At 45.3% G+C, this 455,851-nt stretch overlaps 3 protein-coding genes, 3 long non-coding RNA genes, 1 other non-coding gene and 1 pseudogene across 46 annotated transcripts; 5 read left to right on the top strand and 3 right to left on the bottom strand.

Moving 5' to 3' along the window:
• Window positions 1-9,019: 9,019 nt before the first annotated feature.
• Kcns3 (potassium voltage-gated channel modifier subfamily S member 3) lies at window positions 9,020-366,438 on the bottom strand. 28 transcript variants are annotated; one of them, XR_015453260.1, is made up of 12 exons: window positions 365,704-365,840; window positions 347,574-347,676; window positions 131,925-131,980; window positions 120,384-120,930; window positions 117,805-117,969; window positions 109,273-111,158; window positions 89,365-93,996; window positions 86,772-88,203; window positions 19,991-33,336; window positions 18,943-19,169; window positions 18,590-18,722; window positions 9,020-13,061 (listed from the first exon to the last, which is right to left on the bottom strand). XR_015453260.1 is itself a non-coding variant. In XM_087216668.1 (6 exons), exon 6 carries the CDS (start codon window positions 327,680-327,682, stop codon window positions 326,159-326,161), a length of 1,524 nt encoding a protein of 507 aa, XP_087072794.1. In that variant the 5' UTR covers window positions 327,683-327,741; window positions 329,788-330,758; window positions 347,574-347,676; window positions 349,105-350,531; window positions 351,112-351,179; window positions 351,447-354,318; the 3' UTR covers window positions 325,735-326,158. The 28 variants fall into 28 exon arrangements, 12 of the variants coding, with proteins under 12 accessions (XP_087072794.1, XP_021109168.1, XP_087072789.1 ...); XR_015453259.1 differs by lacking the exon at window positions 120,384-120,930; XR_015453261.1 differs by lacking the exons at window positions 117,805-117,969; window positions 120,384-120,930.
• Window positions 88,770-120,648, top strand: LOC110347886 (uncharacterized). Of its 3 annotated transcripts, none has more exons than XR_015453275.1 (7): window positions 88,770-89,167; window positions 91,850-92,074; window positions 95,914-104,878; window positions 106,009-106,216; window positions 108,174-108,304; window positions 111,493-111,635; window positions 120,466-120,648. It is a non-coding gene; the product is annotated as an uncharacterized LOC110347886 (long non-coding RNA). The 3 variants fall into 3 exon arrangements; XR_002392758.2 differs by having other exon boundaries at window positions 88,771-89,167; window positions 96,231-104,878; XR_015453276.1 differs by lacking the exon at window positions 106,009-106,216 and having other exon boundaries at window positions 96,231-104,878.
• Window positions 139,355-140,713, top strand: LOC147827093 (uncharacterized). The gene is made up of 2 exons (XR_015453277.1): window positions 139,355-139,553; window positions 140,302-140,713. It is a non-coding gene; the product is annotated as an uncharacterized LOC147827093 (long non-coding RNA).
• Window positions 166,095-166,386, top strand: LOC147827094 (signal recognition particle RNA). Its single transcript, XR_015453323.1, has one exon.
• Window positions 305,756-308,200, top strand: LOC101718748 (growth hormone-inducible transmembrane protein-like; annotated as a pseudogene).
• LOC110347884 (uncharacterized) lies at window positions 365,490-371,703 on the top strand. 2 transcript variants are annotated; one of them, XM_087216672.1, is made up of 3 exons: window positions 365,490-368,963; window positions 369,349-369,479; window positions 369,896-371,703. In XM_087216672.1, the coding sequence occupies exon 1, from the start codon at window positions 365,534-365,536 to the stop codon at window positions 366,707-366,709; it is 1,176 nt and encodes a 391-aa protein (XP_087072798.1). In that variant the 5' UTR covers window positions 365,490-365,533; the 3' UTR covers window positions 366,710-368,963; window positions 369,349-369,479; window positions 369,896-371,703. The 2 variants fall into 2 exon arrangements, with proteins under 2 accessions (XP_087072798.1, XP_087072797.1); XM_087216671.1 differs by having other exon boundaries at window positions 365,490-369,479.
• Window positions 371,704-412,052: 40,349 nt separating this feature from the next.
• On the bottom strand, window positions 412,053-425,176 carry LOC101718164 (uncharacterized). Of its 10 annotated transcripts, none has more exons than XR_015453278.1 (6): window positions 424,425-425,176; window positions 421,530-424,069; window positions 420,583-420,677; window positions 417,887-418,464; window positions 416,264-416,698; window positions 412,053-415,792 (listed from the first exon to the last, which is right to left on the bottom strand). It is a non-coding gene; the product is annotated as an uncharacterized LOC101718164 (long non-coding RNA). The 10 variants fall into 10 exon arrangements; XR_015453280.1 differs by having other exon boundaries at window positions 417,887-418,232; window positions 418,330-418,464; window positions 420,583-424,069; XR_002392750.2 differs by having other exon boundaries at window positions 417,887-420,677; window positions 421,530-421,649.
• A 6,680-nt stretch (window positions 425,177-431,856) lies between these two features.
• Msgn1 (mesogenin 1) lies at window positions 431,857-432,730 on the bottom strand. Its single transcript, XM_004839437.2, has one exon. The coding sequence runs from the start codon at window positions 432,728-432,730 to the stop codon at window positions 432,131-432,133; it is 600 nt and encodes a 199-aa protein (XP_004839494.1). The 3' UTR covers window positions 431,857-432,130.
• Between the last annotated feature and the right edge of the window lie 23,121 nt (window positions 432,731-455,851).

A 455,851-nucleotide genomic window follows, 5' to 3' on the forward strand; every position in this document is an offset into this window, starting at 1 on the left:
ATCTTATTTGTATTTTTGTTAATTTTTTGTCTAGTTTATTACTTAAGAGTGTTACAAAAATTTCCCGTATCAACAGTTAATTCACTAGTTTCCTAGCATACAGTGAGATAACTTCCAAGTTTAGAATTTATCTTGCTTGTTCCTTTTAATATTAAACTAGGATTATCTAGGGCTGTAACTAAAAATTTTACTAGTTATATAATGTGTATTGTGTATATTAATGTGTTATGTATTCTTTTGGCTAGCATTTTCTAATATGCATTTTTCCATTAGTTTATTTACTCTTACAAATTCTTACATTCTGTATTCTTATATTTTAATCATGTCTCTTTTAATCAACCTATGGTGATTTTTTTCACTCTTCAGTGGCAGCTAGTTTCTTTTCATTAAAATATAAAACCCATTTATATATATTGTGATAAACAGATGTTTTATTTATTCTGCTTTTTCTATGCTTCCCATTTCCTAAATTTTCTTGAATTATTCATTTTTTAATTTTTAATCATCCTGCTGACTAGGAGATCGCACTTTCCATTTTCATGGTTAGGTTTTCTCTTACTATTTCATAATGCACTGTTGACTTGAAATCTATTCGTTAATTAAGTCTAACCTCTTTTTAACCAAAAGGAAATTTAAAATTCTTTAACCACTCCAACTCCTTTCTGTATTATATTTGCTTAGTATTTTAATATCTCCTTGGTTTTTTTTTTTTTTTTGGTGCCGGGGATCTAACTCGGGTCCTTGCACTTGCGCAGCAGGCTGCGAAACCACTGAGCTAAATCCCCGGCCCTAATATCTCTTAATTAGAAAGATATCTACAAATAAACATGGACGGGGAAAAATGTCTGCTGAACTATACCTTAGCTAGTCTTATTGCAAGTACTATACATCAATTAGGAAAGGCTCTTCTCAGGGAAATTCTCAAAATTGTTAAAATCCAAGTTATTTTTGTAGCAAATTCTTAAACCTTACTGGTGTAGAACTTATTCTATACCAAATCCCCTGTGGATGAGGAGGCCTCTCCACCTGAGAAGCTGGAGAGCCGCTGCTCTTCTGCAGCCACCAGCCCAGTATGTGGACGTCGACACTGTCATAGGGAAGACAGGCCTGGAGCGGTGAGCCAGCTCTGCACTGCCTTGGCATGGACACACACGACTTCGCTCTCAGTCTGGTAGCTTCTAAGCCCACCCTGAGGGAAGCTGGGAGTGTAGGGAAGCATTTGGAATATTTGGGAAGACTAAATGTCTATGCCAGAAATCCAGCAGAGCGACTGACACTGGACAGATTGCTCATAACAACCTTCCATCTCCTCAACTTCCAGAACAGTGCGTGGAACACAGAACCTCCTGATAAATGTATATAAACAAGCAAAGGAGGGCAATGAACCAGTGAAGGAAGACCACAGTCTCAGAGAGAGCCAGCCCAGCGTGCAGATCTAAACCCAGCCTCCAACCCCACTGCCACGTGGGCTCCTGCGGCCAAGTCATCAACTTTGTGTTCTCCCTTGCCCAGCAGATGAGAACAGTAATGACTCCTCTCTTTTACTCCAAAGACTATTTTAAAAATCCATTTGTTAATTCGTGCATTAATTCATTCATTCAACACACAGCTTTTAAGTGCCACAGGTGGGCCACCCCTAAAACCAGAATAGATCTAGGACAGTGTACATTGGGAATAATATAGCTCATGAGTTTGTTACAGGGACTCAGTAAGACAATAAAGATAAATTACTTGACATAAATCCTGTCCGTAAGAGGGACTAAATATTCACTGTTACACTGTTCTCTGTGCTTCTGGAAATTCGTGCCATGGGAAAGCACCAGGAAACGGAAAGAGGGTGGAACAGCCTTGGGATCCCTTCAGGGACCCAGGAGGGCATCTGTTATGCGCTGCACGGCCTGAAGAGAGGACCGGAGGGGAAGTGAGACCGGCTACCAGCCCTGCACTCACTGGGAAGGCGTCACGCCCCTTGCCCCACACAGAGGTCACACTGCAGGACCACCTAGGAGGAGCTTAGCACACTGCCTTGGCTCATCGGTATGGTCGGGCCTGATCCAACTGCTTTGTCTGGAAGGGAGGACGGGGCTTGAGAATTCTGTTTGATATAATGAGAGCCAACTTTTCCTTACTCTCTCTGCCCACAGAAACCATCATTTTAAAAAAGTGTGTGTGTGTGTGTGTGTGTGTGCGTGTGTGTAATAGTCGGCATGCTTTACAGGAAGTTCACTGAAAATTCTAAAACCCACTTGCAACCAAGTTAGCCACAGGAAAACTAGACTGTGAGCTTTAAAAGGAAATGATTAATTTTTTTCACCTTGATAATTCTAAATATCTAGTAATATGTTTCTCTCAGAGCAAGTCAATTTAATATTTTTAAATGAACACTATAGTACAATAAAAAAGTGCCAAATGATTCAGTAGCTTCCATTGCCTAGGACAATTCGATTTCAGAGTGTCTGCTAAACTTCTTGTATGAGTCTAACATTGTTTAAGTCCTGCCATGCTCTACTCAATTTCCTCCAAAATAAATTTTAAAAAATAACATTGAATCAGAGTTAAGATCTCCTGCCCTAACTCATTTTTACAAAATAAGAACTGGGTTTACAACGTTCAACATGAGCCACAGGATGAACAAACTAATAGGAGTAGAGCTTGGTAAAAGTGAATTGGGAAAATACCTCAAGATGTTTATAGTTTCTGGAATTTGAAACAGCAAAAATCTTACTCCACAAGCAACTGTGACAAAGTCTTATTTTAATGGTAGTTGAAACAAATTTTAAAATGTTCCTGTTACTTATGCTATCATGACCAAGATATTAAATAAAACCACAATAAAAGTTTGCTATATATCTGTTAGAATAACCGAAATTAAAAACTAACCATATTAAGTGTTAGAGAAAAATAGAATCCTTCTTTACTATGTTGGGGATCTAAAATGGCAACAACTACTTTGTAATAAGACAGGCATGGTGGCACCTGCCTATAACCCCAGCCTCACTGGGAGCTATGCCAGGAGGGTCAGAATTCCAGGCCTTCCAGGGCAACTTAGTAAGACCCTGTCTTAAGAGAAGATAGCCAAAGTACTGGGGAATATAGTATTGAGCTCCCTGCATTCAATTCCCAGTGGTAAAAATAAAGTAAACACCTACTGTATGATCTAGATGTTCTACTCCCAGGCACTTATCCAAAAGAAATGATAGTGTACATCCACAAAAAGATTTCTATGTAAAAATTTGTATTGACTCTATTTATCAAACCAAATGTCCATTATCAGCAAAACAAAACAAAACATAGTAGAAAAATAAGAAAACAAGGCAGCAAGATGGTTTCCAAATTTGTTAATTCCTCAAAAGCTTATCTCATGAGAAGTAAAGAAAATAAAAACTAAATGGTTAAAATGTTTGAAGAGATCAAAGAAGAAACAAATAAACAGAACTATAAGAAGTTCAGTGGGCACAAAGAGGATATAAATAAACAGATACAGGATTTAATAGATAAAATGACAAATGAGCTTAAAGAGGACACACGCAAAAAGCTAATTGATTTAAACAAAATGATACAAGAAATGAATAACAATTTCAGAAAAGAATTAGAGAGCATTAAAAAATCAAGTTGAAATTCAAGATATAAAAAATTCTATCGAAAGTCTGTACTATCAATTTCCTAAAACAAATACTATTGGACATAAAAGGTTGTAAAAATAACAACACAGTCATAGAAATTAAAAACTTCCTGGAATCCAATGACAATGGCTACAAAACATATCAAACCTATGGGACACAATGAAAGCAAGAGGGAAGTTTATAGCTATAAATGCTCACATTAGAAAAATAGAGTGATTCCAACTAAATAACCTAATGCCACAGTTCAAGATCTTAGACAAACAAGAGCAGTACAAATTCAAGACTTGAAGAAGGAAATAAACTATAAAGATGTGAGCAGAAATTAATGAAATTCTGACAAAAAACCCAAAGAATCAATGAACCAGAGAGTTGGTTTTTTGAAAGAATAAATAAAATTAATAAACTCTTAGCCAAATATATGAAAAGAAAAAAAGAACCAGATCAGTGCAATTGGAAATGAAAAAGTGAAATCACAGCAGATAGTGGAGAAATCAAGAAGATTACAATAAGCTATTTCAAAAATTTATATTCCAATAAATTGGAAAATCTAAAGGCAATGGACACATTTCTAAACTCACATGATTTACCAGAACTGAAACAGGAAGAAATAAAATTTTGAACAGACCAGTTACAGGTAATGAAACAGAGGCAGCAATGCAAATTCTATCCGTGAAGAAAAACCTAGTACCTATTAGATTCATTGATGAATTTTACCAGAATATAGGGGAAGAATTAAAATAAGTTCTTCTCAAAAGCGTCCATGAAAGTGAATGGGAAGGAACACTGTCAAACTCATTCCTTGACACTAACATTACCTTGACACAGAAACTCTATAAACAGAGAAAAATATAGGCCAGTTTCCTTAATGAACATAGATACAAAAATCCTCTACAATGTATTTGCAAACAGAATAAAAGAAGGTAGGAAAGGGGGTGAAAAGGGGAATTAGGGTTGTTATGTACATGCACCAACTTCCCACAGAGAATGTACACATTATGCACTGCCCACAGGTAAATAAACTAAGAACATCGTACACCATGACCAAGATGCTTTCATCCCAAGGATGAAAGGATGATTCAGCACAGATAAATCAATGAATACCACACATAACAGAAACAGAAGCAAGAATAAAAATCATGGGATCATCTCAATAGAGCCAGAAAAACCCTTTGACAAAATTCAATGTCCATCCATAATGTTTTTAAAAAATGACAAAAATAGGTACAGAAAGACATTACCTCAAACTGACAAAAGCCATTTATGACAAATCCACACCAGCATCACTCTGAGGGGACCTGGAAGCCCTCCCTGCTCTTACTGCTTCTCTTCAATGCAGTGCTCAAATCTTAAGCCAGAGCAATCAGTCTGACAAGAGAAAGAAATTTTTTTAAATTTTGACTAGAAAAGAAAGAAGTCAAAATATTCCTATCTTCAGATAATGTGACCCTTTACATAGAAAATCAAAGAAAACTTCACCAGAAGACTCTTAGCACTACAAAACAAATTAAAAAGTCAATGGGACATAAACAAAAAAAAATCAATCGTGTTCCTATGGAACAAAAATGAACTCCTTGAGAACAAAATCAGGAAAATAAATTCCATTCCTAATAGGTTCAAATATTAAATAACTAGGAATTAACCTTAAATATTTACTAAGAAGAATAGATTGAAGAGGTATGAGAAAATGGAAAGCATCCCTTGTTCCTGAATGGATAGAACTAATATTGCCAAAATAGCTATATTACCAAAAGTGATATGTAGAGTTAATGCAATTCCAATCAAGTTACCATCAGCATTTTTCACAAAACTAGAAAAAAAATTCTAAAACATTTATGGAACCAGAAGAAACCCAAGCAATCCAATCCTAAGCAACAACAGCACAGCAGAAAGCATTACAATGCTAGATTTAAAGGAATGCAGTAAAGCTACAGTAATGAAAACAGCACAAAACACACCACAAAAACAGTCACGTTGACCAATGGAATAGAATAAGGGTACAGAACCAACCACAAGCACCTTCATCCATCTAATTTTTGACAAAGGGACCGATGACATATTCTGAAAAAAAGATACTCTCTTCAACAAATGATGCTGGGGAAATATTATCTATGTGCAGAAGAATGAATCTAGATCCATAGTCCTCACCCTGTATGTAAATCAAATCAAAATGGATAAAGACCTAGATATAAAAACAGATACAGTGAATCTGATGGAAGAAAAATATAGGTAAAACTGTTGGAGGGATAGGCGTAGGCAAGGCCTTCTATAAGAGAACACCAATTGCTCAAGAAATAATACAAGAATCAACAAATGAGATTATATCAAATTAAAAAGCTTCTGCACAACAAAGGAAACAACCAACAGACCGAAGAGACAACCTACAGACCGAAGAGACAACCTACAGAATGGGAAAAAATTTTTGCCAATTACTGCCAGGACAAAGGACTTAGATCTAGAATGTGTGAAGAACTCAAAATAAACCCACCAAATAAAAGACTCAGTTAAAAAATGGGCAACAGAAATGAATAGACACTTCTCAGAAGTCCAAATGGCCATTAACACATGAAAATATGTTTAGCATCTTTGGCCTTTAGTCATGCAAATAAAAACAACACTAAGATTCTACCTTACTCCAGGAAGAATGACTATTTTCAGGACTCAAAAAATAGCAAATGCTGGTGAAGCTGGGTGGGGGGCCCTTCAGCAACGTTGGTGGGAATGTAAACTGATAGAACCACTCTGGAAATCAGCGTGGAGATTCTGCAAAGAGCTAGAAATAGAAATTCCACTTGGCCCGGGCTTACCTCTTCCCCAGAGAGCTAAGACCCTCATAGTACAGTGATGCACGAATACCCATGTTTATAGCAGCACGATTCCTGACACCCTACATGCCCATTAACAGATGAATGTACCATGAAAACGTTGTGCCACTTGGTCATAAAGATGAGTCATTTGTAGGATAATGGTCAGATCTTGAAACCATAATATTTAGTGAAATAAATCAGATACAGAAAATTAAATATTGCATGGCTTTTCTGGGAGAACCAAAATATAAATAACTTAAAGAGTAAAAGAGAAGAGAGGTGACAGGGAGCAGGAGACAGACTGTGGAGAGAGGAGGTCTTGGAAAGAAGAGAGCAGACAGAGTGAGGAGTAAAGTGATGAAGACGCAGTAGGCACACGTGCCGCACTCCAAGGTTAATGTAATTGCTACGTGCCACAGACATATCTATGTGTGCGCGCACACAGCATGAGCTGCACGTTGTATCAGGTGCAGCCAATGTGTAAGAGTTGAGAAACAAATACAAACACAGGGAAAGAAGAGCTCAGGCCAAGGAATCAGGAAGGGATATTTCAGAAAGGCTTTGAAAGATGGGGTGACATGGGGAGAGGAAAGAGAACTGTAAATGGAAAAGAATACATTAAAAAGCAAAAGCGAGAGACCGCTATGCTGAGGCAAGGACGTGTCAATGGAATTCAGAAACAGACTGGCCAGCGGAGTAAGAACAGCTCCTGGGGGCGCCTTAGAGCTCGAGACAGGTGACAAGAGCCCAAGTCCCCTAACCTACCCCAGCTCTCTGTTTCCAAGCTCCGCTGCTTGGCGCCTGCGGGGCACGATTTGGCTTGTTCCTCCAGCCTCCAGTGGCTGCTCCTCGACTCAGCGCCCTCATCCCAAGGTCCTGCGGGTCTGCCTCCTGCTAACACTGCGTTCCACACGCTTTGCCCTTGCCACACACCCAGTGCTCTTCCAGCCTCCACCAGCTGCCCTCGTCCAAAGCCACTGCTGCATTTGGAGCTGCACGCTATTTCCAGGTGGCAAAATTTACATTAGTTTTCTAATTGCTGCGGAATAAGTTACCACGAACGCAGTTACTTAAAACCACAAATGTCTCCTATCTCTCAGTTTCTGTAGGACTGAACTCTGGACATGACTTCACTGGACTCACCGAAGGGCAGCGCAAAGTTGAAATCGAGATGTTAGTCAGGCTTCATTCTCATCTGGAAGCTGAGGAAGAACCTGCTTCCATGTTCATTCAGGTTTGGTCAGAATTCATTTTCGGTGGCTGATTGTGTGAGGGTCTGGCCTGTTTCTGATGGAGACCAGGCCCACCCTTCCGTCCAGAGGCAGCCTGTGATTTTCTTGCCCTGGGAGCCTCTCCCCCAGGACCAGTATTTCATCAAGGGGACTCACACAGCACGACAACTGGATGATGTCCCATCCCACCCCAGCATCACCTTTGTGAGGTTCTGTTGCCCAGGAGCAAGTCACAGATCCATTGACCTTGAGACAGGATCATAGAAAGGCAGAGACACCAGGAACAACCAGGAGGGGTCTGGCACTACTGCAGGCTCCTGTCCTGCTCCAACACTGTGGGTGACTTGCACAAGTTTGTACATACATGGCGACTCAGTTTCCTCTTATGAAATGGAAAAGATACCTAGCTCATATATTTCTGAGAATTAAATGACATCATTCATATAAAGGGAAAATGCCTGCTGCAAACCTCGATTTCAATTGACTTCAGTTATTGTTCTTATCACAACTGACAAGCAAGTGTCGGAATTATCAAAGGACTTCGCGTGGAGGTGATACGAACAAAGATGGGCTTTAGGAAGGTACGTGGCCATCCGGGTCTGCATGCATGTGGGGTAAAACGTGGCCAGGTGTCTGGCTAGAAGAAAACCACCTGGGTAACAGAATCCAGAATACAGAGTGAACATTGTGACTGATTCATACCAAAGGCTGGCAGGAGTCTCTAGACATAGCCAAGGTAAAGGTAAAGAAATGAGAGCCCTCCAAATGCCCAATGGGTGAAGAACCTAGGCTACTTTCCTACAGCTAGCTTGGCCCTAGAAAGGAATGAAGGACTGACACACGCCACCGGATAGAAAAACTTGGAAAACGTTGTGCTAAATGAAAGAAGCCCAGCACAAAGGATCATGACTTGTGTGATTGGATTTATAGGAAGTTGCCACAGTAGGCAAACTCACAGGGACAGGCAAATGAGTAGCTGACAGGAGCTGGAGGAAAAGGGGATCAGGAGTTACTGCCCCATGAGCATGGAGCTGCTTCTTGGCAAGATAGAAATGTTCTCAAAGACAGGCAGCACTGTGGATGTACCAAATGCCTCTGAGCTGTGCGCTTTCATTTTTTAATGTTAATTTTAAAGTACATCAATTTAGCTTAATTAATAAGAAAGAAATGAGGAGTTTGGCTGTTTGGCTGTTAGCCATGGAAATAGGTGGAAAGAATGTATAAAAATAAATGGGGCAAGGGGCCAGGGATTTAGCTCAGTGGTTTCACCGCCTGCTGTCCAAGCGCAAGGACCCGAGTTCGATCCCCGGTACCAAATAAAATAAAATAAAATAATAAATAAATAAACAAATAAGTGGGGCAAGGGAAGAAAAAGAAAATCTGTGAAGTTGTTTGACAGAGGGGCAGATGCGAGTGACGACAAAGAGCTGGGGTAACTTTGAGACTCATAGCCACACAGCTCAGAAGATGAACCTGCAAGGCTGCCATGAGCAACAAGGCCTCAAGCCACAGAGCTCCTGGGTTGGAGAAAAGAACACTTTCAGGCTTCAACCCCTTGTTAGCTGACATTTGAAATCAAAGCCCAGTGGTCTTCTAATATATTTCAGGAAAGATGAGATTTTTGTAAAAATTGGTTGGATCCAAATGTCACAGGAGAGTGGCAGATGTGACAGAGCAGAATAGGGGTCACTATTAATTGGCATATTTATTTGGGAATTATTGTTCTCAAGAACTCACGTTAGCCATCTCGTCTAAGCCTCAGAATAGCTTGTGAGGTATGCGAAGTGATTATCTGCACCTATGTCTCCGCAGAGGTAGAGAGGATCTTACTGACTTCCATTTCAACTCCATGTGAGTTAATGGGGACAAACTTCGCTAAATCCACTTTTAGAGCTGAAAAGGGAACTGGATTAGACCAGTGCGCCTGACCCCCAGCCCTCCTGGCCATAGCAGTCGAGTCATGGATAATTATAGAACCCAGCTGGAACAAAGTCTTCCACATGGATTTTGCTGATCTGGTGAGTAAAGGTCTTGCACTATTAAAAGTACAGTAACTACTGCTGCCTGCCTCTCAAGCGCAAGGCCCCGAGTTCAATCCCCGGTACCCCCCCCAAAAAATACAGTAACTACTACTATTAAAAGGCTATGTTGGACCTGAGAATTTAGCTCCATGTTAGAACATTTGCCTAGCATGCACAAGGCCCTGATTTCTACTTCCAAACCTGCAAAAAAGATACTATTATCACTACAATTATGACTACTAAAATTATATAACTATTATTATTAATAATTCTATTAGTGTAACTATTCAAAGTGACCTTAATTAAAAATTGAAAATATTGTGTTACTCACTTATCTCTATAATCTTTATAAGAGGCCTGAGATGGTACTATTAGCATTCCAATGGGTGAGGAAATTAACATGCAAGAGGCCTGATAAGAATTGCAAAATTGTGTGAATGACTCTACTTCCTGTTGCTGACAATAATATACAGGTTTTTCCAGAATGGCCTACCTGTATCTGTGCCACAATGAAAGGCAGGAACTGTATCACTTATTCCATCCCCCAATTTTATTGATTGAATCAAAGATGAGTTCCTAATTCATGGATAAAAATTCATCAACTATCTATAAAATTGGAGCCTGGCATGAAAAGTAGGAGTAGAGTCATTATCAGAAATTTATAGAAGTGAAACTCTGAAAAGTATTTAGCTTTAGTGGTGTCAGAAGCAGAACGAATGCCCACAGATAATGTTAAGACCAAAGAAATTCGTTTGAAAGGAAAGCCATTTGAAGTTATACAGATGGAAAAATATGCATAGAGGATGCTAGTCAGTAGAAGGGGGCGAGGTAGGTTTCCAGGGAGAAACAGCGATGCCACTAGAGACAAAGGAAGTTGCCCCTAGGAGAGAGGAGAGGAAAGCAACTTCTCCTTCAAGCTGTTCTGGTCTTTGACAATGGCTATTTTTAGACAATCCACTCTTATTTTTATAATTAGGAGTATTTAAAGATCTCGATTGCTTACAACTAAGCAAACTTGATAAGAACTTCAGGCTATGACATGGCTACTGGACACAATCAAAACAAATCATGAAACGTGCATCAAGATTTTGCCTTAACACTAGCCAAACCCTATCAGAAATAACGCCGTTGGTAACAGAGCCCACAGTGGGCTAAGTAGACAGGTGTAACTTGAGGGTACCTTGTTAGTCACTTTCCTGTAGCTGGATGAGATACTCAACACTTGCAACTTAATGGAGAGGGTTTTTTGGCTTATGGTTTTGGTAGGTTCAGTCCATGGTCAGTCAGCTCCAAGGCAGAAACAGCATAGTAGAAGGGCATGGTAGGGGACAGCTGCTTAATCCATGGCAGCCAGGAAACAGAGAGAGAGAAGGGAGGACCTGGAGATGAGCACTCCCTCTTCCAGTTCGTGCCCCAGAGACTTGCTCTTCCAACCAGGCTCCACTTCCTAATAGTTCATTCAGCTATGAATTCATCAGTGGAGATCCATGACCCAGTCACCTTCCAACTCTCCCACCTCTGGACACATAGGTCTTATGGGGGACCTTTTAAGTCTAAGTCATGACTTGATTGTAGCTCTGGAAGCAGCCAGGAAAGAGACACAAGCAAGTAACGTACGAGTAGCCACTGTCTTCACTATGCAATGGGAATTAATGTTTACAATAAGATTCTACCAGCTCTAACCTGGGAGATGTATACTAGGTTCTTTATATAAAGCATAATATAAATATAGAAAAGATTTCCACAAGCAAAGCATGGAGAATTATCTAATCTGAAATTCAGAAACCTGGATGTTTATTGATCCCTAAATTGTACTTTTTCAGTGCCCTTTTTCTGGATGCCTATGAAGTTTTGTCTATGCCAAAAGAACAAACTGAAACTACTCAGAGGTCATTAACATCAGCTGAATCATCTATATGCCACAGTCCTTATTCAGACTTCTGTAAGGGGAAACCGTACCATTAGAACCTGGCGTATCTTTTACTTTCTCCTTTCTACTTACAGATACTGGCCCCAGGGAAGAGTTAGTGGAAAATGCCCTCTCTGCATTTTCTAGCTGTTGGGAGAGTACTGGATAGTTGAATGTTCTGCTATCAAACAAAAACTGAGCAGGTGAAACATAGATCATTTTTCCTGAGACTGGACCAGTCCCTGTGCAGAATTTCATTATCTTAAATGAGCAAGACATTCTCCTGTGAGACTCAAGACTGGGCAATAACATACTGTTGCCATTGTTTCAAAATACTAGAGAAAGATAGGAATAAATGTTTTATGATGGATGAGTCAAAGTCGAAATGAAGTGAGTTACAGTATTCCACTACTAAACCTGCTGCTTTCCATGGCAGTCATTTTAGTACACACTAAGTTTCAAATAGATAGAGGAGAAGCAATTCAGTGAAAAGATTCCAAGGAATATCAACTGATAATCAAAAGACCATTGTGTGGTCTTACTGCCCAGGAGGGTAGGGTAAGGTGGAAGAGCCATACTTAAACTGCTTTAAAGGAAGCTTCATCCACTTCAGAAACATCATACTCATCAAAAAATAATATCAGAATGCTCAAATATTCCAGTGATTCAAACCAAGGGGAAAAATCTCTTTGGGAGGAGGTTTTAAAAAAGGCCTTGCAGGTGAGATACCACCAGTGCTTACAGTAGTAGCGAGTAGGGAGAAAACATGGACATTGCTAATGGAGGCGTGTGCTTTGGGTTTATGCCTCCCTAATTTCTACTAACTAGTTAGCTAATTAAGGAGGACTAAATGAAGAGGATAAGCTCTCAACACTTAGCTGCTAATAGCACAACAATAGTAAGTTTACTCTCTGAACTCCTGAGCATTGAGCTGTTCCCCACTTCTGGGTCATTTGAACCACAAAAATACTCTACAAAGCAAGAATGATTCATCCATTTTAAATAAGCCATTGAGTCTTGATATGATTATATTAAAATTGTGAAGGATACATAAAATTAACCGTGTCATTATGACTGCAAAGAACATATACTATAATAAAGAAAAACTGCACATACACTACAACTAAAAGGACAATAAAAAATAAAATCCTGGCGCATGAAACATAATGAGGTGGCACTACGTGTGCATACCCTGAAGATCTTCGTCCGTGTCTGAGTCAGCAGAACTCCACCGCAGGCCCCGTAGGGAGCCCGTGTCCACTCTGTTCGGCAGTGCTGACCACCCTGCTCACCCCCCACATCCCATTTGAGATGGTTATGAGTTGAAGTACCCCTCAGCATCTCGGATCATTTCATCCAGAGCATATAGAATCCGCATTTCATTATACATCCATCAGATGGCCAGGGCTTTTCCTATTCATACAGTTGGTGACCTCAAATTCACTCCTGATGATCCATCATGCTTTCTCTGGCTGTTAAGGAGATAATCAAGAGAAAGAAAATTGGTTTTATCTGATGCTCTAAATGTCTCTTCTTTGCCTTTAATACCATTTAATCCATGCTCTGAGATACCTCATGAGTTTCATCTCAGGTACTTTTTAATGCATTTGTTTTGAGATGTTAAAAAAGCAATTTCTATTTTATACATTTTGAAATTTGTTACTGCTTAATGAAGTACTTGGTCACGGACCCAAATCTCCTGAATGTATCCTCAATTCCATTTAAGTTACCTTTACTTATTTCCCCATTATATATTAGACCCTGTTTTAAGAGCAGAAGGGCCGGGGATTTAGCTCAGTGGTTCCTCTGACTGCCTTGCAAGAGCAAGGTCCCAAGTTTGATCCTAGGTACAAAGGAAAAAAAAAGAACACTTTGTTTTAAGAGCTGAGAATAAATGGGTGAACTTCCAGTCTCATCTTTGTATCAAGGTGCTTGTATGCTAGAGGGAAACAGGATCAGTTTGAATACTATTGGAAAATTATCTATATACATTATACCCATTTAGGCTGCTATCTTAACAACATGAGGGCAGTAGCCCTAATAATAAGGTCTGTCATTCAGTGCATGTCTTAATGGGTCAGAGTCTGTGACATTTTTATATTATTTCTTACAATAGCCATGAAAAATGCCATTATGATTTAAATATGAAGTGTCTCCCAAAGACTCCTATATTAAAGGCTTTATGCCCAAAGCAGCAGTGTTCAGAGATGAGGCCTAGACAGGGGATTGGATCAGGAGAGCACCAACCCCATCAGTAGATTCAGCCATTGATAATCTCATTAGTTGAATGGGCTGGTAGGAGCTAGAACCTTGTTGGAGGAAGTGAATACCAGGAACTTGCCTCTAAAGGGTGTATCTTGTCCCCAAATCTTTCTCTCCGACTCTTCCCCTGCTCTTTCTGTTTCCTCGATTCCATGAGGTGAGCAGCTTTCCACTACCCGGGCCTTCCACCATAAAGTTTCTGCCCTGAATCCAACTGGCCATGGACCGAAGCTCCTCAAACCATGAGCCAAAATAAGCCCTTCCTCCTTTAATCTGTGTGTATCAGGTGTTTTGATCCAGAAACTGAAATTTGACTACCATAGATATCTGCCACTGTCCTCATTATATATAAAGAACTTTAAAATTAGAAGAATAGGCAGCCTGCTTATAGTTAAAAATATCAGCTTTGGAATGGATGCATATTCCAAAGTCTGAATCTTTCTACAGCATTGATTCTGGGATCATTTTCATAATGCTTTATTTCTGCTTTATCTACAAATACTGATATCAATATATTTAGACAAAATTTATAGTAAAAATTAATGAGCAATTAATTCAGCAATTTAAAAACCATACAGTGAAGGAAGATTATATTTTGGGATGTTCTGTTATTTGGCCAATTTTCAAAAGTGCAAGTGATTAAGAGTTAGGGCAGAATAGCAAATGTCAGGGAACCTCTGTTTTTCCTGATGGTAAACAGCACCTTGAAGTAATGGCGGGAACAGGGCCTTTGGAGTCACATAGATGCACTTTTCAGTCTTAACCTTGTCTTTCTCTGGTTAGTTTGGCCATGAGTCTCAAAACCTTATATGCTCAGATTTCTCAGATATAAATACGTTCATGCTCCTTTTCCAAGAGATAGTGGTAGGAATCGAATGAGATCAGGACTAAATCACACAGGGTGTGGTGTCCAGTAAATGTGCCCCTAAATAGGGTCAACTCCCAGAGCAAGGAGGCTACGGAAAATGCTTCACACCAGAATTATTGCCAAGATGGCTGCGGAAATGTCTTCTGAGTTGAGCTCTAGTCCAGTGATGGTGAAACTTTTGGAGACCGAGGGCCCACACTGCAATCCATAACCCATTTGTTTATCCCAAAGTGCCAACACTGCCATTAAACCTAAAACCTGAGATTTTAGTTTAGCAAAAACAATTGTCATTCAATACCTGGATGCTGGGGCACCTTGCCTCACGTGCCAACAGAGAGGGCTCTGCATGCCTACTGCGGCTCGTGAGCCATGGGTTTGCCTCTGCTCTAGTCCTTAGGAGAACAATGAAAATCCAAGGACATGTTGGTGTTGGGTCTTGACCGCTCACTTCATTGTTTATATCCTTCTGGCCAACTACGGAAGAAAAGCCCTGCCTCCCCTTTCAAGTACAGCAGGACAGTATGAAAGGCATAGGCAAAGTAGATAGGATTTCGTTAAAGGTAAGAGAGGGCCTTTCCCAGCAACTTTGAAATCTCCATGTGGCTTTTAATCTCAGCTTTGCCTCGAAGAGCTCTGCTTTTCAGTTAGGGTGTGGAAGTAGCATAAGCTCTGTCTAGTCTAGCCAGGAGCTGCAAGGCCCAAGGCAATGCCATGGCCCAGAATATCTCTTTGCCCTGTGTCCTTCCATAGAAGCACTGTGAGCCTTCAGAAGCACAGAGCGCAGTTGACTGGCTCACTGTTTACTGGCAAATCAGCTTGGAGATCCCAGTGTATCTACACTTTAAGGTCCAGGTAGCTACGGAGCTGTCCCTTTAGGTACAAGATGGGGACTGAAGTTTTAAAGTGCGGAAAGGAATTATAGAAACATAAATCAAGTTACCATTGAGTGTGTACATATGTCTGTCTTTCTTTCTTTCTTTCTTTCTTTCACAGCCTTCGTTCTTATGGGAAATTGGTAATAATTTCAGGAGCAATAATTTGACAAGGAGCTTCTATGAGCCCCCCATGTACTATCTATGACCCACTCATCACCCTGCAGAGTGCACCTAGTTTTAGGTGAAGAAATTGAATCGGGGGAAGATAGCTGTGAACTTCAAATAGCTAGCAGTGGGAGAGCTGCCAAGTCAACCTGGACTCCTGAAAGACATTTGATAAATTCCATTCCCTGGTAGACCACCAGGGCCCAGTATGAACTCTTACAGCTTAATTTTATCACTGGTGAGAGTGACCAGTGCCAGCAGACAATAAATGAGAGGTTTAGCAGGAGCAAAACACTGAAACAGGAGCCCCTACCCCCCACACGCACATGCACATGCACGCAGTAAGGACGGAGATGTTTGAATCCTTCTCTACCTATCCCAGTTGTGACAGAAACTTCACAACCACATCAACACAAAGCTCATTTATAACTTTGGTGGAATTTAAAAGGTAAAACTAGAGTTTAGAAAACACATTTTCTAAGTTGAAAATATGTTTTTTACAGTAGTCTACAAATAAAAATGTCCTTTGTCTCAAAAGTTCTTATGTAGCCATAGCCAGTGTGATTAAAAGAAGTTTAGAGAATGAAGACAACATCTTTAAATATTTAAATGATTAAAATGAAAATTAAAAATAGATTTTCTCTCCCTGAAAGGTTTAAATTGAATCCATAAACCACTTTTGATTTCTAAAGCTAGCAGGAATGCCATACTAAGTATTAAAGATGTTTAAAGTGAAAATGTGAATTCAATACAAAAAAGAAGATGACTCATTTTAGATGCAGTTTCCAATTTGTTTTCTTGGATCCAAACTCCTGTTGGGAATGCAAGCAAACTTAAGTTTGTAAGATCTGTATAAGTTCTATCAACTTTAGAAAAGGAAAGAACCTGCTTCAATACATTTTCTGCCCTGGCAAGTCAGTTTTGAGAGTCAGCCTATAAATGTTATGCAGCAGTTACTGTTTGGTGCATAAGGTGGTCTATGCCTGCAGGAGCCTGCACTTTGGAGGAGTGGAGAAAACACATCCTCACAACTGCAGTCGGGTGCGGTCAGGTGCGGTCAGGACCAGAAGCTCCTGGAAAGCCTCGTTGTGTTGAGCGGCTGGTGCTGGCTGGGGATTTGAGGAGCTGGATGGAAGAGGGCACTAATTAATTTATTGACGGGCTCATTAGCTCAGTGGGCTGCTAAGAGGTGGGTCATGTAAAGCGAGTGGGTCACATGAGGAGCCATTCACAGTGTGTCTTCCCTGGCTCCCTTGTTCTCTTGCTTGGCTCCCTGGCCAAGGGTGAGGAGCCCTCTTCTGCCATGCTTGTCCACAACACTGTCTGCCTTAGAGCCAGCCAACATGAGATGGAAAGCTCTGAAACCCCCAGCCCAAATTAACTCTTCTTCCTTTTAGTTGTTTACATTAGGTATTTTGTCCCCTCCATGGAAAGCTGACCGATACACTGGACTGCAGTAAGCAAGACCTCAGGAGCCCAGAAAGGGACTTCAATATAAGGTGATATTGTTAAAGGAGATGCTGTGATATGAAAAGATCTTGGTTAAAGAAGTCAGATGAAACCAGGGAACAATTTTATAAGAGGCACTTGAGCCACCTGCTCCTCCCTGGTAGGGAAAGTTTAGATGGAAGCAGATGTTTAGTCACCTACAACTCACACAAAACAGAGTGTATCTGCACCGTCATGCAGGGGCGCCCACAGAAGTCCATTCCACAGCTGGATGTGCCACACATCTGCAGTGAAGGCCTGCCACTGTGCAACTGAAGACCACCATAACCCCTGAGCACAATAAAAGAAGCATTGTTTTGGGCCGGGGATTTAGCTCAGTGGTTTCACCACCTGCTGCACAAGCGCAAGGACCCGAGTTCGATCCCTGGTACCAAAAAAAGAAGCATTGTTTGTTTGTTTGTGTTTCTGAGACATACTCTCACTATGTAGTTCAGGTTGGCTCTGAACTCACTATGTAGCCCAGGCTGGCCTCAAAAGAAGCATGGTTTAAATCTTGAGTACCTAATATTTTTTTCCTTTGAAAAGGTGTCTTAGCCCACTTGCCATTGCTAATAATATAATGCTATACACTGGGTAAGTTATAGAGAAATGGATTTATTTCCCTCCTTGTTCTGGAAGTCCAAAAGCATGGTGTAGCCCTGGCTTCTGGCCCAGGTGTGAAGGCATGTCTGCTGGTGGCCTGCTGCTGGCAATCCTGGGGTGATCAGGGCCTCACGAGTCACAGGGAGCTTGTGGGAGACCTAGCCAAGCTGGCTTGATGGGGACTTGCTCCAGAGATAGCCCATTAACCTGTTGTTCCTTCATGACAGCAGAGCCCTCATCACATCCTGAGGATCCTACCTGGTCTCATCTCTTAGTATCTGATTGTGGAGACTAAATTTCATCATGAGTTTCAGAGAGGGCAAAGCATATTCAAGCTGTAGCATTCCATCCCTGTTCCCCTGAAATTCATGTCCTTCTCACAGACAAAATAAAATCATTCCATCCAAATACTCCCAAAATCTTAATTATTCCCACATCAGTTCAAAAATCCCAAGTCTCATCTGACATTTAAAGTGAACTCCCCAGCTGTGAGCCTGTAAGATCTAAAGAAATTACTTACTCCCAACATATAAGGTTGACACAAGCACAGGTTATACAGTGCTATTCCAAAAGGCAGGAACAGGAAAGTAATGGAGTGACCAGCCCAAAGCAAATTCAGAACCCATCTGGACACACATGAAAAATTAGAGCTCTGGCATTCTGTGCAGGTTGGGCTCAGGGTGGAGCCCCAAGGCCTGGAGCAGCCATGCCTAATGCTGACTGGGCTCAGCCTACTTACTTCTCTCTTGGTTTAGAGTTCTCATGACTGCAGCTCTCCTGGCTGGTGATGTCCATGGGTAGCTCTGTAGTGAGGGGCCTTGGTGGGAGTCCTGCTTCCAGGGCTTCTTTAGACATAGCCCAGTGGCAGTTTTCTGTAGAAACGGAATCATTTCTATTTCCTGACCAGTTAACCTGTACATGTACTCATGTATATGTAAATGCACACACACACACACACACACACACACACACTCATGGATATACACCCAAAGTGGAAAACATTCTTCCAAGTGATTCCCAACATTGTTCATGAACTTTTGCCAGTATGACAATGTGAATATTGCTGGAGGAAACTATTCAAAAATTACATACCTGAGGTTATTGGCCCAAAGTCTGAAGAGTGGTGTTTTGGAATTTGCACTTTTCATTGAAGATCGCAAGTAGTTTGGGTCAATCAAAGTTCAGAGGTCACTGTTCTCCCATTTCCACTGTAGATAGTTATCAGCCTTTGCATGAACAGTGCTGTCAATGGAGAGTTTTATTATCTCACAAGGAGCGTTGTTGAACCACTCTGAATACATCACAAACTGTTTTCATGTCTGCAAACAAATTTTGCAAGATATACTTAATGACCTAACTTCAGATCCAAGAAGTAAACCTGTCGTTTGTCCTGTGAAAACATTCATACATTTAAAATACTTATCCATGTGTTTAAATAATCATCTGACTTTTTTCTGCGTAAGGTAAACAGTTCAAGCTATTTTAAAAATTTTCTTGAGTTAAAAGCTTCCAGGACATCACCATCTTTGGCACTTGACTGTGGGTAGCTGTGGCTTATTGGTATCTTCTTCTCACTCCCTCTACAATCCTTCCAAGGGTAACTGCATGTACTCAAATGGCTGGCTTACCAATTCTGCATTGATGACTCACAAATATTCATCTCTTGTTCAGGTTTCTTATACTCCAAACATGTACTAGACATCCTCTGATTGAATGAGATAATCTTATCATATCAAATTCATCATCCCTATATTAGTCAGCTTTCCCATCACTGGAACAAAATATCCAATGCCTTCAATTTATTTATTTATTTATTTTTGGTACTAGGGATCGAACTTGGGACCTTGCGCTTAAGAGGCAGGCACCAGAACCAGTGAGCTAAATCTCCTGCCCAATGCTTTCAATTTAAAGAAAGAGAGGTTTACTTTGGCTCACAGTGTCAGTAGGCCCAGTCCACGGTCACATGGCTGTAGGACAGAAACCACAGGTGGAAGTGTATGGCAGAGGAAAGCTGCTCATCCCATGGTGACAAGGAGGCAGAGAGGAGAGGATCTGGGAACAATACACTCTTCCACGTCATGCACCCAGTGACCAACCTTCAACCAGGCCCAGCCTCCTAACAGCGCCTTCAGCTACAAACCTGTTAATGGGTGAATCTGCTGGTGAATACAGTGCTCCTGTGATCCATCCACTTTCCAAACTCATGAGGCTTTGAGGGTCACTTTGGATCTGTACCGTAAGAATGTACAAAATGCAACTCATGTTTTCTCCAGGCCTAACCTACTCATTCCCTTCTTCCTCTTCCTCCACAAGCTTCTCCACTCCTTTCCTCCTCTGATCCTCTTCTGTTTTCTACTCAAACTCTGCTGAGTTTTACTCAGAACCACTCTCCTCACCTTGCTGCAGATCAAGTCTTTGGAGACCTGTATGTCCTCATTTTCTCCTTTTCCTTACCCTTTTTGTATAATAAGCCATGGAATCCCATTGGTTCTATCAACTAAGACTAAATGCCTTTGAATCATTATAATCGACTTTATCTTTCTGTTTCTGCTGAAGTCCAGGCCCAAAGATGATAACATTCCAGATGCCCTTCATGCCTCTACGACAGTGGGCCTCTGATCAGTTCCAGGGGTGTTCCTAAATGCAGATGCAATCATCCCACTCCTGTTTCACATGACTATGTGATCTCAGCTGCCTTCCCGATAAAGCCCCAGCCTTCAAGTGTGGCAAATGCACTCCCTCTTCTTTGGCCTCCTCTTTCACCACACTGTATACACTCTGGTCTTCAGAAATGCTGAGCTCCTTTCCGACTTTCCTGGGTTTTCCCCTATTCTCCCACTTTGGACTACATTGCCTCCTCTGTATCACCCTCATACCTGCTTTGCCCAGGAAAGCTTACTCTTTCTCCAAGCCTGGGCTGTGCAGCATCTCCTGCAGAAATTCCCACTCCCTTCCCTCCACTCTGAGTACAGGGCTGCTCTTCAGGTTTCCACGGAACCCTGGGCTCCATCACTACTTTTACTTCGGTAGCTCTTCACCTGTCTGCTTCTTCCACTAAACTGTGACCTCCCTGAGGACAGGAGTCTTTGATATTCACATCTGTATCCCCATTTGGAGATGAACAGGTTGCCTGGCACATAGTAGGTCTGCAATAAATAAATGCTTATTGAAGGGCTCTGTCAGACATGGAAATTAAAGCTCATCTCTTGAATCTCAAGCCGGGCCCTTCTGTACCTTGCAGTGAGCCTGGTTCTGCCATCACCACCAGATAGGAAAGATTTCTAAGATAAGTACCCACCTCCACTCGAGAGATAACAGCTGACAGTTATGAGACAGAGCAATAGACAATGGTAACCATAGCATTTGTATATGGAGAGCAATATAATAGTAATTTTCAAAAGCTCTGATCTGCTGACCCGAAGCCAGAGACACCACATGCTGGTTTCAAATGAGTAAGGAGACCTGTCCCTAACACGATGCCATTCAGTGCCGCAAGAGCATCAGAGCTGCTGGCACTGACAGATTGATCCTGATGGTCGGTGGGAGACTGGCCGGACGGCATGGTGGCCCACTGCCCCAGCTGCCCACTGGCCCTCACCCACAGCGGGGCCTCCCCTGAGGCATCTCCTGTGCATGTGTGGAGCAGGATCATCCTGCAAGCAGGCAGATGGTTCAGTAGAAGCACCACAGAAAGCCTGCTCCAGGGCCTGCAAAACAGCACAATTAACCAAAACACATTGTTTATGAATTCCAAAACAAGAAGCTTTAGATAATTAATTTAACTTTTAAACATACCTATATGGAATAACAGATGGCAAATTTAAAAAGCAATTAAATTTGTTATGACAAACTTTCAGTGAATTTAAGGGTCACAGATACGTAGATGAACATGTTTTTTGTTTATCCTTTTCTAATTTTTAATAAATGAAAACAACATTGCAGAGTGAAACTTGTTTTGTTGGGTGTCAGCGAACTGTTCACTTTCCATTAATTATCACTTCACTTTAAGCAGGTCCCTGCCCTTTCCTGTGCCTCAGTTTCTTCACTTATGGGATAGGAAGCCTGAGTCCAGGAACTCTCACACACAATAATTTAAGGCTGTGTCTCATTAAAGTGAACTTGACTCTAAAGCAGCATTTACTGAATGTGCTCTATGCACCAGAAACTGTTCTAAGTGTTCAAATTCACTGTCTCAATTAAGTCCTATGATAGACGCTACTATCATCATTTCATAGGAGTGAAATGAGGCAGAGAGAATACATACTAATGATGTTTTGGCTGCTGAAGAGAAAACTCTTAGCTGACTTCCTCTCCTTCATCCTGCTTACTCCTGATCACTCTAAACATCAAAACTACCTGGTACCTGGTCAGTTCTCATTGGTGCCTCTGCTAACTGCCCTGTCCAGTAGCAAACTGGCCTGATCTGGAGCCAGGACCAAGTGGACCCACCATAGTCAGAGCTGCCAGGCTCGACTCTGCTCACCTTCTTCCAGTTTGCATCATGTCAAGAAACTGGTGAGACATGTAGTTCAGCTTCTTCACTGGCCTATTTTCCACATGTAAATGCAAAAGTTTGTTTGTATTTTTAATGGTAATACTTTAAAGCCTGACTCCTACTTCCCCTAAAAGGATTTCAGATTCTAAAGAGCATTAGTAATTTATAAATCCTGAACAAAGTATCCATACTTTAGGGAGGAATTAAATTATTTCCATGTTCCTGGGAGAATCCATGAATTGTTTCAAGATATTGGAATGCAAATTTAAATTTAATCACGTTGCCCCTGAGTAGCTTTTACCTTTAAGGGAAACATTATAAAATGTGAAATTAACAATTCCTGATGAGTCAAAAATATGTTTTCTTCATCCTTATTACCAAAAGGGAGTTTCTGTGCTTTAATCAAGTCAACCAAGAAAGTTCTGACTCTGGAGTGTGCTTGACAATAGGGCAGATGTGAAAATGTTCCATTCCTACCTCCGAGGCTGACAGGACAGCTGTGCTCATCTGCAGATGGGTGCATTCATCTTTACCTTTCTCCCTTTAATGCACATTCAGAGTGACATGCGTGGTTTTTATTGACCACTGCATCACATCATCCTTGGAGCCCAGCCAACAACCCAAACCTTGACACCAGAGATGATGCTAAGAAAGGTAAGTAGAAAACTTGGTTAATAAGAAAAGAAACATTCCAAGACATGAAATCACACTCCCTGTCCAAACATGGAGTCCTCTGACCTCCAGTGTATCCTCTTCTCCTTTGTTGGACTTTCAACATAGCCTGAGCTATCTGAGGTGGTCTGTGGAACAGACTGTGCATAGAGCACATGCCGAGAGCATGCAAAGGAAAGATATTCAAGTGGCAGGTCTTCCTGTGCATGGTTACCATGATTGTGTGAGTCTGAGCGATTCTGCTATGAAACGCATAGAGCTGGAATCCCTCTAGGGGATGTAAGACTCAATGGGCAATAATGAAGATAGGTCAAGTCTAATCCTGGCTTAGTTCCTGACAGAACTATGAGAAGCCACTGGAATTTGTCTCTTTTACCTGTGTAAGAGGGATGACAGCCTCTAACCATCTGCTCCATGAGCCATACCAGTCCATACAAGAGGCTCTGAAGGGTACTCCCTGATATGGACTCCTTCCTTCTGGGGCTCCCCACACATGTTCCCAGAGGAGCATTCCAAAGTGCACACCTTACCATGACTTCCCCTGGCCTTCTATCCTGCCCTATTTTTCTGGCTAATTTATACTCACCTCAGTTCCAGACAGACAACACTTCTTTCTGAAAGCTTCCCTGTTCCTTTTGAAAACAACAGGAGATTAGATTTGAGCAGTTCTCTCTGTTCAAATGTAAGCTTGAAGTGTCTCCTAACCATGGTGTACAACCCATAGCACTGGCACGGCTGCTATGTTGAAGAATTTTAAGAGCCCCGGGAGACCAACAGGTGAAACAGGAGGGTTTATTCCAGATTTAGGTGTGCTCTGGCTCAGTAGACTTGTGTCCAAAGGCTGAGCCCAGGACAAAGGTAGAGCTCCAGTTTTATACCTGCTGCCGAGGGGCTGGTCTACTTGGTGGCATGTAACTTGCAGGTGGGCAAGCAGAACAAAGGCAATTTGTCAATCTGTGACTGTTTTGCAAGTTAACATATCCCAGTGTCCTTGGTTGGTCAAAACAGGATGTCACAAGGACAGATTATAAAACTTCACTCACAGGCACAAAGTTATTGATTTTATCAGTATTAGAACAAAGAGCACAGCCATATTGCTTAGTTTGGGAAAACTTGCTTCATTTTCAAGTCCTGCTTCAGTCACACAGCAGTATCTCCCTCCTTCCATGAATCCCTGCTCAAGGACGGCAAGGGTGGAGCCTGTCCCTGTGTGGTCGCCAGAACCTCTCAGATGTGTGACCTGGCAGAAGTAAATGTTTACCCTGAGTCCAGGCCTATTTTGAATGCTTTCTGTATATTACCTAAAATTGTGATTCTGTGAAGTGAGCACTGCTGTTATTTCCAATGTACAACTGAGGAAACTGAAGCAATAAGGGATTTACAAAACCAATCCATGACTGCAGAGCTCGCACTTAGTAAACACAGAATTCGAGCCCCAGCAGCCTAAATAGTCTTGTCCTTAACCTCTAAGTCAGATCTATATAAAACATTTGCTCAACACTTTTGGTAAAGAAAGGAACAAAGAGAGAATGGAAACATTAATTAAAATCCATCTAGAGCTTCCCACCATATGCAGAATAAACAACTTGCTGGTGGCACACAACCTGGTGAAATCAGCCTTGCTCACTCTCTGGCTTCAGAGCTTGTCATTCCTCAACAGACTGGAACCCAAGACACTCACGCTCATCCAGCCACCATGAGCTTTTCAGTGCTGTCCCTGTAATGGTACAGCCAGCGACTGCAGGGCCAGATCCCTTTCGTCTTGCCATGGGTCTCCCCTCCCCAGGAAAGTCTGAGCTAGAATTTAGAATGTTGTCTGCACCACATTCATCGGCAGGCTGAGCATAACTTTAACTGGAATGTGTTGCAAATGCCTTTCTACCTTTCTGTCTCCTGCAACAGACTATGAACTTCTCAGAGACGGAGACCTCTATCCCAGTCTGGTTAGTGCTTGACACTAAAAGGCTCCCAAGAAAAGCTGTTGTATGAATGAAGAGTAGAATGAACTGATTGTTAATTGTCCCTTTGCTTTCAAATGACTCAACTCGAGATGTCAGACTCTTTAATAGTCACATGATTGTAATGAAATATTTAAAGAGCAACTTTTCTGGCCCTCTCTGTTCTTCTTTCTGTTCCTGATTCCTATCAGAAGAGAAGCAGAGAGCAAGACACAACCTTGCTGCCAAGGGACCTAAAGAAGAAAACAGAAGGAGCCAGAAAGCAGCAAGGTCCTCAGGCTATGCAGAAACTGAGCATCACGTACTTCAGGGTGTGGACTCGGTACAGGAGGATCTGAGTACTTCAATACCTGTGCAGTTCAGGAGCCAGAGGCAAAGTCACTCTGCTTCATTTGTTCCCGGGCCTTTCTGTGGCATTGAAAATAACCCTCCTGAGAACAAAATATTCCTTGCCTAGATGAAAAGCAATCCTGAATATATAATGTGAACAATAATTCAATTGCTTACTAATTCATGGTAAATTGTCATCTACAGATGAATTGTAATATCCCAAGAATGCACCAGGCAATTTACCAGCCTAATCTTATTAAATTGCACCATATTCCTTAAGACAAGTATCATGACCCCATTCTACAGGAGAGGAAATTAGGCTCAGGGAGATTTAATTTCTCATCTAATGATACCATAAGTCCAACCCTGTCCACCTCCAAGCTGATGCTCTTTCTCTGCACCACACTGTAAAATGCCTGCAAACATGTCTGTGAAAAGCAGAATTGGGCCTGGATGGGGAAGGAGATCATGAGTCTGTGAGAAGCAGTGAGGACAAGGAGGAACCATCACAGTGGAAGGAGGAAATTCAGAGAGAGGAGCTGGGCTTTGGATCCAAACTACTGAGGCCTCAATTTTACTATGGCAGTGAATGCATCCTGGATCCTTCAGTTTCCAGCAGTTCCTCCTAAACCTGAGCCAATGAAGCATCTCAGGGCAGGACACAGGGAAAGATGTTCTGCTCTATCACAGCAAGCCTCCCAAAAGATACGAACAGTCAGCCAAGCAGGGAGGGTGTTTGTGAGCCTGTTTCTGAGTGTCCTCTTCACCTAGTGACCCCTCCAGGCAGAATTTGCTTCCACACATGGTCCTGGGAGTCTCAGAGGAGACCAGGCCTGGCAGGTTATGGAAGTCCACTGCCTAATTAGGACCAAGTGTGAAGACAACTGTGGCCCACCAGTGTGGACATGAGAGCACAGAAGGGGGTACACAGGAGATGTCTGAGCAGATCTTCGCCCATTTGGGGACCTAGACCCACTCCTGCAGCATGGTCAGGGAGCACAACGCTTGGGCAATGTCTCCCAACAATGCAATAAAGGGAAAAAGTACAGTAGCTGGACCTTGGAGCCAGATACTATGCCACCTCTAGGTTTTCCTGCTCACTGTTGTGACCTGGGGAACACCATCTACCCTCTCTGTGTCTTAGACACTCAAATGTAAGAGCATTCTTTGCAGGATCATATGCAAAGAGACACACACTGTAGGTGAACAAATGCTCTAGGTGTTTTCGATTGTTCCACAACCCAGACAAAGCCCCGTGGAATGGAAGTGCTCAGCACCTCTCACACAGTGATGCCCATAGAATGACAGCAGAGGAAGCAAGGTCCACATGCATGTCTGTAGTCCCAGGTCGCCAAATGGTGCTCTAACTCAAGGTAGAGGAGCCTCCCTCCCCGACTAAAGTAGGAATTCTCTAAAGTTTCAAGCTGTGTGTATCCATGTCCTAGGACCCGCAGTGAGTCCAACATATGCAGATGTTCTGTAACTGTTTTGTGTGAATGTTCAAATAAACCTCAGAAGCCAGAGTAGGTCTGTACCGGCTTTAGTTCCACGCCCATCCTTGCCCTTCTGAATAACAAACAGGGCTCATACTGGTCGGCTCCCTGAACAGGCCTCTCCCGTGATCCACGTGCTTGCTGTCCACCACTTCACTCTGTATTCACTCTGAGCAAGTCCATAAAATGCTGTTAGCTGGAAACATTCCAGCTTCCTCATTACATTCTCCAAAGTGGGAAGTTGTTTTCCTCTCACTTTTTCAATGTGTAAAAATCTCTGGCTTCAAAACTCACTTGTAGAAGCTGACTCTGAAGTCAGCCAGCATCCGCAGAAAGCTCTTGCAGCTCCAAAGAGCCCCCGAGAACCACATGATCTCACAGAATGTGGCTGGGACCCACAGCAAGTCCACAAGACAATGCTGACCACCTCTTCCTGACACCGATGGGAATGAAGGGCAGGGGAGAACCCTTCCCATCCCACTTACAGAGGGGGAGAATTCAAACACTTCATTTACAACAAACTTTTCTTATTTATCTTTCTCCCTAAATCTGCAAGGTTTCTTGTTTTCTAATCATACTTTCCACTCACACTGCCGTTCGGATCTCCCTGATCAAAGACCAAGAAGTGACCTTAGAATCTTCGCTTGTCGTCTCTGCCCTGGCCCTGCTACCTGCAGCCACTCCGCTGTCTCGGGCAGTCACGGGGAGCTCCAGGGACCTTCACTCCCCATGTTCCTTCCTCCGTACACCCCCAGGTGGACCATGGACCCAGTCCTTGGGTGAGTCTCCCTGCCTCCTGTTTGTCTCCTCAGACCAACACTCACATTGATACTGACAGGATCATCCTCGGAAAATACTTGGAAACCCTAAGACTTCCTCTGCCCTACCACTGAGTCCCAATCTTCTTAACATAATGTCTAGAACTTTCTCACATCTAGTCCTAACCTGTTTTTTCTTCCTTACTAGCATTTTTACACCTCATACATGTCTCAGTCTATCTTCTGTTGCTGTAACAGAACCCCGGAGACTGGGTAATTTATGGACCCAGCGGCTTATTTAGCTCACAATTCTGAGCCTGGGAAGTTCAAGAGCACCATGCCGGCACGTGGTCAGGCCTGGCAGGGGAGACCCTCCCTGCTGGGCCGGCGCTGGGTGGAGGACACCAGGTAGTGGGACAGCACAGGTGCACAGACAGCACGCCTTTCACAGCAGACCACACCCTCAATACCACACTTGTCCATTAGCCCATGAGTAGGTTGCTCTGTGCATGAGAGCAGTGCTTCACGATGCAGGCATCTCTCAGCAATCTCACCTTCAAACACCATTAACACCCAGCTGGTCCTTTCCAATACATGAAATTTGGGAGACGCACTGTAGTCGTAAAAATATTTTTGTGCACACCACTCTTTCCCCAGCTGCTCATTAGTGCCTCTCTTCAGGCTCACAACAAACACCATCTCCTGTTTTGTTTCATTTGTGATTCCTATGCCACTTTCAAGGTGAGAAGCCACTACCCAAACCAGGCTATTTAATTTCAAATTCTATATTCTCTACTATTATACAATTATCTCTGAGCAGTGGTTCTGGTAGCAAAAAACATACTTTGTACAGAAAATTACTTTTTTCTAAAGATGTATCTATTAGGAAGAAACTGTTGCTTAGATTGGCAAATGCCACATTAGGATCAAATTCTTATAACTGTTTTGCTTGAAGGGTGTGCATAGAAAATGCTGCTGCAGCTGGTCAAGAATTGAGGAAAGCAAGCCGAGGTACAACTGCCTTCACGCAGAAGCATCTGCTTTTCACCTCTGCTTGGCACACGGTGGAGTGGAAGGACTGATGGTCCAGTTCACACTGGGCATGTGACTCGGATAAGACCACTCCTCTGGTCCTCAGAGAAGGATGAGTCCAGCCGGCGCACAGAGTGGCTCATCCTGTCTCTCTGCACTGTTTCTTCTACTGACCCTCACGAGCAGGCCAGTCTTGAGTGACACTGGTCCTACACTGTGGAACACAGCGTGGCTGTGTTTGTCTGGGAGACACGGCAGCTCCCACAGTACAACTAAGCATGTCAAAATATGTCAAATGTCGCTAAGAAAGACAGGAAAGTGAGGCTGTGAATAAGAATCCAGCTCTAAAGAGGAAAGGACATTTCAGATATATAAACACAAATCATTTATGCTCCTTAAAAACCATGTGGATGCTTATTCTTGGAAAACCTTGTACATAACTATATTTACATTTAGTTTAAACATCCATGTGTTACTCTAATTTGTGGTCTGAGCATATGCTATGGATCATAAAATATTTATTCTATGAACGCACAGGACTCTTACAGAAATGAATAAACACTGAGTTCCAGACCCAGTTAATCTAAGCAACTCTCAGTAGAAGGTTGATTTATTTGTTTGCTGTTTGTTTATCTCTGGGTTTCAGCATCTCCGAGCTAAGGTGCTGCTTCAGGCACACAATACTGATTAGCCCTTTAGTCTGATTAGTCTGTCACCCTGTATGAAAATCAGATCAAAATGGACCAAAGACCTAGCTATAAGACCAGAAATCTTGGAACTGAGCCTTTGGTACTAGCGGACTTTCTGAACAGGACTCCAAAGCACAGGAAATAATATTAAAAATCAACAAATGGGACTACCTCAAATTAAAAAGATGCTACACAGCAAAGGAAACAATTAGCAGAATGAAGAGACCGCCCACCAAATGGGTGAACATCTTTTCTAGCTACTCTTCTGATGAAGGATTAATATTTAGAATATATAAAGAATTTTTAAATTATTCTCCTTAAAAGAAAGAATCCAACCAACAAGCAGGGAAGTGAACTGAATAGATACTACCCAAAAGAAGAAGGTGAACTGGCCAAGAACTGTTCAAAAAGGTGTCAACATCTTCAGTTATCAGCAAAATGCAACTATATTGAGATTCCACCTTACTCTTCAGCAGAGCTACCATCAAGAATACAAAAACAAAACAAACAAACAAAATCAATGAATATTGGCAGGAAAAAAATCCCCCTGCATTGTTGGTGGAGACATAAACCAGAACAAACATCATGAAAATCAGTATGGAGATTCCTCAAAAGACTAAACAGAGAAACACCATTTGACCCGTCTATACTGCTCGTGGGCATATTCCTGAAAGGATTAAGGAATCTATGTTGCATCTATACATGCATACCCAGGTTTCTAGCAGCACAGTTCACAGTAGTTAAGCTTTAGGAACAGCCAAGATGCCAGTCAACAGATGAATGGATATAGAAAACGTAGTACATATGCATACTGGAACATTACTCAACCATGAAGAACGAAATCATGTAATTTACAGGAAAACAGATGGAACTGAAGACCATCATGTGGAATGAAATTAGTCTAGCTCAGAAATGCAAATATTACATTTTTTTATCTTGTAGAAGAAACCAAATAAATCAATAAATGGGTATGAAGCCAAGACTTAAACTGTTAGGGATTGGTACAAGCTAGAAAGGGGAAGAAAAGGGGATGGAGTAATGCTATTGAACCTGGATAAGATCTCAAATGCATGTGCCAGCTTCCAAAGTGAACCCATCATCAGAATATTACCATGCACTGAAAAGTAAAAGAAAATCACAGTAAGTGGGTTTCTTTGATGGAGTCAGGACCTGGTGACTTGTGCCCAATGATTACAGCACAGAAGGAAAAAGAGTAACTTCACAGTTACAGCCACTGAAAACCCAGTAGATGCCTCTTTAACTAAGTCATCGAAGTCACCATCTTCAGTACTATGTCAGATGCTTGATATGTGAAGAGCAGAATTCTTCACCACTGAGGTATTCTTCTCAAGAAGTAAAATGATGGTTAAATCTCTCAAGGCCAGTTGAGAGATATTTTGCAAAATACCTGATGAGAACTCTTCAGAAGTGAAAATTTGAAAAACAAAGTCAAGAAGCTGTCAAATTGGGCAAACTGGAGCAGACTCGGGCGTGGCGCAGAGCCAGCCCTCTCTGTGGACAGCAGGTCCTTCACATGCAGCAGTAGGGTGGGCAACATGAGGAAGCCTCTGGCAGACGCCCTTTCACTGCACTTTACCCAATCTTCCCTTGGCCATTCCCATCCATTCATCTGTTCATTTTCTCACATCAGTGTTAGACAAATGATGCTGCTCTTTGAAGAGGTGAAAACTTTTTCAGAAATATGGCAAATTCAAATTTATCTTTTAAGTCTCTCCCTGGATGCAACTCCCAGTTGAGTGATCCCAAAATTCTACTTTTGAAAGCATGTGCATAGCAAAGATTTGGACTGCGGCTGGTTCCGATCTGATGGGAAAACTGCACCTTGACGTGCTCTTCCAGGATGGATTTGTGTGCATGGCAGATAACTATGCTAGCTGGGAGAATTTTGAGTAATCCAAATATTGCATAATCATGTTATTTGTATCTGTTGACAGCAGAATTTACAATGCTTAGTTTAATGAGAAATTGAATGGAAGTTGTGTTGGAAAAATTAATCCATTTTATTAATATATGGCAACAATATTGGCCATCTCTGCCAAGCTTTATACCTATAAATGAAGGGACCATGAATACCAATTACAGTGAAAAACACTGAGATATGTATTATTTCCCTAAGAAAATTACTTTTAAATATATGTATTCTGACATTCTCAAGATTAATTCCACAATTATGCAGTCCAAAGTGTAATCAGTAAAATTCTAAGTAGCAGCAAGAAAAAGTAAACATTCATATTTACTAAAAGCTCAAAGTCCTCACTTCTGATTAAATGTGCTTTGCAAAGTCATTGAGGTTTGGGGAATATAGCTTTGCAATAAAAATATTTATCAATATTCTGCCTAGTGAAGCCTAGGGATTGGGGGTAATCTAACAGCTGCAAAAAATACTGATGAGAACATTGCAAAAGGCCTGAGTGGAAATTCAGACTGATTGTTGAAAAGAAAACAATGAAAGAAGCAAGATTACTTACCAGAGGGAGGGCAGGCAGGCAGAGTTAAGATGAAAACGCATTCCTGGGAATGATTTTCCATGCCTTAATGAAAGTGCTGCTTTCAGAGGGCAGACGTTAAAGTAAATGGACTGGAGTAGAAATCACAGGTGAGAAATTACCTCTGAGCTGGGGAAGTTTCCCGTTCAGGTGCTAGTTCTGAAAATCCAGACCATGAAGTTGTAGATCACTGAAGTCCACAGCCCCTGCCATCCCTGTGTCGGCCCAGGGAGCCCCGTCTGCCCTTCAGGGATGAAGGCCGCCATGCCACACTGGCACCAGCTGCAGCCAGGCCACGTGACTGTCAGAAAGGCCTCTACCCCAGGAAGCAGAGTCAAAGTGAATCTTCTCTCTCTGTCAGGGTCTCGTTCTCTCCTGACCCCACGGCAGCAGTGCTCACCAGCACTACTCTGCAGTATTTGAGCAGAGCTATGCTGCCCTCCTTGGTTCCAGGCTCCTATTCTCTGGACTATCTAACTCCAATATGCCACCTCAGCACACGGTTCGTTTTTAACTTATTATCCACCAATCTAAAATGTCTAGAGAGAAAAACAGGCTTTGTCCTATTGGTCTGGCTGTCTCCAGCCTGCTCTGGCATACAGCAAGCCTTCAGTCGATGTTCAGATGACTAGATCTGTGTTCTCTCAGAATCTAGGCCCTCTCCTGCGATTCTGCCCTTCATAGAATAAGGCTGATAGGCATTGTTCTCTCTGTACGTCAATACCAGGCTTTGATAAAGGGTCACACGGGTGTGAGGCAGGTGGCTCACACAGGCTTCCGGAGGTAATAGGAAGAGATGTGGGCAGGGGGCCACTCGTCCTGAGAAAATCAAAGCAGAGTCAGGACAGAGGAGGGGCCTGCAGAACTCGGGAGCCCTTGGTTAGGACGTGAGAACAGCCTGCCTAGTGTTTATCATTTCTTGCCATGTTTTCCCACAGGAGAAAAGCTGTTGAACAAAATTTCTGAAGATTTATCATTTTGGGCAGTACAAAAAGGTAGAGGCAAAGGACTGTCTTTCCCTCTGCATACTCATCTACCAGAGGTAAAAACCCCTCATCAGGAGCCAAGGAGGTCGAGTGGATCACAAACATGGGATGAAGGCTGAGCAAGGACAGCTCCTGGCCTGGCCCTGGAAGCGGCCCTGGTAGTTGACAAAGGGAGCACCATGTGAGAACTGCTGGCGAGCGCTGGTGTGTCACCTCACACTCCTGGTCACACAACATGGACAGGCGAGTGTAGTCAGAAGGCCATTTCCCGACCAGGTTATCATGGCCAAGAGTCACGGCCTGCGAAAGGCTGATGGGATGGGATGCTTCGCTGGCCAGCCTGTCCCTCGACCTTCCCTCGCGCACCTGACGACAGAGGCGTCCCTGTGTGAGGACCAAAGCCACAGAGCCTGAAAGGTGAGAGTGTCCTCGCACGCTGATCCTCCCGGTGCGGGCCTGTTCTTGGCCCCGTAGCCCCGTAAACACGTGGAGTACCCGTGGCTCCGCTCCTATGCTGTGACTTCCTAAAACATGGAGCACCAATCTGCAGTCAGCTTGGAACACACCTTTTGAAAGAGTTTGGAACTGGTTAGAGAACACAGGCAGTAACTGGAGCACACAACACGGTGCAGGCAGGGGCATAATTACACTGGCACCCTGAGTCACCCATGAAATTAACTACATCTACCTCATTAATGTTTATTTATAAGGAACCTAGGGTATTAAACTACATATTTCAGTTTGTTGGTTTATTAAAAAACCTCAGAATCCATTTTGTACACATAAAATTAGTAAGAGACAAGAAAGGATAAGAAAAATCTTAATCTCGGTGCTTGATAAATTTATCACATTGTAACAAACACAATGAAACTCAAACTGCTGCAAAGCAGATGATTTCCTTCCTACACCCTGGGTTTGCGGCTCTTCCTGAACAGGCTGCAGCGATGCCTCTATTGAGGAACGGCTCCAGCCTCCGACTTACCACTACCCCAACAGCAAAGTTAAAAATCCGCTCAGTGTTCGTAACTTTGCTTGATAATCAAACTGAAAATCCTACTTGAAGAAACCCACATGGGTGGAGGGGGAGTCGCACCCCGCGTCTCACCGCCGACCAGAGGGGCCGCGCTTCACCCCAGCGCCCCTCAGCAAGACGACGTTAGCGCTGGGTCAGTGCCCGCAAACACTCCTCGCTAAACATCATAACCACGGCGCCAAAGAAAGGTAATGATACCAGCAGTAAAGCTAAGAGGAAAACTGAGAACCACATTAGAGTTAAAGAAAGAAATCTCTGCGAAATTTGTTAAAGTCCTGGAAAAAAGAATTTGTAAGTGCAATTTTGGGGCCTCAGAGCAAGTATTTGGTTTTCTATTGCTTCTTGTGGGAAAAATACGTTCAATTCTCCAGCCTTTCAGTGGTTGAACATGAATTTTGGGTAAATTGAGTTCAACAACCAAGGTACCAGTGAAAGTTTTTAAACTCTGCTAAAGACCGTATGCAAGATACCGCGTTAGGGTTAGATCACACACCAACCAACATCTGCCATGCATGCAAATAAAATAGTTTGCATATTTCAAGACAAACAAAAATAACTCGTTTTTAAAATTTTTATTGGGCCCATAGTTGGGTGTTTAGCCAACAGAGAATGATTTGATAAACGCTACTCGCCACCCACTTGAGCTCAAATTCTTGGACATCTGGATAAAGCTATCCTTGGCCTGAAGATGATTCAGAGAATGTAAAAGCACCCCAAATATTTTACCTATTCCTATCTGTTACTTTGTAGGCAGGGTCAGGGAAGGAGTGTTACTGCTGATGCTGGTATAAGACTTTGAATTCTTCCTGGAAGACGAGAAGAGAAGCTGTCAGTACACAGACTCTAATGGCTGAAGATCTCCCTGGAAAGATATTTTAAGCATAGTTTTCCTAAGTATACCCACTTCCTCCACATAATTTTTATATGGCCCACGTTTCTAGCCAATCCAGAATGCCAAACATTCCGACTTAAGGATGAAAAACAACCCTGGAAGTCTCGAGTGGAAAACATATGGGATGGCTCTGCTGAGAGTCAGCGTAGCCCCATGGTGAACAGCTGCTCTGGAGTGTGAGGACTTGTCCCCCGACTGGCTGTCATCTGTCTTGTGTGCTTCTCCAGAACGAAACTAAAGTGTCAAACAGGAACTCAGGAGGCTGGACATGTGACTAAGTGGCTTTTGCCACCGGTTACCGACATGAGGTCAGACGTGGAGAACACAGATGGCTGTGATTGATCTAGAAGATTTATGTCGCAGGAGTTAGCTCTTCCAGGGAGCTCTCAAGCCCAGGCACCGTGAAGGGGAGGAAACAGGACAGGGGCTGAGAAATGAGTTTCTGAATTTCTTTCTCTTGGCTCTGACACTAAAAAGCCTGTGACACTGGAAAGTCAACTTATTCTCAAAAAGTGGAGAATGTGCTTGCTTTAATCACTAAGCTTCTGTGAAGGTCACGCAACAATGTGGATAAAACTCTTGAACTCCTGTGAGACGTATTGCATGAAGAGCAGGACGACATTGTCCTTGTTCTAAGGAAAACCATCAATTTCTCTATATTTACAAATCAATCACAAACACTAAAGATGAAGATGGAAAAATGGAAAGAAGTTCAGTCCCTATGTTGCAACAGGAAATCGCTGCAGCACATCCCAGACTTGAGCTGGTTTTCCAGTTGCTCTTAGTAGACTTGCGTGTATTTATTTCCCTTCAGTTTCTTAGAATCGCATTTAGACCGTGGAAGTCAGATCAGCTTCTCTTGAGACGAAGGCCAGTCTGAATCTCTGTTTGCACGATGCCTGTGGGATACCTCCCCTGAAATACCTCCACATACAGTGATTGTCTGCAGAACGAAGTGTGCAGTATGCAGAGCGAGGACTATTATTCCTATTCCACACCTCAGGGACAATGAAATTTAATCCATTTATTTTTACCACCACATGTTTGCAGTGCATAATGTTTACATCCCTTGATAAATCAATATTAAATATCTTAGTATCTCCTGGGTACCTATTATTACCGGGCATTATTGGACATAAAAGGCATAATGATGCCTATTCAGCATAGTCTTCTTGGAAGGACAAGAAGGTAAATGTGCCGTACAGTGAGAGATTTACATGCCTCTATTTGCACGGCTCAGAAGGGAGCAGGCCTCACAGAAAGTGGCCAGAGAGCCAGGGATGAGCTGGACATGGCCCCGTGAAACTGCAAGCAGCTTCCTCCCACTACTTCACAGTGCTTGTGCTGAGGATGTTTTTAGCAGATGCTTTAGTACTTTTTGGACCTTTTTCTTCTTCTTTGCTCTTTCTCTTTTCTTTTTTTGCATACAGAAGAGATTTTTTGTAGTTTACGATACCAGATAACCTGAAGGCTTCATCTCTAGCAGTAGAAATGTGTAAAATTCAAATTTTTATTGAAATCAGTAATAATGATCATCTTAGCTACTTTTCTCATTGCTGAGACAAAATACCCGACACCCAAACTTAGAAGAGGAGAGGTTTACTTAGCTCACAGTGTGTAGAGGTTTCAGTCCATAGTCAGCTGGCTCCGAGGCAGGGTGGCACGGCAGAGGGGCATCACGAAGAGAGAGTCCACAGAAAGCAGCGGGTGGGAAAATATTAACCCTCTTTCTGTCCCTTACATTTTATGCAGGCTACCTGCCCTCATACCTTAATCTTAGCCAGAACTGTGCCAAACCAATCAGTGGACTGATTTAGTGATCACACCCTTGATCTCAGCATCACACACTCTAGATCCAGCCACCTCGGAACAGCCCCCCTGTGACCGCATGAGGCTTGGGGTCAACAACACACAGCATACCCATGATTATTAATCTCAAACACGGATGTGCCTAAGAACTTACAGATTCATGGGATTGTCCATAAGCAAAGAAACCCTGGGGAAGGGCACATTAGGAAAGCAGGCAGGTGCATTTGGGAATCAGGTTTGCAACCGCTACTACATGTGAAAGCAGAGGGTTTGGCTGCTGCTCAATGAAGTATTCACACACGGCTGGGTCCGGCCGTGAACGGGCTGCATGGGCTATGCAAAACCTGCTGTCAAATTTAATAATGGCTGTTGTGCCACTGCTTTAGAGACACTGATTAGGTGTCCCAATGGCAATCGCTCCTGCAGACCCTATACTGTGTTTATTTCGTGAGCTTGCACGTGTAATTATTTTGATGGCCTTACCCTTGAGTCAGCTCCCTTGAGATTGCCTTACTATGTATGCATTTTTCATCCATCCTAAAATGTATTGTCCTTTATACTCTGGGTGAATTCAGGAAGTTTAATTGGTCATTTTCCTTTTTCTTTAGAAGAGTACCATCATGTAGACAAGAAACTCTTGGATTCCCACCAAAGTCAGGACAGCCCCAGTGTCCCAGAAATCACCCTGCTAGCTGATCATCAGTTAAGAAAAGCAGACAGACTCCCCTGGTCCTGATCTTAAGGAACAACTTAAACTGGTTCAGGCTCATTTTGAGGGGAAAATAAAATTATAGAGATGATAGACAGATAGGCAGACTAGATAGATAAAAAGCAAAGTATTTTAAAACAACTAAATATATCTGGCAATAAGCTACTATTCCCAGTAAGTTCTTTCCTCCATTCCCTATAAAAATTCACTTGTCTTCTTTTTGAATTTAGTCAAATTGCATGATTATTTTTGACTATGCAGATGCAACCTTTTCTTTTTTTGGACATTGCCTAATCTATGTGATTTGAAATCACAACTAACACTGAATCTCTTATTAATAATCTTCAGAAAAAGTACTTTGAGCTTTCACTTCCTGTTCATAAATATAAAATCAATTGACAGCTTGTACACGTATCATGTATGTGTTTATATACCCACACACATATGCACCCACACATCATGTATCATGGAAAACATGATCACTGTACACATTTCTGGGAAGGTTAAATGAGATTGTGTAGGGAGTTGCTCAATGAGTGTTGGACTTCTCATTCTCAGGTCTGAAACTTGTACTGATTCATCAACTGAACATGTGAAATATTTTGGCAGGTGACTTTTCACTATTGTAGCTGCTGTTTACTCCCAAATCAGCATCCATGTCACTGTGAATGGAAATTGCCGAATGTTCAGCTTTGTCATTGGTATGTCGTTCTTATAACCTCTTCTTGTCAATAGCATGACTTGCAGAATTATATGGAGAGAGAAAACACATGGTTAAGATGATAATTGAATGCATATATTTTCTTATATACAAAACTCACAACTTGTTAACTAAGTCAATCCAAAGTCAGTTTAATGATTCCATATTAATACAAGTCTGCTTTAAATAGTTCTGATGATAGAGAACTTATCACTCTCAATAGCAATTACAATGCTGAACATCTCATAATTAGAAAACATTTATTTGTCACTAATCCCTGAAATGTTACAAGTTTTTATTGTTACGATTTTTTTATCTTTGGGGGCATATTAGCTAAATTTATGCTCATGAGGTAATTCAGACCTATTTTTGGGAAAATTCATTGTTAGGTTATAGATAAGGACATCAGCAGGACAGGTACAGAACATAAAACGTGGATTTATGCCTGAAGGATTTTAAAAGAGTTACATAATTCTACCATGTGTGTGTCAAAGAAAAGCAACAGATACAGAGACAGAAGCAAAATAGAGAATTAGAAGATACAGTGTATCAAAGGCAGCTCATAATGTGGACTCTTCTATCTGATCTTCTCATACTGAGTCCATCAGTATCTCCTGTGATTTCACCTAGGACTTTGTAGATTATTCTACAATATGCTTATTACCTGATGTTTTAATAAATTGTATTTATCTCCTCTCACTGGATTGTTGCCATCAGAAATATCTTAGTTTCCTCCCTGTAAGCTCCAGTGTGTAAACATAGTAGGCACACAGCGCTGGTGGAATGCATGCACTGGAGCATCCAGTGAGTGCATCCGGCATCCAGGGAGGGAACTTCTGGGATGGGGAGCGAGCCGCTGCCCCCGTTGTGTGTGCTCTGCGTGCTGGATGCACCCAGGGGAAAGCGTGGAAAGACAGAGCTCAGATGTGTGCCTTCTCTGGTCCTCTTGGTTCTAATATTTTCAGGACTAAACACTAATATGCTTACCAAGTTTTTCTATCCAATTCTTCAATAAATATCATAAGAATTTTATAAGATGGAAAAATTGTACTTAAAACAAATAATCTATCAGCAGGAAGGATTTTCCCATCTGACACAGCTGCTTTCTTAGAGATAGTTCAAAGTGTTTTTCAGTTTATTACAACTCCTAAGGCTTCCCGGACTAACAATATCAGTGTTGAATGAATTTCTAATCATTAACTTCTATCTGGGGAAAATAAATTTTTTGTTCTCTGGATATTAGTCTCAAATCTTTCTGTTTGCAAGAAATCTTTGTTTTTTTTTCATTCTTGATATATGAAATTAATATATTTATGTAATATGCTATTTTATATGTACAAATACGGTACTATATATGTATATACAGAGAGCTAGATAGACGATGGATAGATAATAGATAGATGGATAGATGGTAGAAATAGCCAAACTCAAACACCAAAGATAATAAGGCAAAACTACTTTAATATATTAATGTATTTCAAATCTTGATACTTTATACAAGAAAAAAATAAATAGAACTGATGAAAGATGACAGTGTCAAGAAAAGAGTACCAATAATAGGAACAAATGGCAAATTATAATAATCTCACTTTTTAAAATGGAAAATGATATATTTGAGCAATAAATTCTTTTACAGGAAGACCAGGACCTTCTTAATTAAAATTGGGTTTTTTCGTTTCTTTTCCCAGCATGACACTCTTTGTTTGCATATGAGTTGATTACTACTAATTGCAAGATTTCCATGCTGCATCTCACCTAGACAGCTACCCTCATAATCACATTGCAGGAATGATGGCCCACATGGTAGTTTGAAAAAATCCTATGTGCATCCAGAGACTATAATTCTGATGAGAAAGATAAGAAAGCAAAATGAAATTACACACATTCTTGATTTCTTGTTCTACATTTGAATGATCAGTTTCTTAAAGAACGACAGAAATTCTGTCTCTGCATATTATTCCTGTTCTACATATGGTACAAAGGCTGTGGAAAGACATGCCAGTTTAGAGCAAGTGCAGGTCTTTTTTCCCTCAGTACTAGGGATTAAACCAGTACTGAGCTACACACTCATCCTTTTTTCCTTTTTTGAGACAGTTTTACTAAGTTGCCCAGGCTAACCTCAAACTTGTGACCCTCCCTGCGTCAGCCTTCCCAGAAGCTGGAATTACAGACCTGTGCCACCCTGCTCAGCTTATTATAGGGTTTTGTTACACATAAGTGTCTGGGAATGTTTTGTGCACACCACATCCTATTTTCTATAAACTTGAACTGGCTTCTCCAGGTTTGCGTGTCTCACTGCAGCTGCTCTGGGACAGCCAATCAGCTTTAAACTACAGTGAGTGGGTGGGCAGGAGGCATTGCTCAGAGTGACTTGGTAAACTCTGTATTACGCTCACCAGGCACATGGAGGGGGCTTTCCTGAGCTTCTAGGAGCTGGTAGCGCTTGTGTATTACAAGAGACAACAGTTCAGAGTCCTCAGTCCATAAGCAGTGGAAGACGAGGACCGGAGCAACTTCCTGTTTGTTCTCTCAGTTGAGCAGCTGCTGTTCTGGTGCAGTCTTCAGTTAAAGTGAAGGAACTAAGAGCCCATGGACAAGAAACACGTCATTTATTAAAAGAGCTGCACAGCTCTGGAAGCTTAAAGACTGAATATCTGCCAGAAGCAAGTCACATTTCTCCCAGTCGCACAGAAAGGAAGGAGGGGGAGGAGGAAGAGAGCTCTTCGCAGTGCCATCCCCAAGAGCTCTCCAATTTTGGTAATGCCTAACAGTGTTATTGAAGTGACCTCCAGGACACCTTATGTAGAACGAGTTATCTTTTATGTGCAGCTCACGTCTGTCACTGCCAGTAGCAATGGATTGCAAGAACAGTATCAACAGACACCTAGAAGAGTGTTGTCATAGAAATGGAATCTTTTCCTTTGAAAACCCGGGATTCGCTTCATTAGACCTAAAACTGCAGGCAGGAGCAGCAAACCTTGGACAATTTGTAAGAAACAGAGCTTAAGTAAAGTGTTATGGTTTTTATCTAGAAGTCCCCGAGAGGCACAACCGCTCTCAGGAGGCAGAGGATTGGACCCGGGCGCTGCAGATGATTTGCCATCAGGAGGTGGGGCTGGGGGCAGACGAGGCAGGTTGCTGGGTAGGAGACCTGGAAGATGCACCTCCCTGCTGGGTGCCTCCCTCTCCTCTGCTTTCCGGTGCCCACGACACGAGCAGCTGTTCTCTGCCCGGGTACTATGAAGTTCGTACTCTTGAGCCTCTGCCAAACGTGGACAGAAACTTCATCAGCATCGCTCAAAATAAGTTCCACCACGTGTACATGGCAAGTTTTGAGTACCTTGTCCCAGCAACGATGAAACTGGGTGTTTTCTTACTGAGACCGGAAGGAAAGCTACTACTTCCTACAGCTCACCACAGCCACCGCGGAAAAAGACAGCCATCGTCACCCTCTGGGTGGTGGTCTATTGGAGGGTCTGTCCTAGGATCCGGCCTTTTTTTGTAATGAAGCTGCAACATCCGTCAAACACTTGACATAATGAGTATGGTCCTGGACCGGTACAAATTCTGCCTCTGCTTGGTACCAACTCTGCAGTCTGAGCAAACCACTGTGTCTGCCCCTCCAGTGATACACTTGTTCCTGCTTCCTGGCAGTCAGGCACTTGGAGATATTCGGTGAGAAACAGACACAATGTGTGGGAACCACCAGTGTAGCGCTTGGCACATAACAGGTAATGATTGGAGTTCGTGTCATTCCTTCATGCCATGCTACCAGCCAGCTTCCCATCACCAGAGAGCAAGAGAAGAACGAGGCTGACCTCCCATAACCCCCTTCAAGGGCATGACCACAATGACCTGCAGACATTCACGTAGGCCCCTCTCCCACCACCCACGAGCCCAGCCTGGGGACCATGTCTCGAACACATGAGCTTTGGGTGATTGTTTAGCATCCGAACTGCAAGTGCCAGTGACTTCAAGGTCAACTACACTTGTGCCTCAAATAATTATCATTCATCATTGTTGTCTTTAAATCTGTGATGAATCACCTTGCCTAGGTATATGACAAGGTCCATTCATAATGTTTTCATTAATGAAGGGTTATTTTAACATAAACAGCAATTTGATAACTGGCTTACCCTTTGGCCAAAAATAATTTAGCTGAATTTGAAAATAATTTCATTTCAGATGACTGTAGTACTTCCAAGATTCCACGGACATTTATTTAATTTTATATTAGTATGAATTAATTGTACTGAACAGTTGGAGTTATTCTGGTATGTTCATACATGTGCTCAACAAACTTTGATCATTTCCAAGAATATTATCTCTCATGACAAGCCAATAAAGTACAGCAGACATTGCTACCTCCAGGGCATAGACAAAAAGTAGCAGCTCAGAAAGGCTGATTTGCTCAAGGGCACATGCAAAGCAAGGTCAGGATGAAGCTAAACCTTAGTCCTCTGGACTTCAATATAGCACTAGCATATTACGACTATGATGTGTACATTTTGTCCTCATACCTATCGGTAGAATAATGAAAATGAATTTTAAAACTCATCTTCCTGATCTGAAAACAAAGTGGCTCTGTACACCACAGTTTAAATCAGAATAAATCATCACAGATACACACACAGAGGTTTTTCACAAATACCTACAGGTAAATAAATTAGTTATTTTATCTAGATTTTCCTTTGGTGATTTTATTGCAACAAAAATGGGATTTCTTATGTGACATCATATTCTGACACCACACGACACAGAGTGTATTAGTGTCATTTTATAAACCGTGTACTCCTTTGCATTAGAAGCTGCTTAGATCAAGCAAAACTGGAAACAGAATACATCTTCCATAAAAAGAAAGGTCACAATTGGATACTCACAAGAGGGATTTAAATTTTTTTAATATCATAGCACAGCTAGGTAGACTGTAGAATGTTGCAGATGTAAGATGAAAGCAATTCATTTACCACGTAGAATCCAGAGAGGAAACATGCAAATACCTCTCTTGGAATCGAGGCCAGTCACCCTCACGCCAAGTTACCTGGCTGTCTCTGCCCGGCACTTACTGCAGATCACACGGAGGAAACACTGGATATTTACTTGGAGCTCAGAAGAATTATCTGCCCTGTTTTTTCTTAAATTATAGTTAGGGTTCAAAGTATTGTGATAAATTCCCAGAATTTATTTGTTTGCTGTATCTTCTGTATCATATTTTAGTTAGGGAGTAACACTTGGATATTTTCCTTATGAAAAATGTCCTGGAATATTTTTCGTTGCTGTTTGCTTGTTTTTGGGTCTGCAATACACCACACACTGCAAACGGAGACACTGTGATGTTCTTAATAAGACATATATATTTGTTCTTCTCTCCTGTTTCCTGGCATAGACCTCTTTATGGACAATGACCAGAACGTCTCTTACATGCTAATGAGATGGCCTGCAACCCCGGACAGCCTCAGGATGGAGGCTTTTGCCCATAAAACCCGTGCACTATTAGAGTTAAAATTTTCAGCACCACCTCCAATCTTTGGGGAGGGTAAAGGGCTGAAGCTTAAATTGATCACCAGTGGCTGATGATTTAATCAATCACGCCCAAGTGATGCAGACTAATAAAACCCCCAAATCACCGAGTTTAGAGAACTTCTGGGCAGCAGAACATGTGGGGTTCCGGGGGTGTCACACTCAGCACAACTCTGGAGCCCATGCTGGCCCTGATCTTCCCACGTCCTCCATGACAGCCTTTATGGAGCACTGGTAAGTAAACATGGTCGGCTGCGTTCTGTAAGCTGTTGAGCAAATTAACCCCAAGAAAGGGTTAGTGGATCCCCAATTTATAGCGCCTTGGTTAGAAATAAGGTGACAATCTCCCTCTTGGGTTTGGCATCTCAGCTAGGTGTGTGGTGTGGTGGGAGTAGGAAGTCTTGTAAGCCTGAGATTTTACCTATGGGATCCGATGTTATCTCCAGGCAGACAGCAACAAAATGGAATAAATTATAGGACGTCCATTTGGTGTCTGCTGGACATGTTGGTGGTCAGATGTGACTACTGTCAGAAGAACAGAAACTTCACCTTTCCCTGTATCGCTGTTACACACATGTGGCAGTAAACATTATGCAGAAACTGACAGCAAAGATCTTTGAGTGCTAACAAGACAAACCAGCAATGCCTGTACTTCTCACTACAGACGTAGGTGTGCAGAACCAGATTGGAAGTCTGTACCACTAATAAGAGGAATGAAGTTCATAAAGGAGTTGATTTTTATCTATCCCACAGAGAAGTTCCTAAAACCTGCCCAGTAAAGACTTCTGGTTATCTTACAAGTTCAAAGTCACTGCTCTCTAAGTTTGGGGCTTACAATACTATCTACAAAACTTAGTTTTCCCCTTATTTAGCAAAACACACAGAATGCAGGAAAATGAGAATTTATAAACACACATATACATACTGTCATGAATAGATTTAATGAGACAGAAGAATAAATTTTAGTAACTATGAATTATAGTTATATTTTGTCCATGAGCTCATGGTAAGATGGTGAAAAGAAATAGAAAATCAGTGTGCTCATTCATTTTTTTAAAGGAAACATGGCATCAAATCCAGAAAGTCAGAATGACAGGCCCATTTTAGATACGCTCATCTGAGGGTCTAGGACAGTGTGCTGATTAGGGTTACGCAAGTTTCCTAAGAGAAGCAAAGCAGCCTGAGCTAAGTGGGCTCTTCAGTGGTGACACTGTTTGTCCTTAACTGGAGGAAACAGAAACTGCAGCAGCCAGTCTGAAGCACCTGCCCGCCCTGTCTCTCTCCAGCTGCTCCCGTCTCCTCCTGTTTTCGGTACAAACTCCGGTCTGATACTTTCACATCAGTGGCTCCTCTGCAACCCGGCACTTCCGGTCTCCACCACTGAAGAGGCTGCACAGCTGCTTCTCAGAATGGGGGCCACTTCAAATGAGTGCATCCCACCTCCTCGATTAGAACTGGTCCCCTGGAAGCACCACCTCTTCTGCACAATCCACCTCATTGCAAGGTCCACACACAGTGTCTGTTTTACTAAAAAACAATCGCACAACGTTGTTTGTTAATAAACTAACACTTCCTCTCACAAATCGACCAGTTTTGAGTAGTACAAATAACCAATTAGACAAATGAAAAATATACAAAGAGGCAGTAAAAAGGCTGAACACAGAGAGAGCACCATTAAATTGAAAGAGTGCTAATGAGCCCACACGGCAGAGCCATGGAGACACAGAAGAAATGATATTGAACTTCATGGCTTCCCTACGCGTATAACAGCTCGCCTTTCTCTGCCTTAACCTGCACAGGTCTCACTGCCTCTGCTAAGCGCATCTGTAACCACTCAAGGCGGAAGAGCTGATGGGAGAGCAGTGCCCCAGCCTTTCCAATCGGCCCCACCATCCGGAGGGCTGTGCAGGGCTGTGGCCCTGCAGGTGCCAGCCCAAGCAGAGGACGGAGACCAGACCCTGCCCTTCAAGGGAGGCCTGTGGAGGACAGGCCCGAGCCTGTCCCTTAGGAGAATGTGGCGTGGAAGACTTTGAGTAGGCTGTGTCCTGTGCCCCGCACCTGCACCTTCCTGTTGGGGTTGTGAAGTTCAGGATGGCAAAGACAATGCTGCATCACAAGAGGCAAGAGGTGAGACTGGAGCTGAAAAGGGCAGCGTTGCCATCCAGACCCAACTCGCTTCTGCTCTTATGTTTTCGATGTGCATTTACAAATGTCTGACGTTTCGGTCTGCAGCTAATTGCATCGATTCTTACTTCTGACAGATACAATCAAGCTTCCGACTGAGGTCCTGAGCTCCACACCCAAGCGTGCTCTCCAGTCTGGCCAGAATCAGCATGGGTTCTCTCCTCACTCCCTTCGTGGTCCAGGTGACAGCGAGCCCTGTTGGCATCATCAGTCAGCTCAGGGACCTGTAGTCATTCGAGTTCCCAAGAAAGGACCACGGCCTGGCCAGCAGAAGTCCTGGATTCTTTTCCTGGCTGCAAAACTCTCCCTAGCAAGACTTAGTCAAATCACTTTCTGTCTTGCAGCTCATTTGCCTGCTTGCTAAAACTGAGTTGGTAACTCAATCATCCCTAACAATCTCCCAGACCAGCACCTCAGGCCTCAGTCATCACAGATTCAGCACCATGGCTATTACATTATCCAATTAATCTCAGAGTGTTCAGCCGAAACTGCCATAATAATATCTTCATCCTAAGCCTGGATGGAAACTAAATTAGGTAATTAACTCAATTGCTGCCCAGAACATAGCAAATGTTTGATACAGTGGTAGGCTCCACCTCTGACTCATTTGTTAGTGAGAAAAAGAATTGAAATTTTGTTTCCAAAAGTGTGGCAGAAATCATTCCAACAATTCTGAAAGAAAAATAACTTTAGACCTCTCAGAAACTCTAAGGGTGAAGACATAAGAGCTTGGTTAGGGAAGAAGGACACACACACAAGGACAGCTGTGGTGAGGACCAGTGTCATCAGCCAGGGCTGAACATGGCTCAAATTCAAGAAGTAAACAGTGCTGGGTAGCTCCCCACTTATCCATTGTGTCTGCATTTCTCCCACTGTGTGTGTATAACTGATACATCAATCAATATTTATGACATATTATATAAAACGGTTTAATACAAATATGTAATTTTCCCCTCTCTTTTTCTTCAAACAATGTACATTTCTACCCATCCACTCTGTTTCTAAGCCCAGCCTCTACCAGCTCTGTCCTGGCTGATTTCTCTGGTGGCAGCAAAAGAGTGTGAGTGAAGTCAATCAGCCTGGCTGTGTTAGAAAATCATTTCACAGCTGTAGAGCCACACTGTTCCTGGGAAACCCTCTCTATGTCCCCAGCTCCTGCTTTAAACACAAAATAATTCAAGCCCACACAAAACCTCACACCTCACCTTGGTAAAAATAGAAGTAGATTCACAGAGGTCATACATAATTCTGTCTCTCAGGTTTGTGATATTTTAGAAATGTTCTTTTGATAGTCAAATAAATATGATTTTTGAAACACCCCTTTTTATTAGTTGGCCCCCAAATTAGGAATGATTGAGTCTAAAGAACAACACCCGTGGGCCATCTCATTTTATTTGCAGGCCTAACATAAGAAATAAAGGCCACCTGACCCACATACACATCACAGGGCGGGCTTCTTTCACCTTCATGTATTGGATTTACGTAACACACTGGTTCTAGAAACAATGTACCCTATACACGAATATCAAGCAATTCCAGTCTCCTCGAATGTTCAGGGAACTTCTCTCTGCTGTTCTAGTGCTGCTTCCTCCATTCCTGGAAAATTAATAAACTGATGGATTTTCATATTATCATTGTATTTTACAGCATAGAAAATGTGCATTACAACAAAGATGATCATGTGTACCATTTTTTTAAGGTATATATAAAAATTCAGGTCTGTATATACTTACTATGAATGAAAAATTGGATATTGAAATTTAAAAATTATGTAGGAGTACAAAGGACCCAGAAAAGTTAAAAAAACAAAAACAAACAAACAAAAAAACCAAAACCAGTGTTGGAAGACATTTAGTACCTAATTTTAAGACTTCTTCTAAAGCTACAGTAATTAAGGCAGTGTTGGTGTAAGGAAAGACATATAAATCATTTGAATAAAACAGAGAATCTAGAAATAGAACCACACATATATAATCCACTGAGTTTTGAAAGATTATTTAACATTAACATTTTATAGAATATAAACTCAATTCAAGAGCCAAGGAAGAAATAGTGTTTTCAGCAAATGGCACTAGAACACCTGGTATCCGTATATAAAAAATTAACTTCAATCTTTTTATTCCATACATGAAAATAACTTGAAGGGATCTATGAACCGAATATGAAAACCTAAAAGTATAAACCTTTAAGAAGAAATTATAAGGGAAAATGTTTATGAATTCAGGGTAGGCAAGAACTACCTAGGATTCAAAAGACATGATGTATAAAAGAAAAAAATTGATAAATGAGATTCCATCAAAATTTAGAACTTTAAATGACATCATTAAAATGAAAAGTAGTCCTTAAACAGACCATATTTACAATGCATATAACCCATGACCAGAATATATAAAGAATTCTTAGAGCTCATTAATAGACAACCCAATTAAAAAGTAAACATAAGAAGATGATAAATAGCCAGTATAGCACAAGGAAAGGTGTGCAACTCTAGAATCAGAAAAATACTAATCAGTACAATAACAAGATTGAATTATACACTCATTAGGGAGATGAAGTTAGAAGTTTTAAAAGCCTTGTCATGACTTTTTCTTTGTGTTGGATTCTCCCCCTTTGCATTTAATTTGTCACACCCAATGGATTCATTCTGCTGGGTTTCCTGGGGTTGTGATCCTCATTGTCTTTTCCTAGGGTATTGTCTAAAATTTTTTGGAGCGCCGGTTTGATATTCATGAAGGTCCTGAGGTGCTCTTTATCATGAAAGCATCTTATTTCTCCATCGATTTTGAAAGACAGTTTTGCAGAGTACATCAATCTGGGTTGGAGGCTGTTTTCTTTTAGGGCTTGAAATACATCACTCCAAGCTCTTCTTGCTTTGAGGATTCCATTGAAAAGTCTGCTGTGATTCTGATGGGCTTTCCTTTGTATGTGATTTGTTTCTTTTCTCTCACTGCTTGTAGAATTTTGTTCTTCTGTTGGGTTTCTGGAATCCTAACTATTATATGCCTTTGTGTAGATTTTTTTTGATCAAGGCTATTTGGAGTCCTATATGCCTCACTTATCTGTATGTCAAGTTCTTTTCCCCTCCTTGGGAAGTTTTCTGCCATCACTTCTGTGAAGAGTTTTTTTATGTCATCTGCACTCTCTCCTCTTTCTTCATTGACTCCAATCAGTCTTATGTTATTCTTCTTTGCATCGTCTAACAGCTGCTGGATTGATTTCTCATGTTCCCTTACAATTTTAAAGCAATTTTTCTTTTCCTCCTCACTAATTGCAATCTTATCTTCTATATGTGAAATTCTATCCTCACATTGGTTCATTCTGCTGCACAGACTTTCAATGGAGTTTTTATTCTCTTGGAAATCTGTTTGTATCTGTTTTATGGATTCCATTTGTTTCCTATATTGGGATTCCATCATATTCCTCAGATCCTCTATTTTTTTATCTGTGTCCTCTCTAGATTCATTAATCATGTCTTGCACCATGAGCAAAATCTTTGCTGTTATCTGAGTAATTATTTCTGGTTTTATTTTTCCCAGATCCTCTTTTGTTGCCAGTTCAGAGAGTCCAGGTGATTGAGTATCAGAGTATTCCAGCTCATTTCCCTTTGGGGTTTCTGTAGGTGATCCAGAAGTCTGTTTTTGAGGCTTGTTTATGTGTCTTCTCATTTCCACGTCGGTGGGGGTTGCTTCTGGCCCCCAAGTGGCTCACCTTCTCTGCCCTAGGAGCTTGGGATGGAGGCAGGGAGCATCCTTCCGAGTTCTTGGACTGGCTCAGCTTCTCTGCCCTAGGAGCTTAGGATGGCGGTGGGGAAGCATCCTTTTGGGTGCTGGGACTGGCTCAGCTTCTCTGCCCTAGGAGCTTGGGATGGCAGCAGGGGAGCTTCCTTCTGGATGTTGGGACTGGCTCAGCTTCTCTGCCCTAGGAGCTTGGGATGGCAGCAGAGGAGCTTCCTTCCAGGTTCTCATGTGTACCATTTTATTTAATTTTATGGAGCAGGTGTACAGATCTTCATTATAAAAAGCAGAAAGTGAGATGTCTTCTCCTTCACTAACTTAGCCATGATGACCTACCTTGGGTATGCATCTGTGTAGGGCCATAAGTAAGTGGAACTCATGTATATCTGGTTCCTGTTGTAGTTACACCACTTTATAATGCAAGGAGAGCTAGAAAACAGACATCTTCAGGAAAGACTACAGACATAATTCCATCTTCTGGAAACAAGAGGTCCTATTCTCCACTCTTGTTCTTTTGCTTTTCCCATTGCCAAAATTAGCTATAATATTTTTAAAGTGATTTCAATTCATCCCCTAGGTCTAGTTATTGTTTTAACTTCAGGTCATTTTATTTTGCTAACTCACTGAGAGGCACAGCAACTGGAGAATGAGTGAGACACCTGTGACAATTCCCAGAGACTTTGCTTTCAGCTTTGCTGATAGGAAAGTGAGTGAAACATCATGCCATATTCCAGGCACTCAGAAGATGGAACAACATCTGTTCAGTCTTATGGTTCAACCCTATTTGGGTGCAAACTGTTTCCCACAAGCAGCTGCCCTTGTCAGTCAATTTTTTCCTTAAATTGACAAAAGCTATAAACATCCCCTCAAAAGGCTGATGTAGTTCCTGCTGATGCAACTTCAAAGGATAGGATGCATTAGTTGACTTCATTAATTGAGTATCCTGGAAATTGCATGTCAGTAACCCACATTTAGATTTTGTAGAATGAAACTGTTTTTTAATGCTGTAGGTCTCAGATTTTCTTTCCTCGTTGCAAAATTATGTGAGTATATTTACAGTCTATAAATCAAACTTTACAAGCTGTCCCCAGAGAACACATTTGAAGTTTGAAAAAAATAATCTATTTTAATGCACTAGAATTTGTATTTGAAAATTATACATGCAAAGTAAAAAGTTGTTGCATTTGAGTTCAATTAGTCTAAGTGATTATCTAATTGATGTAAATGTATTCTCTCTAGGTATACACCAGCAAAATGTCACATAAATATTTTGAAAGATCTTTTCAAATTTCAATATTTTTAGGGTAATCTAAAGAGAAGAAAAATACTCAAATAACCCTGTAATCAAATGTGCACATGTTCTGAGCATGTTTTCAGGGGTAGGGGGTGGATATCAGGGCAGAAATTGAGATGATCGAGTATCCCAGGGTCCAAAAAACAGGATTTTCATTCCTAGTGAGAGCCAAGGCTCACAGTTGAAAACTCTTAGGAAAGAGATCACTGTATTGACTGTAAGAGAAAAATGTTCTTCTGTGACTGTAATGGGAGAAAGACAGATGCCGAGGACAGACACCAAGGATGGGTTGCCACAGGGTCCTGCAGCACTGGGGTCCTGCAAACTAGCCTCATCATCTGTGTCCTTCAACAGACACAAGACAGCAGTCACCCTCTCCTCTTCCCCTGGAACCAGGCTGTTTCACTTCAGTGCAGGAGCAGAATTGAGGTCTAGGGATGGGCTGAACAAAGGACTAGAAGTAGGTCTGTCAACACAGCCAGACGCTTGACCACACTGTGTTCTTCCATTTGGAAAATTCTGAATGTGCATATTTAATATCATCAGTCAATAAATACCCAGGTTCTGAGTGCTGCTTCCTGTTTAGCTCCCTAAAACCAGATGCTCAGGCGTATGGATATTAATCAACATTACTGTCATCAGATGTTGTAGGAGGCTGCCCTATTGATCATCCCTAAAGTGTGCTGTAAGCAGTGCAGGCTGTGAAAAGTTAACCCCACAGGTGGGTTGTTTTAAGAAGTGAGTCTGACCTAAGCATATGAGATAACACACAGCTGAGGTCAGTGACTCTCACTCAAATTCTGTCCCCAGCCTAACACAAGAATGTTTTGTCTATTCTTTTACAAGCCTTGCCTACATCAGCAACATATCCCTAGCAATCACACATAGTCCCCTTACCCCAATTAAACAATGACTGTGTCACCAATGAATATTGATGGTTCTGGCTCATCAGGGCCTTTGTTTGCTTAAGCCTTTGCTTGCTTAGCACTGGCTATCCCAGGTCCCCATCTCTGCCTCTTTAATTCTGTCTCTGAGTCTTTCTTCTTGCCATGCATCATAGCCCAGAGCAGGAGATCAGAATCCATTGCAGGGGTCTCCGATGAGACCTGGTGTCACAGTCACTCTGGCTGTAATCCTAGCTTAATAAAACTTGTGATGGATCTATGTTTACCAGAAGAGTAAATCAAAAGTCAGAGATGAAAAAAAAATTATATTCTTTATATAAATACACTTGATCTTATTACTTAATCTAACTATATTTAATATGTAAATTTGTACAGTATATTAAAATTATATAATTAATTTTAATATATTAAATGACTTATTTCGGTTAGAAAAGATAAATCTTTGTCCCACAAGATAAAGAATAAACACTAAACAAATAAAAAATAAATGTTAGAATACCATTATGATCTGATAAAGAACAGAAATAATTGGAAGAAAAACAGATATAAAACAAAAAAGGATACTAAAAATAGAAACTAAATAGAAATAAAGGACAGAGATAGGAATCAAAACAGTTATAAACAGGGCTGGGGATGTAGCTCAGTGGTGTAGCACCTGCCTGGCAAGCGTGAGGCCTTGGGTTTGATTACCGGTACCAAAAAATGAAAAGTGAAAAAAAAGCCAAACAGGTATAAACAAAAGGAGAGAAAATAGATCCTGAGAAAGAGAAGAGAAATAAGAAAGCCTAGCAACATTTGTGGACAAGGTAGTCTACATTAGACACAGCTGGTGAGACAGATGTGGCCAAAGAAGAGGACAAAAATGCAGAGAGAGTATATAAAGAGAAAATTTAAGACTGTAGATGCAAGAAATTTCTGCTTTTCATCACAGAACCAGGTGCTTGCTTGTACTGAGAATCTCTAAGTATTTTGTCAACTTCACAATGCTGGGAAATAAACAGTATTGAGATTTGAGTCATTATTCATTGATATTATACATGCAACAAATAAACTCTCATGGGTGAGGCATCGTTCCAGGCTCTTGGGTGAATGAGGCAATGCCACTATTTTGTGTATCTTATGTTCTAGAATGGGGAATATGTAATCCATGTTGACAGAGTGTGCAGAGGGCAGTGATTTATCATGATTGGCAACCCCCAAATCCAGTGGGGTAAAAGCAATTTCCCAAATAAAATGATATGTGCCTATGTAGAGAGAATAAGAACAGGAGAGTTGCTGAACAAAACAACAGAATCAGTATGATCTGGCATCATATCTAATTTCATAGACAAAGTTCAAAGAAATGAAGCAAAAAAAGATTAATTTTACCTAATTTATCTACTAAGTGGCTTACATAGAATTTTACTCCAGGAGACCCTAACCCTAACCCGAACAGCTGGCCTCTGTCTCATTCAGGCAATAACTAATCTAATCTATCATCATAGTCCCATACTTTAACAAATAATGGTTAAAACTTCCAATATTTGGAAAGAGGTACAAATATACAAATTGCAAATATAAAAAGCATAGAGAACCTCACATAAGATAAATCTAAGATATTCATGCCAAGACTCTTCTGAACACTGAAAATAATATCTGGGAAGTGACCAGAGGCAAACATGGTGTTATCCATAAAGAAATGCCAATTTGAAATACAGTAGATTTCCCACTGGAATAAGACAGAGGGACATAGGAAATTATTTTTCAAGTGCTGAAAGAACTGTCAACTATAAATCTATATCTGGTGAAACAATTCTTCAGAAATGAAAGTAGAAATAAGACATTCTCATGCAAAAGAAAGTTAAGAGAATTTCTTTAACAAAGATACCTTAATGAGTAGTAGCTAATAAGAATTCTTTAAGCCAGAAGGAAATGATAAAAGATGAAATTTTTGAGCAGTAAAAGGGAAAAAAAAATTTTAAACCCAAATTATGTCTCAACACAATAGATAATTCTTCCCCAGATTAGTTTTCTAAATCTTATTTCATTAAAACAAAAACTATAGAAAAAATGGCAGAGTAGTGAGAGCCAGCAACTAAGCTTGTCTCAGGCAAAGCATCTAGAGTCTGGAAAACAGTAGCTTGTAGAGGAACCAAAGAAAGTGGAGGCTACCTGGGGACCATGAGGAAACTGGAAAAAGAGGGGAAAAAAGGGTTAAATGACACATAGAAATAGGACACAGCGGGATAAGAGAGGGAACCCTCTGCAAGCTGTGTGCAACTGAAAGCAGTCAGCCAGCCACCATCTGAGAGACAAAGTGGAACTAAAACCTTTTCACTCATAGACAATTCCATTGGGACTTTGAGAATCAGTGGCAGTTGGAACCTGTGAGGAAACCCAGGACACTGCTCCCAGAGTGGCCCTCCACAGTCAGTAGTTGGTGAGTGACCTCAGTCCAGCGCCCGCCACCACAATCGCAGGGGAGCCCGCAGGGTCACCACTGTAGGGAAGGGCTCAGCGTTCAAACCTAGGTCCCAGGGCAGCTCCTTGAAGGACAGCCACAGGAGACAGCCTGGGATAGAACAGGAGGCCGGAGGGAGTGCTGCTGAGGGGCTGGAGCTGGGAACATGAACTGGCTCCTGGGGTCGGACGCCAGGCTCAGCAGGAGTTACACAGGACTGGGAGGTCACATCGGTGCCCTGATCCCATTGTGCGTGAACATCTACACCAGGATGGTTCTGCGGTGGACTGCCACTTTACATTCCAACATGAACAGAGACACATTTTGGCTTGAGCTCTACTCCTTAACCCTGGGCTGTGGAAAGGAGCCATAAATCAAAAACAGAAAATAAATCTTTCTTTCTTTCTTTCTTTCTTTTCTCTTTCTTTGCTGTTTTCTTCCTTCTGTTCATTTTTGCCCCACCCATTTTATTCCATTATTTTCCCCTTTTTTTCTTTTTTTGACTTTTTCTTCCAATATAGTTTAGAGTGGGTTTATTCCTTCTACTTTTATCCATATCTTTTTGCCTGACTTCTTTCTCTTGTTTCTTATCCTTTCTACATTTTTCTTTACTTTTTCTCCCCCTTTTCTTGTCTACCTTTAGCTTTCTCCCTAATACTTATATTAGTCATAGAATGTTTCCTCACCCCCATTTCTCACTAATAGTTTTGTATGGCGTATTCCTGTTAGCCCCATCTATGTATATAACGTACCTCTACCACGGTTAGGGTCCTTTGCTCCCCTATCTCCTCCTTCCCATACCACATAGCAGAGGACTTCTGTAAAAAACTTTTTTACTTTTGTTCCCCCACTCTGGCATTACCTGATACCCACCCCCCTGAGCTTTACATAATTGATTCTATAAATTACTGTTGAATGCTTTAAAAAAATATTAGTGGAGACATAGCTATCGAATTTAGTGCGTATTAGCTGTGGGTCAATACTTGGGTAGTTATGACTCTTAAACTATAAACATAAATTTCTTCTCTGGGTTAAAGGAAGATCCTAAATTGGGTCTTATGCTATGCTATTTTTCAACTTGCCCTGGTAGACACCACTGTAATGGATTAGCTTGTTACTACCCTACCTGATTTGATTGAAGAGGAATACTCCTGACTCAGAGGACAATTTCATGACAGTAATCTGTCTGTTGATTCCACCGTCACACCCAGGGAAAGGGACAGCAAGAGTTCCTAACCCAGGAACTTTGACTGGATCAGATGTTGCAAGCAAGGCTGCAAACTGGCGGAAAGAAGTCCTGAGTGTGAGATGGCTTCAGTATTGCAGTGGAAGTTTCAGAGGGGTTACTGGGGTGTGAGCACTCAGACTATCTGGCAAAGAGGCCACATATGAATGACATGTTCTGCCTCACTGAAGTATTTAATTTGTGTTCTCATCAGACACCTTATAGGTTTCAGGTTTTGTTTCTTTCTTAGTTTGTTTATTAATGTGGGGTTATGTTATGTTCTTTTATGGGGTTTTTGTTAATTAGGTTTTTACTTTTGAGTATTTTTTCTTCCTTTGGCCCCAATTTAGTAGGTTTCTATGTTCTCTCCCTCATCTCAGCTCCCTAATTTCTTCACCTCAAACCCTATTACTATATTTCTGTATTCTATTTCCAAATACATAAACTCTCATCCTAAGCTTCAGTCCCTCATTCTCACCTTCTCCATTGTCACTTCAGTCTTCTCTAGTATTGACCCTTGGTGTCCCCCATCCTAAGCCTTTGGCTCTTCTGTATCTTACCTAGGCTATTGTTCTCCCAATCACCAGGCTCTGACAACCAAGTAGCTTCCTCAATCTCAAAGTAAACCACCTTCTGGCCATATCTCACCTTTGTCCCCACAAATATCCTCTGAAAATTCAATACTAACCCTTCAACTCAGCTAAAAGTATTCCCATAGAATCAGCACCACATCAGACTTTTCTTCTCATCTATCACTACCTGCCCCACTTCAAATTTCCCCCTTAATGTCTGACACTCCTCATCCACACACCTTCCATTCTCCCCCTCCACTTCAACTACTTCATAGCAGGACAGCTGTAAATAATACACTGTCATAATGCTTATAGAGGACAGACAAAGAGAGGAAGTGTGACTGCAAGGATTATCAGATAGAAGTGTTGTAGGGTTGAATCAGTTGATGCTGTTATAACCAAAAGTAATTCTTTCAGAAAAACATAGGGACAGAGTTCAAATTACTTAAAGTAAATAACAAAAGAAGTAAATACTAGCACTGAAGATATAAAGCTGAAAATTATTCATGAGGAAGCAACATCCTACTAATAATCTCCATATAAACCACAAAATCTCCTCACTTAACCCCCCAAAAGGAGGGGAGAAAGACGGGGTATGTATTTTAAAAGATATAGATAGATAGATAGATACAGACAGACAGGCAGACAGACATAGGAACATGAGGAAGCAAGGCAATAGAAAATTCTGAGTTCTCTTAACTCTCCTAAGACAGAGAAAGGGGTCATAAAGGGGAAAGAAAGCAAAAACCAGGTAGTAGAACTTTTCAGAAGTTTATAAAAGGGATGAAGAAAATAAATGTGTTCAAAAAGAAAATGAACAAAAGTTCACAGCAATTTTACTCAATATGTCCATGATGAATTTTAGGGAAATAAGTAAAAAACTGAGCAAGCTAAACAAAATAGTTCAAAACTTGAATGACAGATTCAACAAGGATATAGAATCCTTGAAAAGATGCCAGAGAGAAATACCTGAAATAAAAAACTGTATAGAATTTATAAATTACAGATATCACCAATGTGAAGACAAAGTATCTGAAACTAAGGATAAAATAGAGAATCAGAATGAAATGCTCAAAGAAGCCACAAACAAAATAAGAGAACAAGAGAAAATTATTCAGCAGCTACTACATGACAATGAGAAGACCAATCTGAGGTGAATTGGAGGTAGAGAAAAAACAGAAGACAACATAGATGGATTTACTAACATGTTTATAGAAATCATAGAAGGAAATTTCCCAAATAGAAGAAAAGAGTTTAAAATACCAGTAAGCAACACTTATAGAACACCAAACAAATATGATGAAAAACAGAAGCCCACCAAGGAATACTCTCAATAAATTGCAAGATATCTAGCAAAAACTCCACAGAATTTTGAAAACAGAGAAAAACAAAACTTGTATATGAAAGAAAACCAATTAGAATCACAGAAGACTTCCGAACACAAACCCAAAAGGCCAGAAGAACTTGCAGTGAAGTATTTTAAGCCCTAAAGGCAAATAACATCCAACCCAGATTAACTTATCCAACAAAGCTATCCTTCAAAATAGATCATCTCAAAAGATATATATGTGCTAAACAAAAAGTCAAGAAAATACTTAAGGATATTCTCAACAGAAATAATAAAATTCACACAGCTAAAAACACAAAGGAAACAAAAACTCCAAATAAGGTCAATGGATAAAGAGCAACAAAAATTGTCAGGAAAAGAAAAACAAAGGATTCACCAACAGATAAAGAAGGCAATGATAGTAAATGACCAACACATCTCAGCAGCATCTCTCAATGTTCATGGCCTCAACTCTCCAATTAAAGGACACAGATTGATGGACTGGATCAAAACACAGAATCCAAGCCTGTTGCACTCAAGGAACTTATCTAATTCAAAAAGATACACATAGTCTAAAATTTAAAGGGTGGGAAAAAACACTTTGTGCACCAGGACCCCAGAAGCAAGCAGGGGTAGCAACTCTAATATCAAACATGCTAGACTTCAAGCTAAAACTGATTAGAAGAAACAAAGAAGATGGCTACATACCAGTTAGAGGAGCAATCCAACAAGAAGAGATAACATTGGTAAACATAAATGCACCAAGTATTAGGGTACTTATCTTCATAAGCAAAACTGCTGAACTTAAAAGATCAAATAAACACTAACACAACCATAGTAGGGGATTTTAACACCTCACTTTTGCAAAAAGATAGATCAACTAAACAAAAAATCAATAAAGAAATATCAGGGCTGAACTACATCTTTAAATATATGGATTTAATAGCTTTTTATAGAGTATTATGACAGAGTATACATTCTTTTCAGCAGCATGTGGTACTTTTGTCAAAATAGATCACACACTAGTCTACAAAGCCTGTTTAAGTAAATATAAGATAACTGAAATTACTTCATGCATACCATCAGACTGTTGTGCAATGAAAATAGATATCAATGACAGAAGAGATTTTGGAAAAAGTAGAAGCTCCTGGAAAATTAATAACTACTCCTAAACAACCAGTGGCCCACAGAAGAAATCAAAGAAATTTTTCAAATTTCTGAAAGTTAATGATAATGACTATAAAACTCATTATAACTTCTGGGACACAATGGCAGCAGTTCTAAGAGGAAAATTTAACACAATGCTCACATTAAGAAAACAGGGCAAGCCCAAATGAATAACGTTATGAGAAATTTTTAAATAGTTGAGAGACAACAACAAAGCAGCCTCAAACCAAATTTAAGGAAGGAAATTATAAAGGTGAGAACAGAAATCAATGAAATTGACACTAAAAAGAAAAACTAAAAAAAAAAAAAAAATCAACAAATGGAAGGGCTGGTTCTTTGAAAGAATTTAAAAAAACATAGATAAGCCCTCAGCCAGATTCACCAAGAGAAAGAAAAGACTCACACTGATGCAATTAGAAATGAAAAAGATGAAATGAAATCACAACAAACACTGTCAAAATCCAGAAGACATTGGCTACTTTGAAAAATTATATTCCAACAAATTAGTAAATTTTTAGGAAATGGACAGATTCCTAGACACATACAAACTACCGAAAGTAACATAAGATGAGATACATATGCTTAACAACCCAGTAACAAGCAATGAAATTGACAAAATAACAAAGAATCTACCAATTAAAAAGCCCAGGACCTGATGGATTCAGTACTGAATTCTACAAAACCTTTAAGAATGTTATATCACCAAGACTCCTCAAGCTCTTGAAAGAATCTGAAAGGGATGGAGTGCTCCTAAACTCATTTATGGCAGCCCATATCACCCTGATCCCAAACTGGACACAGACCCATCAAGAAAAGAAAAAACTATGGGCCAATCCCCTTAATGAACACAGTCACAAAAATACTCAGCAAGATGTTAGCAAATAGAATGCAGAGTGTCAACAAAAAAGCACACATCATGACCAAGTAGGTTTAACTTGGCAGTGAGCTCAAAGTGACCCAGGGATCCCCCAGGAAGGACGCAGCATGTGTGTGTGTGTGTCTCAGAGCGGCATCTCTAGAAGGCTGTGCTGTCTGACAAGACAAGCACTGTTCTCCCGACAGAAAAGGAGTCAGGAGTTAGGATGAGCGCATAGAGATCATCCACTTCATCTCTCTCATCCCTACCCAACATCGAGGAGATTGTTGGCAGCATTCATTTCATAAGAACGAAATAAATGTCTAACATCAGATTGAAAAGGGAGGAGTTTAGCTTTTGACCATTCATGTCTCCATTCCAGGGTTGGGCAGGATATATCATATTTAGAAGTAGAGAATAAAAGAAAATGCTAACTTCAGCAAGACCAAATTCTCCATCATCTGTCATTAACAGGTGTCTGTTTTTCACACTTCTGTAAGACAAAAGATTGTCTTTCCCCAATAAGAAAACACAAATATTTATTTGGTACTAGTCAAGTTTTGGCACAAACCAAAGTTAATCACCTAGTAACCTGCACAACTTTTCAGAAGCCATTTTGCATCTGAGGGTTTTGACCACATAGATCTCGAGTGTAGGAAAACCGTCCAGTGCCCAGGAGAACTGCACTCTGGCTACATTGCCCTGCCTCCAAGCACAGTGACCCTTACCAACCTCAGTGTAGTTCATGCTGTGACTTCTCTGTCTCCACTTCTTTCTGACCTCTCAAGAGAAAGCTGAAGGCAAGATTTGGGTGAGGAGCAAACAAAATCAGCACATCCGAAGAGAGGGATACATGAGTGACCACAGGAGCCCCACAAGGGCTAGGACTGTGGCCCACAGCACTTCCCAAAGATGCCTTCCACAGTCACTCCAACTAAATGCATTTTTCTAGAAACTTTTCCATCAAGAGGTGGAGTCTAATACTTTTCCAATCTGAGTGTGTTTACTACGTGTCATGCCTTATGTTTCGATGGCCCTCAAAGCCTCATGCGGTCATAGGGTGGCTTTTTCAGAGGTGGCTGGAGGTAGAGTGTGTGATGTTGGAACCAAGGGTGTGTGGTTACTAACTTAGTCCACGGGTTGGTTTGGAATAGTTCTGGGTAGGATTAAGGGTGCCCCACCCTGAGTGTGAGTGCTAACTGCTCTAAGGGTGGGGAGCTTGGATGGAAATAAGGGTACAGAAGGTGGGCTGGTGTGTCTCTGGTACTTGCTTGTTTCTTGCTGCCTTTTGCTTGCCCTGCTTTGTCATGAACCGTTTCTCTTCTCTGATGACCCTTTGCCATGCCACCCTGCCTTGGAGCTACCTCACTGTGAACTGAAACCTCTACAAACTGTGAGCTACAATGAGCATTCCCCCTCTAACTTGTGGGTATTGGGCATTTTGTCTCAGCAATGAGAAGAGTAACTAAGACACTGCACTTGCTTATACTAAGCAAATGCACCCAAAAGGGGATAGAGTGACCTCCAAATCTCAGCTACAAAGGGCAATGCAACTTCCACATTGCCAGAAAGAACACTCCCTTTCAGGGCCTTTTGTCCTCGTGAAAGAAGCCCAGCTGCCCCGTGGACATGCTCCAGGCTGGGCCACTCAGGCACACAGAAGCTGTGAGGGCCGACCAGAGGGAGACCCTTCTGTTTCCACTCTGGGTCACCATCAGACCGAGACTACAGGAGTCAGAAACGCCTAGCAAGGTCTTCCTGATTTCTTGGTACACAGAAACCAGGAGAGGTGACAGAGTGATCGCCATTGTGTCAGCTCTAAGTCAAGGACTGACTTATTGCAAATAATTGCTAACAAGAATTGTGACTGAAAGCCCTGGACATCAGAAGAGAAGGTGGGTAGAAAGGGAAGTGATCCCACCACCCGTGTCCTCCGTTGTATCTCTGTCTCCTCCCAGTTCCTTCCTCGGTCCAAGGATGCTTCATCTCCCTACTAGGCCTAGGAGAAAGCTCTGAGGTCACCCTCACATATCAATAGAGTAGTAGCCAGATAAACACTGAGAAGACGTCTGACCCACGTGGTTCCACCACCGCCCAAACTGTGGTATGTCCTTTCTCTGCACGAAACACCCATACAGTGGGTGAGGCAGACAGCTGTGTTGCTTCACCTTACACACATGGAGGAAACTTCAAAGCAAAGATGTAACTCTCCGCAATCAAACCTATGAGTCAGAGAGCAGCACAGAAGTAGTCTTCCAACTTTGATGCTCCAACTAAATGGTCCATAACTTGGAAACAAAGCTAATTTACTTCCTTCCCCTTGATCCCTGGTGGATTGTATTTCTTGTCCTTGTGGGAAGGGAAACTATTGGGAAGATGATTGACTGAATTGGTCTCTAAAGGCAAGTCTAAAACTCCACACAGCAATCCTGCATCAAGTGTGTGGATTCATTGAAATCTCTGATTTGTTTTATTCCTGGAACTTCGAGGAGTTGGGGCGGCAATAGGGTAACAAATGTTGCTCCTAATGAGCTTTGTTTGAGATGGAAGACCTTGCAGAAATACAGCCAGGGGACTTCGAGGGCATATTACCCATTGTCCGATTTGATGCCAGCTTGGAAGGGAGACAGACAGCAATGAACCTGCAGCTGTGGCAACAAGACACGTCTTTTCATGTCCTTCACTGTGAACTCAAGTCCAATCCTGGTTCTTAGAATCCCACAGAGCATTAACTTCACCTCTGAGAGACACACTATCCTCACCTGACATATTATATATTTAACAAATCAATGAAATAATTTAAAAATAAGCACAAAAGAAAAAAGCCATTGGGAATCAGTATCTCCAGATAATCTAGTTCAGGTACAGTTAGAAATTGAAATATGCATACAATATTTCTTGGAACTCAAAAGTATTTTTCAAATTAAAGTTGGACAATTATTACTTCCCTAGAGACATTCAGCTTCATTTTTCTAACTCTCTCTCATACTGTCTTCCATCTTAAAAAACACCAGCTTTTCTACAAATACTTCAGTTAGCACTATAAAAAAAACTCACACAAATGACTGACCTGATGATGCCTCCTTTCTTTTTGCTGTTTTTAAAAACAAACATAAAACAGCTAATGCTTACAGACCTCCTTGCCAGGTACAATTTCCTGCATGATGCTGACTTCATTGTACACTGCCAATCACCTCTACTCACACATTTCAGTCTTTCTCAAGGCCCCCATGGCTTCATCTAACTTTGTCACCCTGTTCCATTCTATGAAAGACTTTTCTTTAAAAAAGGAAAGTTCCCTGGAGGCATATTTGGTTTTAAAGCATGAGCGGAATACTTCAGTCATTTCCTGCCCTAACCAGAGCTGGCCACACAGAGGAGTTGAGGATTTTCATTCAGAAGATGAGGGGTAAGGAAGTAAAGGACAGGCCTGGGTCTGGGCCTGCACGTGCAGGGCACACACTGTGGCGAGGATCTCAACAGCAAAGAGAGGAAGGGTGTGAGCAGTGAAGATCTCCTCCATGCTGTCACCCAGTCCTGGTCAACCCACACAGCCCAGCTCCAGACTCCAGGACCCCAGGCTTAGTGCACCCCACTATGGCCAAAGCTTTGTGGGCTGGGGAAATGCGTGTCAGCTGCCTGGAAGTGCAGCCATCACCCACTCCGCGTGTGTGGGAATATGCCGTGTATGTAACGAGTTCAAAATGCACAAGGAGGAAACAAGACTTTGAAGATGAATCCATTTTAAAACTACTTGCACATTTTCCATATTCAGTCTTTAAAGGTTACCAAACCAAAGGCAAAGACCAAAAATTACAATTCCAGAAATCCAAACTGAGTCTATGTTGTGACATGATGTGTAAAGGATGATCAAACTATAGGGTATATGTTTAAGTAAAAAATATTGCATAAAAGACATATTGCCATTAATCCCCCTCAAAATACTACACTTCACTTCAAATGTACTTATCCCATTGCTCTTGTCACTTTCTGAAGCAGTTCTGGAAGTCCTCTTTCGTGAATGTCTTTTTGAGGTATGATCCAAAATACGGTGTGTGTTTCTGCCAAGTACCATTCAATGGAAAGGTAGGCTTACAAAAGCTTTATGGAGTATCCTCATCCTTCTTATTTACCGGATCTGTCACCATGTGACTTCCGGAGTGCTCCCCAAAGTCAAAATGACCACAGGAGGTAAATGTTTTACATCAACTCAGAACATCAAGGCAGCCACAACAGCACAACTGAAGACGCTGATGAAAGAAGCCTTCTAGAACTGTTTCAGAAATTGACAAGAAAGATAAGTGTATCTGAAGTCAGGGGAAGAATTTTGAGCGAGGTTAATGGCAATGCCTTTTCCTGTAATATTTGTACATGTGTGACATCATACTTCAATATGTCAGACAGGTCGAAAAGGAGATGCTTTTTTTCTCCACATCTGCCTGGTCTTATTAAAGACTTCTACATATCAAATTGGTCCTGAAATTTAGAAGACATGCAAATTTTTATTCAAAATTTGTTTCCAAAAAGCTCACTAAAGCAAGAAAAGAGACACAAAACCAAACTATAAATCCAAATAAGTTAGCTTCACTCTTTAAAAAGTTCCAAGCGGATGACATATTTTTCAGCAGAACAGTTTTGAGAAACCTAAATTATAAACATAAGGCAGACATTATCTTTGTTTTTCTCCCTTCACTTTATTGCTATAACTAATTATCTTGTCTGATCCTAAAAGAGAAAGATGTCTCTCTCTATGGTGTTAATCCATATATGTTTCCATAGAAACTGTATTGGACGTTAGAGTTGATTTGTTGTTATGTTTTTGTTTCTTTGTAATATGGCATAAAATACAAAATCTTGAAGACGAACTTTATGAAAACAATGCTGTGCTGTTTGAAATTCAGATGTCACAAACAAGGTAATTTTCAACCTATGATGCATAAAGATGTAGTTTACTTCTCCCCCTACCCCTGCTGTCTCTGAAGTACGCACTCCATACCAGTGTTCTTGGCTCTGAGGAGGTAAACACAGGGCTCTGGAGTGAAGTGGCTTCTGTCCTTTATGCACTCACACACACTCTCCGGGTTTCCCAAAAAAACGCCCACTGTGGAAAAGTCATGGCCCGTACTGAGGGCAGCAGCCAGCCCGCCAGTCCCCAGGCACCCGGCCAGCCTCACCACGTAGACAGGACTGCCTGAGGGGAGTCGGACACGGTGACCACCCCCAGGGGCTGTGCTTGTGGGAGAGCAAAGCAGACTCTAGCATCCTGGAAACAGCCTTAGGAAGTGGATCCATGGAACAGCTGAGCAAGGAAAGCCCAGTGCTGAAATCGCCCAGTGTGGGCAGCCAGGGTGTGCTCCTGAAGACAATTCTAGCTTCCCCGGTGGCCTAACTCTAGACAAAACGGAAAATCAGGTACCTGATCCTCTGGGTTCTTTTTTTTTTCTAAAACTGAGTTTATTCTTTCTCTTCCCGACCCTAAGTATTTGCATCCATTTGCAGAGTACCTCTCTGCTCTGAAACAAGTTTTAGGGCAGAAGAAATAGTACCAAATACAGCCACGGCCTTGGAGTCAGCTGGTGAACTCTGCACATCGGACCATCAGGGGTTGGAGGTTAAAACACGGCGCAGCGAACTGAGTCATTCTTTCGGCATGGGAGTGTTCAGTAGCTCGATCACCACTACCCAGGGCCTTTAGCAACATGAGCCCCAAGTCCTCTCCAGAGATTAAAATTCAATAAAAATGAGAGGTGGTCTTGGAAACTGTGTATTTTCTAAGGTTTTTCAAGGAACTCTGATGAGCAGTTACGTTTGGAAAGTACTCCCTGGATGTAAAGATTCCTTCCCAGAGAAGAAAATTAGGCCATGCAGGCAGTCTATCAGGGCAGCACAAAATTTGTAATGATCGGATAGTGAAACTTGGCTAACAGTCTCGCACCTTAATTCAAACAAAATGTAAAATTATCTCACATTTCTAAGTCTACAAATGCATGGAGAAGGCCAAGGGAAATCTATGCCCCTTTTAGAAATCTATGCTTCCTTTAAAGTGGAAAGCACTGGTTCATGAGCAATCTCTCTCCTCATTGACAGATGGGAAAAAAATGAATATTGCCAACTTCAAGTGTAAGAAAAAGATTCTACCACATAATGAAGGAAGAGAAATGTCACGAAAGTTGAGAAGAAAATGACTTATTCTTGAACTTTGCATGGTAGTGAGGATAAACGCAAGTAATAGTGTTAAAATACAATTTTCAAAAAGTTAAAAACATGACTTAATTTTACAGAATAAAACTATGCCAACTAGCTAGTAAGGGATTTGACAAAATAAACCTTGTTCATGAGAAAATTCAGAAACAAAATACATGCACAATCTGTGAAAGAAAAGAATGCCAGATAACTCCTGGGTTAGCAACGTAATGATTAATGTCCACAGAATGCTAAGATGTGAACATTCGAGTTTATATTTTCTAATGAAAATCTCTACAGAACAGAAATCTACAGTTTAATGTGCAGCTTCATGAATGGCAGTGCCTATGAGAAGTCAGCAGAGGACTACACCCCAAGTGTCAACAGATGCCTGAGTGGGCCTGTTAGAAAATGCACCATGTTTCAAAAGGACATGCAGTGACCTGTTTCCACATATTTCCAAGTTCTGGATAATTTTTCATCCTAAACATAAACCTCTAAGGTTAGGCTTGGTCTAGAACGGTGGCCTCACTGTGAGTGTCATTCGGCTCAGACACAAATGTCGCCGCATTCAGCATCCACACGACGAATTAGCCACTCACGGCACCTTGAGCCAAGGATTAGCCTCCGCCTGCACCGTGCCTCATGATGACCTGTGCAGACTTTGAAAGCCTCCTTTACTTGCACTTCTTTTCCAACGATAGGAGACTGAGCCCAAGCAATTCACTTCCATCTTGTGTCCCTTACATTCCTCAGGAAGGTGAGTGAATCCCTCTTTTCTTGAGGTTGCCCAAATCTTCTACATCATGACGTTCCTTCTCATCCACAAGGCTGGAAGGTAGGGGCAGCAAACAGGCACTGGTCCCCAAAGGCTCTCACACCAGCTCCACGCACGAAGTACAGTCTTGTTCCCTAACGGTGAGTGTGTCATAACAAACGGAGTTGAAGTGATTCTCCAGCACGAGGTGCTAAGATAAGACTTCCATTGAAACTTTGAAAATAGCTGCACTGTCATGGAGAATAGAGAGCCTGTAAAGCTGTGAATTATTAGTAGACAGGAAGAATGAAATACCACTTTTTAAAAGTTTTTATTTCTGTTTTCTTAAATATTTAGAGGTCAATCAAAAAGACAAAAAAGGACTTCTTCATTTTCCATCAAAATCAATAGAACATTACAAATAATACCAACAATATTTTAGGATGTAAAGCCACAATAGGTTGTGTTTAGGAGTTCATTTGGCTCTGTGTAATTAATTCCTATTTTGCTAAATCTCTTCTCAGTAGTCTGCTTTCATGAAAACATCTACTTTAGACAAAGAAGAAGCTTAAAAATATGCTATGCGTCCTGATGCCATGTGACACTTGTCTAAACAATGTCAGTATGGAAACCAGGCTGACAAGTATGCCTTGAAGTTTTTAGTTAAGAGTACTTGGCATGGTTCTTTCCATAAGATCCAAAACTGTCCAACTGTGTTGAAGACTCAGTTTCTATTCTACAGGGTATAACAGAGCCTGAGACCCACATAAACAGAAAGTAAAACCACTTGATAATAAGAATAAACCATCAGGGCTGGGGATGCAGCTCAGCGGCACAGCGTCTACCTGGCAAGTGCAAGGTCCTGAGTTTGACCCCCAGTCCCCCCCCCACCCCGAAAAGAAACATCAATATAGAATGACAGGAAGTAAATTATCTATCAAAGTAAACCTACATTACAATTTCATAAGGGTTTGACTACTGCTTATCAATGGTCACTGGATACATCAAAAATTTCCATTGATTTTTTTTTTTACCAAACAAAATTAACCCATGCTTACAGAGGAAAAAAGAATAGCTACCTTTTCACTTGACATCCTCCTGCAGCACTGCTTTTAAAAGGTTAACTATGGAGCACATGCAATTATAAGGTAAAGTAACAAGGCTGTGTGTGTTCAAGTGCTTTCGGGGAAACCTGAAAGATAATTCAGTTGTAAACCATACCAGAAATATTTTCCTTCTCAAGTCAGGGTCTGATCTTGGAAAACTCAGATCAAAATAATCATCAGAAGACACACGTGGTCAGTTATTATTTGGCCACTTAAAATTTGACCAACAACCGATGAATACATAAACATGCAAGGAAGTATTGTTTTCCCTCAAGAAGGAATGAAGTACTGGCACATGCTACAAAGTGGATGAACCCCCAAAGTTTAGGCAAAGCGAGCAAAGCCTACTGGAGATGACCACACATTGTACAATCCTATTTGTGTGAAAAGCTGAGCGCGGGGAAATCCAGAAACAGAGTGCACCACTGGTCTGGGGCTGGGATGAGGAGTGACTGTCTCTGGGTGGGAGCAGCTTTCTCTTTTGGCCAAAGTGAGATGATCTGAGACTGAATAGCCATTGTGGTCGTACAGCTCTCTGAACAAACTAAAAACACTCAGTAGCACACTTTCAAAGGGCGAATTTTGTGACATGTGAATTAGATATGAATAAAACCATTTTTAAATTTCCATATAATAACATTAAGTTTGCTGTTTTTGTATACATTCATAATCAACGATAAAACAGTTAAACAATGTTTTGTCAAGAATGTTCAGAGATCATGAAAGGGTATTTTTCCCACTGATTACGAAGCTCGTTTTGCAGCATTCCAGCTCGCATGATGGTTTTCACAGTCTGCCGTGCTGTCCGTGGACTGCTGCTGTGGGATGTGTGCGTGGTGCAGTGTGTGTTTATTACATACGGGAGTCATACAATCTCATCATATGTGTATTTATTACATAGGTAATGCTCCCAATTCAGAATTATAACATCCTGGAATCACACAAGAGGGGAGCAGAACATAAAGGAGAAGTGGCATGCATTTCTTTATTTTCTAGATTTATTTATAACCCTCTTATTTGAAAATGGTTTATTTGATTATCTTTTAGCAACTTAAAACACAATTTTTGAGTTTGACATGTTATTCTGCCATTCAAATCATTAAAATAACAAAAACACATAAACAAATTACAAAGAAAAGCAAAAACTAGGAAGGAAATAAAAAATCAGAAAGAAAAGTCAAGATGATTCATTCAAACAAGACCATCACATTAATAAGTACAACAAATTTAAGTAAACTCTTCTTTAAAGTTCGTCTCACATAGAATTAAAAACTCACATTGCTTACAAGAGACAATTATGAGAGAAAGCTAAAATATAAGTATAGGTAGGCAAAAGCAAATATAACAAGAACAGCAGTGGTAATATCAAACAACTTTCAATGGAATTAGGATACTAAACATTAAAGCAGAGAGAATAAATTAGTACTAATTCAGTCCCATTTACAACCAAAATCTCAGTCACAAAGTTCTGTGTGAGAAATAGCACAGTTTCAAAATATATAAAGTAGCTTTCTAAAATGTTAAGAAAAAAACTGAACCAAAACATGAAGATTGAGAAAAAATCTTACTCACTGCACATAACCTGTGACATGGACATCAATCATTTGAAGGACACAACACGATTTAATCAATAGGCATCTACTGAACGCTGTACTTTTCAAAAAATATGCATTCCTTTCAAGTGTTCATGGAATATTTATTAAAATTGATTGCATAATAACTGAAATAAAGAGACCTCAACAAATTCTGAAAGACAAATACTGAGAGACCACATTCTAGCAATGCCATCAAACAAATTTTAAATATAAAAATCCAAGTGCCGAGGACCAGTAAAACATTCTTATAAAGTACAATGATGATGATCAGTATATAATAATAAAATGTAGAAAAAGTAAAGATGCTAATTGCCTAAACTTCTAGGCCAAAACTTTAGCTACTCTCAGAGGTGAACGTGTTTTTGTCTATGTGCTGCCGAAGCAAGCACAAGTGAACATGTGTTTGGAAAAAGTAGGAGAGAGCCGAAAGGAGGACAAGAAGGGAAGAAGGGAAAGAAAGAGACCACATAGTAAATTTAAGAAGTCACATGCACTGTCAAGTAAATTAAGCAAAGAAGTAAAGCTCTGAGGAATGATACATATATAAGCTACACTTAATAAATTAAAATAAGGTAGTTAATTTCAGAACCCAAGAGTTTGTTCTCTAAATAAATGACAACAAAAAAATTCAAAATACTGCTCTGACAAATCTAACTTAGGAGGAGAAAAGCACTGAGTGAGATGAAGTATGAGACAGACTACCGCCAGCGCTGCTAGGTGCCACGCCCGAAATGCCGAGCCTGCTAGACAAGGGCCTCGGGAGAGCTGGCTCTAGCATATCTTTTGCTCCCCACGTAACAGCTTCAGACCCAAATGCAAGCCTGTTTTGCAGAACATATCCTGTTTTTAGAGCACAGCACAGAAATTTCTGTCAAAAATTTGTTTTTCACAACAAAGATAATGCCTGGCTTTCATTAATATACTTTGCAACTGAGAAATCTTTTGGATTGCCACAGTTATCAATACTGTAGAGTCCTTAAGAGAATCTTCTGTTAAGTGCCTTCTTCGGCAGCTAAAACTTTGCCTTATTTCCCTGAGGGAAGATAGATTATGATGAATAATGGATCAGATTTTTTTTGCATAATGCACCTTTGATATTTACTAAAGAAGAGCTTTTCAGAAAAATGCAATCAAAGCAAGTCATTCCCCAGTTATGGAAAGGAAGTACCTCTAATCCCAGGGATACACTGTATGTTGCAATTTGGCTTGAATAACTACACCCAGTAGAAAGCCAAAAGTCGGGTTTTCCTTCTCTCGTTTCTATTCAGGTATATCTGCTTAAAATTAAAACTTAGCTTAACATTTACAGAGGAAAGAGCAAGACTGCGGAACACAAGCCTGCAGGTTTGGGGAAGCTTGAGAGAGAGGAGGATGGGCTCCACCCCGGCCAGCTCTGACTGGCCTTTGGCAGCACTCCTGCGGCCCACAACCAAGTCCTGTCTCAGTCACTTTCCTGTCCCTGGGCAAAACCGACACACACAACTTAAGGGGGAGAGGTTGATTCGGCTCACAGCGTTAGTGTGTTCAGTCCATGGTCAGCCAGCTCCAAGGCAAAGCCAGCCAACAAGGGTCTGGGCAGGGCATGGTGCAGGAAACCTGCTCAACTGTAAGAAGCTGGAGACAGTGAGGGAAGGGAGAGTCGAGCAGGAAGGAGCCTTCCGGGTCAGCCCAGGAACCTCCCTTTCCCAAGGCCCCACATTCAGCTTCGGATGCTTTAATGGATGAGCCCACTGACACCACAGTGCCCATGACCCAGTCACCCCCGGAGCCCTCCTCTGAACTCTTGAGGCTCTGGGGAGACGCTTTAGATCTGCCCTCTATCCAGCCCCAGTTCAGCTCAATGCCCTCCCAATCTAGGTACTCAACACTGTTCTCGCTTAAAACAAAATACCAGAGCCTAGTCGAGCTTGTGAGGGGTCAGGGTGCTTCAAATACAATCTCGACTATGTCTCCGGGTGGTAAACATCATCTTTTCAGCCAGTAGTATGAAAATGTAGCATGTGATGAATCATTTCACTGCCAAAATGGCTTTCACTCCTGACACTTAAAAACAGAAACAAGGGCTCAAATGGTCACATCCACCAATTGATTCTATCCAACGACACAACCACTTTTTCTAAAGTGTGTTTTATTTCTTTGATTTGGTTTGGTTTAGTTGGTTTAGGTTTATTTTCTCTTTTTCATTTTCCTTCTTTCTTCTTTCTTTTTTAATCTGCTATACTCAAGATTACATTTAGGTTTAGCCAGAGGCTAGAAATTATAGACAATATGTCCAAAGGAAACTTGAGTTTGGCAGTATGTGTCTTCTTTAATCTCTAATGAAAAGGGTAGGCATGATTTCTAAAGATGACCTATTCCTAGACACTGCTTTCAATGAGAAGAACATCATTAATTTATCAAACCAGCATTCTACTGTAAAATTCAGAAGTCAGTCATTTCCGTGTTGTCCAATATAGCAGTCATTCCCCACAAAGAGCTGTACAGATTTTCTGAGTTAATCAAAATTAAAGTCAAAGTTCAGTTTCTTGGTCACGTTAGCCTCGCTTCAAGGGTTCAGTAGCCCGAGAGCTACCATATTAGACCACAGATACAAAATATTTTCCTTATCACTGAAAATTCCATCAGAAGTCTGCTTTAGGTGCAGAAATGGAGGTAGACCTTGGCCTAGATCCCCACGTTCCTTTTATATCCGCAGAACTCATCCTTATCCGACATCCACCTTTGCACAAGCCACTAAGCTGACAGGACTGTGAGCACACACAGGACCTGGTGGGACTTGGCACTCCTAACTCCCTCAGCACTAATAAGTGACTACTTTTTCCCAATGAGAAGTATGGCTCTTTAAAAGTTCCCCACACTTTTTAAAAATTGGCACAGAAAAGCTATATGCATCTATGTGGTACCATATAATGTTTTGATACAGGTACAAACTGTGTCACCATTAAGTCAGGGTTATTTGCACATGTGTACCTCACCTCGTTTATTATTTCTTTGTGGTGAGAACATCTAAAATTCTTTCCTCCAGATGCCTTTAAATATATAGTACATGCTCTAGAGCCACTGTCTGTGCAAGAGAACGAGGGACTCCTTTATCTTGTGGCTTCCGTCTCCAGGCCTCTCCTCTCCCCGTTTGCAGCCTCTGGTAACGACCACTCTTCTCTCAACTTCCGTGAGGCCAACCCTTTTTTGGACTTCCACGGGAGTGACATCTCGGAGTCTGTCTTTCTGGGTGTGGCGTGCTCCTCCTGGCGGAATGTCCTGCGGGTCCACGCACCTGGCACCTGGCTGCTCTTCAGAGAGAAGCCACACCTCCACACGCGTCTCCCGTCATTCTCTCTCACACTCACACTCTCCCCGGCAGCTCCCACATTTGCAATCCGCCTGTCTTTCAAGGACAGTTTAAAGGCCTGTCGCTCCCAAAGCCTGACCCCACTGCCATCTCCCCTCGACAGTCCCGTGGCATCTATATCGACAGATGCGGACCCGTAACTAGTTCACTGTGTTCCTTCCGCCTCTTTCCTGCAAGTCTTGGGCGCTCTCTTTTCAGACTGCCATGGGAACTTGTTCTGCCAAGACGGCAACGTTGGAAACAGTGCCAATGACTCCGAAATGAAAGTCACATCGGCCTACACCTTGGCACCTGGCGGCCCAGATTTTGTACTACTGTGGTTTTCTAGAGCTCACCGCTTTGTCCCAAGCCACGAGACCCCATGGCAAAGGCAGAGCTCTTACTCCTCCTGCAATGCTGGGCCCAGGGAACGAGCTCTACAGACACTTTCTGCTTAGTATCAAGCAGCTTCTCATCTCGAGCGCCCTCTCCATGCTTTCTCTTTGAAAAACACCACACTGTCAGCAGCTCCCATCCTCCCTGGGGAAGTGTTGTTTTCCTCATTGAGCTTCTTCCCTTATTGTCAAACAGTAAATAGCTGATTTTTTGTTTGTGAATGCATAGATTTTGCCAAATAGCTTGGAAGTTCTTAAAAGTTCTTGATCTCCCCATACCTGTCCCACACACAGACTCTGTTTAGGTTTAAGCGGGTAAATGAATGCGACAGCTCTGGAGTATACACAGTGCATCTCTGGGTCCCGGCCACCTTGCACCTGCTGCTTCTAACACTGCAGTGACAACAGCACATGTCAAGCGTTACCAGCCAAAGACCCAGGTGCGAATCTCTGCCCAGCAGATCTAGGCAGTCTATTCCATGCCCTGAAGAGGGCAATCCGGAAACGGTGGAAGGCTGCTGACAGGAGGAAAGCGGGTATGTATCTGGTTAATGGTTCAGATCCTGATGAAGAGCACTGGGGGAGACCTAGGGGAATCAGGGCTTAGCTCCGGCTCAGTTGCTTTCTCTGAGGCTTGTTAGGAAAAGTAGAGTTCCAGCAGGAATTAAGTCACGTCACGGGTGAAGGTGATTGGCAATCTGACATTCCCAGTGATACACAGGAACAGAAGGGGGCCTCAGGGAGACACAGGTAAGAAAGCTGTGGCCACTCGCAGAAGGAACAGTCATTGTGCGCTTTTACAGTGGCCCTGTACGGGGGAGAAGAAATGTTTCCAACTGATTGTGAAGCTGGGTTTTTCTGTCCTACCAGCCCTATTAATAGCTTAAGGTACCTTTTGATCTTTCACCGTTGACAGTTTTTTACTTTTTAGTCATTAAACTCTACTTAGTGTAAACTGTACGCTAGGCACTGTTAGAAAGACTTTCTTTAATCCTTCCCACACTCTGTGAAGTAGGTACTAACACCATCCGCCTCCAATTTAAACCTGGCAATACTCGGGCTCGGAGTAACTAAGTAACACAGCTGTGACTGCACAGCCAGAAAGAGCAGACTGGAGCCCAGGCGCGCCTTGCGACCTCGTAGTGGGGGCTGCCCCTACAGTCCTGGGCTCCGTGACAAGGGTGAAGGCAAAAGAAACTAAGGCCCGTATACCTCCCCCACCCAAGTTGTCCGCAGGTTGGTTTGAAGTCATTAACGTTGAGGTGATGTTAGAGGTAATGCTGGGACTCCTAATGAGCCCATAAAGCCCGCTGACCCTCAGTCCTGGGTTTCTACCTCTGAAAAATAGAACCAGGCTGCCCCAGGGAAGCCAAGCAGGGGCAGGCATCGTGGCGACGCATTGGGGATTTATGGAAAAGAAACGGCATGTTCCCTAACTCTTCCTGTGTGCGTTTCCGGAGTAGAGCTATTTCATGTGCCGACACTGCGGCCCGGGAGTTTAAATGAGTTCTGAAATAAGAGGTTCTGAGCCTGAGAACTGCCTGCTTTTCTGATCTGATAGGATCCTTTCCAGAGATAGTGATGAAGGCTGGAAAGGGGCCTCCAGGCTGCACTGCACCCGTCAGCGCCTCAGCTCCTGGCGTCCAGCTCGCTCATGCTGGGAGGCCTCCTCATGCTGAGGGCCACCGATTCTGCCACGGTGAGTTCCCGTGCCGAGCGCCCCCTGTGCAGGCCGCTCCCTCTTCAGCAGTGAGCACCTTTCTCTCCCCGGTGGCTGTGTTTAAACTCAGGCCTCCTGGCTACTTGGTGCAGCCCCAGGCCCCACGCAGTGACCCAATTCTCCGTCACTCCTCCCGGGGGGCGTGGAGATGTCGGTCTCTGGGAATGCTGCTCCGGACCCCATTCACACGCGTGTGAAGATCCAGTTTGCAGGAGGAGTGCAGTCTACATGCATTTTGAATGGGTTTGGAAAACACCTAGTTCACTTTATCCCCAATTTAAATATAAGTGCAAAGAAAAACGCTTAAAGGCATAGTAACTCCCAGCTAGAACAGAATTCTGGGCATTCAAAGCCTAAGACCAGCATTCTGTTTTCTCTTACAAAAAGAACCGCCAAGAAGGGGTTAGAAAAATAGTGCTATCACTTCCTTCCAAGAAGAGGGGTCATTATGTTCTTTGTTTTTTTTCTTCCTGCAACTAAAGCCTCCCAGTGTTTCTGTTCTGGTTTTTGTTCCATTCACCTCTGCCAAATTGATCTGTGAATTTGGTCTAGCTGCTTTTTATGCTGGTAAAAAGCTGACAAAGCAACCTCACCAAAAAATCACTTTCTTTTCTGAAGATGTTAACTGCCTGGAAACCTTTTTAAAAGTAACAATCTGGGTTTCTTCAAAAACATTCTGCCCAGTGAAGTTACACACACCTGCTCACAGTACTGCAGGTCCACCAGGGGCCACCTCATTACTTGGCTGCTTGTTTGGAAAGGTGTCAGCTGCACGTGACCCTTTTGAGGAAGGGAAAAGGTTGGAGGGTCTGAGATTGCTGTATACCTAGAAGTAAGGATGGAAAGAATCACAGCTGTCCTTTTCCACCAGGTACCTCCTGCCTGGGCTTGGCCCAGCTGTGCTCTGAGATATCACTTCACTAGCTGAAGACCCTTACCCCCCTCAAAAAAGAAAAGAAAGAAAACGCAAAGATAAAAGCAGTTCCCAGGCTCATCCCAAACCAAATACTTAAGAATCCGCAGAAGCACGGCCTGGAAACCAGCATAGTTACACACGGCTGTCACAGGAAGCCAGCACCAGGAGAACCAGGGCTCCCGACACGGCTGACATGGCCGGTCAGGTGCACAGGAACCAGCAGGACCGGGCGACCCGGGTGTGAATGAGGACCCGAGCCGCAGGGAGAGCGTCCCTTTCGAGAGGAACTCGGCGAGCGAGCCAGCGAGCCCCGCATCCTCCTCTGGGAGGGGCTCTCCGCCAGGTTCAGGTCTCGGGTGGTCTGGTCCCAGGCGGCTGCAACTCTGGTCACTGAGGCTAGGATGAGCTCAGACTTGGCAGCCGGGTGCTTCCGGCCAGCTGCTTGTGCCAGGGACAATGCGCGGGTGACTTTGTGTCACTACTGACTGACTTAGTCTTCCTGATGTTTTAAAACATAAAAATGTGAAAGAAATATTAGACTCAAAGAACTGAAAAAGGAACTCCAAAGAACAAGAGAAAAATTTGACTTTAAAAAACCCTGAAGGGCGCGGCAACAACGGGAGTTCTCTGTTATTAAACACACTGTGGGGATGAGTGGATATTTTGGTACGAATTTTTCATATTTTCGTATGAATATTTTGGTGAGAAAAATTTATAGAAATGGGTTTGCTAAATCTAAAACATGAAAAATTTTAATTTCAAAATATACTGCCAAATTACCGGGTACAAAAATTGTAGTCTCACTGTCCACATTGAGAATTCCTATTTTTTTCCATATTCTGATTAAAATTTGCTATCGGCCTTTTCGTCTTTGCTAACTTGGTAAGCAAAACAGTAAAACATTGCCTTTAAATATACGTTCTTGTCATTATGGGTGTTACTGGACTTTATTTTTAATATAAAATGTTATTTTCATATCCTTTGTCCATTTTCTATTTGGGGGCCATTTCTTCTTAATCTGTAGGTTGTGTTTTGTTTTGTTTTGTTGTTTGTGTTTCGGTTTGGTTTTTTCAGACAAGGTCTTGCTTTGTAGTTCAGGTGGCCCTGAGCTCACAGCAGTCCTCCTGCCTCAGCCTCCCAAGTGCTGGGATTACAGGCGTGCACCCCACCATTGTTGATTGTTTTTTAACATTACAGATATTATCTCTTTATCTACTGTATAGACAGGCACAGTGTTCGCTGATGGACATTTGCTCTTCATGCTATCGTGATCGCCTGTGCCTCACGCAGAGTAGTTTTCCTTTATCCTGGAGAACAATAGCACAGACTTTCCCTGGATAGTTTTAGGCCCTCAGGTTTGTGAAGATGCTGTCTGTCTCCAATATTGTGCAAATATTCACTGGAATTTTCTTCTGTCTTTTTCAGTATTTTGTTGTTTCCACTTTAATACTGAACACATTATTAATTTAATTTTTATATAAAGTGAACAAGGATATAACTTTTTTCTCAAATTCTTAATCAGGGAGACATCAAAGCCTTGAACATCGTGAACAATAAACGTGCACGTCACCATCACCACGTGTTTATGTCATGTGACCATTCACAGTGCAAAACTCCCACACCACAGCAAGAGTCCTAAAACCCTGAGGTCACTGTAACTGATGCCGTGCCTCACCCTTGCTTCTCCTGAGTCTTTCAACATCCTTTGAGGAAGAATTTTTCTCATTTTACAGATGAAGAAAATGAGGAAACCTTTTATACAGGGTCACACAGCTAACCAGTCAGCTGCAGGAGGCAGAGCCAGTGCTTTTAGTGACCAAAGAAAGGCGCGTGGGGCAGCTCTGGGGTGCACACCGGTCACAGGTGGAGTCTTACCAGGCGTTTCACTTTTAAACCATCACTGTTCTCACTTATTTGAGGCCTATCATTTTTAAAAACAATTAGGCTCCTGAGATCTGGAGAGCACACATCTGCAGAAATGTGGAGACCGCCAGATTTTGACTGAGACTTTGTGATTCTGAATGTCTCTATCTGTCCACCTGTCTACTGAGAGACACATGTAGAAGTCACATAAGGAGAATCCAAAATAGGTGACGTATGTTCTCAGTCTCTACATGGAATTAGACCTTCAGGAATGCCAGGAGCTGTCGACAGGTGGCCGTCAGCACAGTCAGCGTGCAGTCTCCGGGGCTGTCTCATTACTGCGCACACGCACCCACACTTCCACAAACACACTGCGCAGGGCGCACTCCTCACCTGCCAAAGAGCCCAATGGCAGGGACACCGGGCTCTTTGCGCTGGTGAGGGTCTTTGTGACAGTGATACACTGTTTCTTGATGCTCAGTTCATAGATGACGCACACAATTTCTGCCTCTGGGTATCTTTCCAGGTGATTCCATCTGTTACACCAAAGTCCCAGGGGCAGCAACCCGTCCTGCAGTGTCTTTACTTCCTGAACATCCATAGCAAACTGCTACTGTGTATCTACCTGTGCCTGCCAGGTGCCGAGGAGAGTGATACAGCAGACTCCAGTGTGACTGCAGGCTCCCCTTCTAGCATGACCCTGGCACACTCCACGGGAAGCCTGGGTCTGAAGATACCACGAGGCGCGTCACCGCCTTCAGAGACTGGAGCCCTGAGAGCCCTTCCCAGGTGTTGCGTAGACAGCCACTCAGCCCAAGAGGGCAGCAGAGCTATGACGAAAGTGGAGGCACAGGAGTGTTGGGATGCAACAGTCAGCATTGATTTAGGGTGACACACGTAACAATCCGATTTCAGCAAATATATTTTATCAACATTATTAAGTCTTTTCTCTTTAGATAACAATGTTTAGGTTTCTGACTTAAGGAGGTCCATAAGGGGAAGTACCGTCCCGCAGGGGAAGGGACCCATACTTGCAACACAGCCCTCCGGACATGGGTTGAAGAGGGAGGACAAGAACCATCTCTATGCTCCAGCTTTCTGGGGCTTCCCAGAGAACAATAGAGCTGAGCATGAGGAGAGAGCCTTTGGGTGGCCAGCTCTTCAGATGGCCTGCATCTCCCTGTCTCTTCTCTCCCAGAGTGTGCACACTTTGGTCTTGTTTGCCCCCCGTCCTTCCCGGAGGTTTCTCATATTCTCCTGCAGACCAGCTTGTGAGGACCTTTGGCTTCAGCCATGGAGCAGATGCAGGCCGAGGTGTTTACACTGGAGATTTTCTGTGAGGAGCAAAACCCAGGAGCTATTGGAGGGCTTCATCCTAGGAAACCAGGAGACTCATTGAAGGAAAAAATACCAAAGTTGTTTAGATGGCAACAAGCAAAATCCATCCCCTGGCTGTCTTCCAAAGGCTCCATGCATACTCCTCACATGAATTCCCTGGGGCTCCAAAGAATACATCCTGATGATTTTTGTTACATGAGCACTGATGCTGTTTCTGTATTCATGGAATTTTCTCTAGAGCAAGGACTTCAATAAGTCCTAAATGCTTCAGAGGAAAATGGCGTGCAATAAAGTACTACATCTTAGCTCATTTAAACATTATTAATGGTACTAGTTCACGAATAAGCCTGGAACTCTGAAAGAGAGCTAACAAATGAGGACTCTTTACAGCTGGTTGTCTTAGCAACTGGTATAATTTGGCACAAATGAATTATATAACTGATTTTGAGAAGTGTCCAAAACATTCAATGCTAATTCAGAAGTTAAATCCTCCAGTTGTATAAGAATATAATAGGAGAGTCCCAGCACCCAGAAGGAAGCTCCCCCACCACCATCCCAAGCTCCTAGGGCAGAGAAGGTGAGCCGCAGGGGCACCAGAAGCACATCCCCCGGCCCCATGGAAATGAGACAACTCGTAAACAAGCCTCAAAAACAGACTTCTGGATCACCTACAGCAACCCCAAAGGGAAACGAGATGGAACACTCTGATACTCAACTACCTGGACTCTCTGAACTGACAACAAAAGAGGATCTGGGAAAAATGAAATCAGAAATAATTACTCAGATAACAGCAAAGATTGTGCTCATGGTGCAAGACATGATTAATAAATCTAGAGAGGACACAGATAAAAAAATAGAGGATCTGAGGAACATGATGGAATCCCAACATAGGAAACAAATGGAATCCATAAAACAGATACAAACAGATTTCCAGGAGATTAAAAACTCCATCAAAAGTCTGCAGAGCAGAATGAACCAATGTGATGATAGAATTTCAGATATAGAAGAAAAGATTGCAATTAGTGACCAGGAAAAGAAAAATTGCTTTAAAATTGTAAAGGAAAACGAGAAATCAATCCAGCAGCTGCTAGACAATGCAAAGAAGAATAACATAAGACTGGTTGGAGTCAATGAAGAAAGAGGAGAGAGTGCAGATGACATAAAAAAACTCTTCACAGAAGTGATGGCAGAAAACTTCCCAAGGAGGGGAAAAGAACTTGACATACAGATAAGTGAGGCATATAGGACTCCAGCTAGCCTTGATCAAAAAAACTCTACACATAGGCATATAATAGTTAGGATTCCAGAAATCCAACAGAAGAATAAAATTCTACAAGCAGTGAGAGAAAAGAAACAAATCACATACAAAGGAAAGCCCATCAGAATCACAGCAGACTTCTCAATGCAAACCCTCAAGGCAAGAAGAGCTTGGAGTGATGTATTTCAAGCCCTAAAGGAAAACAGCCTCCAACCCAGATTGATGTACCCTGCAAAACTATCTTTCAAAATTGATGGAGAAATAAGATGCTTTCATGATAAAGAGCACCTCAGGAACTTCATGAATATCAAACTGGCACTCCAAAAAATTTTAGACAATACCCTAGGAAAGGACAATGAGGACCACAACCCCAGGAAACCCAGCAGAATGAATCCATTGTGTGTGACAAATTAAACGCAAAGAGGGAGAATCCAACAAAAAGAAAAAGTCACAACAAGGCTTTTAAAACTTTTAACTTCATCTCCCTAATGAGTGTATAATTCAATCTTGTTATTGTACTGATTAATATTTTTCTGATTCTGGAGTTGCACACCATTCCTTGTGCTATACTGGCTATTTATCGTCTTCTTATGTCTACTTTTTAATTGGGTTATCTATTAATGAGCTGTAAGAGTTCTTTGTATATTCTAGTCATAGGTTATATGCATTGTAAATATGGTCTGTTTAAGGACTACTTTTCATTTTAATGATATCATTTAAAGTTCTAAATTTTGATGGAATCTCATTTATCATTATTTTTTCTTTTATACATCATGTCTTTTGAATCCTAGGTAGTTCTTGCCTACCTTGAATTCATAAACATTTTCCCTTATAATTTCTTCTTAAAGTTTTATACTTTTAGGCGTTCTTATTTAGGTTCATAGATCCCTTCAAGTTATTTTCATGTATGGAAATAAAGGGTTGAGGTTAATTTTTTATATACGGATACCAGGTGTTCTAGTGTCGTTTGCTGAAGACACTATCTCTTCCTCAGCTCTTGAATCGAGTTTATATTCTATAAAATGCTAATGTTAAATAATCTTTCAAAACTCAGTAGACCATATATGTGTGGTTCTATTTCTAGATTCTCTGTTTTATTCCAATCATCTATATGTCTTTCCTTACACCAACACTGCCTTGATTACTGTAGAAGAAGCCTTAAAATTAAGTACTAAACATCTTGCAACACTGTTTTTGTTTTTCTTTGCTTTTTTTGTTTGTTTGTTTGTTTTTTAACTTTTATAGGTCCTTTATACTCCTACATAACTTTTAAATTTCAATATCCAGTTCTTCATTTATAGCAAGAATACACAGACCTGAATTTTTATATATACCTTGTGTTTTCTAATCCTGCTAAATTCAAGTACAAGTTCTAGGGGCTCCTAGAGATTTCTTAGTATTTTCTCTGTAGATGATCATTTCATCTACATATAAAGATTTTGCTTCTGCCGTGCCAATCCTATCCTAATTGTGTCATTTTATTGCCAGACTATTTTGGTGGGGCCTAGGTTTCAAAGTTTAATGGACAGATAAAGAGTAAGCATATCTGCCCTTGTTCCCCACCTTAAGGAGAAAGCATTGTATCTTCTCCATTCATACAAGGTGTTCTCGCTGGAAGTATGGAGTACATGTCTTTGATCTGTTGAGAAGGTTCTGTTCTACTTCTAGTCTCCTGATAGCTTTTACCATGAACAGCTGTAGAATTTAGTCCAATACTCTTTCTCCAACTAGTGACAGGATCATATGGCTTTTTCCTTTCCTCTGTTAAAATGATGACTTTTGGGGGTGGATCTTCCAATGCTGAACCAACACTGCCATCCCTATAACAAAACCACTTTCTACATACTGTCAGATCTGACTTCTAATAGTTTTGTTTTGTTAAATAAATTTCTATGTATGTTCATACTTTTTTCTTCTATTATCTTTATCCAGCTTTAGGATTAGCACAATGTTGAGTTCCTAAAATGAGGGGAGAAGTGTTCCTTCTTTTTTCTGCTTTAAATGTTTGATATAATTTATCAGTTAAAATGTATATGAGCCTGCTGTTGTCATATAGGTAGGTTTTCAAGCTAGAAATATACTTTCTTTAATAGGTGCTATTCAAATTTTATATTTTCTCCAGCATTAGTTTCATTAATTTGTCTTCCAAGGTACTTCTTAGATGTTGTCAAATTTATTTCAAAACAGATTTTTGTAATATGCTTTCTATATCCTTTTAAATTCTGTAAAATCTGTGGTAATGTCTCCTAGATCTTGATACTGTAATTTAAAAAATGTATAATTGATACTGTGCAACAGGAAAAAAAGGTCTAAAGGAGCAGGGGAAGTGGGAGGGGTAGGTGAAAGGAAAAAAGGGAAAAGTAAAAATATGAGAAAAGGAAAAAAATGGAAACAAAGTCTTTGCAAATAGGGAGGGGTGGAGGCGGTGAAGGGAGGGCAGGGGAAGGGGAAAAAATAAGAACCAAGAGACTCATGTAATGGTACAAGATCCCAATGATGAATGTAACTGTACTTTATACATAAAATTTACCAATAAACTTAATGGGAAAAAAAAGAATGCAATAGGAAAGGCAAGTAAGGCCTACTTATACTACTATAATAAACTTTTCTAAAGATTCCTATAATTCACTTGATGAGAAAGAAGTTGCTGGACTAGGCCATAAGACCTTGAATGCCTGTTCACAAGGATTTGAGGTAGGTCTTCAGGGCCACTATTTTGAGTCACATACCACAATACTACGCCCTTTCGCAGTAACCCATTATCTCCTTTATATGCTTCATTGCTTGAACCACCACCAAAGTTTCCATTATTTATTTATGTGTCCACTTCCTTTCTATCTGCCTTCCACTACTGTGCTGCTGACACCTCAGCCCTTGCGAGGTCATAGTCGAAAACTGAAGCAGAGGCCAAGTGTTTCTGAGAGATGCATTCATTATGAGTATGTACTAAGATGCAAAAAAAAATTGAAAATACTGCCAATTTACATTTACTATATTTATATAATAAATATATGATTATTTCATTGTTTTCAGTTACAATCTGGAAATTATTAAACAAAGAAATATAGTAGTATTTACTGGAGTTCACAGTATCTCTCATAGACAACACATTATCTAACATCACACATGTTACAAAACGTGACCTATAACCAAAATGAGGTTTAACATTAGCCATTTACAGATGTGCATTTATTTATGGCCTTGAACCTATAGATTGATACTATTTAAGAAAAGAGTTTCCTTGTATCTCAGGTCAAACTCGACCTCCCCTAGGGTTAAAGATACAATCTTGTCTTCAGATTTATTGCTGAAATGTGTCTATGCCTAGAATAATACTGAACACTGGGTTGACTCTCAACAAATATTTGCTGAATGTATGAAGAAAGGAAGAAATAAATTCCACAGTTGAATTCATGACTTCTTCCAGTAACCAGTAATACGAGTCTGTGCCTCAGACTGGCGCGGGCAGGTTGCCAAGCTCCCTCAAATCTCACTGCCCCTCTCCTCAGGGCTTGGTATGACCTCTCTGCAAAGCCTCCTCGATTCTCTGTTCCCTTGCTTGCCTTACTGTCTGGAACTCCTCAAGGCAAACTGAGGTGAACAGTTTTTCTAGTTCCCAGTGCTTTACAAAGCGACAGTGAAGTGAGTCTTCCCTCAGATGGGTGCTTCTGCTGCCATCAGCGAGGAAAGAGAAGAACACCGGGTGGGACACCAGAGCCCTATTCACCACCGTGGACGAGCCAACTCTGAACTGTGACAGCAGAAGTTCACAAGTTGGAGGGAGAGGAGCAACACCGAGGGAAAAACAGACAAAACCAAGAGGAGAAAGCGATGGATTTGTGTAAAGACGCAATTAGCCTTTCAGAAAAATTAGGGTTGAGGTCAAATTCTTCTGTCACTTTTGGGCTGGTAAGTCGTGAGGAAAATGTAGCCTATCCCTGGTCTCTTCTTTTGCTCGCCTACAGCACGAGGATGATCGTACCCACCAAGGAGGCTGAGAGGATTAAGGAAACCAGAGGCATTGCCCTCTCCTAAGGCTGGGCACCCAGCGCATCTCGGAAACTGGCCCTGCAGAGGAGACACGAACGTGACTGCATGGAGCCGGAAATGACCTTCTAGAAAGATCTCAGAAGAGCACAGGGCCAGAGGAAGGAAGGGCCCCTCCATCAAAGTGGGTCTGAGAACCAGGTCAGAGCCGTCATCCCCCGGCGAGGCCAATGAGCGCCACAGTGAAAAGCCAGGAAGAGGGAATGTTGGGGAGAGCCGAGTTGGACCGCTGGCAGCTGCGGAGGGCAGAGTCCGTGGCTCGCTTGCTTTCCTGTTCTTTTCAGTGCCTCACACAGAAATGGCCAGACAAATACAGATAATTGTTTAACAGAGGAGTCATCCACCTAGAGCATCCCCAAAACCAAAGGCCTTTCACAGAGTGCGTCTCATCCCTGCTCTGCTTATAGACGTTGTCGTGGAGCGAACGCTCTCTGAAGCCAATTTTAAGTGCTGGATTCAGAGTCATTGGGCTTATTTCTCAGCCCATCTTCTAAATGGATGCTTCAGGCAGAGGGATCATGCCTGGATCCTATGCTAACATCTCCCCAGCACAACAACTAGCACTAGTAGGTGCTCTGTGAAATATCTGCTAAATCAATGAGTGAATGAGTGAAAGAGTGAATACTGTATTAAAATGCAAGCATCCCTAGCATTATTTAAGACAACCAGGAATTAACAAATTTGCTTTCCTGTGGGCTACCCTGGGACTGGCAACCACAGAAGACACATTGGATCGGCAGGACCCTGGTTTCTCCTGGCAAAGGGCCCTCTCCACATGGCTTCCACTGAAGTACACTTCACAGTTCCTTTGCCTTGCCAACCAACATTAGCTCTTTCATATACAGCCCGATCAGCTTTACTTGATGGGATCATCTAGCTTCTGCTTAAAGGATCACAGCTTGCATGTTTTGGATCATCTTTGGAATCATTTGCTCAAAATATTACCAACAAATGACCAAAAATTCTGCAAATCCCCTCTTCCTCACCGAAACAAAAGAAAACAAAACAGAAAACCTCTTTGGGGCATCACTTTTCTCTAGATGAGCTGCCTGAGTACTGAATTCTTCTTATTCCTCCCTCACCTCTCTGGGCAAACAGTGCAGCAAGTGGCTAAAAGCTCAGACTATACCCTGCACTCCTGAGTCCAATCCTGGCCTCACCACTACACCAGCGGCCAGCCCTTGGCCACGGCTCCATGCCCTCAGCTGCAAACTGGCAAAGAAAATATTTTAGAAGTTTGTTACGAGGATTAATTAGCTACTGCATATCTACAGCATCGTAAAAGGCCCAGCATACAGTAAGCACTCAATAAATCCTTAGCTCTATACTTGCTAATGTTGGCAGTTGCCACTTTTCAGTGAAAGTATCCCTTATTTTTGCTGCCTCCACTGGACTGTGAGCTCAGATATTGATAACTATTGTTTGTCTTCTCATTTATACCCAGTACCTTATTTCCATCTGATATAGAGGAGACATTTGGCTATTGTTTGACTATAATTATCAGAAACAGTGAAGTGACTTTAATTGCATCGGGCCCCTCGGTGACATAATAAAAGTCAGAGGACATTTCAGATTTGAGGGATCCCATTAACATGATGTGAAGGAATAAAAAGACACAACTCAATGCTACAACTAAATAAATAGAGATAGGAGCATCAACAGAGTTCCAGAAAAAAAAAAACCTAACAAAATACTGAGTATGGCTGTAATATCATTCAATTTGTAAATATCAGAATTATTTTTAAAAATTCAATGCAATCTTTTTCTCAGACATGCACACACATCAGCTTTGCTTCATGTGACCAACAAGCTTTTGCTTAAAAGACCCTTAAGTTCCGTGACTCTTCATGGGAGTGGTTTTCCCAAAGATTTCTGAGCTGTGCAAATCCCTCTTCCTCATGAAAGAAGAGAGGGAGGGAGGGAGCGCAGAGCTGCTCCCCTGCCTGACAAGGCTGAGGAGCGAGCCAGAGCTGAGACACAGAGGCGGCGCCCCTCCGACTGTGAGCACAGACTGGGCTGCTCTGGAGGGACCCTAGAGGAGATGTAGACAGGAAGATGGAGCGCAGAGGAGGCCTGAGTATGAAATGCAGCCAGATGTTTACCTCAAGACCAAAAGCATATAATTAAAAAGAGAAAAGAACTTCCAGTGAGTATTCTCCCGGAAGGGCTCAAGGCCAAGCCTGCCAGAGCAGGCTGCGAATGAATAATTGAATGCTTCAGAGTGGAGGGGATAAAGCAGTGGGAAAATCAGCGTGGAAAGCAGGCCTGAGCAGGAAAAGCTGCCGAGAGACGTGACTCCCACAGGTACACGATCCCTGGCCGTGCAGGGGCTGGGTGGCCCCTCGGGACCCTGGAGTGGAGCAAGAGGCCAGCTCCTCGTCCATCCCAACCAGCCCACCCTGACTTCACTGACCACCGTTTGGATTCAGACATGGAGAGCCCAGCCAGCATCACTGAGCAGAGGGCGCAGGGGAACCCAGGCTCCCAGCTGGAGGGGGCTCCGCAGTGCTTCAGAGCCCCTGCCACACACACGTTGCAAAAACCACTGCTCTCACAAAATGAGAAAGTGATGACAAATTGCATCATAAAAAAGCAATGAGAAAAAGGAAATATTTAATTTAAACAGAAAGTGTTTGCCAAATAAAGAGTACTCCATAGACGCATGGATATGCAAAGACAAGAAATCTCAACTGAATGAGACAGAGCAAGTAACAACAGAAAGGAAGGAGCCTAAAACAACAGCATCAATATTTGAGACACAAAGAACAGAGAAAAAAGATGAAACAAATATTAATAGAATAGAATTTGCGTAAACGGAGGAAACAAAGTAAAGGGTCCACCAATTATTACACAAAATGTTAGAAAATAAAAGCCATACTTAGGCATACTTTCTGAATTTCAGAATACCAAGATTAAAGAGAAGAGTCTAAATTTTTTATGCAGAGAGCAGGTATGGAGGGTGTAGAAAAAGAAAGAGTCACACAGGAAAAAGAACCACCTTGCCACCATCTGGCTTTCAGAGACAGACAGACAGATGGAGGGTGTGTTAGTTACTTTTCTCTCATTGCTGAGACAAAATACCCATACCCAAACCCAAAGCTAGAGGGGAAGGGGTTTATCTGGCTTACAGTTTGTAGAGGTTTTAGTCCATAATCAGCTGGCTCCAAGACAGGGATGGCAGACAGCCATCCCAGAGGAGAAACAACATGGCACGTACAAGACAGCAAAGGAAACAAGAGAGTCTTTAACAGCGTCTCCCTGCCCCTTTTATCTTATTCAGACTACTTAGGGCATGCTTAATCCTAATGTCCTTGAGTTTAGCATTGCATTATGAATCAATTCCAGCATCACACACTCTAGATCAAGCCTATGACCGCACGAGGCTTTGGGGAGACATCTAGACCCAAACCATAACAGATGGACAGACAAACAGGCAGGCAGACAGACAGACACATGAAAGAGTTCAGAAATTTCTCACAAAATTTTTATTAGGAATTTGCTTAAATATGTGCTACAGGAAAATGATATATCTTCTTAAGAGTGATGAAATATATAGGAGCAATAGATATGAGTCAGAAAGAAAAGCTAGTAAAAGAAGTAATTCACAGATGTGGTGATAAGTTAGATGTACACTCAATCACTTGAGTGGCATGACCTGGGTACTCTATTCAGTTCTAGCCTCTTCCTCTCTGGCGCTGTTCCCCTGTGCTTTGTCTGCCCAGTAAGCAGCTTGGTCCTCCACAACCTTTCCACGGTGCTGTATCTGCCTGGGAGCCAGCTGACCATTGACTGAAACTCCTGAAACTATGAGCCATGTTAAAGCTCTCCTCCTTTAAGTAGTGGATGTAATGTGTTTTTTCCCCAGCAACAAGAAACTGAGGAATTCAGATCTCTATCAGTTATAATTATTATGAATCACTTTTGACTGAGGAAAGATAAAATTCAAAAAATAATCCTATTTTCACTAATTGTATCTTTAAGTGGACAACAGTTCAAGGAAACTAACATTCATTAACACCGCCCATTGCTAGGAAGAGAGCTAACAAGCATATGACTTGAAGAAGTCACAGATTGCTGAGCCTACCCTTGAGCTCATTTGTTAGTTATCTGTACAGAAATCACAAGTAAGCAAGGTAAAAGGTAAAAAAGGCCACAGTAACAACATGAACAAGACACTTATTGGAAAGCAGTGAGACCCTCAAGCCTCAGTCTTAGAGTGACAGTGGAAGGCATAGAATCCAGTTCCACTGGAAAGTAAGGTGCACAAATCAGCCTCAGGAAAGGGAACATGGAACTAGCCCATAATTAAGTGGCTCTTCAATGCCAGAGAGCTCTATTTACTCAGTAAGTGTGGAGAGCAGAGGAATGCACCACTAAGGACAGGCTTGGGTATGGTGCAGCAACAAACAAGCCCAAGATTTCAGTGACTTACAACAACAATTGATTTCATGCTGGTGCCAAATGCATCTCAGGGTGGGACAGGGAGGTCTTTGCTCGGGGCGGCCACCCAGGGTCTCAGTCTCAGGAAAAAAATCATTCTCAAGCATTGCTGGCCATCACCTTGTGGAAAAAGAGAGATATTAAGAGTCTTGCACTGGCAAATAAAGAACACATATTGCTCATGCTCGTCTCATTGACCAGATGTAAATCTAGGGCCCCACTCAATGATAAGAGACCTAGAAGTTTACTCCTACCTGGGATGGAGGAGAACTGGGAATGTTGGGGGAATATTGCTAATAAATACAGAGGTAGAGTAAGGGGAATTATAACCAATCCCAGTCAATCTCAGGAAGCCATTTCTGTTATCCCAAATGTATTCTAACGGATAATTTCATATTCATTAGATCAAAAACTTTTATTCCATTACATTAGGTGCCTATTCTAGCTAGCTAACCCAGTATGAAACACTACCCTCTAAATAGCAAAAGTATAATCAGCCAAGAATTCACAATAAATTAAATTATTTACTTGTAATTAGTAACAAATTAAATTAAATCCTCAATAGGACTTAATGAGACTCCAAACCAAAAGAGTTTTGTCTTTATTAGCCAATAAAATTTTTATTTATTCCAGTCCTCCAAAGCTTTGATGGTCAGGTCTAATGGAAGAGAGTTGTAGATTGTTTTCGTCCAGCACTAATTTCACAATAAGCTTTGAGATAAGAAATATGTGTTCAGATCCAGCTTACAAAGGAAAAATCAAAGTATTGTAAAAGGACTACCATCATCCAGAGAGAGCTGATTTTGTCTCCATGGAACACTCCCATCAGGCTAAATGTGAGCTGTGTCTACATCATCCCTGCTACTTTGCTTTGTTTTCCTGAGGCAAGGTCCGTAGATCACTGCAGATGTTCTCAGCCATTATCTGAGCTGAAACACAGTCTCCCACCCAGCACCTACCATAACTCACCAGCACGATGGCTGCTGCAGGAGGATTCGGCAAAGGAAGACAAAATGGACCATTCTGCTCAGTTAGCAGAAGCCTCTAAAGAGCCTCGTTTGAAGAAAGGCAACAGATTTAAAAGGTAAATCCTAATCTCCTCTTGTAACTGGTTTTTAAGGAGCAGGCGTTTCTTAGTCATGTTTCAACATTTGTCCTATAGTTATTTTATTTTATACTAAAAATGAAATGAGCTATGCATTAAAATAAACTTTAATTTATGTATTTAGAATTACGCTTCATTTCTTACACTATTTTCTACATGAATAACCCCAAACTTACGAGGTGAAAGCAGTTCTGTATGGAGTTGCTTGTTAAGCAGGTTATAAATATCCCTATCAGTGAAAACAATAAATGCCAAGGGCGCTCAAACAGACTGATGAGGCCATCAGCTCTAATCTATTAAAGATTCCAAAAATAAATCTATTAATGCTGTCAGTGTCTATTTTTTCACTCTCATTACAACAATTCTCAGAACTATAAAAGTTCCACAATGAGACTAACATTTTAAGATTATACAACTTAATTTATAATATTATTCAATTATTTTATAATGGTAATCATGGAGCACCTTGGTATGTTTTTATTTATATTCCATGAATGCTATGGAAAATTCTTTCCATTTTTTCATAGAAGATCACAGTACCCTTGGAATGAGATTTGCATTTTTAGATTTAAAGGAAAGCTGGGATGTCAACTGAGCAATACATTCTAATAAACCTATTACAAGATAAACATTTTTTTCCAACAGCTCTGAAGAGATTAAGGTATGCAAATCTGCGGCCAACTAGTTATGCAAATCTGTGGCCAACTAGTACAGGTTAAGAGCAAATGACATTGAAAATTATAGATTTTGGAGTTTACAAAATCTCTTGCCATGGTTGAAAAGCTATTGAAACTTACGTAATATTTCCAAGCTTCAGGTTCTTTATCTACAAAAATCAACTCGATTGAATAAGCAATTTTATATGAAATATGTATGACAGGCCTAAATGGGACAAGTAGACAATAATGTATTAACAGTTTTTTAAGTAAAGTGAACTGAATTTGATTGCCCCCCACAAGTAGGTAACAGCATTGGTACAGAGTAATCCTAGGTCATCTAATCTCCAGAGAAGTTGAGACTACTTGCTAATGTAAAGAAAATATTCAAAGTGTTGATTAGAAAAAAAAGAAAATGAGCTACTATTTCTTCCTCTATCAGCATGAGAAGTGAAAACCAAAAAGAAAAAAAATAGTGGATTCAGGAACAGAGGCCTGTGGTAATATAGATCCATGTGTGAGACCTCACAAAGGAAGTGTAATGTACAGACAGAAAATACCCAGAAATTGCTGTGGGAGAAGAAAAACTTTATTCAAAGAATGTACTGCTCCTGAACTTGCTTCTTTAATGTTAATGAAACTAATATTTCCAACAGAAACAATCAATTTTACTTTTTTGAACAATTTAATTGTAATAAGTAAAATCCATTTAAAATGGGGAAGAGGTTGATTTATGCATTTTGAAGGTGTTTATCCTAAAGCCAGATAATTTATCCTAGGAGAAAAAATTAATTTTATATAAATTAGACTTCACCAAAATTAAGGCCTTTTGAAATTCAGAACATACTACCAAGAATGTGAAAATATCTGGGTAGGTGATGAACATCTGTAATCCCAGCTACTCAGGAGGCTGAGGCAAAAGTGTCACAAGTTCAAACAACTTTGAAAGACCTTGTTCCAAAATACAATGAAAAGTAAGGGCCACAGAGGTTTCTTCAATGGTAGAGCACTTAGAGAGTGAACACAAGATCTGGGTTCAAACCCCAGTGCTACACACACACACACACACGCAGTGAATGTGCAAGCCACAGCCTAGGAGAAAATAATTGGAAATAGCATATCTGAAGAAGGACTTATCACCAGAATATATAAAGAACCCAGTACTCAATGTTAAGAAAACAAATGACAAAAATTAACAATTATCAAGACATTTGAATAGATATTTCTCCAAATAAAATACATGGGTGGCCAATAAGCACATAAAAGATCCTCACTGTCATTTGTCATTAGATAAATGCAAAAAAGCAATAAGATGCTGATAGTATAGTAAGAATCATAAAGAAAGACAAAGACAATTTGGTTAAGGGTACAGAACAATGAGAGAATGTGAACAGGGGCAGCATATACTGCTGATAGAAATGTAAGATGGCACAGCCACTTTGGAAAGCAGTTTGTCAGTCTCTTAAAATACTCAACATGGACTTACCGTGTGGCTCAGCAGTTCTATTCTTGGGTGTGCACCACGGGAAGTAAAAACATACATCGGCACAAAGACATTTCCGTTGAGTATTTGTTGTAGCATTATTTGCAATAGCCAAAAAGTAGAAACTACCCGAGTGTCTATCAATAGGTGAAAAGTTAGAATGTGTTACATCAATACAATAAATATTGCCAATAAAAAGAAAGGAAGTACTGACACACACTGCAACATAAATGAACTTCAGCAACACTGTGCTGATGTACAGGAGCCAGGCACAAAAGACTGTGTTCCATCATCAGGTTGGGAAGCGGGTAAGTTGCTGTCTGGGACAGGAGTGTGAATGACAGTGACTGCGATGAGCACGTGGGGCTTCCAGGGGTTGATAGAAATGCTCTGAGATTAGATGGTGCTGAAGGCTACACAGTGCTGTGGATTTATAGATGAATGTTATGGCACATAAATCGTGCCTCAGTAAAGATGCTTATGGACAAACAAATTAATAGTGAACTAATTCACTAAAATTAGGAGAGCCACACAACCAACAGGAGCCTTTCCTCATCCTCAAGTACCAGCAGGCCCTGAAGAGAGCCAGTGACCTCCCTGCATCTGAGTCAGGCTGGGCAGGAAAGGCGAACGCAAGGGTCAAGCAGATGAAAATGCAGGATCCTCAGCTTGGAAGATGTGGGAACAAGGAACGAGCATGGGTTAGACCAGGAGAACGTTCTGTCCAGCTGTTCAGTATGTGGCCATGTGAGTAGTAGCCCTGAGGAGCTCATTCTTTTTATTTTATTTTTTATCTTAATTTCAAGTCAAAGAGCGATATACACTTAGTGAGTACCATATTTAATACCACATGTCTAGACTAATCCAAAACCCAGCTGGTCCTTTCAGGTACTTAGCTAATCTCTAGCCTCATAATTACTGGTGGTTATAAAGTTTACCAAGACAGTCCTTATACTCACTCAAAAATATTTATGAAGCTCCTATATGTGGATCATAGAACTTGATAATATGAAGATAAGTTGGATATGCCACAGTATAATTTCAAGTTGGGGACTGTGATGCCCCCTGCTTTGCTTTTGTTGCCCTGAACTACTTTGCTATTTTAGGTCTCTTTTGGTTTCAAATGAACTTTAGGATAATTTTCTCTAATTTTGTGAGATGTACTATTAGAATTTTGATCAGGAATGCATTAAATCTGTATAACAATTTTGGAAGTATGGCCATTTTCATTATATTAGCTCTTCCTACCCATGAACAAGGGATATCTTTCCATTTTCTGATATCCTCTTTGATCTCCTTTTTCAAAGTTCTGTAGTTTTCCATGTAAAGATCTCTTACTTCCTTCATTAGATTGATTCCTAGGTATTTCATTTTTGTTGGGGATGCTATTGTGAAGGGTGTGGTTTCCCTAATTTTTGTCTCAGTGAGTTTCTTACTTGTGTACAGAAATGCTATTGATTTTTGAGTGTTGACTTTGTATCCAGCTATGCTACTGATTTTGGTTATTAAATCTAGAAGTCTTTTGGTGGAGTTTTGAGGGTCTCCTATATAGAGAATCATGACATCTGCAAATAATGCTAATTTAACTTCTTCCTTCCTTGTCCTTATTCCTTTTATTTCTTTCTCTTGTCTAATTGCTGTGGCTAGTGTTTCTAGAACTATACTGAATAGGAGTGGTGACAGTGGACATCCTTGTCTTGTTCCTGATTTTAGAGTGAAAGCTTTCTGGTCTTTTTCCATTTAGTATGATATTTGCTGATGGTTTGTCATAGATTGCATTTATCAAATTAAGATAGAGACCATCTATTCCAATTTTCCGTAGGGTTTTACATAAATGAGTGTTGGATTTTGTGAAGTGCTTTTTCTGCATCTATTGAGATGATGATATGGCTTTTGTCCTTGGCTCTGTTAACGTGGTGTATTCCATTTATTGATTTGAGTACGTTGAACCATCCCTGCATCCTTGGGATGAATCCCATTTAGTCAGGGTGTATGATCTTCCTGGTTTGCAGCATTCTGTTTGCCAGTATCTTATTGAGGATTTTTGCATCTATGTTCACTAGGGAGATTGGCCTGTAGTTCTCTTTTTTTGGTTGGATCCTTCTCTGGTTTTGGTATCCAGGTAATGATTGCTTTAGGAATGAATTCGATTATTGCTTCCCTTTCAATTTCATTGAAGAGTTTGAGAAGTACCAACATTAGGTCTTGTCTAAATTTCTTGTGGAATTCAGCAGTGAATCTGTCCGAGCCTGGGCTTTTGTTTGTTGGCAGGTTTTCAATTACATCTTCAATTTCTTTGATTGATATTGGTCACACAGAAGAAATGGACAGATTCTTACATACATATGAATACCAAAGCTGAATCAAGAAGATATAAAATTTCTAAATAAAACAATATCGTCAGTTTTATTGCTCAAATTGTCTCAGATTTGGACACAAGTATCTTGAAGCTTGCTTTTTGGTTTTTGTAAGTATCCATTCACTGTTGAATGCACCTTTACTTTTTAGCATGAAATGTTCCTTATTCGTTTTGCATTTTCTCTGCCTTAGAATCAGCCATTTCTCTAAGGACCCATGCTTTGCTTAGTTCAAAGAGTAGGTACAAGACACAAGGTTTGGGGTAGTCCATCTTTCCAGAGGCCCTGTACTCTGGGGCAGCTTTTTGTCTCCTGCCAAAAAATAAAGAAAGAAAGAAACGAAGTTTGGAGTTTATGTGTTGAAGTGCGCTGGATCCTACATTTTAGCACAGGTTACTCACAACAGCCTCTGTTTTCCCCCTTTCTGACGAGCAAAGGGTGCAACTCAGAACTTGAGAGTTAAATGACTCTATCTAGCCACCAGCTAAGAGGAAAGGAGAAAAAGCAGCACAGATACAGGGATGGGAACTCCCCACATACAAGTGTGATTGTACAAACTGAGTGCTGCCCCACTCCTTCCCCTGAAAGAAAAATTAAGGATCTGCAAACAGTGCATCTGGAGCAAGTGTGACCTACGCACGGTTAAAGACAGAGGCGCTATCGCCTAACAAGATGGCTCCTTCACTGTAAGAGCTGCAGAAGCAGTGAAGTGCTTCTTTGCATAAATAATGCCACCCTCATGCCCAAAATCACATTGAGAATGAATATCCTCGCCGTTGTCCTGCGGTGAGCTGGAGAACACAAATGCTTCTCCAAATACAGTGTGTTGCTTTTATGTCGGGTGAGAGGAAACCAGTCCTACGTGTCCCAGTTTCACGTCTCCCCAGGGACTCTGGAGGGGACCTGAAGTTCCTGTTAGCTTCCCTGGTGTGGCAGCAAAACCGCAGGCTTTGGGCCGAAGCAGGCACCAAATCTTGGCAGGTGAAAGCTTGCCCTCACTTCACAGCCGACCTCTGAGGACCTACAAAGGCCCCATAGGAAACGTAATGCCTTGAGGTCTTCCTCTGGTGGGAGATGGAGACATTTCTCAGCAAATGTGTGAGCAACTTTTCTCTCATTGCTGAGACGAAATACCTGACACCCAAAGTTAAAAGGAGAAGGGTTTATGTAGCTCGCTCACAGTTTGTAAGGGTTTCAGCCCATAATCGGCTGGCTCCAAGGGAGAATGGCACGTGGCAGAGGGGCACCTCAGAGGTTTATGGTGCCCTCACAGTAGCAAAAGCAACTCAGGACCCTTAGCAATGTCTTTCTGACCCTTCTATGTTATCCAGACTACCGGGATCAGGGCAGCGCCAAACCAGTCACTCACGTGTATTGATTCAGTAACACATGCCCTTAACCCAGCGTCACACACTCCAGATTCAGCACCTCTGAAAAGGACTGCATGAGGCCTTGGGGTGACATCTAGCGAGTGAAGGAGTTGGGATGGAACATGAAGAAGAGCTGAAGGGTATTGGGGGCAAAGAGGGAACTAAAAGTTTGAGAAATCGGGAATCCTATATGATAAACCCACTGAGGGTTCAGAAGTGAGACCTCTCCCTACTGGAGAGGCCACAGTCGTATTTCCCAAGTGGCCTCTGCTGCCCTGGAAATGTTCTTTTAAGAAAGTGCTTGAAGCACCACTGTGTGTCTGTGTGTGTACTATGTTTGGGGCTCGAATGAGACCATCCCAGACATGGTCCAAGATCCCAGCAGGCCTTCTCCTGCAGAGTACAAAACAGAGCCACAGATGGCAGAGCTGCAGGTTAGAGAAACCTCCCAAAGCACAAGAGACTACGGGGAGAATTCCTCCCCCAGTTCCCCACTAACAGGAAGAAACCCAAGAGCCCTGCTTCACCCAAATCACGTTTGTGTTTCCACCAAAACATCGTCTTCGGTGTGAATCATGTGCACGTTTGCAGGGGCTGCTCAGGCCTTACTTCCCCCTTCTCCATGCTCTTCTTCGGGCCAATTAATGGCTCTTAGACCCAACCCATAACACAGCTAGGGGGCTTGGCACGGGGCTGAGAGAGACCGGAAGCTGCTCGCTGACGATGTGAAACTCTCTCGTTCCTGTATACTTAGCAGTAACCTTTCCCAAGACCCACACACCCAACCCCTAGCTAGACAACATATTTCAAGCTAATTTATCAACTGCGTCCCCATCTAGTCCTCTTTCTGTCTGCCCAGACTGTGCAAGCTGTAAAGAAGAAGAATCGTAAGCTCCCGCCTCCACCTGACCAGGCTGTGACCTCCTGGATGCCTCTCTGTCCTCTCCTCACAAGGCCAACAGCGGCTCAGGCCGTCACCCCTCCTTAGCTGTGCTGCTGGACCCAGCCAGTTTGAACAAACTGCTCAAGCAATACATCGGGGAGAAAATAATAACAATAATAATAACGACAGCAACTGCCACTTCTGCCAGTTCTGAGGCTGTTTTTCACACTGATCTCTGTGATTTTCCCGGTGATAAGTATTGGTCCAAATCTCACCTCTTGGTTTGCTCCTAGGGCTCTTCTGTTTCTGAGCACCCGCCTGGAATATTACAGGGTCACCCTGGGCGTGGCCTCATAGCCCTCCTCCAGCACCACGAGCTGCACCAGAGGTGTCCGGCCTGTGTGATCTCCACCCCAGCTCTGCACGCTGCCAGTGAGCCCCGCTGCTGCCTGGGAGAAGAGCTGGAGACGTGGCCCATTCCCAGTGTCTCTCACCTCCAAAAGTTAACGGCTGAGTTTCTATACAATACCAGGGAAGTGCCTTGTGGCTTTTAAACCTTCTTTACATTCCTTGAAAATCCTCCCAATAGTCTGCCAAACTGTTAGGTTTCTCTAAAACACAAATTTGAACTTGACACTTTGCTGCTGGCTTCTAACTTCGCGGGGCACAAAAGACAGATGCTAAGCTTGTGGTGTAGGTTTGCCTGTTATCTGCTTGGGTTGGAACTGTATCTTCCCCCAAATGCAACCAAGTTGAACCACGACACCTTATTCTCTAAACTTACAAAGCTCTCTTGTCCTTCTGACTTTCTTCCTGTCATGTTTTTCTTCTGAAAAATTTCCCTTGTCTTTATCTTAATGATTCTTTAAGATGGCCTTTAAAGGCTGCCGCTTTTTGAGGCCCTAAATGTCTGTGTTCCCTACACTGAGGCTCTTCCAACTCTGACTTGCTGATCAGGCTCCTTTCCCTTCTTGATAAACTCCATCAGGGAGCCAGCAAGGCCTCCTCCATTCCATCCCTAGCTCCAGCATTTGACATGCACTAAGCGGCCAGGAATTTTTTTTAACAAGCCTGGGTTGGCAGGGGAATGAAAAGGTTCACTAATCCCATAGTGACAGAGAAATCACCCACAGATCCACAGACACAGGTTACTTCAGCCTCTAAACAATTATATGATCCTAAGCGATTTCCCTTTAAGCTGCACAGACGTGGGTTATGGCCTTACTCTATGTTTCGTAAGTATTATCTTTCCACCTGAAAAGTCCCATGACTGGCTAAAAGTTTGTTTCATTTAAAATGAGGGATGGAAAAGCAATTTCATGAGGAAAGCTTTGCCTAATTTTTTGTTGATGTGGACTCTTCTTCCTGTGGAAACCGTGGCAGTGACCTTGGAGATCCACCCTACTGACACCCTGCAGCCCTTTGCTTCTTTGTCACGTTCATGTGGCCCACCGAAATACCCTTGGAAAACCTTTACAGGTTTGACAGGAAAGAAGGCTTTGTACCACTAAATTATTTATCCACTTCACTGCAGCTCAGGTCTTAGGGATAATACGAGCAAATATCTTCATTTCCGTTTTGCTTTTCACAGAAGAGGAAATGAACCATATGCAGAGCCTACTGCCAATGGTCACACGTGTTGAGGACCTCACAGCTGGATGGTGAGGGCACTGCCTGTCACTGTGATGAGGCAGAATCCAAGCACAGAAGGTCTGAACATCAACCCTGACAAACACCATAGAAATTCTTTCCTGAGTTTCCAGGAGAAGGTGAAGATTATGAAGGTTCATGTTTACCTAAAGCCGTAAATCTAATCTCAAAACATTGATGCAGAATATTGCCTCTTAAGCAGGAAAATGTGGGCACTGCCCTCATCAGATGACCTTGCCACTCACATTCATTCTGAATTCACGCACGTGGAGACACCACAAAGGGCAGAGTGGCCATACATGATACTAACAGTTACCATTTGTGTGGCTACTTTGTACTGGACAATGTGATAAATAGCTTATCGTTCCAATTAATCTTCTAGGGACAATGAGACAGGCATGATTTTACCTATTTTATAAAAGGTAAAAGTTCAGGCTGCTGAAATAATATGAGAACTTACTCTACCAGAAAACTGGGAAATCAAGAATCATTTCCAGATCTGCCTAACCTCGTGGTTCTACCATCAGCTGCCTTGAACATACCCTGCCTCTGGATCTTACAGGAGAAATACACATCATTGTCGATGACAATGCTCAGGCCTTCGTTCCCAAATCTCTGGTCTTATTTGCAAGGTTTTGGAAGAGATTTAGGCCTGGACGTGTTGAGTCACTGACCTTCAGCCTGAATCTTGGTACCACGTGGTCATGGGAAACTTTATTAGTAGAGAGAACCCAAAGACAGTGCTATTTCAGGCAGCGTGGCAGCTTAGAGATCTTGAAGAGCCACCCCACTGAAGACGCCTCTTAATTTTGGGATGGGAATGGGAGACAATGAGATCGAGGTGTGCGGCGAGGCTGTGTCTGAGGCCCCCAGGGCCCCATCCATCGTGGTGACATCCACGGCCACCCTCAGGGCAGCATGCTGCCCAGGCCCAGCTCCCCGCAGGCCTCTCCCGGATGGCCGTACCAGCCAGCATTTCCCGAACCTCCTGGCAGTTGCCACCCCTCCCTGCTCGTCTGTACCAGCTTCTGTCTGGAAAGCGGTTCTTCCAGACTTCCTCCATTGACCACTCCTGGATCGTCTCTTAGACAGGGAACAGAAATACTGCACTACTTGAGTATATAGAAAAGCTTTTTGTACTAGGAGATGTTTTGTGAAACCCTGAATGTGGAAAACCGTTGAAAAGAGAATGTTTCCTGGGTCTTTGGCTTAAGATCGCTCATTGGAAACTGTGCCCTGACAATCAGCAAGCTGGCCTTGTGGGGGTTACGTGCAGAAAAACCGCTAAGGTCACTATGATTACCCTCTTCCTCATCAGAGCTTTTTCTTATCACAAAATAGACCGTTCTTGAGCAGCCAGGGTGGGATTTTAGGAGAGTTATCACACAGGAGAAGGGGGCAGATGTGACGCCCTGCCTCTCGTTCCAGCGCATGCCGGGCACCACTTCTCTTTCTGCCACTTAGACACTGCCAGTCCCTGACACTGAGCAGTTCTACACAGTCGCTGCAACAGGTCACACTAAAGGAGCACTAAAAACGAAATCATCTGTGTGAAGACCAGACCCCGGGAAGATGCAGAGCAATGGGAGTGTATACAGCCCTTTCCCCCCAAAGTTTGTATCCTGTAGCACAGATCTATGTTTTCTGTCCTATATTCTTTACCACTTCCTGTCTGCATCTGTGGCTCCCAGGAGGCTGGGCAGCTCTCATTAGGGATGATTCTAATTAGCCTTCCTCCTGTATATTTTGACCACAAAGTGTTGGTTTCACTACTTTCAGTCAATATTCAAAATCTGCTCAAATCGTGTCCTGCCCACCAAAAAAGCACATGCCCATTTGGCCTTCCTACATCACTTTGTTCAGTATTATTAATAGTTTTACCTGAGTCTTTTACTTCTTACACAGTTACAAGAGCTTTTGGAACAGAATCTATGTGACATACACATCTACATTCCCAGGACAGTACCCGGAAGGTACTCAGTGAATATCCACAGAATGCAGATTGAAGGAATATAGTGTTTTTTAAAACAAAATTTATTTGGCACTTTAGAAAACTAGGTCAGTTTGAAATGACATTATTCAAGTATGGTTTACTTAATCCCACCAAAGATTGGAAGTCTAAACAAAATGTAAAGATGATTTTTAGCCACACCAACCTTTTTTTTCTTAGAGGGAGGGAGGGAGGAAGGAAGGAAGGAAGAAAGGAAGGAAGGAAGGAAGGAAGGAAGGAAAAGAAAGAGTAGAATATGAGCAGGAGGAGGCAGTGGAAGATAGGGAAAAACTAAAATGAATGGGAGAATTTAGTCGTGTGGAGTTCTGATATTCTTCTCTGGGGTATGGAGATGAATCCTCTGACAAAGCAAAAACTTATCCCTAACTAAACACACCTAGATAACGTGAGTGCGGCCTAGTGCTCTCCTGACCACTGGCCTCTTGGTAAGCAGGGTAAGAAATAGAGGCTGAGTGATTTGGAAATTTCACTCACGGCTCACAGCTAAGATGCTTGCGTGCCAGTGGGAAGGAGGTTCTGGAAGTAGCAGAACTGCAGCGCGAGAGTAAATCCGAGCCCTGGTACAGCCAGGCAGGGAAACAGACTTCTGTGAGCTGTTAGGTTTTATTTCCCTCAGGATTCCTTTTGGAATCAACTCCTCCCTCTCCTTTCCCCTTACACTGGGGACCTTCTCACAGTGACAAGTCTCGGGGCTTGAATAATAAGCAGGAAAGTTGCCTTTTCTGAAGTTAAATTTTGCAGCACCAAAACACCACCCCAATAAGCATCTTTAATCAAATCCCTGACACTTGAAATCCCTGAAGGGAAATAGTCAGGAAAGGGCACACTTGGTGTTTAGCTGCCTTTTTCAGAAAGAAAATCTAGCTTGGACTTTGATTGTACCGAAGCATGGAGAGTGATGCCGGAGCTTTTCTTGAGAGCAAAGCTTAAAGGGAGATGTGCCCGACAGCACATGCACAGTAGCTGCCCATTCGGCAGGCCACTCTTCTACTTTTAGCTCTTTATTCTCATAGTATATCTGGGAGGGAAGTATTCCCATACCCCCTTCACAGGCAATAAAAATAAAATTCAGAGGTTTGAAGGCCTATGAAGCTCAAAATAAGGAAGCTAGAAAACTACAGGGCAGAGATTTACTCTTAGGCCTTTCTGGCAGAAATGTCCTGCCCAGTGCACTGCACGCCTGACGACAACGCCACCTGGAGGGGAGCAGTGGCAGAAGAAAGCACGCTTGGGAAGCGGAGTCCAGCGCCCTTCTCTCGATTTCCCGGAACACCGGAGTGGCTCCGCGTGCAGGCCCCTCTTCCGGGCCAGCAGCCCGGATCGGTGCCGCTCCACAACTGGCACTGGAGTGAGTGCTGAGCGCCAGCCCCCAGCCTTGGCCAAAGCCCGGGACGTCCCTCCCGTGATCCCAAGGATGCTGCACAATGCTCTTCCTTAAATTCCTGCACGTAGCCTTTCTTACACACAGGGAATCCCGTGATGGTTGTATGTCAAGTTTGCCTACTAACTTCGATCAATTCTCAGTTCTAAAACTTCTGAAATACTTTCGCCCAAGCAAGTTATTTGAAGTTTTTAAAGCATGTTTTCACACCTCTAAAAAGGAGCAATCATAGTGCCTATCCTTAAGAAAAGTACTGAGATGAAATGAAATAGCTCTTTTCTGACACCAATAAAATACCCAACCCATCGCAAATATATAAGAAATACTAGCCACTATCCCTGTGTGTCTCCCAGAAGCCTGTACACAACAATAGCAATATGGTCTTCTTCATACAGTACTGGCCTGACACATAGTGCTCAGAACCGACATGTAAAGTACCTGACCATCCATCTCTGGACAACTAACATTTGCATAAAAGATATTAAGACCTTCACTGAGGTCCTCTTCGCTACTTGTCACATGAAATTGACTGGTAATTAATTACATGTATATGACTAAATAATTCTTAGATTATAGGGAATGGAAATAATTAAATAAAAAAATAAAAAGGAAATCAAGAACAAGCTCAGAAACAAATCTTAGTGTATGTTAAGAGCAACTATAAAAATATAAATTTGCAAACAGACCTTTTATGGCTAAGAATCTCTCTCACAGGAGTCGAGGGCTCTTGATATCTCCTTCTTATGACTAAAGAAGTATCTAATCTCTCAAGAAATTTTCAGAGTTATCAAGAGTTTTAAGTAGATACCACCACCAATTTGTTAGCTCATAGGACACAGTGTACTAGTGTGATTTTGCTTTTCACAATGTTTTCAAGCACAAAATGTGGTGCATTGTATCTAAATATCTTAATTAGGTAAAATGAAATTACTTACAATTACTGCAGGATCTTATTTCCCAATGGCTTCAGAACTAAAATTAGCTTTAATTCAATAGGTTGTATGCACATCAACTTTGCACAGATAATGTGGAAAGAGACGGATGAAAAGACGACGACCAGACCAACCTTCTGACCTGGGGCCACCTGAACTTGAGAGAGAGCTCTGATCCTAAGATCAATAGAGATTCCACCAAACCTGGTGATTTCCTTGGCTCGGGATGCTGAGCCTCTTTAAGCTTCAGAATCTCACAGGGTCTATTGTTATGACTATAAAATATAACAGGATAAGAATGGAAGCATGTTCCATTGAAACCTAATCGGATTAAGGGAACAAATAGCAATGAGATGTGTTTGTTTTCGTAACGATGGCCCATGGCCCTGGTCTCACCCCTGACTAATTGGCAGTGGTACTGAGGTGCTCTTGCAGTCATTTAAATACAACGTGCCTGAGCTTTCAGAACTGTCAGGCTTCCCATACTGCAAAGCATGAATAGGGAAATATTCCCAGTCCTGACTGCCTCTGGGTCAGAACAGCCAAGCCTAAGCTATTTCTCTGTAGTTCTGAACCAGAGAAGTGAAATCAAAGAACTGGACTTCACAGTGCGTCTTGTGTTAGACATTCACAACACTCAGCCGTGGATTTGATGCAAGGTGGGACAGGAGGGAAACTGAGAACTGAGGAGGAGCCTATTACAGATGCCAGTCCAAGCATGGGCAGCCAAGAAGTTCAGATGCCACCGGGAATGTGGGCAGAGAAATGGGTACAGTTTCCCTTCGGCCCTCACTCAAATACACTGAAAACAGCAGAAGGGAATCTGGACCCTGGCAGATGCTCCCGAGTTGAGTGTTTGCTGTGGGAAATCTATTCATAAATAACAAGCTTCTGGGAGTGAGGAGGGGGATGGACTCTGACCCAAGACAGAGCTCCCTTGTCCTACCCGAAAGGCCAGGCCCGTCAGCCCGTGGTAAGGATGTGCCCTCTGTGGCCGGACACTCTGGGAGACCCCAGTCTTTCTGTAAACTGGTCGGTTTCCTAAGGCCTGGTCTCTGTCTTCACCCACAGGATGATAGCATGCAGCTGAGGTGAACGTGAGTCAGCGAGACCCTGTGTATGAGGTGCCATGCATGGTGCTCCATGCAGGGTGAGCGGTCTCACACTGGCAGGTACGGGGTTGACAGAAACTATTCAGCCACACGCATCTCCCTCCTTTGTTTGTTTACACGTACATTCACTCATTTATTCACTCAGCAAGCCACACACAGATTCACTTAATCATCATGCCATAAAACAATAAATTTCTGCTATGCACCATCCGCCGTACCAGGGACAAGAACAGATCCAGAAATGAAGTGAATGTCACCCTGCTCTTAAGGGTTTGGGCAAGCTTGGTCCCTGCTAGGATATGAGCACAAATGACGACAGTAGAAAGCACGAAGGGTTACACAGCACAAACTGCACTCACTGGAGGTTGGAAGGCAAAAGGAGTTTTTATTATCAGGGGATCGGGACAGGTTTGACAAAGGAGATGCCCCTGAGTCAAAGCTTGGAAGAGGAGCAGGAAGAGGACATGACTGGACACACCACACGGTCTGCTGGTCTTTCCTTTGCAAGTAACTGCTCGACCACACCACAGAGACCGCATGCATCTGAGAGCGACCCTTCCCTCACCTTACCCTGGAAAGGGGAATCGGGCCAGCTCTCATGTTGGTTAGCTGAAGTACAAGCTGAAATTTAGATCGCCCGACTCCATCCCAGAGTTCATCTGCTTCCTCATTAATGCTCACTGAATAGCAAGTGCTGGCTTAATGTCCTGTTCACAAATTCATTTTCCACATGTCTAGTTTAGTGGAGCTCATTGCAACAGAGCCTAACCACCAATAATTCTGTTTGCATTTGGCATAAACCTCAATACATGACTTACACTGAGGTGCAGTCTAAGTTGAAGCATGGTGCTCACTCGTACAAATCATATAATCAATCCCCATTGCCACTCCAGTATTGATCTAGATATCAATTAATTCCACACCCAGCTTTTTATTTCCTAGTAAGGTTTTTTGTTTTCTTTCACCAACATTTATTGTGCCAGTCTTATTCTGACAAAATCAGACACCTGGAAGATACCCAGTTGTACACTTTTACCTTGGAACTAAGTCATAAGATGGACAGTGGATCCTTTGTCACTTTTTAATAAACCACAGAGAGCTGTGCACCTCACACAAATAAAAAGGTCAGCATCCAAGGGCGGGCGGAGACCAAGATTTCTGAAATTCAGAAAAGTTTGACAAGATCTTGACAGATACACATGCAAAAATTAATTCTAGTAGTCTGACTAATTAGGAATAGGGCTATTTTGGAAAGAAAAGCAGGGAAAAGTTCAGATCCCAAAAATTGAGGGAATTATAATTAGAAAGAGGCAAAACGGGGTTTTGGTAGATACAAGTGGTGGGAGAGAAATTTCGTTTTTTCACTTTCCTCCTCTGCTCCCTTTCCCGGTGTGGTGGAATCTGTGCTAACAACTGAGGCAGGTATACACCAAATGAGTCAGTGGGTCTTTCCTTCCTTCCGTTGTGCAGACTCTTCCAATCCAAGGACCACACTGGGGTAACATCCGAGTTGCATGCTGAGCTCGGGAGTGAAACAGAGCAGTTGGCCTCAGGGTCTACCTTGGGCTCAGGCTCAGCCACTTAATAAACTGTTACACTTGGTTCACACAAGTTTTTCAGACTTCTCCGCACTGCGTGCCTATGCCAGATCTAAGCTAGCAATAGTGTGCTGTTCACTTCTGTTTCCCTTAACCCCCTGTCTTCCTCGGGAATCCGAAAGGACCAGCACCTGGGATGCAGCCACAGAGCTGGTGTTTGTGGAACTGCAGATCATGGAGTACATCAACATCTGTCCACTTACTGTCTAACCAGAGGACTCTGGATGGAAATCTCAGCTCTGTCACTTCATAGAACTGTAAGTTGGGCAGTTTCCTAACATATCAATAAGGATCATAAGAAAAACTAGGTTACAGGAGTCAAATGAGTTAGTGGAAATGAGTCTAGTTTGTAATTCATAAAGAAATGTGTATACATGTCATATTACAGAAAACACTTTAACTTTAGGGTCAGAGAGGAATTCTTTAAATACATAATCTTCATAATAACTTGATTCACTGTTTTGAGTTTTAATATCTACTTCTGTGAAATGAATGGCTAATACCTTCCTCAGAAACTGTATCAAATTTCAATATGATAATGCTTCTAAGTGTCTGATAATCCTAGTCATTTAATGAATGATTATTTGTATTATCATGTGTGTTATTTTTACTAATATCATTTCCACTATCTTATTGCTGAGTATACAGGACTGATGAACACAACCACAGAGCACCTCACTTCTCTGCCAGGGGTTGTCTCTGAAAGCAGATGTCTTCTGACTTTTCTGCACCAGCCTAGTACACAGAACCAAGCTCTGAATGTGAGGTACAAAAGTAGAGGCCCATGTAAAAGAATCCATATGATATTTGAGCTTGTGTGTCTGGCTTATTTCACTTAACATTATGTTCTCAAGTTGCATCTGTGTATGTACGATTGCCTCAAGTTTATCTTCCTTTATGGCAAAGTCATATTCCATTGTGTATAAATACCACATTTTTCTTATCCATTGATCTGTTGATGGACATATATGCTGTTTTCAAGATACAGCTACCATAAATTGTGCTACCATAAACAAGCTGATTTTAACTCTTGGGACAATACCTAGAAGAGGAATAGCTAGGTCCCATGGAGTTTCTATTTTTAGTTTTTTGAGAAATTCAGAGAAAGTGAGCAAAATAAAAGATACATAGGAAGTAGGGAGAAGTCTAAATAATTCCCCAAATTATCCCATTGTTTCAAAAATATTTTAATACGTGTGCTAATTTGTTTCATTTATACTACTAGCTTCTCTTAGTTTATTAAAAAGAATGTTTTGTGCTATTATCTGTTTCTTCTTTATAAATCTTTTGTTTATGTCTTGTACTCTACTTAGAGTATAATGATACACAGTGTAGTATTGTCATCTATTATTATTTTGTTATGAAATGTTTTATTTTTTCCTAAAAGAGAAACGGAGAGGTCCACAGTGAGCCTGACTTGGGGGCGGCATCTCCGGAGGCCTTTCCAGTCAGTCTCGCTGAGATCCTGGCGTCACAGCAGCCTCCTCCCGTGGGCACGTTCAGCACAGCACACGCCGGACTCTGCCCTGCCATTCTGTATAGGCACAGATCCCACCTCCTTCACCTCCCCTAACAGTGGCCCTTCCACTTTCAGGGTTTGTGTTTGATGTGTGTGTGTGTGTGTGTGTGTGTGTTTCTGTGTTGTTCTGGTTGTAGTTGTTGCTGTCTTTGATGGTCCTGGGGTCTGAACCAAAGGCCTTCATGCTGAGCTGCATCTCAAGCACTTTTTTGTTTCTTTGAAACAGACCAGGCTCTTGCTAAGTGGCTAAAAATGCTGGGGCTGGTCTTGAATTTGCGATCCTCCTGCCTCTGTCTCCCAGAGTACTAGGATCTCAAGCATGTGCCATCACGCCCTGCTTCTGTTACGCTTCTACTGTGAGAGAAAACGTGGTACTTGTCTCCTTGCTTTCTGCGTCTGACTCTTGGGTTAACAGAATGTCCTCCACTTCCATCCGTTTCACTGCAAGTGCCGTGGTCCCGTCTGCTTTCTGGCCGAATAATGAATGTGTATATCACATTTCCTTTGTCCGGTCAGCTGCTGGTGGGCATGAAGGATGAGCCCAAGGCTTGGCTCTTGAGAAGAGTACCTCAGTTCACACGGGCGTGCAGGCATCTCTTTGTATGCCTGTGTCATTTCCCTCACACATGGTGTCGACGGATCACATGATAGTTCGATGTTTCGGTTCTTTGAAGAAACTCCAAACTGTTTTCCACACGCCAGGACCATTTCACCCTGACTGAGTCACTGTCCCTGACCAGGCATTAACTCAGAAGGGCGAGAGACTCAACATTCGTGAAACCCAATTAGGGTCTGTGCAAGGCGCAAACCAATTCCAGCAAAGCCTGCTGCGCACTTTCTCATGCTGCACTTAGAGAAAGGGGGTTTGTGCCCGAGGATTCAAATCTCTCAGCTTGGAAGCACTGAGATGGGCTCCTGACCCCAGACCCCTGACCTGGAGCCCCACAAAGATAAGCAGTCAGCCAGCGCGGTCTTCCTCTAGGCTTGCCTGAGTGGGCACGAGAGTGGCCATTACCCAAGAGAGGAAGGGGCTTAGCACAGCGTGGGGTTTGCAGCTGATCGGCGCATTGCTCACATGCGGACTAAGTGTGCTGGTCAGTACTGCAAGGCTGCAGAACACGCTGTTAGGGAGCTAACCGTCAAGGTCCTCCTTTGCTTGCCACGCACTCACCAGGCAGATTTCTTTGCTTTGTGGGCTTTGATTTCTTGCTTATAGGCTCATTCATCTGAATTTAAATTGCTGGGCAATGTTTTATATGAACTCCCCACTTCTCGTGGATTCTAAAGAGCAGAAACAAGCTGCACGTAAGTGGCAGGTGTTGCCTTACAAAGTGGGAGACTTGGCTCTGTTCCGTCATCTCTGGTTACGCAACCTAGAGCAAGGCCTTTGCTTTCTCTGGGCCTCGTGTAAATTCTGAGTCTCTTCGAGATCTTTAAAGTCCATTCGGGCCTACAACATAAGAATTATCCCAACAGAACCTCTCCTATAGGCTGAGATCTCCCCCACCAGAGACTAGTTTTCTGTTTGGTGGATTACAATGATTTCAAAATGATAAAATGCTGAGAATTTTAAGAATCAAGGTAGAAATACTAATAAGACCAGAGACATTTTATGAAAAGCATCTGAACTGTGCTTTATCTCTTTCAATGCACTGCAATGTTCACTGACCCATTTTATCATTGGTGAGCCAGAAATATATTTAATTAGCAACACGCAGACAAAGACAGCCAGCTACAAACGACGTACCAAAGCCCTAACTGTGGCTCCTGCAGACCGCCCGCCATAATTGGGCCTTACCCTCCTTCCCTGCTCAGTGCTGCCCATCATGTGTAAGACTAGACAGGGCAGAACAAACAAATCCATAAAACCCTGTGCTTGGCTGCAATCCAGAGAGGTTTTTATAAAAACAAATCACTAAGAAAGAAGGAAATCTTTGGCTTTCTAGCAAGTCCTTCCCCTCTCTGGGCCTCAGTCTCTGCATCTGTGAATGGAGAGAGGGTAAATGTCTTATGTCCCTTCTTTTCCGTTTTAGGAGCCCTTGCCATAGCCAGGATGCATGAGCCAGGCAGAGTGCAGACTCCTCCCACTACCTCCAACCAGCGAAGAGTGGCCGGGTGACATTCCCAGAGGCCAGTGTGGGGCTGCAGAGGACATTGTCATGAGGTAGGAAAAGCATTAGACTCCTATCAGTAGTCCTGGATGGTGTAAAACAGCACTGAGCTGGACTGAATAATAATCATTTATGGAATGACCCCTGATTTCTTAACACTCCACTGGATGCTTTTTAACTCTCCCAAGAGCTTGGTGGTAGGTATTATTGGTCACAAGTGAGGAACCCAATGCTCAAAAATGCCAAGTAACTTCTTCGGGCAGGCAGAGCCAGCAAGTAGCAGGGCCAGGACTGTGAACATGCCATTGTCTTAGAAATTACTTGTCATTCCTTTCTGTACCTCGTTTTCTCTCCATGTTCCTCTATTTTGGGTTGTTGTACCAGAGTATCTGACCCTTGGTAATGCATAAAGAAAAGAGGTTAATTTGGGCCACGACTCTGGAGGCTGAGAAGCCAAACACCGTGGTGCTAGCATCCAGCTCGGATGTGGCTCTGTCCAGGCGAAGCAGAGAAGCAGAGGGGAGTTAGTGGATTCAGAGAGGAGAAGGACACGAGCAAGCTGAGAAAGCCAACTGCTCTGTCTCAACCTTGTCTCTCAGGAACTGGTCCTCGGGGCTGACCTCATCCATGGGGTATTAATGATTTCCAGAGTGGGCACGCCCATACCTAATTGCCTCCCACTAGGCCTCAGCTCTTAGAGATCCAGCCCTCTCAACCCCTGACACCAAGGACCAGCCTTCCAGCGTGTGAACCTCTGTGGACAAACCATATGCAAATGGTAGCTCTCCCTCATGGAATGGATGGAATTGAGCCTACTTTACCAGAGATGTTTATTAAATCAGAAAAAGGAGAAAATCACCTTGAAGAAATATGAACCCAAGAAGAAATAATTATGCTTTGCTAGGTGAACTTAATCTCCAAGTTTCAGTTCCTTAAATTCCCTGTCCATTCTCTAATAAACACTCCCATCTGAGCCTTGGACCCCACAGGACCAGACATGCTGGGACACCTCTGCACCTACCTCAGTTCCCTGGCTTCGGGATTCCTGTCCTATCCAGGGCCCAGGCACAGGACACGGGATCCCCTGGAGTTGTTTGGTCACAGCCTCATTTCTCTGAGCACAAGTCGGAACAAAGCAACCCAGAAAGACACGCACACTACAGTTTGTTCTGGGAAAGCAGCACAATGCAGAGGAGGTCTAGAGCGTGGGGTGGAAACAAATACCACGTTGGTTAAAAGAAATGTCTGTGTGGCTGTACGTTCCTGGCAAACTTTCTGACCAGCTAACTTGTGAAAGCATTAACCCCACTGTGTACTTCATTGTTTGGCTCGTGTAGTAAAGGATGTAGTCGAAAGTGATCAGTACAAGGTGCATAGTTTACCACTGTCTTCATGCATGTTCCCGCCCTGACTCAGTAAGAAGCATTTCTCATGTGGGAGATGACTGTTTTCTTCCACTGAGCCTGCAAACCTGCAAGGAGTAGATGCTTTGCACCAAGTCTCGCCCTTAGTAACCGACTGAGCAGAGCAGGATCCAGGTCTTCTGGTTCCGCACATTGCCACGTTACTCCATCGGCCGCAGTTAGTTCCTCTCCTGCAGTGTCCAGGACAATGCCCACCTCACCGACTGCTAATTTCCGGCCAAAATGGAAGCATTGCATGAAACGTCCACATGTCTCCTCAAAAGAAAAGGATTCTCTTTTCTCCTCTAAGCTCGAACATTTGTTACGAGTCTTGCTGACTTGAGGTCGTACTCTAGACAGTGCATGGGGAAAGGCCAGGGGCTCTACCTCCTTTAGGACTGTACCCTTGGGAAGCTACTTCCTGCCTTCTTTTTACTTGGGAAAAATAAACATATAGTTTGAAAAAGCCTCCTACTTGGGGACATCTGTTATTCACTGCTGAAAATGACCAGACCCTAACAGACACAACTGCCACCAGCATTCTTATTGTGATTGGATAAGGTAGTTAAAGTCAGCAGATGTCAAGTGTAGATTTTTGTCCAATCTGAAATTCTCTCTCTCTCTCTCTCTGTTTTGTGTGCTATTTTATGAACCTCGCTGTTACTTCTAAAGGACCGGGACCTTGTCTAATTATCCTCTGTGCTTTAGATACCAATAACACGTGAAGGAGGCATCTTGATGGCTCTAAAGTGCAGTCTGAAGGGGCGAGACATGCTCAAGGGTCTCTGCCAGTGCCAGGACCTCAGAGCATAACTCTTCTCTAAGGAAGCTGCACACTGAATCAAGGAAACTGACATAAACCAAGGGTCACATTCTCTGCACTTTCTGGAACATAAGCGTGGTTGTTATGACTGCATGGAGAAAGGCTATGTGTTTAGTCTCAGTAATCGAACTGATTATATTTCAAATGCAAACGTGCAATCTACTGCAGGCAGGAAGCAATTCAAGACTAATTATTCTTTCTTGTTAATGGAGAACATGGTAGCAGCTCTGAGAGCCACTATATCCTAAGCTCAGAGCTGAACACCCTGGTGAATATTTAAGGCCCGTTGGTGGTACAGAACAGGGGAAAGTAACAGACTCTTTTAAGAATGATCCTACATACAAAATGCATACATAAATGCGCCTAGCCATTGGGATCTGACTTATGATGTGCCAAGGAGTAAATACACATCTCACAGAGAGGAACATGGATGACACTCACATCACGACTGCGTTCTCCTCGTGCAGAGAAGGGGACATTCCAGGAGAAGACAACCATGTGCAGTCTGAGTCCAGGTCACAGGCCTTGGGGTTTGAAGGGCGTCAGCACTTAAGCAGCAAGTTACTAGGGCATAGTCCCTCGAGTTACCTCGTTGCTCATCCCGTGGGAAATGGTTTCTCTGGTCGTAAAATCCTCGGAAGCCATAGAGCTTCTGGGTTTCCTGCTGATCCCAGCGGCACCCTGATTGAGAAAAGTGACAGAAGTTCAAGTCACTTCAACCTTTCGGAATCTCTGGTGGAGCATACAGCTAGCAAGCTCCCTGCACCCTCAGAGGTTGGATTCTCTTTTCCTTTCCTCAGAAGGTTTGATAGTCTCCTCCCATCTTACGTGCTTACCGGGCACGTAGAATCAAGCAAACTGAGGGCTGGAGCCCAGGGGTTGGGGGGAGCAGGAAATGGCCCTCTCAGAAAGTGGGTAACTTTCTAATGACATAATCTTGCTTTAGCTCTTCAGTGAATTTTTAAAAAATTATTCTCCTGTGTTTAAAAAATGATACTGTTATATGTTATAACAGATTTAAAGGCAGAAGAAAATTCTTCCGAAAATTCTTGACTCTTTGCTGGATGGTCAACCGTCTGCATGCAGACTGAAGAACGGAAGGCAAGGGAAGCACTGCTGGACAGCTATGAGCAGAGCGGTTTTCAGGTCGTGTGCAAGGTGAGAATCCAGCCAGCCCTGGGGGAGGTTGGGTGGACCGGGGACCCCGGGGTTGCTGTTCCACTGACCTACTCTCCCAGCCATTTTTACTTTTTATTTTACTCCTTCTGGCCTCAGACCTGCAAGCCTCTAGGCTCAGTCTCCTGAGGAGCTGGGATTACAGACATGCACCACTGTGCCTGTCTGGCCGCCCAACCTTAATCAAGCAGAGGAGAAAGTCCTCAATGACTTTCAGGACAAACTATGAAGTCATCCTTAATAGAAGAGCTGTATTTTTCCTAAACAAATGCCATCTAAGCTTGCTGAAACCAGCCTCAGCAAGAAAATAATCTTCTGACCAGAAGAGTCAAAATCCAATACTGTTTATGGAGATAAACAACAGTGTGGCATTTGCCTTAGGCCAAATCCATTTTAAACTATAAAACATGTTTGGAAGCCCATCCACCCCCAAAAATAACATAGTCATGAGAAAGTCAATCTAATTTAGAGACTGAGATTTGAAGTCAGGGAAAAGCTGAGCCTAAGAGTGAAAGAAATAGAAGAATTTAAAAAATAAAAATAGAATTTCTAGCGTTGGTAAATAAAATATACAAAATTAATCTAGATGAAATTAACAAAAGAGTAAAAATAGCAGGACAAAGTATCATTGAGTTTAAAAACAGAACCATAGAAACTATCTGAAAATAATGCATGAAAAGAAAAATACATACTAGTTTTGATTTGAAGAGAAAATAATGAAAAAATAAGACACCATTGGTTTGTGAGACAATATCAAGTCATCTATCCCAGATAAAATTGAAGTATGAGAAAAAGGGGGAAAACGTGCTAAAATAAGTAATGGCTAAATATTCTTCAAATTTGATAAAAATCATTAATTCATAGAACCAAAAAGCTCATTAAAACCAAGCAAGATAAGTACAAACAAAAACCACACCAAGGATTACCACAAATCAGATTGCTGAAATCCAGGTACAAAAAGAAAGTCATTAAAGCAATCAATTTTAAAGGCATACTAAATCCAAAAGCACATAAGAAATTCTAAACTACTCATCAAAACTTATGCTAACCAGGAGGCAAAGGATTGATAGCTTAAAATATTCTAAAACAAACACAATGATTCTCAGCCTACATTTATACTTCCAGTGAAATTACCATTCAAAAAATAAAACTGAATACTTTTCAGGAAAAGAAAAGCTGACATGCTAAGTCTTCAAAAAACCTGTACTCCAAAATACATTAAAGTAATTCTTCAGTTAGAGAGGGAAAAAGTATGCTACTGTATAGAAACTTGAATACATTAAGCAAAATACAAAGTTCTGGAAATACTAAGTATATACCTGCATATTAATTAAAAGTTTTAATTTTAAGAGATCATTGATTTTTAAAGAAAAAAATCATAATGGTGCATTATGAGATGTATAATATATGTCAAGGGATAGTGTGTGAAACAAAAGGATAAGTAATCAGGGGGAAAATAAAGATATGATGCATTAAATTTCTTACATTTTAGTTAGAGTGATACAATATTACTTAGAGGTAGACTACATAAAGTGAAACATGCATATTTTAAAGCCTAGAACTACCCTAAGAAGAATAAAACAAAGAGATATAACTAATGCAACAATTGTGGTTATATAACAAAATGTACAAACTTGAGAGGCCTTAATATGAAAATCTGGCAAAAGCATTACAAGAAAACCTACAAACCAAAATCTTTCATAAACATAGTTACAAAAATATTTTTAAAATATTAGCAAGTAAAATCTAACAGTATATAAAAAAGGTAATGCATCACAACCAAATGTGAATTATCTATAGAATACATAGTCAGATGGACATTTTAAAATCTTTTAATGTAATTCACTATATTAACAAAATTTTTAAAACACTAAAAACTGCATTTGACATAGTTTGCCATCCACTCATGAACATAAAAATAATGTTCAGCAAACTGGAAATTGAAAGTCACTCCAGCAACTGGGCATCTATACAAAGCCAACTATTAGATTAAAACTGGACCCTTACCTTTCACCATACACTAAACTAAAATCAAAATCAAAATCAAAAGTAACTACTATAATCCTTAAGGTGAAAGATTGACTACATTTCTGCTAAGATTTTAAAGACTAGCAATGTTTTTCAGTCTCACAGGTTTGGTTTAAATTGTACTTGAAGATCTTACGTAGAGCATTAAGGCAATAGAAAGAAGCAAAAGGTGTACAAATGTAAAAGGAAGAAGTAAAACTACACTAACTTACAAACAAAGCTGAATGAACAAGATATAAGCATTCTAAATAATGCAACACCAGATAATGAAATTGAAGATGTAATTAAAAACCTACCAACAAACAAAAGTCCAGGTCATGATGGATTCATTGCTGAATTCTGTAAGAAATTTAGAGAAAATCTAACGCCACTACTTCTCAAACTCTTAAATGAAACTGGAAGGGAAGCAGTACATGCTCATTACAAGAAGCAGGCATTACCTGGATACTAAAACCAGAGAAGGATCCAACTGAGAGAGAGAGAGAGAGAGAGAGATACAAGCCAATCTTGCTAATGAACATAGATGCAAAAATCTTCAAGAAGATACAGCCAAACAGAATGCAGCAAATCATCAAGAAGATCATACACAATGACCAAGTAGGATTCTTCCAAGGATGCAGAGATTGTTCAACATAAGCAAACCAATAAATGTAATACATCACATTATCAGAGCCAAGGACAAAAACCATATGATCATCCCAATAGATGAAGCAAAAGCATATAAGAGGGCCAGGGATGTAGCTCAGCCAAGCCATGCCTGCCTGGCAAGCACAAGGTCCTGAGTTTGATTTCCTGGTACCACCCCCCCCACCTCAAAAAAATAAAAAGCATTTGACAAAGTCCAACATCCATTCATGCTAAAAAAAAAAAAAAAAAAAAAAAAAAACCCTACAGAAAAATGGAATAGATGGTCTTTATCTCAATCTGATAAAAGCCATCTATGACAAATGAACAGCCAATATCACATAAAATGGACAAAAATTGAAAGCTTTCATTCTAAAATCAGGAACAAGATAGTGATGCCCATCATCACCACTCCTGTTCTATATAGTTCTGGAAACACTAGCCAGAGGAATTAGACAAGAGAAAGAAATAAAAGGAATAAGGACAGGAAAGGAAGAAGTTAAATTAGCATTATTTGCAGATGTCATGACACTCTACTTAGAAGACCCTAAGAATGCCATCAAAAGTGTTCTAGATTTAATAACCAAATTCAGTCACGTAGCTGGATACGAAGTCAACACCCAAAAATCAATAGCATTCCGGTACACAAATAACAAACTCACTGAGACAGAAATTAGGGAAACCACACTCTTCACAATAGCATCCAAAAAATGAATTACTTAGAAATCAATCTAACAAAGGAAGTAAAAGACCTTCACATTAAAAACTACAATACTTTGAAAAAAAATTGAAGAGAATACAGGAAAATGGAAAAATATCCCTTGCTCTTGAGTAGAAAGAACTAATATAGTGAAAATGGCGATACTCTCAGAATTGCTATACAGGATTAATCCAATCCTGATCAAAATACCAATAGCATACCTCACAGAATTAGAGAAAACAATCCTAAAATTCATTTGTAACCAGAAGAGAAGGCAGGGCAGGGAACATCACAATCCCTGACTACAAAGCTACTGTGATAAAAACAGCATTGTACTGGCAAAAAAAAAAAAAAAAAAAAGACCTGAGGGTTAATGGAACAGATTAGGAGATGCAGAAACAACACCAAACACACTCAGCCACTTTATGTTTGATAAAGGGGCAAACACCTTCACTGGAAAAAGACAACCTCTTTAATAAAATGGTGCTGGAAAATCTAGCTTTCCATATCCTGAAGATTAAAACTAGATCCTTATCTTTCACCATGCACTAAACTAAAATCAAAATGAATCAAAGATCTAAATATTAAAATAGAAACACTAAATCTGCTGGAGAGAGAATAGTTAGAAGTCTTGAAGACATAGGTGTAAGCAAAGAATTTATGAAGCAAACCCCAAACACACAGGAAATATCACAAAGAATCAACAACTGGGATCTCATCTTATTAAAAAGCTTTGTACAGGAAAAAAAAATTCACCAACAGAGTGAAGAGACAATCCATAGAGTGGGAAAAAATTCTGCTAGCTGTTCCTCAGACAAAGGATTAATATTTAGAATATATAAAGAACTCAAAGAAATCAGACCTCTCATTTCTGAAGACCAATCCGAAAATGGGCATCTGAAATGAACAGGCATTTCTCAGACAAAGAAGTAGAAATAGCAAATAAATACATGAAAAAATGTTCAACATCACTGGTATTCAAGAGATGCAAATGAAAACAACGCTGAGATTCCACCTCACCCCAGAAAGAACGGCTGCTATCATGAAATCAACCGATAACAAATACTGATGAGGCTGTGGGGAGAAAGGAACCCTTCTCCACTGCTGGTGGGAGTGTAGACTGGTGCAAGCACTGTGGAAATCAGTATGGAGATACCTCAAAGAACTAGGACTGGAAGTCCCATTTGACCCAGCTATTCCCCTCCTGGGGATCTTCCTGATAGAATTAAAAACATCATACCAGAGTGATATGTGCACACCTATGTTTCTAGCAGCACAGTTTGTAATAGCTAAAGTTTGGAAACAGCCCAAGTGTTCATCAACCAATGAAGGGATAAAGACGTGGAATTTTTATACAATTAAGTACTACTCTGCCAAAAGAAAGATAAACTTGAGACATTTCTTGCTAGATGAATGGACCTTGAGACCATGCCCTGAAGTGAAATAAATCAGGCACACGCATTTAAATATGGCAAGGTATCTCTGGTGTGAGAAACTGAAAGTGTAAATGAGGATCAAAACGTATAATAGATATTGTGAAATAGGAAGAAAATGTCCAAATGGAAGGGGAACTAGCAAGGGGAGAGGAAGAAAGGAAGAAGAAAATAAAAGAAAAAAGAAGGAAAAAATGAAAACAAAGCTTTTGTAAATAAGAAGGGGAAGAGGGGTTGAAGGGAGGGAGGGGGATGGGGAAGAAAAGAATCAAAATACATTGCGTCCCTGTACAAATTTCCCATGACCAATGTTATCACTATGGATATCTGAAATATACCAGTAAAATTAAAAAAGAAAAATAATGTATATAGAATTTATGCTAACAATACAAGCATATTTTAAAAGGTACATGACTAAGAAACATTCACTGGCACTATCTGGAAGTTTACATGGTCTTATTTATTTATTTGTTTGCTTGTTTGATTTTTGAGACAGCGTCTGCTATATAGTCCTGGCTGGCCTTGAACTCACTATTTAGCTCAGGCTGGTCTCCAACTCCTGGCATTCTTCCTGCCTCGCCTCCCAAGTGCTGGGATTACAGTGTGTGCCACCCAACTTACATAGTCATGTTTATAAGTGCAACAGACTTTATTAATATTTTAAAATATATCAAAAGGATTATTAATTGAAAAAATAAAAGTAGAAATAAAAAGAGAATCAGCACCCATAACAGATTTTAATTCAACAGGATGATACAATGTTGCTAATCTTTTATGTGTCGAATAATATTGTAGAGGAAAAGGGTCTGGTTTTGTAGGCAAGGAAAGACTCCATTAGGTTTGCTGGCTAATCTTGAGTAGAAAGGGTTAAAATCTCACTAGAGAGTCCAATGAACAAAAGAAGAGAAGGCTGGTACACAGAGCCGGAGAAGCTGGCAGGCTGGCACTTAGCCAATTCAGCCTAGCACCCCCTTGCCACCTTTGATAAAGTGCAGAAGGGACAATGAGCCGTCACTTAAGACTCTTACTTAGTATATAAAAACAGAATATCCCCCAGCCTCGGTCGCTTTATCACTGTACTAAATACAGAAGCATCCCCTTACTGACTCACCCTCGTACGGCAGGCCCCGCCTAACCTTCCAGAGACAAGGCGCTGACAAAGACAAGGGGCCCACTTAGGAATCTGCACGTGGGCAATGGCAGTTAGGGTCTTGGGCCCGGACACCCATCCATGACAGTCCCCAGAACCAATCAGGTCGTGACAACTTCCAGAGGCTGACCGGGGTGGGGGGTCCCCAAAGCGTGATTGAAAAAGAGCTAAGGAACAAGCACCCACAGGGACTCCGCTTTCCAAAGCCCTACTCACGTCTTGCTGGGCGGCTTTCTGGCCTCCGCTTCTTTTCTTTCTTACAAATAAAGGGCTTTTCCTTTTACACTTTGCCCTGTAATTTGTTGCTCATGCTGAGTTTATGCTCTCCAAGGGCTGGGCAGCAGCCGTATGGTGCACACCCTGGACACCGCATTTCCAAACCTATAAACCCAAATTGATAGAACTTAAAGACAGAACACAGCATCTTTGGGGGATACTTTAAATAAATAACTTTCCAATAAAATGTTTTTAAAATCCCACTTGTGATAGGAATAAGAACCTGAGGATGCAGGAATAACTAACAAAATATACACAACACACACACGTAAAACTATAAAATATTGCTGATGGACACTCATGGATCAGAAGACTGAATATTAAAATTATTCTCTCAATTCTACTCAAATTAATCTTTTCAGTAAAATCTCAAACAAAATTTCAGCAAGTATGTTTGAAAAAATGGAAAGTTGATTTTATAATTTGTATGGAAATGCAAAGAACTTGAAATTCAAAATAAATATTGCTTAATTTCAAAACATAAAAATCACAAGATTGTGTTAATATAAGGATAGACAGCGAAGCAAAACAGAGTCTAGGTGTAACACATACACATACACGCAACTGGAAGTCAGCAATTCAGCCAAGATCATTCAACACAGGGAGGGTGGTCTCCTCAGCAAAGGGTTCTGGGATAAATGAGTGTCCACGTTTTTAAAACTGGACTCCAGTTCTTATTTCACATTGAAGGGAAGAGAGAGAGGAAGTTAGGTAGAGAGGGCACAGGTCCTGAACAGTTGACCTAAAGTAAACTACGTGTGGAGGTTTAAGTGAGTTAACATACCAGAAGGCCCAAATAACTGACTTACGCAAACCAACTATCATGGCGTAATAGAATACAGGAGACACAGAACAGGTCCTAAGCAAATGGGAGAAGCCTTGGAGGAAGTGAAATACAAACAAAGCTGCTTGCTTTCTGGACATCAAAGGCCCACCTGCAGCCAGGAGCATCCCTGCTTTCTGTCATGTTCAGTGGTCCCCGAAACTGTATAAAAGGCCACTGAACCTAAATACCTATGGTGTCCGCCTTACAGAACCCCTCTGTAATGGAGCAGGGAGCTTTTCCTTTTATTTTTTTCTACAAAACATACATTCAATCACTCCCTACTGCTTGCTGATTGCTGTTCTGTCAGCTTCAAATTTTGCTGCCTCCAAACAAGGATTGAGATCCTGCACAGGAAGAACCTGGTGACAACATCGTACAGAAAAATTACCCCCAAGTGAGTCATAGACCTACATACCCAATGTTTGTGCATGTTTGTGATTTAGCGATAGACAAAAATATTTTAGATAGAACTCAGCAAGTTTAAATTTCTGTTCTTCAAAATACAGATGGACAATGGAAAGATGGGCCATATACTGCTTTAAAGTTTTATATATGTATATACATTCATCTATGTATGTATATGCTTACATATGTGTCATATGTGCATATTACTATATAGTCCATATGTGTCATTTATATCTCTACCTTTGCATCTAGCTCTTTATCTGTATCCCTATCTATAGATATAGATATATAACAAAAGAATGCAAAATACAAGTATAAAAGAATACCACAATCACATTGGAATATAGTTTGACAGTTTCCTAAAAGTTTATAACATTTACCATAATACTCAGTAATTCCATTTCCAGGTATTTACCCAAGAGAAATAAAAATGCATCCACACAAAGAATTATACATGCATTTTTATGGCATTAGTAGCAAAAATTTCAAAACTTGGATACCTATCAACAGATGCCGGATAGACAAATTTTCATATATCCCTGAAGTGAATACCACAAAACAATAAAAAATTAATTATTTGTATATGCAATAGCACGGATGACTCTCAAATCATCATGCTGGCTGAAAGAAGCCAGGCATTAAAGAATGCAAACCTTATGATTCCATTTATATAAAACTCTAGAAAAGATAAATGTTTTCCAAATCTAATCAAACAAAATCTAATCTAAAAGGCAGATTTAATCTAAATTGGTGTTCTTCACCTGGACCCTGTGACTGGGGACATCAGGACTTTGGCAAGAGGCAGAGAGGAGCTTCCTAACACGATATAAACCTTTGACTTCTTGATTGAGGCAGTGGTCACGCGGGTGTATATATTTTTAAAACTCACCAAAATGTGCACATACAATAGATGCTTTATATGTATTAGTGCACAATGTGTAACTCAGTAAAGTTGATCTTGTGCAGAAGCATTGCCCTGCTGCCTAGTTTCTACTTGAAGGGCTTATGCTCTGCATTTGGAATTTTACTTCTGTGCTCTCCCTAGAAAATGGATTCCCTTCTTTAAAATAAAATATTTAAATGTAAAATAAAAATGCCCACCACTCGTCACTTAAGTGAGAGATCTATGCCAGCAGAAAATCAAATATTACAACAGAAATGCTGCGCACGGCCCAGAGGCCCGGTGTGTGCACCCACAGACACTGCACTGCTGCCCTGCACACAGCGGGCCTCACAGGGCAGAGCGGGCGGCTGAGGCACGGGTGCTGGTGCCGGGCGACACACTGACCTTGGGCTCCTGGTCCCGACTGCTCCGCCAGTGCTTTATGAAGGTTGGCTTTTATATTTGTCTTCGTTTTTGTTTCTCTCAGAAACTAGAAGACTAACAGGCAGGTCAGGCCCTGACCACTGACTTATCGATCACTCCAACTGGTCCAGGGCATCATCAGCTGCTTCAATGTCACTTCCAATTGCTGTCATCAAAGCAGGGAAGGTAAAGCTCAATGTTGACTGGATTTCAGCCATCAAAGGAAATGTGGCGCTGGATGCTGCAGACCATTCCAGTAATAGGCCTGAGAGGGACCCCTGAGCGCTAGTGTGTCGTGTATTTCCCTGAGAAAGTGAGCTCTGGGAGAAAAGAGCAACTTGGCCATGCACCTGAGGCCCAGGGATCTCACTCTCTGCTGCCTGAAACTGCCCCTGCCGGCTCGCGTTGACTGCAGAGAAGTTAGACGTTTTGTCCGCAGGATGAAACAGACTTTCAACTCCCCAAAACAGACACCAACGTGTCCAGGGGATGCATGGTAGGAAGCAACCTGTAACTTCCCTTCAAATTCCTGCAAAAAGAAAACGATGGATGAAAGGATAAAGCCTCCCTTTTTAACTTATTGAAAAGCTGTAATTTAAAAAGCAATTGTACAGTAGTGGAATTTAGGACGAATGGGTGCAAGTGACAGAGACAAATTTTGCTCAATAAAAGAAGTTTCGAATGAAGGGAGGGCTAGGAATGGGGAAAAAATAAGAACCAAGATGCATCGTGTAAAGGTGCAAGTCCCAAGGAGAAATGTAATTGTGTTGTAGACCTACAATGTACCAATAAAAGATTTTAAGAGAAAAAAAAAAAAAAAGAAGCTTCTAGCCTGGAGAGTGGGTGGAGATGCAGCTGCTGTGTGCTCACCCCGAGGTGGAACCAGCTCCCTTCAGGGGTGACCTTGGACCCATGATGTCACTCTCAGTCGTGAGTCCGCGATCTTTTCCCTTAATTGAAGGTCGTATAATTTTTAATCCATTTGAGAATGATGGGGATAATAAACACAAAATACTACTCATGTGATCACAGCTCCCATTTTCACTATCCCCCCTATAAATTTCTTTGACATCGTTTACTACATGGATTTAATAACATTTCACTTAGCAAATAAAAATCCTGCCTCTGCATCACTCTCCAACTTTAATAATATGCATAAGCCAGAAACCAACAAACAGTTTGCTGTGGAAAGGAGCTCAGTCCCTATCCCAGAGTCCTTGAAGTCAACTCTTGACACACGGTCATTCTGCAAACATAAATCTCTAAGAGGAAGGTCAGCCACAGATTCTGTCCCTCAAGAGACCCTGCTGATGGTTTTTCCCTGCCAACAGAATGACACAAGTTCTTTCTATTCTCATCCTGGAAATTCTTTGAATTCTTCATGTTCTTGTAAACGGTTTCAATCTCATTTCTCACAGAGGGCACTTGGGACAAAGATGATCACAGGGATGGCTTTTCTTTTCCTTTTGAGAACTAATGAGACATTGTCTCTAAAGTAGGCGGTGCTCCCAGGGAAAGATAGCTCCAGAGAAGAACCCAAGTCAACATCATTCATAGTCTTTGAAACCGTCCCTCCTTTGAATAAAAAGACCACAGTTACACATAATGAAGTTTAATTTGTTAAATGCTGCTCAGAATTTCAGTTCCAAGACCCACTTGTTTAAGAATGTGCATTTATAGCCTGGAACTGAAGTACCAGCTCTGTGAAAGCCAGAAGATTCCTCTCGGCTGGTTCTGACCACCGGAAGGCCTGGCTGGGGAGGAAGGAGTTGATAGTGCGGACCCACTCCTGGCAGGTGGGTCTGAGGCACGCCCCTGCCCCATATTGCCCTGGTTCTTTCTTGTCGTGGTACACACCATTCGACTCTCCCTCACTTCCGAGGAAACAAGAACAGAAACTGGGCAGTGGCTTCTGCTGGATTCATTCAGCACAATTCTGAAGTGAGGAGCGGTATCCACTGCCTACACAGTGCATCCTCTCCTGACCTTATTCTCCCCCACCTCATCCTCCAGGCCTTCCTCAGTTCCGGCTGCTGCGACACATTACCAGGCTGGCTGGCTCATCCACAGCAGACATTTGCAGGCTTCTGGGGCTGGACATCCAGACCAGGTCAGGGCCTGCTGAAGCCCCTGCACCGGGGTGCAGACTGCCCACACTCACCTGTATCTTCACGTAGCAGGGAGGTCCGGAGAGCTTTCTGGAGCCTCTTTTATGTGATCATGAGGGCTTCACCCCAACACCTAATGACTCCCCAAAGGCCACACTTCCTAATGCCATCGTACTGGGGTTAGGATTTCAGCATTTGAATTCGGAGGTGACACATTCGGTTCATCATACCTTACGTCCAGAAAAACATTTGCGCCACAATTTAACACAATTAGAATGACCATGCAGAAGAGTTGGGTTTAAAGCTCATAAGCTTTATATTTTAATGATGTACCTTCATATCCATTTCTTTAATTTTCAAATAATTCTGTAAGCAGATTTGTGATGTTTCTGATGAGGAAAGAAGACTGGAAGCCTTGCCTAAGCTCTAACAGCTACTAAGCGGCATCGAGCTCTCCTGCTCACTCTTTCTAATCCTCTCTTGGTAACCCCGAGGAACCGCAGCGTGAGCAGTTTGGTGGAGGACTTCTCTGCTCTGGCTGTTAGCTGATCTGAGTCAGTGCATGCCCTGTGAGGAGGTCTGCAGCATTCCTCTAGGCCTGGACACTTGTATAAGGGTAAAAAGAAAAACTCAAAAAGTCGTGAGTCGTAAGACTCCTTTCATACTAAAATGATGTCAGGCACCATCTAGTGTTCCTAGCATCTTTCTCAATGTATCCTGAGAGGTGGTCACTGCATAAGTTAAGAGTTATTTGTTTCCTAAAGAAGTTGGTAGCAGCCCAGAAAACAGAGTCCAAGTGAAAGCCCAGCTATTCATTATTTATAAAATCAAACGGTATCATTTTTGGTTGACAGTACATGAAATTCATTCTGGTCTCTCTCCTTCTCCCCTCTCACTTTATTTTTGTTTATTCAGTTCCCAAAAGAAATCAATAAATTTGAAGTTAGCAGTTGGAAAATAGCTTAGTTAATGACTAACTGATCTGAGAACTACAATTACCTTCTCTTCCAAAGAAATTATTTCACTCGAAGTTGAAATGGATTTAATGCTGCCAATCCTCAGAGATATGCTAGAAATCCCATATCTTCTTCATCTTCCAGCATAGAATGGGCCACACCCTGCAAGCTGCAGCACTGTTAAGGAGATGTGCTGCGTGGTGTCTGCAGATGGCAGCCTCATATGGGTGGACCCAGAAGACAGCACATCCATTACTTTCATCAGTGCTAAGCAGCTACCTTCTGCAAAGCAGTTCTGTCAAGTTGGCTCCTCCTTACTATTGGCTTCTGTCAGCCCTTCCAATGAATTTTAAGTGCTCAAAGATTCAGACACTTTCTGAAACAAGTATTTGGAGACTGGATGCATCTAGATGTAGAGCAATTGCAATGGCCCTTTGAAATCCTTGACCTCACACCCTGAGAAGCTGAAATGAGTTGGAATCTGCGTCAGCTACTCTGGGTCCTGGAATTGATACTGGAGGCAGGCTGGGAAGGTATTCAGAGACAGTGAAGTGTGGTGGCTTTTGCTCTGGAGAATATGGGAACAGCTCACATGCTCAGCATTTTGACCATCTTCTTATTCTGCTCCAAATCCACTCTCATAAGAGCTAGTTTTCTGACCTGAGCTTCCTGTCCCTCTGCAACTTTCTGTCCTGAGCTCCCAGTTTCTTCCTAATCCACTCCTTTGCCTTATCAACCAATTCCATCTCTCCCGGGATGCTTCTGTCCTTCAAAAAACATTTTTATGACTTCATCTCTTGCATTAATTACTATCCAGTATGATCTCTGAAAAAATTCTAATTAGTCATATTTTTACTTCGTTCCATTGTCTTGCTTGTCTTTTTACTCACTATGTTGATTGCTTAATCTGCAACAGCTAGCTGTACCTATAAGGTACAACTTTCCTCCTTTTCCAGAGGTCCTCAACTGTCAGCAAAGATTCTCGGCAGAGCTTTGGTTGAAATATTTAGAATACAAACGTTGGGAAGTAACATTGGCCCCTAAATTAAAGCCTCCAAAATCCTCAGTCTGGATGAAGTTGTTCTTAATTTTAGACTCTGGGCATAGTCAGGGAATGAGTGAGAATATGACACTCTATCCACGTAAATCGCTTGCCATGAAATATCTCTTCTGTCCAACACTTAGATGAAATACAGATGCAGCGTATCATTTCCGTCACGGACCTCTGTCAGTCAACTGTAACAAATAATTTTGTCAGTTATCCTAGGGTCTCTGATCCCAGTCTTCTTCCAATTCCAAGAAGCAATAGCACTATCACTTTTTCTTCCTAGAGTCTCCACATTCCAAGAACTAGTGTCACAGTGATACAGATCCATCTCCTTAGTGGAATCTTTAACCTTGAATATTTAGCCTCAGAATCACTCGATCAATGGCCTGTCCTCCACTGTGAAGTCCACTGGACAGAGGGACATCTGATTTCCGCCCTCCGTATGAACTGATGTTCTGTACTTTTCCCAGAGCTGGTCCTCAGGAACCAAGGACCTCTCTTTTTGAGTCACTGGAGTTTTATTTGGTATCTTTTCTGTTGGGTAAGAGACTAGACCACTCACCCCTACCTCTCTAGGCCAGCAGCACTTCTTCATCAAGCACGGCTCTCAGCTCTGCCCTCCACAGGTGTCTCCTGGAAGCCCATGGGCGGTTAACCACCATGGAAGATGTTTGTCTTCACACAAACTACATTTTCTTAAGAAACTTCTAGAGATCTTTTCATTTAATCAGGCTCAGAGGGCGATTCCACTGAATTAGAAACTGACTGCCTAAATCTGCAAGAGAGAATGAGGACAACCTCACCTGACTGTTCACAATTCCATGTCCGCCCAGCAGCCCTGGGGGCAGTGGTTATGACTTGAACCAGAGCGTTAATCAAATCCAGATGGGGGCCCTCCTTTGCGCTCCCCGAGTACACACCCCGACCCCGGATGTGGGCCACATTCCACAGGACAGAAATATGCATTTCCACCCATACTGTTTAACACGCGCCTGGCATACAGCAGGATCCTGCTAAATGACAGTCAAATGCATGAATGATATCCATCCATTTAAACTCTTTGGGCTGAGATTGCTAGGAGACAACAGCAGCACACAAAAGGAGATTGGAGACTGAGTCTTCCCTGTGTCACTTTTCAGTCCCTGCCGGCACCATGTGCAGGGCAGGCACCTTTTGTCCAGGAAACAAGTGCCCTCACCTGAGCCTCTTCCTGCTCTGCTTCTAGGACACCCAGCTGCAGCCCTGCTCTGAGCCTGTGGAATTGAAAGCCGAATGCAGCAACCCAGCATGGTGCAAGTGAAGTCACCGGGAAAGAGAGGCGGATGATGCTGCAGCTTCCCCTTACACCAGTGGGGAAGTCAGTCGAAAGGCTTTCGGGCATAAGAGGATCTTCTACTCCAACTACAGAACAGAACAAGAGAAGGAGAAAGGGAGTGCATGAGGGAAGGGAGGGAGGAAAGGAAAAAAGAAATGAAAGAAAAATGCCCTTAATAGCATCTTGCCTTGGATATCAAATTGTTCCACTGGTAGCATTTTTAATCAAAAAGTCCAAGTAAGGAAGAAGAGTGGAATGTACAAAGAAGCTCTCAGAGAGAATAAATGGAGACATTTGCTGGGCTTCTCAGAGGGGAGGAAAGACAGCGGAGGCCTGTGCCCCTGTCCGGAGGCTCTCAGGCCCGTTGGACAGAGCACTCTGGGCCCCAGTGCGCAGCCTCAGGAGCCCTCAGGACACAGGCGGCCACAGGTGGCCCAGGGCCCGGGCTGTGCAGGCTGATCAGGAGGAGGCGGTGACCAGGAAGGGGGACCGTGGGCATCAGCACCATCACTGGCTCCCTTAGGTCCCACAGAGTGACACAAACACTACCTTCACAATTATAAGAGGTTAAATTACTTTATTTGTTAAATCACTATTTAGAAACTCAGATGAGCCGTATTTGTCTTCCTGCACCCCTGCTTGCCATGAGAAAACTCTGAGCATGGGGAAGCTTTGTATTTACTCTGAAACTTGGCATCTTGGGCTGCAGACATTTGTCACCAAAGAGGAAAGAAAGCAGAGGAGAGGAGAGTCTGCCGGCTGCGCAGCTGGTTCAGTTGCCCAGCCCTGAGAGCATGGAGGGACCGCAGGCGTGAGTGAGGCTCCAGAGAAGAGCAGCAGTGTCCTGTCTCTGCTTTTCCCCCCAGAGTCATCTGTAAAGCTTCCAAAGTTCTGATCTAACAGCCACGGGACCTGCCTGCTGACCATGCCGCTCATGAGGCATAGCTGATTATTTGTGTGCAGTGTTTTCAATCATAACGTGAACTGGGGAAGAATTTCTCAAGTCTATCAAACAAGCTAAGATCCTCTGGCTCCTTGATTACATGGATGTCATCATTCCAGGATTCCCAACAGATCTGGAAAAACCTACACATGCAGCCTCTGTAAGTACCACAAGCCCTCACTAGGAGGAAGACGCATCCTACAAAAAGCTACAGAGGTCAGTGCCAGCAGCCTGTATCTGGGCCTCCTGCAGGGACAACAGGAGCAGGCAGCAGGCGAGATACCAGGATGGGGATGAAGTATCTGGCTGCCTTGAAGGGCTGTCGGCTTGGAGTGGAGAAGGTGGGCAAACCAGATAAGCAGCCAGCAGTTCCTCTAGCACGCAGTGAGAACCACGGAGAGGCGTGTGTGGGAAGTCAAAGCAGGGCCAGAACGGCTCTGTATGTGGTGCGGCTGGGGCGAGAAGTGCCCAGAAAGAACGGGGCATCTGAGTTAAAACTGATCTGCGCATCCAAATGGGTGACAAAGGGAGCAAGGGAACGCTCACATCAGTCACATGACACACAGGAAGCAAACGGCAGGCACCATGACACTGTTCGAGGGCTCATTTCCGAGAGCATGGGTGAGGGAGGCACAGTAACCCAGGGCAGTAGAAGCTGTGCTGCGGGAGCAAGCCTGGAGAGGCACTTTCAGGAGGGAGCACACAGTACTGAGAGCAACTCTGGTTGCTGTGGTATGTGTGCCTAGGCACTGGGCACTAAGCGCTAGTTACTTTGCATCTCCTCTTAAGCAGCACTCCCTTGCAGAAACTCTCCACTCAGTCTAAATCATTAACCCCTCATGTCCTCTAACGGAGCTACCCTCCTTTCGTTCAGAGGCCTTGTCTCAGACTGGGCTGCCCCGCACGGCCTCGCAGTGTCCACAGTGCACTACCTCACAGCTGCCGGACAGAGGGAGCGGGACCACACAGTGCCCAACAGCACCGACGAGATGCTTGTCTGGTCCCTCCCCAGCCCTCTCGCTAGTCCCAGAGCTAAGAAGGTTGCTCCCGCCCTGCACCCAAGAGACAGCCTGTGGCACTCGCTGGGCGCTCCTTAGTCCTGGACAGACAGGGAACAAAGCCTCTGAAATAGCAAGGCTACAGACCTGAAGTGAGGCTCAGACCCCCGAGGAGGCCCGCCCAAGCTCAGGGGCTCGCAGCTCAGCTCCACTTGCTCAGGGCTTGCTTTCCCGTTGTTCTAAGCAGTCTCCAAACTTCCGTGTTTTGAAATCTGGTGAAGACACGCAGCCCAGCTGTTGGAGCTGGGCCCAGGCCTCTGGGGTGGGGGCTGGCACATCTTGTCCAGGCCTCCTGCCCTGTGAGAAGGGATAGCAGGGGCCCGGCAGGCTCCGGGATGGCAGTTTGCGGGTCTCCAGCCCCCATGCCGACCCAGCAGCTCCCTGCCTTCCTGGTCCCAGCATCTGCCTGCAGCCCGTGGCGTAGGGGCCACCTGGCCCCCAACCCCCTGCGGGCTCCACAGGGTGGCAGGGCTGGGTTTTGCTCCGGACCACAGAACCCAGAGCCTGCTTGGGGTTCCCGGGCTGCTGGCCCACCCTCCACAGGCCTCTCTCCCTAGGTGAGCCTGCTACTGCCCGAAGGCGACACACACTCGGCCATCATATCTGCACGCTTCGAACACTGAGAAGCTGTGGCGTGGCTTTCTCAGCACTCAGTAAACAACTTGCTTTTCTGAGTGGCACCCACAGGTATGTTGCTCCTGAGCAAGGCTGAGCTGGTGAGAAGGTCTGCAGCAATGAACATAAGCAGCGCCTGGGGCCCTGGCTGTTACTGGCAGCGCTGGTGTCGGGAGGGCCCCTCCCCACCTGACCCTGTGGAACTTTTACAATGTAGCGGTGTCAGCCTCCATGGGCGCATGTAGTTCTGATGTCACTCTACCACTTCCACCATGTTACTGTACACTCAGCCAGACTAAAATGTCAGCACATGCCCGGGTAAGGGAGACGAGGACACGAACTGTACAGAAAGGTGCGACTCTGCCTTTGGCTAGGAATCCACTGAGTCAGTGCCGGCGGGAATAACGCTGCCCCGGGGAAGAGGGCCTGGGCCCCTCTCTACTGGCAAGTCCCGCAGCAGGGCAGCCCTCCCGGAAGGTGTATTAGTAAGTGACAGGCATGGTACAGTGATCACTGCAACAGCTGATACTCGCCTGCAGAGTCTGGTGGGGGAGAGGGTCCGCTTCGGGAGCTGGCAGCCCTGGGACTCTCGAGTGGCCCAAACCGGAGCTGGCAAGAGCGGAGGGAGGACGGAGCACCCAGCCAGCCTCCCACCTGTGGCAGCCCCTCTGCCAAGGCCTCGCACGGGGGTGGGGTGGGGGGATTGCCTGCAGAGGCACGGAGAGCTGGGGACCTGCAGCTGTTAGTTCCCAGAGGCTGAGTGTGAAGTCACTGCTCTCCCTACTAAGGAGGGGCTGGGGTTTAGCTCAGTGATACAGGTAATTAATTACACCTGCTGCCTTTTGTAAGAAAAAGCACACCTGCAGCTGCTTCAGGCTCAGCCCTGTGTGGGAGATTTTCTCTGGCAAGTTTCCTCGTCTCATAACAGTTTTGAGTACCCAGCATGGGTCATGGTCAATTTGTATTTTCTCAAAAACTGACTTTTCCTAAATGGCAGACATGGAGTACTTGGTAAAAATAGTGATGAATTAAGTAACAGAACATGTATGAGTGACAGACAAGGCCAGGTGAGACAAACGGCAGGAGGCTGTGATCAGAGAAATGTCAGTACTGGACTCTCTGAAGGGACTCTCCGCCTTCACAGGGTCCTCCAGCTGTACTGGAATGTCTAGATCCTGACAACCCAGAGAAACACAGGAATGAAAACGTCGCACTTCAGAAGTACAAATGGAGGGCAAATACAGAAAATGTCCAGCTTCTAATTGACACTGAAATACACATTCAGAGTGAGGTGTAACTTCACACATGAAAACCAAGCATGAGGTCCAGTGCCTCTGTGACTTTAAAAAGTCTTGTGGGTGAATTTGATGCAATGTAAAGGGGATGCAGCACTGGTTAAAGTTCAATTACTGAAGCTTTAACTAGGAGTTTATTTTAAGCCTCTGCATTCATATATCCAATAGGGAATTATTTTAATGGTAATAATAAAAGTAAGTGGTAATAAGTCATATAACTTTGACTTTATTTTTCTTGTCATTGAAATTACAGAAATAAAAGCTTTGTAAAATTAGTTAAATGAAAACTCCTCTATGATTTTGACCATACAGGTTTGTGTCATCAGAGGGCCTTGATGGGGGAATTCACTGAGCTGCTATTAGAGGGCGAGCTGAACAGGAGTCCGGTTTCAGTTCAGAGGCAACTGGAATTTACTTTGGGTCCCCCAAAGAGGAGACAAATGGGGAACAACAGCACCCTCTCATAATCCCACAGCTCTGGGAGGCTGAGGCAGGAGAACTGCAGGTTCAACCCCAGGCTAGGCAACTTCATGACTTAGCGAGGCTCTGTCTCAAGATACAAGATTATAAAGGGGGCTGGGATGTGTTCAGAGCAGAGTCCTGGGCTGAGTCCCTGGCTCCTTCAAAGGAGAAGGAGAAGGAAGAGGATCAAAACATCAAAACAGCGAGAGTAGCTACAGAGACGAAACTTCCCTGGGAAAGGGGAGCACTCAGAGAGACTTCATAATTATCGCAGGTAACTCTCTCCAAGGAAAATAGATGCGTTTTGCAGCCCTTCTTTCTCTGAGCCCTTCACAGAGGTGAGCCGGCTGACTGAGCCTTGGTGGCCATCTCTGATCTGCTCTACCCGGTCAGTGGTGTGCGATTATTTTTTTATTCAACTAGTTAGCTTTTCTTTTATGCCACCATTCCTGCAAGTAAGGACCGTGATCTTGCAGGACAGTCAAACAGGTGCTGAGAGGGTTCTGCTAAGCCACGTGGGCTTTTTCACAAATAGCAACTTGGAACTCTGTGGCTGCGTCGAGTCAAGGACTACCGTGCTCAGGACACATGCTGAGAGCCAGGGAAGAGGGGTCTGGTTCAGGTACAGGGAGAAGACATGGCGAGGCACACCCAAGTTGGGCTCTTCGGCTGTCCTCGGAGATCTACACGGGGCACAAGTGTTGGAGGTGTGTAAAGCTGCATTTGAGCACCAACATCATCTTGGCAATCATCAGAGCCAGGCAAGACTTCTCTCCCTGCTTTTCTTTCCTCCTCTATAAAAGTACAGATCTGGGGCTGGGGATTTAGCTCAGTGGTTTTGCCACCTGCTGTGCAAGCGCAAGGACCCAAGTTCGATCCCCAGTACCAAAAAAAAAAAAAGTACAGATCTGGGAGTCAGAACTGGTGCGTGTCGGGCCTCGCAGCATGAGGCCCATGCAGCTGCCTGTCACTGCACACCAGCATGGTCTTAGTTTATGATCATATGGAGGATGAGGCGCCACTCCTGCAGGGGAGGGAGCTGCAGTGCCCTGCACTCTGTAGGGACCGAGGTGGGTTCGGGTGGGGAGGGGCTGAGCAGGAACCGGATCACACTGCCAGTCTCTTCCGTTCTGCAGTTCACCAACCGAAGCTGAACTCAGCATCAATGGCAGCTCATCAACTTACATGGCTGTGAGCTCAAATAACCAGTCACCCGTGACTGGGTAGTGTTGATGGCTCCCACATCCACACTCTGTAGACCTCAGATCCCTGGCTCCTAATTCCAGTTAGTAAGAATTTGGTGAAGAAGAGAAAAGTACCATCAACTAGGCCTTCTCAGAAAACTACCAACATGAAAGCATTGTCCAGGAGCTTGACACCCACTAATGCTGATTATTCATGGCCTCAATAAAGCTGGACATGCATGGACCAGAGGTGATGGGAAAACAGCTATCAAAAGCTAGGGTGGTTTTCTGTAATCCCAAACTTATCAAGAAATAATGTGTAAGTATTTGGTTAACTTAATGTGTTAATAAAATTGACAATGATTGATCTCGTGGCAGTGTTCACATTCTTATGTAAACTCAGGGATGTACAAATTATTGCTTAAAAAGCTATTGATTGAACAAATGTTTCTTAAGCCCCTGTTAGCTCAGATCAGAGGCCAGTTTCTGATGGGGCTCAGTCATTGGGACAAGATGCCAAAGAGAGAAGGGCTTCTCACCTGGTCACGCTGGCAGCTGATCAAAGTAGGAGAGCTGCAGTGCTGGACCCTTTTTCCTGTGGACCGAATTAAACAGCTGTTAGGAATAAGACTTTCCAAGTGGCTTCTGGTAAATGTAAATGAAAATTCTGATTTTCTTTCTTTTGATACATAGAATGTATACAGACAATTACTTATTGAATAAATAAATAGATGTTACTGAATGACAGCAAATTGTATCAGAAAAGGGCTGTTAGCATAAAACTTTATATAAAATGTAACAGAAGAACACGAGACAGTGCTGTCCTCTTCCTCTGAGGCACTGCACAGCTGTACCCAGAGAGCAGACATGCCACGTTACCTTAGGACACGCTTTCGGAAGCCAATGTGATTATGCCTGATCAAATGACTGAGAAACTGTGCTAAACCAACGTAGAGCTTCTCTGTCACTGGGCTTTTCACTCAGCACATGAGCTGCAGAAGCTGATTCGGGCCCTGGGATCTGGCACTGTGCTACACAGTGTTTTCCAAACTCATCAGACCGTGGAACATTTCCCCCAGGGAGCAGACTTTGGAGCCAGGATCTGGCAGATGACAGACACACTGAGACACCACACTGTAAATGATACCCCGATGCCTGATGCCACTGTCACAACTGCCCGGAGCAGGCTCAGCTCAGAGAGGGTGAAGAAGCAGAGACCCACGTAACAGCCATGGGCATAGCACGTGGCAAATATTTGAGACGCGGGCGAGGTCACGAGCCTATTGCTCAGCGGTGTTTATTAAGCACACATTCCAGTGAACTGACTCAGTGGCTTCGTGAGTATGGACTAAGTTTTCTTTATGAAACTGCCATGGACTCTCTCTGTGAAGCACTTTACTGGCATGTAATCTCACAGAAACTTTGCAAGGAAGAAACTGTTCTCATTGTTTCTGAAACTGCTATCTGCAGAACAAGATTTTCCTGACAATCTTAAGACATCCACTCCATGGCGGGCCTGCACGCTGAGGCCATGTCTGCCCAAATCTGGAGCTGGGGCTCTACCTACTTGCACCTGTCGAAAAGTTAAAATATCCCTCTAGGTGACACAGGATCACTGAGGCGCTACTGATCTGACAGTACAGAGCTGCTAGCTGATGATGCTGAGCCTTCCAGCTGTGGCCATAGAAACATTCCTTTGCACTGGTGGGGAAAACTTGTAATGTCTCTCTTCCAAGAAGGTATCAAAAGAAGAGAAAAAGGGAAGCCCACAATGCTGATACGCTGGTAGCGAGCCAGCCAGAGGAAGGGTGAAATGCAGACACCCATGAGAATCTAGATGCATGTCCAGTCACCTTTCCAAATCTTGATCAAATTCTAATTTTTTTCACTTTTATACTGCGATTTCTCTTTTTGAATACTGGCATCATATTGGAGTTTTGAAAACATCTATTTGTTAAACTTATTTTCAAAAGAATAATTCATGAGATAACCTCAAGGAGAGATTTCAAGTGTATTTTATGCTCATTTGCCTCTACTGTGTCAGAATTTCAATAACTTTGTTCATCAGGAGGTTGAAAACATAAATTTTAAATGTCTCCAACTACTTGAATTCTATGCTTCAGTTTCCATGCATCTGCTAGTCTCTGCTTTTATTGATTAGGTTCAGAGTGGAAGAAGGGAGAAGAAATTAGGATTTAGGCATGGAGAAATTAATGGTACTTACTAGTCTTTGTTAAATAAGAATTATGAATTATCCATTCAAAGCTAGATTTCTGATCATTTTATAGATACCACAGGAGTATTGTTTAAGACCTGCACTGGGAGTGTATAAACAAAATAATATTATGATATTATAACATTATGATGATGAGACTCACAATTTCTGGTTCAGTGTTTAACACACACATATCCGTACAAACACACATTCACAAACTCACACACACACATCCAAAGGCACACAAAACCCTTTAAAAGTGTTATTTGTAATATTTTCTACTATAGCTGAGATACATGTTTTCTTAAGTAGCTGAATGCTAATATCTAGACTGAATATTAAAATCTTGGAAGATATTTTCTCAAACCAATCAAGCTACAATCCATAATTTTTCAGTTTGCTCCTTTTATGTAACAGGAGCATGCTGCTGTGGAAAAGCAGAGGAGATAAAAGGAAATAAATTTCGCCTGTAGTTTTGCTGGCATAACAAGTTCCCATGCTCTCCAGAAACCTCACTGGAAATTAGCACCCATGCCTGGTCTGGGACACAGAAGTCTGTGCGGCTGCTTTGCAAAGTCGGTGTCTTGGTTCCTAAGACACATTAGGTGCTTTAAAGCTGCTTACGCTGTTGGCAGACAGGTCCTTCTGCTATTCCAAATGTAAATGTCGATATAAAATTGTTGCAGACTTTAGCTTATGCATCAGAGATGGCTGCAGTCTCCACTACTGTCCAAATCCTTCAACCTTCAGTCTCACTTGGAGATTTCACAATCTTGGCTTCAACCAATGGGTGGCATCCTGTGGCCTGCAATTATGCAGAAGAAAAATCAGCTAGAGAAAAGCAGATTTTTCTCCTGCTTAGTTAATTTGCCTGATAAGCAAATTTTTAAAACATGGCAAAAGAGTTTGTTCCAAGGCTTGCTTTCAACTCCGTATCTTTCAGGAAGCCACTGCCTCCTTTCTAAAGCATCATTTTCCCAAAACTCTTATTTGACTTAGTGTCTTATCCTTAACAAGTTCATGGGTCTTAATTGTGCCTTCCCAGCTCCACAGGACACTCAAAGCCTCACTGTCATAATCTTAGCCTGAGTCTTTTACACTACCCAAGCACGGTCCTGGAATCGTGAGTCCTCCCTGGCTGACTTCTGGTTGATTCTCTGCACTCAAATACCTATCAGCAAGAGGCCTCCCCACCCACAATCCCCACACACATCTAGACGCAAGCTGGCCCCAGAAGGGAGCTCCCATTGATTGGCTGATTGGACCAGAATCAGATCTTGGGGCCTAAATGACATCAGTTTTATTGGTTGCATAGGTCAAATGGTTTGCTCCAGATGCTTAGAGGTGAGGATAGGTGTATGTACACACACGCACATGCGCACACACGCACACACTTTGGCACATGTTATTCCCAGTGTCCAGGGAGTGTGCCCACCCTTTGTAACTAGGCTCTGGTCTTCATTTCAAAAGAGAACATCTCAGAAAAACGTAAAACCAAGACTGCATTTCCCCTTGAAAACCATCTGTTGTTGGAAACCTTACTCCTCCCGTCTCCCAGTTGGTGCTCGTGGTGTCACCACCGGCAGTGCAGCCACCCAGCCCTTCTTACTTCGTAGGCTCCTTGCAGCCTGGAGTCTCTCACCATTCCCTTTCTGTGTGTGGGGAACTTAAGAGAGATTTTTCACTGTCTCAAAATCGTCAGTCAAAGGAGCCAGAAGTCATTTGAACGGTAGTGCTTGGGTTCTGAAGAAACCCTAAAACTGACCCGGCAAAGATTAGGAATTAGAGACCCAAGTGTCGCTCATCACCAGGACCACAGGCTTCTCGGATCCCTCTTCTTGGCTGCTTGAAGGACCTGTGGCTACCAGCAAAGGCTGAGACAGGCAAAGGAGGAGGCAAGTCACACACGAGCTAAGCCAGCAAGTTGGCATCCTTCTCACCCGCTGCATTTAGTACCCTGCCATAATATTTACACAGCCCTGGTTATGCAGCAGGCATTGCCCAAGTGCTTCCCATATATCAACTCACACGGCCCTCGCAATGAGTCTCGGAAGAAGGCAAGGTGACATTTCAGGGAAATGGAGCACAGAAAATTGAAATGCTTGCAGAAGTGCTTCACGGAGGTGAGGTCTGGACTCAGGCTGGTGCTGCAGAACCTGCCCCTAACCTCTGTGCTATGCGTGGAGGAAGCAGATCCATGGGACCTGGCAATAGAAAGGAACCAGCGATTCCCCTCTGGATACAGTTCTACTGCACTCCACACCGGGAAGTGAGATAGGAGACGACATAATGTAATACTCTTAGTGCTTTTCCACCAAGACCAAGATCCTTCACGGGATTCTGGGAAAGAAACAAGACTTTACTCCAGCTGGGGAGCAGAAATTCTTATCTGCACAGGACCAGTGCTCCTGACTGGCCTTGTTGGGGGCCTCTCCTCTGATTGGCCAGCACACCGGGACAGGAAGTTAAAATCGGGACCCCCAACCCTTCTCCAAGGCTTCCTGTCTTCCACCCACCCACAGCAACTTCAGCTACCCCAGCAGGGACCTGCTGCCAGCCAACCCCAGACTCTCACCCAGGCTCTCTGCCTCATGCGTGCACAATTACAAGTCAAGACCCAGCTAAAATAATGGACACCGTTCGGATTTTGCTCCAAACGTATGACATCAGAATCTACCTAGGAGTGCATGTGAGAAAACATTCAGTCATCACTGGCACATCTCTTACCTGCCTCTGCCCACACCCAAGATACCATCAAATGGTGTCAGTTTAATCTCCTCACCACCTCTTCACTTCTGGCTCTTTCTCCTCCCTGGCCACTGCCCTCACGCAGGTTCTTACCCTGCCTTACTCACGTACGGCAGCAGCCCTTTCATCAGTTTCCTCTTCAGCTCAACCCCTCTACACATCCCTCTGTTCAGCATCAGGCAACCTTTCTAAAACGCAAATCCCATCATCTTACTCCAGGTAGGAAATACCCAAAATGGCTCTCCGAGACCTTTTTCAGAACAAATAAAAATAAAGCTGCATTAGTGTAATGTGTTTGTTCCTTAAATCAGTTTTTAAAAAGTACAGTTTATAAAACACTTCCAGTTCTACTTTCTCTTTCAATTATTGCAAGAAAACCTCAGCACCCAGCAAACCCTTGAGCCACTCCTCATACCATTCTCTCTTGCTCCAAGTATACTAAGCTAATTCCCATTGCCATATTTGCCCTGCTACGGTTTATGTCCATAATGTCTCCCAAAATGCCTATGTGCTCAGAACGGGGTGTTTGGAAGGTGACTGAATCATGGAGCCTTTACACTTGTCCCAGCTGAATGTGCTATTAGGGAAAGGGTCTGGTGGGAAGTGGCTGCTCACTGGGGGCATGACATGGAGGGGAACATCTTGGCTCTCTCTCTGCTCTTTGCTTCCTGCCATCAGACATAAGCAACTTTCCTCTACCAGACATTTTCTTCATGCCCTTCATGCTTTAAAACCAGCCTACTGTGGACAACAGCTAAAAATCAACAGCTGAAATAAACCTCTCTCCTTCAATTTGTGAGTGTGGATATTTTGTGCCAGCAAACAGAAAGTGACAGAGATATTTTGGCAGCAGAGAAATGGGATTGTTGCTGTGACATTACCTGACCATGTGGTTTAAGAAGACTTTGCAACTGCTTTACAGGAGGATATTGGAAGAGTTTGGGGATGCTGGCTGGAGAAACAGCCCAAGAATGGTAGCAGCCAAGCTTGATAGGAGATTCTGGTCAGAACTCAGAAGACCAGACTGCTGATAGAAAGGTGGAGGATAAACATCCAGCTCTGGAGATTTCAGTTGGGAGCAAGAACTCCATTGGCAGTTAGACCAGAGGCCATGTGTGTTATTCTCTGGCAGAAAATTCGTCTACATTTTGCCCATGTTCTAAGACTTTGGAGAAGTCTGAGATTAAGGTCAGTGAATTAATTAACTTGACAAAGGAAATTTCAAGGCAACCCAGTGTCCAGGATATGGCATGGATACTTCTAGCAGCCTTTAGCCAGCTCTACAATGAGAATCAGTGATTTGCTCAGTGAATTGAAAAATTTGGAGGTTTGCCAGAAAGGAAGCACCTGAAAAGTTGGGGCAAAGAAGACCATGGTTGTGGACAATATTAGCATTGTAAAGAAGCCAAGTAGTTTGCATCAGGACTCTAGGAAAGATGCCTTGAAGGCATCTCAGGAATAACCAAGGCTCTGTCCTTCATTGGCTTAGGGGTGTAAATGGGTAAAGGAAAACTCCTTTGAAAGCCTTTGCTTTGAGAAGAGAGCCCCAGGGTGACTTTCTGCAGAAAGGCTGCTTAGGGAATTGGTTTCCTGGGATTCCTTTCATGCTACTCAGCCATGGAGGCATTCAGAGGCCTCTGTAGCTGTGACTGGAGGGGGCCAAGCTCCTGCTCTAGCTTGCGGCAGACTATGGCATCGCCCATGTGGTGCTGGTTTTACAGGAATGCAGGATGCATGCATTGAGGGGTCAAGGAGGTTTCCACTTAGATTCCAGAGGAATGTCTAAGAGACCAGGGAGTGTGTCTCTGAGAGGATGGTGCATAAAGCTGTGACCATGAAGCTGAAAGTGCAATGGAGGCCACAGGAAGTTGGTGATGCCAGAAACATGGAACATCTTCTGAGAAAAACCTCAGGAAGTAAGTAAAGCCACCCCAAGAGAGTATGAGCGCTGCAAGCAGCAGTGTTGCAGAGCAGGGTTCCCAAGCCCTTCGGAGTTTGCCTCTCATCACCACTTGCCAAGGGCTGAAGAGGGAGCTACAGGATTTAATATTTGCTCTGCTGGATTTAGGTCTTGCTTTGGTCCCATTCCCTCCTATCCTCTAGTGTTTCCCTTTTGGAATGACACTGTTTATCCTGTGCAGTGTTAAATTGCTTTTTTATTTGTATAGGGCCTCAAAGCTAACAATTTGCCTTAAATCTTGAGGGGACTTTGGGCTTAGACTTTTCAGCAATGTTAAAAATTAAAACTGTTAAAATGTTGGCAACTCTTAGAGATGGGCTAAATGCTTTTTGTGTAAAGTGTTAGAAATGAGTCTTTTGGAGCTGGGGCAGAACATTGTGTTTTAGATCTAAGATATCCCCCCAAAGGCTCATGTGTTTAAGATGAGGCTTTTGGAAGGTGATTGAACCATGGGAGTCCTATACACATCAGAGCTAAATGTGCTGTTAGAAAATGGGTCTGGTCAGAAAAGGAGAGTCCCTGAGGGCGCGACCTGGGCTACATCTCCTTCCTGAGCTCCTCTTTTTACCCTCTCCTCTACCATGCCCTTTCCACCATTCAGCCAGCTGACTATGGACTGATTCTCCTAAAAACTGTGAGCCAAAATAAGCCCCTCGTCCTTTAAGTTGTCAGTTGTGTTTTGTCTCAGTGACAAGAAAGTGACTAAGACACACCCTGTTCTTTGTATATGTTCCTTTGCATCACTACAAGTTTTAATCTTAAGTCCCTTTTTCTATATTCTGTATCTTATAAAATGCTAATTGCTTTTTTTCCTTATCTCTTCCTTTATCTTTTATTTACATCGGCACCTAGCAGGAGTAAGCCCCATTCATTTAATTCTAGTTGCTCTAATTTTATACCCAGAGCTTAGAAAACTATGACATGTGGTGAAAGCTAAATACCACTCACTACCTGTTTTTATAAATAATGTTTTATTGGAACACAGGCATTTACTGTTGTCTATGGCTGCTTTGACTCTACACTGACAGTGTTGAATAGCTGTAACAGAAATACCACCCTAAAAGCCTAATATATTTAATACCTGGCCCTTTATAGAAAATATTTGATGGTCCCTGATCTACTTCCAGTGTGAGGTCACCCCGATGTCCTGAGGAACACTGAGACTGAACCTATGGAGTCTTACTGCAACCACATGACCCAGCTCTGGTTCTCGGAGAGCAGCCTAACAAGCAGATCATTCCACAAGTAGGTGCCACATTTCTTTTTTGAGGCTGGGCTGCCACAGTGGTTTTGAGGCCTTCACTTAGGTGATTCTTCTGCATCTCAGCCAAGGATGAGTTCAGCATGCCAAGTTACTAATTGTCCTCCCTGGCTTGAGGCAAGTGTGCCACCGGCCCAGTGCCTCTCACACAGCTGTGTTTCCGCTGGAACAGAAAGAAATAGAAAGGCACTGTGTGCTCCCTGTCACCTACAACACCAGGGGAGTGTGGGTGGCAGCGAGCACCACTCCATACCTCCAGCTACTCTACTCGCTGGCCCCGGTAGCAGAGGAGCACCCCACTTTCTCGATAGACTCCTTACTGCATGCCAGGCACTCCTCTCTTCTAGAGGTTTCCAAACTCTTGCTCCACAATGCCAACTTGCTCCTCAGCCAATAGCCCTTCTTTTAGGTGACCAAAGTAGACAAATCATGCTTCACTGGCTGGTCCTGGTTCATCTCCCAAGCCAGGCAGGATGCGGGTAGTAATCCCTTGAATGAGTGGACTCTTTCCTCGCTGTGCCCACAGTCCCCTTACCTACCCTTTGCACTGGTCCAGTGTATAGAAGATGAGGGCAGGGTTAGCACTGAAAGGTGTCATATTCTAGGAAGGCAACAATGAGACGTGGTTGGAACATGTGCCCCCTTACATTTATGTTAAAAATTCCAAAGAGCAAATTTAGCATGACCAGAAAACAAATTATCATTTACATTGTTCTGCATTCCCTGAAACAGATTTGCATCTCCATCACCATCGCAGAGTAACAGCCTGAGAGTCCCTGAGAGCCAGGGCTGAAGGACAGCACAACAGAAACTCGAAACAGAGTCATCAATAACCCTAGAACTGCCCTTAAACAACTGTGTTAGACAAGTGCAGCGAGAGGAAGTTCTGTGTGGTTTAAATACAGCAGGTTCTAAAAAACCACACCACAGCGACTGACAACAGCACTTCTGTGTGCTTCTCATGTGTGCGTTTCTTGTGGCCTTGGGACACACGATTAGCCTGTAATGGCACATTTGGCAAGGAGCTAGTAGAGCTACCTCCTGGACTGAAATAGAAAGCCACAATGCCTGGAAATGGTGGAGAACCTTCGTGTGCAGAGCTTGGACAATAATAAAATACCTAAGCACCTCTTGTCGCCCATAATCTGATATTTTCCTGAATAAATGACTCTAGTATGAGCCCAATAACTGTTTATAGTTTCCCAAACTGTTTACAGTTTCCCAAAATAAAACAAATCCTATTTCCAGAACTGGGAATACAAATCCAGCACAGGCTCAATCATGCCCTTATGGTCAGTATCATTTCTTTCCTACATGAAACATTTAAAAAATTGAAAAGTAGCAAGGCAATCACAGAGCCACATCAATCCAACCAGTTATCTGGCTGGGGTCATCAGCATTTAGCAGTCATGGATCAAATGCAGCACTAAAGCTCTGGCAAGGGCTTGGCATAGTGCACACAAGTAATTCTGGCTCCTTCATTTACTAGCTGTGCTATGTCGAACAATTTCTTCTCTCTGAATCAGTTTCTTCAGGTGTAAAGTTCAGAACACTAATAATTTCCATACAGATAGCCATTAGTGTTAAAAGCCGAACATAGAAAGGACCACACCAACTAGGCTGTTAGTAACAACTGCGATGGCTATGAAGGACCTAGTATTTTAGTTTATTTATTCCTTAACAGACTCTAAAATAGCTCTTCCTCCATGCCAGGGCCTGCTGCACATGCATCAGAAATGTTATTTAATAACATAGTGTATCTTTTTTGTGTGTCATACTAAGACCAGAAGCCAGCATTTATGGTGTGCTAGGTAAGTGCTCTACCACTGACCGACGTCGCTGGCCACCCCTTTCAAAAATTCTATTCTGAGAGAGGGTCTTGCTAAGTGGCCCAATCTAGCCACAAACTTACAATCTTCAGGCCTCAGCCTCCCGAGTACCTGGGATTGCAGCTCTCACCACCTCTTCCAGCCTGGCTCTCGCTTTGAGGCCCACAGACCTGCAGTGACTGAGCGCAAGATCACAAGCTAGTGCAAGTACTGCCAGGATTCAAACTCAGGTCATTGGGTTCCAAATCACTGCCTCTCGGGAAAGGTAAGTATTATTGTCACTCAATAAGTGGTGGCATTTTACTGTCATCATTATTATAGATGAGAAAATTGAAGCCTAGAGGCACCAAAATAGAAGCAAAGCTAAAAATAAATCCCACGCCTAGTGCATCACAGCGAATGGGCCTACCCACCCAGCTGCACGATTTCCCACTGAGAGGACATCAGGCAAGCAGTAGTAGGGCTGTGTATCCTTGGCTGATGAAAGCTCTCAGGCAGTGTGTCAGGTGCTGTTATCACAGAGAGAGAGAGGCTTGTTTCTGTCACACACCCGAATTATATCAGGCAGAAAGAGGAAGCAAGTGACCCTGCGCTTGTCTCCAGGCAGAAATGAGAAACCCTCCCATTCCCAGGAGTTTGGAAGTCACGGTGTCAATCTGTACCCAGGGCAGGAGTGCAGCGCCGGTCCGGAAGCGCGTCAGGACACCTGGTGGGCTCAGGGGATTGAGGGTGCCCTGTGGAGAAGGCACTGCCGTGCCGGGCGTCCCAGTCGGTTCTAAAACCTCAGGAAGCTGGGCTTGCACAGTGCAGCTGCCTTCACGAGACGGAAAGGACGCAACCGCAGACGCCAGACTGAGTCCCGGCCAGCCCCAGACTCAGCATCCCCCACAGGTTCACAGCTTCCTCCTCTGGGGCTCATTTCCACCATGCGACAAGCCAGGAGTCAGTGAGCTTTCAGTAAAGGGCCAGATTCAGGCCGACACATGCAGTGTTGGTCTGAGCCACTCAATGGCGTTGTAGCAAAAGCTACCAGAGACTGTCATGGAGCAGGCGTGGATGTGTTCCAAGAAACCATGCTAGAAAGCAGGCAAGGGGTTGGACTGGGCCTGCAGGCTACCGTCCAACCTTCCTGGGGTGAGTCCTTCTCTAGCACGGACTCTTTCTTCCAGGAGCCCTGGCACCTGCTCCATACTCTGCACCCCCACGGCACGCCAGCTCCCAGCAACACTGGCTGCTCGGGTCCTGACCTGCTCGGCTCTATGGACTCCAGCACTACTGGCTCACCCTGTCCATTCGCATCCATTTGGAGGCCAGCTGCTGGGAGCCTGACCTGGGGCCCTTACACCTCCCAGGCTCCCTCGCAAACGCTCAGCCTCCTGATCCCTTCCTCCTCACCCGAAGTCTCCAGAGTCAGCACCGCCCTACGTCTGCGTCACCCACCGCGGGAGCCGCGAGTGCCTGCTGAGAGCCTGATTGACTGGCGTGAACTTGAGATGCGATACACGTTCAACCAGTCTTCAGAAATGTGTGTGAAGAGAGGGGTACAGATCTGAGCAACCATTTTACATCAATCACATAGTAAAACTCTCTCTAGATAGGTTAAATAAAATGCAATATTGAAATTATTATCACTTATATGTCATAATACATTGTAGAAATTTAAATACAGTTGTCCCCCTTTGTCCAGGGAGGATACAGTGGACCCTCAAGTTACAACTGGTCTGACATACGAACAACTTAGGTTACGATCAGAATACACTGGGACAATTATTGATGTTTGTGGTAAATTACACACATTATACAGCCCTTTTTTATCCTGAAAAGGTTAGTTAAGGGGTGCTTTTGGAGGTTTGGAATGCATTATGGGTATTTCCATTATTTCTTATGGGAAAAACAGTCTTGACTTACAACCAACTTGAGTTATAATCAGCCCTCACGAGCAAATTGTGTCTGTAAGTCAAGGGTCCACTTGTATGTGTCAAGGCACTCAGTGCCTGAACTCCAGATGCTGCTACATCTTACAGTACTCTTTTTCCTTGCGCCTACACACCTAAGGGCCTCAGCTACCTTCCTCATCCCTGGGACCAAACACCCGGCCCCACAGCTTACAGGACGAGAAGTTCAGTTTGGTTCAGGTCTTTAGAGGTTCAGCCCATCGCTGGCTGGCTCCAGACGAAAACAGCATGGCTGGGGGATGCGGTGGAGGCTGCTCAGTCCGTGGGGCCAGGAAACAGAGGGAGAAGGAGGAGCGGGGGGTCGCAGCCCTGCGGGTGACACCCATGACGCACCCAGCCAGGCCCGCTTCCCAACAGAAGCCGGCCAGGACCGCAGAGGGGCTCGGTCTGCTCCGACAGCTTCCAGATGCCCCACCTGTGAACGCGGGCTTTGGGGGACACCCTAGATCTCACCCATAGCACTAAAACAAAGGTTAATTTAAAAATAAAGCACGGTAAGAGATTCATAATGATAACTAATAATAAATTAGAGTAATCACAATAATACACAATAGCCACAGTCAGGTAAGTCATTGCCCTCACTCAGGAATCTCGCTTCAGAGAGTTCTCCCTCTCTACACACCTGCTGTCCTGGGCTGGCGCAGCTGAGCATGGGGGACTAAAGGCGCAGACAACTTCCTCCTTGGCATCGCGCTTTCTCTTCCGGTCTGTCGGCAGCACTGCACGCCTCCGTGCCAGAACCTCAGAGTCCTCATCTCATTCTTCCGGCGTCAGTACAAACTCACACCTACGAAGCAAACAAGCAGCCGCCGACTCCATTCCTCCGCTCTGAACCACCAGACGATGAAACATCCTGAGCCACCTCCAGTTCCTGGCTTGCCCTTGGGCTGGATTTCCAGGGGAGCTGGACGTTCCCTTCCATGGCCTCACGTCAGGACCCAGCTTTGCCTGTAGACTGTTCGACCCCTGTCCAACTGAGGCAGACTTTTTGTCCTGTGCCTGCCAGGAGGGGCACAGCTGGGCCAGGGGCCAGTCTGCGTCCCGAGCCCACTTCCCTTTGCTCTGCCCAGCCCTCCCAGTGCCCGGGCCAGCTGCCCTCAGTGTCCTCCCTGGCTGTGAGCCCCATTCTTGACCCCAACAGGCCTGCGGCCAGTCAGCACGCCCTCCCCGCTCCAGCCCCTTAACTCTGCCTTTTTGAATAAGGCAGCAAGCAGGCACCCTGGGGTGGCCCGGAGCGAGGGAGAGGTCAGGGCCCCTTATCTACATAACCAACAGGCCTGCAGCTACCACCTAAGCAGCACACCCAGCCAGGTCTGCAGCTGAGTCCAGGAGAGCTCCCTTCTGCGTACTGCACCCTGCGCTGCAACGCAGGCCCCGTTCATGAGAATAAAGACCCATTTTCATGTTCCTGTAAACGTGCTCAAGATTTATTTTCTGGGTATATGGGCTACAAAAGTCCTGTGAATCTACTTGGGATTTCTTTCTGAGTAATGTGGACACAGCAGCCCTTTCAAAAACAGAGCAATAAACACTCCGAGCTGTTAGCAGGAAGAGCCGCAGAGACCAGCAGCCGATGCAGCTCTGGGCAGAGCTGGCCCCGGTGTCCAGCGAGCTGGCACTGCAAGGCAGTAGCTGGCAGAGGCATGGACTGCACTCAGTAGCCTCCACAGACTGTCCACGGCAGCAGTGCCAGCAGCTGGCCTGGTGGTGTCAGCTGCAGGCATCCAGCACTGTCTGGTGGCATCAGGACTGATGGCAGAGTGGCCGGAGGCAGACTCAGCTTCTGCCTGAGTTCAGCAGAAGAATCCTGGGCTGACTGGCAGCCCCATCCTGCCTCTAGATGCTTGCCCACAGCAGGCCTCTGGTCCGGGCCACACAGGACACCCTCTCACCCACAGCTCCATGTCCTTTCTCTCTCACAAAGCCCGCTTCCAGGGTCTCTTCTGTCGAGAACTTTTCCCTTCTAACTGCAAATCACAGGCTGCCTTCCTCTGAACCACTACAGCATTTGGATCCTGGCAGACAGATCCTTTCTCTACACCTTTACCTTTGTAAGGTGCTAGGATTAATGCAGGTCCAAATCCCCCGCAGGTGAGGGCAAAGTAGAAGGAAGTCCAGAAGGATTGGTTGATCGACATAGTGTGGCTGGATTCAAATAAGTTAAAAAAATAGAGTGGGCAGAAAAGGAAACTAAGAAAGCATGTAGGACCTGAATTCATAAACATTTTCCCTCATAATTTCCTCTTAAAGTTTTATACTTTTAGGCTTTCTTATTTAGGTTCATAGATCCCTTCAAGTTATTTTCATGTACGGAAATAAAGGGTTGAGGTTAACTTTTTATATACAGATACCAGGTGTTCTAGTGTCGTTTGCTGAAGACACTATCTCTCCCTCAGCTCTTGAATCGAGTTTATATTCTATAAAATGCTAATGTTAAATAATCTTTCAAAACTCAGTGGACCATATATGTGTGGTTCTATTTCTAGATTCTCTGTTTTATTCCAATCATCTATATGTCTTTCCTTACACCAACACTGCCTTGATTACTGTAGCTTTAGAAGAAGTCTTAAAATTAGGTACTAAAAGTCTTCCAACACTGTTTTTGTTTTTGTTTTTAACTTTTCTAGGCCCTTTGTACTCCTACATAACTTTTAAATTTCAATATCCAATTCTTCATTTATAGCAAGAATACACAGACCTGAATTTTTATATATACCTTGTGTTTTCTAATCCTGCTAAATTCAAGTACAAGTTCTAGGGGCTCCTAGAGATTTCTTAGCATTTTCTCTGTAGATGATCATTTCATCTACATATAAAGATTTTGCTTCTGCTGTGCCAATCCTATCCTGGTTGTGTCATTTTATTGCCAGACTATTTTGGTGGGGACTAGGTTTCAAAGTTTAATGGACAGATAAAGAGTAAGCATATCTGCCCTTGTTCCCCACCTTAAGGAGAAAGCATTTTATCTTCTCCATTCATACAAGGCGTTCTCGCTGGAAGTATGGAGTACATGTCTTTGATCTGTTGAGAAGGTTCTGTTCTATTTCTAGTCTCCTGATAGCTTTTACCATAAACAGCTGTAGAATTTAGTCCAATACTCTTTCTCCAACTAGTGACAGGATCATATGGCTTTTTCCTTTCCTCTGTTAAAATGATGACTTTTGGGGGTAGATCCTCCAATGCTGAACCAACACTGCTATCCCTATAACAAAACCACTTTCTACATCCTGCCAGATCTGACTTCTAATAGTTTGTTTTGTTAAACAAATTTCTATGTATGTTCATACTTTTTTCTTCTATTATCTTTATCCAGTTTTAGGATTAGCACAATGTTGAGTTCCTAAAATGAGGGGAGAAGTGTTCCTTCTTTTTTCTGCTTTAAATAGTTTGATATAATTTATCAGTTAAAATGTATATGAGCCTGCTGTTGTCATATAGGTAGGTTTTCAAGCTAGGAATATACTTTCTTTAATAGGTGCTATTCAAATTTTATATTTCCTCCGGAGTTAGTTTCATTAATTTGTCTTCTAAGTTACTTCTTAGAAGTTGTCAAATTTATTTCAAAAAAGATTTTTGTAATATGCTTTCTATATCCTTTTATATTCTCTAAAATCTGTGGTAATGTCTCCTAGATCTTAATACCGTAATTTTAAAAATGTATAACTGATATTGTGTAACAGGAAGAAAAGGTCTAAAGGAGCAGGAGAAGTGGAAGGGGTAGGGGAAAGGAAAAAGGGAAAGGAAAAAATATGAGAAGAGGGAAAAAAATGGAAACAAAGTCTTTGCAAATAGGGAAGGGTGGAGGGGTGAAGGGAGGGAGGGCAGGGGAAGGGAAAAAAATAAGAACCAAGAGACTCATGTAATGGTACAAGATCCCAATGATGAATGTTACTGTATTTTATATCTAAAATGTACCAATAAAGTTAATGGGGAAAAAATAATAATAATCTTTCAAAAAAAAGAAAGCATGTAGGAAAAATGGACAAGGAAGGGGTTAGTTTTGTTAAAAACATAGAAGGCTGTGGGCATAGCTCAGTGGTAGAATGTGAGGCTGTGCATTTGATTCCCATCACCACCACAAAAGAAAAGAAAGAAGGAAGGGAGGAAGGAAGGGAGGGAGAGAGGGAGGAAGGAAGGAGGAAAGGAAGGAAGAAGGAACGGAACCTAGCCCCAGGACAGTGAAATGGGAAATTTTTCAGACACCTCAATCAAATGAATGTCAAGGCTGAGGCAGGAGGATTGAAGTTAGAGTCCAGCCTGGGTGATTTAGCAATGTAGCAAGACCCTGTCTCTAAATAAAAACTAGCAAAAGGGGTGCACATGGAGCTCAGTGAGAAGGCAATGTTCAATCTCCAGTACAATAAACAATAAATAAATAAATAAATTCTCTTGTCCTCTCATCTGTTGGTGTGAGGATAAATTTTTAAACCTTTCTAAAAAGTAGTATGTCCAGAGTGAAGAACCTTTAAAATGTTCATAGAGGGCCGAGGATTTAGCTCAGTGGTGCTGTGCCTGCCTGGGAAGCACAGGTCCTGAGTTCGATCCCCGGTACCGAAAATAAATTAATTAATTAATTAAATGTTCATACTCTAAATCCAAGAATTTTACTTCAGAGAATCTGTCTAAAGGAAATACAGACAAAAGTTAACACGTGAAGATATTTATCAGCACAAGAGTAAAATTTGCAGCAAACTGAGACTTCTCATAGCAGAGGATGAGCTCAGCAAAACCCGATGCCTGGGTGTAATGGCATTCCAGAAATACCACAGGGAAGAAGGAACACTGGCCAGCACTCACTCAGATACACCTGTAGAGAGCACAGGAGGGCTCTAAGCAGTTGCATGTGGGAAGAGATGGTAGAAAGAGAGAGGGCAGCAGTGGAGGGGAGGCTGGCAAAAGTGAACGGGGAAACCTACACTGCTAAAGACTGCATGCATGGCGTCATAGCAGTGACATCTTTACATGAAGCTATGCTCATGGGACCATGCTCTTTAAAGGCAAAATGCCATAAAAGAGAGGAGAAAGGGAATCAGGCAGTGGCCAGCAGTTGCTCGGTGTGTTGGGACTGTAAGCGAGTTTTACATGCACAGTTACTGTGTTTTCCAAGCTTTTGACAAGGAGCACATATCTTGTTGGTGGTGCCACTGCAAGTGAGTAAAAGAATAAGTCGAATCCAATATACACCCAAAACGGCCATTCTTACAGCATGCAGTGATGTTAAAATTAACGATCTCCAAGAAAGTATAGCTTTTAAACTGTTTATAACTCATGATCCATAGAAATAATGTTGTGATGTCTCACAGGTTCTGTAATTTCATGTAATTATAGTGGACAATAAATTCACAGGGTTACTCAGTGAAAAATGAACAAGACCCTGTTTTATTTCCAGTAAACACAAGGGGAATGAAGGCGTGGGAAGGGACCAAGACTCTCGGCTGCTGCCACGCATCCTGGTGGAATCTGGCGGTCCTCAACCTCACACACAGTCCCTGCCATTCTGCTCTCCAGGCCACCGCCAGAGCCACAGGGCACTGGAAGCACAGCTGGGCTCTGGCAGCTGTGGCTGGTGGCTCTGCTACTTGCAGCTCTGTGTGGTGCAGCTGGGCTCCACAAGGACCGGAGTCAGCTCCAGACGAGAGTCCTGTGGCAGCAGGACTGGCGTGAAGATGCTCTGGGTTTACATCCTTCTTGAAACACTCAGGCTCAGTTTTAAAATCTACACCTTCTCTTTGGAAAAGGGGAAGTTAGTAAAAGGCTTTCTTTCCTTTTACTATACTTAAGTCTTAGCTTGATGGAGACAACTGATGAGCATCTCGTTTGGATCGAACAAAGTTCTGTAATATATTGGAGAGAGAGCAGCGGGACCACACCCTAAAAACATTTCTTTCTGCAAAAGAAAGAAGTACAGTGCAGTGAGAAGGTTTTGTGCTCAGGGACTAGCAGCATGCACTGTAGCTCTAACTCTGTGTCCAGCCCTCTCTGCCTGGAGTCTCAGGGAATGGCAGAGACCCAGGGCTCACCTCTTACCTCCACCATCACACTAACGTTTTGAGCAGCTTACACCTCAGTGCACAACACACTGCTGCTCAGAATGCCTTGGGTGTACCTCCTTCTTCCCTCCACTCTACTGAGTTGACCTTTGTAAGGAGGCAGTAACAGGCAGGTTCTCCTGGGTAGGAGACATGGTGTCTCATCTTAACTCTCATCTCTCTCTCTCACACACACACACACACACACACACACACACACACACACACACACACATCTGCTTTCCATATCCATCAGATTTACAAATGGTGGGCCAGGCCAAATTCCTCTGCCACCCAGGCCCAGAAAACAGAGGATGTCCCTGCCATACCACACCCTCCTAGCAACCACAAGGCCCTTGCACCTGTGTTCAGACAAACAGTGAGGTCCATGCTAGGGATCCAGAATTAGTTGGCTTTCTGTTGCTGGCAGGTAATATTGGACAGACCCAATATAAAGGAGAGGTTTATTTTGATTCACAGAGGGTTCAATTCATGGTCAGCTGGCTCCAACATCATGGCAGCCAAGTGTTACAGGAAAAAGCAGCAGGAGAGAGAGAGAGGGAGAGAGAGGGAGCAAGAGAGAGGGAGAGAGAGGGAGAGAGTGCCTTCAACGGCATGGCCCTAGTGACTCACCTCCTCCAACTGGCACCACCACCTAACAACACATACAGCTATGAACTCTTTAATGAATTAGTCTACTGATGATACAGCACCCCATTATCTGATCACATTCCATCTCCGGACACGTGAGACTTCTGAGGGATGTTTTAGATCTAGATCAGAACAGACCCGCAGGAGGCAACTTTCTGTTCTAAAGATATAGCATAACCAGCCCCGAGCCACGGCGCTGGACAGCTAATGACTCCATCCTTTTAACAGGAAGTCAGCTGCTCCTGTAGGCCCTGAGACTGTGGCCACCAGGCTGCCCTGCCCCAGCGGTCCTGCCTCAAGTAAGGCCCCACACTGAATGCTAGAGGTGAGGACTTGGGGATAGAACAGGAGTCACCCTAGACGAAGCTTCCGAGGGTTGCCATGCTTGCTCTTAGCGTAGAGTGTGGGCTGCTCCTTCCCCTGAAGAATGGTACAACAGAGTTTACACTGGCTGCTCACGCAGGGACACCCTGAAGTTTTATCCAGATACAATTCTATCTCAGTCTGTGTGCAACCTCAACTGCACATTGCAGTTAAGTGGGGTTGCGTTTTAAAAATGCCACCTCTGTCCCAGAGTACTAGACACTGTACACCCCGTGGTGATCTAATTCACAGCAATGCTGAGAGCTAGTCGTCCACACCACTCCCCAATGGCTGATGTTACTTGGCAGGAGACAAAATATGACCCTACGCAAACTTGCAAACTTAGCCTTTTTCTCACAGGAATCTGCATAACAAGAGTAATCACAGATGCTCAAAATATGAGAAGGTAGCTATAATTCGGAGGGTAGCCATTAAATTCTCAATCAGAATTCCCACGTCAGTAATAATTAGAGCAAGCGCCATTCACTTGAGATTCCTTCTGGCAGAGTGGGTCCCATGCTGCCCACTGGCTTCCTGTTGGCTCAGGCCTTGTCCTTGCCTGTCCTCCCTTTGAACTGAGGGTTCCGAAGGCGCAGGGTCTGCACCTGACACACCGTAAGTCCGTAGAAAGCCTCAAGACAGAAAATTGAAACCAAGCAAATGCTAGCGATGGCTTAGTGTTACAGTAATTTGGAAGAATGGCATATTTGCCACTTTGCCAAGAATATACATTATTTTATTTTATTACCTTCGTTTCAAAAGTCCTCGTTTGGCACCGGTCAAAAATACCGTGAGCTCTGCTCACTTCTTACAAAACTGTGCTTTCTAGGAAACGTGCTTTAAAAGCACGCGAGTCTTATATCCCCGAAGCTTAGGCACTTTTTCTAGAGAGCCAGGAGCTTTCTTCTCTGGCAGACAATGAGCCCTCAGGGGTTCATGGCAAAGCATGAAGGATGCAGGACACACTCGGAACAGAATGTCTTGTGGGGCACATTGGTCGGCACATGTTTGGAATCCCAGCACTCTGGAAAGCTGAGGCAGCAGGATCATAAATTCGAGTGGGCCTTGTCAATTGAGCCAATAGTGAACCCTGTCTCACAATAACAAATTTTTTCAAAAAGTCTGGGGATATATCTTATTGTAAAGGTCCTGGGTTCTGTCCCTAGTATCACAAACAAACAAAACAAAACAGGATGCCTTGTCTGGGAACATTGTGGAGTAGATTATTCCAGTCCAGCTCAACTGTTCCATATAGGCAGGAACAGACTTACACAGAGAAAGAATGATAAACATTATTACTTCTTGAAAATCCAAAAACATTACTGTTGTCTCTGAGAGGCTCTTACATAAATATTTGTGTTTCCTCACAGCTTCTTCTTCCAGAAAGTGTGCCAGTGATACAGGGCCATATTATCACTTTTTAGAAAACTGAAATGTGGAGGTGTTTTACAAATGAAAACATTTATGAATGTGTTATTTATTGAGTGAATGCCTGCTTGCTGAACACCTGCTATGTTCCATGCACGGGGATCTAAGGAGAAGCCACGGAGAGGCTAAGCGGATCCTCTGTCTTACAGAAAATTTCGTTCTAGCATGGGAGAGCAAGGAGTGCTGACCAGCTGTTACAGCAGACAGGATGCTGTTTCTACACAATGTGCTCTGTCTTATGAAGTGCATCAGGAAGTTAAAATGGATAGGACGGTCAGAAAATCAGGAAGTGATATTTGAGTAAATGTCCAAAACTGGTCAATTTTTGATTAATAGTAATATACAGGAAAGCTTTAAAAATGGAGAAAAATTGAGGCACTCAAAAAGTTGAGATGTAGGAATCCACACAATCAGGAAATACTGAGCAACCTACTGTGTCTGAAGTAAAGGAAAGGCAGCGTGTTACAGTCAGGGACCGGGTTGAAGCAGATCTCCACCCAGCTGCAACACCTGAGACTGGAGGTTGACTCTGCAGGCAATTCAGAACATGAAATATTGAGGAGGTTTTCATGACTGAAACAGCACAACAGGAAGACGAATCTTGCAGGAAAGTCTAAACTGGGAGAAGGAAAAAAAATGGAAACAGGAAACACATGTGACCGATGAGCTGGACTGCAGCACTGATGAGACAAAGAGATGGGGCCAGCGGCACAGAGGGTGGTGAGCAGTTTAGAGCACATGACTGTGTCCCCACTGCCAGAGATCCTAGAGACTGTGACGAAGAACAGCCCTGAGGACCAGATGGATCTGCCAATACAGCGGAGAGAGCCAACTCTCCAGAAAATATCCACTTATAATATGGGCCTACCATTTGCTCTCTGGTTACTGAGGAGAACTACCATCATTAATAGAGAAGGTCAGGATATGGAGAGAATAACTTGCTCCCCCAAGATGAGGACTATTTGAGACACCAACAAGAAAAGACTACTTTCAATCTATTCTCAAAGAATTCTCAGATAGAATGAATGATACGAAATTACAGTGAAGAAAAAAAATTCTTAGAAATCAAATTTAAAGTCATAAAACTCAGAAAATAGAGCAGAAAGAAAAAGTATGATAAAAATTGAGAAAAACAATCTGAAATATAGAAGACTAGGCATTTGTAATTAGGCTGTGGTGGAAGCATGTCTTACGGGATGAGGCGTCTCAGGTACAGGAAGTCTCATGAGCTGTGGAAGAGCTTGTAGCAGGCAGGGTGAAGATCGGAGCTGCAGCTGCAGAGGGAAAGCCTTCAGCAGCCGCTGTGCCCGTGGGCCTCTTTGCAGCCCCTTCCTTACTGCCTTGCAAGCCCCGCAGGAGCTCAAACTTCATCCAGAACCTAGAAGGGAAGAAGGCTGAGAGACAATCCCAGCGGAACAAGGTTGGTACAGCACAAACCACGCAGAGGCCCGAAATCTGATCAGTAAAAGCTGCAAAAAGACAGAACAGAAAAACGGACTGGAAAAAAGTTTCACTAGAAAAAAGAGGGAAATGAGAGACCAAGTTTTGAGATTTAAAAGTGTACAACAATGGTCACATAGATTGGATTTTTAAAAGATGCACATCTCTGTTAAATTTCCCAAAACCCATCATGATCAGAAGCTCATAGGCATTTCCAGAAGAAATGAATCACAAAAATGAGAATGACTTTCACTAAATGCCCAGCAGGAATTTGAGGGCAGAAGACAATGGAGCATCATTTTCCCAGCTGTCAGCGAAACGGACTTGGCCTTGAGTTCCGTACCGTGATGAAGTGCCAGGGCCAAACGAGGCCATCCAGACATGCACATCAAGTATCAGTAAGCTCTTTAAATGTACCTTTTCTGAGAAAAGCCACCCTAGGAGATTTTCTAGTATAATGAAACTCCAAAAAGAGAGGAAGAAGTACATACTTAAAGTGTGCCATTTACCCATTATCAATAAAAATAAATTACAAGCTGATGGTTCTGTGGAAGAACTAGGAAACTGAACTAACTGGTTCAAATTCCAACGAGAGTCAATGGGCTCCTGCAAATCTAGCCTTTGTAAGATGCACATCGAATAAGTGAAGGCAGTGTTCCGGTTTACATCTGCCTGTCCCTGGAGAACCTCAAGAACTCATAGGTGGGGCTGTGGAAGGTGACTGGACCAGGGAACACGATAGCTGCATGGGTTCCTGCAGAACAGGTGGCCACTGAGGACCTGGTCTGGAAGGGAGTCTCCTTTCACCAATCCACCTTCTCTTCCATGACATGAACAGCTCCTCCACACAGGCTCTTCCACCATGCTGCCAACCATGCAAGGACTGAAACTTCCCACACAGGGGATTTAGCTCAGTGCTGCTGCCACCTGCCTGACAAACAGAAGGTCCCAAGCTCCATCCCTGGTACCAAAACAACAAAAACAAAAAAAACCCTAAAGGACTGAAACTTCTAAAATGTGAGCCAAAATAAACTTCTCCCTTAAGTTGTGGGTGTTTTGTATTATACCCCAGTAATGACAAAGTGATTAAGGCAGATTTTGGTAGCAGAGAAGTGCAGTTGCTGCTGTCACAGTACCTACCAATATGGTTTAGAATCCTTTGCCGCTGGTTTGTGGTAACAGTTTGGAAGAGTTTGGGGATGCTGGTTGGAAAAACAGCCCAAGAATGGTGGCAGCCAAGCTTGATAGGAGATTCTGGTCAGAACTCAGAAGACCAGACTGCTGATAGAAAGGTGGAGGGTAAACATCCGGCTCTGGAGATTTCAGTTGGGAGCAAGAACTCCATTGGCAGTTGGACCAGAGGCCATGTGTGTTATTCTCTGGCAGAAAATTTGTCTACACTTTGCCCATGTTCTAAGACTTTGCAGAAGTCTGAGATTAAGGTCAGTGAACTAATTAACTTGACAAAGGAAATTTCAAGGCAACCCAGTGTCCAGGATATGACATGGATACTTCTAGCAGCCTTTACCCAACTCTACAGTGAGAATCAGTGATTTGCTCAATGAGTTGAAAAGTTTGGAGTTTTGCCAGAAAGGAAGCACCTGCAAAGAGGACCATGGTTGTTGACAATATTAGCATTGTAAAGAAGCCAAGTAGTTTGCATCAGGACACTAGGAAAGATGCCTTGAAGGCATCTCAGGAATAACCAAGGCTCTGTCCTTCATTGGCTTAGGGGTGTAAATGGGTAAAGGAAAAATCCTTTGAAAGCCTTTGCTTTGAGAAGAGAGCCCCAGGGTGCCTTTCTGCAGAAAGGCTGCTTAGGGAATTGGTTTCCTGGGATTCCTTTCACGATACTCAGCCATCCAGTCACACAGAGGCCACTGCAGCTAAGATCCAAGGGGACCTGTTTACTGACCGAGTTTGAGGTATACATCAGTGTCATCCACGTGGTGCTGGTTTTACAGGAATGCAGAATACAAGAGCTGTGGGGTCAGGGAGGCTCCCACCCAGGGTTCAGAGGAGGCCTGGGAGGCAGGCAGGGCCCCTGGGAGGGCCATGGATAAAGCTTTGTGGAGCCAAAGGTGCAGTGGAGTCTGCAGGAAGCTGGAGAAGCTGGGAACGTGGAACAGCCACTGAGAAAGGCCACAGAAAGAAAAACTAGCCCAAGAGCAAAGCCATGGGGCTCCAGCAGGCAGAGCCACAGTGACAGGGACCACCCAAACTATTTAGGGTTCTCCTCACACCTCAGCTCACCCTGGGCGGCCCACACAGAACTATGGGTTTTAATGTCTGCCCGGCTAGGTTTTGGTCTTGCTTTGGTCTCATTCCTTTCTGTTCCCCTATTTCTCCCTTTAGGAATGGGAATGCTATCAAGCACCATTGCATGTTGGAAGTGTTTAACTTTTTTTGATTTTCACAGAGTCCCACAGCTAAGAGTTGGCCTTGAATCTCAGAGTGAACTCTGACCTGGGACTTTTAAGCCATGCTGAAACTATTAAGGCTTTGGCAACCTTTAGAGGTGGACTAATGCATCTGCATAGAGATGTAAGGGTCAAGGGCAGGGGGTCATGGTTTGCATCTAGGTGTCCCCAAGACCCTCGTGCACCACGGGCAGGGCTTTTGGAAAGTGGTTGGACTATGGCAACACCATAGCTGAATTGCTGTCAAGAGGCAGGTTCTGGTTGGAAGAGGTGGGTCCCTAGGGCTCTGAACTAGAAGGCTGTATCTTTGTTCCTTTCTCTTTCCACTTCCTGGCCCCCATGACATGAACAGTTTTCACCATGTTGCCAATGATGTGAGGACGAAAACTGCTGAGACATGAGCCAAAAAGTTCATTGAGTTGTGAGTATGGGGCCCTGTGTCCCAGCAAGGAGAACATGACTGACGTGGGGAGAATAATTAAAGACACAGACGTTTGAATGTAATGGTTAAGAAAGTGAAGCAGCAGATAATGAGAGACCTGGGGAGAATGAACCATGAGCCCTCCACAGGTGGGGTTGGGCTGACGTTCTGCTCTCTAAGGTTTGGGTGTCATTTCCTAACCTAACAAGAGACAGTGTTGAGGACAAGCAGGCCCTGTGACAGGGTGAGATTTCTTAGGGCAACACTGCCCCAAGAGAGGAGGGGATTATGAGGAGGGGCCTGGCAAAGGGAGTTACAGGCAGCTAGGGACAGGCCACGCTAAGGAGGGAGTCAGGAAGACTCGGTGATGGACGTTTGATGACCACGGGCAGGACACCTGGAGGCTCAGGAACAAAGGCCTCCACGAGGGGTGGAATTGTCTTGCCTAGTAACGGGACACTGTTACATTTCTAAAGAATGCCTTTGTTCTGTTTAGAAGTATAGTTAATGGTGGTTGCAAAAGTACGCCTACTACATACCATGAGCTTCTGCAGGCCCACGTGTATGTCAGACTTTCCTTAGGCAACCCCACAGGTCCATCTCACATTGGCTGAGAGGCAGTATAAAGGCCCCTAGACGAAGAGACTCTTCCGAAGCTCCTTCCTGGCCCCTCCCCAGACCCTTTTGTCTGGGAGCTGTTTGCTTCAGCTTTACAGTAAAAGCTGCTTTCTGCTTCGCCTGCACAGTAAATGCTTTTCCTCCGTCCTCCTTTGACTCTCTGCCTTGGAATTCTTCCTGGATTGAGAGAAGAACACGCCAGCCAGCCAGTAACAGAAAGCATATTTCTTCTCTTTAAAAACAAGGAAAATGGGAGACTGTGTGATAAAACAAAAACAAATAGCCATTGGTCAAACATGAACCAAACTCGAATTAGCAGATTAGAATAAAAGGAGGCTCGTTAGACCCAGATGTTAAAAACAATTTCCTTAAATAACAAGCAGGTTGTAGAGAACAAAATACAGCAGCAAAACATTGCTAGGTTCTGAATTGAACAATACTAACATAAAATGTTATTTATTTATATGCTTTTATTTATGTATTTTATATACAGATACAAAGATAACCAAATAAAATAACTAAAATAATAACTACCAAAACTTGGGAAAGGAAAGAAGAAAATATATATATGTCCTTGGTATTCTCATTTGACTCAGAATGGGAAAAAGTTACTTCTTAAATAAAATATGTGTGTGTGTGTAAAATACAAAGAATAAAAACATAAATATAAAATATAGAGCTGGGTCCAGGACCAGAGAAACAGCCCCACAGATACTTATTAGAAAAATGACTCACCCAAGAAATATTGTTTTAAGTGTGTTTAGAATTACAGACCAAGTCAACAGAAGAATGAAAAATAGAAGCAATTAATAGTTAAGATTTCCAAGTTCTAGGAAGTAGAACTACAGTGAAATAGGGCATTATTTTCATTTTAAACATGTCTATGCTATTATATTTCATCATGTGCAGGTATTACTCTGGTTAAAAAAATCAAAGGAAATTATTTTGATTGCTGTACTATGGATTATTTTGATCACTGTATTATGGCTAAGAAAATTATTTATTTTGGGGGAAGCACATTGAAGTATTTAAGCATAGAAAGGAATTATATCTACAATCTACTCTTAAATGTTTTTAAAGACTCCATGTGAGTGTGAAGAGACCATGTGAGTGCCATAAAATGGCAACACTTGGAGAATCTGAGCAAAGACTCTTATCCTGGAATTCTGTGTGCTATTCTTGTAATTTTTCCATAAGCCTGAAATGAAGTAAAAATTAACAAAAACAACAACAATAATAAATAAAAATACATATTTTAAAACTCATTTAAAATATGTTAGTAAGGCATAGTGATATTTTAATTTCTTGCTAAGAATATAATTTAGGAAAATAACTAGTATTTCTATGTAGCCTTCAATCTTTAAATACAATAAAAATATTAAAACTTAACTCATAGCTTTTAGTTAAGCATAGACAAAGAGTTTAAATATCTCTGCATGTTTTTAAATTCTGGTATAGATGAAAATCCACATTAAGTTCCAGTAATTACCCTGAGGAAAGTAGAATGTTTTCATCACATTCTGTTTTAATTGTCATATTGTTTTATTTTCCTACCAAAAGTTATCAGAACACACAAAACAACTAATTGCAAGTCCACTGGAGCGTGAATCAAGAGCAAATAAACTGCAGAGGAGCACGTAAGTAAAATGTTAGGCAGGTACGGGGTGAAATTGGTTGTGTGGCTTTGATGGATCAAAGATCATGCCTGCTTTCCTGTAAAACAGCTTGCTTGAACCAGACCTGGGGAAACCGGTGAAACAGATCATAAAGCCAAACTCCACGGAAACTGCCGAAGGAAGAAGCAGGAAGGGTGTAAATGCTTATGCGGCCTCCCTGCGGTGCTGAGAATAGAAACTGGAAGGCCGAGGAAGCGCTAACTTGGACAGGAGTGTAAATTCAGTGTGGGTCCTGTCGTGCGCGAGACGTCAGTGGACATCTGTGGAGATTCACTCGAGGGCAGAGGTAGGCCGGGAGGTAGCAATGTCAGATCCAGTCGCGACCGGTGCACAAGTGGAGGAGCATGCCCAGGAGAAGGAGGGAGAAGAGGTGCAGAGGGCCAGCGTGCCTGGGATTGCCCGCCCGGAGAGGGAGGGAGCGGCAGCGGTGCAGGAAGGGACAGGACGGCTGCCTCCCGGGTGCAGGGAGAGATCCGGACCAGAGGGTGAACCAGCCAGCTGGCACAGGAAGGCAGCACGGACACCCAGGACTGAGGGAGGGCACCGGAGGGCAGCGGGGAGAGAGGCTGCCGGGTTCCGCCCTGCCGAAGGCTGGAGGAAGCTGGGGAAGCGAAGAGGGGCCACAGCTCAGGGTGACTGAAGGCGGGGCTGCAGGGAGCCCCGGGGGGAGACCTCCCCGTGCCTGGCACAGAACTGGGAGCAGAACTGGCTGTCTAGCTCCTCCTCCAAAGTCACTGCAGCCCAGTCTACCTCAGCTGTGGCTCTAACTGTTCAAGCGCAGCCCCGCTGTCCACCGGTCAGCCAGGATTTGGGGCCCACCTTGGGGTCTTCCTTACGGGGGTTAATTAATCTGCAAAAGGCTTCAGGCCTCAGAAAGGAGTCAAGAGCTCAACTCTCTAAGAAAATTGAATGCTGAGAATACATCAAGGATTGACGCAGTTCCCAGAGAGGATTTTAAGCATTTCTCAATTTGTTTTTCCAAATGGAAACAACTCAGTCAATATGGGTAGATATTTTCATAAAACCTATTTCTTTTCATCTTGTTAACTTGAAGTCTACCTCATTTTGTTTGTTTTCTTCTGAAAGCGCTTAGAGATTTTCTGAGAATTTTTAGGTTCATTATTAATTGTTTCATCATGTGAAATAATGAATGAAAATATCTTCGATGAATGACTTAAAATCACATTGTTGACATTATTTTAAAAGTTAGACATTATTTTTTTAAATCCCAAATAACTAGATTTCTGATTAGTTTTTTTAGTAGGATATATGAGACTATTTAAGAAATGATTTTGAGTTTGCATGGGAGGGCTAAAAATTGGCAAGAACAATGAAGTTACAGAATCATGTCCAATTTTTGTGGAATGGAATCTCCTGGTATTGCAAAATGTTTCAGCTATTTCATCATCAAAGTCCAAGCAGAACAACATTTTTAAGCTACCCTAAACAGACTTAGCTAAATCAGTGCTGCTCTTTACAAACTGTGTAATGTAAATCCTGCCCTTGAGAAGTTACTTGCTCTGTTTAGGAAAAAAGAGAGATTGCAAATGTAACTGCTAATCTCCAGCAGGAGCATTCTTGGCACACAGTTCAGGCTTTACTTTCTTTTCCTCAAGCAAAACTTTGCTCCACATTTATTCTCTTTTGGTTTCTCCTCAGCATCTGGCCCAGCAGGAAACGTAGACCAAAAAAACAAAGCCCTGTGTACGCCTTCAGAATGCCTCCTTTTCCATCCCCACTGTAGCCCTGAGGGGAAAAAAGCAGACCAAAGCTATAGATGCCTAGCCAAGAGATATTTCATTTTCATTCAAATGCTTTAAACTCCATCAAATATATGAAGTTATATTTTCAGACTTCAAAGAATATGGCAAATGTGTCTTTTCTCAGCATCATTTAATATCCGACAACTTACTCCTAAGTGATTTCGCTATCTAAATATACTCTTGATTGTGGAGTTTCTATCCATTTGGGTGGTTTTTTTAAAAATCATCTGTCAGTGTATAATCTTAAACTCATTTTTTAAAGCACAGAATTATTATTTTTTGTTACTGACAAGATAGGAAATAATTCTTTGAACACATTTATTCGAGAGCCATATATTTGTTCCAAAGCCCAGGAGTGAGAAGCTTTTGAAAAATAGCATACCGCTTGAATGCACATTCCAGAAGTAATATGAGAAGCAGCACTCAGAGCACAGTTACTCTGCCTACAGCTCTGTGTCGTGCTCAGGCTCCCTGTTTGAAAGTCTGTCTTTATGTGACTCCTGCCTGCAGTCAAGCCTTTCTATCCTCCTTGGCCAGAATCATGGTCCCGCGTGGGTACCTGGCACATCCCTGTGCAGCAGCACTCACTGGATTGAGCTTATTCTGAGATGCTGTGTATTCACCTCAGTTGTCCCAGGGTCAAGTTCAGTGTCTAACCTCCAGGACATACATGGCAAATTTTTGTGGGAAGAGAAAGAGAGAGCTATTTCATGCTCTTCTTCTACTTGTGGCTCATCTAAAAACTTAAACAATACAAGTGAGAGCAAGGACATCTCAGAAGAGCAACTCGCAATAGACTTCAATGCCTACAACATAGACTGCTACAATCCACATTCCCTGACTACAAGCTTTATATTTCAAGCAACTCGCTGTGAATAAATAATTTGAGAAAGTCTTCGAACGGCAGGATCTATCAGCTGTAGGCAGCGCAGATAGGTCTGGGGCCTAGAGACAATTTGAACTCTGCCCAGGACTCACCAGGCAAAAGTGATACCATCTCAAACATTACGTTCGCTGACTGGGCCTCAGTCACCAAATCAGGGAGTCAGATCATGTCAAAAATTCTTGATGGGATCCTTGCTCACAGGGCATCTTTAACACTTTTACATTTAAAATTGAATTTGCTTCGTGCTATTCTTACTTCTATGCAGCGTGTTTTTCCTCTAAAGCGTCCTGCTCAAGTTCTCTGGACTAGAAACAGCCTCCTCCTCTAAAAGGGTTTTGTTCTGCTTTTCCTATTATTTGTAATTAGTTTTCTCTATTTGTTAAAGAGTCATCAGGTTAAACCCAGTCTTTAGTCGCACCTACTGAGTACCTGCCACAGCCCAGAGTGACCTGCCTCTTGGCTGAGCCCCAGCACCTCCCTGTGGTCCACTGTTCTCTCCTCGCTCTGCCTTTCCTCCCTCCCACCCACCCAGCTCTCCCTCGCCCTCCATCCCAGGCTCAGATGTCACTGCTTCGGGAGAGCTTCCTCAGGCTCTACCACCTGGCCTCATTACCTCGCCAAGATAGACCGGGGTCCTATTCCTGCGTTTCCTTCAGGCGCTACTTCTATCAGAGAACGCTGAGCTGAATTAAGTCGATCCATTGTCTTCTGAGTCAAAGTCTAAGCTGATTTAGAAAGTCAGCCTGGCTTGACCATTACTCAATCCTCAGACCTGACCTAATCCAGTCCCTATCACAGACACTGATGATAACTAAGAATCTGGCAAATGAAGCAATGTAGGCTTCCTGATGTAAGTTTAGGGAGAGTCACAGCTGAGTCAACTGCCCAAGTTCAAAACAGACAGCTGGTTGTGTTCTGAAGCAGCCCACGGGACTCAGATTTTTCCATCAGTCAGCTGTATCAAAGCCTTGGCTAAAGTCATCATAGGGGCCAGAAGATCACAGGAATAGGGAAGGTAAAGCTGTGAAATTCAGTGACTATATTGGAATTAAAATCAATAAAACAAATCTTGACCAGAGGGATTTTACAAGACTGACAAGATGGAATTTAGGGAAATAATTCGCTCCTAGTTTCCTTACAAAGAGAGAATACAGGGATTTCCCAGGGCAGTGTTCATTTTGCAGTCTGAGGCTGGTTATCAGAGTTATTCCTGACTGTTGCCTTTGGTACTAAAGACAAGAAGAGTCAGAAAAGAGGAGAGAGGAACAAGGAAATTAGCCTGCACAGGTTTGCAGGCCAGTCGTCAGCAGGCCAGGCGGATGAGACCAGAGAGTGGCTGGTTAAATGCGTGCACAAGCATGCTCCTGGTTTGGTACCTCAGCCTGGGATAGTGACCTGTGGTCACTGCTCTGCAGAGTGTCCCCGGGAGAGCTGTGGTATTTAAGGACTGGAAGCCATGTAGATAAATGGAAACACTTCCGTGTGAAGTTAGAAAATGAACTGTATAAGTAAATGCAAAGGGGTCACTTAGATTGAGAGAAGATTTTCAAGTTATTTTTATCTTAAACTATGAAATACTTCAAATATCAACTAACCACAAGCACAACTCAAGCTAACAGGATTCTGGGGCTGAATCTAAACTTTCGGGGCCATTAGGCAGTGAGGGGAGACATACGATGCCACCCTCGAGGACAGCCACGGCTGCGTGGGATTTGCCTGCATCCACCCCTTTGAGCGCCTGGCTGTCGTCTACAGGGGCCCTGACACCGGTCAGTGAAGTGCAGTGTGAGGACCTTATCAGAACAGTGCATCGGTATCCAACGCATGTGAGCCATGCTTGCAGAGCACAGGCTTTTACTCTGAAGGTAAGGCCGTGGAGCTCCGCGACAGCCTTCTCACCAGGACTGAAGGCCACCGTGGAATTTACTTTTCCTTGTGCTTGAGGGAGCTGATTGTGATCACCGACCAAAGTCACAAAAACAAAGCAGATTTTACTAGAGGAAGAGAACTTCCTGGGTGAGAGCTGCCCGGTGACCGAGTGTGGGGGGTTAGAGCAAGGAAAGGCCAGGACAGGTGCCACCGCCACCCCCTGGAAGGAAGATCAGTGGATGCCAAATCTAGGGAGCGTGTTGGGACAGACAGCACCAGAGGTTCTTGCAGCCCTGCCATTTCTTTGACTTGGTGGATGGCATGGAGCTGAGTGATCTTTCTTAGACTAAGACTCCTTCTCAGGCCCATTTTACAGATGAGGAAAACTGGATTGCCTGAAAGGCTGCAGAATGTGGCAGGGCAGTGGGGTGGGAAGCCAGATTTCATGGCCTTTCCAGTTTCGTTTCTGCTCTACCTTGGTGCTTCTTAAACTGAATGTGACCAGTGGCTGGCTGTTTTCTTTTCCAATTAGAGGACCTAACCCAGGGACATCCCACCACTGAGTTACATCATTCCCCCCACCTTGTTTTTATTTTGAGACACAGTCTTGCTAAGTTATCCAGGCAGGACTCAAACTTGTGACCCTCCTGCCTCAGCTTCCCTCAGTGCTGTGATTATGGGCAAAATGCTTGATTGACTTTGAAAATAACCCTATAGGACTAAACACTGAATCATTGGGAAAATAGATTTCTGCAGGGAAATAATAGACAATAATCCTCAGGCTTTCCTTGTTCACCTTCCTGAACCTCCTGAACTATGTGCCATGCTCTATGTGCCATGCTCCAGGCAAGTCTTAGAAATAGAAAATTAAATAAGGTACTGCTTCTTTCTGAGGTGCTCATGGTACCAGGGTGTGAGACATAGGCAAAGAAAAATCCGCTAGAATCCAGTGACTGGATGCTCACAGAGACATTCACTTCAGATAGTGCTATGAGATGTAAAAGAAGGGGCTGCAGAGTCTGTGCAGCAAAGTTAGAGAAGAGTTCACAGAAGAGACATCCGATGGAGGTGTGCAGAGGGCGAGTCAGAGAGAACAGCACACTCAGTAATATAGGGACATGAAAGCACTTACAGGACCAAGGGGCTGGATGGGCCAAAATGTCAAATGCACTCAGCAAGTGGTGAGGATCAGAACACAGCTGGGAACCGGGCTTACAAATCTGGAGTTGACCATGAAGCAAATTCCATACACATTCTAAGACGATCACTTTGGAAACTGAATTAAAGGCAGTGTCTTGATCATGGTAGCAAGATCATACGTTAGCAGTCAGTCAGTCATACTAACACAGCCCAGACTTAGTTTCCTTGTTGTCTGATTGAGTCTCTTCCACCTCACTAAATACATGACATTTATAATGCTTTGTGTGGGAGGCTGCCCTATCGATCATGCCCAAAGCAGGCTGTAAGCAGTGCAGGCTGTGCAGAGCTCACCCCACAGTTGGCTTGTTTTAAGAAGTGAGTCTGACCAAAGCCTATGAGACAACACACAGCCAAGGTCAGAGTGACTCTCACCCAAATTTTGTCCCCAGCCAGCACAAGAATGTTTTGTCTATTCTTTTACATGCCTTGTGTGCATCAGCAATGTATCCCTAGCAACCACATGACTACACATGGCCCCTTCCTGAAGCCTCCTCACCCCAATTTAGGAGTGATTGTGTCACCAATAAATATTGATGGTTCTGGCTGTTCAGGGGCTTTGCTTGCTCAAGCACAGGTCATTCCAGTTCCCCATTTCTCTGTCTCTAACTCTTTCATTTCACCATGTGTCGTGCATAGCACTGAGCAGATAATGATCTGCTGCAGGGGTCTCCAATAACTGGTGCCCAACATGGAGGCTTGAACCCACAAGGGATTGTGTGCTTAGTGAAGGTCACTCAGAGTGGACACAGAGTATCAACAGCACTTGGCCCTCATGTCACAAGTTAAGGATGTCCAAAGTGGAAGCAAATAAACAGAAAAGTACTTTCAATACAAGTAGGAAATCAGCTGGAATTAAAACATGGGGCAATCACTTTTGGCCAAAAAGCAACATTATACCCAGCTGCTCCACACCCCTTCTTAAATAAGCATGCTCAGTGCTGACCAGTTTAAAAAAAAAAATCCTTCAGAAGATAGTTAAATATAATCCTTGGTTCCCACAAACAAGAACCTGAGATATGGAACTTTGGGGGGGTGTCAGAAATAACTTCTGGACAGCTCAACAAAGAAGAAAAGTTATCTCCCCTGAGATCTTAACTGAGACCTTGACAACCTGCAGCCTTGGGCACTGCTTTGGCATCCTTAAAGCTGGGCCCAGGAGCCTCTCAAGCTTCTGCTCTGAGGCAATCACATCTGGCAAGAACAGTTTGGTTTTGGTTTTAAATCCACTGCTCACCAAATCTGCTGTCTCTCACATGGTGGGCTCGCCCCCACATGGAAAATTTGACATTGTCATTACAAGCACACCCCAGTGATCCCCCTCCAGAGGAGGTTGAGTGCCTCCCCCTCTGCCTGAGTTGCTAAGACCACAGGGTGTCTGCAGAGGAGGTGGGAACAGAGATGTGAGGAGAACTGCTTGGCTTTAGTGCATCAGGATGTGCAGGCAGGGCTCTATGGTCAGACTCAGGAAAAGTCAAACAGCATCCACACCCAGGTTGGAAAGAACTAAAATGAAAATAAATAGAATGAAGACAGCTAGGAAAGCTCTGAGAATACAGAACAGAACAGTGAGAAAAACACTCCCGGCATGAAGAGCCCCAAGGCCAGTGCTGTATCTCCAGCCTGGTGCTGCCTGAAAACATCTGGAAGCCAAAACGACCTTGAAAAACTACAACTGCACTATATCAGACATAAAGAGATTTTACAAGAGAAATCAAATTACAAATTTTAATAATTGATAAATGTGCCTTTGTTTCAATTTGAGCTGATATTTTACTGGTGTGCTTAAAACATTTCTTTCACATTGCAAACTCTTAAATTGTAATTACAGGGTTAACTTGCTCTTCTCTCTACTCTGTTTGTTGATTTAAGATAAGAACCTAACTCAAGGTTTCTATTCCGTTGGCAGCCAGTCAAGTTTAAAAATGTAACAATTTGAGAAAAGAAAAAAGGACAATTTAAAATTCAAGCAGCTGTGCTGCCGGGTATGGTGGTGTACACCTGTAGACCCAGCTACTCAAGAGGCTGATGTGAGAGGATCGCTTGAGTCCAGAAGTTCTGGACAACTGTGTGCTATGCCAATCTGGTGTCCACACTAAGTTTGGCATCAATATGATGACCTCCAGGGAGCGGGGGACCACCATGCTGCCTAAGGAGGAGTGAACCGGCCCAGGTCGGAAACAGAGCAGGTTGAAACTTCCAGGCTGATGAGTAGTGGGATTGCACTGGTTCATAATTGTCATGCTAAAATATTATGTGTGGCTCTTGATTTGAAGTTCTTTTTTTTTTCTGTTAACGTTCCACAGGGATTCAAGTACTAGAACAACCATGGTTGACAAAAATAACAGTCCTCTAACTATATTTTATATAGTTATTTCAAAGTGCTTGATATCTAGGTAAAGTTATTGCTCCCATTGCAATGCTAATGTTATTGATCTTCTCTTCTGGATGTTCAACAACTAAGGTTTAGAGACCAGAACTAAAAAAGTAACAGGGCTAAGAAGACAGCCAATATTTTGGCCCTGGCCTTCCAAGGTCAATGAGACCCATGACATAAGAAAAACCTCTTCTACAAAATCCTACAACTTTGGTGAGTCACTCAACCTCCTGAGCAGGAAGGTTGCTGGGTGCCAGAGGATAAGAATCAACAAATATACAGTGTGGCAAAGGAGAGTGACCTAGAGGGAAAAATATCCCATGCTTTCACAGAAAGCAGCATGGTCAAGCACAGCCAGGACCTGTCCTGATAGCTGACACTGACAGGAGCTGAGAGGCACTATACATGGTTCCAAAGTCATGCCTGAGGAGCCTTAACTGACCTTGATAGATAACAAGAGGTTAATTTTAACTAATACAGGTCTCACTTTAACTTGGTCTTGAATCTCCAATAAAAAAGTATAACCAAAAAAAAAAAATTAAGAACGCTGTAAGTACAAGAGATATATATTTGCTATGAAAGGATTTTGTATGATAATAGTTTTGTCTTGTTAGAAAGGTGAAGAAATAATTACAAGACTAGGAAGCTTATGCATGTCAAGAAAATGTACAAAAGTGATTTACCCAGGAAATATATATATTTTCTTGATGGTTTGGTAAAAGCCCATGCTGTTCCTTCTAAAAGCTTCTTATCAATCTTTGTTTTAAATTTTTTAAATCCTGTGGCTGGCTTCACCTTGCTGCCAGCCATGCTTCATTAACAACAAAACTCGTCCACCTCCAAGGCTAAACCAGAGGTGCTCTGGAAAGACATACAGACAGGCACCTGAAACGGACCTCCTGCCCTGGTAACATGGGGACAGGGTATGCGTACATTTTAACAGGGAATAGAGAGACACTGTGGCTGTCATCCTAGAGCGTACGACCACGGACCAAGCGGCACGCACACTGACAGCCATGCGGAGGCTGCATCTCAGCGACTCAGCTCACCCACAATGGCCTTCAGACCTGCAGAGATCACTGGACCTGATGTGCTGCCCACTGGTGAGACCCAGGAGCAAACAGGCCTGAAAGACAATCGCAGCTCACCCTGATAAAGCTGCTGCACTTTCCAAAAAGAGAAGAAGGTGATGTGGGAAGCCACCCTGTTGATTATGTCCAAAGCAGGATGGAGGCAGTGCAGGCTGCAAAGAGCTCACCCCACAACTGGCTTGTTTTAAGAAGTGAGTCTGACCAGAGCCTATGAGATAACACACAGCTGAGGTCATAGTGGCTTCTACCCAAATTCCATTCCCAGCCTAACACAAAAATGCCTTGCCTGCTTCAGCACTGTATCCCTGGCAACTACACAACTGCATGTACCCCCTTCCTGTAGGCCCTTCACCCCAGCTGAACAGGGATTGTGTCACCAAATCGATGGCTCTGGCTGTTCAGGGCCTTTTCTTGCTCAAGCCTCTGCTGGCTCAAGCACAGCTCATTCCAGGTCCCCATTTCTCTGTCTCTAATTCTGTCTCTCTGTCTTTCTTCTCACCGTGCGTCGTAGCACTGAGCAGGAGATTGGAACCCACAGCAGGGGTCTCTGATAGCTTGCAAACACTTTAAAAAGAGAAAAGTGGAAACATTAGAAATTTTTGGTTCTTTTTTGCTTGTTTCAAGGGACAGTAAAGTTGTGAGAATCAAGATGATATCATTACACCTCATACATCCAACACTGTTCTAAGCCACAGAAACCCTTAGGAAATGCCTAAAAAATTGACAGTGAAAAAGATGCATTATTTTTGAAAGTCAAATATGAAAAACAAGAGGGTAAGTTCGACATACTTTAACTGAAAGCAATATAGAAAATTATCATCATCATGTTCTTTTAAAATCCATATATATATATATCAATGTTATATATGGATAAAGATATACATACTATAGAATGATGAAGTCAAACTAGTTAACATTTATTACCTCACTCACTTACCATGTTTTGTATCATGAACATCTAAAATCTACTTTTTTAGGTTTTGGTTTTTTTTTTGTACCAGGGATTGAACTCGGGTCCTTGGGCTTACAAGGCAAGCAGCAGAACCACTGAGCTAAATCCCTGGCCTTTTTTAGCATTTTAAAATAAAAATTACATCATCATTAACTGTAGTCACCAAGCTGTGCAACAGATTTCAAAATTTATTCCTTTTGTCTAATCAAAACTTTGTACCCTTTAACCAGATTTTTTGCTTTGTCACCCACGTCCCTCCACAGCCCCTGGTGACCTCCGATCTACTCTCTGCTTGCATGAACCTGACTTTTTCAGACTCTGCATTTACCTGAGATCATGTTATTTCCCAAGGTGCCGGCATACAGCAGGTGTTCAATACATGCTTGACAAAGAGATCTGCATCCATTCAATACAAGCACCATGCCCTTGCAGCTTGTAAAAAATTAAATTTGAGTTGTCTGGTTATGCTATTCCTCACAAAAATCAATACAAATAAATGTAAGCTTAGTAGAAAGTTTCTGAGTCATTTGTAGATTCTGTTGGACTGATGAACCGTAGAAGGACAGAACTAGTCAGGTGTTTTGGACGGAGAAGTTAATATTTGTCTAAATGGTATTTTTAAGAGTGGGACAATGCAGAAGAAATTTCTTTGGTCTGATTTTTATAGAGGTTAGAAATAATATTTCGTCAAGAGTGAAATGTAAATGTGAACACGGAGAAACTCAAATACTCATTTTGTCTGATTTAAAAGAGCAAACTAGTCGGAAGTAGGAAGAAGTTTTTCAAACGTAAAGGGAAAGAAGAGTTTGAGGGACGAAGGAGGGAAGGAAGAGAAATGGGTTTTTACAAAGAATTGAAGCAAACACAGAAATAGAGCTTTTGCCAATGGGGACGGGAAGAATGTTTGCAGAGAGGGTAGGGAAAGGGGCTTAAAAAGAACTGAGACGCGCTGTGCACATGTACAAATTCCTCGTGATGAATGTGGGCATGATGCACTGCAAATGTATCCTAATGAAATTGTTTTAAAAGATGAAGGCAAAGAACAATTATTGAATTCATTAGCATAGTTACTTCCTCTTCCTTTATGACCGCTTCAGCTGTTCCTGGGGAAAATCCCATCCATTCGCTGTCCTGTTTTCCATGTTGCACCCTAGCTCCTTTGCACACTGGCTACAATTATTCAGTGTCCAGAGAACGTTTTCTGAGCTAAAGGAAAGAAAATAAACTGATGGCCAAGCACTTCTCAAAGCCGTTTTAATTTGCTATCCCATTTAATCCTTATGACAATTATTTTATTCATCATCCATTTATTCATCACTTAATGAGTGTTCTTAATGTCCTACTATGTGAAAGGCACTGTGCAGGTGTTCAGCACACCACAGTAAGCAAAAAGGAGCAACAGAATTTGAAGAAGGGAAAATAACAGAAGTAAATATGAACCCAAGAGGAATATTGAGGGTAACAGACTGGGAACTGAATCGTTGCAAGCGTTTGAGATAAGAGTTTTTTCTAAAGAACTGATACTTTAAGCTACGCTAAAAGATAAAACAAAGTCAGCCGTGGATAGCACAGGAAGGAAAAGTACCCAAGCAAAGAGAAAGATGCTGGCCAAGGCCCCAAGGCAACCAGGAGCAGAACAGCTGAAGAAGTTACTGAACCGATTAGAAGGGAGGACTTCTAGTACCATTTACAGAGCAGGCCGCCAAAGAAGGGTAACTTTGAGTCATTTGCAGGAAAATAGATGGGTCTTTGCAAAGTGAAATAAATCAGACACAGAATGTTAAATATCACATGGTTTCTGTTATAAGAAAAACCCAACGTTTAAATAATTTAAAGAGTAAAATAAAGGAGAGATGCTAGGAAGCCAGGAGGTGGACTTGTGGGAGATGGAGAGGAGGATCTAGGAAAGAGCGAGTGAGGAGAACAGGGCATTAAAACAATCAAGACGCGATATGAATCTGTACCAGTCCCCCAAACAAATGCATTATTATGTATCCCATACACTAATAAAGATAAAATAAAATTTAAAAGAACAGAGAGGCTAGCCTCACATCCCACACTTAGTGTGTCATACACAGAATATAAATTCAGGCCTTCTTCACACAGTAGTCCATGCTCTTTCCGGGATAGTTCTTCTACCAGCCTTAAAAGCAGAGGTCCAGAACACGGAGCCTCAGGGCCCACACCCAAGCTTTGGTCGGAAAGTGCACACCCCAATTTTCACTTCGCCTCTTCTCTTATCCAGGCTTCGGAGGTTCTGCTCTTTTTCCTGAATTTCACCAGTGTACTATCATTCCAAGCATGCATAGCAACACATCTATGCTGACAATCACTGCAGTCTGAGTAAGGGAAATAAAGAGCAATAAATAATACAAGCAGCAAAAGTTGCTTAAGTTTCTCTCCAGCTCAAGGAAAAGAGGACACCAAATTATAACAGGAAACTAAAACTATAAAAACATCAGTAATAGTTGATTGTGTCTACACAGTACTCTGGAGTACACGTAGCTTTCTCTAAACAACCTGAATAGGCAGAAAGGATAAAACATTCGCTTTACTTTTGTTGCTGCAAATGAAACATGTGAAGAACAGCACGTGGGAGGCAGCGGCTCTGCACACACTTAGAAGCCAGTGAGGAGCCTGAGTAGACAACAAAGCCTCCATCAGCTGTCCCACTGCTGACAGCTCACCTTGTCTACACTCACTTCGCACACAATCACACCCCATCGGGGTCACGGAAGATTCCCCGTGGTTTCTCGGACCCCAAGTCTTTATCTCCCATCAAGTTTTAAACTGCAAACAGAGCAATGTGTTCAAAGACAAAATTAGTCATATTGTTCTTCTACCTGACCTCCCACAGAGCTTTTCAATGTCTCCTTTGACAAAAAGCAAAATTCTTCACAGACTTTTCAAGGCCCAGAAGGAGGTGGTGTTGGCTGGACCTAGTTAGATCTCGTAGTTAGAGACCTGAATTTCTCCCTCACACAGCTCACTGCATTGCAGTTAAATACTTCGCTGGGCAATCACTGGTCTCCCATGGATGGCCAAGGCTGCTGAGGGCAGGGCTGCTGACAACCCACAGCACGATGCTTAGTAATCCATGAGTGACTGTAAGTGGAAGGAGACTCAGCTGCCAGCTTGGGAATTATAGTTTTTTGAATATTAGAATCTGGAAATGATGTGCATAGAACTTTTCATCAATGTGCCCCAGAAAATGACTGAGAGAATTTGGCTCCTCCTCTGCCATTTAGAACCCTGAATGCTTCCCATGTATTTTGGGTGCCTTCAGGACGAAAGTCCTGGGAGGGCAATAAAATTCAGCTGAAAACATGCATGTTTTCCAGAGACATTCTTCAGAACCACATTGATACCTGCTTCCCGAGGCAGGAGATATAAACAGGCAGTAGATTATGCAGGTTCTGCCCTGCCTTAGGCCATTGAAGATGCAAAATTTCAGACGTTTAGGTTGCAGAAACTACTGCGCACCAGCTGAGGCATGGGCCATCACTCAGAAAGACTTAGCAGCAGTGAAGTTAATTCAATGTCTAGAATTTATTTCTGGAATTCCCACAATACATAACTAATTGATGGATGTGCACAAACATGTTTTATAGGTTGTCAATATAAATATAAAGGATGGATGTATGCATGGGGATTCATCTATCCATCCACCCTGAAAATGCTCAAGAGCTAAGAACATGGTGGGCATTCGTGGAGTCCAATTAAAAAAAAGAAAAGGAAAAACATCAGACTGCTTTCAGTCCAAATGATCATTTTATCTTCAAGGCCATCTGTGCAAGGCATACCCCAGAGCCAATAACAAGCTGCATTATTCTTCATTATTGTCTTGGAAGAGTGCTCTGGCTGTAATAAGGGAGTCTTGATTTTGTAAAAGAGCAAGAATAACAGTTCCCTGGGATGGTGAATTAACTTGCTTTTGAAAAATAAATGAATTTTGTCCCTGAATAAACTTCGCTGCAGTGATTCACTCTTTTATTTTTTTACTTGAAATTAACATTCTAGTACCACTGAGCTCTGTCTCCATTAACGCTCTGGCTTTTGGATCTGAGTGAGATTTCTATTTTTACTAATTTTTTAGAATTGTATTTGGCCAGCTTGTGAAAACCTTGCTTACTTTTTTTAATCTTGGAGATAATTTTCCAAGAGAAGGCAAGGTCATTACGTGTGTGAAAAAGAGCGGCTCGCATGGCTTTGTGGGGAGCGCAAAACCATTGTCTCCTTTCTGGGCTAAGATGACACACACAGTCTTCTACAATATTCCACCACAGTTCTGATTCCCACTCCCTGTGCCAGGTGGCATTATACATCACCATTTTCTTTAACTTTGAGACTGGGTACCCAATTCTCAAGTTCAACTTTAGAAAGTCATTTTGGTCTGGTGTCCGCATTTTTGAGTGCTCTGACTTCACCACCCAGTGGCTGTTTTATTTCTGTGAGCCACATGGGCAGGGCCAGTGAGAAGCCCATGGAACACATCCTGCTGCAGGCTGTTTCAGCCCTGTGTCCACCAGCAGACCCCACCTAAGGCAGCAGCTGCATGAGAGACTGCAGAAAGAGCTGGCGGTGAGCCCAGTGCCTGCTCCCTCGTGACTGGTGCCTCCCTGCTCACAGGGCAAAGATCGGTGCCTTGTGTTTAGGGCCTCGAAGGGCTCTGCTGTTGGCCCGGCGGGCGATGGCATCACTCCCTCTCACCCTCCAGGGAGGCCAACTTGCTTGGTCTCAGCAAAACCCAAGTGCTATTTCTGAGGCTGGAGTCCAGGGTTCAGAGAAGCATTAGTGGGAAAGGGATACTGGGCCTGGCAAGCTATAGACAGCTTCTCAGTCAGCCCAGGAAACAGCTGACTTGGCTGTGAAACAGAGCAAGAGGAAGTTAGTGGAGGAAGGTGAAAGCTGTAAGGGCAGGGCTTAGACAGCAGGCCCACAGCGTCTTCTGTAGTAGAGGTGTGGCAGAGAGGTATAATCCCAGGCAGGAGAGAGCGAGCAGGCAAGGGAGGAGGAGGGAGAGCAAACGTACGGACCAGGCTGCCACTCCTGCAAGTGGATGCTCAGCCTTCAGGATGAAGCTCTGAAAAGTGCTGCAGTTGGAGGGACCACCCATCCTCCCCCAAAGTTGACTCCTTAGCGTGCTTCTCAGTCTGCTCTGTGCTGCTGTAACAGAAAGCCTGAGGCTGGGTCACTTAAATAAACAGGAACTTATCTTCTCGTGTTTCTGGCAGTCGAAGTCCACAACCAACATCCCTGGAAATCCAGATTCTACGATAAGCACAATGCAAGACCCCTTCGGATAGGGAGGTGTAAGGCCAGCTCGAGACTCAGTTCGTCGGCAAAATGCCCTGTCCAGCCTGACGCCTCCTTTCCTGCAATGCCTGAGCCCATGCATAGCTGTGGCACCGCCTCCCTCCGTCCTAGCCTCGCCATGCTTAGGCCAGCACCGTGGTGTCACAGCGAGAGGACTATATCACCTGCACGTGCTTGTAAGCAGGGCGCCGTCACTTCAACCTCTGTGTCTTTGGACAAGTTAGCAAAGCTCTGAATTTCTCTTCCTTCACTGAAAACTGAGCATAACAGTAATCTCACAGTATTGTTATGAGAATAAATGTGAGACAGTATGTGAATTTCCTGGCACACAGTAGCTGTTTGAAAAACCAAAGTTACTATTCTAGTTTTTAACCACTTTATTGAGCTTTGCATGACATATAAAAGCTGTATTTAATGTATGCGATTCAATGAGTGTGGAGGTGAAGACACATGTTTAGACCGTAGCCAAAATCTATGCCATCAGTATATCCATCATCCTCCACCATCTTTACTCACTTATTACTGTGATAAAAATAACAACATAAGACTTATCCTCTCAGCAAAATTTTAAGTGCCCAACACAGTACGGCCCACTGTAGGTGCCGTGCATACGGCTGAGCTCTAGGCTTTATATCTGTCTGTGAGCTGTAACTCTTTGCCTGGGACTTCCAGTTTCGCCCTGCCCAGCCTTGGCGATGGCCATTCTAATCTCTGCAGAGAAATGTGTTTCACTATTTCAGATTCCACATACACATGAGATCAGGCAATATTTGTTTTGTCTCTGGCTTATTTCATTTAAGTAATGTCTTCCAGGCTCATGCATATTGTCGCAAATGTCGGACTCTCTCTTTTTTATGCCCGAGTAACACTGTATTGTATGTTTAGGCCACACGTCCTCCCACTCTTCATCATCAATGGACAGGACGCTGCCACATCTCGGCTATTGTGACTAACACTGCAATAAACACGAGAGTGGAGACAGCGCTCGGAAACCTAGATTTGTTTCTTTGGTTATAAACCCAGAAATGGGAGTGCTGAAATCTATGCTAGTGTTCTTCTGGTTTTTGAGGAAAGTCCACACTCTTTTTCCACAGGGCCCACGTGGACACACCTTCCTGCCACAGGGTGCAAGCGCCCCTTGTCCCCGATGCTTGCGACACTCACTTTTGCTCCTTTGGTAACAACCATTAAGGGTGGAATGTTATCTCCTGTGTGCATTCGATTTGCACTACCTCGGTAATTAGAACAACTATGGTTGAACATCTTTCCTTTGGCCATTTGTATATTTTTTTTAGAGAGATATCTATTCAGTTCTTTTGCCCCTTTTTAAATCAAATTGTTTGATCTTTTCACTATTGAGTTATTTGACTTCTCATTTGTTTTGGATATTAACATTTTATCAGATAAAAGATTTGTAAATATTTTTCCTATCCTATAGGTTAATTTTTCCTTTAGTCGATTATTGAATTTGCTGTGCAAAAACTTTTTAGTTTAACATAATCCCAGTAACTTATTTATTTTTTTATTACCTGTGCTTTGGAAATCATTGCCCAGACCAATGTTTTAATGTCTTTTTCTATCTTTTGTTCTACAGTTTCTTCTGTTATGTTGTTGCTACTATCATTTCCCTCTATGTCTTGACTTGTCAGTTAGACTATCAGTTGAGCTAGATAGCATCTTTCTTACTGTCTTTTTAATTTTGATAACACTACAATGATAATAGATGTTTCCTAAACATGATCAGGTTCATTTTCATAACATTTAGCAGTTGAGTTCACCAAATATCTACTGAATCCATATAATGTGTCAAGAACTTCGATGCCCATGTACATATAGATAAGCGAAGAGACCCGTCTGTGATTTCAAGTGTGATTTCAAGGACAGGAGAAATTCCATGCTGTCCTCGCTCCATAGCCCTGCTGATGGCTGATGCTTAGTATTCAACAAGTCCAGGCCATTTTCTTCCCCTTACTTCATCAAATGCAATCTCCCCTGGTAGATCCCTTCCACTACCACCACCACCAAAGTCCCTGTTTGTAATGGAGGAAGCTGAGAGCACCTGCCTGGAGGCGGAGTGAGGGTCCTGCCAACTGAAGGTGGGGACACAGCGATGGGGCCCGAGGGTGTAAGACCAAGGAGGTCCTCACCAGCCAGCCCTGTCTGAGGGACAGGCCTCAAAACCGTCATCAGAGAGCTGCACAACTACCTCCGTGAGGACTGAGCGTGCAGCCTTGCCAGTACTCTTCGTAGCAAACAGCGTGCATCTGCTCACTCTCTGACCCTCTGGGGTCACACGAGTCGCCAGCCTGCAGCCCAGACTTGCCCAGGACCTGGTGGCCAGTCTGGCTCCCCTCCCTGCTGTCACCCTTGTCCTGACCTGGTGACCAGGCTCTGAATCAATGGGCTTCCCAGTGCCAGCTCTGCTTGGCATTTCCCCAGGAGAAAGCCAGACAGAGACGCGTAAGAGCTGATGAGCCCTCCTGCCCGCCACTGCTGGATCTGGTTGTCTGCCAGTCTAATTGCCAAAGAGCGTTTCACCACGGCCAGCTGCCCTCAGCTTCGTCTCTGGAAAGCACAGCTGAAAGTGACTGCCACAACGTCTGCTGACAACAGCCAGCATAGGAGCACGCAGCTCACCACGCTGGCCACCGGGGAAGTGTGCTTAGGCGGCTAAGGAACTCAGTTCCACCTGGCAAGCCCTGCGCCAGGCTGGCCTGACTCTCCAGAAGACTCAGTAATACGCAGAGTGGCTCTGGCCCTCAAGAAGATGGTGATTGAGTGGGAAAGAGAAATCCGATCAGAACCTGACCTTCCGTGGCACCGAAGAGAAGTCTGACTTAAAGACACATGAAAGTTGACAGGGCCGCCAAGCGAAATACTCGTAAAAAAGATGTTTTCTCAATCGGGATGCAATCCACACAAACAGGAAGGAGCTGTCCTGGTTGGCACTGACCGCATTAAGCAGGAGAGGAGAGATGCTGCAGAAGAGGCCTAGCAGAGAGGCACCGGCGGCGGGGACGGCGGGCGGGGGCTGCTAGGAGGAGGTGGGTGAGGCTGAGAGACTGTGCTGCAGGTTTTGTTCTTTAAACAACTCCTGTTTGGCGAAGCTCACAGCAGCTCCTAGTTGTGTCTCTAGCTGACAGCCAGATGCCTGGGGAAAACAAGTCCTGCCACACCCTGGCGGGCCCACTACCGGGCAAACTGAGGGAAGGAACACTGAGAGCTGTGGCTTCCGAAGGTCATCTCAAGGACAGTGGCGGCTGCTTGCAGCGTGTGTTGACCAGGGCAGGTCCCACGCAGCCCTCCGGAGAGCTCAGCGCGCCCCACACCCCTTCCCTGCACAAACATCGGTGGAGTCTGCTCCAGTGCCTAAACCCTTTGACAAAGGGAAGGGAGTGCACTGTGCTCTTTATTAGTTATTGGATTTTCCATTTCTCAGTGTGGAGGTGGAGGAGATGCAGTGAAGGCAAGCAGTTTGAAATTGATTGTTTGCTTCCCTCCAGGGTAATTTCCTGGCAACTGACAAAATACACAGACTGAGAAGCAGCCACTGGCTCAGTGTAAGGCCTTTTTCTCTGAGTTTTTAGATTTTAAAAAGATCTTAAGCTGCAATTTCCTTATTTTAAAAATAAGAATAATAACACTAATGTCATCAGGCCCCCAAAATCAGGTTCATCCCTTCTGGCAGAGGAGGCTGGTGCTGCAGGGCCCCAAGGTGCCTGACAAAGGACACAGGGTAGGAGCGCCGAGCTCTAGAGAGTGGAATAGTGCACAATCCGGACACCCTGGCTGCAGCTGCAGCGCTGGCTCTGAGACAGCGCCGGGAATGAAGTCCTCAAAGCCACAGTACACACTGAAAGGCTGTCAGATTCTCATAGTGTTGCCCTGGACTTCCAAAGGAATGCCTACTTCCAACAGCGGTGGCCCGGCCGAGCCAGGAGCAGCTTGAAGCAAAGCATACACCCAAGCCTCACCACCTCCATGAGAATCTTGCAGCTGCTCCACCTGTGCAGGGCAACAGGACTGGCAGGGTGTGGGTCCAGCGGCTGCAGCAGATTGACACCGGACACTGCTTGCTCACACGCTTCTGAGAATGCTGCATGTGCTACATTGCTCAGTCCTGCTCCCAGCCTCACAGCACACGCACTGGCTCCCCATTTCACAGGGGAGAAAAGGCTGCCCAGGGCTTGGCCGGCTCATCAGCCATGGAACAGAGAGCTGAGCCTGGCTCCTGACCACCTCCCTGGGCTCGGCACTGCACAGGCCTCCGTGCTGGTCCGAGGCATCGGGGAAAGAGGCAATGCCAGCAACTCTGGTGCCAGAGTTGCACTGGGCTGCAAATGCCATCGGTCCTGGGAGGACAGCGGAGACATCACACCAGGTTCCTGTCTCAGGAGCTTGCACTGCACCAGGGAAAGACGCGACCAACAGCAGAACAGGAGAAGATCTGTAAATCAGAAAGCACACGCATGGTGTGACCCCAGGTGACCAGTGGTTAGCAAGGGCAAGGCTCTGGGACTGACCAGGCTCTCAGAGGGCAGAACTTGAAAAGAGGAGGGAGGAAGTGGCCAGTGGCCGCCCTCTTGGGGTGGGGTGGGGGTGGGTGGAGAAATGAGCCACACTGGCCTGGTCTCAGTGACAGAGACACAGCCTGATACACATAGTTGGAGGGAGGAATCTGGATGTGATGGCGCTACTTCTCTGCACAGCCACAGCTCCTTTTGTCTTTCTTGTTGCTGCTCTGAGGAAGGGTATGGAGGGCTGTCTCAGGATAAACAGACATGACTGATACTCCGAGACATGCACACCTCACCCTGCGAAATATCTGCATCAGCTTTCTGCCTTTATAGTCTTCCCTGTCCCCCAGATCATGGCAATGTTCTCTGGGGCAGCAGCCCCACCATCTTCCTGCTGCTGCCGACAAGCTGCGGCTGACGAAGAACGCAAGCCCAGGGCGCGTGCGGTGAGAACCAGGCCTGCTTCCAGAGCTGAGGGCGGGGCAGGAGCCTGGGTCCAACCAGCCCAAACCCCAAGCGTCCCAGATAGTAACAGACTCTCCAGCCGCTGCAGTGCCAACGAGATGGGACTGACGTGGTGGGCAGCAGACGGGAGAACAGCCAGCTCCTCCAGGCCTGGCGTCACCACCCAGGGCTGCGCATCGGCGCTGGCAAGGGAGAACTCTTGGTAAACAGCCGGGGAAAGCCGACCACGCCGCAGACTCCAGCTGGGGGGAAGCGAAGCAATGGGCACAGGAATTTGCCTGGCGTGCATGTCTCCAAAATTCTGCGGCTGCTTCCTGTGAACCGTTCCAGCCCTTTTCGGAAAGCCGGATGCGTCGTGCTGGTCCTCAGACTCCTTTAGCACAGACACAAGGACTGATGTGGCTTCCCGTTGGCTGCGGGCACCTTTACTTCCCTAAGCCGACCCCGCCAGCTCCTGCAGACGACTGTGCCCGCAACCCACGGTCCTGCAGGCCCCACGGACCTCTTCCTCACGCCCCTGGAGGGGCGGCTCCTGTTTCTGGTCCTCCCCAACTGCTCCTATCCTGATTCTTGGTGACTTCAGGTTGACATCACGGATCCCTCCCACGCTCCGGCCTTCCAGTAGCTTGACATGCTGTCCTCCAGTGGTCCACTCCCTGCTGCCTCGCCGGAGACCAGACACTCACACTTGTTAACAACGAAGTCTCCTGACCCCTCCCCAGTCTTAACCTCAGATTTGTTCTATCTGTGCGTCTCGGTCCTTCACTTCCTCTGACGCTCTCTACTATGCGTCACCCCAGTTTTGTGGCCCTATGTAGACCTCAGCAAGCCTCCTGGTCTTTCTCCCTGCTCAGTTCTCGTTCACACAATCTTGGACACCACGGTTTCTCACCTTGATCTCTCCCTTGACTTCTCCTCACAAATCTAATTCTTCCTGCTGGAACTGGAGGGAAGCAGATTCCTTTCCTACGGGTGATGGGGCAAGAGCTTATCAGCCTAATCTGCACTGTGGCTGGAGAAAACTACACAACTCTTCCTACCAGGCCCCTTAAATTCAGGATCACAAACTGTGACAGTTAAACTTGATTCAGTCAAGTCAACTGGCACTGGAGTTGCTTGAGGAGCTGGTGGTGCGCACTTCTGGCTGGGCCGTGGAGGCGTGGGCTGTGGTACTGTCACCTGGGCCCTAGCCCCTTCGTCTCTGGTGCTGTTCCCTGCTCTGTTTCCTGATCACCATGAGCTAAGCAGCTTTGCTCCACCACAACTTTTTACATGATGTTCCTGGCTTGGAGCCACTGACCACTGACCTTGGACTGAGTCCCCTGAAGCCATGGGCAAAATCAAGCCTCTTTTCCTTTAAGTTGTGAGAGCTAGGTCCAGTGTCCCAGCAACAGGAAAGCCGACTACTACACACATTATTAATCATGACCAGCACTATGAGCTAACTAGCAATATTTCTCATTTTGCAAGGATACTCACTCTTCTATGTAGCTCAAAAGCTATTTTGTGCTTTTCCCTCTCTTTTAATGCCTCTAACAACTCTTCTCCCATCCTCACTCTTACCTGATTATGCTGCTTCTTAATTCTCTGAGGAAAGGCAGCAGTCAGACTAGATATTTCACCATCTCCTAGCATCCTTTCTTCAGGGCTATGTGCATTGCCCCACATGCTCTGCCTTCCTCCCAGTAACAACAGATGTGTAGTTTGTGTACTTTCTGAGGCACAACTTAACATGGAAGTCAAATTATGCTACTCCTTGAAGTATTTTAAGCCCTAAAGGAAAACAGCCTCCAACCCAGATTGATGTACCCTGCAAAACTATCTTTCAAAACTGATGATGAAATAAGATACTTTCATGACAATGTGCACCTTAGGAACTTCATGAATATCAAACCGGCACTCCAAAAAATTTTAGACAATACCATAGGAAAAGACAATGAGGATCACAACCCCAGGAAACCCAGCAGAATGAATCCACCTGGTATGACAAGAAATTAAACACAAAGGGGGAAAATCCAACAAAAAGAAAAAGTCATGACAAGGATAAGTCAATACATATCAGTTATAGCCATTAATGTTAATGGTCTCAATTCACCAATCAAAAGAAATAGAATGGCAGAATGGGTCAAGAAGCAAGATCCAACAGTATGCTGCATACAAGAAACACACTTAATTCAAAAAAAAAAAAACTCAGAGACTGAAAGTTAAAGGGTGGAAAACAATACTCCATGTGACAGGAACCCGAAAAAAAGCAGGAGTAACTATCCTCTTTGGAGACCAAGTGGATTTCAAACCCACACTGATTAAGAGAGACAAAGAAGGACACTACACCCTTGTAAAGGGAACAATCCAAGAAGAAGAGATGACAATCATAAATATCTATGCACCAAACACTAGTGCACCCAACTATATAAAACAAATACTAACAGGCATGAAAAATCATATAAGCACTAATGCAATAGTAGTGAGGGACCTCAATACCCCATTGTCACAAATAGATAGATCAACTAGACAAAAAACAAGCAATGAAATACTAGAACTCAAACTCTTGAACAAATGAACTTAACAGATGTTTACAGAGTGTTCCATGCCACAAAATCAGAATACACATTCTTTTTGGCTGCACAGAGGTCATTCTCCAAAACAGACCACATACTCACTCATAGAACATATTTAAGTAAGTGCAAAGGAATTGAAGTTATCCCCTGTATATTATCAGACCATAGTATGATGAAATTGGAGATCAATAGCAAAAGAAACTGCAAGAATTTCATAAACACATGGAAATTGAACAACACACTTCTGAATAAGATATGAGTCACAGAGGAAATTAAAGAAAAAAATCAGACATTTCCTACAATTAAAAGACAATGACAATACAACATATCGGAATCTATGGGACACAATGAAAGCAGTCTTACAAGGGAAATTCATAGCAGTGAATACTCATATCAGGAAAACAGAGCAAGCCCATATAAACACCTGATGCTGAACCTCAAGCTTCTAGAAAGAGAAGAGCAGGACAAACCCAAAGCTCATACAAGGGAGGAAATTATAAAGAAATTATAAAGATCAACACAATGGAGACTAAGAGAACAATAGAAAAAAATCAATGAAGCCAAGAATTGGTTCTTCAAAAGAAGAAACAAAATTGACAAACCCTTAGCCAACCTTATCAGAAAAAGGAAAGAAAAGGCCCAAATCCATGCAATTAGGAATGAAAAGGGTGAAATTACAACAGACCCAGCAGAAATCCAGAGGACCATCAATACTACTTCCAGAACCTACACACCAATAAGATGGAAAACACAGAAGAAATGGATAGATTCCTAGATACATATGATTTACCAAAGTTGAACAAAGAAGACCTAAAAATTCTAAACAACCCAATATCAATCAATGAAATTGAAAATGTAATTAAAAACTTATCAACTAAGAAAAGCCCAGGTCCTGATGGCTTCACTGCTGAATTCTACAAGACATTTAGAGAGGAACTACTGCCACTACTGTTTACACTCTTCAATGAAATTGAAAGGGAAGCAATACTCCTGAATTCATTCCTGGAAGCAAGCATCACCTTGCTCCCCAAAGCAGAGAAAGACCCAACTGAAAAAGAGAACTATAGGCCAATCTCACTAATGAACATAGATACAAAAATCCTAAATAAGATAATGGCAAACAGAATGCAGAAGATTATCAAGAAGATCATACACCATGACCAATTTGGATTCAACCCAGGGATGCAGGGATGGTTCAACATACTCAAATCAATCAATGTAATACACTATATCAATAGAGCCAGGAACAAAAACCATATGATCATCTCAATAAATCCAGAAAATGCATTTGACAAAATCCAACATGCATTTATGATAAAAACCCTACAAAAAATTGGAATAGATGGTCTCTACCTCAATCTGATAAAAGCCATCTAGGAAAAATCAACAGTCAATATCATACTAAATGGTCAAAAACTAAAATCCTTCACACTGAAATCAGGAACAAGACAAGGATGTGCACTATCACCACTCTTGTTCAATATAGTTTTGGAAACATTAGCCTCACCAATTAGACAAGAGAAAGAAATACAAGGAATAAAGATAAGAAATGAAGAAGTTAAATTGTCATTATTTGCAGATGACATGATACTCTATATAGAAGACCCCAAGAACTCCACCGAGAGTCTTCTAGACTTAATAACCAAATTGAGTAGAGTAGCTGGATACAAGGTCAACACACAAAAATCAATAGCTTTCCTCTACACGAAAAACAGACTCACTGAGAGAGAAATGGGGCAAATAATTCCTTTCACAATAGCATCCAAAAAACTGAAATACCTAGGAATCATGCTATCAAAAGAAATCAAAGATGTTTTCCCTGAAAACTATGGCACTCTGAAAAGAGAGATTGAAGACAATATCAGAAAAGGGAAAGACATCCCTTTCTCCTGGGTAGGAAGGATCAACATAGTGAAAATGGCCATACTTCCTAAACACCTATATAGATTCAATGCAATCCCAATTGAAATCCCTGAAGCATACTTCAAGGATCTTGAGGAAACAATCCAAAAATTCATTTGGAACAAGAAGAGACACAGAATACCAAAAGCAATTCTAGGTAACAGAGACATGGCAGGGGGTATTACAACCCCCAACTTGAAACTACACTACAAAGCTACTGTGATAAAAACAGCAGGGCACTGGCAAAGAAACAGACCTGAGGACCAGTGGAACAGATCAGAAGATGCAGAAACAACTCCAGACACACTCAGCCACCTCATCTTTGACAAAGGAGCCAAACACCCTCACTGAATGAAAGATAGTCTCTAATAAATGGTGCTGGAGAAATTGGGTCTCAACTTGCCAAAGACTAAAACTAGACCTGTATCTCTCACCATGCACTAATCTAAAATCGAAATGGATTAAATATCTAAATAAAAACAGAAATGCTGAACCAGCTGGAATAGAGGTTAGGTAGAACTCTTGAAGACATTGGGGTAGGAAAAGACTTTATGAACAAAACCGCAGCTGCCCGTGAACTGGGACAGACAATCAACAAGTGGGATCTCTTTGTACTAAAAAACTTCTGCACAGCAAGAGAAACCACCAGCAGTGTGAAGAGACAACCCACAATGTGGGAAAAAAATTGTCACCAGCTGTTCCTCAAAGGTCTACTATCTCAAATTTATAAAGAACTTAAAAAAATCAGACCTCCCAAATTTAAAGACCCAAGCCAAAAATGGGCATCTGAAATGAACAGACATTTCTCAGACAAAGAAGTAGAAAGAGAAAATAAACATATGAAAAAATGCACAACATCACTGGTCATTCGAGAGATGCAAATGAAAACAATGCTGAGATTCCACCTCACCCCAAAAAGAATGGGTGCTATCATGAAATCAACCAACAACAAATGCTGGTGGGGCTGTGGGGAAAGAGGAACCCTGCTCCACTGCTGGTGGGAGAGTAAACTGGTGCAACCACTGTGGAAATCAGTGTGGAGATACCTCAAAGAACTAGGACTGGAAGTCCCATTTGACCCAGCTATTCCCCTGCTGGGGATCTTCCCCAAAGAATTAAAAGAATCATACCACAGTGATATATGTGCACCCATGTTCATAGCAGTACAGTTTGTAATAGCTAAAACTTAGAAACAGCCCAAATGCCCATCAACTGGAGACTGGATAAAGAAATGTGTTTTTTTCTAAAATGGAGTACTACTCTCAGCAATAAAAAATGAGAAATTAGAGACATTTATTGCTAAATGGATGCACATTGAGGCAATACTCTTAAGTGAAATAAATAGGACACACATGTATCAATACCGAATAGTTTCTCTGGTGTGAGAAACTGAAAGTGTAAATAAGGACTAAAAGGTATAATAGATAATGTGAAATAGGAAGAAAAGGGGCAAAGGGGAAGGGGAAGTGGGAAGGGTAGGGGAAAGGAAAGAAGGGAATGGAATTAATATGAGAAAATGGAAAAATGGAAACAAAGTCTTTGTAAATAGGGGGGGATGGAGGGGTTGGGGGAAGGGGGAAAATGAGAACCAAGAGAGATTATGTAAAGGTGCAAATTTCCAATGATGAATATCACTATATTGTATACCTAAAATGTACCAATAAAAGGATATACAGAAAAAAAAATTATGCTTCTCCTGTGTTCCAAACTCTTCAATAGTTTTGCACCTTATTCAGGAGTCAGAAGAAAAGTCAAAAATCCTTAATCATAATTCTCCCATCCTTCAAACTCCTCACTAGCTCTGGAGACTCACTTTCCTGGTGCTCCTTCTGTCTGTGGGCCCCAGTGATTTCCAGTTATCGGTTACCAGGGAATTCTGTAAGCACACACCTATCACAGGACCTTTGCATTTGCTTCTTTGCCTTATCTGCCTATGTCCCCAATATATCAAAGTATTCCTCCTCCACTTGCTCTGTGTTGCTGCTCAGTGTTAATTGCCACAGAGGTCTTTCCTAACCCCGCTTGGCATCCCATCAAATTTGCTCATCTCTGCCCTATCATCCACCTTTATTTTCTCCATGCCACCCAGCCTTGTCGTCATTATGGTCAGTTACCTACTCATACTTGGGTGTAAATTATTTGAAAACTAGATTTTGTTTCTTGTGTCCATTGTGTTGACCAAAGTGGTCAGCAGAGTATCTGGCACGTGGTGGGTACTTGAGTTAGCATTTTCAACTAATAAACTATCCTGGTTTGCAGCTTTGGCTGTCACATAATTTTTTCCAAAAAGAAAAGGCCACTTTCCTAAAGAAAAGTCTAACAAAGAACTGCTCTGGATCACAGAAGCTATTGCTGGGGTGAGTGCAGTCCATCGTCTCAAAACATTTTGAAATAATGGCTCTATTATAGGCATCCTGGACTCTAAACTTGGCAGTGATGGGATTGAATCCCAAATAGATGACCTGGTTTCAGGAGTGAGCCCTTGTTTCTCTCCCTTCTCCCGTTTCAGCGTTTAAAGGACCCTTATGCCGCAGTCTGACAGCTCTCACATGGGCTGAGACACGGTGACAAGGGCCTCCCAGCAGCTCTGCCAGCACCCAGCCATGGGCAGTGCGCCCTGCACCATGACTGCTCCCCTCAGCATGGGGGTCTGAGGCGAATGAGCCTGGCCTGGAGCTCCTAGCAAAGCGCTTTCCGCGCCGTGTCTCCATCTGATTACTTTGAAGCCAGACTGGCTGTCCTCGGTCAGTGCATCCTGCCGAAGCCCAGGGAAGCTGTCGTGAGATGGTAGAGCTACACAGACACATTATCTGCTTGTGCAGCCTCTTTTTATTTCTTCAAATGTGTCCTGAGCACCAGCTTTCTAACTCATTCCCTCCTGCCCACCAGAATGTAAGCGGCCTGGAACAGAAGCCAAATGGGCCTTGGTCACAAGCTCCTAAACATGCCTGCAGAGTCGGCACTCAAAACCAGCTGTTGGCTGAGTAAATGAATATATGTCCTAATCCTGAAAATGTCTTCATTGGCTACCGCACATCATATAAAGGATAAAAAAAAGACAGAATCCAGTTTTCAAGTTGGAGATGCCAATAATTAGGTTCCATGGTGGGCAGAAACAAAGCAGGAACCTCACCCTTGGCGTCTGAGCTTGGTATGGGGAGAGTACCCACATGCAGACAAGCATCTGCACAGCAAAGCAGAGTGAGTAACAGCAACGAGGAAGGAACAATTCCATCTAACTTGGGAAGTGTAGCCTGCGAAAGCAAGCTGAAGCTGAGACTTCAAGCTCAACAAGGAACTCCTCAGCCAGTGCCACATGCAGAGGGGCCAGCAGGAAGAATCAAGACGTGCATCCCTCACACTTTGCAACAGAGCAACAAGCTAAATGAAAGCTACGCTCTCTGCAACACAGCAGCGTTTTTACAGTATCTGATTCATTGTGGCCTTACTCTTTTGACGAGTACAGTAAAAATGTCAAGACAATGTTAGCTTGCTCTTCCGGGTTCTAAATGCTTGCTTTCACTTTCTGTCCTTATCTCATTGTGAACCAATAATAACTTTGAGAAACAGTGGCCTTGGAACAATTTAATGGTGTCCAAGAAAAAGCTGGGCAGTGTTCCAGGGCTGTTGGAAGCACATAGCATTTGTCAGGCCCCGGAGGATGCACAAGGGTGCCCTGTGCTCAGCCTGGTGGCCCAGGGTACGGAGCTGTGGAGAATGGCCTAGCTTGTGAGGATGTGAGGTAGCATGGAACCAGACTATGTGAGACGTGAGTACTGACAGCCCATTATTTCAGCCTTCTCCAGTAACTTCTCCTAAGAAGTGAAGCTGGCATGTTGAGCTTTAATCTGTGCCAGAATCAGACAGCACCTATGCCAGGAGTCCTGCATACGCGATGCTTCTACATCAGGCACCTTGAGGATCTCAGAGAAGGGGTTCACTATCTAAGTGCTATGAGCTGCACAGTAAGATTACTATGCTCAGTGTTGTTATTTTTTTAAAGACATTTCCCAATTATTCAAATTTAAGCCTACATTTCAGTTAAGTGAGATAGACCTGCCCCGACTCAGAAACAAAAGCACACAGTTCTCCCGTGGTCTACCAGTTATGTTACAATCCCACAGTCCCGGGGACCACATCTCCAAATCAGATCAAAGTGGGGAACACCACTGGAGGGTCTCCAGGGAAAGAACTGTCTTCAGGTCTGGTAGGGCCAGAGGGAGTAAGTCAAGGAAAGCTCCGTGAACTCTCCCCAGCAGTCCTACTGAGTGTCGGAAGTTAACAAAAAAAAGAACACAAAAACTGGAGGGAAAAGACACAAAACATATTATTTGCCAGAAATGAGATTTTCTAGGTTGAAATGCAAGATGATCTACAAATTATTACCACTCAGGGATGTTAGCAAACTTTCTAGATAAAACATCTATACGAAAATTAGTTATATTTCTGTATGCCAGTGATAAACATCTAGGATATTAATTATTTTGCTCATTAAGTTTATTGGTACATTTAGGTATACACATGATCACATTCATCATTGGGAATTTGTATCTGTACATGATATAGCTTGATTCTTATTTTTTCCCATTTCCTCTTCCCTCCCTTCAACCCCTCCACCATTCCCTATTTAGAAAAGCTTTGTTTCTGTTTTTCCTTCTTTTCTCATTTTTTCTTTCCTCTCTTTCCTTCCCCCGCCCCCCTCCTCCCTAGTTCCCCTTCCCCTTTGAACATTTTCTTCCTATTTCACAGTATCTATTATACATTTTGGTCCTCATTTACACTCTCAGCTTCTCACACCAGAGAAACAATTTGGTATTTACACATGTGTGTCCTGTTTATTTCACTTAAGAGGATGGCCTCATGGTGCATCCATTTAGCTATAAATGACTCTAGTTTATCTTTCTTTATGGCTGAGTAGTACTCCATTTTAATAAAAAAAAAAAAAAAAAAAAAGCACATCTTCTTTATCCACCCATCAGTTGATGGGCACTTGGGCTGTTTCCAAGCTTTAGCGATTATAAACTGTGTCGCTATAAATATGGGTGCACATATATCACTGTGGAATGATGCTTTTGATTCTGTTGGGAAGATACCCAGCAGGGGAATAGCTGGGTCAAATGGAATCTCTAAATTTTAGTTTTTTGTTTTTTTGTTTTGGTAGCGGGGATCAAACTCAGGACCTTGTGCTTGCAAACCAGGTGGCAGAACCACTGAGCTAAATCCCCGGCCCTAAATTTTAGTTCTTTGAGGAATCTCCACCCTGATTTCCACAGTGGTTGCACCAGTCTGCACTCCCACCAACAATGGAGAAGGTTGCTTTCTCCCCACAACCCCGCCAACATTTGTTATTGGTTGATTTCATGATAGCAGCCATTCTTTCCAGGGTGAGGTGGAATCTCAGCATTGTTTTAATTTGCATCTCATGAATGACCAGTATGTTGAACCTTTTTCCATATATTTATTTGCTATTTCTACTTCTTTGTCTGAGAAATGTCTGTTCATTTCAGATGCCCATTTTTGGATTAGTCTTTAAATTTGGAGAGTCTAATTTTTTTTCGAGTTCTTTATATATTCTAGATAGTAGCCCTTTATCTGAGGAACAGCTGGTAAAAATTTTTTCCCACATTGTGGGTAGTCTCTTCACTCTGTTGGTGGTTTCTCTTGCTGAGCACAAGCTTTTTAATAAGTTGAGATCCCAGTTGTTCATTCTTTGTGCTAGTTCCTATGCCACTGAGGTTTTGTTCATAAAGTTTTTTCCTACACCAATGTCTTCAAGAGTTCTACCTAACCTAGCTTCCAGCAAGTTTCTGTTTCTATTTTAATATTTAAATCTTTGATCCATTTTGATTTGTTTAGTGTGTAGTGAAAGATACAGGTCTAGTTTAAACTTTGGCAATTTGAAATCCAATTTTTCTGGCACTATTTATTAAATAGGCTATCTTTCCTGCAGTGAGGGTGTTTGGCTTCTTTGTCAAAGATGAGGTGGCTGAGTATGTCTGGAGTTGTTTCTGCATCTTCTAATCTGTTCTATTGATCCTTGGGTCTGTTTCTTTGCCAGTACTGTGCTGTTTTTATCACAGTAGCTTTGTAGTATAGTTTCATGTTGGGGATTGTGATACCCCCTGCCATGTCTCTGTTGCCTAGAATTAATTGCCTTTGCTATTCTAGGTGTCTTCTGGTTCCAAATGAAATTTTGGATTGTTTTCTCTAATTCTGTGAGATATGCTGTTAGAATTTCAACTAGGTTTGCATTAAATCTATATAGTAGTTTTGGAAGTATGGCCATTTTCACTATATTGGTTCTTTCTACCCAAGAACAAGGGATGTCTTTCCATTTTCTGGTATCCTCTTCCACCTCTTTTTTCAGAGTGCCGTAGTTTTCAAAGTAGAGGTCTTTTACTTCCTTTGTTACATTGATTCCTAGGTCTTTCTTTCTTTCTTTCTTCCTTCCTTCCTTCCTTTCTTTCTTTCTTTCTTTTTTGCATGCTACTGTGAAAGGAGTTGTTTCCCCAATTCCTCTCTCAGTGAGTCTGTTATTCATGTACAGGAAGGCTATTGATCTTTGAGTGTTGTATCCAGCTACTCTCCCAAATTTTGTTATTAAGTCTAGAAGTCTTTTGGTGGAGTTTTTGGAGTCTACTATATACAGTATCATGTCATAGGATATTAATATTTAAAAGCATATTTTATAATAGCAACAGTAACAAAGAGAACCCTGAAAAATCTAGGAATAAATCTTGCAAAAGATATGGAAGTTCTTCATGGAGAATATTATAAAATGTAATTGAAAGACTGTTGAAAAACAATAAAAGATTACTAAGAGAGTTACATAATGTTCTCAGAGAAGACAATTCAATACATAATCTTTTCAATTTTCCCAGAACAAATATAAGATTTTGATGTACTAGCAATGAAATTCTATATAGGGTTTCCTATGAAACTTGAAAAACTGACTCAAAAGTGAACATGGAAAAGCAGAGAAGATACTGTATGTATGACCCTGGACTCCTGCTGAGTCTGATTTGCCCTACGAAGCAGCAAGACTTGTTTTAAAAAAGTAAGCGAGAAAAAAACTGTAGAAATTAAGAAAAAAATAGTACTATTTCAGGGATAGAATTTTAAAAACCACAATTTTTTGTTATTAAAAAAACAAATTAAGTCCATGCATTTAACTCAGTGGTTCTGGTGCCTGCCTCACAACCACAAGGTACCGAGTTTGATCCTGGGTACCAAAAAAAAAAAAAAAAAAAAAAAAAAAAATCAGTCAACTAATGAGAACTAGTTCAATAATACATTCTAGACCATTTGGTCATCTACATGGAAAAAATAATTGAAATTTAATCCCTTCTTTACACTATACCCAGTTTCAGTTCCAAATTAACTAAGTTCTTAATTGTAAAAGATTTAGAAGACAGTGTCAGAGAACTTTACTATGATCTTTGTGATAAGGAATGATTTTTTTAAATAAAATAAAATACAAAATATAAAAGAAAATACTGAAAAATTTATATAAGGCTAAAAACAAAACCTTCTATACATCAAATGACACTATAAAGAGTTCTAAGAAAAGCTTCAAAGTAAAAGATTTAACTGGCAATGTCTAATATCCAGCTTATAGAAATACCTGATACAAATTAATAAAGAAAAAGATTTTTTAAAAAATAAACAATGAACCAATAGCCCTACCAGATATTTCATGATGGATGAAATACCAATAACCCAGAAAAATATGAGCAGACCTCCTATCTAGTTATCAATTTGGCAAAATAAAACTGTTTCAACTTCTGCAGATTTAAAACATCTAAAAGCTGCTCTAAAACCTGGAATACTTTGAATAATAAAATGAATAAAGCAGTTCTGGATTATAACCCACAGTGTAAAAGAAATACCCATGACCCCATACAGATTAAATAAATGATTGAGAAATTAATAAATGAAGAGAAAAGACAACCTTTCTATGCTAAAAAATTCCAAATAAATTATGTAAACAATCCACCCTGAAAGAGAAGAAGCATAACTCATCATTCCCTAAGGGTATTGTTTTTACTTTCTGGTTGCAGGGACAAATTACCCAATACCCACAAGTCAGAGGAGTTGAAGTTATTGTATTTATTTTAGCTCACAGATATAGATGTTTCAGTTCACAGTCCACTGGCCCCAAAGCACAGCATCATGGCAGAGGGGCATGGCAGAGGAGAAACAATCCATGGCAGAGAAGGCAGGAAGTAGAGAGCCTTCCCTCTTTACCCTTTTATTCTATCCAGGCTGCAAGCCTATTTTTTGGTGCCACCCACACCAAGAGTGGGTCTTCTCTCTTCACTAACTCCATCATCCACACCCAGAACTGTATTAAACCAATCAGTGGAGTGATCTAGTACCACACACCCATGATCCAGTCACTTCCAAAAGCCCCACCTATGAGTACATGAGGCTTTGGGGACACTCCTAGATATAAGCCTTAATAGGTATGTTTTACACAGTGGCTTCCTTCCATGATACACAGTGTAGAAAAAGGAGAAAAAATATGTTTACCATGGAAAAATCTGATGAATGCTACTTCAGACAGGTGACCAGTGTTAAGATCAGCCGTCCTAAGTCCTGTTGATAGCATGTGCTCTGGATGCAATATGATGAAAACAGCTCTTTACCTCTGTGATATTCCTGCCAAAATCTTAGAATCCCAGTCTAATCGTGAGAAACACATCAGACCAATTCCAAAGGAACCAACCTTATGAATTAACTAACCAGCATTTCAGAAAACTGTCAAGGTCTGCAAACTACAGCCTGTAGGCCAAACCCAGCCTACCATCTGTTTTTACAAATAAAATTTTACTGGAACACAGGTACACTGATCATCCACTGCTACCTGCGGCTACTGTGCTAGGGGCAATGGCTCAGCAGAGGAATCATGGCAGAGACTAATGTGTCCCACAAAGCCAAAAGACACTTACTACTTGGTTCTCTAGAGAACATTTCATTGAAACATCTCATCTTCAAATCCATCAAGGACATGGTTCCAACTTCTCGAACTTCTCCTTATGCCTGAATTTCTGATTCCAGGCTGAGAAACCCTCTTGCTTATAAAGGCTCATGCTGTTAGATTGGGCCCCCACGGCTAATCCAGAATAATCTCCCTTTGCAAGGCCTGTGATCTTAAATACAGCTGCAAAATCCCTTTTGCCCTGTAACAAGACACAAAATGCAGACCTTTGAGTATGGGCATCTTGGAAGATTGCTCCACCTCTCCCATGAGCTCATGGGAAATACTCACCCAGGACCCTGTGGCGGGCTCACGTGATGGGAATCGTGCTTCCCTATCACAGTCCCTGGAAGAGATGCAAATGCATCCTCATCCTCCTTTCTTAATCTCATGCACCCTGGAATTCTTCAATCCGTTTAATAAACACCAGCTGATTAGCTTTAGTCTACATAATAAAATACATTTTCATTAGGGCTCATCTCAGGTTAGGAAAAAGCCCTGGGGAGAACTTGAGAGAGACTATGTGTCACTCAAGTCACTTACTATTTCTCACCTCAGTTTCTCCCCTGAACAGCAGTGATTCCCCTTAGCCTTCTGCACAGAACTTTCTGACAATGGGAACAGGACGGGGGGAAAACAGGCTGTTTGAGGGAGCCCTCCACACGCCAGGCTCTGCACATTTGTTGTTTAACCAGAATCCTTGTATCAGCCCGAAGCTCAGTCTCGCTCTGCCTGCAACAGCTGAAGAAGACCCAGGTCCAGGACGTTAAGGGACTTAGAGTAGCACAGCTATCCAGTGGCAGAGAGAGGGCTGAGCCTCACCGGACCCAGCCACACCCTCTCCCGGCGGAGTTAACTCTGTAACACTCCGGGGGCAAGGTTTGTGTCGGCTGTTGTTCCTTCTTTCTTTTGGACTTCTCCTCGAGGGCCGTGAACTGCCTGGCCAAGGGCGGGTCTCTGGAGTCCGTTAAATGTACCCTGGCGCGCAGTCACGTCCATGGGGGCTGCTACTCTCCGTGGCGGCCTCGCGCCCAGGGGCCAATTCTCAGCCTGCAGCAGCTGCGCGTCACCGGGCCTGTCTGCGCAGACCTGCCAAGCCTGAGCCTCGGGCCCCGGCAGCTCTGATGCGCACGACTTGGCTGTCTGCACGGAGTTTTCGGCCTTGCCGAGGTCGCGTCTGTAAAGCGCTGAGCCTGACGCCCACAGCCAGAGATGGAGACAGGAGACACCGTGGCACTTCCAGTTCCTCTTCAGACGCGAGTGGCAGACTCCTGGAGAGTCACCTAGGAAATACTTGCTCCTACAAAGCAGTGAGAATTAGTAGATTTTAAAAATCTTTTTTCAAAAACATGCACGGCAGAATTGGGATTTAAAAAGTGAGCATGGGCCGGGGATTTAGCTCAGTGGTTCCACCGCCCGCCTGCCTTACAAGTGCAAGGTCCCGAGTTCGATCCCCGTACCAAAACAAAACAAAATAAAATAAAAAGGTGAACATTTTCCCCAAGGTCACCTGGAGAGACAGAAACAGAATCGAGACTGACTGCTGCAGGCCCGTCCAGCCCCACGTGGCAGCTCAAAGCAGGGGCCACCTCAGGAGCTCAGCGAGGTCCTCGATCACTTCGGTCTTTGCCTGTGACCGAGCTGGCTGAGAGCTGGGCTCTGAAGGCTGCTGCCCAGTGAGCCAGCTAACCGCTCTGCCCTGGGTGCTGAGGGCAGGAAAACGTGATGCTCAGCTGCAAGGTGTTCACCCCCCTCCCACTGAAAAGAAAAGAATCGTCCAGCGGGGGATTTAGCTCAGTGGTTTCAAGGCCTGCTACTATGCAAGCTCAAGGACCAGAGTTCGATCCCCGGTACCAAAAAAAAAAAAGAAAAGAATCGTCCAACCAAAGTCACTCGAAGGCCATTTTAAACAGGTCTGAGTAGGCTGTTCACGGCCACGTGTTCTCGGCATTAGTCACCTTGTGTCTTAAAGGGACAGGAAGCACCTGCAGGGACAGCCAGTCTGTCAGTCGTTAGTCTAGGTTGACAACACCTTAGCACAGTGACACTGTCAGAAAGACCCTGCGGTACCCGGGCGAAATGGTGCACACCTGTGATTCCCGCACTCGGGAGGCTGAGGCAGGAGGACTGCGATCTGCAGCCCAGCCCAGGAAATTCAGTGACTTAGAGAGAGCCCATCTCAAAGTAAAAAGTTTTAAGCGGATGGGGACATGTAGTTTAGTCCAAAGGCCAGGTTCCGTGCCGAATATTACAAGAAAAAAGACCCGGTTGTCCCTGTGGACAGCACAAATGCGTGGGAACAGCTGCGCAGTGACTCCCGCGCCCGCACAGGGCTCCCGAGCTCACACGGGTGAGCGACGCCCGCCAGGGTGGATTCTTCTCCGAGGCGTCGAGACACCCCAGAGTGCAGGCCGGGAGGAGCACCCCTCGCGTCTCCGCAGAGCCGAGCCGCACCCGGCGCCCTTGGAACCAGAGCCCTGTCCGGGAGCGGGGCGGGCTGCCGGGCCGCAGAAGAGCCCCCGGAGGGCCGTGTGCGGCTCTGTGCACCTTCCCATACGTGTCCCTTCCCTTGGTTTTCCCTTCAGGTCAGTGTGGGGTTTTTTAAAGCTTCTTTTCCTTTTTTACATTTATGCGTTTTTACGGGCAGATGTTTGTGCAGTCATCGTGGGGAGGTGGTACATGCACCTGGCACTCCTTAATTCTCTTTAAACCCCCTCCCTTCCGCCCTCCGCCTCTCTTGGAGCCCTGCACTTGCCAGGCAGGCGCGGCCCCGCTGTGCTGCATCCTGGCCCTCACACATGAAGTACGGTCGCTTCCTCCTCGTCGGGACGCGGCACATGCACCCAGCACATGCACGCAGCACTTCACAGCGCCTTTCAACTTCGCCCCACCCTGCATCCCCCGGGCCCTTCCCCTCTGCCTCAGCTCCATGTGCTGGTAAGAGCAGGAGGGGCTCCTGTCTGCCCTGCTGCCTCCGTCTTCCCGAGGCCGCCCACAGGGGCCGCAGGACGCAGGGCCCACCACGGGAGCAGCCTCGGAAAGTGCCGGGCACTGAAGCTCTGGGCGGAACTCTAAGGAGGTGAGCTTGCTGCAATAATAAAACCTCTGAATCTGGTGAGTGCCGCGGACCGTAGTGCAGGAATCTCAGCCCTTGGTTCCTTCTGAGCATAATTTAATTTTGCTCTGTTTTTGTTTTTGTTTTTGTTCCGGGGATGGAACTCGGGTCCTTGCACTTGTACAGCAGGCAGCAAAACCACTGAGCTAAATCCCTGGCCCTGAGCATAACTTAATGTTGAAAAACACAGCCCAACATCTCCTTACATCTGTGCCAGGGTCGCAAATCGGAGGGGCCCCTGTGTGGCCGGGCCCTCTGGAAGCAGCAGCAGGGCCTCTCCTTCCAGAGCCGCCCACCTCCTTGCAGCTCAGGGCCCACCAGAGGGAGGCAGACTTCTTGCTGAGAGAGTCGGATCCTCCGCCTTCGCCACAGCCCGGTGCACTCACGTGCAGGGCAGGCGGCCAACACTTGGCTCACACCTTCAGCCGGGCTTCTGTTCGCCTTCCAAGTCTTTCACACTTGAGAAGAGCATGAGGCCTTCATGCCTTAGTCTCCCGAGTTAACCCTAGAGGTCTCTGCGGAGCCGCAGAAGATTTGGCCCCTGAAATGTGAGCTGAGCAGCCAGTTCCAGCTGCCGTGCTGCGGCTGTCCTCAGAGCGGGTCAAGTGAGCACAGCACACTCTCGTCTCCAAAGAAAGTCAGAAGTCAGGAAAATTGGACAGAACACAGAGAGCTCGGTGGGGAGCTGCAGCCAGCACCCACCTGCCCCTCCCACCCTTCACCTCTGCTCAGCCACACCAGCCCAGCCTCGGGGCCAGCACACCCACCCAGGACACCTTCCCTCCCGGTCCCCCAAGAGGCCCAGTTCTGCCTCTGCATCCTCGGCCGCCTACCTCAGGTGGCCGGTGGCGGGCAGCAGGGCTCAGCTCCACCGAGACCAGGTCTGCCCTCACCGGCAGGACCCCCCAGTTGTGGTCCATCTGTGCCTCCGGCCATGCTTTCCGACCCAGGCTCCAAGGTGCATTTTCCCCATCCCACTTAAGCAGCACAGTGGAGAGGGTGCCGAGCCAGGAGTCTCCCCAAGGCCAGTGTTGTGCTGCGATGCAAGTCCTGCACTTCCTCTACACTTTAATTCCCATACCGGAAGTGGGACAATTAGCAATAACTGTCCTACACACAAGGCTGATGGGAGGATCAGTGGGTGAAAATGTCAACTGTGGGTGGCACTGGCCTAAAGCAGCTTTGGCAGATAAAGTAGTGTCTTTTTCCGACTCTGTTAGGGAAACAGCTTTGCTTTGTCAGCAATGTACTTCTAACAACTCCCGACACCGAGCACTAGGACCTAGGGTCAGAAAGTACACCTGCTCCCAGTGTGGGCTGAGGACCCCTGTACCGAAGTCGCTGGGAAATGGGTACAACACAGATGCCCAAAGCAGGGCTGAAAGAGATAGAGATACTGGTGCAGATGGTCTCAGACTTAAATTCTCCAACTTCACTATGGTGAGAAAGCTACTCAACAACCACTCTATTTTCCGCTTTCAGTATGGTATTCAGTACACCATAGGTGTTCAGCGTTTTACAGTGGTGCCTCAATTCACGAACTTAATTCTCTCCACAGTTCTGGTCCCAGAATTCATTCCATGATTCTGGTTGCAACTGAGTTAATTTCGTGAACCAAGCTTTCACTGTATTATACAGTGGGCTTTGTATTACAGGATGTTGCTGACTGCAGGCTAATGTAAGTGATCTGAGCACATTTAAAGTAGGCTCGGCTAAGCGATGGTGTTTAGTAGGTTGTGCAGTAAATGGATTCTCAATTTAAAATACGTTCCATTTATGGGCTTACTGAGATGTGAGCAGGAAGCATCCGTACAGCAGGGTTCACAGCAGCATTATCACAGTAACCAGAAGATGGGAACAACCTGTGCTCCCAGAGGCAATATTCAGACCATCAAAAAGATGCAAGCTTCGCCAACAAATGGGTGGACAGACAGCATGAGGAATACACAGGCAACAGAATGTTATTTAGTCTTAAAACAGAAGCAAGCCTGACAAGGGCGAGCCTTGGATGTATCTGTGCACATGCTAAGTGAGCCAGCCAGATACAGAAGGACAAATACTGCACAAGGCCATGGACATGAGTTCCTAGAGCTACCGGGCAGCTGTCTTCTCGCTGACACCTGATTCCTGATGCCCACAACCTAAGGAGGAGTTTAAGTGGGCCACCTTTGGGGATTCAGTTGTAGTCAGCTGTGTCGGAGCCAGCGTGGCTGTGTCCGAAGCTGGAAGCTGAGGAAGGAGGTAGGGAGCAGACACCGCCCCAAGCCCCGCGCCCGGCCCACCCGACACACCCACAGGTGTGCTCCACCAGCCTGGGGCAGGTCCAAGGCCGATCAAGGTGACACTGCGCCCTGTGCCTCCCCCATGAGCACAGTGTGACCCACTTTTCCTTTGCTAGTTTGGTAAACTTGTAGGACTTTCAGCCCCAAGGCCTGGCAGCTCCCTGGTAGGTCTAGCATTTTCTGGGCACACAGGCTGGCCCGCTCCTTATTCTGAGACTGAATCGTTGCCTGGTGGTAATGAAGTCCTGCCTGGCTCTTTGTACTAATTAAAAGCCCTCTGCCAAGCAAGCACGCAAGAGGAAAAGCCTGTGGCTGCTGTGGGGAAGGGACCCTGCAGGAACCTGCTCAGCCTCCACCACACAGCGCGGCTGCTCCCACGAAGCCCGCCCCTCCCTTCTGGGACACCACTGGGACTCGCTACCAAGGGGGAGCGGGCCCGGAGAACGGGCAGGAGCACAGGATGTGTGGGTGCCAGGAGGGACACTCTCTGAGCTCCAGAGGAGCCTGGGCTGCCTTGCACGAAGGTGTGGCTGGGGAGAAGGAGAGTAGGTGGATCTGAGTCGGATTTAGAAGATGAAGCCGTCAGAGCCCCATCCGGGGTGGGTGCTGGACCCAGCGGGGCACAGCTGCGTGGCAATGGCTTGATTTGCTAGGGGTCAAGGTGACCCAAGGACCAAGTCTGGACCACATGGGAAAGAAAGGGCCAGAGAGGAGCCGGCTGGGGTCCCACTGAGTGGGGCTCGAGTAACGATGGGACTTGGCAGCAGGACGCCGAGTGGGACGCTGACACTGTAATGGCTGAGGAAGCCCTGCGACCTCCCGGCACAGGGATGCATTTGCCAAGCAGAGAGAACCGGGGAGAGATGCTCAGAGAAGGAGCCCCGGAACATCTGCAAAGGTGTTCTGGGAAGTCTTTCCTCAGGGGATAAAGAAATGTCTTTAAATGAGACCTTGAGGATTTTCTACTCTTCCTCCCTAATGTTGCTGTGCAAAAGGTCAGAAGAGGCTAAGACTGGAGTTTGGGAAAGAGAGAAGCAAGGACAGGTGAGGAGGACTCAGTGCGGCTTCCCCGGGGCAGGGTGCAGACCGGAAGCCGCCTCTATGTATGGAAGGAGCGGAGTCGACACTGTGCCCTGCTGGAGCTTTCAGGGTGACAGAGGCCTGGGCATCACTGTGTCTGAATCAGAACTCGGAGTGACTGTGGCAACTTCCATGGTGAGGGAAGAGACAGGGAGGGCTCCTGGGGCTTACACCGCAGAGTGCACAGAGGCCATCCGCTCCCTTTGGAGACCGCGTGAACAAGTTGAGGCCAGTAAAACTAAAAATGTCAAAGTTTGCTTAGATGCCAAAGACAAAGCTTTGATATTTTTTAAGAAGAAAAGTGGGATGAAGTAACTATTTTTAAAGACCCCTGGATCTTTATATCCCCTGGATGGTATATGAAGGATACACTAAGTGGAGCAAGAACAGAAGCAGAAGGACCTCAGGGAGGCTAGGACAGCCATCAAGCTGGGGACTCTTGCACCTTGGAGAGATGCCATAGCAGCAGAAATGGTAAGAGTCGGCCATGTTGACACACAGCTAACTACTGATGGATTGAACATGGCATGAAGGGGAAGGAGAAGCATCCATAGCAACCCCCAGGTTGGAGTAGACAGGGGACCATGTATTGTGATGAACACAGGGTAATTCACAGAGAGAGGAAGTAAATTGAGAGCTAAGTTTACACAGTGAGTTTAAGATGTCTTGTTAGATATCTAAGTCAAAGGTGCAGTTGGGTCTGTGTGACAGGTCAGAGCTGAGGTGTGACTACTTCTACCATGTCCTTTAAACTCATGGGACTGGATGAGAGAGACAGGGTGAAGAGAGAAAGAAGTCAATCAAGGACAAGCAGCAAAAGCCAAGGAGGTGGGCCAGTCTTGTAAGCGGAAAATCAGGCGGTAGGTACCTCAGCACAGCAGCCTGGAGGAGAGAATGTTCCACTCACTCAGGTGCCAGCAAAAAGTCAAAGGGAAATGAGAACAGTGTAGCATATATATGCAGCTTTAGCCTTGGAGACAGCAAGGTCATTCATGAACTGGAAAAATGCAATGTTTGTGGAAAGGTAGGAATAAGAGCATGAATGGAAAAAGTTGAGAGCAGAACAGGAAGGGAGAAATGGAAATAAAGAACTCTTTTGAGTAGTTTTGCTCGCTACAGATGTTACCGTTTGGCCCGTTAAAGAGGACTTGTTTGGGGGCATGAGACCTAGGGCTTGAGTAAAAAGGGCATGTATGGGACCCAGACCTCATTAAAATAGAAAGCAAGGCAGAAAGTGGGTCATACCAGCCTAAATCCGCACACAGATTTTGTTCCAGTCATAATGGCAACTGCCGTCTAATGGGTGGACTCTGAATTGGCAAAAGTAGGTTCAGGTCAATGAAAAGGAGAAGGTATGGGCTGAGAGCCGGCGGAAGTAAGGAGATGGGGCGATCCCTGCGGGTCATTCTTTAGAGGCAGTGTCTGTGAACAGAGAGAGAAACTGCAAACAGGCTACCGGGCAGACTAGTGGGAAGGGCTCTCAAGGACTGTTGTTTCCCGTGAAGATGCGAAAAGCTCAGGCACACTGAAATGTCGATGGGAAGGATGCACCTAAGGAAAAATAAGGCCGAATACACCAAAGATAATCTAAGGGTAGGTTTTCCGGTACGGTAAGGGCTTGGGCCGCAGGCCAGCAGTGGAGGCACTGATCTGGAGGAGCAAAGAGGCGCTTCCGTTGCAACAGAAACAAGGAAAGAATGATTTGAAAGGATGCAGACAGACTCTCAAGTCTGATGGCAAGGAGGTGTAGGCAGCCCCTTTTCCAGGGTTCTCATCTCCTTTGTGAAACAGGAAAGCTGCTTACAGTGAGGAGTAAGGAAGGTGGAAGTCTGAGAAATGCACATTTCAGAGCTTGCATGAGCTAAAAAGAGGGACAGAAAAGGCAAATCGGCAGGTACAAAGCAAGACGAGGAAGAGGGAGGAGAGGAGGGAGAAGGGGCCAAGGACTGCGAAACAGAACTTAGAGGTTTCCTCTGCCACTGTTCGTTCCGTGCTCACAGTAGGGCTTCTGTTCAAAGTGGCTCAAGAATCGTTCGTGCTGTCGAAAGGACAGTCTTGCCGGGAGACCAAAGCATTTTGACAGTGGAAGCAGCCACAGAGATTTTCTCCTCCGATCTTTGTTGTGTGCAGGTAGGGAAATACACACCCAGAATGGTAAAATCTGACTGTTCATTGCAGAACCACAATTACTACTGCTGTCTTCCAACACCCAGGCCCGGGAGCAGCATGCAAGGAGTCACTGCGGGCCGCCAGGGAGCTGACCAGAGCGGTGGGCTGACAGGGGGCTCCCGACTGCCTGGGCCCAGGCTCGGCCCCCGGCCCCTCTCGAGAGCCTTCTCCATGAACTCACGCAGAAACCGCTCAAGCCACATCCACTTCTCTGCAGAGGGCCCTGCCTCACTGTGTTCAAGAACACAAACAAACTGACAAACAGCAGTTCTTACAGTGAGTTAGCAGAATTCAGGAAGCCCCAGGACTGGGAATACAGAGCTTCTTCATTCAAAGGATCTAAGTCCGTGATGAGTGTCATGGTCACCGTCAACTAGCCTGGAAGCTCGAGTTCTTTTCTTATTTCTCCACCCTTTGTCAGCTGATGTCAGCCATTCGGGTTTCCCTGTGCTAATACACTGCTTCCTGCAGCGGCACACGGCACTGTTTGTATGTCAGCATGCCCCAAGGAGTGCTTTCGGCTGGTGCCTGCTGGCATTCTGAGTACAGACAGAGAAGCCCTCTAGCCACCATGCTTGATATTTCCACACATCACCCCCTTCATCCCCACACCGTAAAGGCCCCAGGCTCATTTCACAGATGGAAGAACTGAAACAAGGTGACCCGTGGACCAGGAACACCAAAGTAGTCTGCAGTGCTCCTGCGGATGCTTGTGACAGAGAAGGTTTAAAACTAGGTGTTACACTGGGTGTTATTATCCTGCAAAATGACACGAAGGCATTTTGAAACAAAATAAAATTGTGTTCATGCATTGTTCAGGATTTGTCACTTCCTTTTCTTCTTCCATAACTGCAGCAACCAAGGGCCCTGTCGATCACCAGGAAAGGCAGGGTCTCAATAGCCACACTGTCTGGCCAGGACAGTGCCTGTCCAGGGACCAAGGCCTTGTCATTATCTCCATGAAACTCTCAGACAAGGCCAAGACTGGGCCAGAGAAGATGAGAATGTTGCCATCTTCTTTGTCACCATAATAATAGCCACAATTATTGTACTTGGGAATGGAAGGCCCAGAACAGAACAAAGATACGGACAATGGAAAATAATATATCATTAACATGCCTTAAAAGAAGCTCCTGGGTAACTACAAGTGCATTAATTTATTTTACATGGCTTTGCACATTGGCAAAGCCAAGCACTGAAGAAAATGAGAACCTGACTCCAATGTTCTCTGTGAAAAGAATTTAAGAATAGAAGGTGGAGCTCTAGGAATATTCAACGTGATATCCCTGTCAGTGAACTGAAGGGTGGTTTTTAGTTCCACAATCCTTTAACAATTAGGTATAATAAATATGAAAAACAGAGATGGTTTCAGAAGATTTGGGTTCAAATCTTGACTCTTACCAGAGACCTCTGCAGTAGGTTCTGATCTCCTGCTCCATGCTACGGTGCAAGGCTGAGAAAAAAACTGAAAGATAGAACTAAAGAGACTGAGAAGCCAGGGAGCCAGGATGGTCAGTGCTGGTGCAACCAGCACAGGCACTAGTCAACCCAAGCCACTGATTTTTATTGGTTTTGTTGTAGTCAGAAGGATTCGGCGAGGGAATACATTAGATACAGGACACATAACTTGTGACGTTATTTTATGATAATTGCCCAAAGAGTCAAATGCAAAGGAGTGCAAGAAATTAACTGCACACTAGAAGCCCAAAGGATTCAACTGAGGGCCTAGGTACCAGCAGTTTCCCACACAAGTCCAGCTAAAGGCTGAGAGTCCAAGGCAGAGTCCTCCAGGAGTCCAGCCAGTGGCCTAGAGCCCACGGCAATGTCTCATGCTTGTCCGTATTGAGGATCTGCACCTGGAAGGCCCAAAGGCCAGTAGTGGAAGCCAGAAAACCTATGCTGGTGAGGTGAAGGATTTGTGCCACCAAGCTGAGGGATCCACATTGGAGCCGGGAAGTGATGCTCATGGTGAAGATCAGAGCTTTCCTGATGAGAACAGCAGCCATTCCCAGGGGCAGCAAGGCCCCGAGCTCCTCCTCTGATGGGAACAGCCTAGTCTGCCTCAGGAAAACCATCCGCAGCAAGCATCTCCTAGCAAATCAACAGGCCAAGATCTTCCCCTCCAGTTCTCTTTTACGGCTATTGGTAACAGTCTTCAGGGGGATCCTCCATGCCTTGACCACGATGATTCACTTCAGCTGGGTGTTACAAGTTGACCATTAGTCAATCCACCACAGTGATCAATTGGAGTAAAGGTGAACTACGTGCTAAAGGGGAACTACATGTGAGGACATGCAGTTGTTCAGTTTCTATGGAAACTAATGCAAGCGAGGCTTGTAAAGGACAAGACAAAGCATTCTCAAATTAGGAACAGAATAGACAAAATATAGGGCTGTAATTAGGACACTGTCCTTCTAGTCAGAAGGTTTCAATTGTGGGAATGGAATTTGGATGCGAGTTACCCTGACCTTGTCACGTCGTAGGCTTCGGCCAGACTCACTTCTATAAACAAGCCAGCTGTGGGGTTAGCGCTTCACAGCCTGCACTGCTTACAGCCTGCTTTGGGCAGAATCGACACTGCAGTCCCCTGCAGACTCTGCAGTTTATTAGTAAGGTAACTTAAGCCTGTACCTAACACTGTAAACCCACTCCATAATTACTGAATGTTTCCATGCTCATCATTACTATATGATGCTAGAGTCTTTTCCAAACCTCTCACTTAACACCCATACATCTGTGATGTGCCCTGACTTCATTATCTGTTCAGCTGTCTTCCTCCTCAGCCCCTGCACTGCTGCTGTAGCGTGTGGGGAATGATTAGTGGATCCTTGCTGTACTCCCAAATGCAGCCTGAATGAAGGAGAAGGCCCCTCTCTGATAGCTGGGGGTCTTCAGCAGTGTGTCAGAGATGAGATTTACAGACCACAGAAAGCTCAGCCCCACACTGAGCCATCTGCACGTCGTGTCCTGCAAATAGCACACACCGGGCCTCAGAAAGTTGAGAGGAAGAGAGAAACAGGGAAGATGCTTCCTGCAGAGGAGAGGTGGGCCTTGGAAGACGGGCAGGACTCAGGTTGCTCCCTGCTTACTTAGACAGGAGTGGACACAAAATAATGGTGCCATGTATCTGCACCTTCACCCAGAGCCCAGCAGATGGGAGAAGCCCAGGTCTGCCAAGTCCACTACATTCCCAAAACCACCCCGAGCCTCCTCCGTCACCAGGGAGAGACCGAGACGTGACATGCTGCCTGTTTGCCCGCGGCATAGAGCCGTGGACTGAGCCACACCAGCCTCCCCACGCTCCCGGACATCACGCCTACTGAGCCAGGCGGGCCAGGGTCCTCCTGCGTGCTGGGAGCAAAGTCACCACCAGACCCAGGGCTTCCGGGGCCAGAAGTCAATCAAGGCCAATGCAGCACAGTTCTTAGTTCTGTCTGTTCAGCGAGAACTAGTTGATGGATAAAAAGCTTATTAAGACATGGTCTTTCTTCCTACTCCCCTCATAGAGCAGCAGCACAAGTCAGGCAAGTGTATGTGGAAGGGTTCGGAAGTAATCATATCGTCAAGCAGAGGCCAGGGAGGCTTCTTGTGGAAGTGGAGGGGGCTCCCTGTCTCTGTCTCCTCATTTATAACATGGGGATCACGGGCATACCTACCCCGCTCCATCATTATAAGCATCGGATAAGTTATTCTATGCCAAAAACCAACACAGCTTCTGGCACGCAGTACGACTCATTTGCCGCGATGTCACTTTTGCTGCTCACTGAAAAGGGCCTTGGACAGTGGGGAGTGTCGCAGAGGCGGAGGAGTGCCGCTCGTGACCAGAGTGAGGTGAGAACTGCTTCACCCCGCTGCTCATCCCATGGCCAAGGAGAAAGGAATCGGAGACTGGAAGGCAGGAGGGTCCAGGCTGTGCCCAGGAGGTGGGAAGCATTCTGCGGGGAGTGGACCAGAGGCCTCGCACGGCACCGTGGGAGGTGAGCCCTGGAAGCAGTTCAGAGAAGACCTCGGCTGCCAGTCAACCCGCAGCCCCGCCAGCCTCCAGAGTAGGCGATGCTCCGGGCACCACATGGCCTCAGTCTGGCAGGACCTGCGGCTGACCCAGGTCCCGGGTGGCGTCAGCACCTGCTCTCAGGCTGGCACCGTCCCCGGGGCGTCAGACTCAAGGCTGCTGCAGAACCGGGCGGAGTCGCTGTCTGGAGCTCTCGCTCACGCCTGTGACCATGGGCTGGACGGATGTGAGCTGCGATCGCCGAGAACCTTTGCCTCAGGCTCCTCTGCAGGATAAAGACCGGCGAACCCGGCCATCCGGGTACAGAGATGCACAGTGCTTGCGATGAGCACAGGCTCCCCCTCAGGCCTGACCCTGAACAGTGGGGAGCAGAAGAAGAAGGAGCAGCGTCACGGAGCAGTCAGGAGGCCCCAGGGATCCAGGCGAGAGCTGTGTGCACCCCTTGCTTCCGGGGAGATGGGGAGGGAGTGCCAAAGATCTGGAAGGCCGGTGGGGCTCAGGGGGGCTTCACAGAGCCAGCTGGCAGAGGACCAGGGAAGTGAGAGTCCAACTTGGCCCACCAAGGCCTCATGAGGCGCTCGCCATCCTGTGCGTTGCAGCCACGAGCCGGAGCCCTGTGCTCACGGGCCCCACGGGCACACACGGAGGAGGCATAGAACAATGGCAAGAAAAGTGGTAAGGGCGCGCAGCTGCACCTTGGTACCTGGCCACTTGGGGCCTTCTCACATTTGGTGCTCAACTCCTGTCGCCGCTGACACTCTGTCCCAGAGCTCGTTGTTTGGTACGCAGCACCCAAGCTAGAATGTGCAGGTGTCAGTGTGTCACGAGGGAGGGACATCTGAAGGGAGCTCTGGAAGCTGTGACCCATTCAGCCACAAAGCTCTGCAAGGCAAGACAGGCCAGCTAGCACGCAGCAAGTCCACCATGGACTAAAAGAGCAGACAAGGAGAGTGAGCCAGCCTTTCCCTTGATTTATGGCAATCTTTGAGAATAAAAAGCACAGCTCAAGCAACATTTCATAGTCAACTCTTAATTAGCCGCACTATTGGAGCAGAAAATTGGTGGATAATTCAAGTATCTCATATTTGTTTCTATTGCACTAAACAGACTTCCTCTTCCAGTCAATGTATTTATCTCTCTTGACTTACTTTGTTTATGTCAGTTGTTAAAATTGTCACTCAAGCACAAGGAACAGTAAAATTCCCTTGCCAATAAATAATTCAACCTGAGGAAGGGCTGGGCAAGAGTGAAAAATAAGAACCGAGAGAGACTACGTAAAGGTGCAAATTTCCAATGATGAATGCCATTATATTGTATACCTAAAATGTACCAATGATTAGAATGAATAATCGATAATGCAAAATAGGAAGAAAAGGTTCAAAGGGGGAGGGGGAGGGGGAGGGGCAGGGGAAAGGAAAGAAGGGAAAGGAAAAATGCTGAGAAATGGAAAAAATGGAAATAAAGTCTTTGTAAATAGGGAAGGGTGGAGGGGGTGAAGGGAGGGCTAGGAATGGGGAAAAATAAGAACCAAGATGCATCATGTAAAGGTACAAGTTCTCAATGAGAAATGTAATTGTGTTGTACACCTACAATGTACCAATAAAAGAATTTAAGAAAAAAAATAATAATTCAACCTGAATAATTCTCCTGACAAAATTCCAACAGAATCCTTTAGACAATAATCAGCATAGCTTGCAACTAAGTGGGACTTTCTGATTTTCAAAACAGTTTAACTATTTCCCCATTTTCTGCTCAGAACTTTTAGAGGACTCACAGTGCCCTGCCTCTTACATATACTAATGGAATCAAGTTCTTGGCCTCTCTGGGGAACTATGTACCTGCACAGTGAATGCCGTACTTCTTACCTAGCAGAGGTTAGTACTGAACAACAAACATTACCTCCTTACGGTCTTCACCTCTTTCCTGATCTTAGGTTGTGAAACCCTAGTTTATCACAGTTGGTTGAGCAATGTCTGCTTTTCGGGCTCTGCCTTTGCTGGGGTGGGGGTGGGTGGAGCAGGCCGACTGGGGAGTCCTGACAAGAAGAGGTTCCCCGGTCCCCTCTGGTGACACTCTACTCACAGTCCCACTGGCCTGGGCTCTGTCTCTTTCTGGATTGGTTTCCTGTGCCAAGGACAATGACCTTGTAAGCGGGGGTTGCTAGTTAAACACTGTGAAGAAAGATCATCAAACTCCAATGGAAAATAACTTTTACAACCAGGAAGAAATCAGCCCTGACAAGTAAGAAGAAAGAGAAATAATTAGAATTGGGACATGTTAGAGGAAGGAGATTTAGAATCAGACTAGATGTTTAAATGTCTTGTTCAAAAAGTAGAAAAGTTACCTAAGTGGTTATGCAGATTTCCTTCAATGTCCAGAAGCAATTACAGTACACTTTATTTTTTAAAAAAATAAGGGCAGGGCTTTGCACCTAACTCCCTTTCCTACAGATAGAATTAGACCCCAGGATTGGATTTTGTTATCAACAGAAACCTGGTCAGTTTGGGGGTCAAGATGGTTTGTTGTGCAACCTCATACACCTGGAAGAGTATCTCACAAGGTAACTCATGGTGACATAATTGCTTAATTAATGAGTAAGCATCTTTCAACCATCATGACTGAGAACTAAGTGTGTATGCATATGAGGAAATCACATATTTTTTTAAAGTTTTTAGAATGTAGATTCCAGAGTGTCACCCTACACCTATTAAAATCAGAATCGCAGATGCTAGGCAACCAGGAAGTTATTTCTACCAAGTTTCTTAAGCATATTTTAGTTGGGGAAGTACTGCTTCATATAATGAGGGCAGATGATTAAAAGCCACAGTAATGCATGGTGCCAAAAATATACAACCATCATGTGCCTGGGATTGAACTAAGACTGTGGAATCTGTAAAGACTTTCTTCCCATCCATGAGGAAGTTGCAGGCAGTTGATAAACGTCCCCTGAGGTTAACCCTCAGCTGCCAGGGAATCTCCAGGTTCTGCTGCTTATCTTTCTCTCCTACTGTTTTGACATTTTTGGTATGTTCAGTTTCAGTTTCCATTTCTGTGTCTTCTTGTCTCTGTCCCCCATATTTGTGATCTCTGACAGGCCCTGTTCTTGGCTTCTCCTTGTCCTGTCCTCTACACAGTGATCTGGGCCCTCCCTTGGTTCCACTCTGCAGCTGAGAGAGGCTCCGCATCACTCCCAGTCTAGCCCCAGAGCCCACCTGCTCCTCATCCCAAAGAGAAGAGCATTGCACAGGCTGCTCGATGATGCAAGCACTATGCTGTACTTGCAGGAGGTGCCGCCGGATCCTGCAGCACCGCAGTGGATGCACTTTGAAGCCTTATTAGTCCATCAGAGTGTGTTCTATGGGCGCCAGCAGCAGCACTGCTGGAGCTTGCTGGAATGTAGAGCAGCCCAGAGCTGTGGAACCAGCTCTAATGTGTGCTCCAGACCCACATTAGAGCATGAGAAACGGTGCTGTGAAACACTTTCCTTGGAGCATTAATGCATCCAAACAGTCTGTGCTGAATCCTCAGTTATTAGCAGGATTCTCGGTGGAATATTTCAAGTATCAGTGTGTGTTATAATCACTGGTATTCTTATAAAAATGCAAGTTCCAAGCTAAGTGTGGACACCTGGACAACATAGCAAGACCCCCATGTCAAAAAAAAACAAAAATAGGATTCTTTAAACCCTAGCTTGGATATTCTGATGCAGTAGGTTTGGAATCTGTGCTTTTAAACCCACCACCAAGTAAACCAATGATCTTCATGGGACAGAAACACTGCACCAGAGAACAGGGACACAAAATGAAGCCAAAGGTCACAGTCACTTCTTGGTTCACTTAGGATGCCAGCTGAGACTCTCAGACTGCTTCACAGACACTGAGGATGAGATGGCCAGTCCTCGCCTCTGCCTATGGAACGTGGGACACTCCACAAGCAACATGAGCCGCTTGCACAAATTCAGAATGAAGTGGATTGCTTTGAACCCTATAACACTTTTATAGAACAACTTTGCAGCAGTGCACATGTATCTTCAATGTTGTGTGTATTTGCCCAGAAATGCATTTATGTAATTGATGTTTGAGTCCCCAAATGCTAGGAAGCTGATAAGTATTTCGTTTTCTCACAGTTTTCCTAGCTGTTACGTTTGCACTGGCATATTCAGCTTCATTTGTCATGGGAAGCTGGTTTGTCTCTTAAGCAGTACGCTGATGGCTTGAAGGCTGAATTATCATTTCTAAATGAATTATATATAAAAAGCATACAGCTTGAATTATATCCAGGTAATTACTCGGATAAATTTAAGGCAAATCAAACCAAATATCAGGACTCCGTGAAGATTAAGAATGAACATCTGTTTCTTTTTTAATTACTTGTGAAGAACAAGCCAAGCAAGTGCACCGTGGAGACTTACTTCTGGGAGCAACTTGGGCTGTTTCTGCTCGGCTCTGCTCGCCAGCAGACCCAGACACAGTTGAGGGCCTTCAGGGTTGAAGGACTCCGACCTCCGACGGTCCTCCCAGCCTAGCTGCACCTGGGGACCCCATGCTGTTGGCCCTGCTGTCCGCGGCAGCCAGCACTCCCTGCACCTCCTGGGCTCGTGCTGGGGCCACTGCCACCCGTGCCCTCTCCAGCACTGCTCTTGGCCGGGAGCCCAGCCCACTCCCACTCAACCCCCGCAATCCTGCAAAAGGCCCCACAGCCTGTACGGGGCAGCTGGTCTGGCCTCGAGTGCAGAGCTGTCACTCTCAGTTTGTTCTGCAATGAACCCGTCCTGCTGAGCTCAGGCCCTCCTCCTTCTTTTCCTTTGTCCTAACAGAGCTGATGATTCTAAAGGGTGCACTTAGAGAATATCTTTGTGGAAAATACTTATCATTAACAAAAAATACGAGGATAGTGCTTCTGAGTGGATGACAAGCAAATTATTTAAATACCAGTATTGAAATGTACCTTATATACCATTAAAAGTCACCTTCTCCCAGGTGTGATGGCGCATGCCTGTAATTCCAGCTACTTGGACGTCCAAGGCTGGAGATTTGCAAGTCTGAGGCCAGCCTGGAGATAACTCCTGAAGACCTTGTCTCAAGTGAAAGATAAAAAGGACCATGGTTATAGCTCAGTGGCAATGCACCCCTTGCTTTGGGCCCCAGTGCTGCCAAAAAAAGAAAAATCACCTTTTCTCAGGGTACAATTCCAGGATTTGTAGAGAAGTTCCTCAGTTGTACAACCACCACCAAAAGTCCATTTTAGAACATTTCCATAACCCCCCAAAATCCATTCTACCTATGTAGTTGCAGTCTGGGTTTGCAAGGGAAATAGATTTAATACAGGACACTTAACTTATAGGATTATTTTATAACAGTCACCCAAAAAGTCAACCTCAGAAGAGTGCAAGAGATCTAGCCGTGAACTAGAGACCCAAAGAGTCCAGCTGAGGGCCTGGATCCCACAGCAATGTCCCGCACTAGTCCAGCTGAAAGCCTAGAGCCCAAGGCAGTGTCCTCCACGAGACCAGCCAGAGCCCTAGACCCCACAGCAATGTCTCATGTTTGTCCATATCGAGGATCTGATCCCAGAAGGCCCAAAGGCCAGTGGTGGAAGCTAGAAAGCACAGGTCGGGTGAAAGGTCTGGGTCACCAGGCTGAGGAACCTGCACTGGAGCCAGGAAGCGAGGCTCATGGCAAAGACCAGAGCTCCCCCAATGAGGACAGCAGCCATCCCCAGCGACAGCGAGGACCCGAGCTCCTCTGACAACTACAACAGCCAATTTCACATCAGGAAAACCACCCAAGGGAGCTTCTCCAAGAAATCGCTGTTCCTACCCACATTCCCGGCTACTACTAGTCTAAAGCAGACTATTTTCCAAGCCTCTCTGTCAGGAAAATGAGTGTTTTCTCCTGGATTCTCTTGGCTCGGTCATCATGGAGAAGAACGATAGAAACCGTGCAGAAGGGCATTCTCTCCATAAAAAGAACCAGCAGGCTTACACCCAGAACCCACTTGACTATACTGAGAATAACAGATATTCCACAATATGTACATTTAACTATTATAGTTAAACCCAAAATAGAATTCATGGGCTAGGTACCAATTTTGGAAAAAATCTTTATACCCCAAAAGACATTTACCAGTAATTTAAACCCAGACGGAATGTGGGCAGTTCAATAAGTTAACCTGGAAGGGGAACCTGCTCCCTGGTGAAGTTTGTAACCTACTTGAAGGGCTTCTGAAAAATCTGGAGGAAAAGGCACGGCTTTTTGAAACAGGAAAAATATTTTTATAATAACTTCACGTCTCCATTAGATGGGTGTTCTCATCAACATTGATTCACTTAAATACCTGATGCTCACTGTGAGATAAGACAAGATCGGGCGTGGGCGGAGCAGGGGGAAGAGACTTGCTTCATAAGTGCTGCCGTCAAAGGACTCACAAAACGGATACCTCTCCTCCCTTTGTGGGGTTTAAAGGTAACCTTCCGGGCCTGGAAGAACTCAGAGAAATCAGAATCACACGCAGGTCAAAGCCAAACAGCAGTGTGCACAACTCGCCAGCAGTTAGCGGCTGTGTGTTCCGTTCTCCGGCCGGCCTTCGTCATGTGATGGGTTGAGACTTTCAGAGATTGTAGGACAGGACCGAGGACTTTGCATGTGGGACAGACGTAGACCTCTGGAGGCCTAAGGGTGGAACGTGGTCATGGTCGGAGGACAGTGACCCTCAGAGGTGCCCACGTCTTAAGCTTGCGCTACCTTGCATGGTAAAGGGGGTGCACAACTGCAGTGAAGACTACAGATTCTGAGGACGGAGAGACAATCCCAGGTGACAGGTGAGCCAAGTCCAATTAGGAGTCCTCTAAAGCGGAGACTCTTTCCCAGCTGCAGTGAGAGAGACGGTGGAAGGTGAGAGAGACACCATGGAAGGGCTTCCCGCTACGATAGCCTTTCCGACTGGAGAAAGGAGTCAAATGCCGAGGACTCCAACTGGCTGTAGAAGCTAGAAAAGGTAAGAAAGCGTTGTCCTATTAACAGGTCTAATGGGGCTAAAATCAAGGTGTCGGTCACCAGAAAAAGAACAAGTCTCCACCAACACCTTTGTTTTCACTGGGTCAGACATGTTTTGGGTTTAGTGAGCTATAAAACTGTCAGTTAATGGATCTGTTTATTGTTTAAGCCACTACAACCGTGGTCATTTGTTATGGCAGCTATAGAAAACTAAGATATCAGGCAACTAAAAACATCTCCAAACTCAATTTTCATCTCCCTACAAAATGAGGGTCCTGATGCTGATAAAATTGTCCTGAGCACCGGCTACGTCAGTCACTGATAATGACTCCGAATGTTCGCACTGTGGCTGCCCAAGGACTGCTCAGGAACAGGCTCAAAAAACGTGAAGCGCTTTTCAAAGTAGGAAGCAGAAGTACTACTTCCCACCCCAAGACAAAATACAGGCCTAGACTTTGGCCCAGGAGCTGGAGCCAACAAGATCTGTGTGAGCATAGGCCGCTCGTGTGCCCTCTCGGGCAGTAGCTGTTCCAATGAGGAATTTGAACTAGAAGATTATTTCTAAGGCACTCATGTTCTGACACGAATAATATAGAAGGGAAGCCATAAAAGGTTTGCACTGAGTGAAGAAGTACGATTGGCAGGGCTCTAAGTATCACTGGAGGAAAGTTGGGGGAACGCAGTGAAGAAGTGAGAGAGACCCTCCAACCGCCAACTGATGGAAAGTCTGTGTCCGTGGTAGGGCCCTGGAATATCCCCCCAGCTGGTCAGAGAACAAGGAGACTTTCTCCCTGACCGGCTGAACTCCAAGTTCAGAGCCAGGTGTGGAAGGGAGCCTGCGGGGCACCCGGAGGGGTGGAGAAGGCTCTGAGGAGCATCCCGGCCCCCAGCAGGCCCACCGCAGCCCGAGAGGCCCTCTGTGGCCATCTGGCTGTGATGCTGCAGCCGGAGGCCGCTGGAAGCTGGGCTCCTTCAGGGCCAGGACCCTGGCATCGAGGGTTCTCCCGAGCAATTCGCTTGTGTCCAGTTTTGCTCTTTCCTTGGATTAGAAATATTTGCCGTTTACCTTTTTGTTTCTTGCCTTTGGAAATGCAATAAAACAACAAAAAAGGGGTTTTAAGGAAAATTACAAGAAAGCTAAGAGGAAAAGGTTTTTCTTGTTTTTATAAGTCCCGGGGCTATAAATAAATCCATAGCGTTATTCCATGAGCAACCTAATAAGCTCAGTTTTATAAATTGTGTATCCTTTGGCCCACCCGTCCCACTTCTGGGAATGTATCCTGAGCAGTTATGTGTCAAAAGGTATTTATTGCAACATGGTTTGTTCCGTTTTAAAAATGGCAACAACCTAAATGTCCATCATCAAAGGATTGGTTAAATATATGTGGGCACAAACACATAGATGAAGTATTCTATCTTTGAGATGCAGAGTATTTGTTATATGTACTATGTGTTAAATATATTGATATTTGTCTAATTTTTTAATTTTAAAAGCATATTAGATAGCATTAAATATAATGAAAAGCAATTTGTATAAGGAATACTTATATTTCCCTATTAAATCTAGTGAAGCTAAAAGGTAATCTACAACATTTAATGGGGTCAACGAAAAGGTAATAATTACGTGTCGTGTAATTTTAACATGCGCAAATTACAGCGCAATAATCAATCCGCTGATTCCATTACGTTCCTCAGCCCTGGAAGCAGCTCCTGGTCCTTAGCCTGGTGGGGCCAGGTGAGCAATGGGCTTAGGGCTGTAGAAGTCAAACTACCTCCTGGACAGGGTTTAGGGAATGCAGAGTTCCAGCAGCCAGATTCGGAAAGAGAGAACAGAAGATGTGCTGAGGAACCTGCCGGGAAGCGAAGAAGGAGACAGACACAGGGCCTGCAAGGTCACCTGCCCGGGAGCCAGGAAACGGCCCAGGAGCCCAGACAAGTGAGGAATGGGCCAAGGCCTGAAAGCTCTCAGGGGCTGAGAAGACCAAACATTTGGGTGTCGCAAATTGAATTATTTTTACACTCACAGCTTCCGGATGGCTTTCCTTTCGCTCTTTATGTTTATGTGTGCAATTGTGGTAGATTTTTAAAAGGCCCCAATTCTTTGCCATAGCTCCTGTCAGGAAGCTGTGCGGCACTGGGGGGTGAAAGGCTCTGCCAACAAGGCCGGGCCAGCAGCCAGCACCACCGACTCACAGGCGAGCAAGGCCATCGTGGCCTCCCCAGCCATTCAGCCGTCACCTGGAAGCACAGGTAAAAACTAAGGCCAGAATGACCACAAAAATCCAGAGCAGTAACAAATCCGCTTTAAGCCCTGAATTTGGGGTACCTTGTTATGTAGCCATAAGGAATTATGCTAGTAATTACTAACGCGCCTTCTGTAAACTCCATGCAAACTTGCCTGTGCTGTGGAGTAAAAGCACTGATCGTAAAAGCAGAGAGTAAAATGTTAAAACACAATGCAAAGCCCTTACTCTTAGCCATTATTCAACACTTCCTCTCAAATTGTGTGCTGCTTTCTTGAACAATCCATTCAATGAGAAATAAGTCATACAAATGCCTAAATCTAAGTTTTCTCATGTACAAAATTGGAGTAATGACAGTGTTGTGGCTTGCATTTAAATGTCCTCCTAAGGCCTCATGCATTCATTGGTGGGGCTTTTCAGAGGTGGATGGATGTAGGGTATGTGAATATGGATTAAGGGTGTGTGATTACTAAACTAGACCACTGATCAGTTCTGGGTGGGGTAATGGAAAGACCTGGGTGTGGGATGGGATTAAAAAGGAAAGGGAGATTTGCTGACTGCTGCCTCCTGCCTACCCTGCCATGGACTGTTTCTCCCCTGAGATGCCCCTGCACCATGCTTCCCTGCCTCAGAGCCAGCTGACAATGGACTGAAACCTCTACACACTGTAAGCCAAATAAACCTTTCCTCCTGACACTTGTGGGTGTCAGGTATTTTGCCCCAGCATTGAGGAAGTAACTAAGATAGACAGAGTTCATCTCTCAGGATAATGTTTTTATGAGGCTTACATGAGATAGTGTAGAAGCAATTTGACATAGGGTCTGGCCTGTCATAAGCAGTTAGTGGTAACTACTTACAATGGGGACAGCAGCAGCTGTGATGGTAGTGAGAGAACCACCAGCAGCAGCAGTCTCAAAAGGAGTGAGATCTCTCTGCTGTGATGGCAGCAGTTGCCAACAACAGACCATGTCTGAGTCCTTGACTTGGACCCATGAATCAGTCTCTATCATAGTGACCCTCAACAGAGCTGCTTTGCCATGTAAATTGCTAAGACCTACACTTTAGCTTCTGAGAATGAGGAAGAAGCAGTTCACTACAGTTAACAGATCTGCAGTTCTTTCTTTCCTGGGCCCTTGTCAGCAGCTGCAGGATATAGATTCATTGTTCTTGGCTGACTGAGACAGAATTATTTACAGAGTAATTCAGGCTCTTCTGGCTATCAAGGCCCCAAAATTATGCTCTGGCTTTTATCTACTCACTTCCTGCCAACTTTTCATTTGTTATTTTAGATGATCAGTCAAATTTGAAGATAACTGGGTTTTGTTTCATACATGGTGATGTGTATGCCACATAGACTTTGGACCCAGAATGTTGCTAACAGGAGACACACCTGGTGTTTGCTAAGAGGCACTCACTACTTCCATAGACCTCTCTGGAGTCAAAACCCTCACATCTAAACATCACTGAACTTGCTCTGCAGTCAGTGATCTAACTAATTGCATTAGGAAAGCTTTCAGCCCTCTAACACTCTGCTTCCCAACTATTATACAAGGGCTTTGGGAAACTGAAGGATTCTGTTAATTTCCTAAAATATCAGATTCCCCTTTTGATACTGACTACTCTTCACTCAGTGAATCAGTCCGCTCTTGAATATCTCTAAAAGGCTTGCTCCCCAAGTGACTACTGGAGCCTTTAGAAGCTGGGGCCTCCTTGGAGATCTTCAGGTCTTCAGGAGTGTGCTCAGAGGACGGTGGGACTGTGGCCTCTTCCTCTGCCCCTTTTGCTTCCTGGCCACAAATGAGCCTTTTGGCTCTGTCACACACTCCTGACATAATGTGCCGCTTACCAAAGCCGGCCCAAAAGCAGAGGGACCAATTGCTTCCGTCCTGAAACTTCCAAAGACACGAACCGAAAGATGTCTTTTCGTTTTATAAACTGACTGTCTTGGGAACTGTTATAGTAATGGGCCATTGACTACCACAGAAAATGGCAGGTGGGGCAGTGGCAATGTAAATGTATTGTCACTCAGATATTTGTTGGAATCTTCCTGACTTTGGAGATCTAAATAAAACTGTCTTGAACTTCCAGTCCTCATCCTGGCGAAGTTCATTGTCATCCTTGAGAGAACTGTGACTCCCTAGAACCACATTCCCATGTAATCGCCACTTCCCACTCTTGCCTTCTGAACTTTCCCCTCACGACCTCTTGAATATTCCCCACTTCTCCCCACTCCGACTCTCTTTTCTCTTCTACGCACTGACTCAAAATGAAAGATCAAAGCTTTTCCTTGATTTCCCCCACACTGAACTCTGAGACCTTTGGTGTGGGGAAATTTCCTTAAACCATAGGCTGGAAGTAGGAGGATATCATGTACCGATGATAAACTTAAGACAGAAAAACTAAGCTTTCTTGCTTTTCAACAATTCATCTGACAAAACTTCCATAGGAAACTTTCTCAGGTCACATTTATTCCTAATACCTCCCTACTTCTTGCAAAAGATAAGCAATCTTTTTTTTTTGGTAAAGGGAGACAAATACAAAATTTCCACCAATATCTTGTGCAAGAAATAAAGTTGTCTCTTGGTCATGCCTCCTGCCACCTCTCTAATACATAGTGTCTAATATCAGATTTGTCCATTTGGGTGTGTTTCTAAACAAAGATGTTTCTCCTATAGAGAAGAATTTGAATGTAGTAAGCACTGTATAAGTGAAGCTGCATTATTGATTGGAAGAAGTTATGAGCTAGGAATCAGAAGATCTAATTTTGATTACTTAGTGCTATTTCTTAGTTTATTTTTCTTTGAAAAAAATAACAATATCCTTGAGCTTATCTCTTCTTCAGAAAGATGTATCTAACAAATTCTTCACAGGACTCATACTGGGCAAGTGATGGAGCAGATAATGAAACTAAATCACAATGCAAGTAAGAGTGATCTGGAAATGACTATTACACGCTAGGCAGTTTAGGTGACACACAGCACATACTAAAGAATTTCACACTGCTCTCAGGAGCTTACATGGCAGTTGATGAGAATAGGAGATGTCTCCAGGGAGGCCAGGAGCCCAAAAAAGCGTGAGATGTGTCACAGGCTGCAAAAGGAAAGACCAGCCTCCTGGGGGCATGGGCAATGGCTGGAGCTACTCTGAAGAGCATAGTAAGTGGAACAGCAGGACCACTTCAAAACAAGGTGAAGATGTCAAGTTGAGGCCACACTTCCAGGTCTCAGGAGATGAATTCAAGATCTATGTAGAGATCCTTAACCTTAACACCCAAAAGCATTTTTTGAGAGACTCATGAAACATCTGCATACATAGAACATGGTGCATGCCCTTATGGCTTGTATCTAGATGACCCAAAAACCTCATGAGCTCATAGGCAGGACTTCTCAGAGGTAGATGGATCTAGGGTGTGTGAATATGGATTAAGGGTGTGATAAAATAATTAGTCTGCTGATCGGATTAGCATACTTCTGGATGTGGCTGAAGGGATTTATTGAAGACAGAAGATACACTCCGGGTGTGAGGGGCACCACCCAATAGGCTTGCATCCTGGATGGGATGAAAAGAAGGAAGGCTTGCTCCTGCTGCCTCCTGCCTGCCCTGCCATGGACTGCTTCTCCTCTGTGATTCCCCTCTCCCATGCCACCCTGTGTGGAAGCCAGCCTGCTCTGAAACCTCTACAAACTGTGAACTAAAACAAACTTTTCATCCTCTAACCTGTGGGTTAGGGTATTTTGTCCCATGAGTGAGACTGTGACTAAGACACTTGCCATTTCAGTAAGCTCGCTGCACCTCTGAATCCTCTGGGTCCCAGAACTTTGTTCTCCTGATTCCAGACTGGACTGCACATTTCCTCTCTAGATTGAAACTTTTCAACTTGGGGTATGTCTACATAGACTTTTTCCTTTGGGTTATTTCTCCATGTAGGACATGTTGGGATTTTATGTAGCCCCAAAAATGAGGCCCTTGTTTCTTGACCATGGCCAGAAATAATTAAGAGAGGAAGGAAAATGGCCACGAAAATGGAGATCAACATATCATCTTCATTAGTGAGAAGATCTGTGTTGGGTTATGTGGCTTATAAATGCAGCCACAGTGAAGCTCATCATAACAGCAAAGGTGCACCAAAGTCTTGTGCAGGCCTTGTACCAGCACACTGGAGCAGGATATTGGGCCTACCAACCACATGTACTTAATCAGGACCACGGCATGCACCGCTTGAGGGGAAGAGAGTAGATGGAGAGTTTTACTTGCATAGGATTTTGATGAATTATCTCTATCCAATCAAGGCACATGTGCAATCACTGGGTCACCTTAGCCAAAGAACTGAGTTGACTTCTCAAGTGCAGAACAGCACCTAGAGCAAGAGAGCAGGAATATTTGGAGGAAGCCTGATTATGTGGTGGAGGATATGGGAATAAAAGCATGTGCTCCCAAAAAGGACCACTTCATTCATCTACTTACCCAGTTAACAGTGAGGCCCAAACCCCAGCGTGCTGCCAGTCACTGAGCTGAGCCCTGGGGGTGAAATGGTGAGGAAAATATGTTGTTCTGTGCCCTGAAACCAGCGGTGAAGAACCTATGGCACGTGTGTTATTTGTTTTTCTTTTAAGACAGAAGATGTTAATGTATGAGTTCTTTTTTCTAAACTACAACCTCTGTATTCAGGTTTAATAGCAGAGTTGGCACTTTTTGATAAGTAAGTGGATTTGGGGTTGCAGTTTGTGCACTCGTCTCTAAAAGGCTTGCCACCACTGGACGGGAGCATTCTGTCAGGGGGATGAGACAGAAGCTGAACAACTAAGCCTACTGAACAGTCGGCTTTGCATTCTGTCAGTGGCTGAAGCTGTGAGGGTCTGTAGCAGGCAGGCTGGTATAGAGGGCGAGACTGGACAGGGAGCACTGAGTCATTCTAGATCTGTGTTGGATCCTCAGAAGAAGGCAGAAGGTGAGTGGATAGAAGTGGCAGTGGATTAACAATATCCAGAAATACAACCATCTTATAAATAAATTACGTACAAATTATTATAATAAACAGTTGGTGGCCAATATAATATAATAACCCAAAATAAGGAGTTAACTGAAAAAGGTCTATGGCTTGAATCTTGGCTGTCTTCCAGAGTGCCATTGCTGGAGAGCTGGTTCTCAGTGAGGTGCTGATCGGAGGTGCTGGAGGCTTTGGCAGGGCCTGTGGGGGGCCTTGAGTCACTGCGATTGTACCACTGAAGAAGATTAGCGGCCCTGGCCCCTTCTCCCTCCTGCCGCTTGCTTCCTGGACATGAGCAGAGCAGTTGGCTCCATCTGAGCTCCATCCCATTGGCATCCACCACCCTCCCCAGAGGCCTAGACAAGTTTCACCCAGTCATGGGCTGGAACCTTCAAGGCCACAAGGTTGTTGGAGAAAGAAACCTTTTCTCCTTATAAGTTATTTTCCTCAGATATTTTGCTATAGTGACAGAAACCTCACTAACACGGAAAGGATTTTACATCAGTAGATCAATAAAATCTAGAATCATGAATCGCCACAATAGAATAAGCAGCATAATTTGTACATGAAAGTGCCCACCTGTTTATAAATTCTAACAAAACATAATTCTAAAAAGATGCACATAAGAAGACAGATATAAAAGAGGTCTGATACAAAGCTTCCCCCATGCCTCCTCTGAATGGCAGTCAAAAGTAACAGAGAAGTGAGAACAAAGGTGAGCTGCTGATCTAGCTGGACAGCGAAGCTGAGATGCCCTATATCTTGCAGTCCAGCCTCAGTAAGACAAGGACAATGACACGAGGTGGGCTTGCTGATTAGGATATCAGGGGTGTCCGTGGCGATCCAGGGCAGGCCACAAGCATCACCCTGGAGGTGACATTGTTCCCCAGGGAAAACTCGGGAAGAAAGAGGGAAGATGGGGCCGGAGATGTAGCTCAGTGGTTCTGCCGCCTGCCTCACAGGCACAAGGTCCCGAGTTCGATCCCCGGTACCGAAGGAAAAAAGAAAGAAAGAGGGAAGATGGGAGGCTGAGGTCCAGGACAGAGGGGAGAAAACTCAAGAGCGAGGGGCTGGGGCTCAGGCAGCACAGAGCAGCGCGTTTCATGTGGCAGTGCCAGTCGGTGTCGGTTCTCTGAGAATCCGTGGCCTTTCTCTACTCCTGCCCAGGCTTTCTCAACACTGTTAACACAGAATCCCAGGTTCTGGAGCCTGATAGAGGCCATCTGGTAAGAGGGTTCTCCAGCTTGTCAAACGAAAGGGTCCAGACACACGCGGACCGGAGCCACAGCACAAGAGAAAATACAGGAAGACAGCATTTACCACACACATTTCAGTGTTCAAAACTACAACCAGAGCACAGGAGTGTCATTCTTCCCTTTATTCCTGAGTAGGGAAACTACAGATACATACGATATGGTTGTGGGAAAAGTAGACGTGAAATCTACTGATCAAAACAAAAATTAGCCAAAATGATGTCATACCAGTAGATAAATGAAATATGCAATTCCGGATTCCATGCCCTTTTCCACAATCGACCCTCTATTGTTCCCATCCCTCATCCAAAGTTCACACTGTATATTGGTCTGACAATCACTCCCCTCGGGTGAAGATAAAGATAATGTGGTTTGGCATCCTCAGTACCACCAACCCAGTCATTACTCAGAAGTAACAGCTGGGATATAACAAGTTTTGAAAGCAGAGTAACACTCCATCATCACACCACTGGAATGTTTTATAACTGGGGAATAAAAGTATCTAGTACTTCCCTCTTAGTATTATAACTGGAAACTTTCACTGACTCCAAAGTCCAGAGAATATCAGGATATTGATCACAGAAATAAAAACCACTAAAGTTTAGTTAGCAGAGACTTCTTCCATCAAATTCCTACAATTTAAAAGCCAAAGTAATGAGTTATGTGTGTAGACTTTGGTGAGCCTACAGAGTTTAAGATCGCCCCCAAATGTCAATAAAACTGTATATATTTTAGTAACTGACAACTGTACTTTTTTTGGGCTGGAAAAACGTAGGGACATAGAATATCAACTTTCTCCAGTTTGGGTAAAGTCATCTAAACAATTTGTCTTCCTTCAATTTACTCTATGTTCCTAAACAAAAATAACTTTCATTGAAATACCATTGTTTATATTAATTTCAAAACTGAAAATTTCTTTTAAGTGCCGATCAGGACTTGATAAATCTAGCACCCTATACACTGCTGGTATCAGTGTGGACTGGAATAACCTACTTTGTGGTCATAAGACAATGACCTTTGTCCTTTTGGTCCTGGACCAAGAACTTCTATGGGTCTGGATAGCCAGTGACATGTAGACTTAATCTGCAGCATCCTCAATATTTTTATGAGGACCCTCAAAAATCCCATTTTCAGACCCAGTTTTGCCCTGAGAGCAACCAGAGAGAAGCAAACTTGCTAAATAAGGAAAGATAGTCACAAAGAGGAAAGAATGAAAGAAAGCAAAGTAAAACACACAAAAATAACAGCAAAACCAAGATATATGTGTAACAGAAATGAAGAAATCTAGTGGTGTGAAGCCTTCAAAGTCAACAACTTAAAAAAGAATTCACTCATGGAAAGCGCAGAAAATATTAAAATACCTATGCCTAGAATGCTTAATTTCACACATTAATGTCTTTGCTAGCAAAAGTCCATCCTTTCAGTAGAAAGGAGGGAACGAAGGAGCCAGGGAGGAGGAGTGGCAGAGCTAGGTGGTGGCCAGCTGTCCAGGACTGCAGGGCCCAGTATGGCAAGTGCCCTGGTCCCGATTCGCCTCCATGTGAGTGCTTTTGTATCTGCACAGCTCTGTGCAGGAATGTCTAAAGTAGGTAGTGGTGGCAGCACGCGTGCGTTCTGCAGTGACAGCTAGCATGTGTCACTCTCCCATTTGCATGCAGAGAACTCTGCATTCAAGAAGGAACATCCCCCCATGAAGCTCAAGGCATTTTATAAAATCTCATCCCAATCAACCACTATAGTGGGCATAATACACTACTGTTTATAGAGAATAGTCTACGTAGACAGGTAGACATTTGTTTAAAACTTTGTAAATAGCTATATATGTCTCTTTCCTCAATTTCTCAAATAAACCACTTTTTAAATTTTAAGACATTGAATAAGCCATACTACAGGAAGCGATGTAAGCTTTTCTTAAATAACAGAAAGAAAGAAAAAGGAAGAAAGGGAGGAAGGAAAGAAAACGTTCTTTAGATTTTATACTCAGTACTTTGGGTTTTCAGAAATCTTGGATACACCAAACTGTCAAATGTCAAAGTACAGAAGGAGAAACCTTAAAAACAAAAGCAAGTGCCATTGGCCTTGTATGTCCATGTATTCTGTATCCATAAACTGAAATATGAGTCAAAACTATTTTTAAATGTCTGTACTGAATGTGTACATATATTCTTCTTGCGTTTATACTTAGTCCTTTAAGTAATCTGGAATGGTTTAAAGCGTATGCAGAGGACGCTGCAGGTACACCCAGGTCCTCTGTCACTCTGTGTAAAGGACTTGGGCAGCCACAGGCTCGGGGCTCCCTGGGGCCCACCTCGCGTCCGCTTCCCGCCGCCTCAGCCTCTCTGCAGCGGGCCAGCTGCTGTGAACACTGCTCCGACCCCTCCCTCCCCGTGCCTGCTGGCTGCCTGCTGCTGGGCACAGCGAGGTGGCTGCTCCCGTCTGGCGGCCGCTGGAAATGTAGGGCCCCTTCTCCCTTTTTGCCTGTGTTTCCGCCGTCCTCAGGCTGCACACTCACAGGGACGGCCCACCTCTCTCTTCGGGCCGGTTAGTCATCAGGTGCCTTCCGCAGGCGCTCGGTTCCCTCCTTGACCCTAGAGTGACTGATGTCTCAGTCTGCTGGGTGACAAGGAGGGAGCACCACAAGCTGGGGCCGTGGACAGCAGCAACGCGGTGCTTGTGGTGCCTGAAGCTGGGAAGGCCATGGCAAGCCAAAGGCACACGCAGGGTCTGCCGAGGGCCCGCTCCGGGCTGTTGACTTCTCCCGTGCGCTCGGCTGCTGGAAGAGGAACGGAGCTCTCTGTGGTCTCTCACAAGGGCACCGACCCCGCCCCGGAGGCTTTGCCCTCGTGGCCTAACGTCCCCAGAAGACCCTGCTTCCAGCGCCACGGCAGGGGGAGTCACGTCCAGAACACGAATGGGGTGGAGGCCGAAACTCATCTGCAGTTCCGTGCTCTGCTCCGGCATCCGGGTTATGCCAAAGACAGCACCAGTGCTGGGCCGGAGGACGCGGGTCCCTGCCCTCACGGAGGACCACGGTGCACTGGTCGCGTCCCCTGCAGAGAGGTGCGTGCCGCCTAACCGCCTGCCTACCTGTGAAGAGCGGTGGGCGGGCTTGAGGAGAGGGGAAGCTGAGAGAACAGGAGCCAAGGAAGAGCTGGAAGCCTGGAGAGACCGAGAACAAGGCCCTTAACCCGCGCTGCTGCAAGGAATCACACGCAAATTTAAATATCGCATGGTTTCTCTCATACAAGAAGCCAAAGTAGAAATAAAGAGCAAAATAAGAGAGAGACAGCAGGAAGCAGGGAGATGGATCTTCCTCAGATGGGAAGGGGACCCAGAGGTAGAGAGGGGGGACAAGGGTAACAAAAAGAACTGGGACATGTTAGGAGCCTGAACCGACTACGCTCAAGGAATGTAGCCATTATGGACTGCAAACATGTACTAAGAAAATATGAAAAGAGAAACATGCAATACTGCGGTGTTATCCACCAGGCGGGTCTGCAAGTCCCGAGCACAGGTCGGCAGGTGCAGAGGCCCTGCAGGGGTGCAAGCCAGGGGACCGATTCTGAGAGATGCCCTGGGGACAGGAGGGGTCACCTGAGCAAATTAAAGAGGTGAAGTGAGCTTGGACAGCCCTCTGGTACGGACAGATAATAATTTCTTAGGGATGAAAAGGGACCGATATGAACTCAACTCACTCTTGCAGAGTTCACATACAGGGGAAACGTCAGACATCCATAATTACTAAAATAATTTAATTTCCATATTCAGCAAATCTAGTTAAATGTAATCTGTAGCATCCTGAGTGAATCCTCTTCAAGCTGTCTGGCTGGAATTAAAAGCTCCCTTTTTAGAACCCAAAGAAGCTACATTTTTTATACCTGAAAATATCTGACACAGGTGCATCTGGCCAACCACCTGTTTATTTAATAGTTACCCAGGCAGGGAGAGACTCTGCCCAGCGTAGGTGGCAGAGAGAAGTTATGAGATATGTAACTGATCTCTGAAAACAGAGTCATCCTTGTAGGCAAAGGACAGATGGAAACACAGCAAACTGTCAGAGCTGAGAGCGGGAAGGGGCCACTAATATCCCCAGGCAGTCTCCTCCTGCCGTGTTACAGATGAGGTCCAAAAGCCCTGGGGACTTCCTTCCTCTCCCGGGACTTGAATTCGGGTCTCTGGGTGTCGCGAGTGTCCTGTTGGGTCAGCACAAGTCGTTAGCACAACATCTACTTCTCAGGGTGCTCGCCTTGGACAGTGGACTGATCCTTCGGCTCTTGCAAACCTGAAGAGCTCCAAGGTTGGGAAGATGGTCACATTGCTACATGGATACATTGTTAACATTTCTTGAGAGCCTATTATCTGTTTCACTGAGAAAAATCACAAGTTTATTGTGTCACGGTAGAGCTTCCTTTTTAGATTTGTATCACGAAAAAATGCCAGTGTCTCCGCTCAAACCTGCCCCCCTTTTGGAACCAGTCATTCCACCTGCTCACTGCGAGAGCATAGATTGTTCTGAGAACTGAAGTGGCATTTATTGACATCTTCTTGTTTCATGGATACAAATTTCACAGGAGCCATGAGGCAGGAGCTGCCCTCTCTGGAAGTCAGCTCTACAGTGTGGTTTGGGCTGTCCCTGAAGGTCCACGGGGGGCAGGGTTTAGTCCCCAGCAAGGGGGCGGGGCGGGGGGGACCCCTAAGTGGGAGGGTTGGAGACCATCGCAGGTGCACCTCCAAATGAAGCAGAGCCATCCCTTCCTCGTGATCACACTCTGCTTCCCAGCCAGGAGCTGGGAGATCCTGCTCCACCACGAGAACTGCCATGATTTCCCGCCACAGCCCAGCGCAGCACAGCTGACCAATCATGACTGAAACCTAAATCTGTGAGTCAATGTCAGCCTCTCCATCATCATGCAGGATGGCTCGGGTGTCTGTCGCAGGAAGGAAAAGCTGACTGACAGGCTGACATGGTCTCCCCACCACTGGGCCTCCCTGCCCTCTGGTGGCTTCTCCATGTGACTCCCTTGTTCCTGAGTCTGTGTTGGGTGCATGCTGACACTGCTGGAAAAAATAGGTAGGCTGAGTTATTCCTAAAACGCAGAACCGAAAGCTTTTATGCCACAAATTCCTGAGTTTTTCTCAGACAAGAAGCCCAATTTTAGAGACATCTGTGGCACTCATCAACTAAGTAGACATCCTAAAGTTTGTAAATACCAGCTTGACTGTATGTTTTGTACATGGTGAACCAAATTATTGTATATTGTATCTCTCATTTATTGTATACTGTAAACATAGGAGAATTAGCTACATTAACCAGAGGTCTGTCAGGACCAGAGCAGTGAGATAATCCTAAGGACACAGCGGGGCTCCGGCGGAGTCTGGGGTTAAGATCGCCAGTGGCAGCAGTTGAGTGGGGGGTGAGTCACAAGTGGACCTGAAATACAGAACAGATTCCACTAGGAAAGGAAGAAGACGAGTCCAATAAAGTCATCAAAACCCTAAAAAGAGAATCCAAGAGCCACTTGGTCTCGCTTGGGGATTGCTGAAAGCACTAAAGGATTACGGGCAACTTTATAGAAAATGCCACCCCAAAGAAAAGCAAGAAAATTAGTCATGGCAAGTTCCTATAGTTCACACATTTCTAGAAGGAAAGAGAAAAACAGACAATGCCTACTACTTTTTCTATTTTAAAATTTATAATGCTATTGGGGCCTAAATTTGTTCAGGCAGATACTGATTACTGGATTCCACAGACTAGAAAGCCAACTGATTCTTTTACAGCCACCCCGCTATGGAAGGGGTTCTCGTGAACTACAGTCAAGCTTTCCTAATGGCAGTGAGGCTGAAAGAGCACAAAATAAGAAGTTTTCGATCAAGCAGCACACACCTGTAATCCTGGCACTTGGGAGGCTGAGACAGGAGGATCACAAGTTCAAATTCCATTGGGGAACTTAGCAAGACCCTGTCTCAAAAAATAATTTAAAAGGCTGGGGATGTAGCTCAGTTCAAAGAAATTGGGTTCAATCACCAGCACCACCCCATGCACATACATACAAACGCATCTTAAAAATCTGTCCTGAGTCTGTTAGTCAGATTAACCCTTCATCTTTCTGATTTCCTTGTCTATAAAACAGTTAATACCAACTATTTCACAAGACAGTGGTAAGAATTAAATCAGATACATGTGTGTGTAAGCTATCAAGAACAAGTTATATAGATGTGTGCTTATCTCTCCTTTGCCATCATTTGTCAGAAGTCTTTAGTGAACATAACTGAACTGTTTCAATTTATCATGAAAATATTCAGAGATTAAATAACGCCAAGAATTCCCATACATGTCATCAATTTCTTTTCTTCCGCTCAAAAATACAGTGGTACTTCAGTTCACAAATTTAATTGTTCCACAATTCTGCGGAAGATGCCACAGTTTTGTTCATCACCCGAAGCAGAGTTCATGAACAGAAGAAAAATTTTGCTGAATGTTTCTGTTTGCAAAGTGAATTGTTTCTGAACAGAAGCATTCGTGAGCTGAGGTATTACTGTAACTACATCACAAATAAAAGCATACAGACCACCCATTATGTGCAGCCCAAGATGCACTGCACCTGAAACCCAGTCACCTGACTCAGCATCACCGTGCTTTTGTATGCTTACAGCAGCCAGGACACAACCACAGCAGAACACTGGAGGCAAGGCAGCATTTTATCTGAACGAGAAGGTTGACCCCAAAGTCTCTGAATGTTTCTCAGACTGGTGAGAATCAGCCTTTAAAAATATTCCCAGGCTTCAGCTCGTAATCCCTGGGAATGCTCAACAGCCAGATCTATGACGTGGCCATCTACACAGCAGGGCATCTGTCACATTTCAAATGGCTGAAAGAAGCAATCCCAGTGACATAAATCTAGGCATAACAGACTTTCTATTTCATAATTTCCCAGCCACTCCATTACCACCATCACTGTTAATCGCGGCCATCATTCCAGATGTGCTTCCTTTGGAGGGAAGCTCACATAGTCCCAGCTCTCGGGGAGCAAAACACAAATGTGGCTGGCTGTTGTGTACCTGCCAATGTGTACAGCAAAAGGCTTTGCTGTTAGCCTGAGGCTTTAAGGATCAGCTTGTGCAAATCCTCAAGTCTCTTCTCATAGCTTAGGAATCTCAACACTCAATGCAAAAATACTCAAAAATGTTTCTAAGACACTAAAGAAATAACTGGAAACGCACACAAAGGGAAAGGACAGGAGGGACATCTTCGTGTTCCCCGGCCTGGACCTGGGCTCAACAACACCTCTGTGATCTACGTATTCCTCGTGTGGAAAACAGAGATATTGATGAGTCTTGGGCTGCGATTTAGTAGCTGCCCCCGCCATGTTTTAGGCTGCTGATTTCCCAAGTGAAGCCAGGAGGGGTCCACTTGTGCCCCCATCACATTCACATGCACAGGGACAATGCTAAGTCCTCAAACCAGAGTCTTGCCTTCACCCCCGCTCCCACTTCACGTCTCTCTCCCTGGGTCATTTCCTTTCAGTGCCCAGGCAGAAGACGTGGATCTAATCAGACTGGGCTCAATTGCTTTTCCTTGACTTAAGGAGATAGTTCACTGTTAGTTACACCACAAAGGAAGACATTCCTCTGGTCAGGTCTTAAGAATCACCTTTAGAATCTCTCTAACTTATTGTCCATTGTGAAGCAAAATAGACTTGGACTATAACCCTAAGCATAGGCAGCATAACTTAATTTTTTCCCAAAGGGATATGCTCCTAATAATTGGTAAGAACACTTTTCTTCTCCTCCACCAACTCCTATCTCATGAGATAGTAACAAATTTTATAAAGCCCTCTAAGAAGAACAAAAAACATGTCAGTTATTACTCCCGTTCTAAACAAAAAATGCACTGAATTAGCCAAATCCTTAGCCCTTTGCGATACATCTGTATATATAATCAGATCTATCCTAGCTGTAAATTCTCAGAGCCTGGCAGAAAGTAAACACTCCAGCGATGATAAATAGTGGGAAGATTTTGGGTACAGGAGGGCTTTCCCAAGTGCATTATGACAGAAACAAACCCCAGGAGACAGGTGCTGTAGTAACCCAGAGTATATGCTTAGGGTACTCAGCCATGGTAGGGTGCTGGAATCAAAACCATGAACTGCTCACCTTAAACTGAGGAAAGATATACTTTAAATGTACCCAGAGCCACATCCATTAGGGTTACAGTTTATGTCTAGGTGTGCCCCAAAGCCTCATGTGCTTTTGGGGGTGACAAGATCATGGGTGTGTGATACTGGGTTAGTCCACCCAGTGATGAGTTTATAGTTGACTTATAGTTGACGTTGGGAGGTGAATCCTGGTGGGAAGAGAGGATCACCATGGGCCTGGCTTGGAAGGATATATATCTCTTTCCTCCCTTGATCTCTAGCTGCTTCCTGCCTACCCTGCCATGGACTGCTTCCCCTGCCACCCTGCCTTGCAGACAGCAGACTATGGACTGAAACCTCTACAAACAATGAGCTAAAATAAACTTGTGGGTATCCAGTATTTTGTCCTGGCAACAAGAAAGTAATGAAGGCAATCAGGTAAAATGTGTCTACAGGCTGACAGGAAGCCTTCTTTTGGGTCACAGAGACTGTGTCCTGACAGGCCACCTGGCTCTCGGCCCCCGCCCCTCACAGTGCCTTGTTCGGCTCAGCTGCCCACTCTGATTAGTCTTTCCAGAAAAGGAACTGGGGAAGGGAAGAGGCAGGAAGAATAAAGGAGGGGTGGGCAGAAGAGGAAGGATTTTTCTTCCAGATTAACGGGGATCGAGGCCAGCTGCCTGCAGCCCACCCTGGCCAGGTTCCTGAAATGTGTCACCTGGCCTTGGCAGGCCACCCTCAGTGCTGCCCTTGTCTCCAGCCAGAGGTTGACTGGAAGGGGCTGCTGGCAGTCAGGTCCAGGCCCTGCGCCCAGCCCTGCTCGACCCCTGTCCCTGATCCACTCCCAGGAGCACACACCCTTCTCCCTCCCTGCAAGCCAACAAGGAAGCTCACCTTGGCCATGGACAGAGTCTATCCGGGAGGGCAGCGGAAGCCCTCTGATATGTGCAGCACTACTCCTTCTGTACAGGAAGTATCTGCCAGGGAGCAGCATAAAGGCAACAGTGCTTGTCTGGCCTGCAAAGCCACTGTCAGCCTGACTCCTCAGTGCCACACATCAATGCTCCCTGCACTGTACTGCTCTCCCACAACCCAGACTGCTGGTCACTCAAGCTGGGCCGGCTGCAGGGCAATATCTGCATCCTGCCCCGAGCCCCTTCCCTTGCTCCCACTGCACTGCCCCCTGGATCACCCCTCCAACCGGGAAGTTGCGAAAGGAGCAGCACCACATCTTACTGGCTCTGGGGCTCACACCGGTCTCAGGGTCTGGCTCTGCCGACACTGCAAACAGCTCCTCTAATGGGTGTCCGTGAGCAGAGTGCAGCTTGGGATGAATTCAGATGGCAAGAACAAGGCGGTAGCTACAGCTGAATTTAGACCCAAGAATGCTTCTTCCTTCCTCTTTCTGTCCTTATTTCCTCTTTTTTTCTTTGTTTCTTTCTTTATGATTTTATGTAAGACACGTCTAAATGGATAGGGTAAATCTCTCTAATGGAATGAGGGGTTTACTAAATGAAAAAAGAAAAAATAGATGACAACATGGATAAAGATTATGGATGAGGAAGAGGAAATTGAAGGACCCAGACTGATTCATTTTTATTGATGAAAACTAAGGGATACAAAGGAGAGTCTTCAGATGGGGCTGTAAATGATACGAATTGAGGATCATCGCTGTTAGTGTTGCTCAACAGTTCTGGACAGGCTGGCCAGGGACAGAGCCTAAGCGGAAGGATCGGGAAGCCGCAGAGCGGTGTGCGAAGGAGCAGGCCCGGTTTCGGGGAGATGGGGGTGCTCAGGTCCTCGACAGGGAAGGGACTCATGGCGCTGAAGAATGTGCAGGTGGGGGCCGGGAAGGGAGACTACTGCGTGCAGGAGGTGCAGGAAGCGTCGGCCGAGCCGCCGGCTGTCTAACACAGACCATGAAGCCACAAATGTGGTGCAGACCCGGAGAGCCCCCAAAGCCTCAGTGACTGGAAGGCGACTGGAGCACGGGGTGCTGCTCACAGGCGGGCTAGCCCACCGGCCAGCCCGGAGCTGCACGCGCTGTGCGTAAGTGGGGGGCGCCTCTCTGCTGCCACAGTGCCCACATCCCATTCTTCCCGCTGCAGGCTGCAGGCGCCAGCCACGTTGACTCTGCCTGGGAAGCTGCCCCCACCGGCCACCGCCTTTGGACTTCTGCCCCTCGGCTCCCGCTGTGAGGACCACACTCTCATGCCAGGCAGGTCAGCACATGTGCTCTTGTCTACTCAAGAGCCCAGTCGGAAGCCTGGACCCCGGGCACCCACTCTGCACAGAGGGAGAGGCATGGGAACAGTGCTGTTTCAGGAAGAAAGAGACGCAGTTGGCAGCGGTAGCAGTGAGGGGATGGGCCAGAGGAGTGGAGGTCTCCGTGGGCGTGGAGGCCACACCAGCGACCGCTTGGTAACAGCCCCAGACCCTTCACTTGGAGGTGGGAATAAACACCACTTGCTTTGGGAGCCAACGGTTTGGCTGGAATATGGTGAACTATGTTTAAACTGTCCCATGTTTTCAGCTAAACTGACAACCTTGAAATAAAGCAGAGAGCTGGGGAAATTTCTTCAAAGCGCCCAGACGTTTCAGGACCGGGGCTCCCTTGCACATCCTCCCACCCTGCTGCTGCGTGGGCCCTTGGCCACCCGGGCTCACTCTGCACCACAGCCACACCTGGCTTTTACAGACAGAGGAGGGATCTGCGCTCAGTCCCAGAGCAGGAGTGTGGTGGGGCATGGCCGCCCTGCACACCCTCCTGAACACCAGGCGCCCTTTCCCATCAGGGTGACACCACTGGAGGGAACAAAAAGATTCCGTTCTGCAGAAATGGCTCTTTCTCCCAAGCACTGTGATTTAACAGTGGTAATGCTTTGCATTATTACTGGACATGAACTGCTCGAACAGCCAGCTCCTTCGCCCACCTTCCCCGTAAACTCGCTTCTCTCGCTGCCTTCCAGATTCCAGGCTAGTAGGTAATAAAGTGCTGCGGGGAGGCGGGAGTATGCTTGTACCCTGACAAGGTTCTGTGGAAGGTGTTTGACATACTTACAGCAGCTGGGTGGCCCCAATTTCCTGGGATGGTGTGACATCCAGTACTCACATGTTACATCCAGAATTGCAAACCCATTTGAAATCAAGCCCAATGATAATAGAAAAGAGGTAATAATAAAGATAGGAGACATGAATAAAACACAAGCAAAAGGAGAATAGAGAAAATTTACAAAGACACAGACAGTTCTTTCAAGGGCTAGGGATGTAGCTCAGTGGCACAAGCTCAAGGCCCTGAGTTTGATTCTCAGTACCCCCAAAAGAGAGATTAACAGAATAGATGACCTCTTGGCAAGAATGATCAAAAGAGAGAGAGGGGAGACAAACTGCCAATGTAGGAATAAGAAATGCACACAGCATGATAGTGTGTGCAGGACTACATTAGAAGATAATAAAAAGATACTAAAAATAGTTACATAGAAATAAAGTTGAAAGTTTAGAAGAAATGGGCAAATTCCAGACAATCTCAATGGTATGTGTCTATTGAATATATAAATTAAAAGTTTCCTTTAAAATCAGAGAAGAAAACTCCAAGAGAAAATGGCTTTACTACTGAATTTTTCCAAACATTTTGGGAAAAAATAAATAATAACAATTTTCTACACATTCTTTGAGTAGGACGAGAGGGGACATTTCTCCACTCATTTCATGAGGCCAGCATGACTTTGGTACCAAAGGCCAAAGCCACTGACTGCAAAGCCTCACAGAAAACTAAGAAGAGAAGAGAACTTTCTTAAACTCATCAAAAATATCTTCAAACAGTGATAGCCAACATGACATTGAGTGGGAAATCCCGAAAGCTTTCTTCTGAGATTGCAACCAAAGTCCTGCTACGTGATTTCTATTTAAGCGTGTGTTGGTACTTCAGCCATACTGCAGTTGTGCTCATACACGGCTATGACACAGTAAAGTCACTATTAGGCGTTCACCCAATGGAAAGTTATGTGACACTCACCCAGTCCCGCATTCAGGAGGGTCCATGGCAGCACAATATCGAAAAGGTGGACCTGAAATGCACGCCAGCAGCAGACAGAGTAAGAGGCAGCTGGAGTCACATAACAAGGAACAGCATTTAACGGGAAAATGAAGACTAGTGTTAGATGCAGCATCATAGGCGAATCTTGTAATAGTTGAGGGGACAAAGTCAGAACGCAACACTTTGTTTCACTTATGAAAGGTTTAAGGACAGGTGAGGCACCTCAGCGCTGCAGCGGGCAGGGCTCCTGCTGCCCCTCTCTGCAGACCCCAGGTGGCTCTCACCGTGCAAGGCTCACCGCAGGCTCCCCCTGATCTGTGTACTTTTATGCTTCAATCAAAATCTTTAGTGAAATAAAAATATGTAAAGAAATACAAAATAAATGCTACTCTGGAGCCTAAAAACCCTTGTGTGTGCCCTCCAGACCCTGCCCTCAGAAGTACCCAGGTGTGAACCAGATGCTGCCTCCTCTCCAGGAGAAAGGGACCCATTAGAGGAATTAGCTACAATCCAGGTTGGGATGCACAATCTTAAACAGAAAGCACAGGCCTCACCAGAGTAGGGGAAAGTGAATCCCCTGGCAGGACTGCTCTGCATTTCCAGTGAGTTCTCATCCCAGCTGAACTTGAACTGAAACCCACCTCTGACCCTTGGGTGCTCCAGGGCATCCTGACCGCGGCTCCAGACAAGGCCAGGAGCTGAGCCTGGTCCGGCCCGAAAACGCTCAGGCTGCTCCCTCCTGCGAAGGACTGAGACCCAGGAACATAGCCACCCACACTGCAGGGTCCGGGAATCCGGAAGACCAGGGTCATCTGTCAGAGCTCAGTCCAGGCAGACCCAAGGCGAGGCTCGGGGAGCAGAGGCCAGTCACAGGCCCACGCCGGCACTGGCCCGGCTCCACTTGGACACATTTCCTGTTTGCAATGAACCAAAGTCGTGATAAAATTGAAGACCAGTAACACAATGCATTCAGCTTGTACCTGCGGTTAAAAGAAACAGCCATCTGATGTTTTATGTCTCAATTTTCTGTGTACTAATAAAAGTGCCGAAGTGCAGTGAGACTCTGTAGCACTACATGTGGGCGTGACACAGATTTACAGTCTTTGAGGAAAGCACCAAACTCCCCGGCACAGAAAAATCCAGAAATCAGCATCCTTGAAATCACAAAAAGAAAAGAAATTTTCCAACTTTATTAGCCAACAAATTAGAAACTGAGATTTTTATTTCTTGTTTCTTTCCTTCTGTTTTAGTTTCTGGTCTTTCTACTTTGTGTTGTTCTAGTCCGGGTCTCACTGCATAGCCCAGGCCGGCCTCGAACTCTCGGCCACCCTCCTGCCTCAGGCTCCTGAGTGCTGGGATCACTGTGCTGTCACACCTGACTAGCAGCTGAACTATATTTTAACTCATTTTTTTAACTGCTTCATTCAGGACCTTGGAAACACATTTGCGAAACCTGGGCCGCTCCTGTCCTGCTCACGCACCCTTCCCAGCGCCCCGGGGAGCGGACTGCTGTGTGACTGGCTCTGCACCTGCTGCTCCTTGCAGTCGGGTTTCCTCAAGTGAGCCTTTCCTGGACAAAGCAGCAGGGTGGCCATGGCTTCAGACAGAGTGCAGGGGGCAGCCAGGTCTCGTCTCGCTTCGGAGCCCTCAGCAGGGCTTCCCAACCTGATCATTCCCGGCCACATCTTTGGCCTCCAGAAGCCACAGCACTCACCGAGTTGGGACAGCCAGAGAGACCATGGAGACAGACACCCTGCTCTGAAGGCAGATGAAACGTGGCTTTCCCTCGTGGGGCGCCCAAGAGACACGGAAGGAGGGAGCAGAAACAAAATGGACAGCAAGCGCTCACTGTGCTTAGAAGCAAGCATTTCAGCAGCACCGCACCAGGCACTTTCATCCTTTGGCTCACAGCGTCCACCTGACAGCCCGAGAGGAAGTGGATCAGCGCTGTCGCTGCTGAGACAACACAATCTCGACAGTTTAAGCAGGAACAAAACTCAACCCCTCCCTCCCTCCCTTCCTGCCTCCCTTCCTTCCACTGTTGCCTTCCCCACTGTCTTCCTTTCTTCCTCTATTCATAAAACGTTTATTGAGCTCATATACGAACCCATATACGTACCCATTGTTCTGCAGAGGATTGGGAACAGTGAGATGAAGCAATTCTGTTATCGCACTGCATGAATCCTCACCAACTCAGTAGGGGAACAAATACAAATTCTCTCAAGGGGTGTATGAGGAACCCCAGTGGGCCCTGGAGGAAGCTGGAATGAGTGCAAGGCCCTGATTAGGGCCTCAGATCAAAGCACTGTAGACTGCAGCGGGCAGCTCTGAGAGCAAGCCACACCTGTGAACTACCGGAGTGGGGAGGAAGGGACCAGGCCGACCTGGAAGCAGGCAGGCACCCACTCCTTCCCCGAACACCATGAGTCGCTCGCCCATGGGTGGCCTGAGCGCGCCACCAGCCGGCACCAGACGCCCGGTCAGGGCTGGGGAGTGCAGTGAGCCCTGAACCTCCACAAAGCTCCAGGGTTACCGTGAGGCTTGGGGACAGTGAGCAAGGAGAGACACGGGCAGAGGGACAGAGAGCGGCACCAGGGACAGCGGCATTGGGGATGAGCCAGCAGAGGCTTGGAGAGGGGAAATAAAGGGTTGGGGTGAGACAGCCCCAGCAGAAGGCAGAAGTGGTGGAGAGCTGTGTGCTGGGGCACTTACACTGCAACCCACCCACCGACCTCAAGTCAGCTGAGGTGATTAATCTTGGGACAGAGACAAACGTCTACAGCCAGCCAAGCCTAGAGCGTAGCTTGCAACAGGATGCAAGCTGGAAGAGCCACCACCTCCCTGCTCACAGACAGGCAGTTAAGCAGATCGTTGCGGGGGGGGGGGGGTGTTCAGAGACCTGCAACTGAACTCAGACTGCAGCATACATGGGGCCATGAGGACACTTCTGTGCTTTGTGATTCTGCAACCACATGAGGACTGAGGGGTGTTGTTTCTGTTTTCTTTTTTCCTCTTTTCTTTTTCCTTTCTCATCCTCTCTTTCTTATTCCTTTATCTTCCCTCTCTTTCCTTCTTCCTTTCATCCAACACAGGGACAGAAACTTAAAAGGGGTTAGAGAAAAGAAACAAATTACTTATAAAGGTAAGCCCATTAGATTTATACCAGGCCTCTCAACACAAAGCATAAAGGCCAGGAGAGCTTGCTGTGAAGTGATTCAAGCCCTAAAAGAGGTTCAGGGCTCACTGCATTCCACAGTCCAGACTAATATCTCCTGAAAACTGTCTTTTAAAGTTGATAAAGAAATAAGACCTTTCCAAGACAAATAATACCTTAAGAAATTCATGACCATGAAACCCCCATTTCCAAAAAATCTCAAGGATGTCCTAGACTGAGATAATGAAAGCAACAAAGCCAAAAAGTCTAAAGGAATGAATACATCAAGCAGGGTGAGCAGTTAAGCAAATGGGAAAAATAATGAAAACAGCCACATAAAAATACTGCAATGACAAGAATAATCCAATACCTTTCATTAGCAACCATCAGTGTAAATGGTCTCAGTTTCCCAACTGAAAGACACAAACTGGTAGACTGGATCAAAAAATAAAACTCAATAAGATACTGCATAAAAGAGATACAGTTAAGCCAAAAAAATTCATTGACTAAAACACAAAGGATGCTAAACAATATCTCATAGAATGGAGCCTTTATCCTATTTTAAGACAAAGTGGACTTCAAGCCAGAACTGATCAGAAGAGCCAAAGAAGGTCACTACATATTAGTTAAGGGAACAATTCAACATGAATAGACAATATTTATAAATATGTATGCATCAGATACTGGCACATCCTACTTCATAAATCAAATATTGCTGAATATTAAAAATCACATAAATATCAACATAATTAAAGTGAGGGTCCTTAATAGCCCATTATCACAAATAGACAGATCAACTAGACAAAAAAGCAACAAAGAAATATCAGGGATGAACCACACCTTCAAACAAAAGGATTTAATATATATCTGCAGAGTGTACCATTCAACAACAGCAGAATACACATCTCAGCAGCTCAGAGAACATTCTCCAAAGTAAAGTACATACCAGCCCATACAATATGCTTAAATAAGTACAAAGCATAAAAACAATCCCATGTATATTATCAGATCATGGTTCAATGAAGTTAAAAATCAAGGCCAATAGGACACACATGTGTAAATACCGAATAGTTTCTCCAGTATGAGAAACTGAAAGTGTAAATAAGGGTTAAAATGATTAAAATGAATAATTGATAATTTGAAATAGGAAAAAAGGTCCAAAGATGTAGAGGTGAAGGGAGGGGAAGGGGAAAGGAAAGAAGGGAAAGGAAAAATTATGAGAAAAGGAAAAAAAATGGAAATGATGTCCATGTAAATAGGGAAGGGTGCATAGGTAATGGGGAAAAAATAAGAACCAAGATACACCATGTACAGGTACAAGCACCCAATGATAAATGTAAATGAACTGTATACCTAAAATGTACCAATAAAAGAACCTAAGGAAAAAAAAATCAAGGGCAAAGGAATCCACAGAAATTATGCAAACACAGGCAGATTGAACAACACACTCTCAAATAATCAGCAGGTCACAGAAGCACTCAAGGAATAAATAGCTCCTAGAATCAAACAATAATGCAATGCAACATACCAGAACTCTTGAGACACCATCACAGCAATCCTAAGAGGGACACTCACAGCTGTGAATCCCCACATTAGAAAAACAGAGCAATGGTCGGGGATTTAGCTCAGTGGCACCATGCCTGCCTTGAAAGTGCAAGGTCCTGAGTTCAATCCCCGGTACAAGAAGAAGAAAAAAAACAAAAACATAAACAGAACAAGCCCAAATAAATAATCTAATAATAAACATCAAAGTCCCAGAAAAATGAGAACAATCTAGGTCCGAGCCTAGCACAAGAAAAATATCATAAAGATTTGAGAAAAAATTAATGAAATTGGGACTTAAAAAAATACAAAGAATGAATGAATAAAAGAGTTGGTGTTTTGAAAGAATAAACAAAATAAACAAACACTTAGCCAAACATGCCAAAAGAAGAAAAGAAAAGACCCACATCAATGCAACTGGAAAATGAAAAAGGGGAAATCACAATGGACACTGTCAAAGTCCAGAAGATTATTAGTAACTACTTCAAAAATCTGTACTCTGATAAATTGAAGAATTAAGAAGAAATGGATAGATTTCAAGGCACACATGTATTACCAAAATTGAACTGAGAAGATATAAAAGCCATGAACAGTACATTAACAGGCAAAGAAATTGAGGCAGTAATAAAAAAAAACAACCAAAAAAAAGTCCAGGAACTGGTAGGTACGCCTCTGAATTATTCAAGAAGTTCAGAGACCTAATATCAACGCTTCTCAAAATCTTTAATGAAATTGAAAGGAAAGGAGTACTGCCAAACTCATTCTGGAAGCTAACATCCTGATTCCAAAACCAGATAAGGATTTTACTAAAAAAGAAAACCACAGGCCAATCTCTTTAATGAACACAGATGAAAAAATCTTCAACCAGACACTGGCAAACAGAATGCAATAAATCATTGCAAAGATCACTCATCATTGTGATGGAGAAGACTTTATCTCAGGGGTATGAGAATGGTTCAACCTATGCAAATTAACAAATGTAAACACATAAACAGAAACAAGGACAAAAAAATCACAATCATCACAATAGACATAGAAAAGCCTTTGACAAAATTCAACACCTATTCATGATAAAAAAAAAAAACCTGAAGAAAATAAGTATGGAACCTTATCTCAATCTAATAAAAGCCATTTATGACAAAACTACTGCCAACAACATATAAAATTGGAAAAACTGAAGCTTTCTGTTCAATATAGTACTCAGAACTTTAGCCATAGCAATCATGCAAGAGAAAGACATGAAAGGCATAAAGATAGGAAATGAAGAAATCTAACAATCCTTATCCGTGGAGGACAGGATCCTCTACACAGAAGATCCAAAAAGCTCCACCAAAAGGCTCCCAGAATTAAGAACCAGATTCAGCAGTGTAGCCAGATATAAAATCAACACAAAAATAAATAGCATTCCTATACACCAATAATGACCTCACTGAGGAAGAAATTGGAAAATAATAACATTCACAACAAAAACTACAGTACTCTGAAAAAGCTCAAACAAGACACCAGAAAGCTGCTTGTGAATAGCCAGAACCAGTACAGTCCAAATGGCCATGCTTTCAAACTTGTTGTTAAATGCAATACCAACCAAACACCAACAGCATTTTTCTTAGAACTAGAGAAAGCACTCCTAAAATTCATACGGATCCTGAAGAGACCCAGAATGGCAAAAAGAATCCTAGCCAACATGAGCAAAGCAGGAGATTTTACAGTTCCATATTTCAAGTTATATTGCAAAGTGACAGTGATAAAAAGAGTATGGTACCAGCACAAAAACAAACATTAGATGAGTGGAATTGGACAGAGGCTGCAGAAATAACCGCAGGCACATCCAGCCATCTGATCTTTGACAAAGGGGTCAAAAGCATGCTCGGGGGGAAAGAGCCTCTTTACCAATGATGCTGGGAAAACTGGTTGTGCCCATGCAGAAGAATAAATCTATATCCATAGCTCCAGCCATCTACAAAATATAAACATCAAAATGGATCGAAGACTTAGATATTACAACAGAAACACAATCATCTGGAAGGTAAAATAGAAAAAACTGTTGAAGACATAAATGTAAGTAAGGACATTTTTGAACAGAACCTCAAGTGTGCAACAAATAACATCAAGAATCAACAGTGGAATCATATCAAATTAAAAGGTTACTGTACAGCAAAGGAAAGAACTAACAGAGCTACAGAATGGGGAAAATGTTCCCAATGCTTTCTCAGATGCAGGAAAAATATCTAGAATATATAAATAACTCAAAAGAGTTAGACCTCCCCACCAATAAAAGATCCAATCAAAAACTGGGCAAGTAAAACAAGTAGACACTTCTCAGTGAAGAAGTAAAATGGCCAATAAGTACATGAAGAAATGTTCAACATCTTTGGCCATGAGAGAAATCCAGATTAAAACAATGCCAAGATTCCCTCGTATTCCAGACAGGATGGCCAGCACCAAGAGATAAAATAATAACAAATGCTGGCAAGGCTGTGGGGGGAAAAAGGAACCCCTCTACATTGTTCATTAGAATATAAACTAATACAACCACTATGGAAATCAGTATGGAGAATTCTCAAAAAACTAAAACTAGAAATTCCATTTGACCCAGTTATTCTCCTTCTGGGTATCTTCCCAAAAAGTTAAACAGATCATATTACAATGATACATGCGTCATAACCACTGAATCTTGGAAGCAGCCTATATGTCCATCAACAGATGAATGGATAAAGAAAATGCAGTATTTACACACAATGGAGTACTACTCTGCTATGAAGAAGGGGAAACTTCCATCATTTGGGGGATGATGGGTGCACTTAGAGACCATAATTTTAAGCAAAATAAATCAGATACACAGGCTTAAATGTAGTATGATTTCTCTTATATGAGAAACACAGATTGTAAGTAATTGAGGATAATATCAAAGTCAATAATAGGAAACAGGGAGATAGGTCCTTTGTAAATGGGAAGGAGATTTGAAGATGGAGGGAGAGGGAAGGGAATGGCAGGGAAGGGAAAGCTAAAAGAATTAAGACGTGTTGGACATTTATAGCTAAATGGATGCACATTGAGGCCACATTCTTAAGTGAAATAAATAGGACACCATGTGTAAATACCGAATAGTTTCTCTGGTGTGAGAAACTGAAAGTGTAAATAAGGTTCGAATGGTATAATTGATAAGGTGATATAGGAAGAAAAGGTCTAAAGGAGTGGGGGAGTGGGAGGGGCAGGGCAAAGGAAAGAAGGGAAAAGAAAAATATGAGAAAAGGAAAAAATGGAAACGAAGTCTTTGTAAATAGGGAAGGGAGGAGGGGGTGAAGGGAGGGCAGGGGAAGGGGAAAAAATAAGAACCAAGAGACTCATGTGAAGGTATGAGCACCCAACGATGAATGTAACTGTACTGTGCACCTAAAGTAGACCAATAAACATAATGAAAAAGAAAAGATGTGTTATGTACATGTACCCACTTCCCACAAGGAACAGAATCATTTTGTACAACAAATACACACTAATAAACATTAGAAATTAAATCAAAAGCCAGAGCATGAAGCCAAGCTCCATGAGTAGAGCCTCCCACATCCCCTCCTAAGATACAGTCACATCTCTCCCACAGGTAGCTGAGAACACGGAGGAACCCGATGCTTGAAACCACCCAGCGCACTAGGAATTCAGCAGATGGAAACCGCTACTCACAAGCCTCTCCCTCTCCCCTCTGCCAGGGGTCATGTCGGTGTCCCTGGTGATGAGCCAAATAAGAAGACTGAAAATGGCTTTCAAGAGGCCAGGTAGGACCCGAGGCCAGGCTCAGACCAGCCGTGCGATCACCCCCGACAGAGGGACCCTGCACAGCCTGGCCGGCCCAGACAGTGCCCCAGCCCCGACAGGGAGCATGCTAGGGAGCTAGCCTCACTCTAGGCAGCTGAGGGCACCCAATCTCCCCTCCCCACCACCCAGACAGCCAGCCTGGCTCTCTCCCTCCGTCTGACAGCCTTCTTTGCCAGCATGTTCCCCCACTCTGCCCTCTGCTGCAGACAGCTCCAGCTGTGCCGGTCATTTCCAGTTAAGCTTGGTTTCTGGACTAAGCAGCCACCGAGGAGGTGACTGGATTGTGAGCACAGCAAGCTCATCAGAGAACTCAGCTACCGACCCTTAGAAGATGGGGCGGGATTGCAGGAAGTGGTCACAGGGCGGGGCCATGGGGATTTATCTGGTCCCTGGCCCTCCTTGTCCAACTCCTCCTCTGCTGTCCTTTTCCTGGACACCGGAAGGTGGGCAGTGTCCCTCTGCCTGCCCTCCGCCATGACGCCACTACCTTGGAACCAGCTGACTGTGGACTGAATGTCTGTGAGCACGAGCCACAATAAACCTCTCCTCTAAAGTGTGTGTGCCAGGCATTGGGTCACAGTGACTGTCTTGGTCAGGGTTCTGTAGAGGAACGGAATCGGTAGAAATATCTATACACATAAAAGGGGATTTATTAGGTGTGCCTACAGGAAGAAGCCGGACAGCCCGCAGTGACCATCTTCGGTCATCTCCACATTGGAGACCAGAGGATGCAGCAGCCACTCAGCCACGGAGCGAGGCATCAAGGTCAGAGCCTGGAAGCTCCCTGGAGAGCCACAAGTGCGAGCCTGAGTTGGAAGGCTGGAGAACCGGGATAGTGGGAGCCAGCGTCCAAGGCGGCGGCAGCAGAGGACCCTCTGCTCGGGAACACAGCACCCTCTTCCTGCCCTTCCACTGCAACCAGGGCAGCACCCCAGCTTAGCTGCTGGCCTACCTGGCAGTCACCCCCACGCCCAGAGCCATGCTTTCCTGATCTGCCAGGCATTCGTGATGCACTCGAGGTGAGGAACGATGGGAACAATGCAGTGAGCAAGGCTGAGGCAGCCCCCAGGCCCCTCTTCCTGGTGGGCCTGGCAGGGAGATGGCTCCTGTCCTAGGCACCAGCCCTGTGGTGCCGGGCCAGACTGAGGCCAGTCTGGGCCTGTGTTTGTCCCAGTGCAGCGTAAGATCTGTAGACAGAAGTTACTACCCGCCACCTGCCCCGTTAGTTAACCCAGCTCGTGACTGCACTACAATAATCTCAAAGTCCATCATTTCCAACTCTTCTCATCGCTTGTATGAAACTTCATCTGTGGAGGGCAAGTCTATAAGAGTCAACATCCAAATACATAATAGCCATGTTCTTACTTCAAACAAATGGACGTCAGTCCTTCCTTGAATCACTGTGCACACCCCAAGTGACCTGTTCACCAGCCTTCTGTTTCTTTAGCAGATTTATCTTGAAACTTATCACACAAATATTCCATCTTTAGTCAGTCTTTGTCTCATGTTACAGTGAAGAGGGGAAAGAGCAGCAAGCTCTTCAGAGACTGCACTCAGCCTCCCTGAAAAGCTGACCTGTGGGAGCGACTACCCCAGGAAATAACAGCATTTGCCTCATTTTTAAGGAAATCACTTGCAAGGAACCTCCCTGTGCCAACTGTGGCCTTTTTCAAAAACTCTCGGCAAAGTGTCAGGCACGATGCAGACAAAGCTGTCCACCAGGCTGTCTTGCAGCCAGGTCCTGGGAGCCGGGCCCTCAGCCACGGAGTGAGATGCCAGTTTCTGATCCTCACACAGGGAAGAGGCCGACTCTGTGGGCTGAGCAGCGCGTCTCCAGGAGGCCCAGAAAGCGACTCCAGCCAGTGCCACACCTGACAGACACGTCTTAGCAGTGCGCACGTCCTGTGAGGGAGAGGGCCACAGGGAAACCCACAACTGCACGTTACACTCCCACTGAAGACAAGATTTAAGCCCAAATTACCTTTAATTTGGGACCACTTAATGTCTTTCATCAACTCCCATTGTCTTACTTTGACAAATGGGAACCAGTCCCAGCACCCAGAAGGAACCTCCCTGCCTCCATCCCAGGCTCCTAGGGCAGTGAAGCTCAGCCGCTCCCAGCACCCCGAAGGAAGTTCCCCAGCCACCATCCCAAGCTCCTAGGGCAGAGAAGGTGAGCCATGTGGGCGCCAGAAGCAACCCCCCCCATGGAAATGAGAAGACACATAAACAAGCCTCAAAAACAGACTTCTGGATCACCTACAGCAACCCTAAAGGGAAACGAGATGGAACACTCTGAAACTCAACCACCTGGACTCTCTGAACCGGCAACAAAAGAGGATCTGGGAAAAATGAAATCAGAAATAATTACTCAGATAACAACAAAGATTTTGCTCATGGTGCAAGACATGATTAATGAATCTAGAGAGGACACAGATAAAAAAATAGAGGATCTGAAGAACATGATGGAATCCCAACATAGGAAACAAATGGAATCCATAAAACAGATACAAACAGATTTCCAAGAGATTAAAAACCCCATTGAAAGTCTGCACAGCAGAATGAACCAATGTGAGGATAGAATTTCACATATAGAAGATAAGATTGCAATTAGTGAGGGGGGAAAGAAAAATTGCTTTAAAATTGTAAGGGAACATGAGAAATCAATCCAGGAGCTGCTAGATGATGCAAAGAAGAATAACATAAGACTGATTGGAGTCAATGAAGAAAGAGGAGAGAGTGCAGATGACATAAAAAAACTCTTCACAGAAGTGATGGTAGAAAACTTCCCAAGGAGGGGAAAAGAACTTGACATACAGATAAGTGAGGCATATAGGACTCCAGCTAGCCTTGATCAAAAAAAATCTACACATAGGCATATAATAGTTAGGATTCCAGAAATCCAACAGAAGAATAAAATTCTACAAGCAGTGAGAGAAAAGAAACAAATCACATACAAAGGAAAGCCCATCAGAATCACAGCAGACTTCTCAATACAAACCCTCAAGGCAAGAAGAGCTTGGAGTGATGAATTTCAAGCCCTAAAGGAAAACAGCCTCCAACCCAGATTGATGTACCCTGAAAAATTCTCTTTCAAAATTGATGGAGAAATAAGATACTTTCATGATAAAGAGCACCTCAGGAACTTCTTGAATACCAAACCGGCACTCCAAAAAATTTTAGACAATACCCTAGGAAAAGACAATGAGGATCACAACCCCAGGAAACCCAGCAGAATGAATCCATTGGGTGTGACAAATTAAATGCAAAGGGGTAGAATCCAACAAAAAGAAAAGGTCATGACAAGGCTTTTAAAACTTTTAACTTCATCTTCCTAATGAGTGTATAATTCAATCTTATTATTATACAGATTAGTATTTTTCTGATTCTAGAATTGCACACCATTCCTTGTGCTATACTGGCTATTTATCATCTTCTTATGTCTACATTTTAATTGGGTTGTTTATTAATGAGCTCTAACAATTCTTTATATATTCTGCTCATAGGATATATGCATTGGAAATACGGTCTGTTTAAGGACTATTTTTCATTTTAATGATGTCATTTAAAGTTCTAAATTTTGATGGAATCTCATTTATCAATTTTTTTCTATTATACATCATGTTTTTTGTATCCTAGGTAGTTCTTGCCTACCCTGAATTCATAAATGTTTTCCCTTATAATTTCTTCTTAAAGTTTTATACTTTTAGGCTTTCTTATTTAGGTTCATAGGTCCCTTCAAGATATTTTCATGTATGGAAAAAAAGGGTTGAGGTTAATTTTTTATATACAGATACCAGGTGTTCTAGTGTCATTTGGTGAAGACACTGTCTCTTCCTCAGCTCTTGAATTGAGTTTATATTCTATAAAATGCTAATGTTAAATAATCTTTCAAAACTCAGTGGACCATATATGTGTGGTTCTATTTCTAGATTCTCTGTTTTATTCCAATCATCTATATGTCTTTCCTTACACCAACACTGCCTTGATTACTGTAGCTTTAGAAGAAGTCTTAAAATTGGGTGCTAAACGTCTTCCAACACTGTTTTTGTTTTTGTTTTTGGCTTTTCTGGGTCCTTTGTACTCCTACATAACTTTTAAATTTCAATATCCAGTTCTTCATTTATAGCAAGTATACACAGACCTGCATTTTTATATATACCTTGTGTTTTCTAATCCTGCTAAATTCAAGTACAAGTTCTAGGGGCTCCTAGAGATTTCTTAGCATTTTCTCTGTAGATGATCATTTCATCTACATATAAAGATTTTGCTTCTACCTTGCCAATCCTATCCTAGTTGTGTCATTTTATTGCCAGACTATTTTGGTGGGGACTAGGTTTCAAAGTTTAATGGACAGATAAAAAGTAAGCATATCTGCCCTTGTTCCCCACCTTAAGGAGAAAGCATTGTCTCTTCTCCATTCATATAAGGCATTCTCGCTGGAAATATAGAGTACATGTCTTTAATCTGTTGAGAAGGTTCTGTTCTACTTCTAGTCTCCTGATAGCTTTTACCATAAACAGCTGTAGAATTTAGTCCAATACTCTTTCTCCAACTAGTGACAGGATCATATGGCTTTCTCCTTTCCTCTGTTAAAATGATGACTTTTGGGGGTGGATCTTCCAATGCTGAACCAACACTGCCATCCCTATAACAAAACCACTTTCTACATCCTGCCAGATCTGACTTCTAATAGTTCGTTTTGTTAAACAAATGTCTATCTATATTCATACTTTTTTCTTCTATTATCTTTATCCAGCTTTAGGATTAGCACAATGTTGAGTTCCTAAAATGAGGGGAGAAGTGTTCCTTCTTTTTTCTGCTTTAAATGTTTGATATAATTTATCAGTTAAAATGTTTATGAGCCTGCTGTTGTCATATAGGTAGGTTTTCAAGCTAGGAATATACTTTCTTTAATAGGTGCTATTCAAATTTTATAGTTCCTCCAGAGTTAGTTTCATTAATTTGTCTTCTAAGTTACTTCTTAGAAGTTGTCAAATTTATTTCAAAAAAGATTTTGTAATATGCTTTCTATATCCTTTTAAATTCTGTAAAATCTGTGGTAATGTCTCCTAGATCTTAATAGTGTAATTTAAAAAAATGTATAACTGATATTGTGTAACAGGAAGAAAAGGTCTGAAAGAGCAGGGGAATTGGAAGGGGTAGGGCAAGGGGAAAAAGGGAAAGGAAAAAATATGAGAAGAGGAAAACAATGGAAACAAGGTCTTTGCAAATAAGGAAGGGTGGAGGGGGTGAAGGGAAGGCAAGGGAAGGGGAAAAAAATAAGAACCAAGAGACTCATGTAATGGTACAAGATCCCAATGATGAATGTAGCTGTATTTTATACCTAAAATGTACCAATAAACTTAATGGGGGGGGGGATGGAATCACAAATTATGCAATCGACACGAATTGCACTTATTTGAGATTAGAATTCATCAGTGCTCTCCCTATGAATAATTAACACTATAGCTGACCTCCGGAGGAGGCTGGTGGCACGGAAGGCTCGTTTCTGAGCCCAGTTCGGATCGAAATGATCTCCAGTGAATCTTTCCAAATAACATTCAACACAAGAAGTCCACACTGTTTATAGCTGGAAACAGGAAGCAAGGTAAAAATAATTCCAAGGATATTTTGTGCCTGAAATTATAGCAAACAGAGGTATTGTGCTCTTATACATTTCCACGGAATGGAAACTCCCTGATTCTGGACCCCTTGGAGGAAGTGTCTGGGATCAGTTTCCCCCCCTGTGAGGCAGGCATGTGGGGATCTGTGACTCTTACATGCCACTTTAGATTTTAAGTATTTATAACACTTTCAGAGTTTTTAATTGAAATCGTAATTCCCTACAGAATCTCTAGGTAGAACTATATTTCAGTAGTTATTCTTGGTCAGCCTGATGTTTTGTTTTATGCATTTGAAAACATTATTTCGTGAACACATTCATTGCCTTCAGCAGAGCACCAGAGACCCATGTTGCAAAAAGAGGCCAAGAGTCCTGGGTGGAACAGCACCTTCACACACAAAATTAATCTCCACCAAGAAAGAGCAGGTGTGGGAGACGGTGAATCCTGAGGAGGCAGTGCCGAGAGCTCGTTACCAAGTGCCCACCTCGGCCCTCATCTCCGGAGCAGGGCCCCCTTCGTGGGGACGTGGGAGGCTGGGAATCCCGCGTAGCCAGCACTCTCTGCTCACCCAACAACTCCGCTCAATTCCGCAAGTGAAGGGCCCTTGCAGAGAGGGAACACTGGCCCAAAGTCACAGGCGAGAACTGAAGCCCCTAACGCTAAATCCTCACCATGTCACGGTGCCATGTTAGTCATCAGCCTGGAAATGACATAAAGCGACACACTGTCAACAAAATCCACAGATGCAATTCATCATGGCAGGAAAATCAAACTCAATGTAAAGGTCTCATAGGGTGGGGTAGTGGTGAATTCTCTCCTGGGGGGGTCCCCAAATGACTCATTTCCTAGGCTAACAACAGAAATTCCAAAGCCACCCCCAGGACTGCATCGGAGGCATGAACTTCAGTGCTCTGGAGCCTGTGACCACCAGAACGAAGGGCAGCACAATAGCTGAGTCACATCTCTGCAGACGCAGAAGTGCTTTATTCTCAGCTTTTCTGTGATGGTTTCCAAAATAGTCTTGCTTAGAACTTGACACACATGAAAAAGTGAATTTTAAACTTCAGTTTCTTTCTGTACATAGACTGAGAGCTCCCTCACGAGAACCAAGGGGATTTTATTGCCCATAGGATGTTCCAACTGAGGGTAAAACTTAGTAGCCCCTTGATGGAAGAGCAAGTGTGTACCAAGCATTGAGCTGGGGAACATGAAAGCACAGGGCACAGGGTACAAAGTCTTAGGCCAGAAGGGAGACAAGCACATAAAAAATGATAACTGATATTCAGCACAGTCAGAAAGACTGTCCCAGAACTCTTATGCTGCATCCCAGGCTGCCTCCTCTCGGTGACTTTGACAAAGGTCTTTTACGGAGAGTTGATTCAGTCGCAAGAGGAAGCTATCATGGTGCTGGATTACACCAGACACTGATTGGCTAGATCTCCGATGCTGAAGAATAGCACAAACCACAAGTAGAGGACTGAGTCCATCGTGTGGAAAGCTGACGCCCGGTGTAGGCATACGCTCCGTGGCCAGTGGAGCTCAGCCCCGAGTGGATCTCATGTGGTGCAGCTGGTGCCGAACACAGCCAGTCCTGGCTCACGGTTCTGTGGAAAGGCAGGTGTTGTTTAAGGACCCCCAGTTCTGACTTATGACCCACCCTTTTTTTAGAGAGCCTCAGGGTCTTTGAACAGCATCACTTGTTTATACAGAACTGTAATTTTTCCTGACTGTACTTCACGGCACAGTGCTGTAGTTTACGTTCCGCTATACATTACAGTCCTGCAGGTAGGAGCCATGCCAAGTCATCCAGCTGGAGTTTGCTTTGCTCCGATACTGTAATGTACATACCATGTACAGTTTCTCACTCGGCGACTAATTTATTTACTGACCTGGCCTCGGAACCAGAACTCAGTCCTTAGATGAGAAGTGACTTGCTCAACTCAGTCATTCGAGTCAGTCTTTGACTTCTCACCACAGGAAAAACAATAGACTGGCCCAGGGATGTAGCTCAGTGTCACTGAGACTGCCTGGTCACAAGCAAGGTCCTGCGTTTGGTTTCCAGTACCGGAAAAAAGAAACATAGAAAAAATGTAGGGTGGGGAATGAAGAAGGGATGAAGGGGAGGGAGGAGAGGGGAGTCCAAAAAGAGACGAGGGAGGACCGGGTGTTAGCAGAAGAACAGAAACCTGCCAGAGGCAGGGAGACAGCCGGGCTCCCAGGGCGGAGGGCTTCGGACTGGACAGCTGTGCCAGCCGTTGCCCGCCGTCTGAGGAAGGAAGGGCGGGTGAGGCGAGGGACGTCGCCCTCCTTCCTTGGGAGCACGAGAGGACTGTGAGCATGCAGGGGTGACAGGAGGAGGCAGGCCATCTTCCCTTGGCTCACAGAGCATATGAGTCCATCCATCCCCTCCACGCATGTGCCGAGCACGCCACTGAGGTGTGCCTTAGGTCCCAGGTGGAGTAGCAGACTGGGAATAAAGAGGAGAGTGAGTGGATGAGCAAAATTACTCGTCTTGCATGCTCTGTATTGCTTTGGGTCCATTACAAATTATAGAAATGGAATCAGTCTGTGAAGACCCAGAAAAGGACAGATGAATTAACTAATCTCTAGTCAGGTGGCTTCCATTTCCATTTCCCCATTTATGAAAGACATAAGAAAACTTTCCATTTCACCTCCTAAGGTTATTGGGAAGACAAAATGAGATCACTTAAATGAAGTGCTTTGCACTTGCTAAACACAGGCATGTGACAGTATGATAAAGGGAGCATCTTCAAGTTTAACTTGTGACCACTGCATGTGACTGAAGTTCGAGGTTAGTGTTCATCTTGCATCCTCTGAGGTGTCGGTTATATTAATAACATAAACAAGTGGAGGGAGAGGGGGCCTGCTGGCGTGTAAGCCTCTTAGTTGCTCTCAACCACAATTGGTATGCTAATTTCCGATCTTATTTGGCAACAAACCAAGCAAGGTCTTTAAGGACAGTACTTCTCATCTTATTCCAGGGAGCCTGCATATTTGAAGGAAACAAAACTGAATTTATTTGAAAGTGGACTACCACTCAGATGTCCTTCATTCTAGGCTGCCTGGTCACCCAGCCTCTCACCCCTGCCTTCCTGGTCACAGCAGGAAGTATCGGCAGCTGTGACTTTACTGGTGAAGAGAGGACCAGCAAGTCACGGACTCTGCAAGAAACTCTTCTGAGCATGGGATCTCAAGTGTGGGTTCTAGAATGTGAAATCTGGCTGAGCAAGAATTTCAATGGGAGGAGAAGACAGCAGAGGCTAGAAGGCAGGGTAGCCTCTGAAGGAGACAGAGGGAAGAGCAGCCTTCGGGAGCCATCCCCAGACATGCTTCCGCCCACCAAGGCCACTGCCTTGCTCCTGTGACCCTCACATCAAGCCCTGGGGCCAGGCTGGATCCTGAAATCACAGGCAAATGGGGCAACCTGAGGAGCTGCTGCCTGCCTGCCTCCCGAGCACTCCAGCTGGGGACTGTGTTTGGTGTTTGGTGCACTGGGAAGCACTTGACTCTGACGAGCTGGTGAGGTGGGTAGCATCAGCTCTACCTTGAGACTTGAAACATGAAGTAAACGTGGAATAACATAGTGTAAGCATGGAGTAGCATGGAATAACACTGAGTAAACATGGAGTAACATGGAGTAAACATGGCATAACATGGAGTAAACACGGAGTGGCATGGAGTAACATGGAGTTAACATGGAGCAACACTGAGTAAACATGGAGTAGCATGGCGTAAACATGAAGTAAACATGGAATAACATGGAGTAAATGTGGGATAACATGGAGTGAACATGAAGTGACATGGAGTAAACATGAAATAACATGGCATAACATGGAGAGAACATGGAGTAACACCAAGTAAACCTGGAGTGACATGGAGTAGTATGGAGTAACATGGTGTAACATGGAGTAACACCGAGTAAACATGGAGTGACATGGAGTAACATGGAGTGAACAAGGAGTAACACTGAGTAAATGTGGAGTGACATGGAGTAACGTGGCATAACATGAAGTGAACATGGAGTAACACTGAGTAAACGTGGAGTCACATGGAGTAGCATGGCATAACATGGAGTGAACATAGACATTAAAGCATTTCAAGATGCCAACCAAATAAGGACTTTTATATCTGCTTAAAATAAAATTTACCTTTTCATGCTCTTCACTCTTTCCTTTAGATCTGGAGTTTTATCTGGTCTAATTTTATCAGTCTGAGGATCTTTTTATCTTTTTTATTTGAACTCAACTTTTTTAGCTAGTATCTGGATATAAAGCCCGTGTTGTTTTGTTTTGAAGGACACTGTCAGTGGGTATAGAACTCTAGGTTGACAGCTTCAAAATTATTATTCCATTCATTTTGGTCTCTGCTATCTCTGATGAGCAGATAGCTATTATTCAACTCACTGTCCTTGGTGTTCTTGCTTTGGCTTCATTTAGGATTTTCTCTTTACCTTGATGTCACCATGTCTAGGTGCATCAGCTTCCATCATGTGACAGAACACCTGAGAGTGACAGCTCAGAAGAGAAAGAGCTCATTTTGGCTCAGGATCTCGGGGGCTTCAGTGCATGGCCAGCTGGCTCCATTCCTGTGGGCACCTGTGGGCGGATGGGGCATCACAGCAGGATGCGTGGTACAGGGAAGCTGGTTATCTCGAGGCAGCCACAAGGCAGAGAGAGGGAGAGAGAGCAGGGTGGGCAGGGAAAATCTTTACCCTCCAAATGCGTGCCCTCCCTGACTGCTTTCTGGCTCATCAATAGATCGATCCTTTGATGGCATCTGCCCTCAGGATCAATCACAGATCCAGGCCCCACCTCTGAATAGTGCAGGTCAGGCCCTCAATACTATATGAGTCTTTAGGGGATGCTTCATTTTGAACCACAACTCTAGGTATATTTTCTTTGCATTCATCCTGTTTGTGGTTGGCATTTTGAGTCTGTGGCCCAATGCTCTTCACCAAGTTTGAAAAGGTCTTACTGCTGTGTTTTTCAGTATCACTTCTGCACGTTTCTCTCTCTTCTGCTCCTGGGACTGCCATGACATGTACGTTAGAACTTTCAGTGTTGTCCCACAGATTTCAGATGATTGAGTCCTTTGTTTTTTAAAATTCTCATCTTTTTTTAAAAACAACTTTATTATCAAACACACACACATACAAAAATTAAAACCATTCAAAGAAGAACAATGCAAGGGAAAAAAATTACAGTAATATTCAAATACAGTAGAACTCAACCAAAACAAAACTGAAAAGCACTTAACATTTTTCAATATAACTTTAAAAAGCATCTCAAGCACCAACAAGACACCAGAGGATGTGATTTGTTTCAGAAAGATCCCCAAGACCAACACTGAACAAATAATGATCTGGAAAAAAAAACTTCAGTTAGTTAGCAGACTCCACATAAGCCAAACTTCTCCCTAATTTAAATTTCGATACAGTCACACGACACGTGATGGAAACACAATCCGAGAAATATGTTATTAGGCCATTTCATCCGTATGTATCATTAATTACACTTTCAGTTTCTCACACTAGAGAAACTATTTGGTATTTACACGTGTGTCCTATTTATTTCACTTAAAAGTATGGCCTCAATATGCATCCATTTAGCTATAAATGTCTCTAGTTTCTCATTCTTTATGGCTGAGTAGTGCTCCATTTTATTAAAAAAACCACATCTTCTTTATCCAGTTTCCAGTTGATGGGTACTTGGGCTGTTTCCAAGCTTTCACTATTACAAACTGTGCCGTTATGAACATGGGTGCACATATATCACTGTGGTATGATTCTTTTAATTCTTTGGGGAAGATACCCAGGAGGGAATAGCTGGGTTGAATGGGACCTCTAAGCCTAGTTCTTTGAGGTATCTCCATAATGATTTCCACAGTGGTTGCACCAGTCTACACTCCCACCAGCAATGGAGAAGGGTTCCTTTCTCCCCACACCCCCGCCAGCATTTGTTATTAGATGATTTCTTAATAGCAGCCATTCTTTCTGGGGTGAGGTGGAATCTCAGTGTTATTTTCATCTGCATCTCTTGAATAACCAGTGAGGTTGAAAATTTTTTCATATGTTTATTTGCTGCTTTTACTTCTTTGAGAAATGTCTTTTCATTTCAGATGCCCATTTTTTAATTGGGGTTTTGAATTTGGGGGGCTGATTTTTTAAAGTTCTTTATATATTCTAGATAGTAGTCCTTTGTCTGAGGTACAGTTGCTGAAAATTTTTTCCCACATTGTAGGTTGTCTCTTAGCTCTGTTGGTGGTTTCTCTTGCAGTGCAGAAGTTTTTAATAAGATGAGATCCTAGTTATTGATTCTTTGTGCAAGTTTCCATGCTACTGAGGTTTTGTTCATAAAGTCTTTTCCTATACCAATATCTTCAAGAGTTCTACATAACTTATTTTCCAGCAAATTTAGTGTTTCTGTCCTAATATTTAAATCTTTAATCCACTTCGATAAAATTCTCATCTTTGAGTCTCATTTTGGTTACTTTTTATTGATGTCTTCCAATTCATTGATTAGCTCCCCTGAAGCCCAAGCTGACATTTGGTTCTTTTCCTCTTCCCATCCCACCTGAGAAAATGAAGGAACCTTACTCCAGACTGAGACGTATCTTCTCAGTTACAACCACAGCTCCAAAGTCTGTATCAAGACAGAGAAGAGTCCCATGCTGACACCCAAGATGGTAATAGATTGTGTTCAGTAACACGTTCTGCCTTTGCAGGAACATTAATGCACTCAGGTAAATCAAAAGACTACTGCATCAATATTCCATACCATGTATCTTTAAAATCACTTTGGAAAGAGGTTCCGAGGCCAGCACATGGGCCACCTGTAGCTCCACTGTCCTAAACAGAAGCTTCTGGTCCCACTACTTCCCAGCCAGGACATACACTTTGCCCTAGAGCTGAAGTCAGACTCCCAGGTCCTGAACCACCAGCTTCACGCCTTGGCCTGGACCCATCGTGTGGTGTTGGCATTAGGTCACATTATGAGGTGATCGTTGGGGTATCTGCAGAAAACTGAGTTAAAATAAATAATGTTTGATGAAGTGTTAAGTGACCACAGGTCCCTTCGCTTTCTCTAATAAATGCACTTTCTAATTAGCATAGACTCTGTGGAAGCTTAAAGTTACCACGTTGGGAGTTTTCAATTTAAACCCTCTGACTGCTGTTCCTCTAACACATTTACTTGTGATTAAACTGATTTCCATCAAAGGATTACAAGTTCGAGTGCTTGCTGACCCACGGTCTCGAGACACTGGAGAGAATTGCCAGACTCCGGCAGTAAGTCTCTAGTCCCCACCTGCCCAGTGCATGACGCAGGGTTGAAGAAAAACAAGACAGAGTTAAAGAGAAAGTGTGAACTGCGATGGCCAATGCTCCTTTGGCAAAAGGCACTGGCCCGTCTCTTCCACTGAATTCTATTCTTCCCCAATTAGGGTAAAGGTGCACGTGTCGATGTGCAGTACGTGAAATTACCATGGAAACGAACGCAGGCAAGGCTTTAAAGAGAAGTCGAAGCATTTTCAAATTAGAAGTCAGATAGACAAAAAATAGGGTTGTAATTAGAGCTTTGTCCTTCAAGCTATGAAGGCACTGACTGTGGGAATGGAATCTGGGTGGGATTACTCCGACCTCAGCTACGGAGGTTCTCTCGTATCAGCCCCAGAGCTTCATGGATTCGGCTATGGCCGTTAGTGGGGAGGTCATGTTAACCTGTGCGCTACCGCATTGCCCATGAGATGCTTCTGTGAGTCACGGAGCTTCAGTCAGACTCGCTTCTTAAAGTGAGCCAATCGGGGGAGTTAACTCTGCAGCCTGCACTGCTCACAGCACATTTTGGGTATAATCCATATTACGGGCTCTGGCAGAGGCCGAGTCCCTGAGAGACAGCAGCGTGCAGTCCACACAGCTGCAGCAGAGTCCCCGATGCCACCCAGAGGAGCCCCTCGCCGGAGCTCCTCGCTGCTCGCTACCTGACTAGAGACGGCCCAGCCTGACCACGACGCGAGGGCTGTTCTGGACATTACCACTGGGAAATATGTGTTTATGCCAAGCTGTTGATCAACTTTCCCTGTTCCATAATGGAAGCTGTGCAACCCATCATGCTTCATCCTTGCCTTAACTCTTCTGGAGCTCAGCACTAAATGACACGGAAAGCTCGCCAGCTTGTCAAGTACAACCTGACACACATGCACAAGTACACACACCCAACACACTGAAATGTGCACCTGCAGGCAAATACGTGCATTGAAATAGATGTGTGTATATGGCCACGCAAGCAGCTATGGCCATGAAAAGTTGTTCAACATGGACATTAAGGAAATTTACATCAAAATCACAATGAGAGTCACTCCAGACTTACTGAGATGGTTGCAATCTCGGGGAAAAGATGGCAAATAACCAGAAAAAGTGTGGAGAACCCATATGTGTCAGTGATGGAAACAAAAGGTAGCTCAGCAACTCGGGAGAGCAGTTTAGTAATTCCTAAGTAGGTTAACCACAGAGTCAAGTTGTCATATGAGTTGTTAGTCTATGTCAAGACCTATAATCAAGGGAACTGAGACATACGTCCATATACCACAAAAAGTGTATATGAATGTTCACAGCACTCTTGTGTATATAGTCAAAAATGGAAACAATTGATCATCAACTGATGAGTGGATTTTTAAGGGTACATATTCACTTGGAGGAATATTATACAGACATTAAAAGGAATAAAAGGGCTGGGGATTTAGCTCAGTGGTTCCACTGCCTGCCTTGCAAGCACAAGGACCCAAGTTCGATCCCCAGTACCAAAAAAAAAAAAAGGAATAAAATCCATACTGACATATGTTGCAACATGGATAAACCTTGGAAACATTATGCTAGTTGAAAGTAGCAAGATTCCAAAGCCATATATTCTACAATTCCATCTGCATAAAATCCCCAGGATGGCCACATCTAGACATAGAAAGCAGATCGCTGATTGCTAGGGGAGGGAGGAAGTAGTAATGTGCAGGGATTGTTAATGGGAACAGAAATCTTTTGGGGGGAGTTGACTACATGTTCTGGAACTAAATGGTAATGATGGTTGTAAACCTTGTCAGGATATTAAAAAGCACTTAATTGTAACTTTCAAATGTAAATTTTGCAGTATGTGAATTTTATCTCAGCTTAAAACCAAACAACCAAAAACATACTCATATGAGTCTCCACACTTAATGACAAAACATCCGCTCTTTTCATCCTACATCAAAGACAGCAAATGTTACTAAAAGAAATGAAAGAAGACTTAAATAAGTGGGTAATGTTCATACCTTTAAAAACTCAATATAGTTGAGATATACGTTTTCTGCAAATTGGACTAAATGTCCAATGCAGTCCCTTCAAAATTCCAGCAGACTTTTTTGTAGAAATTGATTAGATGATTAAACAATTTATGTGAAACAAAAGATCAGAATAGCCAACATAGTCTTGAAATGCAAAGAACAAACAGAATTTGTAGTACCAGACTGTATGTCTTACGGTGAAACCGAAGTAACCAAGACCCAGGTTTTCTGATTTCAACCTTCCGCAGTGAGAATCTTTCTCTGCTAGAAGAGAACAGAGCATAAACCATACTTTCCTAAAGGCGACCACTAAGGATGAGTCCCTGGAGGGAGGTGGCACTGCTAAATGCAGGCACTGGGCCAGCCAGGCGGCTGAGCTGCCTCGCTCATTTATTAAGGAAACTCTTGGTACCTGGAATCAAACTCAGGGCCTTGAGCTTGCCAGGCAGGTGTGGCACCTCTGAACCACAAGCCCAGCCCTTAGGGTGCTTTCTCTGAGTGCTGCCTTCATGTGAGGCAGAATACAAGAAAGTAGGAGGGGTAAGCAATGAGCATGTGATTCTCATCCTGCAATAGACATTGGGCACGTTTTTCATCTTTCAACAACTTCGTGTGGTCGGCATTACTCTCCCCATTTGACAGAAGAAGCTGCCTCTCGGCACAAGTTCTGTAATTTAAGGGCACACCAGCAGTGATGTGGAGACCGGAGACCAGTCCCCACCCAGTCTGACTCCTGAATCCTGGCTCTCTCCACTGAACTCCACTGCCTCCCACAAGGTTAAGGCAGGGAAAGTGGAGACGAGGAAAAGCCAACACAGCGCACAGCAGCGTGGAGATAAGTGTTCGGGGTGACTCTGCCTGGGGTCCATGGGCGTCCCCTGGGGGCGACAACTGAGTCCAGTTCTGTTAGTGGGTGGGGACTCCCAGCGGAGCCCCTCGGGATGGGCACGGACGCTGGGACACAGAGCAGAAGACTGCTCAGAGATGTCAGAGACAGTCAGGACTGAAATGCTGCAGGACCCGCTGCACTTAATTTGTAGTTAAGAGGGAGAGGCCACCTGGGGACAAGACAGAGGAATTTGAGTATGTCACATTAAGGAGTTTTTATGGAACTTGGTAAGCAACACTGAGTCATTGAAAGGCTTGAATAATGGCTAAAGAAAGAGAGCAGTGGTTCAGGTGTGATTCTGCTGGGTTTGGGGTTGTCTGTAACTTCTACTGAAGCACAGTCTCCATGTAGAAAAACCCGCTAGTCTTAGTGCAGAGCTGGAGAGGTGGTGGCAGGCTGAGCCCGGGAGGCCAGTCACTTGCGGACCCTCTCTGGCCTTCCAGCCCCCTTCCTCCAAGGGGCCTCTGCCAAACTCTCCCACCCTCTCCCACCTAACTTCTTTTGCCCTGCCTTAACTTCACACCAATGGAAGCACTGAGTGTGCATCGTCTGTCCGGCCCATGGGTTTTCTTTCAGTGTTACATTTGTGAGTCATCCTGTGTCCCACACATTTGTCTGTCTTCACTGCCCTACTGTATTTCGTGATAACACAAAACCACATTTTTTTGCCCACTGTGTAGTCAGTAGATAACATGGCGAGTTTCCACTCTGAAAATATTACAAATAGCCTGGCTGCAAACAGGCCTGTGCTTGTCCTCGGAGGAATTTATGTCAGCTGCCTGCTTCAGGCGGAATCTGGGGCGGGGTCAGATGTTGCTTGGCTTCAGGAGAAATGATTGGACAGCTCTCCACGTGGCTATACCAATTCCGTGTTCTTCACGGTAGGTAACCTGGAGATGGCCAAAGAACCAGGAAAATGATGGGCTAGGCCACTGAGACCCCTGAGCAGCATCCGTGGAAGTGAAGGGGAAACAGCCTGGATCTGAGCCCGAGGTGAAGATCTAGGCTGGCCCTAGTGACCAGCAGCAGGATGGCAGAGGCAGGCAGGGCTCCATCTGCAATGGGATCCCCAGGACGGTGCGAGGGATGAAGACTGGAGCAGGCCCAGCCCAGGACCTGGGGCTCAGAGGAAGACAGGGCTCGAGGAGTGGGAGCTAGAGGGGCTGAGAACACCTTCCTTATAACGAGGAGCAGGCAGTCATGTGAGAGAGCTGGATTCACCCTGCTCTTTGGAAACTGACAGGGTATTTAAAGAGATTCCTTACATTATGTTTCCTGAAATCTGAACAGAACTTTCTCCAGCCTGGGCACTCACTGGGGCGTCATCACTAATTCCCTTGGTTCCCCCTGCATATTTGGTATCAACAAGGACTCTCCATGGAGAGGAAATAGCTCCTGGCGCTACTCCTTTCAAAAACAATTCACCCACCTCATCACACCAGAGTTGATGCTGGAGTGTTCTGCACGACAGCTTGACCTACTGCAATGCAACCCTACAGCATGCTACACTGGTTCCTTGTTTGTACTTTGCCTCACTCAAATGCAAGATACTATACCATAATTAAGCTTGTGTGTCTGGTTTATTTCATGCAACATTGCATTTTCCAGGTGAATCCATTTTCCTACAAATGTCTCAAATCTGTCATTCTTTATAGCAGAGTTGTATTCCATTCTATATAGATACCACTTTTTCTTTATCCAGTCATCTGCTGATGGATGTACAGGCTGTTTCCAGGATTTAACTACTGTGAGTTGTGCTGCTATAAATACTGGTATGCTTGTATTGCTGTAGTATGGTGTTTTAAGCTCTTTGAGGAAGATATCTAGCAGGGAATGGCTGGGTCATATGGGATTTCTAATCTTAGTTCTTTGAGGAATCTCCATACTGATTTCCACAATGGTTGTACTAGTCTGCACTCCCACCAGCAATGAAGGAGGGTTCCCTTTTCACCTCATCCATGCTGGCATTTGTTATTGTTCGGTTTAATGATTGCCATTTTTTCTGGATTAGATGGAATCTTAGTGATGTTTTAATTCACATCTCTCTGATGGCCAGGGATGTTGAACATTTCTTTGTATGTTTGTTGACCATTTGTATTTCTTCCTCGGTGAAGTGTCTGTTCATTTCTCTTGCCAATTTTTTGACCAGGTCTTTAATTGTAGGTGGTTTAACTTTTTTGAGTTCTTTGTATATTTTAGATATTCATCCTCTGTCTGAGGAATAGCTGGCAGAATTTTTTCCCGTTCTATAGGTTGTTTCTTCACTCAATGATTGGTTCTTTTGCTGTGCAGTTAGGCTGATTAATCCCATTTCCAATTCCTGCAGGTGGTTCTTATGCACTTGAGGTTCTGTTTAGAAAATCCTTTCCTACACTTATGTTTTCAAGTCTTTTATCTATTTTATCTCCCAACAGGTTTAATGTTTCTGTTTCAATGTTGCAATCTTTGATGCATTTTTACTTCCACTTATGTTGAGAGATAAGGTCCACGCCCATCCTCTGCACGCAGACCACCAGTCTCCCCAGCACTGTGGCTTTTGCAGGCTGTCTCCCCGACACATGCTTTTGGGCCCTTTGTGGGAGATCAAGTAGCTGAATGTGTCTGGGGAAGTTTCCGTACCCTCAATTCTGTTCCACTGATCCGTGCATCTGCTTTTGTTCTGGTGCTGAGCTCTTTTTATCAGTATTGCTTTGTAGCAAAGCTTGAAGTCAGGTATTGCTATGCCTCCTGCTTTGCTCTTGCTGCCCAAAATTCTTTTTGCTGTTCCTTGGTTCCAAATGAATTTTAGAATTGTCTTCTCTAGATCTGTAAATATGCTGTTGTATTTTGATTGGAACTGCATTGAATCTCATAACAGTTTGGGGGAATACGGCCATTTTGACAAAATAGATTGTGTCTATCCAGGAGCAGAGAACATCTTTCCATCTTCTGATGCCCTCTTCAATCTCCTTCTTCAGAGTACTGTACTGTTCTTTGTAGAGGTCTTTCACTTCCTTGGTCAGGTTAATTCCTAGATATTTCATTTTTCTTGAAACTACTATGAATGGTATCATTTTCATAATTTCCTTCTAATCCCATTCATTCTTGGTGTACACAAGTGCTAATGATTTTTGTGTATTGATTTTGTATCCTGCCACATTGCTGAAGTTTGTTATTACTAATTTAAGAGGTTTTTTGGTGGAATTCTTGGGTCTTCTATGTAGAGTATCATGTCATCTGTAAATAACGATACTTTGAATTCTTCCTTTCATTTATGTATCCCTTTTATTTCTTTCTTTTGCCTAATTGGTGTGGCTAATGTTTCAAGAACTGTGCTGAATACAAGAGATGATAGTCGACATCTTTGTCTTGTTTCTTATTTTAGGGGAATGCTTTTAGTCCTCAGTTAGTACATTGGTTAATATATTAGTAAAGTATATATAGCTTTTACCATATTAGGATATGGTCCATCGATATCTGTTTTCTTCAGGATTTTTTTATCATGAAGCAGTGTTGGATTTTGTCAAAAGCCTTTTCTTCTAATGATATGATCATATGGTTCTTGACCTTGCTCCTGTTTATGAGATGTGTTACATTTATTGACTTATGTCAGCTCATCTCTGGGATTAACCCTACTTGATCATGATGTATCATCTTTTTTATAATATACTACAATCTGATAACTTGTTCAGGATTTTTGCATCTATGTTTATTAAGGAGATTGGCTTATACTCTCCTTTTCTCTTTAGTCTTTCTCTGGTTTAGGGGATTAGGGTGATACCAGCTTCCATCAATGAGCTTGGGAGCACTCCATCCCTTCCAATTTCTTTGAACAGCCTGAGGAGTACTGGTGATATAACACCCTTAAAGGTTTTGCAGAATTCAGCACTGAATCCATCAGGTCCTGGGATTTCTTTAGTTGGTAGATTTTTTATTACTCTGTCAATTTCATTGCTTGTTATTGGGTTATTAAGCACACATATCTCATCTTTTCCCCCCCCCATTAACTTTATTGGTACATTTTAGGTATACAATATAGTTACATTCATCATTGGGATCTTGTACCATTATATGAGTCTCTTGGTTCTTATTTTTTTCCCCTTCCCTTGCCTTCCCTTCACCCCCTCCACCCTTCCCTATTTGCAAAGACCTTGTTTCCATTGTTTTCCTCTTCTCATATTTTTTCCTTTCCCTTTTTTCCCTTCCCCTACCCCTCCCAATTCCCCTGCTCTTTTAGACCTTTTCTTCCTGTTACACAATATCAGTTATACATTTTTTAAATTACAATATTAAGATCTAGGAGACATTACCACAGATTTTACAGAATTTAAAAGGATATAGAAAGCATATTACAAAAATCTTTTTTGAAATAAATTTGACAACTTCTGAGAAGTAACTTAGAAGATAAATTAATGAAACTAACTCTGGAGGAAATATAAAATTTGAATAGCACCTATTAAAGAAAGTATATTCCTAGCTTGAAAACCTACCTATATGACAACAGCAGGCTCATAAACATTTTAACTGATAAATTATATCAAACATTTAAAGCAGCAAAAAGAAGGTACACTTCTCCCCTCATTTTAGGAATTCAACATTGTGCTAAACCTAAAGCTGGATAAAGATAATAGAAGAAAAAAGTATGAACATACATAGAAATTTGTTTAAGAAAACAAACTATTAGAAGTCAGATCTGGCAGGATGTAGAAAGTGGTTTTGTTATAGGGATGGCAGTGTTGGTTCAGCATTGGAAGATCCACCCCCAAAAGTCATCATTTTAACAGAGGAAAGGAAAAAGCCATATCATCCTGCCACTAGTTGGAGAAAAAGTATTGGACTAAATTCTACAGCTGTTTATGGTAAAAGCTATCAGGAGACTAGAAGTAGAACAGAACCTTCTCAACAGATTAAAGACATGTACTCTATATTTCCAGCGAGAATGCCTTATATGAATGGAGAAGAGACAATGCTTTCTCCTTAAGGTGGGGAACAAGGGCAGATATGCTTACTCTTTATCTGTCCATTAAACTTTGAAACCTAGTCCCCACCAAAATAGTCTGGCAATAAAATGACACAACTAGGATAGGATTGGCAAGGTAGAAGCAAAATCTTTATATGTAGATGAAATGATCATCTACAGAGAAAATGCTAAGAAATCTCTAGGAGCCCCTAGAACTTGTACTTGAATTTAGCAGGATTAGAAAACACAAGGTATATATAAAAATGCAGGTCTGTGTATACTTGCTATAAATGAAGAACTGGATATTGAAATTTAAAAGTTATGTAGGAGTACAAAGGACCCAGAAAAGCCAAAAACAAAAACAAAAACAAAAATAGTGTTGGAAGACGTTTAGCACCCAATTTTAAGACTTCTTCTAAAGCTACAGTAATCAAGGCAGTGTTGGTGTAAGGAAAGACATATAGATGATTGGAATAAAACAGAGAATCTAGAAATAGAACCACACATATATGGTCCACTGAGTTTTGAAAGGTTATTTAACATTAGCATTTTATAGAATATAAACTCAATTCAAGAGCTGAGGAAGAGACAGTGTCTTCACCAAATGACACTAGAACACCTGGTATCTGTATATAAAAAATTAACCTCAACCCTTTTTTTCCATACATGAAAATAACTTGAAGGGACCTATGAACCTAAATAAGAAAGCCTAAAAGTATAAAACTTTAAGAAGAAATTATAAGGGAAAACATTTATGAATTCAGGGTAGGCAAGAACTACCTAGGATACAAAAAACATGACGTATAAAAGAAAAAAATTGATAAATGAGATTCCATCAAAATTTAGAACTTTAAATGACATCATTAAAATGAAAAGTAGTCCTTAAACAGACCATATTTACAATGCATATAACCTATGAGCAGAATATATAAAAAATTCTTAGAGCTCATTAATAGACAACCCAATTAAAATGTAGACATAAGAAGATGATAAATAGCCAGTATAGCACAAGGAATGGTGTGCAATTCTAGAATCAGAAAAATACTAATCAGTACAATAATAAGATTGAAATATACACTCATTAGGGAGATGAAGTCAAAAGTTTTAAAAGCCTTGTCATGACTTTTTCTTTTTGTTGGATTCTCCCCCTTCGCGTTTAATTTGTCACACCCAATGGATTCATTCTGCTGGGTTTCCTGGGGTTGTGATCCTCATTGTCTTTTCCTAGGGTACTGTTTAAAATTTTTTGGAGTGCCGGTTTGGTATTCATGAAGTTCCTGAGGTGCTCTTTATTATGAAAGTATCTTATTTCTCCATCAATTTTGAAAGAGAATTTTTCAGGGTACATCAATCTGGGTTGGAGGCTGTTTTCCTTTAGGGCTTGAAATATATCACTCCAAACTCTTCTTGCCTTGAGGGTTTGTATTGAGAAGTCTGCTGTGATTCTGATGGGCTTTCCTTTGTATGTGATTTGTTTCTTTTCTCTCACTGCTTGTAGAATTTTATTCTTCTGTTGGATTTCTGGAATCCTAACGATTATATGCCTATGTGTAGATTTTTTTTGATCAAGGCTAGCTGGAGTCCTATATGCCTCACTTATCTGTATGTCAAGTTCTTTTCCCCCTCCTTGGGAAGTTTTCTGCCATCACTTCTGTGAAGAGTTTTTTTTATGTCATCTGCACTCTCTCCTCTTTCTTCATTGACTCCAATCAGTCTTATGTTATTCTTCTTTGCATCGTCTAGCAGCTGCTGGATTGATTTCTCATGGTCCCTTACAATTTTAAAGCAATTTTTCTTTTCCCCCTCACTAATTGCAATCTTATCTTCTATATGTGAAATTCTATCCTCACATTGGTTCATTCTGCTGTGCAGACTTTCGATGGAGTTTTTAATCTCTTGGAAATCTGTTTGTATCTGTTTTATGGATTCCATTTGTTTCCTATGTTGGGATTCCATCATGTTCTTCAGATCCTCTATTTTTTTATCTGTGTCCTCTCTAGATTCATTAATCATGTCTTGCACCATGAGCAAAATCTTTGCTGTTATCTGAGTAATTATTTCTGGTTTCATTTTTCCCAGATCCTCTTTTGTTGCCAGTTCAGAGAGTCCAGGTGATTGAGTATCAGAGTGTTCCATCTCGTTTCCCTTTGGGGTTGCTGTAGGTGATCCAGCAGTCTGTTTTTGAGGCTTGTTTATGTGTCTTCTCATTTCCATGGGGGGGGCGTTGCTTCTGGCGCCCACGTGGCTCACCTTCTCTGCCCTAGGAGCTTGGGATGGCAGCGGGGGAGCTTCCTTCCGGGTGCTGGGACCAGCTTAGCTTCTCTGCCCTAGGAGCCTGGGATGGAGATGGGGAGCTTCCTTCCGGGTGCTGACACACGTATCTCATCTTGAGTTACTTTTGGTAGCTTGTATGTGTCTAGAAACCTGTTCATTTCTTCAGAAGTCTAAGGTGGCAGGCTGCCCCAGAATGGTGCTGGGTCAGAGATCAGCTTGCAGTGAGAACACGGCACGAATATAAGCTTCCAAACCTGGGTAACTCAGCCCAAACCTGGCCTCTGACCGCAGGAGCCAGGTCTGTATTCCCCAGCCCTGCCTCTCAGCAGGACTCCCCAGTCTGCTCCGACTGCCAGCCATCTCCCACGATGGTCCTCCCCTCCCTATTCGGGAACACGGCAGTGAGGCAGCCAAGGGACTGCTGGGGCCCAGCTTCAGACACCCAGCCTTCCCTGCACCAATGTCCTCCCCACTCTTGCTCCATGGTTTTAGCTGTGGGCACTTGTACCGGTCACGCACCGCCTGTTGATGGTGAAGACCGCTCTGGAAGCAGTGTCCCGTGTTTTCCTTGGTCCCAAAGCAGTTCTCTGATTCGCTGGTTCTCTGGTTCTCTGTGAGCAACAAAGTTCTTAGTTTCACTTTGCCTCCCAGCTGGCCAGCTGCTCTCCAGTGCTGCATGGTTTCTCCTCTGTGGTGAGATCTGTGGCTTCCATATCACTTAATCTTACACTTTCTGCTCCTCTGTCAGCTCTCTCATGGTTCCCAGGTCACCTCCAGTCATTTCAGTTCCTCTCTAAGCTACTGTTTTACAGGCTCTAGATGCTTTGTCCTGGGAAGCTGAGTTCCTGGCACTCACTGCTCCACCATGTTGGGACTCACCAGTCTTCACTCAAACACTGATGAGATCCAGCAAGGCAGCTGATGGAAGAATGTGGTGTCCTATTTTACAGCTCATTAAACCACGGGACACTGGCCCAGGCTTCATATTTCACCTGAAAGGATTAGTTGAGCATGTATTTGCCTTTCTTCCTCCGGGATTACTATTGAGTAGCATGTTTTAACATCTAACCCTAAGGTGCTTCTTAGCTGTATATGTTAAGCAGAACTCTCAGAGCAATCATTTACTCTTACTTCCCCTAGTTATATGCCTCTGGATAGGAAGGAGGTCCACTTCCAGAAGTATATCTCCTGATACAGCACCCACAGGGGCCCTCGCTGTACTTCTCTTTGTTATGCAATAGCAGCATCTACTGTGAAGGAGGGCTGCTAGGTTCTAAAGATACAACAGGATGAACAAGGCAGGTATTAGCCATAGGGAGCTCAGTCTAGTAGGAATATAGATACTAGAAACATGTGCGTACATACACACACACAATTAGCAAGAAAACACGATGCATGGCGAGAACAACAGGTAGGTGCTAGTGAATTTACCATGCATCGCTATCTCAGGGTTGGGTTCTCATTAGGGCAGGGCAGTGGAGAGTGGAATTTGGTAAACCCAAGTGCAGACATATATTTTGGCCTTAGAAAGGTACTGGCAGTTTCTGAGCAGGCTCGTGGGCAGAGCTATAATTGAGAAATGTTATTACAGCAGCTTGGGCTTTGTCCATTGAACAGATGGAGTGAACATTTCAAAAGAAGGATTAAAAGACAGAATTGGAAACATCTGCCAGAAAATAATTTTTAATTTTAAACAGTCAAATAAGAAACTGAAATAACATCCCACAGAGAAATGCAGTAGAAAAGTTAGATAAAATCCTGCCATTCCTTGGGAATTGCATACACTCCTCCATGACTACTGAGCAGAACAAATGCAGAGGACAGAGCACCAAAGGCCTGCTAGGTGTTTGGAGGCTAATTACAAAGGAGCTTAAATGTCAAGAAAAGAAATTTAGATAATTCAGTGGGTAATAGGGAGCCAATGAAAGTTCTACAGCCTGGAGGGGGTTTGGGCATCATTATGATTGAGCTTCAGGAAAGTTCAATTGTTTTTTTCAGTACCTAGGATTGAACTCAGGACCTTGTGCTTGCAAAGCAGGTGCAGCAGCACCGCTGAGTTACATCCCCGGCCCGGGAAGGTTTAGTTTTAGGCAGGTGCAAGGTGAACCTGAGCAAGACTGCAAACTTCTGACAGCCTGGAAGTGCCCAGAAAGCTGTGCCTGCCCCTTGCCTTTCCAGTATGACCTTTACACTTGCTGCTTTCCGCAGGTGCACACACCACATGCCTGACGGTGGAGCTGGTCCTCGTGTCCCCAGACATGGCTGGGAGGACAATCACACCCAAACTCACCAGCCCAGCAGAGCCCAGTGCCCAGTCACAGAGATAAAGCCCAGCTCCCAGATGCTGACTGCCTAGAGGACCAGACTGGAAGAAGCCACACTTTCGCCTGCATTCCACTCACTCACATCCCCTTAACACAACTCATCAGGGAGCAAGGTAATGGGAAGTAAGAATCTACTTCCTGGGTTCTGGGCTTGGAGGAAATTGCTTATAAATGCAAATCTTGTGAGTTACGGGAGACATTCATGTACCAGCAGCCATGTGCTCACCTATTCCGAGTTGTATTCTTCCTGATGAGAGACAGGAATACTTAAGAAGCCTTTTGTTCCAAACCTTTGGAAAGCAAAGAATACAGCCCCAATTTGTTTCTTGAGTTTTCCCATGTCAACTTGCTTTTTAAGTAACAAAAGATAGCAAGACTTGTACACTATAAACTACAAAACATTTCTGAAGAACAAAAGACGACCTGATACATGAAAAGATATAGCATGTCCTTGGAGAAGCCTCAATATTATTAAGAAAAAGACCCCAGGCAACTGCAGCTTGTTTATTTACAGTGGTAGAAGTAGGGGAAGCACAGGAGAGGTGAAAGGGCTGGTCTGTAACCAGAGCCAGGAGAGTAGCTAAGGTCTGCAGCACATCGTGTTTGATTTTCTGGCAAACGGGCAGGAGGAAGACAGCCCTCTTCTGGCCCAGGCCTCGCTCCTCCACGCCCCAGGGGCCCTGCCTCATCCTTGAGGGGAGGCCAGTCAGGCCTGGGCGCAGTGACCTACAGCACGGTGCTCCCAGCACATGACAGCTTTGAAAACAGAACCAGGTGTGGCATGTGCCTATCTGATTTTAAAACATTAAAATGCTGCAGTTACTACAACAATGTGACATTAACATAAATACAGACATATGCAGCAACAGAACAGGATGGAAGGATCCAAAAACCGAGTTTTATGTGATAAAGGCACAGTTCCGTAAGGTTCAGCGCCTGCTCCCCGGAGAGCAGTCTGCCGTGCGAGACCCTAAGATGGTGTGATCAAGGCGGCTACGGGAGCCCAGACCTGGGCTACACACACCCGAGGGGTAGGGCGTTTCTCTGGGCGAGGAAACATGTGAGCCCCAGAGGACTAGAGAGGAACGTGTGTGAGAGACAGCAGCCTTCTGGGCACCAACACTGGCACGGAGAAGAGGCACAGACGGCCACTGGGCAGCAGAGACCTGCAGGCCGTTCCCACGGAGCTGACGCACAGTGCTGTGGGAGGCAGAGAAGAGAGTGGAGGAAACCAGAGCCGCGCCGAGAGCAGCCCCGGCTGCAAGGGAGGTCCGAATCTATCCCTCGGGGCATAAGGCCATCGAGAAATGTCATGCACGGCTTGGACGTGGTCAGATAGGTCTTGAAACATCGGTCTGGTAGAGGGATAAAAAGTGAATCGAATCGAATCGGGCAGTCAGGACTGGAGGTAGCAAGGCGGGTGGAGCCTCGCCTGCCTCACCGACGGGAGCGGCAGCAGCAGGAGACCCAGTGGAGACAGGCTATGGTCGGTCGGTCGGTCGGTCTGGAGAGTCCATAGCCATTACAGGCGGGCGACTGACAGCCGCTTTCTCACCCGGGTAAACTGAGTCTCCGATTCTAATGAAAAGTGAAAAGCTTCCAAAGCCCTCTTTCACCGGCCAGACCTGCACCGGAGCGAGGCTGGCAGCACCGGCCGAGGCAGAAATCATCGGCCGGGTCGCGCGCGGCAGCACCTCGCGGGGCCTCAGCGGGGCTCCGGCCTCCCCCGGCCTCGCCCTGCCCTGCCCGCCAGGCCCCGCGTGCGCCTCGCCCAGCTACTGACCCTGCTGTGCGCTCCGCGGGCCTCAGACAGCGGTTCCAGCCCAGCCGGCAGAGGAGACACGGCTCACCCTGCGCACGCCTCCGATTTTCCCTCTCCTGATCAAGCTGCGAGGCCTCGCCGGTCTGCAGATGATTTATCAGCTCAAGTCCTGCCAAAGTCTGGCCCAGCACTCCAGACACGAGGCTAGACGCCCTGAGGAAGTCTCGGGAAAGGCGCAGAGGGGAGGCGCTGGGCAGCTGCTTCTCTTTAGCTCTGCCCGAACCGAAAGGCCTGCCCGGGCCACCCGCTCCCGACCCCGGAGACAGCACAGCAACCGCGTCGCCGGGCGCAGCCCCTCCAAGCCCCTGTGCACGTCCGCTGGGCGAGAGCATTCCAGGGCGCGCGCGGTCAGCGGTCACACCTCCGCCGAAAGAGGAAACGGGCGTGCTGTCCTCGGCCGACCCTGTTCCATGGTGGAGGAGAACGCGCGGCGTGCCAGAGGACCCATCTTGCCGGGCCTGGCGGGGCCAGGGGTGGCTTCTGCAAGCAAAGCGGTCAGCTATGGCAGACTCTCGCCAAAATCACCGCCCCACTTTTTGCTCCACGATGCACATTTCAGGACTGCAAGTGCAAACAGACTTTAATCTGTCTCGTTTTTATTAGTGCACGTTTGCACTTCCCGTGTTTACATTCATCTTAGGGAGTTCGTACATGAACTTAACGCATCTCAATTCTTTTTATTTCTTGTACCCCCCTCCTCCCTCCGTACATAGGTCCCCTTGCCTTTGGCAATGGATCAGTCTCCCTATTTCCTATTGTCCTTCATTTTGTTTTTCAAATTATGTATACTTCAGGTTTCTTACATAAGAGGAGCTATATATAAGCTTGCATATCTGATTTATTTCATTTAACATTATGGTCTCAGGGTGCATCCGTTTTCCTACAATTGGCTCAAATTTATCCTTCTTTATGGCAGAGTAGTGCTCCATTGTGTATAAGTACCACATTTTCTTTATCCATTCATCTGTTGATGGATATGTAGGCTGCTTTCAAGATTTAGCTATTATGAGTTGTGCTGCTACACACATTGGTGTGCATGTATCACTGTAATATGTCTAATTTTTTTGGGAAGATTCACAGAAACTGGGTCGAATGGAATTTCTAGTTTTAGTTTTTTGAGGAACCTCGATGCTGATTTGCATAGTGGTTGCACCAGTTTGGATTTCCACTACAATGTCCAGGGCTCTTTTTCTCCACAGCCTCAACAATCTTTTTAGAAACACTTATTAGCCCAAAGACAGAGTTGAGACTGTGGGAAAACAGACTCTCTCCCAGCCTTGCAGAAGCCTGGTTCAAACTCCTGCTGCCCCAGCCAAAGAACTACAGCGACACCCTCCACCCCTCCTGGGGAATCACTGCTGTCCCACCCACGGTCCCGGACTGGCACAACCTTCCTGTGTGTGTGGTAGGAAGGAAAGGCTTGAACAACACACCCTTGCAGAGGAAGTAGCTGGAGAAGCCCTTCTGTGGGTGACGCTGATATCCACCCCTGAAGGGAGCAAGGATTGGTTGTGAGCCCTGTGAGAGACACAAAGCAGAAAATCAAGTCAAGACTCAGCAGGGGCTTGACAAACGAGAGCTGTAATCACTGAATCAAAACAAAGCAAGAACCAATCACAAAGTCCTGTGCAGTGAGTCAGTCAGCATGGACTGCAATGCCAAGAGCGCCCTAGGATGGGCAGCTTCAGCATTCACTGACCACAGTTCTGGAGGCCGAAGTCCCAGGTCAGGTGCCAGTGGCAGATTCCACTTGCAGCTCAGCATCTTCATCTGTGTTTTCATGACAGAGAGCAGAGAAGGAAGATGCACGCTCTCTTCTGTCTCAAAGGGGCACTGACCCCACTGCTGAAGACTCCACCTTCACTATCTAATCCTTACCAAAGCCCCACCTCCCAGTGAATTTTGTGGGGACACAAACCCATGCCCCATGACAGGTATATACCATACCTTTATTGCTTACTGAAATTATGCATCTTCCCAAGTTTCCTAACCAGTTGGCAAAAGCCTTGTGCTATTCAAGTTCTGGTCAACAGGTACTGAGAACTGATGTGCGTCATTTCCAAACCAAAGCTATTAAGAGACAACGCTCAAACCTCCAGCTCACTTTTCCTCTGGAAGATCTCAAAGTCACATTTTCCACGTGGTGTACCTACAGGATGCAAGAGACCAAGATCTTTAAGTCATCACTTGAAAGGAAATTTTCCTAGCAGCTGCCAGACCCGTAAGTTAGAAACAGATGTTTACATATTAAGCTACTGACATCTGGGGAGATCATTACTGCATGAAAGCCTAGATCAGCCTCACTAACAGAGAAACAAGCAAGAAATCAAACCAGAGACTTGAGCCTGAGTCATCTCAAAATAGTTTCAATCACTGAGTCAAGGTGGACCAAAAACTCAGTAAGAGTTAGAGCTAGGTCAGAGCAGGATCAAAGTGCACAGCCCTTCAGCTCCTGACTTTGGGATGGGGCTCTTCCCAGATGCTCGGACAGGTAGACCTACAAATAAGGCAGAGCAGCCAATAGAACTGTGCGTCTAGTGGAATTGGAGAGGAAAAGAGAACTGGCATCATACCAAGCTTCAAACTGGGCTTTTCTGTGTCACATAAGGTGCTAGAAACCATGAAGCATAATCACTTTGTCCATTGTCAGGTCTGCACAGCCAGCCACATGCATTGCAGACCCTGTCCCTGGCCTTCTGGGGAATGTGAGAGAAGCTAGAGCACAGCCCTCCTGTGCTTACATCCCTCACCTGCCGTGGCAGAAACTGCACCACATTGGAAGCTGGGAAACCTGAGCTGTCCTCAGCTTTACCCCAACTGTCACCTTGGCCAAGACCTCTCCTCTACCTGTGATTCATTTCTTAATGAAATATGGAATGTTTGCTCTTGATGACACCTGCAACAGTTCCTAAAGTAAACTATCTCTGAGAGGATGATTTGGAAACATAAGAACCAATTGCAAGGCTGCTGGGCAGAGGGTGTATACACTGGGGAAAAAATGTGTAGAATGGTGTCTTAGTTACTTTTCTCATTGCATGGACAGAATACTCAATAACGACAAGTGAAAGGAGGAAAGGTTTATTTTAGCTCACAGTTTGTACAGATTTCAGTCCGTAGTCAGCTGGCTCCAAGGCAGGGCAACGTGGTAGAGGGGCATCGCAGAGGAGGAACAGTCTATGGCAGGGCAGGCAGGAGGCAGCAGCATCGAGCCTTTCCTTTTTATCTCATCCAGGCTACAAGCCTTTTACATGGTGTCACCCACACCCAGGGTGGACCTTCCCATTATCCATACCCAAAGTATACTAAACCAGCTGGTGGATTAATTTAGTTATCAGACCCTTAATCCATATTCACACACCTTTAATCTATATTCACACACCCTAGATCCAGCCACCTCTGAAAACCCCCATCTATGAGCACATGAGGCTTTGGGGGGACATCTAGATATAAGCCATAACAAAACAGGTGCTTAGCCACGTCAGGCAGCTTCTGAATCCTTGGTTAAACCTACTTACTCAGTTGTCCAAAGCCCAGTAATATGACTGATTCTTTAAAATACTATATACGCTAAACATTTTTCACTTTTTCTCTCTGGGTGAGCAGTAGAACATTTCCCTGAGAAGCTGGCCAATTTTGAAACCAATCATTCCTACCACATACTCCAAGGAGGAGCCCTTGAGAAAGCATGAGCTCCTTCCTCTCTTATTATATCAGATAACTGGCTTCAGATATCACCTTATCTCCAATGAACAAGAAAGATGTCCCAAGAGTTTCTACACTTATTGACTACTAATCTTCAGAGATGTACAACAGAAAAAGGCATTGCTTCTATAAACTCTTATGCTAGTATTGATTTTGTTTCTGTCTACATAAAATTCCCTCTTTTCCTGTCACTTGCTGATCAATCTGGTCCTTTCTATATACCTAATATTAGAGTAGTTCAAAGGCCTCACACTGAATTTTGTTTATGTTCCTCAAAAGGAACATTCTGGTTTTTATTGCAGGAGACTGCCTATGAAAATATAGCAAGGATGGCTCTTATAAATGATGTACTACCAAAATTCAATTCACATTCTGTCTCATGCCTCAGCTCTCCTTCACATCACTACACAGCACAGAATAAGAAAACGAATATGGGATTTGTTGTCAGACAAACTTAGTTTTTAATTCTCAGCTAGAAATTCATTGGCTATGTGAACCTTGGTGTGATATTTGAACTGTCTTGGCCTCAGGGAAAACAAGGTGCCAATACTTTGCAGAAACTTTATGAAAATGATGTGCCCACCACATATCAGGCACTCAAAGTGGTGTACGTCATTATGGACTGTGAGAGCTGAAAGCATCGCCACGGAGCATCCCTCATCTGACTTCTCATCTCTCGGAGGTGGAACTAGGACTCAAGAAGAAAAGGGACTCCCAGCTCACTGGATGGTCAGAGTCTCTGAGCTTTACGTACTTCTCCAGTGCTATTGCCTCCACCACTCCTCAGCCCCTGATTTCATCAAAGGCATCCTAATTAGTAACTCCAGGGAGGCATTTTTATTAATATTTTCCTGGACCTTCTGCAGATTTTGTAGGCTCAGAATTCGAAAGCCTCCTTGCGCTTTGCACCGTCCCTCTCCTGGACTGCCAGCTCTGTGCCTGCAGGGTTTGTCTTACCCACTGCCCCTTCTGTGTTGTGTGGGTATGCTGCTATGGTTCCTGTAACAATCACCCTCACATGCAGACCGCCAGCCCTGGACGGGCCAACTCAATGCTTCACTGTCCACCTGTGGGTCCCTCATCTACCACACATGCACAGCACTGGTATGTAACTCTCTAAACTCTCCACTGAGTCCCCTTACCCCTCCTTCCATGAGCTCTTCTTCAGCTGACAGCACAGCTGTCTACCCAGGCACTGAGTCAATATCCTCCCCTTCTCCACACCCTGCTGGTATACTCAGTATTTCTGGAATCTCTTGTTTTGTGCAGCAATACTACCCTGCTCCAGTTCAGGTCTTCATCCTCCTCCTTTGAATTGTTTCCTGTTCACCCTAAGTGATCTGCCAGCCTCTGAACATACATGTTCACACCTACTGCCCAGGGCAAGCAGAAGAAATTGTGGAAAATAGGGCAACTCGAAGCACAGCCCACAGACTAACAAACAGTTTTCCAGAAATGACAAAATAAGAGCTGGGGCCAGGATGAGGATCAACTGTCATGGTTTGGGTCTAAATGACCTCGTGTGTTTGGAGGGCGACTGGATCACAGGAGTGCTGTGCTCACTGGCGGATTCATTCCTGTGAGTTCAGCAGTAGAATGTACTTTCAGGAGGTGGGGCTGCAGGGCAAGCTCTGGGGCTGACCTGGAAGGGCGTGCTCTCATCCTCCTCTGCTCTCCTCTCCTCTCTCTGCCACCTCCTCCCCTCCTTCTTCCTCTCTCTCTCTCTCCCCCCACCCCTTTTTCTCTCTAGTTAAGAAGTAGCTCATTCCCCCGAGAATCTGGTCAACTTGGAAACCAATAGTTCCTGCCACCTCTCCAAAGAGGACTCCTAGACAAAGCTCTCCCTCTCCCTCTCCCTCTCCCTCTCCACCCCTCCCTCCATCCCTCCTCCTTCCGGGTGGCCTTGGCTGAGCAGCTTTCCTCCATCACACCTTCACAGCTGGAGCAGAATAACTATGCTGGGACTGAGACCTCTGAAACTGAGCTAAAATAACCTCTCCTCCTTTAAGTTGTAGGTGTCAGGTGTTTTGTCCCAGTGACAGGAAACTGACGGATACAAAGTGTACTGGTAAGTTTGCTGCTTGGTTCCGGTGTCTTTTATGTTTTAATAGCTAGGTTTACTCCATGAAGGAAGCAGAGTGCTGATTTACACCACTCCGACACAAGCGTCTTACAGCAGCCCAGGTCGGCACGTGATAGGTCTGATCTCCAGGAGCTGCTGTGTGAGTAGGACCCTCTGTGACCCGACGCCTACTGCCCGCTTCAGACTTGTCTTTTACTATGTATGGCCAATCCCGTCTTTTCTGCTCGAGGGACAGGGACCTGCTGCTAGCCCTCTCTTTCCCCTGCCCACAACTCCTTCCCGTACTGAGCCTGACACTTGGAGGAAACACACCAAGATGCACTTCTCCCCTTCCTATCCCCCTCACTCCCTGCTGTGCTTCCATCACATCTTACACATCTCACTTGCTCTACTGAGCATATGTTTCATAATCATTTGCTGATATGCCTCTTCCAACTGAAATATTAACTTTCTGAAGAGAGACTCTGTACTTCAGTCAAAATATAAAAGATAGCTACAGCAATTACAAATACACCCTGAAATATTCATAGCTTGCAATATTTAAGCCCATTTTCTGCTCACACAAAGCCCTACACAGCAACTTCTCAGGCGGCCCTCCCACAGGTAGTCCTCTGGTCTGCAGGTAGTCCACTATCTAGAGAGGGCACTGACTCCTAGGGCTTGGGACTCCTTTTCGAGAACTTCTGTTTTCAACTGATAATGATGAAAGAGGGTGTCTTAGTTACTTTTCTCACTGCTGAGACAAAATACCTGACATTAGAGTTAAAGGAGGAAGGGTTTATTTAGCTTACAGTTTTAGAGATTTCAGTCCACAGTTGGCTATCTCCAAAGCATAGCAGACAGGTGTTGCAGAGGAGAAACAGTTCATGCCAGGTAGAAGGTAGGAAAGCAAGAAACCAGCAAAGGAGCAAGGAAGCAGCAAGTGAACACAGCAGCCCTCTTTCTGTCCCTTACATTCTATGCTGGCTACACGCCCTTCGGGCAGGTAGCACCCACACCCAGGGGGGCCTTCTCATTATTCACTCCCAGAACTATGCCAAACCAGTCAGGGGGCTGATTTAGTGATCACACACCCTTGATCCCAGCATCACCTGCTCTGGATCCAGCCACCTCTGAAAAGCCCCACCTATGACTGCATGAGCGTTGGGGGACAGCTAGGCACAGCCATGACAGAAGCAGAGGCAAGTGAAACAATGAAGATAGTTCAGGAGCCTAGTCCACGGGCCTGACATTACTTCTGCTCGAATCCATTGGCCAGGTCCCAATCACTGGCCTCACCTGGCTGCAAGAGGCCTAAGAAAGATCACTGCTCTTGTGGGCATGCCGCCCCTGAATTCCGGCATGCATCAGTGGTTGGCAGTGCCGCAGGTTCAGGGCCCTCCATGGCGAGCAGCGGCTGTCTTCGAACACACGCCAGTCCTCGCTCCTCAGCACACAAGTCTACATGAGGAGTGTGGAGGGAGTGAAGGAGTCTGCCTACAGCTTGGGACAGTGGGGCCACCAGAAACAGGGACAGGCAGGACGGAGGGCAGGGTCCTGAGTAGGAGCCTCGGAGCCACATCGTTCTTGGGTGACGCCCTGTCTGAGCCTCTGCAGGAGCCTCTGCTCTGCCCCCTCTGCCATTTCAGGCAACAAATTAACTGCTTGACAAGATCCTTCAAAATCTCTCCCATATTCACCTTTCTATTTACGTCTTTCATGTCCAGCAGCTTAAAGACAAAAAGTGGTCTTACATTCCATTTCTAATGACCCTATATTAACTTTCCCATTTTCTGATTTAAAGCATTGTGATATAAAAATCTCTTCATCTCAACTTTATACGGCACTCTTTAAACAAAACAAATTCAGAGCTCAACCCACTTAACAAGTGTCCCTTCAGAGAAACAGTATTAATAGTAAAAATAACCAACCTAAAGTTCAGAATAGCATTAATAGAAGGTGTAGGAGATGTGGGTATAAACATGGACCTGCTTCCACCGGGGTTAAAGCGTTTCATCCGGTCTGGTCCCTAACTGGAGAGAACTGTGATTGTAAGCTACTTGTTAGCTGAGGATTGTAACCTAACAAAACATCAAGTGGCAGGAGTTAGATGGTGTGCAGAGGCGAAAAACATGCAAGATCCACACCTTTGTGGAATGCAGACTGCTGATCCTAACAGACATAGAATCTTCTCTTTCAAAGTTGCAAATACATAAGAGTCAAGTAGCCCATCTGGGCACGCGTGCACAGACACAGACACACAGACACACACACACACGCACACAGACACACACGCACGCTTACCTCAGCGCCTCCACACCCTGCTCCCCAATCTTCACCTTTAACACCGAGCCTCACTGGTCTTTGAGTTTCACCAGAGGCTCCCAATTCTAAGAATCAGGGCACAGTGGCCAGCCCCCTATGCACACGGGGAGCAGTCTCTCCTCAGCCACAGTCTGCCCTGAGCTCCTCCATCAGACAGCACTGAACTCATCATTTCTACACATGTGTCCTGAATGCACGGCTTCTTCCGGAGGTTTGAATACTGAGTGTGCACGAGGCACTGGGCGGCATCCCTGAGGATTGCTGTCAGCAGAAACACACTTTATGGAGCTTATAAGCTGATAAGGAAAAAAGGGAACAGGTGCTAATAATTAAATTTCAAAAATATGTACTGGATCCCTGTTCATACCAAATATCATACTTAACCAGAACAGAAGGTGCATGAGACAAGGCCAGGCCCACATGAATCATCACCCTTTCAATCAAATCTGTAGGAATGGAAGCACTTGGGAGGTAAATGTGATGCTGATAATGGTAATAACTGATAACAAAACTTTTTAGAAACACTTGAGTTGTATGCACCTACAGCAAGCTTTTTAGTTGTTTTAGCCTCTTAATAATTTTATGTGACAGTATTTTTCACACCATTATACAGTTGAGGACATTGAAGCACAGAGAGGTAGAGTCATTTGCCCAAAGTGCACAGCATTAAATCATGGAGACCGGATATGAACTGCATTCCAACTCCAGCAAGCCTCGAGATGCTGAGATGTGGGCAGGGAGGGATGGAAGTTTGCTAATTCTATAGGGACTCAAGAAGGACCCAAGGCCTTCCATGGTGGCACAGAGGAGGCATAGCCCTCAGGGACTGGGCGCTGGGTGCCTGACACAGAGGGGCTCTGTGTGAGGAGAGGCGTCAGAGTTCAGAACAGACTCAGTGTGCAGGCGACGCTGGACACAGAAGGCTCAGCCTCCGCCCTGAGCTCTGCCTTCCCTGCTCATGCCCCTAGCACTCATCAGACTCACTTCATCGGGCCAGGAGCCAGGCCTGTGTCATGTGACCCAGCTTTCCTGAAGAGTCTGCTTCAAACGGTCACAGTCTCAGTGGCAGCCTCATGTCAGCAAGTGCAGAGCTCATCCTACCAACAAACATTCATTCGGGTTCAGAATAATGAAAACATCAGCTCTTGAAAAACCACTGAACTTTACAAAGCACTGTTAAAATTAAATAAATTCAGGGCCTAGGCTGCTTGATGGAACTCCTTGAAAGGAACTATTTTTTTTTTAAAATGGAGTAGTACTTCATGGCTACAAGCACTCACAGAAGCAATTCCAAGTTCAGAATGAAAACACTGCTTGTGCAGCTGATGAGCGACCCACAGCACCTTCTGTCTGGGTGTTTCATCTTCCTGGGCCTGGCGCAAGACATGGAAACACTCCACTGGTCTCACTGGACGTGGAAGGACAGTGCCTGACCTAACGGATGCCAGTCCATCCCTTCGTGGCCTCTGTACTGAGATTTCCACAAACTTGGGAGTGTGCCCCTCAGATAGTCAGGGATTTCCTTCTCAGTAATCAAGCTTGTACGCAACTGCTCTTTAATCTCTACCTGCAAAAGGAATGACTGGCCACCAGTTATCCTGTGGAAAACCGAAGAAGGTGAGAAAAGCTTCTCATAAGGGAGCATCCTGCCACTGGTTTGCTTTACTGTAGAAAAACTGAAACAACAATAATGAGACAAAGCATTCCCCGTGCTGGAAGTGATAGCACTTTGCTCCCATCAGGTCCCTTCCACCACAAGCCCTGCCCCTTTGGCCACTGCCTGGATTTTGTGTGGATTTGGCTGCTGCCTTTGCCACCCCGATGGACATCACTGTGGGACTAGGCGAGGGATGTTCAGAGCCCCCAGGAGGAAATCTGTGCTCCCCGTCTCCCACCGAGGAACCTCCTTCTGGCTGCCTCAAGAGAGGATCTGTTCTGATTGCAGGTTACAGAAAACCTCACACAAGGGGAGGGTGGGAGCCCCATCCTGAGCATTCACACAGCCAGATGGCCCCTGTGAGTGTGACCTCAGGTGTCACCTTGGATAAGGGAGTGGGGTGGCCCTGTCACGGGAAGGGCTTTAGAGGAGGCACTGATGTGGTCACACTGTGTCTCATGTAAACTCTTCTGAGAGTGGACAATGGAGATCCACAGGGCAAGAATCGAGGGAAATGACACACAACTGGAGGAGCCTTTGGTTAGAAAGAAAGAAAATCACATGTAGTAGCCCATAGTGCTTTCCGCCTGTAACCCTGTTAAAGCTGGGACCCACAGGGTCCAGTCTACCAGGACCGCCGTCAAGAGCTCAGTCTCCAAAACTCATTCGAATAGTTCCACTCTATTTGTGCATAACTCCCAAACTTTCCTCCCTTCTTTAAAGTCTTTTCATAAACTTCTCTCTCTAGAACTTCTCATATGTCAAGAGCCCCTAGAGAAATTCCTACCTTTCTGTATGTCAGTGCTTACTAGAGAAACAGATATAACACAAATATACAAATATCTAAGAATTTACAAGATTGGCTTACTGTGGTCCCCCACAGAGTGGGATGTGGAAGATGCAGAGGGTCTGTCTGCACACTGGAGACCTAGGGATTTAGTTGAAGATTTGCAGCTCACTGCAGTGTCCCATGCGAGTCCATATCAGGAGGCCGATGGGACTGCAATGGAGGCTGAAAGATCCACTCTGGAAGCTGAAGTGGAAGCCAGAAGATGACATCCAGGGAGAAGGCAAAGATTGGAGCTCATCCAGAAAAAACAGAAGCGGATGCGTCCTTCCTTACTTCGCCTTTGTACCATCCAGGCGACGAACTGCCCCACCTTGGGTCCTCCACGCCCTGTGAGGTGGAATTGCTGAGCCAATTTAGCTGACCTTCCCTTTGCCAAGCTTCCAGAGTTGAGGCAGTCAGTCAACCACCACATGTCCTTACTGCCTGCTCCATCCTCGGCCGTGGATTTTTACTGCGGAGGGAAATTTTCAGGACAGAGACTGGAAGATGGGTTACACTCAGCTGCCAATGACAGACCTCACTCGCAGGAGAGGAATCTGAACACTCTCAGGTTGGCGATTCCCACCCTATCCCATCCTTACTTTATTAAGTGCTGACTGAAGAGCGGGCTGTGGGAATTCTGAGAAGAAACACTAATGGAATGAAAATGTTCAGTGACTTGACTGATTTCTACTTTGATCAAAATTTTCCCAGCTACAAAAGATTGTGCTCATATGAAACACACACGTGCACAAACACACACATTCAGTCACTTTCTTTCTACTAATTTAAAAATCCAGGGCTGGGGATTTAGCTCAGTGGTTCCACCACCTGCCTCACAAGCACAAGGACCCAAGTTCAATCCCCGGTACTAAAAAATGTCCAAATGATTCTTTATTTCTGGTGTTGGACTATAAATATTAAATTTTCATAATAACAGCAAATAAATTATTTCAATTTATAACATACATGATTAAGACTAAATAATGTATTTTTAAAACTTTTTGTTGTACATTATTTTATTTACTATTCACAAAAAGTAAGTGAAATGGCCTTATCTACAGATAAAGGGATTGGGGTCCTGAAAAATTAGTTCCAACCATAGCTGTGCTGTAAAGCAATAAAGCCAGCGCACAACCCAGGTCTTCTGAAGTCAAATCTCTATCTCTGCAGATGGAGGGATTACAGATGTGGTTTCCTGCATGCAACTCACCTAGTCTTGACTGACTCTCTAGAAAACGTTCACTTAGGACCAACCACATGCCATCGGCAACAGGGTTGTGTTTCCACATGGGGTCAAACACCTGACCAGGAGCTGGGCTTGGATCCTTCATCCACTGTTCTGTTCTCCACCTGAGTGGCCCCAAGGTTCTCTGCAGATACAAACTTTTCTAACAAGAACAGGAAAGGGGCCTTTGCAGCCTTGGAAAACTCCAAGATAACTAGATAACGCCAGGGTGAAACAGGAAAACGATCAATACTCATATCAGAGACTCCTCAAAGGACGTACAGATAAGTCATCTTCCTGGCTCCAACAGCCAGAGGAAGCCCGGACCCACTAATGTCTATTCTTTTATTCAACACCTAGAAAAGCTTGGGTAGTTTTAATAGGAACAAAACAGGCTGCATTCAGATGCACACTTCAGGGCATGTGGAATGGAAAACAGGCTGCTTTAAATATTTCGAGCTGGTCTAGAACACAAAACCTAAGAAGTCTGTCAAATGCATCATCATTTGTCTGTGGTGAGAAGCAGTCAACTGAGAACAGGAAGTAATTTTCAATTAACTGGTCACACAATACACCCCTGAGCCCTCTTAGCAATAATCACTCAGAAATAAATACAATTTGCCTTAATGAACAAGATGTTTCTGTTCGGGATCAAGGTAAACTGAGGCAGCCACCCCCTCCTGGGCACCCAGCTGCTGACATCCAGGAGGCATAGAATCCAAGCTCCAAAAAGCAGTGGCTTCCGGAGTTTACTGGCAAAAACAAAGGATACTGGGGTAGGGAAGGGAGCAGGTAAGGAAAGAGTCCCAGCAGAGTTGGAAAGAAAGCAAATACATTGATCTTAGAAAACCTTCGCTCCCAGGTAACACTCAGGAATAGATTAACAGAGGCAAAGAAGCTACCCACAGAAGCAGCACCAAACACGTCCAGTGTCAGCACCTCACAGTCTCAAATCCCAGAGCAGAGCAAAACTCCCACATCGGCTGCTCTCCTCCTGATTTCACAGGAGTGTGTCGAGGGACGATCGTCTTTAAAGAGCGGCACACAGAAGTCCTGTAGACCTCGGAGGGCTGTCCTGCACTGCACACCTCCACCACGAGCTCAGCTTCTCACAGCTGTGCAGGCTTTCCATTGGGGGTCAAGTCGCAGCGAGGGCTGCCTTGCAGAGAGAGCTCGGCAGCAGTGTCTTTCATCTCTTCTAATCTCATTCCTGAGTCAGGAGAAGAGCTAGACCCTCGAGAGGAAGTCACAGTTTGTCCACTCCCTTCTACCCTGGAGGTGCCGATCTCGTCAGATCATGGGGCGGCCTCCTTAGGACTTGGACGGGAGAGGTCACAGTTGGAGACTGCTAATATTATAGACCGAGAAGTAAGGTACAAATATGGAGGCAGTCAGACAGGGCTGGGCCCTCGAGGGAGTCAGAGCAGAGGAGGAAGGCACATCACAGCTGAGGCAGGAGGCACCCTGGAGTCCAGGCCCAGAGATAAAGGGAAAGTGACCAGGCCTGCACACTTCCCCAAGGGAGGAGACGGGGCGTAACTCCCGGCCTAATGAAGTCCAGGTGGACGTCAGTCGCCTCGGTGCGTGGCCAAGACCCTCGGACCCATCACCTTCCTGGGGAGGTCTTTGTCCTCTCCGGGTACCCTTGCTGCGTGACCTCTTTCCCCCGATCATTATTTCCCATGTGGCTGTACTTGTAAGCTTCTTGGTGGATCATAATTTTGTCCCAGGTCATACCCACCTCGTGATTTTGCTCTACAAAACTTCCCCTGTGAAGTGGGGTCCTCAGAAATCCATTCAGAGCCTCTCCTGACTCTCAGGAGCCATCCTCTCAATAAATATTTCCTGCTCTTACCCTTTGCTGTTCCTCAGAATTCGTTCTTCAGTTTTGGGGACCACGAACTCGGTAATTCTGACATCTAACAGGCGGGGAGTGGCACTATTTCCCCGATGTCATCTGGAGGCCTGATATTGTTCCTGTGTCAGTAAGAATTTACAGGAGGAGAAGAAAACCTGGTATCTTTACATGGCTACATTACAGAGTTCTCTACTCCTTTTAAATCAGGACCTCACGATAAACCCGTGAATTTTGAGTAGACAACCTAGGATTATTAAAAGTACAGTAGAGAAAAAGAAAGCAGAGTGAGGAGACTCGGTCTCTGTCCGTGTACTCCTGCCCTAAGTGCTGCAGCCCAGGGTCTGCTCTCACCCATCAGAGGCATCGGAAGCAGGACTTGTGAACAGTGTGCCTAGAGGGACATCCTGCTGTTTGTCATGTTTAAACATTATCTGCTGAATTATCATTATAGAGTAGAAGAGCTCATCATAAACCAGCACCGGATGTGCACGCGCACACACACACACACACACCACACAATCTTTTATCCTCCTAATATCTTCCTCATATCTTTTATCACATTTTCAGTTAAACCAGTATTCAATATTCACATTACCATAAGAAAGTTTTTCACAACTGAGACATATTGTACACCATGATCCCACTTCCTCACTCAAAGAACACGTATATTTCCTGGGGAGAATAATTGTTTCAGAGTTTCTTAATCTTTCTGTTCTACAATGTTTTCCCAAGCACTCCAACCACAAAGTAATATTCTTCTTAATTTCAGACGTATTAGATGATCTATGGGCTTCTTCCCACATGTGCACTGATACACACATGTGCGCACAAGCACACCCACACATACACACTGGATTTGCTCCTCCCCAGTGTATATTCCTTGCTCAATTCTGGACTGGCACTCTCTTGCCTGCTGCACAAGCTGCATGCTGAGATCTCCCCATGTGAACATTCTGAGAATCCCTTTCCCTCTCTTCTTGTAGAATCCTGGTTCCTGGGTCATATGTCTTTCTAGTTCCCTTGCAGTTGACTCTGTCTTCTTTAAGGGGGATATCTTTTAGTAGCTTCCTAATAAAAGTACACTAGAAGTTGGGAATGGCCACACATGCTTCTGATCCCACCAGTCTAGAAGGCTGAAGCAGGAGGATTGAAACATTGAGCCCAGCCCAGGCAATTTAGCAACTTCCTGAGATCCTGTCTGAGTGTGAAGGCCCCGGGTTCAGTATCTAGTACTCAAGGGGGAAAAATGCACACTAGAAATAAATGTCAATTTGTGCTTTAAATCATCTTTATTTTGTCTTCATACTTAATTGAGATTTTGGTTGGTTGTAGAATTAGGGACTGGAAATCATTTTTCTCAAAATTTTGAGGTAATTACATTGTCTTCTGGTATCTCGTTACTACTGAGAAACTAGATTTTGCTTCCTTATCTTTTTATATAAGCTGATTTTTTTCTCTTTTGGGAAACTTTGTGGGTTTTTCCATTACTTACAGGCCATACCGTTCATCTTTCCATATTCATCAGGCCGGGAATTATACAACCCTCTCAATGTAGAAGTGTATTTTGGCCTTCATTTGTAGTCAAATTTTTTGAAATTTTTCCTTAATGATTGCTTCCTCTCTATTTTCTATTCTTTCTTTGTGGAAAGCCTATGCTTTTGATGTTGGAAAACTTAGACTGGTGCTGTAAGCATGTTGTGGCTTGTATCTGGATGTTCTTGCCAAAGCCTCATGTGCTCATAAGCATGGCTTTTTGGAGGTGGCTGGATCTAGGGTGTGAATATGGATTAAGAGTGTGTGATAACTAAAATTAGCATGCTGATTGGGTTGACATGGTTCAGGGTGTGGATAAGGGGAAGGCCCACCCTTGAGTGTAGGTGGCGCCAACCAATAGTCTTGTAGTTTGAATGGAATACCAGAGGGAAAGAAGGACGGCAGGTTGATCACTTGCTGCTTCCTGTTTCCCCTGCCATGGACTCTTTCTCCTGTTTGATGCCCCCTGCCATGCTGCCTTTCCCTGGAGCCAACCAACAAGGGACTGAAACTTCTACAAACTGTGAGCTGAAACAAATCCTTCCTCTTTTATCTCGTCAGTGTTGGATATTGTGCCCCAGCAATGAGAAAGTAACTAAGACTGATTTTAGTACCAGAGAAGTGTGATTGTTGCTGTGATGCTACCTGACCAGGTGGTTCAGAGGCCTTTGGAACTGACTTGTGGGAAGAGCTTTGAAAAATTTAGATTCCAGCTGGAGAAGCAGACCAGAAATGTTGTTGCCCAAACTTGGGAGATTTCTGGTAAGAGCTCAAAAACCAGAATGTTGATAGAAATGCAACTGGTAATGCCCAGGCTCAGGAGGTTTCTTCTGGGGAGAAGAACTGCACTGGCTCTTGGATTCCAGGCAATGTGTATTATACTTTAGCAGAAAGTTTGCATTTTGCTTATGTCCAGAGACTTTGCCTCAGACTGATATTAATGGCAGTGGACTAATTAATCTTGTGAAAGAAATTTGAGGACAGTCTAATGTTGAGGTGGTGGCATCACTACTGTCCGGAGCTTTTAGGCAGATTTATTTGAGAAGCAAGAGCAAAGAGCCCAGAAAAATGATTGTTAAAATTTTGAGTTGGGCCAGAAAGGAAAATGCAGTAAAGCTGTGGACTGCAAAGATAGAGCCGAGGAGAACCTGGTTGCTAAGGAGGAACAGGAGACTAGAAAAGATGGCCTGGGGGCAGTACAAGAACCAGGAGAACAATACCCTGTGCAGCTTCACAATTGCAAATATAAAAGACTGCCTTGAGAAGAGAGCCCCAGAGCACCATGTTCCAGAATGGTGGCAGCCCAGAGAATTTATTTCTTGGGGTTGGGGTCAGCAATCCAGGCACTGGACTCCCACAGCCAAGAGAGAAGGAAGCCTGGCTGCTGCTCCAGCTGGCAGCAGACCCTGGTGTCATTCACGTGGTGCTGGTTTTAGGTGCGTGCAGATACAAGACCTGGTGGGGTCAGAAAGGCTCCACCCCGATTTCAGAAGAGGGCCTGGGAGGCAGGGCAGCATGGCCCTGAGAGGACAGTGTGTGAAGCTGTGAGTGGAAAGCCAAAAGGCCAGTGGAGACCATAGGAAGTTGGAGAAGCCGGGAACGTGGATCATCCGGGAAAGCTGCAAGGAGGGAGCAGAGCCAGCCCCAGAGAGAAGCCATGGGAGCTACAGGCACTGGCAGTGCATAGGGCGGAGCCACTCAAGCTCTTTGGAGTTCACATCTCACCACAGGTTGCCCTCGGTGCTGGACATGGAGCTCTGGGGTTTAATGTTTGCCCTGCTGGATTTGGACTTGTCTTGGTCCCATGCCTTCCTATGCCCTGATTAATATCTTTTGGAATGGGAATGTTTATCTTGTGCCATTTTATGTTGGAAGTGTTTAATTATTTTTTATTTGTACAGGAGCTCATAGCTAAGACTTTGCTTTAAATCTCAGAGAAGAATTTGGATATTTTCAGCAAACTCTTAGGACTTCGGCAACTTTTAGAGATGGACTAAGGGCTTTTTGCCTGAAGGGATGCACATGAGTTTTGGGGGTAAGGGGTGGAATGTCACGGCTTATATCTAGATGTCCCCCCAAAGCCTCCTGTGGTCATAAATGATGAGTTTCAAAAGTGGCTGGAGTAGGGAGTGTAAATGTGGATTAAGGGACAAAGAGTGATGTGATGCTGGGACAAAGGGTGTGCAGCATGGAAGCCCCACCCTAGGTTTGGGTGGCACCAATCAATATGCTTGTAGCCCGAGTGGGATATAAAGGGACAGAAAGAAGGTAGCCTTGCTGCTTCACTGCTTGCTGCCTTCTGCCTGCCATGCTGTGAAGTGTTTCTCCTCTGCAGTGCCTCGCTGCCATGCTGCCCTGCCTTAGAGCCAGCTGACTATGGACTGAAACCTCTATAAACTGAGCTGAAATAAATCTTTCCTCCTTTCCTTGAAATAAACCTCTCCTCCTGAAATGAACTTGTGACTGTTGAGTATTTTGGCTCAGCAACAAAAAGTAAGTGAGACATAGCCTGAAAGGAATATAAGGGGGAAAGAAGGAAGGCAGGTCCATTGTTGCCTCTTGTCTGCCCTGCCATGGACTGTTTCTTCTCTGTGTTGCCTCTCTGCCATACCAGCCTGCCTTGGAACCAGCTAACAATGGACTGAAACCTCTACAAACTGTGAGCTGAAATAAACCTTTCCTCCTTTAACTTGAAAGTTTGGATCTTTTGTCCCACCAACAAGAAGGTAACTAAGACAAAGTATCTTAATCTTTGCTCATTTACCAACCTTTTCTTCTACTTTCCAGAACATTTCCTTAAGTTTATCTTCCAAACTCTCCAATGAATTATTAAGAATTTACTCAACATATTTTAAATTTCTTTTATTGGAAGATCCTGAGAGGAGCCAGAAGTGAAAACCGAGACGGAAGAAAAGAGGAGAAGGAGGAGAAAGTGCACGAACCCTCCCTTATGCCCGGAGGCTTCTATGTTCTGGAATGGTGGAAGCCCACCTAACGCCAAGTCCTCAGATTGCAAAGGGGTCCACGACTGACTTTGGAAAAAATAAGAAAAATTCACCCAAGCTTGGGTAATTATGCTGTATCACGAAAGGTCAGCAAATATAGTTGGTAGAGGATTTAGAGGCAAATGTTAAGAATTCAAGTCTAGGCTTGGCCATCACCAGCTGTTGGTTTTGGGCAAACCGTGACATTCTTGAACATTTTGCTCATCTACAAGATGGGAAAATAATCTTCATCATATCTATTCTCAAGGATTGAAGGGGGTATATAAGACTATAAATGTAAAACTGCTTTTCAGGTTGTAAGTACTTGACACATTTGAACATATAGGTGCATTATTTGTGGTGCCACTGTTACTAAAATGAAATACCTGAGGTTGGGTAACTTATAAAGAGATTTATTCAACTCATAGTTTTGGAGACTAGAAGACCAAACAGCTTGACACTTGCTCTGGGAAGAGCTCCCTGGACTCATCGCAAATGCTGGATGGTATCATAGCAGGGACACATGTGAGACAAGAGGTCACACAGTGCTGCAATCATGGACTGAGTCCACTGCAACTGGGAGCCAAAATAAGACTCTCCTCAAGTAAGTCCCAAGTATTAGATATTTTGTCATAGTAATAGGAAAATGACAAAGACAGAAAATTGGTTCTAAGAGTGGGTCATTTCTCTGATTGTACCTGACCATGTGATTTAAAAGATTTTGGAGCTGGTCTGAGGGAGGAATTTAGAAATATTTGAAGAAATGAGCCAGGGGACTTAGAATACTATAACTGAGTTTGATGAGTGCCTTTGGACAGAGCTCAGAAAACCAGAATGCTGATAAGAATGCTGACAATAGAGGCCAGACACATGAAGTTTCAGATGGGAATGAGGATTCTATTGGAAACTGGTCTAGAGGCCATAGGTGTTGTGAGGTTTTGTGTCTAGATGTGCCCCCAAAGCCTCATGCAGTCTTAGATGAGGCTTTTTCAGAAGTGGCTGAATCTAGAGCCTGTGATGCTGAAATGAAGGGTGTGTGATTCCTAAAGGAGTCCACTGACTGGTTTAGCAGCACCCTAGTCCCGGTAGCCTAGATAAAGTACAAAAGGGCAGAAGGACACTGTTAAGGTCCCCTTGTTGCTCTACTACCTCCTGGCCACCACGAACTGTTTGTCCTGTGTGACACCCCTCTGCCATGCCACTCTACCTTGGAGCCAGCCAACTATGGACCGAAACCTCTACAAACTGTGAGCCAAATAAACTTTTCCTCTCTTACCATGTGGGTGTTGGATATTTTGTCTCAGCAATGAGAAAAATAACTAAGAAAGGTGCTCTATTCTGACAAGGAAGTTTTCAAAGTTTTGCCCATATGCTGAGATTTTCTGGGAGACTGATAATAAGGGTGATAGACTAATCTGGTCAAGGAAATTTCAAGGCAGCCCAAAATTCAGGCTGCAGCATAGGTACTACCGGATGCTTTTAGCCAGATTTATAATGAGAATCAGCACCAAAGAGCTGAATAATTGGAAAAGTTTTGCTGGTGGGCAGAAAAGAAACACCTATAAATTTGAGGCCATGAAGATGCAGGTTGCCGAAAAGATTCATTCAAACTGAGCCAGCACTTTACCTCAGGAAAAGGAAGATGGCTTGGAAGTATCTCAGAAACTGGCCAGACTCTGTTCTTCATAGGATAAAGGATGCAAATCTGTAAATCTTTTATTTGAGAAGAGAGCCCCTGGGCCCTCTGCTTAAAAAGGACCACCTAGGGAACTGATCCCCAAGATTCACTGCATTGTGCTCAGCCATCCAAGCACTCAACAGCCACTGTAGCAAGGATCCGAGGGGCCAGACCTCAGCATTATCCATGTGTGTCAGGTTTTTAGGTTATGCAGAATGAAAGAGTTCTAGGGTCACAGAGCCTTCCACTCATATTTCAGAAGAAAGCTTGTGCCTGAAGAACCAGGCAAAAATGTACAACAAGGTCACAGTCCCTGCCAGAAGCCCATGAGAGAGCAGTACATAAAAATGTAACAGTGAAGTCCAAGGTGCAGTGGAGACAGCAGGAAGTTGGAGATGCCAGGAACGTGGAAAGTCTCCTGAGGAAAGCTCCAGGCAGTGGGTGGAGACACCATGAGAAACACTGCAGGCTGCAGACACCAGGCCACAGGGGCAGAACTGCTGAGAGCACATTTCACTACAACCTACCCCATATGCCAGACATACAGCTACAAAATCTGATATGTGCCGTGCTGGATTTTGGTCTTGCTCTGGTCCAATTTCTGTCTATTTCCCTGTTCCTCCCTTTCGGAATGGAAATGTTTACCTTGTGCAGCATCGTGTGTTGAAAGGGTTTCAGTTTCTTTTGTATTTTTACAGAGGCTCACAGCTAAGAGTTTTCCTTGAATCTCAGAAAAGACTTCAGACTTGAACTTTTCAGCAGTACTGGAACCATGAAGACTTTGGAAACTCTTAGAGATGCACTGACTGCATTTTCTATAATGAGCTGGACATCAGTCTTTTGGGGGCCAGGAATGAATCCAGAAGTCTTGGTTCAGAGGTGGAGCTTTTGGAAGGTAATTGGATCACAGTGACACTGAATGTGCTGTTAGGAGGTGGGGCCTGGTCATAAGAGGCAGTTGCTGGGGGTGTGACCTGGAAGAGTACTTACCCTTGTTCCTGGCTTCTCCTTCTTCTCTCTGATTCGTGGCCATCATGAGCCGAAGAGCTTTCCTCCACCATGTCACTTCTGCTTTGAAGCCAGTCAAGTGTGGACTTAACCTACTGAAACCATGAGCCAAAATACACTACTCCTTTAATTTCCAGGTGTTGGGTATTTTATCCCAGTGACAGAAAAGTGACTAAGACAGGAGGAGGCAGGAAACCAGAGCGGGGGCAAAAGCCAGACTTGCTCGTTTTATAATTTATAATTTTCAAGAATGAACTCAGGGTCCCACAAGCACTACATCAATCCCTTCCCAGGACAGCAACTCCAGTGACCTAATCACTGCCCACTAGGCTCCATGTCTTACAGGTTCCATGACCTGACAGCCTCACCACACTGCTGACCAAGCTTCCAGCACACCAAGCCCTGGAGGCCACGCTGCAGCCACCCAGAGGAGAGCATGACAGAAGGCCGGACTGGGAACATGGGAAGGACATCAGCCCAGTGCCACCCAGGCTCACCCCATCTTGAGCTCCCAGTCCTACTGCCAGAGGAGGGGGCTAGGATTGCCGACAAAAACTCATGCACACATCTCAGTGGCCTGGGATGACTCAGAGCGGCTGAAGTGTTTTCACATGCACATCCATCTCCAAATCCAATCTGAACTGGCCACTGAAATCTTTTGCTATCTGTCAGTTTGGAGCATGCTAGGAATGGTAATTACCAAATTTTGAAAGATTCACTGGCACCATTAGAATGAAATTCATCTTCAGAACAAAGAAGTCTTGCTCACTTTTGCATACAAATAAAACCTGAACAAAAGCCTGGGATAGCTTTCACTTTCCTCCTTGGCAGAGTTCCTGTCCTCTAGAAATGGAAGGGATTTTAAAAGGCAGCATGCTTTGCAACTTTGTTATTCTTCATTAGAAAAAGCACTGTGGAGGGAAGAGGTGGGGAATTGCTATATTGAGACTTAGTCCACTTATCAAAGTACCTACAGCCTTTTCTTCAGTGCCTACTTTGTGCTAGGTGCTTTTTCTGTTACATCATTAAATCCACCTAACAATTATGTAAGAAAACTATTGCCACCTTCATCTTACTCCAAATAAACCTGGGGTATGAAGAGATGAAGTCATTTATCCAACTAAATGCAGAACTCACATTTGGGCATGGAGGATTCCATGCCAGTGCTCTTTTCAAAACATGAATCGAACCTTCCCTCAGAAAGAGAGGAGGGGAGACTCAGCCTTTCCTTCCCCCATGGGGTGCCACTCACCGAGTTCTGAAGTCTGCAGCCAGTGGGGCTGGGTTTGCTCTGAGACTCCTTGTGTAGAGCAATTTCAAAAGAGCTGGCAGATGAGGCTTCTTTCAGATCACTTCCATGTGCGAGCTTGAGAGTAACTGGAAAGTGCTCCATGACTTAGGGCAGGCGACACCATGCACACAATGACAGTAGGGCTCCCTCCTTTTCACCCCAAACACAGGCAAGTCCATTCTTCTCTAAAGGAACGAAGCTGGCCCTGTGGGTCTCCCTCTGTGGGTGGGGAATCTGGTAAAGAGCCCTGGACGTGGGCCCAGAGTCCTCCCACCCCAGCTCCACTTCTACTCACCTTGTAACCTTAGGAAGATTCCTTTTGGAGCCTCAGCAGTCAGAGGGCCTGCAGGACACAGCCCACACTGCCAGGAGGGATACCATGACTGGGCCACCCTGAGAAGCGGCAGCACAGTGCAGAAAACGCATTTGGGGACACTGCCTGGCTACAACACTTCCCAAACGTCATTAATTCACTCGGTGTCCACATGTTCAGTTGTTTAATATTTCGATGAGGTGGTGCTGAAGCCTAAAGCTAAGCCCTGGCAAAATGACTCAGAATGCCAAATAAAATGAAGCTAATCTGTGTTTTCCTATAACACATAAATTAGACATGAAAAACTCCTAGGAGACACATAAGTCACCCTGACTGCGCACACACTGATTCACTTGTCAACTTACACTCTTAAAAATAGGAGCATTGCATTTTTGAACGAGTCACTCAGGAGAGAGAACTAATTCTCCATCTTAAGCATCTTCTTATTTTTCTGTGAGCAAGGCTGAAAATGCCACAGGGCCAGTGGGGTTGCATATTGTTTTTGGTTTTTTTTTTTGGTACCGGGGATCGAACTCGGGTCTTTGCGCTTGCGCAGCAGGCGGCAAAACCACTGAGCTAAATCCCTGGCCCTGCATATTGTTTTTATAGTTCAAAATGTTTAAATATACAATACAAACAACCAGTGGCTTGGGAAGGACAGGAAATCTCTCACATGTGAAGTGAGACTTTGGAGCCATGGAGCTGCTTCCAAGGAGACCTGCTTCCAAGGAGACCTGCCCCAAATGGAATCAAACACGAGAACCAACCATCCCGGCAGGTTTTCTGCTACAGGAAAGCACTTCTCCTTGAGGTTTTAGTAAGGATGTGGCTGCTGGTAGTCTGAACCCTTCCACTCTTCTCTCATGGCCAAGACTCTGCACTGGGGCCTGGCCAGCCCCTCCCTGCTCAGTGTGCACTAGACTGAGGAGGAGGGACTAGGCAGCTACAGCCATTCCCTGCAGGCCTGACCTGACTCAAATGCTGTAGCAGGTGATAGCAAATCTCCTTTGTTGTTGCTATTTTTGTGATTTTAACTTTTCTATAACATAATTTTAAACTTACAGAAAAAAGTTATAAAACTTTTCATCTAACATAACCAAGATAATTTATAAAACTATGAACCCAGGAAACTAACATGGTACAATACTATTAACTAAAGAACAGACCAACATTTTGCAGCCACAAACAATGCTGCAATGTAAAAACTTGCACAAGTATTTTCATATCCTTGGGGTGCATCTGCAGGGTGGATTCTTAGAGTGAGGATCAAACCTTAGTGAGTAGCTAGTTCGCCCAGGCCTGGCCAGATCCCACTCTGGAAGGCTGTGTGAGTTTCCTTCCCAGCCCCAGCACATGGACCTGCTCCTCACAGGGTTGCTAACAGCATGTGTGTCGGACTTTTTCATTTTTATTAATCTGATGGGTGAGAAATGGGATTTTGTGAGTTTTAATTTCCATTTCTCTAATTATGAGTGAGTTTGAGCATTGTCCATGTGTTTGAAGGCCGTCTGCTTTGTTTCAATTGTCATGCCAAGGAAAAGCAGAGAGGACAGACTGGATCAGAGCATCCACTGATCCCAGCGGCGTGCGGGCAGAGTGAAGACCACAGGTTCTCTGGTCCAAAGTCTGCAGGCCTGGGCAGCACCTGTCCCTCCCTCCGCTGGCTGTGTCTCATGGGGCCCTGGAACCTCCCGTCCTGCCATCAGACCCAGGAGCTCTCCTTTCCCCCGTAAACTGGACCTGTCTGAAGAGCAGGGGCTTGGAGGAAGGTGAGAACGTGAGCAGCGTCCTAGCTGTGTGTTTCACTTTATTGCTTCACTTCCAGTCTCCATTTCTTCGTTTTTACAGCAGTGACGAATGCAGTCTCTCTCCCTTTCACACAGTCTCAGAGATTAACTGAGTCAGTAAACAGAAGCTGCTCCCTCGAAGCTAATAGGCGAGGGACTCTAAGGAAACATGCTTTCTCCTGAGCTGCCCTCCTCCCCGCAGGCCACAGAATGGCCCTCCGACACCTGCTATGTTCCTGGGCAGCGCTCAGCTGGGGGATGGGGGTGCCCAGCAAAGAGACTGGAGCGCAGACATTGCCTCAGTGACCTTGGAGCGGGAAGACAGGGAGCCTTCAGAAACCAGGATTTAGGCACTGCGACACGTAAATCAGGAAAATAATCAGGGTGGGTAGGGGACAAGTTGCCAAATTTCATCAATAAAAATACAAGATAGCCAGCTAAATTTGAATTGCAGACCCTATGAATGAAAGATACTTATATAGGATATTCTTCTAAATGTAGAAACCTCATAGTATTATTTTAAATACATTGTTGAAATATACTTATTTGATAAGACTAGGTTTTCCAGGTAAAGTACAGGACACAAATTCGAATTTCAGATAAACAATAGATTTAGGGTATAAATATGCACCACATATGGCATGGGGTGTATTTATACTAAAAATCATTTAGTTGTCTGAAAACCCAATTTAACAGGTAATCCTGTGTTTTACCCGGCAGCCTCAGTAGGGAGTTTTGCTACCTCTCTGAAAATGACTTGCCTCTTCTCCCTGTGTGCAGCGGGTCCCAGCCACGGCCCACTCGGGAGACCACTGCACTAGCTGCTGTCCAAGGACAGGGGCCAAGCACATGGTACAGGTGAGGAAACTCAATCAAGAGAGGCTTCCATGGACAAAACACACCTTCACTTGCCCTTGACAGAAAAACCCAACTCCGGCTACAGCACACAAAAAGATGAACTACTGCCCCATGTAACTGAAAGTGCGGGAAAGAAAGAGTTGAGCTGCGTCCCGATGAAGGGCAGCAGCACTGTGAGTAAGAGCATCTCCTCTTTGTCCCCCAGCTGAGCTCCTCTCTCCTGGCTTCATGCTCGGGCGAGCATCCCCACATGGAGGCAGCCAGAAGTTTCAGCTCACCTCAGAACTAGCCTATGTCCTGTTTCTTTCTGCAAAGGTTCGGACAGACTCTAAACCACTTGGTCATGCCCAGTCTTGTGGCCGAAAAGTGGAAGTATTAGCCCCAACAGAGAACAGATGAGTGGATTCCCCAAACTATTGATGGCTTTTGCCACCAAAGAAGTGAGCAAAGGAAAACATGCACAGAGAAGCAAAAACTACAGTGACTGCATCGCTCAAACAAAGTTGGTTGGTCAGTGAAGCTTCCGATAACAAAAGAGAGTTTCACTGTTATGGGTTCAAGAACAGCAGGGTAAGGCATCCGAGCAGGAATAGGATGGGTGGTAAATGATTGCTCCACAGTCTTCTGAATAAAGCAGTTAGAACTAATATGAGACCAGGGGGATAATGAAATAATGAAAATAAGGTTTACCATCCTTTATTGGTCTAGAGAAAGTAAGGAGGAAATCCACATGGGGAGAAGGTTTAATAAATTATTGGCATTAACAGACAACAAAATAATTGCAAGATTCTACGAAGATACGAACTGGAACGGAAAAGGTATTACTGTCACACAGTAGGAGGGGATTGGCACTGGGCTCAACACACCAGGAAAGAAAGCATGTGTACCCGTTTACCTCGTCCTTACGATGTCGCCCCTCCACAAACACAGCTCACAAGAAGGCAGCCTTCAAGAAGCTAATAACCTTTTCTGAATGGAAGAATCCAATAATTATTAAATGCTGCAAGCTTGAAATTACTTGCTTTGATGGAAACAATGTTTCCAGAGACCAGTCAGCCCGGAAATCAAACAAGTAGCTTAAAATGGTGACTCGAGGTGAAGGCCAGGAGGCCTGTGAAGGGAATAATACCTCATACCTCCAAGGAAAGATTAATTGGAATTCACGGCAGGACCCGGAGAAGTGGGCACTGCAGTCTGACCCACAGACACAGCTCTCAGAGAGCAGGAGAAGCACCTGGCTGCTCTTCCGTAGGGAGCTGCACAAGGGAGCCGAGGTGCAGAGTGCAACAGGGCAGTGCAGAGCCAGGCGTGGCCTCCAGGTTCCCCTCTGCTCTGCAGCCAGAGTCCTGCCCTGGCCTCCAACACTCCACCAAGGAAAGCCACTGTTCTTTACTAGACTTTAGGATACAGACCTCAGATACGAGGGAGGCTGAGTTAGGAAACAAACGCTGCTTAAGCCCATAAAGACGTAATGCAGAAAATCTTGTATTTTGTAACTAAAAGCATCTGAATGTGTACAAAAGATGTGATAGACGAAAAGCTGGGTGAAATCAATCTCAAGCTAGCTCCATTGAATAAGTTCTGGGGAGCCCCACACGGCCCAGTCTCTGCACGGAGCTGCATTCAAAGGAAACACAAATCAGATCCGTGTCGTATTAGTGAAAATTGTTGGTCATTAAAAGGATCGGTGGCGCTGGGCACAGTGGCACACGCCTGCAGCCCCAGCGCTCTGCGAGGCTGAAGCAGGAGGAACGCAAGATTGAGCCCAGCCCGTGTGACAGGGACTTGGTGAGACCTTAGCCCGGTGCGAAGAGTCTGGGTTCAGTGCGGTGAGGGGAGGGAGAGGGAGGGAGTGGAAGAGGAAGAGACCGCCTGCTCTCCTCGCCCGCCCAGGCGCCACACCTCGGCGCCCCCTCCTGGCCCTCTCCCCCTCCCGCTCCCTCCCTCCCTCCCTCCCTCCCTGCCTCCCTCCCTCCCTCCCTCCCTGCCTCCCTGCCTCCCTCCCGCCCGCCTTGGCGCGCGCACTGCGAGCCCCTCCCGGCCGGAGCCCGTGCTTCCACCGCTGGTTCCCAGCTGTGGCTCCCGCTCCTCCACTCGGGGGAATGAAGAGCCCAGGCTTCGTGCCTGCCCGCTCTGCCTCTGCTCCCCACAGGGAAGCCCCGGGTGCCTCCCCTGGAGCTCAATTCTTTGGCTCTGTTTTCCTTAAAAGAGACTCTCGGGGAGCATTTCCCCTTATTACCTTATTACGTGCATGGCTCCTACTTGATCCCCCCCAGTGGGAAACAGTGGAAGAGAAGCTGAGGACAAAAACTTCGGAAAAAGAACTCACAAAAATCCCCTTTAAAACCCTGTAGTGACTGAAGGAGAGCAGCTGAATGGCACAGAAGAAATAACAAGAAAGACTCTGCGTTAGAAATCCCCCTGGCCACCCTGGGTGAAGGGAGCTTGGCAGGGAGCAGGGAACACTGCCCACCACGCTGGGCTTCCGGGGAGCCTGGGAGGGAGGAAGCAGGGCCCAGGAGACGGGATTTCACTCAAAGACCGGCGGTTGGTTTGCACGACCATGTTTGCAGCAGCATTATTCACAATAGCCCAAAGCAGGATGCAACCCAAGGGCCCATCGACAGGCACGGACAGACAGTGCAGTATGTGCGACAGAGTATTCACATGCAGGCTGCCAAAGTCGCAGAGAAAGAAAGAACTGGAGGGCCAGGGCCAGGGGAGGGAGCATGGGGATGCTCTTTGATGGCTATAGAACTTCAGTTTAGCAAGATGAAAGCGTTGTCGACTGAGTGCACCACTGTGAAATGCCCAATGCTACAGAACTGTGTACCTACAAAGTGGCTCAGACGGTAAGTTCTACAGACCTCTATTTCTATTTTACCTCAATTGCATTTTCATTGTCATTTTTAAAAAACAAACATGGGCAGAAAGACACAAAAGACATGACAGTGTAAACAATGTGTATAGAATAGAGAGAAGGTGGAAGACAGGTGCTGTGAGGCTAATGAGAATGTGGAGGGGAATGGTAGCAGAGGCACAGCCCAAGACACACAGGGAAGGGCTCCACCCACCAGGCTGCACTGCCGGTGCACGCCGCTGCCCAGCAACTAACTCCAGGGAGCATCAGCAGCAAAGCTCTGCTCCTCCAAAATGCAGGTGTGGCAGGGGTAGGCTTACTGCGTCCTCAGCAACACATGCTGACCAAGCTGGCCAGAGGTGGCAGAAAAGCAGTGTGGTCCCCCACGCAAACTGTCCCTACTGACCAAAGGGTAAGGGTGCCTCAGGTCTCAGAACCGCAGTCGAGCCAGCACTGGGACAAGGGACTTCAAGCTTTCTTGGCACTGCCCTAACCAGTCACATGACCAGGGAGTGACACTTTCACGTGGCCACTTTCAGATTCTGCTTCCTCGGGGTTCTGGAGACTAGAAGTCCGAAGTGAAGGTGCAGTGGATTCAGTTCCCGGCCACCGGCTCACTGAGCCCTGCCATGGCAGAGGGAGAAAGCTCTCTGATGGCACTAATCCTGCCATGAGGAGCCCACCCCAGAGAATTGTGGTGTCAGCTTGAATGAAAAGCACTTGGTGGATCAGCTTAGCACAGTTCTGGAGGGTTGACTTATGGAGAGGGAAGAATCACCCTGGATGTGAGTGACAGTGACCAGTAGGCTCGAGACCTGTATGGAAGACAAAGGGAAAGAAGAAACAAGTCCCACATTTTGCTTCTCCACAGGCACTCCAGGCTTCACTACTGCCTTTGGATATCTGTCTCCTGGCTCCTGGCAGAGACTCCCCAGCCTTCTAGCTGAGATCCCTCAGGCTCCCAGCTCAGACTTCAGTCTTCCAATGCAGACCCTTCCATTTCCGGATACAGACTTGGATTCACACAGGACTCTGAAGTGAGCTCTAGGGCTCTGACCTTTGACTGGACCCTGTAGCAGTCCCTCACACAGGTGGCCCTTTGCATTCTTCTACCCTTGATTCTGCAGGGAGTCACTGTAATATATTATATAGCTAGATGATAGATGATAGACAGCTAATTTTATATTGAATCTGTCCCTCTCCTGTACCATAACTAATACAAATTTTGGCACCAGAGAAGTGGTGTTGTTGCTGTGATACTACCTGATTATACAGTCCTGAAGCTTTTGGAACTGGCTGGCAGGATGAGGTTGGAAAGGTTTGGAGATGCCAGCTGGAGAAGGAGCCTTCAAATGCTGTAGCTGGGCTTGATGGGAGATTCTGTCAGAACTCAGAAGACTGGAATCCAGCTAGCAAAGGATCAAGCTAGCTTGAGCTAGCAGGCTCAGGAGGTTTCAGTTGTGAAGAAGGAATCCAGAGTATGTGTATCATGCTTTGGCCGAAAATGTGTCTGTATTTTGCTCATGTCCTGAGACTGTGTGGGAGAAGTGAGGGTAAAGGCAGTGGACTAATTTATCTGATGGAGGAAATTTCAAGGCAACCAATCAGGTTGTGGCTTGGGTACTATTGGGGGCTTTTAGCCAGGTCTACATTGTGAGTGAAGAGCAAACAGCCTAGCAGAATAATTTTAAATGTTTTGAGTTTGGCCAGAAAGGAAGATGTGGTGAAGTTTGAGCCTGCAAAGAGGAAACACAGTAGAACTTGGTTGCTGGAACGATTAGCATTAAAAAGAAGCTCAGTAGTTTCCAGGAAGATGGTGGAGTGGTGAACAGCAGAGAAAGAGCCTGTCCAATATTTGGTGTCCTGACACTGGAATATAACAGTGTGAGGAGGAGAAGGAGGAGGGAAGTGGGTCCCAGGGGCCCAGGAAGGATCTGAGGTGAGAACTGAAGTCCACAGGGAGAGTGAAGAGAGAGACTTCAATGAAGAGGAGGGAGGTTCCAAGCAGTGCTCCCTCCCAGAGAACAGACTCTCAGCAAGGGAATGACAGGCCAAGCCTGCAGATGTACAGTGACTGCTGGAAACCCCAGAGGCCTCCATGGAGAAACACACCAGTGGCACGGAGGAGTGGTCACACCAGACTGCAGTGCTGGTGAGTTATCCAGGTTCAGACCTCACCCAGGAGAGGGTGACTGGCTGGTAGCCATCTTGGACAGGGGCCAACGGAGCTCAGAACTCAGAACAGCTATGGCCAGACTCCATCTAGTGGCTTCCAGTGCCTTGATGTGAGTGCCAAGTTCAAATTAGCAGGAGGTCAGGGAGCGGAGTTCAAGCTGGCAGGAGACACACAGACTGTTGCAGGCTCAAGGAATCGGGTTCCAGCCTCATAGCAGAAACTGGCCCGAACTTCAGAGGAACTACAGGGGCAGCTGGCTGGGATTCTCCACTACCCCACCGTGAAGCTGCAGCTGGCTTGCTGGGATTACTCAATTCGGCTCTGGACTCTGTTTGCCCACACTGCCTAACAGTGACAGCACAGACACACCTTGAATTGGATGTTTTTAGATCTTTTTCTCTTTTTTCTTTTTTTCTTTTTTCTTTCTTTTTTTTCATCTTTCTAGTTCTTGTGTTTTTTCTTGATTGTTTGAACAGTTTCATGTTGTGCTGTTCTGTTCTTGTTTTTATTTTTTCCTTTTCTCTTTCCCACCTGTCTTCTTCACTAGTTTCCTAAAATTTGTTCTCCAGCTTCTGATCCCTTCTTCTTTTTCTGTTTCTGTTTTTTACCCCCAGCCCCTTTCGAATCTTCTCCCCTAAGGGTAAAACTGCCATACTAAGGGCTACAATTTGTCATTTTCTAGACTGTATTTAATGCTATTGTTATTGTTGATTGTACTACTTTAGCCAAGGTGACATAATTGTGCTAATCAGTTGTTCCTCCTGGTATACCAAGACTGAGATTGCCTAAGGGTGTTAAAAGAAAAAAACCTATAGGCCAGTCCCAAAGAACTGGCAGCTGGGCCAAGTAGGCAGAAACTTCTGATCCCCAGTAAATTAAAGAGGTAGGATTCTGCAACAGACTCAAAACCCAAAAGCTAGCTACACCTGGAAGGTCCTTCAGAGAGGTAGTCATTTCCTAAGGATTCTGAATACTGGCAATAAAGCTACCCGCCATAACCAATTTACAAGCATCAACCCAGGAACTGAACTTTTTAAAAAATAGAAAATGAGAAGACACTTATACAAGATGCAACCCCCACCCCCACCTAGACTTGCAGCTCACCAAAGACAAACCCCAGGAGCAATGAGGTGGAACAATCCAAAAGCCAACCGCCTGGACTCAGAAGTAACAAAGCAAGTGAATGAGGCTCTACAAAATATCAAAGCAGAAATAATTTCCCAGAAGCTACAGAGATGGTGACCAGAATGAAAGACACGTTCAGTGGCTCTAGAACAGATACAGATTTAAAAAATAGAGGGGCTCAAGAACATGATGGAAACCATGAACATTCAGCATGGGAAAGAAATGGAAAACATGGACACCCACCATAGGAAAGAAATGGAATCCATGAAACAGATTCAAACAAACATCCAGGAGATTAAAAACTCCATTGAAAGTATATCCAGCAGAAGGAGCCAATGTGAGGACAGAATATGAGATTTAGAAGACAGGATTGTGGTTAGCAATCATGAAAACAGAGATTTCTTAAAAATAGCAAAGGATCATGAGAAATTAATTCAGCAGGTGCTAGATGATGCAAACAAGAATAACATAAGATTGACTGGAGTCGATGAAAAAGCAGGAGATAGTGCAAATGACATAAAAAAAAAAACCTGTTCTCAGAAGTAATGGCAGAAAACTTCCTGAACAGGAAAAAAGAATTAGACATACAGATAAGTGAGACATATAGGACTCCAATTAGCCATGATCAAAAAAATCTTCTCCAAGGCATACAATAATCAAGACTCCAGAAATTCAACACAAGGACAGAATATTAAAAGCTGCTAGAGAAAAGAATCAAATCCCCTATAAAGGAAAGCCCATCAGAATCAGAGCAAACTCCTCAACACAAACTCTCAAGTCAAGGAGAGCTTGGAGTAAAGTATTTCAAGCCCTAAAGGAAAACAACCTCCAACCCAGATTGATGTACCCTGCAAAACTATCTTTCAAAATTGATGAAGAAATAAGATACTTCCATGACAAAGAGCATCTGAAGAAAACATGACCCCCAAACCTGCACCCAAAGTGTTCTGAAGGATATTTTAGAGGATTATAATTCCATGAACCCCAACAGAATGAATCCATCAGGCAATGAAAGAAATTAAACAGACTATGAAAGAAGGAAGCCAACAGCAGAAAAATAACATGACAGAGATAAGACAATACATATCAGTCATAACCATCAATGTTAACAGTCTCAATTCACCAATCAAAAGAAACAGACTGGAATAATGCACCAAGAAGCAAGATCCAACAATATGCTGCATATAAGAAACCATTTAATTCAGAAACAAATTCATAGTCTAAAAGTCAAGGGATGGAAAACAATATTCCATTCAACAGGAACCCAGAAAAAAGCAGGGGTACCTATTCTATTTCCGGGCAAAGTGGATTTCAAGCCAAGACTGATTAAGAGAGAAAAAGAAGGTCACTATGTCCTGATAAAGGGAACAATCCAAGAGGAAAAAATAACAATCACAAATATATATATATATATATATACATATATATATATATATATATATATGCACCAAAGAGCAGCATACCCAACTATATAAACTAATATTAATGGACATGAAAAATCATGTAAGTACTAATACAGTTGTAATGGGGGACCTCAGTACTCCACTGTCACAAATAGATCAACTAGACAAAAAAATCAACAATGAAATATTAGAATTGATCAAAACTTTTGAACAAATGGACTTAGTAAATGTCTACAGAGTGTTCCACCCCACAACATCAAAATACACATGCTTCTCAGCTGCACATGGGACTTTCTCCAAAATAGACCATATACCAGCTCATAGAATATGCTTAAGTAAATGCAAAGAAATTTAAATTATGTCATGCATATTATCCAACCATAGTGCAATGAAATTGGAAATCAACAGCAAAAGAAACCACAAGAACTTCATAAACACATGGAAATTAAATTACACCCTCCTGAACAACCAATGGGTCACAGATGAAATTAAAGAAGAAATCAGACAGTTTCTACAATTAAACAATAATGATAATACAACATTCCAGAACTTATGGGGCACAATGAAAGCAGTCCTACAAGGGAAATTTACAGCGATGAATTCCCATATCAGGAAAACAGAATGGGCTCAAATAAACAACCTAACTTTGAACCTCAAGATACTAGAAAAAGAAGAACAAGTCAAGCCCAAAGTTTGTATGAGGGAGAAAATTATAAAAATCAGAGCAGAAATTAACACAACAGAGACTAAGGAAGTGATACAAAGAATCAATGAATTGAAGAGCTGGTTCTTTGAAAGACTAAATAAAATTGACAAACTCTTAGCCAACCTTATCAAAAAGACTAAATCCATGCAATTAGGAATGAAAAGGGTGAAATCACAACAGATCCTGCAGAAATCCAGATCATCAATATCTACTTTAACAAGCTGTATTCTAATAACATGAAAAATACAGAAGAAATGGACAGATTCCTAGATATGTGTGAATTTCCAAAACTGAATCAATAAGATATAGAAATTCTAAATAAAACAATATCAACCAATGAAATTGAATATATAATTAAAAAGCTACCAACAAAGAAAAGCCCTGGCCCTGACAGATTCACTGCTGAATTCTATAAGGAATTTAGAGAAGACCTAATGCTGCTACTCCTCAAACTCTTTAATGAAAGAAAGGAAAGCAATATTCCTCATTCCTGGAAGCAAGCATTACCCTGATTCCAAAACCAGAGCAGGATCCAACTAAAAAGGAGAATTATAGGCCAATATCCCTAATGAACATAGATGCAAAAATCCTCAATAAAATACTGGCAAACAGAATGCAGCAAATCATCAAGAAGGTTATACACCATGACCAAGTTGGACTCATTCCAGGGATACAGATATGATTCAACATATGCAAATCAATAAATGTAATACACTATATTAACAAAGCCAAGAACAAAAACTATATTATCCTCTCAATATATGCAGAAAAGGCATTTGACAAGTTCCAACACCCATTCATGATAAAAAAAACCTACAGAAAATTGGTATGAATGGTCTTTATCTCAATCTGATAAAAGCCATCTATGACAAACCAATAGCTAACATCACACTAAATCAACAAAAAACTGAAAGTTTTCACTCTAAAATCAGGAACAAGACAAGGATTTCCACTATCACCACCACTCTTTTTTTGTACCAGGAATCGAACTCAGGACCTTGCACTTGTGAAGCAGGCACAGTGCCACTGAGCTAAATCCCTGGCCCTCCACTCTTGTCCAGTATAGCTCTGAAAACACTACCCAGAGCAATTAGACAAGGGAAAGAAATGAAAGGAATAAGGACAGGGAAGGAAGAAGTTAAACTATCATTATTTGCAGATGACATGATATTCTATACAGAAGACCCCAAAAACTCCACCAGAAGACTTTTAGATTTGATAACTGGATTCAGTGGCATAGCCGGATACAAAGTCAACACTCAAAAATCAATATCCTTCCTGTACATGAATAACAGACTCATGGAGAGAGAAATTAGAGAAACAATCCTTTTCAGAATAGCATCCAAAAAAATGAAATACATAGGAATCAATCTAATGAAGGAAGTAGAAGACCTCTACATTGAAACCTATGGTACTCTGAAAAAGGAGATTGAAGAGGATATCACAAAATGGAAAAATATCCCTTGTTTTTGGATAGGAAAAACCAATATAGTGAAAATGGCCATACTTCCAAAATTGTTATGCAGATTCAGTCCAATCCCAATTGAAATCCCAACAGTATAGCTCACAGAATTGGAAAACACAATCCTAAAATTCATTTGGAACTAGAAGAGACCTAGAATAGCAAAGGCAATTCTGGGCAACAAAGGCAAGGCAGAGGGCATCACAATCCCTTACTTTAAATTATGCTACAAAGCTACTGTGATAAAAACAGCATGGTAATGGCAAAAGAACAGATCCAAGGATCAATGGAACAGACTAGAGGATGCAGAAACAACTCCAGACATACTCAGCCACTGAATCTTTGATAAAGGAGCCAAACACCTTCACTAGAAGAAAGATAACCTCTTTAATAAATGGTACTGGAAAAACTGGCTTTCCAAATGCTGAAGACTGAAACTAAACTCATATCTTTCACCACACACTAACCTAAAATCAAAGTGGATCAAAGATCTAAATATCAAAATATGGGCTGGGGATTTAGCTCAGTGGTTCTGCCTCCTGCCCTGCAAGTACAAGGACCTGAGTTCGATCCCAGGTACCAAAAATAAAAATAAATAAATAAATAAAATTTAAAACAGAAATACTAAATCTGCTGGAAGAGAGGATAAGTAGAATGCTTGAAGACATAGGAGTAGGCAAAGACTTCATGAACAAAACCCAGACTGCACAGGAAATACTACAAAGAATCAACAACTGGGACCTCATCTTATTAAAAAACTTTTGCACAGCAAGAGAAACCAGCAACAGAGTGAAGAGACAACCCACAGCATGGGAAAAAATTTTACCAGCTATTCACCAGATAAGGACTATTATCTAGAATATATAAAAAATTCAAAAATATCAGACCCCTCAAATTTAAAGACCAGTCCAAAAACAGGCACCTGAAATGAAAAGACACTTCTCAAATGAAGACTTAGAAACAGCAAATAAATATATGAAAAAATGTTTAACATCACTGGTCATTCATGAAATACAAATAAAAAACACTGAAATTCTATCTCACTCCAGGAAGAATAGCTGCTATCAAGAAATCAACCAATAACAAATGCTGGGGGACTGTGGGAAAAAAAGGGACCCTTCTCCACTATTGGTGGGAGTATAGACTGGTACAACCACTGTGGAAATCAGTGTGGAAATTTCTTAAAAAACTAGAACTCGAGGTTCCATTTCACCCAGCTATACCTCTTCTTGCTATCTTCCTGAAAGAATTAAAAGCATCATACCACAGCAATATATGCACACCCATGTTTATAGCAGCACAGTTCGTAATAGCTAAATCTGGAAATAACCCAAATGTCCATCAACTGATGAATGGATAAAGATGGGGTTTTCTTATACAATGGAGTACAACTCTGCCATAAAGAAGGATGAGCTTTAGACATTTATAGCTACATGGATGGACCTTGAGATCATACTCCTAAGTGAAATAAATCAGACACACGTGTTTAAATACTGCATTGTTTCTCTGGTGTGAGGGACCGAAAGTGGAAATAAGGACTGAAATCTGTAATGGATGTTGGGAAATGGGATGAAAATGTTCGAATGGGAAGGGGAACAAGGAAGGAGGGAGAGGAAAATGAAGGAAGGGACAAAAAAGTAAAAATAGAAGGGAAAAAATAGAAACAAAGCTTTTGTACATAGAGAGAAGAGAGGGACTGAAGGGGAATGGGATAAAATAAAATAAAATTTACTTTTTGAAAAAGAAGCCAAGTACTTTGCAATAGAACAGTAGGAAAGTATCTTGAGGGAATGTGAGGAGCCAGGAAGGTTCCATCCTTGGCAGGCTCCAAATTTCAAAGGCGAGAGACTTTGCTTTGAGATGACAGTCCCAAGGCACCATTCTCCAAAATGGCAGAAGCCTAGGGAATGGGAATTGATTCCCCAGGATTCAGGTCACCATGCTCAGCCGTCTAGGCCCTCAGAAGCTTCCGCAGCCACCCAAAATATGCACAAGGACTCAGCTTCTGCTCCAGCTGGCAGCAGACCTTGGTAGCATCCACGTGGCGCTGGTTTTAGGTGCATGCAGAATACAGAGTTGTGGGATCAGAGAGGCTTGCACTCAGATTTCCTAAGAAGGCCTGGGAGGCCAGGGCAGCGTATGAGAAGCCTGAAGTACAGTGGGGACCACGGGAAGTTGGCGAAGCCAGGAGCATGGGTCGTATGAGGAAAGCTGCAAGGAGGGAGCAGAGCCAGCCACGAGAGAAGCTGGGAGCTACAGGCACCAGCCATGCTGTAAGGGTGGAGCCACGTAAGCCCTTTGGAGTTCACATCTAACCCCAGATTGCCTCAGACGCTGGACATGGAATTATGGGGTTTAATGTTTACGCTTGGTCTTGTTTCAGCCCCATTCCTTTCTATCTCCCTATTTCTCATTTTTGGAATGGGAATGTTTACCCTGCGTCTTTGTATGTAGGCAGTATTTAACTTTCTTTTCATTTTTCAGTGGCTCACAGCTAAGAGTTTGCCTTAAACTTAGAGGAGACTCCGGACTTGGACTTTTGGGCAATGGTGAAACTCTTAAGACTTTGGCAACCCTGAGATGAACTAAATGCCTTTGCATGAAGGGATGTGCATGGGTCTTTGGGCGCCAGGGTGAGCTGTTATGTTTTGTGTGCAGATGTCCCCCTAAAGCTTCATGCACTCAAGATGGGGCTTTTTGAAGGTCAATGTGATACAAGGGGAATTGATGTAACTCCCAAACCTGCTAGATAACTGAACTGCAAGTTCATGTTCTCTAAAATCAAAGAATGAATTCTAGGAACAGCAGAAATTAAGAATAGGAAAAATTTATTGTGGCTTCTATCTAAGAGAGACGGAAGTGAGACCAGAAAGTGGGTTCCCTGGGACCTGTTTCTCAAGGGGTTTGTATGGAGCAAAGCCACAAGGTAAGGCAAGTTCAAGGTGGGACAAAACTATAGTCAATTAGTGACATTACAAGTGCAGTTGCTTAGAAGGCAGGAGCAAGTGAAAAGTCCTCAACCATTTCAGATCTGCTTGATGAACCAGTGCATCACCATGCTGGCTGCAAGGCTTGTGTGTTTTCGGACATTACCTTCCAAGGTTTTCCTCCCAGCATTCACCAAGGCCTCCTGCCCTGTTGTAAAGAGTTCCATCATGACTAGAGGTCCCATTTGACCCAGCTATTCCCCTGCTGGGGATCTTCCCCAAAGAATTAAAAGAATCATACCACAGTGATATATGTGCACCCATGTTCACAGTAGCGCAGTTTGTAATAGCTAAAACTTGGAAACAGCCCAAATGCCCATCAACTGGAGACTGGATAAAGAAAATGTGGTTTTTTTACTAAAATGGAGTACTACTCAGCCATAAAGAATGAGAAACTAGAGACATTTATAGCTAAATAGATGCATATTGAGGACATACTCTTAAGTGAAATAAATAGGACACACGTGTAAATACTGAATAGTTTCTCTGGTGTGAGAAACTGAGAGTGTAAGTAAGGGTTAAAATGAATAATTGATAATTTGAAATAGGAAGAAAAGGTCCAAAGGGGTAGGAGAAGTGGGAGGGGTAGAGGAAAGGAAAGAAGGGAAAGGAAAACTTACGAGAAAAGGAAAAAATGGAAACAAAGTCTTTGTAAATAGGGAAGGGTGGAGGGGTGAAGGGCGCACAGGTAATGGGGAAAAAATAAGAACCAAAATACATCATGTACAGGTACAAGCACCCAATGATAAATGTAAATGTACTGTACACCTAAAATGTACCCATAAAAGAATCTAAGGGAAAAAAATAAAATAAAAAGAGTTCCATCCCCAAAAATCAGTGGCTCTCAACACCCAGCAGGAAATATGCCACCAGGTCAAGAATTGGAATCTGCCATGCAAAAACTGCCCAAGAGCTCAAAGAGGCAGCATTGGAATCATCAATGGAAAAATATTTAAAACTGACCAGATGGAAGATGGCTTGTTGCTGGAGGGGCTGCCATTGCTCTTGGAGCATTGTGCTACTACGGCTTGGGAATGTCTAATGAGACTGGGGCGACTGAAAAGGCTGTAACTTGGCCTCAGTATGTGAAGGGTAGGATACGTTCCACCTACATGTACTTAGCGGGAAGTATTGGTTAACAGCTTTGTCTGCCTTGGCAGTAGCTAGGAGTCTTGTTCTCATGAACTTCATGATGAGAGGCTCTTGGGTGACAACTGGTGCAACTTTTGCAGCCATGATTGCAGCTGGAATGATGGTATGATCCATACCGTATGAACAGAGTCCAGGCTAAAAGCATCTTGCCTGGTTGCTCCATTTTGGTGTGATGGGTGGTGGCACCCCTGACCATACTGGGCGGCCCTCTCCTTGTCAGAGCCACCTGGTACACTGCTGGCATCGTGGGCGGCCTGTCCACTGTGGCCATGTGTGCGCCCAGTGAGAAGTTTCTGAACATGAAAGTGCCCCTGGGTGTGGGCCTGGGTCTGGTCTTCACGTCCTCACTGGGATCCATGTTTTTTCTACCTCTGTGGCTGGTGCCACATTGTACTCAGTGGCAGTGTATGGTGAATTAGTTCTTTTTAGCATCTTCCTTCTGCGTGATACTCAGTAATCAAACGTGCAGAAATAACACCAATGCATGGAGTTCAAAAGTATGATCCCATCAATTCTATGTTGGCAATTTATATGGATACATTAAATATATTTATGTGAGTTGCAACTATGCTAGCAACTGGAAGCATCGGAAAGAAGTGAAACTACTGAGCCTGATGTCTACTGAATCAGACATCTCTTGTTTAGTAGGGGAGATGCTCGTTACATACTTTGCATAAGCCACTATTGTTGAGGTTTAGAGGATAAGAACGTGTCCATACATTTAAAATGTTCCAGTAACGAGACCCTCAGGTCAGCTTTTTCTTTTCGGGAATAAATTCAGTAATTCTCTTCCAAATAAGTGCATCAATATGTCCAACTCTTGTGTTTGACAAATTTTAGAAAATTTTATTTAACAAATGTGAAAACTAGAATTTGTGTTAGGAGAATTATTTTGTCTATTTTTTAGTTTATTAGAGTAAGTAAAAACTAGCAAGTTTGTTTGCCTGTTTATTTTTCAGAACACAGAACACTAAAGTAATATCTGAACCTCAAGTTTCTAGAAAAACAAAAGCAAGACAAACCCAAAGCTTGTACGAGGGAGGAAATTATAAAGATCAGGGCTGAAATCAATGCAATGGAGACCAAGAGAATGATACAAAAAATCAATGAAGCCAAGAGTTGGTTGTTCGAAAGAATAAACAAAATTGACAAACCCTTAGCCAATCTTATCAGGAAAAGGAAAGAAAAGGCCCAAATCCATGCAATTAGGAATGAAAGGGGTGAAATTACAACAGACCCAGCAGAAATCCAGAGGATCATCGATACCTACATCGAGAACCTATATGCCAATAAGATGGAAAACACAGAAGAAATGGACAGATTCCTAGATACATATGAATTACCAAAGTTGAATGAAGAAGACCTAAAAAATTCTAAACAACCTAATATCAATCAATGAAATTGAAAACATAATTAAAAACCTATCAACTAAGAAAAGCCCGGGCCCTGATGACTTCACTGCTGAATTCTATAAGACATTGAGAGAGGAACTACTGCCACTACTGTTTAAATTCTTCATTAAAATTGAAAGGGAAGCAATACTCCCAAATTCATTCCTAGAACCAATCATCACCTTGCTCCCCAAAGCACAGAAAGACCCAACTGAAAAAGAGAACTATAGGCCAATCACACTAATGAACATAGATGCAAAAATCCTCAATAAGATACTGGCAAACAGAATGCAGCAAATCAGCAAGATCATACATCCTGACCAAGTGGGATTCATCTCAGGGATGCAGGGATGGTTCAACATATGCAAATCAATAAATGTAATACACTGTATCAATAGAGCCAAGGACAAAAACCATATGATCATCTCAATAGATCCAGAAAAAGCATTCGACAAAATTCAACACCCATTTATGATTAAAACACTACAAAAAATTGGAATAGACAGTCTCTACCTCAATCTGATAAAATCCATCTAGGAAAAATCAATAGCCAATATCATACTAAATGGTCAAAAACTGAAATCCTTCACACTAAAATCAGGAACAAGACAAGTTTGTCCACTATCACCACTTTTGTTCAATATAGTTTTGGAAACATTAGCCACAGCAATTAGACAAGAGAAAGAAATAAAAGGAATAAAGATAGGAAATGAAGAAGTCAAATTGTCATTATTTGCAGATGACATGATACTCTATATAGAAGACCCCAAGAACTCCACCAAAAGTCTTCTAGACTTAATAACCAAATTCAGACAAGTAGCTGGTTACAAGGTCAACACACAAAAATCAATAGATTTCCTCTACACGAATGACAGACTCACTGAGAGAGAAATAGGGAAAATAATTCCTTTCACAATAGCATCCAAAAAACTGAAATACCTAGGAATCAACCTAATGAAAGAAATCAAAGACTTCTTCTCTGAAAACTATAGCACTTTGAAAAGAGAGATTGAAGATGATATCAGAAAATGGACAGACATCCCCTGCTCCTGGGTCGGAAGGATCAACATAGTGAAAATGGCCATACTTCCAAAACTCCTATATAGATTCAATGCAATCCCAATTGAAATCCCAGCAGCATACTTCATGGACCTTGAGAAAACCTTTAGGTAATACTGATTAAATGGGGATCCAACGGGGAAGCAAGTCACATAGCAAGAGTACAAGGAATGAACAAAAATTTTTGATAATGGATGTGTCAGGAGTCTTTCCTGAAAGGGATGGGTTAAGGCCTTGGTCCCCCACCAAGGTGATTGATAGCTATTTATAATATCAGTCACTGCTATTCATCCCCAGGGGAAGTGCGTGGGTGTAGTAGTTCAGTGAATGTGTCTCCATTGTCCTCCACGTTGGCTCCTCTAGGGTTGGCCCTGTCTCACTGCCTATGACATATCTAATTAACTTACCTATGTACAATAAACGGATTACAGGGTCATGATAGTTATCGCTGGATGGGTCCATTGATGAGTTTACAGCTAAATGTGACTTGGGTAATGAAGCCTCATTGGAGGAGGTGGTCACTGGGGCGTGGCCTGGAAGTCTATCTCCCTCCCTCCTTCCTTGATTGGTCCCTTCTTCTTGCTGCCCTACCATAAGCTGTTTCCCCTCTGCCAGGCCCCTCTGTCGTGCTGCCCTGCAGTGAAACCAGCAGACTACGGGCTGAAACCTCTACAAATTGCAAGCCAAAATAAACCTCTCCTCTTGTAATTTGCAGGTATTGGGTATTGTGTCTCAGCAAGAAGAAAATAATTAGGACAACACCTTTATGACCCTAATTAGCCCTAATTGTCCCCCAAAAGCCCTGTTACCAATCACCATAGAATTGGGAATCAGGGCTCTAAAATGTGTCTTAGTAAGACACAAGCATTCAGTCCATAAATGTACTTAATAACTTTCATCCACAAAGTGGCAAAAATCATTTGTCATCAACCAAAGTTCTGATTATTTGGAATAGACAAGAATCACTGTAGCATCTTTGATTTTTTTAAAAGTGCTTCTATTTGAAGATTTTAAGAGGAAAAACCATTTTTAAAGAGCCACATGATTAATATGGGTCCCAAAACGCAACAACTGGAGCCAATCAGTCTCCTCTCTGATCAGAGACCTCGAGGAGTGACCAGGAAGCTGCCTGGCCCTGCCCTTTTACAGCCTGAGGTTCTGTCCTCCTCCATCTGTAAGTCTCAGTGTTTTCAAGCAAACTTTCTCGGTGCTTATATTAGCTAGAAGCAGTCTTTGTTGTTTGCAATCAAAGAAGTCTTAGCAGACACAGCGAGTTTCTTATTCAAACCCATTAAGGCCATTAAACTCAGGACAGATGCAGAACTGCAAAACAGAAATGAGAAAAGAAAGACCTTTTTGTCCCAGAAATTAAGAATATCAAATTCAGGTTCTTGTTTTTCCTTGAGAAGTAGTGTGACACCATTTGATGGCCCCAGGTAAGCTCCTCACATGTGCCATGCTAAGTGCCCCCAAGATGCCTTGCAAGGCTGACAGCCTGTAATGTCTCTGAGCCCAGGATGAGCCGATGGACAGGTCTCTTTAAAGTTCCTCTCATGCTCTTGCTCCTGAGGAAGGTCAGTGCAACCCCCAGATCCTGCCAGCAACAGAGCACGGAGGCAATCCAAACCCTTGGCGCATTTGTAAACAGATTGCCTGGGCTTCCTCAGAGCCTCAGCCTCTGGCCCATGTGACAAAGACACACATCTAACTGCGAAGACCTTGAAAAGCAGTGCAGAATCTGAGTGGGCTTCAGAAGGACATTAAAGAGCAACTTCCTTCCCAGGACAAAGGAGACCACTTTCCAGTCTCTTCTTCACATGCCCCTCGTTCCCCAAGCAGCACCGGGCAGCCCCTCCCCTCCCCTCCCCTCCATGCAGCCTCCTTCCATCCCTTCTCTGTGTGCTGCCCAAGGTGGTCCCCACGGCCTACAAGGGTCACAATGTTCTCCAGCAGGTCCTGAGTCCATGGGCCATCTGCCCACGGTTCTGGCTTTCTTGTAGGGTGAGGCTTCCTGACATAGACTTCCTGTTCACTCAACCAATATGGACTGAGCTCAGCCCATAGCCAAATGACTGAGAGGAAGGAGGCTGGGGGAAGTGTGAGGTGCAGGTCACACCCTGGTCCCAGCTCCAACCCACACTCCATTTATAAAGGTCAGTGAGGAAGGACACGCACACACTCCAGACACCCCTGCAGTAGGCAGTTAAGAGCGGCTGCGTGGAACTCATGCTGCATGTGATCCCCAGGGGTCAAGGGTCCATCAGCCACAGCGGACAGTGGGCACTGAGCATCTCAGAGGAGCCACAGAGGGCAGAAGGATGCCCACATCTCACGGGGCTGGCACTGACCAGGGCGGAGAGGACTCCTGGAGGGCGTGAGGCTCTGCTGGTCTCCTCTCGACCAAGCCATGCAGTGACACTGCAGGTGATTTCCACCTCCTGGTCTGTGCATGCCCGCTAAGCTGTGAGTCAGTGCTGGCAGAGGAATCACTGGGCAAACAGCCTCCTGTGACAGCAAAGGTCCAGGATCCAGGGCCAAGCCCTTTCATAAGCCGTGTGCTCTGAGGGGACAGAGCTCAAAGTGAACCTCAAGTCTGCTCAATCACACGCCTCTGTCCGCCAGGTGAATTACTTCGTGAAGCGATCCGCAGTCTCTCTTCTTGGTGGTTTACTAACAAGCAACAGGGATCTCCTGCCTCCAAACAAAGCCTGCTCATGTACTCTTCATTCCCCACTCTTTCTGTGGGCCTCCCCCTGCTCCCTGCAGCCTGTCTCAGTGGTAGATGAGCTTCTCCCCACTGGCCTTGGCAGGTTCTGCTCTGCCTGTGGAGGTCACACACATCTTCTGCATGTTAACTGGTTAACTCATATTCTTCCTTTAGTCTCAACTTGAATCTCATTTCCTATGAGAAGAGTCTCTATTGCATGTTCGCATGCCACAATGGTCATAAATAAAATACCTCATTTATTTTTACTGTCCTTTGATTCTTGTCAAGTCTTTTCCACAAAAGTAAAGTTCATGAAAGCAGAGGCTGGGGCTTCGTTGCTTACTTATGTTTTCCCACCTACTAGCATGAGCTGTGGGAAACACGGCAAGGAAGGGAGGGAGGAATGGCTGGAATATGAGTGTCTGCCACACAAGCCAGGGGACGCAGCCACACAAGGGAGGGTGTGCAGGGGACAGGAGCAGCAGGCAGAGGGGATCCTGGGAGAGCCCGCAGTGAAGCACAGGGCAGAGAAGAGAGGGAAGAGCCCTTAAAGAACACTTTGGGAGAGTATGCAGATGATGACAGAGGAGGAGAAAGAGACCAGTGCCGTGGGGTGGGGCCCAGGACACTGTAAATACAAGGTCAGCGCCAGGAGCACGTGGGCTGGGCCAGCCCTCAGGACAGGAAGCGGATGTGCAGCACGAAAGCAAGGCTGCATGTGTGGCCATCCTTCAGAAGCTTGGCTGGGCAGAGACAAAGGGGGAGGGTTGGGAGAGAGGGAAAGAACTCGGCGTTTTTGTCGGCTGAGTTGGAGTGAAGCAGCAACAGGAAGACAGCACAGCACGAAGGGCAGCTCAGAGAGGAAGCCTGGGAAGGTGGGGGCACTGGCATCCAGCAGGAAGCAACAGTGTCTGTGCCTGCCCAGGCCTGGCAGAGGGACCGAGGCACTGTCGGCAAACACTGAGTGAATGAATGCTGAGCAAATCAACACTGCACAGCACAAGTGGAGAGGAGCTCAGAGAAATGCCGCTGCTACAGTGTGGATCTAGAATGAGGCCCTTGAGGTACAGGTCGGTTCGCTTTGAGCTATTTGCAGGTGGGACCTTAAAGGGGTGGGGCCTAGTGGGAGCTCCTAGGTCATCAGCGTGACTCCAGAGCACAGTGGGAACCTGGCCACTTCCTGTCTCCTTCTGCATCCCAGATGCCATGAGGTGAGCCACTTCCTCCACCATTGGCTCCTGTCGCAATGGGCTGCCTCGGCCCAAGCAAAGGCGTCAAACCTGCAAATTGCGAACCAACACAGACCCTTCCTCTGTTTCATGGAACAGGAGCACCAAAGTGAGTTTGCAACAGGGCTTGTGCCGCAGCATGGGGTCAGTACTCAGGAGGGAGCTTCCTAGACTCGCCAAGGAAGTTATGTGGTAGCTGCAGGCCTGCTTCAGTGATGGCCAGGCCTGAAACCTTAACTTTACTGTCTCAAGTATTTTGTTACAGTACTGCAAAGCTGATTAACACAGCAACTTTCCCTTCCTAGCCCAGAAAGAAGGCAGAATAGGTGCCCTGTGAATAAATCGCTGTGCATATGAGGAGCATTACAGCGAAAGCTTTGATCTGAGGAGGCTGAGGCACTTGTCACAGAGGGCATCAAAAGAACCCTCCCAGCTGTGCCTGCCAGCTCGCTCTTGGCCACAGATGCCACTCAGTGAATTAGAAATGGTAGCAGAGGGAGAAATCTGGCCTCCAAAGTCAGGAAGTTTCAAGTTTTAATCTCATTTAAAAATTTACCACTTATTTGATCTGGGAAAATCACCAAACCTGCACCTCTGTAGCTGATTCTATGATGCTAAAAATTATTCTTCATTTATGGGTTTTCTTTAAATGAGCATAAGATATATACCACAGTGCCTGGCTGGAGCAGAAGTGGAAAGAGCAGTCAGAGTCCGACCTTGAGCAAGAGGCAGAGGTCCATCGGGTCAGAAGTGAAGCATGAAGGCAAATGATGGCAGAAAACCAAGGTCAAGTTTATGTCCGTTGCTTTCCATAGTGACCAGAGGGCAAGGACAAGTGTCCGGCCACTCTCTGTGCTTGGGAACCACCACACAGAATCTCCACCCTACTTAGAATTTCTTTTGTGAACTGTCCTTTTGTTAGCTATGAATTTCCTGCCATTTGTTCTTAGTTGCTTTAAATTTGTAGATTTAACAAAGTCTTTAGCAGAGTATGAATGCATAGATGACAGTTAATCAAATTTTGTCATGTTAAATGTTTATTATATTTTTTTCTTTTTTGTTGTGGTACTGGGGACTGAACTCAGGGATGCTCTACCAGAGCTACATTCATAGCCCTTTTCATTTTTTATTTTGAGAAAGGGTGGCCTCAAACTTCCATTCTGTTGTGGTTTGTGTCTAGATGTCCCTCCAGGGCATCATGTGGTTGTAGGTGGGGCTTTTTCAGAGGTGGCTGGATTTGGAGTGTGTGACTGATTCATGGTGCAGTGCTGGGCTCAAGGACACTAGGATTAAGGGTGTGAGTGCTATCCACTTTAGGTGGTCTGGATGGGATAGAAGGGACAGAAGAATGCTGTTAAGTTCCCTTGTTGCTTTGCTACTATCTGTCCACCATGAACTGTTTCTCTGCCAAGCCACCCTGCCATAGAGCCAGCTGATTATGGACTGAAACCTCTACAAACTATGAACTAAATTAACATTTTCCCCTTTAACTTTGGGTGGCAGGTATTTCATCTCAGGAATGAGAGAAAAGAAACTAAGACATAAATTTGGCACCTGCAATGAGAAAAAGAGTTACTAACACAGAATTTGGTGCCGGAAATGGGGTCATTGCTGTGACATTATCTAGCCATGTGGCTCTAGAGCCGTTGGAAAGCCTTTGGCTTGTGGAAAGGGGAAGAGTTAGGAAAGATTCAGAGATGCCAGCTAAAAAAGTAGAAGTGGAATGCCTTAGGTTGTTCTGTATGGGAGATTCTGGTCAGAGCTCAGAAGACCAGAAAGCTGGTAAAGACCAGGCTCGGGAGGTTTCTAATAGGAAGAAGGATTGCATTGGCTGTTGGACTCTAGACTATGTGTGTTATAGGTTGGTAGAAGGTTTGTCTGCATTTTGCTCATGTCCAGAGACTTTGCCTGAGATTGAGGTTAATGGTGGTAGACTAATTCATCTCTCAGAAGAAATTTCAAGGCAGTCTAATGTTGAGGCCATGGCATGGCTGCTGTAGGGGGCTTTTAGCCAGATCTATGTTGAGAATCAAAAGTCAAGAGCCTAGCAGATAATTTAAAATATGTTGAGTTTGGCAAGAAGGGAAGTTCCAGTAAGGCTGTGGACTGCAAGATACAGAAGAGATTTTGATTGCTGAGAAGGAACAGGAGAATAGAAAAGATGGCCTGAGGACATCACAAGAAACAGGACTCCACCCTTTGCAGCTTCAAATTTGCAAAAGTGAAGGACTTTGCTTAAGAAGAGAGCCCCAGAGCACCATGTTCCAGAATGGTGGTGGCCTAGGGAAGCTGTTCCTTAAGATTTGGTTCAAAGACACTCAACTCCCACAGCCAAAAGAGAAGGAAGCCTGGCTAATGCTCCAGCTACCAGCAGACCTTGGAATCATCTACATGGTGCTGGTTTTAGGTGCATGTGGGATGCAAGAGTTGTGAGGTCAAGAAAGCTTCCATTCAGGTTTCAGAAGAAGGCCTGAGAGGCCAGGCAGTGTGGTCCCGACAGGGCAGTGTGCGAAGCTGTGAGTGTGAAGCCAAAGGTACAATGGAGACCCCAGAAGTTTGGAGAAGCCAGGAACATGGATCATCTGAGACAAACTGCAAGGAAGGAGCAGAGCTGGACCCAGAGAGAAGCCATGGTAGCTACAACCACCAGCAATGCTGTAGAGGTGGAGCCACCCTAGCTCTTTGGAGTTTGCATCTTGCCTCAGATTGCCCCAAATACTGCCCATGGAACTACAGGACTTAGTGTTTGCCCTACTGGATTTTGGTCTTGCTTTGGTCCTATTCCTTTTTATCCCCCTTTTATGTACCTTTTGGAATAGTAAAGTTATCTTGTGCCCTTGTATGTTTGAAGTGTTTTAACTTTCTTTTCATTTGTACAAGGGGTCACAGCTAAGAATTTGCCTTAAATCTCAGAGAAGACTTGGGATTTAAGACTTTTCAGCATTGCTGAAATTGTGAGGATTTTGGCAACTCTTAGAGACAGACTAACTGCCTTTTGCATAAAGGGATGTGTGTGAGTCTTTGGGAGGCCAGGGGTGGATGTTGTGGCTTGTGCCTGGATGGCCCCACACACACCCTAAGACATCATGTGGTCATAGGTGGAGCTTTTTCAGAGGTGGATGGATTTTGAATGTGTGATTGATTCATGGTGCAATGCTGGGCTCAAGGGCATTAGGATTAAGGTTGTGAGTGCTACCTACCCTAGAAAGTCTAGATGGGATAGAAGGGGCAAAAGGACACTGTTAAGTTCCCTTGTTGCTTTGCTACTATCTGTCCTCCATGAACTGTTTCTCTGCCAAGACACCCTGTCTTGGAGCCAGCTGATTACGGACTGAAACCCCTATAAACTGTGAGCTAAATAAACTCTTTAACTTTGGGTGTCAGGTATTTTATCTCAGCAGTGAGAGAAAAGTAAGACAGAAATTTGGTAACTGCATGAGGAAGAAAAATAACTAACACAAATCCTCCTTCCGCAGCCTCTGTATATATCTTCATAAACTATTTTAAAATATCTAACACAAGCAATTAAGTAATATGTTTTTAAGTGCATAGCTATGCATATTTTCCAATTGACTTTATATCTGCCACTTTTTTGTCATCTAATTCATTTTTATCTTGTTTCTCTCATCTCTATTTCATAGAAATAGATCAAAGGTGCTGGCCGTGGCTGGGACATGTTTGGGAAACTAATCTCTTTCAACTCTGTAAGGCTTACCCAACATTTTTTGGAAAGAGGCAGTGTTAGTAAATAAACAAGCACATACAGCTTGTCTCCAGAGAAGCAACAGGTAGACATATAGGACACCTACACCTACTGTTTGCTTCAAACTCTGCCAGGTGTCCTTCCTGTGCTATTTCATGTATTTCAGCAAATTAGGTGAGTTTTATCATTTCCAGTGGGAATGACAGGGAAACTGAAGAAAACACCCTGGAGAGAGATCATGTGCCTGGCTTAGTGAATAAAGATAGGAAAATTCAAATGTTTTCAGAGAATTTAGGTACTCTGTAGCCATAGTGCCAGTTTCCTGCAATGAAATGAAAATTCAATTCATTCTTTTTTTTTTTTTTTGGTACCAGGGATCAAACTTGGGACCTTACGTTTGTGAGGCAGGTGGCGGAACCACTGAGCTAAATCCCCAGCCCCTCCAATTCATTCTTTTAACTTTCCATTCTACCTTAAGTGTATAAACAGACAATGGTCTTGCCATTTTGCACTATAATACTGACCAAAATTCTGATTTCTACATCTGCTGGTTATAGTATTCACGTCCCGAAGAAAAGGAAAGAAGGAAATCAACTTGGAAGCAGGGTCCAAGCCAACCCAGTGCCTGCGTGCTCTGGACCTCACTATAAGCAACAGACAACGTTCGCTCTCCTGCTCGCAGCTGCTTCTCACTCAGCAAAGTCTCTTTATCCACAAAGCCTGATATGCCCAACCCAGCTCCTACTGGCTTTTCCTTCCAGAATCTCCTTCATATTTGCACTCCAAATTATACAGTCTCCTTGTATCAGTCTTAGCTTGCTTCATGCCTGCTATTTACAGTCCACACTGAAATTCTAAATTCATGGAATCGGAGAACCTGGCTTGAGACCACTGATGCTCAGAAGAGCAGAAGAAATACAAGAGACCCTTTTATGCCTTCATTCTGATTTGCTTCTCAGGGATGTCTACAGAGCAGCCAGCCTGTGAAGACAGACTGTCCTCTCTGGAGTGAAGGGAGGCTGGCTTACAGCTGGTGTAACAGAAGTCATGTCCCCTCTAGGGCAAGGACACAGATCCCACTGCCGTTTCTAAAGGCTTGTTCCCTGGGCTCAGCGTCCTCATGAGCACACTTCACACACCCTACGGAGACAGGCTCAGGGAATGAACATAAGGGCCGACCCTCCAGCTCGCTTTGCTAGGGCTAAAGAACTGCCCTTGGTCTCGGGCCCAAGAATCGAACACCTTTGCCAGCCTCCGAAAAGCTGTGGCTAATTTGTTACCGAGCCAGCGGGGAAATCTCCTGACAGGGTCAGAATCAGTGGCCCCGCCACCACTCCCCAGTACCCACGAAAGTCTAAAGCCCTCAGCAACAGCAGCAAACCATTCTGAGGTTCAAAGTAGCAGCAAATGTTAGAAACACACTTTTGAGATAATCAAATCTTCTCAGTGAAATTTACGAATATCACAGTCACATGACGTAAGTGAGCATTGAGCTGGAAGGGCAGTGGGTAAGGAGTGAGTTTGCAGGCGAAACCGCCAGGCTGAGGATCTGCCTCCTAACTGCAGACTCTTCCTCAGACCACTCCGGAGAAGATGTGGGAATCAGAGTACCTTACCTCACTGGTTGCAAGAATTAAACACACTAATTAAAGCACCATCACCCATCTACTTCGTTGTTGTCCATCTGGCAACCAAAGTGTAGCTCATTCCAGGGCACTAAGCTGCTTTGGAAGCCCCGCAAAGCCAGGCATGGTGGCACACACCTGTGCCTGTGAAGGCCCTGAGTACACACAGCAGCTGCTCTCTACAGAGTGGGAGCCTTGCTTACGGGACTCGAAGATCTGTGCACGAGACAACCTCCTTGGGACCGCAAGGTCCTGAGATATTTTGTCTGATAAACCAGTGCTAAATTCACCAGTGTCAGCAAGTCTGTCGCTGCTCAAGGGTGCACAGGGCACTCAGGGACCTGCTCCAGTCACATGACCCTGCAGGGGGACAGGGAAGGGCGGGGCCAGAATCAGTCAGGGTAGAGAGGGCCGCTCGTGACCTCAGAGCCACAGGAGAACCTAACATCACACTGAAAAGCAGCACGAGTTCATCAGGCAAAGAGGGGGCACAAAGGACTGAACATCTGAACCATCTAGTTTAACACGTACACGTGTAGGATTCGCCAGACAGGGGTCAAGGGTTAAGTTTAGCTGATGAGTGAAACCTTAGCCAAGAGGACAATATTAGTTAATAAAAACAGAAAAGTAAGATTTATTGAGCACCTGCTATGCACCCTCAACATGTATTATCTCAGGCTTGTGACATCGGCCTTACCAGCCTTTGTGCAACTGAGGAAATGGAGGCTTTGCAGGGGAAGCAGCTTGACCTCGGCCACTCAGCAAGAAGGTGGTGACGCCAGGCCTCCAACCAACGTGTGGCTTCCCAGGCTTCAGCACCACAGCCCTGCCCGGAGGCCTCAGGATGAGCGTCTCATCAGCAGAAGCCGGGTCCTGCTCACCACGCCATCAGAGCAGGTACACACAGAGCAGGACGCAGCACACACTGGGTGCAAACGCACAGGAAGAACTGCATGAAATGGAAGAAACGTGCAGCTTCCCACGCACTGGCTAAGGGCTGGGGTCAGCCTGAGAGGCTGCCTGGGACACGGTGACACTGGCTCGAAGACGCAGTCTGAGGAGTGAGGAAATGAGGGGAAACCGAGGTGAGAAGCAGAGTCTTTCCAAGGCCCAGAGACCGAAGGTGACCAAAAGCCAAGGCTGGCAGCTGGGAGCCGAATCCCAGCCAAATACAATGGATGCAGGAGGGGCCCCTGGAGAGGCAGTGGGGCTGCTCCTGTGACCGCCGTGGAGGCTCAGAGCCCTCTTCCGCGTGTCCAGCTAGCTTGCAGCTGGGCCCAGAGGTGGCAATACAAGCCAACGTGAGCCATTTCTGTGCCCCTGCCCAATACTCTGAGGGCCTGAGAAGAATTCAGAAGCCTCTCACCCCTATTCTGAAGTGTGACGCTGTCACTGAAGTGTCCCTTGCTGACCAGTGCGGGGACGACACGAGAACCCTATGTGTGCCTGGCCCAGCCCATTCCTGCAAGAGCCCCAGCCCTGGCACCGGGCAGGTTCTGGGCCAGGCCTTACCCTCTGCTCAGTCCAATGTCAGAACTGCACACGCCAGAGCCACCTCCCCAGGAGAGAAGCCCTGAACCCACACATCTGCAACAGAACCTGACTCCATCATTTGCTCTGCAGGAAGAAAGAGGCTTTTTCTTGCTCCACTCAGGAACGAATGCATGGGCTCCGATGCTGACAAACATCTTTCACCCTTTATAAATCCCATGCCCCGTGCTCCCTGTTCCTGGGGGATAGCTGGTTTGCCCACTGCAGCCAAGGCAAAATTTCCTGAGATTACCGCTGCTGGAGAGAAAGCTGTGTGTGCTTCACACACCTGGCCTTACAGCGCCTCACAGTGCTGTGGCACTCTTCAGTGCGATGCGCCCACACTGGCAGGGCAGGATGCACGGGGAGACAAAGCTGTGTTCAAATGCTGAGCAAAGCTTCTGGAACTAAATGTTCTGTTCACTGATTTTTTTTCTTTTGAATAATGCAATAAAGTTCACTGTGAACCCACATGCAGTTACTTCTGTTCTTTGTCTTTCTTATCAGGCAAAAGGGGTCTCCTGATGACCTCTTGCTACCAAGCGGTCAAAACACACTCGGCATTTTCCACCCACGCGATCCTGTCCTTCCCCTTTCACACGCTAAGACCTGAAGCCGAGCTGGTGGATGTGGCTCAAGCTTTCCAGTCCCGACCTGCAGCTCTTTTACCACCCAAACCCACCACATCTCAGCGACAGCCTCTGCATTCCACAAACCCTTACACATGCTCCAAAGCCTCCTCACTGTGATTTGTGATTCTGCTATTTCAGATTAACACTGCTTAACGTGAAATCAGCATCAGTGTCTGTCACGGAAGGCCGTGTGCAGGTCCTCCTGGACACCTGCAAGTGTCTTGCCCATAAGACTGTGTCTCATACCAGCAGGGTGCTGCAGTCTGACGGGCAAAGCTGATTCCACAGAGCCCTGCTGGAGCGGAGCTGAGCATTACAACATGAGGAAGGCACTTAGCAAGCACAAGCTCTGCACACAGAATGGCCTGTTTAGTTCTTAGTGCACTTCCGGTGAGAAAGTTGGCATTACCTGTGGACAGAGCGGCAGGCGGAGGCTCAGGGAGGTCGAGGCCTTGTGCAAGGCTGCAGACAGAGTCAGCGTTAGAGCTCCAACACGTCCAACCAATGCCATGCTTCGCCCCCGCCCCACTTCCCAAGCGGGCAGATGCACGGGCAGCGGTGACCACTGCACTAGGGCTTCTCAGTAGCTGTGCAGCACAGACCAGAGCTGTCTTTACCTCTAGATGCAGACGCCTGAACCATGGCCCTGAAGTAACGCAGGTGCTGCCCCTGAGGACCTGTGAGTGTCACCTCACATCGCAAGAAGACCTGCAGATGAAATTCAGTTGGGGATCTTGATGTGGAGAGAGCAGCCTGAAGTAGCCAGTGGGTCTGTACTGTAATCAGCGTCCGGGTTAGAGACAGGGAGAGGAGACACAGAAGAGAGGGTAACGTGACTGCAGAGGCGGATGGGCCACGGAACCCCCAGCCCAGGGATGCCCACAACTCTAGGGGTCGAAGAGGCAAGGCAAGAGCCCCACAGCCACCCGACCCCGGCCAAGGCCTGGAAGACTCATTCGGTGCACACTTCTGGGTCCCAGGACTGGACAAGAGTAAGCATCCACCGTCAGAGCCACTGAGTGCGCGACAACCTGCTAGAGCAGCCCCAGGAGGCCAGCGCTCTCAGGAAAGCAGCTCAGGCTGAAACACCTTTTTTCGGAGGCCCGTCAAGTTGGGGACATCCATTATGTTCTCTTTCTTCTCCTAGCCCTCTGAAAAAAGGTAAACTGATTAAAGGTCTTAAAATGTGAGTCTTTACAGCAGGGAAAAGCACTCCAAATGAAAACTTAGTGATTTGAAAAATAGTGACATTCTTTTTTTCAGGGGCAGTTAATAGTTGGTTCTGCCTTCAGTGAGTGCGAAACACAGACAAATGAACTTGAAATCACCCTTAGCACCACTTCGTTTAAACCCAAACTGAAGAGTATGTCCACCTTCTCTGGAGGCTTCAGAAACCGAGAAAACAGGCATCCGTCTCAGGTACATTGAGAATCTAAGCAGAAATCATTTCAGTTTCTCTTTGAGGCTCACTGCATTCCCGTGATGCGTTAGCTTCTGGTTTCTAGAAATTCTTACCTGATCTGTATGTTCAGAAATGCAACGCTTTCTGAGGTATTTCACAGCACAAAAGAATTATCATTGCGTTTTTATTTTATTAATGGCATTGCGATTGTGCTCAGAGAAAGACTGCTCTTTGAAAGATGCCTCCTGAAATATTTATGGATTAAATGACATGACGAGGCTGGCTTCAAAATAAACCGGGGAGCAGGGAGGTGAGTCATGGAAGAGATGAAATAAACTCCTTGGAGAGCAACTGCTGATGCTGGGTGAGGGGTACGGGAGGTGCAGGCACCACGCCTGCCCGCAGCCCTGTGTGCACCTGAGGATTTTCATAGTGGTGGGAAGAGAGGAGGCAGGGAGGAACAGGAACCAGAAGAGGGAGGGAGGGAGGGAGGAAGCCGGGCGCCAGCTGCAGACAGGCCCTCAGGGATCTGATCTCTGCGGCTCAGCGGCCTGGGCAGTTCACTCCTGGTCCTCAGGCCTACCCACCAAGGACCCATCGCAGCCCACACTCTGGGCAGTGCTTTACCATCCAGGGCCTTTGTCCGTTTCTCTTTCCACTCACCGCTCCTCTCTTCCTGTTTCTAAATGATCTGCATCCTTCCAGGGAAGGACAAGGTAACAGACGCTGAGAACAAGTAGATGTTATTGCACCTCGGGTGACTTTCAGCAACCCTGAACCTCGCACCCACTGACCGCACTCGGGACCTCTTCCCCGGGGACGGAAGGAAGCGAGGAGCCCAAGTTTCACGGAGGCAATTTCCCAGGCCCTCAACCACAAACCCTGAAATCTCACTGGCTACAGAAGGTAAGAATATAAGAAAGCATAGATGACAGGTTGCAACTGGCTTTCATTATGCAAATTCATAATGAAACAAAGTCATAGGGCATTGTGAAGACAGAATATAAGTGACATAAGTGTCGGGGCTCAAAGGGCCAGCAGTCACCCACTGGCGAGGGCAGGCCAACAGCGAGCAGTGCTGAGCCTCCCGCGCTCTGCTCCAAGTCGAGCTGCGCACTTCCGGGCCCCCAATGCCAACTGCTCCCTGGCAGCTGTCCAAGAACTCGGAGAACACTGTTCTGCTGACACAAGGCAAACCCTTAACCCTAACTGAACCACGCGGAAACTGCTGTCTTTCTAGACCAAAATAACGGAGGCTGCAGTTCCCTCCAGAGGGACCCTGTTTCTCAGCCCAAGCGTCTCAGAAACGGGGATCCGTTCTGTAAAACAGAGCCTCGAGAGATGAAGGCCCAAGACCCCCTGGATGAGGACAGTAACACACACACCCAAACTGTCGAGCATCAGATTAGCAGCGGAGGAAGGGCTCGGCATACAAAAGCAACGGAGACACCCAGCATTTCCGGGAGGGAAAAGAAAGAGCAAGCAAGGTGGCAAGCTAGCTGCACCCACCCCGCAGGACAAACAGGGCCAGACACCTCAAAGGTGGGAGACCAGGCAGCGGCAGTAGGGTGCTCAGCGAAGGCAGGGAAGAGGCACGAGGGGCCAGGCTTAGCAGCGCTGGGGCCCGGAGGGGCGTCCAGTGGCTGACACACCACCTGCCCAGCCCAGCACTGCGGAGGCCCCTGCAGACTTCAAACTGAACCCACGGGCTCCCAGGGACCAGCCTCTCCCTCTCTCCCTCCCTCTCTCTCCAGCCAGTGTCCTCAAGGAAGGGCCCTCAAGTCTGCTCCAGCCTGGGTGCTAGTCCAGAAAACTTCTCCATAAACAACCTGTCTGATCTCTGGATCAGGAAAGGCAAGGGACCCAAGCCAGCATCTGCCACTGCCACTCACAGACTGGACACTGCAACTCTGCCGAAGCTTGCTTCTCGGCCTCCTCAGAGGAGCCCTCTGGTCTCATGTCATCCGCTCCGGGCACAGCAGAGTAGAGGCAGTTCCAGGGTTCAGGTTGCAGGGTTCCAGGGTTCCAGGTAGAGGCTGCAGGGTTCAGGCCCCAGCCACTATTCCCTGTGTGAACTCACACAAGCCGCCTGCCCCGGGTCCCCTCCGACAGTGAGAACAGAAACCCCTGCTGCTGGGGACACAGGGGAGGGAGTGAGATTCCACGACAGAGCACTCGGTCCCTTCTCACCGTCATGGCTCCTGCTGTTACTTCACCATGCAACTGCTGTGAGAGCTGTGTTCAGTTCTCTCACTACTAGGTAAGAAGAAATCCTTCATAAAACGGGATCCAAATTCTACTGCTAGGCCTGAAAACTACACTTGCGCCAACACAGAAGGCTCTGGGGGAAGAAAGGCATGTGCAACGGGAAGGGGATGACACACGCGGACAAAAGGGGACACAAATCCTGATTGGCTGCGTCCACCTCCGGGCACACACAGTGAGGAGTCGGAGTTCTGGTAGCTACACAGTGTCCTCCTTCCCTGCACTGCTCCGCGACATGTCAAGAGCTGGGACACAGATCCCAGCTGGGCTCCCCCACTCGGGAGGGCTTGGGGAGCGAACTGTGTGCCCAGCCTGAGAGCACGGCACGGCCAGGAGTCCCCAGCTGACCCTGGCCAAGTCCTCCCCTGTGGGCAGAGTTGCTGTGTCTGCTCCAGCGAGGACTGTCGTCTCCTTCAGGAGTGGGTTTCTTTGCAGGACACGGCCACTGCCATCGCTGAGGCTACCTGGAAAGTCGGCCCAGGCCACAGCTGGCCTACAGCTTCTCACACCTGTGTGTGTGACACCTCTCCCCTCACCCGCTCACTGACCACATCTCTGCTGTGAATGGGGGTCACTCCGCTCGGCATAATTTCCAGGGGATAAGGTTTTATCCTAGCAGGAGATATCACAGAATTCAAAACATACTCTGGAAAGGTGGGCATGCACACTTCGCTCACATGCCCCACGCACACAAGTTTAAACAGTTTACCCTTGACGGTGCGGATCAGTCACAGACATGTTCTTCTACCTGCCCACTACCTCACATCTACCAAATGAAAGGCATTGTTACTGTACATCCAAAATTCAGAAACATAAGAAAGGACCCTGGATATTCAGAAAAGAGCTTTTCCCTTTCAAGCCAATTTTGTACGTACCTACATGGACTTACTACACATAAAAATATAACAACCAACACATTCTCCATACTGAATTAGGAAGTTTATTAGGCTCCTAGTTTCCATGTCTAGAACATGAACACTAGTTTACATGCATTGTTTCATTTTGTGGATTGTACATGCATGTAGTCTTCATCAGCTGGACCTCTGATTTTACTGGTCAGTAATTTACAGTTAGCTCAATGTGAGTAATGACAATGCAGAATGAGGCATAAACTGTAGCAACAACTCCCACCCAATATCATGAACTTTTTTTCCAAAACCGTATACAACTCTCTCTTGTAAAAAATAAATTTCAGAACAAGGCATTTAATTGACCTCACTGATAAAAAATAAAGATAATTCTATCATTTCAGAATTCAGCAATGAATGTCCAACTATGGCTAGAAGTTACACCCTGAGAAGTAAATGATTTTAACCAACCACTGAGGTTTATAAAGCTGTGTTAACCTAATGTCGGGAAAGGACCAGATACAGGCACGGAGGCCCCTGCTCGCTGCGCTGTGCAGCTCTCCACGGACGCGGTTCTGTAAGCGTCCTCGTTGTCGTTGATGCTGGAAGCATCTGTGGAGTCAGGGTCTCGCAGCACGATGCCCACAGAAGACAGGCTGGCGATGAAGGCATGCACCTTCTGGGCATACATGTCCCGGACATTGAAGTGTGGCAGTTCATGACACTTCTCCGGGGCTTCCTCGCTGCACGGGTCCGCGTCAATGTCCTTTTGCTTCTGGTAGTACTTGGAGAACTTGTTAAAGATGATGGTGATGGGAAGAGCCACCACCAGTATGCCGCAGAGGATGCAGGTGCTGGCGATGAGCTTCCCAGCCAAGGTGACTGGGTAGGTGTCCCCGAAGCCCACGGTGGTCATGCTGATAGTGGCCCACCACCAGCAGATGGGGATGCTGGTGAGGCTGGAGCCCGGGTCATCTTTCTCCACCGAGTAGATAAGCACGGAGAAGATGGAGATGCCGACAGACAGGAAAAGCAGCAAAAGCCCAACCTCGTGGTAGCTGTGTCTCAGCGTGGCCCCGAGGGACCGAAGTCCTACAGAGTGCCGCGCAAGCTTCAGAATGCGGAAAATCCGCATGAGCCGGAGAATCTGGACCACTTTGCCCATGTTCTCAATGTCCTCGCTCTCTTCTTCCTTGGTATCTACTGCCAGCGTGGCGTAGAAGGGAATGATGGAGACAAAGTCAATTATGTTCAGAGGATTCTTCCAGAATTTCTTTTGACAGGGAGCAGCAACCAGCCGGATGGCAAGCTCCCCGGTGAACCAAGTGATGCATGCGATCTCCACGCCCTCCAGCACAGGGTCATCCGCCTCTCTGTCCTCGCCCTGGAGCTCCGACATGCTGTGCACACACATGGCCACGATGGAGGCCAGCACCACACTCAAGGATGAGGCAGCGATCAGCTTGGCGGACAGGCAGGATGCTGGGTTCTCCATACGGATCCAGATTTTCTTCCGGAGCTGCCCAAACCGCAGCTGGTCGAACTTCCCCAGCTCCTTCTCGAAGAGAGAGGACCCTTCGAAGGAGGAGTCAGTGCTGGCCTCGGGGCTTCTCTGCTCCCAGTCCTTGTCGTGGCTCTCCTCCTTGCGCTCCTGGTAGCGAGCGCTGCAGCAGGAGTCGAGGAACAGCTCGTTGATGCCCCAGTACTCGATCTCCTGGCAGAAAGAGAACACACACAGCTCCTCCATGACATGCAGCTTCCCCGTGTAATAGAAGTTCAGAACATATCTGAACAGGGATGGGCTGCGGTCAAAGTAGTACTCCTTGTCGGCCACACTGTAATCGTCACACAGCTCCAGGATGGCCTCTTCCGAGTGGCAGGTGAGCAGCTTCCCCAGGCGGGTGTGAGGGAACCGCAGCAGGGTTCTCTGATCCACAGACTGCTTAAAGCCCCCCACGTTCAAGTTGACCAGTTCCTCATCTTGTCCAGGGTGACGGAGAAACTCACCGAGCACCATGATGGCTCCGGGGAGCAGCGTGCTGGCCGGAAAGGGAGGTGCAGGAGGTCACGCCGCGCCTGGAAGGAGCACAAGCGCGTTAGCACTGGGACCCATCTGCCCGGCCACGCCCACTTCCAGTCGCCTCTCCAGGAAGGCGGGCGACACTCAGAGCAGAGCAGAACGAGGCAGGAAATGAATGCAGCGCAAATGAACACACTGTTACACATCTAACAAGAAGACAATCAGGACAAAACGGAATTTTTCAAAACTTTGGGCTTATAGATCTATTTTTTTTAGAAAACAGAGAAGACTGCAAAAATAATTTTAAGAATCCTAAATACTACTTACTTATTAAGCACTCAACCCCACACACACAGCGCAGTCTACTCTCAACCCACAGTCTGAGCATCGCCGCAGCTCGGACATGCCAGCCTGCCGCTCCCTCCTCCCGTCCACCCCAGGGAGGGGTGCACTCTGCACCCGAGAACCAGTCCTCCCCACCCTCCGCACTGCGTGCACGACCCAGGGCAGGCTCGGCTCCACTAGGATCTGGGTTCCCCTCTGTGCCCCAGTGCTTTTCTCTCTAAGAGAGCCCCACCCTAGGCTTGGACGTGGATGACCAGCAGGACGCAACTATCCCCCTGCCCTAGAGTACTGTGGATCTGCAGGTATCACTGCTCTTCCAGGATGGGGTTCCAGCTGTGGCCACATGACCCGGCGAAGCCTCCTACACTGAACTGCATGCTCAGTTTCCAACACCGCTCACTGCCCACCCAGCCCCAGCCCTCAAAGGCATCTCCCACACTGCCCTGAGCCACGATCATCTGCACACGCAGTTACACTGGCCAAGCACAGGGCTGCTTTTATTTCTGACATTAACCAGGCTGCACTAGACCTATTTCTGAGAGAGAAAAGAATGAGCTTTGCGCACAATCCACTACACTCGCACTTCCTCCCAGCGATGCTGCAGGTGAAGGACAGGGTCACGCAAGAGTTGCCACCGGATACGCGAGAGGCCGTTCACACTGGGTCGGTTAGCCCTTCCAGCACAGTAAGGCAGAAGTGTGAGAAAGCCAAGTCCAAGGTCAAGCGACAGGGAAATGGCAGAGCCAAGACTGGAACCCAGGCTGAATTCATTCCAAAGCCTACCTCTTCTCCACCACTGAACTCCAGCCTCAACTTCTCCCTTAGGGCAACCCAGGAATCTGGTGCAGGGTCACTGAGGAAGGAGCAGAGACCCTGGCTGGACAGGCTTCACAGCAGAGGCAGCATGAAGCTCAGACGCTGAGGGCCCAAGCAGAGCTGACCAAACCGAGGGGGAAGCTCCCACAGGAGGTGGGCAGGAAGCAGATGGTAAAAGGGCTGCTACAGCAGCCGCAAGAATCTGGGCAGTACCCTGGCAGCACGGGCCCTGGCGGGTCTTAACCAGCAATGGGCAAGGCCGCACTTACGCCTGTGACTCAGAAAGGTCCCACCGAGGCTGCACACTGCCCTTCACGCATGGCACGGCACAGCACGGCACGGCATGGCACGGCATGGCAGGACACCCCTGCCACGCACGGGCACCACGTCCTTGGACCTCCCAGCCTCCGAACTGGGAGATAAACATCTTTCCTTTATAAATTAAAAAACAATCAGCCTGGCGTGGTGGTGCCTGTCTGTAATCCCAGCACCTCAGGAGGATGGAGCAGATGCATCCCAAGTTTGAGCCCAGCCTGCATGCACGGTCCGGGAGACCCCGACTCCAAATAACCAATTAAAAACCAGGGCTGGAGATGCAGCTCAATGTGGAAGTCCTGGGGTCAGTCCCCACTACTGCCAATAATTAATAGTAATAATAAAGACTGCACTTGGCCACCGGGCTGAAGAGCTCAGAGGCAAGGCTGGGCCCGGAGACGGGGGGAGAGGAGCAGGAGAGGAGCCAGACCCGAGTCACACAGCAGGGTGCACACAGACACAGGGACGGCTCCAGAAGTTCACAGAGTGCAAGTGACAAGACAAGACGTGCAATGGCTGGACAGAAAAGGCCAGGACGCGGGAGGTGTGCTTTTCTGACTGGCCTGAGTCGGGGCAGCGAGCCCAGAAGGGAGGCGGGAAGGTCAGAGTGGAATCTTTCCCCTTACGCTATGGAAAGCGTAGTCTGTTGGCAAGAAAGGAGACTCTTTCTCTGAAAGGGACCCAGGAGAAGTCTCGGCCTTGACACGCAGCCCCTGCTGTCCACCCAGGAGGAGTCGGAGCCCGAAGAGCACAGGAGAATTTGCTCTGAAGACAGCAGTGCCGACCGTGAGACCATAACACTGCTGGACAGCGTTTAACAGCTTCACTGACCTCTTCCAAAGACTCAATTTCCCCCTCTGCTTTCTGTTTTCAATTAGATGGCTTCTTTGCACGGCCTAAATCAGAGCTGCCGGCTTGGTCCAAATATTTATGTAACCTCAGATCTGTGAAAGCCATCGGGCGCGTGGCAAATGCAGCAGTAACGTGCTCCAAGGAGCTACTTTAGCCAAGCTGCTGTTCGGGCTTCAGTGGGAGTCATCTTCCGGTGAATTATTTCTCACCCTCTTGGCCTCCTGGAAGCCAGCGATGGCGGAGAGTCGGTGTCGTCTTCGACACTGGCAGTGAGTGTTGTCTCCCGATCCGCGGGTGTGGGGCGCACTTCGCATCCCTCCATGGCTTCTCTGCAGCAAGCGGTTATCACCCACACTACCAGTCTTCCTACTCTGTTCTCCTCGCTTTTTATTTACTCTGCTAGTGAAGGAGTCTGTGATGCGGTCCATCCATGCCACAAAGTCTGACGTTAAAGCAGCGTCTCTCGTCAGAGGCTTTCAGAGGGGAGAGGACAGCATCTCCCCCAGATCCTCGAGTGCTCTGGCTCAGCAGCAGCTCAGAGGCCTTGGTCAGTGCTGGGGACAGCCATCAAGCCCAAGGCAGAGGCCCAGGGCGGGGGCCCTGTGTTCCATATCCCTGCTCACACATCAAGGCCACAGAGAGAAGGGACCCTAAGCATCTATATCCAGGCAAGTGTTCATTTAACAGCAGTGCACTTAGTTCTTTCAGGAAGCATGGACTGAGTCAAAGGTGTATCTGTGTGGACCTAAAATTGAAATATCTATCAATATGCTTCATAGAAAGCTTATACGTACATAATATACAGTGCAAATATAGTTGGCCCTCCATATCCATGACTTCTACACCCCGACCAACTGCAGATCAAAGATACTTTTTAGGTGGGGCAGACAGTGCACACCTTAAATCCTAGCACTCAGGGGAGACTGGGGCAAGACAACTGCAAGTTTAAGCCCAGCCTGGCAAACTTAGTGACTTAGAGCAGTGCCCTGTCTCAAAGTAAATTTGTTTTTTAAATGCTACAGGGCTGGGATGTTGCTCAGTGCAAAGGTCATGGGTTCATTCCCCAGTACCTCAAAAAACAAACTTTAAAACTTGCATCTGTACTGAACACATACAAACTGCTTTTATTTCTCATTATTCCCCAAACAGTGCAACACAACAACTACTGACATAGGATCTATGCTGCATTGGGTATTATAAGTCACCTAGAGATGATTTAAATACACAGGAGGGTGTGCACCGGTCTTACAAATGTGGCAGCTCCTACACCACTCACAGAAGGGCCTGAGCCACTGAGGGCCTACAGAGGTGCTGAAACCAACACCCCACGGCGGATGACTGTAATACAACATGCGCGCGCGCGTGCGTGCATGTGTGTGTGTGTGCACACACAGTAGACATTCAGTGAACCATACGCTCCTGAACAAAAACACGGTCAGCTCATTTATAATCCAGAAGTACGAAAAGCTTTTCTAATTCTGATTCAAAACACAGGAAAAAAAATTAATTTGATTATATGCAAGCAATTTTTGATATGGAAAAAACATACCATAGCAACATAAAAAAGGAATGTGAAAAAAAAGTTGCCATGCTTGTCATAAATGAGAGATTAATACACTTACCATAAAAAGAACTTTAACACAGAGAAGGAAAAGAGTGATAGCAATACAGAAAAATAGACGAGATGGGGCCAAACAGCTCACAGAAAAACATGTGGCTCTGAAATCAGGAAAAAAAAAGTTCAACTATGTGGGCCGGGGACTTAGCTCAGTGGCACCGAGCCTGCCTGGCAAGCACAAGGTCCTGAGTTTGATTCCCAATACTGGAAATAAGAAATCAAATAATTCAAAATAGTTAACTTTTTTTTAAAAGTTCAACTTTGCTCATGGAAAGATAACTGCACATGAAACTATTGTTTAATGTAACAAATTTGGGGGGGAAAGCCTAAAGATAAAACTCCATATTCTACTGATGAGTCTGTAGTAAGCAGACTCTACATTTTGGCAGAAATGCAAAACGAATGGGAACCCTTGGGAGCAGAATTTAGCAAAACCGTACAGGCCTTTACCCTTTGACCCAGCAATTTTTCTTCTACAAATCTTTCCCAAAGGAAGGCAAAATTTGAAAACTCTTGCATAGCTGGAAGCAATCCAAATGTCCATTAACTGAGGATTGGATTTTTAAAAAGCCACATATAGATGTGTGTGTGTGTGTGTGTGTGTGTGTGTGTATACACACATATATATAAGCAATGGAGTGATTTCTAGGCTGTTTTAGCTAAACGGAGAAAAAAGCAAGTTACAGAAGTGTCAGTAGAATGCTACAACTTATCTAAAGGAATGGTAACAACATTATACACACATACATATACATACGCATGTGTATATGCTTATATAATGAGAAAGAAACGATGAAAACAAACCAAAACTTAGTAAAATGCTTTCCTACATGAAGAAAAAACAGACAGGCAGGGTATAAGAGACAACAGGGAAAGCTGAACATGATAACTACGTAAATGTTTTACTCAATTATGAAACAGAATCAAATAAAAAGAAAGGAGCATTTCCTAAAAATTAAACCCTAACTGTGCAACAAATTGGTGGTTACTTCAAAAAGATAGATCACTTCAAGATATTTTAAAGCAAAATCATTTGATTGTACATGCCTAGTGGTACAGTACCCAACACAGGACAAAAGTCTCACAGAAATCTGAAAAGACTTTTAGTAATCATATTAGTATAACTACTCTGAAATTTTTATGCACACAGGACAAAGCACATGCACTGTTATGTTAATGTCATTAGGCACCCTACAACTCTGGACACGAAACTTTAAGAAACGTTAATATAAAAATGAAACAAATTAAGCAAAGTAACCCACTGATCCCAATTTGGGTTGGAAATACCAACCTGAGTGCACGCACGACTTGTTTTTTGCCAAGGGAACATTTCTTCACTCTGTCCACTGCTCAGACGTGGACGCCTTGTGGGGTGTCAGACCTGCCTCGCTCAGAACCCACGCTCAGTCTCACAGCTTCTGGGATTGTGAACAGCTCAGGAGTCCCCCCCAAGTGCCACACTGGGAGCGACCTCCAGCCAAGGACAGGGCCACCTTGCACAAGGCCTGACCCCTCCCAGGGGCGACCACAAGGTGTGCAAGACCTTTTTATGGAGGTGGCAGCCGATCCCAGCACGCCGCCCTAGAGTCAGATGCTATTCCTGCGGAGTCCTCATCACCTTCAGCCCCTCCCTGCACCTGGTTCTCCTTCCTTCACCTCCCAGGGTGAAGACCACCAAGGGTACCACCACCAACGTCCCGCACAGAGTCCATCTCGGTCTGTTCCTGGGGAGACCCAACTAAGGCGTCAGTTCAGAAGCAGTGAGCACCCTGAGATTGGTCAAACTCAGATATCTAACTCCAATTTCTCATTTAAAATAATCCAGGGATCTATGAAGGAATAGGCAATCCCAGCCTGGGGCTGGAACGCATAGGGTGAGCCTGGAAGATCGTGCTACACCAGAAAGCAAGGAAGCTGTCAAAGACGACAGCGCGAAGAGTCGAAGACTAAAGACCAACCTTGAGACGCACGCTGCCCAAGCCAGGAAATCTGTGCCTCAAATGGAAAAAAATCTGTAATGGACTGAGACACATCAAGTATGCAAAACTTCCTGAATTCATAATAGTTTTTTAAAACAAATAAATGCATTGGTCACTTCTAGGGAGTGCCAGCATACGAATTCATTATTCTACGAAAAATAAAGGGAAAAACCAAACATCTATTCTGCCTGCCTGCGTGAATTATACTCTAAGAAAACAATACAGGAGTCAATGAGGGGCATTTTTCTTTATAGAAATATTCCTATAACAAAGAATAGGGCAATGGGAACAATTTACATGGTGCACTGGAAAATCATTCTTCACATTCAAACACAGGTTGAAAGAAAAGAATGAGGACGGTGGGATGTGCTGGAGCGCTAAACTGAGCATCACACAAACTAAAACTGAAGGCAAAGCACGGTTAATAGAGACCGAGGGCAGGTCTAGTAATGCAAGGGCCAATCCACCAAGAAAGCACAAGAATTATAAATGCATGCACGTAGAAATCGGGCCAAAAGCATAGAGCAGTACGATGTAAAAGCTTTCAGAACTGACGCCTCCGGAGGGCCCGTGAGTCTTCGAGTGCGTGCCCCTAAAATCCCACCTAGTCAACGCCCTCTGCCTCTTGCTGATCGCCCTGAGAACACTCTTTCTTGACGGCAGGCGGGAGCCCGCACCGGCCTCAGAGCGGGGGCAGGGTCCCCGTCTGCCACCCCCCTTGTGCTGCTCTGGTGAGAGGAGGAGACTTGGCCCACGGGAGCAGAGGGGAGGTGGGGAAGGCGGCAGGGACTGGCACATTCCTCAGGTAAGACCCAAAATGAGGCAGGATGGGAAAATAAAGGCACCAAACACTGCCAGAACTGAAGGAAGAAGTGGATGATTTAACAGGACTAGCTGGAGATTCCAGGAACCCGTTTCCAGTAGCTAATGGGGTGGCGGAAGCAGACCCGATCATGATAATCTAACAGGCAGGCCCACGGACCAGGAGCGAGAGCTCCAGCCAGCAACGCGGAAGGCAGGCTCTCCACGCGCAGAGTTCTCCGAGCCGAAGAACGGCCTCAGCACACGCACCCGCGTGCTGTCAGCTCTCCCTCCCCGTGACTCGCGCTTCAGACGAGGTGAGGTTGCTCGCTGGTCTCGAGCTGTCGGAGGTTCCTGTCCATCGGCACTGGCCCAGAGGGCTTCCTGGCGGCAGTGCACGGTGCAGGAGGCCCGTTCTGCTCAGGGCCACAAGAAATGAGGGACAAAGGGGAGGCCAGGCGTAGGCTCCCTCCAAGGCACACCCTCGCCATCCGGCTGCTCTCCAGAGTCCCTGCTCCTCAAGAAGCCAGCAGCCCCAGGAGTGGTGCGGGCTGAAGACCAAGCCTCGGGCTCCTGAGTGTTTGGCGATGTTCAAGAGCCAAACGGCAGCAAAAGCTATTAATTAGTGCACACCTGTGTGCCAACCAAAATGAAGGAAACTGCACGTCAATAGCAGCAGAAACTTGGATGAAACTATCTAGTGTGGAAATTAACAACCCTCTTAAACAACCAATAGTCAGCCGGTGTGGTGGCATTTGCCTGCAGTCCCAGCACTCAGGAGGCTGAGGCAGGTGGATCACCACAAATTCGTGGCCAGCCTGGGCTACATAGTGAATTCAAGACCACCTTCAACTACACAGTGAGACCTTGCCTCTAAAAAGCAAAACACAAAAATCAAAACCAAAAAACCAAAGCAAAATGGTAAATGGAAATTAAGACTGCTTTGAGATGAACAAAGACAAAAATCTGAATGAACAATAGCAAACTTAGAGGGTGCTAAACAGCGTTTAGAAGAACATTTACAGCTTTATACACGGTACTAAAAGAAAGATAAAATTGAGAACTTTTGCCCTTAGGAAACTAGAAAGAGGAAACTAAACCCAAAGAGAGAGACAGAGAGGGAGAGAGAGAGAAATTAAACTAGAAGTTATTGAAATTGAGCATATGGACAAAAGTTTTTTTAAAAAACAGCCAAGTCACCAGGCATGGTAGCACACACTTGTAATTCCAGCACTCTTGGGAGGCTGAGACAGGAGTATCATGAGTTCCAGCCCAGCCTGGGCAACTTAGTGAGATCCTGCCTCAAAGGGAAAAAACGGGAGTGAGGATATATAGCTCAGTAGTGATAGAACACCCTGTATTTCATCCCCAGCACTGGGAAAAAAATCAAGAAAGCCAAAAGATGTTTAAGTATGTTTAAAAGAAAATCAATGAAATTGATAAATCTTTAGCTAGAGTAAGAAAAAATGCAAGAAATGAGAAAAAAATGGAAGCAAAATGAGTGATGAAAGAGGCTCCATTCACCATGGGCACCAAAGGAGTGCACAGAGGGAGGGAAAGCCACGTAACTGTACACCCTCAGAGCCCAGACCCTAAGTGGACAAACTGCTGGACATGCACAACTACAGGAAATGAAAGGGGAAGGCACAGTTCCCAGCTCATTCTATGAGGCCAGTACTGCCCTCACACCAAGCTGGAAAAAGACCGGACAGGAAATCCACAGACCAGTACCGCCTGTGCATCTACATGCAGAGATTTTCAGCAAAGCACAGCAAACCAAGTCCAGCAAAATACGAAAGGGACCATATCCTGGGACTGCTAAGATTTATTTAGGAATGAAAAGCTGACCTAACGTACTTGAATCGATCAAAACACACTAGGGGAATAACATCTCGATAAATGCAAAAGAAGCATCTGAGACATCCAAAACCCCTTAGCGATTACACACACAAATTATAAGAACTAATAAGTTCAGTGGTGTTGCAGGAAATAAGATTAATATACAAAAATCAATTCCATTTTGTATGCCAGCAATGAGAAAACATAACATGAAAGTTAAAAAACAATCATTATTTACCATAGCATCAAACATGATAAAATACTTAGGAACAGATTTAACAAAAGTGGTGTGAATTTGTACCATAGAAACTAGAGAACATTGCTGAAAGCAGTTAAAGAAGACATAAGTCTATGGAAAGACATACTACAGTTATGAGTTAAAAGGACAACACTCCCCAAATTAATCTATGAATTCAAAATCCTTTTCTCAGGAATCGACAACTGGTTTGTAAAATTCATAGGAAACACAGGGGACCCAGGAAGCCAAAACAACCTTGATAAATAACAAGGGTGGAGGGCTCAAACTTTGTGACTCACAGCATTACAAAGCTGCAGTAATCAAGACAGTGTGACACTCCTTAGGGCAGACAGGAAGAGCAAAGGAGCAGGATTCCCAGCACAGCTAAAACTCCACCAGATGTACTAATCCACTTCTCGTTGCTATACCGAAGTATCTCAAGTTGGGTAATTTTATAAAAAAGAGGTTCCTTTCACTCGCAATTCTGGAGGCTCCAGGGCACAGTGTGGCCCCAGCGGCACGTGAGCACGTAGGAGTGAGATCTCACTGTCGGGCCAGAAGCCAGACGGGCACAAAGGGGTCAGCCTTGCTCTCACTGTCACTCCTCCACAGCAGAACTCACCTGGGGACCTCCCGCAAACCCCACTCCTGGGGACGTTTCCACGAGAACTTACAGCATGTGTCCAAACAAACCAAGAATGGAATGCTCACGGCAGGGTAGCTGGGTTCAGAATGGCCCCAAAGAGGAGACTGCCCAAGGGTCCACCAACTGATGAGCACATAAACCAGTAAGGAATCCCGTATGATGGGCTGTTACTTAGCCATGAAAAGGAACCAAATACTGATCCATACCACAAACACCCACATGTATCAGCCCTGAAAGCACTGTGCTCGTGAAGAAGCCAGACAAAGGCCACTAGGATACGATTCCACATACAGCTCTGTGCCACTTAACAATGGGACACACTGTGTGTCACTGTGCACAGATCATAAACTATATTTACATAAAGCAAAAGAGCTACAATGTCGGGCTGGGGATTTAGCTCAGTGGTTCTGCCACCTGCCTCACAAGCACAAGGTCCTGAGTTCGATCCCCAGTACCAAAAAAAAAAAAAAAAAAAAAAGAAAGAGCTACAATGTAGCCTTACGGGACCACGGCCACATACTCAGTCCTAGCTGACAACACAGGAGAACTGTCATCATGAAATGTCATATGTGTCACACAGCTGTACATGAGGTATGCATAATAAGCAGACCCACAGGGACAAGCATCGATTAGTGGCTGCTGATAACTTAGGGGTAAAGAATGGGGATTGCTAATGAGTACGGGTTTCTTTTAGGGGCAATAAAAATGCTCTGGGTGAAATGGTTGCCAAGTCTTATGGATATACTAAGAACCCACTGAATTACACATTTTTACAAGGAAGATTTTATCAGTTTTCTCAATAAAGCTTTTATTGAGCTTTTCAAAGGACAAAAGTGACCTTGAAAAAAGAGTTTCAAGTAATGAATGAAAAAGGAATAATAGAATTAAAATTTGGTCATTTTGCAACCCTAATAACAATGGACCTAAGCAATGGTCATCATTGACTGCTAAAGCCCAGATTAAAACCTGATGAGAGGGGCCGGGGATTTAGCTCAGTGTTTCCGGCACCTGCCTCGCAAGTGCAAGGTCCCGAGTTTGATCCACGTACCAAAAATAAATAAATAAAACCTGATGAGAAATTTCCTAACGAGTAAATCAGAGTTTCAATATCTGATCCCTGATCATCCGGTCAGCAAAATTCAGACTGTAGGAAACCAAACAGGACAAATCAAATTTTAAAAAATAGCGAACAAAAGCAATACATGGGCTTGGTATAAACGCTGCTTCTATGGAGCCAAATGCTTATGTTCAGGGACCCTGGAACAACAACTAGACATTCGATCATATAAAAGAATTGTTAATTTTTGGTGTCCAAATGGGACTACAATTATGTTCTTTCAAAGGAGCCCTTATATTCTGGAAAGACATACTAAAATATTTATGGATAAATATTATATAGTTATATAGCCTGGGATCCATTTCAGTGACACAGAGGGAAAGCGACAGTGCTGGTCACACAGATGGCCCTCCGTCAGCCCTGGGCGCGGGGTGCCGGGAAAGCCGAATCTAGTGTTATCACCCTCTCCGCTTCTGTGCATGTGAAACTCCACATTAAAAATGACTGCAGAACAACTCACTAAACCCCTTCGCTGGGCGTGCACTGTGGAGCGTGCTTCACACACAGCACTGCTCAGCCTCCCGTGACAGCTCCTGGAGTCGTACTGGACACAGCAGCCAGGGCATGCGCATAAGCGAGTGGACGAACTGTCTGCTTTCACTTCCACAGCCCTAGGGGCTGATCAGTGCCCCACACCGCAAAGCCAGTGTCACCAGCTTCCATGGGTAACTGGCCACTACACCTGACCATGCACTCACCTTCCCCAGGGCGCGGCAGAGACTGGCTGCTGGCACCTTAATCTGGATACTTGCCTGCACCCTCACTGAGGAATGCTGTCCCTCCTGGGGCTGCTGTGGGAGCCTGCTGAGGACAGCGGGGCTCAGGCTGGGCACATCTGTGTGGCACAGTGGCACTGAGCTGCAAAGCAGAAGGGCCCACCGCTGTTCTCACTTCTGCCTCGGAGGAGCTGGGACTGGTCCCTCTCAGTGCCAACTCCACACACAGGGTCTGGCCACCTTGGGCTTCCTGGTGCTTGTAAGATTAAAAGAGGGGAAAGATGTCAAAATCCAAGATAGGCACTGGAAGCTTCAAAGAAAAACCACACTGATCCTCTTCTCTCCGAGAGGCACCTGAAGAGCCTTCCAAAGCCATCTCGCCCTTTCCTCTTCCTAGAGTCCGTGCAGTTCTCCGGGCTCCGGCCTCAGATCCGCTTTAAAACCTCGAGTCTGTCCCCTCACAGCCGGTACACGAACGACACACTGCACAGCTGTCTTAGACATTGCTTGCTCTGCTCAGAAAAGCAGCAAACAGTGCAAGCCAGCTTTTTCTAATTGAACAGAATCATTTTTAAAACTCAATTCCATAAAAGTAAACGAACACCTAAATTCCTTTTGCCTTCCACTTGTCAAAAAGACCTACATCAGTCACGTCATTAAAGAAAAAGGCAGGCCATTTTCCGCACTAACACTGCCACCCTTTTGGAGCATGTATTTCTGACTTTCATCTCATTCCATCCAATGCAAAAGAGAAAATACTTGCATTTTTATGAAAGTGCAGGCAATCCAAAATTCGATTTCTGACCCTCCACGTGCTATGCCTCAGACATGGTTTGTCCCAAGGGTCCATGAGTTAGAAGTGTGGCCCCGGTGCAGTGGTGGAAGGAGGCGGAGGACCTTTAGCGGCCGGCCTGGTGGAAATGGGTCGGGTCCCGGCGGCGGCACTGCCCAGGAGGGACGGAGCAAGTCCGGCGTCCGGAGTCGGTCCTCAGGAGGGCAGGCTGCACGCGCCAGCCAACCCCTGCTTGTTCTCCCGAACACAGACTCTCTTCACCATGCCCTCACCACCAGGCAGCCACATGCTGTGTGGACGTCCAGCTCCAACACTGTGAACTCAACAAATCTCTTTTCTCTACACATCAGTCAGTCCTAGGTGCTCATCAGGCAACAGAAAACAGACGACGAGCACCATGTGACGCTATACCAAATAAAACCAAGCAAACATCAATGGGACTGAAACCCTAAACTCACTCTGGCCCCCGCCCACTGGGGCCCCCTGACATCTGTCCTCATAGTTCCTCCTGCTCTGGGATGGGCGATGGGCCTGGAAGAGCAGCGAGCATGACTAGGCCAGGGGCTTCCTCCACCCTGGCCGCGGATGGGAAGCGGGGTGCTGGCGAGCTTGAACCCAGGCTCCACGAATGAGGGTTTTCTACAGCAGCTGACCAGAAATACATAGCTGTTTGTGGGGCACCAATCCCAGACATGCCCAGAGCAGGAGTGCAGCACTCAAGAAACTTCTAAGAGCCTTCTGGATTTGAGTCTCTGCTCCCAGGAGCAGCACTGCCTGGGCACCTGCTCCCGCACAGGGCTTCTCCCTCGGGCCTTTCCCTGAGGAGGCTGGGGTTGCAGATGCGACGCACAGGCACGAGAACACCCGACACAGCAACTGCCAGGCCCCACTTCTCAGCTCACCCTGCTCCCGAGCCTCATCGGCTTTCACGTGCCCCACCACGGCCCTTCGACGTGAACCTCAGGAAGCAACCACCAGAGCCAAGACGAGGCCTCTGAAAACTGGCCTTGGGGCTGCCTCTGCCCAGGCTGTGACACCCGGAGCAGGAAGACCCCAGATCTACAGAAGGAAACGGCTAAGCCCACCTTGGACCCGAAACAACAAATGCACAGGGTCTCTTGAAAACATGAAGCACGAGGCCCATGTAAAACTTCGCCCTAAAAATGAGAGTTCTGACCGTTCTTCTGCCCCCCTCTCCCATCCTGCTCCCTCCAACTGGAGCAGTCACACAAGCATAGTCTCATTCCATCTGATCTTTATTTAGCACGGCTGCTCCTCTCTGGAAACTCCAGAGATTCTGTCCTCACACAGCTTGTCTCCAAAGAGGGCTGCTCTGAGGGGTGAGTGATTTAGTGAGCCAACCAGCCAGAAATCTGTCCTATTTGTAAAAGGCAAACAATCACAAATGACAGCTTTTCAACCAAGAAAACGCGGACTTTATCCCAAGAGAAACCTCTAACCCTGCAGTAGATGCCTGCTGCTTCAGCTGGGCCACGCTGCATGGAGGAACACAGAGAACGCCCGCAGCAGCAAAGCTCTGCTGCCAGGGAGGGGCTCAGGAGAGCCTGAATGTGCCCGGGCCAGGGCAGTGGCTCTCTCTCCCCACCACTCTGCTGCCCCCACAGCGCTCTGTGCTCCTTCACATCAGCTCTGACACAAGGTGCAGACCGGCTCTGCCCTTCTCACTGCTCGTCGGTCTGACTGGTGCTCACGCCCACTCTGGGCTCCTCCATCGAAGGGGTCATCTACTGTCCACTCTGCAGCACTGCTCCTTGTGCTAAGTGCTGTCCACAGTCTAGTAAAAGACAGTCACTTATCTGAAGGGGTTAGCAAAACTATCATCTCTTTGGTCAAAAAGTTAGCAGAAAGACCTCGAGCCGACACGGCAAAATTCAGTGTTTCCAAGGGCCAAACCAGTGTGGCAATCAAATAAGGAGCTGGGGAAGGGCTTTGTACAGGGTCTTGTCTGGGAGTCAGAGTCAGGACTCAGCTGTGGTCTGGGCCGGGAGGGTGGGCCCCGTGTAGACACATCACTTGCTGTTCCAGGAGAACCTGGAAGCCCTGAAGTTTACATGGGCTCATTCAAGTTTAATTTGAACTAACCCAGGGTGTTTTAAAGGTTACGCGGCTCAGGCAAAGCACTTCTGGAGCACCTGGTGTGTGTCTCAATTCCAGCTCCGGGGCGTCTGCATTAAGCCAGACACACCGAGAAGCCACGCGCAAAGCAGCTCTTACCCTGCTGATGGTGACGTCACACACTCTGCTCTCATCCTGCCAAGCGGAACGGCCATCCTTAGGCAAAAAGCGCCACCCTCTCCCCGCACCGGAATTCGGGCTGTGTGCAGGCATTTAGTGGCAAGAGGAAGAAAAGAATCCCGTTGTCTGGAGGTTGGAGCCAAAGCAGTCGCTGGAAAGGAGCAGCTGCCTGCAGAAGGAAGCATGCACCATGTTGTAACTCCAGTGAGAAACGTGCCCAAGACTTTCCAGCTTGGACTGGGGCTCTGGGCACTGGACCAGTGGGACCCAAACCTGCAAGCCACTGAGGCTCCAGGGCAGGGCTGCCCATTCCCCTGGGACCCATTACCCTAACTGGGCACGCAGATGGTTCAAGGACTCTCAGCACTCAGCTGTAGCCCCACACTCAACGCAGCCAGCAAAGCTGCTGCAGTGACCCAGGCACAGGAATGAAGTTCCCTCCCGCCACACACCCCAGCAAGTCACCAGGATGTACTCAGAAACTTCTAAGCGGCCACATTTGAGCCCATTTCAGAGACAGACTGGAGTTGGGGGTCACTGCTGCAACAGAATTAATTCTCCTGTCTAATTTCAAATCAGTGGATTTCAAAGCCTAGCCAAATTCAGTCTTTCTTTATCTGTCCATTATTATATTTCACAGGTGTTAATGTAGACTCCTCTGATTAATACTGGGGTGGGGCGTTACGTTTGTGTCAAACGAAAATACAAATTTCCATTTCTGTCTCTGCTGGATTTGCACCAGCATCTAAGCACCCGTCAACACCAGGACCAGAAGGGGGAAAAGAGGAGAAAATATTGATTCTGAGCAAAAGACAGGAAGAAGCACCCTGGCTGTATCAGTCATGAGACACACACTCATTGAGGCTGTAAGATCTGCTGCCTCGTCCTGGGCTTCGGGGTCACAGCCCACCCCACCCCTGTGGGCTCACAGACCCTAAAGCAAGGAGACAAGTGGGGTCCTAGAGACTCGGGGGCAGTGGAGGTGGGCCAGGCAGAAACACAGCTCCTGCATTGGACCCAGCAAGGGCAGGGACCTTCAGCACAGCCAGCTTTGCACCTCCAATGGAGACCATGGTGAAGAAAGAGCAGCACCAGACGGCAGCTCCCCAACCCGAACTTCTGGTAGAGGAGGTTGAGAGAGATCAACAGGGAGAAATAAAATCAGTTCAGCATGGATTGGGTAGCCTTAGACATTTGTATTCCACCGAAACACAGAAATCCTGCTATATTTTTAAAAGGCTCGATCCCACGCACATAGAGTCTTCTTTTCCCTGTCAGATCCCTTCTCAAATGCAGCACATTTTAAGGGAATATAAAAGTAATCTGCCTGGGAGATAATTAATTAACTGCAAACAGCTCTGATATTACTATATTAATTACTGAAGAAAGAAAATAACAAAGTACTTAGCTATTCAGTACTCAGGAATCCCCAAGCATCGCTAGAAGTTCTCACAACTAAGGAGTACCAGAGCCAGGACTCAGACCAGCTGAGTCTGTCTGCCTTCAGACAGTGTGGAAATAAAGATCTGTCTTAGGGTTAGAGAAAGCCAGGGAATGACTGCAGAGGTGGACAGAACAGACCCAGACCTGCATGCTTGGGGGAAGAAAAATGTATACACCCAACACCTCTGCCCCTGCTTCCCATCCACCCAACGTTTCCATCTCGCCATGTTCATTCCAATTGGATCGGTGCTGATGTGCTCAAAAGCAAGGAGCACTGGTTACAACTTAGCACTTGACAGCTTTGACTTTGCCGAGTGATTCGCAGGATCCTGGCAAAACACATCAAGCTCTCCCAGACTGCTACCCTCTGCAGACGTCCCCTCTTTACGGTGACTGTGTCCTCCTTGCACTCCCTGCAGCCTGGCTATATTTCCTGGGGGCTGACAACACTGCTGGGAAATGAACAGAATGGCCGCTCCATTACTGAGAGGGAGAGGTAAGGAGCGTGCGGGGCTGTATATTGGACTCATCCATCACGGACCTGACATCCAATCTTGGAGCAGCACACCAACAGGAGCCAGTCCACAGCAGTGACAGTGACTCCTCACATCCTCCCTTCAGGCCTAAGGTCATCCTCCCAGCCTATAAACTCAGCGCCTGACAGCGCACAGCAGACACTCCGAGGGAAATGGCCTTTGTCCTCCGCACTGCAGAGTCCCATGTGTCTGCCCTGGGCACTGTCCTGCCCGTCCTCCTGAACTGCTGTCTTGGCAGTGCCATCCACTACACTGAGACAGCTCCAGTAATCATCCCTGTCATACAGTGGCACCTGAACATCTTTTTGAAACAATTACTCTCCCCCAAGCCAACAAGACTATAAAGAGGAAACGGAGGAGCAGAATCAGTATGGGTAACGAAAGTCAGCGATCGGGAACATGAAGAGGACACGGGGGAGTCGGCTCCCAAGACTCATCCAGCACTAGATCAAGGACAGTCTTGTCCTGGAGGTTCAGCATGCCCCGTCTTGATGGTGGATAGCTCAGGAGTGGAGCTAAAGGTCAAAACTTCAGGTTCATGTATCTTTAATTACAAAAAGAGCCTCCTTTTATTCTGACCCCAGGCTCCAGGAGTCAGCTCCAAATGACCTGAGACCCCAGCACTCTGCCAACTGCAAGTGCATGCACGGTGCAGCCAGCACAAGCACCTATCTGCCCACCAGTCCTCTCTAGTGTGTAACTTGGTAAGGCAGGGAAAGGTTTGGGAACAGTTTCTGTGCATTCCAATGCAAGTCAACTTCCTAGAGCAGTTGTGGCAAACCTATGGCACACGTGTTGTTCGTTTTTAAGACAAAAGATGTTAATGCATCTGTTGTTTTTTTCTAAACTAAAACCTCAGTATTCATGTTTCATCAGTGTTGGCATTTTGCGATAAATTTGGTTGCAGTCTGGGCACTCGGTCTCTAAAAGGTTTGTCATCACTGTCCTAGGGTTTGGTCAGTTCCAGGGTCCCTGAGAGTTAGTTTCTAACACTGCAAGCCTGACGGAGCGATCACCCTGACCTACCGCAAGGTCACTACGGAAAGGACACCTTTCAGAACCCTCTCGGCCCAGCCAGCTTCCCCGGAGACACCCTGACCTTGCAAACGTCTGCAGGAGAGGTTCAGCCTCCTCACTCTGGACACTGTGTGCCGAGGATTCCTTCTTCTGCGGACGGACCCGGGCAGTGCAGGTGCTGAGCAGCTGCCTGGCCTCAACCACTTGATGCCGAAAGTCTCTCCAGATACTGCCTGACGTCTCTTGGGGAGCAAAATCATCCTCAGTTGAGAGCCCATGCCCAAAGGGTTTCAGACACTCTTGTGGGAGCTGGGAGGCCAGTGGGAGGTCGGAAGTGCAGAACAGAACACCTGACTCCTGGCCTGTAGCCGGGACCCCGCTGAATCTCCTTCAGAGCCTCCCTCGGAATTCAGTCACTGTGTCTCATGCCACGGTGTCAGACAACAACCAAAACTTCAAAAAGAAGGAAAGACGAGGCAAGCGTAACCTGCTGGGGAAACTCAAAGCAGGCTTCATGGTGTGTGTGTAAAGATGAGTGATTGCTCTAAAGAGTCTGATCCTCCATCGTCTTCAGCCCTAGAATGATACCCTCCGTACTTGCTCTGATACAGCTTCAAACACAGCCTGCTGAACACACCCCGCCGGCCTGAGCACCAACCCCGAGGAAACTCACTGATGTCCCAGGAAAAATGCAAAAACATGTCAGCTTTCCAGTCTTTCCACTACTCATCAATCTCAGCTTTCAATAAAACCTGAGAGGAATGAAATGACAGGAATGATGGAGGGTGAAATTCCACCCTACTTCTGTCTTGCTTAACTAATGAGAATTATCATCCAATATTTTTCTTAAATAATATTAAAATATCACAATCAGGCTGCCATAATTGGATTCACTGATATTTAAATCCTACAGTCCAAAAGCAATCAGAATAATATATCTTCCAGGTGATTCAAACAGTGAATTACTAAGAATCTCCCTGGATTATGTACTTCTTCCAAATCATCAAATTTCAAGCAGTACCTTAGGTGACTATGAGAAATTCTGAATTAACATGATTTTTTAAAAATGTGATCTGTCACAAGAAGAGAATGAAAACTTCTCAAGGTCTAATATATTCAGGCATTAAAAATAAATTTATGGAAGCTCTTGTCCTCAATCAGCAAACCAGTAAGTGCTCTCTAAAGCAACATTCCTAAATGCTCCCTGAACGGCTAACACAGATCGCTTCTCTCTGGACTGCTTAGAAGGAGTGGTGCAGCATCAGCTCCAGGGGTCCTAAGGCGTGGAGCACCATCACCAATCTGTACTCTCTCTACTCTCCCCTCCTCGGGCTCTGCCTCTGCACAGCCCAGCCGGGGAGTAGTGGGCACGCCTGGCCAGGAGCCTGCCTGGGGAGATGCGTCCCACCTGGGGGGGATCCACCCAGCTGCTGCCCTGCCCAGTCTCCCCGACTGCTGACAGAGCCAGCCGGCCTGAGTGCCCCGCTCGACTGCCACGCTCTCCCGGCTGCAGGAAGGAGCAGTCCCGGCTCCAGCCCCGGAGTCGACCCTGGGTCCACCCTCTGAAGGCAGAGGCTGAAGCTCTGAGCAGGAACAGGCAGGCAATCCTTGGGGCAGAGACCCTGCCTGGGCTCCACATCACACAGCACGGCAGCATGGATGGCACTGAAGCGAAAATAAACAAGGAGCAGGAAGCAAGCATCTGTGCAGGGTGCAAGGAAAACCGCATCTACGATGATAGCAGCGGCACCAACTGGCTCTCAAAAGCTTCCTGGAGGACACTGCAGCAGGAGAATCAAGAAATCCCAGGGTTTTGCATTCCCAGATGTGTAAATAAATCAGACAAGTGTTCAAAGACATAAGTACAGCGTGTTCACTGAGCCATTAACCACTGGTGAGGGTAAGAGGCCTAAGGCAACCTGCGTGTCCATCACTAGCAGGACGGTCCAGCAGGCTGGGGAGACCATCAGCGGGGTGCTCCACGCCATCAGCATGTTCAAATATCTATGGTCACTGCTCCCAGATGCTGAGACCCCTGCTCCAAGTGCTTCCCCACCTGAACCCAGGCGATCCCATCACACTGACCACCAGTGCTCTTACTGTACTCACTCCAACCACCGGCACTGGAAAATAGAGACGTTAACTAACTCTCCAGAGTTCATAGCTACTAAGTGACAGCTCCGAGGTTTGAACCCAGCCATGCTCTAAAGCCATCCTTGGCACAATAACATGCTCCTGTATCCATGAAAAAATCAAAACTACATTCACAAAAAAATAATCATTATGATGCAATAGTCAGCATGATCCTATCTTTGTAAAATACATCTGATAAAAAAACTTATATAAAATATACACCAAAATGTTACGCATTCTCTCTGAGTGACAGAGTTTGGGGTGATTTCTGCTTTCTACTCTGCACCTCTCAGGATTGTGTGGATTGCTTCAAATGGATAAGTATTATAAAACTCAGCTTTTTATTCAAGAAAACAAAATGTCATAAGCAGCCTTAGAAGTATACAAGCAGAAAGAAAAGGAGCAAACTAGACACGAAGTGAACTTACAGACGTGGGTAGGGGAGAATCCTCCGCCAGCACACCCGGGGGTCGTGCGCGGGAATCATGCGCTTCTCTGGCTCGCCGGCGGCTTCTTCACGGAGGTACTAGCCTGGAAAGACAGAGACCAAGCGATGAGGGAGCACGCCCTCAGAGCTCGGAGCGCAGCAGGCCATGACCGCAACCACAGGTGAGTCAGAGCCGGGACAGTGGGACAGCCAGCGGGACAGGGAGGGGTGCGGGGCTTGTCCACTGCCCGGAGGACGCGCGGAGAGGCGGCGCAGCAAGCCAGGGCGGGTGCAGAGAGCAGGACCGGGCTGGGCTGGCTGGGAGTAGCCCCGTGACACGGCAGTGAGTGCACAGATTCTTTCCTCTCCAGCACATCCTCCTGTCCCAGGCAGTGGAGAACGGGCTGGCTGGAGCCGGACAGACTCTGCCCAACGAAAGGGCCGCGCGCCAGGCCTCCTGGATCTTAGCCACAAGAACCAGAGAACCGGAAAAGGCTCAAAGCTTCTTCTGCTCCTACAACGTCTTAAAGCATCAGATGCCACCAGGAGTGCAGGGATCTGAAATGGCCAGCGAGGAATTCCAGGGCGAGTGGAAGGCGCCCTCCTCTTTCCGATCCCGTTTCATCCGCTCTGCACCCGCTGTTCCTAGCAGGGCAGTGGTCTGTCGCGGGTTCAGGCAGGCCCAGGCCTTAGTGGGGAAAAGCAACCTTTCTTCGCCTATTTTTAATGAAACTGAGCAGCAGCTTCCTGAAGACGCGGGCGGTGCCCAGGGCAGTGTCAGCATCGCCCACAACGCTGCACCACTCGCCGGACCCGTCTGGGTCTCTGCAGAGCTCTCGGGATACAGAACCGCCTGTGCTTAGCATGCTGCGGACGCAGTTATTATAAGCCTACGCTGGATCTTATCTAATGAACTAGTAACGATGCACACACACAGCAAAATCATAAACTGGCTTTGCTATTGCATAGCTGTATCCCGTACAATCTAATTCCTTTATACCCTATGGCTTTCATTTTTGCATTGAAAAACTCTTCCGAAACGTGGTTCATCAGCCCCCAGATCGACAAAGGGGTCCCTAGCTCAAAAAGGGTTGGACTCCCCCAGCTGGAGCCCCACTCCTACGTTAGCCATGTGTGTCCCTCCTGGGTCAGCCTCCAGTGATGTCCACCTCACAACCAGAGTCCCCAGACCCTCCACTTGTCTGACCAGCTTCTACCCGTCCACTGTCTCTCATGTGCCGTGCTGCTCTCCTTGCTTAACCCTAAACCAACATCCCTGCCCCGGGGCCTTTGCACTAGCTGACCACCTCCCTGTGAGCTCTATCCACAGAGGACCGCACAGCTTGGTTCTTCACAGGCTTCGGGTCTTCACTGTTCTTCAACAACATCTCCAGAACACCGTCTGCAGCTCCCTACCTAAATGTCACCACCTCCCCAAGGCACTCTTCCCTTCCTCACTCCATTTTGGTTCTAACACTCAGCATTTATCACTCCGAAAACAGACTTAGAGATAAGACTTTGCAGCTCTTTACCTTATTGACCTGTTCCCCTACTCCAACGTGAGCTCCTTCGGTGCAGGGGTTTCTGTCTTACACACTCCTGCATTCCAAGCACCTGCAGCCCCACACGAAGTAGAGAACCTCATTAATCGATAAATTACTGAATCTTTGAGTTGAGTGACATTTGTCACATCGCTTAGCCACCACCTGCTCCCTTCTGTGTGAATGTTTGTTTTCCGGTTTTCCAAGAGTCTCGTGTATCCCAGGATCACCAGGATCCCCCTGCCTCAGCCTCCCAAGTGCAGGGACTCCAGCCATGCACTACCACACCTGCCACTGTGAGAATTTTAAATTCCATCTTTCCCATTACATTAACCAAGAGGAAAGGAAGCTTGTAACAAATTTTGAAATTGTGGTCACCACAGAAGAAAAATATTGTATTCCTCAGCCGCTGCAGATAGGAAATTATTTTTTCCTTAATAAAGGGGGTTTCCAAGACAAAGTTCTAGCAGGGCGTGGTGGCGCACACCTGTAATCGCAGCACTCAGGAGGCTGAGGCAGGAGGATCACTTCGAGTTCCAGGCCAGCCTGGGCTACACAGTGAGTCCAGGCCAGCTTGAACTGCATAGTGAGACCTTGTCTCAAAACACAAAACAAAAATACATACACACATACAAAGTTCTGAAATAAATAAGTTATTACATCAGATACAGCGTAAAACAAATCGGAAACGTTAAAGGAGGAGAACAGGGGTTTGGTTTGAAACTAATAGAACCACACGACCCAGATGGCAGGGAAGCGACGCTGGTAGCTCAGAGCACCACACAAGTTCGCCCGGCAAAACACCGAGGCAACCGGCGGTGCCTGCGCTCAGAGCAGACGCGGGCTGTGGGTCGCTGCACGGCCGGGGCTCGGCTCCACCTGCGCTGATGAACCGTGAACCGGCAGCTGGGCTGACTCACAGCTAAGCAGCAAGCAGAGCCGCCGCCCAGTCCTCCCTCCAGCCACCTGGACCCTCCCATGTCGCCTGAACATCCCACTGGGACCTGACAGAAACACACCCAAACCTCCCATATCCGCCATGCAGACACCAGATCAGCCCTGTTCCCCTCACCACACAAGCTGCAGACACCAGGTGGGCCAAGGACAGGGCAAGGTGCGTCCCCGGGTCCTATGTGAGTGCGCGCGCGCGCGCACACGCACACACACATTATTCAGACACTGAGTATTGTTCTGCTGGCTCCACCAAGACTCCTAACTGTGTTCCTCACGCCATGCTGCACTGCCAGGTCCCCTGCACAGCAACGGCTTCACATCCCTCGACACCAGCCTTGAAGTCCTCTGCAGCCCTTTGACCTTTGGTGTAAGCTCTGGATCCAGAGTGCTTCAGTGGACATCCCAGCTCCATCGCCACTGGCCATGTGATCTTCAGCAAGTCCTTCAAGACTCAGTTCCCTCATCTGTGAAGCACAGATACTAAATACTGCATAGCACAGAGAGTAGCTATGAAGACTGAAAATTAGATGGCACAAATAAAGCTCTTGCAGCGACTGATTGAATGTTAGCTCTTGTTTTATAATTATTCCTTACCTGCCTCAACCCTACTGAGACTCTGGAGCCATAAGGAAACACGAAATTCTCCAGCTGGGACCAGGGTCCCTGTAATCCCAGCTACTCAGCCACTGAGGGTGGACAGTTTGAGGATGAAAAGTTTGAGGCCAGCCTAGGCAATTTAGAGCAACTTGTCTCAAAAAGTAAAAGGGGCTAGGGATGCAGCGTAGTGGTGGAACACATGGCCAGATGCACAGGGCCCTGGGCTCCAGCCTCAGGGTGGAGGGAGGGGCAGGTCCTCTGCACTGCCCGTGCTGCTCAGGACACCCTTCGGGACTAGGCCGTCATGCTCTGCAGAACCAGGCCTCCGCTGCCCGTGCCCCACTCCCACCTCCCCAGAGTAACTCGCTGGGCTGCGGGAGAGTCCCTGCTTGCTGACCCCACACTGCACTGCACACCCCGAGAAAGCAGTGCCTCCAGTTCTCTAACCTTTGTGTCCTTGACACCCAACGAGGAGCACTGCACACAGGAATGAGCGGATGGTCTCCGCAGTCGACCTGTAAGACAGACACTGGGTCACCACCCACAGAGGAGGGGGCCTAACATGGCTGGGCAGGGAGTGGAGGCAGCAAAGTCCCAGGCCCAAGGGCCGAGGGGCTGTCTGTCCTGGAGTCTGTCCTTCCACACCCTGGCATGCCCCTAGGACAAGCTGTACTCCGCCTTCTCTCCCTAAGCTGGAAGGACTGCACCTCGAGCCTCCTGTGTGAGGAGCTACAAAACACCCACAGAGCCCAAGCCACAGGCTCAGTGCTTTCCGCGCTTACCTCTACAAATGGGAGCGTCCAGTCTCCTTGGCAGTGTCTGTCACAAAATAATTTTTCTAGAAAGCTTCTAATGCAGTGTTGGAATTACTTTGCCTCACGGTGCATTTTGACAGCCACATGCCACTATGACTCCCATTCTGCAAATGAAGACTGAGAGTGTGGAGGCTCAGCACCTTCCCCAGCCAGGAGGAGCTGGGCTGGCTGTCAGGGCCACAGGCGAGGAGCCTGTGGAGAGGAGAGTCCTGTGACTGGGCTAAGATGTTAAATTAAAAACCTCTTCTTGGGGTCTTATCCGCCTGGGGTACATAGACAAACAGATGGATAGAGGTAGACAGGCAGACGAGCTATAATCCTCACTGAATACAAGACCAGACATAATATACCTACATCTGAATAAGAACGGTGGCCCTAAGTGGGCCCACACGTTGATGCTAATTTGACCTGCTGCAGGTGGACAAAGGAGCAACAAGGAAGTAGTAAAGTTGGTCTGCAGAAACCTCACTTCCCTGCCCTTTCAGGATTGCCTGCCTCCATTTCTGTACATAACACCCTGCCCTCTCCCACTCTGCCCTTTCAACCCAGCAGCAAAGGCTAACAGCTTAGTCTTTAAACTCGGGTGGGGAAATAAGGCCTCAGACATCCTCTGTATCTATCAGGGTGCACTGAACACAAGCAACAACTGGCAGTGGCTGACTCAGTTTCTTCAGGAGGCTCCATGAAGCTCCTAAAACGAGTGAGAAGGCAGAGGGCAGGTCTGGAATGGGGCCCTGCGGAAGAGCCGGATGTCACTGGATGGACAGAGTGCGTGGAGTGGCGAAGCCCAGGCCCTGCCCGCACTACAGCTGCAAGGGCAGGACAAGAAGCAGCTGAGGGAGCCTCCAGGGACAGCTTGCAGGTACCGTGGCACCGAGACCATATTCAGAGAGGGGAGGATCGTGGTCCCACGGCAGCCAGGGCTCAGCAAGAGAAACACGAGCGCAGCCAAAAACTCCACTCAAACTCCCCAAGAACTCTCCATTCCTAATCTAAAACAAGGGAAAACAGCATTAAAGGCAAGGGATTCCGGGCCCCTCCCAGCTGCCCCAGAGTCACCCCTGCGTGTAAGTGGGTGACGGCGACGTCATCTTGCCTCTGTTTTCCATAAGGCTCGCGCTCCGCTGCTGGCCAGACTTCTCCAAAGTGTCAGAGCACAGCGGAGTCCTGAGGACGGGCTGGGAAGGACGGCAGGAGCCCTGCCTGCCCCTGAGCGCAGCCTCCCAACTCCCCGGCCTCTGCTCCAGCCTGGCCTCCCCTCACCCTGGCTCAGGTTCTCTTCCTCTCCCAGGACACCTTCACTGGGGCCCCGGCCCCCACGTCTGACGCGAAGTAGGCAGCCCTTCGTGTCGCAGAACCCCGCTTCTTGGCAATGTTCCTGGAGCGCCCCGGAATCAGGTCTGACTCACAGCGGGCACGTGGGAGATGTCGGGGGAGTGACTAAACAAACGCTCCCTGCCTCAAGGCCACAGAGTGCGTGGAGACGGAGACGGAGACAAGACGGGGCGGCTGCCTGGAAGGCGGCTTCCCGCTGCATCCCCTCGCCCGGCTCTGGGGTGCTGCCAAGAACGATCACCAAGCGGCTCAGTCCACTTCTTACTGCTGCGAGGAGACACCGAGACGGGGCGATTCTCGAAGAGCAGAGGGTTCTGGAGGCCAGGAAGCCAGGAGCTCGAGCTCCACTGTCCATGGGCACCGCGTGGAGCGGGGTGTACGAGCTTCCTGTCTCCTCTCGCACAGCCCCCGCCAAGCTGGGAGCCGCCCCACGACCCCGCCCTGAGCGCAGGAGCCGGCTCTGGGGAGAGGCACGCAGCTGCCCTGCTCGGCGTCTGTGTTGGGGGTGAGCAGCCCATGCTATGGCATTTCCAACGGATTTCAGAAAAATGTTGATTGCTGTTAGAAGAAAACAGTGCTTTTGCCAAACCCTAAATCCTCAGTGTGTTTACAATGGAACTCTCAGAGGGCCAAGTGTCTTCCGCTATCACAAGCTGCCACACTATTTATCTTACGGGGAAAAAGTTTTACTTAACTTCTTCACAAATATAATAAAATAAATCCGATGGCTGGAAGAGGGTCTCGTCTGTTATTGGGAAGGTAGGGAAAAACGTGTTCATGTTTCACAAAGATCCACATCCAGTTCCCAGGAGCCACCTTGGGAGGATTCTTTTCAAATGCTTTGCCCAGAACCATCTGCTGGGACTAATTCTATACTTCCTGTGTATGAAAAAATACGTGATTGTAAAACAGTGAGATCCTCGGGCAGTACGAGTCAGTTTGATTTCTTAAGACAAATCCTTGCACCTCTCTTTTCTCAAACCGTTTCCTAAACGCGCCTGGCTCTCTCGGAATTCCCAGGCTCTCCATGAGGAGGACCGAGGTAAAACAGCCGGAAGGAAGGAAGGACCCCTGACTGCAGGAAGCGGCCTCCACTCAGCTCTGGACAGGGCGGGATTCCCTCGCTAGGGGCAGGGAAATCCTTGCTGCAGAGCAAATAGGAACGGACGCAGGCTTGGAAAACGAACTCCACGTCCCTGGAGCGAAACGTGCCCTTGGCCTGACCGGCACCAAGACTGCCTGTCTGCGAGTTTCCTTCGGAGTCCGAGTTAGTTTCACCGAGTTAGTAACACCTTGGCAGGACCAGCACACTGCACCCAAGTTCACGCACCGGCCTTCAGCCACGGCCGCACGGCCCCTGTTTGCCAGCCAGGGCTTCCACCTCACGTCAAGTGCAGAGGCGAATTTCCGGGATTTCAAGTCAGCAATAGCGAAGGAAGTCCCTCTTTTTCTTTTCTTTTTATTAGCACATGTGCAGCACATGACTATATTCAGCATGGAGCTGACACGGGTGCACAACACATCTTAAATCTCTTTACCCCCCTTCTCCCTCCCTCCTAGCTGCATTTTCACCCTCCCTCCATACCCCCACCCTCTCTTTTTCTTCCTATTATCTATCTTTTATTTTATTCTTCATTTATATCTTGGGTTTCTCATAGAAAAGAAACTGTTGAGTCTGATTTATTTCACTTAACATTATGTATGCACTTTCCTACAAGTGACTCAAATTTATCCTTCTTTATGGCAGAGTAGTACTCCATTTGTATACATACCACATTTTCTTTATCCATTCATGTGTTGGTAGACATACAGGCCGCTTCCGAGATTTAGCTATTATGAATTGTGCTGCTATAAACCTGCATGTTTCACTGTAATACGATGTCTTTAACTCTTTCGGGAGGATACCTAGGAGGAAATAGCCGGGTTGAATGGAATTTCTAGTTTTAGTTTTTTAAAGACTCACCACACTGATTTCCACAATGGTTGTACAAGTTTATATTACCACCAAAAATGAACAAGGGTTCCTTTCTCCCTCTGCTATCTATCTGGTTTCTTTCTCTTTTTTTAACTCAGGGTCTTTGCACTGAGCTATATTCCCAGCTCTTTTTTTATTTTATCTTTTATTTACTTATTTTTTTGGTACTGGGGATTGAACTCGGGACCCTGCGCTTGCGAGGCAGGCATCGGAACCACTGAGCTAAATCCTCAGCCCTATCTGGTTTCTTGATGATAGCCAATCTTCCTAGAATAAGAGGAAATCTCAGTGTATTTTAATTTGTGTTTTTTAATGACCAGAGTTGATGAACATTTTTTCATGTACTTATTGGCCATTTGTATTTCTCCTTCTGAGAAGTGTCTGTCCTGTTCAGTTGCCCATTTTCTGACTGGATCTTTTACTTGGGAGGATCTAATCGCTTTTTAGTTCTTCATAAATTCTAGATTATTAGTCCTCTGTTTGAGGAAAATAGCTGGAAAAAAATTTTTCCCATTCTGTAGGTTGTCTCTTCACTCTGTTGGTTGCTGCCTTTGCTGTGCAAAAGCTTTTTGATTTACTGTGATTCCATTTGTTGACTCTTGATGTCACTTCTTGTGCAGCTGGGGTTCTGTTCAGAAAATCTTTGCCTATATCTAAGTCTTCAAGAGTTTTACCTATTTTTATCTTCCGGCAGAGTAAATGTTTCCATTTTAATATTTAGATCTTTGACCCATTTGGATTTTAGTTTAGTACATGGTGACAGACATGGCTTGGGATTCCATCTTCACCATGGACAGCGAATTTTCCCAGTGCTATTTGTTAAAGAGGCTATCTTCCCTCCAGCATCAGTTTTTAGCCCCTCTGTCAAAGATTAGGTAGCGGAACACCCTTGGAGTTGTTTCTGCATCCTCTAGTCAGTTCTGTTGAGCCACAAGTCTGTTTCCGCCAACACCGTGCTGTTTCTGTCACTGTGGCTTTGCAGTATAGCTTCAAGTCTAGAATTACAGTTCCTCCAGCCTTGCCCTTGTTACCCAGAGTAGCTTTTGTTATTCTGGATCTCTTCTGGTTCCATACAAATTTTAGGATTGTATTTCCTATTTCTGTGAGGAATGCCATTGGTATTTTGCCTTAGATTGCCATAAACTTATGTATCAGATGTGGAAGCACGGCCATTTCAACAATATAGGTTCTGCCCATTCAGGAACAGGGGTGTCTTTCCATTTTCTGATATACTCTTAGATCACTTTGTTCAGAGTACTGTAGTGTTTGTTGTAGTCTTTCATTTCCTTAGATTAATTCCTAAGTATTTAACATTTCTTCATGCTATTATGAAGTTATTGTTTCCCTAATTTCTTTCTCAGTGAGTTTATTATTGGTATATAAGAGTGTCACGGATTTTTTATGTTGTCTTTGTATTCTGCTCCACTAACAAATTTGGCTAACAATTCTAGGAGTCTTCGGGTGGAATTCTGGATCTCCTATGTAGAGAATCACGTGATTTTCAAATAATGACAATTTGACTTCTTCCTTTCCTACATGTATTCCTTTTACTTCTTTCTCTTGCCTAATTACTCTGGCTAATATTTTAAGAAATAAGGGCTGGGGATTTAGCTCAGTGGTTCCACTGCCTGCCTCACAAGTGCAAGGTCCCGAGTTCAATCCCTGGTAGCAAAAAAAAAAAAAAAAATATATATATATATATATATATATACACACATACATATATATATTAAGAAATACATTGAATAGTAGTCTTGCTAACAGACCACTATCAAGACAGCAGATTTGTCCTGTTCCTGGTTTTGGAGGGGACACTTTCATCTTTTCTCCATTTAGTATGATGCTGGCCCCTGGTTTGTCATAAATGACTTTCATCAGATTGAGATTAGGTCCTTCTATGCCTATTTTATTCAAGGTTTTTTATCATGAATGGATGTTGGATTTTGTCAAAGGCTTTTTCTGCATCTATTGAGATGATCATCTGGTTTTGTCCTTCTGTTTATGTCATATATTACATTTATTGATTTGCATATGTTGATTCATTCTCGCTGGGATGAAGCTTACTTGGTGTATGATATTTCTGATGATTTGCTGCATTTTGTTTGCCAGTATTTTGCTGAGGATATCTGCACCTGTTTGTTTGGGGGAGGGGGGATTGTTTTTGTCCTCTTCTGGCTTTGGAAACAAGGTGATGCTACCTTCCTGGAAAGACTTTGGGAGTGTTCCTTCTCTTTCAGTTTCATTAAAGAGTTTGAGGAATACTGGTGTTAGATCCTCCCTAAAGTTTTTATAGAACTTGGCAGTAAATCAATTGGGACCTGGGGTTTTCTTAGTTTTAGTTTTTTTATTACTTCTGCAATCTCATTACCTGACATTGGATTACACTGAGGTTTTATGTTTTCTTGGTTCAGCTTTGGTAGTTCATATGTATCTATGAGTCTATCCATTTCTTGTGATTTCTCCATTTTATCAGAATACAAGTTCTCAAAGTAGTTACTAATAATCTAGATTTCAGCAGAATCTGCTGTGATTTCACATTTTTCATTTCTAATTGCATTGATTTAGGTCCTTTCAGTTTTTTGTAAGGTTGGCTAAGGGTTTATTTATTTTGTTTATTCTTTCAAAAACCAACTCTTCAATTAACTGATTCAACAAATATCTACAAAAAGCAACAACTGGGGCTGGGACGCAGCTCAGTGGTGCCACACCTGCCTGGCAATTGCAAGGTCCTGAGTTCGATCCCCGGTACCAAGAAAAAAAAAAGCAACAACTATACCTTCATAAATGATAGAAAAGAATTCAACGGTAGTAACACAGAGTTAACTATCTAAAAACTAATAAAGCTTAATGGTTATGCTACTACCATGTTCGTGATGGAGCCATGATTTGTGTGTCTGGCTGCTGGGCAGCTTTAACCACCAGTGGTACATATGCAGTGTCCCATGCATGACAGAGGCTCAATGGGACAGTCATGCACGTACCACTAGTGCTTCAAGCTGGCAGGAACATGTTAAAGATATAGGAATTTGAGAATGGGAGAATGCAAAAGGAAAAATTTGAAAAATTAAATAGGAGATAAAGAAGAGAAAAGTGAGACAAAGAATTCTATTACGGAGAATATTTACAGAATTAAATAAAGGTATCTGTTATGGCTTATATCTGGATGTTCCCCCCACCAAAGCTTCATTTGCTCAAAAGGGGGGCTTTTGGGAGTGACTGCATCATGGGTGTGTGGTACTGGATTAGTCCACTGATCGGTTTAGCACAGTTCTAGGTGTGGATGATGGATTTACTGAAGACAAAAGAGCCACCCTGGGTATGGGTGGCACTAAGCAATAGGTTTATAGCCCTGATGGGATAAAAAGAGAAAGAAGGAAGCTCCGCTCTGCTTCCTGCCTGTCCTGCCATGGACTGTGTCTCCTCTGCGATGCCCCTCTGCCGTGCTTCCCTGCCTCAGAGCCAGCCAACTATGGGCTGAAACCTCTACAGACGATAAGCTAAATAAACCTTTCCTCCTTTAACTTATGGGTGTTGGGTATTCTGTCCCAGTAATGAGAAAATAACTAAGACAGAAACGGACAAAAAAAAAAAAGAAATGGAAGATAAAAGGGGAAAAGGGAGAAAAAGAGAAATACTATGGATAATAAAAATAGGAAAAAAACAGCAAAAAGAGAAGAAAGGAATGAGAAAAAGAAGAGAATTCAAAACCAGGGAAAAAACGTTTTCTCTGTGCTTCTGAGTGAGGAGCTTCCCTCCAGGGTCTACAGATCAGGAGCCCGGCAAGCCTGGGTTTTCTCTGCCTCGCCTCAAGGACACGGCTGTGTGAGGGGCAGCCCTTATCCCAGAGGCCCCTTTCCCGCAGGCTGTGGCAGCGTCCAGGCCAAGACACGTCTGCTCGCACGGGTGGCAGGGAAGGCAGCCGGACCTCAGACCAGTGCTGGATGTGGGCAGCAGGGTAAGGGTTCAGGTGCTTGATGCAGGCAGCACTTTCAGACCCGACTGACTGAGTGCAGCTCAGGCCCCATCCGGCGCCTCATCTTGGGCAGTGGGGCCGTGTTCTTCGAGGCCTGAGTATAAACTTCTCAGGAATCTTTTTCTAGCCCACTCCCTGCCTGTGGCTGCCTCTTGCCCAGTCACCGAGGGAGGGCAACTCTGTAGGTCTGAAATGGTTTTCCAGATACTGAGTCCCAGGCTTCAATAATCAACCCTACCCAAATGGCACCTGACCCAGCACTCTGGTGCAACAGCAGCCACGGGCCCAGATCCCTCTTCTGCACACAGAGGAGTCCCTCGGCGCAAGCCCTGCACTCTCTGCAGTTCACAGAGGTGGGCTGGTCTCCAAGACGGATGCCCTGCACCCCCGGCCAGGTGCTTACCCTATTTGGGGGGGCCGGTTCCCCCCTTCCCCATAAGCTCAGAGGAGAGAACTCAGATCGTTCCCTTGGACTGTCGTTCCAGCGTCTCTGTGGCTTCTAATCTTTTCTGTCAGTTCCTCTCCAATTCCTGGCTCTCTGCTTCTCTCTTTTCTTCACCAAGCTGTTCTCTTCCAGCAGCTGCATTCTGAATCTGAGAGGCTGCATTTTGCTACCAATCACCACACTGCCATTTTCTTTCCTTCCATTATGAGGTGAGGTATTTCTTCTTTCTTTAAATCGGTTTTTATTTTTGTTGGCACGTGTGCAGCACCTGCTGGCTTCCCTGCGGCGGCGAGTGGGTACATGTACATGTATGCAGCGCCTCTGTTCTTCATACTTCCCGGCCCCCCTCCCATCTGCAAAAGATTCTCCAGGCAGGAAAAGACTTAACTGATTCTTAGGGTAACTTTCAACTCTGTGGCTCTGTTCTCTGCTCCCTGCAAATATTAGATGGTCACTGGGTGCTCTGTCTTTCTCAAAGGGCCATCAGGCTGCAACATTCAGTACTGGCCATTCTGTTGTGTTGTTTTGACGGTACTGAGAATTGAGCCCAGGGCCTTTGTACTGAACTACATCCCCCTTTTCTATTTTGAGACAGGATCTTGCTAACTCCCTAAACTGCCCAGGCGGGGCTGGACTTTGCTCTCCTCTTGCCTCAGCTTCTCACGGTGCTGGGACCACAAGTATGCGCACCACGCCTGGCTTCATTACTGACCTTTAGGTCGGCGTATGCTGCTCTAGGCAGTGTGATGGTTAATTTTATGATCTGACTCGGCTGAGTGCCCAGAAGTTTAAATCAAACTTAATTGGGGTATTTCTATGGTGGTGTTTTGTATGCAATTAATATTTAAACTGGTAAACTGTGAGTAAAGTAGGCCGCCATGCATAATGTGGGTGGGCCTCATCCGATGAGCTGAAGCTGAAAGCATGGGTGGAATGCAGCCTGGAGAGTTCTCCAGCAGGCTGTGGGGACACTGGAGCACCCCGCTCCGACCCACGATCCACTCAGACCGTCTCCAGGCCTCCGCTGCAGCAGTGGCCTTCCTGAGGTTCCACTCTGCTGGCCACCCTGCAGAAGGGGCTTGCCAGCCTGCGTAACCGTGTGTGCCAACTCTATCAGAAGTCTCTTCCTGCAGATGGACCGCCCCTGTGACCCCGATTCTCTGGAGAGGCTGACTCAGAAGTTTCTAGAGGCAGTAAATGACTTAACTGATCTTCCAAACAACTTCCAGTTCTCCAGCCTGTCTGCCTTCATTCCTGCAACTGTAAATTAATCCACCTGGGTTCTCACAAAAACAGGCCAGGCCTTTCCCACACCGCTCCACATGATATTTGTGGGTAGGGAGCTAAATCCCAGTAATAAGGGGCCCAGCAATCCGAGGTAGAGCCATAACTAAGACCCAGATCACGTAAGAAAGATCCTCTGGAAGCCTAGAAAGCAGCTTACAAGCATGCCCAGGGCTCCCTCGTACTTGTAGTATGACCACAGACTTTTATAAAAATCATCAAACCACCAGACTGCAGGGGAAAGGGCACAGGCTCCATGGTCTCTATCTGGACTTCCCCCAGGGCCTCCTGCACTCAGCTTGGGCTCTGAGAGGTGCGTGCTTCACACCCTCTCTTTGGCAGATCCAAGTCGCCAGCGTTGCTTCTTCTGCACTTTGGAGCCAGTGTTAAGTAACCCAAGGATTATGTGGACACAGGCACCGCGGTGCTGGGTCGATGATCTGCCGACTCACGTGGCAAAGTGAGCCTGGGCACGCTGGACCAAGGGAGAATTCGAGTGCCCCAGAGAAACAGCACAGCGTGAGACTGCACCCGCTACTCAGAATGACGTGCCCTTTAAAATCTGTCAGTTGCTTGTTCCTGAGATTTTCACCTAATATTTTTGGGTGGCAGTTGACTGCCCGTTAACTGAAATGTAGAATAAAACTACAGACAAGTGAGCACTGTGCATATAAACAGGTTCACGACACTCCTCCACTGCAAACCACTGCAAACCACTGCAAACCACTGCCTTCTTCCCACCTCCCTCTGGACAAACCCTAGCCCTGCCCTGCCCTTCATCTTCCTCCCATCACCCCTCCCTCACTTGCCCAAGTTATCCCAAAGCGCCTGGCCTTCCTGCCTACGGTCCTCGGCCTGGTCTTCTCTTTCCCCGATTCTTTCCCTAATGAACTTCCATCTGTACGGCCTCCCAGCCCTCTCCCACACTCTGCCCCTTCCTTAGTCCCATCCCCAGCTTCAGAGCAACGTCTGTCTGCCCCACATCGCCCTTACCATAGGAGTGCCGGCACGGTGCGAGCCCCAAGAAGACTCAGTACTTCTGAGTGGATGCCTGTATTTAAATATGCAAAGAGAACGGGCACGTGTGGGACTACCCTGTGCACTGATCACTAGTGTGGAGGCTGAACAGGCACAGGTAGCTGCTCTGCAGTGACTGGACTGGACTCTGCACACCAGGCTTCTCTGAACGGGCACATATGACACAGCCACAACCTCTGCACAGCCCAACTACACATAAAAGTAAATAATCAGCATGCCTTTGCCACAGAACACACATATCTCTTCCCAAGGGCCTTGGTCCCTCCAAGGCCCTTGTCTGGGACTTGATGCTCACAGATGTCCTTGCTCATAGCCTTCAGAGCCTTCCGTGAGCAGCGAAGAGTGGATGGCACCAAACAGGCCCTTTCCTGCACGGTGTTTTCGTGAGGCAGAGTTGCAAGCTGAAGAAGCCTGAGGGGGCGTGGACACGGACACTGGGCCCACATGCACCCTCTCCCGTTCTCAGACTCTCAGGAAACTGATTTTTCACCTGATCACAGACTTCTCTTGAAACCCGCTCAGCTCTCTTACAGTGAATCATAAACTCCTAACTTTTCTATGTTCCTGACTCCTGATAAATCTTTTACCATCTGAGGTAGCGGCCTTTCACTTACTGTTCCTTACAGGCACCTAAATGAACCTAGATGAGCACGGAGCAGGCGCTTGGCAGGCAGCAGCATCTTCAGTCGTTCAGAACTTCAGCAAGCCAGCTGCAGCCAGCAGCGGTAAACATTCACGGCTTGAATGCCTCGCTCTCGACTAAAAGCCGTCATCACTCAACACTTGCAGCACTGCAGACAATATTTACACACTGTCCCCTCCACGGGCTCAGGCCCTGCACGCAGTGCACAGAAGTGAGCACACCTTGCCAACAAAGAAAATCACGACAGCCTCATCTTATTTTTAGCTTATTAAAGAGAATTCAGTTTTATAATGTGTGTAAACTACCATCTCAAAAAGTGACATTCAGGGCTTGTAATCCCAGCTACTCAGAGGCTAAGGCAGGGAGCTCCCAAGTTCGAGGCCAACCTGGGCAGCTCTAGCAGCACCCTGTCTCCAAAACAAAAAAAAAAGGTAAAAGGAAAAGGACGTTCTAGTCAGCGTCTGCATTTTCTTGCACCTTTTAAATCATTGTGAACTATTCATTCCATGGTTCACACAGCAGCGGGTTCTGGAAACAGCAAAGACAAAGCCAAACTAAACACTTCCTCTTCTACCAAGGCCCCTCCCGGGCCCCCACTGCGCCCCCTAGGCGGTCAGGATAAACTCCCACAGCCCGGCAAGGACTCCCGGATCTCACTGCCCCATTCTGTCCCCCAAATCAGGCAAAGCCAGGCTGCCAGGATCCAGAACATCCTGGATATGGCATCGAAGGCACCAGCCTGCATCCAAGCTCATGGCTCACTTTGCCTTTTCCTCCCACTGCAGCGTGGCTTCCCCGCTCCGCCCCGTCTGTGGGGCATCACACTCAGCTGCTGTGCGGACTGCTGGGGATAACTGCTGTGGAAGCCCTGGACACCGTGATAGGCTGTATAACTGTGAGTCCCTGTGATTTTTACCAAGAACTGAGCATTTGGCATCTGTGCTACTTTTGTGTGTGTGGACTGGGGATTAGACCCAGGGCCTTTGCACTGAGCTACATTCACAGCCTTTGCTTGACTGCTGACACGGAGACAGGGTCTTGCAAAGTCACTAACTTGCCCGCCTTGGCTCCGGCTTCCAATTCTCCTGCCTCAGCCTCCAGAATGCTGGGGTTGCAGGCCCACATCACCACACCCAGCTTGTACTCCCTGTCTTGTGCTTATTAACCTTGAGTTCCCAGATGCACAGCACACTCGCACCTGAAGACCCTCTCTGCGTGCCCTGTCCTCAGTGCCCGAAGCACTGTGCACCCAGACCCACAAGGTGGACGCTTGCGAACTGGCTGCTGGTTTACTAGGTCGATGGATTTGACGCTGAGGTGACCAGTTCTGAGTTTTCCAGGTTCCTCATACTGATAGACACGTTTTCTGGAAGAAGCCACAATCTCGGCCTGGCCCGTGATCTTTAGGTCTGGTCTTCCTTTCTTTCTAACCAGCTGGGCAGAATTCCACTAGGAAGCAGAGGCAAAGAGAACAATTTTCTAGTCATCTTCAAGGCTCCTTTTAAGGCTGAAACACACTGGCAGTCACTTGATAACTGCAGGCCGCCTCTACCTGTCACTGTCAACAAACTGAGTCTGAGATCCGGCTACGAGCAAGGCACAGTGCTGGAGCCGGAGGAGCAGACACGGGGGTGACTCTCACAGGACCGAGTGCTGGGGACAGAACCCTGGCTTCGGGTTTTCCTGGCTGGCCCTGCATAAGTTTCTTGCTCTCGTGTTTCCTCATCTTAAATAGATAATAATAAACACTTGCCTCTCATGGCGACCACAGGATGAAATGAGTTGCTGCACGCAAGAGCTTTAGTGCCTGCTACAAGGTACAGTGAATACTGCAGAGCTAGATCCTTGTAGCTACACAGACAGGACCCAGAAGCAAAGCGACTGGCGTCGAGTCCAAGCGCCGTGAGGCAGAAACCGGAGCTGGAGTTCAGGTCCCGACCCCACCTGCGCCCCCACGTCTCCCTGTAAGTACTTCACACAAGTACCGCTCTGCTGATGAGCTGGGGCACGTTCTCTACTGGGACTACCCTTCCCCCCACCAGGGAGACCTCAGGGCCCCTCTCTCCTGCTGTCCACTCCTCCTGCGGCTCGGGATGCACCCGGCTCCCACACCAACCTGCAGTGAGCACTCGAGCCTCACCTCTTCATGGAGTGGCTACAAGGACTAATTCCTGAAAATGCACCCCACAGAGCACCCGCGGCCAGCACACTGCAGGCATCCTGGGCATTGTATCCCCCTCAAAAGAGGGGAGGGGACAGGAAGAGGGAGCGGAAAGCCCCGCGGAGCCTGCTTTCTCAGAGCCCACACACACTGCCACCCCGCATGCCCCGCACAGGGCAGACTGCGACCTGGGGAAGAAGGGAGAGACGCGGTGTGCACTGCAGTGGAGGGCGGGCGCACTCCAGGCCGGAGAGGCTGGCCTCCCACCCTTCCCCTTCCCAGAAAAGAAGGGAAGGCCGCGGAGGAGGGGGGAGGACCACCTGAGCCGAGCCGGGCCCTGGCCGGCAGCCCCAAGCTCCAGAGCAGGGAGTCTCAGTATTTTCTGAACAAGCAGACTGCTCAGGGTCTGGCAGCGGAGTGGCCCGTCAGCAAGGCCTGGGACACCAGTCAGTCAGGCCCACAGAACATTCAGGACAGCTTCTAGTTCCGAAATAAGAGACCTAGAACAGAGGTGGGAATAAGCTGGGGGAAAGAACAGGATTCTCCTGGAACAGAAACTGGCATCCCCGCCTGGTTCCTAACGCACACTGGTGAATCCAAGTGCTTGCCATGTTCAAGACCAGGTACAGAGTTCAAACCCAGAACCAAGTCCGTTCTTTCCGCCCCTAGCCCGCGGGGTGGGTGAACAAAGCCATAGGCTTTCACATCCAGCAAGGGGGCAGGTGTCCGAAGACCTGCTTCCTGTTTACCTGCGCAGGTGTTTGCAAGCAGCTCTCCAAGGCTGTCCAACTGAGTTAACTTATGCAATTCTGAACGAATGGTTATGTAAATCGTTTAAGCAAATCTGGGGAAAGGGACGGAAAGCTTTCTGGTCTGGTCCGCCTCCCTGCCTCACTCTCCGGGGCAAACCGCAAGTCTCTGCTGGAGGACTGGAGAACGCGCTCCACTCGCGCTTTGCGCCCGGCGGTGGAGGCGGCTCTGCGCCCTCTGCCCCTCGCGCGGCCGCGCCAAGTGAGGATCGGCTCGGACTCCCCGCCGAGACGGGAGGCCCGGGCGCCTCCGCCGCCGGACGCCGGGCGATCGGGGAGCTCCGCAATGCGAAAGGCAGCTCCCACGGCCCTGGTCGGGCGGCGCCGAGCGAGGGGCGCGGGGAGGAGGCGCCCCTGGCCCGCGCCCGGCCGCGCCCTCCCGCCGCTCCGGATGCAGTCTGCGGGCTCCGCGCGCTGCAGCCCCGGCGCCCGCACCCAAGCGCGGCTGAGCGGCCCGGGCGCGGCGCGGCCAGGCGGGGGCTCGGCGCGCTCCGCCCGCAACTGTCCCGGGGCCGGGGGGAGCCTGAGGCGGGAGGCGGAGCGGGCGCGGGAAGCACTCACGTTCGCCAGGAAAGCGCCTCCTCTCGAGGGACGAAGACTCCGGCTGGAAACGCCCCGGGATGTCCGCGCGGAGCCGCCTTCCCGGCGCGTCCGTCCTCCGCCCGCCGAGCCCAGCCGACCCCGCTCCTGCTCTCGGGCCCGCGCCGTCCTGGCTGCGCTGCAGGGAGCCCGGGCGCCCGAGGGCGCAGAGCCCCGGCTGGCGGAGCCCAGGTCGTGGCCGCGACCGGACCCGCGCGGCACGGAGCGGCACCAGGTGGCCGCGCAGGAAAGTTACGGGTTGCTTGAGAAGCCCGGCGCTCGGGGACCTGAGGAGCCCGGGCGTCCGGCTGGCTCCGCGCCGGGCTGCGGGGACCGGGCCGAGGCGGCGCGCACCGCCAGGCGGCGGCGAGGACGGCGGGGAGCCCGCGTCGCAGGCCCGGCGCCCGGCCGTGGGTCCCGCCGCCCGCAGCCTGGGCCGGGAGCGGGGCGGGGCGGGGCCGGGCGGGGCCGCGCAGTCACCGCCCCGCGTAGGCCTGGAGTCCCCCGGCAGCCCCGCCCCGAGGCCCTAACTTGTGAAACAAAGTGCGGAGGAAGGGCCGGGTCTCCCGCGCGTGCCGCCGACGCGCGGGCGGAGCAGGACGGTGACTCGGCCCGCGCCTTACCGAGTCGGACTAGGTGTGCCCGCCCGAGGGCGAGCGAAGGGGGTGTCGTGGGGGTGCCCAGGGCTGCCAGGCCGGGCGAACGAGGACCTGGGCCCGGACGCGGTGCCCCAGAAGCATCCCCGGCCGTTCTGCGAGCCCGCAGAACGCTCAGCCTGCAGCCTAGGAGAAACGGGACGCCTGGGGCCACCCCGCGCTCCCTGCCGCCCCCAAACTGCAGACTTCAGTTGTGCAGGCTCGCAGTGATTCCTCGGAGCCGGCTGATCAGCTGTAGGCGCCCATGTTCCCTGGGCTCCCCGCCAGTGGCACCCGCTTTGCCACAAGTCCACCACCCGGGCCTGCTGACCACGCCTCAGAACAGCGCCTAGCAGGCGCTCAGGTTCGAGTTGGGCGCGCAGAAGTGTGTGCAGGAGATGAGCGTGCTTTCCTGGCCTCGTGAGAGCACGCTGTGGTGTCCGTGGGTTTTTGTTTTTTGTTCAGTCACACCCCACGCAGGCAGTCAGAGAAAGAGGAGCAATACTTGCAGTATCTTGTGGGCCTCAAGGAGGCCGAAACCGCACCCTAGAGGAGGGTTAGGCTCAGAGGTAGCCATCAGGGTGCAGGGCAGCTTCCAACCATGTGCTGGTGACTCCAGGGTTTTTTTGGCCCCTGGAAGGAAAGGTGGGGATGCAAGTGGTGGAGAACACGAGCTTGGGGCCTCTCACTGATCTTCCGTGGTGTCGTGGTTCTCTCATGCCAGCCCCTCCCCCCCGAAAAAGGATCCAAAGCATTTGTCTACACTGCTGTTTGCCAGCCTCTGAAGAAGGCAGTTCCTGTGTACAATTCATAGTCTTTAACCTGAGATCTAAGTTTGTGCTAAGTACGTGGTGGTAACACCAGTACCTTGACAGCGTCACCCGAGGCCTCTCGCAGCAGCTAACTCTTGAACCACTTCAGAGTCGCTGAGTTCATCCTAGCTCAGTGTTGGCTGAGAAGGACACTGCTCCAAATCACCAAGCCCTGCTCCTCTCCTGAAGGCGTCTTCAGGACCACAGTGGGTCTTTCTCCTGGGACCGGTGGCCGTGTGTTCGAGGAAAGCTCACAGAGGCCCTGAAGGGTGTGCAGATGGGCATGGGCGGAGTGACCCTCCACCATGGGTGAGGGAGACAGGTGTGCTGGGCACAGTGACCCCGTCTTCTAGCCCTAAGGAAAGTTCTTTGCTCACAGGGTGACCGTGTGAGGCAAATGAAATGATAATAAACAGGAAACATGTCTGCTCTTGGAAAGCTCACACGCGGACATGGACCACGGTGGAGCCAGTGAAGCGGTGAACTCACTGCTGCACACGCATGCACACGCACACACGCACACACCCTCTGCCCCTCCCTCACCCAGTCTCCATCACCAGCGGGCATGCTCTGACCTGGCTGCCTTCTCCCTGCACAGCCACCTTCTACCCCATCAGAATGTCTTCATGCTGCGTACTGTGACATCCTCTCCGCTCTCAGCCATGCCGAGTGAAATGTTATGCTTTGGATCTAAGGTGTCCCCCGAGTGTCGTGTGTTTAGGGATCACCACAGGGGTGCTATATTTACCAGTGAATTCACCCACGAATGCATTCGGTAGCTGAATTGCTGCTAGGAGGTGGTCACAGGGGTGATCTGCAAGGGAATATTCTTGTCCCCAGCGCCTCCCTCCTCTTTCTGCTTCCTGGCTGCCACGGAGTGACAGTGTTCTCTGGCCATGCCCTCCTACCGTGTCCTTTCTGCCTGGAAGGCAGATGACCACCAACTGAATCTTCTGAAACCGTGAGCCAAGGTAAGCCTCTCCTCCTCTAGAGTTGCAGGTGACAGGTATTTTGTCGCATCAGCAGGAGAGCTGCCAGCCACACTTGACTGCGGGGATAAGTCGTCGCTGGCTGTGGTAATGCTCCCTCCTGCCTGCGTGCCTTCGGAGGGGACGCCCAGAACCAGCGGAGACCTCAAGCGCAGTGCGATGTGTTCAGCCCCTCTCTCCAGACCTCCACGTCCCGCTTGCTCTTACTCACCTACCTGCTCACTCCTTTGTCTATCTCCACCCAAGTGTGTCTTTGACCTCTTTTGTCACCAAAGTCCAAATGACAGAAAATTAGCTGGATACTACCCCCCAGGGAGGGGAAGTATTCATTTGACTCTTAAATTGGGTGACAGTGAAGATGTTCGCGTGTCTGGCAGGAAGGCAGAGCCTGGGGGCACAGCTGTAATCATGATCGGCGTCTGTCCTGTTGGCCATTCCCTACGCAGCAGGCCAGAGGTCGCTCCAGCCAAGCTGAGCGCTTGAAGCACCTGCCATTCCCCAGACTCATTCACAGGGTGCACCCTCCGCATAGAGCACCGTTCCTAGCCACCGGCTCCTGCTTTCTCAACAGACGGTTGGCAGGATTCTGGCGGTAAGCAGGACCCTCTCTGCCGTCCTGGGTTCTGTATCTCAGCTCTAGGCTATTCAGCACCCCAGGCTTCCCCGCTCCCTCGCTCCTGACGCTGGATGTTAACTGTACATCTCCCGCTGACTAGCAAGCTCCATGAGTGCTGAACTTCTAGGACCTGCATGTCTGTGGAGCAAATGTCATGGTGCTGCTCCGCACCACCTGCTCTTGCTGACGGGTACATATTTTTATGCTACCTTTTGCCAGATGAAAAGAAAACATAAAGCGTTACATCGTTCTTCATTTTTATGCCAAGAAGCTCAGAATTAAACTCAGGTTATATTAATGTTGGTTCTTAATTAACTAGAAGACTTAGTTTAGATTATTTCAACGATGATCATGCTTCTTTCATGAAATAAGTATGCTTACTTTAACTGCCTGGTGCTATTACTTTTTATTGAACGCACCTTAAAGCTTTATGGTCTTATGGTCCAAACACTTGAATTCTACCTCACCTCCACCCCTGCCGAGCTCAGTGGTATTTCCTCCCTGACTCTCTGTTCAGGCTTGACTATCTGATCTTCACAGGCCTTGCCAGCTCTAAAAGCTTTGTATTTCCATAGGTAAAAGGAGAGTTTATACATTATTAAGGAGCTCTGTGACACATCTACCCAGCCTAAGTCTCCTAGGAGAAAGGAGTCCTCTCCTCAGGTTCTTGGAAACTCCCTCCGGAGAGCCTCAAGGGTCCCCCAAGGTGAGCCGACCTGTGCGCCTGTGCTGCTCTGAGCAAGGGTGCTGCACACAGACGCCTCGAAAGGGCTCTGTCCCGGACTCAGGCCGTGAGGAGACCCCAGAGGGTGACAGAGGCTCAGGCACCTGGCCGCAGCTTGGCTTTGCATGGCAGCTCGAGCGCCTTACACCTTTCTCCGTCACAGTCTTCCCCGCCCAGCCCTCCACTCCTCTGTCCCCTCACTTTGCCCACCATTGAGGTGTTGCCTGCATGGCATCTGAGCCCTGGCCCTGCCCCTTAATGCTTCCACTCTGCACTGGAAAACGCTGCCTGCACAGCCAGTGCTGAGCCCAGCGTCACCCATTCTGTGAGGCTTTCTCTGACTCTTGAACCAAAGTTAGACGCTTCCTCCACTGGTTCCTGTCATTCTTTGTTCAAAGCTCCAGTTACAGTCACGATCCTGTGCTAATATCATCACGTATTTGGACTGAGTCTGCATTAAACTGAGAGCTCCTGGAGAGCAGGAACTGTGTGGTGTCATCACAGTATCTTCAGAACCCATTGTGGAACTCAGCAGATCCTTCAACAGTAGAGAAGTGGGATGATTGGATGATTAGGTGCATGGATGGATGGATGGATGGATGAAGTTCTGACACAGCGTGGGAGGATGCAGAAAAGCATACCATGAGGCACCAAAGAGCCGAGATGCCATTCTTTGGTTTTTTTCCCATAGGGCAGCTCTGCACATCTTTAGTTGCCCTTCATTTGTGGAGTGGAACTTGGGGCCTAGCCTTTTTTCCAGCTGGATGAATATCCCATCACACCCCACATACTCTTCAGCTTCCTCTAAAATAGCTTCTCCAACTGATACCTGGCTACCAAGGTGACTGATTCTTCCCAGTTTGGGACTGTTCCTGTTTTAAAATTGAGAGTCCAGTGTCCTAGGAACACCCTCGGTCCAGGGCAAACCGGGACAGGTGGCCAGTCTCCTCTCTATACTGTTGAGGATAAGGTCAACACGTCCCGGCTACCCACGAGCTGGGAGAGGGTACATGACTGAGTCCATCCAGTTTGCCTTCACTGGACGTGACACATGAGCTGCTGAGGAGAGTCCTCAAAGCAAGGGCAATGTGTTTCTGCCCTCTGGACTGGACATCGCAGCCATGAGTAGACATCTCATGATAAGGGTGGCAGGGCAGGTCGACCAGAAGGCCCTGGGCTTCCTCCATTTATATGAAGAAAATAAACTTGTCTCTCACCTGAGCCATCGTCATGTGAGGTCTTCTGTCCTCACAAATCCCATCTCAGAGGAGGAATTCCCTACCTGCTGAGCTGTGGGCGTGGCTCATGAAGCTCCCTCCTGTTCATGGTCCCCAGACCCTTGTGTTCAGAAAATGCCCTGCGTTGCCAGAATCAGTGCCTCTGTGCAGTTTCTTCAGCCTTGTCTGCAAGAACTTGCACACTAACCCCCTGCTTGTGGTGATTTTAAGAAATCAACAGGTCTGGTGTGACCCCAGGGTCAGGGTAGGAAACCTGACTGCCCACTACTGGTTCTGTATGTGAAGAGTTCTCCAAACATGTTGGTGGTATCCCCATCACCCAAGCCGGGGCCCAAGTCCCCCTGCGTGTGTCCATAATTCCCTGCTGAACTGCAGACACCAGGCAAAGGAAGGGTGTGCCAGGAAAATGCCTCACTCCTCTGAGAGAAGGAAAGGGACACAGAGTCCCTGTGGGCCGGGCTATCTCTGTACAGGCCTGGAGGCAACCGTCACTCTCTCCCAAGCACACTACTCAAGGTGAGGTCAGGGCCGGCAGCCTGTGTGGAGGAGGAAGGGCGACGCTGGCCAACTGTCCACCGCACAGCAGGAGCTCCATGCTGCTTGCTTAGGGGGAAAACCTGCAGATAATTTCTCTGACTATCTGTTCTAAATATTTTGTCTTCTTTTGTTTTCTGTTAAAATCTTTTTCAAAAACAAAAAAAGTCCTGATTTCTTACCTCAGTAATGAGAAGAGAATTCTACCATGTCAAGATATGGTGATAACGGGGAATTCAGGCCCTCCGGAGGACCAGAGCCATTCGACATCTGTCTGGGCATCCACCCCCAGGCATCTGTCCTACCAAGCTTACTGATGGCCTTTGGTTTCCATGAGTCCTTGCAAGACATCTATAGCTGCTATGTGAATGGACACACTCTGATTTATGTGTGGTACTTCATCCATTATTACAATCTTTTCTGATGTTCATCAACATGGTGTAGTGTTTTTATCTCCGCTCTTCTGTTCTGTGTGCATCTAGTCTGTTTTATTGGCATATGTATCATCTCTGTGCTGTTACCCACTCCCCAGTGATAGGTACCCCCAATTTCCACAGTACAAGTGCTGGCATCCTCGAACACGTCACCTTGTAGACCCAGGGAGAACTGAGAGGTGTATACACCAGCAGAGGGATTGAAGGCCATCTGGTATGCACAGAGCTGATATGGAAATATTGAAATGCTCTGTGTTGGCTGGTAAACAGTCATGCTCCCATGCTCCACGAATTCCCTTCCCATGGCCCCTCCAGATTTTCGGCCTTCCTGCAATTTACAAGGTTAATGGCTAGACTAACTAGAACTTAGTCTTTCTTGCAATTGTTAAATCTTTTAAATCTCACCCCTAGATATGCATATTCTTAGTATGATTCTCAGACCTGATTTGAACCCCATTTCCCCTCTGTGGGGGAGCAACTTGCAAATGAGGAGACAGAATGAGAGAGAGAAGTATACGCTCAAAGTCACAGTCTAGAGAAAGACCATGGAGCAGTCAAATCGAAAAACTTCCCTGAAGAGTTCAGTTCAGTCTCTTCCTTTACCTTTAAGAAATTCTCAGAGCTACAGAAACCCACTGATACTTCATTCTGCATTAACAAGGTTGTGTCCTACTTCGTCCTGCCCAGAGATGTGGGAGCCAGCAGGATGTAATCCTGTTCTGATGTCAGGGCCCCCACCACAAGCAGGTGCTCTAGCAGGTGAGGAACACTGGACTCACCAGCCTGGGTTGTAACTTGCTCTGTCCTTCTCCATCTATGTGACCTTGGGCATGTACATTCCTGTTTCTCTGACCTTCACTCTATTTGCAAGATCCTCCCTCACAGCATGAAAGTGGGGTTCAAATAAGGTGAAGATGTGATTCAGAGCAATGTGGAAGAAAGTAAAGGCCTTGTGCCCAACTTCGAATCCTAGCTGCTGGCGCCTTGCCCTTGTCGCCCCTTGTCTTCTTCCCATGTCCGATGGCGATGGTGATGCTGTGCCATGACTTCTGAACTTCCTTGTGCTTTGATGTCTTTGAGCCTCTCAAGACCTCAGAGGTGTCACTGAAAGGTTCCCCACCCAGCCAGCTCCCCTACCAGCTTCTTCTGGTTCTCACCCTAATGCCCCCCACCCTGCTAGTCCACAAAACTACTCAGCAGACCATTCACTTCCTCCCAAGGAAGCCAGGACCCTGCACCTTCTTGTCACTGCCCAGGATGCCTGCCACAGTTCCTACAGATTAATTCTATTCCCAGTACAACCCCATGTGGCCCTGGATAGCATGCAGCATCCTCCTTCCCAGCACTGAGTATGTGTAACTAGCCAACTGCTGTTGGTATCATCTGCCGAGGGTCCAGTGTCCGGTGTTCCACCACCTCTGCTATTTAGGTCAGAGGAGAGAGACCTTTAACAGTGGAAATATGAGATGATCAGAACAGATGCCTGTCTCAAAGAGAGGTAAAATGATATATACGGAGCACTGTGCCTCCATCTGGTAGAAGCTCATACAAACAGAGAGAAAAGCAAACAAGACCTCAGCCACAGGCAGGATGTTGGCAATATCCAGATGGGAGACACTGCTGCATCTCCGGTGGGAGCCTTCTTCCATGCTTTTGAAAAGACCCAAGCTGACCACTGTTAGGTCTCCCTTGCCAGGAGGGAGGCACACAAAAAAACTGATTTCTTTTCCTTGAAACAATGAGAAACGTCATTCATAATTGAAACAGCGACTGCTCAGACAGGCTGTGTTCCTCGCTCCCAGCATCTGAAAGATGAGGCTATAATAGAATGACTGTTTGCCTCCCTGCAGCCTAAAAAAGTTTCCAGGGCTCTGAAATTCATGGCTGCTATGGGTGACAAACAGCCAGGGTTGGTGGTGGCAGATTAACTCTCCCCTCAATTCTAACATTAATCTGCACTGGAAGTCTCATCTCTCTTTGGCTCGGTTTTCTGACCTGCAAAATTGGGATTGTAAACTCACTAGAACGCTATATACCAAGCTAGGGAAAGGAGCTGCAGAGACTCATCAAAAGATTAAGAGCAGGCTCCTCCTGGAAAGAGCTCAGGACTCAGTGGACTGGTACAGTCCACTCACTTCTCCAGCAGGCAGGGCATTAAGATGGCCTAGCTGGACTGAGGGTTGAGAGACAAGAGCAGCCTGCAAATGTGACAGGGAATGCCACTTGTCACACAATTTCTCCCATCCCATCTATGTCACTGACAACTCCAGGGCGGTCCTGTGACCAATGAAGCACACTTATCCCCTCTTGCAGCTAGCGTGACCCTACCAACTTTTAGGGTCAAAAGTACACCTATGTGTTTGTCTTGCTTCTAGGCAATCTCTACAAAGAATGATACATATTTTCTCCGCCCTTCTTCCAGCCTCCTGGGATTCTAGGAGTTATTTGGGGACATGAGAATGAAGGGTGCACCCCAGGGAGGGCAGAATGTGCTAGTGGAATCCAGGACCCTCCCCCCTTGTGCAGCAATTATATCAATGCTGTGCATATCTTTACCTAAGAAATGCACAGCTGACTTATCTGTGAGTTTATATCCGTCTTAATACAACTGGTCCCCGTCTCATCCAATGCAACGGATATTCAGCATCAACAACAGTTACACATGTTCACACTGTCACTATTTAATTAGCTCTTAAGCTAACACTCCAAGAATGTTTTTAACTTCTGGAATATCAAGTGGTTCTGAGCAAGGCAGCTACTTTCAAAACAACTTTTGGGAGACTATCTTAGTTACTCTTGTCTCATTGCTGAGACAAAATACCGGACACCCAAAGTTAAAAGGGAAAAGGTTTATCTAACTCAGTTTGGAGAGGTTCCAGTCCATAATCTGCTGGCTGCAGGCAGGGTGACTTGACAGGGGGCATCACAGAGGAGAAAAGTTCGCGGCACCAACAAGGTGGCAGAAGCAACAAGGGACTTTAACAGCGTGTTTCTGCCCATTTTATCTTATCCAGGCTGCTTAGGGAGGGAAGTGCTCACGCCCTCAATGGTAGAGACCTTGAATCTGGCACTGCACCATGAGTCAATTCATGTCACTCACTCTAGATTCAGCCACCTCTGAAAAAGCCCCACCTATGCCTGCCTGAGGCTTTGGGGGGAGATCTAGACACAAGCCATAACAGATCCAAATCAATGAAAGGACTCAGGTCATTTTAAGACTGCAAAGTTTGAAGAATTCTACCTTCCTTTTTTTTTTTTAAGAATTCTACCTTCTTCTGAAATAGCAGTAGGTTTCTGGGACAGTAAATCGGCTGTATGGGACTTGGGCCCACATGCACCCTGTTTAATACACACATACAGAAGTTCCTCCATTCACAGTGCAGTTTCGTCCTGATAAACCATCATAAATGGAAAATATTGTAAGTCAAACACTCCCTTGATAAACCTACCCTGCTGATCATAACTTACTCTTACCTACTTAAAAATCCTCTAACACCAGCCCATTTCATAATAAAGTGTTGGATCCCTCATGTAACTTATTGACTACTGGTCTGGAAGTGAAAACAGAAGGGTTATATGATGTTACCCAGTTCTGGGGTTCTGGGACCTCCGTTTAGAAGTGATTTCTGGGTTCTGTCTGTCTCGCACAAAGAACTGGTTAAGACAAGCCCAAAAGATAGTGAGGTTTTACATTTATTAAAGATAGGAAAAGAAACTTGCTCTGCAGAGTGAGTGCCGGCCAATTAAAAGCAGCAAAGGAAATGCGCTCTGCAGGGTAGAGCCACCACTGAGACAGAGACAGAGGGAGAGAGAGAGGGACCATGGCCTGGCTCCATGGCCTGGCTCCATGGCCGCCCTCCTGTGTCCCCCACTCCTCCAGCTGAGGTCAGATCTAGGTCTGCTATCCAAACCTGCTCCTGCTCTCTCATGAACTGAAGATAGCACTCTGATCCATCCCAGGTGCAGGGCTTTGGGAACTGGTTTTCTGAGCACTTCTTGATCTCTGCTTGTGTAGCTGGTTTGTCACACCCTTACCTCCTGCCTCGGGTACACTTCTGCACCATCACAAAGGCAAAATTCTAAATTGAGCCACTGCCAAGTCGGTGACCATCTGCGCTCACGTGCATGCTGACAGGGGATGGTGCAGGCTCTCAGGAAGCCCTGTGCAAGCATCACATTGCGCACAGCCACACACCCACACATCCATTCCTGGTGGCAGGTTCTGAGAGTCTCCCCAGGAGTGTGGAGACCCTAGGTCCTCCCTTCCCTAGGAAACTAAGATACTTTGCATTATTATTTTCAGTAACCCTGTATATGAGGCAGCAAGAGGTGCAGAGTCATAAAAAGCAAGATCAAGAAAGCTTGGTCATCGATCTCATGGAGGAGGACTCAGGACTCATGGGAAATCAGGAAGAAGAAGGTCCTCTCCCACACAGGAAGGAGTTCCAGGGTCAGGCAGGGCCTGGGCAGTGTGGTACTATGGGACCTTGATTTAGTGGAATATTCCTTCCTAAGAATGAGCTAAGCTCCCTGGGAGTCCTCTGTTCCTCTCGCTCTGTAACCCAGAGGGCAAAATGGACCTTTAAAAATTAGGATTTCCCTAACCAGGCATGGTGGAACATGCCTATAATCCCAGCATCAGGAGGCTGAGGCAGGAGGAGTGCTATGGGTTTGAGGCTAGCCTGGGCTATATAGCAAGACCCTATCTCAAAAAAAAAAAAAAAAAAATAGGATTTTCCTTTTAGAGATAAACTGTTTCTCCAAGTTTCTGCATGCCAAGAGTGTCAACAGCCACCCCAGGTCTGACAAGGATGATTTAATATTATCAGTCCTAGGGGCCAAAACTTGGCTAAATCTATGTATGGCTACTTCCTGGCTCTTGTTTCATCCCTTCTATAAATTGGAGTGCTTCTGTACATTTAAAGGGGGACAGAATAGCTGCCTTCAAAATTTGGCCAAATGGTAAATAAGCTCATGCTGTCATTTTTGAGGGTTCTTGCAGGCTGGCGAGTGAACACAGCACCCAGGCAGCCAGCTCAGACGCAGGCCTGACTGCAGCTCGGCTGCTCCTCGTGTGAGCTGCCCAGCTGATTTGCCACAGCTTGTGCAGCTTGCTGTCCCTTCCACTCTGCTCTGGCTCTGACCTTGGGCTTTGCACTGGGCAGAGGTCTCAGGAAAACACAAAAAGGAGGAGAAACAGCCTCTGCTGAAGAAGTAAGCATTCTACCCAGAAATCAACTGAGCAGTGAACAGTAAGGGTCAACCCCCTGAAAATGTAAGGTCAATCATAGGAGTTACAAAGCTCTGACGACACGCTACTATAGAGCTACAGGGAATTCTGTTTTTTCCCTCCTGTCTTAGTAATAAGAGCTCTACCCTCAGAAACTTGTGAGAAATGATGAGGAATCTCCTCTGCTGCTCAGCAAACTTTGTATTCAACTCCAATTTATCTAACATTTCCCACAAAGTCCAATTCAAATCTTCTCCACTCCAAATCCCCATGCCATTTCTCTCACTGACAGCAGACACCCTCAGGAGCTGTGGTCACTCACCTCACTGTGTCTGCCTTCCAGACTCCCTGAGAGCTCACACATCTTTCTGTTTTCCCCTACATGCATTGTAAATTGTTAAGTCAGAGAGTGTGTCTAACACGTTAGAGAATCTACACTGGGGAGGGACCCAACAAAAGTAAGGGACACAGGAGAGCCTTTGAGCAGAAATTATACCACAACAACCATGGAATAATTCATAGAAGATTGAAAGCATATGAATGCATGCAGCCACATTTAAGCACATAGGCCCTATTCATTCATTCTTTAAGAAATGTCGGAGACATCACAGTGGAGAAAAACCTTATGAATATGGAAAGGCCTTCAGCCATACCTCATCACTTAGAAAACACATGAAACTCAGAGGAGGAAGACCTTCCCAAATAATGTGCAAGATATGTGACATGAGAAGAAAGTTAAGTCTAATTCAGTGATCCTGCACTGTAAAACATCAAAACTCAAATAAGGGCTGGGGATTTAGTGATCCCCAGTACCAAAAACAAAATAAAACTCAACTAAATCTGAGGATCTGATACAATGATGCCAACTTTTAATTTTGTATAATAAAGATGACATTGATAAATACTCTCAGTTGGTTCCTCCATAAAAGAACTTAAAGGTAAAATCTGGTTCTGATAAGGAAGAAGTTTGAGACAGCTTAGTAGGTTGGATATTAAGGTAGTGTATCCCTTTAAAACAAAATAGGCAGTGTATCCCTTTAAAAACTTACCTTAGCCCATTGCTTTTGTTGTTTAAAGTGAAGGTTATATAGCTCCTTTGATCTGTAGCTCTACTATAGATAACAGCTTAACTCTGAAGAACAAAGTTACAATCCTTGAGCAAACTTGTGATATATGTGCCTTACCTGTCATGTGTTTCGGACTGTTATCAGTGATAGAAACCACCTGTGTCTAACCATTAAACAGGAGTTGGAATTTTATTTACTTAACAGAGACCACTAGGGATGAGATAATGGCTAAAGAAGATATAAAAGGAAATGTTGAACAAAGGGGCGTGTAGACACTGACCAGACCAGTTTCTGGTGGTCTTACCTGCTTGCAAGAAAATTTTTATTATTTTACCCAAATTCTGTGTCTCCGTGTATTTCTTTCCATGATTTTCTGAAACATTTGGTTACCTGACCAGGAATCAGGAATGAAACAGCCCTTTTGGGCATCGGCCCAAACCCCACCGGAAGGAGTGGGTCTCGGTCTCCTTGAGAGGAAAGGTGTTCCTCTGGGACTAATTTCCTAGGCTCCCCAACAGGACAGGGGGACCTGCTGGCCAGTTATGGATCACCCAAACCTGAGATGGAGGACAACAGAGGGAGGGCTGCTACTATTGGTATCTCAACTGTCTCTTACTTTGCTGGGTGAGAAACCCCAGGAAAAAAAAAAAAGAAACCCCAGGAAACCCCCTAGTTGATAACTTTAGTTTTCGCTTTGGTTTCACTTTGTGAATTTGTATTTTGTAACTTTGGACAAATATAGCACAGGGCCATGATCACCCATTGTGCTTTGCCATTTGGGAAGATAGCTCCTCACATTTGTTTTGTTTCACTTTGTGAACTTTGGGCAAACATAGTGCAGGGGCCTGATCACCCCTTGTGCTTTGCCATTTGGGGAGGTAGCTTCTTTCATTTGTTTTGGTTATGGTTAGGGGGGTCACTGGGAGAGAATGTGATAACTTCTGAATAAATGTGTGAGTGAAAGAGTTCTGATGGAAGAGTGAGTGGAATGAGCTTCGGAACAAGACAGAGGGAGGAAGCGCTTGGGCTTAAAGAGTCCTCTCCAAGTCATGGAACTTATATGCGGTCCGTCCAGTGGTTCTGTGGTCACATTTAACAAAGGCACAATGGTAAACTTACATGACAGCTCACCTTAGCCTGAATGGACCTTAAAGTGGCCAAGAGGCCCACAGCCAGCCAGGCAAGCGAGTGATCCCCACCTTTGTTTGCCTTGCGTCTCTATACAAGGGTACCCCCACACACCACACTCTGATTGGTCAATCGTGGGGACAGAAACATCTCCTCCTACTGTTTTGGAAGCATAGCTAAGAATTTTAAGAAATGTTTTACTGGAAATTATGGTATTAAGATGAAACCCCAAAAACTTGGAGCCTTTTGTGAATTAGAATGCCCCACACTTTGCCCAGCTTGGCCAACTGAGAGATCCCTAGATGAGGATCTCATCTGGTCTGTCTGGCTAACAGTCACTGCCCTTGGACAGGAACATCCAGATCAATTTCCCTACATTGATTTATGGCTCAAATTGTGCCACAGAATACCTCCTTGGCTTCATATGTGCACCCTGGAAGCAAAAAAACAATATTCTGATCCTCTGTCAGAAAGAGGACGATGCTGGAAAGAAAACAATCTTTTCAGATCTGGACCAAAAGAATTTAGACTTTCTGCCTCTTTTTGTGTTACTAAACCCACAGATGCACAGGTGGTGGGGACAAAAGCATGAGAACTGCTTGATTTTAGTGCACCAGAGGGTGCACGTTGTGGTCAGACTCAGGGAGGAACGAACAGGGCTTACACTCAAATTTAAAAAAACTGAAATGAGAAAATAAGTAATGAATTAAAAACAGCTAAAAAAGCTCTGAAGAAAACAAAAGGATCGCACGATCAACCCGCTGCAGACAGGCAGGTCTGCGCACTCACTACCAAGGTCGTGAGTCGCACGGAACACACTGAATCAGCCCGCGCCCCAGCAACAATCCACTGGACACCATCCCCCACCCAAATCCTCTGTACAGCCACCTGGTTCCACACTACAAAGACACAGAAGACCACGAGACCACGGTACTGAGTCACACCGCTCTCGGCCCAGAGGTAGGGGCTTCTGAGCCAACGTCCCACTGCTCCTGGTCCAGAGGAAGGGGCTTCCTGGTCACCATCCCTCCTGCTGCTCGCAGCCCAGAGTAAAGGGCTTTTGGGCCACCATCCCTACCACTGCTCCCGGCCCCTGTCCCACCTCTCCCAGCTCAGAGGAGGTAATCCATGCAGGTGCCAACAGCACCCCGCCTCAGTCAAAATGAGAAAACACTTAAAAAAAAGTCTCAAAACCAGACTTGCAGATCACCTACAGCAACCCCAAAGGGAAATGAGATGGAGCACTCTGATACTCAACCACCTGGACCTCCTGAATTGGCAACAAAAGGGGATCTGGAAAAAATGAAATCAGAAATAATTGCTCAGATAACAGGAGAAATTGTACTCCTAGTGCAAGACATGATTATTAAATCTAGAGAGGAGCTGAGGAAACAAATGGAAACAAATGGAATCCATAAAACAGATGCAAATAGATTTCCAGGAGATGAAAAACTCCATCGAAAGTCTACACAGCAGAATGAGCCAATGAGAGGACAGAATTTCAGATATAGAAGATAAGATTGCATTAATGACCAGGAAAGAAAAATTGCTTCAAAATTATAAGGGAACATGAGAAATCAATCCAGTAGCTTCTAGATGATGCAAAGAAGAATAACATAAGACTGATTGGAGTCAATGAAGAAACAGGAGAGAGTGCAGATGACATGAAAAAAACTCTTCCCAGAAATAATGGTAGAAAACTTCCCAAGCAAGGGAAAAGAGCTTGACATACAGATAAGTGAGGCATATAGGACTACAAATAGGCTTGATTAAAAAAAAACTACACATAAGCATATAATTGTTAAGATGCCAGAAACTCCACAGAAGAACAAAATTCTACAAGCAGTTAGAGGAAAAAAACAAATCACATACAAAGGAAAACCCATCAGAATCACAGCAGACTTCTCAACACAAACCATCAAGGCAAGAAGAGCTTGGAGTGACATATTCCAAGCCCTAAAAGAAAACAGTCTCCAACCCAGATTGATGTACCTGGCAAAACTATCTTTCAAAATTGATGGAGAAATAAGATACTTTCATGACAAAAAGCACCTTAGGAATTTCATGAATACCAAACCAGCACTCCAAAGAATTTTACTCAATATTCTAGGAACACACATTGAGGATCACAATCCCAGGAAGCAAAGCAGAAGGAACCCATCTGGCATGACAAGAAATTAAATGTAAAGGGGGAGAACTCAACAAAAAGAAAAAGTAATGGCAACAAGTCAATATGTTTCAGTTATAACCATAAACGTTAATGGTCTCAATTCACCAATCAAAAGAAATAGACTGGCAGAATGGGTCAAGAAGCAAAATCCAACAATATCCTGCATACAAGAAACACACTTAATTCAAAGGGAAACTCATAGACTGAAAGTTAAGGGATGGAAAACAATACTCCATGTGACAGGAATGTGAAAAAAAGCAGGAGTAGCTATCCTTTTTGCAGATCAAGTAGATTTCAAACTAACACTGATTAAGAGAGACAAAGAAGGACACTACATCCTTGTAAAGGGGACAATCCAAGAGGAAGAGATGACAATCATAAATATCTATGCACCAAACACTAGTGCCCCCAACTATATAAAACAAATACTAACGGACATGAAAAGTCATATATGCACTAATACAATTATAGTGGGGGACCTCAACACCCCACTGTCACAAATAGATAGATCAACTAGACAAAAAATAAGTGATGCAATACTAGAACTCAATTGAATTCTTGAACAAATGAGCTTAACAGATGTTTACAGAGTCTTCCACCCCACCAAATCAGAATACACATTCTTCTCAGCTGCACATGGGTCATTCTCCAAAACAGACCACATACTCACACATAGAACATGTTTAAGTAAGTGCAAAGGAATTGAAGTTATCCCCTGTATATTATCAGACCATAGTGCAGTGAAATTGGAGATCCATAGCAAAAGGAATGAAAAATTTCATAAACACGTGGAAACTGAACAACACACTTCTGAATACCCAATGGGTCACAGAGGAAATTAAAGAAGAAATCAGACAGTTCCTTCAATGAAATGACAATGACAATACAACATATCTGAATCTATGGGACACAATGAAAATAGTCTTACGCGGGAAATTCATAGCAGTGAATATGCATATTAGGAAAACAGAATGAGCCCAATTAAACAACCTGATCCTGAACCTCAAGCTTTTAGAAAAAGAAGAGCAGGACAACCCCAGAGCTCATACAAGGGAGGAAATTATAAAGATCAGAGGAGAAATCAATGCAATGGAAACTAAGAGAATGATACAAAAAATCAATGAAGCCAAGAATTGGTTCTTCGAAAGAATCAACAAAATTGACAAACCCTTAGCCAACCTTATCAGGAAAAGGAAAGAAAAGGCCCAAATCCATGCAATTAGAAATGAAAAGGGTGAAATTACAACAGACCCAGCAGAAATACAGAGGATCATCAATACCTACTTCCAGAACCTACGCACCAATAAGATGGACAACACAGAAGAAATGGACAGATTCCTAGATACATATGAATTACCAAAGTTGAACGAAGAAAACCTAAAAATTCTGAACAACCCAATATCAACCAATGAAATTGAAAACATAATTAAAAACTTATCAACTAAGAAAATCCTGGGCCCTGATGGCTTCACTGCTGAATTCTACAAGACATTTAGAGAGGAACTGCTGCCACTACTGTTTAAACTCTTCAGTGAAATTGAAAGAGAACCAATACTCCCAAATTCATTCCTGGAAGCAAGCACCACCTTGATCCCCAAAGCAGAGAAAGACCCAACTGAAAAGGAGAACTATAGGCCAATCTCACTAATGAACATGGATGCAAAAATCCTTAATAAGATAATGGCAAACAGAATGCAGAAGATCATCAAGAAGATCATACATCCTGATCAAGTTGGATTCATCCCAGGGACGCAGGGATGGTTCAATATACGAAAATCAATCAATGTAATACACTATATCAGTAGAGCCAAGGAAAAAAACCATATGATTATCTCTATAGATGCAGAGAAAGCATTTGACAAAATCCAACATGCATTTATGATAAAAACCCTACAAAAAATTGGAATAGATGGTCTCTACCTCAAACTGATAGAAGCCATCTATGAAAAACCAACAGCCAATATCATACTACATGGTCAAAAACTGAAATCCTTCACACTCAAATCAGGAACAAGACAAGGGTGTCCACTATCACCACTCTTGTTCAATATAGTTTTGGAAACATTAGCCACAGCAATTAGACAAGAGAAAGAAATAAAAGGAATAAAGATAGGAAATGAAGAAGTCAAATTATTATTTGCAGATGACATGATACTCTATATAGAAGACCCTAAGAACTCCACCAAAAGTCTTCTAGACTTAATAACCAAATTCAGGCAAGTAGCTGGTTACAAGGTCAACACACAAACATCAATAGCTTTCCTCTACACGAATGACAGACTCACTGAGAGAGAAATAGGGAAAACAATTCCTTTCACAATAGCATCCAAAAAACTGAAATACCTAGGAATCAACTTAACAAAAGAAATCAAAGACCTCTTCTCTGAAAACTATGGCACTCTGAAAAGAGAGATTGAAGATGATATCAGAAAATGGACAGACACCCCCTGCTTCTGGGTAGGAAGGATTAATATACTGAAAATGGCCATACTTCCAAAACTGCTATATAGATTTAATGCAATTCCAATTGAGATCCCAAAAGCATACTTCATGGACCTTGAGAAAACAATCCAAAAATTCATTTAGAAGAAGAAGAGACCCAGAATAGCAAAAGCAATTCTAGGTAAAGAGACATGGCAGGGGGTATCACAATACCCAACCTGCAACTGTACTATAAAGCTATTGTGATAAAAACAGCATGGTACTCACAAAGAAACAGACCTGGAGACCAGTGGAACAGATCAGAAGATGCAGACACAATGCCAGACACACTCAGCCATCTCATCTTTGATAAAGGAGCCAAACACCCTCACTGGAGGAAAGATAGCCTCTTTAATAAATGGTGCTGGAAAAATTGGGCTTCAACTTGCCAAACATTAAAACTAGACCTATATCTCTCACCATGCACTAAACTAAAATCAAAATGGATTAAAGATCTAAATATTAAAATAGAAACTCTGAACCAGTTGGAGCAGAGGTTAGGTAGAACTCTTGAAGACATCAGTGTAGGAAAAGATTTTATGAACAAAACCTCAGTTGCCCATGAACTAGCACAAACAATCAACAAGTGCGATCTCTTCTTATTAAAAGCCTTCTGCACAGCAAGAGAAACCACCAGCAGTGTGAAGAGACAAACCACAATGTGGGAAAAAATCTTCACCTCCTTTTCCTCAGACAAATGTCTACTATCTCAAATCTATAAAGAACTTAAAAAGATCAGACCTCCCAAATTTAAAGACCCAATCTGAAAATGGGCATCTGAAATGAACAGACATTTCTCAGACAAAGAAGTAGAAATAGCAAATAAATACATGAAAAAGTGTTCAACATCACTGGTCATTTGAGAGATGCAAATGAAAACAACACTGAGATTACACTTCACTCCAGAAAGAATGGCTGCTATCATAAAATCAACCAATAACAAATGCTGGCGGGGCTGTGGGGAAAGAGGAACCCTGCTCCACTGCTGGTGGGAGTGTAGACTGGTGCAAGCACTGTGGAAATCAGTATGGAGATACCTCAAAGAACTAGGACTGGAAGTCCCATTTGACCTTGCTATTCCATTGCTGGGGATCTCCCCCAAAGAATTAAAAGAATCATACCACAGTGATATATGTGCACCCATGTTCATAGCAGCACAGTTTGTGATAGCTAAAACTTGGAAACAGCCCAAATGCCCATCAACTGGAGACTGGATCAAGAAAATGTGGGTTTTTTTATAAAATGGAGTACTACTCAGCCATAAAAAATGAGAAATTAGAGACATTTGTAGCTAAGTGGGTGCCCATTGAGGCGATACTCTTAAGTGAAATCAATAGGACACACATGTGTAAATACCGAATAGTTTCTTTAGTGTGAGAACCTGAAAGTGTAAATAAGGACTAAAATGTATAATAGGTAATGTGAAATAGGAAGAAAAGGGGCAAAGGGGAAGGAAGTGGGAGGGCTAGGGGAAAGGATAGAAGGTAATGGGATTAATATGAGAAAATGGAAAAATAGGAACAAAATCTTTGTAAATAGGGAGGAATGGAGGAGTTGAAGGGAGGGCAGGGAAGGAGAATAAATAAGAACTGAGAGAGATTATGTAAAGGTGCAAACTTCCAATGATGAATGTCATTATATTGTATACCTAAAATGTGCCAATGATTAGAATGAATAATGGATAATGCAAAATAGGAAGAAAAGGTCCAAAGGGGTAGGGGTAGTGGGAGGGGCAGGGGAAAGGAAAGAAGGGGGAGGAAAAATGATGAGAAATGGAAAAAATGGAAATAAAGTCTTTGTAAACAGGGAAGTGTGGAGGGGGTGAAGGGAGGGCTAGGAATGGGGAAAAAATAAGAACCAAGATGCATCATGTAAAGGTACAATTCCCAATGAGAAATGTAATTGTATTGTATACGTAAAATGTACCAATAAAAGAATTTAACAAAAAAAAATGCTCTGAAGAGCATAAAACAAAGCCAGAGAAAGTATAACTGCTCTACTAGACATAAAGAAATTTTACAAGAGAAATCAAGTTACAAATTTTAGCTAATTGATAAATGTATCTGTGTTTCAGTTTGAGTTGATGTTTAGTTGCTGTGCTTAAAATATTTCTTGTACATTGCAAATTCTTCAACTGTAATTACAGGGTTAACGCTCTTTTCTGTACTTTGTTGATAAAAAGTTAAGGTTGCTACCATTCTATTGGCAGCCAATCAAATTTAAAGTGTAACAATCTGAGGGAAAAAAAGGACACTTTAAAATTTTAACAGCTAAAGACAAATTTGTGATAAAAGTTCTATAGTAAGTGAGATGAAAAAAATATTAAAAAGCTATAAGTAAAAGAGATACAATTTTGATTTTAAAATTTTGTATGTTTGTCTTGTTAGAAAGATAAAAAGAGATATACAAGACCAGAAGGCTTAGGTATGTCAAAAGATGTACGAAAGTGATTTATCAAGAGAATATGTGTTTGTTTGTTGGTTTCAAGTTTGTTATGGAAAGTTTAAATATGTTTACATTGGTTGTCATCAAAGGGTTCAATTCTAAATATGTTACTATAATATGTGTATATTGGTCATCTTCAAAGTGTTTAAGAGCCAAAAGGTTACAATGTGACCTTCTTCTTTATAGTGAGTTAGAAGAAAGACTGTTGGGAAAAGGCACAAATATGTCAGACCACCATGCAATATTTGAGATTTGACTTAAAAAAAGACAAAGGAGGCTAAGTCCAGAGAAAAAGAGAGTCATTTATCCTCTGTCAAGACCCATCCAAAATGCTTCAATTTTTTAATTCCATTTTTGCTAACCATTGTCCTAATTGGGAGGACTGTAAAGAACTTTGTAGAACTTTGTTGACCTCTAAAGAAATGCAGAAAGTTTTAGGAGAAATTAAAAGGATCAATGCTCCTAGAATGTTGGCAGACACACAAAATCAGGACACTTGACATGAACAGCAATTTCCAGTGAATTTCCAGGGGCCCGATTGAAACCCCAATACTGCAGGAGGCCAGGACAGCTTAAACAATTATTGGATGACCCTCCTGGCAGGGATATGAGCCACGAGTAAAAGGCCTAAAAATATGATTAAAGTGCTAGAAACACAGAAGGAGCCCGATGAGAGCCCTGACAGATTTTATGAGTGGCTCTGTGAAATTTAAAGAATTTATACACTTTTTGATCCTGCTAACCTTTGATTCCTGATAGCCATCAGTTAATCAATATGACTTTTGTGACCCAGTCAGCTCCAGATATTAGAAGGAAAATTCAAAAGCAAGAAACTTGGGAGGGTATGACTATAACACAATGGTTCCAATTGGCTGGGAAAGTGTATGTGAACAGAGTCAGTGTGAGAGAAGGAATGGGTTAAAGGGAAGATGAACAAGATAAGAGGTGGGCCAAATACATGGCAGTGGCTATGGGAACCAAGGTAGAGAAAGAAGAAGTAAGACAGGGAACAAAATCAGAAAGAAAGCAAAAGAAAGGTTTTAAATGTGAGGACTAAAATTGTGACCAGTGTGCATATTCAGAGAGAAAGGACATTATAAGAACAAGTTCCCACAGCTCAAAAAAAAAAATCAGGAATTAATGGAAAGAAAAGATACTGGTACAGTGTTGCCTGTGATAGAAGACAGTGACTGACACAGACCGGGCTCGATGCAGTTAGGCCTCCATGAGCCCATGGTCAATATAAGGATTGGGGGCCAAAATATGTCCTTTATGGTGGACAGTGGCACAGAGCATTCAGTAGTAACAGCTCCAGTCACCCCTCTGAGCAGAAAGCACATCGAAGTGATTGGTGCCACTGGAATTTCAGAAAAGAGCCAATTGTGCTATGAAAGGACATGTGAAATTGGAGGACATAAAGTAAAACATGAATTCTTGTATATCCCAGAATGTCCTATCAGTTATTGGGAAGAGATTTGTTATCTAAATTGGGAGCCACAATTTTCACTCAATGGGGAAATGCATCTCTGCATTTAGACCCAGGAAAGGATCTCATTATGATGGTAACTGCTAAAAGAGAGGGTGAATGGCAATGTTACAATGTGGATGATGTTTATCAGGCTCCACGAGAATTAAAAGCTATGTTTCCGGGAGTGTGGGCAGAAGATCCGCCCCCAGGCCTGGCTAAGAATCACCCACCCACAGTCATAGGATTAAAAGATAACTCTGCCCCCATTGCTGTAAAGCAATATCTGATGTCCAGGCAAGCCCAAATTGGAATCAAGCCCCATATCATGAGGTTAAAAGAATTTGGACTTATAAGAGAATATAAATCACCTTGGAACACCCCTTTGCTGCCGGTTCAAAAACCGGAAGGGGACTATAGGCCAGTGCAAGATCTACAGGCAGTAAATGACAGAATGGTAACATTGCATCCAGTGGTCCCTAACCCCTATGGTGTGTTGGGTCTGATGCCCCCAGAGGCAGCATGGTTTACTTGTTTGGACTTAAGAGATGCCTTCTTTTGCCTTCTCATCACTCGCCTCAGTCAACCCATCTTTGCATTTGAATGAGAAGACCCAAGTGATGGGAAAAAAATTCAGTTTACATGGACCAGATAGCCACAGTGATTTAAAACTCACCCACACTTTTCAGGAAACCCCTAGCCAAGGATTATGCTTGTTTTCCCTGTGGAACAATATAGCTGTGTCCTACTGCAGTATGTGGATGACTTACTGTTATGTAGCCCAACCCACAAACAGTGCTGGGAAGGCACAAAAGGGTTGTTGTTGCACTTACAGGAAACTAGATATAAGGTATCATGGAAGAAAGCCCAGATTTGTGTACAGCATGTTAAATATTTAGGAGTCCAAATAACACAGGGCATGCGTTGCCTAGGAAATGAAAGAAAACAGGTTATTAGTGCCATCCCTGAACCCCAAACAAAGAAATAGCTGAGAGAGTTTCTTGGGGTGGCAGGTTTCTGTAGAATTTGGATTCTGGGTTTTGCAGAAATCTCTAAACCCCTTTATGAAGCCCTAAAGGGACAGGAGGAGAATCATCTGCCTTGGACTGTAGACCAGGAGGAAGCTTTTAAGAAATTAAAATTAACTTTGGCAGCCACCCCAGCCCTAGGCATACCAGATGTGAAGCAGCCTTTTACTCTATATGTGACAGAGAAAAACCATGTGGCCCTTGGAGTGTTGACCCAAGAAGTAGGCCCATAGAACCAACCAGTGGCATACTTGTCTAAGAATTTAGATCCATTAGCAAAAGGATGGCCTCCTTATCTTCAGGCCTTAGCAGCCTCAGTTCTGTTGATTCAAGAAGCAGACAAGCTGACTTTAGGTCAGAAACTGTCTGTGCCAGTTCCACACACAGTCCTAGAACTGCTGAACACAAGGGGGCATCAATGGCTCTCAAATAATTGGGTTACTCAGTACCAAGCCCCTCTCTGTGAGAACCCCTGCTTGTGGTTTATTCCTGTAAAAGCTTTAAATCCTGCTACCTTCTTGCCTATGGAGACAGGCCCTCCTGATTATGACTACTTGAGTGTCACCAATGAGCTCTTTTCCAGCTGCCCTGACCTACAGATGACACCCTTGTCTGATGCTGACCTCGTTCTGTTCACTAATGGGAGCAGCTTCATGGAAGATGGGGTTCGTCGTGCTGGATATGTGGTAACCACAAAGGATGAGGTGATCCTAGCCAGGGCCCCTCCCTATTGGCTGGTCAGCACAGCGTGCTGAGCTCTGGGTGCTCATACAGGTGCTCGGATGAGCAAAGAGTAAGAAGGTAAATATACATACAGACTCTCGCTATGCATTTGCTACACTGCACGTCCATGGCATGATTTATCGAGAGCAAGGTCTTCTCCCAGCAGAAGGGAAGCAAATCAAGAATAAACAGAAAATTGTACAGTTGCTAGAGGCAGTGTGGGGACCTAGCAAAGTCACAGTAATACATTGTTCAGGACATCAGAAAGGCAAAGACTTCATTGCACAAGGTAACAATAAAACTGACACTGAAAGCCAAGAAAGACAACTCACTCAAAGCCCTGCTCTCACCACTCTGGAGAGTGGTGAGTCAACACCCAGCTGAAGAATGGGAACACAGAGAAAGACAACATGGCCACTGCTCTGAGTTTCTTTGTTTTCAAACTGTGGGTGTTTAAGGCTAGTGATGAAAAGTTTGATGAACAATATGTAACTTTTAAAATGGTAAAATGGGAACCGGAGGGCTATCTGTTTATGATGCTCTTTGATACCTGCCCAAAGGAACATTATGCGGGACCTGGGGTAGCTTCTGACTGTGGGAGATATTCTAATGAGAAATTATATCGCAAAGAGAAAACACAAGTTTGGATCAACGACTCCCTTGTTGGATGAGCCACTGGCAATGGTAACAGTGATAAACAAGGTCAATGTAATCCTATATCTATGTATATGCCAGCCCCATGGGATCCTATTTGTCTACAAGGAGTCATATATTTCATTAGGACAAGAAATTAGAAAGATCTTGAGGGAATTCAAGATGCACTTCAGGCTTTAGAAACCCAATTAGATTCACTGGCCAATGTCGTAATACAGAACAGATGAGCTCTCGGTTTGCTCACAGCCCAGAAAGGAGGGACTTGTTTATTTCTTGGTGAAGAGTGTTGTTATTATGCTAATAAATCTGGTATAATACAAGAATCACTAGACAAACTGAAAGATTGGATCAAAGTTCTTGATAATAAATTTGGTAAAGGAGGGCTGTCCTATGGAATTTACTTTGACAGGATGGAAAACTTGGATAGGAACTCTTCTGAGTCCCCTTCTTGTTATAATATTAATATTAATGTTTGGTCCCTGTGTCATTCAGTGGATTTCAAGATTTATACAGCACCATATTGCTGCTGCTCAACACTATCAAATGCTAGTGCTAAGAAATGTTGTGAAACTAGATAGAACATATAATGGATAGAAGAACTATCCCAAAGTAAACAGAGGGGGAAATGATAGGGGAAAAGTTTGAGACAGCTTAGTAGGTTGGACGTTAAGGTAGTTGTAGAAACAAAATAGGTAGTGTATCCTTTTAAAAACTTGCCTTAGCCTGTTACTTTTGTTGTTTAAAGTGAAGGTTATATAGCTCCTTTGATCTGTAGCTCTACTATAGATAACAGCTTAACTCTGAAGAACAAAGTTGCAATCCTTGAGCAAACTTGTGAGACATGTGCCTTACCTGTCATGTGTTTAGGACTGTCATCAGTGATAGAAACCATCTGTGTCTAACCATTAAACAGGAATTGGAATTTTATTTACTTTACAAAGACCACTAGGGATGAGATAATGGCTAAAGAAGATATAAAAGGAAATGTTGAACAAAGGGGCACCTGGACACTGACCAGTCCAGTTTCTGGCGGTCCCACCTGCTTGCAAGAAAACTTTTATTATTTTACCCTAATTCTGTGTCTCCATGTATTTCTTTCCATGATTTTCTGGAACAGTTCCTCAAGATAAGTGTGTAAATTAATCACCTATGTATTTAAAGATAAATACATAAAATAATCATTACTGTGATTGAATATGTGCCACAAAGTTAGGTGTTGAAAGTCAATGGTCATTGTGATAGTATTAAAAGGCGGGGTCTTTAGAAGATCATACACCCTATAATCCCAGCACTCTGGGAGACTGAGGCAGGAGGATCACAAGTTTGAGGCCAGGTTGGAGAAGTTAGCAATTTAGCGAGACACTGCCCCCAAATTTAAAGAACCCTATCCTAAAGCCTACAACAGGGACAGAGATAAGAAAAATAAAGATCCCCCAAGCCTGTCCTGAAAAATTCCAAAGTTCTGAACCAGACCCACCTGCATGACCTGCACCACCCTTTCTGCACCTGGAGCTCATCGAGGTCCATGCATATGGGCTGCATCTCATACTCCAATTCATGAGACTGAATTATGGGAAAGGACATGCACAACAGATGAAGCTGACCTGACTCAACACCCTGAAAATCATGTTGTCATCATGTTGGGGGGGGACCCCAATGGAAGGTGCCCCAGAACCACTGCTACAGTTTAAACACCTTCACTCTGAGTGTACTATCAGCTTAATAAACTGCTGTGTTTTCCTTACCGTCATGCACCACGTCAGATTCTTCATTCATCATACACAAGAGCACACAGACTTGTCTTGGACCCCGTCACCCATGATAACATTTTAATCTTCACCCTACACCGTCACTTATGACAGATGTCCACAAGTTCACTGGGCCCTCAGCAGCTTGTGGAATGCATTGTTCCTTCATACCCTGACCTCTCTGCTGTTTGTCTAGCACCCCATGTACAGCACTTCTTAAGTGGTCAGAAACCCTCAGCCTCTTCTTGCACTGTGTGGGGTATGAGGCACCCTGTAAGGCGGGTGGCTCTTGGCATTGCACTTCCAGAAAGTTCATCAGTATTAGATTTCCCTTGCCTTACGATGGATGGCTGCTGCATAAAATGGCAGCCTTCTCCTTCCTGTAATACCCTGCTTCCCACTTAAAAATATGGCTTCACCCTCCAAAAGACAACCTTCTTCTTCCCAATATGCCCCTCTTCCCACCAAAAGAATAACCTGATACTTGCTACCTCCTAGCAACTAGTGATGTCACAGCCTCCTCCAATCTGTAGCCACAACATCACTCAACCCCAGCCCAGCTCCCATGAGAAGCACTCCCTGTCCCAGCCATATTGGTCTCTCTCCTCTGTTTGGAGACAGCTCGGTAGATTGTCCCTACAATAAAGGCTTGTTGTGGTTCTGGTCTGGTCTCGGTTTTCGGCTCTTTTACCTGACAATCAGCTACTGCGGTTCCGATGCCATGGAGGAAGCCAGTATCTCTGCATGGAACTGGTGCTCTCTGCTCTGGGATCTGCCCAAGGTTACCTGAGATTGCCATCTTTCCTCTTCCACAAGCCTGCACCAGTGCTCTGGACCTTGGAAGCACCATCAGCCAGCTTTTGTCTCTTATTATTTTAGACCTATTGGACAAAGAATTACATTTTTTGTTTAGGGACAAACATAGCCCTTTGCTTCATCTCCCAGGAGGTCGCGTCCCCTCTGATGTTGTACAGCCACTGCAGCTCATGAGTCCGTCCACTCTTGAAGAAAGGCCATGCCCTGAGCAAGTTCATCTGGGCTGTCTGTCACGTTCTCAGTGGCCGTTAATGATGGGAGAAAGATGTGATTAGCTTAGAGTCTGGTATGGGTAGTCACTGTTTACTACCTCTGTTAGAGGTAGTTTTTGAATAATCTAGGATAATCCCAAAGAAATAGAAAGGACCCAAAAGATGTCATGTTATAACTTGGGACAGGAACCTTGTCTGGCTCCTTTCCTGTGGGTTTCATCTGTATGATCACTTGGGGTTTGGCAGTCGCTCGGCAAGAATGAACAAACTACCAAGAGATGAAGGCACGTGTGACCAAAGCATGAGCACTAGAATTGAAAGGCAGATTGGGGAAGAAGCCACATCAGACACTGTTCTTAAGGGATTGGAATGGCAATTGTAACCAGCTGGCTCCTAGACCTGTCCACAGGTGTAACTAGACACTGCCAGCAGGAGGCAGTGATTGGAGTCCCTTTTTATGTTTAGCCTATATTATTATTACTTGCACATGTCTTTGATTTTACATTCCCCTGCCAGGTGTTGAAGACCAGGTTAAATCAAGGTCAGTTAGGCTTTTTAGGCATTGCTTTTGGAACCATGTACAGAGTCTCAGCTCCTCTGTCAGTGTCAGCCTGGAGGATGGGTCATGGTGTTGCTTGACCATGTAGCTTCCAGTGAAAGCATGGAAAATGTTTCCTCTTTGGAGATCCTCCTTTTCAGCACACTGTGTATTGGTTGACTCCTGTCCTCTGGGGTCCAACAATCTCCTTGCTCAGGAGATTGGGTGACTCACCAAAGTTGCAGGATCCTGTAGAGAGGGTCCCTCGTGCCCTGGGTCCTTGATGGCCTTGGAGGGCCAAAGCCAAAATTTGGCTATCTTTTAAGCTCAGTTGCCTTCTTATTTTTTGGGTGCTGGGGATAGAACTCAGGACCTTGTGCTTTCGAGGCAGGCAGCCAAACCACTGAGCTAAATCCCCGGCCCCAAGCCCAATTACCTTTTAAACTTTAGTCTCTAAACCTTAGTTGTTGAACCCCCAGAAGGTCAGTTGCACCAGTACTGAAGTGGGAGCAGGGAGTTTAACTAGTATAATCTGATCTGGTAGCAAGCACTTTGCAATATAAAATACAGCCAGAGGACTTTTATTTCCCTACCAATCATGGTTGTCTTAGCAATTGAGTCCCTGTAGGATATCAACAGAAAACAATTGTAAAGTTTTACACAGAAACTTGAGATCAAGGGCCACATAGCATTTTAGCATGACAATCATGATGACATTATCATCTTTTGAAATTCATGTAAATATCCATCTTAGTATAGAATAGGTTTTTAGTCAGTTACCTTTATCTAAATACAAGATACTGAGTGACATAAAGAAACTTTTATTTAGTTTGTTATCCTTTAATATGGTGCCATCAAAGTAGAATGCACCTGTCTATACATGTGCCTTATAAGTTTTTAATGTCTAGCCTTTAAGTTTGTTAGTGTGTGACACTGTCTGCACCACTAGTGCCTGAGCATCTCTTAAGTGTAGTGACACATACATAACATATATATTACATAAGTTTTTTATTTAAAAATTACCATTTAGCAGGTGGTCTCATGCTGGCTTGACGTACACCTCTTGCCACAAGTGGCTAGAACACAAGTAAGAGAAAGGCAGATATCTGAGTCTAAAAGAAAAGTTTATTGACATAAACAAGCCTAGCCTGGAAGCCACCAGTATGATGAGACATCTTTCTAGTTTTCGAGGCAAGCACAGTGCCACTGAGCTATATCCCAGGCCCTCTAGTTTTCCATCTTTGAAGACCTATACACCTGGAAGCTGTGAATACATTTAGTACACCATGAAATCAGCAATAGAATGTCACAACTATATGGAAACCTTTGTCTCTTAATTTAGTTTTGTACCAAGTACAACTTTTAATAAGAAAACTTTATTGTTTTACCCACAGAAAACTTAACCTTTTGATAATAACAAATGTAAACAGTAAAATAATATGTTTAGCCGTGGTTATTGGGGTTTGTCTCCCATAAGGCTATGGAAATTATTGGGAATGCTTTTAGTGAATAAAGACTGGAATACATGTTTCCGGGCAACTTCGCGTTTATTCACTAAGGGGAGTCTTGTCCAGCTATTTTCTCAAACCAAAGGGGTCCTCATTTAGTTATCTTTACAAATTCTTTTTTAGATAATCCATGAGAACCAGATCATAACAATTAACACATTATTTTGACCAGTGAAAGACCCAAAGTTATTGTACAAAGACATTAATAGGTATCATATTTGTAAAACCAGTCTTGACAGCATTTTGATTGCCTGGCATTCTGGATGGAAGCATGTCCTTAACTTTAATGACACTTACTTTATCTATAAGCCAACTTAAGTTGTAGACATAAATATTTTAACCTATATAAACTGTTTTCCATGGAAATCCCAAAAAAGAAGAAAAAAGAAATTGTTGAGCTCAAACAAAACATCTGTAGGTGTTGCAACCAGTCATTAGTACAAATTGAATAGACAGATGGACAGACAGACAAGCATACATAGATAATTATTTATAAACCAGGGTGCACTCAGATGTATTTGGTCATGGCTATTTTTATGATTCAGGCACAACTATTATTTTAGTAAGTGTAGTAAACAAGACACTAATGAGACTATTCACACAATTTACTTAGAGCAAGCAAACTGTTTTATTTATCTGATTTACTAGAGTGGTTGGTGTTTTCTTTTCTGAAAAGAAACCTGAGGTCATCTATTGGTTCACAGGTGTGTGAAGTTTGTGGCCCTTCTTTGCCTTCTGGAGTCTTGGGGAGTTTGGGCTTTACTCTGGAGAGGTGACTCTCACTATTTTCTGTATCTTATTGGCAAAAAAAAGTAAAAAGGGTTGTGAGATCTTGTATTAGGCAATATTCTCCTGATGGCTTGACTATTGGTAAAATGGGTGTAGTGCACAGGGATTGGCATGGCAGCAGTAATCCTGTGGCCAAAAAGTTATCAACAATAGCCTTTAATCCCAGTCTACCTTCTTTTAGAAGGAAATGCTGTCTTCTGTGAAGATAGAGTAGGGTCCTTTAGCTGAATGACTATTAGAGTGGTCTTGACAGCTCTCCCTTGGATGCCATCATACCATGCCTGAGGATCTACTTCAAGCAAACACATCAGGCTCCATGGGGTCAGGTTGGCTGGGTCCCTAGCAAGTAGGACATGGTTACCAGAGATATGAGTATCAGAGTGGCCCTGAGTAGGAAGAGTATATCTATTTCAATTATTGGTATGGGGCACTCAGGTATCACCACAAAGGCAACTTGGAAAAGGAAACCTTCCAAATGGCAGTTCAGAGTAGGGGCAAAGAAAGCTGTCTAGTTAACTCCCCCAGGGCCCACAACAACTTTAGAATGGGGTTAGAAGCTCACCCCCATTAGAAAACAGAACTGAATGATTCACACCATCATCACAGGGGAATACAACCCGTCTACCCACCGCATCTCATTACCTGTGTGTGATATTCTAGAGCGGGAGCCTTGTAGGCTGCCTTAGGCATCAGCACCACCCCTTGTCTGGACCTTCTTCCCTGGCCCCACGGCGAGGGTGACCTCATCTCTCTCTGGGAACAAGGACAGTTCTTCATCCAGTGTCAGGGGTCTTCTCCCATGTTCTGACAGGTCCACCGGGGGCTAGAACGTTTCCAAGGGCATTCCTGGGCCTGGTCCCAGTTGTTTATACTTGAAGCATTCTGGCTTGCTCCCATTTCTCTTTAGATTACCTCAGATTGCCCAGAGTTGTGGGCTTTGTGGTCAGCCTTATCACGTAGGGCAGGCGTGGCCTCACCCTGACGCCTTTGCTCATCCGGCCCTTGTTTGTCCTCTACTTTATTGTGCTTGTTGAACACCACAGAAGCTTCATTGACCAATTGACTTGTTTCAGTTTGTGCACCCAGCTGGAGTTTTTGGAGCCTTTTCCCAATACCTGGACCCAACTGACTAATAAAATACTGTCTTAGGATAATCTGACCTTCTCTAGACTCAGAGTCTAAATTAGTATATTTACAGAGTGCCTCTTCAAGCTGAAGCTGAAAAGCAACTGGATTCTCTTCAGGGACCCTGACAAACAGGGGTCCCTGAGCTCCCTGTAGTTCACAGGTTTGGGCAGCCCTTGTTGCATACCAGCTGAAGTGGCCTTGATGTATAACTTTCCTTTGGCTTCTCTGCCCCATGTGTTAGAATCCTGCTCAGGCCCTTCTTGGGACTTCAATAAACGCTTCATCATCTCCCTGCTCTGCACCCTTGTAATCCTTTCCCTTTCTACTGCTGTGCAACAAGAAATGAGGATGAATTGGACATTTTTGCCAGGTCAGATCAAAAGCCATCATTAGGGTATGGAAACTGTCAGCAAACTTTTCAGGATCCTCAGAGAATCTACCTAATTTTCCCTTGCAGTATTGAATATCTGTAACTGAAAAAGAAACTAGCGCCAGACTGCACCATCAGTGCCTGCTACTTCTCAAAGGGGTAGAGCAGTGGTGGGATTAGATGTCGAGTTCCCTGAGTCTGGGGCCCTATGGTAAGTAGACCCAGACCTGGTATGGGGTGGACTCAGGAGATGGCCTTGTCTCTGGAGGGTCCCAACTGAGCAGGGTGCTGAGGAGGTAGCTGTGGGGAGGAGGAGCTACAGGAGGGAGGCCTCTGCAGCATCATTGCCGGGAGATGATGACTTCTAGGGTATAGATCAGGCCTCTGGTAAAGGGCCATAAAGGCTTGGGTATAAGACACCTCTGACCATTTGTCTTGTTCCTTACACAGAGATACAATTGAAATACAGCATTCTATTTCAGGCTGCCTAGGGGCAGCCATGTCTCATTTTCCCCAAGTGGATACCTAGGCCATCTGTTAGTGCACAGGGACATAAGATAATCCCTTTGAAGGATCTTTGTGTGTGGAATTCTTCCCAATGGCTAGGAAGACATCTGAATGAGGACTCAGAAGAAATAGACAAGGTTACTCCCATCTGTAGACAGGAGCAGTAAAAATTAGATCTAAGATTCTGGTCAGCCTGTGCCTGGATCTGTTCCCACTCAGAGATTTGACAGGACCTAACCTGTATTTGAGCCTTTCAGACTCCCTGGAAAGGCTGAATTCCTTGGGACTGGACATCACTTGCCTTAAGTGAGCACCAGTGCTACTTCCTTTGGACCCGCTGGATGTCCCCTATAAACACAACTCATCTTCCGGTTAAAGATCCCAGTAGTGGGGTGACTTACTGGCTGGATGTCCCTTAGCCAATTAAGAAGGAAACCAGATCCATCCCCAGTGAAAAGTCAGTTTGCTAGATCAAGCCACAAAGCATTTACACCTGGTGACAAAAATCTCAAAATAAAAGTAGGCACTATATATATCCAGTCAGCAAATACAGGTTACACATCCTTTCAGACAGCAGCATAAACTAAAAGCACAGGTATCACAACAAAAGTAAAACTGAGGGCAGCAAACTACCCTGGAAGTGACAGGTGGGGTTTTAGGACCCAGAGCAAGCTAATCTGTTTGGCTACTGCCAGCTGCCACCAGCCACTGGGTGCATTTAGAATCGGTGACAAGAGATTCAAAGGGATAAATTTTTCTCTTCCTGTGTGGGAAGACATTGTACCTCTTAACTCTTTTTGTTTTTTTGAGTTGTCCAAAACCAATAACTAAGGAAATGAAACACTCTGATGCCTGAGGAAGAAGGAGTCAGAAGAGGAGAGGAAATTACTAAACCCATGGAAGGAAGCACCCCACGTGAGCACATGACCCACAGGGAGGCACACACGAGAGCTGCCCAAATCCAGAGCAGGTTACCAAGGACTCCACAGAGAAAAGCAACAGTCCAGGTGGGCCAGGCCTGTGTCTGCTGATGGGCAGCTGCACCAGGCCTCATGGCCCCCTGCCTTGCTTTCGCTCATACCCACTGAGGCACTGGCCACAGCCCCCAAAGCAGACTTTCCACACTGTGGGTCAACAACAGAAGCGAACCCAGTGATCGGCAGGCCCTCCTATCCCCCATGAGGAGAGGAGCCTTCTGTCCTACAATCTAGTCTTTTCCCTACAGCAATCAGGGCACCTCTCCTCCTGGGAATCCATTTGTTTTTCCAGAAAGAGGAAGAGAGAGGGTTTTCCAAAAGAGTGGGAAGTTACCCTCCTTGCTGGCTGGGTTATCTGCTTCTGCTTGCCCACTTCTTCTGAGGTCTTCTAGATTTCTGTGCAGCAAAGGCCCTTGGCTCACTGTCTGCTCAGGCCTCCCAAGGTTTGGTAATGTTCTCCTGGCTGCTCACCCGATGTTACACTTGAGTGGACCCAAACTAGCCCAGGTTCTTGGATAGGACAAGGAAAGAAGTAGCGATGTTTATTGAAGATCACTGGATGGTAGCAGCAGGAACAGGAAAAGGGTAAGTACAGAAGAGAGAGCCCAGTAACTCCAGCTTCTGGCATGTCAAGGGTCAGACATCTCTGGCACCAGGTGCCTCCTACTGCGTCTCTCACTGGGCTTAGTGATCTGCTGCCTCGAGAGCATCATGACCTCCTAGGCTTTTGTTATTTTGTGCCTCTTTTAAGACAGTGGAAGCAGGAATAAGCATGAAGGTGGTGTGGTGCTTACAGTTGAATGGAGGGAAAGGAGTGTGACCCATCAGCTCCTTTGTTTCTGACCACTTCTGCAGCGTAGGATGGGCTACCATGAAGAGACACAATAGCGACACCTAGGGGCCAGGGCCTCTTTTTGTATTTCCACCGTGGCATCATATCCCAGTCATCCTATCAAAAGCCCACTGGCCGGGGACTTAGCTCAGTGGCACCTCACCTGTCTTGCAAGTGCAAGGTCCTGAGTTCAATCCCTGGGACAGGGGTTGGGGGGAGCCTGCTGGAGTTCTCACAAGAAGTCCACACTCAGGGCTTTGGGGATGGTTCTGCGCATGTGTATCGTGTCATGCCTTCCTTCCTAGCTCATTTTAGCCACATCCTCTCTTCCTGGTTCTTTAGCCCACTGTCCATTTTTAACTTAATTCTTAGTTGACATAGGTCATCACTCTACTCTCTCTTGGGCACTTTCCCTAGCTAGCTGCCTTATTCATAAACTAAATAAATAAACTGTTTTTTACACAGAGACCATGTTCAGGTTAATGTCTTGGCTTGGCAGCTCTATAGACCAAAACATGGTTAAATAAACCTCTCATTGTGGAGAGCAGAAAGAAAGCATTCCATTAGGCTCAAAACTTAGGCGGGCAAGGCTCAGCTCTTTTCTTCTAAGTTTTAGTCAAGCCCTCAAATGATAATAGTAATTACTTTCCATAGTCACTGAATTCACAAATTTTGTCAGAGTGAAACTGGGCGGATGTTGGAGAACGCAGGTGATTGCTTTTCCGGGGAGAGGGGGCACCTTGATTGCTAAGATCAGAGAGCCCTGTGTGGCCAGTCAGCTGTTCTCTCCCAGGACTTTGCTCTGTACACACACGGGAGGTACAGCCACAGCCAAGCAGCACTCCCAAGCAGTGTGTCAGAGCGGGGCTGGTACTGCAGCAACAGCCTCAACGTAATAGCTGGGATTTGGTCTTTGCTTCTTGCCATCCGTACTGCCTTTGATTCGCACCACTTCCTAAGCATGATCTTCTCAATTCTCATAAATTCTATGAGCTCCCAAGAAACTATTCCCATTAAATTTGTCAGTCACTTTTCTGTTCCTTGCAACCAGGAACTCGATCAAAACTGGCACCAGAAAGGCCTGTTCTTTCCCACTGTTGCTGTTTGCATCTCTGGGCTTAATGAGCTGCATCCCAAGCTTTCTTTCTTCCCTAGCTGGGTAGGTTGGAGCAACCCTGCGATGACTGTGAGTCTGTTACTGGGTTCTGGGATTCTGAGGACCTCTCTGAGAGGGTCTTTCCAGGTTCTTCTTGTCCTAAACAAAGAACTGGACAAAACAAGTGCAGAAGGTGGTGAGGTTTCACATTCGGTAAAAGGAGGAAAAGAAATATGCTCTTAGAACAAATGTGGGTCAATAAAAGGCCGAGGAAGGAGTACACTCTGCAAAGTGGGAGTGGATCCATGTGGCCAAGAACTCAACTGTGGCGGTTTTCCCGTAGCCGGGCCTCGGGCTGAGATCAGGTCTAGGTCATCCTGGATGTTTGAGATCACGCAAGAACTGAAGACAGCGCTCTCTGATTGGTCCCAGGCGCACGGCTTTGGGAACTATTTTTCTGCACATCCCTGGAGCTCTGTAATTGGCAGGTCACCCACTTGAGCAGCTGGTAGGCCACACTCTCATTCCTTCCTCGAGTCTAGTCTGTAGCACCCTGACCTCTCCCTGCTGTCAGCCATGCCACCTCTTCAGAGCTCAGCCTTGCAGTCCTTCCAGATGACCTGAGATCTCTCACTGCTGATCCCAGTGGTTGAATGTGGAACTGCCAAGAGGGAAAACCTGTATTTCTGTCCCTCTTGCTGATTGATGATAACGGCTAAAAATGAGGTTAGCCAAAGCTACACCCCAGGGCAGTCCCACAGCACTCAGCTTCACATTATCAGGAGGAAAGCCACAATCTATTACTAACAGCTCCTCATTATTAAGGGGGCATTAGACCTTGCCTTCAGATGGGTTCCACAAATTCTACACACACCACAAATGGTATTCCACTTTCTTTCACAACTGAATGCCGTCCCCAAGCTTTGAAACTAGTGTCAGTATATCACGCAAAATGCTCTTTAAAGTCAGCCAACACTGAGGTAAGATGCTTGTCTCTCTGACCCATCGGAGTGCAGGATGCCTCCTGTAGTTCGTCTCTCTCCCAAGCAAATCCAGAGACTAATGCTTCCACCTCTCTATCTCTCCACCCCTCTCTGCCCTGTGGGCACTGGAGCAGTGTTTGCTAGGAAGACATCTGTAACCCTAATTTTCACTTTTCAAATCGTCTAGCCTATCTTCTGAACACCCCTCTCAATTTATCTTGTTCTCTAACTACGTGATGTCTCTTCACTTGTTGAAGGAGAAAAACTTTCCAGATCAGGATCATTCCCAGTTGGAAAAGTATCTGCCCTTAGTTTCTGAGCAAGACTGAAGAATTCTCTCCTATTAAAGAAGTGTTAACATTGTCTCTTTGGGGCAGACTAGCACTCAAAGGATTTCTAATAGCCCTTAACTCCTTGTATATAAGATAAGATGTATAAGTGCCACCAAACCATTCATATTCACCATGCTTTCTTCAACCAGCTTCTAGAACAGGGCCAGCACTCTGGAGGAGAACAAAATGAAAAGAAGAGGGACCATCACCACCACAATTCCGAATAAATTAAGATTGTTCCTTCCTTTTCGTCCTCAGCTAAAGGTTTATCTAATACCATCTACATCTGAGATCAAACCTGAAAATACTGAAGGACTCCTAAGCAGACTAAGGTGCTCCAAACCCAGTGCTGTTACCAGCCGGAGGATCCTGTGGGCTCCTTTCCAGGTTCTTGGTGTCTTGAACACAGAACTGGATGAGGCACCTAGGAAAGGCAGAGAGGTGTACATTTATTGAAGGCAGAAAAGAGATGCACTCTATAGGGTGAGAGCACAGGCTCACCATGGCCCAGAGAATAAGGAAACACAGTCTTTTGTGCCTAGAATTTGCTCCTCCCTCGTGCAAATAAGCAGCGGGACACTCATCCTATCAAAAACTCACTCAGCCTGGCACCACGTTTAAAGTGCCCTATCAAAGCACTCGGCTTCCCCCAGATCTCCAGATGTGAGGAAGGACTAGAAAGAGCACTGTCCTGATTGGTCCTGCACACTGAGCCAGATTCAAATGAGGGATGGAAAACACCACTTTTTGATTGGCTCTGTGTACAGTGCTCAGGTCCCTGGAGTCATTTTGGGTCCTATGTTCTGCGCATGCCCTCTGGGTCTTTATGGCCTTTGCAGCATTCTGCCCAGTTTGTCTGGTTTGCCCCACCTTAATCTCCTGCCTCAGACCTATCAATAATCCACCATTTAAAGTCCCATGCTTCACACACTATAAAATATTTTCACATGCTTTGACATTCCAACATGCACTGTGTGCATATGAATTCTAAAACACACATATACTGTCATTTATGGCTTTAGTATAGTCCCTTAAATCTTTCAAAAGCTTCTCTAGCCAGGCACGGCAGTTCATCCCTGTAGTCTCAGCACCCGGGAGGCTGATATCGAAGCTCAGAAGGGTGAGCCCAGGCTGAGCAACTCTGTAGTAGACTAAGAAATACTTAACTGTGCATCTGTACTCATAGGTATGCGCGCACACACTAACACACACACACACACACACACACCTGTCTTCTGCCTGTGCACCCCTCCCCCAATCTAGCACACAAACCCGCTTGGGAGCCTGGCAGAATCCACAGCTGCTTCCCTAGAACCTGCCCAGGGTCCCTGTGTAGCCACCACTGAAGCCTGTGGCTGCTGTGTCCCCACCAACTCTGCCATGTTGCTGGAGGCCGCTCTCTTGAAGGACTCCAACTTCCTCTGGAAGCTCCATGGTGAGTGGCACAGGTCTGTCTGTCACCTTCCCCTGTGAGGATACTGCACAGGTGTCAGTCGTGCAAATTCACTCAGGCTGTAGTGCTGAGGCACACAGTGCTCTTCGGTGAGGCCCTCACCTCTCAGCCCCCCAGGGACCCATCTGTTGGGAGAGAAGATGCCCCAGACACACCCTCATCCCTCAACTGCCATATGCCTGGACTCACGGATGGTGAGATGCTGCCTGCATTTCAGCAATCCCCATAAGCACCTCTAATGTACAGACTTAGCTTTGGTTGTTTACAGTTCATTTTAAGAAAAAGAAATTCAATAAATCAAGAAAGATGATCTAGGAGAAGGGAGGGAGAGAGGGAACAGAATACAAAGACAGATCTGAGTGGGTCTACCCTGGTTTTCTCTTGGTGTTGTAGAGAAGCAAGTTTCAGTAGAGCAAGAGGACTGCCTCCCTTGTTCCAGAGTCCCCTTCTTGAGACACAGGTCACATGGATGTGGGCTTCCTGAGGTCGGCTCAGACACATTTTGAGTTGGGACAACTGGAAGAGGACTTCGTAACAACGATGGTAACATGTACCAAGCATTCAGTATGCCTGGCATTTTGGAGTGTCTGGCGCCTATTAACACATGAGGTGGGCATCATCAATGGCCCCACACACCTCAGGGCAGAGGCCCTGATACACAGGAGGTATCCAAAGCTGCTGGTAGGATGAAAAAATAAAGAAGTTCTCTCCACCAAGAGCTCTGGCCTGCAGCCCAGCAGGCTTCTCTTGTCAGAGAGCACCGACAGGAAGAGGATGGCAGCAGCTTACGCCTGCTAGACTTCTGCTAATACCTTGTTAATCTACCTCTGCTTTTGTATAAAGAACATAGGAAAGAGCTGAGCAGTGATACTTGTGTTGGTCTGTGGTGCTGCTATCCAAACCAGAGACCAGGCGGCTTGCAAGCAATGGAAATTCACTTCTCGTAGTCCTAAAGCCTGGGAAATCCAAGATCAAAGTGCCAGCAGATTCCAGGCCTCCTGAGGGTCCACTTCCAGACTGAGAAATGGCCCTGTCTTGCTGCCATGTCTTCACAGGGGAGAGGGGCCAAAGGAGCTCAGAGTCCTCTCACAAGGCACAAATTCCACTCAGGGCCCTGACCGCACCACTCCCGGAAGCTCCCGCCTCCTCATATGTCTCATTGAGGGTTTGGATTTCATCCGGTGGATTTTAGAACACAAACCTCTTACTCATAGCGGGGCTGAGCTCCACACACCCCTGTGATTTGCTCTCAGGGATGTGGGATGTCTCCAAGGTTCCCATAGACATTATATAGCATTTCTCAGCATGAACCATCCTGCAGATGCCCCACACAGGAGGGCTGCGGTGTTGGTCTGCTCTCCATACTGGGGCAAAATACCCAACATAAATGGCATAAAGGAGGAGAGGTTTACTTTGGCTCATGGTTTCAGAGGGTTCCATCCATGGTCAGGTGGCTCCATTCCATTGGGCCCGTGGTGAGGTGGGTTGCTGCTCACTCAAGGCAGCCAGGAAAGAGAAGGACAGAGAGAAGGAGTGTAAGAGAGAAGCCCGGGGATAAGACAACCCTTCAAAGGCACACGCCCAGTGACCTGCCTCCTCCAGCCCAGCCGCACTTCTGCTGGCCCACCTCTTCACTGCTGCATGGGGGCCAAGCCCTCCACACAGGAGGGCTTTTCATGCCTGGACCATGGCAGCTGCCCACCAGGCACAGGGACCCATCAGCAAGAGGCCCTGAGCAGGCAAAGCTGGGGAGGAGTAGAAGAGTTAGGTCTCCCCCGACACAGACACGCCCTTGGGGTCCCGTCCCGTCCCCCCGGGAACATCAGCCAGGGCAGCCATGACAGCTGCAGAGAGAGATAGTCCGCGCACTGCACGCTCGGATCCCGCCCACACACACTGACACGCCCATGAGCAAGAGTGTGCTGCCGCTTATCTCTGCCCAGCTCGGCAGCTGCAAATCAGCCACTACGAGGTACTCATCCCTCAGGGATCTGAAATCACTTTCAGAAAGTCCCCTCGCACACGAGGAATCCAGGCCTTCCTTCCAGGAAGCAGATGTCAACCGTTTCCCAGCACCCCACAGTCCTCGTCCCGACCCGGGCCTCCACACGGCTGAGAGCTGGAGGGAGGGAGCCAGAGGAGGCCAGAGCCGCTCGGATGTCCAGCCCGGCGCTGGAGAGGACGCCATGGCCGAGGACAGCAGCTTAGCACCAGGTGTGCGGTCCGCATCGAGCCGGGACTGAACTGACCTTGATAAAGGGAAGGGAGCCTGTGAAATCTGCTCAGGGTGTGGAGAGAGAACCGGCTGTGGACAGATGGAGGCAGACATGGGGGGAATAGCAAACAGAGGACCCCAGAAGGCCCTCCCTTTTGTCTCCCACAGCACCTGCCAAAGCACACACATCCCGCAGTGTCGTCCGCGTTCCTGCCTGGCTCCCGCTGCCACCAGTCTCTCATCAACCCCTTCCCGGGCACCCGCTCTCCATCAGAGGTGGCAGGGACGTGAGCTCCTCTCACTGAGCACGGACACCTGTGTGATTCCAGGGGACACCATGCTGGCCACGACCGAGGCTGGCAGTCACTGCCCTCTGTGAATTCACACGCCAGAGAGAACACAGCCGGGCCGGTTGCCCCCCTGGGGGCCCTGCAGCTGCGCCCCTCTGCTGGAGCCAGGTGTCACAGTCAGGGCTGGGGAGCTGCAACCCGCCCCCCACACCCGATTTTAAAGGAGACTGTGGAGGGGAAGAGCCAAGGCTGGGCTTGTTGTCAGCATAACCCTAAAGGGAGCAGTGGAAGACAGAGGTATGCGAACTATAGCTGCAAACTAGGAATGGCTGGAAACAATCTGGAGAGGGATGCTGCTCCCTAACACGCGGAAGTGATGCAGAAAATACAGATACACCTTTCCAGTGTGTGCACACCGCCCTGCCACTCCAGGCTGCAAGGCAGAGTGGCATTTGGAACACAGGCTCCAAAGCCCGAAATGCTTACTCTCTAGCCAGGCGTGGCGGCACAGGCCACCATCCCAGCACTCGGGGAGGCTGAGGCAGGAGGATGGGAAATTTCCGCTCAGCCTGGGCGATTTAGTGAGTAGGTGAGACTCTGTCTCAAAATAAAAATTTAAAAGGGCTGGGGATGTAGCTCAGAGCGAAGGATTAACCTTGGGCCCGGGCCCGGGACTGAGAGATAGTTTGAAGCCCCTGCTGAAGGGCAGGACACCTTCCTAGCCCCTCTGCAGTCCTGCTTCGCTTGTGGGTGCCTGAAGAAACCCCCTCTTCTCCACGAGCCCGGACAGGCGCCGCTGGGTCCTGGGACACGGGCCCGGAGCAGCGGAAATGGGTCAGGCTCTACCCGACCGGACCTTCCCCAGAGGCTCTCCCCACTCAGTCTCGACCGTGTTGTGCCCAGTGGCTTCTCGCCCTCGTGGTGCCCCGGGCCGATCCGCGCGCTCCGGACTTGGCGCCTTCCCCGCGGCGGCCGGCAGCCGTGCGCGCGTCCTGCGGCGGGGTCGGGGTCGGAGCCTGAGCGCAGCCTCGCTGCCCGGGGCCCTTTCGGAACCCGGGCCTCGGGCCTCTCCCGGAGGACAGCGGCTCCGCCCGTGGCCGGTTTCGGCCCGGAGCCGCAGCCCTCGCTCCCCAGGCGGAAATCGGCGCCCCGCAGCCGGGCTTCCCGCGGTCGCAGCAGTCCAGTGCTGCACGCGGCGCCTCGAGCACCGGGAGACGATGGCCAAACACGGTGGCCTCGTTTCTGCAGCACCGAGACGCAGCTCCTTCCCTCAGTAGCTCCCCCTGTCGGCTGCGGCCTTCCTGACTTTCTCTCCCCTTTGGTCTCCCAGGCAGGAATTGGCCCAGGAACCGTCGTTTCTTACCTGTCCTTCTTACTCGGTGCCAACAATTCGCCCCAATTTTTTCTCCTAAGAACCTCATAGCAGAGGAACCAAGGAACCGCCCGCTTCACAGATAGAGAACTTCAGAGCCAGGCGTGGTGGTGCACACTTGCAGTCCCAGCATTCTGGGAGACTGAGGCAGGCAGATCACAAGTTTGAGCCCCGCCTGGGCAACTGAGCGATTTATAGGGAGACCGTCTGAAAAGTTAAAGGTAGGAGCACAGGTGTGGCCCAGTGCAGAGCTCAGTGACGGCCAGAGTCACACACCTAGGGATGCCAAGACCAGGAGCCGAGCACTAGGGCTCACATGACCACCAAGCCTCATCTCTCCAGCCTTCCCAAACTAGAGAGCCTCTGGTTTGAAACAGGGCCACTGCCTGACCCCGGGAGGGACAGACACCTCCCAGAGTTATTTCTGATCAATTTTGTTCAACCAGAATGGCTCTGGCCCTCCCCAGCGGCCTGACAAGTCCCCCACGGAACCACGGCAGGTCTGCTCCTGGCTCATCCAGCGAATGCCCACAGGTGCCTTGCAGCTGAGTCCTCCTTCAACTGCTCCTCAGCATCTGGAACAGCAAGCGCTACGGGGACCGCCAGGAAGTAACCGCGTGCCCTCCATGGGCTCCGAAGCTCACTCCAGATGGGCCTGGCCAGGCCTCAGCCCGGCTGCACGTCCATGACCGCAGTCCCACCACAGGCCACGTCCCTGGAAGAAGCTCACGGAAGACACCAGCGGCCCCAACCCTGAGGTCACCTCGCCCAGCTTGCTTCCCTTCGAGAACAGGGGGACGCGGAGAGGAGAAGCAGCTCGTCCAGGGCTCTCCACAGGTCGGAGCCAGGTGGCTCTGCAGTGCCGCTGCGGACAGAAGCCAGCACGAAGGCAGACCCCGCCGTGTCCGCAAGCTGGGCCTGAGGCACACGTACCTCTCTCCTGGGCAGGGCCTGCTAAGGGCCCATCAGCCACGGGCTGCTTGAGATCTGAGCACCGGGTCCGATCCAGAAGAGCTCAGCTCAGGGTTCGTTTTCTGAGTGTCTCACATGGGCAGCCGGGTTACCAGGCAGGAAAGACGTTAACCACAGCCTCCCTGCCAGCAGGGGACTCGCTGTTTAATCCACCCCTACATCCTTTCTTTCTGCCACACCAAAGTCCCCCGTAAACAGCAAGTTCTCGTTACATTTTTAAATAAATGACACATCCCAGATATAGAGAAACCCCCATCCCAGTAAGTAGAGAGATGCTCTGATGTACACAAATATGTCCTGATCTATACACCCTCCCGGCTGGCTCCATTTCATGTTCACCAAACATCCAATTTGCACAGCCAATAAAAAGTCATAAAAAAAAACTTTTTTTTTTTTGGTACCGGGGATTGAACTTGGGACCTTGCGCTTGCAAAGCAGGTGCCGGAACCACTGAGCTAAATCCCGGGCCCTAAGAATAACATTTTAATTGGAAGTACATATGGATACTGGTTCATCCTAAGCTTTCTTCTTCTGTTTAGCCAAACCAAACCTTTGTGGTGGTGTTCCCAGACTGAGCAAATAAAAACATAGCATGCCAGTTAAATCAGAACCCTAAATAAACAACAGTATTTTAATGTGTATGTCCCCAACACTGCACATATCCCAAATTCTGCAATATTACAAGTGTTTTCCAAAAGCAAATGTAGCTGGTTATTCTGCCCTTGACTGCCAACCCTAGTCTGAGTCTCCTCAAGTGTTGTGGGAAATTTGGGGTAGGGCGTTTACAAAGCCAGTCTTCCTCGAAGAGCAGCTGTTCTGCCTGGATCCTGCTGGGGAATGGAGGAAGCACAGCTGGAGTAGACGTCCTGATGACTGCAAGTCCTCCTGGGCTAGTCCCACTCTGGTGAGCCAGGGGAAGGCAGGGTCTCTGCAGAGATACAAAGGCAGAGGGGCCTGGGCCTGGCTTCTTGCTGTGAAGTGAGTGCTTCCACTTTCTCTTACTGGAGTCTGGAGCTGAGCAGACTCCGTGGCCCTGAGGGTTCTGGTCTTTTGGGCAAGGTCAGGGGTCCACCAATGGCTGTTTCCTCCTGCCCTGTCTCTATAAACGTGTGTCTCTGTGTGTTTCTCTCTGCCTCTCTTTTCTGTCTCTAGCTGTCTGGTGAACTTCTCTTAATTCCTCTCAAAGCCAAGGGAGTGAAAGCTCCCCATGCGGTCCCAAAGCAGAGTTTGCTCTGTCTTTTATCAGACTAACTCTTTGAGGAACTCTGACTTGCAGAGATGGGGCCTCCGTGGCATTAAGTGACAGATATTTCTTGGCCACCTGGGCGAGGAGGCCAGGGAATGCGGCCTCCCAGAGGCAGGCAGTCCCTGCTGTCAGCCTCCCCTCCCGCAGACACTGACCCATGACCCGCAGTGAGTGGGGCGCCTCATGAGTTGAGCCTAGAGGCCACCCACAGCTGAGACTGGCACTCCAGCTTTCCTGTGCTTGGTGAATACTGTACATTTTGAAGGCACACTCATGACTGCTCTCAGCCTCATGGGGTGCTTGCCGGGGTCATAAAATCCCTTCTTGATCTTCACCACGGCCAAGAAGAGCTCCCAGAGAGCCCATGCTCCCCAGCACCCCTGTGCCCCCAGCCTCTGTAGAACTAGCACACTCCCATCTGCCATCTAGGGAGTGTTATTTTGCCGTGACTTAGAACTCTGACCACGACGCAATAGGTAGATTCACATCTGGATGGATGTATACAAATAACTAATTGGCTCTACCAATAGGAAACAATTATTTGTGGGTAGCCAATGTTTTGAAAAGTAGCCATGCATCTTATAGAATGTATGAAAGATTATGGCGAACATTTGGATTTGGGTTGAATTTCATTTCTGCTCTTTGCTAGCTATGGACCTTGAAGGTCTTTAGTCTTTTTGACCTTCAGCTTCCCTCTAAGTGGGGGACAGTGGGATGAGTGGATAAAATACTTGCCAAGTGCCCAGCAGTCCCTGCCACAGGGTAACTCATTCCCTGACAGACATCTGTTCGGTATCTCCAGTGTCATAGCACTTCCTGGAGATGTAAGGAGCTAGAACACAGGGATTTCAGCTTTTGTCAGAAATAACCTACACTAGGGAAAGGGGGTGAAAGTGCAGACTGTGTGTTGCCGGCCTGGGTTCCGTCCTGGCTGAAGCTCTTCTCAGTGGTGTGAGTGCAGGAAGTGTCTTCCCGCTACACAGCGGGGCTGGCCAGTTAGCACCTGGTGTGGAGCAGAAGGATGTGCGGCAAGAAGCTGCCTGGGCTGCTGTCCCGGCCAGGCCAGCTCAGGAAGACTGGCAGGGCCTGGCCACACCATCCTCTTCCCCGTGGAGCTCCAGGTATCCCTCCACGGGTGCAGCGTCTGTGTGCAGGTGAGTGGCCCGTGCCTGCTGAGCAGCTCACGCGTGGTCAGGCCACACCCTGCCCTGGAAGCCGTGACAGGCTTGGAGCTTTGCGTGTCTGGAAGAGCGATCTACTAGGGATCTGGCCCTTGGCGTCCCTGAGCCTTTTTAGTGAACAAGCATCAGCTGAGTTGGGCTCAGAAGCGCGTTCAGCGCTGGGTCCCCTCTGGGTCCCACTCCAGGCCTCATGGGGTGACGCTGGTTACTTTGAACTGCGTTTTGGCCGTGAGGGCAGTTTAACAATCATACTTGCAGCTTGGAATCTCCACTTGTTGGCGGGGGGGGGGGGTCCTCTTTAGGATGGAGGTCCTGGAGAAGTAGATGATAGCAGTCTAGTTTGGTTCGACTAAATGAAGTTAGCTTCATCAGAAGTAATCGCGTATTTGGTGGCATCTAACCCAGGGATTCCCAAGTTATTTAGTCACACTTGTTTTTCCGAGCTGCCCAGTCCCTCCTGCAGCAGTCTGAAAGGCCCCACCAGAGTTTTAAGACCTTCTCAGGTCTGCTCCCAGAGGACCTCAGTGTGAGTTCACCGTGGGCACCAGAGAGAGATGGAGCTTGCTGCTTACAGAAAAGCGGCTGAGACCACGTGGTCAACCTGTCTTGTTTCTTGTGTTCAAACTGTGCCCACTGTGAGAGGGAGAAACCATCACACAGGCTGAAGAGCTCTTGTGCAAAATACTTGGGGCCAGAAGGGTTTTGGTTTTCAGATTCTAGTATATTTGAACATACATAATGAGAAACCTTGTATGTGAGACAGTCTAAACATGAAATTTGTGTGTGTTCCACACAAACCTTATAGCTGAAGGGTAATTTTACACGTTTTCAGTCCATCTGCATTTGGACTGCAAGTCATCCCATGAGGTCAGAAGTAGAAGTTTCCACTTATAGAGTCATGGCAGTGCTCAAAAGCTTTGAGATTTTGGGACATTTCAGATCAGGGATTTTCAGATTAGAGATATACAACAGGGACATATGATAGATAAGAAGCTAATTAAACTGGGTGAACTTAGAACTTCCAGCATGAGCTGCAGGTCCTCCCAAGGAAAACAAACCTATAGCTCTGATACGGTCAGAACTCACCTCGGAAAGACGGCAATTTTACCGTAACTATACGATTTGATGGAGCCACGGATCCTCTGGAGCCAGCGGCGCTTCTCACCAGAAGTGTCCCTGCCCTCCACGTCGTGCTGCTTGAGAGAGATCGTGGGAGAGGGAAACGTGCAGAGGTGGCAGGAAGACCCTCTCCTGGACCAGTGAGGTGCTCACCCCAGCGTGGAGGTTAGAACGTGGATTGAAGCTATTTCTACTCACCTCCTTTGGGTTACTATCCAAAACACTCAACTAGTTTTGTAACACCCAGCGAGAGAGAACCAACCAGAGACCGATATTAAATCCAGACAGGAGTTTATTACCAGCCGGACCTGAGCCGAGCATCGGACTCGAGTCCCGACTGGGGGAGATTAACATGTTTTATACACCTTTGAGGCCAGCAGTTTCTAGGCCCCCCTATGGGATAGAACTAGCAAAGCAAGCGAAAGCTATGGAAGCCGAACGTCTTGTAAAACAATAATTGATTAATTGTTGTTTCTAAGAGACTCTCTAAGGGGAGGAGGTTTCTAAGCTTCCTCCTTCTGAGTTCATCCAAAGGGCAGGCAGGTGGGTCGTTCAGCAGCAATATGGAGTCTGTCTCGCTAACCAGGGTCCTTCAGTTTCATATATCACATGAGTTATGTTGCCGTGTCAATGTCCCTGTCAACTCTCCAGCCATTCTCCCATTACTCGATTTCAATATTACAGTATTCATTCACTCATTCACTCATTGATTCATTCATTTTGGTGCTGGGGATTGGACCTGCGGCCTCGCACACTCTACCACTGAGCTATACTCCCAACTCTAGAGAACTTTTTTTTTCTGGTACCAGGAATCAAACTCGGGTCCTTCCGCTTGCAAGGCAGGTGGTGGAACCACTGAGCTAAATCCCTGGCCCTCTAGAGAGCTTTTAAGCCTTCCAATAATAGATGGCTCGTCAGCTCCAGTGTGAAGTGCTTGGCAAGGCTGTGTGGATCGATAAGACAAACCTTTAAGAACTTGATCTAGTGGGAAAACTCCAGGTGTGTATTTACTTCAAGCTTTTTCTGGTCTTTCTCCATGTTTTCTAGACACAATTCAGCCACAGACCTGTCTCCTCTTGATCTTCATTCCCACTGGAGCTCTCTAGTGCCCTCTTTTAGAAGCTGCCTTAAATATGTATTCAAAATTTGTTCTCAGTCCCGACAAACAGAGGTGATCTGTAAGAGCTACCGTGTCGTGGGCCTTACGTGTGTCCAGCACTGCAGGGAAACAAATAACAGGCGTTAACTCGCCAATCTCCAACAGCCCTGCCAGGTGTCATCCCCATTTTACAAACTGAGAACTAAGTGAACACTGCTACACAGAGCGTGGTGCAGCAGGATTCCAGGCAGTGACCTCCGAGTTTACAGCCCTGGTGCTTCTGTGCGTGCCTGTGCATGGCATCAACATGTGGCCTTGTCACCGTCAGGTCTTGCAGGTGAGAATCGCTGCTGTATTTGTCTCTGGGGAGAAAACTCCGAGAGTGAGAAGTCAGCTCACAGTCTTCAGAGGTGAAGTAAAACATTTTGGCTCATGTTCTGGCTCAATTCTGGGCAAAACTAGCCTCCAGAACCCCTGCTAAATTGAGTATCAATCGGAGGCTACATTTGGGCCAAGGCAAGCACTGAAAAGCTATGTAGGCCGTTTGGCAGTTTTCTCTGATTGAGTCATTTACCCTCATTCGGATGGTTTAGCCTATGCTTCTGCTACCTCAGGAGCAGCTGGCTGCCTCTCCTGGGTGTCTACTGCAAGCCAGACCTCTGCTCTATGAAGTCTCAGCTCTTAAAGGAAATATGCTGGAACCAGGCTGGGGCTGGGGCTGTAGCTCAGGGGGAGAGCACTGGCCTGGCGTGCAGGAGGCCCTGAGTTCAATCCCCAGCAATACACACACACACACACACACACACACACACACACACGGATTAACTTGACTAACCAAGTACTCTGGAATTATCCTTTACCTTTTCTTTTTGGTACCAGGGATCGAACTCGGGACCTTGCGCTTTCGAGGCAGGCGGCGGCATCACTGAGCTAAATCCAGGCCCTCCCTTTACCTTCTTTGTAGGAATAGTTTTTGGCCTTTTAAATTTTTATTGACATGTGTTTGTAATACACAGTATTTATATTTGTTTTGGAGAAGCAGTACATACATATAACTTTCAGTCTCCTTTTCTTCTCCTTCTTACCCTTTTCCCTTTGTAGAATTTGTTTTGTTTTGTTTTGTTCTGTACCAGGGATTGAGCTCAGGACCTTACACCTGCGAGGCAGCCACGGCATTACTGGGTTAAATCCCCGAGCCCCTTTGTAGGATTTCTGGTGTTCAAGATCAGATGCTCTGTTACTTAGATTCCCATGATAGCTCCTCGGTACTTGAATGCACATCTGAATGAAGTAATAAGCATCTTGATTGCAGATCAAGAGATTTCATCTACCAAGACCGGGGAGCCCAAAGTGGCCCCAGTCCCCAGGACTGCACGAAGATCCTCGGAGTCTCTGCTGTGAGACAAGTCCGCCCACCTCAGTGGACCGGCGCTAGCGCAAGCGGAGAACCGGGTGCAGTGTGCGCGAAGGACGTGCACGGGAAGAAGCCAGGAAGTTCTTCCAATGAGCTTCGGACGGGCTGGGAGCCTGGGGCCCTGCAGAAGACCACTGTCCAGGGGAGCCTGGTGGAAGGGAGGGTCCCCACCGAGGAGAAGCTCCAGATGCTCACGTCTGTGGTGCTGACTCGGGCAGCTCCACACGCGGCTCCATCCGGCGGGGTCTTTCCCGCACCGAGCCTGCCATGCCCCCGTGCCTGTGACGCAGGGTCCTGCTTCCGGCTAGGTTCACAGGCCAGAAGCTCCACTGTTAAAAAGTCGGGTTTGTAAGTTTATAAATCTGAGGACTGTTTCTTCTTCGTCTTCTTCTTGATTTATTGGTTCACTTACTTACTCAATTTTGTGGTACTGGGTTTATTTTTCTTTTTGGTTTCGGAGACAGGGTCTCACTACGTAGCCCAGGCTGGCCTCGAACTCCCACCGCCCCTCCAGCCTCCAATTCCTGCGTGCTGGAATCACAGGCTGCACCTCCATGCCCACTGGTCCTAGGGATTTGAACCAGGGCTTCACCCTGAGATACATCCTCAGGTCTTCTTAAATTTCTGTTCTCATTTTTAAAACAGGATCTAACTAAGTCACTGAATTGCTCAGCCTGGGCTTCAACTTGCGACCCCCCTGCTTCGGTCTCCCAGAGTGCTGAGATTATCGTCGTGCAGTGCTACTGGTTTGTTTTCTTCTAATAAATTGTAATGTAGAAATTACAAAGGGAAACATGTATGGGGGAGTCTCTCTCACAAAATTAGCAAAGACTGCTTTTGAAAGGAGCACTACTTGGAAGGCAATTTGAATTTGTCTTGAAATTTATCTTTCTTAACATGGTGCCCTCTAAAAGAACAGGTGTATATACTGAATATAGAAATTATACGTGAATATGTATTATGGCATCTTGATGAGCAGTTAGAAATCTGTCTTTCCGTAGAATATTGTTTAAGCTTCATTATCAAATGCTCACTGAATATGTGTTCAGAGTAAGTTTTAAGTTATGAGGCGAGGAAAGGAGTGCTATTTGCACATCAGCAGGCTTTTATGTCCATTAAACTCTAAGATATAAATTTGACAGAGAAAGTGAAAATGGAGTTATTTCACTGTAGCTTAACTATTACAGAAGCAAACGTTTGAACTTACCACCAGGGTCCGAACTACTTGCGATTCCAGGCAGAGACAAGGTGAACTTTTTCTGCCACCGTGCAGCAGGCCCGAGGCAGTGCTGGCTGCTTTTGCCTGGGCCAAAGCCATGGCTTGGCTTGTGGGTGAGAGAAAGGAGGCAGAGTTTCGGTAGCACTTTCTTGGAACTGGAGTTTTCCGCCTGTTGTTGTAACACCTAAAACTATTTCTGTACTGGCTCTCGAATTCAGAGTCCCAGTGGCTCCAGCTGAGGTCTCCTGGGGACAAGCGCAGCTTCTGTCACTCAGCCATCACCTGTGGAAGGATCGGTGGTCATGGGGGCCGCAGCAAGGGCAGCAGGGGATAGGGCAGTGGGAGTGGGCGGGCAGAAGTAGAAAACATGCCCATGCGGACACCCACACAATCTGTGAGCACAGCGCTCACGCTCAGCCACCCACGAGCTGCACCCCATCTGCCGCATCACCCCATGCACTGTCCACACCAATGGGTCTGTGTCCTGGCCTCTTGTGTACTTATTTCCTGTCTGTCAGGTTCCACCCCTTTCTTCTCTTCCTGGACTCAATCTAAAGGCCTCTAGCTCAGTTGTCCCTCGCTTCCCAAATTTATCCTTAGGGCCTGGTTAATGTCCATACTTAGTGTATTAGTCAGTGTTTACTACAGGAACAAATTCAATGTTTTGTATACATATAGATGATAGATAGATAGATAGATAGATAGATAGATAGATAGATAGGAGATACAGAGATACAGATGTAGATGGCTTACAATGCCTACTTGCAGAAGCAGCTGTGGAGGAGTACAGAAAGGCCATCTGCATGCTGGAGAGCCGGAGGATGCAGGCAAAGGTCGAAGGGCTGGAGCTCACTGCAGAGTCTCACTGGATTCTGCCTCAGGAAGCCAAAGAGTCTACACTGCAGGCTGAAGAGTTGGCACTGGAAGCCTAGAGATGGACTGGCAAAGACTGGCGCTCCTCCTTTGAAGCAAAAAGGAAAGACTTCCCTCTTCTTTCCCTTTTTATTCCATCCAGGCTGCAAGCCTATTGGTGGGTGAGTCTTCCCTCTTCATCCACACCCAGAGTTCTGTTAAACAAATCAGCTGGGATTTTCTTATTCAAGTTGATACCACAATTAGTTTTCTCACTTAGTGTAGAACACATCAGTCTGTCCACATCCCAGGTGCTGGCCATAGACGTTCTTCTTTCTACAGAGAGAGAGAAGGGCCAGGGATTTAGTTCAGTGGCACTGCACCTGCCTGGCAAGCACAAGGTCCTGAGTTCAATTCCCAGTACCGGGGGTAAAAAGAAAGAAAAAGAAAAAACTTTACAGAAAGAGAGAGAGAAAGAGGGGGAGAGGAAGAGGAAGAGGAAGGAGGCAAAGAAAACCTAATGTCTTTAGTCTAATATTTGTGTTCAGAAAAAAATAGGGCACAATATCTCTTGCCTAAAATGACCTGGGTTACCCTAAGGACCACCCCAAGAGCACCAGTGTCTTTCTTTCAGAGCTGGCCACTCCCAAGATTTCACTGTGGGGATGCAAGTGCATCTTCACAAACTGTTCACCCCCAGTGTAGCTTCTAGAAGCCATGAATCCAACAGCAGTGGCCACGTAAGCGTCATCAAGGTCCCTGTGGGTGCAGGAAGTGACCATTACAAGGTTAATGAATTGGTCAGGGCTTCAAAGTTAGATCTCAAGCCAGACACAGTGGCCACACCTATAATCCCAGCACTGAGGGAGGCTGAGGCAGGAAGACTGAAAGTTCAAGTCCCGCCTGGGCAACTTAACAAGGCCCTGTCTCAAAATTAAAAATTTTTTAAAGGGGTGAGGATGTAGCTCAGTAGTAGAGCACTGATAGATTTTTATCTCTAGTACCACCAAAAAAATCAGATTAGCTATCAACTCACACATAGAAACACAAAATAAATGTAGGTGAGGTATAGATGGAAGCCAGTATGCTGGTGCTCATTTTAACATGGCCTGTCTTTACACAAAGGCCTGTAGAACACCTTCCCTCCCAGGCTACTTAGGAGGACAGTGTCCTTATTGGAAGCATGAAATTTCACAACAGGGACCCTGACTATAGGATTTGAAATTCTAATCACTGAACTATGGCTATTTGGTGCTTTCTGAAAGTAAATGGTGTTTCTGGAACCAGAAAAGAAAAAATGTTGGTTTTCCTTGACATATTGTACAAGTTAAAGATAGAAACTAAAAATCTATGTAACATCAATAACCTAGTGGTGATTAAGACTTCTGTCCATTGCCACATTACCAGCAAGTTCACTGCTAACTAAAATGTCATTGCCTAATATGGTAGAAGTTAGAATTCTCATGAAGAACCATATTTTATCACTGCAGTTTTTCTACTTTCAACTTTTACTTTTAGACTCACATGATCGGGTGCTTTGGGGAAGCCGAGAATGTTCACTTGCTTCTGGAACACAAATAGCAGGAAGACAGCCAGGTGGGGGGACCACACACCCCATAACCTATGGCACCACAACTCCTCTGCACTGCCAAAAACAAGTGTGAGTCAAGGGGAGGGCTTCCTGGCAGCCAGGCTGTTCGGGCTTAACTTCCTTTAGTCAGGCAGTAGTAACTATCCACAGCGTCCCCTTAGGAGGCGGCGGCACCAACTTTCGTTCTTCAGCAGCACAGTAAGAGTGTGGGGTTAGCGGATGTCCCTGTGCAGCATGGGGTTTTCTCTGTGCTACTTCCTGTGGCATCCAGTTGCATCCCTAAACAGGCTGTAGTTACTCACGGAGCCAATGCTCATGCCCACTGAAGTGGCCTCAGGTATGTGGGGAAGTAGGAAGGTTGAATATTGTGACTCACCTTATGTCTTCATTACTTTCTTGTTTCTGGGACACAATACCCAATTCCCCTAACTTCAAGGAGGAGAGACATTTTCGGTTCATAGGTGACCTGCTCCCGGGCAGGAAGGTGTGATGGAGGGCCTCCAGAGGGATGCTGCTCACATCGCGGCAGCCGAGAAGCAGAGAGCAAAGGTAGGAGCGGGGAAGAGAACCTCCCTCCAGGCCAAGCCTCAGACCACTTCTGACCAGAGCCCACCTCCCGACAAGTCACCTACAAGTCCCCATGCCCCAGTCCTCTTCCAAAAGCCTTGCCATGAACATGTGAGGCTCTTGGGGATGCCAACATATAAACCACGCCTCAGAACTTGCTTTAAGGCAGTTTTATTTTTCAGTCTACAGAAACCAGGATATGTGCTCTGAACACTCCCTCCCAAGCATGCCCTATTCCATCCAAGAGTTGCAGTCGCTCCTGCTGGAGAGGGAGGTCACTGAGCTCTCCAGGCGTCAGCAGCAGGCTGAGCTGACAGTGGACCACGCCGGGCAGCGCTGTGACTCCAACACTAGTGCTGCTCAGGCTGCTGCCCCTCTGTGTCACTAGAGGTGAAGGGACTGGGTCCTGTTTCTCCTCCCACCTGCCTGTCACCCAGTCTGCACAGAAGCCCAGCTACCAGCTCCAGGACAACGTGGCACGGCCAGTTCTTCATGTCCCTCATTCCTCAGCATGCGTGACCTGTGAGGCAGCTTTAAACTGTGTGATCCCAAGACTTTCAGGAAGGTGGTAGATGCTGCTGGTGAGCAGCAGAAAAACAGCCTCTCTCAGATCTGGTGGCCAGACACTGGAATATAACAATGTGAGGGGGAGAAGCAGGAGGGAAGTGGGTCTCAGGGGACCCAGCAAGGACCTGAAGCCCATGGGGAGAGGGAAAAGAGACTTCAATGCATGGAAGAGGTGAAAAAGTGGTGCTTTCTCCCTGAGCCCTGACTCATGGCATGGAAGGGCAGCTCAAACTTGCAGACACGTGGTAAAGACTGATGACCCCAAAGGCTTTCCAAGTGCCAAAAAGGAAATGCTTGCTTGCTTGTTTTGAGACAGAGTCTAGCTATGTAGTCCAGCTGGTCTCAACTTCCCAACAATCCTGCCTCAGCCTCTCAAGTGCTGGGATTACAGGCACGCACCACTACGCCCAGCTCGGGAAATGTCACAGATCACTGACAGACCAGCCCATATCAGCACAATGAGGAAGACCTGGAACCCTGCTCTTATTCCAGTAATTTAAGTCCAGGCATGGTAACTTCTGAAATGTAGCAACAAACAAGACAGAGACAAAATTTGTTCTCATAAGGCTTGTGCTTTAAAGGGAAAAGTTAAAAAATTCAATATATCACGTGGTAGTAACGCCAACTAAAATAGCTGAAGAGATGAGCATTGATATGGATGACAGAGGGGTCGTTCTATATGGGACCACTGGGCAAGCTTGTGGGATGGAGTCACACATGACCAGATTGCTGGGGCATGCAGAGGCCCCCTGGTATCTGGAGTAGCACTGCAGCACAACTGGCTTGTGGAGACAGCAAGGAAGCCAGTGAGCCTGGGGTAAGGTGAGCATGGGGGTGAGGTTGGACTGTGGAGCAGGGAAAGACCCATAGTGTTCCTGCCCCTTGTTCTCATCATTCAGCTCCCTGCTCCTCATCAGTGTAGCTTTTCCTCTGTGTCACAGGAACTCTGTGCAGATCAGATGAAAAGTTTTTCTCTGTGGATCAAATTCTGCAACTGATTTTCAATTGCAGCTGCTGCTATTACTAGAATTTTGGTCCCTGCTATGATGAGTATCTACAGATCCTGTCTGGAAGTAAACAAGAATTATTTGAATGGCATGGAGTGCAGCTTGATGTCCATGTCATCACTTGCAAATCAGCAAGTCCTGCTTCAGCCACACAATCAACTACCATGTGGCCATGCTCAGGAAATGGGAACACAGATTTTTCATGTGTTAGATACTATTCATCAATCAGCTATCAGTTATTTTTAAATTGCTGGTGAGTACCCTGCCCAAAAATGTGCTGCATATTTTGCAATAAGTACTCATTCTGATTCATGGGTTGTGGATGATAACATTCAGCCTCTGCTTAGTTTTCAGCACGCTTCAGTTAACCCTTATGATCCCACCTTCTACTTTTTCCCTTTTTGGTGTGTGTATTAGTCACATTCCTCATTTATAGATACAATACCTGACACCACAAATTAAAGGAGGAAAATCTTTAGGTGACTCACAGTTTAAGGGGCTTCAGTCCATGGCAAGCTGGCTTCAAAGCAGAAACATCATGGCAGAAGGGCATGGCAGAGCGGAGCTCCTTAGCTCATGGTGGCTAGGAAGCAGAGCAGGGGAACAGTGCAGAGTGGATGGGGCCGAAGGACTAGACATAGACTCCAAAGCCAGAACACAGTGAAATGAATTCCAGGAAACTAATTTCATTGAGGCCTTTCTCAAGCAGGTCTCCCAGGGACTCTTCAAATGTAAAGTTTATATTTTTGTACCCTTGAGCCTGTGATGGGTAGGGCCTCCCTGAGTCCTGAGATGTCCTCAAGGCATCTTTTTTCCTGTGCCTGTACAAAGTGCTTAGCTTCTTTTTGTGGAACTAATCTCTTCAGCAACCACACTTCTTTGGCCTCAACTTTACACATGTTTTTTTTTTTCTGGGCTAAAATTTAAATTTTTCCATTTTTTCTGCTCTGGTATTTGGCCCCAGTTCTCACTATAAATCTGGCCCAAAGCAGCCAGCAGTACTTATGCCACAACCTGAATGTTGGGCTATCTTGAAATGTCCTCCAGCAGGTGCATCAGCCCAGCACTCACAGTTTTGTCCCCAGAGAAATCTCTGGACATGGGAGAAATGGAGACAAATTTTCTGCCAGTGTGTATCATGTATGACATCCCTTCCAATTGCCAATGAGTCCTTGTTCTCACTGAAACCTTCTGAGCCTGGCTGCATTCCTATCAGCATTCTGATCTTCTGAGCTCCAACCAGGATCACCTGTCAAGCTCTGCTTACAGCATACTAGGTGTTCTCCAGCCTACATCTCCAAATCTTTCCAAACCCCTCCTGAAAACCAGTTCCAAAGGCTTCTAAACCACATGACCAGGTACAGTCACAGCAATGACCCCCACTTCTCTAGTATCAATTTCCTGTATTAGTCAGTTTTCTCCTATTGATACTCACAGTTTGAAGAAGGAGAAGTTTAATTTGACTCAGGTGATTCAGTCCATGGTGAGTTGGCTCCCAAGGAGAAAAGTCATTGCCATGGGACATGACATAGCAAAACTGCTCAGTTCACAATGGCTAGGAAGCAGGGCAGGAAAACAGTGCCAGAGAGGAAGGTGTAAGAGGACCAGACAAAGACTTTAAGTCACGCCTCCAGGGCCCTCTCAGATACACCCACTATGTGCTCCACCACTCCCCCAAGGCAGAGCCCAAACATAATCGGTATTTCTCTAGTATGAGACCCAAATATATAACTTAAAGAGCAAAATAAGAGAGATGGTAAGAAACACGGATATAAACTCTGTGTAGATGCAAAGGGATCTGGGGAAAAAAGAGCAGAGGGGGAATAAGAATGATCAAATGCAATATAAATGTATACCAGCTCCCCAAGATAAATGTAATTAATATGCAGCACAAATATATATTAATTTTAAAAGCTTTTAAAGTTGTCACTCCACTCTAACTGCCATAGTGTACATATCCAAAATACTAAGCACTATTGAAAGAAATGTAAAGCAAATTGCAAGACCATGAGAAAAGTTCATAGCAACATTATACTCTTATTTAACCAAATACATATGGTGTAATTAAAATACTGCTTTCCATTCCATTGTACTGCATATATCGAACAATTTTCCTGTTAACTGATATGAAGTTTTGGCTTCTGATTTTTGTATGTTTAGTACATATCCAAGGATATAGTCTTCAGTTGAATACATTCGAGAGACAATGTACCCAGATCAATCAATTCATCCCTTTCCTGGAGCTCTTCTCTTCCACACTGCCATTAATTAGTAGACTTTGGCAGTGTTCCAATAATAATTAAGTAAAACATGAGGTTCACAGTACTGCTCTAAATACTGGTGTTTTACTTCTCTGTCATCAGAGGAAAGGTGTTGCCAATGTATTTTATATGTAAGAGCCAGAAGACACTGCAACCCTGGGTGTTTTGTCCAAATCTGGAACAACAAGAAGCAGCACAGTCAGGCTAGAACCCAGCCCGCCAAACAACGCAGGCCCGTCTGCCTTTCCCACCTCCAACATGCTGTCTGACTGAACACACCATTTAGTCTTCTGCAACAATGAGGATTTTTTTGTTTCGGTTTGGTATTTGCTTGTTTGCTTGCTTGCTCATTTTGTGACCCCAGGAATTGACCCAAGAGCCTTCACCCCATGCTACAGCCCCAACCCTTTTTTAATTTTTGAGATAGGATCTTACTATTCACTAAATTAACCAGGCCAGGCTCAAACTTGTGATCTTCCTGTCTCAGCCTCCCAGAATGCTGAGATTACAGGCATGCACCACCAGGCCCAGCTTCATTTAACCTTTTGACCTTCATCTTTTTGGCCAATATGATCCAAGGAGGGGATCTTCAGTGTGTCCATACTGCAGGGCCAGTAAATAGCAGCCTCCACTTGATGTGGTAAAAGCAAACAAACTTCACTTACAGTCTTGGCTGGCAAGGATGGTGCTGTGAGCCTGCCTGCTGTTTCCACTGCAGGGCGGTGGAACGTGATGCAGAGGAGCCACATCAGACCTGCCGTGGCTCCTGTGGCCTGGGCACATAGCTCAGGGCAGAGTGCTTGTCTGCTATGCACAGCCCCAGGATTTGGTAGCCACAGACTAGAATAATTTGAGAAAAATTTCCTTGGAATGAGAGGCTTAGTCTGCCTCCTACTTGTACATACAAAGCTTCATGAAGTCATGGGGGGGGCGGGTTTCAAAGGTGGCTGGATTAGGGTGAATGTGGGTTGAGTGTGATACTGGGATTAACAGTGTGTAGCTGGGATTAAGGACATGATCCTTGGATTAAGGGTGTGGATAATGGAAGCCCTACCCTCGATGTGGGTGGCACCAATCAATAGGCTTAAAGCCTGGATAGAGAGAGAGGAAAGGCAGGATGGCTACTGCTGCTGCTTGCTGCCTTCTGCCTGCTCTGCCTGCCATGGACCTTTTCTCCCGTCAGGCTTCTCTGCCTTGGAGCCAGCTGTCTATAGACTGATGTCTCCACAAACTGGGAGCTGAATAAACCTTTCTTCCTTTAACTTTTGATGTTGAGTATTTTTTATCTCAGCAACGAGAAAAGTAACTAAGATAAATGTTCATCTCATCCAGAAGTCCCTCTGTCTTCTGGTATCATTTTCCTCCTCCTGAAGTACATCTTGTAGAAATTCTTTTAATGAAAGACAGTTAATACTAGTCTGATGTTAATGGTGATATTATTAATTTAGCAGTCAGGAAAAAACTTTTTAAAATACTCATTATTTAATGATAGCTTTATGATTTTGAAATGATACATTGATAATTATTTTCTGTCAGCATCTGAAGGTATTATGTAGATTCTGGCTTATTTTGCAGCAGTTGAGATCTGTTATCGTTTTGCCAATCCCATGTAGATAATCTATCTTCTCTCTCTGGTTAGTAAGATCTTCCTTTCTTCTTGATGTTTTATACCTTCTCTAGAATGCATCCAGGCAACTTACTGTGTCTCCCAAACCTGAAAATTTATCGTTCTCATCAATTTTGAACGTTCTCTACCATCATATTTCAATATTATATGTTCTTTTTCATATGTATCATTTAGGATCATAAGTAATCTTTAGAAGAAAAAAGTATAGTAGTTTAGATGAAGAGAAAAGATAATTTTATTTTAAATTTTTAACTCGTCCATAGTGTTTGAATTTTTAATTTATTGTTTGCTGAGTAGTTCATGGAAATATTTGCAATAATCTCTAGACTGGATTAGGGTCTCCCCACGCACCCCTACGCACCCCAGGGGGAAGGGAAATTCACGTACTCCTATCCTCTGCTAAATTTACAGACTCAACTTTTCTGAGGAAAAAACAACTTACCAGAGCTCCTAACTTGGGAGAAAAGAAACAGCATTTTAATTCGTGCCGCGGTTTACTCTTCAGCCCCGTCCGGAAGCCTGGTTCCCCTGCCTTGCAGGAGCGATCACCAGCTGTGGCTAAGGACGATGCGGTCTGGAGACCTTGCTAAGCAGCTCCAAAAGCGCCCCAGAAGCCCGAAGCTCACAGCCTCTCATTGCCTCCTTCTCCGACTCCGGCGGACGCTGCGGCCTCGCTGCACCCCGGGCGGCCCATCCCGGTCCCCGGGGTCCCCGGTCTCCGCCCCGGTAGAGGCCGGGCTCCGGCCCGCAGCTCGCCCGGAGGCCTGGAGAGGGCGCCCGAGACCGCCGCCCGCAGCCCGGGTACCAAAGGCGCCAGAGGTGCGCAGAGCCGGGTTCCCAAGGACGGCTCTGGCGGGCAGGCGAGGCCAGAGCTGGCGCTCCGGCTGCTGAGGAACCCGGGTCCGCCGGGCCCCTCGGGCTCAGAGCGGCGCTCGGCCCGCCGCGTGCCGCAGCTCCAGCGAGGTCCTCCCGGCGGACAGGCCTCCCTCGCCCGCCCGCATTCCCGGAGCCCGGGACCCGCCCCACGGGTGCCCCGACTCTGCTCGAGGGCTGCGCCCCTCGTGCGGCGCGGGGAGCCGCTGGCCCTCAGCTGCGACGCGGGGACGCCGGGGACGCTCAGCACGGGCCGCCTTCCCTGCGGCCTCGCCCGGCCCGAGAAGGTCGGCGGCCTCGTGGGAGCCTCCGAGAAGGGACCCCGAGGACCCCGCCCCCAGAGGACTCCGCCCCTGATGACTCCGCCCCGAGGACCCCGCCCCCCGCAGGGGGCCCCATCTCCGAGCATGCGCGCCCCCGCCCGCGCCTCCTCCTCCCGGTGACCGGAAGTGCCCAGTGCCCCGCCGCTCCCGGGCCCCGCGCACCCAGCTCTCTGCAGGGCCTCACGGAACCCCGCGGCCGCGCAGCCCGGCTCCCTTCCCTGTGCCCACTGCATCCTAGAGACCGCTTCTAAATTTCTATTCTTCTCCCTGCGGCTCACATTAGGGTCACTGGTGGCTTTATCTCCCCAGTTCCATCCCAACACCCTGAGAGCAGACATCTGCCCTCCCTTCACAAGGTTTCTGAGCGTTAAATGGATCACACAGGTTAAGAAAGAAAAGAGCAGTGTTAGTGTTCCTTGTGTTTAAATTTGCCGTATTCTGGTCGCCCTGCACCTCCCTCTGAGGCCTAACTGAGCTAGTTGCGTGCGTGCCTGATGACCGGCAGTGTAAAGTCGGTTGCCAGACTGAAGGGAACCCTCAGAACAGGGGTGGACAGAGCTTGTACTGGGTGAGGCTGCGGTCTGAGCATGCGCCCAGTCGTTCGCAGGCCGAAGCTCACCGGTCCATGTGGCGGATTAACATGCACCGCATTTTGGAGGTGACTGAGCCTGAGAGCGCCACGCTGGCACGGGAGCTGCAGCTCCTACAAGCAGCTTCGCAACATTTTTGCCCTTCCTCCTTCCATGGTGTAGAAGCAGCAAAACGCCCTGATCAGACGCTGGGTGCCGGTGTGTTGCTCTGGGATTTCCCAGTCTCCAGAACCGTGAGAAGCGAATTTCTGGTGTGTAAAGGACCCAGGCTTGGGAATTTTGTTATGGCAGCAGGAACGGCCTAAGACTCCAATGTGGTGCACAACAGAGGGGCAGGTACTGAAGGAGAGGAGGCAGGAGGGAATGGTGAGAGACGGCAGGAGGAACCGTTCCCAGAGTTTGGAAATGTGAAGATGTGAAGAAAAGCTGTGAGATCCAGCAAAAGCAGAAGTAAACAGAAAACTAGATAAGCAACAACACTGGAGACCAAGTTCCCCTTTCGCGGGCAGGGAGAGAGGCAGTGTAAGAAGTGGGCGTGTAGCAGTGGAGCCAAGCAGCTGCACGCTCAGTGCTCATTACACGGGTGCTGTGTCCTGCACCACGTGCTCTGATAGAGGCCAGGTCAGCAGCCACCAGAGGGAGCCAGGGAGCCAGGCAAGAGGCAGCCGCACGCCAGCAGGCTGTTCCAGCCCCAGACACCTGCTGCTGAGTGCTGCTCCATGCTCCTTTCTCTCCTCCTCCGAAGGCTGTACTCTGTGCTTTCGGCCAGACCAGCTCAGGTGATTCCCCATGCCCTGGAGGTTTTGCAGACCCATGGGCCTTTGCCTATGCTTTTCCTCAGTGGAGGATGCCCTTCTATTCAAGAGTTCAAATTTCCACCCCTCCCTGACATGAAGATGATGACTGTTTTACTTGTGCCTACTGATTAGATTCAAAGATTTAGAAAGGCTCAAATGCAAAAACACCTTGAAGAAATTTACCATGGAAAATCTTTTGAAGATGTCTTTCAGGACAGCTCTTAGGGCACACAATTGGATTTCCTCAGAAGACACCCAAATTTAGCTGGGAAGAACCAGACTGAGAGTTTAAAACTTGGATACTGGTACCAGCTCAGTTATGTCTGGGGAGTTGCGATACTTAGTCATCCTAAGCCTTCATGTCCTTGTCTGTAAAACTGGACATAGCAGTTCCTGTTCAGACTCATTTATTCCAAGGTAAAAATTTACCTTACATCTATTTAGGTAAGAGTTAAATGGGAGTATGCATGTAAAATGCCTTGTAATTGCTAAAGCAACCAAAACAGCCAGTGTAGAGAGATATCTAGGGAGAAGGAAAGAACATGCATGCTACTCACCCGTGTGAAGAGAGGACAAATGGTATCACCATTTAAAAATACATGCTCACGTACAGAAATCCTAATATGTTGCTTAGACTCCAAACACAAAGCTGCTTCAAGTGAGAGGATGGATTTGTGGAAAGACTTGGAGGGAGAGCCCCTTCGCTGCTTTATTTCAGCCACATAGACTTAGCAGAGTTGCTAGCAGTGCTCAGAAGAGACGGGCCCAGTGGACCTGGGTGAAATGTTTGGCTCTGCACCAACGTGTGAGTGTGACGTTCTGCAAGGTTACTTGGCCTCTTGATAGCCATCTCCTAGCCTTAGCTGTCAGGATTAAGAAGCCTGATAGTGCCTGAGAGTACCTCAGAAAAGGGACGCACCAGTCTGGCTGGGAATAGCCTGCGACAGCAGTTTCTCAGGACAAGCCCTCCTCTCCCGCCGTCCTTGACCTCCAGCCCCGCGGTCCCTCCACGTTCAGCTTCACGAAGAGAAACCCAAGTCAGAAGAGTTCATGTGGAGAAGAACATGACTAATGGAGGGAACGCCAATAGTTTCCAAACCCACGAGACAAATAAATGATTGCCCCCCCGCCCCCCGCCGCCCTCTCAGAAGCCTTTGTGCTTTCTTCTTCCTAGGAGTTCAGGGGTCTTTCTGGAACCCAAAAGATCAAGGCCTTCCGGGTCCTGTAAGAAGCACTGCTCCGGCTTTGATATTTTATTGGCAAATCAGAAGTCTCCTCAGTTTCCAGCCAGAGGACAAGGGGAGTGAGCTGGGCTCTGGCTCCTCTCGGGCCATCGTGAGCTGAGTCTGGAGGGGTCGAGGCCTCAGACCACACTGTCAGGGAGTCCAGCGACGCCTCCCTGGGCACAGTGTGCTAACCCTTGTAACAGGACCGCAGAACACAAGTGCGTTTGCATGTGCATCTCCTTTGCCACTCTCTGCTTCTCTTTCTCGCGTGTTCTTTCTTTCTGTAACCCCGGGCACGGAGCCCAGCAAGCACTCTATCACTGACCTGTATCCCCAGCCCTCTCAACGTTTTAAAACCATTTTAGCCCAGGGGTAGTTCTGTGGACGCATCAGGGTGCAGAGGAAGCCTTCCCTGTCCCTCACACCGTCCCGGCTTCACTTGCTCCTGAGTTGTTCAGGCAGCAGAAATTCCAACCAGAACAAAGAAACCTCAAGCCAGTGTGAATTGTGGGACATTTTATTGAACACAAATGAACAGAAGTCAGATTCCCTCTGGAGATTAAGAAAGACTCCAGGTGCCAGGAAAGGAAGTGAAGGGAGTTTCTGAGGGAACATTGAGGGTGGAGGCAGAAGTTCAAAGGGAAATCATTTGCAGGCCAAGATGAACAGCCCTCTCTGACAGCAATGAGGGCCCCAGAGGAAGGGCGGCAAAGGGAAGGCCCAGCCCAGGGAGCCTGGCTGAGACGGCTCTCCCAGGGCCACGCCCAGCGCTCTGGGCGTCCTGCACAGCTGCAAAGAAAGCGACGAGACGTAGGTGCAGAGCCTGAGCTCCGGCTGAGCTGCACTACTCGCTGACCAGGAAACTGAGGGCCATTTGCTCACCACGTGGCTTGGCTTGGCTTCACTGGCCTGAACCCTAGTTTCTGGCACCCAGCCGCCAGTGTTATTGTAAGAAATGTGTGACAGATATGGAAATGCTGACCAGGACGCCGTAGGTAAGTGTGGAGTGTGATTCTGCAACCTTCCCCACCCAAGCACCAGAAGTAACTTACTCCCACTCTTCAGCCTTGCTCAAGCCAAATGCTTTGAAACGCTCCCTGGAGGGATGAGGGAGCTTCCAGCTCTGCACCCTACAAGGCAGGGAGCTCCTGAGGGGCTGCTTGCTGCGAAAGCGAAGTGCTCCTGCTCAGCAGCCCCTCCAGGAGTGGGCTTGTAAGGTAAGGACAGGCCTCTCCCAACTCATTCACAGCCCCTCTCCAGGACAACCAAGATTTCCCCAGCGATTTATTAACCCTACTCCGTGCTCAAGCTTCCAAAATCAAAGCCAAGAGTGTTTGGGTCCCAGGTGTTTAAAAATGGCAAGGAAAATAGAATTTGATGTAAAAGCTGGATTTTAGACTAACCCAGTGGTTCTCCCAAAGCCCCGTATTGCTGTCCTCTTGACTCTTCCTTCTTTAATGCATAAAATGTCACGTCTGCATGCATATGCACACAGCACCACATATCACATACACATCCTACACACATTCCCTCTCACACTGGCACCCAGACATGCACAGGGTAAATAAAGTCCCTTGGAGAAGCTCTTATACTGTCCAGTGTTTTCTCGTTTCTTCTCCAAAACATCAAAAACTGATGCATATGAGAAGCAATAGACGACATTTGAACAATTGCACCCCATCACCTACCACCCCATGAGGAGAAAATTTATAATTCTTCAGTTATAAAAACACTAGTCAGAAATAAGTTTAAATTCCTTCCATTCATTGTGGAGAAAAGTAAAGTATGGGTATGTGAGTCATATGTAAATAATAAAACTATAAAAATATTTGAAAAAATCAGGAAAACATTTGAATAACTTTGAAACAATGAGAAATTGAGCAAAAAGAAAAGCCACATACGCCGTAAGACAAAAAAGAGTTCTGGTCATATAAAAATGAAAAACTTCAACCTGGCATGGTAGTACACACCTATAATCTCATCACTCTGGGAGGCAGACTCAGGAGGATCAGAAATTTGACCTCAGCCTGGAGAATTTAGCTACAAAGTGAAACCTCATTTCAAAATAAAAATAAATAAAGGGTTAGGGATGTAGCTCAGAGAGGCCGTGGATTTTATCCCCAGTGTCACAAAATAAAAGAAGAAAGAAAGGACGGAAGGAAAAAAAGAGAAAGAAAGAACTTCAAAAAGCAAAAGATACCATAATCAAAATCATAAATATAAGATATTACAAAAAGAGTATAATGAAATGATAGCTCATAAGGGAGTACTTCAACATATACAGAGAACTTTCTCAAATTAATAAAATAACCCAAAAGAAAAATTACAAAAAACATAAATTGCACATTATAGAAGAAGAACTAAAATGAATGACAGGCACATAAAATCTTAAAAATATGCTACAACTAATAGGAAAGTTAAAATTAACCCACTGACATAACTATTTTTAAATCCATTAGAAAATCTTAAGATTGGTAACACCCCACCCAGTGGTGATGTGAGACAGCTCTGAAGCTTATTAGTGGTGATAGAAATAATCACCTTTGCAAAATGGTGTCACATATTAATTAAAATGTGATCCAGAGGTGCCACTTCTGGGAATTTTTCAGGCTAATTAAAATACTGGAGAATAAAGTCAGCTGTCTCCTATATCTGTTACAACATTTTCTGGTAACAAAAAACCCCAAAACCATTTAAATATTGTTCAAAAGGTGCTTCACTCGGGAATTAACACTGGGCCTGTGCAACAGAACAGCACACTCCTCACCCTCATGACTTTATGTCTTATCTGCAAAGTCAGGGAAGCAGTGATACGTACATCACAGATTTATTTGTGTCAACTTGAAAGGATTTTTACTGAACACATTGCCAAGTTCAAAACGAATTCCCAGAATTAAAGGCATTCCTTTAAAATATGTACAAACTCTTCTTTGCTTGTATATATTTGTGTCCTCAAAAAATGTGGACGAGCTTGCCTGAAAGTGAGAACACAACTACTGCCTTTGCAATTTATATTATTAAAAAAGAGAGATTAGGGGGAAATGCCCCGAGACGTGAACCAACCACACGCTGAAAACAAGCTGTAACGGCTGGTAATTGTAGGGAGAAGAATGCAGCTGTCCAAACTCCATAGTTTCTGAATTTTTGAGAACCTGCTTCAGGCACAGCCCCCTTTCTTTTTGTTGTGGTTGCTGTTGTTTTGTTTGTTGGTTGGTTGGCTTTTTGTTTTTTGGTACTGGGGATCAAACCCAGGACCTTGCGCTTGCGAGGCAGGCTCAGTGCCACTGAGCTACATCCCCGGCCCCCAAGCCCTCTTTCTATGTCCTGTGCACTCAGGCAGGCCATACTGCCATGCAGGCTCCTAGCAGAGTGTGTGTCTTGGTGTGGGCTTTTGTGGGGTGGAGGGACACGGCAGGGTGTGTAGGAGGGCAGCATGCTGTGAGTGAAGAGACACAGACCTTTGGAGAGGTTAGAGGCTGCCTGGGTTCTAACCTGTACCTTTCACCTATTTTCTATGGGACTTAAAGTCTTTTTCCTGATCTCTTCATTTGAGAAATTGTGAGCGGAGGCATAAATGAGGTCACACTGGGACCAGACCAGGACAGGAAGCTCCTTCTGCCTGGAGCCCGGCCTCAGCCACCATGTCACCCTGTGGCGCTGCGCCCGCCCCTTCCTTCTGCTGCTTTTTGTACCTCATTGCTGGGTGCCAGACTTCTGTCCCTGGCCTGAAGAGAGCAGGCTCAGGCCTTGAGGGGCTGCACTCTGCCTTGGCCTGCTTGTGAGTTCCTGCTTACTGTGACATTACGTCCCCCTGCATGGAAGGGATTTCGATCCTAGCAAGTGTAGAAGCTTGGTCTCAATCTCTCTCTCTCTCTCACACACACACACACACGCACACACGCACACACACACACACACACACACACACGGGGGGGGCACTGCAACCCTTGACCCAAATCGTACCACAACCCTCCTAAATAAGAAGCCCGGTGTCACACTGAATTCTACACAAATGCAAGTTTTGTTAGCAACAGAGAGAAAGCTTCCAACAGCAGAATGGCCCGAGATTCACCGCAACTACTTTACATCATTCAAAATGCATTGAAAATGAAGTCCCTTTAGAATACCTTGAGCAGACAGGGAAAGGCAACACAATGTCTCTGTGCAAAGGCTGAGTCTCTAAGGAATGGGGAGGAAGCTGACGCTCGGCGGGTCCAGCAGCTCAGGGCGCCTCGGGCACACAGTTACCACACGAACTGTACACACGAAACTCCGTGCGTTGTCCCATGACAGCTCTGGTCCTGACCGCCCCTCTGCTCCCCCCCGGGGACTGGAACGGTCAGGTCCTGAGGGACGAGCTCACACACTCGGGTCTGGGCTCCCTGCCGCTGTTGAGGAGGTCCGTGAGCTCCCCGATGTACTTGATGGTGTACTTCAGCGTCTGGATCTTGGTGAGTGGCTGGCCTCGCTGGCTGTAGACGGGCGGCAGGTAATTCCGCAGGGTGTGCAGCGCATCCGCCAAGGTCCGCATCCTGAGCTTCTCCCTCTCGCTCGCCTTGCGCCTGCGCTGCACAGACATCTTGACTTTGGGGCCCTTCTGGGCCTTGGGGCCTCCGGCACCCTGGAGGTAGGCAGGCTGGAAGGCCAGCATGCTGTAGTCCACCTCCACGAGGCCGCCAGGGTCGCGGCTGCTGTGGCCATCGCTGCCGCCTCCACCAGCGCCGCTCTGCCCACAGAGCAGCCGGGCCCCGACGGGGCGCGCGGACGGAGAATAGGACTCCAGAGAGGAGACTGGGGAGAGGGTCGGAGGTGGAGAGGCCTGGCTGAGCGCAAAGGGCCTGGCCCTGTTCTTCCAGTCCCAGGAGGACAGCAGGCCAGGGCTGTCAGAGGAGTCCAGGCCCTCCGCGAGGCCGAAGAAGGGCTCCTGCAGGGTGTCCATGCTGCCGGACAGCTGCGGAAGGAATGGCTCCCAGGCAAGGGCGAGAGAGCTGCGCCGCCCGCCCGCTCAGCGCCAGGCAGGGCAGCCAGCCGGGAAGGGCTCTCTCTTTTATGATGGGGAAGAAGTGGGAAAGAGGGCTGGGTGGAGGGAGTTCAGAGGGAAACCCGGGGCCAACGGGGAAAATGAACTCCTCAGGTGTCACTTTCTCCTCATCGATAATTAGCATCTTCCAGCTAAAATGTCTTTAAACAGAAAGGCCTCAGAGAAAAGAAAAAAGGAATTATCTTGTTGTAACTAAACCAATTAAGGCTGCATAACTAGACTTAGCATTGTCCTGTGGAACTCGTTAAAGAGGGGGCTAAAGAAAACAAGCCCAGGCATCTGCGGCCGGCCGGCGCTGGCGCTGGCGGAGAGGGGTGGTCAGGAGCCTGGGGGGCTGAGCAAAGGGCCTGAGAGGGCCCGCAACACCAAGCCTCGGACGCTCGGAGCAAGCAGATGGGCGAACCGCCAGAGACAGCATGGTCCGGGACGGGACGGGACGGGCAGCTCCCTCCTGGGCCCAATGCTTCCATTCCCTCCAACAGCTCCCGTTTCCGGGTTCTGTAGAGGGAGGCCCCCATCCTCAGAATGATGAAGGCCAGGGCTCCAGGAAGCCTAGAGCCTCAGGGAGTAGGAAATATCCCCTGAGCAGATAACGCTTCCATTAAATAAGTAGATTCCCTAGAGAGAAGAGCAAATTCCTCAAAGCTGGGGAGATTGGAACAATCCCTGGTATTCAGTCTTCTAAAGGTCTTTTCGAGTCCAGCTGTGGAGTCACACCTTGCTTGCTGAAAGGTACAGAGGAAGTGTGAAATTGAGCAGGGAGCCTGTTTTCCACACCACAGCCCAAATGCCTCCGAATGTGCTAGCTGGATGCTCCGGCTAGTTTGCCTTACTTCCTGTATGATCTGATAGACACTATATTTTGGAAGAGAAGTCTCACATTCCCCATTTGTCTCATAAGCATAATTTATTCTCCGTATTTTTACAAATTAGCCTTAACAGCAGAGTCACAGTGAGTTACACTTTGGAGTAAAATTAACATGTCTTTTAACATGGTTAAGTCCCTTTGCAATTACTGAAAAGAAGTGTCAATGATTAATTAAAACATTTAGGGTATTTTTTAATTAGCAAGCCTCAGGAAAGAAAAACCCCAAGCAGGTAACCTGTAGAGGAATAATTTCACCACGTTACAAAGCCAGACTTGAAGGGTAATGGTGTGATGAAATATAATAAATGAGTAAATGATTCTTTTCTTTTTCCCTCACATCTCTGTCTTCCTTCAACTCTTACTGAGAAGTCTAGAATGGACAGAAATTATTCAAGGACTTTTACATGTATCTATGCTTCACATTTTAAAAACACAATATTTTGCGTATGAAATTAAAGACACTCTCAAAGATTAAAGACCTCCCGGTAGAAAGCAGCAGACCAAGATCCCCATACATTAGAAAGTAGCCGTATTTGAAAAAAATCTGCTTCGCCAAGGATTTAGCTCAGTGGCACTGCACCTGCCTCACAAGCACAAGGTCCTGAGTTCGAACTCGGTGCCAAAAAAGAAACTGTTCAGTCATCCCTGCTGGTGACCTGACTGACTTGAGGAGGGGACCCGGGGCCACCTCGTGGCTGGGAGGCCACCATGGCAGCAGGCGCTCAGCCCTCATCACCTGAAGCTCACGTTGTGTGCAGTGGTCTCCACCGTCAGGCCGCACAGCTGTCTGCATTTCTCCAGCTCCTTTCTCAAACTGCCAATTTCCTTAACTTCTACTTTTAGAAATGTAATTTCCGAAATGAGACAGTGCCTGTCAACTCCTTGGGAGGACACTCAGTAAGTTCAGGGTTTGTTACTGTAGTCTCTGCCTGTGCATGGCCAAATTTCCAGTTCAAAGATGAGCTTGTTACAGTCACACGACCCAGTGGCTCAGCACTGCTGGCCCTGAAAACAAACTCTTCTGATAAGAAGACTGCCTGACTCCTGCACTTCTCAGTAGTGCTCTCTCTGGTGGGCAGTAGAGCAGCCAGACTTAAAATTACTGAATCTCACTTGTCTTGAAAGCCTCTGCACTCCATCTGAGGGAAGGGGAATGTAACACCATTAGCATTTGAGGGACTGCAGCTAGTGTTTTTCTGACTCCATTAAGAACAAGAAACAGGGCATAGACGGGCCACGGCTCAGTGACACAGCAAGTGCTCAGCATGCCTGAAGCCCTGTCTTCAACCCCCAGCACCCAAAACTGGACAAGTCTAGGCCAGACACAATAAGCCTGGTTGAGAGGGTGGGTAGTGGGAAGATGAGCATCAGCCACCTCCTTCAGGGCAAATGCCCCCAGCCCTCGAAACCCTAATTTAATTTGTAAAAGGGTTCAATAGCTCAGGTCCCAGCTCCTTGTGATGAGCAGAGTGGACTCCCTTCCAGCGCTAATGCGCCACAACATGGTCACACAGTGTGAGTGAGCTTGCAGGAAGCAGCCCATAGCAGCCGAAAGGACTCAGAGCACGCAGCCCACTGCTCCTGCTGCAGCTCAGAGAGGGTGAAAGGTGCTCAGCGCCGTGCCACAGGCTGCAGCCAAGATGGGAAGAGAAAACCCCAACTGCCTGACTTCCAGACGTGTCTTTTTGCCTCCCCTGAAACTGATGCAGATTAAGTGGTACGCTTTTCTGTCAGGCAGATTACATATTGTCCACATTATTGAATTACTGGAATAAGTATTTTAATATTTTAATTTAAAAGTCATTCACTCAACTCATTTTAAACAATTGTAACTCTAACACTTGGAAAGAAGCAAAAATTGGCTCCTAGCAGAATAGACACTTATGCCAGGACTGTACACTATAAGCTTTATGTATACTAATATTGCTGTGATTATTAATTGCATGCTCAGTCAATTTTTGGTTCCTTGAGTCAAGAGACATTAGATCTGCAATACATGTAGGCACAAATATATTCCATCCATTTTCTCTTGGCCTTAACTTGCCTCTGCTTTATAAGCCTGCATCAGGTTGCCACAAAATTATAAAAAGCTAAACATTGAACCCTGAAGTGGAGAAATATAAAGGGCTACAGGGATGTTTCAATATTTTCAAGATAAGAAAAAATATTTTCACCAAAAAAATTGGTCCAAACCTGGCGACATTACCGTGTTATATGACACCAGGTAAATCAGCATGGGAGATGGTGCAAGCTCATTTAAAAGCTTGTCTCATGAGGAATAGAACCATACATAGAACAGAACTATGCCCTACCTCCTCTGCCCCACACACTGCAGCGTCTCCTCGGAAACAGCGTCCGTCCCACCATATACTCACCGAGAACAGCTGCAAGATACAAGGCTGGGTGCACATCCTGCCTCCTCCCAGAAGGGTCCCTGGCCTGTCTCAGAGCTCAGAGTTTCTCCTTTCTCCATCAACAGCACTTGGACATGGGCCCCTTTATTTGACACTAATACTGCCTGCTGTTTGGGTTACTTATTCACATAAATATGGGTTCCCATTTGGCAATGCAGACAGAAAGTACACTGGAAAGCTTTCGTGTTCAGGAAACCCGTAGACTGCATGGGCAATCACCTTCTTAGCTCCCCACACTGTGCTATAACTTAGCAAAGTAATCACCAATAACTTCCAAGAATTTAAAGTATAAAAGGGGAAATAACTCATCTCTACCTGTGCCATTATCACCACCAATCCTGCTTACTGAGAAGAAATTAAGGCCCAGTGCAGGTAAGTAACTGCCCAAAGCCCCATACCTACCTCCAGTAGCCCCTGGGTCAGCAGCCAGGCAGGCTGGCTGGGGTCCCCCCGGAAACCCCAGCTTTGCTTCCTCCTGAGGACAGCTGGAGGCTCAGCATGGCAGGCTCTGCAGAGCCACTAGAGTGAACTCGAGTGTGAATGGGAATTCTGGAAAAGCTGAGAGACTGACCGGCCCCACCCATCCAGGTAGCAGGTCCAGGCCTGTGCTGTGGGCATCTGGGAACTAAAAGACCCGCAACAATCCCCTCCTTATCCAGTTTCATTTCCTGAGGTTTTAGCCATCGACAGTCCACCATGGTCAAAAGAAGTTAGATGGAAAATTCCAGAAACGAGCATATGTCAAGCTTTAGAAGACAGACCACGCACAGGAGCGTGCTGAGCTCTCAGCTGTGCTCCTAGAATCCATGGCCAGCCCAGCCCTCAGCCTTCCTGTCAGCCAAGGAATGGAGCCCAAGTCCAGCCCGCCAGGAATAGGTGAACAGCTTGAAGTCTGTCAGCCCTCACACAGTCTTGCCAGCGCTAACATTCAACAGAAAGTAAGACTTGTGGAGCAAAGGGAGCTGCGTGTGTGTGTGTGTGTGTGTGTGTGTGTGTGTGCGCGCAAACCAGTGTGACGCTTCCCTCTGTCCTGGAGCTCAGAGAGGGATCTTGGGCTCGGAGTGGCCAAGCCTGAGAGAGACTCAGCTCTTTGGGCTGTGACTCCTCCGTTGCTACCATTATGCTCACTATGAACTAACGGAATCAAAACTATTTGCCCCTCCTGATTTGGGGTTCTGACTCACTATTAACCCAAAGAGTAATATTTTGGTTTTGATCTCCTTAAAAATAAACTGTACCACATGTCACAGCATGTAAATAGACGATTTTTCACAGGCTGAATATTAAACCTATGGACAGGACAAAGCAACAGAAACCATAGAAATGGAATAGACTTACTTCCCAGGAGAGGGGAGAGACAGAAGAGACTATGCCAAACTTGAGAAAATCTCTAGCACTGAAAGAGAAATTGCTGTGGATTTCTCAGCCGTTCCTGAAGCTTATCTGACTGGAAGTTACACTTACTGCAGTCCTTTCAGGAAGCAAAGCCACGGGGAAGAGCCGCACCTTCCTCCTGAACACCTAAGAGTCTTCCTTTCTCCTTAAATGCATCAAAAATCTGAGCTCAAGAGCCGATCTTGGCACCCTAGGCCATGGCCAAGTGCTCTGTGGGTTTTCTTTACCCAGTGAATGTAGACAGATGCAGTGACAGTGTGCTGTCTCTGAAAAGAATCTGTTCTGATAGCTGGGTTCCTGCAGGGTCCCTAGTACTTGAAAACAAGTCTTTTTTTCTTTTGAAAATATTCGCTAATTATGTTCATTTTTTAAAAAATCCAGGGCCGGGGATTTAGCTCAGTGGTTCCGCCACCTGCCTCACAAGCGGAAGGACCCAAGTTTGATCCCTGGAACCAAAAAAAGAAAAAAAGAAAGAAAATCCAGTGGCCATGTCTGCACGAAATGGGCAGTTAGACATAGGCACTGAATGGAGGAGCAGGAGGTGCAGGAAGGTTGGGTGGAGACCTCACAGAGAAGGAAGCAGGCCATAAAAAGAAGAAGCGGACGCCAATTCCCCCTAGAGAGTACCACGGCAGGATGCTGTGTTATTCTTATTGCAGGGAAATAATGAGCAGCTCGTTTTGTTTCAAAAATTTCAGAATGTCAACGTGTAGCCCCAAATAGCCAAGCTTTTCCCACCAATTAGAGACAGGTAGTAGGTTCGACTGCTTCACCAATAACTCTTTAGCAACTGGCTAGCAAGATTTAAAAAAGAAATCTTATGTGTTACATTTACACCTACTCCTCTTTTAAGTCGGGTTCTTTATTACCACTGGTATTTGGGGTGGCATTTTAATACCCATGTCAAAAAGTTGAAAGCGATCGGGAGGTTGTTCTTCAGGAGCTCCTTCTGTTGTCACTAGCCTGAGGAGCAGAAACGTGCAAAGTTGCTTCTTCATTCTTCTCCAGTAAGGACCAAACTCCTGACATTAAAATGAATACCAAAATGTTTTAATGAGGTATCTGCATAATGCGCATGTTTGTTTTCATAAAGTTTGGCCTCTTCTTTTGACCATTTTTAATTCAGATTTTCATATTTCTAGGCCATCCGACACTGATAAAGCAAATACAAGGCAATGCAGTAGTTGGAAAAATATTTCTCAATATTTTGGTAGGAGATAGTCAAATAGGATGACCAAAAGGTTATTGCCATGAAGAAATTATATGGGTAAGAAAAACACACTATTACATCAGAGACACGAACAAGGGCATGAATAAACAGCTCACAAAAGAAAAAAGTACCAGTGGCTGGTAAATGCAGAAGGGGTATCCACTGCACTGGTAACCAAAGGCATGCAAATGGGATCCACGGGCAGGGCTTTCCTCACCTCCCAAACTGGCAAAGTTGGCAAAAAGGTGAGGAAGCAGCCTCACACTGCTGTGGGAGAGCCAACTGGCTCAAGTTTCAAATGCTTGAAAGCCTTTAAAATGCGTTTAGTTGTGGAAGTACTTTTAACATAAGGACTTTACAGAATTAAACCAATTTGTGGTCAGATGCTTGTGAACAAGAATATTACCATTAGTTATGACAGTAAGATGTCTGAGTCAACTGAAGTGTCCAATTACAGAGATGACACCCAGGTTCTGTCCTCTTTGGAGGGTGGGATATTACACAGCTGACAAATCATATTTATGAAAAAACACTTCAGATAGGAAATATAATCCAATGTTAGAGTTTTATGCAGGATATAGCAAATGTATACTTTTATCTTTTTCTAATTTTTCTTCATAAAAATGACTGTTAAAAAGAGTGGGTATTTCTGGTAACAGGATGAGGCTCTCTGTTCTGATTGCAGTGACCACATCAGTAAGTAAGGGGAGGTGGCAGGGTCTGAGTCCAGAAAGTCTGGCTCACCCACGACACGAGGACTACCGTTCAAGAAAAAGGGAGACAGACAAGTGACGAAAAATGCAATCCTATTACCAGAAATAACCACTCGGCACTGTCTACATCACAGAAATGTGAAGGTTAATGCACGTAAAGAAATGTATGATACCTCGCCTCAGACCCAATAAGCGCTCAAGAATTTATTATTTATAGTTGTCAGTGTTTTCTAACTTTATAAAAGTTACTAATTTATGCCAGATTGGTGGCACATACAGGTAATCCCAATATTTTGAGGGCTGAGGCAGGAGGATCACTATGAGTTCGAGGCCTGCTTGGGCTAGCTACACGGTGAGATCTTGTCTCAAAAAAACAGAAACAGGGCCAGGGATTTAGCTCAGTGGTTTCGCCGCCTGCTGCGTAAGCTCAAGGACCCGAGTTCGATCCCTGGTACCAAAAATAAATAAATAAATAAACAAAAAGAAGAGTTAGTAATTTAAAAATCAGAATGTTAAAAGGAGAAACTAGGAAAGCTGACTCAAAAAGTTCCGTGTATAAATGAAAAATCCCAGGAACAAATTGAAGTTGACCCACAGCATTTGTGTTGGCCATGTTTTCTTGCCTTTCTTGCATGTGCGTGTGCATGTGTGTGTGCGTGTGCACGCCTGTGCACATGCACGCATGGCACTGGGTAGCTCCTTTGCACCTGTGTGCACCTGTGGGGTTTCTTTGCACTGAGCTCCAGCCCGTCCTATTTTGTGGTTTCTTATTTTGACACCAGGACCTGCCAGATCGCCCAGACGGGGCTCACGCTTGCGACCTGCCTGCCTCAGCCTCCGAGTGCTGGGGTTACAGGTGTGCGCTGCTCCACCAATCTGGTGCACTACTTTTTTTTTTAAACGAAGGAGGGAAGGAAGTGTGGAGTAGATAAGAGAAGTTCTCTCTGAAGACACCAGGACGTTACAGGGAGACCACGGCAAGTCCTCGCCGAGTCTTCGCTGGGACTCTCCATTTAGTTTGCAAGGAACGGAAAGAAGTGGGGAAAAGACTCTGGGAGGGAAACAAGAATGGTGAGAGCCTCCAGTCTGTGCTCCCGCATGCAGCTCCCACGCAGCTCAAGGACCACTCTCCGCTCGCCCTGCCCGGCTGAGCAGTTGTCCTCTGCCGCGAGAGTGGCGCCCACAGACGAGCCCGCACCCCAGGATGGCCAGGACATCTCCTCACTCACGCCCGACGCACGCCGCCCCTGCCCCTGCCCAGACAGCAGGACTTCCTGGGTACAGGGAGGCGCGTTTTCGAAGGGTGCTTCCCAGGCTGCTTTCCTGGAGATCTCCACTTGGTCAACCTGGGCTCAGGCCTGGCACAAGGAGGCGGGGAACTGGTGGCTGGAACAGTGGCCCCCAGCGTTACGAGCCAGAGGCCGGCCGCGAGTAGGCGGAGGACGCCAAGGGCAGCTACTCTGTCCCGGCTGGGAAAACCACAGGGCGCAGGAGGCAGCCCCAACCACCGCTAGACTCTCCTAACTGCTTGACGTTTGCTTGCTACCAAAGCGACACGGATAACTTCTCAGCCTGTCATTTAGCTGATCCATTTAGCTGTATGCATGAATGGAAACGCACAAAGAAGCCGTTACTGTGCACAGCGAGTCCACATTAATTAAAGAAGACGCTCCAGTCTGGGCCAGCCCGGCTCCAGGTGTGTCGCGACTGAGGTGCTCCTGGGCCTGGGGCCTTTCTCTGCCAGGCTGCAGCAGCTCTGTCCTGCTCAACCACACTTCTTTCCTCAGCTTTGTCAGGGCGGTGCCCGTGCCCTCACTGTCCCTTGCTCCCTCCTGACCGCTCAGTTTCTTTCAATCCTTCCAGGCCAGGCCTGACCGTCCTGTCCAGAACCCTCTGTGCCTCTCCAGCCCTCCTAACTGTGCAGCCCAGTTCCGGAGTTCACTGCCGTGTCCTGCATTTTTCAGTAATTTTTTTCACTTAATAACCTAGAACAAAGACCTCTGCAATTACTAACACAGACATATTGTTCTATAGTGAATGAAAGATTTCCATGTCTTTGGGATATCACAAGAACCTCGTGAGGGGCGAATGTTGCCCCCCTGGAGACTTGAGGCCACAGCAATTAAAGAGGTCTGTCGGGCTTGGCCACCAATAAGAGGCAGAAACGGAAGCCTGAACAGCTGGGTAAGGAGCCGGGTTTCCTTCATAGGAGACCGTGAAACACAGGAGTAGAGTAAACGGCTGGCTCTACCGTCAGGCTGGAGACATCACCTCAGAGACCAGCCGCGTTGAGGGGCTGAGAGCGTCGTCTACACGGGGACAGGAAGCTCACCACTGCAGCTGTTGTTGGCTTTAGGAGCTGAGCAACTGCCACCAGGAGATGGATCCGAACAGCCCAGAGGAAAAGGGAGCCTGCTGAAATGCCCGTGACTGTGCATCTGCACCATGTCCTCTTCTAGCTCAAAGTGTTCTAGAGATACAATCTCATGCCTCCTTATAGAAAGGTCATGCTTGGTGAGTACAAAAGAGCAGAGAGACGCTGTCTGAAACAGCCTTTCCTGAGCATGCATAAAAATGGAGAGTCGATCATTTTGCACTTGCATTTGTGACAGGCACTGCAGAAGAGTTCTTGGTGGAGCTGCGGAGCCCGAGCAGCGGCTGTGCAAGGGAGAGACAATGGGTCAGAGATAAACACCCTACTCCTTCTCCACCAGAGATACCATTAACGATCACAAAGATCTTAGCATTGTTGAGCTGCTGTAGGGACTGTGCCCTCTAAGGAGTCTTCCACCTGTTTCCGCTTTTGACTTGCTTACTACCCAAAGTTCCTATTCCTTCTTCAAACTTCTGACTCTTCCAGCCTGGACTTTCACTTCTTGCTCTCCTTAGAAGATCTACAGCTGAACACCAGGCTTTCCCGCTATGGGACAATTCCCAAAGCCACCACAGCCTGGGGCGTGAGGGAGGAGTTTCTGATGTGTATGGAGCACCCATATGCTTGAGAATATTTCTTCACTTTTATAACTCAGTTTCTGCTTTCAATGATCGTATTTTATGTTGTTTAATTTTCCATAGTTACGAACTTTCATAAGCATTTTCTGTACCTTTTGATTAGTGCTTCATTTGACAGCTTAATGAGTACCCGAGCCTAGGATGTAGGGCTATTCCCATCCTTGTTTCTAGCTGTGGCTTAGAGGTAACGTAACTCACTCAGTGTCACATGCTAGGAACCCATGGCCTCAGCTGCTGTTGCGATACTTTGCAGAAACCACCAAAGACCCCTTGAAGAAGTGTACAGGCTGAGGTTGAGAACTCTACTATGGCAGATTATTCGAGTGAAGTAGTGAGGAGCCCCGTGTGGTGGAACATGGCTGTAATCTCAGCACTGCTGAGGTGGCCCCGAGAGAGGAGGGCTGCTATGAGTTTGAGGCCAGCCTACAATACACAGCAAGAGCCTGTCTCAGCCTCCCCAGCCTAAAGACACTGGTGTGCTGGCATTTGGAAAGCAACGCCCTTCTCTAGAGGCTAAGCTCCTGCCACCGCCTCCTGGGCCCTCATGGTGGGGCACTATGGTCACTCAGCTCTCTGTTGTGCTTGCTGAAAGGTACTACGCGGCCGGCGACAACCACCTTGTGGAGCTCCAGACTCCACCCAGGTGCCTCTGTGCCTTCACTGTGTGACTTCAGAGGTCGATTTCCTCGGGAGATGTGTGTTTCTGGGAAAGCTGTGATCAGGTATCTGTGGGCATCGCCTTGGAGGGGATTCTTTATTGACAAAAGCGAGAGCCTCTTTTCTTAAGTGAACCAACTGTGGCTGAGTTATGAGATGACCCACTGAATTCTCTTTGGGAACCTGGGGCTAGGATGTGAACTGGCTCAACCTGTTCTCAGAAGAAATCTGTGCTACAGCTGCATTTAGTAGATTTGAGTGGTCACAGGACACCCCAACCGGACCCTCTGGCAGCCAGTACAGTATCTGTAGGCAGCTCAAGTCAGCCTGCCGTAGACAGCTGGGCATGTGTCTTGGTCTGCATTGCTTCGTCCCACCAGGCAGGGGCCCAAAGGCAAGTGGTATCTGCCTCTTCGGTTCAGTTGTCTTTCTGTATTCCTTGTAGCGGTCTTTGCCCCGGATTTCCTCCCATCCCTACTCTTCTCAAATGACAGCTGTCTGGATGGCTTCCCTCTTCCTTAAAACAGATTTCCTTAAAACCTGTTACCCACTCTTACCTCCAGTGGCAGTGCCCCTTAAAATATCTGGTCAAACAAAACCACCAAAGACAACCTCTGGAAGGAATTTCCGTTCAAATGGCCTCAGATGCTTTCTAAGCATCTATCTTGCACCCGAAAACTGTACTCCTTCTGAGAATCCAGAGGCATAAGTCACAGACATGGCCTCAAAGAAATAGCATGGCACCATCCAATATGGCGCTCACTGGCCATGTGAGGCAATTGAGCACTTAACACGTAGCCGATCAAAGTTGAGACGTCCTCTAGGCCGGGACTCGCCAGAAAGGAGCTGCAAAGGTGCGTGGCCTCCCACCAGAGGCCCACCATTCTAATTGGTGAGTGTGTGCAGATCCTGGGGAGCAGCTGTGTGGCCCAGACAGGCACAGGTGCAGGCAGATCCCAGTTGGGGGTCTGCCCAAACCCCAGAGGCTCCCACGCACCCGCCCAGCCTGGGGCTTGCCCAGAAAGGAGCTGCATGGGAACATGGCCTCCCGCTGGAGGCTGCCAATCCATCAGTGAGTGCGTGCAGATCCCGGGGAGCAGCTGTGTGACCCTGACCTGCCCAGCTGTGGGCAGAACCCAGCTGGGGCTCCTCCATGACCCCAGAGGCTCAGGCACACCCACCCAAGTCAAAGGCCCACCCAGAAAGGGGCTGCATGGGCACATGGGCTTCAGCCAGAGGCCTGTCCTACCATCTGCCACAGCTAGGAACCCACCTGGAAAAGAGCTGTACAGGGTCACAAGCAATACCCAGAGGCTCATCTGATACCATTGATAAGTGCATGGTGACCCTAGCCAAAGCCTGGGTAGACAACAGGAATTGGGGTGCACAGCCCCCAACCAAAGGCCCTCCCAAACAACAGCTACGTAGGGGCCCCAGCAAGAGGCACACCTAGATATCATCCCAAGTGTGCATAGGTCCCAGCCAGAAGCCTGCCCAGACAACAGGTCAGCTCAGGGATCCAGAAGGCCACCACTTTGAACACAGGAATTAGTGTACTAGAAAGCAGCAGAGTAAGGGCTGCTCAGTGGCTCGCTGAGACTTCAAGACCACTGGGTGAGCAAAAAGTCGCCTCAACAAAGACACAGCAGGCTGCATATGTTGAAATGAGAAGACATGTAGACAAGCCTCAAAACCAGACTTTCAGATCACGCAAGACAACCCCAAAGGGAAATGAGATGGAACAATCTGATACTCAACCATTTGGACTCTGAACTGGCAACAAAAGAGGACCTGGAAAAAACGAAATCAGAAATAATTTCTCAGATAACAGTGGAGATTGTGCCCATAATACAAGACACGATTAATAAATCTAGAGTGGACATAGATTAAAAAAATAGAGGAGCTGAGGAACATGATGGAATCCCAACATAGGAAACAAATGGAATCCATAAAACAGGTGCAAACAGATTTCCAGGAGATTAAAAACTCCACTGAAAGTTTATGCAACAGAGTGAGCCAATGTGAGGATAGAATTTCAGATACAGAAGATAGGATTACAATTAGTGACCAGGAAAAGAAAAATTGCTTTTTAAAAAAAAATTTTTTTAAATATATATATTTATTGGTACATTTTAGGTAAAAAATACATTTACATTTATCATTGGGTGTTTGTACCAGAACATGATGCATCTTAGTTCTTATTTTTCCTCCCATTACCTGTGCACCCTTCACCCCCTCCACCCTTCCCTATCTACACAGAGTTTGATTCCATTTTTTTTTTCTCATAATTTTTCTCTTTCTGTTCTTCCCTTTCCCCTTTCCCTTCCACCATCCCCAAACCCTTGGACCTTTTATTTCAAATTATCAGTTATTCATTTTAATCATTTTCATCCTTATTTACACTTTCAATTTCTCATACTGGAGAAACTATTCAGTATTTACACATGTGTGTCCTATTTATTTCACTTAAGAGTATGGCCTCAATATGCATCCATTTAGCTATAAATGTCTCTAGTTTCTCATTCTTTATGGCTGAGTAGTACTCCATTTTATAAAAAATCACATCTTCTTTATCCAGTTCCCAGTCAATGGGCACACGGGCTGTTTCCAAGCTTTAGATATTTTAAATTGTGCTGCTATAAACATAGGTGCACATATATCACTGTGGTATGATTCTTTTAATTCTTTGGGGAAGATTCCCAGTAGGGGAATAGTGGGGTCAAATGGGACCTGTAGTCCTAGTTCTTTGAGGTATCTCCATACTGATTTCCACAGCGGTTGCACCAATTTACATTCTCACCAACAATGGAGAAGGGTTCCTTTCTCTCCACACCCTTGCCAGCATTTGTTATTGGTTGATTTCTTGATAGCAGCCATTCTTTGTGGGGTGAGGTGGAATCTCAGTGTTGTTTTCATCTGCATCTCTTGAATGACCAGTGATGTTGAACATTTTTTCATATATTTACTTGCTGTTTTTACTTCTTTGTCTGAGAAATATCTGTTCATTTCAGATGCCCATTTTTGAATTGGGTCTTTGAATTTGGGAGGTCTGATTTTTTTCAGTTCTTTATATATTCTTGATAGTAGACCTTCGTCTGAGCTACAGCTGCTAAATATTTCTTCGCACATTGTAGGTTGTCTCTTAGCTCTGTTGGTGGTTTCTCTTGCAGTGAAGAAGCTTTGTAATATGATGAGATCCCAGTTGTTGATTGTTTGTGCTAGCTCCCGTGCTACTGAAGATTTGTTCATAAAGTCTTTTCCTATGCCTATGTCATCAAGAGTTCTACCTAACTTATCTTCCAGCAAGTTTAGTGTTTCTGACTTAACATTTAGATCTTTAATCCACTTTGATCTTAGGTGATAGGTATGGGTCTAGTTTTAATTTCTGACAGGTTGAAATCCAGTTTTTCCAACACCATTTATTAAATAGGCTATCTTTCCTCCAATGAGGGTGGTTGGCTCCTTTGTCAAAGATGAGGTAACTGAGTATGTCTGGAGTTATTTCTGCATCTTCTAATCTATTCCACTGATCTTTGGGTCTGTTTCTTTGCCAGTGCCATGCTGTTTTTATCACAGTAGCTTTGTAGTATAATTTCAAGTTGGGGATTGTGTTGCCCCCAGCCATGTCTCTGTTGCCTAGAATTACTTTTGCTATTCTAGGTTTCTTGTGTTTCCAAATGAATTTTTGGATTGTTTTCTCTAGTTCTGTGAAGTATATTGTTGGAATTTCAATTGGCATTGCATTGAATCTATATAGAAGTTTTGGAAGTATGGCCACTTTCACTATATTGGTTCTTCTTACCCAGGAACAAGGGATATCTTTCCATTTTCTTATATCCTCTTCAATCTCCTTCTTCAGAGTGCTGTAGTTTTCAGTGTAGAGGTCTTTTGATTCCTTTGTTAGACTGATTCCCTAGATATTTCATTTTTTTAGATGCTATTGTAAAAGGAATTATTTCCCGAATTTCTCTCTCAATGGGTCTACTATTTGCATATAAAAAAGGCTATTGTTTTTTTTGAGTGTTAACCTTGTATCCAGGTACTCTACTGAATCTGTCAATTAAGTCTAGAAGACTTTTGACTGAGTTTTTTGGGTCTTCTATGTAAAGTATCATATCATCAGCAAATAATGACAGTTTCACTTCTTCCTTTCCTATCTTTATTTCTTTTATTTCTTTCTCTTGTCTAATTGCTATGGCTAATGTTTCCAGAACAATATTGAACAGGAGTGGTGATAGTGGGCATCCTTGTCTTGTTCCTGATTTTAGTATGAAAGTTTTAAGTTTTTGACCATTTAGTATGATGTTGGCTGTTGGTTTTTCATAGATAGCCTTAATCAGGTTGAGATAAAGACCTCCTATTCCAATTTTCTGTAGCATTTTTTATCATGAATGGGCGTTGGATATTGTGAAATGCTTTTTCTGCATCTATTGAGATGATCATGTGGTTTTTGTCCTTGACTCTATTCATCCAGTGTATTACATTTATTGATTTACGGATGTTGAACCATCCTTGCATCCCTGGGATAAATCCGACTTGGTCAGGGTGTATGATCTTCTTGATGACACTCTGTATTCTGTTTACCAGTATCTTGTTGAGGATTTTTGCATCTATATTCATTAGGGAGATTGGTCTGCAGTTCTCTTTTTGGGTTGGGTCTTTCCCTGGTTTTGGAATCAAAGTAACACTTGCTTCCAGGAATGAATTAGGAAGCCTTGCTTCCCTTTCAATTTCCTTGATGAGTTTAAATAGTAATGGTGATAGTTCTTCTTTAAATGTTTTGTAGAATTAAGCAGTGAAGCCATCAGGACCTGGGCTTTTTTTGTTGGTAAGTTTTTTATTACATTTTCAATTTCACTCATTGTAATTGGGGTATTTAGAATTCCTATATCTTCTTCATTTAATTTTGGCAATTCATATGTATCTAGGAATCTGTCCATTTCTTCTGTGTTTTCCATTTTATTAGAGTACAGGTTCTCAAAGTAGGTATTGATGATTCTCTGGATTTCTGCCGGATTTGTTATGGCTTCACCTTTTTCATTCTTAATTGCATGTATTTGAGCCTTCTCTTTCCTTTTTTTGGTAAGGTTGGCTAAAGGCATATCAGTTTTATTTATTCTTTCAAAAAACCAACTCTTTGATTCATTGATTTTTTTTGTATCGTTCTCTTAGTCTCCATTGCATTGATTTCTGCTCAGATCTTTATAATTTCCTTTCTTGTACAAGCTTTGGGTTTGTTATGCTCTTCTTTTTCTAGGAGCTTGAGGTTCTGCATTAAGTTATTTAACTGAGTTCTCTCTGTTGTTCTAATATGGGCATTCACTGCTATGAATTTCCCGCATAGAACTACTTTCATTGTGTCCCACAGAGTCCTGTATGTTGTGCTGGCATTTTCATTTACTTGTAGAAACTGTCTAATTTCTTCTATAATTTCCTCTGTGTCCCATTGGTTGTTCAGGAGGGTGTTGTTCAATTTCCATGTGTTTGTGGGTTTTTTGTGGTTTCTTTTGTTATTGATCTCCAATTGTATTGCACTATGGTCTGATAATATACAGGGGATAACTTTGATTCTTTTATATTTACTTAGATATGTCCTATGAGCTAGCGTGTGATCTATTTTGGAGAATGATCCATGTGCAGCTGAAAAGAATGTGTATTCTGATTTTGTGGGGTGGAACACTCTGTAAACATCTATTAAGTCCATTTGTTCAATAGCTTCGTTTAGTTCTAGAATTTCATTATTAAATTTTTTCCTAGTTGATCTGTCTATTTGTGATAGAGGGGTGTTGAGGTCCCCCACTACAATTGTATTAGTGCTTGTTTGGTTTTTCATGTCCATTAATATTTGTTTTGTATAGTTGAGGGCATTCGCATTTGGTGCATATATATTTAGGATTGTCATCTCTTCCTCTTGGATTGTTCCTTTCACAAGGATGTAGTGACCATCTTTGTCTCTCTTAATTAGTTTTGGTTTGAAATCTACTTTGTCTGCAAATAAGATTGCTATGCTTGCTTTTTTCTGGGTTCCTTTTGCGTGGAGAACTGTTTTCCATCCTTTTACTTTCAGTCTATGAATTTCTTTTTGAGTTAGGTGTGTTTCTTGTATACAGCATATTGCTAGGATTTGCTTCTTAATCCATTCTGCCAGCCTATTTCTTTTGATTGGTGAATTGAGGCCATTAACATTGATAGTTATAATTGACAGATATTGACTCATCTTTGTCATGATGTTTTACTGTTGTTGGCTCTTTTCTTATTTACCCCCCTTTTGCTTTAGTGTCTTACCTTGCATGGTGCCTTCTCTCTGCAGGGCCTCGTGGAGTTGTGACCTTCATTGTCTTTTTCTAGGATATTGCTTAAAATTGTTTGGAGTGCTGGTTTGGTGTTCATGAAATTTTTCAGGTGTTCTTTATCATGGAAGTATCTAATTTCCCCATCAATTTTGAAAGATAATGTTTGCCAGATACAACAGTCTAGGTTGGAAGATTTTTTCTTTTAGGGATTGAAATGCTTCACTCCAGGCTCTCCTTGATTTGAGGGTTTGTGTTGAGAAATCTGCCGTGATTCTGATGGGCTTTCCTTTTTAGGTGATTTGTTTCTTTTCTCTAACTGCCTGTAGAATTTTGTTCTTCTGTTGGGTTTCTGGGATCTTGACTATTATATGTCTAGGTGTAGATTTTTTTTGGTCATGGCTGGATGGAGTTCTATATGCCTCACTTATCTGTACATCCAACTCTCTACCTCTGTCTGGGAAGTTATTTACTATTATTTCTGTGAACAGTTTTTTTATGTCTGTTGTACTTTCTCCTGTTTTTTCATGGACTACTATGAGTCTTATGTTATTCTTCTTTGCATCATCTAGCAGCTGTTGGATTGATTTCTCATGGTCCCTCACTATCTTTAAGAAATCTCTGTTTCCATGGTCCTTAACCACAAACCTGTCTTCTATATCTGATATTCTGTCTTCAGATTCTCTTAGTCTGGTCTGCATGCTTTCAATGGAGTTTTTAATCTCCTGAATATCTGTTTGAATCTGTTTCATGTTTTCCATTTCTTTCTTATGCTGGGCATTCCTGGCTTCCAGCATGTTTCTGATCTCATCTATTTTCTTATCTGTTTCTGCTCTAGAGCTTCTAATTATGTCTTTCACTCTGCTCACCATGTCCATATTTATCTGGGAGATTATTTCTGTTTTGAAATTTTCTAGAGCCTCATGCATCTGCTTTGTTACTTCCTGTGCTATCAGTTCAGGGTGTCCAAGTGGTTGCTTATCAGAGTTTTCTACCTCATTTCCCCCAGAATTTCCTTTTTGTGGCATGGAAGCCTGCATTTGTGCCTTGCTTAAGTGTCTTCTCATTTTTGTTTTTGGTACTGTCCTTGATTTAATTCCTGGGTTGATATTTCAAGATTGCTTAATGTAGGTATCTTTGTTGCTTGTGTTTAAAACCCTTTTGGAATGATTGCTTTTCAGAGGTGTCTTCTAGATATGGCTTGTGTTTGGGTTTTGAGACTCTAATGACTCTGGAGCTATTATATTTTTCTTATACCAGGAAGGAAAACTAATTAGATCAATCACAACATGTTAGCCCAAATGATATAATCAGCAATACCATAGCATCAAGCACAGCTTAGAAAATGACAATTTGTGGTAGTTATTATTCTATCACTTTTAACTATGTGAGTTAAATTAAAACCAAGGACCAACCCAATGTAAGTTTATAATGAATAAACTCTTCAATATGGCATCTTTCCCCTTTGGAGTGGGGAGCTAAAAAGAGTTGGGGAGGGAGGGACAGGTAGAAAGAACAGGTAAGATTAGTGGTGAGGCCAGAAGACAGAGAAAGATCACACAAGCTCTAAGAAGTTGTTAAAGGCAAGAGCAAATGGCAGAATGAAAGAACAAAGATGTGAATAGAATCACCTAACAGCAACAGGGAGGCTAGATACCAAATTTGCTTTCCTTTAAACCTAATGATAATCAAGAGAAGGAAAAAGAGAAGAAAAGAACAGTAAGGGAGAAATCCGAATTCAGTGCAGAAAGGAACAAATGGGGAGATGAGGGGCAATGTGGGACAGTGAAAGAATGAGAGAGAGAGAGAAAGAAGAGATAAAAGAAAGAAAAAAAAGAAGAGTAAAACTTTGAAGAGTAGAAAAAAAGTAAAAATTCAGAATTAAAAATAAGAAAAAAATTTTTTTCTTTTTTGCAAATAGCAATAGAAATTATGGGCCTCCTTCAGGGTATGTCTCTGCTGTCACAGTAGGCAATGTAGGAATCCCTGTGCATATACAAGTCAATGAGTCTCAGCAAGCCAGCAGCAGACCAAGTACAGTGGTCTGATGTGCCTTTATTATAGAGATTCTCTTTACTTTTCTGCTGAGCTTCAATTTTCTTCCAGAAGCCTGAGAAGCCCTCTTTCTGTTACTAACTTCTGCTCTATCTTGTGGTGCTCAGGACAAGGGTCTTTATAATCTCCTGTGCCTCTGTAGTGTGGTACCAGGTAGCAGAAAAGCCAGAAGGTAGGCGGTGCATGGGGTGGGGGTGGGGGGGACACTGAGCGTTGGAGGCACCCACGCGGCTAAGCAGACATTACCATGCCATGGGTGTGGCCTGGGACGGCCTCAGGAGCTTCAAGCTGCTTGTCTTGTCTCACCGGGGCCAGTCGCTGCAGCTTTTCAAAGAAAAATTTCTTAAAAATAGTAAGGGACCATGAGAAATCAAACCAGCAGCTACTAGGTGAGGCAAAGAAGAATAACATCAGACTGACTGGAGTTAATGAAGAAACAGGAGAGAGTGCAGGCAACATAAAAAATCTGTTCACAGAAGTAATGAAAGAAAACTTTCCAAATAGGGGAGGAGAAATTGACATAGAGATAAGTGAATCATATATGACTCCAACTAGCTGTGATTTTAAAAAATCTACACATAGGTATATAATAGTTAAGATTCCAGAAACCCAACAGAAGAACAAAAGTCTACAAGCAGTGAGAGAAAAGAAACAAATCACATACAAAGGAAAGCCCATCAGAATCACAGCAGACTTCTCAACACAAACCCACAAGGCAAGAAGAGCTTGGAGTAATGTATTCCAAGCCCTAAAGGAAAACAGCCTCCAACCCAGATTGATGTACCCTGCAAAACTGTCTTTCAAAATTGATGGAGAAATAAGATACTTTCATGACAAAGAGCACCTTAGGAACTTCATGAATACCAAACCAGCACTCCAAAAACGTTTAAACAATATCCTAGGAAAAGACAACAAGGGTCATAACCCCAGGAAGCCCTGGAGAATGAATCCATCAGGCACAACAAGAAATTAAATGCAAAGGGGGAAAATCCAACAAAAAGAAAAAGTCGTTACAAGGATAAGTCAATACATATCAGTTATAACCATCAATGTTAATGGTCTCAGTTCACCAATCAAAAGAAATAGACTGGCTGAATGGGTCAAGAAGCAAGACCCAACAACATACTGCATACAAGAAACACACTTAATTAAAAAAGAAACTCATAGACTGAAAGTTCAAGGGTGGAAAACAATACTCCACGTGACAGGAACAGGAAAAAAAGCAGGAGTAGCTATCCTCTTTGCAGATCAAGTGAATTTCAAACCAACACTGTTTAAGAGAGACAAAGAAGGATATTACATCCTTGTAAAGGGAACAATCTAACAGGAAGAGATGACAGTCATTAATATATATGCACCAAACACTAGTGCACTCAACTATATAAAACAAATACTAACGGACATGAAAAATCATATAAGCACTAATACAATAGTAGTAGGGGACCTCAATACCCCACTGTCACCAACAGATAGATCAACTAGCCAAAAAATAAACAATAAAATACTAGAACTCAATCAAACTCCTGAACAAATGAACTTAACAGATGTTTACAGAGTGTTCCATGCCACAAAATCAGAATACACATTCTTTTCAGCTGCACATGGGTCGTTCTCTAAAATAGACCACATACTCACTCATAGTACATGTTTAAGTAAGTGCGAAGGAATTGAAATTATCCCCTGTATATGATCAGACCATAGTGCAATGAAATTGGAGATCAATAGCAAAAGAAACTGGAAGAATTTCAGAAACACGTGGAAACTGGACAACACATTTATGAATAACCAGTGAATCACAGAGGAAATTAAAGAAATCAGATAGTGCCTACAATGAAATGACAATGCCAATACAATATATTGGAATCTATGGGATTCAATGAAAGCAGTCTTATGAGGGAAATTCATATCAGTGAATTCTCACATTAGGAAAACAGAGCGAGCTCAATTATACAACCTGATGCTGAACCTCAAGCTTCTAGAAAAAGAAGAGCAGGACAAACCCAAAGCTCATACAAGGGAGGAAATTATAAAGATCAGGGCAGAAATCAATGCAATGGAGACAAAGAGAACAACTGAAAAAATCAATGAAGCCAAGAATTGGTTCTTTGAAAGAATAAACAAAATTGACAAACCCTTAGCCAACCTTATCAAAAAGAGGAAAGAAAAGGCCCAAATCCATGTAATGAGGAATGAAAAGGATGAAATTACAATGGACCCAGCAGAAATCCAGAGGATCATCAATACCTACTTTGAGAACCTATACGCCAATAAGATGGAAAATACAGAAGCAATGGACAGATTCCTAGATAGAATTATCAAAGTTGAACGAAGATGACCTAAAAATTCTAAACCATCCAATATCAACGAATGAAATTGAAAATGTAATTAAAAACTTACCAACTAAGAAAAGCCCAGGTCCTGATGGCTTCACAGCTGAATTCTACAAGAGATTTAGAGAGGAACTGCTGCCACTACTGTTTAAACTCTTCAGTGAAATTGAAAGGGAAGCAATACTCCTGAATTCATTCCTGGAACCAAGCATCACCTTGATCCCCAAAGCAAAGAAAGACCCAACTGAAAAAAAGAACTATAGGCCAATTTCACTAATGAACATAGATGCAAAAATCCTTACTAAGATACTGGCAAATAGAATGCAGAAGATCATCAAGAAGATCATACTTCCTGACCAAATCAGATTCATCCCAGAGATGCAGGGATGGTTCAACATACACAAATCAATCAATTTAATACACTATATCAATAGAGCCAAGGACAAAAAACATATGATCATCTCCATAGATGCAGAAAAAGCATTTGACAAAATTCAACATGCATTTATGATAAAAACCCTACAAAAAATTGGAAAGATGGTTTCTACCTCAATCTGATAAAAGCTATCTATGAAAAACTAACAGCCAATATTATGCTAAATGGTCAAAACCTGAAATCCTTTACACTAAAATCAGGAACAAGACAAGGATGTCCACTATCACCACTCCTGTTCAATATAGTTTTGGAAACATTAGCCACAGCAATTAGAAAAGAGAAAGAAATAAAAGGAATAAAGATAGGAAATGAAGAAGTCAAATTGTCATTATTTCCAGAAGACATGATACTCTACATAGAAAACCCTAAGAATTCCACCAAAAGTCTTCTAGACTTAATAACCAAATTCAGTTAAGTAGCTGGATACAAGGTCAACACACAAAAATCAATAGCTTTCCTCTACACAAACAACAGACTCACTGAGAGAGAAATGGAGCAATCAATTCCTTTCATAATGACATCCAAAAAATTGAAATACCTAGGAATCAACCTAACAAAAGAAATCAAAGACCTCTACTATAAAAACTATAGTACCCTGAAAAGAGATCAAAGAGGACATCAGAAAATGGAAAGACATCCCTTTCTCCTGGGTAGGAAGAATCAACATAGTGAAAATGGCCATACTTCCAAAACTGCTATAAAAATTCAATGCAATCCCAATGGAAATCCCAGCAGCATACTTGACAGACTTTGAGAAAACAATCCAAAAATTCATTTGGAACAAGAAGAGACCTAGAATAGCTAAAGCTATACTAGGCAATAAAGACAAGGTAGGCAGTATCACACTCCCCAACTTGAAAGTATACTACAAAGCTACTGTGATAAAAACAGGATGGTACTGGCAAAGAAACAGACCTCAGGACCAGTGGATCAGATTAGAAGATGCAGAAACAACTCCAGACACACTCAGCCACCTCATCTTCAACAAAGGAGCTAACCACCCTCACTGGAGGAAAGATAGCCTCTTTAATAAATGGTACTTGAAAAATTGGGTTTCAACTTGCCAATGATTAAAACTAGACTTATATCTCTCACCATGCACTAAACTAAAATCAAAATGGATTAAAGATCTAAATATTAAAATAGAAACACTAAACCAGCTGGAACAGAGGTTAGGTAAAACTCTTGAAGCCATTGGTGTAGGAAAAGATTTTATGAACAAAATCTCAGTAGCACAGGAACTAGCACAAACAATCAACAAGTGGGATCTCTTCTTATTAAAAAGCTTCTACACAGCAAGAGAAGCCACTAACAGTGTGAAGAGACACAATATGGGAAAAAAATTTTCACCAGCTGTCCCTCAGACAAAGGTTTATTATCTCGAATCTATAAAGAACTTAAAAAATCAGACCTCCCAAATTTAAAGACCCAGTCCAAAAATGGGCATCTGAAATAAACAGACATTTCTCAGACAAAGAAATAGATATAGCAAATAAACATATGAAAAAATGTTCAACATCACTGGTCATTCGAGAGATGCAAATGAAAACAAAGCTGAGATTCCACCTCACTCCAGAAAGAATGGCTGCTATCAAGAAATCAACCAATACCAAATGCTGGTGGGGCTGTGGGGAAAGAG

The sequence above is a fragment of the Heterocephalus glaber genome, unplaced genomic scaffold (assembly GCF_053883595.1).
Source record: "Heterocephalus glaber isolate CG9 unplaced genomic scaffold, H.glaber_assembly_v1.0 deba00001457, whole genome shotgun sequence".
NCBI lineage: Eukaryota > Metazoa > Chordata > Mammalia > Rodentia > Bathyergidae > Heterocephalus > Heterocephalus glaber.

Bases quoted from the DNA above. Each gene is read 5' to 3' on its own strand.
- Kcns3 (XM_087216666.1), bottom strand. From the start codon at position 327,682: ATGGTGCTCGGTGAGTTTCTCCGTCACCCTGGACAAGATGAGGAACTG.
- LOC110347884 (XM_087216671.1), top strand. From the start codon at position 365,534: ATGCAGTCTGCGGGCTCCGCGCGCTGCAGCCCCGGCGCCCGCACCCAA.
- Msgn1 (XM_004839437.2), bottom strand. From the start codon at position 432,730: ATGGACACCCTGCAGGAGCCCTTCTTCGGCCTCGCGGAGGGCCTGGAC.